At 44.8% G+C, this 568,632-nt stretch overlaps 11 protein-coding genes and 1 long non-coding RNA gene across 27 annotated transcripts; 3 read left to right on the forward strand and 9 right to left on the reverse strand.

Moving 5' to 3' along the window:
• Positions 1 to 33,764: 33,764 nt before the first annotated feature.
• EBF1 (EBF transcription factor 1) lies at positions 33,765 to 302,919 on the reverse strand. Of its 8 annotated transcripts, none has more exons than XM_038150152.1 (17): positions 301,967 to 302,919; positions 300,479 to 300,635; positions 300,106 to 300,169; positions 299,896 to 299,951; positions 290,799 to 290,872; positions 283,923 to 283,991; positions 132,533 to 132,614; positions 124,629 to 124,746; positions 102,487 to 102,617; positions 94,718 to 94,844; positions 63,748 to 63,836; positions 45,247 to 45,312; positions 44,493 to 44,670; positions 42,862 to 43,041; positions 40,531 to 40,725; positions 40,135 to 40,203; positions 33,765 to 36,094 (listed from the first exon to the last, which is right to left on the reverse strand). In XM_038150152.1, the coding sequence occupies exons 1-16, from the start codon at positions 302,098 to 302,100 to the stop codon at positions 40,136 to 40,138; spliced, it is 1,788 nt and encodes a 595-aa protein (XP_038006080.1). In that variant the 5' UTR covers positions 302,101 to 302,919; the 3' UTR covers positions 33,765 to 36,094; position 40,135. The 8 variants fall into 8 exon arrangements, with proteins under 8 accessions (XP_038006080.1, XP_038006079.1, XP_038006078.1 ...); XM_038150151.1 differs by having other exon boundaries at positions 102,487 to 102,620; XM_038150150.1 differs by having other exon boundaries at positions 124,605 to 124,746.
• A 15,259-nt stretch (positions 302,920 to 318,178) lies between these two features.
• On the reverse strand, positions 318,179 to 365,371 carry RNF145 (ring finger protein 145). 4 transcript variants are annotated; one of them, XM_038149840.1, is made up of 11 exons: positions 365,122 to 365,371; positions 355,856 to 356,069; positions 347,107 to 347,215; positions 338,193 to 338,284; positions 333,057 to 333,292; positions 328,947 to 329,122; positions 325,296 to 325,436; positions 324,057 to 324,239; positions 322,301 to 322,448; positions 321,286 to 321,642; positions 318,179 to 319,789 (listed from the first exon to the last, which is right to left on the reverse strand). In XM_038149840.1, the coding sequence occupies exons 2-11, from the start codon at positions 356,037 to 356,039 to the stop codon at positions 319,361 to 319,363; spliced, it is 2,055 nt and encodes a 684-aa protein (XP_038005768.1). In that variant the 5' UTR covers positions 356,040 to 356,069; positions 365,122 to 365,371; the 3' UTR covers positions 318,179 to 319,360. The 4 variants fall into 4 exon arrangements, with proteins under 4 accessions (XP_038005768.1, XP_038005772.1, XP_038005769.1 ...); XM_038149844.1 differs by lacking the exon at positions 365,122 to 365,371 and adding an exon at positions 364,859 to 364,970; XM_038149841.1 differs by lacking the exon at positions 365,122 to 365,371 and adding an exon at positions 364,466 to 364,851.
• A 2,613-nt stretch (positions 365,372 to 367,984) lies between these two features.
• Positions 367,985 to 385,193, forward strand: UBLCP1 (ubiquitin like domain containing CTD phosphatase 1). Of its 4 annotated transcripts, none has more exons than XM_038149846.1 (11): positions 367,985 to 372,458; positions 374,668 to 374,858; positions 375,681 to 375,772; positions 376,184 to 376,269; positions 376,358 to 376,473; positions 377,534 to 377,632; positions 378,575 to 378,612; positions 380,729 to 380,827; positions 381,272 to 381,388; positions 382,697 to 382,824; positions 384,170 to 385,193. In XM_038149846.1, exons 2-11 carry the CDS (start codon positions 374,705 to 374,707, stop codon positions 384,195 to 384,197), a joined length of 957 nt encoding a protein of 318 aa, XP_038005774.1. In that variant the 5' UTR covers positions 367,985 to 372,458; positions 374,668 to 374,704; the 3' UTR covers positions 384,198 to 385,193. The 4 variants fall into 4 exon arrangements, with proteins under 4 accessions (XP_038005774.1, XP_038005773.1, XP_038005775.1 ...); XM_038149845.1 differs by having other exon boundaries at positions 372,332 to 372,458; positions 374,665 to 374,858; XM_038149847.1 differs by having other exon boundaries at positions 372,350 to 372,400; positions 374,665 to 374,858.
• A 13,014-nt stretch (positions 385,194 to 398,207) lies between these two features.
• Positions 398,208 to 402,319, reverse strand: LOC119706556 (serine protease inhibitor Kazal-type 6-like). Its single transcript, XM_038150390.1, has 4 exons — positions 402,187 to 402,319; positions 400,060 to 400,091; positions 399,017 to 399,129; positions 398,208 to 398,253 (listed from the first exon to the last, which is right to left on the reverse strand). The coding sequence occupies exons 1-4, from the start codon at positions 402,242 to 402,244 to the stop codon at positions 398,208 to 398,210; spliced, it is 249 nt and encodes an 82-aa protein (XP_038006318.1). The 5' UTR covers positions 402,245 to 402,319.
• Positions 402,320 to 405,471: 3,152 nt separating this feature from the next.
• Positions 405,472 to 409,639, reverse strand: LOC119706482 (double-headed protease inhibitor, submandibular gland-like). Its single transcript, XM_038150251.1, has 8 exons — positions 409,511 to 409,639; positions 409,014 to 409,036; positions 408,353 to 408,480; positions 408,051 to 408,096; positions 407,066 to 407,193; positions 406,882 to 406,927; positions 406,095 to 406,231; positions 405,472 to 405,638 (listed from the first exon to the last, which is right to left on the reverse strand). The coding sequence occupies exons 1-8, from the start codon at positions 409,566 to 409,568 to the stop codon at positions 405,593 to 405,595; spliced, it is 612 nt and encodes a 203-aa protein (XP_038006179.1). The 5' UTR covers positions 409,569 to 409,639; the 3' UTR covers positions 405,472 to 405,592.
• A 5,423-nt stretch (positions 409,640 to 415,062) lies between these two features.
• Positions 415,063 to 417,293, reverse strand: LOC119706483 (serine protease inhibitor Kazal-type 6-like). The gene is made up of 4 exons (XM_038150252.1): positions 417,051 to 417,293; positions 416,227 to 416,249; positions 415,696 to 415,820; positions 415,063 to 415,245 (listed from the first exon to the last, which is right to left on the reverse strand). The coding sequence occupies exons 1-4, from the start codon at positions 417,241 to 417,243 to the stop codon at positions 415,200 to 415,202; spliced, it is 387 nt and encodes a 128-aa protein (XP_038006180.1). The 5' UTR covers positions 417,244 to 417,293; the 3' UTR covers positions 415,063 to 415,199.
• A 1,610-nt stretch (positions 417,294 to 418,903) lies between these two features.
• Positions 418,904 to 424,173, reverse strand: LOC119706633 (ovomucoid-like). The gene is made up of 8 exons (XM_038150539.1): positions 424,074 to 424,173; positions 423,090 to 423,109; positions 422,175 to 422,311; positions 421,611 to 421,668; positions 421,240 to 421,376; positions 420,633 to 420,693; positions 419,514 to 419,623; positions 418,904 to 419,017 (listed from the first exon to the last, which is right to left on the reverse strand). The coding sequence occupies exons 1-8, from the start codon at positions 424,126 to 424,128 to the stop codon at positions 418,972 to 418,974; spliced, it is 624 nt and encodes a 207-aa protein (XP_038006467.1). The 5' UTR covers positions 424,129 to 424,173; the 3' UTR covers positions 418,904 to 418,971.
• Positions 424,174 to 436,060: 11,887 nt separating this feature from the next.
• LOC119706632 (ovoinhibitor-like) lies at positions 436,061 to 447,184 on the reverse strand. Of its 2 annotated transcripts, XM_038150537.1 has the most exons (16): positions 447,046 to 447,184; positions 446,231 to 446,250; positions 445,303 to 445,439; positions 445,071 to 445,131; positions 444,445 to 444,578; positions 443,942 to 443,999; positions 442,812 to 442,948; positions 442,361 to 442,421; positions 441,501 to 441,637; positions 440,958 to 441,018; positions 439,166 to 439,299; positions 439,027 to 439,087; positions 437,590 to 437,726; positions 437,191 to 437,251; positions 436,710 to 436,825; positions 436,061 to 436,250 (listed from the first exon to the last, which is right to left on the reverse strand). In XM_038150537.1, the coding sequence occupies exons 1-16, from the start codon at positions 447,098 to 447,100 to the stop codon at positions 436,205 to 436,207; spliced, it is 1,416 nt and encodes a 471-aa protein (XP_038006465.1). In that variant the 5' UTR covers positions 447,101 to 447,184; the 3' UTR covers positions 436,061 to 436,204. The 2 variants fall into 2 exon arrangements, with proteins under 2 accessions (XP_038006465.1, XP_038006466.1); XM_038150538.1 differs by lacking the exons at positions 437,590 to 437,726; positions 439,027 to 439,087.
• Positions 447,185 to 453,167: 5,983 nt separating this feature from the next.
• Positions 453,168 to 468,872, reverse strand: LOC119706573 (serine protease inhibitor Kazal-type 5-like). Of its 2 annotated transcripts, XM_038150418.1 has the most exons (14): positions 468,794 to 468,872; positions 467,600 to 467,625; positions 466,401 to 466,528; positions 465,822 to 465,888; positions 464,129 to 464,256; positions 463,995 to 464,046; positions 461,561 to 461,691; positions 460,894 to 460,966; positions 460,341 to 460,402; positions 459,432 to 459,513; positions 457,036 to 457,163; positions 456,606 to 456,669; positions 453,631 to 453,683; positions 453,168 to 453,246 (listed from the first exon to the last, which is right to left on the reverse strand). In XM_038150418.1, exons 1-13 carry the CDS (start codon positions 468,849 to 468,851, stop codon positions 453,678 to 453,680), a joined length of 1,005 nt encoding a protein of 334 aa, XP_038006346.1. In that variant the 5' UTR covers positions 468,852 to 468,872; the 3' UTR covers positions 453,168 to 453,246; positions 453,631 to 453,677. The 2 variants fall into 2 exon arrangements, with proteins under 2 accessions (XP_038006346.1, XP_038006347.1); XM_038150419.1 differs by lacking the exons at positions 456,606 to 456,669; positions 457,036 to 457,163 and having other exon boundaries at positions 453,172 to 453,246.
• A 35,098-nt stretch (positions 468,873 to 503,970) lies between these two features.
• On the forward strand, positions 503,971 to 508,991 carry LOC119706575 (pancreatic secretory trypsin inhibitor-like). Its single transcript, XM_038150420.1, has 4 exons — positions 503,971 to 504,131; positions 505,527 to 505,567; positions 506,140 to 506,252; positions 508,846 to 508,991. Exons 1-4 carry the CDS (start codon positions 504,077 to 504,079, stop codon positions 508,913 to 508,915), a joined length of 279 nt encoding a protein of 92 aa, XP_038006348.1. The 5' UTR covers positions 503,971 to 504,076; the 3' UTR covers positions 508,916 to 508,991.
• A 16,952-nt stretch (positions 508,992 to 525,943) lies between these two features.
• On the reverse strand, positions 525,944 to 526,196 carry LOC119706576. Its single transcript, XR_005258573.1, has 2 exons — positions 526,158 to 526,196; positions 525,944 to 526,047 (listed from the first exon to the last, which is right to left on the reverse strand). It is a non-coding gene; the product is annotated as an uncharacterized LOC119706576 (long non-coding RNA).
• A 13,344-nt stretch (positions 526,197 to 539,540) lies between these two features.
• Positions 539,541 to 555,072, forward strand: HRH2 (histamine receptor H2). The gene is made up of 4 exons (XM_038150417.1): positions 539,541 to 540,587; positions 545,795 to 547,295; positions 550,356 to 550,521; positions 552,284 to 555,072. The coding sequence occupies exons 2-3, from the start codon at positions 546,175 to 546,177 to the stop codon at positions 550,372 to 550,374; spliced, it is 1,140 nt and encodes a 379-aa protein (XP_038006345.1). The 5' UTR covers positions 539,541 to 540,587; positions 545,795 to 546,174; the 3' UTR covers positions 550,375 to 550,521; positions 552,284 to 555,072.
• Positions 555,073 to 568,632: the final 13,560 nt, after the last annotated feature.

Consider the following 568,632-nt stretch of genomic DNA (forward strand, 5'->3'; position numbering starts at 1 on the left):
GTGGCAAACCCAGGCCTTTAATTCCAATGCAATCCTAAGATATTATACCTGCTCTGCGCCCCCACACTCCAGGAATAAATAGCTACCTGCAATTGCATTTCAGGCATATTGTTTTTACATTTTCTCTGAAAACTGTTCCTCATTACAAAGAATCTACCTTGAGCGTGTCTCACTCTTCACAAATTGCTGGGTGGAATCTCCCGTGAATCTCCCCCTCTGTAGGTTGGAAAGTATTTGTTCATTTTTATGAGGGGTGGCCTCTTGATATTGAGTGCAAACAGTCCATCCCTCAGGCACTCATGGCAAACAGAGAAGGCTTTTGGTAAATGGCAGTGCCCTGCAGAGTGGAGGGAGCAGTTGGTTACAGACACGTGAGGGCACAGAGTGGAGTTTTCCATGGCAGGGACAGCACCTTTGTGGCTGGGTGCAGCCTCCTTTGCTTGTCTTGGCCTTGCTTTAAGGGTCTGGGACTTGCTCCTCTTTTATCAAAATATGTTTTTTCTCAGCTTCTGTGAATTTGTCAACCATCCACTCCCAGCATTCTGTGGCACTGAGGGAGTCTGTACCACTCATCCCACACTGGCTGATGGGCTCTGGGGGTGATGGAGGCAACAGGCCTCCTGTCAGAAAGGCTTAATACTGGGCACATCAGTCACATAGATCATCACAGCAAAAATAAAACCAATTCTGCACTGACAGAATTTGAGAAGATCTCCTGGCATCATTGTGTACTACAATATTTGCATTCAAGTCTTCCCAGTTAAGGGAATTCTGTGAACAGGGATTTACACATGTGGTGCTCCTCTCTTAAATCTGAAGAGAATGTGGCACTCAGAGAGTGGTCATGAATTACTGCTTCTCTGTCCTCTGAAACACATCCCCCATGTGCACATCCACACAAGCACATGTAACCCTATCTAGCTATTTAGGAACATATGCATGACCCCAGACGTCTTCATGGCTGAAAGGAAATTTTCATTATAAATGATCTATGTGAAGACACAATTTGTCACAGCCAGACTCCTAATGGTTAGCTGCAATACACGTAAATAGGTGTACTATGCATTGTTTATCTGGCTCTTATGTGTAATTAAGGTTGTTGTAGAAAGATTTGCTTCCAATTCCCTCTGCCTGTGGGTCTGGGGAATGTCTGCTGAGATCCTGCTTCGTGTCACTCATTGCAGTGGGGAGGCTGCTGGAGTTTGCTCTTGTGTATCAATTATATATCTCCTGTCAAGATAATAAAGGAGCAAAAATGGAAGTGTTTGTATAGCAAACACGAAGCTCCAAGTGAAGCTACAAGGCCAGCTAATCTGGGCTTAGACCATGGATCCTTTGCATTTACTGGAGTTTTAAACAGTAGCCATTTAGCTCCTGTCTTCTCACACCCGAGATGACCTAATTTTTTCACGAAAGATATGATGCAAACCCCAGGGAAGGGAATTTCAACATGGATATCAGATATGAAATATTGCCAGCGAGGGAGACCAACCACTAAAACCTGCTCCCATGAGATGCAGGAGACATTGCTCCCATGAGATGCTGGTCTCATTTCAGCCATTTAAAAAACTGTCTTCATGCTGAGGTAGTATCCCAAAAAGGTTAGAGGTGAGACAGACACAACCAAAGTCAGTACAGCCAATATGTCCTGAAATGCTCTGAAATCATTGCAGAAGCACCTGCTTTTCTCCACAGACTGCTGCAGGAGACTTAAAGAGTCATTTGGACCAGATAGTTGACTTCTAGATAGCTGCATTTATATTGTGTTGTGTTTGTGTTGCCCATGGAGGCTTTCCAAGACATGCTTTGACTGCAGCCCTGGTTTCCTGGTTGAGATGCCTGGATCACTGCAAACTGTAGAGTGTGCAATGCAAGACATGATCCTGGAAAGCAGCTTGGATAATCTCAATGGTCCCTTCTTCCCTTAAAATCTCAGATTTGAAGCCAGGGCCTGGACTGCAGCACAGAGTTTGAACATCCCATTGAACACGTCAGAAGTGAGAGAGCAGACACTCCATCCATGTGAAGGACAGAGGTGCTGTCTGGAGCTGCAGATGCTTTTCCAGACAGGAGATCTGCATATGGGGAGAGCTCGAACAATAGACCATTCAGGAAGGTCTCTCTGGGACAGCTCATGGGCTGTTTTGCCTGCAGAATCTCCTTTGGAGAAGATATTCTTTCCTCACTCTTGAGAGATTGAGACAGAGTAATGTCACTAAAACAATGCCTCAGAAAGACCTTCTAGGGAGGTTCCTCTTCAGTCTTATTTGAAATGTTAGAAGACCAAATTTTTGCGTGTGTTTTTGTTCTGATGATATATTCTTGCAAGGATTCAATCTGTCATCGGAGGGTGTATGAAATTCCCTCTGACAGTTATGGGGGTTCCACCCATAGACCAAAAAAAGAGAAAGAAAAGGGAGAAAGAAAGAAAGAACAGCTCCCTCCCTATCAGCAGCCCCAAGCCCCACATTTGCACTGCGCCAAGGGCTGCACAGCATGGAAGTTGCTGTGATCACTCACATCAGGAATCAGGATTGTTGGCTGGGAAGGACTCAGGAGGTTTGTCCCAGGCACCCGGATCAGCAGCCCAGCCTTGCGGGGCTGGGGTGGAACTTGTGCTGCCAGGTCACCCATGGACTGGGCTCCTGCCTCCTCCTCCTCACCCCCTCCATGCCCAGCTCCCAGCCCCGTGGATCCCTGGCTCTGTAGCCATCAGCAGCCCCAGGAATGGTTTCCTCTCTCTGGGTGCAGCCGGCTGTGCTCGGTGCCAGAGCGCTTTGGAAGGAAATCATTCCGAGTCAGCCTAATGCCATAACAAGCTCTGCAACAGCTGCAGCAGTGATATGCTGGCAAGCTGTGTTGACCTTTTAAAATGAATAAAGAATGACTATTTCCACAGTACATATAACTCTTGTCCCAAACCCTATCTGTGTGCCCAGACAGCACAGGCATGCTGCTGAATTTGCAAGGAAGCGGTTTTTTTATTTTTGCCTTTTTTTTTTTTTAATGTCAAATTTTATCAAAGCCTGTAAAATTATTTTACAAAGGTTAATCCTCTGAAGTTTATAGTCAAAGTATCCCATTCTAGAAGATGGCAAACAGGCTCTGAGAGGTTAAGGAATTTTGTAGTGATCATACAGTGCACTTGTTAAAAGCATGAGAGTAAAACCTGAAACTTTCAGGTGTCAGTTCCCTGTTAATCCCAGCTCCGTCCTTTAAAGAAATATGTAATTGAAGAAACAGGGTGTGTATACAGTGATCTTTTCCAACAGTCTGCAGTCTAGAGATTTCCCAAGCCAGAGAATCTGAAACCCAAATCTTGCTTACTGGCCATTTAACAATCTCCTCCACATGTTTGCCTTTCATCCAACACCTATTTCTAACTTATAAGTCAGGATGGAGGTCAAATGTTTGGAGATCTTCACTCCACAGCTGGAAATCTGGCACCATCCCTTGGAGAAGGGCGACTGTTCTGAAAAAAAATCCAATTAAAAAAGGATGTATCATAATTTAGTGGAGACTAACTTGTTTCACCAGGCTCCTGGCTACCTGCCAGTTGACTTAGAGAGTTTTTGAAGGTCCTCTGACCTTCCACAAGTTTTCAAATTAGAAATTTTGAAAATTCATTTTAAAAAAAGAAAAAAAAAAAGAAAAAAAGAAAAAAAAGCCTAATAGCAACCTAGATTTTCATTAGTGAGTTCTCATGGATGAGAGCAAACTGAGCGCCCTCCTCTCTACACCAGTGGCTGTGGTTCAGATATCTTGGAACCCAGCTGATATTTTCTGCTGGGTCAGAAGCTTCCTGTATGACCCAAGGAAAATATATACATGTGTGCCTCAGTTACCCTTGGCAAAAAAGGAGACAACAGCCCTTAGACTCCTCAGATCATGACAAAGATAGTGGGACACTCAAATTCTGGAGCCACACAATGGCTTTGGGTATATATTGAATTGTAGCTGTTCTGTGATGCAGTAGGAAAAATTCAGCTATTGATCCAAAGCTTAAGAGACACCAGGTTTATGAGAAATATATTTATTTCCATTGGTGTTCTTTCATATTACACCCACATTCAAAAACCATTGGTGAAATTGTTACAGCTGCATTGTCAGGAATGTGGATTTACTGAAACTGCTATTTTCTTGCTGGAAAGAGGGTTAGCTTAGCAAAGTTTTCATCACTACATAGTTTTTGAAATGTTCCAGATTTGTCCAAATGCTTCCTTTTAATATTTTCCAAATTAAATTTTTTTTTCTAACTTTTTGGGAAAAGAAGTCACTCAATGAATGCCTACAAAAATAGTCATAATTAAATTGAATATTTTAAAAGTATTTGAGAGAAAATTTTTCACTTGGCCTGTGCAGTGTCTCCCACTCACAGCAATTGTCATATTGGACTTTCATCTCAGTTCAGGATACAGCTTTTTTTTCTAAAACTATGACTATCTTCACAGATGAAAAAAAAATTCCCACCCAAATTTACTGTGCACAAAAGGCCACGAAAGCTTTTCTTTAAAATGAAGATGCATTAAAATCAAGGCGGGTGTCAATGAATCATGAAAGTGGGCTTGATTGTTGAAGTTTCCATAATTTTCCAGGAAAACTCTGATTTTCTGCCTCACTCTGGACAGGGAAACTGTGTAGGCTGGAGACATCGTGGTCCATATGGAGAGGAATGTTGAACCCAAGCCAGATGTTTGTAAACGTTAACTTTGAAATGTGGCACAATACCACAAGCTGTCAAGTTGTGTAAAAGCTTAAGCAAAGACAAAAACAGAACGTAATATTTACCAGATGAGATTTCTCTGTAATCTTGTTGGAATTTTGGGAGTATCCAACTTTCATGGATTTTGAAATGAGCCCTGTATCATTTTTTTCCCCTTTTCTCTCTCCCTTTTATGAAGAGGGATAAGGGAAAACCCATGCTAATAAAAAGGAAACATTTCACATGGGCAAACAATGGACTTAGAATGTCCTTGGGCAATTTCAGATGGGTATATATTTTCTTGAAGACTGTATCCCATGAAAGATGCACATTTTTGGCATCATATTTAAAGACTTTTCCTGAAAAAAAAATCTATTTCTGGAACAATTTACTAAATTGGTAGTAAGTAGGACAATACCATAGTATTAACAACATTTTTTATAATGCCTGAATTATTGCAGTAACATATGTTAGAACAGTGCAAAACCATCCAACATATTTTACATCTTTTGCCAAAAATAATTTAATTCATCCATATAAAAAAGATGAGTAAAACATTTCACTACTTGAATTAAAGACATACAACTCCATCCAGAAATAAAATACTAACTCAAGCAGACTAAGGTGACATATTTTGCTCTCTGCTGAGAAAATTCTTATCCTCTTTTGCCTTCCTGCTTCTAATTTTTGTGAGGCCCCAATATTTCCACCCTCAGTATTTCCCCATTCCCGTTTTCTACAGCACCAGGATGGGTTCCCATTAGACCTCTTCTCTCATTAATTAAAAAATAAAGGCCTGTCTGTGGATGTGATCCCAGGGCTTTTTGCATTGCTCTGCCAGCCCAAGAGGAGCAGACTCAGCCCAATGAAGAACTGCTGAGGCCTCACCTGGGAGCAGGGCTGGATTATGAGGACACCATTCCCCACCCAGCTGGGACATCGCTGCCTCTGAGCCTCGAATTAAAAGTGTCTGGGGGACAGCAACCAGTTTCTGCCGTGTCTCAGCTGGCAGAGGACCAAGCAGGGATTCTGTCCAGCTGGCAGAATTTGTTGCAGCCACTGGGCTGCTCAGCATCACCCTGGATGGGATTGGCAGGGACCTGGCTGCAGAATCTGGGGTTCCTCCAGTGTTTTGACACACCTCCCTGGGCCTCGGGCTTGCTGTGGGAGAGATACACAGCATATATGTTGTGGCGGTGAAGAAAACATTTGTTGAAAGAGTGGTTGAATTGGCGCCAGCAGTTCTGACTTTTTCAAAATATCCCCAAGATCCAAAAATAGCAAATGCACAAATCTGCAAAGAATGATGGGCTATTTTGAGGGTTATGTTGGATCCAGTTCCCAGCATCAAGGAAGAGAAAGCAGGGTATTCTGCTGAATTTCTGCTAAAACATGGCTGGGAACAGTGATTTGTATCACTTTATACTCACCAGAGTCATAGAAATTGTTGTTTGTGTTGCTTTGTTTTGCTGTTTGTGCCAACAGCGATTGAATTTAAGGACTTCATTTTCCAGGAAGTCTCCATCCAGCTACTGACTCCGTGTGCTCATCATTTAGTGCTCAAACAATAGAATGTGACTGTACAAATAGTGTTTGTGTGCACAAATCAAGTAATTAGCATGTTAGTTAATTTGCATTGCAAACTGAGCGCCAAACTTTCAGTACTTGGCTCTTGTTAAGGCTATAAGAAAGAGAAAAAGAAAGAAATACAGAAATATTGAGATTTTCTGTTTTGAATGTTGTAAAACACAGCTATTGGTATCTATCCAAGTGTATTTAGTTGCAGGGAAAATACAGTTTATGGATAAATATTCTTACTGATCTACTTCAGGCAGACAGAGCAAAGTTAGATGGCAAAGTTAGGCATTAAGTAAATATAAGTCTGTCTCCAGGTTGTTTATTCAAAATACATAAATTAAACCTCTGAAACAGCCAGAAGAACATACGATATGATGACTTTCTCACTTACCACTGTGTCTAACCAATACTGAACTACAAAAAGCCTCCCAGCTCCCTCCCCTTCCCCCATCTCCTTGAGCATCAGGGTGCTGGGAGATCAGCTAACAGCTCAGGAGTTTTTCAGTACGTGACTGCGGGCACAAAGATCTCCCTCATTCTGAGTAAACAGTAGCTCCCATTTTCCCCAGTAGCTGCTGCTTGGAGAGTCTGATGAGAGTTCCCACACGGCTACCCCCTCAAGTTCCTGGGTAAGATTTCAGCTGGAATAGTTTCCTCCTGATGGAGCACAGCCCTTTATTTGAATGTTTTTCACTTGATTCCTTTCCGCCCAGTGGGACTTCCACAAGCAAAATTCTTGTGGGACTGCAGCTTGTCTGCCTGGAAAAATGAGTATTAGCTAAATGATTAGTTAGTCATATGTGATCAACAGGCAGCTCACTTCCCTTATTTTTAGTAAAATAACTCCTGGAAATTCTCTAATTCTAGGAAAGGATTAGGATCATCTTTTCTGGTTGTGCTCAAGGAACAGATTGGATCAAGGTCATGTATCACTCACTTCAATATCCATAATCCCAGATATTTTCACAGGGAATTGGGAGATCCCTTGTGTCTGCAGATGCTGTCCATTTTCTACCAAGAACACCTGGGGACATCTAAGTCCCAAGTAGGTAAAAATGGGCAGAAAACCCAAACCAGGAAGCTCAGGCTCCCTTCTGGAAGCTTTTTCTTTTTAAAGTACTTCATTAGCACTCATTATCCATTCCTGCTGATGGATGGAAGTGTCTGTGTTGTTAATGAGAAGCCAGAGATAAATGTCCAAAATTCCTGTGTTTTGAAAGGGGGCATGCTGGCTCATATTGCTGCTATAGGGACGAAGTTGGAAGAGAAATGTTAGAGCTTAGTGAAGATTTGGGTGTTGTTTCCCTTTGAATAAAGGCTTTCATTCATCTCAAGGTGAGCTAATTCAGCTTGTGCTAAAAGGATATATAGAAGGACATTGCAGATGGGGAGTGAGGTGGAAGGAGTGCTGTAGTAATGCCTTTAAAATTACTTTCTACAAAGTAGGCTTTTAATTTAGACTTGTTTTCTTCTTTCTTCCTTCTTCTTGATATTTTTCAACAGAAGACTGGGACAGAAGATGCATGAGATGTAATAATTACCCATCAAGACTTGACTTTTAGGGGAAAAAAAAAGGAGAAACAGCAATCTGAAAACAGAAATAGAAGTTGTGAGGAAAGGGAGGAAAATAGGGAATGTAATTCATTTATTCAATGCTGGTATTAAGGAAAAGCCAAGGTTAAAAAGAGTGAAAAAAAAGTATGTCTTTGCAAAGCTCTAATAGATATGCCAGATCCTCTCTTTTGCTTTCAGCAATTGTGGTGCATATTGTTGGCAGTGGTTCAAAGAAATGAAGTGCTCGTTCCCTGGGAATTGTCTTTCACACAAAAAAAGTAATTAGGGGAATAAAAGAATATGATGTATTAGAAAATGGGAGCCATAACAAACTACCAAGTAAGCTGCCATGGCTAATTCTTCTTAACATTCTTTTAACCGCTCTCAAACTTGTAACTGCATCCCAAACATCTCACATTTTCTATCTCGTCAAAAATTTCTGCATGGCCCATCTGAGGAGGGCAGGGATGTCAAACATCTAAGTGCGTATTGTGTGTCCTAGTGACAAATATGTTCCCTTGGTTTAGGAAAAGGGCCAGAAGGTACAAAGGGAGAGAGAGTAATCTATTTATAACTTTTACAATGCCTTGTAAGAGGAGATCTTGGGAACTCTTCTCCTGGGGTGGCTGATTGTGCTCTCTCTGATGTGGACTCTGCTAAGTATGGGTAGGAATCCTATTACTGACCACTACAAAGGACTGTGTGGTTTAGTTCAGAATATAAAATTCATATTATGAATGCTGTATGGGGGTGGAGGGGGGGAGGGAAGTAATATTAGCCTTCTGAAGAAGAGGAGACTGTCATGAATAATGCAGCAGTGGCTCTCTGGGAGTCACACAAATAGATCAGATTTAAGATTCCTTTCCCAGTGATAAGGTCATCCATAGGGATGCTTTACATTTCTACAGCACTTCCCAGGTACAGGTCTCAAAGCACCACCAAGCCTGGAAAGAACTGTGATTTCACAGAACCTGAGAGGCTGGCAAGTGTTAATAGAGAAGATGTGGGGAAAGGAAAGGGCAGAGGAACAAAAAAGCAGAGCTGCCCACTGAGCTGGCACAAACAGAGCCAGCCCAGCCCAGCTCTGCCTCTGATTTGTGCTGTGCTTGGTCAGAGGGTTGTTTACCCAGGCCTTGTCTCAGTGTGCATCCATGAGGGTCAGATGGAAGTCCATGGCAGTGATTGTCCCAAAACAAGGGTTTTGAAAAACTCCAGTGAAATTTGATCTGTAAAATCAGCCCCTGGCTCCAGTGTCGCTCCCGATGATTTTGTGCAGCGCTGTACGGAGCAAAGCTGGACCAGACATTTCCACCCTTCCCACAGCCTGCTCTGTTCCTGCACAGCCAAGGGCATCCTGGGAGAGCTGAGATGTGCCAGCTGGGGCAGGTGGGCTCCTCTACCCAGGACTGTGGCTGAAGAGGGCAGGAGTGCTTTCGGACCACCCCTGAGGCATGATGAGCTTGGGTGAAGCTGCCATTGACCACGGAGCCAGCTTTGGGCACAGCTCCCAGTGCTGTCCCTGTCCATTCAGGCTGGGTAAAGCAGAAATATCCTGGGCTCTGCTTCACTCTTCACTGCTTTGCTCTGCTCTGTGACTTCCTCTGCTGCCAACACCTTGGTAGTCACTGCTGGAGGCAGAGACAGCTCCCTGGGAGAAACCCTGTGGCTCAGTCCCATCAGCTGAGTGCCAGGACTGTGGCAGTTGCTGACACCATTTTCTATGTGCTTTGGGTAGAGAACCAATTTTTTGTTGCTTTTTAAATAAACTTGAATCAACAGCAGCAACGATGAATGGGGAGCACATCTTTAGGTCAAAAAAGTATCCTTGACACAGTCTCTGCTAACACCATCTGCAGCAATTCATAACTTAATGTGAAAACATAGAAAGACATCATCTTCAAACAACTCACTTTCTCCTGTGGAGCTGAGTCTATAAGAAGCAAGACTATTTTAATAAGAAAAAGCATTTAACCTAGGAGAGAATTGAAAGTAAACACCAGTAATACAACGTGCTTTAGATAAAACAGTATTTTTCTGCCCCTTGATCTCGCTCAGTCTTAAGCCAATTTTGGCAGGTACTGCTGTATTAAGTGGTCAGTCCCCCGTAGTGGTCACACACTGTTTTACTGGAGGTCTGACAGCAGCTATAGGAGAGATAAAATTAACCCTTTGGCTCCAATGGCTCCAGTGGATCTTATTGCCCACAACTGGGAACACATCAAGAATTTCTAGCTCTTGGCCTCATGGGGTTAATGGCAATCTGTTGCTGATTTCCCTGGACAATCAGAGTAGCAAACACTGGACTGTTTAATGAGCCCCAGAGGACAATGCTGGCACAGAAGGCTGTGAAGATCTGGACAAACCAAGGAAAAGTAAAATGAAAACAAACATGGACGTTTATTTTCCTAGCTCACCAGTTGCAAACAAAATTTCATTTAATAAACCATGAAATGTTTCACAGAGTTTCTGTATATTATTGTAAGAGCAGCTGGGCAATGTAAAAGTTACTTTCCCTCCTCTTTGTTATGCTATTCCATATCCAGCTCTCATCCAAACGAAATTGTATTTATCTATGTGTTAATATGTTTATCATTTTATTCCTTACCATGCTTTTCTGAAATGAGTTCAGTTGGGACTTAAAGCGTCATCATTTTTGGGGTCTCCAACACAGAGCAAAACCAGGGAATCACTGAGGTTGGAAGGGACATCTGGAGGACTCTGGTCCAGCCCCCTTCTTACCCTGCTCCTGCAGAGCCAAGATGGAAATTACATTAGGTTGCTCATAATACAACATGAAGGAAAAGCTTTTTTTGGCCATGGAATGGGGCAGGTTTTCTGGTGAGCTAGACAGGGAAAAGTTAGCTGAGCTTCAGTTTGCTTTTTTTCTCGTCTCTGAAACAAACTGGAATTTACATGAATGTTTTTCAATTATCCTAAGGGAGAAAAATCAGCATGTATTTCCTATATCAGGAAATTATCCCTACTTGAGGAACACATAAAAAAGTGCTGAATTTGAGCATGTACTTGAGTCCCTACTGTGGTAAACAAGCACATGCTTTGAGTTAATCTCCTACTGAAGCACTTTCCTGATTCAGGATGACATAGTGCTTGTGAACAATTTTTCTTGAACACATCCTTGATGCATACATAATGCTTGGTACCTGCTTTTTTACTCATGCCCCCATTTTGTTTTTGTTCCTTGATTGGATGAATGTAAACTAGTGGAAAGAGCAATAAATCAAGAGAGATTTCAAGGCGTCAGAGAAAACTCTGTCACTGCAAATCTATGAACCAACAGGAGAATTTCTGCAAGACTTGTCTGTCTTTCAGTGAACCAAAAATCCTGTTACATAGGTGCAGGGGTTTCACTTGTTCATGTGTTCATAGAAGTCATAGCATTTGTTTAAAGCCAGTTTGTAGCAAACTGCAGTCCAGAGTGGGTGAATGTCAGCTTTGTCTCACAAGTTTTATAAGGTTGCATTGATATATTTGAACAATTAGTTGCATTCCAACATGATGAGGTTCTTATTTCCCTCAAAACTTCCCTCACTGCCAAACATGCAAGCACATCCACTTAAAACAACACAATTACTATTGTAATTGCTTTAAGATTTTAATTCCCCATTATTTCTAGACTCTTTCTAGCCGGCATCTCCAAAATTTCCCTGCAGGAGAGGATCAATGGGTGCATTTGCATCAGCTCTGCGTGCTTGAGAATGTGATACTGATCTAATTGCGTGGCGTTACTGAAACCCATTTCCACACATCTGGGCATATGAGATAGAACATGAGATTGTCCTGTCCTGCCCTTTTAAACACACACTGATCCCACTGGACTGAGAAATGAAGCAGGAGGGAATTGGTGCTATGTGGCAAACTCAGATAAGCATCAGGAGGCAATGACACCTGTGATTTCATGGGCAATGGCAGATGAATGACCAATTAGCAAGAAGGACAGTGTAATGTGGCACTGTAATTATGCTCATTAATGGCACTGCAGGATTGTATCTCCCACTCAGTGGTTTCTGTCTTTTGGAAGGGAGCAGAGCATGCAGCAATTGAAGGGCATTTTAGTACGGATAGAGATAAAAGTGAATTCAGTTGAAATGATGGAGATTCATGGACTAAAGACTCGTGAAAGGAAACTGTGGTCAGCAAGTGTGAGCTGCTGGTGGTCTGTGGCTCAGACAAGGGCAGAAGAGTCCTGGATGTTCCACAGGTATCAGCAAGAGCAGCAGAAATGGACTTGGCTCCTGTTGGCAAGTGGTAGAGCCTGACAATGGCTCAGGGAATGTCAGCCCCAGCTCTGGCAGCAGAGGTGAGTTCCTGTCTGACTGCACAGGGAATGGTCACTTTTGCTACATCCCCCTGAAGCACCTGGGCAAACCCCAGGGGCAGCTGAGGCAAGAGGGATGAGTGGTTTAATCAGCTTTCTACACCTGCAGGAGCAGGCTCAGAGCAGGCTTGTTCCTTTCTGTTTGACACTATTATGGCTGTTTCATTGGAAATATGTGGTTTTGGGCAGCTAGAGGCCTCATCTGCCAGATGGACAGGGATGAAATGATGGGCTGGTGACTTCAGAGACTCTCAGACTATGTGAAGGAGCAACATCAACCTTCACAGCTCTCACTCAGCCCAAACAACTGGAGAGCCAGCAAGAAAACTTTTCTGGCTCTCCACATTCACCTTTAATTTAATTTTTAAACATTTAGTAAACACAGTTGTAGGGCTTCTCATTAACTTTGGAATCTTATAGTCATAATTTTTGATACACAACATTACTTACCAATTAGCTTCTCTTGTTCGTTTAAATTTCTTCGCTCATATTTTAATGGGAGCTAATGATGCCTTTGTTGACTTATTTAATGTTATGTAAATGTGGCTATAAACTGTGAAGGGTTTAAAGAGCAGCTCTTTTCTTGCTTACTCATCAGTTTTTTGAGAATGTTTGGCATTCTCACAATCTGCACACATCACCCTGATGAATACAAGTAACTAAGAAGGCAAATACTAATAATTTCATAAGATAAGCAGTGAAAAGTATTCAGTGTAAAATTTGATTTCTTCCCTTTGCTGATGATTACTCTTTATTTTCTCTTTTTCATTTTTTTTTAATGGAGCCTAAGGGGACTTTGTGGCAGCTAATCTAATTTATCATATATTTAGGAATTGTTAAGCTGAGGTGGATGTTTAGATTCTGCCACGCTCACGTTGCCAGATCATGAGTACACCTTGTTTAGTTTTGTTTCACAGAACAGAGCCTCTCACGTGTGGCTATACAGGGCCTTTTAATTCAATGTAAAAATCCCTTCCAACTGAGATACCAACTCATGTGTATGGGTGGATGTAGAAAATACATAAAAACAATGAAACACACACATTTGTTGATAAATGTAGTTAACTCTATGAAAAAATATATCTTTATTAAAGAAAGCATTGATTCTTGCACATGTCTCTGATGTCCAGCCCTCTGGAGAAAGCAATGCTGCTTATTCAATGTCCCCTTTCTTCTCTACAACTCGGAACTGCTTCCCTTTGTCTCCTCTCCAGCGCGGCTGCCAAAGGTCAGCCAAAGGGGATGCTCAGAGGCCAGGGGAGAAGCGCCAGTGCTGGATTTGGTTACAGCCACAGCATGGCACAGAAAAGCTGCTCCAGTGCTAACGAGCTGAAGTGGGGAGCAGGGAGCCTGTGAAACTCTCCAGCATGGAGTTTGTGACCAATTGAGCCCTGGTTTCTCAAATCTGATGGTAATGCTTTGAAAATGCACTTCAAGCATATCATAGGAAATTTAAATATTTAAATATTCATTTATTCTAATTTTTCCTTTTGATAGGTACCAACCACTAGGCATACATTTCAGAAACTATGAAGTTCTACAGCAAACTGTCTATCATTGTGGATTTTAGCACAATTCACTGTAAATTAGGGAATGATTTTCATCTTATCAATGTTTCAGGAACTCCTTAAGTTCGATATTTAACAATTGGGGGCTGAGAAGGAACCCTTCAAATAATGAGTGAACAAGTTTTACCTCCTATTTCTATCTGTTCTCAAACTTAGTGGGCATGTAGAGTTCTTTCTCTTGAACAGATGCTATTTTTACCAATGTGGATTTACACAGACAACAGGTACAAAAGTACATTCATCACAAACTCTTAAAAATTCTTCAGGGACTTAACTTGAAAAAAATAAAAGCCAACAGATTTGACATTCAAATGATCAACACATTTTATATGGTACGTGAAACACCGAAATGCAATATTTTGTTGTTGAGGTGTGTCCCACACTATGTTGTCAAGACTTCAGTGTTTCCTACCTTAGTAGTCATCTAATAATGAAAGTAATATAAGTATATTAAGTTTGGCATGTCAAAACTGCTAGAGAAACAAATTTAGTGCAGGAGATGTCAATGACACTATAATAATGCTCTCTTTGATTACTGATAAATTGTTTCTTGCATTTTTTGCTTTCAATTGCTTTTTGCAACAATTGTCAACTCTTTTATATGCATTTTCAAACTTCCATACAGCTTTTTGTTAATGATGTTGTTCTGCTGAGCAGTGAAAACATACTTCACTTTTGACTTAGTAAGACAAGCTACAAACCCATCTGCATACTTTAATAGCAGAAATGTGAAAATATGTATGTATTCTTCTCCTTGATTAATTGTTTGGTGTTAGAGGCGTTCAAAGGCTCACGTCAAAGGCACAGTGGTGCTATTGGTGTCACAAGCATGAAATTTACTTGCAGAAGGCACAGTGCTCATCCCCATGGGTGATGCCAAATCCTTTCCATCACATCCCAGTGTGACCCATGCCAAACCTGCTGCAAATTCCTAAATCCTCTCTGGCACAGCAAAACTTTCTCAGATGTGTTGCTCAGTTTAGGCTCCCCATGAATGCAATATGTTGGCATGAAGCTCAGTTCAATAGTGGTTGGGAACTGTTGCCTTGTACTGTCCATTCTCTTTTATTTGTGCAGCACAAACACAGTGCCAATTGCTGTATGTCCCGTGTCTGTAGCATAAATCCACTTTCATTTCTTACAATTATTTTGAAAGGGTCCTTCACTGCTGAAATGTGGCTTCTTGTGACTGCATCAGTGTGAGGTTCTTCAAGGAGTGCAAAAATATCCGAGCAGACTAATGAAGACTGCAAAACATGAGTGCTTTCTGAAAGGACTGGCACGACAATGAACCATCTATAATTGACGTTTCAAACAGATTCCTCTCCCTCCTATTTTGTTTCATAATTTTGTTGTTGTTGAGTGAGTAAAGAGTTTCTTTCCTAAAACACTTTTCTCTCATAATAAGCAGGTAACAAATTCTGTGGAGGTTACTATTTTGATTTCTTGTTCTGAAATCCTGATAAAGGTGAAAGAAGGATGTTTAGATATTAGCTCTTGAGGGATATTTAGCAATCTCTATGTTTACTAGCAGATATTAGAGTTACTGTTCCTTGCTCTCAGATTAAATTCATCCTGTCAGTCTCAGCTGACCAGAAGTCCCCTTCATAATATGTAGTTTTGGAAAAGAAAATGGAGTCCCAGTGCATAGTGAGGGGAAGTCAAGTTTATTTAGCCCACAGTTAAATGGAAAATTACTGGGGCTGTGACTGAACATGAACATTTCACAAGGTCTCTCAGAGGTTCACCTAAATTCAGATCAGTCCCTGGGCTTTTGCTTCTTCTTCAAAATTGATCCAAAGAGTCTTGAGCTCACGAGTTTTCAATGTAGAGCAGAAAAACCTTGCAGAATCAGGGTTCTTTTACCAGAAAAATTCTAGCTGTTCCTTCTGGGGCTAAAAGCTATGGAAATAACAAATTTCCCTGGATGCTTGGTTGGGAGCTGAGTAGAGCTGTATCACATCACACTTCCTTCCAAAGAGGTGGGGAAGGGAGAGGTCTCCCGTGCAGACCAGGAGGCTGATGACCCAGAAGGTGCAGCACAGATCATAACAAATACAGACACTGTTATGGTTCCTTGCTGGGGCTTTTGCACTGAGACACCTCCTGTGTGCTGTGTAGGTACTCTGGCAGCAGGGAGAGAGGGAGAAGGTTGTATTTTCTTGCAGGCAGATAGAGGTGAGAGTCTTTTGTAATCACACACTCAAAAGAGAGATAAAAAGGAAAAAAAATTCACAACTTCTGCTGTCATTATCAAGCCTCTTACCATAGCCTCCTCCTTCACTTTTTCCTTCCTTTGTTTATTCTACTTCACCACAAAATTCACTCATGTAACAATTTACATGAATTAACTTGTGCCACCATTAGCCTCTTGTGCCTTCCCAGAGCTAGAAATATTCTGTGATTTTAAAGCAGAGTTGTGTTCAGAATGCACTAAAAAGCCCCTATTTGGGCTTACTTCTAAACCAGCAAATTGCAGCTGAGATCTGCAGCAGACCAGCACAATGCAGCCCCAGCCCTGCTTACCCTGCTCCATCTGCAGCTGCTGGCAAGTGAAACCAGAGGCCATTAAGAAAGCTAATGCTTAGCCATTTTTGTTGATGGATTCAGCACTAGAACAATATTTTGCAGGGAAGCTGGACAAAAATGCTGTTAGTTCTCATTAGAGATGGAAGAACTTTGTGAAGCTAGAGGTTTTTGCAAATCAATCATATTGCTTTTTAGGTACACAAACTGAGTCTGACTTCACAAACCATTTTTTTTTCCTGTCATTGAATTCTCAGGGGGTTTCCCCCTCCCCACACCACCGATGATTAATAAAAAGGGGAAAAAAAATTCAAATGTTTTTCTATCTCAGAGGAAACCTATTCCTTGTGCTAGCAATAGTAATGCCACCCTTTAAAAGAGTGGACGTTGAAGAAAATAGGATAGGTTCTTTCACTGTTGTTTTTTAAGTTCTGTTTTTCTCAATTATGTTTTAATTCTCTTGCTTTTCCTATGTGATCACTCTTTGTTCCCAGTTGTACACTAGTCCAGGCCCTCTCCTTTGCACTTATGCTTTCCTCACTCATAAATAAATTTCCCTTTGAGGTTTCCATTTGAGTCCAGTTCTCAGTTCCATTTTTTCATACAAAATGAGTTTGTGTGTTTACTAAATCTTACGGATCATTAAGAGCCATTGTAATAAGGCCTCCATGGAAAATATAGAGATTTTCTAGGAGCCCATCAGGTGCTGTCATTGTAGCTGAGCACCCCAGCCTCCAGCAAGAGGAAACTCAAGATGCAGAAGGAAGGGGGAAATGCCAGACAGATTTACTGGGGGCTAACAGGCCTTTGGAGCCCATAACACTCCTGATCTTTGCAGTGCTGGCAGCCCCACTCCCCCTGCAGCTCCTCTCTGGCTGCTCGGTCCCATCAGCTCAGTGCAGCTGACTGGCCCAGGACCAATACATCTGGCACAGGAGCTGCTGGAGCAGAGAAAGTGCAGCAAATGCCTCTTTTTCTCCTCTCACTGAATCCTCCCCTCCAAGTTGGCTGAGCATTTGTCCCCAGAGGGAAACATGCCTGCCCTGGCACACCACAGCTGGGCTTCACGCCACGCTCTCGGCGTGAGCCTTGCATACCTGACCCAAAAGGTGAGCGTGTGGGCAGGCTGGAGAGGTGGAGAGGGGAGGACCTGCCCTTTTGGGAAGTGGTGGGATTGTGGCCTTGCAGAAAAGCTCCTCCTCTGCTTCCAGCAGGGGATAATTCTGCCCATCCTATTGCATAAATCTCATGTGTTCTGCAAAAACCCTTCCGCATGGCTGGCCCCGGCACACTGATGCAATACACACCCTGTGCTGTGATGGCACTGAGTCCTTGGATGGGGGGCTTAGAACATGCTCCAGCTTTGCAAAACATGCCTTTAAATATTTATTCTAATTGTATCTGTACCATTGTGTGACTAAACCTTCTCCATTATTCACAGCAATAGATCCGCTTATCATAATGACGTGCTGTCTTCTGAGCATTAAATACAACCCTCAAGTTGCTGTTTGAGGGGTTTTTTCCCCTCATTCTTTTAAAAAACACTGAGCTATAACAGTCTGTTCCTTACTGAATGAGCTGCCGCTCATAAGTGAGCAATCAGCATTATCTAAATAAATGAAATATTCTTTGGGGCTCAACAAAATGCTTGTTAGGTTGAAACTAATCTGTAGGAAATGAATGGTGTTTGTTGGTCTTTGAGAACACAGAAGAGATTCAAGCTCGTGTTAGTATTTCCAACAGTGCCAACATAAATGTGCAAGTCTCTAAGATACAGAGCTTGTTATTGTTATCAGATGAGGGCTGGAGAGAAATGTGGTGTTATGTAATTCAGAATTACCACTTAACATGGAAATAGGCTGCAGAACACACTCAGAGAGCCTGGTTTAAGTGTGCAGTGGGTGCTCTTCAGTGGCAGAAGGAACAGCCTGGTAAGCCAGGGGATCCCAGGATGCTGCCAACTCAAATTGCTCCACCAAAGTTCGTGGATGCCACCTGGACTCAGCACTCTTGAAAAATGAGTCCAGAATATGATTTCCTGAGGGGCTGTTGTGTGTTTTGCACTGCTGTGGGCAGGAGCCACTCTCTCCAGGGCTATAAAAGGGGAGTGTTCTTTGATAGCTCATCTGGCTGGCACTGCCTCGGCCCCAGAAACTTGGAGAAAGTTCCACTGCTTTCAAGCCTTCTAATTTCCCCGAGACCACCATGCAGCTTTATCATAAAACTCTTGATTGAAAACATGCAACATCTTTCACACCACTCCAAGGCCCAGCTTTGGCTCTTTGAATGTATCTTGGACCACCTCTCACCCACAAAATGCTGAAACAGGCAGTGAACCTGCTGGCCACACTCTCACCTTCCTTCCACCAGCATGGTGGTTTTTTACATTGCTTTGAATTTTATGTTCTGTGTTTCTTTTTATGTCCAAAATACCTTCTTCAGAGTAATGGGAACTTTGTATTTTTGGGCATTCAGAGACCAGATTCTTCCTCAAGTGGTAGTGAGAGGAGACATGGTCCAGTGCTATGAGTCAGGGGTTATTCTTGTGTGACAGGATCCTCCTGGGGGATCTTGGCAACTCCTTTAGGCTGAAGTAAAGGTGTTGGGGAACATTTGCCAGGTGAGGTGCCCATTGGAACTGTTCTTGCAAAGAGGAAGGAAGCTGTTTAAATCAGGTGTTTAAAGTTAGGCTTCTGGAGATGAATCCCATCTTCAGGAATTAAGAGGTGGAAGTTGGAGACCTGGACTGGTTTCTGACCATCTGCTGGGGTGAAAGGATCCATTTTCCTTCATATGACTCTGAGCTAAAATATTTCCCGTGACAAACTTTTGGGTACAAAAGCAATTTGCAACTTAGAGGGGAAAAGACCTGACATTTTAAAGGCAAACCATCAACTAAAATAAAGTGAAAGGATTATTATGTGCATATGAAGGATGGGGAATAAGTGAGATATTTGTGACATATACAGATTGTTCATGGAAAAATGATTGCTATGAGTAACATGAAAATTAGCGTCGTACTGCACTTTGGCAAGTTCATGCCTCTGCTTCTATCTTTAGAGCTTGCTTTTATACTATGGCCATCTCAGTAGTGCCTGAGGCTTCTCTTACTCTCTCTTTTTGAGGACACTTCTTTTGGACATCTGAAGAAGCACAATTCCTGGCTCTGGAGTCTCAGAACTGCCCTGAAACCTTACAAAGGTTTCTGCCACTGTGAAAAGCCTGAAAATCCAGTTGGCAGAATTTCCTGAAGGCCAAGCTGCTGGTGGAGCAGTGCTCCCTTCTTTGTCCCCAGAGCTACAACACTCAAAATTGAACAAGGATGTCCTGCAAACGTGCCCTCAAATGAAGGCACCAATGTGCTTCAAAGCTCTGCAGCCTGTGCTCAGTGTTCAGCAAGGTCTCGTCTACCATCAAAGCCAAAGAGAGGCACATCCCTGCACATTTTGTTGGGCCTTCAGGGGTGTCCAACAGCCCTGCCTTTCCCAGATGTGCTGATTTCCACCATCACTCTGTCCCTCAAAATATACACAATGTGTTTCTTATAATGGAAAAAAACCATGCTGGAAAGAGGATGAAAAACCGCAGAGGAGTGAAGTGTGAAAAACTGTGATTATTAGAAGGTCCAAGCCAAAGGAAACTAGAGCTGCATTGTCTCTGAACAGCATGTTTGTGCTAAGAACTTGTAGCACTTTTTAGTTTTGTTTTGCTATCTGCCATTGACTGTCACATTTCACAACTTAAGAAACATGTTATTTCTTTGTTTATTTTGTCAGTCTTAGTCTCTGGAGGGAAATTATATCACTGTTTCAGTGGAATAGATTTAATTTGTTTGTGTCTTGTTGTCTATAGCATCTATCTAACTACTTATCTCTGAAGTTACCTCTCAGTCAAAGGTTTTCTGTTTCGTTCACATTTTAACAGGAGGGAATTTGCACTTGATTGCTTTGAACACTTCCTAAGTTTGGTCAGCTATCTATGTATTTATTTTTCTGTTCTAGTGAGGAGGAAATGGGAATTTCAAATGTATGGAGCCAGCAGAGGTTTAGCCGTGATTTGTTTCTAATGTAGAGGAAAATTGCCCAAGTAATCTTATCCCATTCATACAACTAATATGGCCATGAGGCTCTGATGTGTTGAACAGTAAACACCACACAACATACCCTTAAGAACTGTGGCTTAAAAGATTTCTTATTTTCCATCACACGCTTCCAGCTTTCGATGAATAAATATCAGGTCCTGCTTGCACTAACGTCCATGGGAGTTTTCATGGGTTTAAATGAGAGTAATAGAAGTTCCTGGTTTATAAGCATATTTTATAAAAATGATAGTTATCATGCATTATGGAGTTAAATGGTAACACTGGGTAGCTATGTGAGGGGAAAAAATTCTGATACAACCTAGCTACAACAGCCAATTCAGATTGAGAATGCATAAACCCACTATCAACATTTGGGCAAGGGAGGCCATGCATTCTCCAACAAATGAGGGCTTGATATATGGAATAAATTCTTGCTGTATTTTCTAATAACCAAAAATTGAGATACCCATGCAGGGAAATGCTCTGACCTGTGTGATACAGGAGACACTTCAGATGAATGTGGCAATTCGTTTGGGCTCAATAGCTATCAGCTGGGTCAGCCCAGTCCCACCTTCACCAGCGTGATCTTTGAGCAAATTTAGATATACAGGCATAAAAAGAGGGATGCACACTTCCAAACCCAGGGCCTAAGTGTTGAGAAGATGCAGAAAATGAGGAGATGAGGGAGAAGAAGATTTACATGTATCACCTTCCATACAAGACCACAAGAAGTCAAATCTTGTCCCGTTGCCATCATTGGTGCAATTTTCACCTGCCACACACTTAAATCTCTTTAATCAAAGTCAGTGTGAAGCACATAGGTTAGGATTGAATGCAGTCTTCACAGAATTTTAGTGACCCTCCTAATCTTTTTTAATCAAAATATCTTGTGATATTTGGCTACAGTATTTCATGCCTGATGTCAAGCAAATTGTTAAATGGTAATTTAACACATGATCTTGCAGGACTTTTAGTGGATCAGAACTCATACCTTTCCTCATCCTTTTGCAATGGTGTAAGAAATAAGCAGTTGATTAACCTGGGGTCCTTGAGAAGGGGTGGGTTTAGGCACTATCCCCACTGTATTTTTTATTGATTTTCTGTAAAATTCTTCCCTGAATAAACAAATATTAAATGTTGCTCGTTCATCTGATGAAATCTACACATGGCTTGACTACAAGCCTGTTTCTCATGTGCCACTACTTCCTTTGCCACATCCCCACAATTCCTTTGAATCTTCTCCGGATCCAGTGGCTGTTGAATTTACATTCTTCTCTGGGCTGTTAATGAGTATATTGATTAATACTGGCTCCGGTATCAATCCTCGTGGGAGACCAATTGATACTTCTCTCTCTTTTGACACAAAGCCATTGATGATAAGTCATTGGCTCCTAGCTGTTGGATAGATTTTTGTCTACCTTATTATGTTATTATGCAGGCTATGCAACTCCAGCTTTCCTATTGAGTTCATGGGTAGAACAAAACTAACAATTTACTAAAAATCCAACTATGTTATGTCTGCCTTAATTAATTAATTTCTCAGTATAATTGGGCTTGAGCTTCCTTTCACAGGCCTGATCCAGCTATTGCATGCTTCCACATAATCTTGGCCTTTTTTGTTTCTATAGAATCATGGAATAGTTTAGGATGGAAGGTCACCTGGTCCAAGCCCTGGCTCAAAACACGTTTTGTTAGATCAGCTTGGTCAGGGTTGTGTCCAGTGAAGTCTTGAGCACCTCCAGTGGCGTGGCTACACGAGCTCTCTGAGACACATGCCCATTTTCATGCCCTGTGATCCTTCAGACTGGGCATTTCATGGCACTACCACACACCAGCTCCAGCTCCCAGCCTGGTGGACAGCAGATACAGCAGTGCCTGTTTCCTTTCCCAAAGGCAGTGGCTGTGATGAGGACAGAGTTCCTATTTCAAGTTTTAGTGGACCCACACACACGGGGAGAGTGGAATGGACCCACCAGATCAAAGAACTACCCAGGACATCCCTGCTGAGCACTGCCAGTGCCAGCTCCCCCCTGGACCTGTCACCTTATCAAGCACACTCAGCACAGCTTACGTAAATATTTGCTCACTTTGGAGCAAATACTCCTTATCCAATTATCTTCCTAAGCTATGAGGATGTGGGAAAAGAGCCCCTTCTTAACTCCTCTGACATGATAAACATTCAGCTCCAGTAACTGAGGCCTGGTACAGTCAGAGCCCTTACAGGGGAGGAGTGCTTAAGCAAATTGTATCTCAATGGAATCAATAGGACTTTGGCACTTGCTGAATGTTTAAGCACGTGCTGAAGTGTTTACTATTCAGCCCCTCATTTAGTTCCCATTTAATTAAACAGAATCAGATTCTCACAGAAGTAAATCACAGGAGTTTCTCCCTAAGGAGTTTACCCAGTTTGCAATAATTGAAGAGTTGATCTGATGTCCCAACTCTACATCTTTTTTTTAAACATTCAGGAATCTGTCTATCTGCCTAACCTATATTATTTTTACCTCTAAAATTATAAACTATTCAAAGGAGAGATGCTGTCAGAAGCAGCCAAGAGGGACACAGGTTTCCTCAGTTACAAATGAAGTTCTGAGCCTTTGGTAAATGAAATGAAACTTTTCTGATGTAATTGTTGTTCAAGTCTAAGCTGATATAAGCATCTCTGCTTCTCCTGATACAGGCAAGGATTTCTTTGGAAGTTTAGTGCTTCCACTCCAGATAAAAGCAAGTCATTTGCTGCTTTCATCATGTCACTACTAATTTCCAAACAGTCAAACCTGCTGCTAATTTATTTACTGAACACTGAAGCCCTGTTAGCAGGGGCTGCTACTGAAACTGCTTTCTGGCCTTCGGCTTTTGTTTGTTGACAGCCTGATTTCCCAGTAGGCCATTTCCACCTGTGTTTCTGTTGTTTTTAGTGCATGTCTTTCTTTCTTCTTCCCAGTGAGTGTCTCCCAAATGGCTCCTGAAGGGTTTCTCATCTTCCCTCGCTCTCTCATCCCCTTCTCCCTCCCAGCTGCAAGGACTCTCAGCTCTGCTTTCAGTCATTCTGCAGTTAGTGGTTGTCTACACTGCTGAGCTCCCATGGGGCACTAATTTTTGTTTCAAGGACAAGATTCAAAAGAGTTTGCTACACACAGGTTGCAGGGTGCACCTTCAGATGTGCCTTCAAATAGACTTTGGAGATTTGAATATATGAGCTTCTGAAAATCAGTTTTTAAATTGCAAGGGAGGCCTATTAAGTGCTGTAAATTTTTTTTTTTTTTTGCTTTTCTATTTTAAAAGCTGCATTAAAAAAAGTGATTTTTTTTCCCCTTCCTTTCTCCCATGACATTGGGTGGAAATAGAAGTTAGGAAACTGCCATTTCCCTTTAACTTCATGCATATCAAAGGCAGAGAGATGACAGGATAAAATGATTCAGAGAGTGGCCGGCATACTCGGTGTCTGGAGGAGCCAGTGAAGAAAGATATTGAGATGTTTCAGTGGTTTCTTTGCAACAAGTCAGTGTGCCAGGAGCTTTAAGTGTGCAAGAAAGGTTTAAGATGATTTCCATGAGTAGAAAAATTCAGAGGCTGTACAGGTCTAAGGATTTACATCTCAAGGTGTTATTTTAATTTTGCATTTCTCGATACTCCCTTTATTTAATATGTAACTTCTGGTTTACAGGTAATTTATCCTAACCCCAGCAATGTGTAGATCTTGGTGAGATCCATTTTGAGAGGACTCACGGCCGCTCTCAACATCTGTCTGGTACACTGGGCTTCAAAAATTCTCCTTTGCTTGCATGTTAAATTCAAGAGGGATTTTATGCCTCAATTTTGTAGGCTTGGTTTCTAATAAAGTCCACAAAACTCAATACAACTGCTTGTCTTCTGGCTTAAGCTTGGAGCTGCAGACTGGGGGAGTCTGCTGGTTAGACTGGTGGGCCCTTGATTTCTCAAACTGGCTGTTCATGTCCAGTCAGCACTTCTGATTTTTTTTTTTCCTACTTTGCCTCAGTTTCTCCCTTTTAAAGCAAAGGTGGTAAGACCGTCCTGCCCCAAACAGGCACTGAAATTGTTCAGAAATAAATGTTGGTGGGATTATTTTCCAAACATCCCTGGAGCAGAGCTCAGGAGTGAAGCTCTGCTGCCCAGTGCCGTGCCTGGAGGCCACCCCTGCTCACACACCCAGCACTGCAGCTATAATCTCCTGACCTTGAGTGAGTCTCTTAGCTGCTGTGTCTCCCCATTTCCCAATAATACTGCAATAAGACTAATATTTACTTTCCTCACAGCCACACAGTAGTCAGAATGAATTAATGTTTAGAAAGGGCTTTGGAGTCCTTGGATGAATGGTCCCATAGAAGTGCCAAGCAGAGCGTGCATTGTCATTTCCTAGTAGATAAATACATATCATTTACATGGCTGTACAGAGCTGTTCACACAAGCATATGCAATGTCTCATCTCAGTGCACTCAGGGTAGCACAGGGTATAAGAACAAACCCAACAGTCCCTGACAATTCATGTCATTTTGCTTTGAAACGAGTATATTTTCTGTGAGAACAGAGCTTATCATGTAATCTCCAATGAAAGTTATGTTCTGCCTTTTTACAGTTGCCATGATGCAAATGTCATTTGTACTCTCCTTCTTTATGAAAGTTAACAGTTATTTAAGAGATCAAAGTTAATTATCACTAAGGAGATCATTTTTACCTATCAACCCACTTTTGTAACCCCACTATCACAAGTAGAAGCTTTATGCTAATCAGTTTTCTAATTTCCATAAATTACTGATAGAATTACTTTTTTTTTTCCAGCATGAAAGTAGATCTGTTGGTGAAAGCTCTTGAGAGGTAAAAAGACAGAGAGAAAATGAGGTGAGGTGCATTTTCAAGAGTTTACCAGCTGAATGTGGTACCAAGAAAATAAAATCCAAATCATTAGTTTCATCACACCGCAGAACTTGTGGATGCTGCAGCTTCCCTGCACTGCAGAAATCTGATGCACACACATTGTTCCAATTTAACATGGTGATAGAATGGAAGTGAACGTGAGGATCACCGTGTGACCCTATTACATGTGAAGTGTCTCTATTAGAGCTGCAGAGACAGCATGCCAGAGGAGCTGAAATGTGTTGATAGAAACAAACAGATATACCTGTTTAAAAGCAGCAGTCAGAAACTCTGCAGTGTGATCCAAGCATGTTCTGCTGGAGAGGGCAAAATAGTCTATCCTAGGGGAAGAGGATATTAAGAAAGAAACCCTTTCCACTCCATCACAGCCCTTTCTGTGCACTGAGCTTGCCAAATGGAAGCTGCTGCTGCTGCTGCTGTGGAAGTTGTTACTGCTATGACTGACAGCTGCTGCAAAATAACCCCAGCTACAGCATGGAAGGAACAATAAGAGCTCAAAATGAAACAGATGCGGGTATTTTGGGTATCCCCTCGGTCTAAAAGTTGAGTAAAATAATTGCTTAGTAATTAACAAGCTCGTTGCTATGCCGCTGCAGCCTTTTAGACTGATGCTGATGAGTTCCAACATAAATTAAATTGTCTCCAACGCAGAGTCTACAGCTGATGTTGTATCCATGCCTCACCTGAACCACTCCACACTTGTGGAGCTTCATTTGGAGCTGGCAGCAGAGCAGTTCACCTTCCAGTGGGCATCAGCAGATTTCTGCTTGACCACTACTCCTTAGAATAAGGAGGGACCTGTGTTGCCATTTTGATCACATTGGAGCCCCAGTGTCTCCTGTCCTTGCCTCTGGATCTGTGGCAGCTCCTGCAGCAGTGTTTTTCAGCAGGCTGAAGAGTCCAGCTGTTGGACTTTCCTTGTCCAGGAAGGAACTGGCAACAAGGCAAAGCCCAGAGAGCCCAGTGGCATGAGCAGGGCCCCATCCCCTCTGTCTGCCACAGGCACCTCGCATCCCCTGTCTGGGCAGCCCCAACAGGCTCCAGAGCCAAACACAAGGCACACCTGAAAGCACCCCAGGAACAGGCAGCCACAAAGGAGTGTCAAAGGACCCGAGCTTCCCCCTGGCTGTGAGGTTTTGTGTCACTGTTCAGAGAAAAGCAACACAAAACTATATTCTCTCCTGGCTTTTTATTCCTGACCTTCACCCCTCCGTCACGCACGCACCTATTTCTCTTCAAACGCTGGAGCCGCCCCATTGAAGTCAGCAGGACTCTCCTGGTGCTTCAAGCCAAGCATGCATATGCCTGGATCCAGTTGATATTTACAGAAGGCTCCTTTTGAATTGGCTTTTGATTATACCACCTGTGTCAGAGGGTTGTTCCTTATTGCATTTGTGGACAGCGGGATCAGCGTGACTTGTTTCCACGTGAGAAAGATGGCAAAGGATTGCAAATATAACCTTTAACATTACAGGCCTTTTTTGACTGTCATGTACTGCACTGAACGGTGTATTTGTGGTTGAAAGGGAACATAAACTATGATGCAGAACACTAAAGGATCGAGAAAATGTAACCTTTGAGCGGGTGGTTTGGGTTTTATTATCCCATTTATTTATTCTGCTGGATATCCGTAGGATAATATGATCAATGAGTTGGAATCCTTCTTGTTTCTACCAACAACAAATCAAACCATTAATAGGCCAATAAAACCCCAGGATTTGGAGAGAGGGGAGGAGGGGAAGTAATTGCATTGTTCTGATGCTAACGAGGCACATCTATCTTGAAATAACTGATTAAAGCTGGTGTTGACACAAGGCCTTTGCACAAAAAAAGCCCAGAACAAGGTGTGTAGTGCTGGGGTCCCAGTGGCAGCTCTGTGTTTTCTGCATGTGCTGTGCAAGTGGGATGTGGGAAGCACCAGTCTGGGGGGAATTCATCCTGCTTAACCCTCTGTGTGCACCACAGGGACAGGCTGGCAGGGCAGGGGGACAGGAGCACGCAGGGTTCACGGGGCATGATGTGTGGCTGATAAATAGTTCCACAGCTGTGTGATTGCATAATGATAGCCACATTCATTCACCTGCCTATCAAAAGAGATGCATTAAAGTTTGAGCTCTCTTCCCCTGGGTCCATGGAGAGACATTTGAGTGTTAGCTTATAGTCTTTAACATTCCTCCTAGCAGTGGGCTAAGTGCAGTGGGGTTAAACAGAGTCCCTTTTGCTTAGTAACCCATTAGCTAATGGGTGTGTAAGCCCATCAATTTGCTGTTTATTCCCTAACCCCATTAGGGTACACCTGCTGTGCATAAAAAATACACCTGACAAATCAGAGTGATAGTTGAAATAAAATAAATATCAAGTGTTGTTATAGCTGATCCATAGTGTTTAAGGCAGAAAGGGCATAACAGTGATTTGTGATGGCAGAACAAAATAGCTCGTGCTGGCTCATGGTAGCTCGAGCAGGTTGATATAAATCCCCCTGCCATCACCTGTAGGCTCCAGAACTCAGCTGCCTCTTTGCCCAGCCCCAGGGGCCCCTCCAGAGGGCTGCAGTTCACCTTCAAACGCCATCTCCAAGCGCCTTCTGCAGAGCCACAGTGCTGCTAAGTGATAAATTAATTATTTGGGGGAGGGAGGGTGAGAGCTCACAGGCTGCTCTCCTGCGAAGGCAGCCAGAAGCTTCAAATCTGTCTCCAGTACCAGGCCATTTGTTTTGTCACTTCATGGGCTTTATTTATTTATTTATCTCGCAGCTCACCCTGTGATTAAAACTGTTGAAACAGCTGTTAGCTGGTAGCAACTTTCCTGTTGCTGTTTCCTGCCATCAGTCAGGGGCTGAGGCAGAGATGGGAGCTGCCCCTCTGGGCCAGGGGCAGGAGCATTCCCAGCCACCCCTGTCGCCATCCCTGCAGGTCTGCAGCAGCCCCACTGCACAAGGAGAAACTCCAGCAATGAACCTGTGGAACTCGCTGCCAAAAAGTGTTACTGGAATGGAGATATTGTCAGAAAATGGGTTATAACTGGGCTTTTATTTAAAAAAAAAGTGCCATCACCACTGACTGGGGAGGCTGATGACTGTAAGATGAGCAAGGTGGCTCAAGGTGGTCAGTCCAGTGGAGAAAACTCCCTGGGGCAAGTGAATGGGCTTGAAGGAGCCAGGACTGGGCTTTGTGGAGAGGAGCTGGGTGCCAGCAGGGCGCTGAGCAGCCAGGCCAGGGAGGGCAGGTGGAGAACACACAGGCAGAGGATTATTAACATCTGGGGTGGCAGAGAATGGAGAAGCCTTGCATCCTCTGTGAGGGGGAAATGTGCCTAGAAAGCCTCTCAGGCTGAGGAAAGCTGAGAAGCAGGTCTGGGCACACGGTGTAACCTCAGGTGTGCAGGGGGCTGTGACCACAAACACTCCTGCTGTTGAAGAAAACAAATGTACAGGCTTTCTGCAATCCCTCAGGGCTGGCAGTGCTGGCTGAGACAGGGCCACTCATGGCTGCTAAACCCACGGCTGGGCAAGCTGAAAAGCTCAACTTGTAGTAAAATCAAAAAGAATGTAAGTGACAAAGAGAGACCAGGTCATCCCAGCCCTGCAGTGGAGCCAGTGAATTGCCAAAATTCTCAGACTGTGTTGAGGTGATGGAGAGAGTTTTGGGTTGCCTGAACTAGATTGCAAGTGCTGCTGATGCGCCAAGGAGCAGTGATAAAATGAACAAAGCAAGTCATTGCTCTTGGCTTGCATTATCCACAGGCTTTGGCATTTTCCAGCTGAGTGCCTGCCTCTGCCTGCCTGGCCCACTGCTGCTCTTTACTCTTACTTTCACATCATGACTGTCGAGGAGTGTATCATTCATAACATCCCTATCACAGAGAGATTCCTTTTTAAATGCTTGGGGAGATGGAGGGCTACAAACCCTGGGAAATCAGCTATACCTAATATATTATGTAGAAGTTCTGTAATCATTATTGAACTAAAGTGCATTGAGTAAGTGGATAAAATCAGTCCCACTGTAGCATAAGTCTCCAGAGATCACAGATAAAAATGCCTTGCACTTAAGCAGAAAAAGGTAACAAAATATTTCCAGTCCCAGCAACAGCATTTTCCCCTCTATATAAATAGGGAACCCTCAGGAGAAGGCAATGATGCAGCAGAGGTTGAAGGCAAAGTTAATGGTGGCAAGGTGGGGGAGTGAGGCAGTGCCTGGGGCTGGCTGGGGGAGCAGTGTGAGCAAGGCTCCATGGAAAAGGGGCTGAAGGCAGAGCCCTGCCTGGCAGGGCTGCTGGGCAGGGAGACAGCAAGGCTGGGGGCCATAGTGTGGGTCTGGCATGGAGTGGAAATGAAATTTTTGTGCTCCCTTTACCTCTAGACTCTGCAGAAGAGCCAAGTTTTATGACCAGGGTCACCTCTGGCCTTGCTTCCCATGGCTCTCAGAGTTTCCCACCCGAGCACAGGCAGGGGCACAAACACAGCTGCATTTTTGTGCCTCCTGTGCCAAGGCCTGCTCTGAGCTCCTGCCCCCCGTACAGAGAGCCACAGAGGCATCCTCAGTGGTGAATTTATCCTGAGTTCTTCTCAACCAGGTAACGGAGAGCTTGTACAGACCTTCAGCATCATCAGTCCTTCCCTTTTTCATGCACTTGGCCGAGAGCTGCCAGGCTGCAGGGAATCACCATGGCGAGACTCTTGCAAACCTGCTTAAACTTCTGTAAGGGCTCACAGTACAAGATGCATTTTGATGGGAAAATTAGGGATTCATATCATTTAATGAAAAAAAGGGAACAATTTCATGCCCTTATACAAAGCAGAGTTAAGTTGGACTGGCCCATATAGAACAGAGTTTATGATACGTGTCAGGGAAGTGTTAAATAATCATCTAAATAAATGTTTTTCATTGGGTTCTTCAAGTGTACATACACATTAGTAATGGAGTTTGGGCTTTTTATTGACAATAAGGGGGAAAATTTGTGCTAGGCCACAAATTGTATTGTTGTATTTGCTATTCCTGTTGTAGGCCCACATTAAAAAAAATCACCGAGAACTGCAGTCCCCACTGTTAGGCTCTGACCTGGGTAGTCACTGGCATTCGTGTCCTGGAATTACTTTATTAAAGTTTTCTAAGCTGTGTGCTCTTTCTGATGGCCTGCCAATCACGTTGGAGCAGTGCCATAAGCTCTGGTCTAGCTCTATCCTCAAGGGCACCAAGGGGAGCAAGAGTGAAGAGGGCTGTGGAGTTGGAGCTATTACTTATTTATCTGAAGTATTGACCTGACCTCTGCTACTGAAATATCAGCATTAGCTGCTGGGGAAAAGAGATGCCAGAGCCAGCACCTGCTGGGAAGCAGAGGAAACAGAGATGTCAAATGGGGCCCAAAAAGTCACAATTTCATGGAGACAATGGTGCTGGGACAGGCAGGAGGTGGCAAAGGACAGGAAGGAGTGAGTGCAGCTGGTGGGTAGACACAGAGGCAGTGACCAGCTGACCAAGAGTCTCAAGGAACTCAGTGTCAGGTGCTCAGCACCTCTGAGATGTGAGCTATTTGTATTTAGTGGGCTTGCAATATTCACTGTTTGGAGCTGCACATTTTTATTAGTGCAATGATAATTGTGGCTGTGAAGGGAGAAGAAGTGAGCAGCAAGTGATGCTTCTGTAATGTTGCTGTGGATGGGGAATGTGGTTTTTGCTGAAGCACTTCCCAAAACTTCTGCCCGGTGGAATTGAAGGAGTCTGGAGCAAGAGCTGGGGGCCAGGGACTCAGTGGGAGGCTGCAGCCCATCTGCAGCACTGCAGCACAATGTGAGTATTTGTGAGAGGACTGGGGAGCAAGGGCAGTAAACAGGAAGGAGCTCAGCAAATCAAGTGAATAACATCAAATGTGTCTTCAGCTGCTTCATGCCATGACAGAAGATGCAGGGGCTGTGGTGCAAAGCAGAGTTACATAAATGATTACACAACACGGCTGTGCAAAGAGCCTAGAGAGACTCTGAAGGGAATGAGCTGACAAGGCCAGGAAACTAACAGTGAAGGCATCTCATCTTGCCCAGGTTTCTTTAATAAAAAATTAGAGACATGCCCACACAAAATTACAGCCAGTCCCACTGCCAGGGCAGACCATTCAGTCAAAATGACTTCTGTAGTGGCTCAAAAAATAAAAGAAGCCACTAGGTCAGGGGGTAGCAGTGAGGCACATCATATGCACCTGATCCCACATCTCCCTGTGTGATGACACACGACAGTCCCCTCCCTTTGGGCACAGGACCCACCACGGGCCACAGGTCTCACTCAGCCACACCTGGATGTGCACCCTGCACCTCGTGCTTTGGGCTCCAGAGGGTTTTATTCTGGCACCAGAACCTCCATCACAGCACTGTCCCCCAGCTGAGCTCACCTTGGACTGTCAGACACCACTGGGGCTGCCCAGCAGACTCCCCAGCCTCTGAGCTCCGCAGCCTCCTGCCATCCTAACCCCCCTTTCTTGAGAAATGTGACTCAAATTTCAAACAAATCCATTGTCTCTGGATCCAAAAGGCTGAAGCAGAGCTCTTGCTCTGCTGCACCTATTGCAGGTTACAGTACATCCTGACTTTAATCCCTCAGCCTGATTTTCAGAAACACTGACCCAACATCTTTGTAGAGGGCTGAGCACTCACAGAGCCCTCAGCTGCAGAGAGAGCTGCCAATACTCACACCATTTGAAAGAGAACTAGGAGAATTGTCTCAGGCAGAAAAAACAGATCTCTTGTGCAGACAGAATAAACACATTTGGAGTCTGACTTTGCCAGCTTTCTCCTTTCTCTACCAACTCCTGGACTGCATCTGCTCACATTTAAGAGATACCCAACACCTCACATTGCAGGAAGCCACTTCCAGCTGCTTATGTTTTAGCAACTCCATTTTTTCGAAGTAAATTTTAATTTAAACTGAAACACCCAGCATTCCCATTCCTTCCTGGGAGCCTTGCATTAGGTCTGGTGCTGTCTCTGTGTGACAGAGGAATTAAGTGCCACCATGTCAGCCCTCCATATGCCAGAGGTGAAGTTCCTCCTGTCAGAGGGTACAGAGTGAGACAGAATGCCTGGAACCAATCTAGCAGCTGATGAGTTTGTCATTTAGGACGGGTAGAAGAATGGAAACCCTCTGCAGGAGCCTCCTTCATGGTCAAGGAGCTCAGCACAGGCAGATGCAGTCCCTGGACACCTGGACGTGCTGCCATTGACTGGAACAATACCCAGATAAAAACTCCCAATCCCTGGGTCTCTGGCACAGGGTAGGACGTGGCTGGTGCTCCATGATCACTGTCTTTAGAGAGAGACAGCTCTTGCAACTGAGCACCTAAAGCTACACATGCCCCTGAAATCCACTAGAAAAAATATGTCGGTCCTACGGGCAAACAATACTCTGAAACAATGGAAATAATAAAATTAACAGGATGAACATTCAGCATTCTGTGTGGGGATCCTTTGAAATCCATTAGAGACAGAGGGAAAGGCATTTCAGTGCACCAGCATTTCATTCACCACTTTTCACTGTGTAATTCCATGAATTTCTGTCTCTCCTTAATTTCATGAAGACAACTCAGTAGCCTCTGGCTTCTATATTCTTTTTTTTTCCTCATGTAGCAGAGGCAGAAAAATAAACACACAACTAGGAGCTGTATTCACAGACAGGAAGTAACTTTAATTAAATATTGTGAAAGTTGAAAAGTTTTTACAGCTTGAATTTCTGCAAAAAAATTATAACAATCTCTACAGTAGTTAGTTTCTCTAACAATAGAACTGTACAGTGTGTGTGTCTATTCAAAAAGATTTAGATAAGAAGGTGAAAGGTTAGTAGTTTCAGAGATGACTTCATTTTAGCTGCATCCTAGTACAACTGTGAGGAAATAGGCATTACTTTATGCAATCCAGTCATTGTGAAGCTTCACCTTGTTAAAACTGAAATCTGAATGTTTCCACTTAAAGCCATATTCTGTAAACAGCTGCATCTTTTACTTTGTAAAAGACAAAGGGTGGTGCAGGGGAGATTTTTGACAAATTCCCATTCAACAGATCACGATAAATAGCTGCAAAAGAATGGAATTATGCACATTGTCAAAGGCTCTTTGGACACTGGAGTAGAGACTACAAATGTGGCTAAAGTGGTGTCAGAACTTCTAGGACTGAGTGGAGCTCTACAAGAGTAATCAACGGTGTCACTGGACAAAATATGGCTTTAAATTTGATTACATTGTCGTGCTGTTGCTTATTATGTGAATTAGAATAATCACTTGGAATACAGAGAAGCAATAAACTGATGTCTCTCACATTTTTTCCAGTTTTTTCTTCTTTTATTTTCTCACCATGAAAAAAAAAAAAACAACCCAACCTGTTTTTCTTTCCCTTCCCCCCAAAGATCACACTGTGACATTCTAGTGAAAACCGTTGCAAAATTCATACAGGAAGCATGCACAGTTGCAGCATCGTTGTAAATGATTTCTTGCTCGACTAGAAAAAAGTTATATTGTTTTAAGGTAACAAAACAGTTCTTTTGTGCTTTTCAATTCCTTTTTTTTTTTTTCTTAGAATGTTAGTGATGATTGACAGTTCTGGTGCACAGTACAATGTACAAGTGAAATGAATATGATTTGCATTGTTAAGGCATCCAATCTGCTGGTTTATATTTATGTGAAAGACAGAGAAATATACAAGCAGACTTAAGAAAGAAAGTATTTTCATTGAGTTCTATGAAGTTTCTCCCCATATTTAATGCACAAAAATGCGTCACTCCAAAGAGGAGAAATCCCATGCATATTAATAGAGTAAAACAGCATTAGTTTTTGTTAAGCCTCAAAAGCAAAGGATACATTTTTTTTTTAAATCTACATAACTAAATGCTACAAGAATAATATGCTACTTTTTGCCATATATTGGAAAAAACTTCTTAACTTACAAATAATACAAAAATAGACAATGGCTTTTGGGTGGAAATTAAAAAAAAAATGGAAGCATGGTTTTAAACAATACTAAAAAAACAACCCTATAAATGAAATGTATTAAAATCACATTTAAACAGCTAATACAACGGTGAATGACCAAACAAATCAGCACTTTCCACATAGCAAACATACACAATAAAATAAACTTGTAGGGGACAAAAAGCAATGTACAAATTCCAAAGATAAATACATTATTTATATGGATATTTTACAAAATCCCCCGTAAAACAAACAAACAAAAAACAGAAACAAAAAGCTTTTTTTTTCTTTAATTAATTTGCAAGTATGTGCAAGCTAAAGGTAGTGAGCTCTTTTTGCAAAATATGCAGTAAAATTCTTTTTTTTTTTTTTTTGTGATATTGAAAAACTGTCTTAAGACATTAAAATGTATAAATAGAACAACAACTTTGGCAAAAAATCACAAAAAATCTACAGTATTTATAACTACATACAAAACACAACAGCAAAGAAAAAATATCAGGTAATGCATCTTCAGAGCTTTGCTGCCTCTTTGACTAATAATTTTTAAGAACACTTCCCAGATAATGATAGCAAAATTTTTCGTGGTAAAACAGAAGCTATGGTCTTGATTTGAAAGCCCCACCCCAAAGTCATGTTTCACTACTCAAAAGCAGTTCCCTGTCCTGGATAGAGCGTGGTACAAACTGGAGGGTCGACTGATACAGGAACGGTGCCAGTGGGAGCTGGGCCAGGAGAGATTTGGGGTGGGGAGGGTGAAACCCCCCTGAGGCTGAGCCCACCCTGCCCCAGCAGGACCAGCAGGGCAGGGGGGCCACGCTGGCACCCCCCAGGGATGGCCCAGGCTGTGCCCCCCGTGCCAAACCCACGGGGCAGGGCCCAGGTGAGGCTGCGCCTGGGGAAAGGAGCGTTTGGAGGCTCTGAGATTTCACCCCAACAGAGAGGGGTCTGAGCTCACCTCCTCCAGCAGGTCTGGGTTGCATCTGCAGGCACTGGGTTTGCACTTCCAGAGGAAACATTTCTGATATTTCCAGCCTTCCTTTCCCTTCCACCAGCTTTTTGCCAAAAAAAGTTGAACCTTAAGGTCCCCCTCCAGCCTGGTGTTCTGGGATGAACTTTTCCTGTTGTGTTATTTACATGACTTTTCAGCCTGATATTAAAGACAGAGGTTACTAATCCCACCCCTCACCCCACCCTCATCATCCAAAAATATCAGCTTTTTAGGGAGTGATATCTGTTTAATCAGAACATTAAAAATGCTTCATATCAGCAAGTCACCACTGGATAAGCAACATATATGAGCCGACCCTTAATTAAATGGCCATAATTCTTCTATGAAAAACTAACTGGCACTTCTATTCTGTCCCATACAGGCTTGTATGTAAATGACACCACTTTATTCTTTACACAGCTTTAAAAAAAAAATAAATCATAAATTAAAAATGTGGAGTTCCATCTCTAGTGTCCCTTGTGTAATTGTATGATTTATAAAAGACAAATGGTGTTGAGTTAAATCAAGCCTTAAAAAAAACCCACAAGAAACCAGAAGGAAATAAAAGCAAGCCCCCACCCCCCAACAACAACAACAAAAACAAAGTGGATTTTTTAATCAACATACAATAAATATATCTCCCAGGTATTTGGGATGGACAACTTGAATCAACACCTTGCAATTGTGGATTGTTAATTTCAGTATTTGCAAGGATGGTGATTTTTGTTTTGTTTAAAAATCTGCAGTTATTGTAAGATCCTTCTCTATTTCTTTTTTTTTATTTTTAAAAAGGCCTGAGTAAAAAGTTCCACTCTGGGACTTGTATCAGATTCTCTCTGAAGCAGAATTCAACCTCTTCATTAATAAAATTCTTCAAGGCAATTCTTTCACATGGGGGGAACAATCATGCCAGATATAGCTGTTGGAAGGAAAGGGAGGGGGAAGAGAGAGGGAGAGAGAGAGAGAGGGGAAAAGTTAATTTTCTGCATTATTAAGCAACTTTTAAAATTCTCAGAGCTTTAACATTTACTAGCAATGTAGTCAGATGTACTTTGGGTTAAATTTATATATTTCACTCATCAGAGACAGCTATGTACACAAGAATCATGAGAAGTTTCCTTTTGACTAGAAAATTATTCAAATTGCAAGTGACCTTGCTGAAATTACTGATTTTCTTGTAGAAGAAATGCCCTTCCTTCCATACCTCCAGACCCCAAGTTATTTTTCTGCTTTTACTTTCAAAATCCCAAATGCCGAGGAAGCTTTGACCGGACCCAGCCGTTGCCACACATTCTGTTACTCTTTTAAAAGCAAAGCAGATATTTGCACCAAATGAGGGAAAAGAGCTGGAGTCCCCCTGGCTTGGCCCTGCAGGGGTGTCCCTTCAGTGGCACTCTGTCCCATCAGTGGTACACGGGTCACTGCCCTGTGCCAGTCCTCCCAATGGTCTGGGCTCACCCCTGGGACTTAGGTATGCATTTCCAGGAGCTCAGAAAAGGACTTAAACTCTCAAATCCAGTTTTGAAATTGAAATACATGCTTGACTCCTGAGTTAGCAGGCCAGCATCTTTCTTATTCCACTTGTGGCAGGCACCACCAGCTACATCAGGTGAGTCACAGGTGAACGTTAATTCAGGATGTTTTCTCTTTTGCTGGCTAAGTTGAATAATCAGCATTTCTTTATTAGGCTTCCTACCTCATTTTCTATGACACCACCACCTCTCTTAGCAGACAGACATTTATGCAAATTCAACAGGGACAGTTTTGCACAGAAGCTGACCTCCAGCTCGCTCTCTCTCTATTTGCAGGGGTCTCAGATCAGACATCCCAAGTGTCCCAGTGACACACAGTGAGCAGGCACACCATTACAGGGGGTAGCCATGGAAGTTTGTGATGGGAACTGCAAAAACAGTGTCTCTAAAATGCCAGTTGTACAGTTATTTGCCAAAAGGTAGAAAACAGATTCTCCTTCAGGTTGGCAGCACTTTCCAAACACATGATTTAAATGCTGCCTGCCATTCCAGACATCTGGACATGTAATTTCTTAAGGAAGGACTCAACCCCGTGACGGGTGCTGATTCATTGTGCTTTAATTACAGCTGCAATTATTTGATAAGAACAGAGCCAAAGTAAAAGACTCACAGATTTGGGGTTGGAGGGGGAGAGGAGGGAAATGTTTTCTCCACAAACACCACCATATGTGCAAGAATTACAAGTCTAATCAGCAAGGGGAGAACAGCTCGAGTAAACTGCACTGATTAAATGAAATAAAACGAGGGGAGAAGGAGAGAATGCAAAACACATCCAACATGTTTGCAACAGGCCACCCTCAGAGGTGGCACAGTGCAACAGCATTTCAATTATTGGAATTTATCGTGTGGAATCACTGTGCTGATTGTGTCCCCCCACGTGCAGGTTCTTCAAGGAGCTAAGAGTGAGGATAAAAGGGATAGAAAGGTGAGTTAAGCTGCTTTAAGTCCTACAGGAAGACACTTAGGGGAGAAGCATAGAGGACTCTTTAGGACAAGGTGTTGTTTTCCTTTAGAAAAAGTATCTTTTCTTCACAAAATGTCACGATACTATTCCAGCACTCAATCTGAAAGATTCATCAGAAGCAAATCAATTTTACCAATAATTAGTCAAGAATTGTGTCTCTTGGGACAGGACAGCTGTCTACCCTGGGTAGGAGCCCAAAAAAGGTGAGATAATTGCAACTCCCCTCTGTATGATTTAGGCATTTCCCTGTGGTTACAGATCAGCCACGTACCCTTTGCTGCTGGAAACAAATGGCACAGAGGCAGATCTTAGCTCCTTTTTTCAAAGCATCATTGTTTTTGAAGAGCTCTGAAATTCTGAATTAAATTACAAGGCAAATGATATCTTTTCTGCCTAAAAGCTTTGATATTTCCATTCTTTCCAAGTCTTCATTTAGATCGCTCCACTTTTATTCCATAAGTGCTACATCTAGTCATGCAAATTCTCCCAGCTGTAGCCTGTTATTGATCCTGAAAACAGAGATATCAGTGGGAAACAGTGTAGGCATAAAAGGGAGGACAGAGAATAGAAAAGCTCCCACCAATGGCCTTTATTTCTTCTATCATATACTAATTTGTATTTGCTGCCAGCAAATTACAGAAATAATGTATTTGGGGTTTTACAAAATTGCATGGCAAAGAGAACAACAGATAAGCCTGGCTGCTGTTTTAGTGAGTTCTGCTGATATCTAAGCTACATAAGGAAAGCTTGATTGCTTTCTGATGTATCCAGAAGCCCAAGAGAGATAAGACAGCCTCCTTATACATGGTTGTTTATTTAAGCATTAAGGCACAACAGGCAGTGCATCTCTGAGTGATTATTACAAGCCTCAGGTGGTGTCAGGAGGCACAGGACCAAAGGCTGTGTGTCTTTAACTCACCAAGAAGTTCAGTGATGACCTAGAAATGAACCATCTCTTGGTGTCTCATTCCCATTATGAAAACTGAATTGCTAAACAAAAATTAGGGGAAATGCTCAGATCTGTGTGGTTTCTGGGCATTGCAGATGTGGAGGTGACAGAATGAGGAGGCAATCAGACAGCTCCAGTTGTGTCCAGTGCTCTCGGCTCCTTCCGTAATTGCTTTTCATAAGTGAGTACATGGAATCTGGGAATTGTGTGTCTTGGGAAAGGAGAAACAGTGCCTGAAAAAGCTTTATGTTACTTGTTTTTTCTCTCCATCCACAACAAGATGAGACAAGGTGAAGAGAGGAAAAAAAAATTAACATGTTCAAAAGCATTTTTTAAAGATTTTTTTCAGTTCCTTTTTATTTCAGATGGGAAATAGTATTAGCTGTTTCTTTTAAAACTTGAAGCAGGTCAGTACTTTATATTCTTTTCAATGTTCAAAACCAAATCTAAATGCTAGAGTTCACCTGAAAATTTTGTTTTGTCTTATTCCTGACACAGTTTGTATTTCCAAGTTCTGCTTATTAGTTCCTAGTAAATTCACAGTTTCTGCACAGTTTTTCTCTGTGTGTGTGTACCTTGAAGGATTCCTCCTCCCACTTCACCAGTGTAACATGCACTGAGGACAATACTTTCCTTCAGGCACAATAGATCCAAGCTTTTATGAATTAATTCCTTCCTTGCATATAGATTTTTTTTTTGGCTGCTGATCGTGCTATCAGCATTTTGTCTTCAAGCCTGGTGTTCCTCTTTCCAGAGGCTGAGTGACGTGGAGTTTATGCAACCATCCTGCTCTGCACACCTCCTTCTGAGCCTGGCTTACAAAAGTATGGATTTTATCTCGCATTGGATGCCCTTTGGACAATTTGCACAGGCTCACGGAATGGAAACAAATCTCAGGTCTGGAGGAAGCACAATGCACACCATGGAATATTTCCCACCTCTGGCAGCTGGAGGCAGCTGGCTGCATCTGCTTAAGGAAGCCCCTGGATCTAAGCAAGCGTGAAAACGCCTCTCTCAGCACAGGGATGTGCAGTGAGGGAACCACACCGGGAGGTTTAGGCACAGTGTTGTAAAACAGACTCAGGCAAACAATGAGATGGGCAGTGCTGGGCTTCGCAGCACCCTCAGGTTGACAAGCTTTTGTCTGTCACTGCCTCGCCTGCACCAGCCCTTCAAATGGATTTAGATACTAATGCTGCAGAACTTGTAATGAGAGGGGAAGGGATGCAGAAAAGGAGCAGCCCCTTGATACCAACAGTTCAATAGGCTTTCCAAAAGGCCCTGTGCCTTTTCTGGAATTAATTGGCACGGGAGTACATTAATCAGTGGAAACTAATGTTTGCCCTGGTGTGAGTTAAAGTGGAAAACGCTGCTGTTAGTTTGTAATGCATCTCCCATTTATGAAAGGGAAGGTTTGTGCCAAGCTCTGTAACGGTCTATTTGCTCTCAGTAGGATTTCTGCACAAGTGTACTATGACAAAGGACAAAAAGGAAGGGAAGATTGAGTGACGTACTTCAGGAGAAGGCCAGCCCCTGGAGAGACTCTGCAGTGGAGTACTTGCTAGAGTCCACAAAAGACTGGTCTGATAAAGGACGACAACAGGGAATAAGAGAGGAAAGAAAGAAAAAGGACGGTATTAGTAAGCTGAAATATTACTTGTGTTTATCAAAACAGTAGCTCCGTGCTTTGAAAGACACAGCCTCTCAATTCAGCAGCATTAGCTGGGTTAGAGGTTGGGTGGCTGCCAAACACCTGCAGGCTACAAGGTGGGCCGGGGGTGGAGTCAGTTACTCTCTAGAGGAGGAAACTTTAGGACAGAGCCCACCGGGGATCCCCCATTGCCTTGGCTCCCCTGGGGCAGCACGGAGGCTGGGAGCAGCCAGCTCCTGTGCAGCCTGGCTTCACCTACCTTGCAGGCTATTGCCATTGGTGCTGGTGCAGGTGGGAGGGGGGGAGGTCTGGGGTCTCACGACAGGCGCAAACGCACTCTTCTGTTTCACCGCTGAGACCATGTTGGCTGGTGAGAAGGAGAAAATCCCAGAGGAGCTGCTACAGTTGGAGGGGAGGCTAGTGGAGGAGGCCATCGTCGGACTTGATGGCACAACTGGAGGGAAGAAAGACCCCCAAAAAGGCATTCCTTAGTACTCAACAATAACAGGTTGCAGAAACAAGAGAATTCTCATTCCTGGATGCTCTCAATTTTTCTAGGGATGAACTGAGTGTTCAAAATGCAAATGTGCTACGTGGGAAGTTCAGTCTTTAAACACAGATATCCTTAAACCATTATTTTACTATAAAGTACAACAAATATCTTTGGTTCATGCGTTTACCATCAAGCTTTTAAACAAATTTCTTTTAATGAAAAATAAAGCTAACTACTTTAATATTCAAAAGGTACTGCTGGTTTGCCCTCTTATCCAACAACAACAACAAAGAAAAAGGACCAGAAGTGACATCCCATATTTCCATTCTTTGTCCTGTTTAGAAACCGCTTAGATACACAAGTGGGCTGTGAATAATTACATTTTATAGAGTAAAATTCTGATCATCTGGGCTTTGAATTATTATTTTATTTGCATTTATGTAGATAAAAATCACCCTATTTAAGTTCTTATTTGAGAATCTGATATCATATTTGTTAACACTGAGGAAATCAATTAATGGAAATTAAATGTTCAAAGTTTCACAGTCTGACAGATACAATCTTAGTCTGAAGTCACTCTGTGTCTGGAAGTACTTGCTAAGGGAGAGCAATCAAAGCACCTAAATTGAATTGCTACTATACAGCAATTAGTTTATTGATTTAATTAAGAATGCCACCTTTTAATTTTCAGGTCATGATTGAAGCATTTTCTGATTCAATGGATTAGACATTAGCAGAATGACAGATCAACCAAGAAAACCTCCCAAAATATAAATAGAATAGAGAACCAGGGCTAGGAAGTGAAGTGCTATTCTAAAGAGGACTCCGTTCATAAATATGAAATAATACACTGCCACAGTATTTTAAATGCATTACTGGCATCTGCTTCCAAAAGGAGATGTCTCATCAATCATGTTATATTATGAATTCAGAGTGTGCAGATTCTGTGACAGTAAATCCAACTTAATAAGTAAGGTACTTTGTAACATTACATGTTACATTATTATTAGAGTACAAAAATAATCACTGGTTAGCAATCCCCAAGTTATAAGTACTAGTTATGTGGGTAAATAATTTGTTCTAAATTTGCAGCAGAGAATAAGCCTTGGAGTTAATTATTTTATTCAGAGTTCCCATCCCCTTTTTTATTCTGATGCAGATCAAAATAATTCATTGCTGCTGTTACACCATTAACTACAGATTTGCTGTGTAAACCTTGGTACCTTCAGCAGTCAGTTTGTCCTGTCCATGCTACAGTCCCAGCCTATAAATCTGTTTGTATGTCCAGACCTTCCATCCTGATTCTGCTGTCAGCTTCCTACAGATGTCAGTGGAATCCTTTATGCCTCATGAGCAATGTCAGAGGAATTGGGCAGGTCCTGCTCAATTTCTCATGTGACCAGGGACTACTGAGCTCAGCTGCAGAAGAGGTTCACTTTACCAATAGAAATGTATTTATATTTAAACAGCTTACTAAACCTTTAATATCAAAATGCAGAAAGTTAGTCCTGCACATAAATATTTCCATGCCTGGGACTGTAGACCATAAGCTTTTCAGGCCATGGGATGTATGATTTGTATGGCTCACATTTTTGTGGCATTCACTATAGTGACACTAAAACACAAAATCTAAGAGCCTTTGTCCCATTTTACTGACTCAGTGAAGTCAAAGTAATATTACTTAAAAAGCAAGTGGAATATAAACAATCAAGCTGAGGCCCAGTAGTAATTCATAATTTTTATAAAGGTTATAAGCATATTATTTGCTCAGAAGTTGAGGACAGTGTTGCTGATTAGAGTATAAGGTATGTTATGAAACTTGCAGACTAAATAATGAGAGATTACTCTTTGTAAGCTCTTTTAACCCCCCCCCCCCCCAAAATAATAATTAATAATAGTAATATGAAAACAGAGAGGAGAATTTCTGGCAAAAAGGTCTTCAAAGCACACACAAGATCTGTGCCTTGTAGAGTAGAGAAAAGACCAAGTTATATTTCAAGTGCTCAAAATAGAAAATAAATATTGACCATCAGAGAAAACCTACTGCCTCCTTCTAATGAAAATGTGCAAAATAGAGAAAAGGCATAAAATACTCACTGGCATAGGGAGAATTGGCAGCAGATCCATTCAGGAAGGTTGGAGAACCGCCTAAATTTGACATTCCAGCATTCCCATAGCCATTCATGCTTGTTGTGACCGAGTTGTAGTTTGTCTGCTGCGGGGTGGTGCTTGGCACGTAGCCATGAGGTGACACACTGCTGGAGTTGCGAGTGAAACCTTGTGTGGGGAGGGAACACAGGCAGGAATTGGAATTAGCCCCGCAACAGCTTCCTACACAAAGCAAGGGGACCCCAGCCCAGCCAGGGAGCGCAGAGAGGGGCAGGACTGACCCCCAGCATCACCAGGTACCCCAAGTGGGAGCCCTCCCTGCCCAGGTCGCTGCTGGAGGAGGGAGGCTGGAGCCTGCAGAGCTCCCCAGGCTACCCAGGGATGCCCTGGAGCAAAGATCAGCTCGGGGTGTTAGAGGAACACTCGCTCTGAAAGGGCTGCTTGTAGGAGATGGAGTAAACATGACCTACATTGTCAGAGTCAGGAGCACAGACCCACTCAAGGTATGTTAAAAGCACGTGCTTGTTGTTAACTCTTTTCTGATGTCACTGTCATTTAACACACCTCAGATGCTCACTGCACACCTCAGGAAATGGAGTGTATTTCTCCAGCTTGTGGGATATCCTTTGTCTTTTTACCTTGGTCTCATCATTATGTTGGTGGGAAATGAGCATCAAATTTGACAGCAAGTTAAAATTTGAATCTCTACCTAATTCTAGAAATGATATTTTAGGAAACTCATATTCAACTGTTCATAAGGAAAGATTTGTTTCTAGAAGCCACAGAAATACAAAATATGCATCTTCACTCCTAGAAGAAAAATCACAAATTTTTCTTCCTAACACACAGCATAAAATATTTCAATCTAAAAATAATTTTGTATTTTTTTATTGTAATGCAAAAAAATTTGTTTCTGCTCTTCTAGAAACAGCCTCATCCTAACACCTTCTCATTCAAATGTATTTTTAAGTTGGATAATATATAGAGCTGAGCAAAGGAGAGGGCAAAATGCAAAGAGTTTCTACAAAAATGTTCTTCACCTATTTTTTATTTTTAACTTTTGTTTTAAACCAATACTGATTTTATACAAAGTGAAAAAGACTTTATTTTAAAAATTGGAAAAATTTTGAAAATGTATTTTTAAATATTTGTATTCTTTGCTAGTTGTAAAATTTATGAAAGTCTCAAAATCTGAAAAAAAACACAGTTCCAATACTCAATCTCTTGCAAAACAAACGCAAATTAAATAGATAAACATTCAAGGGATAACTTCATGCTATGAAGAAGGGCTGCACAAGGCCAAGACTGAGAGATCACCCATACTCAGGAAAATATATAAGCAAGTACTTAACGTTAAGTACTCCTGAAGCTGATTAAAATTAGTGGGATTTAAACACAAATACAAGTGTTACTCTGGGCAGAATAAAAACCTATTTACAGACATGCAGAGTGCTTTTCCTGAGTTAGGGCAGCCCCATCCTGTGTCATTCCAAGGGTCTGAGATGGGCTGCCCAGCCCTGCTCCCAGCCCTGAGCCGCCCCTCTGCCACTGCCCTGCCCGTCCCCCTGACTTCTCTCAGAAAAGATCCACAGAGAGAGGAAGATGAGGCTTCTGCTGACCCTGGTTGGTGGCTTGGGAGGCTTCGGAGACGTTGACAGCGAGCTGGCCGCTGAAGGAGTTCACGCCCATCATTCCCGCGTGGACGGAGGTGTTGGCGAGGGCGGGGAGCTGGTTGTGGTTGCGGGGGACGCTGTAGAGCGCTTCGGCGATGTCTGCAGCTCTTTTCAGGATTATCTCCTGCAGGATAAGGGAAAAAAACATGGAAGAGTCACCAAAGAGACTCTGACAAACCTCTTCTTACAGACTGAAATGAAACAGTTCCCTGTCCAAAGGCTAAAAGGAGATGCTTTTCTTTCTAAACCATCTGGCTGACAGAGAGCTCATGCTTACAGGATCTTCCTGTTAAATCCTGACATCTGTGGTAAGAGAGTTGGAAGTCTCAGTCCCAGTGGCCACACTTTGTATAAAAAGACCAACTGGCAGGATGGGGCTGGAGCCTGGATTGCTCCACCTTAGAGCTCTCTTTAGGGAAAGAGGGAGAAGTCACTGGTGGCCAGACATAATGTACAACATGGCTCATATTATATAGGATCTGGTGAAAGTGGGCAGATGCCTCCATGGTGTTTTTACAAACAATAAATTCACACCCTTTAAAAAAGAAAACAAGCCAACTAAACCCCGCTCCAGATATGGCATTGCCCTGTACATTTATTCTTGTCTCCCATTGTAGCATGGTATCCCTTTAGCCCCTGATCTATCCATACATCTAAGAAACAGGCACGATATAGAATTGCTGAAATAGAATGCGTTTACCTGGTTATTATGTGGCATACCATAGAGTGCTTCTACTAAATCAGCAGCCCTCTTAAGTATTACTTCCTGTCAATATAAAAACAGAAGCATTCTGCTGAGTTCAATAAACTCCTTGTGGGGAAAACAAATATTCTCTTCTATTAGGTGCACCATGTTCTGTAGTGGTTTTTTTTTCTTTTTTTCCTCCCACCAGGTAAACCTTAATTGTAACAACTCTCAGCAACCACTGAATGGTGTTAAATCACTGGTACATCCTATTCACACACATGCTTAATCAAGTCAAAAGGTGAGAATCACTGGCGCTGCAAAATAAAATACATCACTCAATTGTCTCTACCATCTGCACTATAAACCACTCATGGGTTTATTGCAGAATACAATCCCGAGGTCATTTACTAGATTACTGCAATCAATGTCATTCAGAGAATGTTATGAATCCCTTCAATGTGTTTATTTTATTCTTAATTGCATGCTGCAGGAATTGTGACCTTACCCAGCAGGCCACATTCAGAAGATAGCCAATCAGTCCTGTGCTACTGTAATGTAACCCCTTGGCCTCTTCAGTTTGTGTCCTGGTACGAGGGGTCAGGGCAGGATCCACATGCATGGAATGATGCCCAAGAGGAAAACACATATAGTATGTGAGAGAACAGCCCAGGACCATGCAGTGTTTTCCTGGAAATTTTCCTTGCATAGACAGCAGACTTTAAAACACTCTTAGATTCAGTTCTCCATTTTGGGCAATTTTTTCCCCCCTCCATTTTCTTATTAATTCCTTTTCATTTAATATTTCTTAGGGTATTTTCTACTGGTATTCAAGTGACAATAGCATTTCCTGTGTTCTTATATTTTACAGCATCCTGATGATACTCCTGATAGAAAATATAAAAAATACATTGCAGAATTAACGCAGAAGAATTTTTTCCCCTTATTATTTCATGGCATCTTTCAGAGCAGATTCCCAAATGCCCGATCAAAACCGGTCAAGAACATCCTTTGAGTAAAACAATGCATTTTTGTAGTTCTCAGCCCCTAAGTACTGCTCTCATATTCTAACATGATGCTATTCACCATGGCATATTTCTGCAAGCAGCTTACAAAAATAGTACCAGTTCTAAGCATTTTGTAGTTTTCTACAAAGTTAAACTTTTAAACTTAAAATATTTTACACAATAGTCATATTTTATACCAAAAAGAAACAGTAATGCTCAATTTTCATATACTGCAGACTCTGATCAGAAAATAGATATAATTGCGTTCATTTTGCTGTCACCATAACCTCTTCAAAAATCCTTGAACAACTCTTCAAATGACAAGCTTTTAGATGCATATTAGCATTTTTTTCAATTTTAAATTCTCTATAATATAACATAAAATAGTTGTCATACTGCAGTAACTACTTATGACATATATAATGTCCTAAATTCAAAAATGAGATGGAGGATTTTTGTTCTCCCAGTAAACATTTAGGCTTGCCTTCTGCTGCACACACCCCTGTCTCAGAACACACATTTAAATTATTTTCCACATATGAAGTGAGATGTAATACATAATTGATGGATTTTTAAATCACTACACTTGAAACAGATTCTGAGGAGTTAAGTTGCTACAGCCTTTTTCTGTTGGTGGGTTTTGTTTGTTTCATTTGTGTGCTTGATTTTTTAAGATTGGGGTTGGTTTTGTGCTGCAATTGTTGGTTTGGGGTGGTTTTTTCCTTGTTTTTGACCACAGCAGTGAGCAGTATAATCATGGGCAGACAGACACAAACAGCATCCAGGTACAAACAATCCTCATTTCTCACAACACTTAGGTGCCCTTTCTGCCTCATACTGAAGATACAAACTAAAGAATAGAGACATTACTGAAAAAATGTTCTCTTTTTCAGTCCATGATCTTAGATAGAAAATTACAGCACAGGTGTTTGACTTTGCAAACCAGGATTTATTTCACTTCAGCAGAAATTGTTTGCAGTATATATTTCACTGATGGAAAATTAGAATGTGATACAGAGGCCGCAAACTGCTTTGGTATATTGTTAGCCTAAGCTGTCATTATGCCAAATTACTAAAAAAAAAGAAAGTTTAAATAGTCATTTCTGCTCTACCTGACTAATCATCTTATTTATATAATGCTGAGCTAAAAACCTTAGAGTGCATCTAAAAAGAGATTGAAAACCGTGTTAAAAAATGAGGTAATTACATAGAATCTTACAGCTGCTCTCCCTCATATCAAATATATTTCAGTTCTTAAACACTGGAAGTTCTTTGATGCCATATCATATTGCATGTAAATAAAACTAATTGTCATGATGGTTTATTGAAACATTCTTGACAAGTAGCATTCAATTTTCTTAGCTAGTCAACAATTCTATTCTTTTCCAACATTTTCAGGGTCTGTAAATTTGAGTTTCATACTTTCTCTAACAATATTTTCACACAAGAAAAGCATTTCTTGTTTATGACATTTTCAGATCATACAAAGTAGATGTTACAGAAAAACCCTCCCGTGTCAAATAGTGGTATCTTCTATTCCAGAGCTGATGGTACTTTTTATAGACACAAACCAGCTTTAAAAACACACAATAAAATGCTGCTAAAGACACGCTTAAGATATTAACTTTTGTTTTCTGAATGCATCTTAAACCTTTTGCAGCTCTGCCTAAATTACAACAGAGGCTGCTCCACATACAAAGGAGCCCCTGAAGTCCTCTATGAGTTAGAGCAGCAGACCTTGCAAGGTGCTTGGATTGCGGTGACCAGAAAATTGTTCTCACCTCCGTGTCATTACGCTCACAGTGAAGCAGCCCCGAGCATGTTTGTGTTGGGGATCTAATATATTGCCTTTCAATCAGAGCTGAGAGCCACTGAACACATAGACAGAACATGACGAGCAGGTCAGGAAAGCAATAAAGATTTTACAGAGCTGTCCAAGGTGCTAAATTTACTCAATAATGGGTTTGGCACCATAGTGTTAACCTCTCATTTACTACCAGTTTGAGGGACTAAATTGAAGTAGCTGACTTCATTTACCTTGAAATGTATATTTTATGACATTATGTAAGTAGATTGAAAGGGCACTGCAGTTTTAACAATTTAAAGGCTAGAGCACGTTTAAGATGAAGCTTGAATATTTATCGTATATTGCACTTAAACTATATTGTATATTAAATGCATTGATTAAATTTGTAAAAGGTATTATAAAAAGGACAGCTAGTATAAGAGATCTATGTCTTTTAAAATCCAATTGATACTGCACGCTACCACTGAGATGGTAACAGATAAACAGATAGAAGTGTGGACAGAGCAGCAGACAGACAGAGCAAAAAGTGAGTGAAACTCACATTCTGTAAAAAGAAATCTCTGCATAAGCTCAAGGTCTGTTATTCCAGATATTCTTTTGTTCACAGAAATTTTTCTTTGCCTTCATCTCCAAAGCCTAGATTTTTATAGCAGTAAGTGGGCATCATGTAAGGCCCTTCCAATTGAATATGCAAGTGGAAATATTTCCTGAGAGAGACAGAGTTTGACTAAAGCTAATATCTAATTTATGGGGGCATTTGTCAAGGAAGATCTACTTTTCTATTACTGCTAAAAGTCTGATAGCTTTTGGTTTAGAATCAAGGACTTAGCAGCATTTAGCTAGACCTAAGTGAGGCTCTTCTTCCTTGCATTCTGTTTTAAATGGGAATAATTTTATTTCTCTAAAAATCACAAATGAGCAGATATTGAGAAAAGTAAATATTATTTTAGTAATTAAATATGATACATCAGAACTCTGCATCAGAACTTTTTACTCCAAACTGAAGCATATTTTCTCCTGAGGGAATTTTACTTTTTAATTTTTGAAACAGGCTCACAATTAAATATTGTGATCAAATCTTCCTCCTGAAGATACTAAGGCGTGTCTACATACCCAAGAGAGGGGCTGAGCAGTAAATTCTACTGCAGCTTTGTATATCCCCAAACTACTGTAGAAAAAATATTATAAATCATACTGGAATAGCTGCACTTTTGAAGCACAAAGACTGAAATTCAAACTGAATTCACTTCTGACTGAATGTACCTCTAACACTACAGCACCTCTGCGTGTTTTGTTGGCGGCCTGCATTCCCTTCAGAAGGATTTCATTAAGAACATGAAACTTGCATTTCAAGTTTTATCAAGATGAAAACACTTTGTGTCAAGATTTATCATGACAAACACATTTTTTTGTTAGTTTTAAAGGAGACGAGTTATTTCTGTAACATCTGCTTACTTTTTATTCAGAAACTCTTGAAAAAAAATCAACTCTGTGTCCCAAAAGGGCTGTGAGTCTGGTGAGATGAAGGCTATCTAGAGTTACACTGAGTTGTTCAGCTTAAGTAACTAAATTAGATAATGTTCAAGGTACTTGTTAAACCGAAATGAATTTTGTCAAGAAGAAGCTGACCACAATATATAACACTCACCAGCCACATATTGTATTATTGAGACCACCAAAGGATTTATGGACTCATGGAGGGCGTGGGGGGGAAGCTGTTCCAGCATCCTCTGAGGCATTTATCTTATGTGTTGTCTGGATATCATATCACCTTCTAATGCTCTTTAGCATTGTAATACAAGAGAGAGCTCATTCATCTTCTGAAAGGGTACTTAGGGATGATGATGTCATTCATACTTCCTTGACTCTTATGTCTGACCTCCTGCCTCTGCCTTCTAACTTCCTACTCTCATGGCTACTTGCAAGAAAAAAACTCCTCTGCAGACTCAAAATGCTCAGCATCAGACTCCAGTTCACTTCTTCACCTTGGAAAGGTCACATTCTGAAATTTCTAGTCAAAATCACAGTCACTTGGGCTCAAACTTTCCCTTTGGTTTTCAGTTGGTGAAACAATAAATGTGATAGTTAAGGACATGGGTTAAGTTTTAAAGTAAGTTTTAAACTTACACTTGAAATTTCTGTATGCATTATATTTTAAAAGATAAAATTTTGAACACCTCTTTCAAAAGGCAAAACCAAGAGAGACATTTACAGGAATGCCAAAGATCTAAAATGCCAGAGATTGAGCTTGGTACACAAGAGCTTCAGCCTGTTCAGAACCTGCCATCTCTCCCCATCAACAGTGAGCACTGCATTATTGTATCATTTTCAGCAATTATAGCTTTATAAAGACTCATAAAAGCCATTCAAAATGTAAAGATCCTCCATTTACTGTAAGACTGAGGGAACTGTGCCAGCCTAATGGGAAGTATAAAATAACAGGGCCATTTCTCTAAAAAGATATTTGTACTCACACCAAGCTGAAAACTTTTCCAACAAACAAACAACTGACTGGTTTCCATATATTATGACAGAATCATACCAAAGAAGTGAACAACATATAGATACCACAAAGACAAGAAGGCAAAATGGGAAAGACAACATATCTTGAGGGGCAAAAAAAAAAAAAAATAAAAGCTTTAGCTTTTTCCACTTACAGGATGGAAGTGCTCTGAATTCCTGCCACTGAATTTCAATGGCAGCTTCCCAGAAAGCAAGTCTATAGTGGGAGCTAGAACCTTGGTCTTTCCAAGCCACTGTAGTCTCATCAGCCTCCACCCAAACTGAAAATCACAGCCGAAATGTACAGCACTAAAAACAGTCATGCATAACCTTACCACCTGCTCCACAATGAGCCAAGCTTATAAATAAAATATAGGAAGCCTCTATGAGGCAGCAGAAAGAACAAATGCTGAAGTGCAAATGGGAGCAGGCATTTAGCCATAAACATTGAGAATCGATGATTAAAACTCCTCTTAACCACAAAGGTGATAAATGCATACGGGGGAAACACACCCTGCCCAAACAGTCTTTGCAAATACTGCTGACAAACGAAGGAACAAATTTATGATGATCATCTGAAAGTCTGTCCTTGCAAGTCTCCCATCTTACACCTACTAACCTCCTGGAAATATGGTGTAGTCAAACACTAAAAAAAAATATCAGCTTCCTCTTTTAGTCCACTCATACTGGTGGTCCCATTTCTATAAATGATGGGCACATAACAACAACAACAGAATTAGTAGCTAACACAAACGTGTTCTTCATCTAGATACAGGGTGGCATGGAATAAAGCACCATTAATATTGTTGGTTTGGAATAACTCTTTGAAGAAACTGTCATTTGAGAGTCTGGATGCTTCCACCATATTATCATCAACTGAAGCATCTGGCAAGTAATTTGGAGGGGTTTGTTGCTAAAAGCTCTGGACTTCTCTGCTAATGTTGGGTCTCTGAATAAAGGGAGAAGAGTGGGTATAGGAGAGCGGATATGCAGAATTAAAATCACTCTGCTGGGACTTAAATCATCTCCTTTAGGGACTTTAGGGACAATAGTGATGCCATGACTCACATCCAACTCCCTGTGATAGCTGGAGAACTTTGCTTCTCCTAAGTTCCTAGCATGTCTTGCCCCTGACCCCTCTGTTTACTAGGAAAAGGCATTTAAAGCCACATGCAGGAACCCTTCAGAGCTGTCAGATTTTACCTCATGAGGCCAATCTACCTTTGATGCAGCCAATGCAGGGCTGGTGGATATCACTGCATTGTACCCCTGTATCTGTTCCCACCTCGCAGCACAGCAGCTGAGAGCTGGCAGGTGTCACTCGTGCTTGGGACCCACAAACACTTCCCTTCAGGAGCCAACACTGGGGCAATTCTCTGGCCTCCCCTACAGCATTTCCCACAGATTGTCCTGCAGGCTCACACTGTGAGGGTCCCATGACAGATCCCCTCAGCCTGGAGCAGCTAGACCAGGAGAGGAAACACATTTTACAGCTCTACAATAACCTGAAGGATTTGTAGCATGGAAAGACAAGTTCTCCTGCATGCACTCCTTTCATGCCATCCCATCATTCGTGCTAGGGACAGTTTGTAATAGCCAGTGAATCACCCAAAGAAAATCTAATTAGATGCACAAATGGGTAAGTCCACATAATTTAGTGACTAACAAAAAAATCCTTTACCAACTTCCTTTATGGAAATCCCTCCATCCCACCAGGTTACAGTGACTCACACTATTCCCCTCTATCTAGGCTGCAAAAAGATTATTCCTGATTTATCTATATGAGCAAACAAATGACAACATCAGTTCTTTTCTTTTATCTGACCTCAAAAGTTTGTCACAATGACCTAAAAGCATGTTTTTCCTTCTAAATTTTCCTAATGCCCCTCCACTACCATCAGACCCAGGGCAATTTTGGACAGGAGCTTCAGGCATTTATTTTTTGAAAATTTACTCCAAACTATTTGTATGAGTATCTACAGTACTTTAAAGCAGATGTTCATTATTAAGATTAAGGAGTTTTTACATTTGGGGGTCTTTTTTTTGGTTTAGTATATGTAAGATTTTCTGATCGTTCTTTCTCTTGCTGGTATTAACATTCCTATTTATTTTTGAAAATACAGGGGGAAAAAAAAAAGAGTTATTGCTCAAAATCTTCTCCTGACTATTTTATACCCATATATCTTTGGGAAATTGTCAACCTTCCCTTAGGGAAGAAGGTTTTGAATGCTTTGAAGGGTCTGGACTTAGGTAAACTTTGACAGAATTTGGAAAAATAAGAGGCACAGAATTCTGACACTGTCATTTGAAGACACTGCACAGGCTGTTTTAGAAGCTTTGTTCTGTGGATCATATTATTTTGTCCATTTGAAAAAATTCCCTGGAATATTGGGGATTAAAAAAAGATTACCTGTTGCTTGTGATCTTGTGTATGGCACAACGCAGATAACAAACTATGTATTTGTAAGAGTGAAAAACGTTCCTTGACAAATGGACAGGCTGATATCTGTTTCTATGATTTATATGCACAAAGACTTTCCAAACACAGGTCAAGCCCTAACACCTTTAAATTGATCTCACATTAGGTCAAACTAGACTGTATTGGTTTAATTCACTTGGCTTCATTTAAAGCTATAGAGAAATATGCTTGGTAATGCATGGCCAAAATCCTGCAGAGGTAAATCTGAGGAGCTGTGTAGCAATTAAAGTGTTAATTGTAGATATGTGTTTTGTCAATTTTATTTTCAGTTTGTCTTATGCATTTACCCATAAAAATATCTAAATATGCCAAATTAGCTCTTTTCTATTAAAAAAAGAAACAAACCCAAGTGTTCAATCACATTAAACAGCAACCCATGCTTTCTGTTAATGAAGGAGAAAAAAAACCCAACAAACTAACAAAACCAAACAAAAAACCCAGCCTATAATTAAGATCTGTGAAACTGTCACTTTCCTGGGTTGGATGTTTCAGGTGGGAAGTGTGAGCAGCTAGAAATTGAGAGTTCAGGTTACTTTTAATAGCAGGAGGAAACTGAAAAATAAGACACATTGAAATTCTGACCTACAATAATATTCCACTCTGCTCTGTGGAGAGTGGATGCATAAAAATGTTGAAATAGAGACTGGAATAATGTTGGTGGGTTTTAGTATTACAGATAAAACACTGCTCAGTCATAACCCCTACAAATGACTGCTTTCACTCCCATTTTATCGTCGGCATAATTAAAAGAAGTCTCTTGAAAGGGGCATTCTCATTACAGCCAAGGACCACTTCAGACCCCATGGAAATGAAAAGACAGACCATAGATTAGGTGCAGATACAAGTGGCAATTTCTAGGAAAGCATAAAACACCAAATGTGTAACAACCATATTTTATGTGTTCAAAAGACTCACAGTATTTTATTGTACAAAGAGACTTTGGCTCAGAAAGACAACTTCAACAAAGTGGCCCCTATCAGATATTCTAAAAAAACCTTCAACTTCCTTATCAGAAACAAAAGTTATTTTGTTTCTTGTATTATTATTTTTAATTTACAGTCCTATAATTCAGCTGAAATTATCCAAAACAAGTATAAATGTTGAAGAACTATGAATTTAAGAGATTTATCCAACACTTCACAGAGGTAACACTATTTTTGTGTACAGCTCCAGAAAGCAAAAGCAGGCACAGCATTTTACATGATCTAGGGCCTCTTTTTCAGAGCTGAGGGAAAAGTATTACCATTGTCACTACACCAATATATTTTATAGAATTGCTTCAAAACACTGACTTTTCAAAGTACATCAATATTTCAGTAGCTTTTTTGATCAACAAAACCTCAGCACTCATGTTAGTTTACAGCTGAATAATGAAAGAAAATCCAGTTTATCAAATTATGACTATTATTTATTTCCTGTTTGTTAAAAATACTTTTAAACACATTTCATTTGTCTGAAGCTCACATTTGGAAAAATTGGGCACCTCTATTCTATCAAATGTTTGGACTTCGAGATGCTATAAGCAGATGAAATTATGACTCCAGCATTGTTAGTGGAGACACTTAGGTCATTCTAAAGAACAAAATCAACAAACATCACAATTTCTGTGTCTTGGACTGCCCAAAATGCAGCAACAAAAAATGTGTTAAATATATGTGGCTCTGCTTTAAAAATGCTTCTGGGTCTTGTTTTCATTCTCCTCTCAGCAAATATATCATTTGTTATCTGTAGTCACAAATGTATTCCAAAATATTCTTTAAAATAAATCCAAACTGCATTTCAATGTCTGTACAAGTAGGTTGAGATTGTGCTATTGTACTTAGAGGACATTCCAGTCCAGTTGAGTTATATCACCATAAGTTACATGATTGACTTTTACAGCAGAAAGAAAAGGTTGTACTCAAACAACTGTTATTGCCTCAATGGAGAAAAAAAAAAATCAATGAATGTAAAATGAACAAGAGATTTTGTCCAAGTTGCAGTTAATACTACTGAAGAGCTATGGATATTAAAAGGTCAACAAATAAATTAGTCCAAGTGTTATGAAATGAATGATTTGGCTTATAATTGTATTGAGTGCAAATTGTTCACTGCCTATTAGACCAGGTAATTTTTAACCATGGTGCCTCAATTACTGTTCCATGAGCAATAATACAGTTGTAAGAGCCACCGGTTCGATCGGGTGACCTGGGAGACACTCCAGGACAGCTGCCTCTGCTATGATGGATCACCCATCCTGATCTCCAAATGGTGCCAAACCTTCCCTTCCTGGGAGGGGATCTCATAAAAGAAACATTACTGCTTGATTCATTTTACCAAAATGCTTGAGTTTCCCAGCGTCAGCAGCTGGGCTGAGATTGTGAGGCTCTGTATTTCTTAGAAGAATTACGACAAGAGGCATCCTATTGCTTCCAGCACTCTCTGCTAAATGGCATCATGATGGTTTGGAGATGCTTTTTCTGCCACTCAATTGGGCTGTGTTGTGAGAAATACAGAGCAATCATATTTTACATCACCACGTAAACCACCACATAACACCTAAAAGTAGGCCAGAAATGGAGACTCTAGGTGAGATTATAGACATTACTTCACACTTCTGCAATGCCCTGCGTTCAGAGATCTCAAAGTGCCACTTTAATGGGAGCAAATTAAACTTCACAACACACTTTCTAGGAAAACACACTCTCTTCTCCCCCATCTTCATCAGAGACAGCCTTGAAGGGTAGCTGTTTGGCTGAAATTACAGTGGGCTGTGGTTAGAACCAAAGCAAGTTTTGTAGGGTGAGGTAACATCTTTTATTAGAGACACTGATACAGGCCAGAAAAGGTTCAGTCAGCACACAGGAAGCAAGGATGGGCATCCAAAAACCTGTCTTATTCTACTTATATCAGTCAGTCTAACATATAACCACTCCCTACAAATCTTGATAGCCTCAGAAAGGGAAAAGGAACCAACATCCATGGCAGCAGCTGTGTTTCCCCATTGCTCCTTGGGGCACAGTGCTCCCTGTGAGCCAGGGCTCAAAATAAGGCAATAAAGGGTTCACCAGGCTTCCCAGAGGACTGGGCCTTAAAGGATTGTAACTAGGCTGTAACTACACAGATCTCCACTCTGCCCATATATAAAATAAACTGAAGAGGTAAATGCAAATCCTGAATTATCAAATAATCTGCACAGGAGAAACCACAATAATAAAAGCCTAATTAGAATAGATTGTACCCCATACAACCAAATCCTGTTTATATTGTCACTCTACTATATTTTTGATAAATCACTACATTCAAACAGTCTGTTGGGAGGGTGGTTTTCCATTTCATCTCTCCATTGAGCAAAAAATGTGCCACATGACTGGAGTCTGAATTTCCATTTCACCAGCACACAGTTGAACTGAATATTATTTGGCACAATACAGTGTACAACTGAGCCACTAAATGGCTGATTTACTAAATTATTATTAGATGAGCTCGTGCTGTTCCAAGTGAAAGTGCAGTCACTGTCTCTCTTCATGGTGTGTTCAAATTGTTCTGTGTTTAAATATTCAGCATGAGGCTAATGTGAACTGATGAACTGAGACTACAAACGTTCACTTTCCATGCAGACAGAGAGACAGAGATGCAACATATCATGTGGCCTGTGGAGGTGAAGATGATTTATGTTTAAGGATGCTGCTGCCTATTTCCATTAATATAAGATATCCTTAATTAGCTTTGTGTTTGATCCAGGAGTTTGAAATGTAGCTAGAAGCTAGAAAACAGCTCCAAAACTGAACATAGCTGTGTGGCTATGGAGGTATCAGAGTCCTGGTGAAAGAGGTACTTGAGCCTAGATCTCTCAATAAAGTGCATGAGCTGCCTCCACAGTTTCATTCTTTGCCCTCTTTAATATTCGAGCTGTAACTTGAAAGTATCACCTGCAATTTAAAAAAAAAGTATCACCTGCAACTCCTACCTGAGCATCAGAAATCCTCAGTATCTAAAGGACTGACCATGTTGTATAATTCTATGATTTTCTGAGGTGAGTGGATATGGGGGAAAAGTAAAAATAGATATTTTTTAAGAAACATTAAAGAAAAAAAAAAGCAATTTCTTTACTGCCACCTGCTGGAGTTGACAATAACCCTTTGTCCCAGTGAGAGAACAAGCTCCTCGCTTGGAGGACAGTTACGGGGAGCATTTAAAATACTGTGATCCCAGACACTTACAGTAGATTAGAATTTTTTATTGGTGCTGTGTTGCCATAACAACATAAAGACAGCAGATGACTTAAGCTAAGCTTGCAAAGCAAAAGGCTGCTCATCTGGCAGTTAAAATGAATACAGTTCACTTCACAAGTTCCCCATATGGACCCTTAGTGTATGGTAATGAGGATACCATATGGTGGGGGAAAATGCACAGAGAACAATTGTGCTCCACTGGATGAGTGAAGTGAGCGGGAAGTTATGAGGAAACACAGGAGAGAGATTTGTGTGTGTGCTCTCTAACTCAAGGGTTTCTTTCAGAGGGGGGTTCTCTCTCTTCTTAATCTTCTTCTTAATATATACATGCATAGAAATGACAGAGAAACATATTGCACATTTTGCAACATCATTCATCATAAACTGTCAGCTGTGTTTGTAAATCAGCTTGGTAAGATCTTAGAAATTTGTAATTCTTAAAAGGTAAAAGTGCTAAGTTTTTAGACAAAGTGCAGGAAAATTTAAGCACTTCTGACAAGTAGAAACATTAGTGGTAATCATTTTAAAAATGCTTGCATCTTCCTGCCTGCATGTTTAGCTGTAAATAATGCCGCAATGAATAAAAGCTTTAAACAAGGGGAGGGGAGGATGAAATGGAAAAAAATATTTTTTATTTTATTTCCAAGAGGATAAAAAGTAATAGATGATCAGAACCATATGCATGCAAAATTCTGCTGTAAATGTACATATGCTATACAGTACGCTGTACTAACCAGATCCCAAACCTGGTAAGACAGCTTGCTAAAGGCTGCAAAGTCAATTTTGTACTACACATGCTTCATAAAAGATGAATATAAATGCATTAGTTAGACACGGTGAGCTAAATTAGAAGGTCAGGCAGGGCTGGAAGGGCTGAAATATCACACAACCAATGACTGTAATTACTCTTTTTTTAAGTCTATTAAGTGGTGTTGTTCTATCAAGGCTCAGGGGTATAGGACATGAAGTACAAGATAAAGTAATGTGTATTTATTACTCCCACGGGATCAATTTACTAGATATTTTCAGCTCCATGGAGCAAAATACACAAATGCAGCCTTTGTTACTTTCTTCAAACTGTGTCTTTTTCCTTCAAAACTTGCTCCTCGAAGGGACTGTGTTTACCTGTTTGGTGTCTTCCTGTCATCCTCAGTTAATTGTTGTATTTAAAACCAACAAGGATGAGCGTACAGGAACAGAGAAATGTGGGGATCCCTCCTACAGGATGCTCAAACAAGTGGTTGGAGTCGCTCAGATGGAATGTGCAGACTAGAAAATCCAATCCCAGGCATGATTTTTACCCCAAGGCAAAGCAGAGAGCGGGAGTGGAGAACGGCGCAGAGCTCCTTGTCATCACGTTAGCCCTGATCTATTAAAAGTTTTGTCATAGATTCTAAATTACACCATCTGCTCTAATCATTTGCTGAGTAAATGCTGACCCAGTTATAAAGAAAGCTCAGTGAAATGTGTGTGCACACTGCTGACCTTCAGAAAGGAAAGGGCTCCTTGCCAGCCAGCCCTGTGTGCTGGCTCTGCCCTTCAGCAAGCGGTGCCTCTGTCCCTCTGCTCTCTCCTTTCAGGCTCTGCATATTCCCAGACACCCCTCTGACATCCACCACCCCAAACGGGTGACACTGCACAGCTACCTTGCCGTCTCAGAAGCTTTGAATGCTCTCTTGTCAAATATTTTCCACAGGATAAACAAAATATCAGGCCCCCTAAACAAGCTCCTCAACCAACTGAGTGCAATTTGTTAGGGAACTTTAAAAACCCAGCTGTTGAGCGTTCAATACCAATCTTAACTCTGGTCTCACATTCCTGTAAATTTTACAGTAGAATGTAGAGCTCTCCAAGCACATCCCATGACCTCCTTGCTATACAGATGAACTCCAATAGCACCTCTTTACATGCCCCCCCTTCCTGCCCATACTTAGTATGAAAGTTTTCTAATGATTCTCTTGTTACACTGGATGGGAAAAAAAAAATGTTTTCTTAGCTGAAAATTACTAACTGAGGTTAAAATACAGTGTATGTTGAGTTAGTAGATGGCAGTCCTTTCTGGAATTTCCATTGGGTCTGTCTGAAGCAGCAAACCTGAGCTGCATTGTCTTCATTGCTATTTTAACCTCTGCTAGCAAGCCTGGGCCAACCACCCACATTTAGAGACAACCTTTATTTGCAATATAAACAATACCCATGTCACGATGGATAAAGGGCAGATCTGTGGGATTTCATATGGAAAAAGACAACTGCTTTTGCCAGCCTCTGATTCCTAATAACCACATGTCTTTTATTAGTGTCCTAAACGAGGAGCTGGGCTGTGTCTTGGGGGGGTTTAATGATTGACCAGAGAAAAGGAGCTGAAGGGAAGGAGGATTCTGGTTACCTGTGCTCTCAGCTCAGCAGGGAGTCCCCTGTGCACTAGAGAGAGAAGCTCCACTTTCATCTACATGAAGAGAAACCAGAAGTAAAGGTCCCTTTCAGGAGGGATAAGGGGTCTCCTAGAGAGCACTGAGGGAACAGACTGGGAGGGAGAGGACGTCAGATCACAGAGGGGGTTGGTGCAATGACTCGCTTCTCAAACACAGAGTGAACAATCTTCTGCTTAATCTAAATACAAGTGATGAGTTGTAGGAGTGGTGAAAATGGCAAATAAAATCTAGGAAATTGCATATAAAGAGGAATCGTTGTTATTAAATCATTTAGGATGGATGTGTTTCAAATCTAGCTCACAGCTGAAGCTATTTTACAGCTCTAGCTGTGGAGTTTTAACAAAATTGCAGAATTGCAACGTGTCTGCCAGGGATTTATTTTAAGGATTGCAGGGTAGTTACATGAATGAACCTTAATAGACTCAACATGTTGTTGTGATCTGAACTCTTCAGTGATCTCCACTGCAGTTTATGTGCACAGGAAGCAACAACACGAGTGCATTTGTGTGCACGTGTGCAAACACTCAGATGGAAATGGGGCACACACACGTGCAGGGCTGTTCCCAGCTCCACACAGGCTCCCTACAGACTGCTCCTGCAGGACAATGACAGCATTTCTCAACCTTAGCATCACAGTGTTCCTTTTTTCTTATCCCCAGAGGTCTCTTGTTTCCTCTGATCTGCCTCCTGTCTGTATTAGAAAGGAAAGACTACACTGCCCAGCACACTCCAAGCTGGTACTTGATCTCACTCCAAGCTTTGGGTGCTAATCCCACCATCTCTTGTCTCTCCTCCTGGTGCTTGTGGGTGTGGGGGTGTCTGCAGACATGCGCATCTCCTTCCACTGGCTGCCTTCCCTGACCTGCTCTGGACAAGAAGGGAACAGGATTCTGGCTCAAACTGGCTCCATAGCTCAGCTGCTAACATCAGCTCCCTCCCTGTCTTTTCTCCAGAAACTATATATTGCATTTCTACTTTAAGCACATCAGCTGTCAATCTAGCAGTCCAAAGACCCTCATTTCCAGGTGCTCCCATTCTCCTCACTGTGGGAGGACATTCTCTACTGGAATTTGCCTGTTGAAACACTGGGAAGAAGAAATTATTTTTTTAAATCTGTCCTTTTATTTTTTCTGCCTACTTCCAGCAGATAGATGGAACATTTCAAAAAATTCATCCTGAGCATAAATACTGAGCACTTTTGAAAATACTGGCTCTAAACTTGTGGAGATCAAACTTCTCTAAGAGCCTCAATTGTTTCAGAAATGCTGTTAACTCCTCAGCTCTGGAGAGCAGAGCATGTGCTACCACTCACTTGATGGCCTCAACAATTCTCCTTGACTGCAGGGATAAGTCACAGAGCAGAATGCTCTTGATGCTCCATGGGAAGGGCAGCATGCCCTTATGAACACAAAAACTATAACCACTTCTACTTCTGGAAGGATCTCTAATTCATCAGTAATGTTTCAATGGAATAGTGGCCATGAACCCCAGCAGCAGTTGGAGAAATAGGACTTGTTTTGTTTATTTAATACAAAGGCACAAGCTTTTTCATGAACAGAAAGTAATGATGTGCTGTGAGGGCAAGGGGGGAAGTGGAGGGAAGGATTTGAGAGCTCTGAGCACTGCTCTCCTCTCTTCTGTTTCTCTGGAACATTTGCCCTTTCTGCCCGTGGTTCCACTGTGGGAGCCATATGGCTTCCAACACTCCTCTAAGTAGCCACAGAGAATTGTCTGCAGTGGAACAGTGCCAAAGCCCTTCCTGGTTTAATGACATGGGGAAGAGCACTGTGCAGTGCTCACCAGCACAGGGGCTCACATGTCCTTGATGCTGATCCTGGAGCCAGCAAGTGATGCTGGGAATTGAACCATCAGTGCCTCAAACACAGAAGTCGACATGTGCCAACCCCTGCTGCATTCAGCCTCTGTGCGTGGCATATTAATGAGACTTGAACTTGAGGTCCAACCTTCAAGCTTGCACAGAAGGAATTACCCAAAGACAAAAAAAAGGTCCTCTCAACATCCTGTTTCCCTCTAAGCTTGCACAATGTTACCAGTTTCTTCGCTGAGCTTGTCCAACCCTTAAGAAGTGATCTTTTTTTTTTTTAGGCCATCACATCTTACCTCTGCAGACATAACCACACTTTCTCTTGATTTAAAGATTTGAAAAATTAGTTTAAAAGGTACTCCAAAGAAACACATGAAGCCAAGAGGGTATAGGAGGAGACATGACTGAGTGCTAACCCTCATTCTCATACCCTATCCATAAATACCTGCTAAATTTTGGAGTCAGGATATGGAGCTAGGAGAAGCTTTCTTCCGCCTGCAGGAATGTGTGGTACTAGCCTCAGACCAAATGGGAAAGAGGAGGGTGCTCATCCTGGAGGCTGCATTCCCACATTTCCACACCAGCGCAAAGGGGCATTGCTGGGGACCCCCTCAGTGCCTCAGGAGCCAAAAAGGGGCCCAATTCCTGTTCCATCCAAACCCCTAGCCACATAACTCAATTTGGAATTGCCCAGTTTTATTTTACTTTAATTTCCTGATTTAAATAAAATCTATGGCCAGCTGGAACATTGGGTTTAGGGAAGTTTTGCAGCAGTTCTTTTGGGCCTTGCAAATGCCTGGTGCATAGTGCAGGCTGGCCTCTTATTTTCTGAGAAACTATTTTTCCCCAGAAGCACATTTGGCAGCAGAGGCAGGATAGAGGTGAAATAAAAAGCCCCTACAGAAGGATGCTCTCTTTCTTTGGAAAGGGTTGCACCTCTGGAGGGAAACTTGACAAGCCATGAAAGCTGTGTCCTGCTGCAAGTCTGTCCAAATGTTAGGGAAAGGGACAGCTTGCAGAGGGTGAACAGAGCCAATGGTAAATGTAACTCTCCAGGACAGCATGTTTCTCTGGTGGAAAGAGGGAAGGACAACACATCAGTGACCCCAAAACCACAGCCTGCAGCCTTCCTAGGCAAAGATAAAAGACAGAACAAGCCTGTAAAAGAAGTCACGTACTGACTTTTATTTCTTTCAAGGAATTAAACAAATTAAGTTCCAGTGTTCAGGAAATCTTCTCACCTTTCAAACACTTTAGAAATGCAACTAATCAAAGCCTACAACAATCCCTGATGAAAGCCTGGGGACAGCTCAGGGAGCTACAGAAGAAAGGTCACAAGTATTGCTCAATCACAAAGGCTATACTGGATGTACATTAACTGAGCAATTCATTTGTCTGTGTCTCAGGTCTGCAAATTCACATTTTCTTTTCCACAGGAAGCATTCTGACTCCCCAGCTCACTCAGTAACAGCAGATAAAACATGCAGTGGCAGCTGGCCACATCCAGTGACTCCAGATCATCACCATTGCTCAGAGCTCCTGTGGACACCAGCAACACTGAAATCCCTCACCTCTTACTCCAGTATACCACAAAAGTCACTGCAAATTCTTACAAGGTAGCAAAACCAGATCTGAGTGCAATCCCAGTGTTTTCCCAGTACAAGAAACCTATCTGAACAATGCTATCTTTCCCCCAGCTTTTACTTGACAGAAATCAACAAAAAACCTCACTAATTTTCATGGGAACAAACATCACTTCAGTACACAATGCTCTACTTAAATCAGCAATCCTGAAATAAAACAGTATATAATCATTATTACCCTAAACCAATACATGATGCAGCAGCAGTGGAGCCACATCCAATTAACTTGATTTTATCAATGGTGAAGTTCTCAAAATTACGCTGGCAAAATGCTACTGATACCAAAACCAAAAAGCATCATTATTCCATGAAAACACTGCTCAGGTCCCAAAATGGTAACCAAAAAATACGTTCATTGTTACGTATTTTAGAACATAGAGAAAGATTTGTGTTTAAGAAAGGCAAGAGCTGTTTGAGTTAGCTGTGACTGAGAAGATAACAGAATTCTCCCAAGGCTCCAGTTGCTGATTGGGCTTCCTTGGTCATGCCTCTGTTTTGACTTATCTGGGTTGGGTACCAACATATTCAGAGAGCCTTGCACTTTCAGACAAAAACATGCAGTAACCATCTTTACCATATTTAACAGAACAACAAACTTTGTGCTGACCTTTGGCAAGCGTTCGGGGTCACCGGGGTGCCGGGGGATAACCTTCTGTAACCTTTGGAAACCATAGTCAATGGTGGGTTCGTTCAGAGCTGAAACAACAACAAACAACAGCGTGAGGTGACAAAGGCACAGCAGGGGGCTCAGGTGAAAACGGGCAAAGGCACCACGGGACCATGGCAGGACCACGGCAAAACCCCCTTTGAACTCAGCACTGACTCAAGTCTTGGTCCAAACACTGCTTGAGGTTGTTCCTTTGACTTCCATCCAAACCTTCCCACTTCAGCTCCTCCAGCAAAGCTCCTGGGAGATTTGGGGATGTTGCATACATCTTCCAAACAGGAAGCAATTATTGTCTCTGAAAGGCGCTATGAAATCAATGTGATAAATATTTTACACCCCATGTTTCATGTTGGGTTTTCATATCATGATGAAGGTGATTGGAAGGCAAGAGTAGGTCCTATACCAGTGCCTTTCTTGTTCCAAATTTCATTAGACATTTAATGTGCTCTATGTGCAATGTTCACAAATAATTTTGTTATGAAATACAGGCAATTGTCTTGGCAGAAGTTTTATTTTTTACTCATCGACACTGACTTCAGCAGCTTAGGCTCCCATCAGCACCAAACTGATCCAGGAGACCTGATAATTAAAAATAAAAATCCATCAATGCTTTAACTTCATCTTTCCCTAGTCCTTGTCCGGTAAAATGGAGGTGAGAAGTGGTGAAAGTGGAACACTTTAATCTTCATGAAAATGCTGGTCTGTCTGCATTAATGGAAGCTCTGATTGTGTCAAGCCTTTAAGCACATGCTTATCTGTAAGCACATACTTAAACCCATTTGCTTTCAGCAAAGCAAATTTGAGCATATTATGTTTTTTATATGATTGCCTATAATTACAGGGGACTGCACTGAATGACCTTCTAGCTATATTTCGAGTCATATGATCACTTTAAAACTCAGATGTTAGTGAGACTTCAACATGTGCTTAGAATTTCCTAAGTGCTTTGGTGAACTGGAACAGTCAAGTATTCTCGAGCATCTCTAAACAACAGCACATCTTGACTCTCCCATGCCAATAGAGATGTGGAAATATTCCACAGCAATTTGTTCGAATTTTTTGAGTTAAATGGAAAAAAAATACCAATTTGAATGTGGATTTTTATATTTTCAGCCTTTTTTTTTTTTTTGGGGAGGAAAAAAATCTATCTTTTTAAATTTTTAAGTCACTTTAAAGTTTTTCTTCTCTTGTCTTAGCTTATTAATAGCAAAAAAAAATATTTCTTGCACAAAGTCTTACTAATTTATGAATATATCATACCTTTATGAGGATCTTATTATTAACTTTTTTATGCGGCTAGATTGATGATATTTGAACACTGCAAAAAGATTTATCATTAAACTCCATCCCCCAGCCTCAACATGGCATAACCAGTCCATATTTCCATGTTTTAAGTGAACATTTTTCTATACTCCTAAAGACCTTCATGTTATCATGAAACCAGTATCTAATCCCTGACTTGTTTGTAATTAATCATGGCATTCCATAACAAGCCCACAAAACAATCTATTTAAATTACTGTTACTTTCAAAGCACATTTCTACAGCAGATTGTCCAGCTGGCAAGCAAAGGGTCAAATTTTCATCTCCTCCTGGACCTTTGGCACATCCCATCTCCATAAACAAATCCAGCAATGCTGCTGCAGCCTGAGGCAGAGGAAGGTGATGCTGAGGGAGGCAGACCTACCCAACATGGTGAAACACAAATGTGGGGCTGATGGGACTGCCTGGAGAGGCACATGGTCCATGGTCCAGCAGGACCTCAGCATTCCTCTAACATCAGACAGGAACCTTCTGACCATATCCTGAAATGAGTCTTGCAGTATTATGGTAACACCGAACTAGAAATCGTTCAGGATTTTACTTCCTGAGCTTTTCACTACCCCGAAGGTCATGACATCCCTCCAGTCTCCTTGCTTGTTTGGGTTTTTTTCAGGTATCTCCTTTCATCAAGAATATCTGAATGTGATCTTTTATTTCTATCCAGATCAATATATGGAAGGAATGAGCATAAGGCTTTTTCTTGGTTTGGCCCCTTTCGATTTTGGGATGGTTGGGCCTTTTTCCCCTACATTTCCTTTCACACCCCAGCCCCCATTGACCCCTCTGCTGCATAGTTTTGCAGAAAATATCACAGTTCCTTGGTTTGGAAACCCCTGGTTTCCTTACCTCTGAGTTTACTTACAAGGCTGCTTAGTTTAAACCTTTTTCAAATAAATTAATTATCTGCTATTTATATTTATTGTCAAAAATAGTTGTTCTCTGAGAAGATTAAAAAAAAAAAAACCAACAAAAAACCCCTACAGTTCAAATTTAAATTCCTTTTGCAAATATGTTCAATGATTTTAGTGTGGTTCTGCCAAATGTGTTTCTCCTCTAATTCAGTCTAGTTTATGGCCATTTTCCCTTTAGATCCTTTGGGAAAGTAGTTACTAAATTCTGCAATATTATAAATGGAGGCCAGTTCTGAAATCCCCCCAGAGTTAGCAGTCATTTTCTCATATCTTCCTACACGTTCAACACATTTGAAATCCACAGAGTATTTCCTCTGAGTATTTTCTGAACTAAATGGCCAAAAAAAAATGTTAATTTTATGGTCCAATCTCAGAAGGCATCAAGCATACAGTGAGAGATAGTGAGATAGTGAAAACTTTCTGCTTCAAACAGCTTCAGCTTTATTTTAGTGGTGGGGAGAGGCTGCACACAGCAATCTGCAGGATTGGGTCCTAAAATGCTATTGTTAAATACCACTCATGAGTCTCTAACCCATCAACCTTTCAATCTTACATAAAATTAAAAAAAAAGGGATCTTTAGCTGCCTGGACATCTGACAACAGATTGGACAATTTCAGCCCTCCACTCCTTGTTCATTTACAACCCAAATGTAATTAATAATGTCTCAGTGAAAGAGATCTGTTCACACATTTAACCCCACCCTCAGCATTAAACCTGACCAGTTGTGTGTCAGGAGGTGGAAAAACTCCAAAAAAAAGAGGGAATATTCTCATCTCCAAGCACTGCAGAAGAGCTGCTACAAGGTCAGACATCACCTCCCTGCAAGGCTTTCCTCTGCCCCAGTACATGTGGCTGCTCTCTGCTGCTGAACTCCATCCACAACAAGGCATTTCCCAGTCCTTTAATTCAAATAACAGTTTTCTTTCCATGATTGGAAAAAAAAAGAATCAATCAGAAATACAAACTCTCTATTTGTGTTCTTGACGTCCGTACATTAAAAACAAGCTAACACATATGGTACTTAAAATGCATTCCCATTACCTTATATTTTAAAAGTACCATTGAAAGTACTACTAACTTTAAAAAACTGTACTAAATTCAAATAGGTCCCAAGGCTAATGGAAGCAATTTGTATACCAACCCAAACTGACTGGCCCACTTTTCAAAATACAGGTATGATAATCTTGTGGTTTTAAAAGGACATTTAAATTGAAAGACTGTGAATTTAGTACATAATTATACCAATAGAACCCTTTAACTTGTCAACTTGTAAATCTAAAAGGCTATCAATCATTTCTAAAGAGGAAATAAACCTTAAAATTCTTTGATTGACAGTGCTTATTTTTTATGTGGAAAAAAAAAGGAGTAAAGTGGCCAGAAATCCATTTACAAAAGTACATTGTTTTACATAGGTGAGTAAAAAGCCAATAATTACACCTCCAAAAGACATATAAATCAAGGTAAGTACTTTTCCCTCACTTACATATTTTAAGTTGCAGTAAACTTCAGGTAACTTTTTATTAAAATACTTTTCCAAATGCAAAGCTTATTGAAGCCATTAATAGAGTAGCATTTTCATTTAAGCTAATATAATCATTTTTGCAAATACAAGATTTAAGCCATTTTTCTCCTTCCAAACAATAAACTTTCAGCCTGTCTCTTGTGTGAATTAACTAAAATTACACCCAGGTGTACAAAATCTGTCTATCTATCCTAGTGTATGAGTTAAGGCACAATATTTATTATTCTTACCATTTTATGAATTACTTCTTAAACCCTTGAGGAAGAACTTTCTTTCAAATTAGACTCTAACAGAATAAGCCATGAAGCTCTTTATGCAGCAAGTCTAAAGCCATAACTCATAAAATCTAAGGCTTTTAATCAAGAAAATGCACCATGTCTGTAGAAATAGGGAAGTGTACATTATAGTCATCTTTTCAAAGTCCAACTTACAATTTCAACAAAAATGCTGCTCATGCCTCTGAGAAAAAATGTTTCCATCATAACCATAATTTCAAATTCTGCTCAAATAATTTTAATAACCACATGCAGATAATGCATCGTCTTACAAAGTCTCTCTCTTTTTTTTTTTTACTAGTCAGTGGAGGCCTTTTTTTAATATTTCCCATAATGAATTCCTACTGTGTCAATAAAGCTTTGGTTGTTAATTGAATGACTGTCTGATGTATCTGAGAGAGGAATTTGTTTCTCTGGCCATGCTGCCAACTCCCAGCAGAATGATCGACACTTAATATCAGCAATTAAAAGGACCTGTTCAAATATCAGATGGAATTCGTAGCTTGGGGTAGTGTAGGAGAGCCCTTCACCAAGGAAAACTCATTCAGCAAATGCAGAGAGTAATTGAATTAGACACATTTTAACATTATTATTCAAAGAAAAATAAACACACACTACATAGCAGCATTATGGAAATATTTCAGAATGTAAAACATATCCAGTTAATTTGTTTCCCATGCATTCATGGTTTCATTTACTCCTTTTATTTTTCAGTCCCCGTTTCTTTTTCATTCTGTTTGACCCAAAACCAGTGAGAAAGCAGTACTTAGACCTATGAACTTCCCATCTGCTTTCCAGTGGAGAAGGCTGCAAGGAGAGGGAAGGGACTCTAAGGGTTCAAATAACCCCTCCAAAAAAAGGCTCAAGGCTACAAAAAAAATTGCCTCAGGCCCACAGGTCGGACCGTCCCTGTCTCAGAGGAGAAATCTGGTCTTGATTTTTTTTAAGTGAAACACTCAGGGAAAGGCTGAACATGGGAATTAAATATCCCACAGTGTCTGCTCCTGTGGAGCACCAGGGAGTCACTAAGCAGTGGAATGGAAGATGCTTTAGACTCTTCCTCTGTCTCTTCACAAATTTATTTTGTAAATTTGGCTCTACAGCAAAATTAGGCAGCTGGTGACAGGTCCTGAATTGTAGTGTCAAAGAGGGGGGGCTTTGGGGTCTAGACAGTTGTTCTGGGGTTTTTTCCTGTCCAATGAGAGAAATTGTCAGAATATAAATAGAAGGTGATTCTGTGGCCAAGACACAGAAAGTTTTGTGTCTCAACACCTCACAGCCACAAAAGACTTCTACTGCAAGCCCCTGACCCTAACAAAATAAAACATTGACTGCAGAAGATGGGAATAGGACAGGACAAACCATAATAATGTCAAACTCCAGGTACTAAAATGCCTTGCTAAGGCCCTGCAGTACAGCAGTGCTAGTGGATGGTGCTATAAAGCAACATTTTGACACCAAACCCAACAACTCTCATGCACAGTGGCCTCTTTCTGCCTGCTCTACAAAGACAGCAACAAAAACCCACTTCAAAACCCCATCACCAAATGAGAAAAAGTCCGTTCAGCAAATCTCCCTGCAAAGACTTTTCCTTTGCTAATTAAAGCTCCTTAAATGAAAACATGCAAGCATTTGAGCTATTGGTTGTCGTTGTTGTGAGCTTGTCTTGCTTTTTCTAAAGTTTTCTTTCCACTGACTTTCCCTGGAGGGTTTATTTCCACAAGAAGTGGAAAATGGAAGTGGGTGGGACAGGGAGAGCCTGCACAGAAAAGTTTGGGCTAGAAAGGCCCTTCCAGTGTTCACCCAGAATTTCCTGGTTTTTCTGGTCTTGGTATTTAAACCTGCTCCTGTGCATTGAATTTCCATTTCTAAAATCAAACTGTGACATCATGACATTTTTTTCAAATTAGAAATAGAGATATCCAAAACGTAATTCCTACATTGCCATGTAATGCCCCAACATACAACGAAGAAATGTAGAGCTGAGTCAAATGATAAACCCAGCACAGAGTCCTGAGCTCCCAGTGACTGCTCTTTACTTGAACTAAAGATGCAGTAGGCCAGTGTTGGAGGCAGCTCCTCCATGTTCGTCACTGTTATTACAGACATGATAGATAGAACGACATTTTTTTCCTGAAAACAATTTTTTCCCTTAGGAACTTAGAACCAGGAGCAATTTTCCCAGGAACTTAGAACCAGGAGCAATTCCCTTCTCATCCAACCCACTCTGCAGCCAGTGGAGGTGCTGAAGATGCAAGGAATGCATGTCTTGAGCCCCATATTTTTATGAAAGTTACAGAATGTGATTATGAGATCTGTCTAGCAGGAATTATGTGTTGGTTTCTCCAAACACAACTCTGAAAGTTCACTCATAGCAACCTGCAATCTGGCTTGGGGAGAAAAAAAAAAGTCAAACAATTTGTGAGCTCCACAGTTTCTTCTTCCTCTGACTGCACTGACCTCTTGTCTAATGGGGAGGATTTGGCCTTAAGGGAGTCTGAAACAGAATCCAGTGTCAGGCACTGGAATTTAAACATCCCAATTTCACAACAGGCTGGTGGAATTCACTGGGGATGTGCCTACAGAGGGCCAGAAGGAAATGAATGCATGTTGGTTACTTCGTCTGGCCGTCCAGGTTAATTGATGCAACTTTGGCAGTCATTATAAAAAGGGGATAAACAGCATTTACATGTGAACATTTCCCAGTTTTTCAGACACATTCTGGAGGTGCATGTGAGCAGGCAGCAAAAAATTCAGTGAAAAGGGCTGGTTCTCAATGGCTTGTCCCCACATTGAAATAAATAAATAAATATATGTGCACACATAAACACAAGCACAGAAACGCATCCAAGCCAAGATTTACAATAATGGGTGTGTAAGGCTAGTTATGAGATCTATATTTAGACCTACTTGAAAACATTTTAAAAATAAAGACACTGCATTTATTTTTAAACTGTTGGCTCAGAAACAGATGCAGAGATGTACCATACAGAGCGTGGGAGATGCTAAACTGTCACCTCATGTAACCTTTTCTTTCATTCTGTATTCTGCATATTTTCAACATTTTTTCCTTTGCATGCACTTCTCAAATTCCATAGTGTAGGTGCAGACACCTTTAAAATTGTCCTAGGGATAATTTTGGATAACATACAGGTAGGTTTTTTTTTCTTTTTTCACCCTTCACAAAGTCTTTGGCGTAGGCAGTATTGGAAACCATTGTTGAAACTTGTTTGTATGCAGAAATACCTCCTTTTGAATATTGCCTCTCTCACTTTTAACCTTGTTATTTCTCATCATCTCTTCAGATTATTTAAAAAAAAATATTACCAAGGGATGCATATGTGAAAAACACAGTGTCCTGTGTGAATTCCTATCAGAAGCTTTTTTGCCTAAATTTGGCTGTTTCTCAGAATTGTAGACTCCTGACTTGCAAGCTCACTACGGTCAGAGAAAAAAAAGAATTTTCGTGAGAGAAAATTGGAAAAACACCAGCTATCACATCCAAAATCTCTGAAAATGAGATTCACAGGGAAATACAAGTGGAACTGAATCATAAAAATGAGATGAATTATGCCTAGCTGTAATGAATATTATAGGTGTGGTGCTCTTGGAAGGGGCTGACCTGCTGTGAGGTTTAATTTAGGTCTTTAATCCCTCTCCATAACTAATTTAAAATCCCTTGAGAAAACAGTTTCCACATACCTTTATTTCCAAATATTAGCTTTGACTTGTCTACATAAAATTGCAGCAAGGCTACTCACCCAAAAGCAAAAGGACCATTTTGGCTACACCCCAGATGATGCAGCAAATTGTTTAACATTGAAACAGTTGAGTTTGTTGTTTACTAGTTTGTAACATTTAAATAGAAATGTATAATTTGAGAGCTTTTGGAAGTCTCTGATTTCAGCAGCAGATGTATCACCTGCTTCCATAACTTTCAGGGTTTGGGGGTTTCTTTTCTGCAAAAATGTTGACAATAAATGTTATCAAGGGTAAAAAAAAAAAAAAAAATCATCCCAGCCTGTCTGATAAACATGTTTCCCTGGCCTCACACCCCAGTGAGCACTGTGACACTATACTTTTATCATCTAGCGTGTGCTCAGAATGAGCTTAGAACAGCAATTGCCAGGAATAGGCAGGCGATAAACTGCATTGATTTAACACATCTTGTTTTCAATCATGCTCGGATTTTCTGAGCACGCATTTTTCCTGTACTTCAGCTTGTAGCTTTTATCTGACGAGCTGATCCCTTTTCACTGCAAAATGAAAAGGTCGCACAATAAGACACGGTTTACTGGAACTTGAGCATGCACCAGGGAAAGTATTTTAGATAAATACTGTCAGACATAGTGGAGCTGAATTTCAACAACACAATTGCTAAACAACAATACTTATTACTCTCTAGAACAAGCCTACAAGCAACTTATAGCTTACAGCAGGGGAGATCTCAGAGTTTGGCTCAGTAGTTAAAGAAACCTTATTAAAGCTTGTTTAAAGATGCAGCATTCCTTTTGCCTTACATGCACCTACCATCCCTACCCCAGGACAAGACTAACACCCCCTCAATTCCTATCCTAGCTAATTTATAAATTATGGAAAACCAAACCAATGACTTTTCTTATTCTTTTTTTTTTTTTTTTTTTTTTTTTGGCAGAAAGGTGATTGACTACATGCTTGATTTAATTTAATCAAATGGAGCACTGGGTGCTGGTAAAAAATAAAATTATCCAAATGTGAAAGCAATTTAACTGAAACTAATTCATTAACCAAGGTGAGTCACTGAGGAGGTCAGTAAATAAGCAAGGAGTAATATGGCATGAACCATCCACCAAAGACCAAGGTAAAGTAGGATCAGAAGAATAATCCTAATTCATCTCTCTTCTCCTTCTGAATGATTGCAGTGATTCTGACCAATGCAGGACTGGGAGCAAAATATCCTCATTTTTTTCTATCAGAAATGGTAAGGAAAATTTCCAAGTTATTTTTTACTACACTGATTATACCCAAAAAAAAAGATACCACCTATTCTGCATGGGAGATGCAATACAAAAGGAAGTCTCAAAACTGAAGTTCCTTCCCAACAAACCTCCTCCCTATTTCTCAGCAATGTCAGTGCACAATTGGTGTGAAATATTTATGTTTTCCTTGCTTCTCCTGCATATGCTTATTACTCATTTAGGTCCAGTACAAACTTCATCCTAGATTTGCTTTGTCCAAGATCCTGAACCAGTTTGAAGCAGAACCCTTCTGGCAAATTTTCTGAAACTCCACTGACACTGGCTGGAGTTTAGCTAGATTATATGCATGTGTATACTGCATATACACATCAGATAGCCAAGCTCCAGCTCTAGTCAGAACCATCCATCTTTTGCATATTCCACTCCCATTGTAAGTCTTACAGAAAAAAAAATCATAAATATTATTTAAGTTACATTTTTGAATTATAATTTTAAATAGGCAAGTCACAAGCAAAGGCACTCAAGAAAAGCATAAAGTAAAATCCAACTGTGCATGCAATGCCACCTCACATTTAGCTCCATGAGCCTGACTGCAAGAGAACTCACATGAGCATCGATTTCTCCTTCTCACTTGGCAAGGTTTTTGGGGTGGTTTTTTTTTGCTAGAGGAGTAAGATGAAAATCCATGCTGCATTTTAGGGTTATCTCATGCAGCACAGGCAGAATTCTGATAGGTCTACTCCATTAAATGCTCATAATCCCAGGAATGAAAGTAACTCATTTCTTCCCAGGGTGCCTGTTAACTGAGAAACTCATCTTAATTGAATGCACAGCTCAGTTAAGCATCTTCACACCCGCAGACCATTAGTGCCCCATGGGCAGCTCTGCCAGGCCCTCCCTGCCTGGGGCTCAGCAAAGGAGGGGATGGGATGAGCAAACACCGTCAAGGGCTGCTGCTCCTGACAAAATGAGGGCTCTGGGCTGGACTGGCTTTGGCTAAATTATCAGCATTAGATCACCTTGCCAGTCAATTACAGAGGGATCAACAAATCCTGCAGCTCTGCCTCTAAACATGAGCTCAGCACCCCAGAACACGCCACAGAGAGATCACTGGTCTGGATTCTGCAGCCTCACAGGCAGAAGGGAGGAGGAATCAAAAATAATTGCTTATATCCCTCCCTTCTCATCCTGCCTCTCTTCCACCCTCCCAATTTACCTTCTAGAATATACTCTATAAACCAGGGAAAGTGACTATGGAAATTCAAATATCTGAGGTGCAACCATTGGCCTACAAAGTTGATATCTCAAAAAGAAGCTGTAAAAGGCAAGGAAGTGAGGAACCAGCCTGAAACTCACCGTCCTGTTGTGAAAGTCTCCCAATATTTCATTTACAACAGGAATGAATGATTCTTCAGTGGTCACTGCTGAGTTTGGGATACACAGTAAAACATCTGAGCTGGCTGATGACACTCCAGAGCAGTAACCACGTCCCTGTGGTTACTTGAACTTGATTTGCTTTTTGTCCAGCGTGAACTGGATTGTTTTTTTCCAAAATTGGAAGTATTAAAGTTTCTCTAATTAACACAGAGGTGGAATACACAGATTAAGGATTGTGAAATGATCAGTAAATAGAATGAAAGATTTAAAGTTATGATGGATAACCAGATACCATCACGTAGGTTTAGAATCATGCACTAGTACTTATTTCCTAATTTTCTCGATATTATTGGCAGCCTATAGGAAAATTCAGATCTCAGCTCTGAAGTTATCAATAAAATACCTTCCAAGTAGCTATTTTTTCTTCTACAAAACAAATACCTGCTTTCCATCCAATTCAAAACAAAAGCAAACCTCCTGTAATGGATTACATTATTCTGCACAATTTTTTTCTAGTAGATTTCCTAAGAACTGTTGTCATAAAAAATTGCCACCAAAATCTCTGTGTATTGTATTAATATGCCTCAAAGTTCAATACCAACACAAACAGTATCATCGGGTGATAGAAACAAAGATACTGCAACTGTGACATGAAAAAAGAGTATTCAAACGTTAAAATCTAATTTAGCAATTTGCAAATTGCCTCTCTAAAAGGAGGAATTTAGCATTAATCTTGCTGGAAGTGGCATATTTATCAGGAACTGATTTGCAGCTTTCCAGGCAGTAAGCAATGATATAAATACACTTCTGGGTCCATCAGAACTATGCAAGAGTGAGCTTGAACAGGCAAACTCAGGCAGGCCCTGGGTGTGTGGAGCTGTAAGCACCTGGCTGCCAGAGTTAATTACAAGCACGGAGGATGCACTGATGCTCCTGCTCCAAACCAGCTCCAGCACAACTGCCCCAGGGTATGTCTGCCTCCTGCTCTCCTGGGCAGTGTATCCCAGCTCCAAGGAAGCTTTTCCCTCCTCCCACATGCCCCCTGTGCCCATCCCCTCTGTCAGGACACCCTCCCTCACCAAAGAGGGAAGGGAAGGGACTGCAAAATTGTCCAATATCTTGGGTTTCAGAGAAATCACTTTGGTTTTGCACTGAAAGCCCTGTGTTGATGCTGGACAGATCATGCGTGCCCCTGGGCAGCTGCGTCCACCCCTGCAGAGCCTGGGCACAGCCAGGGGGGCTGACCACACCTTGGAGGTCTCTCAAGAGAGGAGATTCCCACCAGTGGGGTTTTTTCACTGTGTTGACTTTGATTTCTACAGTCTGTGTGGTCTCTTCCCTATCTGAGCATGATACACACTCGGTGGTAAAAATTACCCCTGAAAAATAACTGAAAATAAAAATTTTCAGTTATTGAAAATAAACCTAAATTTTAGCTGATTGAGTAACAAATGGACACTGACAAGGTTCTGTGCATCCTGCTGGAGCAGATGGATCCTCGCTCACCCAAGCTGAAGCTGGGGGAGACCCAGCAATGATATTTAAGTCTAGGACATGCAAACTGGCTGGTACTTTCTCTAAAAAGCAAAGGGAAATGCAATGTCACCTTTTTCTTCCAAACTTTGCTTGTTGCACAAAACAAAAGTGAACGAGCAAAAGAAAAGGAAAAAACTCCCATGGGATTCACCTGCTCTACCTGTCATTTCCTTTTGTTCCCTTTCCTTCTGCAATTCCCTCCACACCAGCAACATAACAGAGTTCCCTTCAAAAACTGCTATTTCAGTACTTTATCACAAATATAAAGTAAAAAGTGAAGTACTGAAACACAAATAAAAGGAAGCTAAATACACCATCTCCTGGGCACCTAGAACAAAACTAGAAAAAAAAAAAACTTTTTCTTAACAGTCAAATATTCTGAAATTAAAAATTTGGAAAGGGAGAGGTGGGACTAATGCAACTCCATTTTAAAGCTCCTTATACTGTGAAATCCCATAATATTCTATAGGCAGCATTCACCATCAGCTAAACTGACCCACTGAACTCTGGCGTGAGTGTCAGATGGCAGAATTTCGTTTCAAGTACTCTTGAAAAAGTACTCAGGGTTGACTTTTATGACATTCAACTACTAAGCATGCAAATCATTATTTATTATCTCTTAGGCTTTCAAATCTCACTGGATTAAAGAACACATTACATGATTTGGTCAGAATTTTTTTCAGCTCTGTATTTTAATCAGATTATGGCTGTGGAGACCTTAAATTTCAGGATATTTGCCCAGCAAAGAAGAAGTCTTTCCACCAGCAAGAATGAAGTCACCCTCTTTGTTGTGAACCTATGCAGTGGTTTTTTTTTTCCCCTCAATATAAGAGCTTTTCCACATTATTTGGCATCATACATTCCCTGTAATTTATAGCAGCCCTGAATTATTTCTCAGTTTCAGAGCTGGGGAGCAAACAGCCACAAAGCCATAAAATTTAGGTACCTATGCCTATTTAAAAATCCCAGCAGGCACCTAAATGAACTTTCAGGACTCTAAATGCAATTAAAATGCTGACTTTAAGTAACAGGGTCAAAATTACAAAGGAAGCCTGAGACTCAAAAGAGGGTTTTCTGCCACTGGAAGAAAAGCTGCTGCTCTCCAGTGCTTGGACCTGCAGTTGGAACTGTCTGAGGCATCAGGAGACATTGAGATCCTTCAATCAGTCAAGTTTTAGTGGACTAAATCTGCAAATAAGCACAAGGGACAAAATTCAAAATTTCTTTCTCTGTGCTGTGCTGGACAAGGGTAGAAGAGTTGCCTGTTGGGTGTAGTTTTTCAGTAGTAAACTGCAGAGGAAAGGAGCTGTCAGTCAATGATAACCTCCCATTCCAAGCACATAGAGCTTTTCAACTTCAAAAGGCACTAATGAGTAAAAATTAGTATCTGCCCATCCTTGTACTATTGCCTTCAAGTAAAATTTATTCTATTTGAAGTTTTTTTTTAGTGTATTTGTATTCTTAATTTATTCCTAGTCATCCTGAAAGCTTTTGGAGACATGTAAGATCACCCTCCAAAAATGACATTCAGTGACTGTCATTAATTTCCCATTTCATAACACGTTTCACAGAGGAAAAGCAGCATTTTCCAACCTGTGGTGTACAAAACTCCTGGACCCCAGAAGTCCTGCAACTGTTTCTTGGTGGCCCATGAAAGGGAGCTAAGAGAGGTGCAAGTCTGTTGTCAGCTGGTTGAAAGCCACTGCACAATTTATTGTTCAAAGGTTTGCATTTGTACTGGAAAATATTTAGGTGTCCACAGCCTTAAAAATGTTGCAGAGACTGCAACATTGGTTTGTTGGCACAAGCTCTCCTCCCACTGGAAGATTTGCTACATACATTGAGGCACCAGCTTGGAAGATTGTGGATATTTTCTGCTGAATGGGGCCCTTGGAGAGGAAATATTTGATTTACTGCAGAGTTCTCATTTCCCTGAATTGCAAATAAAGTGTAATTTGATTAAATGTAAATGAATCCTACAATACTTTTGGTGGCTTGTCTGAAACAATTGATTGTAATGGGCATCCATCATTTGGCTTGATTTTAATTCAGAGACAAAAAAGGCAAAATGAGAAAACTAAAGCAAGTGCCACTAACATTCTAGAGCTGGAGCAGTCGAGATTCCTGGTGTTGGACTGTCATTCCCATTGTTCTCAGAGTAGAGGGGAAATGCAAAAGCAAAAGCAGAAGAATAATGGGAAACACATACATAGAAATAGATCTAGAGGAAAATTCAGCTTTTTCACAACGTGCTCTGTTAAATCAGCTTAAGGAGCACAATTTGTGAAATTTATTTTAACATCAATATTCTGAAATGAATGAGTAAGGAAAATGAATATTGCTCTGTGTTTCTCAGTTAGAAGAAAAGCTTTGTTTATATAGATCACCCAAGTCCTTTTTCACCAAGATAATTTCCAAGTGCATAATACTAACTTCAGCAGTTCTTGTGGTTTGAAATAATAAGAGAAGTGAAATTACTGATACATACAAGCTTGATAAACTTTTGGTGTCACTTTCTTCAAATGTGGAACTACTCCAACCACAGAGATAATAATAGATGACCAGATTGTAACTGCTTTATTGCTTCTTTTTCCTCATAAATTTTAATTTTGGAAAGTTAAGTGAAAAATGTGGTTTCAATTTCCTTCAAATTGCACACAATTGGGTTTTAACAAGAACATAGAAAGAGATGGTACGTTCTTTGGAGTGGATTAGGGAAAGGAGTTTGTGTCTTTGTCTTTCAGCATCATCAGAATAGCAAAGTTCAAAATGCAAGAAAGATGACTGTAAAAAAAAAACAGCTGCACAATGTATTAAGAAAAGCAAGGAGTAATTCTTTACCTAAATAAGATCTGAGCAGTTTAACATGAAAATACCTGCTCTAGCCTTTCTCTCCTCTCTTGTACCAGACTAAAGCTTAGAAGAACTCAGGCTGCAGTGACACGTGTTACAGGAAAGCCTCTAACAAGCAAACTCTGTGTACATAAAATCCTTTACCAGCAGTACCAGAACTGCCTGAATGCTGTGCAAAGCAGCCCAGCTCAGGCCAGATTAAAAAGGATAAATACTGGATAAATACTCTCGTGGAACTACCAAAACAAGAGCAGAAACGAAAGCCAAGAGGAGACAGAGATAATATTGATGTTGCCCAAGAAGCACATGGGGTTCAAATCAGTGTGTGGCTTCACCCACAGCACCCTCACCTCCAACTACAAAACACTGATCAGGGTCTTAAATGGTACTAAAGGTGACCCAGATTCCCTCCAGCAGCAATGGTCCAGGAGAGGTTTTTGAGGTGGAAGATGCTCTGGAGTATGTAAGGGCAGCATCAAGTAAATGTGGAGAGAGGATCCTGTCACTGCTGCCAGCAGAGGAATGAGGGAGATGAACAGGGAGGTGACCCAAGGCAAACCAAACCTATTGGTCAGCACAGCTCTGAAATGGGGGGTGGAGATTAAAATACAACATGGAAAATCCCCTAAATGCCTGCAGTAAGGCAGTCAAAACTGTAAAGACTGTTGGTGAAAATCTTAGAATAATCCCACGAATAATTGTGAATCTTAGAATAATCCCATGAAAATGTGCAGTGGCTGACAATTAGATTCCTAATTTAATCAAGCACTTAAGTAACCTAAAGAGCTTCCTTGACTTCCAAGTTGTTTGGCTGCTTCTATGTAAGGACACTTTTGAATCCTAAAGCATATCAATTGATTTACATCTTTTTAAACAAAAAATACAGTGAAAATTATGTAGTAATGTATGTAAATATAAAGCCTTTATCAGTTTTCTTTAAAATCTTTTAAAAAACTCAGAGCTTATGGAAAAAAATGTAGGAAATAAAAAAGAGAGACACATTTTAATGAATTTTAGGGCAAAAGAAATTTTCATTATCAAAGTGTATGTGAAAAAAATCAATTTCCCTAAGAAAAAAAAAATCTGGCACTGTAACTAGCACTTCAGGGGGAAAAAACTCATCTTCCATAAAAATTCAAATTATCAAATTTGTGAAATCTAAAGGGACAAAAGTTATTAGGGAATTACTGTAGAAATTTGAGAAAATATCTGTGATGAATTTCATGCAGCTTTAGACTTTATTACACAAATCCCTAGGAATTTTCTTTTTTCTGTAAGAAAACTGTGATTGGCCAATAACTGTAAACCTCAAACTGTTTTCTAAAAACACACACGTGTACTGATGAACTGCACTGCTGACACCCCCTGCCATGGTTGTTTCCTGAGTTAGATTTAACACACATTTTCTGTCTGTCCTTATCACCAAAGGGGTATCAGGGACAGCTAAAGATGATACAAAGACTCTATCATCAGAAGGCATGAAAAGACACATAGAAATCTCTACTTTTTATAGAAACAATGGTGGTCTTAAGACTTGATTGGCTTTTAGGAATTTTCTCTCACACTACAGGTGAATTAGGAATAGTATACTCTGGAGAACTCTATCTATAAACAATGGTTACAGAAAGGGAGATTAGAATTGTTTGAATTCTTTTCTTCTAAGTTTCTTACACCTTGTACACGGCTTCCCAGGATTTTCCTGGGACAACTATGTCTCTCTCTGTTCAGAGGATATGTAATTACTACACGTCCTATGACTGGAGTCACCAAAGGCAGAAAAACCCCATAGGCATTGCCCGTGGTTTAAAAAGATGCTACGGCCCCAACACCTCAACTCAGAAGAAAACAATTCTTCCAGTGAATGGAAATGCCTTCCAGAGGCAACAGCAGCACGCCCCCATTGCAATTGTCCCTTCCTGACTGGAGATGCCAAGGGTGCCAGAGAAGAGGGTTTTGTTCACCCCACGTGTCCCCACAGAGCCAGAACACACACCTCACCCATTTATCATCATGCCAGCTCAGCCTGACAAGGATTTTTCCCCCGGGGCTTCTAAACCAGAGATGTTATTTAGGTTACAAAAACAATTGCACGTTTTCTGCTCACCGAGCTGCGAGCATGCAGATGAAAGGGTCTGAAACCTGCCAGGGCTGCAGCCACAGCTCATCCTCAGGCCAGGGAGAGCAGGGATGGAGGGAGAGCTCTGGGAGAGGCATCACGGCCATCAGTGGTTCAACTCCTACTGCAGGGCCCTGCAGTTCACAGAAAGCAATTTCCTTTGCCCTCTGCATCAGCCATAGATTATTTTCTTCCTCTCATTTTTCCTCCCTTCCCCCCATTCCTTGAGCAGAAATGTCTGCTTCACTCTGCCCCCCTTGCTGTACGGATTAAACGGGGGGAAAGGACAAACCCAACAACGCTGAGGATCCAGAGCAAATCCTGCAGATCAATGTTGGCAGAAATTTGCAGGAGGCCTGATCTGTTCAGAACTTGATCATCAGATCTGGCTCCTATTTCTAGATAATGATCATGGGATGCAGTAAGTTTGCAGCATATACAGAGCAGCTTCCTCACAGAGCAGGATGCACCTTTGCCTCCACAAGAGCTAAAACGTTGCCCTCTTACAGGACTTCACTGGGGTTTTTTTGTCTCAAACAATTTCTCCTTAATTATTTCCTTTTTTTTATTTTATTGGTTAGTCTTATCTGTGCTCATTATAAAATTCTCACTGCTAAATTATTTATGCCAAACAATCAGGTGTGGTACCTTTGCAGATGTCAGCAGATAAACAGAAATGCAATGTTGCATGATGGAGTTTAATGCTGCGGAAATGTCGGGGTGCTTATTTTAAAATTCCACTGACCTTTGCTGTCCTATTTTCAACTTTTGCTTATAGCCACAGTGAGGAAACGCTGCAACGAGATCGGCAATTTTTACACGAGGATCCTGAAAGTCAATATTTAAGGGAAGCGTGTTTCCTCAATGACACCATTGCTGATTATGTGCTATCAAGAGGCAGCAAAAAGGCACCATTTATACAGACCACGGGCAGTATGAGACACAGCAAAGAGCAAAACAAGCAAAGCCAAACTCCAGGCTTGCCTCAAGAGGAGCACGGGAGCACGATGCCTGCAAGTTTTAGAGGGGGCTGCTGTGACATTAAGATATTACAGGTTTGTGGTTATTTGGGGGGTTCCTCTCTTTCCCTGCTGGCACTCCAGGCTCTGTGGGACCTGTGTAACAAGGCAATAGTGTCTGGGAAATAATGAGCAGGGGAATGCAGTGCTGTTCTTTCATTGCAGTGTTAGGTGCGATGTTGCACACTAAAGCACCGGATCAATACTTCCAGCAGCAACCCGTTCAATACACCTGAATTATTGCTTCATTTTTCTTCTTATTATAGATGAGTTGTGTTATTATTTTCCCCGAATCGATATTTTACAACCTTTTTTATCCGTTTCTCCATAAATTTTGTGATTACTTTAAACTGGGAATTCCGGTACACTAAATAAGATGCAGTATCTGAGAGGTAGTGAATGTACCAACACGATTTTTTACTCCAGACACTGCTTAAAGGCAGATCCTAATCAATAGCTAAGTAGGAAAATTTTTACGTAAGAAAGTTGGAAGCAGCACCACGCTTACAAAATGAAAATCCAGGTTCCTAGAAAATACTGGCTCCAAAAGAAGGCTATTTGAGAAATCCAGGGAAGGAGAGGCCTGATGGGCACTTTGCGTGGGAAATTTAATTCCAAACAAATATGCTTTTTACTTCCCCTCAGCTAAAGGGCGACCATAATTCACTGAAATTGTTTCTTACAAAGCAGATAATCCTGTGCACCTTAGAGTGATTTAATTAGCTTCCGTAGCTGTCTCCTGCTAAGTGTTTAAAGCATCTGCAAATCAAATCATGTTAACTCATCTGCTGCACCACTTTCTTTGTTCTGTGCATAGGACCTTCCTAATAGCATTAATAGAAGCATGAGTTTCCCTGGAGAGGGGAGTAGCAAAGTGAGTTAATTACATAGTTATTGTAAAATTGTGTACATTATTCCACAGATCACGCTGGGTAAGTATTAAGTTGCTACACAAAAAATAAGGACAATTTTGGATGATCCCAAGGACCAAAATGATACAATTTGAAAGGAAAATGCAGATTCCCACCGGAGCTGGAGGAATTCTGCCAAATTCCTGCATGCAGTCTGCCTGGCCTGGCTGCTCATGGACTGCAGTGCAGGATCCTGGCTCTTCCCTACACTTCAGCTGCAATTTCTATCCTCACATTTACTGCAGGATTACAAGATCGAGCAGTAGGAGGTACAGTAATCTCCATTCAATGTTTTATAACACTTTAAAATTTTTAAAAGGAAAAATAAAAAAAAAATCCCTGGGATTTTCTGCTATAAATTGTACAGATTTCTGCTCAGATCCATTTGGTCTAATTAGGCATCACAGACCCCTCAAGGAGCAAGTCCAGCACGTTCTTGGGATCTGGGCATCAGTACTACAGCGGGGCAAATAATTAACAACAAATTATTCCCAGTCAGTAACTATCCAAAGAGATAATTTTCTCTAGTTATTCTGTTTAATTAAAGTATTTGTCAAATAGTTTTTCTGACTAACCTTATCCTTATAGATAGATAATTACAGAGTGGTTTGTTACAATTTTAAACTTAAATACTCCATTTTTATGTTCAGCAAAGGCATCACCTCACCTGTGTCTTTGCTGCTTTTCAGTAAAATTTCTTAACAACCAACAGTGAATTTTACATCCTTTTGTCCAGGCAAACACCATGGAAAATTCATTTTCCATAGCACACTCTGAGTTTTTTTTCATAAGGGATTGTTTCAGCAAACTCACTTGTTTAAACATTCACAGGGAGCAAAACACTACAGGGAAACTGAAGGAAATTCATTGCCAAAACACAAATGAATATTCATGGTCCACAGAAATACTCTTATTTCCCAGCTCTAATCAGCATGAACATCTGTGAAAAAAAGTCTAATGGGGGAAATTGGAGAGGGGAGGGGGGTCATTTCCATCCTTTCCCTTAGGCCCCAATTGAAAGAGGGTTCATTTGTCTTTTTAACAGAACTTGCAAGCAGTGAGGATGAGCAGTTTTGGTGAAGAAAGGAGGCGAAGGCTTGGCCTTGTCTTTGGGAAATCTGAACTAGATTCTTCATCCTAGAACAAAAGATACCTGGTGCAGGTTCTTGTTCTTGTTCCTTGGCAGCCAGACCTGTGCTGGGAGCTCCTCTATCAATAACAGCCCCTGAGCTGAAAAAACACCCAGGGAAAATCCATTCTCAGGCAAATAGGTGAGGCATGGCTCAGTCTCATCCTTTTAAACAACTGACAGGCACAGTTCAATGCAAGATTTAAGGGAACAAAAAGTACCTCAAAATTAAAACCTGTAGAAAAAAATATTATTGTTTTTCAGTATGATGGCCACTTGAATACCTGGTTTTTTGGAACAGCAATGCCATGACTATTTCTAGTAGCTGTGCACAACATTCCTGTGAACTTTAGGGAGAATTCTTTTTGGAGTGGTGAAAATAGTCAGAGATCTACATTTGGAAAAAAAATATTTCTCTTGCAGAAGTGACCTTTCAATGTGAATTCATGGTCACTTCTGGCAGCAAAATCTTGCCTTTCATTTTCACAAATATAAGCTTGCTGCTGGAACTGCCTGAGCACACAAACTACATGTTTTTATTCGATGAGTTGTAGCCTTCTAGAGAAACTATCCCACTGAAAGCTGGGAATTGGGTGTAAGATAGGAGAAAAAAAAGCAGAACAAAAGAAAAAGGGGACAATTAGCAGATGTATTTCAGAAACTATCAGGCATTGCAATATTTGGGTAATAGCTACTTTCCTACACAGCGCCTGGCATGTGGGGCACTGAGGGTGAAATGCTTCTCCCCCAGCTTCAGCCAAACAAGTTCTTGTTTGAGAAGTTGTTCAGAAACCATGGGCAGTCAGAGGACAAAGTTTCCTGATGATTCCCCCCATCTTAAATGAAATCTGACAGTCCAGGGGATAACAGATCCAGAGCTCTAAAGGGTTTAATACCTTTTTATAAGAGGGCCTCATGATGTTGAGAAAGGATAAAACCCACCCTAGAGATGCTGCAGTGCTAAAAGGGACATTGAATTTCACAATTTTTCATAGGTATCCCAATTTTGCTCTGTAATTTTCACAGATTGAAAATGGAGAGTTTGGCACTGATTTCTGTTTTAACAAACATGCATTTTTACTAGATGGCTGCTACAATATCTTAAATGCCATATGTGTTTTCTGTCCCGTGGTGTCCTAAAAAATGCCATATTTAGCTGCTTGTGTGGGGTTTCTCTCTGTGTTGTTTTGGTTGGGTAGTTTTAGGTTTGTTGCTTGTGTGTGATTTGGATGTTTTTTTATTAACTCTCTGTCTGCTGGGTGTGGGTTTCCCTTTTTTTAACCACCAATGCTGGCACCTGGTGCTATCCAACAGCAGTTGAAGTCCACAACTCTTCAAGCATAGAGGTTAACCACAATTTATGGCAACAGGAAAAAGAAGAAAAATCATATTTGGGAGGGAAGGGAGAGGACAGAAGTTAAAGGCATTGAGAGATGAAACAACAGTAGGTATGGCCATGCAAATGCCTTAGGGCAAACTGTGCAAGACTGCAGCTCTTGATAAGCAACTGCCCAAATCCAGACTCTTTATTGTGATCCTGCCTGGATGGCTCACACTTATCTCCCCAAGGTATAAACTGCCATGAACTCCCTGGTCCTTGGCAGTCCAAGATTGGTGTGGAATGGAGGAAGTTCCTTCAAAATAGCTGCAAAAGCACAGCCTAATATACATCATGCTAATGTGTTGGTGTTCTAATATATCAAATAACTTCTGTCCTAACTTGTGGAGCAAAACACCTGCATACGCTTGGCTTGGCAGGATTAAGGCATGATGGTTTTATACTTCTTAATTAACTGCTCACAACAGACCAGGGGCAAGATCCAATGGCAAAACTCCTTTCAGTGAAGGTTATACAGTTATATACAGACCTTAAACAATTGAGCTTGAGATTTTTTTAAATGTACAACAAAATGTAGCAGTTTTAACTCCACAGTGCTGTCCCTTAGCAACAGCAGCAGCTGGGTGATGACAGTGACCTGCCAGGAGGTCCTGGGGAAGCTCATTGAGATTGCTGAAACTTTTGAGCAGATTGAATCTTCAAGAAAATTCTGCTTTCTCTAAGACATTAGCTAGCCATTATCACGAAATAAATGTGGCCCACTGCCACATGCCTCACATAATTTAAAACACCATGGGTACAACTCATCCCCGAGTTGGCCCCTGTGGTGCCACCAGCACAGCAGCTCTGCAGCCCACGGGGCCTGGCTGCACTGCAAAGTTTCACACAAAAGTGCTCAAAATAACTTCTAATAAAGGAAGGATGGACACTGTAACCCGTGCCAGGAGGAAACTGTGCAGAGTTTTGGGGCAGCCTGAGAAGCTGCCAGGATTGAGTTTTGTCACAGTGTGATTAAACTGCTCCCAACATCTCTATCCAGTCACCAGGGCAGACCACATCACTTATGCACTTGATATCTTCATAACTAAGCAGAAGAGTCTGTGTGAGTTCTTGCAAGATAGCAGAAAAGTACAAAGAACTTCACACTCCATGCAATAAATTGCTCTTGCATCCACTGAGATGAAAGGCTACAAGTACAAGATTTTCCTTTTATCTATATATTAACAAAAAAAGCCTGAATCTGTAGACATGGGCTATATTGAGGCACATCTTCTCTGTAGTCACTGCTGTCAGAAGCTCTAACCAGGCTAGATAAGCACTGCTGGCTGTGTAGGGATGCTGGTACAAGCAGAAGGAACGAGGCTGCCCAAGTCCCGCCTCAGGGGAACGACGCTGCACATCCCAGAGCTGGGCACTTGTGAAACAAAATGCCTCAGCAAAATGAGCCCTCACTAACGAGCACCTCAAAGGATTAGGCACATCTTAAGGAGACTGTTTGGCAGGCAGTGCTGTGTGAGAACATTCCTCAGGCAGCTGTGCACTAAATTCAGGTCCTGACACCCTCTCCAGAGCCAGCGTGGGCACCTCTGAGAGCCTGGCCACAGCTTGGCCACTCTTCAACCACAGCAAATCCTGCCCACCATTCCTGCAGAAACCAAAACATGCTGCACCCCACCAGAAGAGCAGGAAGGATGAGTTAAGTGCATGCATTTCCATGAGGAACACAGACTTCCCACTCTAATAATCATGTCAGTGGCAACAAGTAGTTGAGGGTTGTGCTTTCTGGAGCAGCAAAGAGACAGTGCCTTGTCCCTCCTCTTAGGGCACAGCATCAGAATATATTAAGGTGATCAGTTCAGCCTCTGCTGCCACTCTAAACTGCCCATTTCTGTGGTGTTTGTCTAACCTGGATACCCACACATTAAAGGCAGTGAAGCCTCCTGTAGAAATAAAGTACAATGCAGACTTTTTAGAAATTCATCTCAGCTCCCTGTCATATTGGCCTTTTTCTAAAAAAAAAAAACCAAACCAAAAACAAACAAACAAACAAACAAAAAACCAAAAAAAACCCAAAAAAAAACCAAAAAAGAGGGAATAATACCTCATCAAGAGACATGAGGATAAAAGGATAATAAAAAAAGATTAACAATTTCAGTCTGGAATAAGAGTTTTGAGCAAAGGGCATACCCTAAGCAAGGGTATGAAAATTTAAAGGTATTGGGGTGGGGATAAAGAAAAGAATTTACAAGGCTTATTTTGTGAATCCAGAGGGTTAATTTATCATGAAGTCTTGAGTTTAAAAAGCAAAAAATGGTTTATTGGCTCTGAAGGTCAGATAACAATGTTATATCATATTCAATGGGCTAAGGTTCCAGGGGTCTACAGGACTGCATGACAATTGCAGGAATCTTTATAAAGTCTATTTTATACCTTTATTGTTAATAGCTTTCTAATCCTTTACCACAAATTTATAGTTTAGAAATGGCAACACATCTTAAAGATTAAAGGTATGTGACAAACAGTTCATGTCCTCTAATAATCAAATCACACAGTTTAGATTGGGGGCTTATCAGGCTTTTTCCTACTCCATGGTTTCATAGGTAGAAAATACTTTATATCCCTATTACATGAATGATGAATGGGCCCATTGGTTATGGGCTGTTATTTGCTTGGCTGTAGTCAATATGTTTTCTTTGGACAGGGACTTCAGTGATTTATTTCTCTTTTGGCCTTATCACTTATTAACTCAGGGCAGACAGAAACAGCCAAGGTTGTGAATAAGGACTGGTGCCCATTTAGACTTCTAATATCAGAGAAAATATTCTTTTTAATGATCCAGCTACCCTTTGCTGCGTGGAGTCTGATTGCACTTCCCTCTAACTAGAAAATAAAGGTCATATTTCTTAGAAAGTGTATACATAAAATATGCAAAATAATATGTTTCCTTCACAGCCAGCTTTATTCTGACGGTTGCTGTAATTGCTTTCATTTCAAAGCTGTCCTACAGGTACCCTGCACACTTTCAGTGATTGTTTTTTCCAGTGTGTTATGGTGCTACCAGTTTTTAAGAAATACCAAGGATATGAGGGTTCTGTTCCTATTAGCATAGAATAGGGATTTTCCAGTTTACTTCCACCATCCCCTCCCTGCAATCAAGTAGGATTCCTCCCATCTTCCTTTCCTGACTTTCTGCAAACCAAACCAACTACCCTAATATTGCTAATATTCCACCTAATAACTCCCCACACTTCACTCCACTGGGCATGTCCTTATGAGCTTCAAAACAAATATTTTGGTAACAACATTAATACCCCAAACCACCACCAAAATACTAAACACTGAAATTATTTCTTCTAGAAAATCTTGTTCCAAAGCAATTGCAGACATTTCCCCCCCCCCCCTCCAAAGTTTCCAGGCAAGGCAGGTGACTGACTCAGTTAATGGACTGGAACATACAAAGGGCCAGGTTCAAGCTTAAAGAGATTTCCTGAGAGCAGTTTTTCTCCTCAAGGGCAAGCAATCACTGATGGGGGGCTTGGAGGGAGACACTGCACCAACCCCAGCCTTGTTTTCCCTGCAGGCTCCTGGGCCCCGCAGTGGTGCCACGAGTCCATCAGGGACTGTGACAAACACCTCTGGAGTCCCCATGGCAAGCTCCACTTGGGAAGGAACACTTGGCACAGTGAGATAAAGGGGGAACCCAATGTAATCTGCAGTAGGATATTTTTTAAATAGTTGTTAGAATGATTTTTTTTCTTGTTTCCAGAGGAATTAATGAAATTTCCCCGGTAAAAGTTTACGTTTACAAAGGTTTGTTTTCATTCATCCTTACTTGCTTGTGCTCTAGAGAAAGGATTTAACATCTCTCCTCCAGAGAACCTCTCTGAGATGAGGAACAGATTTTCTATGGATCATCCAAAGCACAGGGTAACCTGCAGCACAGGGCTCTCCTGCTCTTCAGAACAGACAGCTCTTTCTTTAAACTTTTTATATTTCTTTGCATTGAAGGATTTTTTTTCTGTTCTTCTGCAGCACTTTCTGACTATTTAACTTCAAGACATCTGATACTTTTTATTCTGCCACCACTATTAATATTTACTAGTGAAAGGCAGATAAAAACTGCTGTTAAAAACAAATGGCATTCATTTGCTAGCTACCAGATTTCATAGCTGGTCACTCTTATGGAGAAGTGATGTGCTCTATATTTCATTTCAGCTTAATGATCGTCATATCTTTGAGATTGAAGAATTTTATAAACACATCAGGATAAAACCTGAGACAGCATCAGACATGCTGGATTTTTTCTTTTCTTTTTATTGTTCTGTTGATGGTGGCCTTCTCTCCTGATTTATACTAATCAGTTATTTAAGTGCTCATGATTTAATAATAAACACACATGAATGAGGCATTGTAAAACTAATGAGGTTGTGGATTACTGATTTTGAGAATAACTGCCACTAGGTTTTAACATTTCCCAGGAACTAACAGCCACACAGCTATGGCCAAGGTTAGCTGGTGTAAGGGTCAAACTCCAGTCTGCAACGATCAAGAAAAGCTCCAGTGGGGCTACAGGAACTTCTTGACAGTCAGTCTGTCTCTTATCACCACTTCTTTTTCCTTCCTTTTTTTTCATGTTCTTTTCTTTAGTCTACAAACTGCAGAACTCTCCATTCTGAAAACTGATTGTTTCATTGATTATGTACCTTTGAACTTAGTTATTGGTGCTTTCTTGAAAAGAGAAAATTTTCCTAGCAAAGTAAATTTCAGTGATTTCCCAGGTTGGAAATTTAAGGAACTCAAGATCAGCTTTTAAATGGTTCCAATTCTGATCAGATCTCTGACTGGTCAGAGAGTGGTGACTCCAACAGAGTTGGAGACTCCAACCTCTGCTTCCAGGAGCATGGACTGAAGTTTTAGATGGTGACAGGTAGTTTTTGGGCTCTTACTCTTGAAGCTATTTGACTTCAAAAAAATAAAAGGACAATGATTCTCAGAAGACAACTACTCCTGTGTTTCTGTAAATAAAACCATCTAAATTAAAAATCTGAAAATTAGTCACCTAAAACAGAGACTTTTGGAAATGTCACCCAAATAATCTGTGATCTGCAAGGTCCTTCCTCTTTGTACACAGACTCAAATGTTTTCAGAAGAATTTTCCATGACACCATTTCTTCTTTGTAGCAAATAGGGGAGTGGAAAGCTCCCTGAGAAGCCCTGTGACGTTTCAGAGACAGACACAGTTTCCCAGAAATTCTGTGAATATCCTGACCTCCACAGCACCAGGATTTCCACATCTCCCCACACACAGTGGCCTAACAGTGTAACACAAACACCAGTCACTCCTGGCGGTGTCCACTCTGTCCTGCTCAGCCTTTGCCACAGTTACCCTGCAGGATCAGGGCTCAGCATGGGGGTTATTCCCAGCCCTGTGTGCCTACACTCATCCTCCATCCAGCCATTCCCATCAGCAGCACTTCCAGAGACACATCCCACCCCAGAGCTCACAACAAACCCAAAAACGCCCATGGGGGACTTGCCTGATCCTCTTGGAGGCCTGTCAGCACACAAAGGGTTCAGCCCACAGCCTCCCTGCAAGCCTAATGCAAATTCAAATGGTCCCTAAATTCCAACCTATTTCCAAAAGGAGGAGCAGCGTTTGGGGTGCTGCTCAGCCAAGAATCTGAATTAACCCATGTTGCACACAACCTCAGCGACACAGCTCTGTACTTCTGGCCCCTAGGAAGTCCTTTGCTCTGTTTTGGGGAAAAAAAAAAGCACAAAATCCTAAACTGAGCAGGTGGTAGAAGACAGAGCATAATGCATTTTTATGGGCCCTCCATATGTCCTTTCCAATATGCAGTGAGATAAATTGTCATCTCACTTACAGTCATGCAACCCCACTCAAACCTTGCAGCTTAGCACCACTGCAAAAGTCATCTGTGAAATTCATGTTGTCCACGGTGCATCCATTTTTTTTTTTAAATTAAAACAAACCCAAACAAAATCTCAAAGGCCTGTCTGGGTATCACAAATTTGTGCCAACTCTCATTTCTTATTTAAGTCAACCATGTATGCCCTGAGTCACCTTCCCAAATAACCTATGGATTTGTACCTTTAATATCTTCTTTTGTCTCAGTTTCTCCAGTCCTAAAATAATGGTAGTGACACACACTTGACTTCCAAGTTGTGACACAAAGCTGAATTCATTCAGTGCTCTCCAGTGCCAGAAGAGACTTAGAGATGAGCAGTGCCACTGCATGTCTGGGTATTTCTACATGTAATACAGATTTTTAATATTATTCCAAAATGTACACACATTCAAGGTCTGTTCAGACTTCTGTATTTCTGATAACATTCTCTCAGGAATGTCAAAGCTTAAAATCTAAGAAATAATTGCTCTCTTAAGTGCATGCTAATGGCTCGCTCTGCAGATGGAAAATAAAAAACTTATGTTTTCTTGTAAGCACAGGCTGACACTGGTTTATTTCTTTCAGAAATACTCACAAAAGCCAGGATTTTTCTGTATATATGTGACCTTGATTCCTAGATGGCACAGGGGCTACTTAGAGATCATGTTACTAAGTTATTTGCAGTTAAAGAGGAAAAAAAGGCTAAAATTAATGGGTCACTGGGTATTTTCTTCTGAGAACTTAACTACTTAACAGTAAGAAAAAAACAGTTTACAGCCAGGTGGCTTGAGGGGATATTTTGTTGAACACTGATTAAAAATAATTTCTTCTAAATGAGACCTGACCACAAAATGGGACCATTAACGAGCAGGGACATTCTCACCAGAAAGGAAACTACGCTTGATCAACTCCTGCACCGCCCACAAACCCCAGGTCTTGTTCTCTCTCTCTCACACACCCTCTCTTTTCCTTCTCCCCCCTGCATTTTCTGCTCTCCCCTTTTCTTGTTCCTAATAGCAGGGTAAATAAGCAGCAAGTGATGCTGAAATGTTTTCGGCCAAAAACAGAGGCCAAACTCCTCTGAGAAAACATTTGGCCTCTGTGGTTTTGTAATATGTTCCAGAACACTGAGTTCACTGAAGAACATTGTGAAAAACTCCCATCGGCTGGAGTGATGCTGGGGAATGTTACTGTATCCCAACTTCCAATTGGTCCATTTCCTGCAGGCCTTGTTAAAAAAAAAAAAAAAAAAAAAAAGAAAAAAAAAAAGAAAAGAAAAAAAAATAGTGCTATGTGGGAGTTAAAACAAGTTCTCATGGGAAAAATGAATGGCAAGAAATTCTAGCTTTAAAAGAAACAGCTAATCTGCTAGTTTGATTGTTCTTCAAAACTTACAATGAACCAATAATCCTAATTAAAACCACTTGGCCTAGTTCTCTAAAGCATCATAGCTTTTTCTATGCTTCGTTTGTACACACCATAGACTATTAGTTTTTTTCTAGTGCTCACTAACAAAGTGCTGACTTTGTTGGGATGGCTGAGCTAATTTCGTGAACTCAGTGTGAAACCTTAGCTAAACAAAATTGTGGTAATTTTCCTTAATTTGTAAAAGTGATTGGAGTGCAAACAAAATTTTCCTCTTGGGTCAATCCTATAATTTTCAATTAACTAAAACTAATCGGCAGGCATGTACTGAACCTGCATTTTGTTTAAAGGGCTGGAAGGCACTTCTGAAGGTCAGGATGCATTAATTGTTTTTATTTTAGTTTCATTTAGTCCTTTTTAAAAAGCTACATTTAAGTTCAGCCTGCGTCTAAAAGGAAAATGCAAATTGTGTGAGGAAGGATTTCAGTCACAACACCTTTTCTGTATCTATTGTAACTCTGTAAAGAACTGCATGAGAGAATTGTCCATGGACTGGATCACTTTTGATTTTATCATTATTGTTCTGTATTTCATAACTTCCATTTACTGGATGAAAAATACTGTGTTTTAAACACCAACCAGAAAATGCATACATGGAAACACTCTCCCTACTGGGACACTTTATTTCCACATTCAGCCATCTGCTCCTGGGCAGACAAGCTAAACTGCTGCCCTCCTTTTTACTGGAAAGGCTAATTAATGATGATCTGAAAAGCAACCCCAAAATGGGTTCAGCCCATTTTTTACATTTAAAGAAGTCATCAAAAATTTCTTTGCAAAGTTAAGGGGAGCAGGTTTGCCTTTTTTTTTCCCTTCCATACCCACACCTGCCATTTCACCAGCCCCAGGGGCAGCCACTCCATTGGGGTGAGAACAGGCAGGACAGCACAACTTCCTGCAAGAAAGAGAGGAGGGAAAGGATTCACCTCAAACAGCCCAAAGCTCTGGGCAGCACCCTCCTGTCATGGTTCACATCATCAATTTGCACCAGCCATCAGTTTGACCTTTGCTTTTCTTTTTGTTCCAACACATTCAAAACACTAATTAATTTTTTGATATGGTGTGTTATTGTCCAATATATGGATTTCCCACGCATTGCTAAAATCATAATGCTCCCAAATTACCACACACAGCTCCCACAAGTGCCTGCTGCTCAGCCAGCAGGGCAATATGTGAGAATTTTAAGAGTCAGTTTAAAGAAACCCAGTGCATAATCTCATCTGGGGGAAAGGGTATTTGAAAAAGACAAGAAGGAGTTATAAGGCACCTTTTTTCAACTTGCTCAGTATTAACAAAATTCAAATGAGAGTTTCCTGCCCAGCTAGAGCACAGAATTGTCTCCTCTGCCTCGAGTCCCTGTGTGTACACTGAGATTTGGAGCAATGTATGAGCCCAGAGGAACTCAGAATGCCTTTGTCAGTATTTATGATATATCCTAAAGTTCCAGGGGCCATTGAGGATGAGGAAATTAATTGTACTGGGTAGTGCTGAACCACAGTTCAGGCAAACAGCTCCAGCATAGTCTGTAGATGTGAACAACAAGTGCATTAAAAGCACATCAAAACCAGGGCAAAGCTGTTAATTCCTGTAGCACACACCTTCAGAGGAATCAATGACACACATCCTTTTTAAAAAGTTAGGCTGCTACTTGATTTATTTCCCAGGCCATTCTTCTAACTACTGAGAGTGGTTTGACGCTGACAGCACCTGAAATGTTCCAGAGTGTTTTGGGTTTTTTGTTAGGTTTTTTTGAGGCCAAATCACTCAACTTGGTGGTCTCCAGTGTGGGAGACCACCCCAAAGCACACTGCAAGTTTCTGTGTCTGCAGCACTGGCTGGGCTGAGAGCTACTTGGGCTCCCTGGAAGGCAGAGACAAGTGAGTTAGGGTGAGATGGGCTGGCAAACAGGCTTGGACCCCCTGCAACACCTGCTGGACAGCATGAGATGGAGATGTTTAGCAGGATCCCTCTCAAGGCAGGTTTGTGTGTCCGGCTCCTTGTGCTTGCACTCTTCCTCTGTTTGGCTGAGTGCTGGAGTATCTGTTTCCCTCCTTCCTCTCCCCTCCCGGGTAAAGAGATGTCCCATTGTGAGGACAAACAAGCAAACAAAAATCCCACACTGGTGTGCTTTCAGATTCATCCGTACAGTCCCCCAGCTCTGACTCCAACCTCAAACTGGTGCCTTCAGTGACGTCCTCAGCCAGAATAACAAGATGCAGCACAGCTTTTAATGACAAAAGCAGAAGCCCTAGCAAGGGTGATATATTGCCTGCCCTATTTTCCCCCTTACGTTTCAAGCATCCATACCTGTGTAAATGAATCTTCCAGGCGTTCCCTTGCAGAACTGCTTAGATTTGTAGGACAATGTGACTTCTACAACCCCTGGGATATGTCGGGGAGGCGTCTGTACACGGATGGCATGTGGAGTAATCAGCTAGAGAAAACATTGGGAAGGGAGAAGAAAGAGAAAACAAGCACTGTTAGATGCTGAACATTTCTTTAATAACACTTTCCTCTCAGATCACGGTAAATAAGCTTTGAAACGTGTAATTAACCTGTCAGTGTTTGAATACAATCTTGATGTAACCCACACAAAAGCCAGTGACCACAATATTTACAAGCATTCTTGTGACAGCATTATTCCTGTTATACATGTTATACATACATGGCAGGCACTTGCTTCCTAGTACAAACATCAGCCCTGGTTTAATGCAATCATTCCAGCCTACAGCAGCAGGACATCCATGTTGGCTCAGATGAATTCTGGGGTCATGACAGTATCCAACAAATCAGATCCATAAATGACACATGATTACATGTGTGAACATGGCACAGCACAAGTCCAAGGTTTGAAATACTCCAGTCCCCAGCTGACATCTGTGCACTGGCACAGCACTCTGTGCTACTGTTTTAATTTTCTGTTTATTTTGTGGAGGTGTAACTGATTCCTGTAGGAATGCAAATCTTGGCTTCTAAAGGATGCTGGACCTTTCCTTCAAAATTATGAGAGCACTCAAAAACGATGTACCAAAGAAAACCACCTAACCATCACTTCCAGTCTGCCTTCACTGCAATGACTGACACACATCTGAGAGGGCTTCTTCAGGTGTGGATTTACACAGAAATAAGTAGATAAACTTGACTTTTTTTCTATTTGGGCAGGGGATTCTGATCCTCTTGGCACAAAGGTTGGAACGGGTCAGTGCTGCACTTTCCAGGCTCTAGACTATTTTTGCTTTTTCAAGATTCTGGGCTGGATTTAAAATGTGGTCCCTGAAATTAGTAGCAGAGCCATCAAGGAGTTCACTAATTTGTAGCAAGGTTAACTCAAATCTCTGCTGCTCTCAGAAACTACAGCATTGTCTTCCCCATCACTAAAGCGTCCTCTTCTCACTCATTGTGCTTCCTCAGAAAAAAAAACAGTAAAAAGAAGTCCAGAGAAAAGATGACAGGATTGTGTCCAACGACCAAGATACAGCTCTGGCACATGGATAATCCTTCTCTGCCTGTGCCACATTAATGCCCCTCTAGAGAGGCAAATAAAACCAAGACCATAACCTGGCTTGACAGGTTATGAGCAAAGTGTGAGCACCCCATGCAGTCAAATGCTCTATGCTCTTGGTCGAATCATGTCCTGGATTAAGGAATAAATTTCAATAGATTTTTTTTAATAAAAAGCTTATTTTGTTCTTATTTTTACAAGGAACCAAATGTTTCAGCATTGTAGTAAGGCTCTACCAAAAAAAAACCCCAGACTTTGATCCAGTTCTTTGTTTAGGGCACGGGACTAAAAAAGAGCACAGAAGGAGAGTAATATCTGTCTGAGAGCCATCTGTGCTACAGAGGGAAATGGCACACACAGTAGGGAGCTCTCCATATTTAAAATAAGAAAATTAATATTAAATCAAGTTGAACGTTAAAACCAGAACTACCAGCATCAAATGCTCCAAAAGTTATTCAGATCCACAGAAGTCAGAAGCCACATGTCATTTTGGAAATTATCATGTAGGGGTTGATGTCTTCTTGTTTGGGAGCTCCAAAAGTATGTTTGCAGGCTCTGCTTTGGAATCATGTGGTTTAGAAACTCACTTACTTTTTAAAGAAACCTGCCTTTTCCCTAAATTCCTCACTCTATCAATTTGGGAAAAAAAACTAAAAATTTAAACAAAAACCAAAACCAACCCCCAAACTTCCACGGAATGCTTTTACTTAAACTGAGTTTTCTTACAGTTGAGCTGACCAAAGCCTAAAAGTCCAGGCCAATTCTCTCCATGCCCTAAAAAGTCAGCAGAGGCAGAAGGCAGTGCCAAGCAGCAATTGATTTCCAGTGCTTCAGACACCTCTCTCGTTGGGATGAGCCACTCCCTGGAAGCTTCGATCCTTCCCCACTGAACCAACATGACAAGCTTAGACTATTTGCTCAACTGTAAGCAGCCCAACATAACTGAGATAAATCCCATCCTCGAGTGGTTCTGGTTAACTGGGTGAACTGGCAAGATGAGAAAAAATTTATGAAATTTTTGGGAAAAAATATTTGTAAAAACAGCCAAGGATTTTAGTAGCAAAGGTTAACACGCTCATCTTACTACATCAGCATGAGCCTTGCGTCCCTCGCCCCCATTCTGGCATGAGCTATACAGGCAGCTTCTGGTTGTATCTTTGAATTTCCCAGCATTTACTGGTCTGTCACCACTTTAATGTTCTTTAAACATAATTTGTGGCATTTTCCAATACTCATCTTCCCTGGTTCCCAAGAAACGTCTGACCTATTTATGGTCCATTGTTACAGAGAGCTGGGGAGAGTTAAGCAAGTTTCCTGGTTTGTTCTCCACAAACAGTTTGGTTTTCCTTTGTGCTCTGAAGTAAATAAGTTTAACTGTGTTTAAAACCACAAATATACAATAATGTCGCCCACACATTCCCAAAGGATGAACATTATGTCTGAAGTCCTATGGTTTAGGACACTCAGGATGTATTTTATTCCTCTTTTCCCTACAACTAAAGCTTGGGAGGTATACCAGGAGAATACATGTGCCTTTTCCTTTTTCCCCATCACATCTGTCATTGACCACTGGCAGGGATTCAGTGCTGGGCTTTGTTCTGGGTCAGCCTTCAGGTCTCCTGCACACAGAGGGAACTGGCCAGCTTGGTTACACACCAGGAGTTCCCTAGATTGCTGTCACAGCAGGAGATTGGCTTTAAGGGACAAAAAATGTTCCCTTGCACATCGAAACCTCCCACCTTGGGTCTCAGATTCTGGTTCCACAGCTCTGCCAGGATCTGCTATGGGCTGGGAGCAGCTCTCCAAATTGTCCTGACTCTGGTTTGCAATCCAAGTGACCCAGTTGGTGCTGTACATCCCTGGGCAGTCCAAGCCCACCCACAGCAAAAGCAGATCTGCCCCTGCCTTCCATACTGCAGGACTATGGGATGCTTTCCTGTCTACACTGTGAACCTGGGGCCTGATGTTGGCAACCCACTCCACCTTTCCTCCTTTCACACTGACATAGCCTGTTCCTTTTTCAGGGCACAATCTGCCTCATATTTACATGCAAAGCATCTGGAAGAGGTGAGCTATTAGCACCCAGGGATATTAAAAGTAAAGACACCACTTCTGGATGCCCCACAGCCCCAAAGAGCTGGAGACTGGTAAAGAGTTTGGGGGAAGCATCGTGACACATTCACCCTGTTGTTTTTAGGCATCTGCCCTTGCCCAGTGACAAACACAAGACCCTGAGGTAGATGAGCTCCCTGTGTGACCCAGCAGGGCCAGTTGTGTATCCTCACCTCAGCCGGGAACCCTTGGTGGATGAACAGACACCAAAACAATGACATGCCAAGGACCAAGAATCCCTAAATATGAGTTATGACCCTTTCTGAATTTCTTTTTTAAATGTAAATCTTGAGCAAGGCATTAACCTGTGATCTGGACATGAACCCAGCCGCCAAAATCCCAGATCCATCTTCCTCCTCCATCCCAGCATTGAGCAAATTGAGAAACTGAACATAAAATTAGTAACTGGACCTTTCTCCCAAGGGATTTTCAAGTGATTTGGCCTGATACTTAGCAACTGCATTTGCTGTTTGGTATAAATCCTTACATGTCAGCTGGGACATGCAGTGGGTTGCACCAAAACCTGAATTAGGGATCTTTTGAATGGTGGGCGGTGCCTGGCCTTCAAAATCCAAAACACATTTGGGCTAAGTGTGTACAACAAGCCTCTTTCTGTGGTTTGCTAATATATTCTAGGCATTCTTGTGTGATACAGCATCATTTCACACTCCTCAGAGTGCCAGGTTACTTTCTTTTTTTGAAAGTGACATTTTATAAGGAGATGTCATTAATCTGAGTCACTAGTTTATTTTTGCATGCTCGAGCTCTGGTTTGTGGTTAGGGAAATGGTGACAATCAGTCATAAATTTGACTTGGACTCTGTGTGAAGAGGACCATTAGAACAGGAATGAAGAAAAATCCCACCAACTGAAGGTAATGACAGCTTTCAGTGAGAACAGAACCCTTAGGGTACCTATATTTTAAAAAACAACCAATGACTTTGCATGCCTCAATTCTGGGTATCCAGATGCTTCTTAATAAGCCTTGGTTTGCAAAAAGAGGGTGCCTACTCATTTTTTAAAAATGAGTCAGAGCTCCAAAATAAGCACTCAAAGCCAGAGACTTCCAAAATCAATAACAAACATAAAAAGCAAAATAACAAACTGTGTCACAGAATTTGATTCAGCAGCAGTAAAAAAAAAAAAAAATACACAAAAAAGCCACCAAACCAAAAAATCATCCTCTGTTTTTGTGCTGTACAAAGGTAAAAAAAAAAAATGTTTCAGTGCTTCATCTTTTCTTAATATAAAAGAAAAAGAAGTTGTTTCCAGCTGACTCTGTACAGCTGCAGGAATGTTCTTGGCAGGAAAATGTTTGAAGAAATAGTTCATTTTAAGCAAATATTGTGGAATATTTATAAGAAACTAATTTTGTCTTCACAATCATGTACTTGCTCTGCAAGTCGACTCTCAGAGTCTCAGCACCCTGACAAGAGAGAGGAACAAGCGAAGGTTCTTATCAGCAGCTCCAATTTGGAATATTTGTGACCCTGCAGGGACCCAGAACCTGGGTGAAAGCCCCCAGATTCCAGCTCAGTGTGTGTGTGCACGGCACAGACAGGCAGCAGAGCCTGTCTGGCACACAGAATGTTTGCTGGGAGGCTCTGAGCACACCCAGCATGTGCACACGATAGACCAGCACTGTTTGTTTGGTGGTTACGAAAGTCCTTGGAAAAAAAAAAAAAAAGGCATTAGACGGCCCATTCTGCTGTGTTCTAAAAATAACAAGGGCTTTTAAAGTCATTTTTCTAAAGTAATATGGGAGGTAAGGATTAATTGAACCTACTGGCTTAGGGTATCTGCATTTCTGCTCAAAATTAATGTGACAAATTAAGTTTTTATTTAGTTCTCCCTGGCTGAGAAAGGTTGCAATTATGTTAGAGTGTTTACAGCTAAAATATATGTTTAAATAATAAATATGTGTTTCAGAAACCATTTCAAACCTCCTTTTTTAACACAGTCAACTCCATTTCAAGCATATAAATATTTCAATTACAAAACTTGAATACGTGTAAAATAAATTAAAAATATATTATTTACATTTCAAATTATTTATAACATGCTGCTTGACAGCAACAAATTCACTCTTAAAAGGAAGTTGTTTGGGGTTTTTTGACTCTTAACTTTACTTCTGAATTAGGGTAGGATTTGTATTTTAAATATCCATGCAGCTCAGGTATTTACATGGATTTTGCTATAATAAAGTCTGAGTAATATAGGACCTTTATGATAATTACCTTCACAGCATCTCTCCAAAGAAGGTGACTAATCTTATTACTGTTTTAGAGAAAGGGAATTGAACTTTAAGTAGATTATACGATTTGCCCAAGGTCCCATGCAAAGTCTGTAGCAAAATGATGCTTAATTTCAATATTAGACTTCAACCCCCAAACCACCTGCAATTATAGCTGAAACTGAAGCTGGAAAAATCCACACGAAAATGCTCTGCAGGACTCATTCTTTTTCTTCAGTCTCTGCTTATCTGGTTTTGTTTGGGATTTTCTGAAGCCCAGTTAAAATTATGTTTTGTTTGGATCCATGAAACAACGGGATGAACTTTAAAATTTGTCCAGAATTCAATGACAAAATAACCTGGCCAAGTTTGCTCATAACTGGGCCTTACTGGCAATTCGGGATGAGCCTGCTCCAGTTTTGTAATGGACTCAGATTCAGAGGTTTGACAGTTCAATTTTATACTCTATTACAGCAAAACAAAAATGTTCTTCTTGAGTACTGAAAATTCCTTAGGCATTTTTAGAAATGGGAAGGCAAATGAAAGAACTTATTTTGTACTTCATAGGTGGCATGTATGTGTAACTTGAATTATTTATAGATCACTATTATTTAGGGATCACTCAGCTCATGCATTTCTGCACTTGTTTACCATGTTTGTCTGCTTCTTTTAGAAAGGATGTTCTTTTGTCCTATATGATTTTTGACTGCTCTCATAGGTTATGAAATGAGAAGCAGTTCTGTAAGAGGGAGGCAGTGAAAGAGTTGCAGCCCATTGCAGCATTCCCACACAACAGACTGGCTTCAGTCCGGACCTCCTCTAACATTATTAATTCCATGACAAGGCCTTGCAACCATCAGCAACAATGTTTTGACCAGCACTCAGTCTCCCGAGATTAGAAATTGACAATTAATGGCTTCCACTAATAAATAGAATCAAGATGTATAATGAAAGATCCAATTCTGCAGCACCAGAATTGGAGCAGTTTCCTCCCAGCCCCTTCACCTTTCCCTGTTAAACGTCTGCAGCCATAATGGCTCAATACTAACACACAAAATGCTTACACTGGGCCCAGGGGGCACTTTCATGATCACATAAGGGCTTCAGAATAGGGCTCATTTATATCTCTTCTTTTCTGGAATGCCCTTTCCTCCACACTTGTCCTCAAGTGGAAGGATGAGAGAGACAGAGAGAGAATAGTGAAGGACATTAGAGAATACTCTTCACATGGAAAAAATGCTGCCATATGTGCAATGGAATCAGTAGGGGGAATGTGCTGGACATAAATTAAGCTGTGCTGTTGATTTAAGCTTTACAGGATGTAAGGTAAAGCATCAGAAGATCCTCTCGCCATTGGGAAGTTACACAGATATTTCAGGGAGGCTGGTTTTTTTTTTCAGTATTAAAATAATGAAAATTACAATTTGTTATTAAATCTCCAAAATGCTTTTAGAAAGCCCTAAGTCTAAAATATAAACCTTTCCTTGGAGCTGTCTCCCTGTGCCAGTGGGGGAACTCTGCCATGGTTTCTACAGCCCTGGCCATGGCCATTGGGGTGATGCTGCCTGGGTTTTAACTTTCCACAGGTTTTTGGGGAATATCAGGCTCCACGATTAATTATGTGCTGGGAAAAGACAGGATTTAAGGAGCTGGGAGAAATAACAACAGCAAAAAAAAAAAAAAATGGATTAGAAACAAGGAAATGGTTCCTGCGAAACTACAGGGGCCCCTGCTAGGTATGAGGAGTCCACTGTGGATACAATGTGGTGCAATGTGGTTTGCTGGTATGCAAATAATATTTACACCAAGTATCCAGGCTTTAGGGATATGCTGTTCAGGGGTGCTGAATTCTGCCATCTCCACTTCATTGAGCTGCAGCTACCAGCAACCAGTTTCCCTGGAAAGTGGGATCACCTAAACATTTGTGTCCTGTGGGCCCTTAGCTATTGTAGTGCTAAACACAGAATTATTCACACAGGCCTTTATCCTCCCCTTTCCTTGGAATAAAATCCACTGAGCTAAATTCTGGGCCAGCCCGAGAAGATGCAAATCCTCCTGGCTGTAATGGGTTCCTGCCACAGGTAAATTTGACTAATTATTTTCATAAAACTGAGCAAGGCAAGGATTCGTGTGTCACATTTGTTGCTGATTTAGCATGTGGCCCAGAGAAAGGACAGGCTGGCTACAAGGAGACAAAGCTGAGAGACGTTAGCTATGAGACAACACCTACCTCACTCCAAACCAGCATGGTGCCGAATATGACCTGTAACCCATCAAAGAAATTGTCTCCTATGATGATGACAGTGGCACCTCCTGTAGTCCATCCTTCACTTGGACTGATGGCTTTGATACATGGTGTAGCTGCTTTTCAACACACATGAAAAAGAGAAGTATTCTGCTGTTAGAACTGGATTTTAATGATAGAAGACGTGAGAAAAATAAAATAAAAGGAGCTTTCATTTCCCCCCCTTACTAACACAAAGATTTCAGCAATCATGTTCTTTACAGTACATATGCATGACCTCAGACTCTATCTTTGGAAGCATTTTTTCCTTAATTAATTTCTGTTTGGTTTTATTATCTGCATTGAAAAAAAAATTTTTTTTAATCCTACATTAACAAAAAATCATAGTATGATGGGCAGAGACCAATTGGAAATCAGGACACATCCCTTTTTTATTGTATATGAAATGCACAAGACCTAAGTTAATAAAACAATCTCCAGTAAGCTTGCTTTATTATCCATCAGAACCCAAACTCACCAAGGAGACTCCCATAAATATTATGGAAAATATTGGCAAAATAAAGAAGGGTGTAACCCCTCAGCATTTCTCTAACTATTCTGCAATCAGATCCAGGTTGTTCAGTATTAAACCATCCTGCCCTGATTAATGCTTTGGCTACTACAAGAAAAAGCAACACCCCACAACCAAAAGCCACAGCTGCCATCCAGTCATTCCAGTTGTATTGCATCTACAGGATAAACAAGATGTGTGTGCAACACATTTTGCCATATCCATGGAGTCTCACAGCCACTTTCTTGGCATTGTATCTACTCAGGGCCTCTGAGAGGATGTTGAAAACTCAAGTGCTGCTCAAATCTTGGACTAAGAGCTTCTGGTTTAAGACTTTGTAAGCAGAAGCAGCTCAAACATTGGTGGGCTGGGGCAGTATAAACATTCACACATTGATTCTCCTCCTCTGCAGCACAGGGGCACCTTGGAATTTAACAGAGCTGAAGCAACAGAAATAACATTTCTGTAAAAATAGGCAGAAAGCCCTGGGTAACTCCACTCCTGCTCCTCCACAATGCTATGGAGTCTAAGTGTGGTCACACAGGTTGATGGAAAGAAGCAACTTCACCCAAGATGCTACCAACTTTTCCTAGCATGAGATGAGAACATGGCACTGGTAACATTAGATAACATTTTAAGTAAAGCAGGCACCTCAACAATTTTGTTACTCATGGAAAACAGGTCCAAGGAGCTGCATAACTCCACCAGCCAACCTCAGTGCTGGAAAGAATGATTTTTTCCCGCAGATATGAAGCCAGAGGGAAGAGGCTGCACTGCAAACTCAGGAATAGGTGCCACTGCCCAATTTTAGGGTTGGTGGCGTTTGGCTGTGAATTGGTACTTGAGGGAAAGGCTGATTAATTTGGTAACTTTGATTATTTGATGATGTACTCAAGGAAGAGCACTCAGGCACTTCCTCAGGTAAGGACTTCGTAGGAAGATGGGGATATTAAAGCCACTGTGGGTTAGCACCATCCAGGATAAAACCCTTACCCTCATGAGTTACTCAGCATGGCAGTGTAGTGAGTTACTTAACAAGGCTCAGCCCCTGTCCTAAATTCTTCTAATTGTAAAGACAGGAAATTAATTCATTCACAGAAGCCTAATTCAAAATGCTCCAGACATAAAGTGCTAAAGAGACCCCGTGCATCTTTATGATTCCTCGGTGAAGTTCTGGTTGGTTGGAGCGGTTTGCAAGAGCCAGTGTGGCTGCTGGGAAGCTCCTTCCCCCCAGCCCCTGGGCAGGGTGGGTGGGTGGGGAGCTGGGAAGCAGGAGGGAGCTGGGAAGGGAGCAGTTGAGTCACCCTGAGCAGTGTTTCTGTGAGCACTGCTCCAGCCTCATGCCACTGGTGGTGGCAGGCACAGATGGGGAGCAAACAGACCCCAGCCCTACCTACAAAAGGTTGCAAGTGTCAGAACAAACTTTTCCACTACTTAAGCTGACGGGGATGCCAGCTCCAGGCAAAAACACAAACAGGCAGAAAAAAAATCATTACCCTACTCCAAACTTGGCAGAGTACAGCCATTAACTTTTACATGAGCTAACAAAAGAAACATCCTGACATTACCGTCACGAAAACGTAGCGCGCACACAGAAGTAACTTCAATATGTTTAATTTGGATTCAAATTACTTGCATAAAACTCTGCATAAAAACCACTGAGATGTCCAAAAGCAAATGCTTTCCCTTCAGCCAAGCTCACAGCAACAGATTTACAGTGAAAGCAGCTTTTCAAAATGCCATCTAGCTCTTTCACAGAGTCAAACTTTTTCATAAATAAAAATTAAAATCCCTTCCAAATTACACCCTTTCCAGTATTCCCAGTTGATTGTGGACACATACCCCCCACAACAAAACCCAGAGATAATCAGTTTCCCATGTGTCAGAGAATGAGCTACTTTTCTTAAAGACTACAAGCAACATTTTTTTTTCCTAAATACCAGTGAATAAAAACTATTTGAGACCATAAGCCATTAACAGAAAACATATGCAGTCTTTGCTGAAAGGGTTGTCAAGCACTGGAAGAGGCTGCCCAGGGAAGTCACCATCCCTAGAGGTATTTAAAAGCCATGTAGATGTGGCACTTGGGGACATGGTTCAGTGGTGGGCTTGGCAGTGCTGGGTTTAGAGTTGGACTCAATCTTGGACCTTCTTTCCAACATAAATGACTCCACAATTGAAAATTATAGATTCAAGTAATCTTTAAAGTGAGTGCAAGATACTCTTGTGCAGTTACAGGACCCCACAAAAAAAGTCCTTGCTCTTTATGTTGGGATGTTCTTTGTGCTCCCTACATTGCACTCAGAGATTCAAGTTGCTTCCCGGTCTGTGCTGCCTCATGCATTTGATTCTAGTATTTTATGAATGTATTTGCTTCATATCAAAAACATGCCAAGTCCCATCCATGGGAGCCAGGGGGACTGAGGGCAGACACTCAGGGCTCTGTGCTGAGCTAGGGCTGTGAGTTCTTCACTGGGACACTCTCACCTGCAAAGCCACTGTGACCAACAGCACCTGGCATCTTATTGAAATATGTAGAAATTGTGCTGAATCAGTGCCTCATCAAACCTGCTGGCAGTAGCCCAGGACATCTCCTCTGAGGATAAAGTCAGGACATGGTGATTTAATCACCAGGGCAGGATGATGCCCTTTGCAGGCCCAGCCTGAGATGGAGCGAGAGCACTGTGCATTCCCAGAAGATTTCATTATTTTCCCATGTCACAAAAAATAGAGGGACTACCCAGCTTTCCCCACACAACTTCCCCTATTTTAAAGTGCAAGTGTCTGTGAAGGTTGGAAGGGCTGCAGGAGGAGCTGCCCAGCCAGACAAGTGGCTCTAAAGGGCTGCATCCCAAGGAAGACGTGCTGAGGGAGGCATCCAGACTGCTACCTGTTTTTGAGGGCACAAACCATGTTTATACAATGACATATTTGCAATAACCAGTGTCATTCAGGACGCTGCTCTGTCTAAAACTTTGCCCTTCCCAGGCCCTTTGCTTGAGGCACCAAAGAGGATGGAATTGGGTCTCGTTGGCAGCATCACCACAGGTAACACTGGGAGGGGGCAAGGCAATGACCTCAGCTCTATTTCTGCCCCTGGTACAAATGTCTGGCCAGCTCAGGCCCTCAGCTCTTCATACCTCTGCTCTTAATCACTTGGCAACTTTCAAAGCACTGTCTGGAAGGTGTTTACTTCTGTGCAACCCTAGGAAAACAGAGCTAGGCAGAATAATCTTTTCACTAGAGGCCTTGATTTTTCTACATTCTGTTTTGGTCAGAAGACAAACCAAATTTTTTCTTTTTTTTCCAGAATGCCAAGTTCTAGAATCTCTACCTGGAATCAACTATAACACTTTTCAGTACCTCCAAGAAAAACAAAATGTTTTGTTTCAAAATATTATCACTTCTCATACCCTTCTGTAACCCCAAAGCATCATTTCTGAAATGGTGTTTTTAAAACAAATAGAAAAAAAGGTTACATAAAATTTAGCTTTTTCTGTAGAAAAAGTATTTTTAGTCAAAATCTGAAGCTTTCCTGATAACAAAATACAGTGAAGTACTTTAAACCAGTCCTAATCAAGGCAGTGAAGTATACATGATTGATAACATGAACAGACTTTGAGTCCGGGGAAGAATTATAACAAAAAAAAAGTTCTCATTCCTACATAGATGAACTTTTCTCTTGTTTTTGTCGAATGAACAGCTGGAAGCCAACTACAGTAACAACCAAAGAGTTTGGTAGCCCAGCTATCAGACAGGCTTTTCAGACCCTTTGGTGTGAGTGTGTCACATTCATTGTGTTTTCTCAGAACATCTGGGCTGAGGGAAAACATGCCCCTCTAGCTGCAGCAGGACCCTGCAGCTCCTCACTGAAGGTGATGTGGCCACATCCTCCACCTGCTGAAATGGCCTGAGGGTTGGGAGCCTCAATGAGCTGCTCTCCTTCTTTGCACAACACCAGGGCAAGTCAGAGCCCACCCGTGACACATCCCACGTGCTGCTCCCGTGGGCCAGGCTCACAGACAGAGGTGGCAGAGGAGGTTCTGCAATCCCAAACTTACTGAGGCCACTGGGAATCCTACCACTGACTTCAAAGCTAAGGGCTCTATCAATAAATGTTGAGGATTTATGAGCAAAAACCTTAATGGCTCCAAGGAAAACAACGTTCTTATGAAATGTTCGTTTTTCTCAATGTACACGCTGTTAAAATCTTATCACCTCCCATACAAAGGATGGCAGGTACCCACTCCAGCACATGGAGAGCAAAAAAGGAAAAGTTTTTTGTTGTGTGCTGCGTGTGCCGGTGTGTTCCTGTGTTCCCACACTTCCAAGCTACTGATACACAGGGATTTTTCTTCCCTCAAACTGTGACAATAAAATGATTACCCCGCCACAGTTTAGCATAATGGTTCAGAAACGCTCGTGGCATATTGCAGAGTTAAAGTGGAAATTATTAGGTAGCTCTTCTTTGTTATAATAATGATCACTCCACAAATAAAAGCTCTTCTCCCAAAGGTACTGCAAGGCACAAAATGCTAATTCTGAAGATTATGTGTGCGCTTTTATTAAATATTACTCTGCCCTGTCTGTTTGAGGGCTTCACTGCTCTGATTGTTTTATGAGTGCCATGTTAATGTCAGCCCCATCTTGCTAGCAGCAGGCACACATTTTAGCTTTTGTATGAGAGTTGATCAAAGGCCACGTGCTGAGGGAATTGCTGAGAAAACACGGACAAGCGATAAAAATCTAACAGATTAATTGGTTTAAATTTCATTTCAGGGCGTTGAACTTTGGCTCAGGACACAAGTACTACACTACCAGTCAGGGCCTAATTACCACATTTCCAATTTGCCTCTGAACAATGCTTGGCAGGGAGAATAATAACAGTACTAATAATACTAATAACAATAACAATAATAATAACAACAATAATAATAACTAAACAACAGCAACAACGTCTCCTCTTAGCTTCTTGTACACGTTTAACAACTAACTTTTTGTGCAGGCAATTTCAGGAGGAAATTCCTCTCCCCCACCACCACCCACCTGCCTCCTGAGCATTTCTACCTGCCTCAAACAGCACCTGATGACAGAAGAAATAACAGACAGCCTCAGGAGCATCTGAATGTACAGAATCAATAATCTACCAACTGCAGCCCCTCACAAACACACACTGGACGTTTCATACTCTTAATTAGGGACCTGCATTTCTAAACAGAGATAGCTTTTTATCCTCCAACAGAAATGATCTGTTCCACTGATAGAAAACAGAGGCCGGAGGGGAAAAAACATATTTACCACAAAGTTTATGGGTGGCCTTGGAATAAGGGTTAATTGAGCTTAGAGGTAAATGTTCACTGAGGTGAATTAGTGGGATGCACAGCTATCAGCAGGGCTCTGGGACTGCTCCTATTTAGCTTCTGAAATGTATTTGCTCTATGATTAATATCCAGTTTGTGCTGGTGACTGTAAGAATGACCTTGCCTGCAGTTTTTATCATGAAGTGTGGTTTCATCCTCTATTATTCCATAGATGAGGCTCTGACAACAGTTGCTGCATCACAACAGGAGTTTAAATGATAGGGCACATGCTTTTATTTTTCTTCTCTCTAAGAGTATTGTGACACGCAAAGAGAGTTGCATAAAGGCAGTTAAAACTGAGAATTAAGAGGAACAGGGAATTTATGTCTTATCTTAGAGGAAGTACTGAAAATATCTGGAATTTAATTGAATTTTCCTTTTTTTTTTCCTTGGGTAAAACCTAATTCCAGGCTAAATAAATAAATGAGCCACAGATTAACCCACAGTTTATGGGTCTGATCCTGCAACCCGTTAAATGCTTTCAGCAAACAACTGACTTTTCAGAATATCAACACAAATCAGTTTTAAGCACTCAAAACCATAACTTATGGAAGTTGTGATTCAACAAACCACTCAAGCAAGTGCTTAAAAACCCCACTGAAGAAGTTGCAGGATAAGGAACTCAATTTTTTAAGTTAGTTGGGCCCTGTGAAAAGCTCCCAAGAGCTGGGCAGTGGATACAGAACTGGGGCTCCCATTTCACAACAGCCTTGGGACATGTGTGGACGCCCCCTGTGCAGGGCAGGGCCCATCCAGCCTCACATGAGGACCAGCAGCAGCACAGCCAGCACAGCAATGGCAGCACCTTGGCCTCAGGACTCAGCACTAATTCTGGACTTTTTCCAATTTAAAAGAATAAACCAAATAGTTTTTGAGTTGATCTGGGCTGTTTAGTTGAGTGGGGAGAGGGATTGTTTGGGTTTTGGGTGGTTTTGTTTTCACCTAAATAATATCCTCATTCCTGAGAAGTGGGAATTGTCAGGCTGCTCACTACTCTGAGCATGTTGAAAGAGTGAACCCTAAAAATTCTGTCTGCCCAGGCATGGTGCTATTCCAGGCTGGTTTGTGGGGCAGTGCTGGGGCTGGCATCCAGTACAGACAGCTGAAAGCAACTGAAGATTATGAAACCAGCCTGGATGGGGAAAAGTCCTCAGTACCAGCCTAAAGGACACTTCAGGGAAAGGGAATGTGGCAGAGCTTTTATGTATTTTACTGGAGCATTAAATCTTCACTCTTAAGCTAAACAATGAGTTTGCTGCTTATCTGGGTAAAGTGATGATCTTCCTGCCTTCCTTTTGCGTCTCGAGCCGGCTCCACGGCCCATTCTCTGCTGACAATGAGCAGCTGCTGTGCAGGAAACAGGGCAGCAGAGGTTTCCCCCTGGAGCAGATAACTCCTGCAGCTTTGTGCGACACAGGCACGAGGATGTGGTGCCCTGCTCCTCGATATTTGGGGGTTTCAGCATACGCAAGCCTTAAAGATTACAGCACCCTGCCAAAAATGGCAACCTCCTCCCGGTCCTTCATGACATCTGCACTGGGTGAAATCACTGAACCAAAAATACCCGCGCTGTGCAATCCCTCCAGGCTGGGGGAAGGGAAGGAAGGGAAGGGAAGGGAAGGAAGGTTGCATTTTTTCTGTTTTCCAGCAGTGAAATTAAAGGTCTTGGCTGTGATTTTTCTGCCGAACGTTTTGGATGCACGGTTCCCATTAATGGGAAATGAAAATGTAAATTACCTGGGATAATATTCCACCTACAATCAATACTTAAGCCAGTGTTTCTCTTTTATCCTTGCTGATGCCTCAGCTAGCAAAGTTACATTTCATGGAGTCCTCTGTGTTTCTCTTTCCTTAATGATTTCCAAAGCTCTCAGTTGTTGATCAGTGCCTGAAAAATGACTGCATGGAAAAAGGAGGCAATCCAGAATAATGAGAGACCTGTTACAAAAAAAATCTGCTCTGTATTTTACTTACAACATTTCCATAAAATAATAATTTAGTTATCTCTGTATGATTGCAAGAAATGTATGTTCATTCATTCTCTTAAACCCTTTCACATCACAGAGGAAGTTCTGGGCTTATTTGGGTTATTTTTTGTTTTACTTTAGGAGCTACCTCCTACTTTCCAAAAATTAATAAAACAGTCTGAGTCCTTAGTATCTCCCTGCAAGTCAGTAAAACTTGACCTCCAAAGAAAGGTCTGTCATGTCTGTTTGGCAAATAATAAATTCCCCAAGAAAAATACAATGTTACAAACCCACTTAAAATTATGTTAAATTAAACGTATAGGTTCAACCTAAACATTTATATATATAAACAATACAGGTATTATTCTTCTTGAAAAATATATCTGCACTCTCTCTAAATAGATATATTTCAAGAAGCCTAACAGCTTTATTGTCAATTTTTTTGATGTGCTGCTCTGATTTTTTTATTCCTAGGAAATTTTGGGCTGGCTTTAAGCTCTAATTTTTGCCCCTGAATTGCAGGACTTTTATTTTGAGTCAGCCATGACTTTGGCCAAACATTGCTAAACTAGTGCCTGCCCCTCAGCTTCAGCACTCCCTGTGCTCTTGAGCAGCTCAGATGCTCAGGGATGCACAGACTGGGTCAGGAGGAAAACCAGACATCCAAGAATATTGCACAGGGTCTTTCAAATCTTGGCATCACCTCCAGCTCCACAACAGGGGATGGGTTTGCTCAGACCTCAACACCAAAGCAGTGACTGCTCTGCTCCCCCAGGGATGCACAGACATATTTTGATCCCCCAAGTGAGATAAATGTTTTACCATGAGCCCCCAAATTATTGCACCTCTATTCCTTCAGCAGTTCCTTCACCCCATGGTGTCACTTGCAGAGGAACGCTAACAGTGTGGGAAAGCCAAAGGCAATAAACACCATGTAGGGGACTGAGGTGTGACACATGGATGGGATTGCTGTATCTGAGTGTGGGCTCCAAAATTTTCTTAATAAAGCAGTAAAAAAAAAATTCGTATCTGCCTTTCCCATTGCAATTTCAATGGCTTTCCACCATCAACCTCCCTTATGCAGTTATGGAGCCCAGCTAAGTCACTATGACTACTTTAAAAACAATAGGCACGTCCAGAAAGGAGACTGCATCTGGTTAAGTGCACTGAAGTTTAAAAATAGTTGTACTGATGCAATTTCTGGGTGAGGATGGAGGCAACCTTGCGAATGGAAGCCCAAAATGAGTACTATAAATCAGACCTAAAAGTTTGTCCAAAAAACATCTCTGCATAGTTTGCATACTCCAAAACATACTTAATTTAACTGACTGGTCCTTCATGATCCAACAAAGAATTTTATATTTGCTAAATGTTAACCCTGTGCTTTACTGCTTTGCTGAACCCCAACCTAACAGAAGGGCAGCTGGGTACAATTTCAAAATTCCTAGTTTGTTTTACCACCAATCTGGTCCTGTTTCCTCAGTTTCATTTTCTATCAGTACCTTAACAAAACAGTAAGTCCCTCATAGTAAATCTCCCTAGAGTCAGAACATGGGACCAGACAAAATCCTGTAAGGTGCAACAGGCTCAGCATCCAGAGCACAACAGGGCTGAGCCTTGATGCTCCAACACCCACTGGTACATTATGGCTACACTGGCAAGGTTCAGTGAGTGACACACAGAAACTACTCTAGATGAAACATAGAATTCAATCTAAATCTAAATTCTCACTGCCGAACTAAATACTAGTATCAATTACATTTTTATGACATTTTTCACTATCACAAAGAAAAAACCAGAACCCCACATCCCTCAAATTAACCCCTTCCCCGCGATATTACACAACGCAACAATCAGAAATTCACCTGAGATGGATTCTACAGGAAACAAAGAATTTATTTTCCTGATAAAAACAAAATCCAACCAATATTAATTTTTAGCTGGGGTGTCTTTGTTCAGCAGAATTGAGAAAGTCTGCCCACAACAGAGAGCTCACAGTAATCGTCTTTCAGAAACAAGAACAACCCGTGCAGAAACACAAAGCAGTTCTGCCAGGGACAGGGAGTGCCTGCAATCCAGTTTCTTCAAGGGAAATTCAAGTACCCTAAGAGTTCTTATTCCTCATCTGATTTCTCTCACAAATCACAGGCTCTCTAATGCAATTTTCTGGAGTCTGAGAATCATAAAGTCAAATATGAACAAGTCTAGTGGAAAATCTGTGACGCTAATCTTGGCCTACGCTGTACTTTTAACAGGCACTGAATTTGTGCACCGGATTATCCAGATGGCCATACAGGAATCATCCTGATAGGATTAAACCTTTGTGCTGAACTCTGCTCCATCTGTTCTGGGAGCTTTGCCTATCGCTATCGGAATACGAATGCTCAGCCTAGGTCCAACACCACGACTGAAAGCACCCGTTTACCACACACACACACACACACACGTGTACATGTGCACACACAGCTCCCCAAGTGCTTCATTAGTAACGTGAGATGAAGTTACCCCAAAGTTTACCACTAAAGAAACATATTGGTTTTATTACTCGTTTGAAGAACAAAGCGCGCTATATCTAAATTCAAACAAAAGAGCGTTTTTGTTGTTGTTCTGGGACTTGTTCAATTCATTAAACCATAATACTGCCATAAATTTATAGATGAAGGCATGACTAAACATAAAGCAGCAAGGCTCTTCATCTTTGAGATCTATTAGTGTATGAGGATGTATGACACAGTCGCACTTTGAAGATGTCATGGTTAAATATTTCAGATTAAAAAACAGCCAGCAACAAAACACATGCGTGCACACAGCACTGGTAGCTGCTCTTTGCAGCTTGATCTAGTCACAGCCCAAGAACAGAAAAGTAATAATCTGTCCCAGTAAAAGTAAAGCTTATTCCCATTAATGTTTCTTTCTGCTTTTATTATCTATTAATGACAGTCTCCTGCATTCATTGTTGCAGCCTGCCAGATGCAGCAAAGATCCATATTCATCACATGCAAGAATTGTGCTCGGGCTGTCTCTGGCAGGTCACATAGAGCTGCCAATGGAGGGACCAAGGTCCGATGCACGGCCTCGGGTTTTCAGGCCCTGGGCCAAGGGGAAAGGTAGGTATCCTGGCTATTCTGCAGGAAAAGCATCCCAGTGATCAGAGGGTTTAGCTAAATGTCTGTTCTGGCCAGAAATACTCGGAAAACTAATGAATATCTGGGATGGAAAGGGTGGATACACAAATTAATTAATATTATTGTTATATCATTATATAATTAATAATAAAAGTAATAATAATATTTTATTATTGCTATTAGATTCAGCAACGCAATATAATCCCCATCCCCTGTTTGTGATGGCAGTGGGACAGAGATGGAGGCAACATAAGCTGCACTGCATTTCAAGCAGCAGCCACGACTGTGTTGCATAGACTGAGACCCCCTTGTCTCTGCTGTGCTGTGTCTCTCAGACTGTTCCTTCCTCTGTTCTTTGTGCTGCTCCGAGTGCAGGGTCAGGCACCCCCTCCCAGTCATTTAGGCTTTACTTGCGAAAACATAAGCATAAAATTATATTTATAGTTCATAGTATCTGTCCAGTAATGACACCACATAAAACCAGCACGCTGAAAATCTGAGTGAATACTTTGGACTCGAGCCTACAAATGCTTAGAGAAGTTGTTCTTTCAATGTCTCTGATAAAGTCATGCTAGGTTTTTATTTATTTATTTAGGGCTGCATTCAGACCACCTACCTCAGGCATTGCAGCCTGTCAAACGTCAGACTCTAGCTCTGGCTGGGTGAGTCAGCCTGCCTAAATTAGGATCCTCTTTCTGCTATACAATAAGCAGAAATGGGAAGACACCTCTGCAAGCCTGGAGACCCCGGGAGCTCCGTGCTGGCTCAGGAAAGTACCAAGGGATCTCAGCAAGACGATAGCATAGGTAAGGAGCAGCCAGAAGCAGCCTCATAAAAATATTTGGCAGCTGATATTGAGCAGGCACCTGACTCTGGGCTTTCCTGCAGGCACCTCTGCTCAAGCTCAGGGCTGAAGGAGGAGGTAGCACTCACTGTCACCTTCAGGGTCGCAATCCCAGGAAAAGAGTAATTTTCCCCAAAGGGCCCCTAATCACAGTAGCTTTACCTTTCAGTATCTCAGAGAGCCAAACATGGTCAGAAATATTTCTTTCACCCTCTCTTCTTCTCCTCAAAGAGCCCAGGGAGCTGAGCAATGGTCTCACCTGAAGGTCCTGCAGGAAAGTGCTGTGACCTCAAACCCCAACCCGTGCACTAATGCTGCGGCTGGAAAGATGAGCAGTGCTGTGGTCAGGCAGAATTTGCTCCGAGTGCTGGCCTTCCCTCTGGTTACGGATCAGGTAACACCAAACCTATGAATTCCATATGCAAGCCCTGGTTTTCAGGGAACAGCAACACGAGCTGCCTGTTCAGCCTCCAGCAGTGGGGAGAGATCCAGCACTCCGCTGCCATTTCATAACTCAGGAGGGACCTCTGTGGGAAAAGCCCTTTGCTTTTTCATGGGATAGATACTGAACCTCTGAGAAAGCTGCTACAAAACCATAATGATATGGTATTAACCAAACATAATTAATTCTGAACTTCCTTATGCTCCCAGTGCTAACAGGCACTTCAAGGGCAGTACAGCAAACAGCACACAGGTTCCTGCAGCACCTGGGACCAGGTTTTTGGAAGCATCCACCAATCCAATGATTCCAGTAAGCAACTAATGGAAATTTCAGAGTACTTCACAGACAGCTAGAAATTCTGTAGCCAGAGTTGTAAGAATCCCACTAAACACCCACCTGCAGCTTTAGGCACCTTGGTGCTTTAAAATTTTGGCTTTAGGTCCAAGAATTCCCCCAAAAAAATTCCTTAGGGATACCTATGCTCTTGGATGGCCACTTGTCTCACAAAAAATGGATCAGAAGTTTAGAAAATCCCAAATATCCACATCATAAAGGATGGTATCCCTTTAAGCGTTTCACTATGGCCATTGTACCTTAACTTACACATCTAAATGTTTGGATTACTTTTGAGAAATAACCTTAAACTTCTACATTTCAGACAAGTTTTTCATGAAACTTTATTCTTGATCTTTTTAATAAACTTCCTAAGCCCATTTGCTTTGCTCAGTGAGGTCATAAACCAGCACTGCTTATAATACAGTCACTTTCACGCTAAGGATTTGTTTTGTCACAAAGAGAACTATAAATTCATGGAATGAAGGTGGAAAGCAGAAAGGACTAATTGTGACACACGAAGCTTTCTGGTTATGCTCAGCAAACAGTTTGGGCTAAGATTTTAAAATCCACTTTATGAAGTTGTACTACTGGCTTTAATGAAAGCACACTTTTTGCAATGCCATACACTCCCAAAAATCTTGTACTCTGGATTTGGGCCAAACACAAAGCCTTTCTTCATTCCAATATTAATTATTAGTAGCTTATTTTTTATTCTTTGCTACTAAACATTAATAACTTTCAAATAGCAAACCAGATTAGAATAACAACTCCAAACATCCCACCCTGGTGGGCTCCATTTTCTGCATCAGTGTCCTGGTTTATGCTATTAACTCATTTCCTTGCATGTGGAGGAGCCTTGTCAAATACTTATTTTTCTGGGGAAACACTTGGCAGAGAGAGACTTGAATGCTCACTCCAATCCTCCCTCAGTTCAGTGACAAGATGAGTTCATTACTTGTGAAGTTTTCTAAACTGAATATTCTAAATGACAGTTTTGTGGAAAATTTTCAGCTAACCAAACCTTTAATCCTGAGATTGTTATCACTGAGTTGAGTCACAGCTTTGGACATAAGTTTCATGGGAGCAAAGACCTTTTATAACCACTGATTGCTTTGGGGTATTTAAACACTGGTGTGCTCAACATGAAACATTTGGAAGTGTCCAGATACCTGCAAACTGCTGTGAACACCATTTTCTTTGAAAATCATGACATTTTATAACATCCAGATGAATTCTCAAAAAATCACTAATTTTTGGCCTTCAACTTCCCAACCACAATTCACAAAATTATTTTCCTTCGAAATTTGCCCAAAACAGCAGGGGAATGGAGTCAAAAAAGTATCTTTTCCCACCGTAACACCAATAAAGCATTTCTTACAATGAAAACGATAAATTAGAGAAATTTGTTCAGAAATAATATTAATCATACCACAATAACGTGATGTTTTGTCATTTCCTGGTGTGCCCATTTTAGAAGGTTGGGAAAATAACGCCTGGCAAAACTTCACTGCCACAGTGGAGTGTCTCTCAAACATTTCTCCATCTCTAAAGTCATTCTTGTCCCCATGATACCATTGTATTTGTGACATGGTGGCCAGCAAAGCAAATTAAAATGTAACGAATACTCATAATCTCATATTAATATTCATTTCTTATTTGAGTGCTGCTGAATGTTCCCCTGTTCTGGTACCTGGGAAGTTTCTGCCAAACAGGGGAGTTAAGCTCTTTCTACTTGCATGACTCTATTCCAGTTCCTCTGAGGTCTGGAGAGAAATCTCAAACCTTCAGCAAAGGGTTGGTCAAGCTCTCCAAATAAGAGTCAACACTTAATGGTGGTTGGAGAATTTCCATCTGAACTTTCCTCCCTTATGGATCTGCTGTAACAAAACAGTTTTTTCTGTGCAAATCTGTATGAAAATTCAATGCAGTTTTCCCCATGTTTTCTCCTTTTTGCAATTTTGGGAGCACAGTTCTGAAAGCTCCTCAGGGAAATTCACAAAAAGCTCTCTATCTTCATCCAGGTACTATTTTTCCATGAATTCATGACATCCTCGTAACAATAGAGGGTAACAACATATCACAGCTTGACATCCCTTAGATATTGGTGGGGAAGGGCTGTTTGGGGGCATTTTATTTATTTATTTATTTGAAAAACATAAAGGACAGCTGCTCATGGGTAGAAACTGACACATCTTGTCTTTGTAAAATTGAGGTGTTTCCCATTCCCAATTTCCTTTCTCAATTAAACATGACCCTAAACCTCTGATAAGTGACTGTCAAGGGAAAATCCTTTCTAACTGGGGCAATTGGAGTATTCAATTTTGCCTTTTCAGAAGATACTTCCATGGACATTATGTAACAGCAATCCTTTCATTAATGACAAGAATACCTCAAATGGCATCTTCTAAGAATCCTGCAGAAGTGTTAGCACAAATACGTTATACAATAATGTTTAAAAACCAAAAAACCCCACAAACTCTAACCTCCAACTTCATGCAATAGCTACACTCTAATGGAAGAACTAAAATTCTGGAATCTGCTTGCCTAAACTAGCCATTAAAAATCCATTTTCATTGTTTAAATCTTGTTTTCGTTTAGCCACGGACTAAAAATAAATTTTGAAAGATCAGAATTGCTGCAGCCAGATAGTCCAAGCTTTTGAGTATCTCTCCATAATGGATGATTTATGACCCAGACAAATAGAAACAAAAGATTTTCTGCTTTTTGTTTGGCGTGACTGGCTGTGAGAAGGGCAGCTCCACCTACCCACCCACCCAGTTCTTGTGCAATTCTCAGTAATATCCAAGGAGGAATAAGGGATCTGGGCCTGCAAACAGCGACTCTGTTCTGGTGAAGATTAAAAATAAAAGACATCAGCAAAATTCAGAGGGGCACAATTTAGTTAACTCACTTTTGGTTGCCTAAATTGGAGCCGTACAAATCCTTGCTCTGCCATGTTTTGCTGATCTGATGGATCCCAACATTTCACTCCTGAAAAGACCATTTTGATCATCCAGCCTGACATCCTGCATAGCACCCATCAGAGAACCTCATCCTCAACCATGTGAGGAGTTACTCAAACCTTCACCTCTCCCTGACCTGCCATACATTTTTTGGGAAAAAACCAGGTCCTTACTCAACATTTACAACAGAGAACTTGCCACACTACTGGAAGCTTACTTCACTGCCTCCCAGAGTTAAAATCTTATTAAGATCATCATGCCAATTCTCTCAAGTAAAGCATCTTAACTCTCTGGCCATGTTTTGTCTCTTCAGAGGGACAGATGCTCCCACTCCACCCAAGTTCACATTCTGAACTAATCCAGCCCTGGTGTTTTCATTGAATTACAAATTCCATCTGATTATGAGAAAAAAAACTTTGTTTTGAGGGTAAGAGAGCACCGGACCAGGCTGCTCAGAGAGGTTGTGGAGTCTCCTTCCCTGGATATGTTCAAAACCTGACTGGATGGGATCATGTGCAACCTGCTCCAGGCAAATCTGTTTTAGCAGGGGGTTGGATTGGATTATCTCCCTTCCAGCCCCAACCATTCCCTCATTTTGTGGAACAGAATAAGTCCACAGGGCAGCGAAAAGGTTAATATTATACACTCAGTGAGGTCAAACTCCAAGAACACATAACAAGCCATTATGTTAAAAATTGCCTGAATTTATGAGTCACTGCATTTATGAAGGAACCGATATGAAAAAGACAACTTGGCAAAAATAAAGAAAATTATTTCCAGCTTGAAGTTTTGCAATCCTTCAGTATATCAAGGCTCACTTGCTGTTATTACTATCCATGTTGTGCAATGCTCTGAAAGTCACATTTTTTTCCCCTGTGTATGCATAGAGATGTCCAACAACCCAAGGTATTCTTCCCTCATAGAAAATAAATTAGAAAGCAGACATAACTCAGAATAACATACAAGATCCCCTCAAGTAGAGTGGTAGAATCCTAATATTTTTTTTCAATATTTCCCTTCTAAATAATAAATCAAGCCCACTGCATTTCTCTATATGGAATGATATGATGCAGAAAAAGCATGTGTGTTTATATTTTTCATATAATCACAAAAACATTCTTAAGCTCAGCACTAAACTATAACAGGTGCTTCCACCCATGGATGAAGCAAGTCAAACTTTAATGTTTCTTTGTTTAAACCTGGCCAGTTTTTTAATGCAGTAGTCCCTAACTTTAATGAACAATATGAACCTACACCAACTAAGGGTAAAATGTATCAAGTTTTGAAGATTAACCCGTCTCAAGTTGTTAAAATTTTTGCTTCAGTCAGTATTCTGTCTTGGAGTGACAATTTCATCAACTAGCACAGAGATAGGCACCACCATGGAATTGAGGGATAAAATGGTTAAAATGGAGCTGATCAGGTCATCCTCTTCACAACTCTATACACTGCCCAATATTTAGTGGTTAGAGTTGTGCCAGGGCCACTTAGGGCACAAGAAGAAGGTCAATAGGTCAGATTTCTGAGCATCTTTCAGGAATCACCCACCACGTGCAACTGAATTCATGGTATTCAGTATCTGTCCCCAACAATTCTGTTACAGGCAGACTAGAAATGAGACCTAAGGGCAGTCACTCTCAAAGCTTTATTTTAAATATTATCCTCTCAAAGTAGTTTATAAGGTGAGGGAAGTTTTTCCTTTTTTTAATAATCCAAACAGAAAATACCTGATTCACTAAGGCACAGCCTAGCAATCATTTTTGCTTTCAAATCTGAGGACTCGGTGGAAAATCTCTGATTGTGCAGTAACTGTGAGCTCTTAAATGGCCCAGGATGAGCAGGATTGGCAAGAAAAACTCTTTAAATGCCCCACTGCTGACAAGAGGATCTACCTGTCATGTGCAGCTGAGGCACAGCCACTACTGCTTTTTATTTCTTGCAGGAGGTTTTGCACCTGCAGACAAACGGTTGGAGTCACTCATTGCTGTCATGAGCTAAAACAACATTGTAAAAGCTTGGCTGTCTTAGGTACCACAATAGAGTGATCAAATAACCCAGCCTTGCACTATCCTTCCCAGTTTAAGGCAACCAGTAGTAATGGTTTTGCTACATAATGACTTATTTTAGATATAAACACGCAGAGATTTATGCATATTTCATATTAAAATAACAGCAGGACGTTGCTTTGGAAATTGTGGTTATCTCCACTTCCACCTGCAAACTCTGATATCACATCCAATAATTTGTGTCTCTTTCTACCCTGCATCTTTCATCTGCTGCTGCTGGTGAGCTGACTCAGAACCAAATCGTCAGCAAACCTCACCATTCCCCTAATTCTTCAGAGCTCTCCCATGGAGGAGGAGGGAAAAGAAAAAAGAAATAAAACTGTCCCTTTAAAAACCCAAGCATTTAAGCTGCTTGTCAGTCGTCTTCCTGACAAGGCCACTTGAATGTATTCAGGAATATTTGCATAAATGCTCACAGTGAGTTCACCCTGGCAGCTAGTGCTAATGGTACATAAAGTAATTTAGTCACTTCTCTTAGGCATCCTGTCAGGGTGATAAGCACCCCCTCTTTGCCTTGTTGCATATTAGATCATTAGATAATAAAGTGTTAGAGCATGCAAACTGACAGGGTCTCAGGGACTATCATTTTTCGAGGGTCTTGCATTCTGCCAGGGAGGAAAAATAATAGAGAAACTGATGCTGCAATTGGCTTTACATTCTTGTAAAGACATTCAAAAGATTTGGGGAGAAAAAAGAATTTTTACTTTGAAATTATGAGAGTTTTAACTGGAAACTCTGCAGTGGATTTATTGCTGGTAAACTTGAAAAGAGTTGTTGCAAGCCCTGCCAGAACTCTCCCCTTCCATAAGTTCATCACTTAAATTTCATTGGGAAGATTTTGCTTTTAAAATTGACACCCTGGGATGAGCTACAAGCTGAAATATATCCTACTGTTGGGGCCTTTTGGCTCTTGACTATACATCTTGCTATATATATAATTTGGAAAGGTCAACCACACCGGCTTTCTGGTTTACCATAAATATAAAACCAGTGAGGATCCAACTATTTGTGAATGAAAAAGTGATAATTATTGAAAACCACAGATTACTGTGGCTTACCCTATTTATACCACACAGAGATGGATGAAATAATAATTGGCCTCTGCCAGCTATTACTTTTAAAAGATAGATATATTTATTTGAAAGATTAGCTGCTTAACCCACTGGCTTCAAGAGGGCAGCGTGTGGACACAAAACCAGGACCTGGGGTCCTGGTTATATTCAGAGAAAGAAGCTAGAAAAAAAAACCCTTCACTTTACTGAGTGAAAAGTCTGACAAGCAAGATATAAATAAAGATGTGTTGGATGTCCCAAAAATAATCCAGACTACCTGCTAATGAGATGGTGAAAGCCAAATGTGGAGACACCAGGCTCCTGAGTGGCTCGGGAGGTGCAGCTTTCTTTCCAGCTTTTTGGCCCCCAAAGTGTCTTTTAGGTGTCACATAAACTGTAACTCCGTGTTTCAGAGCAGCAAACACAAGATTGTAAGGAAAAATAAAATAAGCTGGATATTGTCTAGTTAAACTCAACAACCAGCACACCTTTCTACACCCTGTCTCCCCTTTCCCCAGTCCTCACAGTCAGGCATTCATCTCTATTGCCATCAGGTATTTGTGTTAAGAAGTTAAACGTCTGGAAAAGTCCACAGGAATACATTTGGTCAAGGGTATATTATAGTCAGATCCCAGATTTTACAAACCTGTGATGAGCAGTTGCTCACCAGAGCAATGAACCAGAGACAAACCACGACTACGTTCCCTTCCCATCTCCCTGCCCATGGATACAGCTCAGGTCAATCTGTCCTTCCCTGAGGGAGGCAGGAAAGCTGGGGAGAGGAGAAGCAAACTGCCTCTGATACCATCCAAAATTAAAAACTGGAGAAAAATAATACATTTTGTGACTCAAAGTGAAAGCAAAAAATTATTTTAGTGGAGGAAACTCATCTGTTCCAATGGGTCTTGTCCAAAATTCAATAGCATTAAACCTTTTTCTTTCTTTTTATTTATTTAGTTAAGTGTTTTAGACACCTAATAACATCATAACAACAGTTACTGGATTTTTGAATTTTTTTTTTTCCTTTTTCTTGGACTCACATGTTCAGAGAATTCCTGGAGAGCTGGACTGAAGGATTTAGGTTAACCAGAAAGGCTCCACCAAGCCTTTGGGAAGAGAACAATTTTGTAGTGTGAAGGTTGCTATTCAAAAGTAAGAATTTACTAGCAGTTGCTTTATGAGGTTGCTTGAGAAGTGCCTGAGAAAGCAGATTAGAAAAATCACCTTTCCCACAAAATGTACACATGGAGATATTTTGCAGATGTTGACTTTTAATATCAGCACAGTAACTCAGGTGTGCGCAGCTACGTAAGCACAGAATTATCTTTTTTTTTGTTGCTTTTTGCCAACAGAATCCCTCAGGTTGTAGGAGTGGGAACGGCAGCTGTGGTAAAATGAGATACCACCGTGCATGAGAATAAGGGCATTTATGTAAGAGAAATTAAGTACTGCCTCAACCAAAAGCATGCACTGAGAAGACTGCAATGGGAAAAAAAAGAAAAAAAAAATACGACAACTACTTCAGTAGGAACATAAGAAAAAAAAGGAGTGTTTTTCTAAGACCAGACTAAATGGAAAGATTACAAAGTTGAACAGAAAGAAGTTTCCCTTTGTAATGCCTTCTGCTAATTAATAAAGACAGAGTTCATACATTCCTTATAAATTTCAGTAAAAATTATGACAGTGGTTTGTTTATTAAATTAGGTTGTTGGCAGGATGAAAAAAAAATTCTATAACATGAATTATGGCTGAAAATGGCTCGTAGCCTACATAAAAAGTTAGAGCTAAATAAATACAGATGTAAGTTATGTTTATATAATGAGAAACGCTGCTGAGCTAAGAATTTTAGGTTAGTAAGTGTGAACTACAGACCCGATTCTGCAAACACTTATCAATACCCTCAGCTTCTCTGACACAAGAAGCCTCATTGATCCCAACAGGACCATATGTGAGCATAATCTTAAATATATGCATAAGTGCTTGCAGGACTGATGCCTGAAAGCATAAACAGAATAGAAAAGTATTTCCACAGGAATCCACTGAGCAGTAGAAGCCCACACATTTTCCCATTTCTCAGCATTAATAATTTCTTTTAACGTATCTAGTTAACATTTCTCTGAGTGGCATTTGCTTTCCCAGAGAAAATTTTATCTAGTTTCTTCAAACTCTTTGGAAAAATCTATTTAATTATTCATCAGATCCTTGGCAAATATTTGTGAAACAAACCAGCATAAAGGACTGGTGCCTTCTACACTCAGCTATTTCAATGGGAGCTGAGGATACACATCTCTTAGAGGGAGCAAGCACCTATTGAATTTAGGATTACAAACAGCTTTGAAGACAAAGAGCTATTCTACCAAGCTGGAACAGGGAGAGGGGAGTGAAATGCCCTCTGTTTTTGTTTTATTTTTCAGCAGTAGTCATCAACTTTGAGGACAAAGAGCAAAACAAAACATTAATCAAATCCAGATTTTTCAAAGTACATTTGCACTCAACAACTCCCATTTTAAGCACCTACAGTCACCAGCAGATGTTCCCTTCCAGGACCAGCTGACCTTACAGAAGAGATTACTGTCCCCAGGCTGCTTCCAGCCACGTGCCCCCATCCCACCCTTGCTGGAGTTTACTGTGCTTCCAGAAAAGCCAAACTGTCTTGTGCCATTTCTCCTTCAATCATTTCAGCAACAAGCCAGATTGGCAAAGAGTGATTATTTAAATGGTGTAATTCAAATCAACTTCATTGGCCTGGAGGAGACCAGGGAGCAAGCACACAACCATCCTAGCTGGCATGTCCATGGTGAAGAATAGCCTGGAGCGGGGAGGGGAGACAAACAGCTGTGGGAAAAGCAACGTCCTCAGCTGGCACAGCTGGAGCCAGAAAAGAACATTCATCCATGGCTTAAGTAAGCAGATGGATTTCCAAAAGGGCTCTGCTTTCATTTAGGGCAATTCAAAGGAACAGAAGAATCTCCTAGAGAGCTCAGCACCCTATAGATAGAAGAAATGCAATCCAAAATTTGGGTGCTGAGCACTTCAAAAAATATGCAACATCCTTTAGATGCACAGTCAAAAATCAGGGCAGTCTGGGAAAAAATCAGACTCAAATTTTGGGTGCTGAATAAATGAAACCAACATTTTAAAAAAAATCACCCCACTTCACTGACACACCGGACAACCTCTGCACCCATGTTTGCTTACTTGTTTGTCATTTCACTGCATTTAGAGCTGACCTACTTGAAAAATTCCCCCTTTGGTCTGGAGGCCAGTCCCTTTCAAATGTCTGGCCCCAGAGATAATAAATGCTTACAGGACAATTTTGAAAGCAGCAGCCAGAGACACAAACCAAATAAATCCACATTTAAAGTAGCAATGCCAACCAATGAAAATGATTTGCCTACCATGTTCCAGATAAGAAGGCGTACCTTCCGAGGGATCGAGTCTTCGAGCTCTCCGCCCGTGCTTGGAATTGTTGTGCACAAACATATTGTCTGACACTGCCAGCACATGGCCATCAACATTGACTGTTGTAGACACCACGACCTGCAAGCACAAGAGCAAGATGGAGGAAAATTTGGATAAATCCGTGTGTTTTTTAGAAAGCGTGGAGTGTAATAAACTCAGTTAAATAAATAACAGCTGGGAGCTGTAGAAAATTGCAAAGCTATTTCACATAATAACTGGTGCTTATGCTGTACAAATCTAACAAGAGGCGCTATTGATGAGTGGGTCTTTGGCATCGAAAGCTTTTGATGCAGTTTTAAGTCAAATTGCAGAGTTTGTAGCTGTGTGGCAGACAGCACACTGTTAACCATCATTTTAACAAGAGGATCTTTATTAAGTATTTTTTCCCCTATATACAAGGGCAGCTGTGTTTCACCCTAAATTATCCTTCAGTTTCCACGCTGAAGTGGATAGAGATGTTGACATTGCAAATGAGAATCGATTCAGAATAAAAGAAAACAAAAGTGTATTTTGTGAAGTTGTAACAAGAATTGTTGCCTGCCTTGCCCCCACCCTTCTCTGCTGCTCTCCCCTCAGCACAGTCACTGCAGGTTGTTGGACTTTCCCAAATTTCTCCCGAGCTCTGTCTTAAGGAGTACATATAGGCATGTTTGTGTACACACACACACGCTTGACAGTGGGGTCTTGATCCGGAGAACACAACCCTATTCATCCAGTGTTAGAATTATTTGTATTTCTCAACTTATCTCAATGTCAACATCTGGGATTTGATTTGAGGCGAGGTGAGGGAGACACAGCAGGACTGCACTGGAGGAAGGATCAGACACTTCTGCTCCCCAGAGCTGCCCAGGGCAGGACAGGAGCCAACCCAGCAGGGGCAAACAGGTAAATGATGGGTCCAGAGTAAAAGACCCAGCTGCTCCAAGGTGTCCAGAGGGACTGCTCAGTGCTAAGGCTCCAAAAGGAAATCCCTGTCCAGGCAGAGGGCACGTGAGCCATAAAATGTCATGGAGAAACATGTCCTTTGCAGAGCTGTGAGCTCATCACACCACATCTCCTCCTACCCCATTCAGACCAAGCAGTCTCACAGCCTCCCTAGCTTTCCTTCAGCCCCCCCCTCCACAGCCTTTTCCCAGCAAAAGTAAGGCATTCCCAGGGTTTTACCCCAGCCAAAGATTTGGCCTTCAGCTGGCTGCTGGTTTGCCAGGAGCACACGTCGCCTTCGAGAACTTTGACTAAAACAATAAGAAGAAATGACCTACACTTCTCCTTACATTAAAGAGGGAAAGGGATTAAAGACTGAAACCCACAGAGATATGTTTATTCATGCGACCTCTTACAACCAAATATAATAATTGTCTGTTAATTGCAGTTTCAGCTCCCACCTCATGCTTCGACATGTGAAACAGCAATCAGCAGCTCCTGTTTAATCCACCTATTATGTTGACTAATTAACTTTGCTCGACAGTTTATTTCTTCCTCCATTATCAGCCCCTGTCAGCCGCAAGCACAGTGCCGCAAAGGGGGACCTCAGCCCTTTTGATTGATCACCGATAGATTGACATGCAGATTAATTTAATTAGAATCACCTCACTTGAGAAATGAAAGACAATGGCAAGGGGGCTAATAGATCTGCTCTTATAATGAGGCAAGCCTCCAGAGCCACGGCAGAGGATTTCTGATTTATTTTGCTGAATTCCCCAGTCGCTCCGAAAGGCTCTCACTTTAATTGTTCTTGGTTTTGAGAGGCTTTAGCCTCTGAAGAGGTGAAATGCTTTACAAGGATTGGCAAACATTGCTTCAACTCTCTCAGGAAGCTGCTGCCTCTCAAAGTTGGTCAAATGGGGACACTTAAAGGATCGCTTACAACTATTCAATTTCATCACTTGAATTGGAGCTAAAAAAAATAATAGAGTGAAAGGAAAAAATTTCTACCTATTTCTAGCCCCCAATTAAAATATTCGAAAAGTAAGCAAAGCCACTAAACTGCCCAGAGCAGATCCTGAAGTCTTTCTCTGGAAAAAGAGGAATACAAAAGAGAGTATTTTACATTTAAAAGATCCTAACCCCATCCCTCAGAATGGCATTCCAAGCAATAGGCTTTTGTGCGTGTTTTAAGTGAAAGATATTAAAATACAGAATAAATGATTCAAGAGCTCCTACAGATGGAAATTTGGGAAAAAGAAAGCACCAAACACTACAGATAAGTTTTTCTGAAATCAAACTAAGGAGAGAAAAAAACCCAAGCCCTATATATAAAATTCCAAAAGGGATTTCAAAAGTAATTTATCCATTGAATTCCTGAGGGGTAGAATAAAGTTTATGATATTTTCAATAAAATATGATCTTATAGTAAGTGGCTCGGGGTTTGCAATCTTATTTGTGCACTTGCAACCATTGTAAATTCTTTGCAAGTGGGATTTTGAGCCAAATCCTTGGCATTGCCTGTCACAGCTCCATGATTTATGCCAGTGCCTTATCTTCTTCCAGGGGTCTGATTAGATGCGTATGAAAATTAACAAAAGTACAATTAATAACAATGGCTGCAAGATAAAATATTTTCCCCAATTCCAAAACTCTCTGTACACACAGACTTCACACTGAAGCTGATCAATTCTGGGCTGAAACCAAAACTTATAACCTTTTTAGAAATAGGATTCCAGAAAAATAATGAGTCAAGAGTAGTAACAGTAAGGTAATTCTCAATGCTGTGAAAATCCTGTATCTAAGTAGCTGTTGCTATACATGCAACTTTCTAGGTAAGAACTTAAGGAAAAAATCCTGTTGAGGTTTTATGTGAGTAAAGCTACATTTAATTTCCCCCTCCTCAGGTTTTAAAAACTGTTGATGCGACATATTTTGAATTACTTAGCAATATCTTCCTACCTCCCTCCTGAACAGTTTGATTTACTATGAAAAGACCACATTGGTGTGGTTCTTTGGTGTCGTTAGCAGCAGAAACTATAAATGGAATCCCCAAGTGAAACTGTTTCCAGTCTCAGGAAATGCAGGAAAAAAAAACCCTCTTATGTGTCTGTTTGGAAAAAAAAAGAAGATTATTCATAGCACACCTGTAAGAAGCAACAGGCTCTTGCTGCTCAATTCTTTAAATGAAAATTCTCATTAATAGAGGAACACTGAATGCGCACTGCACCAAGGAAATATTAATGCCTCTAATTATTAATAGTGAAAAAATGCACCTCGAATGTTGTGTGCCACAGTTACCTACTTGGATTGCTGCAGAGCACTTACATATTTACAAGTTCTACTCATATTTTTTAATCTAAAAAAATACTACACTCTCCTCATTTTGATTTTGAAATGACTGGGATATGTTCAAGTTAAAGCACATGCTAAAACTAATTTGTGGAGAAATCATAAAATTAGGGGGAGGGGAGAGCCAGAGTACATGTGGAATGGGCACCAAGGCATCCTAAAACACAGACTGTAGCAAGAGGGAAAGGCACACTACAGTTTAATAAATGATTAATGAGGTGCTGACACATTAATGTAAGCACAGGGACAACCAGGTCTGCCAAATCTCAAACCTTTCCAAATTTTGTCAACAAAACACAGTTTTAATTTGAGACAGGCAAACACGGAAAATGATTTTGAGCTTTAGCTTTAGCCCTTCACAGATTTTGAATTTAAATCCTGTATCAACACCAGGGGAGACGGAGGTATGAAAGAAACACATGGGTTTACAACTTTCTTCAATGAAATTGGCACTATTGAATGCAGTAACGTATCCCAGCTCTGTGGATTATTCTGCCTGCCATTAAATAGTTCAGTTTGTGAATACTTTGGAGCTTAGATTTTTTTTTTCTTTAAATATTCAGAGACCAGGAGCACTCGGCCTGTTTATTTGGTATAGTACCTCACCTAATATATCAAAATTAAGTATTGCACAACTCCTGATTTTTAACCACAGCCCATTAAGCTTTGCTCACTGATTAAGACATAGCACTTTCCTTGTGCTTTCAATTTTCTCCACTGTATGGTGAGGGATCTGATATTTTTGCAACACCCCCAATACCCAGTGGCAAAGGCAGAGAAAATCTAGCTAGGATGATTTCCAGGTTTGAAGTGTGTCCTAAGTGTTAAATATGTAACTCCAGTGCTTGCCACTCTTCTGAAAGCTATAAATGGCTCGAGCACATCTTTATTTTCATCACCACTTGGTGACCTCTTCCTACAATGTGTTGACTTCTTTATTCTAGTAACTAAAATCACTCTCCATTTAACAAGACACTTCAAAAGGTGCCTAACTAAGAGCACATAAGTACAATACATTCAGTAATTTTGCTCACGTGCTCAAGGACAGGCCAGGCACTTAATTACCTTGTTGAATTGGGCCACAGCTCTCACTGCTATTTTTCAGTCTCTTTTTTTTTTTTTTTTTTGCCTTTCCCTTCTCTGGGGATGGAGCCTTGCATGTCCAAATTCCATTATCTGGGATTCATGAAGCATCATCTCTGTCTCTTATGCAAATTTGCAATAAGACACAAGTGGCTTCAATTCAAACATGAGTGGCAGCATCCCATGGAGGCAAACGAGCAGCCTCTGCTGCAGGAGAGGCTGTGGTAACAGAATCAAACAGCATGGCAATCTCTAAGTGACTTTCAAGGTTTTCATAATAAGTGAATGTTTGGGGTTTTATTCAGTGACACAGCCTGAAAAGTTTCCTCTAAATTAAAACTTGACATGTGTCAGTTTACAAGCAGTTGTGCTAAAACAAGAACAACAAGACAGCTAGGGCACCTGGGTTTCATTAATTACAATAACATACAAAACTGTTTAGGTTCTATGAATGGGTTTTTAGTTCTGAAAAATCAAATCTAGGCAGAGTTCATTCACGACACCATCTACTCAGTAGCAGTATTATTATTACCACCAACTGGGGCACTACAGCCCATCCCACCAAGGATGATGACTTATTGTGATGAAGAATTCACAACCAGACTGAGCATCTGCTCCGGAGGGTTTCTGGAATAAAAAGGCAAGGTTGGGCAAAGGTGATAATACACAACAGCACCAAATGTTTTGTGCAATTGGGCTGATGAAACATGGAGATGAAATTATTTTCTCAAGTCAAGCAGGAGTGTGAAGCACAGCTGAAGTACTGTGCAGTACTTGACTTCTCCTCCCTGACTGTCTCCTTGTGCTAATAGAGACACAACAAACACAGCCAGGCCAGCACTGCTCCACACACACACTCTGCTGGCACTCCACACCACTCCACTTGTCACATGCCTGGACATCTCAGACATGCAGAGAAATTTATTTCCTTCCAGGCCCTCAACAGCTTTTATGTTAGACTTTTCACATTCCTAAATTTGCAAGCAAAGTTCAGGATAAAACTTTCTAATTAATTTCTGATTGTGAGCCTGAACTGATACACACTTTGCCTCCTCTCTCTACTTTCTTAACATGTTTAGTATCAGATGATAATCAGACAATTCCATGCTACAGGGGGAAAAAAACCAAACCAACCCTAAAATCTACTAAGAAAGGAAATTCTTCACAGGACTGGTCCTTACATAGTGCAGGACTCACATCCTTGGCCTTCCACTGAGTCCCACATCAAAACCACAATCTGTGTTCTGAATTTCCAGCAACTTTTGGGGACTGACGAATGACAGACCAAAAGTTGGAAATATCTCTTGGCAGTTTCAAAGTCCAGCACAAGTAGGGGAACGAAGGAAGGGAATGTCTCCATTTTTGTGTGTATAAAATGAGTATGTTACCATCTGAAAGTATCTGGAAATACCTTATCCTTATGGTTTTTAACCAGAACTTTGACATCACCATTGAAGACCTTGTAAGTCACTGGCAACAATTCAAAGGCAGATGATAGCAAACACAGGGGCACAGATTTCATTTGGTTGCTACACAACACTGCCTCAAAGACCCAGGAGCACCACAGCATTGAGATACTACATGTACATTTGGTCCTTTCACCCTAAGAAATGATAAATGAAGCTTGGACTCTGTAGAGCCCAGCTGTTTTATTTTAAGAAGTCTATTGCTAAAAGACCAACAAGTTCAAAATTAAAAAAAAAGAAAAGGGAAGAAACAAAAGCAGCTATTGTAAAACAATAAGCCTGGGCACTGAAGAGAACGCTGTGAGCTTCAATGCCACCCTGTATGAGAGTAGGAGTGGTTCACTCGGCTGAAAGTGATTAATTTCTTGAAAATGCTGAGGTCACGCTAATTGACATGACCTGTGTAATTAAGCAGTCTCTGTTTACACACGGAAAGCTCAACTGCTGTGAAGCTGGGTTTGTATGACAGAATGTCTTTACAAGTCAAGAGATCAACAACCTTTCCTATGTCCTACCTCCCCACCGACACAGCTCCTGATTGCTGTTCTGAGGGAACACGCACAGGCATTTCCATATGAAAATCAGCCTCGAGCTGGGCGAGCACAGCCCCAGCAGAGTGTACATGTTGTGAAGCAAGCTCTGACAGGCCCCAGGGGTGACTGCTCGGACTAAATCCCCGTGCTGGTGAGAGTCCTTTTCCCACATTCTCTTTCCGTGATAATGCCCTCTGGAATCACAGGAGAATCGTGACAGAGGGAGGAGTGTGGGGTGAGAAGCTGAGGGCTCTGCCATGCTAATGCTGGCTTTTACACTGATTAATTTAATCCCTGTGGCCACATCTCCTCACTTCTGCACTTCCCTGCTCAGAGGCAAACAGCACCCTTCTGCCTTCCAGCACTGCTGCAATTAAGCAGTTCAACAAAAGACATTCTACATTTAAATAATATTGTCACTTACATAACATTCAACACTTGTATTGAAGTGCAACAATGCTGGAAAAGAAGCAAACAAGGTTCTGAGTAACCACAGAAAGCAGATATATTTTGGAGTCGTCTTTCTCCAGAGACCCATGTGGTCCATGGGACAAGGACAAATCTCTTGTTTCTTTCTCAGAACCTTGAGGCAAAGCCACACGGACAGTTCTACCATGTTTCCTCCATGGGCTGTATTCACTCCTCCCACCAAAAGAGAAGGCCCTTTGACTTTCTATCCCATATTTTTATTCAGCACATTACCAGGTAAAGCATGATTGCCACAGTCAAAGACCGTGTCTTCAATAAAAGGGTTGGCACAATCATCCCTCAGCATTGCCACCACTCCACTCTGCTGCCAGCACTGGGGAAGTGCATGTACAGACCACCTTCCCAAAGGACAATGATGCTCTTCATCCCAAAATGAGTTGTGACACAGGTGGAGCATAACAAGATGTCCTTGGCCATCTAAAGCTTTGTTGATATTTCAGCTCCCAAGCCACAGTGCCACAAGTTGCAACAGTGGGTTAATACCAGCCCAAAGCATTCCAAGGAAGAGACATCCAGTGGCAGCTTTTTCCAAGTGCTCACTACAGGGACAGACCTTCATCCCATCAATGCACGTTTATGAGTCTTTACCATTGCTCAGGAGTAACACGTGTAGCCACATGCCTGATTTTATTAATTGCTCTACACCTTCCTCTGCCCCAGCCAACAAACAAGGTGCTCACTTGGTGTCTGCATGAAAACAAATAGCTCCCCATGGAGAGAGAAATATCTCAGAGCAGGGGAGCCCAATAGCTGAAAACAACAGAGAGGTCATTTTGATTTTTTCCTTTTCATGCTTTCCCTTCCGGTGGAGATGACATTATCTTCAAGAGTGTTCTCTTCCAGAGCAAGAAAACCCAACTACTTCCTGACAATTCTGCTGTGACAAGAAGTCCTCAGGCATTATTTTGTGACCTTATGTTTTTAGCATCTTCTAGTGAATTACTAGGTTAGTTTGGGTCAAAGTACTTCTGTCCTAACAGCTGCTGATTTTTAAAAGAGGAAGTGTGTCCAACTGACCTGGAATCGACGCATGTCTCGAGGGTTTCCTGCATTTTTTAGGCAATTTTGGTTACATTTGAGGAAAAATTTCAAGAAGAACCTGTGGAGAAAGAGAAACAAACATTAATGTCTTATAAATAGGGTGTAGTCTGTAGAAATATGACAGTAATACAAATATGATATCTGCACATTTGGCCCAACAAAGACTTATCAACATCAGTACTCCCAACTCAGACAAATCACCCCCCTTGACCAACCAAAGAATGAGTGGAGCTTAGATCAGTGGCCTGATCTAGCAAAACATGTGAGCACATTCTGAAAATTTAAACACTAATTTCATAGCTCTGTTGTGTCAGAGCCATTAAAGTTTGCAGAGTCAGTCCCTCTGTCACGCCAGGCTGGCTGTGCCATCCAGAGCAATGAAGAACAGACACGTTTTTCAGCACAGCAAAAAAAGGGACAGAAAAATGCTAGACATGAAAATTCCCTTGGGTATAAATGGGGTTTTCTTTTACAAGTTCGCTGTCACCCGTAAGTTTTGATTTAATACAAAAATACTGAAAATGTTCCATACAGTTGAAATCTCCCCCCCAGGATTAAACCGAGTTTGTGCATAAAATTAATGCTCCAGTAGTGGTTAGTGGAGCCCAAATCCCTGAGAGAAGGGGGAAGTCTTGGTCAAAAGAATGACTTCATGGAAAAATGAAATGTTTTTGATGCAGTCTATTTCCTGACCACGCACAGTTCACTGAAGTAGCTATATGACCCTGACATATATCTCTAAGAAAAGACATTGCCTTTTACAAAGCCAAAGAAAAAAGCAAACATTTCACTGAAAATATTTCCTTCAGTGTTATGCATCAGTGGACTGTAAACTCATAAAGACAAGTCAATGAATAATAGTGGGTCTCAGATTCCAGGCTTCCTCCCTGAAAGCCAAAGCTTATCAGCCTTTTGTCCAAAATAAACTACAGACTAAGGTCTACTAAAGCTCAGCCGTGCAAAGTTTAATCCTATAGCAAGTTTAAAGCCCAGTGTAACCAGACAGGGCAGCATTACACATGCAATAACCATCAGTGACTAAGCAGAAGTTCTTCTGCCCTGTTCCCACATACAGGAGTGGGGTAGGGAACAGTTTGATCCTGTTTTACTTTAAATCTGAATGTTAACTTTTGCAAGCAGCCCTCTTTTAGCACCCAAACTGAATGCTAGGTCAGCAGAATTTGCAAAGACTGTCACCAAGAAAGGCTACACTGCAGGGTAAACAGCTTCAGAAAATCCCTTTTTGATGAGCAGCATTCTTTGCCCTGCTCTTGTTGTGATGCTGCCCCTCAACAAGGCAAGTTTTGCTGCTTGCTCCTCCATGTCAAGGAAATCATACAAGGCAAATGGCTGCAATGATAAATCGGAACTACGAGGGACTGTTTTCATTAAAGAAATGCAATGTAATGAGGAGGATTATCAAATGTGATGCTTGGGATTATCAAGGACTAGATCTCCTGGCCCAGGAAGTCTCTTCTAGACCCGAGCTTCTAAATAAGAGCAAGCAATCCACATAAAATAAACATCCACTGCACTGGAACAGGGCTTTGGAGGCAGTGTTTGTTTAAAGGAAAGAGCAGTGCAAGTCATTGCATTTCTCAATCAAGCAGGTTCTGATATTCAATAATGGAAAGGTGGTGCTATTTGCTGTACATGTGTGTCTTTTTAAGCTGCTAATGGCCAGCTGTGACAGCCTGACTCAGATTGTGTAGAAGGAGCTGTCAGCACAAATCTTGGCATCTCGGATCCAGACAACTGCTTGCCACCAGGCGAGGGTTTGTACTTGTGCCAGAATGGATTTTGAGAGACAAGCAAATAGGGCATTAATTCCGCCAAAGAAAAACGAAAAGTGGGGAGAGTTGGGGATCTTACACTTCAGATGATGGCTTTCCTGTCAACAACTCATCACTTAGCTCGCGAGCTATGAAGGGCACAGACATCAGATCCCTCTTGCCCTAAGCTGGCCCTGTCTCACGAAACCCTGGCAGGATTCGGAGACCACCCCTCCACATGAGATTGCTCGCTGAAATAAAAAGCCTGGCCATCTGTTCAGAGGCAAAGACATCCCTGTCAGCTGGTGCCTACAGCCTCGAACAGGCCCTTATGTGGCAAAACCTCTCGGAACCACTCACTCTTTGGGGAGAAGCTGGCGCTGCCCTGGGCTTACCGCGGGATTTTGGCGGCTTCGCCGAGGGCTGAGTCCAGCAGCTGCCCACCCGGTCTGCCACAGCCCCAGAACAGCACCCGGGTCCTGAGGGGAACTGGGGCATGGGAAAGTTAAAAATAGCTAAAAATTCCTGGTTTGTATTCGCATAGCACACAAATAACAGGCAATGAGGGTAGGTGGATTGACTAAGGGTTCCCCAAATAAGATGGAAAGCTCTTTGTGAAGCTCTATGGTGAAACACCGGGCCTTCCCTCCCCTTACAAACTCTGAATTCATGTCAACTCAAAGGCTTGGAAAGTCACTCTGAAATACAAGAGTTTGCTTTTTGGGGTCTGCAAAACTCTAACCCAAAGTTTCGCAGTCTAACTTCATTTGTACTGTGCTATAACCCCCAAAGGCTACAGAAGTTTCACCAAAATAAACTGCAGAAGAAATGAAGCTCATCTGTTTAAACCTACCAAAAAACCTCAGGCAAGCAAGCAAGCAAACAAAACTTCTTTTGAATTAAACCAACTCCAGAAAAAAATTAACTTGCAAAAATAACAGCATTTTCAGAGGAAAGCGAAGCTCACACAGCCAAGTTCACTCACTGCATGTTAAGCAAAAAAAAAAAAAAAGTCACTAGTTTACAGAACACATTCTGCCAAGCACCGTATTTTAATTCTACTGAAAGACAAAACAAACGATGGGGCTGCACTTTGTTTGGGAACACACCAGGACTGGAGTCCCCCTGGCCACACGAAGCATCCCACACTCATCCAGGCAAGAGCTGAGCAGCTCCCGGGCTGGCACCACACACCAGCTGATGGAGCCTCCCCACCTTGGCAGGAAGGAGGATGAGAACAGATTAAGACAAGAGTAGAGCAGAGCAGTTTGATTCATGGGGCTCAGCCCAGGCTCTTGGTTCCTGCTTTAGACCGATTGTTCAGGTGCCTTCATCACCTCAAGCCTGGTCCTGCCAGCTTTGCTCATTAGCAACACTTCACTCTGCAAATATTTCAGATTTGGATTGACAGCACTGGTCCAGGAGAAGTGCCAACAGAGCTGAGCTCTTTGTAAGCATAAACCTCCATCCCCATTTGCTCACATCGAGCTTCGTCACAGTGGGTTATGTTTTTTCAATTCTAACTTTCCCTGCATTTGGCAGGACTGTGTACCATTAATGCTAACCACAGAGGATATATAGTATTAATACTCACTACTGGGGTCTGAAATTCATTTCCAAGATGAAAAAAAAAAAAAAAAGTGCAAAACACAGGAGTGTCAATAAAATCTTCAACACTCTCTCCAAACTTATGTGACTGCTGAACACTCTTCTGCCACACAGGAGTCAGTCATCAATTATCTTACTCCTACCATTGAAGGATTGGGGTTTTTTTTCATGAATCAACCAAAACATGATTTCTGACTCCCCTCCTGACTACTATCATTCCTGGTGTGAAGAGCATTTGTGCATGTGGAACAGAACAGCTCCATGAGACTCAGCTCAGGTCCAGGAACAAAAACTTGCATTGGTATTAAACCAGAGAATTCCATGCATCACCTGTACCCCACAGAGACATGGCTGGAGTGTAAGGAAGGGAAATTTGGGGGAAAAGCAGTTAATTTTATATTATATTTAGGTGTCCTACCATGCTGCTCAGGGCAGGCTGCAAAATCTGCTGAGGGAGTGAAGTTGCTGAGCAATCAATCTGTGCCATGCATGCACTAAAAATCCCTGAGTAACTGCAAGGTCCAGTGTAGAAATACATCCTGTGGTTAAATACAAACCCCTGGGCTGAATCAGGCCCCAAACTAATGTGAACTTCTGTCTGCCATGCAGAAGTCCTAAAAATGTGCTATTGGCTGTTGGGAATGTTCTCTCCTTTTCTCACAATTCAATAGAAATTCCTTTTTTGGAGACGAAGTTGTGGTTTTTTCCTAACAAAACTGCTGCATTTCCAAAAAGATGGTGCCAGTAGGACTGTGCTCTCACTCTCTGCTAGGGAGGAACTCTACCCAGGCCTGGTTCCTACTGTTACTTCCAGCTCCTGAAACCAGCTCAGGAGTCCTCACTCCTGCCCATCCATCCTCTGATTCTCCTCATTCCACTGATGGATCTGGTGAGCACAAGACCAGCTGGAGGTCGCTCCACTTGTTTAAAATATTCCCTGCCACTCCCTGCTGGCCTCATTTTCCATCACAAACCAAACCTTTTGGGTTTGTGCAACACCTTCCCAGCAGCATCCTGCTCTTTGCCAGTACAACAGGGATTTAAATTAAGCCCACGGCAGAAATGGAAGTAATGAAGATGTAAGAGGATCTTGCCTTCCTGCTTTTCTTGCCACCACAAATTAATACTCATGTTTATTAAAAATAACTGAAGAGTTAAATTAAAGAAAGCAAGCTCTGACATGATCTACGTTGGCTCTTCTGTCACTCCCCTGAAGGAAATTTAAAGGAACTCAAACACGAAGGCTTAGCAGTAGGATTTTCTTGCCATTGCCACAATAAATATGTCTGTGGAAGGAGAAAAAAATAGTTGGAAAGAAGACCTGCTGCATTCCTGATGCTGAAGAAAAGCTTGTTTGTTCCTGATACATTGGAGAAGTTGTTCAAGAACAGTTCCTCCATGTGAAAATATGACAGCTGTCATGGTGCCAAGGTCAGCCAGACCAGTGGCTATCCAGAGTGAGTGCTGGTTATACAGCTCAGACCTGGCTAGGGCAAACAAACCTGACAAAACACACCTTTTCTGTGGTGTAAACACATTTGATAGAAAAAGGGCAACTTCAGACTCCTGGATGAAACACAGCAGCAAGTATATGTGGGTTTGTAAAATTAGTAAAACCAAAATACCCAGGGCCAGGGCAATAATTAGCAACTTTCCATCAGATAAAAGGATTGCATGCCCATTCTGTACGGTGCACCAATCCAGCAGAGTACTAAATATGTGCATAAATTTAAATACACAAGCAGTACTGGTGGAGACAAAGGTACCACTCACATACTTGAGCACGTCCAGCCTGAGGATGCTACAAAAACAGTGTCCCAAACAACCTCTGATGGGTATTTTAGCTCTGGTGAAAACTTGGCACATCCAGAGGAACCAAAGCCAATACAGAGGTGAGCCCAGAGGTCACAAGGCTGACAGTGCTTTGTTTGCTTCTGCAGGGTTTTCTCTGCACTGTTCACACACTTCTCTCTTTATCAATCTGTAACTTCTCCTGCAACTCCTCATAACTTGATCTACTCGGTAATCTGCCACTAAAATAAAAATATAGAGAAAATGCTCTTTTATTTGGAAAAGTAAATAATTAAAAGGTAGCTAGAGTAGGTTTAGGTTAGGTACTAGCAAAACTTCTTCCCTGTGAGGGTGCTGAGACTCTGGCACAGGTTGCCAAGAGCAGCTGTGGCTGTTCTTAGATCCCTGGAAGTGTTCAAGGCCAGGCTGGATGGGGCTCGGAGCAACCTGGGATAGTGAAGGTGTCCCTGCCCGTGGCAGGGGATTGGAATGAGATGAGCTTTAAGATCCCCTCCAACCCAACCCATTCTATGATGCTATCATTCCTTGATCTATGAAATGCCCCTTTAGAAACTTCAGAAGGACAAAGTTAATCCTTTTCCCTTTTCAAGTTGACTTTTCCAATCCAAACTCCTATTATAAAATGGCAAAATTCCAAACTTAGGCTAAAATAAAGCTTTTTTTTTTATTATTCGTGAAGAATAATTTCTTTAATTTTCCAACATTTAAAAACTTCACTTGAAGATTGGATTTTTGTGGGTTTTTTTCCTTGCAGGCCTTTTCACATAAAGCTCCCTGATCATGTCAGGTCCCTTATTCACAAAAGAATAATTGAGACTGAGACTGATATTTACCAACATGAGGCTGAGCATGAAAATCAAATATAGGCATGGAGAAAACCTCCTATTACCCACATGTTCACAGCTGGATTTTACTTGCCTCTTTAGTCAATAAACAGCAGTAGCTACCTTTTGTGGCATTTTTACAACAGGAAATTTATTCTGCAGAAGAGAAATTAAACACCAGATCCAGCCATCTAACTCTCTTCTAAACATAACCTCTTGAGTTATCAAACATCCTAATTATGAAAAAAAAAATCCCAAATCTGTTCTCTCTGGATTCAATGTTCTTACTGATTTAAAATGGAAGCCAAATCAGACATGAATTTTGCATTTATGGGATGCTAAGAAATTCACTGGTTTACAAAACAAACAAACACCAAAACTAAAGGCATGGAAAATTATTTACTAGACAATATATATTTACTAGACAATATATATCTTCCTCTTGAACTGCAGAAAAGGTCCAAGAAAAGCAATATGATGCAGAGAATAAACCTCAAGTAGTCAGAGCCTGTTGACTGAAATTTTTCAGGCAGTGCCATAATAATATAAACATAATAAACATAATAAACACAATAATAATAATAATAATATTTTTTTTGGTTTGTTGTTGTTGTTTTTGTGAACTTGCTGTTGCTGCTGAAGCTCCAGCACTGCCAGGGTTTGCAATTATCAATACAGTAAATATTCAGCTCAGCAAATAGCTGAGGAGGCACCCACATAATCACCAAATCAGAAGGCAGGACCACCCAAACCAGCCTTAAATTACTCATTGCTCACTTCAGCAAATGCTCCCAGTCACTTTTCCTCAGGTCTGTGTGTTCTGCACAGTGAAGCACAGCATATCAATTTTTCATCTTGCCTCTTCTGGACCCCTCTAGCTCCCTGATACTGAGTTATAATGCATCACAGAAATTTAGAGTAGTTTGGGAAAGTGTGTTTGGCATTTTCTCCAGTGAGTGAGTTAAAATCCCAGAGAGGCTGTTTTGGTTTCTTCTCACAGACTTTTAATAAGAAAAGAAAGAGATAACACCACTGAAAAACACCATCACAAAACAGAATTAAGAATAGTCCAGAGGCAGGTTTGAATGCTCAGTTTTTTCGTAATTTAATTTTGCCCCCAGGTCTGACGTTTTATTATTTTTTTTTCCTTTAAAGTAGAGAAAATCTGAATTTTCCTATATCTCCTTACTTGTGCTCAGCTCCAGTATCTAAAATTTTTATTACACTTGAGCTGCAGCTACCTTTCTATCACAAAAAAAGTTGGAAGGAGTTTATGCCATCTGTGTACAGGGGATCCACAGGGCATTTGGTTGATGACAACCATTGTGAATAGTAAAATAGTAATAATAAAAGTCAACCAATTTGCTTCAGTTTAACCACTTTTCCCTTCAGTCTCTCCCCATTTCACCCCTCAAATACTAGGGCATAAAAGTGAGTTAACTATTTTTAATTTTTACTGAAGACATCAGACTTCAGTCACTGGAAAAAATGACAAACGAGCCCTGTGGTCTGTCATAGTTCACACAATGCCAGTGAATTAGCAGCCCTGCCAGAAGCAGGGCTTTAGCAGAAAGAGCCTCTGTTCAGTGTAAGTGCTGACAGATAACAGCAGTGCTGTTATTGCAATACGATAGCAGCATTTGCTTCCCTGCCTTCTCAAGGTAAACCCCTGTAACTCTAGCACAGGCACCAAAAAGCAGCAGAGGTACCAGAGTCAGGGGATGTTGGAGAGCAGGGCTAATCCAGCCCTCTGGAGTTGCTTTTCTCACAGCAAACAGGGGGCCCTAAAATGTTTCACCTTGAGCCGGGGGTGCTGATGATGTATTTCTTTCACCAGCTTACTGAGAAAGTTCTAAAGATTCACAAGGTAAATATTTCATGTGTGAGAAACACATTTCCCACCTTTCCCTGGACCAGGCACATGTAAATCCCCTGCATGTAAAATTGTGTGCAATCTGCCTGCACATACAATAATTACTGATTCCTCATATAACCTGACCCCAAGAATATCTTGAAGTAATATTGACACACTGGTGCCATCACCCAAACCTGCAAAACCCAGAGGCCATTTAAAGGACTGGTGGGAGCCTCTAAAGCACTGAGAAAAAATTGTGCACAAGCAGAAGATGAAGTGTTACTCAAAGCCCATCTGAACAGATGCATCCTCGAGCATTTACACCAGGTGTAGACATGATCTTACAATGGTGAAACCTCCTGAGACCTGGCTCTGAACCTGCTTCGTTTTGTCCTCAAGATGTCTTTTTTTAAGTGGAAGATGCTTTATGTTAAAAAAAAAAAAAAAAAAAAAAAAAAAAAAAAAAAAAAAAAAAAAAAAAAAGGGAAGAAGGTCTGCTTAGACGGACATGGAATTTATTTTTGACCAGATTTATGTGTAGGACTGATGGCCTGAAGAGAGAGAAACAACCAAGATGCTGTTAGATCTCATATTTACAATAACCCATGGTATACACCAGTAATGAGTCAGAAGACTATAAGACATAAATAAAGTGATTATTGAGTAAATTCATGTCTCAAAAACATTAAAAATACACAGTTCAAGGAGTTTCCAGAGAAAGGCAAGAACTTTTCACAGTGCTATGTGCCCATGAGATGCTAACTCTGGGCAAGCTCAGGGGTTCTTGGCTGCAGCTGCTCCAGCGCCTTGGGATCCCTGCCAGCAAGAGCTACACTGCAAGACTGGGATTTACTGCTAGGATGACACCCCAGCCTCAGCTTCTGCATCACTAAATCCTCCAGAGAACTGCAACAGCGATGGAAAAGTTTAAATGTGCCTGTAAATCTCCTGTTCACACAGTCCTGGGTGGAACTTACCTCACCTGAGCCACCTCAGTAACTACAGAGAAGAATTTGAGAAGTGTAATATGGAGAGGGACTGATTGCATCCCCTCCTAAGACAACTTATGCTTCAAAGAACACATTAAATGCTTGCTTCCAGTAAAGTAGCAGCAGTGAAGGACATTATGTGGGGGAAGGGGAAAAATAAATAAATTAATATCTTTAAGTTATTAAAAGCTAACTTTTAATAAATTAAAATCTATAAAGATCTGGGAACCCAGTCAGTCCCTGACAATCTCACAGAAATGCTGCTGGGAGATGTGATTTTACACTTTTATGGTTCTTTTGAATAAAGAAAAAAAGCCCCATCAATTAAAAGAAATCTTTTAAATAAACTAGTAGGGGTGAGTCTAGAATTAGCTGTCCAGAAAAAAAAATATATGTGCAAATGTACATTTGTATTTACACAAGACAAGATCAAGTGCAAAAATATTGTGGAAGAAAGTCAAGTGCTGCCTTCAGCTCCTGCCCACAAGCTGGACATCCCATCCAGGGGTTCCCATTGTTTCATGATATTTAAGAGAATAAAGCCCTCGTTTCCTTTGCAGCAGGGAGCTCTGGCAGTGAGACAGGATCCGGAGTGTAGTGGCTATTTTGAGAGCTGGAAGGAAGCAAGAGGCTGTTCTGTGCAAAGGCGGAGGCACTTTGAGCTGTGAGTGCAGTGGTTCAACAAGAGAAGACATGCCAGGGGTACTTGAAGGGGATCTTGAACTGCCTCTAAGCATAAAATGCTGCAGATTTGTGTGTGTGTGTGGACAAGCAACCCAAACACTGTAAAATTCATTGGGATTTACCACAGATGGGGAAAAACTGAAAGAGGAAGGGGAAAAGAGTTTCTGATGTGCTGATGAAGAGGATCACCCTATATGTACTGCTGGAGATGTCATCAATAAATATTGCATATGACTGCTGCCTTTAACATGACATTGAAAGAGCTTAATTAACCTCAGAAATAATGACCTCTGCAGCAAGCATGTGGAATCCAATCATATCTGCTTATATCACAAGTTTTGGATTAAGTGCTTCAGAGCTTTTCTTAAAGCAATGAGCCTTGAATATGTAGGAAAAAGACTTTTGCTGATGTCCTCTTCCATGTCAGAGAGATGTGGGAAAGGCATTGTAGGCTATAGCTGCAAAGTTATCTCTTGCACCAGTTGGGAAAGGTGATCCAGCTAACAAGAATATTTTCTCCTGCCCTTGAAGCCCACCATCCAGTGAGGTCAAAAAAAACCCAAAACTGGAGTGGAATTCAGATCAGGATGCTGGGGACAAGTTAGAACTGGAGAAAAGCAAATACATGAGTTGGCATTTGTAAGACATTTATAAAATAAATCATGCTCGTGGTACTTTGTTGGTGGGAACTATGAAAAAAAGCACATTTAGAGTAGTTCAACCGACCAAAAGCAGTGTAAGGGCAGAGGCACAGCATTAAATACCTGACAGAGGGGAACAGGGAGCAGCTACAGACAACTTCCATGGTGTTAAAACACAGACAAGGCTTGGGATCTCCCCTGTATTTATGGATGTCTGGCTGTGTCACCCAGATGCCCTTCTGTGTGAAAGCAGGGATGAGACCTGTGATTAGTCACATTTACACCCACAGAACACAGAGCATGAGGGACTACAAAGTATTACATAACTACTTCAGAATTATGACTTTTCTGTGTTGCTGCAGAGGACAGCATCAGCAATGGAAACTTTACAATGAGCAGCTAAGAAACCTTGCCAAGCAGCCAGGGCAGAAAGATAAAAGTTGTTGCGCATCTACATCTTACCAATGAAAGTTAAAATTCAATGGAATTGAAAGTACTTGCAACTGAACAACTCTTAACAACTCTATCTCTATTTAATGTTCTATTGCTCTTCTTTTGAGAGCAATTGTGCTGGATATCAGGAAGAATTTCTTCACTGCAAGGGTGGCAAAGATTTGGAAAGGGCTGCCCAGGTAGGTGGTGGAGCTCCCGCCCCTGGAGCTGTCCAAGGAATGACTGGACAAGACATTCAGTGGTTTAGTTGACACCACAGTAGTCAGTCAAAGTTTGGACCTAATGATCCTGGAGGTCTTTTCCAACTTTAATGCTTCTATGGTTCTAAGTTTTACATTTCTGCTTAATCTCCAAATAAAAATTAAAAGCAAATTTGAAGAAATACTGTGCAGTGCCAATGACAAACTCATCAGCAGACACATGTTAGACAACATGCTAAAATACCCTCACATCAACTTGTCAACAATTACCACCAACTAACAGACAACCCTGACAATATAATGCTCAGGGCTTGACTGAAAATACAGTTAAATGTACACTATCACATACAAATTGCATGTGACTTTGAGTCTATTCAATGAAATAATATGACTCCAAGTTGGGAAGGATGGATCATTCTGATTACAACTGAATGACAAAGTTTCTATCTGCTGAGATTTCTTCCACCGCGCAGAATAACTGCAACAAGCACAAAATGACTGCACTGCTCCTGCATGGAAGCCTCTCTGCCACCCTGGAGCTGCAGCATTGCCTGTCTACAGCCAGCTTTACCCTTGGCATCTTCTGAGTCCTCCATCAACTTTTCACACAAAGTCCACGGATATAAAGAGGCAGGTTCGGCTCACTGTGCTTAAGAGAGCGTGAAGATCCCTTCATCTTAAAGATTCCTGACTCTCAGTAGAAGCAGCTACCTGGAACTTGCAAGGACATTGAGGAGAACACTTTCATCCTTGCAGGAAGCGTCTTGGGACTTGTTAAGACTACAGGTGGTCAGACACTTGACTTTGTGTCTCTCCTGAAAGACGGCACCTGCAGCAAGGCGGCACTCCCTGGTGTGACACCTCTTCAGCAGCATCTGAAAGGGAAGCCAACCTCCCACTGAGCCACCAAACACTGCTTCCCACACTAGTGAGGCTTTTCCTTAGAGGACTCTTCTTTGAAAATAAAAAATTGCCAGCCTAGTGATGCAGTGCCAATAATTCCATGCGCTGTTGCTTTTGTATATCCTGAAGGTTGCTTTTAAAAAATGGGTTTCATTACATAACAGGTCACAGCAAAGTGATGTCTCAAGTTTTTAATTGAGATTTTTAATTTTTTTTTCTTTTTTTGCACCTGCACATGGCTCTCTTGATCTCCATTCAGTTCATTTAAAAGGCACCTTTTAATGTTCACCTACCTGTCACTTTGAAAACAAGAGACACATACATTCTGTATTCCTTGGTAAGAGTTTTAGGTTATTTTTTAAATTCCACTTCTAAAGACCACAAAATAATGGGGAAAAAGGTGGCTTTTTTTCTTTTTTCAAAGGAATCTTTTTATCTAATTGTAGGCAATAATGCATTTCAGATACAGAAACCAAGAATGGAAGTGGAGCTGGCAGAACACCCACAGAACATCACTTTGCCTTCATCCCAAAGAGACTTACTCTTTCAAGGTGTCCAGGCAGAACATTTTCTGGAATTTTAAATATGTTAATAGCTCAAAGTAATGACGACTCCAAGCCAAAACCCCAAATTGGAAAGTTCCTGAGCCCCAAGCAACATTCAGTCTGCAGCAGTGAAAGAGTGAAACAAATTCAGATGGGAACACGCACACCTTTTGTGAAGATCTTGCTTGAGGTTGGCATCTGACCAGAAATAACCAGCTCAGACCCCATCTTAGAGACCCAAGCTCGGGACCAAGAAGTCTTTAGAATAAACTGAAAATGTCTCCCTGAAGTGCAAGAGAGGCTGGTTTCTCTCTTGTTGCACTGTCTGTTCTCAAACTCTCTCCCACCCTTTACCTCTTAAAGGACATTGGCAAATGGCACCCCTTAGGCTGTATAAATCTCTGCAGAAGGAACGGCATAATTTTTCTCCCATCACGAACCTTCCAGTCTAATATTTGACAGCCTAGATCAGGTGCTGTCCAAACATTTATTAAAACATTTTAAATGATGAATATATCCAATTATTACTATTAATGCAGCTAATACTGACTAATGAGGGGGAAACACACTAGCTTGTGTCCCGCAATTCATTACCCCTGCCTTGTCAACAATTCAAAGCCCAAAACCTAATCATCCATACCGGGCCCTGTTATATTTCACACGTCACATTTAATAAGTCACTCAGTGCCTATAAATTAATGTAACATGTCGGCGTTTATGAGCGCGGCTTTGTCGCTGTTAACAAATGATGTGCTGGCCTGGTCTGCTGCAGCTCAGCAGTGACGAATGATGGAGGATGATTTCTCTCCAAACTATAAACTGCACACTGGGGACCACAGCCACACGTGGGCATGTGTGTGCACACCCAGGCTGGGCACGGGAATGGCATAGAATATCCAAAATAAGGTACCTGCTACAGGTGTATTTCATACATTGCAAAGTATTAAATATTTTTCAGCCCAATCATTAAATTTTATCTGCACACATCATAACTAGTCAGATGCGTATAGAGATGAACACAAGTTGCCACACAGTATTATAGGGATGTATAAACAGCTCTTCAGCAAGTTTATCAAAACCACATCTCCTGAGTGTATCACGTTACAATTTCACTCGCACCACTTTAAGCCAACCAAGTTTATAGATACTATCATTTATAACAACACAACACACAGGTGGGGCCAGATCTTGGGCTTGATTTACGGTTAGTCTGAACACCTGTAATATTTCCATTCTTAGTGCTTCCACAGCCAATCACAGCTTGAAACAGAAATGAAACACCACAGAATTGTATTGCAGAATGTGATGCTAAACTGCAGATGACTGGCACAGCACCAATACTTCCTTTACTACTTCTTGAGCAAAACTGATTTTTTTTAAACAATATGAAGAAAGCATAACTTAAAGTAACAAAGTATATTAAAAATGTACATGTGATACACATGTACTTTTTAAAACCCTTTTTCCAATTTTCCTGAAAAAACTGTAAGCACTGGAGAGCAACAGGGAAAATGTTGGCATCTTTTGGTTACTTTGGTGACAGCTGTGGCAGGTTCAGGATTGAGGAAAGACATATGGATCTACATACGACTGCATTAAGTACTATGTGCAGTAATAAAACTGCACGTTGCAAATGCACACTGTGGCCAGGAGGGAAGTTGTCACTGGAACCAGATTTTATGGAGCTCAAGAGGTTTGTCAGCAGCAGAAGAAGAAGACAGATAAGGAAAGGACCCCTGACAGTTGAGCTCCTCACCCTTTGAAAAGCTGACTCTTACCAAAGAACAAACCAGGACCCCTGTTTTGGTTTTATAACAAAGTTTTCCTGACAGTAAGGCCAGTTTTGCCCATATGGTCTCTTTTACAGTGTTGTACTCCATTACAGCAACAGATTCCTTATGAAACAGAGCATCCTGGAATATACAAAATAATGCATTGGGGATGAGCTCACAGCCAGCCTGGGAGAGACAAATTTGACTGAATTCTCTGGATGCTTTTATTGCCTCTGTTGGGAAATGACAGTCTGTAAAAAAGGAAGATTTGTGGGGAAGGATCACGTCTGAAGGTCTGCCAGCACAAAAAAAATTCTTAGAGAAAAACCTCTAGTGTGACAAAACATCATCTTGAGGAAGTTAGTAAGTGAAAGCTCTTCACTTAATCTCAGCAGCCATGACTCAATGCTTCCATGTCCTACTGCAGCAGAATCCTGAAGAGCAGTGCAGCAGAAAGTCACACTTATTTTCCAAAATCAATCCACCCTGGAAGGGCCATCCCATGGTTACAGTACTAGAGCAGGACACAGAAGACCTACATTCCTTTCTGTGCTTGGTACATTTTGGAAGCCACCGAGTCGCTTTCAGGCTGCTGAAGTTGCAATTAAGCCCTCTTAAAAGTCCTACTGCACATTTTACTGCATCCTTAGAAGTCAAAACACCTTGAAAAATCTACCTTTAAATCTGTCTCCTTTTCCCATCTTTAAAATAGGGATCATGACACTTCCCTAGCACACAGGTACCATACCTGTGGGCTAGATAAAGACAAAGACACTTTCTAAAAGGTGTCACACACATCTAGGATTCTCTCATGTATTGTTGGCATAAAAAAAAATCTTAGATATTTTTAAAGACTTCTGATATATAAAGGGGAAACGATGTAGGATTTCATGGACTTTAAATGTCTCTAAGAAAATTATTCTGTATAGGCTGGATCAGTGAAAGAACCACACTTACCAATTTGTTTTTCTAGGTCGTGTATGGGATTTTTTTGGCACTTCATAGCTTTAGAGCAACAGAGATGGTAAAATTCTGTTGAAAGGCTTGAGCATCACTGCTCCTGCACTCTACACACTGCTTCTTGTTGAAGGAAACTATTTGGGAGTACAGTCTGAGATCAGCCATGACAGCAAAGACCAGTTCAGCAGTTAAGGCTCAGTGACACCTCAGTGTCCCCACAGCCCATCATTTGCAAAATGCTAGAGGTCATAAAGACCCTAAAAGCCCAGGGCCACACATTTTAACAATTTCACTGCGGAAAATTTATTTAGTAATTGCCTAATAAAAGATGTCATTTTCTCTAATAGCAATATTGTATTACTAGCACCCAATACAGAAGTTATATGGTGCAAACCCACCCTCCAAGCTACTCCATGACAAAAACTATGCAAGCAGAAGCTGAGACCACTATTCCTGACCAAAACCAAATTATTAGAGCAGTGAAGCCCAAATAAACAGCATCACCATAATCAAATAACATCAGCTGTACATCACCCTCAGCACCTGGGCTCTTTTAATCCCATTCTTTTCCTTGTCATTCATTTACCATCTTTACCCCTTTCAGTCAAAAAATTTTGTGGGGCAGCATGATGTGATTTGTATAGAAATCTGACCTACCGGAGGTCTCCAGGCACTACCACAAAACACATGACAAATCTTTCAGGTTTTTTTTTCCTGTACATTCCTTAAGCTTTAAATGGGCAGGAAAAGCAAAAAGTAGCAAAGTAGAAAAAAGCAGAGTGCCAACATGAAAGCTTGGTACTGTCTGCATGCCACAGCAAAGACACTTAGAGCTAAAAACTTCTAAAACTCTAAATGAGATAAGTGGAGATTGCAAAGAAGTCACCACACAGGTACTGCTGGAGAAAGCATCAAAAACATGTGAAGTAGAAATACCCCGTCGCAATGGATTCAAGGAAATTCTGAAATCTTGAAAAGGAGAGAAATCTGCATGACAATAACATTGTTTCCTTCTCTGAGGGACCCTTAGGGCTCACAAAATCATACAGAAAAGAACACAGCTCTTTTCAATTCAGCCCATTGTACAGAACGGTGAACGCCACAAGTTTTATTTTATGATGATTTAACATAAAGAAAAATAAGGGCTCAAGCAGAGACATATTTTCCTCAAGAATTTATTGTTCACCAAAATGGTTTGTTTTGCTGAAACATTTATTTTTGCTCTATTTTTTTTCTAGCTTCATTCTAGAGCTGCCTTTGCCCACACTTTGCTTTGAGAGAGGTTAACTTTCCATTGTCACCTCTTCTGTCCCCTGCTGCCCCTAGACTTCCCCTGAGCACTTGATGCTGCACCTGAATCACTGCTAAGCCACCAACCACCTCTTCTTTCTTGCACCACACCTGTCTGGCTCCTCCCTCCCAAAAGATCAGGGATCCCTCTGGAGACACAAGGGACCAAAGCACCACCAATACCGGACCCAATCCTCTGGCACCAGAGGCAGAATCAAGCCTGAATTCCAGGCTGATCCCAGCTGGGAACACAGTGGTGGCCCAAGGGGACAGGAGCATCCCCAGCCAGTCAGCTGGAGCAGAGAGCAGGAGCTGCCTCCCTGAGGGAAACAGAAAGCCAGCTGGAAGAACATCCTTCCTGATCCCCGTGTGAGCAACGGGATGAGCTGCACTGAAATGAAGGGCTTGAGCCAGCTCTCCTTCCCAGCCAGCAGCAGCTCCAGAGACACCCTGGCTGGGTGTGCTCTGTGTGATCCCGGGATATTCCAGTGCCACCACACACCCCAGCAGCCATCCCTTCCCCTGTGCTCCTACTGCACCTCCTTACCACAGCAAGGACACAATTTATCCTCTTTAGGTGCTTAGTCCTCACTGTCATCAAGCCAGGTAAGGAAATGGCAATGTTCTCCTTTCAGAGGGGAGGAAAATAAGTGACTTCACAAAAACATGCAAGAGTTTTTGGTAAAAGAAGGGAAAGTATTCCAGTGCATGGCTCTGCTAGTGACTGAATTTCTACTCCAAGAATTATTTCTTTTAATTAGAAAAGCAGAACAATTAAAAAAAAAATAAAATAAAACCTAATTCAGCTGCATTTTCCAACAAAATTAGCACTTGGTTCAGAAAGCAAATAAGCCAAAAACTGAGCAGGCAAAGAAAACTCCAAGTGCATTCTATGTCCAGGCTAAACTGATGCAATTCTACATATTCAGTAAAAAAAAAATAAAGTCAAAAGTAGGTCAGAAAAGCTGACAGAATTAATCACAGAAGAGATGAATAGGAAATTTGATGGAAATAAGATCACTTTTCATGATGAATTCACAGTCAGCTCTTAATTGACTACAAGAAACTTGAAAATACACTTGGTGAATGTCTGCATTAGCTGGACTTGTGAATGTTTGTAGCAGTTAAGATACACAAACTGATCAATAGTGTAAAACAAAGGAGCTCAGGTATGCATGTGTACTCATACATCACTTCAATAAATTACCCTGGGTGCTAACACCGGGGGAAGGAAGGGGGGTGGATTTAGAACAATCATTTTGGGATCAAGAGCTAAATCATTTCAACCACATCTTGATTTCTGCAAAACTCGGCAGGAATTATGAGGCTTAACAGCATCTCAACAATTAGCATATTATAAATACAAAAATGATATATTAAAGCGAGAGGAGAAAAAGGCCAGCATTTTACACCTACAGTAATATAATTCCACTACTTAATGCAAAGTAACAGGCATTAGAGTGTTTGGGATCCTCTTGTATAGTGTTATCTGTTCTATCAGTAAATGAGACTATGTGAACAGTACAACCTATAAATAATTCAAGGCCTGAGATGGCAATTATAGAACCATGCACAACCAGCATGAATATTTTATGAAGGCTAAAACAGCCCTCAGAATGAATCATGGATAGATGAACACACACACATACACACACACTCAGCTGTTGGCCAAGTATTGCTTCCAGACATGGCTTATATCTGATCCTCAGTACATCTAAAAAGAAAATTCCTGAACCCAAAAGTCAGAAGTTACATCTGTATTTTTAGATATTAAGAGAGATTAAAAAAATAAATAAAGAGACTGCAGAAGTAAAAAAATGTTATATTGGTGAAAGAAAATGTTTGTTTCCTTTCAAAGATTCTGGTAGGAATTCTAAACAACTTTTTCCTGTGCACAAAACGTGGCTGCCAAGAGCCAACCACGATGTACAAACCAAGGGTCCACAAGGGCTGTGCAGCACCTTGGTCTGCAAAATCTGCCCCTAAAGAAGGACTTTGCCCTCATGGAGATATTTTCCAGTAGAGATGTACTGGTGTAAGTCCCCATATGGGCACTATTATTGCAGCAAAAGAGCATTCACAGGGGAGTTAGAGTAGTATAACTACTCCAGCATAATTATACAGGTATAATTATGCCAGTAAATTTCCCTGTGTTAGCAAGCCCAGAGAAAAGCTCCCTGTAAGGAGCAGGGCACTGCTGCATCCTGCCCCAGCACACAGCCAGGGGTCCTGCAGAGAAACACACCTGGGAGAAGAGATCCCCAAACCCTGCTCCCAAGCCACGGCGCTCAGTGGCTCATGAGTAAATTAATAACACCCTAGCAGAAAAATAATAAAATAATCTTCTACATGTCTATCATGTACACAGTCACATGCATGTGCACCCATATTTTAGATATATTTATACCGTATATAAATATATCCTACATAAATACACATACTTTTATTTATATGAATTTACATTTTAGAACATGTGTTATAAACACTGTCTGATTAGTCCACAGATCACCTCCTGGAAATGAGGATGTATAATTTCTCCCATTCTCCCACTGGTAGAACTGGAATACAAAGTTAAAACACCACCAGCTATTAAAAGAAACTGGGCTGGAACCTGAGTGACCATCAGATAGCTCTTCTATGCCAAATATAAACATATCTTTGATAGCTTGAAGATTTCTCATGTAAAATATAAATGATGAGACTGGTTTTGGGTGCATGGCAGTCTACATGCATGCATGAGAAATAAAGATTTAGACTGAACACAGAAAAATTATAGATCTACAGAGGCAGCTCAGACATTTCTTAGTAATCTTAATACATTTTGGGGAGGTTTTTTTTTTATTTTTTAAGCTCTTATTGGGTCTTTCATTTGCATCTAAAAAAGGCTCTTTTAAGGCTACAATTTAAAGCAATGCCTTGCAGACAGGCTGCCGGGTCCTGCAGCAAGGATGTGCCCATGAATAGGGTCACAGTGTCACAGACAGCACAGGGAGCACGAACTCACCCACCTCACGGCCTTTTCCTGCACGACCCCTATAATTTTGTGGGTTTGGCAAACACAAGGGGCAATTGTGTCAGCCAGGGTCAAGCTGCCATTGTGGGGGGATTGTGGGCAGGATCAGTATCTGAGGGAGAGGGGTTGTGTCACGCTGGGTCAAGAGTCTGCAATTGTGGGTGCCAATTTGGCAGCTCCGAGGTGGGTTGCAGTTGTTTTCCAGGGAGGGAAGAGATGACCATGCTGGCAGCTCAGGAAGATTCAGGTAGAACTGAAGCTGTTTCTAGAAGGTTTGGCAGTAAAAAGAAAGTGAATTTCATCGATGGAAATGGGGAGATGGCAGAGAGACAAAGCATCCAGGAGCTGGAATGGTTTAGGATATCTGTAGGGGAAGATGCAGCTCCAAGGGGATTAGTGCCTTCAACAATGTTTACTGCCATGAGTTCAATGTTTTACTCAGCTAAAAAGGTGTATTTTCTCCAGCAGAAGACAACACATGGCAAACAGCACACTCCTCAGGACATACACCCATGAAAAACTGGTATCAAGGAGAGGTTTGGCAAGCAGGTTTTACACCCTAATTCTGCTTTGTTTGCAACCAGGTCCTAACTCAGCCTTTTTTCTCCCACCTGCCCATGCATTTGGAGATGCTGAATTGGGAGTTAAACTGTGACTCAAACACTATCAAACTCCTGGTACATGTGGACCCACCAAGGCAGAACTGTGGCATTTGGTTTTCTTCATTTAAAGGCAGCAAATTTAAAAAAAAAAACCTATCATGAACAGAAACACATACCTTGAGACCACAGTCCAAAGGAAATACTCTGCTAATTGCAAGGGTGTATTAAAGTCATGAACTAAGTAAACTAATTTGCTCTTGGCATACTTTCTATACCTCCCAGGTTTCTGTTTAGAACCTCTGTTTAGACATTTCACAATCTAAATCTGGTGAAGTCTGAAAAAGGCCTTCAGAAGAAGGGAGAAAAAAAAAAAGCCAGGCAATGGTGCAATAAGCAGCTTTTGAAACTTGATCTGGCTTTCTATTAATTTGCAATACAGATTTAATTTCTAACTCTCAAAAAATCGGAATGGTTAATTTTTTATTTTCATTATTTTGACGTTTCTGTTTACCTTTTAGAAATGCTATCAGAGGCACAATGTGGCATTGGAAAGCTAAATGCTAACACATGGAGCGCTCTACGACTGCAAAAATTTCTCTCATACTTTAGCAAATACCACAGCCAAAATCAACAGCACAAGTTTGATTTTCTTCATCATGAATTGACAGCTTATTTATCTCTAAGGAAGAACTTTCTAAACCCCTTAAGCTTCCAAACAACTGCGGAAGGATTCTGCTGACTGCTCAAAAATTTTTGTGCCTCATAAAATTATAAGCTACATTATTCAGTTCCTCATGTGTTCTTTCAAAAAAAAAAGAAAAAAAAAAAGAAAGAGGATGCATTATGAATTGCAACAGATTTCATGGAAAAAAAAAAAAAAGAAGTCAAAAGACTGATCTGCCAAAAAACTTTCTTATTAGGACTTGTTTCATCTGATATTAAACCACAACATCCACATTGTGCATGAAGTTCAGCTAAAAAGTCTTCATGATATCAGCTGATCTTAAGTACATATAGACCTTCAAACACTGGGTCAAGTCTCATTAAAGTCAAAGTTTAACACATGCTCCAGCATGTGCAGAACAAGGATGGATTTACATTAAATGCTCAATTGCTTTCTTGAATTACAGCCTTAACCACTTCATACTCCAGTGAAGGTGAACATGAACCTCCTCATCAGGCTGGGTAATGCCCATGCCTTGCTACATCCCCGAGAGCACAGGCATTGCCAAATTGCCAGAAATGATGGTTTCTGGGGACTGCTGGCAGAGTGAGATGGTCCTCAAACACTGTCCTGGAGCCTTGGAGAACACAACCCTGGCTGCAGCAAGCCCAGGCTGTGCTGCTGGGCAGCAGCATCTCCCCCAAACGCTGCCTTCCAGCGAGCTGAGGGCTTGTTTGCAGTAGAGACTTTAAATCAATACACAGCAACGAAAGAATCCAGCAACGCTAACAGATCAAGTATTCAAACGTGGAATCCAGGGAACATTTTGCTTGCCAGTAAAACGCCCAGTGTAACTCATTCACCCATGAAAAGAGCTGTGTCTGAAGTCATCTTTATTTACAATGTGTTTGTGCCATGTTTGTTTGGAAAGTGGAGGACGAGTTGGAGTAGGTGGCATCTCTCATAGCTTCCCTTCCACACATGCTGCATTCAGACTCCAAAGGGCTGAGCCTCACAAGGCAGTTACTGAGGAGCACACATTTATTTGCACCAAAAATACATAACGTGCTTGCTGTGAAAGTGGTCTGTTAGCCTGAGCTTGTAAATCAGGAATTCCATACACAAAATGTGGAGTTACTCTGCTCTAAAACTGGTGTAACACAAAAATCAGACCATGTACCACTTTACCACTGCCCAAAAGGCAAAGTGGCTACAAAAATTGCCATTTGACAAAGACTAGGCTACCACGTCATGTTCTTAATTATGCTGAACATCAAGTGGGTCAACATCTGGAATATTTGTCTGAATTAGAAGTCTGAAATGTTGACACTCATTTTCATCTGAAATCAAAATAAAACACTTTATGAAAAACTAGAAATCATACCTGGAATCACCTAATGTATGACATGACAGAAATACTCAATATGGTGAGAAGTCTCTCATTTCCTCAGACAGTCTGCTGGACAGTGTGATATTTACCATGGCCAAGTGAAACTTGATAACAGGAAAAAAGAAAAACAGACTTCACATTTTCCTGTTTCAAGTTCTCAGCCTACCCTATCCTTGGAACTAATGGAGCAATCTCAGATAGCAGGAAGGAGCTCACAAGGAAAATATAAAACCTCCAGGAGCAGGAGGTGTCTCCAGCCATGTCATGCAAAGCATCATATATAACATTTTTATCCACTTATTTTTCTAAAGTAAGAGATCCTTTCCCACCACAATCTGTGCATAAAAATATCACACCATAAAATTAAATATATGCTAAACCCATGTAAGGATGTATTTGATAAAAAAGGCTGTTATCACAAGCACTGCTTCATCCTGGAACTTGTATTTTTGTAAGCAATTACATCCAGGAGGGATGGCTTGTTTCTAGGTTATTCTGCAGAGTGGCTGTCTCAAGAGAGATGAAAGAGCAAAGGTAGGTCTTTCCTGTATATCCCCATCAAGATAATAATGGATGTGATGGGAGAAAGCCTGAAGTGATGTCACAGGAGGCAGAGTGCACACAGTGCTACAGGGGTTCCATAATGGAGCAGGAGACACAAGCCATGAACACGAGAGAGGAAAAAACCTGATGAAACAACAGTGAAATGGAAATTCAGTTGGAATAGAAGCTTTTGCTAAACTGGATAAACGGTGCCCAGTAAGGGAACATGAATCATATGAAGGAGCAGGAAAAAACCAGCAGCGTCTCAGTCTACAAAAGAACTCCCTACAACTGACTCCACCGTTCAGAGGGTCCTAAACCCAAATTTCCCACTCTGGGAGCCCATTAAAAATGCCATCCTGTAGGGCCTTTCTAAGCTTCCAAAACACAACACATGAGGCATTTTTATAACTAACTATTTATACAACTAATTTTTGAGGTCTGTCACAAAGAACAGGAAATGCATCTTGCAGCATAAATGGTCATCCAGCACAGAAAGGAGATTTTGTGTTAAAGTTACACATGCGTACGAGTAAACCCAGCTCCCTGGGGTAAAGAGACATTACATAACACCCCACTATTTACTAAATGTAATTTCTGTTTTACTGAAATAAATGAAGACAGGTAACTACTGCAACCACAAAATCATAATAATGAACCGGCCAACAGATGGCAGCTGAACCAAATCACCTGATTTAAATAAGATCTGCATTCGCTTCAATCTGGCAAGTTTTGCGAACAGATTTAAGTCAACTGCCAGATAAAAATCAAGCAATTTCAGAGTCATGCTTGCTTGTAATGGATTATAACTTTATTATGAATTATGTCTCTGAACCTGCATGTTTAAAAGAACAAACATTACTACTGTGGCACTGAAGGGGGAAGGGGGAACGAATCACTCTATTTAATTTTGCTCACCAATGATATCATTAATACAATGAAAATAATGTGCTGTGCATGAATCTGGCTTCTGATGGCAGCATTTTGGTGAGAGACTGAGAAAACACAAAGAAGAAACAGATTCCTCAGGCAGTCAGTGAATATGAATTAAAAAAAAAACACAGGAGAGCTTTCTGGCCTGAGGTTAGAGGCAGAGGTTGGCATTATTTTACATTAGAAACAATTCACATTCAAAACTGTAATTGATAGCAGTGAAGTGTTAGGGAAAAGAGACTGTGGTGCTCAGGCAGGCTGACCTGCCAATCAAACTCAACCTTTCTTTGAATGAATAAAAGCTTCATTGCCCTATTATGCGGATCTGGGCAGGCAGCACTAAAGTACCCTGTTTGTCAAGTTTATGTGCACTGCCCCAAGCTACCCAGACACCCATGCTCAATAATAACTTGAAATCATCAGTGATTTTTGATAGGGTTTCTTTTAAAACATTTAGTGTTAATTTTACTAAGTCTCTGGGACTTAAAGAAACAGAAGGACAATATTTCCACTCTGCTTTGTACAAAGACTGACAGACAATTGTGCTGCTGCTCTAGTTAAGGTAGAGAGAGACTGTTGGCTGGAGTTTTTTTAAAACATCTGTGAAACCATGTAGTCTGAATGCTGCAGGCAACAGCTCCTTATCATTACAGGGAGGAAATGCTTGTCTTGATACTTTTTTTTTTTTTTTTTTTTTTTTGCCTCTCCTCCAGGCAGGAGAGCTCTTGTAAATAGAACAATTGGCTTTTTGCTAACCATTTGATGGGAGACTTTGGTTTTTCAGGATTCCTTTCCTCTCCCAGTTTCTGCCAATCCATTATGCTCCTCAGAGCACCAAATCCACTGCTGCTCACATCCTGATGCACTTATGAGCACTGGAGACAACAGAATTATTTGCTGCAATCAAGTTGGTCTTTCTGTTGGTGACCAGACCCCCTTTAGAAGTCTGTGATGTGCTGAAAGAGGCTGGGAGAGTTCTGTGCTGAACTGGACCAACACGGTTGATCAGTCACCTAAAATGCAAGGTGAGTTTCTCCCCCTTGTGTGGTGAACACCAAGTTTGCTCATGCAAGTCCTTAGGAAGCTGATTATTCAGGAGATGGCAGAGAGGATGGGGGAAAGGTCTGTAAGCAGGGGATACCCAGGCCTAGGAGGGTGTTTAAGGACCCCACCGCCCTGCTGCACGACTGCCCTGTTTCTTTCCTAGAATCCCCTCCATGCTATCAGAGCTTCCCTCTTAAATGGGAAGTGGGCGTGCAAGGACTGAGTTTCAGTGCAATGAGGAGGGCTAGACCTCTGCAGGGTCAGGCGACAGGAATTTTGAGGACTGCTGTGACACCTGTGTTCACTGAGTGAAGTGCCAAGAGCTCCTCTCTGAATATGAACAGTGACAAGCACTCTCTGGGTAGAGGATCTGCTTCTGCCTGCACAGCTCACTTCCCATTGTACTCAATTAACTTGCTTGTTCTCAGAGCTTCTGCAGATACTTTTTACCTCCTAAACCTCCCCATGAGCAAGTACACAAAGCCAGTATATCCACGTGTCCACATTTGAAAGGTCTTGTAAAGCTGCAACGAAAACTCCTGCAAGGAAATCAGTTCACTGTGCCCAGATACTCCGGTTGATACATAAATATGATAAACTCCACATAAATACAAATAAAAGCTCCTCCCAGAGCACAAGAACAAAACCAGTGTCACCATGAGAAAGTCACCCTCCAAAGACAGCTCAATCTCAGACCTGATTTAGCAAGCAAAGTCTCTGATTACACTCAGCCCCTGCTTTTCCAGTCCTCTTCACAAGTGATTGAGGGGAAAAGCTACTTTTGTAAATGATAACTGAACATTGCAGCAAACACAAGGGGAAGTAGTCTGAGGCTAGAAAAAGCAGCAAGGAAATCTTTCTTTAGATGCTTACAAAACTATTAAAGGAGACATGGAGAAAAAAGTGAAATTAAAAAGAGGAGTTCACCCAATTTCTGCCTTTTAAACCACTGTCCCTCTTCCTTAGCCTATTGTCTCCTGGGCTTTAAATATCTTCTAAGCTGTTTTTTCAAAAGGGAAGCTCTGTGTGCCAGTGATCATACAAGTTGGTTGAAAATAGATTCATCAGGCTTCAAAGGATTATTGTTTGCAAAGAGACAGTACAAACATAACTATTTTGCAGTACAGCTATGACATTATTAACCTACTGTGCAAGGATTTTATTGCCAGATTGGTTCATTTATCAAAAATAAGGGAAATTCAAAGCACCATAAGGAAGGTAACATTTCAGCAGCTTGGCTTTCACTTAACGTCATTAATCTCTCTATTTACACAGGAGGCAAAAGTCTCCGTTTAGTGGTGTCTCAGTTCCATGTAAGAGCCCTGATTCAGTGTCTGAGCTCCAGTACATCAATACTGCACTTGGCAGAGAGGAAATATTAGTGTTTCTGCTATGAAATCTTTTTTTTTTTTTTTTACTTGCAGGGTCCCTTCCTTAGCTAAGTGCTGGGAGGAAGATGACAGTTGCTGTATGTGAGAAGTGTCTATGTGCACAAATACAGCTAGGGCTGGAGAGAAGAAAAAGATACCCAAATACTGCAATATTTGTGTCATTAAAAGAATGAAAACTTTTAATATCTGAGAATTTGTGTCTTCATATCATGGCAGCACAAGTAAAAGCAAAGGGTGTGCTGGGGGAAGAAACATCGAACAATGACTGGATTTTTTTTTTGTAAAGAAACTGATGGCAAACATCTCAATAATTCATGAAGAAGCAATTGATTTTTTTGGCTGGAAGGACTGGCTCCTTTCGACTTGTCCTCTCCAGAGGAAAAGCTCATTAACACAGAGGTGTGGGGGGCAGGGGGTGTGTGCACATATGGATGTTCTCCACACATGTACATGCCTGTGCACATGCTATTTATGTGCATATTTTTATCTAACTTTTACACATCTCACACAAATCTGATAATATGGTTTTATCTCCACACAGACTACAGATACAAACACACCAATACAGTGAAAATAACCTTATGGATTTTCATTACGGAATTCAGGCTTCCCTATTCCCAAAGACTTTCATGAAGACCCTAAATTATGGCCTTTTAATTGACCCACCTCCAAAGCATGCCGAGTGCTGAGATCCCAAGATGCATACAGTATTTTTGCAATATATTATGGGTCAAATTCATTTCAGGTACAACCCCTCTGCAGTGACTAGTTATATCTTTTGAGAATGTTAGCCCCCAGAGTATAGTGACAGCAATTACCCCTATTTTCCTGCAGGAAACATTACAATATATTTGAACACTACGGAAAGCCCAGGAAAATGTGCTTATAGTCATGGCTCCCTCAGAAGCCTAATAATGGAAATTATAATGTCTCCAGTTCAGCCTACTGGGTTTTGACCCCAATGGTCAAGACATCAGAGAAAGGCTTTTTCTTTTTTTTTTTTTTCTCCTCTTAACCCTCTGGTTTTATCATTGTTTTAAAGATTTTTCAAGAGCTTTCTCTAGCAGGAAATGTAGCATGCAGCACCAGTACTTCGTGATTGGCTTTACTTAATCCCACACAGCCAAGGCACACAGAAGTTGAACTAAAGCTGTGACTTATCCTCATGCCTGGATACTGCCAGTTCATACCCTTGCACATCACATACAGCAGATGTTGCAAACGGTTGGTAGAAAAGTGGAGAGATACAGAATATTTCCTAGCCTTAGGCTCCAAGGACGCTCTGCATGGTGTGCAGGGTGGAGGGGATCATTCTCAAGGAAGAACATGCAAACCACCCCCTGTAATCTGAGTTTCAGCTGCAGCTCATATGGGGACAAGATACTCCTGGATCCATTAACTCTGGGAAACCAATGAATTTTCTCCTGTGCCACTCACCACTTCACAGTTCCCTCCCCAGCTTCCAATCTCCCTCCTTGCTCCCTTTCTTCTCCTCTTCCCACTTCACCCTGGCACACAGCAGCCCCTTTGTGATGAGATCACTGCAGAGAGTGGGGTGGGCACAGAGTGACCCTGCACGGCCCATGTCCCTGCAGACAGGACTGTGCTGCACCCACCCACCCCACCAAGGGCTGACAGCAGCCCCCAGGACAGGAGCACTGGCCAGGGCTCCTCTGCTCCAGAGCTCCAATGATCCTCAGCTCCCAGCTCAGCCTCCACCCACTATGAATTCATTTTTACTGGGATATATTCCCTATACTGGGGAGCTGGCACAGCTATTCTATACAGAATATTCCACAAATCCAAGGGGAAGCTGTGGGTTATTTCTGCTCCCTCCCATGCATGATTGTACCACACCAAAGCAAAGGCAGCTTCACTCTAGTGTAAACCCTTCTGGAGTATATAATTGTCTAAATTATGTATTTTTAAACAATATCAGGGGAAAAGCAACACCACTGCCTTTGAAAGTTTGGAGTCTAGCAGCATCTTTTAAAACTCAGAAGACGGGGAATTATTTTGGATTTTGCCGACTCTGAATTGCAAACCCAAATGATTAACCTCTCCGCTGGGCTCCCTGTTTCCAGGGGAAACAGCAGAAAGGATGATTTCTATGCTTAAATCTCTAAATCAGATTGCACAGAATAGTGCTGGCAGGTGATAGCTGAGCAGAGGATACATCCTTTTGTCATCAAAACCTTACAAATTATTTATTTGATCAGGAAGGAAAGCTGCAAAAGGCATCATATATTGATAGTTACTATTTCAGGGCAGGCTGCCATCCTTTCCAGTTGCTGTGAGGATAAAAGAACAACTCTTAAAATACACTCAACTCTCCATACATTACATTTTTGGAGTGGATGAACATTGAACTTACAGCTCAGACCACAAAGCTACTACATCTCTCTGTAATGGATTTGTGCAGCATGTGATCCCGTCAGCTCTGCCCCAGAAACTCTGGGCTTGTTTTTGGCTTTGCCACTGATCTTTTGTGTGAGTTTGGGCTAATCACTTTATCCTGTTGTGCCTCCCTGTTCTCCCTTCCCTGCTGCTGCCCATCTTTGGCTACTTACGTAGAGTGAGGATGTCTGAGAACAGGGATTGGTTTCTGCTGTGTACAGAAAATGTTATTTAGCATCCTGACTTTTGCTAAAGCTACTTCACAATTAAATACCAACAACATGCCTATCCATATATCTGTTTGTGTATCACCACTCAATCCCAGCTGGCACACTGTGCATTTTGGGACCCATCTCCTCACAGGAACAGCTCACTAACACTGAACAGTTTTCATGAGCTGACTTAGGAAGAGTAATTTGAGCCTGCCCTGGCTCCCCATTTGTCTCCAACACCACTCCAAAGTATTACTACTAATCCTGACGAGCATTATTGAAATTCTCACAATAATGGCTCATTTATCTGTGATTTTTATGAGGATTTTATCATGCTAGTTTTTAGTGGAGGTTGATTTCTGGTTTTCATATGGCACTAGGAAAACCAGAAAATTCATAAACTACAAAGTCAACCCTTTATTCTCCACCATACAAGACTCCAAAAACAGAGAAACTGGTGCTGCTGTATGTAAAAATCTCATTTCTGGTTCAATCTCATTATTCTGGAGGGAAGTAGTGTTGGAGCACCTTGGGTTGTCACACCCCCAACCTGAGAAAAACAAAATCCCAAGGAGACAGAAAATATTTCAGATTTGGAACAAACTCATTCCAAAGGCAAATGGAAGTCTTCCAAAGTATAATTCCAATAATGTCTTCCATAAAGGCAGACAGCGAGCCAAGTATCTCTCTGACAGTGGCCAATACAAGCTGTGTGAAAGGAGAAAATAGGAACATGGAAAGTGTATCTGACTGTACTCTCCCAGCCTCCAGCAATGAAAGTTTCAGGGCTCTCCAAGCCCAGAGATTATATCTGAGCCCTCATATTTAATAGGCTTTGTCAGCTCTATCCTCCTTGAACTTGTCTCTCTTTGAACTCATTTACAGTTCTGACCTCCACAACATCCTGTTGCAATGGGTTCCACAATTTAATTATGCATTGTGTGAAAAAGTACTTCCTTTGTTTGTGTTAAACCTGCTATGTGACCATTTAACAGGGAAATTTTTACTCCTTGTATTGGGAATTGTGGATATTCATTCTGTATTCCCTTTGATAATTTCATAGTCTTGATCATATCTTTCTTCACTCATCTTTCACACTAAAGATTTCAAGTCTCTGCAATCTCTTCTCATATATCATTCTACAATCCTGACTATACCTCTTCCCACCTCTTAACCCATCCCCAACCCCCAAAGATACCAACTTCCTTCACTTGTTTTTGTTCTTCTGATTGAGATGCTTGGAAGTGAAAAAGCAGAAGTTGGAGGAATCACATCAGTAAATGTTTTGTTCACACAATTCTTTGTATTTTTGTATTACTTATTTTTTGATTTGTTTCTGTAAGATTTCATTTTGTAAGAATCTGGAGAATAAAATGTTTTCTTAAAATGTGGTCCCATTACCTCAAAACTGATTCTAACTGCTAGAAATTTTTCTTAAAAACCAAACAAAACAGCAAATCTAACCAAATATAATATTTCCAAAATTTCACTACAGGCATTACAAAATCACCAATGAACAGAAAATACTGAAAGAAGGGTAGGTCCACAGAAGACAAGTTTTTGCTAAATGTAGTTTCATGGCCCCTGGAGTCCAGAGTTTATGCAAGTTTACACATCTTGCATACTTTCCATTTCCCTCCTGTAATACAGTAAAGTGGTGATCCTTTTCTTTCCTTGAGCTTTTTGAACTGACATCATCTCACCTGGAGCAAATGGGAAGAGCATCCAAGTACCAGCTCTGAGCTACAGGACTTTGGCCTGCTCCAGAGCCTTGCAGTGAGATTCACAGCTGTCCCCTAATGTGTCCCTCTGCTTCTTTCTTCAAACTCCAACTCAGTTGTCATTTTTTTCCCCATGAAGACCATTGTGAGCATTTCCCGGCTGCAGATTTCAGAGCTTGCCAGGTGCAGTCACCTGCAGCTCCTTTTCCTGGATTGTGATAAATGAGCAACTTCACAGCATTTTCTACCTTTCAGACTTAAAGGGACACCATTTGACTTGTCCAAAGCTTCACCTACTCTTTCCATGACTCGTAAAAGTCCTTCCTATTTTTGTTACTCTATGTGTAGTAGAAGCATATCAGTCAATGGCATCTCTCCAGGACTTTCTTTTGTCAACGGCAAGGGGCAAAGAGATCTTTGAATGGTTTATAGCAACCTCTTGGTCTTCTGTCAAGAAATTCCTTGTCATCTATCAGAGGATCCTGCTTCCTCCTTAAAAGTTTCTTTTGGATGTGAAGTATTTCTGACTGTGGGGGCTTCGGGGGATTTTCTATACAGAAAGTTCCTTTACCACTCATGCTCATACCATTTCAAAACTTCCCCCTAGTTCATCCTGCAGTCTCAGGTGCCACTTTGCAGCCTTCAGGTTTCCTTACCAGACTTTTAATTCTCTTGCTTATTTCTATTGCCTTTTTTATGCTTAGTGTATTGATTAAACAAGAGCTTGCACAAATAATTCCTCTTTGGCTGACAGCAGACCTTGCACAGCTTCACTCAAAAAATTAAGACTTACAAATGCCACATCTGGACAGCCACAAGATGGGGACAAAACCCACAGGACCCTCCCTGAATGGGCCATACATTTTTGCAGGCATTAAACTAAAGTGTTAAGAATTCCTGTTACTCAAAAGTCTCCCTATTATGCATCTCCCAATATGGTAATTATTCCCCAAATTTATAAATGTTCAGTGTAGCATTATGGCCTCTCTAGTTGGATAACACAAGTATCCAAATATCCTGCACTCCAAAATAAATTCTTTGCATAATGTCAACACTCAGAAATTATTCTCTCTAATTTTCTCTCACACCAAGCATTAGTATGAGGTAACAAAGTCATAGGGTGTCAGACGAATCTGTGAATCAACAAAAAAAAACCACCCCAAAAATCTCAACTAAAACTGAAACCACAGCAAGGATTTTACTACTCGTAACTCAAAAGGATTTTCTGTCAACTTCTTTGCCATTGAAGTTCCATGTATTTCCTGCTGTCCATAAATTTTCCATTCCTCACAGGCCAGAGTTTTTGGGACAGGAAGAAATTATTTGTACCAGGAGAAGCTGCAGCAAAGCTGGCCGCAACCAGCAAAGCAGAGGAGATGGCTTGAAGTTGTGTGAAATGAAATCCAAAGCTTCTTTTCCAATGACAAGCAGCAAAACATAAACAACACTGCCAGTCACGATGCCATCTCTAGGGTTGAGTCAAGTGTTGAGCTAAATAGGACAAATTTCCACAAACTTTTGTTTCAAACTCCTAGCAAACTCCACCAAAAACACTCTGCACCCCTTTCTGCTCACTCAGGGACATAAGAGTTGTCCCTATCAATCTGAGAACCAGTGACTGAGGAAAACTGAAAGTTGGGTATTCTGCAACCTGGGAAATGCAATCACAAGGGACACTGGAGACAGAAAATTTCAACCTAGAGCAGGTAAGATTGAAATAATAGATTTGTGTTCTCTTGGCAGAGCTGGAGCAGCCGAAAACATGAACTTGATGAAGCAACCCAAACTACAGTGGAGAATAAGAAGCAGGAAGGAAAGAGGGTGACTCCAAGGAGAAACAGCTCTTCCAGCTTCCAGCAGACCTTTGGAGAGGTGTTACCAAATGAGAAGACAAAAGACTGATCAGAGCAGGAACCAACAGCTGGGAGAAAATGAACAGATCAGGAAAGAGTACGTGTGATTATTCTGCACACGGTTAACGGGGGAGAAGAGGTCCTTGAACTTGTGTGGGGTGAGGTCACCATGGGTGACGTGAGCTCTGCAGAGCAGCACCATTGTTCTCCCTGAAGTCTTCCCCTCTGGACGGTCAAAAGAAAATAACTGTTTTCAACATCTTCTCTTTTAATTTCAAGACACGGTGATTCGGCTCCAGCTGTTTCCACACCCTGCTTTACATCCACGGTCCATGTGACCTTTCCTCCCTGCCCCACCCCCAGCCATTTCCTCTCTGAGCTCTTCAGAACAGCTTATACCAAACAATATTTAGCCCTAATTCATTCTTGCTCCATTTGGTTACTTCTCTCAGCTAAAAAACACAAAATAGCTGCACTTCCCTAATGAGACAAACACAAAAACCTAATGAAAATATTGGCACTGGTAAATTCTTCCAACGTGAAAGTCAAGGCTGCCCCAGCCCCCTCTCCCTCATTTTCCATCTCGAGCATATATATTATTAACCACCTTTTTTATTTTGCTGCTTATGGAAGAATACATGGTCGATGTGATCTTGTGTCCCTGGGATTAGGAGTTAAGACATCCCCTATAAATCAGTGTAATCTTTGTAACAGGACGTCGTTGCATTGAGCATTCCTGTCTGTATGATGCATTTTCAATTACTCTACATGTTTTCTACTTAGTAAGCCAGCTTAATTCTTCGCTATGTCACAATATTAGAACATGTCCCAGGTTAGAAAAAAGGAGCAATCTTAGAGCCCTTGTAAGTTGTTTAGCCTCTGGCACTTATAAATCCAAAAACACAAGGGAAATCCCTTTTTCTTGCTTGTAATATGCCTTTAGATTTATTACTTAAAGAATCTGTTCATTTAATCCTCGGCTGAGGTCAGAGTTCATCTGCATTCTAATAAAGGTTTTAGTAAAAGTAAGCCAAAACAAAAAAAATGAAGGAGCAACATACTATTACTGCAGTATAAGCAAGCAATACTGCAGATAAAGTATATTCCCAAGTAAATTCTCCACCAGGAAAGAAAACGAAGGAGAAAAAAAAAGCAGGATGCTTTAAATTACTCTACACAAATCCAGACCATCTATCTTGGGCTGCTCTCTTCGACAGCTTGGCCAGGGTGGGCAGGCAAGGCAGAGGCTAAAGAGCTCTTTAGGGACCAAATTACTGTTTCAAAATGGGCCTGCTGCTCCAAGGATATGACAATATTATCTGAGAAATGTTACAGACATTGTGTGTCCTTCAGAGTTCTGCTAATACATCTCCTGTGATTGGAGGCATGTGTCACTACAAAAAAAAAAAAAAAAAAAAAAAAAAAAAAACCAAGAAAAAATCAAGAAAATATGTTCATTATAAACAGACTCAAAGATATCTGGATGTAAAATTAGGAAAATGACCAAAATATGGTTATGAAACTTATTAACATTTAATGTTGATGATCGTGTTTGGATTTCCAGAAAACTGATGGACAGATGTTTTATGTTGTCTCTTTCTTTTCAGGGGGGCTTGTTTAATTTATTGGGTTTTGTGGTGGAATGAAATAGTGCTACAAATTCCAGAAGAGGTACAGTGAGAAAGAAAGAAGAAAAATGAGGCAGAAAAGTTATCTTAGCCTGTATTCCTAAAAATTTGCATATGAATGTATGTACGTATGTCTGTACATCTCAGTGTGCAAAAAAAAAAAAATTCCCATTATATCAAATGAGAGAGTTCTGTTTGTAAAAGAAAGATATCAGAAAAATCTGTATATATGCTGGGTTCTAGCTGATTCCACTGAAATCCAGGCAAATCTAAGGCCACTGAAACCCTGGTAATGTCTGTATTCACACAACAAAGCTCCTTTAGGCACAGCACACATTCTGTACCTCAACTTTCTGGCTTAGAACAGCTCTGCCCAAAACCACCCCTCTGCAGAGATCTCAGGTCAAATCTATGAATTTGGTGGCAATGCACTGAGCAGGGTTTGCTTCCAGGAACACAGGCAGGCACTCTGCATCAGAAAACTATTTAACATGAACAAGTACTTCACATCCAACAGATATTTTGTGCAAATACTACCGACACAAAATTCACTGGAATTTTGTTACCATGAGGTCCTAATCCCTGCTGTGCAGATTAAAGCAGCTTCATCTGGGTAGCATTTTTAGGATTTCTCCTACTTTTCAACCCAGAGACAACAGAACTTATCACCCTCAGTGCTACAGATGTTTCATCACTGATGAAAATCCAATTGCAACTACCAGCGCTGATTGTCACAGTGTTGTTAGACAGAACACTGAAGGTACAAATTAAACACAAGCACTTTGCCCTTTTTCCAGACACATTACAGCATGGAGCATCCCTCATCCGTGTTATCGTGACACAAAGCAGGGCTTCTGGAGTGGGAGAGGGGGAATAATGTGTTGCTTCACTTTTCCTAGATCCTCCAGACTGCTGACCAAATTTATACAGAAAGGTGTGAACACAAAGCTGAAGCAACATGAGAATTCCCTTCTTTTTTTATTTTTTTTCCCCACACCTGGTTGTGCCTTGCAGGTCCTGGGCCCTGATCTGGCAGTGTGATACTGCCAGAATTTGAATTCCATTCAAACTGGAATTCTTCTGCATCAGTATAAGGAACCCAATATAGGGACATGGAACTAAGGTAAAAGCTTTCCAGGGAAAGGACTGCACTTAATCATGTTTTCCACAGCACAAGCCTGTTATCTACAATAACAAACAAAATTTACATCCTTGAATTATACCAGGTGCAACAGTGATTTATTCATCAGGTTAGGAAAATTGTGAAGCTGTCAGAGGGCACCTACTGTGAATGTTTGCACAGAACCATGTTCATCCCTGTTTACAAACAGAAGATAAGAGGATTCAGAGAGAAATTTCCATACCATAAGCATCTATTAAGACTGCTTGTTCTGCTGGTATATGGTAAGTTCTTATTTCCATTTACTTCAGTCTGCAGAAAAAAAATTCAATTTACGGGGAAAAAAAAGTAAATAAACCACTCTTCACAGGAGAAGATCTCAGCAATCAGATGCTGAGCTAAGAACACCATTCTCCTCACAGCAGCACTGAGCCCTCAGTTCAGCACATGCTGATAGTGCAAATGGCCTTTCCTTCCTTTCCAAAGGCCAGAAACAGAATCCATCCCCAAATTCAGGTCTGGGGTTTTTTTTTTACACTTATGGGTACTGAAGGACTGGTTTGTTTTTTTCTTGATCTGATCCATGAAAGCCCATTTCTGTTCTTATACAGATTTATACCGCCCCTGACCTCCCTATCACTTCTGTTCACTGACACCACAAGACATTAGGAGCAAGCACATCTTTTTCTTGCTCCTGTGTGTGGTCCTCACTGGCACACACAGAGACTGAGGCTGTTTTATTGTGACTAAATCACCCCCATGAACTGAGCTGTCTTTGTCAGCTGGCACTGGGCCTCTCCAGAGCTCTGTGAGTGCATGAGATGTTTTCAAGAAAATAACTGATTGGTTGAGAAGTATGGGTTATATTTACACTTTGATATGATTTCAAATTCAATTCCCCGACTCTTCGATCAATTCTTATTAATAAGAACATTTCCACTACATACGAGCAAAGAGTTTTCTGAGGTATTTCTGATTTTCTGGACATAGTTTAAATTACAACTCTTCCTGGGAAAAAAAAATATTCCTATTCTGGTCAGAGCTCATGCTCCAATCCTAAAAAGAGCTGGCTGCCTTCTCTTGGCTGTCTTTCCCCAACCTCTAAAGGCTTAACTCAAGCCACAAAAGTTAGTGTCTGGAAACCAAAGGCAATCACCCTTCTCCCGATTAAATCCCAAATTGCCATCTAAAGTTCCCCACATTCAGCTTTCCAATCCCCTTATTAGACTATTTTAAAAGCAAACCACAGTAGGGTTCCAACAAAGACCACGTCTCATTGTTACAGGCTTGACTGTCAGTAACTAAAGATGTCACACATGCAGAGTGTGCCCTGTGATGAGCAACCGTGTCAAAAGAGGTTCTCTGTTAAAACATTGATACTTTAAGAGTGGGATTTTCAAAAGCACTCAGCATTCACACAACTGTTCAATGGCAATGCTCCCCAGCTAGGGCAATATTGAACACTTTTGAAAATCCCATCCTACATGTTTACACAGTCTTTTAATCATTTCTGTCCAGGCTGGCAGGCCCTGGGTGCCAGAAAAAGAAGAAAAGGATTTAACAAAGCAGAAATAAAAATAAGGAAAAATACTATCTAAGGTAAAACACCTCCTTTAATAAATTAAAGGGTAAAATAATTCACATTTTTAACCCCCCAAAGAAAGCTAATAGTCAAAAAACAGCTAGAAATAAAGCAGTACTCCAATGATTTCAAACAGCCCAGTCTGGATAAATGCTTAAATTCAAAGGCTTAATAACCAAATGAAAGAATACTAAGAATCATTAGAAAGGAAGACAACGTGCTCTGTAACATTAGAGAGAGCTGATTAAATGGGCAGTTTGTTCTACAATTTGGTCAGTGGCATTTTGGCATTACAGTATAAATGGGTGAGGATTAAGTCATTTCTCAGCTTTCCTTGGCAGAGTCTTTTATTATTTACACTATTTACTTCAGGGAAGTCTTGGCGTATGTCATATTTATCTTGCTGAAAAATGGGCCCGTAAATGCATATCACCTCTTGAACAAAGCAAAGCATTGTGATACTAATTTGGTTCATGAAGTACGTAATTCAGCCTCTCTGCACAGGGGCAACATTTGTCTCCTGCTTTATTAAACAACTATAAACCCATTTTTTTTCACCTGGTACTAAAACAGGCCAGGCCACTGCCACACACACATTGGCCTTCTGGAGGGCTGCCTGCACACAGCAACTGTCATCATCCTTCAGCATCCACGTGAACACAGACAGGACTGCAGGGCCAGAGGGGATGTTTGGACCAAACCTATCCAGCACAGTTGGGATAACAGGGAGACAAGTCCTCAGAAACAGGCAAATAGAAACTCCCTGCTCACCTCTCTTCTACATTCCCACAACAATCAGGTTTTTCCACAAGGAATTCTTGTGGGAACAAGAAGGCAACACCTCTTGCTGCAACGGGTTTGTCTTGCCAGCCCAGCCGACAAGATCTGGCTGCAGAAGGGCTGAGCACAGAGCCTGCACATTTCAGGATGATTTACCACACCCATGCTCCCCAACACAGCAACACAGGAGCATCACTGACTGCCCCTCCTGGCAAAAACCCCCTCCAACACCAGCAGAAATGCACAGTTTGACACCCATGGCATCCAGATTTGCCACGTCACTGCAGATTACAGGGTTTTACTCTCCAGTAGCCACATCTCTAAACACCACTTCCCCCACCAAGAGTTCTTTTGTGCTTCATTTCAGACCATAAGTGAGATCTTCACTACCCCAGCTACAACATATCCTAGGAGCTGTACACCTGCCTGGTGTTTACCACCACCTGCACTATGAAATACATAAAAGTGCTGTACAGGAGCGGGAACAAAAGAGGTGGAGAAGTGGAAATACAAAAAGGTGACTTCCAATTATGAACCTCTTTTTCTAAAGCAGACATTTTATTCACAAGTGGTTTAAGAGTAATTTGATATTACAGAGCAACCAAGTACGGGGGAAGGAGGAATGATGTGTGCAGCTTACAAATGCAGAGAATAAATACACATTTTTAGTGAATTGAGAGTGTTTAAAATAATTTCACAGACAAGATTCACTTATCACCACAGGTGGCCTGTGTAATAGATGTTTTAGTTGAAGATGCAAAAATTCGGAGTAGCAGGAGTTGTTGATTACAAGCAAGAGTGTTTGCACTTAAAATCCTATCAAAACTGATCTTTGTAAGCAAATAATATTAGACTAATCTATTCTCCAGAGGTTATTAAGTGCGTAGGCAGAAAACAGCGTTGTCATAATGTTAATTAATTTGAACAAATGGGGTAAGGGGGAAAGGAGCTGCTTCTATGAAAGTTTCTCATTTCATCTTCAGAACTATGTTAGACCAAGAGCTGATCATAATAATAATAATTACCTAGGTTTTAAGGGTTGTTTACCATGGGAAGGATTATGCAAATCCTTCCTTTACATGCAGAACTATTGTGATTTATATTCTAAATGAGACATTAACCAGAAAGAGACCAAAAATCCAATGTGAAGGCCAGAGCTCTGCATCCCCTCATTATCCAAACTGCATCCCTGCACCAACATGGGACTCTCCATCTGGTTTTGCTCTGGAATGCTGCTGGGACACACAGCATTCCACGCAGGAGAAGATTACAGGGTCAAGACCCAAACAACCAACAACCAAGCTGAGGGCCTGCTCCTGATGAGGCAGTCACCTCCCATGAAAAACAGGGAGAGGCAAGAAATGATGGGAAAAGAGACATTAAATAAACCTAAGTGCTTTTGAGTTTTTGAACAAAGATATGGTTTAGATTCCCTTTTATCCTGAGCACCTACTTTATGCAGCTGCCTGAGCAACCCTGCTTTCAGATCCCAGGCTAACAGAGCAAGAATTACCAAGTGCTCTCTACCATTCTCCCCTGCTGTACCTCAGCTTGACAGCCTTTTTTTCCTTGCTTGATTTGTCCCAAAATTAGGATGTCACACTTTCCTTAGCCACAGCTGAAGATGACAGAACAGCACCTCTCCTTACGCACTACACAAAACTGATTACAGTAACAATTAACTAAAGCTGCTGGCTATCAGTCTAAATAGATTTATCTTTGTGCTCCATCCTACTTCCCCTTTTATAAAACAATGTTGTTCTTTAAGCCACCATGTTCTTACCACCATGCTGCCTCATCAGCTGTTTTCTCCTGTCAATGAATTTCCCTTCATTAAACACTTTTTACAGGTGGCAGTTACCTGGTGTTTGTTGTACCCATCAGGAAAAGGCACAGGTTGGACAATGGTCATCTGGACAACAAAACAATGGATACTGCAGGGTGTTTTCCATGGAGTGTTTTCAGCTAAACCTGAAAGACTGACTCCTGCACCCAGTTACTTGCAGAAAATTACAGAGGACAAAAGCACACACAAAGAAGGGGCATTAAATTCAATGATGTGTGTGCATATAGGAGCGGAACGGGCAGTTTCATCCTGTAAGTTTTAATTGCCATTTATCTGGAAAACTCCCATAACTCAGTCATTAGTTCCAAGTATTACAGCTTTCCTTAAGAGAGGAAAAAAAAAGCCAGAACCTTAAAGCCAGAACCTTCATGACATCCTCAGCATCCAATGCAGTGGCTTCTCTCAAAGAATGTGGTTCTGTTTTTTCATCCTGTTCCATACATGTAGAATATGCCATGAATAATTGCAATAATGCCATGAAAATATGGTTATTTTTATTGTCGTTCCAGTACAAGAGGAATCAACAATTTCCATTTGACTTAGAGAATATACAATCCTAAAAGCTACTGTATGACAAATAAAAATTTGAAAGTGCATTGGTGGTTTTATGCCTTGTTTGCTCCACACAGTCTTGTGGGATCCTATATGCAAACATCTAAAGTAGCAAAATTTGCCATGTGCTGCTCATATGGTATAAAGGACAGGTACATACTACATCCATCTTGAAAAGATAAGAAGCAGCATAAATACAAGTATTGGGAAGTGAGAAAAATACAGATCTAATGTCACTCCATGCTGCAAATCCTGAAACTGCTGCACAAACAGAAGATCCAATTTGTGACAGTTTTGCATCTCCAGACATGGGATTAGCTTCTGCCATATTTGCTAATGCAATGGATGCTGATTTTTCCCTTTGGATTTTCCTATTAGAAACACAACATGCAGTTACTCATGAATTTATTTTCACCTGCCAGTAATCAATTGCTTGCTCTCAGCAATTACGTACAGTGGGTGTTACACATGTATATCCTGTACCCACTTGCAGTATTCTGAACACACACACACACGCACACACACACACAAAATAACAAAGGCACAGTCAAGCTGACTTAATAAACTTTGACCGGAATCGAGACTAGAAATGTTTCAGCAGAAAAACATTTTTCCAAAAGAAAAACTTCAGAACGGTGCCTATGCAATGCCAACCAAATCCACACACTTTCTTCCATGCATCAATGCCACTTCGTTCAGACTGGCTGGCTTTTTCTGCAGTGACCCCATCTTGCCTTCTGTATTATTTAAAGAGATTTATAGCTGGGTGTCTCGTGTGCTGAAACATGAGCTCTGACCCCCAGGCTTGGAAGTTGTCAGGCAGAAACATTAATATTATGCCACATTAGGAAAGAAAACTCATCAGTAGCAGCAAACCAAATGACAGAGTGAAACATGATGCTTCTTGTCATACATGACACTGAACACTTAAACATACCCAAAAAGTTGTGCCCTCTAACGTGTCACCTGCTCTGCTGCACCAAGGCAACAACCAAGGAGCTGTGCCTCAGGTGGGGCTGCTCCTGCTAAGGGTGATACAGGAGAACCCACAGTCCCTGCAAACAGTAAAATCTCAGTGCCATGCAAAGACACAAATACAGACAATTCTTGCCTAAAAGAACTTAACAGAGATATTCAGGGTGGAGGATGGAGAGAGACACAACCTACACGCGAAGCATTAGGAGTCAGAACTGAGGGATGCAAAACGGCTTCCCCAAAAATGCCTGAGAAATCTCTGCCTGAGCACAGGGCTCTCCTGAGACCCCACCCAGTAACCCCACACCACAAGATTCTTTTTCACCAAAATCCTCTACACTGACAGAGCCGGCACAATCATTTCATCAACAAATGTCTGTGTGCCACAAAAGAGCACAAAGCCCTAACTCGAGATTTTAGAAAGGGTTGGCTGATATTAATGACTCACAAAATCAGTTGTGATGCTTCACGCTAAAAATAGGCACAAACAGCCTAAGCTTCAGGGAATAATCAGATTGCCACACAGGTAAGCAAGGATTTTCCTCACAAATCCCACAGGCAGAGCTTCAGTTTGGCAGAATATCTGAAGGAAGCACATATACGTATATGTGATTTCTATAATCTTTTGTCCAGTTTCATACACACTGATGTCAGTAGTACATAAGACTATATATAGATCTATAGATTCAAGGTCTGAACTAGGAACACAGAATTTACTATGTCATAAATGTGGTCATTAAAGATTCAAAATATTACCCACACATATTTTGGGCAGATGTGTGTTTTGCATGCGATCTGTCAATAATTTATCCCCCCTAAAAAATGAAATAAAAGAGAAATTAAGAGAAGAGGAAGAGAAGGGAAGGAGAAGGGGCAGGAGGAAAATAGGAAGGCAAAGCCAAAATGAAAAAACTTGATATCTGCTTCCTAACACCAGTCTCAAAAGTCATGTGAGCTTCAACTACTTTGATGAAATCAGAGGAGTAAAGACATATATGTTTAATCACTGAGGCAGAGATGACTTTTTCAAAACCATATATTTTATTCAAGTATGATTTCCTTTTCATAATAAAAAATGTATTAATATGTACTTTCTGACTAATCTCAGCAATACCTGGTAATTTTCCCATATCTTTAAATATTTCTTAGAACAAATGGTCTTGGGTCTTCTCACGTGTCACGTGCACAGGTGTATGAGTGTGAGCAAGGTCCTGTTCCTCATTTGAGAATCCAAATTTGCTTTCTCAAGATCTGTTCATTTAATGCCCCTTTTATAATGTATGGAAAACCAAAAGCTGAGCACACAGGAGGGTGTTTTCAGACACTAATTAGAGAAACTCTAATTCTTACAGAAAAATGTGGCACAAACAGATTTTTACCAGCTTCACATATTGTTTTTTTTACCTTACTGAGCTCTTCTAAAATTCCAACATGCCAGAACAGTTGTGAATATCGTAATTTGCACCTCTCCTGACACCCTGCTAATACCACAACTTCTATGCACCACTAGGCAGGGACACAGCCCCTCTTCCCCTGAAGGGGCTGCTCCCGAGATGCACACAGGGACATCCATAATGCAGAAGTCTACGGCACCAAAAGGGAGTATCAAAGCATTTCTGGTCTCTGTAAGGTGTTCAGAATAAGATGTGATCTTGGTTGCAAGGCAAAAACTTGGCTTCTGGAAGAGGTATATACCAGGAAAGGTTTACATGTTCCTTTCAGTAAACATCTACTCTTTTAAGGAAAAGTCTAAGCCAGCTTGTTGCATGGCTTGTGAATCCTGGACATTCTGGGGGGCAGATTGGGGTTGCCTAAATACAGCTAATTGGAAAAACCCTTTTCATTACAACCAAATCTGACATATTCTCCCAACTTCTAAAAATTTAGATAAGAAAAAAAAAGAAAGGTTTGACCCCTAAACGCAGAGGCTACAGCACACAAGATTTTCACTTTCAGAGAAAATGAAACAACATGAATATCAAAATTTCCTGACTTATTCCATCTTTCTTGCTATACTTGTAGCAGGATACCTACCTCCTGCCACTTTCACAAGTTTTATATACATGCCATGTAAACAAAAAAGAGCATATACATGAAAAGAATCAGGGGATGAAGAGAAGAATGCATGTAAATAACACAGGAAGTCCATTTCGCCTTGAGGTTACTGCACATTTCAGATATAATTTTTTTTTATTTTTTACTCAGTGAATATGGAAATCCACCTCTGGGCTGGAAAGTGTAAAGACCAATTTACAAATGTCTTGTACATGCAGAGAAAAAACTGGCAGCCAGAGGACAAATGCTAGGATTGTGTGCTTCCAAGGCCTGCAGACTTTCAATTAAATTATGTTCTAATAATTGTGAATACATTAGAAAATATCAAAGAGTGAAATCAGAATACAAACAGAGAGGAAGGAAATATTTTTAACAGATTTGTTATTTGCAAAACGGTCAACTGTCAACAATGATGACAACTCAGTTGAAGATTCACAAATGCTCATCAGGGATAGGGTTTTTCAGTGATTTTCAGATTAAATAGAGAACTTTGAAGAAATCTACTATATTTTTAAGTTTTTTCTGTCAATGGGAATTTGTCGTGCCAGTCTACAGATTTTTTTTTTCTGGGTATTTTTACTCACATGTACAGCCAGGAAATTGCACTTAACCAAGAAAGACCCAGCAAGCACAAAACTCGAGCAGAGATGAGAGTTGCACAACGCTGATGCCATGTCCTTTGTGCATTTAGAAAATGCAAATCAGGCCTGACAAGAAGTGATCAGAAGGAGCATTTGGCCTAGAGAACTGTGGATAAGGCCAAGACTGTCAATGTTGCAATCAGAGGCTCTGGGACAGACAAACAGCTCACAGCCAGGTCTAAGTTCATCAGAACCAACATGCTGCAAACTGCTGATCCTGCATGAAGCTGCCCTGTGCACAAACTGTGCCCCTTCCAGGCTGAACTTGTCACACACAGGAAGGTTGAACCCAGGGAAGGTGTGGCCTTTACCAAGGAATACCAACAACAGTCACATAAAAATCAGGAAAGGCGAATGGGGCATATGGATTTCCCATATGGTGAAGCACTGGCCCATGTACACGTGGTAAAGAATAACCTCCACCCCTGAGTTCAAGACACTTCATTTCAGTGCAGTCCTTCTTCCAGAAATTCTTATTCCCAAAGCTGAAGACGTTTCCTCCCCGTGCTACAGAAAATTCAGGGCACAGAAGTGGCAACAAAATCTGAGATTTGTTTAAAGAAACCTTAGTCTGACAAAAAGCAACTGGCCAACACTCAAGAGTGCTTCACAGGATGGCCAAAACTCTCCAGAATCAAGGAGTCAAGTCATACACTGCACTCATAGCTTGAAAGCTCTCAAATGGGTTGCAGGGTTTTTTTCCAATTTCTCTTTTTATCCAGAACCCCTGGAAACACCTCTGTCAGATGCCCCACCACTAATAAAGAGCTCTTTAGACAATACACCCGCTTGTGAATTTCACAGTTCATGCAGAAAATCAAAGTTAATCGTTTCTCAATACTATTTTCATTTCCTGCCCATGATCCCAGTGCAGCAAAGTATTTAAGCATGTGCTTTAAACTTTGTTCTAGAAGTGCTCAAGAAGCACTGCTACGTGGTGCTTTTCCTGACTTCACTTAGAAGTGCAGAAGAAGGGCAACACAAGATAATTAACATTTGCAGTACACATTCCTTTCATTTGAATTTCACTTCCTGCTCAAAAAACACAATTGTAATTTCCACACTGCTATTCTGAGTAACTTTCAATCAATATGACAGTTTAAAAAATTATTCAACACGATACATAAACAGCCTGGAGCAAATGAATCCAACAAAAACAAAATATTTGCAAATAGAAACACCAAAGAGTTTCATTTCTCTCTAGAAAATTAAAGAAACCTGCTTAAAAACAAGTTAAATGAGTAATGTATTTTTCCAAGAAAAGTTCGTTGGTTTTTTGGGTTTTTTTGTTCCTTTTTTTTTTTTTTTTTGGGGGGGGGGAGATTTTTTTTAAGATGAATGAGTTGACAGATGTTTTACTAAAACCATTAAGGCAAGATGGCAATAATTTCTGGGTATGTTAACTAACCCACTGCTAGCTGGATCATGTGATGCATGACAACAGAGTTTTCACATTAGATACAGAAGCAGTTTACCAGTTTGAAAGTCAATCATGTGAGTATCCTGTGCCCCAGCCTTCCCATCCCCAATCTAGAACACCATCAATAAAAGGACAGATATAAATATACCTGTGTGTAACTTTAGCAACGGATTTAAGGTAGGCGCTTATTAATATCATGAAGATATGATTCTTAATGATGTGGGAGCAGAGCCTTATATAGGTTTGAATAATGACATTGTCTCATTGCATGCATAGTTTGTGCTTTTGTCTGAGACAGGTTCATTTTTCACTGGAGGGGAAAGGTTCATCTCGCACGAGGGGGGTAACCAGTTGATGTTACAAGGCTGACGATTAGCCCCCTCGCTGTTCCACATGACACTGGGAAGGACTCCAGCAGGCATCCTTAATGCCTGCTTCAGCATCTTGAAGAAATTAATGAACACAGCTTCGATGGCAAAACATTTCAATCAACCCCAACCAGCTGTGCCTACCATTTAAAAAATATAAATTTAAAAAATGACATATTTATTTAAAAACAGCCTTATCAGAAGTTTCTTTGAAGGATACAAGTTATTTTGGGAGAGAGAGAGGGAGGAATAAAAAGGAAGAAGGACAATGGTGGTTAGTGCCAAAAGATGTGCGATGGCCCCTGTGTTTGTTGAACAAATTAAGCACGTTCTGGTTTTTCACCTGCTGAAGTAGCAGCAGTGCATATGGCCCAGAAGTTAAAAATAAGGAAATATGCATACATTACCATACTTAATGGACGACCCTCTCCATTTAATATGCAAATTTCCTGAAATATTACTGAATGCCGTCTGTTCTAAATGAATAAATTTGAATTGCAATTAGAATAATCCTTTATAATTAATGAAAACTGTCAATTTTGGTTCATAAGTAATTTGATTAACAGGATGATGGGACACTTATCAAGTTCACTGGACTGCTAGGGTATGAGAAAGCTGACAGGGAAAATAAGGTGGTCCAGGCACTTAGGCACCACTGGAATATTATCCTAAATTATTGATAACACAAGCTAATGAACTTCAGAAAGTGAACTCTGCATGCTTTATTTAAAGGGACAGTGCACTGGGGTGGTAAGGACTGGTTTGGTCATGCTAGCCTTCTCCAAAATACAGTCGTGCCATTACCCACACTCATAGGAGAAAAAAAAATAAAAAAAATAAAAAAAGTCCACAGGCAACAACACACACCTACTTAAACCTGAAATTTACACTTCCCAGCTGCTTCCAGAGAGGGAAAAAATGTTCACACCATAAATGTAAGAAAGGGACAATGCAAGCCAGGTGGAACACAGTTTATATAATATACCACAGCCACTATTTTATGTTGTATTTCCATTGGTTAAAAACTGGCACTCATTACACCTGGTTTTCCATGTTTTTTTCTTCCTATCATCTACCACGCAACAGGCCAGCAACTTTTTTTTTTTCAAAATGAGCTTTTGCTAATTGAAAACAGGAGAATGTTAATGTATCAGTTTCAGTCTTACAAGAAAAGCAATTTTGAAAGCCAGCCACTACACACCCAAGAAAAGCCCCAACTCTGAGCTCACCATTTCCCCCAACCCACGTGTTCCCTGACAATGCCATTCTGCCACAAATGGGAAAGATGACTGTAGGCCAAACCTCTGGGCTAATACACCACTCCCTCTGTAATTCCATTAACTTCGGGGGTCAGGGAGGATGTAATCCAATGCAAAAGTTGCCAGTAATGGCATTTTAAATCAGTACAGCCACCAGCACATACAGGCTGCAATTCTGATAATCTACCTAATGAGCCCAAATATGAGTAATTTACACGAACCTTAGTAAAAATTTCAAATCCATAGCAATGTCTGAGGATATTAAGTTTTCTGAATCAGTTTAGTTTTTGAATGAAAAGTTCAGCTGGATATGTTATCCTGCCACAAAATGGCATATGGTGAAATTAGGATTATTTTTTTCTTTTCCACTCAGTGTGTCTTCTTAAGAAGACATTCCTCTAAAACCATGCTTGACTCCATACACATCATTCAGCTCTCTTATGAAACTATGTCATATTTCATACATTGCACGTGGTATTTAGTGCATGCAATTATCCCGTATCACCATCACAAAACCAACAGAACAATTCTGAATGCTACTTCAGAGTGAGATCTCTTTCCAAACATCCTGATAAAGCACATCCTGGATACACCCACACAGTATAAATGGAATCCAATGCAATCCGGCCTTTTAAATTTTGCAAACAACAAGTTGAAAATGGTAAAATCGCCTGCTGAACGAGCCTCCCCTTCGGCTGAGCGCAGGCACAGAGCCAGGGGATGCTGGGAGATCATTTGGAAAAACCTGCTATTATATAACAAAAGCCAGGGTGTATGAGCAAGGTTTTTAAACCATTAGAGAACTGAGAACTCAAACCAGATTTTCAACTAATCACTGAAAGACACTTCTGCGACCCAGGGACCAAATCTCTGCTGAATTCCAGATTCAGACACTCTGAGCACCAAACCATCAGCACTACCTACAGGAAGGCCACAACTTTGAGTAGGAGGTAAGCATTCACAGATGCAAGAACAATACCTCATTTTTAAATCAAACATTCTGATAATGTTCACATCTTGCCTAATGCAGAACATTTCGACACAGGAGGCAACATTTGTCAAAAGTACAAGCATCTGGAAAAGGCTTTTTGGAACTGAAATGCTCCAAACCACAGGTGTGTTGTTATAGGTAGACATTATTAGAATTTGCAAAGCCAGAAATTAGTTCACTTCAGTAACCCTGCCCTATATTCTTATGTAGCCATTTTAGCTTGTTTCCACAAGAAAATGTACTTAGTGCAACGCTGAGCAGCCTCAGAGACACCCAAACACTTCTGAGCTCAGATCTTGGGACAGCACTCATCAGTATGGCAAATAAACCACATTACAAGAAAACAATGCCATAATTGGCCAGTGGGGCAGTTTCCTGTCTTCTTCCCCTGAGGCAATCAGGCCTTTTTTTTTAGTCTCATTTCCTAAGGAAACCAGGATCTTCGAGATCACATTGTCTGCTCATGAGTCTCTCCCCCTAACAGTTTTAACCCTTTGTCCATTCTCTATGTAAGTCTCAAAAAAAGTAAAGTTTTGATATTTTCATGTCAATAGCTTGACAGAAAAAGTTCTGCCACAAAAGGGAACTCAACTGCCACAAAAGGTACAACTCAACCAGGCAAGCAGCAAATGCATCCCTGTGCAGCCTGAGTGGAAGGGAGCACGGGGCACGAGAATCACAGTTCAGGGACAGTTCTAAAGGAAGGCAGGAGAGCACTGGATGTTTGCAGCGGAACTCAGGTTCATCGGGAAGTACAGAGAATATTGGAGTGAGGGCTATAAAGGTTATGTCAGTGATCAAAGAACATTATGGTGACAAGCAGACATGATGAATGGAGTTATTGTGATAAAGGAGCACAGGAAACAATACAAATCTGTGGAAAAACAGGGTTTAGTTTCATTAGTTTCACTGCTCATGGAACAAACTCTTACTTTAACAAAGCTACACTTTTTTTTTCTTTTTTTTTTTTATCTGCTTTTCCCTTTACTGTCCTTTTCAACGACTGATTTTTTTCTTGCTGCTTTCATTGTGGCTATGGAAAAGCACCTTCTACAAGCAGAAAAACAATAGAAGACGCTTAAGAAAACACTAAATTATCAGTCACACATGAGCATAAGAAAGGTTAAGTCTATGTTCTGACTTCACTCACTAATAGAAGGTGGAAATTATGTGCAATTCTGTCATGCCCCTTCTCACTGTCTTTCAGCTTTCATAAACATTTGCCCCAATTTTCTTAAGCAGAGATGGCCTTTAAGAATCCAGCAACCATTTTAAGGAGCATTATTACCTGAATGTAGGAACAGGTTGTGGCAGTAAGATGCCTGTAGCTCACCATGCAGCTACAGAAAGATCAATTCTACAATGCAAACAGCAAAGTTAACCTGTGAATAGACCATGAGACTGTACTTCCCTTTCCTCCAGAAATCTACTCTTCTCAAACCAAGGGATCAACTAGCATTATCCATTTGGACATGTAAAGGTTAAACCAGGATCAGTAAATATAGCCTAAGCAAAACAATTGGGAAATTCTCCTGTTCGGAATTGTGGTACCTACATATCATCACAGTGAATTCTTTAGGATTCCATAGGAGCGATAACGACCTATCTTACTGAGGAAACACTTCAGTTAAAGCACAGCTAAAAGTTCTGGTGAAATCTCTTATTTCATTCATTCACACAACACAGGAGAGTTTCAAGTAACACAGATCCATCGCAGGGTAAGGCTGAACCATCCACTAAACAACAAACAACACTGGAGAGGCAGCTGAAGGACACACCAAGATGTTGGACAGAAAAATGCCTCTATTTAATTCTCCATCATGTGAATGGGAAACATAAATATTATATTCCCCTGGCAGAGCTTCAGAACTATGAAGGCAAAGGGCAATCCCCTGCAGGTGACAAAAAGTATCTGTTTGGAAAATAACCAAAATTTGGAAGTTCTTCCCTTGGGTATTATCACTAACCATTCAATTGAATAGAACGTATCTATTCTTATCTTATTCCTATGGTCTTGACATCCAAGGGCCATTATCATTTGCTCTTCTTGGTGATAAATGCTGAAACAACCATGGCAAGAAGAAATAGAAAACAAATCTTAAACTAACTCCAATGTAGATTTTAGTGACATAAACCCTTCTGGATAGGGATGTAAATAACAATCTTATTTATTCATGCTCCTTAAAAATATACAGTTGATTTATTTTTTTGTTCAGTTTGCTGAGCTAAGAAAAATTATTTTCAAACTGTTGAGGCTAGGAAGGCAAGGTTGGAAGAAGGTGAGTGTTATACAAGGCTTTGTCCCAAACAAATGAAAATCTTTGAGTGAATTATGGTCTGACTAGTTTCTTTTTTAAGACACATCAAGGCATTTCAGTATGTGTCAATAAAAGCCCACCTGGAGGAAGAAATTACAGAGCACTGGAAAGAACGCCAAGATTACTCAAGTCTTTGTGTTTTCATTTGTTTTAAATCTGTGTGTTGTTAAAACAAATGTAGAAATTAGCCATATGGGAACTTAGTTTTGGTGCAATATCTTCATCTGTCACCGCATTTGGGAAAAAAGCACACACACAAGATCAGTGGCCAGGGAGGGAGGGTGAGAACAGCACACAAGGAAACAATGCTGAACATATGCACAGGATTTCGACCTCGCAGCATGGTGACTAATGATTATTTCATAAATACTGAAGCTGGGATGGGTTCTTATTACTGAAGGGGTACATTTTTAAAGATCAGCTAACAGTTATTGCAAAGGAAGGTAGCTCACACCTCTCACTGGGACAACCTGCCCTTCCACTCAGTGTTTCTTACCCAAATGCAAACTACACACTATTTTCAATTCAAACCTTAGACCCAATCCATGTAAGACAGGGGCTTAATAGCTTTCCAAACTCTCATTTGGCCTCAGTTATACAACCAGCTGACACTGAAAATAATTAATGCCCTTTAGGACTCGCATCTGCTCCTATGGTTCCATGTCAAGGTTTTTAATTGGGCTATTTTGGCATTTGGAGACAATGGCAAGGTGAAATAACCTTTCTTTAATATTTCTGAGGTCAGAAGTTAGTCCTGCCAAAGGTCATCCTTCAGGTTCACAAATGAGTCATTTGTATCACCTAATGCAATCTGTGACTTGCAAATTGCACTGGGAGATGTTCTAGTGCATTAATTAGTCCATGTGGTGAATACTGAATTCATCATTACCAGTGAAGCCTGTGCAGGCGTGCCAATACTCGTTTTGGTGGGTTGCAGTAGCTGATTATATTACATATTCTCCTTCAAACCGTGGCCTTTAATATCAGGCCTTGTTACCTGCTAAAAGCAGAGACAAGGACAAACCAATACTCTCACTCTGAACAGTGCATCGTAGGAAACCTACACATCAGGAATTCTCCAAGTGTGCAAGGAGCCACCTCAGCTCATTCATTTGGGTTCTGCATCCAGACACTGCCATCCAGCACATCCACAACCAACACCATTGCTGGATTGTACTCAAATCAGAAGACAAGTGGGAACTTCAGAAACTGGGCTTACCTGTCTCCTGTTTGTCTGAGCCTAAAGAACAGCTCTGATTTATTTAGGGTTTTTTGCTGTTGTTAGCTGGTTGGTTGGTTTTCTCCATAGCTGTGGGGATTACAAGCTTTAAAAACAGACAGGCATAAGCAGTAATTAACTGCAATTCTCTAGTGACCTCATGTCTACAAAAGCAGGGCCTTTTAGAAAGCACAATGAAGCACGAGCACTACTAACATCTTTCAGAGAGGATCTGGTTGTCAGGCAAAAGTCCCAAGTTTCCCAGATTTTATTTCCAAAAGTGACGTGTCACTATCATCTTGTACACCTGCACATGAGCGGCAGAGCCGTTCTCCTCAGCCGCGAGGATCCCTCTGGGGCAGAAGGGGGGTTTCTCTCATGTTTTTCCCCACATTCTTCTATGCCCCAAATCTCCCCCTGCACTGGTGCTCCATGGCTGCTGCTGCTCCCCACATTCCTCACAGATGCCTGCCCCACACACCGGCTACATTTAGGGTCCCTCTGTGCCCCAAGATTGGTCAACACCAAACCCAAGGCCACTTTATAAAAATCAACATTCAGTCAAGCCTCCTTGCTGCACAGAAACCTTGCAGAGAGTTTCACCCCAAGTCACAGTCTGATCTTTCAGCTGGTTGGCAGCTATTGCCTATAATGAAGGGATTATTAATTTCTGTTTCAAAGGGATAGGAGATCAGGATATGGACACGGCATGACTGTACCATCTGTGCAGTTGACATATATTGATTCATACCATCTTCCCATCTGTCCTTGACACTACAGAGCATCAGAGGTCACAATCAACTCTTTGCTGGAATTCCCCCAAAAAACAAGTTTTTATCCAGTTCCCTGTCAAAAAAACACTTCGAACCACTTTTACAGAAAATGGATCACTTCTTCAGTTATTATGGAAACAGATACAGAGCCCACAGTTTGGCCTTCTAAATATATGCCACACAAGAGGGATAATAATGACAAATATTATCACACAACAACAAACAGCAGCTTCAACATCTCTTAACAAAAGGCTCAGGCTAAAATATTGCCCTTGAAACAGAAAGGGATTGAAGGAACTATGAAAATTACTGAAGTTCTAAAATGATTTGCATACATATATTACACAACAACCAGTCAGAGAAGAAGGTTGAGAAATGTGAAGTTGGGTGGCATGTGCCTATGGAAAGTGGTGGAGAAAAAGAGAAAACCTGCAGCTGAGTAAATCATGAAATGTATCAAGGTCTCTGGAGACGAACTAGTTTTGTTTTCATGATAGGTATCATTTTTTCTTCCTGTCATCCTATGCAAATTGCTAATAGCTCAGAAATGAAAACTTTTGAAATGGCCACTTTCTGGCTTTTGTCAGTTTAAATATTTCATCTGGCAGAGCCCACAGTGTTGCTGGAAGCACTGTGTGTAATCTAGGCTTAAGCAGTGCTCATGCGAGACTGTATTTTCTGCGAGTTACAACTGTCCCAAAACAGTCTTAGGTTAAAACATGTCATGCCTTCTTTTCATTCCAAAGAACTGGTTGAAGAAAATACAACCAGATTTGAGAAAACTCAGAATTTTTTAAAGTTTGTGGTAGGAGGAATGGCAAGTAAACAACCACTGTTTTGTTGTTGCTGTTGTGACAGAAATGACTGCACAAGTCCTTAAATACTAGAGTTTAGTCCTCACACTCTGCTTTCCTCTTTGGGCTAAACCAAGCTTAACTAAGAGAAATCTCAAACCTTTTTTTACACTTAAAAAATAGGAAGGGAAAAGGACAACATGGTCTTCTGGAGTATCAAATCTGAAGTTGTGGGCTCTGATTTGATTTATGGCCACAGCTCACACTACTAAACTCTACCAGGATCGATTTCTTTACCCACAGCATTAACACAACGTGAAATCTCTCTGCTGTTGTCATAGTGCAGCAGCAAAGAAAAGCCCCAGAGAAAGAGCTCCTGCTGGATCCAGCTTGTACTTCCAACATGGCAACTCCATGTGTTCAGGCAACAAAAACACGGCCAAAAAAGCCACGGATAGGGCCAGCTGGGGATGCTCAGGTGACAACAGCATCTTGGCAGGTACATCCTACCTGGTTACCCATCCCCACATGCCAGGACAGTCCAGCCAAGGACAACCTGACACATTTCACAGCAGCTGCGCAAGCTCTCAGATTTATTTTTTCCTGAACGACCCAGCCAGGTTCTGAAACTCAACGCCAGCAGCATACCACTGTTGTGGTTTACACCTGATACCTCCCCTCTGCATCATCTGTGCTTGCCCAAGTGAGGAATTTTATGAATTGACTTTTGAGCGAGTCCATCCCCAACAGGTGACAGCGCGCCGGGGTGCGCTGGCTGCCGGCCCTGCCTGCGCCCTGTGCCAGGCAGCTTCTCTCGGCTCTGCCATGGGCTGTGGGCTCTGCTGGGTGTTTGTGTTTTATTCCAAGGGATTAAACTACTCAAGGAGAGAAGGGAAAGGGGACCAAACTGCCCAAGGAGGGGAGGGAGAGGGGCACAAAGGCAGGGAGGAGCGGGCCCGCAGCGCTGAGGGGCCGCCACAACATGGCGCCGCGGCCAATGGGGCACGCGCGGCGCCGGCCCGCGCGGCGCTGCCACCTGGCGGCCACCGCCGCGCACTGCACCCACCCCCGATCTCTTCCAAAAATCCCCTGATTTTTGTCTCTCAAAAACCCGTCATTTTTGTTTTTCCCCCCCAAAAAATCTAATTTTTCTGACCCCCACGGGGAAACACCACAAATATGGGTGTGCACCAGCTCCCTCACACACGTCCAACCATGAGGCCTCCAGGTACCTGGCGGTGCAAGGCCCAAGGCTAATAACATGAGATGACGGTGTTAATGAGGTAAAATATTGCTACGTTATTGTCAATCTCTTAATAAATGCATTGAAAACCGGGCATCATCCATTAAAAACTGCCCAGGGGTTGGGATGTGAGTGAGCAGGTTTTTTCCGTGATAATTTACGGTGGGCAAATCGGAAAGTAAAAGGACCTAGGCGAGTTGCAATCGAGTCAGCTTAAGAGTGCACTCATGAAACGAGGCTTTGGGATTTACCATTTGACTCCTTGCCAGCTTTTAAGGTTTCACAATCTCATTCCTTTTATGCGCTTTCTTGTTTCATCCCCAAAAATACTTTTTTTTCCCCCCCAAAATATTCATAACTCTGCTCCACTACGGTATGCAAAAGCAGCGCACCAAAAAACCAGGAAAGTGGAGGCTTGGTCCATCTCCCATAAAAGCTTGGTGCAATATCAGACACACTCTAAGTCTCTACTTGTATTAAGCACAGAACCCATCTAAAATGAAATCTTCTGAAAGTACTAGGTGGTTAAGTACCTTGAAAATCATGTTTCAAGGGTACATCAGGGGATTTGTCTCTGCTGAGGTGGATGAGAAGCCAGCCCTTTCAAGGCATTTGCTGTAGACATCAGAAGAAATCAAAGTCCTGGCGCCTATAGGAGCTGAGGCACCAGAGTGGCTGATCAGAGCCCGAGGATTTACAGTCACAACAGTTACTGACAACAAATTGAAGGTGCTCTGCAAATCCCCGCGTGCTGACGTGTGAACGCTGCCTGAGACGCAAAGTACCAGGGCTGCCCTCGAGTACAGCGCTAATGACACCATCAGAAATTACAGCAAATAAACCAAATAGCGGAGGAGCTATGGGAAAGGAGGAAACACCCAACAGGTCAGCTTCCATTAGTTTTCATACCTGTCTGAGTCTGTGTTGTTTCACTTTGTAATAAAAGGATAAGGAGATCTTTGTAGTTATTTTACTGAGGTCACAGAGGGTGACGTGCATCTAGAGCAGCCTTCATAACCAAGCAGCAGGAGCATTACTGATCAGCTCAGAACTCACCTGAAGGCTAAAGCCTGAATTGTATTACCGTTTACTTTTGTCAATGTGTTATAATGCCTGCCATTCAGTCCAGCTTTTACCCATTCCTGTTTTTAATCTGTGCATGCTCTATCTCCTCAATGCAAATAAAGGTGTTTATGTGTTGGTTTGTTGTTTGTTGTATTTTAATAGGCAAATGTTTTTAATGAAGAAATGTTATTTTTAAAAAACAAACAAGCAAACAAAAAAATACAAACAAAAAAACCACCAAACTAGATTTCTGTGATTACAAATTCACTTTACCTTTTCTCTACCTCCAGAGCAATAGGGTGGTGATCCAGGAATCAACTATCACTTATCCCTGTAACTTCCTGTAACCTTCCTGTCTGGGCACAGCAAAGATAACCTCTGCCCCACAGGGCTCACAGTCTAAAAAGCTTTGTCCCACACAATCTCATCACAGTAACCCTTTCTGCATCTTCCTCCTCCACCTCTTTGCCACTCATACTTTAAGAAATAAATCTCAAATGCTTCCCTGTCTTCCTTTTTAGTGATTCAAAGGGAAGCAAAGACTTCTTGTGGTCAACAAGTGAATGCTGCAGAATCCCAGTATTAATCCTTGCATGTAGAACAAAACAACCTCTGCATCTACCTATGAGTTCTAAGACAAGGAGACATTCCTACAGCATTTCATGAGCACAAAATTTAACACAAAATCAGTGACACTTGCCACAAGCAGACCAGAACAATATTTTGCCTCCTGTGAAGACCTTCAAGCAGTTGCCACTGGCAGCAAATAAACCACATAATTCTCTGTTAAGTAAGTTACCAGAAAATAAAAAACAGAAAGAAACCCCATTACTTAAAATATTCATCCCCACATCTGGATGATAAAATATAATTCTTATGGCAAAATATAATTTTTAGGCGCTATGTTCCCTATCTGCAATTACATCAAAATCACATTAATTGAGCTATAACACTGTCAGGCCCAGCAGCTGGGAGGCACATCCATACATTCTAAAGAGGTGGCCATTAATTCAGTGCTCCACGGCGTGGCAATGAAGCTGGGATGTCCGTTCCCCAACGTGATTTACTGTCTTTCAAGCTGCTTAAGTGGGAACCTCTACAAAAAGATTTAAGTTAAGTGACTCTTATGCCGAGCTGGAGCTCATTTATTATTGAATTAAGTTTTCATTTCTTTTAAAGGGAAAGAGAAATATAGTTTTATTCGAAACAAGGTAAAACAGTTCAAAGGAATCAACTATTACAATTTAGGATGTAAGAATATATATCAGTGGGTGACGGTGGCATTTTGCTTTTCTATTGCTGTAATGATAAATTTTTAAATAATATATGTACTTATAATAGAAATATACAAATACATGGTTTATATATATATAAGTATGTATACAGATATGGAAAAACATATATAGAAAATTAGAAATGAAGGTACAGATTAAATGTATCTGAAACATTTATGAGCCTAAGTCCCAAAATTGAACATAGGCTTAGTTTAAAGGCTATATATGCCTGCTACCTTAGCATCCTTTTTCATATACTAGCAGTTCAGTCTTTTAAATAATGTATTCAACCAAGTTCTAGTTCAGATAATATATTGTATTTTATTTCTTTTCAATAAAAAAATACTTGCACCTGGCCCTCAACCACCTTAGTTAAATGGGGATGGAAAGGGTGGGTGTTGTTTTTGTCATGTATTAAAAACTGAGTCTGAGAGAGAAACAGAAATTTATCCTTCTCAAACAGCAGGTACCCAATTTCTGCCCTGAAATTAAAACATCAGAACACAGCAATCAGTGCAATATTTGGCCTCTGTCCTCTAACCACATGAAAGAAATATATTGAGCTAAATTTGCTGCCAGCTTAATTTTATTGAAATTAGTGGAGTTTATCCAACAAAATATTTGGCATCTTGCATTTGATAGACAAAACGTGCCAGTGCAGGGAATGGGATTTGGAGGGAAAGCAGTTATTCTGCATGCTTAATATTCCTGCAATGGCTAAATATTTCTGAGTAAAATATACTTTAAAATAATAATTAAAATTTGCCAGGACCCCCATAATGGTGTCATTTACACTCCAGTCACATGAGTCTACAGCACAAGACCCTTTCATAATTAGGAACGTACACTATATAAGCTCCCTCCCTAATTAGCAAATTATGTTGAAAATAGCATCCTGCTAATTAACGGTTATTATGGCATTTCTGAAGCTGAAGCTTTAATTATCACCAACCTAATGATTGTGTACAGAAAAAAACAACTTTTTTTTCCTTAAATTATCAATAAGGGCAGAAGATTATTATCAGGCGAATCTGCTGACGGCTGATTAATTTGTTTGATGCAAAGTTGCTGTGTGTTTCATATTATTTTATCGGAGTTGCAGGAAAAAGGTACATAATTTGGTTTCATTAGCAACTACTGCTATTTATCACTAGAAGATACCCCTCCCTTTTTTGTTGTTTGTTCAATTCTCTCTGTGTTTTTGCCTGCACCAGCATCAAAGTCAAGAGCAGGAAGTTTTAATTAAGTGACACTAATGAGGTCGTTGAAAATGATACTTCAGCAATTCAGCATGCTGTTAAATGTGTTTATTCTATAATGTCATCAAAGGTGATTGTTTTCCCTTGTAATAGATAAAATTCATTACCATAAGCATTGTACTTTTGAGTGTTAGAGATACAAAATGCGAGTTAGTCAGGTGTGTCTGTTGCACATTTCATCTCATCTACCTCTGTAAATGAATTTGCATCTAAAACTATCCCTTGAAAAGGAAATGTAGCATGAGGTGTAGCTGTAAGGGGCTTTTTGTTTAGCAATAGCTAAGCTGTGAGCAACCTGCTTGGGTGTGATCGTTGGAGCCCTGCTTTTAGAGCTGCCAGCCCAGTCACAAGCACATCTCGAAATTCTCTTGGCTGTAGCCTGTTCTGCAAGTCCTAATCAAACAGTTTGAATGAATCATTTCCAGTTTGCAAAGGGGCTGTAGAGTAGTGACATGAAGAATACCAAGATTCTGAAAATCAAAGAAATCATGATAGGCTGAAGATGTAGATGAAAGATGAAGACACAAGAAGTGTTTTGTGAGAAGATGTTGTCATCTCATAGACCAGCTGAACAAGAGAAACACACTCTTCAAATCTGATTCAGGAGTAGTTGTGAGCATTTATGAGTCTCTGCTGGTCTGTTCCTCGCTGGGGATTTGGCCATATAGAAATAATCTTTATTTGGCCCCACATTTGCACAGGAAAAAAACCTTAGAGATGTTTTGTAAGCTATGTCTCCTCCAAACATATACACACCAAACCCATCGATCCTGCAAGCACAGCTAATGAAGAGATATCTTCCTGTCTATAGATTTGGCAGGAATGGGGGCTAAAAATTCACAAAGGATCCCCAATGTTTGCGACAAGACAGTCCTTGTTGGAGAAATTATGTTTGCATCAATGTAGCACCTGGTCTGGTCAATCCTCAAGTTGTTTGATTCCTTGACAAATATATTTCAGAATTTTTTAAAAAATTAATACTAATCTTAAATTCAATTTGTAGAACTATGTTCAGTCAGAAGCTGACTCTGAAGTACAAACCTGAACATCCTAAAGGAGCATTAAGCAGACATAAATGGCATTCACCCCTCCTGACACCTTGCACTAGGGTAAAGACACAGACATTCAGCTTAACTCAGAACATAATACAGCCCACAGTACTTCCTGACAACCCACTTCAACCCCAAAATCTCACTCATATGATTAAGAACGTCAAAATGCTGCTTTCCTGACCTTGTATGCTAAAAAAAATAAGGAACTAGGTACATGTGAACACTAAGGAGAATAAAAATATAGTTCACATTTTAATTGTATTTTTTTCAACTATTACAGTTCTGAGATTCAGAAGTTTTCCTTATTTAGAATAACATGAAACTAAAAATCTAGAGAAATAAGCTCTATGGGAAAAGTCTCATTTTCTTCCCTGAAGAATGGAGGCAATAATTTGTTTTGGTTTGCATCAAATTAATTTTTAAAAACTCTGTTTCTTTCCAGTAATTTTTTTTAAAGTCAGATGAGGCAAAACCAAAAAAACTGCAAGTTATTCAGAATGCCAAAACACCACAAATATTTTTCAGTGGCAAAAGTCCAGTGTTTTCAATAAATAGCATTTGGACACTGCTCAATTGCTAAGTGAAATACAAGATGACATATATGGGCTTAATACTGGAAATCTTTACTTACAGTTCAAATTTAGAGCTGCCTTTCAAAGCTTTGCTCTTAGTCAGATCCCACTTTAAACACCTGGCCCATCCTGCATGGTTTTCCATCTGGCTGGAGGGAGAACACTCTCCAACTCAAACAATGTACAGACATCAAATTCACCTTGTCCTTTGGTCCATGACAAAGATGGCCAGGGGCATTTGGATTGGCCAGTCCAGCCCTCCAGAGAACCCAAAGAACACAGCATTCCCTGACATCATATTGCAAAGAGATGCTCTATTCCGGTAATATGAATTATGTTTTACGGTGCAAAGCCACTCATTTCCCCCAGCTGTCACCCCTTGCAGTTGCTAACGCTGCGGGGACACATCAGAATGTACTGGAGATAAAAGAGTCTCATCCTTCCTCCCTGAAGTCAATGGCAAAACTCCTATCAATTTCACTGGGGCAGAGCTGGACCTTTAATGAGAAATAAACAGTTCCCAAAGTGATTTTTACAAATAATAGTTACAGTGGCACCACAAACAAGCTGTGATGGCTGGATAAGACATGAAAAGAATTTTTGCTTTACAGTCAGGAGCAGGGAACTAGAAATTGCCTGCAAACTCACCCACCCATCCCCACGGCAGGAGCCATAAATCATCATTTTGTCCACACCGAGCAAAAAGCAGGAATCACAGGAAGATGCAGGCAGAGCCGCCCTTCATGTGGACAGCAGGGGACACGTCTGGGTCACATGACCCCTAACCTTATCTTTATTTTTCCATCAAGCTCTGTGACATTTGTCCTTTTTCATTCAATAAGATGCAGGACTATTTGCCATTTTCAAGTAACCCCATTATACAGTACTTCCCATTGACAGACGCGTCCCCACAGTACAAGGTACTTTAACTCTTTCTAATGGGTTTCTTCCTGACTCCTGTATCCCGAGTGGGATTTTGCGTTTTGTTTGCTTTGACAAAAAGAAGAAAGGGAAAAAAGAAAGAAAGAAACATACCCCCTGGGAAAGTTAACCTCAAAACATAACATTTCTGAAGCAGGATAAACCACTATCGTAACTGCAGAGGACAACATAATTACAGGCAAAACCATAGAAAAACAGATGTACTGAGCAAGCAGTCTTGGCGGTCCAAAGTTAGAAGGTCAATAGGTTGGGTTGCCTAAATTGTAGCTTTTTAAAGCAGGCATTAGTTTCTTTCTGCAGATTAGCAACTTGAGGATCTATATTTTGCCTGAAATCACAGGCACCTTCTCATCCAAAAGCCCAACTTCTCCAGAAATATAAAAATTGACATAAAACTTCATTCCAACTAGCACAAAGGGCTAGGGGAGGAGCTGTGTATAGAAGCTGAGAGTTTGCATCTCCAGAAGGTTTCTACCAGCTTCACAAAATGTTGTTTCCCATCAGTGACCGAAGCACAGAGCTGTCCTTCTGTCATCTGAAGGAGCTCACCCCAGTGTCAGTGCTCCAAGTGGGAGAGGATATCCCATCTTTATCTGTCCTCTACAGATAAAAACTGAAGGTATCCTCAGGAGAACAAGTACCTTTATATCTGAGCTCTGACTTATTTTTATGGAAAGCTGAAAGATGCACCCACCTGCTCTATCCACAATATTAAAATTTTTCATATAAGCCCTGCCAATTTTAAATAGATTGGAAGGAGTAAGGAAGAGCTACTCATCCCTTTTTAGTGATAAGAAGCTAAGGCCCAAAGAAACTTCATAAAATAAGTTCTTCTGGCAAGCCAGGACTTTGAGGAAGACTCTCTCAAGTGACCATCAGCAGCTTTATAGCTCTCAGCAACTTTCCTCCACCTCCACAAATACATGTGGCCTCCCTACCATAAAAATTATTGATGAGCTCGGCCTTCAAGGTAGAGAACCTTTGCAAAGGGGAAAGATCCAGACTCTTCAACAGAGGACAAGACAAAACATTTCAGGCAAACCCTTTGGTGTCTGCTCAGTCCAAACCATGCCCTTCCTCATAAACAGGTGCTGAGCTGCTCCACTGCAGGATGCTTGTGATAGAAACAATGAGGACAATGTTCTTCACAGATATGTTTCAAAAACATCTCCAAGTCACTAAAGTGTTTTTAAAACTCTGTCATATAAACTCGTTTATTATACTAAAATCATATATTCAGCCTCTCAGGTGAAGTCCAGACAAGGGATCCCTCCGTCACGTGGCACAACACCTGGCGGAGGCAAAGGTATAGTTGACATCCACAAACACTCGAGAGAATTTCAATGACTCTGAAGGGCTGAGTTCCCTCCAGCCCTGCCTCTGCTCTGCTGAGAAAGGAGGAAAGCATCACTGTGCAGCACAGAGCTGCCTTCACCATGGTTAGCTCCTCGCCCACACACAGAGTAACTGTGGGTCATTGACGAGGCAGGATTTCAGCCTGAGTGCAAACACGAGATGTGGACCAAGAAAATGCCCTGCGGGGTTTTTTTTCCCATGTGATTACAGGCACATTGAGATTCTCTGAGAAAAATGACACTCTGTTTAGTCACTGCAGGAAGGAAAGCACCACTAGAAGCAGCATCACTGGGGTGTCCAAACCACATTTTCAAAGGCAGAAGTTTAGTCATTTGTAGCTGACTTCCAGCATATCACTGTGCTCATATGAGTGGATCCACCTCTGTGGCAAAAATCAAAGACCACCAATTCTGGTTCTATTCTTTCCCTAGTTATATTTGACCAGTAGCAGTCTCAAATGCAACCTTACACCATGTGCTGTAAGACAAGAGATGATGACAACCATGGGAAGAGGCTCAATACAAATTTTCAGCGCTCATTTAATCCCAATCCATGACTGTACCCTCCTGAAAAGTACCTGATTTGTATTATCAACATTTCAAAATGACAATACTGAGGTGGACGTGGAAAAGTAAATACCACAAAGAGATCACAGAGCAGGATACCAGCAACTACGAGCTTTCTCTGGCAGCATTTGATAGCAGCCAGTAAATACGTCCCAGATGTGAGGCATAATGACATTTCTGAAAGGCAGTTGATGCATGTGTGCACCCAGACATCCCTACCTAGAATGACTGTCAATGTGATGACTTCCAGAGAACTTCTGAGATGCCATAAGATCACTGTACGGCTGGTGGACAGCAAATTAAACATGTGACATGGCTGCAAAATGATCGGTGAGTTGGAGCCAGATGTACAAAGGTGGCTTGTGATGATCAAATGGCACTGGTGGGGATGCACCTACAGCTCTGAGTTTTCCAGACAGCAAGATTAGACAAGAAATATTGGCAAATTAGAGGGAGATAAGAGAAAAGTGACAAAAATTTTCAGTGACATTCAAGGGAAAAATAGATAAAGTAAAGCACCAGATAAGCCACAGACTCGTAGGCATGCATTTATTTTGTGGTGATAATAATTGAATTTTTAGGCTTCTTTTACAATTAAAAAAATAAAATGCAACCATAAAACAGCAGTTTCACGAGGATGGTAGAATCAATAAATGAACTCAGGCAGCAGTGGAGCTGCAGAGAGAAGTTCTCAGAGAAAGGCTGCAATATGTTTATCCTTATCTGGCTGCAGTTCAGTGGTTGTGCAGCACTGCAGAGCTGACGCATCCTGCAGCCTTGCTCTCAGGGTGGACACTGCCCACATCCCAGCGGTGGCAAGATGTAGCCCACACTCCTTGTCCCTCAGTTGTCAAGATTAAAGACCTGTAGAAGCATTCTGCTGTCACTCCTCCCCTTGGCCATAGGAAATCAATGAGTGTTGGGGTTTTATTCTGACATACATACAGAAAATATCTGTGCTACGGACACAGAAACCCAGGCAGGGCACAGAATTGCCTCACGGTTGAGCCACAGTCCTGCTGAAGTCAGGTGACTGCCAGCACTCATTCAACACGCTCCAGATACTCAAAATGCAGGTCAGGGACAGAGTCTCAAGTGATCAGTGATAGGTTTCCAGCAGCACATTTTACACTGACAAATGAAAGTTTCTCTGCAGTGTCCCTTCTTATAAATATTTCTGCAAAATTTTTGTGCACCTTCAACAGAAAGTAGAACTTCAAAGCAAAAAAGAGGACTCTAAGAGAGCTACTGAATCGAGGACTCTGGTCCAAAATATTTCAAACCTGGACTCAAATCCTTGATCTTTGATATTGCAAAGAGTAGAAAATTAAATGAGAAAGCTTCACATTTTTGCAGACTGGAATTCTTGGGCTTCAGTCAGCACTACTGAGTCCTTACAGCTGTGTTCAGCTTCCCAAGGACCTCTGGAACCAATAAATCCTGTTGGAACTCTTATGACCCCCCTAGAGTATCAGAGATAGGCTCGAAACCACACTGTGGTGCCAGGCATGGCCAGTGAGTCTTTTTTGCCACCCAGACCCACCCATGCAGACAATGTCACAGTCCAGTCCCAGGCCACACAAGTGCATGGCTGGCTCCCATTTAATTGCTTCATGCCTTGATTTCCTGTTCTTCACTTTTGTGATTTATTTTCTCTCAGCTTCCTGCCATGTGTTGTCAGCTTGCAAACGACAGGATGCCATTTGCATTCACAAACTACCAGGAGATTTTTACTGAACTGTTAAAGTTACATCATTGGACATTATTTTGCCATTATCAGCACTGGGCTGACATGCAAGGCTGAAGCTTATAAGACAAGATGCTGATCATCCCTCTCTTGCATTTGGTTTCCATGTTGGAAAAGCCAGTCCACAGGCCAGGAATATAGGATTTAATCTGGCTATTAGAGGACAGCAACACCAAAAATTCAAAATACTCTAGATGGCAAAAGTTTTCAAATATGAAACATATGTTATTATGCATTCAGTATATGTTTTATTCGTTATTAATTTTTTCAAACTTCAAGATCTGTATTGCACTTCTGTCATAACCAGGTTGCACAATTGCCACTTATATTAACCTTACCATATGTAAGACAAAGAAAAAATGTATTAATAGTTTCTATTGATTATCTACTTAATGCAGCTGTGCTACTAATCCCCACACCTCAGGTTCCAAATGCACTGTGCAAACAGTCCATAATAAGGTGGTTTTAAAAACTAGGGAAAGCTTGCAGGAGACTCTTCTAATATTAAATAACAATTTCCAATATTATTGTCTGAACTACCAGGAATAGAAACTCTTTTGTAAATAAGGATTGGTAACACTGCAACCAAACATCTTCTTTGTGGTTTAACAAACATTAGATTTTATTTTAAACTGAACCTTCAATGCAGACTAAAGGTGCTCTCTCTGACAGAGGGCACCAAAAGTAAGAACCCAGCATTTTAAAGTAGTTCTTACAATTACAGGTCATGCTTTAGGAGCTTGAAATGCCTTATTTGTATAATTTCTCCTTCTGGGTGAACACAATTTCAAAAGGAAATGAAGCATTGTAATATAAACTACCACCTATATATACCTTGTGCTCACGTTATAAATATTATCAGATTAAAAAAAAAAAAAGCAGCCAATGCTTTTCCAAAGGAGGAAGACTTTTTTTGTTTCATTCTTTCTTGATCTTTTGTTGTGACTCTCCCTTTGATTGACAGGTGGCATTCTTGTCTTTATGGATGGAGAAGCAAAGCCCTTGATGGTTATCGACATGAGGAAATGTCATGTGTGACTGTGTTTCAGCAGGACCTTTTCTCCCCTCATTTTCTACTCCTTCCCCCTCACTTAATTTAGTATATTTAATGCCAAAAAGTCTCTCAAATATGAATTTATAATCCAAACACTAATTGCAGTCAGGAACCCAAGCCTGACATTTAATCGCCTTTTGGTATTAAAAGTCACATTTGCAACAAGTGACCTCACAAGGTAAAGTTGACCAAGTTCCCTTTTCCTTCGCCCCTACGCAACCCAAAACCTCCCTGGCCTCACACCTTCAAGCTGATGGTGGAAATGTGCTGTTGGAGGATCAGAGCAGCTCCGTAGCAGCATGTCACTGTAAATTACACATGGGAGTCACTCACTCAGAAACCAGAAATGGGTGGGAGAGGCAGAGCAGGGATGGCACAGCAACACAAGAGCGATTCACCCCCATGAGGGGCTCAGTGCTATTCCTGACAGAGAGGGGCACCACCCCCTTTTGTGTCCAAAATAACTCTGTGACACTCCACCAGCACGAGGCCTGACCCAGTGTCAGGGAGAGTGCAGGGGCTGAGGGAACTGTGCTCCCCACGAGCCCCGGTTTGGCTGTGGGAGTCTTTGTGGTGCATCACACAGTGGCACTGACCAGCACGTGCCATTAGCCCACCCACAGCATATCAGCAACATGGACCATCCTACACTGGCCCTAAAGGACACTGCTGCCCTCCACACTATCCCCAGTTCTGCCCTGTACAATATTCCATGTTAAAAACCCCACTGTTCATGCCCTGCATGGGCTTCAGACTACCTCTAGCATTTATTTCTCTCCCCCTCATGCACCCTTCCTCCTCACTTTGTCATGTCTGAAATTAATTTGTTCTCCTCCATCTCAAGCAGGGATCATATCTTTATCTGCATTGTGAAGTGCCCAAACAGCATAAAAATTGTATCTTTGGGGATGTCAAATAATAAATAATAACAATAGGGCAGACTGGGAATACTTTGTCTGGGGTAATGCATCCATGCTCTCTCTACCATGACCCTAATCTATCTGCATAAATTTCCAACATGTTTTATATGCATTATGCTAACATTTTGACCACTAACCACAGGGTGAAGAAATATGACATAGGAGCTGGTTTTCTGCAGTCAAAATTAGGTATCTCTAATTTAAAAATAAAGAACAGAAAACTACTCCCCAAAACACACATATCCCTTTGACTGGATCTACATTCCATCCCAGACCTGATTGTATTTGTCCTTGTTGCTCCATGAATGGGCTCAGGTCTTGCGACAAGCAGATCTAAGGCAAGTGAATGGCCCTTCCTCTGACACTTTTGCATTAAGATCTTCACAGAGGGGTAAATTTTCAGTTATTTTCAAATTAAAATACTGTATCTTGCTTCGATGTTATGAGCAGCATTTTGGGGTCTGATGCCTCTACTGAGTACTAAAATAAGACACCAGGCCTTCACACCAGGCAGCAGGAGATGTGCAAGGACATCTTGGATCTCAGGTTAATGTTTCACTGAATCACATCACCCAGCTGCAGAGCAGATGCTGCAGTGGTACCCACAGTACCTGCCAGAGTTCCTAAACACCACCAAACCTTCCTCCCCATCTCTTTGCCATAGATCTGACTTTTTAATCCACGTGCTTTCAGGCATGCATAGGGCAAATTCTTCACCCAGAAAACTGAATAAAGAATACCCAAGTAATTATATTACTTCCTTGCCATTGGATTCAATCTCACAAATGCAAAAAGAACATCTGAGAAGAGTCTGCCTGGCCTCTTCTTCTTCTCCATGGCAGGAGTACAAAAAAGCAAGTTCAGAGTCAGATTTACACAGTCTCAGCCCAGCCTCGTCTGCAGTTACAAGTTTTGCTACCAAAGAATGCCAGAAGAATTCTCTAAGCCGCAGAACAAAGAGGGAGAGAGACCTGAGCCAGTTCTGAAACAATTACATTACTCCAATTGAGGGAGTAGTTGGGAAGACAATCACATGTGGGATGCATGAGCATTCCTATTTCTTCTAGTTAAGTACTCCTGCTTTTCCCTCATCTTGTCACTGAATGCTTTTCTACTCCTTTATAGCCAGCCAAGCTATAAAATTCAGCATGAGCTTGAAGTATACTACATGCTAATTTTGTATTGCCCTAATAATGCTCAGATTTACTGGGATCTATTCTCTCACTGATGCATATTTGTAAGTACTATTAACGTTAATGGGAGTTACCAACTAATTAGAAAGGAGAACAAAATCTAGGCTATAGGATGCAAATTAGAGTAGAGGCTGTGTCACTTGTCTTCCCGCTGAGGAATCACAGAGTAGAGCAATATCAAGGACAGTGACTCTAAATTCTGTTGATTATTTGCCTTACATTTTACACCCTTGGACCCGCAACAAAACAAAACACTCAAAGGGAAAGATCCAGCCAGGTTATTAAAGGCTATTGCATAATCACAAAAATCTCTCAGCTCGTTCTCAAACTGAGAGGAAGACCTGGAAAGTCCTAACCTAAGCACACTCAGCAGAGAACTGTTGCAAGGTGTAGCTGACAATTAATATTTTTAACAAGCTGGTCAAGAGAGTGTAGCTCAGTGAGTCTGTGTATTAAAAGGGCATTGTTAGCACACTGCTTGGCTTTTATGAGGTGAAACAATCCAAACCTACTTCAGTGCATGGAGTGGTTTGGAGAGGTTTTATTTTCATCCTTAAAGTCCAGGGTGGCTTTGGCATAATAAAGGTCATATCTCCTAATCATGGTAATGTTCACACACAGCAATATGAGCTCATTGCAGAGAGCTCCAGCACTCAGAAATCCCCGGTTAGAAGGTGTCACCGATTAAACTATCGCATTTCAAAGGCTTCCATACAGTAAATAGGAAAGAAAAGAAGAAAAGGAACCGTGGCCTTTTGTTATTCAAAAAGCTACGGAGAGCGATAATTAACCCATTTTTGTTGAGAAATCATTTGGACAAAAGTCAAGGGATTGCCACCCTGTCAATTGTTAAGTCTAGATAAGGACATTATATTCCACTGTACAAAGAGTGACTGAAGATAGTGAATAGAAAGTAGGCCACTACTATGACTTTCCCGAGTCCCTCTAAAAAGAGGTCTATTTTTTTCCACAAAAGAGGTAATATAGTAAAAAATTCTCTTCCTACATTAAAAACATAACTACAGTGCTTGTTGGTTTTGGTTTTTTTTTTGCATTTTGTTAAATATTCAAAGGTACCATGCAATTAGCATGTCATTAATGAATAATTAATTACTGCTAAAACAGCCTTCAGATTTTTTTGCAACTAAATTATTTAAAGAGCAAATATAACAATGGAATGCAGCTCCCCCCTTTCCTTAACTCTGAATCTTCATCAGTGCATTGGTTTGGAGATGAATTGGGGATTATTAACTAAGAAAAAAATTATATTTTGGAACATGAAAAGATTCCACTTTCCCTTCCTGTTTCTCTGCCATAACCCCCTCAAAGGAGCCTGAAGACAAAAAAAATGATGTAGTCCTTGCTAGGATTGCTCGGAATCTACGAGTTTAAATATCCGAGACGTGCTTCAAAACGCAAAATTTGTACATTTCCTGGGAAAAAAAAAAGTTAAACAAACAAAAACCAAAAAAATTTTGAAAACTAATCCTGCCAGCACTTTGCAGCAGTGCACCCCAAGTCTGAGCAAGTGCAATGTATTTTTGTTGATCATTTGTCACCAGCTCTAATGACAGTTACTTTCTTATTAAAACCTACCCCACTATACAGCCAAGAGCTAAAGAGAAAGTAATTTGTTGCCACTTGCAGATATACATCAGTAGTAAGACGTTAGTTTATATTTATAAGCTGCACATCTGTGAATCAGTTGGCCTACCCATCTGTTAGCTGCACCAGTAAACAGGGAGTCTGTGCGCCGCGGATCCCCGCATCCATCACAAATTCCTTCTTTAATTGTATGTTTATGCAACAAACCTCCACTTAAGTGTATTTGAGAATGTTTTGAACAGTGATAATTAGTTTTTATGACTCAATGCTACTCTTCCTAACACTGATTCAACACTATTATTTTAATAGAGACAGCACTTTTCTCTGAGAGTGTCAAAGCAGGTTTTCTCTGCAGAGCAGAATTTGTCCCTACAAAGATACTCTGGAAAAACAAATCTCTTCCCAGTGTTCCCAAGCTACCATTACAGCATGCAAATGTGATTCTTCATCTTTTCATAAACTTTTCCTTTAGAAGTTGGTCCCTGAAATAAAATACATTAAAAGCTATCAGCCCACCACTAAAAGTTGCAAAAGAGCTTGAGTTGCACTGTCTGGATAACAGGGCTTGAATTGTAATGTTGGACACATAATTATTAGGACACACCTTGTGAGCCAAGGAGACCACTCACCTGTTTAAACTTAAAATCCCTGCGTACATATATTGATTCCAAGTGCTGCTTCATTTCCAAGCAGATTTATGCTTGGGTACTTCACCTAATTTCTGTAAACAAAAAGCTAATGGAGAAAAAAAAAAAAAAGGAGCCATAAAGTTATACCTCTTAGTGTATCTCATTTTACTCAGGAAATACTGCATGCACTTTTTTGCATAATAGGGGATTTTCACAGTGGTTTTTTTTGTAATGGCTTTACAGTGAAGTTGTGTACAATATGATGTTCAACTTCATAAAGCATTTAGTTACAGCATTGAATTTGTTTGAGGAACTGAAAGCACACTTATCTATGTATCATTGTGCTGATGCAAATGGCAAAATTTTCCACATGATTAAACATCATTTTCTCAGGGTATTCTGTGTCCAACTGCCTGCTACTCAGTAAATGTTTAGATCAATGCACAGTTGATTCCAAGCCTTGCAAGCCTAAAATCCTCCCATATCTAAATAAACACATAGGTTTACTCAAGGCCAAAAAAAAAAAAAAAGAAAGGGCTCAGGCAGGATCTGGAAGGAATCAGCTGGGTTTTAAAAAATGCTAATTTAAAAAAAAAAAACACACATACACTTGTGATAAAACTTCAAACAACGGGTTACGTTTATGTGTATCTCTATTTACTCCTTACCAGGAAAGGGTTTCTCTTAGGGACTCTTGGAGCAGAAAGTGCCACCAGTGAATGGTGGAGCCCTGCAGAAAGTGCCATTGACTGACAGCAGTGACGCCCACTGGCACCGCCAGCCCCAGGAGCTGCCAGGAGCTCCCCTGGAGTTGGTCTTCAGCCACCAAGCTGCTCACAAGTCCAGCATCTGTTCTTTGCTTAACATGACTGGGAGCCGTATGGACACAGTCCTCCTCTCTCATTCCTGGGGGCAGATGCCAGCGTGGTCTTATGTCACTTCCAAGAGAAAAAGCCCTGACCTACACAGTGGCCATCAGACAAACCAGGATCTTAAGGAACAGTGGGCTTGGCAAACCGTGATAACAATTTTTAGAGCATGTGGCAGCCCAAAGAGAAATTTCCCTCGGTAAGTATTGTTGTGATTTTGTGTGATTACAGATACATGGAAAAGCCAGATCGAAATAAACTTACTGAGGATATGCAAAAGTGAAGAGTGCAAAAAGAAGCAATCACTCTCTTCTCATCCCTTAAATCCTCTGCTACCAAATCCACCAGAGCCATGCACTACCAGTTAGCCTTGGCAGGGAGCTGCAGCTCAGAGCTAAAAGTCATGCAGTCCCCAGCTTCTCTATGAAACTGATGACAAGGGCATCAAAATGATGCTTCTGCCAGAACTGGCCAGAGTACAAAATCTCATTCCTGAGCAGATGTCAGGTAGGGCGAACATTCAATCTCCACAAGGCTTGGACAAAAATGTAGGACAGCAGCACAGAGGTGAAAGAGGTTTGGTGAAAAGAACAGATCCCAAGTCTTCAGCCAAAATATTTCAAAGCAATTTCTGCCGAGAAGACACAATCAACAATTCCAGTGAGAAAGAATGTCGGCTTCAGCACACACAAAAAACCTTCCACTAACATCTCCCAAATGGAAAAGATATTATAAACAACATTCACCTCACTCTCCTCCCTCCCTGTCACAGAAATGACCATGATTCTTTACTACATACCTTCAAAAACAGTCCTTTGCAGATGAAAAGAAATAAAATCTAACCTTAAGAAGTACATTCAGAGACCCCCTTTATGCCACCGCTCTGTGTTATGGAAAAATGAAGGTAAAAATCTGTTGAAAAACATTTCCCTGCTGTATTGTGATTGACATCTGACAGTGCTCAGTGGTGTCCTAACTTGGATGAATTTAAATGACAAGCTTTCCTTTATAAGTAACAGAGCTCCTTTTACAATAGAACAGCACGATTACTTCATGGAAAGGAAAAAAAGGAAGAATCAAAGTTTTTCTTCAAATCCCTGGGGGCACCCCTGACCTGTCACCAGGCTACGACCTTCCCTCGTTAATCTATGCAAATCGGATGACTCTAATTTGTGGCGCCGATTGCTTTGCCACACCTTTAAATTCAGAGATCAGCTAGGGGATGATGGCTACATCACACAGAGTTCAGATCACCTTCATGTTGCCAACATTTTTAATGCCACGGCAGATGACATCCCCACCATTCTGGGACAAGGCAGTCCACGCAGCCCTCCAGACTACTTTTTGATTAACATCGAGACAAAAGGCAGTGGTGTTTTGCCTCCTCGTTTGTGATTAGCAGCATTGCTGCTGTAAGCATTCCTAAGCTAGAACCCCCCGGGAAGAGTATCAGATCCCAGGTCAAGGCACAGACTGCCAATATCACGGCTTCCCTAACAGTCACCCAATCGCTTTTATGGACATGAAAAAAAAAAAAAAAAAAAAAGAAAAAAAAAAGGAGGAAAAAAAAAGGTATTCACTGTAATAAGCACTAGCTCCAACTGAGAGATATTATGTCAAACTCTAAGGCCTGTTTCAAAACTTTCCCCATTCACGTAACTTAATACACTTTGTAAGCCAAAGAGGGCAATATCACAGAAGATGCTCTATGTTCACCTTCCACGTCACACAAAGGCCATGGAAGCTATTTTGTCTGGGTTCAGTGCAGTATGGGGGTTAAACTTTTTGCTTTAAATTGGGTCCTCGACAAGGATATACTATTTTTTATTTAACCCTAGCCTAACTTATTTTATCCCTAGCTTTATCCCTTTTCTGCAGTGAAACTTTTGTCTTCACAGCGCTGGAAAAGTGGAGATTTTCATTTATACTGGAAAATGTGTTAGTTATTTCTGTTATCCACATACACATTTTTCCATTCAGAAAGTTGTGAACCCCATTTTCCTGAAAACCCAAAAGCACATGGGTGTACAATTAATAGTGAGACATTCCAAGAATTTAATCCATGCCCTATATGATCAACTTAACAACCCACTCTGAGCAATGATCTGATTTGCTCATGCCTTGCAACTCTGACAATGCTCAAACCTGTTAACCATCTTTTCAAACAAACTCTGAAGGCTGCCAGTTGTGACAGATTTGGACCAGTGTTGATGGTAACATGGGAGTTAGTTAAAGTGATTTGATAAGCTTGTAGCAGCTTGAGGGGCGGCGTCATTCCAAATAAGTAAACAACGTTGTCAACAACATAGCCCATCAATAAATGCAGCCTCTATCTCACACAGCCATTATTAAAACTTAAAAAAGATAATAATGTAGAAAATCAGAAAGGAAGGCAGGCAGAAAAGGGAAAAAAAAATTAAAAGTTTCTTTGTCTGTAGCCACAAATCAATGACATATAGCATCAGGGTTCACTGAAACACTGACAAATGTGTCAGCAACACTCGTTTTTACCATTACTGTATTCTTTACAACTATTAGGAAGCAAGTACAAGGTTATTATAGACACAGAGGCTAAACATACAGTGACATGCTTCACAAGCTCGCTCATGCTTTGTATGAGAGCTTTCACTTTCTATAGAAGTGGATTATCCCATTTTCTCATGCTGATCCAAGTGATCTCATTACTTACAGAAGAATCCTGGCATACAAGGATTGTTCTGCCAACGATCACTTACAGCATCCCAGCAGACCCTATTTTTAAAGAAAAACTATCATATTTTTCTTCTAATGGCTCTTCTATTGAAGGAAAAAAAAATTAAAAACTGAAAACAGCTTCCACAGGGATTTCAGCCTTGGTCACTAGGGAGGCCAAATGCAATTACGGATCCAATACTTTTTAACAGCTCCCACTCTGATGGCCAATAAGCAGTGTGGTATTCCCCCGTCTCCATCCCCTAAGTAAATTGCTATATACATATATATATATATATATACATATATATATATATATATATATATATATATATATATATATATATATATATATATATATATATATATATATATATATATATATATATATATATATATCCAGTGGCAGGCTGCCAGAGACTTTGGAGGCTGTGCACCACAAACATGCTCAGTGACTCCTGGCCATCTGGTGAGCTGGCTGGATCCCTGCTCCAGGATCCGTATCTTCGGGCAGAACCAGCCCCTGGAGGATCTGGGTACAGGCAAGGAGCATTTTAGGGGATAGGCTGCCGGTGCTGACTGACAAGTGGCCCATTCCTCTGCTCCATCCTCAAGAGCTTTTATCAGAAAGTGGATCCCAAAGGTCCTCCAGCATCTCATAATATACAGAAGCCCTTTCCATAAGGTGGGACTCGCCATAGCAGACCTCAAGAAGAGACCTGTAAATTGGCTGGGGAAAGTGCTTTAAAATAAACAACAGCTTTCAAAACAAACCCTAAAAGCATCTAGGCCCCTATCCAACAAAACACTTAAATGCTCATGTGGCTCTAGAGAGGGAAGGCAGCTCACCAAATATGCACAGATGCTTGATAGCCAGAGTCACTTTCCACAGCTCTGCCACGGGCTCATCTGTAACCTCGGACAAGGGATTTGAGCCCTGCACTGCCAGGTTTCATTCCCTCCAGCTGGAAAACTGGGAAAGACATCCTGAGTTTCATCCTTGAGAACATTGTCTTATATAGATTGGATGTTTATCCAGTGCCAGATATTGAGATGATGAATTACATAGAGGTGCTTGTACAATTAGTTAAATACATCCAGATCTTCCACCCGACACACTGAGTAGACCCTTTGAATTTCACTGAAATTTCCCCTCTAAGCAAAGGTTTTCTAGATCTTTAACTCCTGAAGGACATTGAGTATCATGGTTAAAATTAGCAAGAGCAAAACAACAACAAAAAAAAAATCTATCATGTTTTCACTAATGGGAAATACAAAAATTCTGTCACTGTTTCAGATGTTACGATGTGGCTTGGATCTAAGTTCAGAGGAATTAGTTCCTTAACTTCAATTCAAGGGCCTTTTCACTAAGGAAACAAACCATATTGGTTTGCCTCCCTTTTTTCAGATGCATATGAAGTCTTTATTAGATATTCATGACCATTCTCAAAGAATGATCCTGTGAGATTTAAGGAATAACAACTTGGAAAAAATTTCCAAAGGACTGGCTGCAGTGTTGATTAATACCCAGAGAGGAAAATCTAATGGGTAGGGAACTGCACAGTGATTTAGGAGATATGGGATGTAGAAAAGATTCCCCAGCTTAAATTGTCCTAGAGTTCTTTGGAGAATTGTTTTCATCTCTCCTGTAAAAGCTCAAGAAAACAGCACATCATTACTTCAGACAGGATATAATCCATTAAAATATCTCAGGTAGACTTGAAATAGCAGGGGCTTCATCCATGATACTCTTTTTATTTTCCTGATTTGCAACCTATCCAAACTCCTTTGACTCCTAAATCTCTGCCCAGACTGGTATTAAAATCACCTTGGCCATGCAACTCTAGGATAAAGACATCTGCTAATTCAAAAAGAGCATGAAGGCTACCACAGCTTCAGCTGTGAGAGATTCTGACCCTGAACAGGGTGATACATTGGCCTAGGACAGGTCAGGAATAGCAGAGCTCCACAGTGAGCTTTTCCAGTCCAGCTAAAGCAGCCTCCCAACGGCAACCATGTAAAGACAGAAACACTCAGGAAAAGCCATCACGCAACTGAGAAATTCTGCCTGTTGCCAAGTTCTACTTGAAAAGAGGCAAAATTTACCATCACAGACCAGAGCAACACTGCCTGTCTCCTGTAATTAAATTATTAGTCCAACTTCCAAGCTGAGACTGGAACTGGAGCACTGCCATGGCCCATGCAATTCCAGAGGGGCTCCATATGGAGACCACTGTGCTCATTGCCCTCAGAGAGGGCAGGGGAAGGGCTGCATTTCCCTGGAAGCCACAGTTAGAAACCATCTGACTGCAGCTGCATCAGGTGCTGCTGCAACCTGCACGTTGGACAGGGTTTCAGTTCAAGCAGTGGTGATTAATTGACCTGAAGCTGTGTTCCTGCCCCTCCCATGGCATCCCAGCACATCCTGCCTCTGAAACAACAAGGGGTTAAGATTTGCCACAAATGCACCACCTACATTTTTAAGACTATAAAAATGGGATGCTTACACTTTTCCTAACCCCTCACCAATGACCAGACCCATATGTAAATTTCACACAGTAGTATTTAGTAGCATAATTAATCCCTACTTTATGTTATGAGTAATATTTCCTATTCCCGACCCTGCAACGTCCTTTAAGAAGATCCATGTTCCAATTAGACTAGCCCATCGGCACTCTTTTAATGAGCAGATTAATCATTCAGATGGGTACAATGGTGTCATCACAGGTTTTAAATATGATAATCTACATCCTAATGGTGCTGCAAAAGCCTTGGCTCACAGCAAAAAAAGGTAGGCAAAAACTGGTGCTACTTTCCTTTTTGTTCTCTTTCATTTTCCATATGACTCAAGACATGAGAATTCTTTGGCAATGCAGAAAGTGCAGCAAGAGGCAGCTGGGAGAGAGGTGCTGCAGAGCAGTGTGGTAATACAGGTGCAATAATTGTTTTGCAAGGGTAGAGAGGTCTTCTGGTCCCTGAAAAACCTCCTGTCATGATGAGAAAAAGTTTCAGGTCTGCCTTGTCAGCCTAACAGATCAGCTCTGCCCTTAGAGCCTTTTCTCAACACTTATTTAAAACACATCTAAAATGTGAGACTGTCATTCAGAAATTCATTTAATTTTAATAATAATAGAGGTCTTTTCAGATCATGCCAACTTCACCATTTCCAAAAGGCAGACTGGATATTTTTAAAGCCAAATAGAACCTATTGTATTTATAGGAGAAAAAAAGAAAAAAGACAAAAAATACTTCCAAACTGCATTATATTGGCTCAGTTCCATGCAAGCTGGTGTAGATACTCCAGCTCAAATGGAGTGAAAAAGCTCCTAATAGTATCTTCAAACTAGAAGTGCCAGGGTTATAACCCAGGACCATCCTCCACTTCTACTCTCAGTACAACACTTAAAAATATGAGCTGCACCACCCCTTAATTGTGGCTTTCTACTTAGCAACAGGTAGAAGTTTCATCTGCTTTTCCATCTCTCGAGCTTGTGTTAGTGAGACAAACCCTGCAGAACAGCAGCTCCTTTGCAGACTTACAACATTGATTTACACTGTGATTGATTTTGATGCAGCCAAAAAAGAACCAGCAACTCACAATCCAGGCCAAGGCTGTATTTTAAACCCAGCAAGAAAAGGATAGTGGTGGGTACTTATCTGTGAAAAAGTTAACTGGCAACTATGATCCATTTCTGAGCCCTGTGCTCTGGTAAACAGTCCCCATGAAGTCACGACCAAAGTCTGAGTAATTCTTTCATCACTGTCTGAGGATGAACTGAGTAAGGGATATAAAATTTGGACTTACCCCTAATGTGCCCACACACAGTCTATGGCAGAAGGCAACTAAATTCTGCCTCGAAATATCTGAACTTCATTAAAACATGTTTCTGTTACAAAGGAATCTTTATTTCTTATCATTAAAGTAAAATCTCTTCCTCAGGAACCAAAATCTACCCTCCAAAGTCACTGTCAACAGTGTGATTGTGTTTTTCAAACCACATTTTTCAGCTAATTGCTGTCTAAAGCCTCCTTGTTTTACCCAGATATGTAACTGTAGGAATCAGTCATGCTACTCACTCAATTAAATTGTATCCTTCTTGGCCCTTCATCCTTTAGGAGCTGATCCAGCTCTCCTTGACTACAGAGATGACTGGATCAGAGCCATCTTGCATAAAGCCAGCAGAGGATTTGGTATTTCAGTCAGGTGCTCAGGTGTACTGCCTGAACTCAGTCTGAAATTGCCTGCTCGAGATAGGCTGATGCAGAGAACTCTTTGCATACAGAAGGAAGCACTGAAATTATAAAGAGCTGTCTTGTGACCAGGTACTTGCTGGGCTAGGAGACATTATTCTTACTAATGCACCTTTGCTAATGTCCACATCACAAGGATATTTTTTTTTTACCATAACACTAATGTTAGTTGTCCATTATGGTATGAGGAGTCATAATGGCCAAAGAATCCCTACAGTGAAGGAGCAAAAAGAACATTCAGAAATAAACTCCTACATTGGTTATGAGAATATTGCTGTGGCAAAATGTTTTTATTATTATTTAATTTATTTTTAAGTGCATTAATTTCTGCTCATTTTGCAAATTTGGGAAATCATTCACAAAGCAGCACTTCAGAAGCACTTAGGAAGAGCAGCCTCAACCCTCAGAATGTGACATTCCTCTCACAGATATTTCCCTGTGCTCACCCTGGCTGGCTCTTCTGCAGCAAATGCATTCTCTGCATCTGACATGAGGATCTGATTGTGGCTGTCACTCTCTGCTGAGGCTTTAACTGTGCAACTCTAGAAACCACATCAAATTGCAGTTTTTCCTGATTTTATTCCAATTTGCATAATAGGTCACTGTTAGCACACTGTGCTGAAGGAGAAACAGCTCAACCGAAATCTACCTTGAATGTTTCCATTAAAATGTGCTCCATTTTTCCCCTCTGCTCTCATTCCTGTCAGCCCACTAGTGAATTAAGGAAATACATATGTAAACAACTATAAAAATGCAAAAAAAATAATTATAAAATTAGTTCTAGATGCATAATCCAGTGTGATTCATGTTATGTTCCCACCGTGATCCCAGTTCCAGAAGAGTTAATCAACCATAGCAACCTTCTAATCAGAGCAGTGAACTAATGATCCTATTTCTGAGTAATACCAGTCAGATAAGGCTCTCAAAAGGTAGTTAACATCACTTTGGTGGAAAGGCATGACAAGTGCAAGTTCTAGCAGTGAGTAATGCATCATTCATGCCCCCTCTCGTTCTGACATTTTAACGTTATCTTGTTTTACTGTGTCGGCCTAACACTGCCACTGCTGGCAAATTAAACTGTGAACTTACAAAGTGGGTGGCAATAAATACAAATTATGAGAGTTCAAAAGATGTCCCTGGAGGTGTACTGCCAGACATGGAATGTCTCTGGCTTTTCTGTCACATAGCAATAGACAAGACAAAGTGTAGCATGAGCTGAAAAAAAGAATTAACTACATCATGGTGAAAAATGAGAGGAAAATGAAAAGAAAAAGAGGGGAGAAAAAAAGGAAAGCCAAATAAAAAGGAGATGTAAAGGCAGGGCTGGAATGAACAAAAGAGCATACCTTTGGAATATCAAACATAACTGAATTTCACCTTGCAGAACAAAAAGCTATGTAAATTAGGGATCAACAAATGCCCCTTCAAAACATTGACCAACTATAAAATGTTGCCAGTGTTTTACAAAATGTCAATGTTATTACAAAAATAAACATCTCTTCCTGAAGAAACTGCCTCACAAAAACAACAGCATGCATGATGTTGCAGCATTTATACCTCTAGCAGAAATTCAGAATATCTCATTCACCCACACTAACAAAGATTTCACATTTTGCATTGACTTAAATATGTGGGGCAAAATCCTGCTCTCATTGTCAGGAAGAAAAAAAAAATTGAGAAAAACTGCCTGAGGTGACAACAAGGAAATCAGAAAAGGGGTCCTTGCACAGCCTTATCCCCAGCCTTTTCTATTTTGGGTAGGGAGATAAGAGGGACAGTGGGGCTCCCCTCAGACACCCCAACTCTCAGGGGGCTGGTGACCTGCTCAGGCCCCCCAAGCCAGGGCCCAACACACACTGCAGCAGTTGTACTGCAGATTTACCACAGACAAAACACAGAAAGTTAACATTTCTTCCTTCCCACAGGAAGATAAAACTTTCCATGCTATTAATGGGGTCAGAAAAAAAACTGATTTTTAATATACTCAAGCCATGAAGCTTATTCAACTTGGTCTAACACCACTAATGAATCTTATAAAACATTTTATCTCCCCCGCCCATGTTCACAAACCACTCACATGAGGCTTGAAAATCACAATAATATCTTCCCAAAGTGCAGATATCACTCACACCATATGCAGCAGAACTCTTTATTTTTCCCTATAAACTATTGGTTTCATTGAAACTCATTAGCATCACCTGTGTTAATTACACTAGCAAACCAATCAACAGCTCCTTCTTAATTAGGTTTTCTTTATTAAAGCCGGAAATTACCAAGGAGACAAAAGTCAACTGGGGAAATTATGTGAAAAGGAGTGTTTATGCCAAATTACCATACAAAATATAATAAGGAAAGGAAACTCAGTTTGTTTACAGGAATAACAAACAATATTAATTTTCAAGGTCACTGGCACAATTATTAATTACCTGCCTTACATTTTATTGTGATAGTTTAGTCTGCTGAGACAGGAGTGGCTCATAAAAACCCTTTGGAGTGTGGCTGCTCTGCATTTCAGCCGCCGCGGTCGCTGCCGATGACGCGGGCGGTGTTTTAGGAAGTTACTTTCATGAGCATTTCCCAGATGGAAACTCTGTCAGGTACATAAAAAGCTCTGTGGTTTGACTGCTGCCTCCCTCAGAGAGGTCCCGTGGGAAGGGAGAATGCAGCCAGTGAAATCCAGGTTGCCCATTCCCGGTGCAAGGAGATTTGGGGTCCAAGAACACAGCATTAGAAGTGCTGCTGCTGATCTTGGACCTCACAGAGATGCCATTCCCCACCCTTTACACCCCCTGATACCAGTTCAAATGACTCCCACAGCTCCAGGGAACAGAGCCGGCAGGGGCTGAAACAAACCCCACTCAGCATGACTGGTTTTATGATGTTCAGTGGGGAACACAGTCAAATTGACCCTTCTGCAGAGGAAATCTGCTGGCATACACAGCTTCTTCCCCTCCACTGCCTGAAAAACGCTACCAAGCTTTGTTTGTGGGTCCCAAGCCAGGCTCAAGAGCCTCCTGCTCAGTCTAGTTGGCATTGGGTTGACGCCAAGATGAGGTCAGGGTGCTGGGCCACAGAGCAAATGCTGCGGCTGTTGCTGTAGGAAGTTTGCCAGATGCTTTCTCTGCCCATGCCCACCTACCACGAGAGTCCCCTTCGAGTGTTCTTTACCACACTGTGCCTCCTTTTCAATTTCCTGTGTGCCCACAGACACACAGGCTCACACATCCCTGCAGCTTCTCTGCAGCTCCACAGCTCTACCAGAAGTCCCAAAAAATCCTTAGAAAACACCACCAAGGCTGTTGTCTCCAGACTAACCACCTGGCAACACAGTCTGGACTTTCAGCTGGGTGTATTAAAAATCAGGGTTTTTTCTGACCCCATTCTTGACTCTGACCAAATCTGTCAAAGGAACCTACTGAAATAAATAAGACATTCATGAACTGAACATTATCTGCCGTTAATTTACCTGAAAATCCACCTCAACAATTGATTATTTCAAAGTTAAATCACTGTGTTGCACAACAGCTCAATTTAACTTTCCAAAACTGAACTGACTGTTCCAGCCTTGCACCGGTTGATGTATCTACAGCTTTACAGAACTTCTTTTTAGAAACTCCCTTCTAATTCCATAAAAACTCAGAGCCTGCATTCTCCTCCTCCTCGTGTTTCCTAAATAGCTGTGAACAGGTCCTTTTAAAGTTGACAGCAGTTAGTTCAAGTAACTAGCAGAAATGCAGCTCTTACATTGTGTCAGATGTTTTTTCTGTTGTTTTGAGATTATTTCTACACTGATTGAAAAACTGTATCTAATTTTTAATTACATCTTTCTATTGTCTTCTAATATTTTGGTGCCTGCATCCTTAGTTAATCACTCACCAGCTCTTTTCAGTCCTGCTAAGACTTGCATTTGGAAAGAATAATATTCTGTAGTTTTACAAATATGCAGCATCCTTAAAAAAAAAAAAAAACAAACTAGTAAAAAACCCTAGTTTTCTTAGAACAACTCTCCCTTAACCCAGTTAACTGTTATACCATTAACATCTCAGTCTGCCATAAGTCCATTTATTAACTTTCAAATGCACATACCTTAGCTTTATTGCACAGATCTATTACATAATGGGCAATCATCTCGTTTCACAGTCAGTTGCTTGTAAACTAAGGCAATGTGGTTTTCGCATGAGTTATTCTTGTACAGATTATGGAGTTTCTCTGTATTTTTTTTTTTTTTTTTTAGTATGTTGATCTTACACTTTGCAGTCCTCATTATGGCACCAGGGGAGATGCAGCAGTCACCAGTGCCAGGACACCTGCAGCATCTGCTCTCTGCGTGGAAAGCATCTGCCACACTGGGGCCTCAATGCTCATCTGGGCTCCCAAGTGTGACCATAGTACCAATATTTCACTTTCTCCAACTTCTTTGCAAATTCCAATTCATTCCAGCAAAACTTGGAAACATTACCACCCCTTCCCTCCAGCTCTGCAAGGACTTGCTCCAAACTGACAGTTCCTTTGATCCTTTCCCTTCGTTTCCTCACTGAAATAGATAATGAAAATGTGACACAGATTCAAGAGGGCTGGTAAGACACTGGGTTGCCCCCTAAATTCAGCCAGCTCATGGAGGAAAGAAAATGGGTACACAAAGATCCAGGCCTGACTCTCCAGAAAACCAGAGTGCTCACACAGGGGAATGGGAGGACTGGGAGGGAAGTGGCTGCCCTGAAGGTGTCTGTATAATTGAGGACATCTCACGCAGTTCTTGGCAGGAGTTTCCTCCTCTCCCCATTGCCTGGGAGCATTTCCCCTCAGCTCATCCCAGTCCCTCCCCTGACACACTGACTCTAATGAAAGCAACACCTAGAATCTGCATTCAAATCACATTTTCTGGTTCAGTCAGAAGATATATCCATCCCTGCTTTGATCTTCACAACGGGCTGCTGGAGAAGAGGCACCCTCCAGTCATTCCCTGAATCTTCCTGGATTTCAGAGTACAAGAAGAACACGGTCTGCATACACCAAGGAACTGCTGGGAGAGCCCCCCAGGTGAACATCCAAACTCTGGAAAAAGTTATGGGGGCTCTCCACACTCTGTCCTATGACGAATAATTTGTCAATGCAACAAAGTCCCTACTCGGCCTCTTCCACTCAAGGAGTGCCAAAAATAATCTGGAGATGTTGCCTAGGAGGCTGCACCAAGCCCTTGCAAGGTGGGTAATGTCATGGGATGTGACAGGGCTGTCTCAAAAAAAGAGTGGATGGTTTTAGAAAAGCATATTGCACACTAAAGGTGGAGCTTCCAGACTATCATATTCTGTTTTAAAAAGAGACAGGCATGTGAAAATGTCCCTTTTTTATATATAATAGGAGGGGAAAATAGCCCAGGAAATAAAAATCCCCTATGCTAGAAATGCATCACAGTTGCAACAATTCAAGAATGCATGAATGAGTATTTAAAAGACAATTTTTTAAAAGAAGTATATGGTTTTCCTGATAAACCATAATGGCTCTTTAGAATCCATCATGGTCTACTATAAAAAACCATATTTAAAACACTTCTAAAATATGTGTTATAAAGATTTTTTTAATGAAAATTATTTACCCAGAAGACCATAATGGTTCTGAAATGTACTTTGTAAATCTGTATTCAGGGACTTTTTTTGTTTAAAAGGAATTTTTTTATAATTTTTTTTTTTGGCCCAAGAGATCTTGAACAGCTCCTATGGAACTATCAGGATTTATTGTTTTAATAGGGCTGAAATGAAGTTTGGAACGTGCACATACAACAGCAATGTTTTTCAGACAAAAATGAGAAAGAGGAAAAAGGAAAAAAAAAGGCAGTAGAAGTGGAAGGAGGAAAGGAAACAGAAGAGAGAGACAGGGGAAGGAAGACTGCCCACACAACTAAGATGCTGAGGCACAGAAGAGCCACAGTTGTTGTAGCAGATGCAGTGAGGGGGAGGTCTAGAATTTCCAGGAAATTGGGGGGAGAAATTATTTCTCAGCTCAAGGGAAAGCACTGCTCCCACAGACTGCAGCACTCCAACGTGCCAGCACTGGAGGAAATAAAGTGAAAGAAAGGAAACATTGATTTGGGTGAGCAGGAGCTGCAGAGCTGACAGCAGCTCCAGGTAAATACTGTAAATGCTTCTACAGCAGCACCCTTGGGTTCAACAGCACGGGCTGTTTACAGTCTGCTCCCGAGTGCCCATCAGGCAAAGCCAGCCCACACACTGGTCCTGACGGCAGAGAAACCATGTGAGAGGAGACCTGGGAACAGCCAGAGTGAAGCAACAAGGCCAACATCCCACCTGTGCCCGAGGAAAACCATCAGAAGCCACCTCAGAGCCACACCAGGTGGGTGGAGAGCCAAGGCAGCCGTTCCATGTCAGCAGGAAGGGTCTGGTTCCCACTCTCCAGAAACATCCTCCAGCTGACAAAGAACAATTTTAACAATACCACTTCCACAATGCTTCAGAGTGCAGGGCCAGAGATATGAACCAATCCATCTACCATTTCCCCAGGAGGAAATTAGGAAGGGGATAAAAACCCTCAGTGAACAACCAGCCGTGGCTGCACAAAACAACCTGCAGCAAACAGCAAGTTCTACACGTGTGCACAAACACCAGCACGTACACACATCTCCATTTCCAGGAGCCACAGTCAGTGCTACCAGACAACTCTCAGGCATTAGTTTTGATTTTTGTTACCCCAGCACTAATTCACACTTGAGAAGAGAATACAATACTTGGAATGGTACCCTGGGACCAGGAGCCAACTATTTTGGTACAGGTGTATCAGACGCTACTTGAAATAGTCCTCACTCAATGCAGCCTTTCAGTGGCAAAACCAGCTTCTCTCTGTTAGAAAAGTCAGAAATCAAAACTCCCAGGAGCTGCTGGCTTGCACCATGCAAAATTCCACTGCTCAGCCACACCAAGGTAATTCTTGAGCAACAGATGGCAAGTGCCCACAATTGTCTGTGACTAGAGCAGAGGCTCAGCCTTTGAACCAACTCTAGGGTAATTCTAAAATGCTAGCAGCCATCCTTGCTTATTTTTCTTTAATAATTGGAAATAAGTACCAACTAAAAGCCAGCAAATAGGGTTTGTCCCAAGTCATGTAAACACATCATCAAATCACAATGTCTGCTGACACTGCAGAGGGCATTAATTTAACTAAACAAATGCAGAACGCAACACATTAAATCACTTCAATCTACATCTAAAAGAGATTTAGAGAGAAAGACAGTTCTTGAACTTTTAATGCAATATATGATACCTACTGAGTTAGATACTCATAACTCACTCCATCAAGAATTTCTGTGTCCGATCCTCTTTTGATGTTCGTGCATTGCCACAGGTGAGAAGGAAGTCTGCACTGGTAGAACAACCCTGCTGGAGTCAGTGAAAATGTGTGTTCACAGGAGGGGTCCAGCTTGTCCTTCCAGGAGAGCCTGCCAGTTTCAGGCTGGATGTAGCCATAAAGGGCTGATTTTCCCTGGTGGGTGCCAAGCAGCAGCTCTGACTGCATCACCTCTGTTCTCTTTGGCCCGTGATTCCCTGCATCTACAGGTCAGGATAACTGGCGTCAGTGGTGAATTTGGGAGAGCTGAGCACCTGGAGGCTCTCACTCCTCAGGGAATGGGGGATGCAAGTCTTTGGAGAGGAGACTTTGGCCACTTACATTGATCTGCCTTAAACTCACAAAGGATAACTTTTGTCACCAGTCTTCCCCATAACACTTCAAGAGCTTAAAATACGCTTTGAGGATGGTTTAAAACAGGTTTTATCCCTCAAATCTGTCTACGCTTATTCACTGTGGATTCCAGAGGATGACCTGGATTTCCTTGCAGATTCTAAAACCAAATTATATCAGTCCCAATTAGGTCATCTGCTAGCTGCACCTGCAGCTCAGGACTGCAAAATCCCTCCCCCTCTGTATCTCCCTACAGAACAGACAGGGCAGGGAAGCCTTCTGTGTAAGAAAAACTACTATAAAACCATATAACACAGCCTAAAAATACAATTATAATTGCAATGCCAAAAGCAAGCCAGTCAATATCTTCAAGATTCTAATAGTTTCAAGCACTATTACCTTAACGGTCTCACATCACAGTACTGATTAAAGAAACATTTTGTCTTTTTATCTGTATTCAATGGACAGCGTAATCACTGGAGTGAAGAGAGCTAAAATATTTATTAGGAAGTATACAGCTCAGGTCAGGCAGCGACAGGCAACGTTCAAGCAGTGAGTTGCAGCCCAGCCTGGAGTCTGAATCCCAGATCCCATCCCATCATCTCCTTGGGGTCATCTGCTGCACGCAGGACAAGCTTTGGAGAGAGTTCTGCTCCTGTTCTGCCCCTCTGAAAAACACCCACAGGAAAAACCCCCTCAGGAGCTTCAATGGGCAGCATCACTCAAGGAGCAAGTATTTGTATCTGGGTGAGCCAACAAGACCTACATGTGGAGATGGGATACAAATCAGCTTCAAGTATAGAAAATACATGTTTGGAGGCTTTTTTAAAAGTAAATAAGCAAATTTGCCCTCACTATTCTTCATCTAAAATTAAGGGTTAAAAAAAATAAATAAAAGAGGCTATGCCCCCATTATTTTCCTGATAAATTTGTTTTCTCTTTTTGCCTAATTGCTTAACAAAAAATCCACACATGCTCTCTTATCCATAGCCTACTGCAATACTCCTCAGGGCACAAGATCAGCAATCAGAAAGCTTGAAAGATGGCCAACATAATCTTAAATATCCCAGTGTATTACCAAATCAGTATTTCAAATTTAGTGGACATACTCAGATATGTTTTCCTCTCCGCAAGAGGCATCATGTAAGTGGCAAACAAGATACAGAAGATCGATTATTTAGCATAATTGCACAATCTAATTGTATGGATTTTAAATGGAACAGGAGGAGAAAGATTAAAATCATACAGCACAGCAGTATACTTTCACAGACTGCATGAAATAGATTTTCCCCAATTAGTGGAACAATGGAAATATTTACTGTCTATCCAGTGAAGATATTCTGAAACAAGAGTCAAACAACATCCAGATCTGCACAGGGCAGGAGCAAATAATTTCATCATTGATGGGGGGGGGGGGAACCCAAACAAACCAAAGCACTGAAAACTCACACATTCTACTCAAAAAGCCACATTCCTGTGGTGCTGCTTCATCCCAGAACCAGGTTTGGGGACCTCATGAACAGCCTGTGCTGACTTTTCAAAGGAAGCACCACATCCATGCGAGAGGTGGGTTTACGACCTTTCACCCAAACCTGGGCCACTCCAGCCCATCCTACAGATCATCCAGGGGAGTGGAGGGAGCTGCCCTGTCTCAAAAATTAAGCTCAAGTGCTAACCTTGTCATATTCCCCGGGCAGACAAAGGCGGCGCGGCTCCGCTCAGCCGTACCACGGGTTAACTGGCATTTCTAATACTTTTCACCTAGCCCAGCTTGACAGATGCCTAACCTTCGCCGGGAGTGGAGACAGCCTGATGGGCCCTGGCCATACAGGGGGAAAATTTTTGATGCTTCCCACTTATGACATGATTGATTTTCTTTCAGCGGCCCTTCACTTTTGGCTGTGGCGAGGGCTGCCTGCCCGAGCCCCCGCGCGCCCTGACCTCGACATATGGCCGCTGTGAGGCTGAAAACTGATGACGGCAGAAACCTAAAAAATCAATAGGCCCTGTCAGTCAGTGGGGAGGCGAACGTCTCTTAAAAACCCAATCACGACATGTACTTGCTGCATGGTGCGGATCCGCTGCACACTTGAGAACACACTGAATTTCCCGGGGTTTTTATTTATTTTTTAATTTTTTTTTTAAACTTCCGTGTTAGCACACCGTTTACCTATTTATTTCTTAAGCTTTTATGCAGCAGGAAAGCGCATGAATCTTGTTAGGGTAGAATCTCCACAGTATTAACTAGGAGGAAAAAAAATAAAATCCCTGGAAACTCTTTGGGAATAGTATGAAATAAATAAAGAGCACCTTTCCGTTGCCAATATAAACACTGACATCATTATTTTTGACATTATCTGGAAAGAATTTAGATATAAGGACTTTTAGAGTCTAAAAACATGTGAGTATGAAACTGTTTTAATTTTCCTTGCAGGGGGTGAAGTATTGTTTTGGTTTGTTTTGATTTTTTACCTTAGTTTTTAAAATATGTAAGAAAGAAACTGAATTCACAATTGGTTCTACACTTCATAGTTCTTGTCATCTTCTGTGCTCAGTGAAGAAAGGAAATTATTGGCCCACTGAAATCAGCTGGAGATGTTGGTGCTCTGTAAACTGCACAGAGCCGTTTGTATCCTGCAGGATTGGGCCAACATCATCCAACTGATCCTCTGCTCCTGCCAGCTCAGGAAACAAAGGCATTTGACAAGAGAGAGATAAGCAATGTACCATACAGTGATTCCAGTTACACATTTTGCCCCAGTACAGTCTTCCAGAACCCTGATGAAAAGCAAACAGACAGGAATCGAACCACAATTAGAACCATAACTGTTAACCAGGGATAGGCCCCGTTATACTTTATTACCTTCATCAAGAGTGCAAATCCCAAACAAGGAATGCCTCCGAGTGATTTACCTAACCTGGCTGAAATTTCAGAGAGAGAGGCTTTATTTGAAAACCATATCTTTGTGCAGGGAAACAAAGAAAAAAAAAAGAAAACTGTAGGGAGATGTTGGCTGAGAAACTGATGCATTACCAGGATGCATTTTAGAAATCCACCAAAAGTAAGGAAGATTTTTAAAAAATATTCATTGCACAAATAAACAAAACCTAATGCTGAATTCCCAAATTAAGACCAATTAAAGCTTTTTTTATGACTACAAACCTGACAAGCTTACAATTTCACCCTGTTGCAGTGGGGTGTGTGTGTGTTTTAATGTAATATTAATGAGCCAGGATGGAGGGTCATAAAAAGTGATAGGTTTTTGCGATGGTAAATTATAAATCGGTATTGATTTTTCCCGGCACTAATGCAGCCAGCTTATTGTAAGACACCACAGGCAAAGTGCACTTTATCAGATTAGACTGGAGCCTGGTATCAAATATACATGAGAAAAAGGATGCATTTGTGACTTAGACTAGACTTTTTTTTAATGATACATGAAATTTTTAAGGAAAAAGTCTCAGAATATTAAGAAATTAAATACCATTTTAAAAGATCCCAGATGGTAGCAAATAGATATTAATGTCACATTAGGGTAATTTGTTTTTACACTGATGGAATATAGAAATATAGGAATAAGTACGTGAACTAAATCCTGCTCAGATTTAACCATGTGCTTAATCAGTCCAATTTATGATCATCTCAACTGTTCATGAGAAAAGTTTCTCATTTGCATAAAATGCCTGAAGAATCAGGCCCTACATCTGCTCATACCTATGTGTGATATCAAGTCACACATAAAGACATCTATTCAGTGAATATAGATCCTCTGTGAGGGACTTTTTACATCCTACACTGCTTTGAAGAAGTTGATTTTTTTCCCCCATACCTTGTACTACCCCTCCATGCCAGCCAAAGACCAGGAAAGAGCTTTTCCTTGTAGTACTTTTATTGCTTAAATACTGTGAAGCTTTTCTTTCCCTTTCATCTCAAAAATGCGTTGGGAGTTGGCCGTGCAGTAAAACTGGGCGTTATTTTTAAAATCAGCTCTGCTTTTCATCTCCTGACCTTCCTGCAGTCAGGATTTCCTCATTAAAACATTTCAGTGACGTGGATAAGTGACCAAAAAACAAAAAAAAATTGAGAGGGAGAAAGAGAAAACAACAACAACAACAAAAAACCACCATTGTTTTCTGCAGATTTGCTCTGGATGGGCAGCAAACCAGGATCCCTTTCTCTGCACCCAAGAAGGGAAGGGAAAACTTTGCACAAAGGCACATGCCCACATGCTCCCAAGCGTGTTCCAGGGATTCTGCCATCCCTCAGTGGCCTCTGCCATCTCCTCCTGGTGGCTCCAAACTCTCCTGATGCCCTCTGGCCTCAAAGGTCCTGCCAGCCTCGCAGGGAAGAGCTGGCCCCCAGCTCCTGCTGCCTCACAGGCCTGAGCAGCCTGTGGGAAAAACTCCATATTTTTCCCCCAAACCCATATGTTCCTTGACAGGTTGTTAACAAACAGCCCCACACAGGCTGCCTGCAAAGGACCTGAAGTGAAGTGTGAACCCAAATAAGTAACAGTGGGAAGGAGGAGGGGAAGATGGAGGGGAAGGGGCTGGGCTGCATTTGGGGGTATTTTCTGCAGGGAAGAAGGTGTGGGACTGGGGCGATGGGGATCTTCAGGGGCATCTGAATCCCTTGGGAGAGTTAAACAAAGGAGCATTGAAGACAATCCTTTGTGTTTCACACAAAGGGGCAGGGAGCCAAGGAGCCCCCACGCTGGGCACTGAGGAGGGGTCTCAGTGCTGGGGACACAGGGAGATGGAAGGTGCTCCCATTCCAGCTTTGAGCCTTTTTGCATTTTAGCCACAGAAATTAATGCTTGGCATTGCCCTCTCAAAAACCCTTCTGAAGCCATTTACCTTCCTGTATTCAGTTTTATTATTCTTACAAGCAAACTAAGAAAGATGAGAAGCTGGGAGAGGACAGGGAGAGGATGCTGCTTTTTTCTTTTTAATAAATGCATACAAATAAACTCCCAAACAAGCCCAAAACACCAAGACTTCCTCACTGCCAGCTGGGCTGGCCCCTCTCTCCGTGTCCAGCCATGCTGATGGCCACAACTGTGGCTTACTAGAGCTGACCACAGGCCCTCAATGCCACTGAGCGAGCCCACAGCAACTCACAGGACCTTACAGAAGCCTTACTTGGGATTAAAACAACAAAGAAACTCAAACACAACCACTCTCATTAGCAGATTGCCAGCAACCCCGCTAGTCTTGCAATGATGCATTAGATCACAGGGTAAAAATCTGAGGCCTGATCTTAACAGCCATTTCTCAGACAAAATTCCTATAAACTTCAATGGAAATTTTGTCCGTCAAGGGACCGACTGGGCTTTTTCCTTGCAACTTTTCATACGCTGAAAGTAATAAGAGGAAACTTTTCTCTTTTGACAAGACCTCATCAGGTAAAACCTAATAAAGCTAAAAAGGAAATTAGAAAAATGAAAGGTTATTCCCAGAGCAGTCTGATCCTGCCTCAGCCAAAGCCAATGCTGGAGACGCCTCCGTCCTGAAGGAGCCAGATTCCCACTGGCACATCCCCCCAGGATCCCCCACCCAAAGCACAGCACACCCAGGCACAAGGGTGGGACAAACCAAGGGGCACCTCAGGAGTGCCCCACCAAACTGAGCAGGACGAGAAAATACAGCCTCAAATCTGGCCCAGGGGAAGAGAAGCCCCTTCCCCTGGCTCAGTGCAAACTCACTGTGCTCCAGTCAAAGCAGCACTTTTAAAGTGATTGCTATAAATGTTATTAAAGCAAAACAAGCCACTTTCTAAATGTATGCTAATTCCACTTTATTAGTGATGCCAAAGTCCTCATTTACATTTTTCATAAAAATTACGCAGATTTTTTTGCTGCTTTAGGGATAAGACTAATAAACAAATACATAAATTAGTATATTTTAATTAAATGTTATCCCACCAAGTAATATTGTATCCCATTGTCTAAAACAAACAGGGGAAAAAAAAAAAGAAAATCTATAAAGCACCTCTAACTTGAAAATTTGTGTTGTATTAAAATATTAGAACTCATTAAAAACTAATTTGAAAATCACTCTACCTAACAATCATAAAAATTTGGAATTCCATATTCCAATAGGTGTTATTTGTTTTGGTACAGGAGATAATCACTGCAGCACACATTACTGTTAGAATATACATGTGTTAGAGGCATCACAATGCCCCCAGATCCCCTCAGAAAATAACAAAATCAAGTACTACCTGCAAATGTATCATTATTTCCTTACTAAATACTGCATTTTATCTCTTCTGTAACCTCACAGGCTGCTCACAGCCTACACAAGCACATTTTTTACCTTGCTTTTAGGTCCACCTGAGCACATTAAAAATATGTATGTATTTTGGGATGGGCTATGGCATGTCATTGGCACTTTAAAATGTTCAGAGTACAATAAAAGGGGCAGGTTAAGGCATTCTGGAACAGGAAGGGAAAGTCCAACAGGCAGAAAACAATCACATCTTAATTCAATATTTTAAAGCAGTCTGCAGAAATAGCTTGAGTATTAAAAAAAAAATCAAATGTGCATTAGAACATATTCACCTCATTAGAAGGTTTTCCATAACCCTGCTTTACCTCAGATGGGACAAATAGACCTCAGCTCTGCATTTTCATTACTCTCCATCCTCCACTGTAATTTTTTCTAAATGTGAGATTATTGCTTTTCAAGGCAGGAATTTAAATGAAACAAGCACTCTATTTGGCATTTTCACTGAAAAAGCTTTGTCTCCCACTTGGTTATGTTTCCTGGAAATGGAAAGGTTTTTTTTAAAAAAAGTGAAAAGGAAACACAAGGAGTTTTTGTGTATATAAATGCACTTTCTGAAAAGGTACAATCATTTATTGGCCTTCCTGAGAGTGTAATTGACTGCATAGTCCTATTATGACTATCTTGCACTATAACCTCAGCTGCTCCAAGGCCATCCCATCAGGTATCTGATTCCAATATCAGTGAGAGATTCCAACTGCATAGAAACTGAAGTAATTAAGCAGCAAGTTTGAGGATTACCCATCTTCAATCCCTTTGAAGGTAATGACCAAGTTTCTGCAATGTGGAGCAGCAGCTGCCATCCAGGAAAATGGATCACAGCTCTTGGGTGGGAGGACTGAGACTCCCACCAAGGTGAATCCCATGGGATGAGCCAAAGGAATTGTGCACAGAGAACCTCAGGTCATGCAAATAGGGAGTTTTTCTCCATTAAACTTAGGGATTTTTAATCTGCCCCAAAGAGGGTTTTCCTGCAGCTTAAACTCCCTGAATCCTTTTCATTTGACCAAATGTCAAATATTTTCATGAGGGGATTTTGGTTTCTGGAGCCACAACCAACAAATTAAAACCTCCAGTGTCCAGTTCTCTTCCAAATAGTAACCAAAAAAAAAAAAAACAAAACAAAAAAAAACCTTTCTGCTGAACTTGCCCAGGCACTTTAAAGGCTTTAAAAATATTTCCAAAGGGTTCTTTTTAACCTGGTAAGGCTCATAAGCCCCTGTAAGATTAGCCTTAATGTGGAGAAATTACTCATCTGCAATGACATCAGAGAGAGCCTGATGTCCCCTCTCCCTTTACACCCACCCTTATCACCCCCCTGCCTTGCCCCAAGTCTTCCCCATAAATATTTAAACAAGGAGCAAAGTGATATATTACAGATATCATATTCAAACCTGCCTAAGTGACTCGCTTCAATCCAAGACCCATGAAAGCATTTAGATACCTAAACTTCAGTTTGGATGCTTGAATTTCCTTTCAAAGCAATAGAAAAGCAGGTTCCTACAAAGCAGAAAATTTCTGTGACTCTGGCATTAGGTTACTCACAAAGAGGGAGTTCAGCATCCTATCCATCATCTCTGGAGCTGGGAACAGATGGACAGAGGAGGTGCTGCTGCCTGGTAAAGCAGGGCTGGGAGAAGCTCAGCCCCAAACATCTGATGCTACTAAAAGCCTGCTCCTGTGGTAGTGACTCCTGGATTTCCTCTCCCTAAATGCAGTGCAGCTGGATCAGCAGCCACGCAGCTGTCTGGCATCAAAACCACCCCCCACAGCTCCTCAGGGTGGAAATCCTGGATCAACTCAACACTGCTCCACACATTTTTATGTGCAGGAACTCCAAAGGGATGCACTGCTTCTCCCAGCAGTGCCTCCAAGGTGGCCAAGTCCCCCCAAAGCCCTGTGAAACTTTGGGTAAGAACAAGGATTGACAGATTCTTGCTGGTAATTATGAGTTATCCCCCATTTTGTGCACAGATTTCATGCTGGTAATCCCCCTTTCCTCTGCCTCTGTCCATGTGGTGTGGCTTTGGTCACAGACAAGGCAAGAAGAAAGAAAGGACTCTGGCTCTGCCATTGCCACTGACGTGTCACAAACTTCCTGAACACAGAGAAAATGCTCAAAGCCAGATATCCCAGCTAGATATCCCATCAAACACACTTTCCCCACCACAGTCACTCCCACAGCTCTTCTTGATTAAAGGTAGAAGTATCCCAAATATTCTTATATATTGTGCTACAGCACCACTGACACCTTGGTTAATGGGTGGGACCTTGTATCACCTCCAACATTCCAAACAGACACAAGTATGACAGATTTCCACCTCAGTCTTTCCTGGCACTCCACAAGCAAACCAAAACACGAACTTTAGATTCACCAAAAAACTGGCCATTTTACAATAAAGTCAAGTCATAAAGTCTCCTGAGCATCCAACAATGAATGAATGACAAGAGCACTAAGCAGGCCACTCATGTGGGAGCTTCACCAAAAACTCTCATTGCTTCTCTCACCCTCCCTTGACTTCAGGGGAATAATTTGTGTCCTGGGTGCTTGCTGGGACATGGTGCTCATCTGTGCTTGTCATCAGTCCCAAACACCAAATCTCACTGCCCAGGGTTTACATTGAACCTAGAAAATTGCATGATTAAACCAGCCCCTTCACCCAAAATCATTATGTTAACCTAGGATTTTTTTAAGGAAAAAATAAGTAGTTTTAGGCTTTCTGGACTATCCAACACAACTGCAGGCTGCCTCAGCAGAGTCTGATGTCCTGACATCCTTCTGACTCAAAAACCAAAACATCAGACCCACAGCAAAATGTAAACAGGCAGCTACTCCAGCAAAGGGAGCATTTCTCTCGCCATCAGCACGGTGCTGATTTTGTAATCAGTCTGGGAGGTTTATTTTTAACTGCTGTACCAAGGCTTTACAGAGACACAATTGTTCTTTTGAAACCTTGCTAATAGGGCTGATCAGTAATACCAGCACTACACTGAGAGCAGGAAAGCACAGCATAATCAAAACTATGAGCAAGATATTCTTTCTATAAAAGGCATTTTTAATAAAACATGCAATGGCTCCAGAAACTGCTCATCATATTCTGATGAAGAGAACTGGTGCAGCAGTGAGAGCTCAAAGCCTCCCCATCTCCTCTGGGCCCCCATGTGCTGTTCTTCCCCTTTGAGAGAGCTCAGCTGGCACCGTGAGGATGGGGATTTTTCCAAGCCACTTTCATGTTGACCACACACTTCATATCACTCAGAGTCTATTCCAAGGAATAAAGTGAGTAGAGATGCTCCTTCAATGCCTCTTAGGTTGATGTGATACAATACAGATGCATTTAGGTATTCTGTGCAGATTGCCATGATTTAAAAATTCAGTACCATTACCAGAAATCCAACTGTGGATCTCCAAAATCTGCATACATCCCCTGAAAAATGTTATTTCCCAAGCACACTATCTAAAAGCTTATTTACATAAGCAGTTATTGATACATGCATACAAAAGGAACAGCCAAAAAGTGAATACAGATTTTTAGAGGACGTGATCATTTGAGAAAAGTCTATGATTTCTCTTTCTGAGAAGTTTGTTGCTGGGAACCTACTTAAAAATCAAGATTGTTTTTCCTGTTGCTGCTTAAAATGCATAGAAAAAGCTATTCTCTGCTGTGAGCAAATTATTAGCATGGACTAGTTGGTCAAAAGGCATCTGAGAAGCCCTTTTGTCCAGTCTCTGGGCTTTTTGGGGTGAGAATGACCTAAATAAACCACACTTCCCAATTATCTGTAGGGAGCAAGAAATAATCTAAAGGAGCCCATGGTCATGCTGACCAAGCTCCAAAGGTGTTCGGAAGTGACAGGGTGCTCCTCTTCTCAAGCCAAAAAATTTGCACTTAGATCCTTACAAGTAATTTTGCCCCATGAAGTTTCTAAAGCTTGATCTCAATCTTTCTAATAATGTAAGAAATGTGTGTACATATGGCTCAGCTCCTATTCCTGTACCATTTTAACAACTTAAACAATTTTTTTCTTGTTATCATTGTCTAGCGTTGCCTCAACAGAAGTCTTTGCTGCTACTTCAAGAGGAGTTTAAAAGGCATTAAAAATATTTTTTTAAAAGTTTAAAAAGTATGAAACCACTTTGTAGCCACACTGCACAATCCAAATCCTTTGCCAGATTTGGTATATATTTCTAGGTACTTGTGTGACCCTCCCTGCTGAGCCAGGCAAGCACTTCGCAGTGATTAGTGGATTTTAACCTCACAACAATGAGGTGGAGGCACAAAACAGTTTAAATGACTTGCCCACGTCCATGCCAAGAGCTTGTGGCAGAGCAGTGAGTCACAGCAGGACAGATACATTCACTGTGCTGTCACCCAGCCATAAAAGTAATGTTTCTTGTCACAGAATTAAGATTTTTCTTTCAATTTATATTCGGAGGGGTCAAGAAAGAAATGTTATTATTTAACACAATTGTAAAAGGGCACAGTCAGTGACCCCAAATGTTGGGTTTTTTTTCCTTAATTCAGTAGATTTAAAATCTGTATTTATATATAGAAGAAGTCATAACAGATATAATCCATTTTAAAAACACCCTGTATTTGCCACTGCTGTCTTTCAAGAGGGGGAAGAGGAGAAACAGACAGAATTGTTTTGTTGTCAAGAAAAATACATCTAGCATAAAATGTTAAGGTTGCCAAGAGATGACAGTACTTGGCAGCACCCTAAAATGTTTGTCACTTTAAAAGTATTTATGCTAAGGCAGAAAACAAACTATCCAACATTTTAGTCACTTTAAGTGATTAAAACGAGTCATTAGAAATTTAGTTTAAAAGTCCTCTTAGATAAAATTTTCCCTTACCTAACTAGTCAGTTTTCCTTTTTCACAGAAGAAAAAAAAAAATCCTGCATGCAGGTTTTTTAGTTTAAAGCTTCAGTTCTGGCTCTAAGTGCTCTTGCGTGATGTAGGTAAAAGAAAATGTGGGAGATTTTGAATATCATTTTCATTTTCATTGGAAACATTTTTGATTACTACACTGCTGAACAGAAACAACTGGGGAAAAAAGTTAGGAACATTTTAAATGCCCGCCAAAAGTGCAAGGAACTCTCCTTACAAAAAGAAGTGCATTCAGTTGCCTAAGGTTATATTTTAGAATGAATTTGGCAAATTTTCCTGATAGCCACTTGTCTTACTTCCATTTATTGTACTGTGTTCAAGAGTATTTACAAATGCACATTTCTCATGAAGTTGGAAGTAAATTTGGATCTATTTTTTCATGTTACAAAGACATTGATGTGTTTTTTCTGACATGCCTCATGAACTCAGTCAATCACAAGTCTTTCTTAATGGAAACCACATGTCTGCCCAGAACTGTGTAATTACAACGCTAGTTTTCTTGGCACTGCCAGGAAAAGGGGCATTGTCAAACCAATTAGAGTTTATTTATTTACATACCATTTCTGGATGAGAATGTTCTTTCTTTTATGCTGATGCCGAGAAAATATATATTTCATCGAGTAGCTGTAATTTTTGCTGGATACTGTTACATTTTGCAGCAATTACAACTCTAGTTTTCAGTTACTTTCCACGTAAGGAAACTTTCCTTACAACGAAACAGCTGGGAACAGCACCACGAATTTCATCAGCCCGGTTTTCATTTGTTTCAGATGATGAAGGAGATGTGAGGGCGGCTGTTTCCCTCCGCTCCACAGTGTTTCCACCCACTTCCACCCCACTATGAGCTTTTCCTTGTACAAGACATCTTGTTTGTACATCCATCCTCCTGGAATATCACCTCTTTTACACCTCTGTAAACTGGTACCTGCAGCTGGCCCTGCTCGAGCAGCACAGAGGAGAGAGAAGGAGCAAGGAGAGAGAAGGAGCAAGGTCCTGAAGGTGATCTGCAGGGCTGCTCAGAGGCAGATCCCTCTGGACAGCAGTAAAAAGTTATGTGTCTCAGGAAAGCCAAATACCACACAGATTTGCACTGGGCTGAATCATGTGTGCTGCTGCTGGGAGGTCACGGGCAGCCAGAGGAGGCTGTGTGGTGGGAAATGCATTCCAGGGACACCCAGAAACGGCCAGAGCTCTGCCACGGGGCACCCTGCTCACCACAAACCCTCACAAACACCACTCCCTGCTTCAGGCTCTCTCCCACGGGCCACTGGAGGCTGCCAGGAGAAATGAGAGCCTCTCTGATGGGGTTTGTCCCCAGGAGTGCAACTGCAGGGGGTGAGGCTGCTAAGGATTCCTATTGCTAGCAATAAAGCCGGGAGTGAAGGGACAAGTTTAAGCTACAAGTTCAATGGACATCCTTCTCCTGGTGTTGTTCCCATCTGTCTGAGATGGGATTCCCAGACTGACACCTTCTACACTCTGTTCTGCACTGCCTGAGCACACAACCATCCCAAATGTCCCCAGCCTTGAGCCCCACCGCGGAGATCTGTGACACCACCACGTTCCTGGGGTGGCAGGGACCACCAGGGATGTGTCCAGGACACTGGAGCAGTGGAGGGGGGTTAGCCCAGCCCCTCAAGACCCAGATAAGGTTGTGCCAGGCTGGTTTTTGGGGCTCACCCACTGGAACCTGTGTTGGGAGGCTCCTCCTAACACACAAGCAGCACTTTCTGCTTACAGACAAATCGGCTGTGTTCTATAATCCTAAACAGCAACCCAGGATGATCCTCTCCTGTGGCAGAGGAGATCAGAGTGTGCACCTGAGACCTACAGGATTTATTGGAGAGGGAGGAAGGACTAAAAGCCTCCCATCTGGACCATGCCAACCCTGCTGGGATTCTCTCTGGCCACGGGAGGCACCTCCTACCCTGAGATTCTGCTACGTCCTTCCACTGAAAAAGCAGAGGCAGGGAAACAGCTGTAAAAATCTCCTATTTAAAGCTCCTGAAGCTTCAGAGCCTACTGGGAAATGCCTTGTATGGGATTCTTTCTTTTTTTTTTTTTAATTTGTTTTTAATTGCTGCTCCAACCTTTCATGACTTCCTTGTCTTTGGAAAGTTCCAAAGCATTAAAAGGAAACATTTAAGTTCTAACGCCCTCCGACATTATTTTTCAGTTTAATCATTTTTCCCCATTTTCCTCCTCTTTCTCTGTGCTGAGTGAGGGTGGGAAAGAGACAATTAAGGGAAACTCAAAACTCTCAGATGTTTCAAATATGAAAAAAGTTTAATAAAAGTTTTCCCACACATGGGCACAGAAGTGCCACTCGGCAGAGAAGTAGGAAAAACTGTTTTCTTATGAAATTCTCAAAGCAGAAATCACCAAAACATTCCTGGGGTTTGTGTTCACCATTCCCTCCCCCATTTTTTGAGCCAGCAGTCCCTGTTTTATCTTGCTTTCATACTTGTGTGCATCTCTGAGAGTCAGAGCCCTGCCCTGATGATCTTACAGTTTATAGCGACCAGACAAATGCGGGGTGAGGGCTGAAGTGGTGGCTCAGGAGGGGAAATGACTTGCCTGAGGTCGTGCACTGGGGCAGTGACTCAAGTAGTTTCCAACAACACATTTGTTCCTGAAAAGGCTTTGAAGAAACGAATCAGTGCCCTGCACTGCTGCTGCTGTGTGGAATAACACGGCCCTGACAGCACAGAGGAGGTACAGGCTGCTGTGTCAGGCCAAGGGTTGCAGCAAAAGATGGGAAGGGAGAAGAGGGGGGATAGATACACGTGTTTTAAACTACAGATCCTGAATAAATGAGGGAGACTCCTCAAATAAGCATTTTGGTGGGTATTTCAGGGGTGATGGATGCTACCCACGTCATCCAGAAAGAAGGGAGGATGAAGAAGAATTGAGAGGTTGGACAAAATACTCTTCTTCTGCTACGTCAGAACTTTTATTTCCACTGAGGTCCAGGTCCTGTGACATGCAGCCACACAGCTTCGGGCATTCCCAGCCCTCCATCCTCCAGCACTTGGATGGCCCATCACCCTTCTCACACAGCCCAGCAGGGCAGAAGACTGAGTGGTACCAGCAGCCCTGTTGAGCACATGAGCGACCAGCCAGAGAGGGAACTTGGCACCTTCTCCTTGCTGCAAGCAAATGGCCCAGAAAGAAAAGAAAGGCAAGAAAAAGGCACCCACAGGGAGGATTTGCTGCTTTCACAGAGCAGGGGACTCCAGGGTGAGGCTGGATTATAATCCATGTTATGTTTTTATCTCTGCTCTGTTCACAAGGTGCTGCAGCCCTTGGCCGAGCTGTCTCTTGTCCACTGCAGCAAGGTTCATCATCACTTCACCAGGAGAAACTCTGCCACCTTGCAAAGCAAACCCATGAAAATGACGCAGTGGTGACTGGATTTCAATGCTGATTTCAAATTATAAAGCACAGGAGCCACTTTCTACACACAATTTCTGATTCTGCTTTCTATTCCTGTCGAGCTGCAGCCAGAGTTTTGCCAGTGAAAAGTGCTATAAACAGCCCTGGCCTCGCTGAAAAAAGCAATATGCCGTCAGTCTGACATCTACCTCGCTTTTCCGCTCATTGTCAGCACTTTGATTGATGGTGTTGTTCATTAATGTGGGACGATTGTCAGCTTTTCCTGAATAAATATAAAAAGAAACAAAGAAATCCCCACCCTTTTCAAGCCAGAGTGAATTATTTCCTATTTTCCTTTGCTGCATTCAGGCATGTAACAGTACACTGCCCTCAAAACATACCGGAGCTTTAACCACAAAGTAGGAAATTGGACTTTGGATTGAGGAACCAAAACTTTACTTAAGTAGTAGGTACAGTAATTAAATTTTACTATTATTTATTTTCCAAAAGAAAAAAAAAAAAAAAAAACAACGGTATGCCCTAAAGGCTTCTGCTTTAATACAGTACTTCAATTTTGCACAAAAAGCTAAAAGAAATCTATTTGGTGAAGACTAAAATGACATGTGAAAAGCAAAGGCAATCACAAGCACGGCAAAAGATAGGCAGAGATTCAATTTAGTACAAGGCTGCATCTTAATTCACACTGGGGACAAGGGGGGAAAGGGATGTGAAAATTCACATACGTTGAAATATTTAAAAGGTGGGTAAGTTTGTTGGGCCCCAGTACCCCCAAAACACTCCTCACAATGCCTGCTCAGCAATCTTTGAGGCTTGGACAACCTTCTCTCTGCTGCATCCCCACACACCAACAATGAAAAGAGAGGGAGATGCCATAAAACTCATCCTAAATTCTTCAACATTTTCCACTTTCACTGGTAATTTTACTCCTGTGAGTACTCCTTGTGCAGGCACCCTTGGCTTTCTGCTTGATGGAGTCTTCCTAATCAGGTCATTGCTCTTATCACAGCAAAAGGGTCATTGCTCAACATCTTTTTTATATTGTACATTGCATCAGTGTGGACAAAACACAACAACAACATCAATGATTACAAAATCCTAACTGGGTGTGGGGGCAAAAAACGAGGAGATTAATTCAATGGGTGATCAATGATTAATTCAGCAAATTATGCTTTGGCATGGATTTGCTTTAGAAGCAACATGCTAACAATAATAATATTCTCCACAAGTGCTACATTTGTAGAGTTGAATGGCAAATTATTTTGAATACCTCTGTAAAGAACAGGAAACTGAGAACTGTGGAAAAACTGGCATTACGCCACCGATTGAAGATTCAATCTGACTGTAATAGAAGGTGATTATTGGGGACTAGCAGGCAGATGATGGATGATTTCCTCCTAAAATGACAGCTCTGCTGTGTATCAGCAATCCTCATACAGCACAAATGTACAGGTCGGCTTTTGTGGCTTTTTAATTCTTACCATTGTGGGAAATGGATTTCAAACCTGTGGCGAGCTATTCCAGGCTAGCAGGGCACATATGGATTGCTCCTCTCTTTCTCTTTCCCCCACCCCCCCCCCCTTTTTTTTTTCTTTCCCTTTTTGCAAACCTAAGGAAAGTTCCCTGGCCATTTACCTCAGGCAGGCAGGGAACAAAGAGCAGAACCATGCAGTCCTTGCTCAGCTCCCTGCTCCAGTGGTAGGAGCCCACCTGGGAGGGCAGAGCAGAGGGACCAGAGCCACCAGCAGCTTCCACCACTGCCCCTGTCCTGGGGACCCTGAACATTAAAATACCTTTCAATTATGGAATGCCTTGTTTATCTTTTGCCCTTGCTTGCTTCAGGGAAAAACACACACCCAAATTATCATTGAGCTAGAATCCAATACCCTGCAGTGTTTTGTTTCAAAAATACTCATTTAGGGTTTCCTAGAGAGTGTGAGCAGTCCACCAGCACAACCAGGGACTGGTATGGCTGCATCACCAACACACCTTCCACGCTTCCCTGCAGCAAAAAGGCAGCCCAGAAACTCTCACAAGGTTAGAACAAAAATTATTTTAAGTTCCTTGCATGAAGCTATAAGCTGTGTAGAACCATTTGTTTTAAAAGACAAGCTGATCAATAACCCCATCTTTTATTGCTGTGCCCCTCCGCGTGCTCCCTTAATGATCACGCAGCACTTTCAGTGCATCATGAGATCATGGAGAGCAGTTATAGGAAAGGATGTCTTGGAGGAGGAAAAAGTGCCATCCAACAAAACCCAGGCCTTCCACTCCACGTCAGGGTGGGCTGGTGTCTGACGACGTCCTGGCTCCCTGGTGCTCACTGTAAATTAGGAGGGACACATGTTCTGGTGTCTGTCAAGACCCAATCCTGACACTCTGCCAGTCCTGCACAAAAGGACGAGGTAATCCACAAGAGCAGTAAATTTATCAATCAAATCCCCTAAGTGTCCCTCGCTGATAACACACCAGCTCTTTTTCCAATTTAACAACAAAGAGTGATCCAGCTCGGTGAGACGTCACGGGCTTGTTCCACCCATGAAAACAGCCCTGTCAATATTGCAGAATTCACTTGCCATTCTCTGTCTGCAGCCAGTCAGATGCTGCACTGTGTTCATTCACAGCCTTTTAAAAATGGAGGGGTTTTACACCAAAGACCAAGAAAGAAAAGCAGCTACATACAGGTAGTTAATACTTAGCCTTTTTTTCCTAGTAATTAAAAAATAATCACATTTTGGCCTTTATTTATGTCTCAGCAATGGGCAGGTAATTAATTGTTAATTTTATATTTCTGTGCAATCTGCATCATTTTTTTTCATTATAAATGCAATTAGGGGTGATGGAATTAAACAAGTTGGTCAAAGATGCTGCACAACAACTGTGAATTTAAAATTATGCATTTTTGGTTCTCTTGTGTCACAGGTTGCAGTCATCAACTTCTGCAGAAAAATAGAGAATATGTTCTGCTGCTGTTTGGAACACTGCCTTCTTGCACAAAATGATATCCCAATAGAGTAGTAGCTGGTGTTTATAGTAAAGTAGAGCAAACCATTATCAGTATGCGATGTCAATTTAAATTTTACTGGAACAGAAACCTTTTGACCCCTTCCAAACTTGATCCATTACTAGGTTTATACATGAAAGCTTAGGAGAGAATTAAATTAGAAGGAACATGGCAAGAGAACTGTATTTGCATCTATTGCACTTAAGACTGGAGATTAGTTGACCTTTGGAAAAGGGGATTAAAGCAGTTTCACCATCAAGAGAAGACAATCTGTGTTCTTAAGGCAATCAGATGGGGAAGGGTAACAACCTCTGAAAGATGAATTGAACTGAGGAAGAATCCATGCTAATTTCCATGATTTACACTTACAAATGAATTTTGCAGTGATTTCTGCAAAAGGAATTTTGCAGTATTTGAATTATTCCACGAGTCCTTCAGTGCTGGCATGTAAAAGTGGAAACTGTGTCCATTTTTATAATCTAATTTTACAATAGATTAACCTCAGAAAGGGTATCAGTAGATAGTAAAGATTCCGTGTGGTGCATACACCTGGAACAGCAAAATGCAGTCACAAGGAAGTTTTCTTCTTTTTCCACAGAGGAAAATGTCAAGAACAATAACCACCAAATCCCAGCATCATAGAAGTTCCTGCTCCAAGATAATCCAAAACCAAGGAACACTTAATCCCAGACTGGAATAGGGCCTAATATGGGGCATAAAATGAGGCTTTATCACACAGGTAGCAAGCATATCTTGAAAAATATATGAAGCTGTACACATCTGCTGACATTGTGGTCCTCAGTGAGTGATGGAGCAAGACTAAAAAATGAAAAGAAAAAGGTGAAATGATGTTCTCTATTAAGCATCATTACCACTGTGGTTATACAGAGGGAAAGTCTGTTCTTTCCCCAGGTCAGGAAAATACCTGTTAGCTTTATTATCTGTGCCATGAGATTTCACAGGAGAGCTCATCAATTAAAGCATAATCACATCCTCATTGAAAATTAATGATGAAAAAAAATTACCCAAGTTGGGCTCTTCCTTACTTTTTAATAACCAGGAAAAAGGAGCAGCAAATGCAGATTTCTCACGGCCTTTGTGTATCTCTGCAAAGTTACAGCTCTTCAGACTCCGGTGCCATGGAGAAACCTCTGCACGTGGCATAGCATTGATGCTGTTTTTGTCAAGTGGATTTTGGTTTTGGAGGGTAACAGGTTCTGAAATTATTAGGTGTCAATTCAGTTTCCAGATAATCATAAAACCCAAGCAAAGAGGCCACTAAACACAACCCCATCAATGCCACAAAGTGACGTTGGAGTCATCATCACAGAAACCATCAGTGAGCAGGGGTTTGTCCCACATGACACACACAGAACTCTCAGGAATCCTTCTAAAATAAAATATCCCCATTTTCAGACAGACACACACACACACACACACACAACCAAACACGCTTAGGAAGCCATTTCCCAGCACAAACCCATTCGTCAGCAGGCTCTTAAGAAATGTGACAGAACTTTTCATGCTGAGTATTTATAATTTAAAGGAGTATTTTGCATTCTCTTGAAAGCAGATTGCACAGTTCCATGCTTATAGTTACAACACCTCAAAAATAACATCAATAATCTGGATGAAAATACAATTTGCAACTTTGCATCATGGAAAACATGCATTCTGTCCGTGAAATTTGGGTAGCTTTGTCCCAGGAAGAGAGCAGAATGTATTAGAGCTATCCATCTTCTGCACATCTCAAAGCAAGATATGGGTCAGAAAAGCATTTGTTAAATGTGTTTTTCCCCCTGAATGACCAAATGGCCATTGCATGGGTACCCAAGGGAGTACCTAGAGAAAAGAAAAAAAAGCAGAAGGAGCATAAAAGGAAACACTTGTACCTTTAAGAAGAAAATACACTTCACTGAGGAAAAAAAATCTCAGTTTTAGCCACAAAAAAAAGTTTATTTCATTGAGTAAGAATGCTGGGGACATCCTAACTTAGAAGGTAACACTTCTGCAATCTGAACACAGCTGGGAATCAAGAATTTCATGTTGGTTTAAACTTTGAACTGTAACAGTTCTGGTTTGTAAGGAGAAAACTGGCTGAGGCACAAGTCACTGTCTGTGCAAAGGGCTGAAGGACAGAGATGGGGACCTGGCCAGGAGACCCAACTTCTTTGGAAAGCAGCTGGAGTTGTCCCGCTCCAGGAGATCACCCTGGATGGAGGGACAAATGCAAGGACAGGTTTCCAAGTGCTCAGGCATGACAGCTACCTCAAGCTCTCAGCAATTCTCTTCCAGTTCTTCCCCTTTTCAGAAAAACTTGGCATCCAAAATGCTGAGTTTTTCTCAGGAAAACCAGGGGCAATCACCTGAAGCCTAGCAGAAAACTAGAGCAGGAATTAACTGATATCTCCAGAGCGACAAGTCCATCCCATGTCTCATCTCTTGTCCCCTGGCAGCAAAGATTCACTCATATAAACATTCCACAGTGAGGGCATAAGAATCAGATGTAAAGAAAAAGCAAATTCTGTAATGCACAAACCACTCCAGAACCATCACTTTATCTATTAAAATGGCTCCCATTTTTTAAAATTGAAATTATTCAGTGCCCCTAACTTCACTCACAAAAAATTTTAATAGAAAACAGTTAAGGGAAAAATGATAGGGAAAGATATTATTTTAGAAACCTAAGAAGTGATGGCTTTCTCAGTCTATTTATTAAATTGTTCTCTGAATGCTCAGAGAATTCACAAAAAGGCACTCAGTCCGACTTTGCAGTACTGGCCCTTACACAAGTTTTACAGCAGCTGCGATCATAGGATGAGTCCAGCTCCAGGCCAAATGAACAAATAAATAAAATAAAGATGCACCCCTAGGCTGTGTCTGACTTTTCTCATATAACTATCTCCAGGATGCCACCTCTAAAGAACCTCAACATTTCTTTTATATTCACCTGCAGAAAGCCCCTTCCTCTCCCTCGCATTAAAGATTCAGCCTGCTCACAGGGACACACACGAGGGGTCACACACACACAGGCACTATTTTATCAGCTACTGATTTACAGCTTGGGAGCACAATGGGCTGAGGCTGACACTTCAAAGGACCTGGGCACCTCACCCCTTCAGCCTCCTCAGAAAATCACAGCCATGTCCCCAACAATAACAACACACACACTTGCTCAGGACCCAAACCCAGTTATTACACTTGGAAAACAGACTGGGGAAACCAATTAAAAGCCCAGCTCAGCATCCAGGTAGAACAGCAGCAGCAGCAAGCCCAGGCTCTGTAGGTAGGTTTGCATGTCAGCTGCTTCCCATGGGAAAAAATTATAAATTTTAAGCACTGCCAACTGCCCCTTGTTTGTGGCTGATGGGTCTCAGCTGAGGGACTGGGAGCTGGTACAGGGCCTATTTGCAGTTCTTGCACAGAGATGCTCCAGGAGGGATCTGCAGGGGCTGCTGTGCTGTGCTGGGGAGCTCTGCCGGTGTCGAACCACCCACACACCTTGTCTGAGCCTGCCCCAGCCCCCCCCACTGTAGCACACATTCACATAAGCCAAGGCTGATAAAACAAAACGCCGAGAAGGTCCCTGTCTGAGGATGGGCAGACAGATGGACGCTGAAAACAAAGCTTTTGTGATCCAGGTTCCTCACACCAAGAGGAGCAGGCAGCAATCAGAGTGGCTAAACGTGAGCTAAAGAGGGACAGTAATCCAGCTTGTATTGCAAGAAAGCCATGCCAACTTTCAAATCTGTTTTCCCTCTCTGGCAGCTTATTAATTAAATGCCCTAAATACCAACAAAATCCCTTTTTCCAATATTAATTTGAGACCACCTGGAAGAGAAGAACCACTGCTCCCACAGGCAAAATCCTCTGTCCCTCTCCGTTTCCCTGGCTCGGGATGTGACCCCAGGGCTGGCACCCCTGCAGCACCTCCAGCATCCCGAGCCCTGCCCCGGCAGCTGCTGCCGCAGCCCCGCTCCCTCCCTCCCTCCCCCTGCATCCCTGCAAATCTCTGCCAGAGATCCCCAAGGCTGTGGTTTGAGGCTAAGCACCTTGGAGATCACTTTCACTCCCAATCTGTCAGCCCATCATTCGGGATCAGCTGTGACCCTCTTGTTAATTGTTCCCAGCTCCGAGCAAGCCGGGATGGGAAACAGGCCACGGCTGATACATGACTCCAGGCTCTGGAATGCTCTTTTACCATCAGCCCTGCAGAGACCGAGTTTGTTGAGTTTAAGTCTCAGCTATTTGCCTAAGCCCAATTTTTGGGGAGAGACAGAGGTTTGCCTGTTGTGTTTTAGCCGCAGATGGGTAAAGAGCTGTCAGAAGTTGTGCTTGTTGTTTTAAATATTGGTGTACGGGAGTATATTGGGCGCATTTACATTAATTTCTGATTAAAAAGTGGGAGAAGGGATTTAGTGTTTCTAAAAAGACAAGATGTCTGGATCCACAAGGCAAATTTGCTGTGAAAGAACATTCAGCATCTGAATTTAAACCTTTTGCATATTATTTCACCGGACATCTGTTGACCACAAAACTTCAGATAACCAACATTAACATATACAGGCTGTTTATTCCAAAAAATAGATTATTCACACAGAATCAGTAAAGCCCTTAAAGAACTGTTTTTCTGTTTGGTTTTTTATCCCAACAACATTTTAAAGGGAAAAAAAAAAAAAAAGGAACTTTCTTAAGCAAAAAACATGTTTTAATGTATGAAAAATGAGACTTTTGGATTAGAAGTGGAATTCCACACAGCATTCAAGATTGCGTTATCAGTTTTGTGGCACCCTATTAATCTGTTAAAATAAAATATGGGGCTTTTTTTAAAGGGAAATTGTCTTTCAAGAAAGGAAAAGCAAAAGGTCCAACCTTGATAGTAAAGCTTGTGCTTACTGAAAGTAACAGGAAGATCTGTGTCATCTGGCCATCTAATTGAAGAAAGATGCTGAACACAGTGCAGAGCTGAGTATAATAAACATGATTTCTTTTCTAACTGAGTGTGGAAATGTTTTACAGATTTTTTTTTTCCTCCTTTTTGTAGGTGTGTGTATGCCTGCGCGGACACATTTTTCCATTTTTTTATAAATATTATTTAGTACTTATATAAAGCTGTCAAAAAGCACTAACAAACCAGCAGGATTCAATTAGCCTGAGCTTTTTAGAAAACGGCCTGGGCTCCCTGAACGCTCCAGCTCCATCCCAGCGAATTTTCCCAGCGCATAATTTTCATCCAGCGCTCGAGACAGAACACGGCTTTATAAAAGAAAACCTTAAATATTAATGCGTGTTTTGCTAAGGAAGTGGAAGTCGAATCAACTTCCTGATACCCCGAGTATCTGATTTCTGAAGCAGCGCGGGGCCGATGGTGGCAGCCCCTGCAGATGTGGGGTGAAGCGGAGCAGCGGAAGGCCGGGTTTGCAGCCCACTGCTGGGTCGGACGCAGAGCTCAGTGGACTGCATCCTCTGATAGTATATTTTTGTTAGCTGCCTGCCCGGAAACCCTCCGCTGCTCGATTTGTTTTGTGATCCTGCAAGGGCCTTCCCGGTGCCGATGACAGCCCTGGATTCAAGGGCTTGTTTGCTTTGGTGGGGTTGGGGACCAGCAAATGCCTCGGTGTTTCATTTATCCTCTGCAGGAGCGGGATGGGGGCCTCGTCCTGGAGGATGGAGTCTATTTTGAGAGGTTCGTGCTGCTGTTGTTCACCACATACCAAAAAACAATGACTTTTTGTTACCGATCCCGCCTTCTTTTATTGCTTTGTTTATTGACATTTGCAGTGTGGGACTTTTTAGGAGCATTTCCTCATATGAGGAGCAAATGTCACAAATACCAAAAATTTGAGTGAGGGAGAGAGAGAAATCCCAAAAGGATTACTGATTTCATTACCTCCATTTTGGCAAAGAAATTGGAAAGCAAAACTTCTGCATTTTACTTCATTTTGTCTCCTGCCCTCTTTCTACAAATAAGTATGGGGGAGAAAGAGCAAAAAAAAAAAAAAAGAAAAAGAAAAAAGCAACAATGTTTGCTTAATCCATCTTAAAAAAAACAAAAACATTTTTAGGACTTGGAGAGCAGAAGAGGTGATGTCCATAAAAAGAAAACAACAAAATAAGAACTGTCCATTTGCCCCTTCTCCCAGTTTGGAGCCGAAATGCCGGCCCTGCTACAGGGAACAGCTTGTCTGCTCCAGAGATAATTACCAGTGCAGCAACATCCTGGCAAAGTGGCCCATGTGTTGGGCTGAGGACGGGTGCACACTGTCCTCCTTGACTTTTCACTGAACTGTGCCTTAAATTTCACGTTTTAACTCTTTTTGTGTTTACATTCAGCAATACCACATTTCACGCACGTTGCTCACAGAGGGCCGAGTTCCACTTCTGCAGATATTTTCTCCTACCTGTTATACAGAAGTTACTGAACTTTTATTTACATAAATAAATAAATTTATTTTTATTTTTGCAGGTATTGAGGCGTTAAAATGTGTCATTGTCTACCTAAGCATTTCTGATGGCCTTATTGTTATTCCTATGCAGTGACACTTAATTGGGAGCTCATTACAAGGATCAAATTATTCTCCCTGTTTAGCCCACTCCTCAAGCCTCAGGAAGCTGAACCAGCTGCCTCAGCAGATGCTCAGCCACCCATCAGAGTGATGAACACCACACTTTGGGGTGCACATGATCTATCCAGGTACTTTCCTCTCTACCAGATGAATGCTGAGTGGCAGCAAATGCTGCTGCAAGAAGAATATGGGGCAAAAATACACAGGGCAAAAATATAGGGGGCAAAAATTGTCACAGCTCACACCCAGTTTTGTTCAGCCCTGTGGAACATTCAGCAGAAACCCACTCCCCACTCCTGCAAAGTTATCATTTAACTTTGCAAGATCTGGTCCTCTGTGTGAGCAGCTCTCTGCCCACCTCTTTTCCGCAGGCACAGTTCTTTGGTTTGGCAGGAAAGACAGTAATCAGCATAAAAATGTGCTCCATATTCATAGGCCTCACTCCGTAAATGCTTAGGAGAGAATTCCTCCTCTGGTTTCCAGAACCCCAGAAGAGAAATAGCGGCTGCTCGTTCAATAACACAGGTTGGATTTTGTCAGGTTGCAATCTCCAAGAACGACACAGTTCCAGCCGGTTAAAAGTCAATACATGAAATGACACAGCAGTACATGGCATGACAACAGAATCCAATTTAACACAATGTAACATATCAGGAATGTAATTTTTTCCCTTTTCAGATTGGCTGTCTGCTGGCATTTCAAGTATCAAATAGCCAACAAAAATGTTTTCCGACCTGGGAGCTGTTCCATTAGCATTGTCTGCGGCGCTCCGATAGCTGCTGGCCATGGCATTCCCACTCTGGACCTCGTGGGCCAGCACTCCCTGCTCATTTCACTTTCAATTTCCAAAGCCTTTTCCAAACTTTTGTTCCTTTCATTGCAACACATAAAGTAAATCTGTTTAGCATTTTATTTATATGGTTTAAAGGGACTGGATTCCAACAAGCTGTTCCTATTCTCAGCTAATAAACCAATTTAAACTGTGGTGAGTGCTGTCTAGAACACATGCACCTACGGAAGTCACTGATTACCAAGATAACATATGAACAGGCCACATTTTTGAGATTTTTTAATTCAAGTGCCTTCCTAAAACTATTTAGCATCCTGCACATGGAAAAATACATATTAACACAGAGCTACAGATGCAGGAAAACAGGATATTTTTGCTTATCGCTAAAACACTGCAGTAAAATTAGTAAAGTGCAATAGATAATCCACTGGACCACCAAAGCAAAAAGCTTTGCTCAGTTATTAAAAACACAGATCAAATAAGGACAAGAAGTGAATTTTCAGAGTGCCTCCGAACACATCTCCATAGTGAACGGGCAAATCTGTACACAGAGACACAGCCTGATCTTTGCAGCCTGTTCCTCAGCTCAGCCCTCACCACCTAACTCAAACAGGGCATTTACTACAGGAAAAGCTGAGAGAAGGGCACCGTGTGCATGCTGGAAGAATTTGGAGTATTTCCTGGACTACTGCATACAACAGGGGAAAGGTGCATTGATTGGCACAACATTTCAAACAAGACTGGAGAAAGTAAAGCAGACAGCATTAAACATGTGGCCTTTCGGTGTCATTTCGTGCTCCACCTCATCTATGGGACATCTTTGGAGTCACCTCTGCCAGGGGTGAAGAAGAGAAAAATCTGAGCAATATTCTTAGCCCTGCATAACTACTTAGTGACAAGCTTGCGTTCCTTTGACCAAAACCATTATAGTTCTACTGCTCCAAAAATGCACTTTATTAAAAACTCATTAGGCCCCATTCATTTGTATTTACCTAATTCTCCTACAAAAGCATTAATCTTTGCACAGTTCCTCCAAGCGTTTACCAGACGAATATTTGAAACAAGAGATGTCCTGTGACAATAAATGTCACGTTTATTTGTGTTATATAACTAATTAATATCTCAGACTTCCTGCATGTATCTGGATAACAGTACTGTAAATATAAATGAAAAATAAGTAATAATTTATGAACTCTAATTTGCATTTTCAAATATAAAATGTGCAAAATCCAACTAATTAGCAAGAGTGAAGGCCAAGGTGTTTCTATAGCAACTATAAAAATGCTTTAAAAATGTTTTATATCAGGCTCATTAATGTGTGTATTCCTCCCTTGTTTTGTGGGTATTCCTTCTGACACAGATTCTGCTTTGCTGTTCTGTTCTGATCACTGAGTACCATTTACCATGTCTGGCAGAACTCTGGTACTACTTTATGCTGACACTTTTGTCACAGGCTTAGAAAAATATTTAGTGTGCTGTGCAAAAAATTGTAATAATAATTAGAATGGGATCCAACGGCACAGGAAAAATAACCCAACCAACTGCCAAAGAACAGAAAAGAATGAGAAACAAGCCCTAAACTTGTCCTCTTTCTCTCTCCTTCCAATTCACTCTTCTAATTCTGACCTGCTGCATGTTGGAGATGGACAGACAGCAAAGTTTCTGGCAGCCCCCCGGGCTGGTGCCAGAGCTATTCCTGGCTCAGCACAAGCATCTCCCAGCTCAAAGGCCATGCTGAGGAATTCTGATTTTCCCTTCCTAACCAACCCCCTCCCGTGCAACTTTTCTTGCTTAGTAAATTGAAATTGAGACTCTCATTTCCATCTGCAGCACAAGGAGCTCCTGGCAGATTGATTTCTGCATCAGAGCCAACCACGATGCCTGAAAGGCTTTGAAATCTACTGTGTCCCCACTGCCTTGCTCAGCTGGTACCTGCTGGCCCGAGCAGGGTAGAAAGGTGACAAATGTCCTCATAAAGCTGGGACAGGGTCCACTGCAGCAAGTCTTCCTTCTTTGCTTTAATTTTTGAAAATCATTTGAAACCTAGAAGCCAATCGCTTCCATACGGATTATTTGAATGCAAAATAAACTTATGCTGAAAAGCAAAGTGAGGGGCCACCAAAACATTTCTTTCCAAAGTGGCTCTAATCAAATGCTAATTCCCAGCCCTCTGTCAACTATTACTAATGTTTTATGAAAAATTAGCAAACAATATCTCAAACAATTGAGATATTCCTGAAGTACTGCAATTTTAACAACAGAAAAAAAAAAAAAAAGCCAAAAAAACCATGAACAGTGGCTTCTCACAGTTGGGGCATTAATTACTGTCCAATCCCTGTGATAGTTTCATACCATTAGACTGCATTGAAATTTTAAGTGACCTTAAAGACCTACAGGGCTTTTCAATCATGGATACTGGGAAAGGTCTAGTCCACTCCTGTTACTGCTGCTAGTTATAAAATACAAATACATTGTGTTTTATACAATGAGGGCATTAAAATTAGTGTCTTTAGTTAACTTCCAAGCCAGCCCATCCTGAGGGTTCTCACCAGAGCATTGCTGACTAAAAAGGGCCTTTTCCTCAGCTCTGTCTCTGCTGGGTACAGCACGAGGCACATATTGTGATGCTGAAAGGTTCTGATCCGCATTTTATACCTGCATAAAGTTTTTCTCCTCGAAAACCTGTTAACAGAAATCTCCTCGAAGGCTCTATTTTGATAGCTCTGGCTGGGGCTGTCACACTGCTCAATTACAGGCGGCAGAACCGGCAGAAGCAGCTCCAGCGCCCGGCGCTCCCCAGCTCCCAGCCCTCCCCGCAGGATGAGCTCTGAGTGACCAGCTGCTTTCCCAAATTTGACACCAGGCATATGGAGGGGAGTCAGGCCCGGGGGTAACGAGCTGGGGCGAGCTCCAGTGAGCAATCAATTAGGAGCAGCAGCTCGGCCTCCGCGCCGCGGCCGTTCCCACCGCCGCTCCCGAGGACTCCGCGTGCTGGAAAACGCGTGGGGAACCAACTCGAGGGAAACTCTTTACAGTATATGATGAGGACTACCTGTAAAACACTAATTAACGATGGGCTGTGGAATTAGTGGGAAGCTACAAGGCTCTTTGTTTTATTTCCCCATCCAAAAGCTTTGCTGCTCTCTGGTTAATGAAAAGAGAAGTCAACCAAATGGATTTGAGTTTTTTCCCTTTGCTTGTTTTTTTATTATTAATTTAACTTTGCTTCTTTTGTAAGCACAAGTCATTAAAGAAGAAACACAGCCCGAAAAAAAATCTCATACTGAAGGCTCATTACATTTCTCAAGCACAAATAAAGTGTCACTTTAAGAGGAAATCCAGTTACTCTGAAACATTTGTTGCTTTACTTCAGTGCATGTGAAATGAATACAGGGCCCAACACTGCCCTCAGCTTCTGTAATTTCCTAGTAGCTCAATGCTCAGAGACAGCACGATGTAAAAATACGTATATTGTTTAATTTATTGCAGTACGTTTCCATTTTTCTCATGAAAACAAACAAACAAAACAAAAAAAAAAATTCCAGCAGCTGGTTCCAATACCGCCCACTTTGCTCAAATTTATAGTGAAAACTAGCAGCATCATTAAAAACAAACATGTTGCTCCTCTCCAAGTATCCTATAGAGCAGCTCCCAGAGAGATGTGTAACTTCTGTAAGAGCTCCAGGAGGCACCAGCCAGCTTGGAGCTTAGAGCTCAACCTCCAGCTATGTTTTCCAGGACAGAAATAACTAGAATTTTATTCGTCTAAATATTTTCTGGAAAAGAATGTTTTGGATAGAAAAGAACAGTCTTAACAGAAAATTTTCCATTTGCTGAAATGTTCCAATTTTCTGGTGAAAATTAACAATGAGTTCTGTAATTGGGGTTGGGAAGCCTGTGTGTGCTGAGGGCTGCCCTCCACCACAGCTCCCTGCTCTGCTGTTCCTCCCCTCCCGCCCTGAGGAGGGGAGGAATGGAGGATGAGAGGACAGATGGAAGAGGGAGAGAAGGGGAGCAGATAAAAACAAACATATTTTTTGTTTTCACTTCCCTCCTCCAAACTGATAAATGATGTAAACGTTTTCCAGCACTCCTTCAGCTGAGCAATTAATCAGATGTCTTGGAATGAGGCGGACCCTCAGGCTGCTTTGTGGAGGAAATAAACACAATCTTTTCCTTATTCTTTCCTCTCCCTCCCACTGGACCAATCTCACTGGGAAAAAGGAAGGAGATGGTTGTGTGAAGTATTTTGGGATGGGGACAATATTTTCCTACAGCAGCAAAAACACCCATCATTCTGCAAGACCCCCACCCCTGGCTGGGAGATGGCCACGGGTGGGGACAATCTGGGCTCTCTGCAGCCTTGGGGTCCCAGCAAAGAGCAGATGAGATCCTGCATTGCCTGCTGCTGGCAAACTCAGCAGCCTAAAAGCCACGTCAGGACTCATTACCTCTTTTCCTTGTGTTTCTCATCCTGATGTCTGCCTGCTGGTGGTCTGCAAGCGATGGCAAGAGAATGGGCAGAGGGGTTTCAGAAATTATTTGTGTACTTTTGAAGGCATGCTGATGAGCAAAGAGAATGGGGAAAGGCAAAAGCAAAGATGAATGTTCAAAGTTCAGTTTGGCTGGTACTTGGCTATAAATAAAAAAATATTTGGCAACAATTCATAGGATGATCCTTTGGACTAATATTTTTCCCTCATAAGATAGGTAGAGCTACAACTAAAAAGGTTGAGGTAGAAAGACACAAATCTGCTTTCAAGCTCCTTTTTTGTTATAAACAAAAGAGACAAATCCATGAACCTCACCAACAGAAGGCATAACTTGCTGACTGCATTTGCAATAAAATGCTGGATCACCCCAAGAGCAGCTTGTGAGACCTGCCAGCCATTTTAATAAAATCAAAATGCCCACTGAGATCACAGCTAAGCACTTTTTGCAGTCCAGTAGCTCTCACCTGCAAATGCTGCTTCAGCCTTAACTTTAGACAAGGCAATAGTGATCTCCTTGGAATAAGTGAGCTCACAGAAACTGTGCCGGAAGATGAAGGACAGTGTGCATGTAAGGAGTTACAGAATTCAAGCCTGATATATAAAGCAGGCAGAATACTCCTAACAAAGAAAAAAGTTTTAAAACTCCTTCCTTAATGATGTCCTAGCAGGCTAAAATTAAGACAAAATGCCAGAAACTCCTAGAAGTAATAACATGTCATAAGAGCTTCAAGTTCTATGTTTTTCTAGTTTTTACAGATGTGAATTACTTTGGAATTCAGGTACAAGACAGCACCAAAGCTCAAATCAGCTCAGAGGACAATGTCAAAACATGGCTCATATCTAACTTCAGGTGCTTTGCTCCTGTTCCTGGGATTCTCTTATTTAATTACTTACTCCATGTATGCATTTATTCACTCATTTGCATCCCTGCACTTATATTTAGAACATTTAGCAGACTCAACTACATAATTTTTTCCCAAGTATCTGTGGGAAATAGGGGATTCAGTCCTGCCCTGCAGTATCCAGCACTGCCTGGAGTTAGCCATAGCACCAGCACAAAAGAAACCACATTGTATTATCCTGCTTCCAATTTCTCCAACTGCTTTGCTCCCAAGTTATGACTTTAGTTTCCCCCTTGATATGCCATCCTTTATTTATTAGGGCATATTTATCCGTGGGGTTTTTTCCTTTTTATTGTTGGCCTGCTTTTACTTCTTCTTTAACCTTATTAACCCTTGCAAGTATTTGACAGCTTAACACCCTCCATTACTCTGTAACATTTGCTATAAGAACTGACATGGAACTAATAGCAGCCTTTTTATATCCAATCTACGAGGTCACATGAAACTGCCCTTGTCTGAACCCTGCAAGATTTCCTATAGGTGGTTCTCCTTTTCTCTGGATTTTCTACTTAATATGTCTCTACAGGTCTGTCTGAATGTAAAAAAATGGAATCAGATTCCTGCTAACTTTAGTTACTGACAATGTACACCTTAGAATAGGAGTAAGTTTTCCCTTTAATGAAAGCTCCCAGTAATGTGATTTGAAACAACTTTGTGATATTCTTTTCAAGCATTATGTATCACTTTTTAATGGCATACCCACAGACCTTCCATTTCAAGGGATCTTTGATTTTCCCAGCAAAGGGCCAGAATGCCATGGTCACATCCATCCCCTGAACCTCAGCTCTGAGTGTAAGTAGGACATTAAAGCCATAGCGTGATAAGGTTGAGGTGTCTGGCTCAGTTGTTCAGCATGGCTTGATTAAATGTAATTAATTTAGGTCTCTGACTTCAGGGGACACCCATCACGCTGCACTGTACAGCACCAAGCTGTTGTTTATCCTCCTGACCGGGTCTGCTGCAGCCTTTTTCCAGCCTGTGGAGTTTAACTCTGCACTAAAATCCATTGTGAGATTCTTCAGACACAAAAGGCTGTAGTAAAAACAGCCCTGCAAAACACCTGAAGTGCTGCAGAGCGCAACAGCAGCTGAGGGAGGGAAAACAAATCACCAGGGCAGGACTGCTCAGAAGAGATGCAAAGAGAATAACAGTTACTTCTGCAGTTTGCTCCTAATGGGACATACACAGCAGGAAAAAAGAGGTATTTTCCATGCATTTATCCTTTGCAAGCATTAGAAATTAACTTTTGCCAAATTGAAAAGTAAAGCACAAGGAATACATGGAGGACAAATTGAAATTTAGGAGAATAGCTTTCAAAGCCTTCCTTGCAGATATAATACCTGCTTAGATTAGTCTATGATTATCTATTTTAAAATTAAAAAAGTCTTCCTTCTGTGCAAATCCATCTTCGTTATTATTGCTATTCTAAATGCAGCAAAGACTCTGGAACCAAATTCTTCACTTAAAACTTCTTTGAGGAATGTTTTTTAGTTCAGAAGTCCACTCTTTCCCCCACCCAATTTCAGTTTAATAGCATCTCAAGTGATAAAGTGGGAAGAGACAGACATCTGGTAGAGCTAACTAGTCATTTGCTGGTTCTGTGAAAGTTTGTGCTTCCCCGTCAGTGTCACATATGAGAAATACAGATGGTCCCAAGTTGAAAAAAAAAAGAAGTGTTGAAACATATACAAATGTTATGAGGACTTCAAGTGTAAAATGTTAACCAGCTGTGAATGTGACATCTCTAGTTTTACTAACTCTGCTGAGATACATCATTACTGCACATGAAATCCATATATTTTCTGTATTGATGGCAATCCCCTGTTTTCCATTTGCTTCTAGTTTGGGGCCAGAACCATCCGGATGAGAATATTGAAAAGATAGGAATCCAAAAAGAGAAAGAAGAGTGAACTCTGTTCCTAAGAGCTGTTTGTAATCACCCCACTAATTTCCTGTGTTATAAGCTGACTATTTACTGGGGGGAGGACAGAAGTCACAAACATCTAGAGTTAAAAATAATATATAAATGTTAAAACAAAATGAAAAGGTTACTAATTCACACAAAGTCCTAGAGATTTAAAGTCATCCATTCTATATACAGTTCAGCAATGCCTGGAATGCAATAAGACATCTAAACCACAACACAGCAGTGATCTTGCCCTGTTGCTGGCAGTATCAGTTGTTTCCCACACAAGGGCCTAAATCTGACCCTTTTATGAAACTTTTACATTTGCAAAAATAGAACAGTTGGGAAATCTTGGGCACTTCTAGTTAAATTGCAAACAAAATAACCCTCTCTGTGCTGCTGCTTAAGGTCTAGATAATCATCCCAGATCATGACAATTACTTTCTCCCCCCATGTGAGTTGACAGAGCTTTTCAAATGTTATGCCCAGTGCGACCCAATCGGAAAAGAGAATGTACATTTCAGGAGGCATGAAAGCATAGGAGAGGGAGGAGAGACAGGGAAGGAGATGGATTCTCCTCCCTTTTCCTTGGGTTAAGGCTGTGAATGGCCATGCCTACCTTTGGCACCTCCCCCGGGTGTGCTGTGACTGACACGAGGCAAAGGAATCACCTGTGGAACCCCCGAGGATGCACAGCCCCAGTGGGGCAGAGCAGCTTTGGGGAGCTGCACACCCAGCGTGTGTGGTGCTTCATCCCATCCAGGGCCTCCTGGAAGGTGGGAAATGGAAAGGATCTGTCTGTGGGAAGGCAGGAGTGCCCCTCTCAGCCCTGCCACCCCCTGCCCCACTCAGCTCTGCTCCCTCCCCAGGAGTGACTCTCAGGGAGAGCAGAGACAGCTGGGGATGGCTTTTTGGATGTTTGGTTTTGCTAGGAGTGGAGCAGCACTGGAGGAAAGTCAGATTCCCTGCACCCCTTCCTAAAATGTAACTGCAAGCAGGGACCAGCCTTGTTCATCCTCAGCTGCCAGGAGGCTTTTCTGTTCTATTTTTGCTTTTCTTTTCTTTTTTTTTCCTCTCCAGAGAAAGCAGGCAAAATCAAAAAGAAGCCCCAGTTTTAATAAAAACTGACAAAATATTATACATCTTCATAAGGTTTTACACCCAGCTTAGGTGAGGATGGGTGATTGCAGAGCACAGAGCCCTCAGCCAGGACCAGGACATCCCCCCTTTGGAAACAGTGATGAGCATGAGGATCAGAGAGTTCCTAGAGTGAACAAAACTGGGGGCTTCAGTTGAAATGTAAACCTCCTTTCTTCAGAGTACAGGCCTGCTGGTTTAGGATCCTCTTACTAATAGAGTGTTTGCCTGTTATTATGGACTTTATTACGACATTAGCTTGTTTTAAAATGTTATCTGTGTAAGGAGCTTTCCCAATGTGACTGTTCAGCTAGCATTTCTTCAACACCTTCACTCTTACCCTGAGATGCCATTACAAACTTTTTCAAGTTGTTTTCTTACTATTTGTGCGTCCCAGCGATGAAGTTTTGACTTGAATGAAGGAATAGTAGCACATGAAGTCAATCTGTCTTTTCTGGTCAGAGACAGAAAGATTAATTTTGTAACCCTTCTATCACTGAGGGCAATACCAAAATGACATCACTTAACAGCAGAAAAACACATTAAGGCATCCCTTTGAGGAATAAACCCCTTTAATAGAAACTGGGGGTAAAGCAGTCACATAAGGACATCCAACAGAATTTTTATGCCTCAAGTTTAGCCAAGGGCCAAACTTGTTCAGGCATTTCGGGACCTGAAGATAGGGATGAATGCCTGTCAGGATACTCCCTCCTCTAGCAGCCACTTTGAAAGCTCCACCAGCGCTTCCAGCTGCTCCATCTCTCTCCAAACTTCACCCACAGGCTGAGCTCCTGCAAAGCGTTCCTGAGCAAGCATTACTGGAGCTTCACTGAACTGAACAGCCCAACAGGGCTTGGTGGCTGCTGCTGAGCCCTCGTGGACACCCAGCCCACAGAAATCCCTGCTCTGCACTCCCTGACACCGAGCTCGAGCCGCTCCTGCCCGCCAGGCAGACAAATTGACTTCCTGGCAGTTCATTGCACACAGCACTTTAGCAAGAAGGATAGCAATTGAAAGTCCACATGGATGCAAAATTATCTCTCCCCAGAGGCCCTGCCTCGCTCCAGGTGGGACCCTGAGCCTGGGTGCCCCCACATGCCGTGGCACTGCCCTGTCAGGCTCCCAGCTGAGGAGGCTGAAGCACTGAAATCCTCTGGCTGTCACGCCATGCTCGGGGCTCAGGAAGCTGGCCACCTGGGTAAATGTTAGAGGATCTTGTACATATTATATCCCCATTATTTTCTGACAGACTTTTCCTTCCATTATGCGTTACAGGAAAAGAGGTTCAGCATTATAACACCACCAGCACGGGTTTGGAGCTCCTGCTAACTGTGAGTCCAGATCCTGGATACAGACACACACTGCTATCAACAAACACGAGGTAGCACCGAGACCACATTAGGTTTTTCCTTTACATTTCATTAAAAAAAAAAAAAAAAAAAAAAGGGTAAAAAAAAGCTTCACATAGTTTCCTCCTCTTGACCTAACACAAATTCCATCAAACTTCAAAAACAATACTTTGGGATGCTGGAGGATGCAGGCCGGAAACTGAGGAAAGACTTTACACAAAGTTAGGAAATCTTTTTTGGAGGGAGTACTTCAAGCTACTGAACAATTTTATCTAGATGACTAGATCTTATGGTAAATGAGTATATAATTAAATTTAAGAGCTATGCTATTGTGTTGGAGGTATATCAGCTCATCAACAAAAGAAGGACTGTTTAGCTATGCTAAAAGCGATATGTAAATACCATCCTCTGATAAATAATTGATTATTACCTTAATGTTTGACAAAGCCATAAAATGCCCTGCAGATTATGTCCAAAACATTTGAAGGTGATATGAAATCATTTTTATTGTAATGACAGTGAGCTGTCCATGGTTGACTGGTTTAAATTTTATCTTTCCTTGTTAGGAAAGGTTTCTGTTTTCTTTGAGAATTTAATTATCAGAGGGTGTTTAATATGATAGGAAGATTTACGGCCTTCAGGAGCTATCCAAAAATAGTGCTATAAAAATGGACTTAGATCCCATCACAAGCAATAAAGCTGCTATGCAGACTTGATGCTTGCAGTGAAAACTTTGCATATGAATATATTTCACCATCCCACATAAAAGTTCACTTTGGAGGATTTTGAATTTTGACCCTGAAATGTGACCTGAACAACAGGGTGAGGGGAAAAAAAATCCTTCACAAAAAAACCCCAAGCTCTGCTAGTACAGATGCATTCATGTTTATTTTGGAAAACGCTCTTCACTATCCATAAATATTTGTTTTAACTCGCTGCCATTAAGATGCAGCAGGGACTAAGTTTTCCAGGAGGACATAAAAAGAACAACAGAGATACACTCCTATTGTGTAATAATCAGTCCACATTTCAATGAATAAGTAATATTTCTCACAAGCCAAAGTTAGATAGTGGATTTATTTAACCTCTGAGGGTCAGGTAATAAATACTAAGTGAATTATTCAGACCAATGGGTAATCAATACAATTCAGTGATATATTTTTTGTGTTTCATAAAAGGTTGTACACTAAAGGCAGTGAGCAATTATGGAAATTGGGCCCGAGCGGCACTCAATTCTTCTCTTACTTGAAACCCCAGCACCACTACCTTGACAGCAAATCGATTAGTGTGCTAGTGAAGCAGCTCAGCAACCTCTGACCCCTTCCAGTTCTGTCCAACAGCCTGGAGAGTATTTTATATTTATTTTATTGAATTAACCCCCTCTTGCCTGCAGAGTTTTACACATACAGTAGCGTGGTGGGAGAAGAGCAGCAGGGTTCTTTCATTTAAATACCTCCTGTAGGCCTGAGGAGGGCAAACCTAACAGACCCCTTTGTTCCAGCTTCAGAACACCAATTTTTGCCACAGCACAGGGTTTTCAAGTCCATCCCAAAACTAACATAATTAACAGGATGCAAAGAATGTCCAAAGTGTACTCAGGACAGTGAATCACTCCTATTTATACCTGCCCTGGCACACGGCTGCCAACTTTATACAATGCTCAAGTCACCGTCTTGCACCAAAAATAAAAGCTCCTCAATAAAAGTGAGTTAATATTGCTATAGGTATAATATCCTGTTTTACACAGTGAGAGGGAGAACAGTAGAGATTAACAGCATTTTCCACCAGGAAATTAAAACTAACATAAAGCCATATAAAGCCTTTTTTTTTTTTTTTTTTTCTGGACATTTAACTCTGTAGGCACCACTCCTGTGTCCTGGGGCCTGACAAAGCCCCCTGCCTGATCCCAGTGGGAGTTTGCAAAGATTCAAGGTAATGAAGGAGAAGATAATTTTAGGTGTAAAATTATCTTCTGTGGGATCTTCCTTGGCACAACTGAAAGGATTCAGCACAGATACTTTGGTGCTGCTGTGGGTCAGGAGCCCTCAGCCAGCTGTGGCCACCAAGGTGTCAGCTGTCTGTCACCACCTGCCCAGATCCCAAGGGGAAATGTAAGCATCTTCCTTGCACAACAAGCATTTGCTTAACACCCCAACTCACATTCCCTTTATACACATCATCAACAGGATTTGAAACTGATGCACCATCTAATTTTCCAAAAAAACAGGCAGGACACAGAAAAAGTGCTGCAACAGCTGCCTTGTCCAGCCCCAAGGACAGGGATAAAAACATGATTTTCTGTGCCTTTAACTGGAGAGGTGAGTATTGCAGTCCCATGGAAGGCCCCACGTGAGGTATCCTACCCAAAGCACAAATCTCTTTACTTTTCACCATCCAGAGGAGTAAGCAGCAGTTGCACCTATTTGAATGCTCTCTATATCACGTATAACAAATTCCCCTGGTTCTAGGAAATTTATTCCAAATTTCCACTGGCAGAGTTGAGAGAAGATCCAGACCCCAAAATCCCTAAACCTGATTCCATTACTGTTCCAATACTAAAAAGGATTAAATAGCAGGTAAATACTCAAAGACTTGCAAGCACTGTATCCCATCTGGTTACGAGTGTGTGCTAAAAAATATAAGAGGAAGTCCCATGCAAATAACATAAGGAGAGATTTCTTAGGAAGAAATCAATCCCACCAGAAAAAGTGAAGACATGATGCTGTTTCCATTGAGGCTAATAGGAACCAGATTAGATTTCCACTGTAGCTGATCTGTTCCACACTAAACAATGATAATCAAAGCAAAAATGGTATTTAGTAGAGTCCAGAAGCTCGTGTGCTCTGTCTACAGGTCGTATTCTGTCACTTCAAGGCTGAATAAAGCCTGCATGCATATCAGGATACATCACTTTTAATAAGACTATTCACAGAAAAAGGGACCACTCAAAGTTCACCACATCTGACCATAAGCAGATACACAGCACAGGCTCGAGCAGGATATTTTATAAAACCCTTTTATGCTTTACTATAACACTGCATTGAGTTCTGAATTATTCTTTTCGTCTCTTTTGCTCTCAGAATCCATACAAAAGTGATTACTTCAGTCATTTTTCAATATTACTTTCATTCCTGGAAAATGCATTTTCAAAAGTTATTTATTTTTCACAGCATGTCATGTTGTTATATTATACTAGTTAAAATAAAACCACTGTAGGCTTCGGCAGCATTTATGTTTCTCTTCCAATGGTATGATGTAGGATTTGCAGTTTTTATGCTGAATGTATTCTACATATTACATTATCAATCCTTTATCTTAGGTTTGGTGTAGATTTAAAAAACAAGCTGTTAAATCAAGTTACTAAAGTAATTGAGCTATAAAACTGCCTTCTTATTTATAATCACCATTTCCTTCTGAAAAGGAGTTTTTAAAGATCAGCTGTGATTTCTGTTATGCAATTTTTTAAAACAACTTTATGCCGCTGATTCCACTTAAAACCCAATTAAAACAGTGGAGAAAAGGTATGTTTCCTCCATGGAGGCAATGAACTGGCTTCACCAGCACATTGCAGGCTGGAGCTGCCCCTCAGCCCTGGGACCTGGGTGAGCATCTTCTTAGCCCAAGGGCCAAACTGGGGCAGAGCCTGGGTCTCTGCTCACCTCTTATCCCTGCCCCGAAATTCACCTTAGGAACCCTTTTCCAAGGGTTGAACTCTGTTTGTGCTTCTTAATACCTAATTCTGGGCAATGCTGGAATGCAGAAGAACATTATTTCTCAACGGGAAACAGGCTGAAACAGCAGTTATTTGAAGCTGAGTCCTTTGCTTGCCCAGCTGGTGGCCAGCAGTGACCACCCTGCCATTCCTTAGTGGCCACTTCTTTTAACGATTCAGTTAAACATCAGGAAAGTGGCCGTGTTTATCCAGTTATTTGCCAAAAAACCCTAAAAATCTCTGTCTCCATAGGGAGCTACCTCAAACACAACAGCATGGATGCCAAAGCACAGACTTTCCAGGGGTGGGGACATGGCAGGAGCTTGGGGACTCCTTGTGCCCCTGCAGGGTCACTGCCCACCACACTGCCACATTGCCACAGTGAGAAAAGCTCAGATCCTGCTGCCCACAGCCACAAAACCAATGGAAATCCCATGTCCCCAGAGCTGTGATTCCTTCAGAGTGGGCAAAAAGGGAGAACCACAGCTGGAAGTGCAGGGAAATACCAGAGCTGGGTCATCCAGCCCAAAGATGGGTGACAGAGGGATGAGACTCGGCATTATCAGAGCAGCAAGAGTGACAGGGTGGGCTTGAGGCAGCTGAGGGTCCCACATCCCTCTGTCCTAACACATCTTACAGGCTGCAATCCCGCTCCAAGCTTCCGTCCCTCCTCCAGCCAAAATCTCTGCATAAGCTGCCCATCCCTCTGTCACCCTACACACACAAAGGGTGCCCCACACCATCGATGGAGCCCATCTGTGCTACAAAGGCTCATCCTCCCCAAAAGCCACCTTATCAGGCACCAGAGCATCTGGATGCCTTTAGGAAAGCTGCTCTCCTTGCAGCGCAGCTGAATTAGGGGCAGAGAAAAAAAGTAAAGAGGTTAAATATTTAATAAAGAGCTCCACAAAAGCTCCAAGAGCAGCTCTGAAATGCCTCCCCACTCCACACCCACAGAGGTGGCCGGGAAATGGCCGAGGGCCAGATGACAGGGGACTTTTTTTCTGAAATAGCACTGGCAGAGTCCTATCAGGAAATCTTTCAGAATTGCTTTAATCTTTCATTTTAGTTTGGTCTCTGGCCACACAAGTGCGTCCAGCCCTCGGAGACCCTGGAGGTCACTATCTGTGAGTTTTTAAAAACAGGAAAGCCATTACAGAAAAATCAGAAGAGCAAGGGAAAAAAGTCCTCGCTGTAAATATGTACATTTTTAAGGTAACAGAATGGTAGTTGCATTTTTTGTTCTGCTATTACTTTTAACTAAAAAGGAAGGGAACCTGGAATGTTATAAACACCTCATAGTTTTCAGCTCTCTGCCAAAGAATTTATCCATTAAACACAACATAAACTATAAATCTGAATTTCAGCTCCTGCTCTCAGCATATGAATCTATTCTCCCCTTTGATATGCATGTGAAGTTCTCATTGACACTAATGGGAGTTACACATGCTTATTATGGGATAACTAGACCTCTTGGTGTGAATATATACTTTAGACAGACATCTCTGCTTAAGTTTATAAGAAAAAAAAAAGGAAAAGAGATACCAGTGGGGGAAGAAAAATCTGTTATGAATGTTGTGCAAACAAAAGTACAATTCTGTGCATTTTTGATCAGCAGGAGGCTTGGAAGAAAAAGTCACGTATAGGTAGGTGTTCAACTGCATCCATGTACCTCATCCTCCCTGCACACAGGGACACGTGTCAAGATGTGCACCAGCACGTGTGTACTCATGAGGGAGAGTCTTTGCTCAGTCACCCCAAATTTTGGTGCCAAAACTTGCCTCAGCCTGTGCAGTTCAGCTCAGCTCCAGCATTCCCCCTGAAGAGCCCAATTTACACCAGCTGAGCAGGTGACAAGGGGTCTGTGGGAGTGCTGGAAGTCCTGGGTCTCTCCTACAGGCTCCGTGTGAAGTCACTGCTGCTCTGAATGCTAATGGGTGTGGGAGCACAGAGCACTGGCATCGGGGAGTTATTTCTTTTATGGGAACATTTCTTTAGATGTGTATTTCATTTTTTAGCTTTCTGGCTAGAGGTGTTCCCAGGGACAGCAAATAGAGAGGGAGATTCATGTTAAATTCATAAACATAATCTGAGAAAGTGAACGTATAAGGATGTAGTGGGTTGAGCCTGGGTGCCCACCAAAGCTGCTCTATCCCTCCCCTCCTCAGCTGGATTTGGGGAGAAAATATAATGAAAGGCTCATGGGTCAAGATAAGGACAGGGAGAGATCACTCAGCCATTACTGTCACAGGCAAAACCGACTCAACTTGGGGAAATTGGCTTAATTTATTGCCACTCAAGAAAGAGTAGGGTAATTAGAAGTAAAATCAAATCTTGAAACACCTTAAAACACCTTCCTCGCTTCTTCCTAGGCTCAGTTCCACTATTTTTCTCTACCTCCAGTGACACAGGGGGACAGGGAATGGGGGCTGCAGTCCCTTCATCACACATCCTCTTTGCTGCTCCATCCTCCTCAGGGGAGGATCCCTCACACTCCTCCCCTGCTCCAGCGTGGGGTCCCTCCCACAGCAAACAGTCCTCCAGGAGCTTCCCTGGTGTGAGTCCTGGCCATGGGCTGCTCCCATGGAGTTCTCTGCAAACTGCTGCAGCGTGGATCCCTTCCCATGGGGTGCAGTCCTTCGGAACAGGCTGCTCCAGTGTGTCCCTGTATGGGGCCACAGATCCTGCCAGGAACCTGCTCCAGTGTGGGCTCCTCTCTCTATGGATCCACAATCCTGCCAGGCACCTGCTCCAGTGTGGGCTCCTCTCTCCATGGACCCACAAATCCTGCCAGGAACCTGCTCCAGCACGGACTTCCCTCAGGGTCACAGCATCCTTGGGCATGCCCTGCCCCACCATGGACCTGCAGGGGAATCTCTGCTCCAGCACCTGCAGCACGTCCTCTCCATCCTTGTCCACCACCCTGGGCATCTGCAGGGCTGTTCCTCTCACACATTCTCACTCTTCTCTCCAGGCTGCAATAGCACTGGGGTTTTTTTTCACCTTCCTTTCTTATCCCAGAGGTGCCACCACCGTCTCTGCTGGGCTCAGCCTTGGCCAGTGGTGGGTCCATCCTGGAGCCTCTGGCCCTGGCTCTGTCAGACACAGGGGAAAGCTTCTGGCAGCTTCTCACAGAAGCCACCCCGAAACCCCCCTGCTACCAACCCACGCAAACCCAGTACAAAGGATAACATATGAGTGAGTATACACCACATCTGCATTTTTATAGCCCAAATGGATCTGTGTGTGTCTCTGTACAGCTCTGTCTGTATACTTGGGTGTCAAAATATTGGCACTTAGAGTAAAATTTATAAATTGTCCAACCAGCCCAGATTATCTTCAGCAGGTTTTTTTTTCTTTTTTTTAATCAAGAGCTTTTACTGGAAATATTAGTAAAGGGTCAATTCCCTTCCATGCACCAAGTGACATTTTTGAATAACTGTGTTATGCACAGCGCCTTAAGAAGACTTATAGGACTGTCACAATATTTAACTACTCATTTTTGCTTGCATGATTGTGGTTGATATGACCACAGAATACTGATCTATCCAAAAGAGAAAAATTATAGAGTGGAACAGTGGGATTTATGAATGAGATATCTTTGGCTGCAAAGCAGTCCCATTTATAGCACTCAGCCACCACAAAACTGCTGTGTAATTGGAAGAGAAATTTTTCCCACGTACTGAGGCTGTAGTTGAACTGCCAAACAATGAGAGACAGCCTTGTCTGAATTAGAGGAGTCACATACCTGATTTTTCTCCCACTCATTTAGAAACAGACCTTATTTCCCATCCCTGCTCCTCTTGTGCTGAGACTGGGGGCAGGAAAGCTGTGCTTTGCAAGTGCCAGAGCCAAAAGCTGATTCCATTTAAGCATCATATCAGAATAAATGTGTGGACAAATCAGCAGGACTAGTCAGAGCTTCCAATTTTAACTTCCTGAGTATCTGCATGTGAAAACTGTTATTTTCCCAAGGAGGCACATGGGCTTTTGTTACTATTATTTATTTGTATTGTAACAGGCCAAGGAAGCCACAGAGAGGGCCCTGTAATGTGAGAGGACACAGAGCCACAGCGCTGCCCCAGGACACTGGGGAGGTGGACAGAGGCTCCCAGGATGGACTGATGCCCCCAGGAAAGATGGATGTTTGCCCACCCACTGGCTCCGTGAGAAGGCACCAGGCAAATCCCTGCCATGCTCACACAAGTTCTGGAGTTTTACAAGTCTGGTGATTGCAAAGCCAACAGGCAGAACCCCTCAGGGCAGAGCCCACAGCACTGCATGGACAGACAGATGGACACACTGAGATCCCCCCGTGTGCAGACCCACAGGGCAGCCCCCAGGGTGCCAGGCAGGGCAGGTGCCCTTACAGGACCAGCTGCTAAAAGCTGCAGCTTGAGGCCAGGGATGAAGAGACCATGAAACAAGGGAACTCCTTAGAAAAACAGCAACTTCAAGCCCTCTCCTCTACGGGCAATGCCGCAGGGCAAAGTCCTCCTGAGAGCATTGGATTGGGCACATCCCATGGGGACAGCTCAGTGCCACCCCCTTTGGAGCCAGCAGGACAAACTGCTTTGCCATTGCTCCATGGTGTGAGCCCTTCCTCCTTCCCATCCTCTCCATCTTCCCTTGGGTCACCCCTACCCTGGAAGAACACAGAATTGTGCCTGGCCAAGCCATCCCCTCCCTGCTCAGGGCCACTGCAAGTTCCACAACAACCACACCGCAGCACAAGACATCAGTTTTACACAGGTTTTTGCAAATGGAAAGGTCTCAGACAATCCTTTCCATGCAAAGTCCCTCTGACCACATCCCTGATCACAGGCACTGTTGAGGACACCCGGAATGACGCTCAGATCACAGCCTGACAGAACTCAAAACAGGGTTCTCCAGAAATCCAAGAACCTTGGTGCTGCTCTGGTGATTCAAGAGAACATTCCCCACCAGTGATGAATAGGAAAGTTCAGAACAGCTTCTCCAACTGCCAGTGTGTTGGGACAATTCCCATTCTCTCTTTTCACATCATCCACAGTGAAAATCAAAATATCAAAGTACAGATGTAACACAACTCAAACAGGTTTCATAGTTTTCCAAGAGTTCTCTAATCCATTTCAAATTCCCTTTAACAACAGGATTTTTTCTTTGTTTGCATTTGAACTGTGGGTTATTAAACAACAAGCAGCAGAAAATTAATATGTTAAATTCAAAGCCATAGAAAAATAGATAATCTCATTGTCCAGTGAGAATCCCAGGAATCCTTGAGTTTCCAGGAACAAAAGCTACAACTCAGGCTTAGGTCTTAGCAGAATTAACATTGCTCAATAGCAAGTACTGATTGTGGGGTTTTTTACTAACCTACAATACAGAACTTGGCTAATACTTAAACAAATAAATAAACCTTATTTATATTTAAAGAAGGGGAAAAAAAAAACTGAGAGAGGTCAGATGTGCCACAGAAAGCAATGAATGCTATGGATTCAGAACCACATCTGAAAACCTCTTCCAGGTCCCCAGAGACAACCACAGGACGCTGCTCCCAGCCAGGCAAATTGGAAATGTGAACAATGACTCCGGATTTTCTGTTAAAATTCATTGGGTTTATTACTGCGTTGTGTTTTTGCAAAGGACACTTTGCACATAGAAACCCAGTGCAGGCTCAGGGTGCCAAAACCTCTCCCTCTCCTGTTTAGCAGCACATATTGATACCGTAGCGGAGCTTCAAGGACCTGGCTGAGATCCTCCTGACAGAATGAAAGGGTTTTCCTCGGGGCAATGACACCATGACCAGACCTCACTGATGGCAGCACAGTTCATGGGCAACGTGGAGAGACAAGGACCTGAAGGAGTTCAGATGCTGGCAGAAGTGATGCCAAGTATTTCTTTGGAAAAAAAGCCAACAAACCAAATATGGCTTCTAAAGTGCTCCTGGAATCTCTGCCTCTAGAGACCCCCTTCCTTGGAGCAAGAGCAGTTTTCCCTCACTCCAGAGGGATGGGGTGGGGAAAAGCAGACAGGAGGCCACCAATCCCCCTGCCCACAGCAATGGGCTCAAGCTGCATTCCTGCTGTTGGCTCAAAAAGAGCTGGAGAGAGGGATTTGCCCCTGACAGGAGCAGGGAATCCCATATTCCCTGGGCAGGAGGAGGCAGTGACATGTCATACATGTTAGGGGCAGAGGCTTCTCTCACATGTGCACTGCTGAAAGAGAAATACACAAAGACAGGGCTTAATCAGCCTGTGGACAATTAATGTTACCCCTGGAGCAGCCTCATTTCTCCCATTGGAGCTCACCCATGGCAGGCAGGCACAGAACTGGCAGCCACAGCAACAACCTCCCTATATTTACATACCTGTCCCTTGAATGGCCTGTTGATGTCCCTGTGAGAAAGGACTCAGTGAAACACTGCAAATTAGTGATATAAGAAGCAAAATACATTCTGCACTGCATGGTTTAAACAAAAAATATTCTCAGATGGGGAGACATGAAGTAACAATATAAAGGCAGAATGAAACATTTTGATCTGCTGAATGCCTTTATAAATATTTGAGTATCATTTATTTATGTTTTCCTCCTTTTCATTGTAAAGCAAGTTTTTCTGACAAAAGCCCTCATTCGGAGAGCACTGTGCTTTATTATTTAACTTCCTAAAAGCAACATCAAAGGCTTGAGTTTAAAGCTTTAAAACAAATGAACTATTTGCAATATTTTAAAGATTTAGAGATGAGAAGAGCAGGAGTTCTCAACAGCTCAGATCTAAAGGCCTCTGTGGTCTTTGCTGGGCAAAGAAGACACAACAGCACTGCCAAACACCAGGGAACAAAATCCCTGACATCCTTTTGCAAGCACCAGCTGTAGCATGTGCCCAGGGCTGCCAAGATGCTTCAAGTTCAGTCATTCCCCCTCTCACCATTGCATTTCACCTGCAGTCAGCCTCTCTCCTCCTCCAGCCATCCCACCCCTGCTGTCAGGACCCCAGACTGGGTGCTGGGTGTCACCTGAGCCACAAGCAGAGGTCCCCAGCAGGGACAGTCTGCATCAGTGGCACTGCTCAGACATGGATCCGTTCCTGTCCTGGCTGTGCCATGATGCACTCGGAGTGATCCTGCCAGAAGAAAATTGGCCTGTGCTGTGTCTGGCACCTGTACCTGTCATGGGAACATGTGGCTGTTCCTGGCACTCACACAGAGGATAATATGACAAATTTCTCCAGCTTTGTAAGGCGTTGAGACTAAGTCTGGAAGCTCTGCTAAAAAGAGCTCCCAGTGCTGCCCTGATGGACCAGATCCTTAAGACAAGGCACAAAAAGTGTCCCCCAACCTGCAGCCACCTCTGGAAGCCTTTCTCCACACCCAGGACATGGACACCCGCCCCCATCCCGCCTCAGTCCATCCTCCAGTGAGCGAGCTTCGCTCTGCAATCCAGACTGTCACACAAACAAAGCCCCTCAAGGCTTCTTCACGTGGAGGCAAACACAACTGAGCCCCGAGAGGCCCCAGTCCCACTGGAGCCAGAGGCTGAGGGACTGAGCAAGCAGCAGATGTGGTGTTCATTTCCTCACCCATCCCCTGCTCACCTCTCACTGATGCTTAAATCCCTGATGTGCTCAGACACATCTCCCCTGGATCTTCGGTCTCCAGAGCCAGGGCAGGCTGAGCTGTGCTGCACAAATCCTGTTCAGACCCCAGCACCACCCAGCAACACTCACAGCGCTCCTCAGCTCTCACAGCTAATAAATGGTCAAGAATCAGAATTTGCTTTTTGGTAACACTAATCACCACAGCTGCAGTGAGTGTAAATCTGCAGAGCTCCACCAGGTTCACTTTTATATAAAATAAAAATATAAAACCTTCATTAGGTGTTATGCAGTTTGTAAGAAAATCCCTAAATTAATTTATTCAGGGAAGGGAAAAATTTAAGAGAACATTAACTTTCAAACCTATGCCAAAACTATTTCCTTATTGGTTTGCTCTGAGACAACTTAGTTTAAGTCACACAAACTTTAAATCCCTCAAACACGTTATGAAAATCTTAAATTCCACCTAAACTGGCTGAAATTATGCAGGCACCTTTAAAAAAAAAAAAAAAAAAAAAAAGCAGTTTGCGTTTTAAAGCAGAATGGACTCAGCCATCCATTAAATATGACAAGGTCTGCATTTTATTTAGACATTGCCATTAATAATGAAATGATGTATGATTTCCATTCCTGCAGTTCTTCCTTCCCTCCACAATCAATTATGCATTTAAGAAAATATTTACTTGTTATAAAACTCTTCTAATTAAGCATTACTGGTATGAATTTGAACAAATCAGGAGATGATCTCTAAGATGCATGACAGAATATGATACTGTGTTTCAAAGAGGCATTTATTCCTGCTCTGGTAGAGAGTAAAAAAATCCTCAGAAGCTGAAGGGATGCAAGGCTCAGTGCAATACTGCAGATCCCACCATCTCCCTGACCTCGAGAGGTAAATGCTACTTGTGAGAAGGTCCTTGGGGCTACTCATGTTCCTAAAACAAATAGAATGTTACCCGAGGAAACTCACATGAGAAACTACATGTGAATGTTGAGACGGTGAGGAAAGACCTTCCCAAAGATTCAGACATTTAGAGGCTGTCCCTGGGCAAAGAACAGGATCCTAAAAATAAATTTAAGAGCAGTGGCAGTGCCCAAACTCTCTTAAGACTGCAAAGATCGTTGCTGTCCTGGCGAGCACAAGCTGGAGCTGGGAGCTGCCCTGGATCCCCACGGTGACATTCACAAACACATCTTGAATCCCCCCTTGCGAATCCCTTGCAAATGCAATTCCCTGGTTCCTGAGCAGCTGGCACAAAGGGCTCCTACTGTGGGTAGGGAAAACCCAGCCGAGCTGTGCAGGTCACCCAGCTGTGCCCCAAAGTGCAGGAACAAGGAGCAAACCCACGGCATTTACAGCTCCTCTCTGCTCCCCAGGGCTCACTGCAGGCGCTGGAAAGCAGAGCACAAACCCCAGCAGGCTCAGGAAAACCTCTCCAGCCATGCCAGGGGAGCAGCGCCCTTCCCAGCCCTACAGAGGCTGAACGCTGCCTCTCGGAGGTGGCTCTGGAGGTAGGAAGGGAAATGGAGAGAAAGTGGCTGGAGGCCAGAAAGCAGCAGCCAAGGAGAGAGCAATTAGGATGCAGGAGCTGCCAGAGATATGGCATCACCAGAGATTTACTGTGCGTACACACCTCCCTCCCTGCTCCCAATGTACTCGCTCTTTCTTTCTGTCCATATACATACAGTAAATCTTCGGTGACTCCTTATCTCCCAGCCTGCTTCTAGATCCTAATTGCTATCTATCTCTGTCTGCCTGCCACTTCCAGGTCTCCCAGCCTCTTCTCTTACAGCTCCCAGCCCCCCCAGCAGCCTCCCTGCTTTTCCCACCCCCTCCCCTTCCTCTGCCTGCAGGCAGGAGGGTTCAACATGGCACTGGGACAGGCAGCCAAGATTTCCCTTTCTCAACTAAACACTGCACCCCAAAACATCCAGAAGAGTGCTCAGCTCACAGCACAAGGCTGCCCAGGCAGGGCTAAGCCATGGGAGCACAGCATGGGAGGAAAACTCGCTCCAGAGGAGCCCAGCTCTGCTCCTGCCCCACCAACCTACACGACCCAACCTCCTTCCCTGGGCATCAGCTGGCAGCACCTTCCCAGCCTGGCAGCCCCATCCCAGACCTGGGGCACTCAGAGGGTGCCTCCTGCACGGCGCTCACTCGGTTTCATTTTTATTTACTACCATTCTTTACTACTATTTATTTATTCACTCCTATTTTTATTTCACTTTGAACATGCCCAGCTGTGTCATCTTGGTTTTGCTGAAAATGTAAACAAAAAAGAAAAAAAAAGAAAAAGCTGCATTCAAATGCAGCCTTTCATTGCATGAATACATTTCCCATCCAACGCAGCTCCCGTGCTCCCACCCTGGAATTAGAACTTAAAAAAAGGCAATGTCGTCACTGTACAGCACATCTATTCCCCCTCCAATGTTTTCTTCATTCGTGCTATTAATTTTTTTTGAAAAACAAAAAATATCAAGACTTTTAATAGCTCAGTTTGCTCCTTGCAAAGCAGGAGAGAACAAATAAATATAAATAAAACTAATTTCTATTCCATATGGCAACAAATCTGAGTGCCTCTGCTTTTTCCTAGCAAAATGTCATGCCTGCTTTTAGTCTTTGACACAGAATTGGTCACCAATTTTTTTTGTTTTGAGCGCCGAGTTCAGTTTTTGTCTTGCGAAATGTAACTTTACTCTAGTGATCTCTAAGCCTGAGGCTTTTTGGTTTGGCTTGACAGTAATTATATGGATGTTGAGAAAGGGAAGAACCTTCCTTACACTTCATAATTCTACCATGCTTCTGTGCTCAGAACTGAGAAGGAATATTTTCTCTTTCACAGAGATGACGATCCAAAAGGAAGATACAGAACATACTGTGCAGAAGAAAACATCCCTGAAGAATCCTGCAAACCACAATGCCAAGGCTGCATTTGTAATTCTGCCTTTGGCTCCTAGCAAGGGAGCAATTAGAGAGGGAGAAGGAAGAGAGAGAGAGAAAAGTGGGAGAAGAAAGTAAAAGAAAAATAACAAAAAAAAAAAAAAAAGTGAAAGGGAAAAGTGGAAGAGAACAAAAAATAAAGAAGAAGGCGAGGAGAATAAGAGAAGGTAGGAAGGAAATAGGAAAAAAGCAAAAGGAATTTGGAGAAGGGAGAGGAAAAAGGGAAAGGGAAATAAGCGAGAGAGGAGAATGAGAAAATGAGAGAAAACAGAAGAGTGGAGAGAGAACAGAAGAGATTTTAAAAGGGAGAAGAGGCAAGAAACAAGAGCAAGAAAATAGAAGAAAAAAGTGAGATGTACCTGAAAAAAAAGGGAAAAGAGAGGGACAATAAGGAAGGCGGGGGTAAGAGAAGCAGAAAGGAAAAGGAGAGAGGGAGAAAGCAGAGGGGGCAGGAAGGGGGGTCCCCGCAGCGCCCCCGGGCAGGGGCCGTGCGCCGGCCGCGCCCCCGGCCCGTCCCGAGCGCTGCCGGGCGACACCGCGGAGCCGCCGCTGTCCCGCCCGGGGGTCCCCGGCCCGGGGCCGCCCCTGGGCGGGTGGGCAGCGCCGAGCCCCCGATGTGAGCCCCGATTCACGGCCCCGACAATGGCAGCTCTGAGAGCGGGCGGGGGCAGCCGGCCCGGAGCCGCCCGCTGCCGCGCTCTGCACAGCCGGGATGCAGAGCCGAGCGCGCTCCTAAATTAGCTTTACCATAAATCTTTTAGGCTCTTAAATAAATAAGTAAATAACACTGCTCCCTTTTGCCCTCTTTTCTTTTTTTTTTTCCCTTTTTTTTTTTTTTAGCATGTAACTCTTCATCAGCCTCAAGCCCTTGGACTTCCCTGACAGCACTAACAGGAGACCCGTTGAGTCTGAATTTTAAGGGTTTTGGTTGGGTTTTTCGGTTTTTTGGTTTGGTTTTTTTTTGGTTTTTTGTTTTTCCCTCTCGGCAGCAACTTGCTACTTTCAAACTTTGCACAAGACTTTGGGTTGGTTTGCTTCCCTGCTTTCAAATGACATTATGATTTTAATCAAAACAGACTGGTTTCTGGAGAAGGCCAGAGCAAACTGGGACGGGGAGGCAGCTCGGCTGGGCGGTTTACAGCAGTTCAGAAGAAGGTTTTGTAAACAAACACGGCTCAGAGGTAGAAAAGCAAATACAGTGGGTGAAATTTGGCCTCCTCCAAAGGCGATGGCACAGCTCAATGGGGCCAGTATTTTCACATCCCCACACAACTTTTCCTCCAGCAAACACAAAACCAACAGAGACACAGGTAATGGAGAAAACAGCTCCAAAACTGTATTATTATTATTGTTGTTGTTGAAACAAGTTGATGCTGTCAGGCAACAAAAATACAAGTAATGACTGAGTACAGGGAGCAAACACCTGACAGGTTTTCTGGCTAACAGAGACCCCCTGCCACTGCAATCTGCCCCAAGCACAGGGCAGCATCGTGGCCCCCCCGAGCTGGCCCAGAAGGGTCACAGCCCCCCTTGGTGCTGATCAGGGCTTCTGCACATCAAAACCTCAGAGAAACCACAGACACAAAGGTTTAACTTTCTGTTATCCAGGTATTTCACTTGTAAAGCCTGGGGAAAAGAGTGGAAAATAAAGGAGAACTAGACAAGGTTGCAGGATTGGGCCATTTGGGGCAAATAAGAGTAAATTCCCCTACAGTCAGTGTCAGGGCTCCTCTGGCCACTTCCACAGGCTGTGACTCCAGCGAGGAGCCCAGGCTGGGCTGAGTAGGGCTCTTTCCCAGCACACACAGGCAGAGCTCTGAGCCTCTGCACCTGCAGCTCTGTCACACCACACACAGGCACACCTGAGTGACAGAAGAGAAGCTGTTCCCAGGAGGAAGAGATGCACACTCTTACTAAAAAGCAAAAATTACAGTCCTTTGCTTGGCTTGAACCTCTCCCATTTATCTCCCACCCCACCTAACTGTGCTCAAGCAGAGCACCCATCTGATGCTGCTGGGAAGGGGCCAAACCCTGAACCCCAACAGAGCTCGCACCGTGAACAACCTCACCGAGGTGAGAAAGGGCTCCCAAAGCAAACCCAGGCCTGAATGTGGACCAGGGTGAAGAGAAAAACGAGTCAAGAACTGCCAAAATTTTGGGCTAGATGCTGCCAGTGCTTCCAGGGCCAGCCCAGGGAGCTCCAGCAGAGGTGGCCATCCCACTGCTCCTCATCTCTGCTACGGGCTGAGCAAGGTGAGCTCTGAACTGAGGTCTGGGCTCCACTGGCAGATGCTTTTGGGACCTCTCAAAGCCAGGGAAGACCCCTCCAGACAGGGAGAGCTGCTGTGTGACAGTTTTGGACATTGGAGCCATACCCCATCTACTTTTGTCCCTTCCTTCCTCCAGAAACAGAAGCATCAGATTTAAAAAAAAATCAAAGGGAAAACATTAATAAATAATAATCAAGATCATCTGCAGTTTTAATGATAAGCTATTTAATGAATTATCAAGTACCTATAACTCAAAGTATGAGACTGTACATTGTCAAAACTGGCATTAAAGTGTATGGAGATAATTAGGCAATAATGACCTCCACAGAGGGCTTTTCCTGGGAATTAATGACCAGTCGGGAGGAGCTGATGGCTCAAGGCACAAGCAAGGGCCATTAACCCCAGCTGGTCATTAATACTCAGGAAATGCCCAGCTCTGAGGTTATTGTGAGTATATGACAAAATAAAGGGGGAGCTGTTATGAATATCTGAATTTGTGGGCTGATGGGAAAGGTGAGGCTTGCAGGTACTCGGGTCCATCCCTCAGCCCTGGTACTCCTGTAACTGGGAATGCTCTGGAGGGCACAAACATTGGACCCCTGACACCAGGAGGTCTGGGGGCTCTGCCAGCACAGAGCCTGTGAGGCATCTTTGCCACCGGAAAGAGTAAAAAAAAAAAAAAAAAAAAAAGAACAAAAACCCAAACAAACACAAAACCAGAGGTTTTGTTTCAACTCAAATTTTAAATATTAAATCCTCATGCTATTAGCAGCTTCAGAGACCAGGTCTGAGGCTCATCTATCTAAGTGGCATGTCATGTAACAGAAGACACACTTTTGGGATCATCACAGCCAAACTCAGCCCCTGGAGCAGCCCGGGGCACTATTGGGAGCAGGACCCCAGAGGCAGAATAGCCTCATTTCATCCCAAACCCACAGGCACCTCTTCCCAAACTCGCCATGACTTCAGGGGGAATTGGAGGAGGAGGAGGAGTGTCACCTTCTGCCGGGGCAAAACAAAAGCTGAAGCGCAGCTGATGCCCTGTGCAGGGCGTGCATCCGTCCTGCCACACACGGCACCGCAGCATCAACACAAACACCAAACCCCTCCTGTCCCCAGGAGGGCGTGGAAGAAGGGAAGGGAAGGGAAGAAGGGAAGAGCGATGCCCCGACTCCCCCTCCCCAGTGTAAACAGGACTCAGCCTGGGCTGCTTCTCGGGGTAATGAAGCCCAGCTGCCCGGGCTGATGGCGCTGTCCCCTCCCCGACAGCCACCGAGGGATGGGGGCTTTGGACCTCTGAGAGCTCGGAATCAACATCTCCATTTTCCCCCGGCTGGAGAGGGAGGGGCAGGGGTGTCCATCCCCCGGCACAGCGCCCACCCCACTGCAATTATCCAGCCTTGTTCTAAATAAACCCGCCGGGGAGAGAAGGGGCTTGATTTCCCACTAAAGCCCCTCTGGTCATTTATTTACCCCAGTGCCATATTCCTGCTCTGAACACGCATCAGTGTGCCCGGGGGTGACAACCCCAGAGCATTTTGCCCTGTAGGATCACAGCAGACGCAAATTTTCACCTCCACAAACAAATCCATGACGTTGTAAACATTTCCAAATGATTCTCTGCGGCGATCAGCGCTAATCACGCTGTTCGTGAGAGCACAGCGGCGATGCTTGTTGGCAAAATAAAGGATCTCTAAGTTTCTTACAATCTGGAAAGGAACCCGCAGCAGCTCAGCCACAGCGTTTCTCCTCTACTGTTTACAATCGATCAGAAGGGGGGGAAAAAATAAATTAAGTATCCCACTGGCAATGTGGAGTTCCCAACAATTGTACATTGAAACCCACTATTGCTCAGCACAGGAAAATCACTACATCAGGAAAATTAGTGCTTGTTAGTACATGTAATATTCAGAATCACGAGGAGAATAAAAGCAGCAATGCAGAAACTGTTATCAGCAGAGGGAAAATTATTCAAGTATGCATTTGAGTAATTCTGCATTTTAATTTAACCCTTTGAAACATTAATCAAACCATGGCTAATTATAGGAATTAAGGAATTAAACGATGGAATCTTCTAAAAGATATTATTTAAAAGGCAGTTTATACAATTACTTGTATAGATGTTTGCTTTAAAGAGGGAAACATTTCTACTGTAATGAAAAGGGTCTTAGAAAATTAAATTAACAAGAGGGGACCAGGCTGATATGAAACTAAATTAGCATCAAATGCAAATTACAGGGTACTTAATGGTAGAAACAGGTGCAGAGCAGGTCCCTAAATGAGATAAATGAATAAAACATCCCTCTGCACAAATGTGGAAGCTGACACAAAGTCAATGATATGAATAATTCAGCAGCCTCAACACTGCTGTTGAGGTCAGCTTTCCTTGACCTTTGAAACAGGAAGTAAAATTCTGTCCAAATTTGAGTGACTGGAAATGCAGCAGTTATTTATTGGGGTGGGGGGGGAGGGAATAAAATTAAATTAAAAAGAAAACAAACAGAAAACCCAGATTAAAAAAAGAAAACCAACAAAACCAAAGCCACCAAAAATACAAATCCATGTGTAAAAATGCATGTAAGATATATGAGAGATTTTAGGTCACGGTATGATCTAGACATGTTCAGAACTAAATGGTTTCAGCTTTCATATTTCAAAAAATAATTTAGTTGTGCTAAAGGGGATATTAATAGAGTCAAAATCGTTGCATCCCAGGCATTAAAGAAATCAAATCATTTATAAGTAGCTGCTCAAAGCTCAGTGATCAGTCATGTTCCTTGCAATAAACTTTTTTATAAGGAACAGAAAGATTTCTTTTCTTGACTTTTTTTACCTAAGCTACCAATTTAGTCACTATTGCATTTCAAACATTGAGAAGCCACAATTTAAACTATAAGCCAACCTAACAACAGTGTGCAGGAGTGTGAGAGAACCTTGAAAGTAGAAAATATACATGTAAATGTAAGTTATACTGATATCTTAAAATGTATATAAACCCTAGAAACAAATCCTTGTATCCCAAAGAATGAATATTTCTTTCTTAAAGAGACAGAAACATGAAGCAGCTGCCTTAAAGCCAGTGGAATATTTCCAAATTTACATCCTTATAACTAAATGAAGATTTCTCTGCCTTTCCCTATGACAAAATACTCAGCTAAAAGCATAGCTCCTGTGATTTCTGACTACATGTATGGTCCTAATTTTATATTGAATTTGGCACTAAAACAGATTAATAAGGTATGACAAATAACTAATTTCTCCACACTGGAAGAAAGGAAGAACACCACCCCTGCAGCTTGTCTTCTAGGGCAACAAAAGATGTTAAGATAACATAAGTTATCTCTGCTCTTCCCTTTGCTGCATTAATCTCTCTTTACCTGCTTAGCTGTCACCTGCAGAACTTGTGTCTGATGCAGTTATTTGGATTGATTTCTAGGAATTAATTTTATTTTCTCTGTTTTAGGCAGGGGAAGCCAGGAATGGGACTGTAAGGATGCACCTCTGCCTCCAGAAACTTTGGTGAGGAGTTCAGCCAGCCCCGGCAGCAGCCACCCTGGAGATGCATATTAATGAGATAAACAAAATAAAAACCCAGCCCTGCCATGTCCTAATCCCTTGTGGCCCAGGCAGCAGGGGCAGTCTGGGGGCTGAGCTCGGGCTCTGCTCAGCACTGGGGTCTCTGTGCTCCCTCCAAACTCCAGCTCTGAGAACCCAGCTGGTTCTCATTTCCAAACAACCAGCTTCTCTATCCCCAAGTGCTAAAGAAAATAATCCCAGCAATCCATGACTACACGCTTTCACAGGGACAGCAGTGAGAATTTGATTGTAGAGATAATTAAAGTCATTCCTGAAACTTGCAAGGAAAAGAATCCGGGGGGAGAGGAGGGGGCCAACAGGGACAATGATGCTCATGTTTAGCTCGTGTTTAAATTGAGTGAAGTTTGGAGAAGTGGGGACACACACACACTACTTTTGGGGAATTTGTTTTCCTGAAAATTCTCTCTTCTTCACCCTAACAGTTACAATTTGCAGAGAAAATGTAATAGGCTGTGGCAAGTAGGAAGATTAGGATGAGGTTTGGAGCCTGGCTGTTCCTAATTTGGCAAGAGTATCCAGAGGGAAATGCTTTCACATTCTGGTAAACTTGAATAAAATTACATACAGCCACTTCGATTAGAAGGGTTTAAAGGGAAATGATACCATAAAAGCAATAAACCCAACTGCTATCTGCTTCAAACACTGAAAACATCTTTTTAAAATTAATGTTTCCTGCAGCCCTGCCATGAGTTAGGTCTGAAATAATTTTAATATTAACAACACTCAGGAGCAGGTCAATCTAGAGCCAATCACACAACTGCATTAGTCTTCTACATCTTTCCAAATGTCCTCTGCATCTTTCCAAAACAGTGGAGTCATTTACACCACTCCAGCTGGTGTAAATCAGCAGGGTGTCCCTGGCATCAGGAGAGATGGGAAGCACTGGCCTCACTGAAAAAATAATCACAATGATGATGATTAAAAGAAAAAAAAAAAAAAAAAAAAAGAACCACACCAAAACCCGAACAACAAAAATAAAAGCTTGCTCCCAGCAAAGCTAAATTGTACAACCCCTGTGTCACACATCTGCTCTGACCCTCGTCATCCTGAAATGGGTGTGAAATTCAGAGATGGAGAGAAAGAGTTTAAAGCACTTGTAATCTCTCCATCTGCACTATCTGCCTTGAGCAGGAAGGAGGGATCTGCTCAATGAGAGCTATTCAGGGCCTCTCAATTAACCTGATTAGTTCAGCACGCTGCTCTCATGAATGACACCTTATCTTGGAAATGAAGGGAAAAAACTTCCTTCCCTCTGGAGATCCAGGCAGCCCCGAAAGCCAGCGCAGCAGTGCCCGCGGCCGGCTCCCATCACCCCGGGGAGCTGCTTTGGGGTGGCAGGGCCAGGCAGCCCAGGTGGCCCAGGCAGGGAGGGAGTGCTCCCTTTGAGGCCCATCCAGGCACATGATGGGATTTGGTGGCGGGGGGACCCTCCCGGGGCGGCCGCAGGTACCGCGACCCCCGGGGACGCTGCCGAGTGTCGGAGGCTGGAGCTCGTTTCACAGGTGACAGATTAATGAGCAATAACTGGGTTACCATGGCAAAAAAAGCATTCCCAAAATTCTCTTTTGTTTCCCCGAGAATAGTCTCCCTATTTTTTCCCCCCCTCCAAATCATGCCACTCTGCAATAATATAAATATTAACTAACATCATTCTTTCATTATTCTTTCAAGTGCGAATGTCAACAAGGCTGATTGTTACACACAAACTCCAAGGATTAATCAGGGAAAATAGGTATCTCAATTACAATTATAATGCTGAAAACTCAAATTTATGAATGGCCAGCCAACTTTGAAGACATTTATTAGGGAAATTCCGATGACTTCAAAAGTATTAATGTACTAATGAAACATTAGGGCATGATGTATTAATGCTCTTGTAATTTCTGACAAATTGAGTTACTATTGTCACAGAAGGGCAATCCTTCAGGAAAAAAAAAATGGAAAGTTCCTCTCTCCTGCCACGTGGTACACGACAGATGACAATTTACGTATACATAATGGGGTTCAGTGAGAAGTTTCCCTCCTACACCACAGTGCAGTTTATTCCATTTTTCAGAATGCCAGAGCTATTATGGAGCTCGCTATGCTTTAAAAAAAAAAAAAAAAGCCTTGGGACTGTCTTCCCAAACAGCTCCATAGGGAAGAGACTCTCCCATTGTGCATCCCTCACTCAGCAGCCTCGGAGTCCAGCAGGGCCCAGTAACACCAGGCCATGGTCCCAGCAGAAAGACCCAGAGATAAGAAAAAAAGTTTTACAGAGCTGCTTTTGACACAAACTCCAGCACGACAAACAAATTCTTCCCCAGACCACAGAAAACTCCAGGACACTCATTTGTAACGCAGCTGAATTTCTTCATTTTTCTTTAAAAAAGGGGTAAATCCTGATCCAAGCAGCAGGGCCTTTCCTTCTCCTGCCTGTAAAACCTCTAGAAAGATATTCCAGGGTGTAGACTCCCCTCTGCAGCCAAATCCCAGCTCATGCAGGATTGTGCCAGAGATGTGGAGGCACCTGGAGCAGCTGGGAGGAGAAGCGACCATCAGATCTTAATAGCTCTGAGCGTGGCTAATTTTATTCTTCTTTCAGAGCAAAGAACTTTATAATGAATACAGAATACATTTTTCCTCTCCTTGTGTCATCGTTCTACAAAATTTGAACTAGGTAAAGTGGTTTTTAACATCCACTTATCAAAGTGACTTAACATCTGGGAAGTCAGCCAATGGTTATGTAGTGATGCAGATGCCAAAAAATCTGACTGAAGGATTATATTGAGGGAGTTTACAGAGGAGACCTCACTCAACTGGGTGGAAGTTGATGGTTATCCTGGTCAGGAGAGCCTGAGAGTCTCCCTGCAAAACCATGGATAAAAATTAAGCAAAAGTATTGTGTTTTAAATAGCTTATTTTTAACCCATTGTAGACACTGGCTGTATCCTGCACCAGTAACTTTTTCCAAAGGCAGATTTTGGAATCAAAAGATGAACAGTTTGTCAAAGTCCAAAAGAAGATGGAACAGAAGATTATTTTCTCCCTCTTTTTGATTGCTAGACACATTGGAATATTAAGTCTTTCTTACATTTCATTATAGAAAATTAATCAGTTCCAGGGTCACAGTCATGTCACACAAGGATGTCCTCTTCTTTTTTTAATTAATCTTTGAAAAACGTGACCTAAACATTCATCTAATTGAATTATGTGTTTAGCTGAATGTTTGTAACTCTGCTTAGAAAGTCAAGGTGAGAGGAGCACTAGGAAAACCCAAGAATGAAGCAAGCCAATATGACCCTGGCATTGTAGCATCACCTTTTTTTATTTTTTTTTTTTTTTTGGTAGCGCCATTTTTCATCTCTTTTTAACCCAGCACGGCACTGGAAGAATTAAAGAAAACAATAAAAGAACAACTGAGTGTACAGGGTAGGATTTACTGGCATTTACTTTTAATTCTATGGTCCTTTGCTCTGTGGCTTATCAGCCCTATGTCAGCCCTTTTTCCTCCTTTATATTTCATGAGGGGACCCACATGCTGGTACTGAGAGACAGAGCCCAAGTGTCTATAAGCTTTTTGTCAGGTAAAAAGAGAAGAAAAAGGAAAGGAACAAGAGGAAAAGCAAAGCTAAGAGGCATCTATTAGATGTCACTAGGCTTTTGTATTCATGTCAATGATTCAGGATTAGAGTATTTGAAATAATCTTATTGAGAGAACTCAAAAGCCCCACAGAGGGAAAGCCTGCTCGGTAGCATATGGCAGAGCAGCAGACAATATCTTATTAAGGATGTGTTAGCTAACACCATTACTTTTTATATTACATTACTGAACTCTGGTGCCTCAGCCCGTTAGTGAGATGCTGTAGTTGTGGAATGCCAGATTGGACGTGTTCTTACAAACCCTAAAAGATTTGGCCAGGCCTCCTGGCACAGTGGGGGTGGGGAAGGGGGGTGGCAGTGGGATGCTGCTCCCTCAGCCCTCTCCAGAGCCCTGGGAAGGGGAAACGATGTCCCCAAAGGAAGGGGACAACTCGCAGTGCCCTCCCACACTCCCTGCTTCAGGTCACCTCCCCTCTGGGAAAAACACGGGGTACAGAGAGCAGCTGCTGCTCCAGCCCCAACAAAAAATCCCAAACTACTGCCAGACTCTGCTTCTTGTCAGATGAAGGGAATTTAATTTTGTTATAGTGAATGCTGTTAGTCTAAAAATCTTTCTTTGCTCTTGGACAAAAGCTTGTAATTGGAGAAATAGCTCTTTTTAAAGTTATCTTCATCTGCCTACACCTTTAGAGGCAGCAAGAAACCAAAGACAAAACAGCACTGTTCATAGCATTTCAATGATTGCTCTGAAAGGCTCTATATCTGGGTCACCTTACTACAGTCCAGTATATAACTTCAGTGACTTGATATAAAGCCTTTTAATAACTAATTTCATATCATTCACATATTAACAGCAACAGAAAATTCATATCCACATTTCCTGTTTCCAAACGCCGTTTTTAAAAAGTGGGTAGAAAATAATTCGTTCCACTTTAAAAAGTAAAAACCTCTAAAATACTGTCCTTAGCAAAAAAGTAAACACCCAGTTGATACAGTAATATATTCTGATCACAAACCACCTATGCAAAGTTGCTAATGTGACACACTGGGAACCTTGTATGGGTTTTCTGTACTTTTCCAGAACTGTTACAGAAAAAAATATCACGATGTTACAGGGAAAGAGGAAAATTCATACCAACATTTCCCACTACTACTACAGAGACTTGCTGCCTTCTGAGGACAGTGCTAAAACCATTTCTAGAAACTTAGTCACGATTTGCACAGTAACCTACAAGTGTTTCTTGCTCTCTTTTAACTTTATTAGTTAGATGTTGTATTAAAATTAAATACTTCCAGCAGGCAGAAGTGCCTGTGAATTTAACATAGTTATTTAAATAAGTGTGGCCAATTACTTATAAGAATACATTTTGGTGGCTGGAACATGAAAACATTTATGAAAACTCACATGAAGAAAACTACTCACACACCTCAGCTCCTGCAGAATAAAGCTTGGGTTGTGTTTTTATCCAGTAAACACTGGGATAGAGCTGACATACATTTTTCATGTTCAGAGGAATTTTAGCTAATCTGCATTAAAACTGAGGATGATCTTTGCAAATACATTTCCCCATTGCTCTTATTCATGTATGCATTCCCACTGCGACAGCAAATATGGAAATAAATCAGGTGTTAAGATGGAAGAGGAAATTTATCCACTCCAGAAACTATGTGTGTATATATATGCATATGAGAAAAAGACTGGGGCTTTTTTTCCCCCCTCAAAAAATCCCCACTCTTGAGAGAGAAGAGCTGGCACTGAGCTGCATGGAGCCAGGGAGCCCACTGTGCCCAGCACATCCTCCCTGCTGCAGGACATGCTTTGAAGAAGGAGTTCATATTAAGAAATCGATAGGTATGAAGAGCACATCTGAAGTTTTGTGGCAAGAAACAAAGGGATGGATCCCCCTGCAAGGCCCTGGGCTCCTACTGGGGTCAGAGCACTCAGAGCTTTCCTGGTGCTGCAGGAGGTCACTGCACCAAAATTTTTAAAGCACCTCCAACCTCAAATACCCAAATCCTGCCACCAGAACAGAGCAGCAGAATAATCCATGAGGTCTCAGATTCCTTTGCACAAGAAAATCCACAGGGTCTTCAGGATGGACTTTGAGGACTAAAACAAACCAATTCAGTCTCCTGAAATTGTTAACCCTTGCTGAGCAGGAGATTTTCAGGAAGAGCCCAAGGGACTTACTGGCATGGACACACTGACCTTGGGGCAGCAGGGCCAGCACATCCCATGTATGCACTCAAGTCACAGCTGGCCAAGCCCATGGCTGTGGATGAGCACTAACAGTCAAATGCCAAAAGCAGCAATCTTGTCTTCAGTTCCCTTCATCCCCAGGACATTTAACACAAGCTTTTTAGTCTACCAAGAAAAACCTCAAGTTTTACTCTGCATCAGGAGGACCATTTTTCTTCAGGAATGGGATCATCTCCCTGCTTAGAAATTACAGAGCATTCAGCACAATGGGTCTGCTTTGCAGTGGAAGCCTCTGCTACATCACCAATGATATGAAATAGTAATAATCAAGAATAAGATCACAGTTAACTAAAGCCCCAAACACTAGCTGTGGATTCAAAAGGCATCACTGAGAGAAGCAAGTAACTATTAGAGTAGTGTGAAATGTTTGCAGTGAAACCCAAAACCACATAAGGCTAGCCTGGTTTGGGATTTAATAACAAACTGAAAACTCAGAACAGGTTTGCTGGGAAACTCACAAACCTTCTGAGTGAAGCTCACACCAAATTAAGGTTTTGCATAATACTTCTGAGATCGCACAAAAATTCTTATACTTGGAGGCAGAGAGAAGAGTAATCAAACAAACAATAAGCAGAAGCTGGTTTGACCCTGACCAAGTTCATTCAGCCCCAAGAGCAAAATAAAGGAATTTATAAGCAGCAGTGATATGTGCCAACCCCAACAGGCTGAAACCAAGAGATTTTTGCAAGAATCCTTGCAAAGTTACCCCTAGCTCTAGTGATTTCATCACCAGAAAGAAGGCTGACACCACATGCATGAGGAGCACTCGTAGCAAGGCAAGCATGCAAGCCTGAATCTCAGTGTGAGAAGCATCTACTGATCAGTCTCCCATTTATCTCACAACAGCTCAAAATGCCTTTGGTTGCCTAAGTCATGTGGGAAATGTTCTGGGTAATGCTTCTCAGCTGCATCAATCACAAGCAAATCCTGGAGGATGTGTGTTTGGGTCCCTCCCCTCTCAGAAATGTGTGGGCTCACAGGCTCCCGGAGCTCGCACGAAGCGCTCGAGGCCAACTTCTGTCTCTGAACACCCTGCTCAGAGACCCAGGGGGTTTAGGCAGCACAGCCTGAAAAGACAGCCTGGGAGACATCTCTGTGCAGTGCTGGGGGTAGCTCTGACACCCAGCTTCTGCTCCTCTGACTCCTCCCTGATGGATCAGTAACTCCCATCTAGCTCTGGAAGGGGCACAGCAATGTTGGGGGGTGGGGTGGTTTCCAGCACAAAATTCCAGATAACAAATAGCCAAATATTCACAGCCAGGGACATTTTGCACCTAGGATGTCTATCAGAGTGTTCCATGCCTGCCCTCCTGCTCCTTCTGTGTGGAAAACCCACCCAAGGAGCCAGCAGTGATGGGACCCCCAGGCTCCCACAGCCCATCCCTGGTGCGAGCGAGGGGGGAGCAGGGCACTGGCAGGCATGGCTTCCCCTGACTCCACACAGCCAGGTTCTGGTACTGACATGGTCAGGGGGACAAGGAAAGCACCAGGACAGGGCAGGAACCTGCACTCCTGCCAAGGAGCCACTGCCAGAGCACCTGGCATCTCCTGCCACTTTGCTGTGACGAGCCCACATCCCCCTGAGGTGGGGATCAACTGCAGCACTGACCCCATCCCTGCAGCAAAGCATCCCTCAGCAGCTCCCTCTCAGCAAAACCCACCTCTACCCCTCTCCTGGAGGACAGGGTCTGCCTGCATCTCCTTCCCCCTCTCTCCAGACAGGGAAAGCTACTGCAAAATGCATTATTTGCCACATCTACTTAAGCAGTGTGTTTGTGGGGAGGATGCAGGGAGTGTGATACAGTCCTCCCAGTCACTTTTCCACCTGCCTGGTATTTAGGATGAAAAGATGATCAGGCTTGTAAAATACAATCCACTACCTGATGACTTGTAAAGCAGTAAAACAGAGGTAATGAGTTTTTCATGTCCTTGCACAGTGAAATTCTACCCACAAACATAAAACTTTTCAGGTTACAGGCTGAAAGATTTCAAACCCATCTGTAGGTGAGTTGGCTGGGTGTGCTGGGACAAGTTACAGAGAGCCCAGATGAGCATCCTGCACATGTTGGAAGCACAGAGGCCTTTCAGACACTGGTGGGAGGTCAGGCATTAAAATGTACTTTGGTGTCATCTGATATCAAGGGAATATTACAACCCGTGAGTCCCCACCTCTGCTCCATGGACAAGAGCTGTGATGGCACAGGAAAGGCACACACCTCCTCAGTGCTCCCAAACTGCATCCAAAATGCCACATGAAGACCTTCAGTGTATCACCAGAGTAGGGCCAGGGGAAGCCCTGCCCCCAAAAGTCACACAGCCCCTCCCAGGCGAGCTCCAGCACAAAGGTGATTGTGATCTTGACTTCTACCTCACCTAAAGCTTATCAATCCAAAAGATAGACAGTGGCCAGATACAGGTCCTGCTTCTATTGGGAAATCTTAGCAAAGCCAGTCCCAGGTCACTGTCATCAGCCTGCTCAAGTACTCTGGGAAGAAGCAAAATTTGGGATGAGCCAGGAGCTGCCCGTTTCAGCCCTTTTTCTATGCAAGGATGTATAAGAAAAGGATATATATCCTTTTCTCAAGCAGGATATATATGATATATATGGTATATATTTTTTTTTTCTGCCTCTACATCTAGGGTTACAGTATTCCTATTTTATCAGTCAGTAGGACTCCTATTGACTGGATGCAGCCATAAAAGGTAAAGAAGCCCCAGCAGGCACTGGTAACACCATTAAATATCGGTCCTGACAATGGTAAATTGGGTTTAAAAGTTTGGAGCAGAGTGCCAAGAGAGGAGCCTTTTTCCTGAACCAAGGCATAACATAAAGCCCCACTTTCTCCCCTATGTGACTTTTGTCATTATCATCTTTTCTGATTCTTACAAAGCAAACCTAATTAGGAAGCTCTCTCATTAGTCTTCCAGAAAAATTAGCACAGCTTATGCTAATTACTTCTGTAAAATTTAATAAACTCGTTGAAATGGGAATAGTCTAATGAGGTTTTATTTATTGAACTAAGATAACTGTAAGGAAAAAGGTTAGGATACCAGGATATCCAGAGTGGTAATAAAACTACAATTTATTCAATTTCTTCACAGGAATTTTATTGCGAACCTTTTAAATTCAAATATGAGTTACAATTTGAAAGTTAAATCAATCTAGAATTTAATTTAATAACAGGAAGTGCTCTGTGTTTTCTTTAAGTGTGATTACAATACAGCCCTGCCACTGCACTCGTAGGAGGAATTGTGCATTTGTATTGTGACAATAATGCCCCCTTTTAAATGAGTTCCTGTTCATCAGATCTTCATCTCAACACATGTAACTGGATTAGCAATAAAATATACAGGCTATGCTAAGAAGATGATACAGACACACACAGGTTTCCAAGAAACTTCCTTGGGATGACTGCTCTGTAATCATAATAAACTAATTTTGTTCTCCAGAGAAAATTTAAATCACTATTTTATATGAGTATAAATTTCTTTAGGTCCCTTTCACTGCTGTATCTGCTGATACTATAATAGAGCAAAGTATAAACCAATCTTAGAAAGAATAAATTCATATCCTTTTTCAAAGACAGCTACAGACGTTCTTTCTTAAAACCCACATTTTCATTAAAGAGAAATGTACAATTTGATTTCACATATATCCAGGGTTTGAAGGAGAACACAACACATGTAACTTTGAAGCTGCCAAAGAGCCTTTTCTCCAAGTTCACCAAACCACCACAAAGGCAGAGCCCTCTCTATCCCAAGTCCCTCCAGCCTCATCAAAGAGAATTAATCAATCCCAAATAGTATTCCAACTTGTCAGAAGAGGATAACATTTCCATGTAAGTACATATGTCAAAAATCCCATGGATAGATTCTATGTTAAATTCTATGTTAGGTCAGAGTCTGTGGATTCACAAGATTTGATGCAAGAGTTAGATTAAATCCATAGGCAAAGACTTGATCCGAGCATAAGGCATGTGGGAGTGCTTTAGCCCAAATGGTAAATGCATTCTCTAAGCGCAGTGCAAATAAAAATAACTAAATATGGCTTTGCATATCAATTGACATAATAGTTAAAAACTGTCTGCATGGAGAAGTGACAATGGAGCACAAGCAAACACATGGCCTGACTTGTGCAGGCGTTTTAATCACAGAACAATTTTAAAGGACTCGTTTTCAGGTAAAAAGGCTCCGTATAAATCACTTCATCCTTTCCAAACCAAAGGGGACAAGAAAAATGAATAGGATAAATGTCACAAGAAACATCACTAAAGCTACTAACTGTATAAAGCACATACTTGCTTGGCCTAAATTGTTTGAACTAGCCCCAGCCAAGAAAAGGTTTTAAGTACCCTACTGGGACAGATGCGAAGCGGCAACAATAGAAGCCACACTAATGCAATCCAGGTAACACAATCCTGTTTCAAAAACACAGGGAGGGCTAATTACAGTACTGCTGAGTCAAATTTCTTATGCCATTGCAACCCACAGGAACAGGTCAAAATCAAGTGTTATTCAAACCACAGTCATATCAACCTCCTGTATCAAAGTCACAATTTAAAACCAAGTGAAGAACTTAAAAGCTTAACCCATTCACAAGCCAAGTGTGATTCAGCGCGGGTGGCGAGGCAGGGCTTGTGTTATCAGCTTTGAATTGTGTTTACCTTGCATTTTAAGATGAAACTTCAAAATCGGTAACTATTACATCAATTCATGTAAAGACTGAGGAATGGATCACTGCTAGGAAGCTAAAGCTGTTTTTTTTTTTCCTGTACCTATTTTCCTCATTTTGCAGGAAGCATGTAACAGACAGCATCTCTGGCTTTCAAAATTGAAAATTATTTGCAACTGGCAGTTTTGCATACTAGATAGTTAAACAAAATATTTCTGTAAACCTGCCATTAGCATCTTAACATCTCACTTTCCAGTACAATGAAAAATTCATGTGAATTTTGTAGCTTTCATGTTGCTCAAAATGCCACTCTAACACCATGTTTATAGTGTTCAGCTCTGCAGCATGCTTATAAAACACAGCTCCGTACAGGTTTCACTGGGGGGCTTTCCACCCCACACACTTCCTCTGGTGCTACCTGATGCTCAGAGAAGATGAAAATATGCCTAGTTAAAATAGATAGGGATATCTTCTGAGATTTAAACATTCTCAGCATGACTTATTACAGCTAATCAAAACATCTCCTATAAGCATCCAATAAAAGCACTTTCCTACCCAACCCATCCAAGAACTGGGAGCTGGGATGAGCACAAGGCTCTGGACTGCTCTCTCCAGTGGGGCCCCCAACACATCAAACCCACCTCACCTTCTTTCATAAAATGGATGCTCTGGCATGGAAGATGAACTTCATACAGCAAACATAATTCAGACAGCAATGCAAGGAGAGGAAAATGCTCTGTGCCCTCACCCCTGTGTGTTTGGGGTCCCTCTATTCACAGCTCAGTGCAGAATGTTGCTCTCCCCAGCCCTGTCAGACCCTTTTGGTGCTTGGTGGCCGTTTAACTCCTCTGGAGTAATGTTACACAATACCCTGGCTATCCCACATGGCTTTGGACAACACATTTGGACAATAAAAATGTAAAAATGGCTCTTTGGCTACCATTTTGCATAATTGGCAAGCAATAGAAACTACACATGGCTCAGAACAACAGGAATAGATGTATTGTACTACAATGATTTACTCAGTGATGTCAGATTAGCAATATGGATCTGTTTAAAAACACAATAATTAAGACAGGCAAAAATGAATTAATCAACTGACAATACAGTCAAAATAGTATTCCAACCAAAGAAAATAAGAGGAGGGAAAAAACCTTACATTGCAGATCTATTTTCTTAACTGTTTTTATGCATAAATAAAAGCCTTAAAATGTAGATGGATTGCATCCAACAGAACTACAGTAGCTAAGTGATAATGATTCAAACATTTTTCAAATAAAAGTTAAATATTTATAAGCACCCAACCACATTTCATAAATCACAAACTATTATTATTTTATTCCTGAAGCTTCCCTGGCATAGCATGTGAATTGAGTCACAGAAAGTCAGAAAGAAAAATCTCCTCTTTATGCACATGAATCAGTTACAAGAGCTGGAGCCCTCCACAGAGCAGGGCACTCCAGTATCCCGACATTTTCCCACCTACGGCCCTTCCAAGGCAATCACAACTGCAAAGCACAACTAATTCTGTATCAAAAAAAACCCAAAATTTCATCCGCATAGCCTCCTAATTCTTCCCCATTAGCAACACGGGGCAGGTGTTTCATTATAATGAGGAGAGGGAGGAAGAGAAAAAAAATGGAAGGAAACAATAGCAGTCCTTACCTGTCAATTATCACTGGATCTGATGGAGTCTCATTTCTGTTGCCACAGCTTTTCTTGTCACAACAGCGGCTACAGAGCAAAAGCGAAAGGATTTAGTGCGACCATTACACTGTAAAATCATCATTACCAACATGTTGGGTTCAAATTGCCGGCTCGAGTTACCCTGCCGGCCCTGCCTGCAAATCAGTCAAATGCTCTGGGTCACATATGGGTTAATTACGATGTTTAACTTCTTGCACAGCTGGTTAGCAACGGAAAATATAAAAAGAGAGGGGTTTTGCCCCTTTCACAAATAATAATTCAAGGATTGCCCGAAACAGGGAGAGCTGCCTATTTGCAGCCTCTTTTCCGCGGGGTTTAACAGTTGTCCCGCAGACGCTGGCACACAAAATAAGGCAGATTTTTCCCTGCTGAGCCTGGTTTTTACATTTGCTTAACGCTTGTGTTACACATCCACAAGATATTCCTGCTTCCACACAATTCCCAGCTACTGGCAAGCCTCCCCCCAAACTCCGAAAGCACAATTATTCTCCCTCTAAGAAACGCTGGTGTTAATGGGGGAGCTGAAATGCAAGCAGCAGCAGCGGCTTTTTATGCTCGAGCGCGCCTGTTTCCCCAAGTTTTCCGAGCATGTTAATGATCACTAATGCCACGGAGAGCTCTGCTCCGGCGGCTGCTGCCCTGCGTCAGGTCAGATACAAAGCAGGCATGTGAAATATAAGCTCCGTCTCCCAAAGCTCTGCTCCATGGCTGACCTCGAGGCTGGGATTCTTTTTGAGCTAAGGTGGCTTATTGTTTCCTAAGAGAAGTTACGTTGATGGGTTTTGATGATTCCTCGTCAAGGGTTGTTTTGGGTAAGGAGGTATAAATATATTGCTGGTGAGTTTGTAGGTGAGGTACATGTTCCCGCTCCAGGTGGGAATCCCTCCTGGTGCCTCTGGAGATGTGGCAGGGAGCTGCCCTGCTCTTCCCACCAGCCCATCTAAACCCACAAGACTAAATCACAGCCACAAAGGTCAGCAAAGCCTTTAGATTTCACCCATCCACTCACCCCAGGCAGGAAACCCCCATCTCGCAAGGAAAGATCCTATTTGTTGATGTCCCTTAACAGAAACTACCCCACTGAAGTCAAGGCTTCAAGAAGTAAATAAAAAAAAATTTAAAAATCAAGAAGCTCCTGACTTTCCCAGGAAAAAAGAAAAAAAAAAAAAAAAGGAGCTCCTGACTTTCCTTGGTCCCCAAGGACCTGCTGGACAAAGCCTGGGCAGCTGCAGGGACCCCATCCCACGACGGCACCAAGTGTCAGGCAGTGAGGACCACCCCAGCTGCTCTCCCTGGCCAGACCTGAGCCCATCTCAGGTTCAATAAACTTCTTGGTCAGCCTCAACCACACAGAACCAAATCTTTGGAAACCACTAAGTTTGTTTCCAGGGGCATCCCAGGGACCTGCATCTCGCCTGTATTTCAGCAGCTGTCGGGAGGGACCACTGCTCACTCTCCCTCTCAGATGAACTATTTTCCTTTCCCCAGAAGGTGGAAGAACATCAGGGCAGGAAGAAGCCCTCAGAAGTGCCACACTATATAAATAGCCTTGTTGGGAGTATGACAAAGGTTCTCCTGTGTTGCTGAACAATAGAGTGAATAATATACAGTTACCCACCAAGATTAGCAATAAAGCAACTAACCACACTAAAGATAACAAAAAAGGGGCCTTTTACAAAAACAGCCTGTTTAAACTTGGCTTTTTAAAAAAATAATAATTTTGTATTCAAAGAGAGGAAAATACATAATTCTTTTCACCGCAAAAAGCTTCAAGGCAACTATTCAGGGCTGAAACTTTTCACAGTTAACACATGTGCGGTATCTTCATTTCGGTGGAAGTTACATTGTTTGGGATTGCCAAAAAAAACTGCTTAATTTTACAGCACAATACCACAATTGATCCACCAGAAAATGCCAGAGCCTTGGCACCCTGGAAGTATTAAAATTTAGGAAGGAATAAAATATGCTGTAGGTAAATAGTCATGGGGACGTTCAGGGGCTTTTTTGCCTATAAAAGGACTTGTCATTGGAGTGCAGCTAGAATGTGTGGGGTGAGAAAATTTACCCACAAACAAGGCAATAAAAACTGCTAATCATTTTTAAATGATTAAAATGTAATTAGAAACAGAGTTGGCACAAGTTAAGACAATGCAGTTCTTGTGACTGAAGTGAATCAGGGCTAGTCCTGACATTCTCCCAGCAGACTGGAGGGACAGAAATTGCCACACTTACTCAGGCAAGCAAAGGTTCCCAGGCTCCCAGCACGAGACGGGCAAATACCAGCATCCACACACCACGGGGCTCAGAGGTTGGCACCTTCCTGGGTATTAACCCAGAGGGAGAGGCAGCCACAGGGGCCTGGGGACAGGGACACCTCAGTCTCACCTCCTGCCACAAGTGTCAGGCACTGACCAGTGGGGACAACCCAGCTTTGAGAGCAGGGGAAACACTTCACTGCTCCTCAGGTGGCCCCTTAATTGGGGCACCCTCCAAAAGTGCATCCCAATAGTCCCAGGTGGTAGTAGGAGACCTCACTCCATGACCACAACCTGAGGGTGACGTGGAGGGGCTGCATGGCTGGCACATCCCACCATTGAGTGGCTCTCTGGCATGAAAGGAGGCCCTGAAGGTTCCTCCATGATCTAGAGAATTGTATTTTAGAATTTAGTTTGCTTTTTGTGTTTTTTCCCCTCCCTGCAACAGCAGAATTGGAGGCCTCTTCACTCTAGTCTTTCTATGCAGAGAATTAAAACATCACTGCAAATCTTGAGTTTCAGACCTGGTTTAAAGTGCTTTTAATTCAATTTCCCTCAAAAGCTTTGGCTTTTAGTGCCTACTTAGCACTTGGAAATAAGTTCCTAAATATTCAGCACCCTTTCTCCTTTCCCTGAAAGAATTTTAAAATTCCCAGGAGCTTCTCCAAACCACTCAGAAACCCTCCAGCTCCCAGCAAGGCTCTGTGCAAGAGCAGGGAGTGCCAGCTCCTTGCAGCCAGGAGGACAAGGACTTGTTTTTGCTGCTCTTCCATGACACCTCTCCCCAGGTGGGGCCAGGAGCCACGGCTCGGACACAATGCCATGCTGGCCCACGGGAAAAGCCTACCAAAATTGATTTATTTGTGGGGTTTGCTTGTTTTTAAAACCAGCAGTCCTTGGTAGTAATGCAGCCTCCCGGCATTTCCAGCTCCCACATCCCATCTCGGGCACCCCGCTGTCGTTGCCACCCTCATGGCTCCTTCCTGAGCCCCTCACCACCCCTGTCCCGCTCCTCCCCAGGCCACCACCACCCCCAGCTTTTATTGCTGCCTTTCTCCTCACCCCAACCCTATGGGGACCTGCTGCTCTGCTGTCTCCTCGCTCTCCATCGTCCTCCTCCTCCTCTTCCCTTGCGCGTGCCCGAGGATCTCTGCCCGGGCCCTCAGGACGAGGCCTCCTCAGCCCAGGCCCTCCCTGGCCGTGCCCAGCCTGGCGCGGTGGCCGGAGCGTCCCCGTGCAGGAGCCCTGCTTTGTGCATCCCGGGGACAAGGAACAATGAGGAATTAGGGGCCCGTGGCACGTGGCCAGCACCCAGGAGACTTTGGCTGCCAGGCCCCGACAAGTCGCCAGCGAGGCCGAGCGGGAGATGTTGCACAAGGTCCCGGCGAGGTGGGATCCCTCCCACCAGCGATGCCATCAGGACAGCCCCTGCCCCAAACAGGCTCCTCACCCTGCAGCGTGGAGGTGTGGGACCCCCTTGCCAAAACAGCTGTAGGATCTTATTTTACACAGACAAAACCCATATTTTACTCCAACCTCATTCTCAGAAATCACTGAACCATTTTAGCTGAAACTTTCCAAAGAAAGTCAGCCCGAGGCTGACACCCTGCAAAGGATATTTCAGCCAGAACAGTTTAAGTTTGGCAAAGCTGTAAGCCACTGAAGGTTTCATAATGGAAATTGTTGAGGCAATATTAACTATAGATGTCCCTCCCCATGCTGCCTACAATACTAATAAATTCCACTGAGGTTGTGAATTCTCCCCAGCTATTAACATTTTCACCAACAGCGTAGATTTTTATATCTGACAAAACACAATGAAATCCTTTGAAATAAACAGCTACCTGAAGCAAACCTCAGCTTCGCTCTCCTACCGCAGCCAGGACTCTCTTACACATTTGAATTCTTTGTCTCCTCCGTGCCGTAGCTGTAGTACACTATAAATACCCAGCTTTGTCACATAAATGCAAAGTTTTATTGTGCAGTTAGCCTTGATAGAAAGCACTGCTGAAAGTTGTTTAGAAATTAAATATCTAAAACAAGCTATTTTAAAATACAGAGCCCTCACTATTTCATGTCTGAAATGAAGAAATTTCATCTTAGGGAGAGCAAGCTGTCTTTCACACCATATGGCTAATGGTAGTGCATAGCAATTAGCTGGGCTGATTAATGGGGAACAGACTCTAATTTTATGCTTATAATTGAGGCTGCATTTGCACCCCTGGTGCAAATTCAGCACATCCCAACTTCCACTTACAACAGGCAAGAAATCAAGAGAAACAGAATGGTGTGGAGAGAGAATTTTTTCCCATTCTAGACCCCTAAAGAGCATCAGATTTGCAATTTAAAAGCGTGTTAGCAGCACAATAGATGACAGATTTGTGCAATAGGGTCAAGCGGCCTGGTAAACAAACAGCACCCTCTTACACACGTATGGGCAGCAAAGGAAATGGGAAATATCTAATATGAGCTGTAAGAAATTTGAATATGTCTCCCCCACCCTGTCAGGAACACAACATTTGCCTACTACAGTCAGTTTGGGTTTTTTCTACCCCTCCACCTTATGGCCATGAAGCACAAAGCAAGAGCTAGCAATAAAGAAATAGGAGGAGAAGAATAAAGCTTCTGAGCCAGTGAATTTTAAGAACAAAGAAAGTGCAAAGTGCTTTAATAAAGGGAATGACTGCGCATCTTTCCACATTCCCAGAACAGAAATAATTTCTTCTCAGTCAAAGTATATTGAATGGCTATAAATCTGTGATGTGGGCATTTGGTCTTCTGGTTAAAACTCAGCCCACTATATAAAGTTTTCATTTACTTCTTACACTTTATGTTTCTGAAGTATCTGTAAGGAAATTAATTCTTTAAAGTAGTCAATTCTGGCTCAGTGAGTCATTCCGAGCACCAAATCTTGCTGGTTAAGGATCAGGAGGACACATCACCCAGGACTAATGGCAGACACAGACCCTGACACTGCAGGCACTTGAACTTGTGCTTCATTTTACTCATGTGCCCAGTCCCACTGTTTTACTGGCCTGTTACAGGAGAAAAGTAAAAGGCACTTGAGTCTTATCAGGTCAGGGGCCTCCTTTAATATTTCCATGAATTGTTCCTAGCTAGGTATCCAGTGTGAAAGTCGTGCTAATTGGGCCAATGAATTTTAGGACAATTACAAGTTGTCAACATGACTGGGATTCCATTTGAAAAGGCAGAAGTGGCCTGGAGCCCTTAGCAAAGCAACGAGGCTCCCAGTGGCAGCAGAGGCTCAGGCACCTCTTGGAGCTGCTGATTGTTCTGGAGCTGCAAACCAATGTTTTTGGTTTCCTTAAGGAAGCAGCCTAGAAAAGCAAGACATGAAAACTAAAATCCCCCAAAATCCTGCCGCAAGGAAGAATTTGAGGCAGGGACTGTGCAGGGTTTCACCCAAGCTGGCAGAGCAAGGAGAGCAACTCCTCTGCCTTCATCACGGGGCGCTACCCCCCAGCAGGGTTTTAGCAAGAGGAGCTGTCAGTGGAGGACAAAACATGCAGATCCCAAGAATTTAAGAAAAAAAGAGAAAAAAAAAATCAACCAACAGAGAAGTTTCCATCTGAGTATTTTGTCAAAGACTCTCCCCTGCCAGGAAACCCTCATCCAAGTTTATTCTTTTAGAAGTGGGTACTAGTTTTTACCCTCAAGTTACTCCTTTTTAGTAAATGTGTTTTGTAAAAGTTACAACGCATGCAATGGCATTTTTACAGTCTTAAAACAACTGATTGTAACAATGAGCTTATGCAAGAACGCCTCGTCTTCCACCAGGGAATTATTTTCTGCCATCGAATAACATGTAACAAATGATTTTTTCAGACATGCAAAAAACACCCACTAACTTTAATGAGACTGAGAGGTCAAGCTCTCTGAGGTGGAGAAGGGGTCTGTGGTAAAAAGGAAGTAGAGGAGGCTTCACCTACTTCAACCAGCCAGAACAGAGAAGGAAGCAGCTGCAGAAGTTTGGGGGAGAAGATATTTGACTGAATTAAAGTCACCAACCCCAGGCAGGGCAAGAGAGCACTGGGCAGACCCAAATCTGCATGGGGAAGTTTAAAGAAAATCAAGAAGACGACATCTTTTGCACAGAGAAGTTTCAGCTGCTCTGCCCTGGCCAAGTGGGGACCCCACGAGAGCAGCAACCAGGACAAAAAGAACCTCCTGACCTCACTCCTTAATGCACATCCAGGAAAAAAAAATACTGTTTTGTCATTTTGCTGAGGAGTTTTTGTTGGGAATTGGGGACAGAGACGTTTATTGCTACAAGACTATAATAGACTGTTAATTTCGGTGAGGAGACCTTTTGTGGGCTACAGTGTCTAAATGAAAACCAGCAGCATTCTGTTAAGAATAACTCTTTATAAATAATTGAAAACTAGTGTGACAACTGAGACCTTGCTGCTAATTACACACACCGAACTGTGTTATTTTGGGATTGCTTAATGCAAGAAAGATAAATTTAAGTCCGAAAATAGCCGTAGGTTCAACCTAGATTTTCGGAGACAGATTCATCTTCTCATCACTAATTAACTGGAAGAGGGGTATTTCTTACCTGCACATTATTTCATGCGTGAGCAGAACTCGGCACATTTCTGGGTTCTTGTCTTGGCCTTCATATACTATTGCCTAGAAATAAAACACATTTTTAGTTGTACATAAGGTTGAGTTTGGAGAAAATCAAAACATGCCACGGTAAGCAAAGGCTCAGCGAGTTACAAACCACAGCTCAGGCTAAAGAGAGCTGGCATCTCCAGCAAACCTGCTCCAAGACCTGCAGTTGTAAAACACAAGCTGAGTACAGCTAAATTCCCTCCTCTCTGTTGCACATCTCTCCAGCGGTGTGTAGGATGGGTTTTTTAGTAGTCAAGACAACCACAATTTTCTTTTCAATTCAGAATAAAATATAAACCTAATAGCATTAAAAAGAAGGGGGGGAAAAAAAGAAAGAAAAAAAAAAACCAGCAAGGCTTGGTATACTTTGGGTCCTATTCATTAAAAAAAAAAAAAAAAAAAAAAGAAAAAAAAAAGAAAGAAAGAAAAGAGAGCTCATGCATTTTTAATTACAAAAGCTGCACAGCCCAGGCATTTTCCTGGTAGCTCCTGAGAAAGCGCCTGGGCCTGATTCTTCCCTTGAACCTCCTGATCCAGCGCTTTCCAGAGAGCACCTCCGGAGCTACAGGGGTATAAATAAGTGAGGAGAAGGCCCTACCAGAGCAGAGGAGACCAAAACAAACAGAGGATCAACCAGCTTGAGAAATTTGACTCTGAGACAGCACAGGGAGAATCCTTTAAGCTAAAACTGTGGAAAGGCAGAGTGTTCACATTTCAAGAGGAGTCTACGTTTGCTCCCACCAGCAGCACCGGCAGCGAGGGATCAGCATTGCCCACGAGCTGGGTTAGTGCCCACAGCCCCTGTGGGACAGGATTTCCATCTCAGCCCCACAGAGTCATGTTTTCCAGCCAGCCCTGCTCCCAGGCACCAGCCCCCCAGCAGCAAAGAGGAGAGTTTCCCTTGCAACAGCATCTTTTGCTGGCATTGAGGTTTCTAAATCTTTTAGAGTGGCACTCTGGAGATGGGATCAGATCCCCAGGCTTGGAGGGATGACCAGCACTGCATCTGAGCATCAGCACTACCCTTGAGCTTGGTGTGACCTTTTCAGCCTCTAAAGCACAGAATTTAAAACAAGAAATTCGGGGGAAAACTCAGCAGGTAAAATGACATCTGAGATGGGTCTCCCTAGAGCTAACAATAAAATAGAGACTGAAATTTAAGAAGTCTGCTCTATGGATGAAACACATTTTAAGGAATTAGATCCATTTGAAATGGAAGCATGGAAAATACTGACAGAAAAGTAAGTTACATTAATATAGAACAAACTGCTTTTCCAGTCCTTACAAATGTAACCCACAAAGGGTAAGAGGTGTGGTACTTCCAGAAGAGGCACAAATCTCAAGGCACACAAATCTGAAGAAGCATGCACTGACCCTTACACAATTTAAAAGGCAACATGCAATATTAATATAATGCTTTATAAAATTCCTTATTAATTCCATAAATAATAACAGGAATGGGCCTGGGTTACCTTTGGTAGTTTTAATTTGTTAACTTCAGTTCTGCTACCAGACTTCCCCAAAAACCTGAGAGCCTCTGGTGTGGGGTTTTATAGCTGTTAAAACAGAGGCTGCCACTAATGGGCCCAGAGTCTCACCTGGCTTCTGCCCCCTCATTTCCACCAGTGAGGGGCAACAGCTGTGAACCCAGCACTGGGAAAAAGGGGATGCACAGAAAGTCCCCCCAGCACAGACACCAGCAACCCCCTGCCCCCAGCTAGAGCCCCCACCTCGAGCTGCTTCCACATCAGTGCCCAAGAGAGATACAGATGGTTTGCAAGAAGCCCTGAAAACTGGAATTACATGTATTGCAGCAGGAGGTGGGACAAATTCAGAAGAGCCTCGTTCCCAGCATTAATGGGGAAGATGGGGAGAAGCTCCTTCCAGGCAAAGCCAGAGAACTGAAGTAACTGGCTGACACCTGGTGGGGTCAGTCAGCGGGGACATTGCAAAGACTCCAGAAAACCCCAGATCAGGTTCCACCTGGCAGTGGGACAGGCCAGGCAAGGAGGAAGCTCATGGCACTTCTGGAGCTTCATCAACAGTTAAAAAAATAATCTCCCTCTGAGAATGCAGAGAGGGAGGAAAAAGAGCAGATCTACTTCTGAGGCCTCTGGTGGGGACAAACACCTACAGCCTCCTGTCACCTCCAGACAATCACAATGTGACACGGGAGGAGAGGGCTGCTGGGCTCAGCTCATTCTTCTCATACTTCCAAATATTAAAATAAATTTACTCAGGATGGGTTAGCTTGTTGCCAGTGGAGCCAATGAAGTGCTAGAAACGACAAACCAGAACACAAAATTTACTTTCTTTTTTCCCCCCTGCCCTCTCTCCTGCTCTCCCCTTCCTGCTGCTGTGCTTACTTAACCTCCAGGTAGCTGCTTAAATAACTCAACTAAATAGCAATAATGAACGGGCAGAGTCAACACTGTGGTACATAATCACCTTGTCTGTTGTGTTTAGCATCAGTGATCCCTTCTTTGCGTGCATGACATTCTTCTGCCTCCCTCTACGTTAAGGATTTGCTTCTCACTTTATTTGCATTCAATTATCGAAGTTGCACCCGTGCACATTTTATTTTCTCCACGTCAAACGCGGCTCCTCTTGCCCATCCTATTCCAGCAGGAATTCCTAGGAAATTCTGGGAAGCGGGAGGGCACGCTGGGCTCATTTCTGAGCAGCTCATCCCCATCTTCCCACTCCTGTGTCCCAATTTATTTGTGTGAAGCACCAGCAGTTTGCCCCCATGAATGGCTGCCCGAGAGCCCTGCAGATACTCGACCGCCTCGCAAACCGCGCCGCTCTGAAGCATTAATTCTACAATTAGTTTCAAAAAGGAAACAGGAACTGCTAAAGTTTCAGATCGTTAGAGCTGCCAGAAGTATTTTTACAGGAAGGGTCTACTACGTTACTGTTGTGAAAATGTTTAACTCTCGTATTTGAAAAGCTGCTCTTTTTAGCAAAAATATCTTGATGATTTTTTTTTTTAATAAATTAAGCGGTTTTTAAGTTCAGGTTTTGAAACAGGGAGATTGCATCAGGGTTCCCTGTCGCACTAACGTCGTTGTGATTTTGTCAAATAGGGATCACATTAATGAGAGACAAAGTGAAAGTTACAGTGCATAAACTTAGACCACAGCAGAGCTAAAAATAAGCCTGCAGATACACATCAGAGTTGCACAACAAAACACCGGCAAAGGAAATGCAAAATTATAGACTTTGGGTTTTTTCTTTTTGTTTACTTCATGTCGTTTTAACTCGGTGGTAATTCGTAAGCGCTTGAAAAAAGCGTTTCTTCTCCTGAACAACTTCAACATTTCCCCACAAAATTTATCTTCCATTTTGCCAGCTGTTACTCACCCAAGTAACCTTCCTGCAAGAAGTCCCAGTGAGTAACAGTCACTCATGCACAAACAGACTTCAAAATCCGGCCCCGAAAAATTAGTGTTAAAAATATGAGACTTCCTCACTTCTATTTAAATAAAGCTGCATAAAAAGTTAAATCAAATTCAATTCACTGCTTAACAGCAAATAAGAATTACTGCATTGAGCGCATCACAGTCAAGTACGTCCAAAAATTCACCTAAACTTTTCAGTGATGGACTTCATTACTAAAAAAAAATAAGAAGAAATAAAAAATAAAAAGGAATGGGGGCAATGTACAAATCAAGGCTACAGTTCTCATTTAATCTACTTTTTGCCCAGTAGATGAAGTAAGATAAAGCAATAAAGTAATCTACAAACAGGCTGGAAAAATACAGAGACAGATTTTGTTCTTAACCACTCCTGAATAAATCCAGATTTATGCTGGTACAAGTGAGGGCAGAATCGTCTCGTGGTGTCAGTTTGCCAGTCAAGCAATCCTGCTTTCAGAACTGGACGAAAAACAATCTTGAAGGAATGAGATCATGGTCATTATATTACTCAGTTATGTCATGGCCTTGATTTTAAAAGAGTAAGAGAAGGAGAGAAATCACCAATGTGCATCTAAATCCACTTGCTTTCAGATTCCATCTGCCTCACAAAACAAAGTATCTCCCTTACCGAAATAAAAGAGAAGGGAAAACTCATTAAAATTAGGGTCTTTTCCAAAACAGAACTAAAATGATTTGGAATGACGTTTACAGCTGTACACACAGGGAGAAAATAAAATCCTGGCCCCACCGAATTCAATAGGCGCTTTGCAATTGACTTCAGATGGGCCAGAATTTTACCCAGAGAGGATTAGGCTGGTATCCACTGTATATCTACAGAGAAAATACTGTGAATTACATTTATTTGGCTTTGAATCCTTAACCCTCAATTACCCGAGGTTTTACCCCTTCCCCGGGCAAAACCTCGACTCATCCCAGGGAGGTTTATCCCGGACAAGCAGCACGGAGCTGGTCCCGGGGCGAGACAGGGAGTTCTTGCTCTGCCTCCCCACACACAATTCAGAAGCATCTAATTATTTTATCCAGTCTCCCTCTGCCTTTGATTCACAGCCTGCTTATCGACGTATTCACACAAATTAAATAAATTTATCTCTCCTAATATGTTCATTTTTAATGGTTTTCAAACATTCACATGGAAACAGCTCTAGCGTAAATATCCCAGAACAAATGGCTGTATATTATACAGGAGGGAGCAGTTGGGCTGCCAGACTGGGAATGCACCAGGCCATCTGGCTCAGGCAGTCTCTCCAAAATCCTCAGCTTTGTTTTCACCCTCAGACTCCAAACAACACATTTTCCACTGTGATGAGTTTACATTTTCCCAAACACAGGTCCTGATCATGCATGCAAATTCCAAACTTCTCCATTCCTCTCTGTACAAGAAAATTAAAATCACCTGCGCTTCTGACATCTCACCAAAGGCACAAGAAAGCTGCTAAAATCTGGTTCAATGTAAACTTTCCCCGTCACAGGGGTTAGGTTTTGTTTTATGTTTGTGTGAAATTTCTCCGAGTCTGCTGAGGCTCCTCTGAACTTATTGATAACATTTTTTTTTCCCATGCGTGTAGCTGCCAGAGAAGGGCCATGCCATGCACAGAATAGAGCTGATCAAATATCTGCAGACATCAGAGAATGACAGACAAGTCAACAGAAAAACCATTTGCATCCAGAGTTATAGCTCTGAAAAAAAATCCAAATATAAACAGGGTTTAAGTCTGGAGGAAGGATTTTTGACTCATGAGTTCTCTCAGCAATAGACAATAGCCATCGAGCAAAACTTATGATTCTTAAGATGCCTGAGCCATATTAGCATCCGTTATATCTTATGGATGAGAACTACTGAAGGAAAAATGGGTGGGGAACAAGTATTTCAGATTTATTTCCTCCATCTTTCCTAATAGTGAAATACCTCAACTTTATGAAAATACAGCCGAAGAAATAGAAGGCATCTCTTCTCCATAAACATATTAAAATCTCTTGACTTGCCTAAAAACTCCAGTTTTATTAGAGCAGACATATTTCACGTTTCAAAATGCATCGTTGTTGGAGGCAGATCTTCCGCAGGAGGAGCTGCTGCCTTACAGAAAGCAGCAGCTATAAAGTTTGGGGTCCTACAGGGTTTTGAGCGCATCAGGAATGTGATCCTGACATAAAATGAGGTGCCAGTATAACATAAAAGAAAATTTAATTAAGCCAGTATTGACACCGAATGTTGTTGCCTGAACTGGAAGAAACTTCTCCGCCACAGGAATGATTTGTGTGTAGCACTTACAACGTTTAAGTGACGGGGACACATTTCAGAAACTTAGCGAGACCCCGAAAGCCACGTAATTCCCATTTCGCCCATTGCTTCTCCAGGGCCACCACCAAATGCCGAGCACAATGCCCCAAACACACCCCAAAATGAGGCACTCTGAGACCAATCCGGGCTGGGTTTCCCATTTGGAAGTCCCACAGCCCCGGTTCCCAAGGAACGCCCGTGTAGCCCGAGCTCCTGCTCGGGGCAGTGCGTGCGCAGCTCATCCCACAGCCAGCTCTGCCCTGGGATGCAGCTCCCAACACAGCTCTTGGCTGCCTCAGAAGTGCCTCTCTCCAGCCCCATTCCCATCCTGCTCCACAGCTGACAGAGAAACACACGCACCAGGACACGGAGATCCCTCTGTTCCACCCAGGACACAACTCTTGCTACGAGTTTCTTAGCTGGGCACAGCCACACAGACAAATCCCTGACTTAGGCAGAGCAGGAACACTCAGGAGCAGGAACATCTCCTCTTTAGTACATCCACGGCCCCCAGCATAGCCAAGCCCTGCCTACCTACTGCTCTAACACATGCTGCTAATGGGACACTCACGTTAAATCTCTGAGCAGCAATCCTGTGCACAGAAATCCAAGTCTGATTTGCAGAAGGGCTTTTGGTTTATCTTACCTAACTTAATAATCCGTCCGCAGCCGTACAAAACCTCGCAATTTGTACCGGTGACACAAAGAGAATGTATTTATATCTGATGTGTCCGTATTAAAAAATAATAATAAAAAATTAATATTTAAAAAAAAAAGCCACAGATACTTTCCTGTATGATCTGGGGAACCTAACTCATTCAAGCTTTGCTTCTGTGGGATTTTTAATTTGCCACCAGAAACCTCAGAGTAGCTGTAATTTCAGTCTGGGAATTCACAATTATCGAGTGTGTGAATGTGCGTGTGTGAGGACTGAGCAGATACTTGCCAGCTGAAACGTGTATGCTTCTGCAACAGTTTCATTTAAAAGTAATCATTTCATTATCCAATTTGTTCTGAGCGTCGTGCATTAAAATACTACACCTTCAAGTAGACTGACAATATATATTTAACTTTCATTAAAAATTAAAGAATTTTCAGACAGTCTTTGCAATATTTAATTACAGTTTGATGATTTGAAAGTTACTTGAGAATCTTCTATATAATTCACTGTCATAAAATATAAATGATAGATTCAACATTTGGGTGAGCTTCTGTCATGTGTTGTACTTCACTTCCTAATAAGCATTCAGTAACCGACGCGATCCCAACTCTGAAATAATTTCACTTTTGGAAAGAAAGAATTAAAAAAGGAGAAGAAGGAGAATTCAGCGTCTGGCCCCCAAAAAAATTCGGAGCGGCACACGCCACAGTTTTGACATGACAATGCCCCATTTTTCATAAGCATTTACAGTCATGCCTAAAGAAACTACAGATATGAAATTAATATGTAAGCAAACATGTTTGCATCTACAACAGCCTTTTGCTCCCCGTTTTCTAATCTAAGCTCAGAGAGCTTTTGTTCTAAAATCCTCGCCTCTCAACCCCACTGCACCTTCCCCAAAATCTCTAATTTGCACTAACTTTGTTTTTCTAAGACTTCCTGAAATCAGACAGATTTTTTTTTCTCCTGCTTCTTCATTGTGAGCGTGCTTTAAAGCTACACGGTAGGTCTTACAAATAAACTGTATCTCGGGGTTTTCTTTTTCCCCTTTCTCTCCAAAGACCCTCTGATGACTTGATAATAATGAGAGACCAAGAGGTCAAACAGTGCCTTAGGATGAACTCTTCATATGCAAGATGCCTTTGTTAAGAAAATTATTTTGAATCCACTGCTCTCCATGAGTTCAGGGCTCTGTTTTCAACAGGATTATGACCAGAGGCTTCTGCATTTCCGTAACGATAGGAAAGCTATTTAAAGATAATATTTATTGATAGTCTCTCTCACACGATCTACACTGAAATACACAAACTCCAAAAGGACTAAAAAGAGTTCATATATCCGGAAGATTTTGTTACTTTTAACACAAACTAACCAATTTATGCCTGAAAACCAGGGAATGACAGCAAACACTTTCCAGGATTTTTTTATGAAGAAGGGTATGTGGCTGCTGGTTTAATTCCTACAAGGAACGGGCTCCGTTTGCAAGTGTACAGAACAACAGAGTTCAGATGCACAGTGGATTGTCTAGTAAAATTCACCCAAGTTCCCTTTTTCTTTTTTTTTTCTTTTTTTTTTTTTCTGTTGAAAAGACAGTCTTCAATAGCAGGAAAAGATGTTTTGGGACCATCAAAGAGAGTTTTGTAAAACAAACTCAGCCCTTAGAGCTTTATGTTTTGCTGTAGAAAAGAAACCCAAATACAAGCCAAAGAGTTTTGTCCCTGCAGACAACATACAAGGACTGACGTTTCCTAGCGGTACAAAAAAAAAAAAAAAAAAAAAAAAAAAAAAACCCTTAATGTTTTTCTTAAATAAAATTTAAGAATGTTCCTTAACAACTAAAACAGATTAGGAAAGGAAGAAACATATTTTAAGAATGAAAAGGCTCAAAAGCGATCCCAACTATTTAAAAGAAACATATTCTAAGAGAAAAATATTCTGACAGGAGCAGAAAAAAAGCCAGAGTAATAATCAAAAAAAAAGAAGAAAAGAAAGGGAGAGAGAATCGATTTGCTCAGATAGTCCCTTTGTAAAAATACCGGTTTTAAACAGAAAAGTATTTTTTCCAGGTAGGCACGCACGCTATTACTCTGTTTGGGAGGCTAAAGAACAGGCTTAAAATGAGGATTAATCCACTGACAAGCCCTGCTGCCCTCCCCGAGTCCGACACCGAGCTCGCCGCTGCCCGCGCCGCGATTCCGGGGTCTATTCCGACACGCAAACGTGTCGCGATACAATTGTCGCGATCCAACCGCTCCTCCTGCAGCCAGCGCAGCCCGCGGCAGCGCCGGGAGCGGCCGGACCAGAGGAGCCCGCGCCGGGCGGCGCCTTGTGCCGGCGGCGCTCGGGGGCTGCCGGAGGCCGGAGGTTAATTCTTATTAATTAAGCGGCAAAACCATCCGCAGCCCTGACTGGGACCGCCGGAGGCTCGCCCGTATTTTTCTCCCGCAGCCCAGCAGCAGGCAGGGTCCCGCGGGGACCCGCTGGCCGCCCCGCAGCCCGCCGGCCGCCCGGAGCGGGAGCGCGGCCGTGCCCGCGGGAGGCGGAGGCTCCGTCCCTTCCCCGGCGGGCAGAGCGGCCCCGCCGCGGGGGCGGGTTTGGGCTCCCGGGGCCGCCCCGACGGCTGCCACCCCCTCATCGGCGGCCGCCCCGCAGCACCCACCTGCTTGGTCATGGAGTCGATGAGGCGCACGTAGAAATCCTGCTCGGTCCTGATCCCTGAAACAAGGCACAGCCGTCAGCAGCGCGCCGGGGCTCGCCCGAGGGCTCGGGCCTGCCGGGGCCGCCCGTGTCCCGGCAGCGAGCGCTGGGAGCGGAGGGGAAGCGGGGGAAGCCGGGGGCTCTGCGCAGCGAGGGGACTCCCGGCCCTTACCATTGCTGTAGAGCAGCTGCAGGCGGTAGTGGATCCCGTTGTTGGTCTTTTCGCTGTTGGCTTCCTGAAGTCAAAGACGACACGGGAGGCCGGAGGGAAAAAGAAAACAGTGTCAATGGAGCTTCTCCATCCCTCGCACGCCGGGTGTCCCCGCGGTTGGATGGGGCAGCTCTCAGCCCTCTCCTCTGCCCCGGGCGTAGCGAGGGAGCAGGGGACACCCCCTCCTCGTCTGCCCGCCGGGACAGGGGAAGACTGAGGCGCCCGGGAGGCTGCCGTGGCTCCCGGGACGAGCCGGTGTCGCGGCCCCGAGGGAGCGGAGCGGGGAGGGCCCCGGAGAGGCGGCCGAGCCCCCACGGGGCACCAGGGTACTCACCTTCTCCTTCTCCACGAAGCCCACGAAGGCGGTGCGCTCGATCTCCACGGGCTGCCCCTGCCGGTCGTACAGAGCCAGGACGAAGTGGAAAAAGTTGGACTTCCTCAGGTTGGAAGGCGGCTGCTTCTCGAAGTGAGCCCGGGCCAGACCCACTCCGCTGGGACCAGAAACACGCGGGTTAGCGGCAGCTCCGACGACATGGCCTCACGCACCCCCCCAGCCGCCTCCCGGGCCCGTGCCTTCCCCCGCCGGGACCCGGCTGGGCCCCCCCGGGACAGAGCATCCCTCCCTCCCCCGAGCCGTCCCGGGGCTCTTCCCTCCGGGCGCGGAGAAATACTCCAGCTCCGAACCCCGCAGAGCCCCGACCCCGTCCCGCCCTGCGGCGAGCCCGAAGCCCCCAGCAGCCCCCCCAGGCCGGCCCCGGTACCCACCAGCCCTCCCCGGGGGCCGTGCCCGCTCGCAGCCGGCCCTGCATGGCGGGGGAGCCGCGCTCAGAGCCGCCGGCGCGTTGCCCCGCGGAGCAGCATCGGTCCTGCCACTTCTCAAACTCGGCTCGGAGCTGTCACACCAGCGCCCATGTGCCTTATCTTGCGAGCCTTTCCTCCCGCGCCGGAGCGGTGGGTAAACACCGAGCCCAGGAGACAACTCCAAATATTTCAGGGTTGTCCCTGCAGAAACTTTCCCTTCCTTAGAGGGCTCCAAAGGGGGGGTGCGGGGCGAGGTGGGAGACACTGGGAGATGTCAACATTAAACTGATGCCGGATGATGCCGGCTCCAGGGCTCAAGCTGCGAATCCAGCATCAGGCTTTGGTTCGTGTTTGGGTTGTTGGTTTTGTTTTTGTGTTTTTTTTTTTCGCGGGGAAGAGGATGGGAAGAAGGAGAAATAAGAGAGAAAACGAGGCTGGGCGCAGCTTCGTCAAACCTATCTTATATTTGGAGGGATTTCTTTTTAAAAATCTGAGATAAGTGGCAGTGGTTTTACAAAGGGACTTCAAATTAAATTTCTCCTGGAGGACGCTTTGCAAACTCCCTACTTATCGGAGAAAAAGAAGGGCAGCTGCTTATTCTGACGAGAATAGGAAAGCGAGGTAGAGAAATATATTTTGGATACATCCGTGCACAACTCTCTGTTTTCCGGAGGAGGAAAGTGTCATTTGAAGATCTTAAGACTAAATCAGCAGCAAACATAGTTTTGAAAACTCCTTCCTCCGAGCGAACCCAAGGAGCCCGAGAGATGCAACCTACCTATCCGTACCTAGCGAAACTCGCCACTTCCTTTATTGTTGTTATCATTATTTAATAAAAAGTCATTCCTACGGGACAATGGGGATAAATATTTAACTGGCGACATCTACGCGAAACTCGCTGCTGGTAGCAGAGCTCCGGAGCCGGGTTTTGGTTGGCGCGGGGGGAAAGGCGCTGCGGGCGGGGAGCGCCCCGGGGCGCGGAGCGGGGCGCGGGCGCGGAGCGGGCGCGGAGCCTGCCTACCTCTGAGCGGCCGTGCTGGCGTCCAGGACGCCGGCTCCCTGCATCCACGTCCGCACCGCGTTCATCCCCGCGCCGAGGGGCTCTTCCTTCATGCTGCTCCCACTCCGCTGGATGCTTTCCTGAATCCCAAACATGAATCAGAAACAACAGCGCAAATCTTCCTCCTTTATTCAAAATTTTTAAAAAGTGATAAAATCGCCAGGCGGACTGTTATATGTGGGGTTTTTTCTTTCTTTTCTCTCTTTTTTTCCTCTCTCTGCAGCTGATCGCTGGAATCAAAGCAAGTCGGAGAAAGCAAACACAGGCACGCACATTAAAAAAAAAAAAAAAATCCAGAGGCAATCAGAGCCCGGTTTTGTTGCTGCTGTTTGCTGCGTGTGCAGTTTGTTTGGGTGCTTGGAGGGGCTGGCGGGGTGCTGGGGGCTGGTTGCAGCGCTCGCAAGCCGGAGGAGTACTTGAAGTCCCTTTTGTATGAAGACACCCCTCGGATGGCAGCAGGCAAAAAAAAAAAAAATCTCAGATGGCAGTTTAAGAAACAATAGGACGAACGGGAGCTGCGGCAGGCTCTGCTACATCAAGTGTCATTTTCCAGTGACAAGAGAGGCAAGTCCCCCCCCTTCTCCCCTCTCTCTTTTCTTTCTTTCTTTTCTCCCTCTTTCTTCTCTCCTCTCCCAGCCGAAGCGCTCTCCGCTCCTCTCCTCTCTCCTCCCTCCTCCAGCCGCGCAGGAAGCGAGTTGCCGGAGCCGGGCGCACGCCGGGAAGGGAGCGAGAGGGGCGCACCCGCGGCGGCGGCGCGGACGGACGGCCGGAGGGAGACCCTGGGGCTCCCCGTGCCCCCTCCCTGTCCCGCAGCGCCGGGCGGACTCGCCGTCTCTCCCTATGGGAGCCACTTTGACTGTCCCCGCCGCCGAACACGAGCCCCGCAGCCCCGGCGGGCGGGGGGCGGGGCCGCGGCGGTCACGCCCCCTCATTTGCATCGCGTCACCGCCCCGCCCCCGCGCCGCCGCCGCCAATGGGCGCCGGCAAAGCGCGGCCGAGGGGGCGGGGGCACGCCTCCGTCATTAGCATAGCCCCGCCCCCGGCGCGGCCGGCCCCGGGGAAAGTTGCCCCGGAGCGCCGGGGGCGGGCCCGGAGCGGCGCGGCCGCGCCTTTGTTCGGAGCGCCGCGGGCAGCGCGGGCACCGGCCCCGCGGGGCTGCCCCGGCCCCCGCGCCGACCCCCGGCGCCCGGGCACGGCCCTCGGCGGGAAGGCGCCGCGCTCCCGCGCAGCCCGCAGCCGGCCCCGCTGAGCGCGGGGGTGGCCGAGCCCTCCCCGCCGTCCGCCGGCAGCGCCGGGCTGCCCACCGCCGCTGCCCGAAGCCGGGGATGCCCCGCCGGCCGTGCCCGGTGCCCGAGCCCGGGATTGTGCCTCGCTGGAAGCGCGGGTGGGGCAGCTCCCCCACCGCAAAGCCCCGCCGCAGCCTCGCCGCTCGCCCCGGCTCCTGCCCCGCTCCCGGAGCGTGCGCTGCTTTGCGGCGCAAGCACGCGATTTCCGAACGGGACGGTTCCCGGTGAAAGTTCTTTTATTTCTTTTCTTTTTTTTTTTTTTTTTTTCTAGGAAGTCCGATTTTTGTTTCCTCAGGGAAAATAATAATTACGATAAAACCAGTTCCTGTCCTCGCTAGGGAAGAGCTGGGCCGGTTGCGCGGCCCCGCATCTCTCCGCGGGCTCCCGCTGTCCCCGCACCGCCCTCCATCCTTCCGCTGCCCGAGCGCTCCCGTCTCGTCTCTCGCACGGGCTCTGGCCGCGGAAGGAGCTCTCTGTGCCGGCGGCCCGGGTTGTGCCTCCCCAAACGCAGGCTTGCCTTTCCTCGCACATATAACGAAACAAAACCCTGCGCATCCCGGCACGCCGGGCTCCTCGCCCTCTCCACGGCGGTGTCACACCGCGCACGGGAACCTGTGAAGTGTCTGGGCCATCTCTGAATTGCTGCCGTGTCCCTCTGTGCCCCGCTCCCCGATCCGAAGTGCGGGAGGTGCTGCCCCGGGAGGTGCGGCTGCTGTCCGCTCCTTCCAGGGCAGCGGAGCCCCCCGGGCTGCATCCCCCAGCCGGGAGCCAGCTAAGGCCCTGGAGAGCAGCCAGCCCAGGCTATCAGCAGCACTCTACAGCTCCAGTGGCACCCCACGGCAGCCCGACAGCTAGACAGGACCCTCTCCCAACCACCTGTACGTCACTTTGTGTGGCACAGCCGCCTGAACCCACAGCCAAGCCTCTGGAAGAGAGCTCGGGCTCCAGAGCAGGCACAGAGCCCGCTGGGAGCGCCTCGCTGGCGCTGAGAAACTGCCCCCGATCCTTGGCTTTAGGCGAGTCCACACACAAAACGTCCACATCCCCAGCATTCTGCATCCTCACATAGGAACTGTCACAGGCAGCAAGTTTTCACATCCCCTGAAGATGCCATTTGAATCTTGACACGGTGCTACTGTGTCATATCTCAGGGAGATGTGGAAGAACACGGACGCGCAGCCACACATGAATATTTACACCGGTAGGTTCGGCACAGGAGCAGCCTGGCTCCTGCAGAGCTCGGGCTTATTGGGCTTCCTCCGGCTGCTGCTGTATCAGTTGTATCATCTCCAGCCTAAATGCCTCCATGGTGAGATACATTCTGCAATTAAAAGCTATCTGCACCTGCACTGATTGCTCCTTTCCCAGGGCAGGGATCTGCCCAGGGAGGAATAATGCATTTGAATCAATATCCTGAGCAGTTGGCAGATTTCGCCCTTCAAATCTGTTCAGGGGATCAGGGGACCGTTTCCATGCCTTTTCCAGGATGCTAAAGGGAAAAGCATCCCAGCTGCAGTCTGAGGGCACCTCCACCAGCAGGGACAGCCAGCCACGGCACTAACAGTGACGAGTTCTCCACTGTTTTCCTCCTTACACAAGACTTGTGCCTCTGTGCCCAGCACAGGGGGCTCCAGCTGAAGGCTGGCAGGGAGATGCCCTACCTGGGGTATTTTAGGGGTATTCTCACAAAAAACATTGCTGTAAGGACCAAAGAGTTACACACGGGCTCAACCCTCACAGGAGATATGTGAAAGGAAAGCAGAAGGGAAACAGAGAGGGAGTGAGAAAGTCAGAACTTTGCACAAAAAAAAAAAAAAAAAAAAAAAAAAAAAAAAAGCAAGGGAAAAAAAAAGCAAGAGAGCTGGCAGCAGGCAAGGAGATTTCTGTGCTCCATCCACCCTGCAGAGGCCAACCCTGGAGCACTGGGGCTTTGATTTTAAAGAATTCCCAGTTGCCTTTAGCATTCCCTTTCTGCCCCCTGCCTGGTTCTGCTCTCTGGACCAGCACCACCCCACTTGCACTGCAGCAGCGCACAGATCACTGCCAGGCCTGCTGGGAGGCTGCGGCATATTCCTGTGGGAAGCTGGGTCCATCCTCCCCTCAGCATGGCAAACAGAGCTGGAGGACACTGCACAGCCTGCCATGGGGAAACCCTCGCTGCTGGGACTCAGCCCTGCAGTGAGGGCTCCCTGCAAGCCCAAGTTAAATGCTCTCTGCACAGAATAAAACACTCACAGACCTGCAGGCTGTGATTTGCTCCCAGAGGTGAGGAAGGGCAGGGTTGAGCTGTGGATTTTTGGCCAGCAGCACAAAGCCAAGAGCTGGGACTTTGCAGCACAGGCAGCTCACAGACAGCACTGGGACATGGTCACAGTGTCCCTGGTCATGACAAATAGCAGGGATGGAAGCAGAGGAGGGAAAGGCTGGCCCTGGCTTGCTCATCCTATGTAGGATAAAACTGGGTTCCTGGAGAACAAGTGGTTTTGAGGGCTCTGACCAAGGGAGCCATGGAAGGAGACCTGGCTCTGGAGGATAAACATAAATTCTGTGAGGGAGCAGACAGAGACCCAGAGCACAGGAGTGTCTCTTGCTTAGGGGAAGGCCTCTCCCCTGCCTTGACACCGTTTCCAAGTGAGCCCAAGGCTCCTCTCACCTCTGACCTGGACTTTATCCAGGACAACTCCCTCCTCCTGCCTGCAGTCCCTCCTCTCCAGCCCTGCAGCTCCTGGCAGCACGGGGACAGTCAGGCCTTGCTTCCCTCTGCCCAGACCCCAGGGGAGGGAAGGAGTAGTTGGAAGTGGGAATTTCTGAGAGAAAAGCCTTCTGGTCCCTCATCCCTGACCTTTGCAGCTGGATGAGGCCCCTCCCCAAAGGGACCACACTCCTTCCTGCCCCTCCTGGGACAAGGCAGAGGGACAACTGACCTGACCCGTGACAATGGGGACAGAGGGAAAAGCAGCCTCTCCTCTCAAGGTGGGACTGAAAGCAGAGCACTCCAGTGTTGAGCTCATGCCTGCACTTTTCTGAGGGTTTGGAAACAGTTCACTTCTGTTGTCCCCAATTAAAATGCTTTCCATAATTATTTTCCTGACGGGCTCCTGTGTTGATCCAAGGACTTGCCACCCACAGATAAATCCAGTGTCTGTCCTGGCAGGTGATGGCACTATTCACCTACGTGGGGTGCTTTATTCTTCCTACCTGGCTAGCTCCTGGGGAGAAGGAGAAGAGGAGAAAAGGCTCAGAGAACTGTGAATTGGGATAAAATACTGAGACTGAATAGAACAGTCCTGTTCAGGAGAGAGCCTGGGTGCCTCTGGGACCAGCAGAGGACCTGTCCACAACGTGATGGTGACAGCACCCCACTTTCACCTCTGCTGCGAGGAAGAAACAGTAGCAGGTGACCCAGATGGAAAGGTTTCATTGAGGAACTTTCCTCCCGCTGCCTCCCTTGGGGTTACCCCTGGCTAGGATGGGGTGTCGGGCACCCCCGCAGGTCGGGGGTCAGTCCTGCGGGAGGGGAGCAGCGAGTGCTGAGAACGGCTTCAAGGGCCGGGGAAAGGGGGAACCCCCTCGGGGTGCCTGAGGGCGGGGGATGCCGGGCAGCAGCGAGAGGCCGGCCGAGCGAACTCCGCCGAGGGAGGACGGGAGGATGCGCCCCCCATCACTACCCGGGACAGGAGCCCCCCGTGGCAGCTCCCCGGGGGCGTGGGGCGAGCGGAGCTGTGAAATTACGTGGGGGCCGTCCCCGCACGGGGCTGCACAGAGGGGAGGCACAGGGAGGGAAGCCCAGCTGCGCCCCCGGGGTCCGGGGAGGGATCGGGGATCGGGGATTGGGGATCGGGGATCGGGGCGGGACCCGCGGTGGAACCGAGACCCCGGGGATCGGGGGGGGGGGGGGGAACCGGGGCGGCCGCGCCGCGTGCCCACAGCGCCACCTGGCGGCCGCGCCGGGAACCGCCCCCGCCGGAACGGGAACGGGGATCCCATGGGAAACGGGGATCCCGTGGGAAAGGGGAGCCCATGGGAAACGGGGATCCCATGGGAAACGGGGATCCCATGGGAAACGGGGATCCCGAGGAAGGGGGATCCCATGGGGAAGAGGGATCCCATGGGAAAGGGGGAGCCCATGGGAAAGAGGGTCCCGAGGAAGGGGAATCCCATGGGAAAGGGGGTCCCGAGGGAGGGGGATCCCATGGGAAAGGGGGTCCCGAGGAAGGGGAATCCCATGGGAAAGGGGGTCCCGGGGGAGGGGGATCCCATTTGGAAGGGGGAGCCCATGGGAAAGGGGGTCTCGAGGAAGGGGCATCCTATGGGGGGAGATCCCGGGGGACGTGGTTCCCATGGGAAGGTCGGTCCCGAGGGAGGGAGATCCCCGGGGAGGGGATCCCGGGGGGCGTCGGTCTCGCGGAAAAGGTGACCCCGAGGGGGCGGTCCCCGGGGTGGGAAGGAGGCGAGATCCCGGGGGAGACGGACTGTCCCGAGGTAGAACGTGCCGGGGGCTGGTGGAACATCCCGGGAGGAGCAGTCCCGGGTGGGGGGGGATGCCGAGGAGAGCATCCCCGGGGAGAAAAGCTCTCACAGCCCCCGCCCGGTATCCCGGCACCGCGGGAGCCCCGTTCCCGTTCCCGGGTCTGACAGCAAATGCTCTCCTGAGCACGGAGGGTGCAGCCCCCAGGACACCCAGGGAAGCTGGGATCGATCCCTGGGAGTGTTCAAGGCCAGGCTGGATGGGGCCCCGAGCAGGATTTTGGTTCCCTGCAGCACTCACACAAGCTCGCCTTCCATTCAAGTGGAGCCTGTAGTTATTTGTTTATGCTGGCAGCCACTGGACAGATTACAGTTATTTTATCACCAAGAACCTTGCTATGATTTTTACACTGTGAGTTCAGCAAAGCATTAAACATCTAATCAACTGCTATTGGCTTCAGGGAGAGGTAAGGACTTGTCTCCCATTGAGGAGTGAAGGGAGAAATCCAGAGGCAGGCACTCCCTCCCTCTGAGAGGATGGGTTTAAGCATATTACATGGAATGGATTTAAATACCTACTGAAGTTGTCACACGCTTTGCTGAATCAAGACTGAATATTATCAGAAGTGTTTAAGTGGCTGTGGAATCTATATCTCCTTTTAAACGCTTTCATAAACTCTGAGGACTTTGCATCTTGGGATTTCAGCTTAAAGGTGCACAAGCTCTTTTGAGGGGTGCCCTCCAAAATCCCAGGCCATTTCCCAGTTAGGGAATTGGATGTTCAATACCTGCTGGGTTGCAAGCATGAAGATTTCCATGTCTAGGACTGGATTGTTTGGGATTTGGCTGCTCTTTTTGTGCTGACCGTTTGGAAATCTGTTTCCACTGGCATTCCTGTAAACATCAGAAGGTCTTATGCCTTCAGCAGAAGCAGAACTAAGTTCATCATCTGGCTCAGAATTCTGCCTGGAGCCACACAGCAGTCAGATTTTACCTGAACACAGCACTGTTTGCAATGAAGTTTAAGATACAGAGAGACACTCACATTTATGTTGACTTTCCAGAGCTTTGGACAACTTGAACTTCAAGTCCTGGTTTTGTTGATCCAGATCAGGGGATTTCTTTGTTTTCATCTTTGTCCAGGATCTCTGTCACTCGAGGCAAACCGATGACACCAACCTGGATTTTCCTCATGTCCCTTCTCAGGGCCTTTTGTTAAAAATATCCAACCTGTGTGAAAAAGAAAAGTCCTGGTAGAGGGACAACTGGACAGTGCTGGTTACACATGAAGGTAGGGAATGCATTGGGAACTCCAGGTTATTTTGTGTTAGTTAGAAAGTTTGTACCTGTTTTTAAATCTGCATTTCAGCAGAGGTAAAGCATGTTTAAACATTCTTACACACGGAAATTTTTTGGAAGTTGCTGTTCATTAACTGGCCCTCGTGTGGCACATCGTGGTCCTCGGTGAAGCTCAGCTCCTGCTGACTTTGCCCAGGGAAGGGGCAGCCTCTCTGAGCAGGCATCTGAGTGCACGTGCGTTGGTTCCATATGCACACACATCCATTATGGATGACACACAAATGCTGCTGCTGCTTCCCGAGCAGCCTCCCATGGCAGGGCTCACATCCCACTGATCTCACTGCAGGGCTTAGCAAGCGAAGCATTCAGAAGCCTCCCGAAATGTGTTACAAACGATGTATGGAGAAACAACTTCCTCCAGCTCTGAAACAGAGTCATTGTCGTGGCATGATGAAGGAACTGTTAAACAGACACAGCAGCAGCACCGGGGCTGGATGCAAGCCAGGGTATTTCAAGCAACTTGTAAAAAGTTCACTGATTCTTTAATGACTCCACCTGGCCAGAGCAGGACCCCTGGTTTATGTGCCTTGCAGAAGATATGCTGCAGGAGGAGTGTGTCTGAGCTGATATGAATCAAGCCGGTTCCTCCGGCATCGCCTTGGTCTGGAATAGCTGTTGACCTGATGGAGTGTTAATGGGAACATTTATTTGTTTCTTTATCACTACAAAGATGTCATATATACTTACCCTGCTGCTGCCACTGTTCCCAAAGGGCTGTCAGCACCAGAGCCATTATAACACGACTGCCAGAGGTAATTTTTTTCCCCCCTTACCCATTATTTCTTCAAATGATTCTGTGAAGAGAGAAAGAACTCGGATACAAAAATTGCTGGTTCAAAGAACAGTACAGCGTGATGTGAGCCAGAGAAGCTTTCCTAGCTGCCTGTCAGTCTCTGCCTTTATTGCTGACAGAGAGCAGCACAGGCACAGCCTGGGTCTGTCTTGGCACAGGGGTGTGTGCTGTGCCTGGTGCTCCAAGGATGGGGTTTGCCACCGGAGCTCTCCAGTTCTTGGGGACAGGTGACAACTGCATGGCCTGTGGGACCAGGAGCTGCCCTGTGCCCAGGGCACTGCACCCCATCTTCATATCCCTTCAAATTTCTCACACGAGAGCACGAAGACTCTACCCGCGTGTTTTGGTGGCACAGATCAGCAAACGAAGGTCAGGCAGGAGCCCACTGCCTCTACCTGTGGAAGAAAAACAATCCCCTCGCATTTCATTTGTGTCACGCCACGACTTGACAGTTTAAGGAAATTGCTAATGGGACCTTTTACTGCGGGGTCACGAGTTCAGACCTGGCTCTGTCGGTAATGACCAGCAGCATCTGATGAATGTTTGATGACGTGAGATGAAAATATGGGTCTCAATCCATTTATCAGTAGGAAAACCCTTCAACAGCTCCAGCCCCTTAAAGCTAATCCCGGCAGAAAAGGCAGCGAGGCCGGACTGTGAACGAGCCCCTCCACAGCCCCAGAGCAGACCAAGGTCAGGATGGGGCCGTGCAGATGGAACAGCTTAGAGCAGAGAGGGCTGGGCAGCGCCTTTCTGGGCATAAACAAATCTCCTGCTTCATGGACTCCCACAGCAGCTCGCCAGGACAGAGCCAGAGCCGGGATTGTTCTCAGAGGGACAACGATCCTGGCATGAGGGGGAGATGCAAACCTCGGGAAATCCGGGATCAAGAGCTGGCTGAAACCGGTGCCAGAATTCAGGAATTTGCAATTTTGCAAGCTGAGGAGTTCTGTTTGAATTTCTCAATATTGTAACACCAACATAAAGTTGAAACTCAAACATTAAGGTAACGGGTGAGAAGTTAGTAAATGTCCTTTTAAAATGTCGGGGTTTTTTTCTGTTGAAAAACAGAAAAATAAATTATTGCCTGATTCGGTGCTTCCCAGGCTGCCCCTTGCTCTCAAAAAGTGCGAAAGCCTCGCTGGCAGAATTGGGCAGCTGCTGAGAGATGAAGGCTGCCGAGAGAGCGAGGCACAGCCCTGCGGAGCCCGGGTGAGGATTTGGGGGGGTCTGTGGCACACACGGTCCAGCTCAGCTCCCAGAAGCGGCTCTGCACCTCCTGGAGCCCCTCGGGGCCGCTCCTTCGGCCTCAGCCCGGAGAAGGGGCGCTCAGAGAGCGGGGGGTCTGTCCCGGCAGCGCCCCGAGCCCGGGCCGATCCCGGGAGGAGCCAGGGAAGGATTCGAGATCCCAGGGAAGGATTCGCACCCCCGGTGCTCGCGGAGCCTTCCCAGCGGCTCGGAGGGAAATGGAAGAAGCGTGAGGGCCATCTGGTGGGAGCGGGGAGGCCATTCCGCTCTGCCTCGTCGTTCTCCGCGGCTGTGCCGGGGCCAGGTCCAGCTGCAGGGACCGCCGGCCGCATCCCGAGCGCCCGGGGGATGCCGCGGGGGCATCGCTGACATCGGCGACACGCCCGGCACCTAAAAACACCCGCTGGAAGGGAATTGCAGCTCTGCTGGCTGTGACACCGGGAAACACAGCGCGGGTGAGGGATGGAGGAGGCTGCTGGGGCAGGGGGGAGTGCAGGACCTGCGAAACCACGGGAGGAGCGGCTGCAGAACAAACACCTCGCAGGGATGGGAAGGCTGGAGCCACGAGGGAATAAAAAGCTCCTCAGCAGCGTTTAGAGGGTCCGAGCAGGAGTGGTTTTGTGCCCAGGAAAGCTCGGCACTGACTCACTGAAAGCAGCAGCCTCCAAACCTTTGTAGCTGCAAGTGTAGAAAAGAATTCTCTAATTTTAGCGTTTCCCCCCATCTGTATGACATTTCCACATAAGACTTTATTCCTGTTCATCTTTACACTTCCTGGGATTTGATCCATATCGATCCACATGTGCTTCCTTCCAGGATTTTTTTTAGGCTGCAGAAATGACAATTTCCACACTAGTTACAAAATAATTACCCATAATAATTTAATAATGAGCTTTCCCTTTAAATTATTAACATAGGTAGCCAAGAAAATTGTCAATTTTAACAAGTTTAAATTCAAATGATAAATGCCAAATCTGTGTTAAATGAGACCAGTAAATTAGTAATTAAAATATTTATGCAAGAAGGGCAAAAGAAATTGCATTCAAGGAGCTGCAGAGCAGGCTCCCATCGGAGCATGTGACAGTGGCCTGTGCTTGCACATCCCAGTGTTCAAATCCTCTGCAAAGGGAAGGGGGGAAGATATCTGACCCCATAATTGCAGCTGGACAGCGTTGACTGGCATCCAGTGGGATTTCACCAGAATCCAAGCAGTTCTCAGAATCCCCCTGGGTTTTACTGAGCAGAAATCCTGACCCAAAAAGAAATTATTTCTATCATCCAAATCGTTATCTGTGGGAATCTCCAAAGGAAGGAATTGCCTTCGTGGCCCCTCAGAGCTTTGTCACTGAGAGCAAACTCGACTGCGCTGGTTTCTAAGAAAGGGGAGAAAAAACGCCTTTCAAGCTGAAGGAAAAGCACCAGTGCCAAAGCAGATTTGTGATGCCCTGCGAATGTAAATCCCAATTTTCCAGCAAGCTCGGCAGTGGATCAGCGCTGTGGAATGTGCCAGAGCAGTTCCGCTGCCGATTTTGGTGGTGAAGAATAACAATAACAGGAATAATAGAAATAATAGTTCTAATAGTAGAAGTAGCAGTCATAGCAATAGGAGTAGCAGCAGCAATATCCTGTTCTTCACCCTGCACGGCTCCCGGGGCCGGTCCCGCACTGCCCCGCCGCGGCAGCCGCCGGCACCGGTCCCACCCGCCTGCTCCTGCTGCCTGCTCCTGCCGCCTCCTCCTGCTCACCTCCGGCACCGGAGACAGGATCCAGCCCTCTGGGAAGCGGCCCCGGGCTCCCAGGAAAGAGAGAGTTCCGCTGCGCGGGGCGTGACTCCATCCAGATGTTGGCGCGAACATCTGCAGGGCAGGTGTTGGAGAGCCGGCTCCTCGAGCGATGCCCAGAGAGAAGTTTGGTCTCACAGAGTGGGAGAGAACATCCGAGGAGCCAGAGCCCAGCACAGCCCAATCCCCCGAAACACAGCTGGACGCAGGGCACACCCGAGTCCAGAAGCAGAGGGAGCAGCTCCAGAGCCAGCAGCGCACGGACAGAGGCACCTGATCAAAGCCCAGGAGAATTGGCCTTGTGTTTGCTGCTGAGAACAGCCCCACTTTTTGGTGAAAATGTTTCTGGCAGCATCAGTGCTCCCTCCCTGCCATGTGAGGCAGCTGGGCACAGGGAAGGCACAGCCCCCCAGCTCAACGAGGAGCTGACACACTCGCTGAAAATCCATATTTTAGCACATCAAAGCATAATGAAGAACTCTAGCAATACTCCACCCTTGTGTTTGAGGTTCTCCCCCACAGATTTCCTTCCACCTGTGTTGGTGGAGATCATTACCAGCCTTTGACCAGATCAGCTGTACCCCAAACTCAACCACATCCATGCAAAGATTTTTATCTCAAAAACAAGATGTATTTTAGCAGGTTACAATTTTTCATTTTTCCTTACTTATCAACACGTACTTTCTAACACAGAGGGCTTTTGAGAAATTAATTTCCATCTGAAAACAAACAAGGGCTGAAACAGTTTACAAAGGAACCCATCTTTCAAGGACATTTCCTTTTAAATTGCACAATGTGGCTCTTAGCAAGGAAAATAAATAAAACTTAATCTCTCTGCATTCCAGCTGGCATTTTTTCCCCAAGCTAGAAGTGAACAATCAATTTAAAGAAAACTCAGACTATGGTCAATTAAGAAACTGTATATCATTTCATTTATAAATACCAGATACTTCTTTAATTGATTATTTTAATCCAATTAAGTCAGTTTTTACATTTTAAAATTCCCAGGAATGAAGTAATTTATTCGCATTGCAGACCTGGCCTTTTCACATCTGTTGCTGCAAAATTCTGCAGCTTGTCTGGTCTTTGGCTGTGCTGCTAGCTGAGAGTGCTTCAGCTACCAGATTTATTTAAGGATGTGGACTGTAAGCCTCCAGGAAATGGCAACTACTGGGGAAATTTGTGTCTAATTACTTGTAACACAAAGAAAGCTTTTTTTTTCCTTTTTTTTTTCTAATTTGGGTTGGTTCTGTATTTAAATTTTTTTTTCTGCTGTTAACCAGGATGGTCTCCCTTAGGTTTGTGTGGGTGTCAGATGTTCTCTGAGTGTTGTTTAATGAGCTGCCAGCACCCAGCCCCTGCTGCTCCCCTTCCCAACCTCCCTTTCCCTCCTGACTCTGTCATCTTCATCCTCCTCTTCTCTGCCAGGGAAAAGGAGAAGGAAAAGCCCTCTGGAAAACAACTCATGGGCTTCTGGGGAAGCTGTAGGGAGCTCACCAAGTCCAGCAGGCAAGCTTTTTCTCTAAAAGTGTTTGTTTTTGAGAGAATAACCAATACCTTAGAGCCGCGGAGCGCATCTGCTGTGTGGTTTATCAGCTGGATCTGAACTTCCCTTATGAAAAGGGATGGAATTTCCCTGGCCAGGCTCTCCAAACTGGCACTCAGCAGTCCCAGGCTCAGGAGAGCTGCACCAAGGACAGAAGCCACCACACCTGGGTGTTTAGCAGGATCCAGGGAGTGAAGTAGCCGTGATTAAGAAAAGCAGGCACTGTCAGAAAGAAAGCTGGTATCTCTGGGGCGTGGGGCTGTGAGCTGTGGTCCTTGATGTGGCTGCACATGCAGGGCACAAAAATGGGGACCAGCAATACTGCCACTCTCAGCATGGTAACTCTGAGAAAAATGGAGTTCGAGGTTGCATTTGCTGACAACTCCATGCCAGCAAAGCCAGAGATTAGTGGGGAAATGTATTTGTCAATCTTTCCCACAAATGTTTTTGTGGGGCGACATCGCAGGCGAGGCTTAGAATGAGCAATCAGGGACAACAGCTCCAGGCACTGCAGAGACTGAAAAGCTGGAAAATTAAAGGTCTCTTCATACAAATTTAACATGCAGGAGGAAAAAAGCCAGCACCGATCCCTGGCCACCTCCACAGCCCTCCTGGGAGCAGCACGGACCTGCAGAGGGCCATGGATTGTTCCTTCTTGAGACCTTCCAGCCCTGCACTCTGCACCATCCTGCTGGCTCCAAACCAGGGAGGCCTCCTGCCCCGACCCAAACAAAATCCAGTGACACCAAATCCACCCCCAAGTGGTTCCTGTCATTCTGAATGTTTCCCAAAACCAGAAAATGCTTCAAATGGCCAGTTCTCCCCAAAAATGTGTGTGTGGGACAGGTGGGGCTTACACACTGATATCATTATTCTTGTATTTGGATTTTATTTGCCAGAGGAAATCTGAATTTTGTACCAATTGAATTCAAACTCCTTGCCTGTCCGTGCCTGTCAGGAAAAATGTACAAGTCTGTTCTCAAACATTCAGACAGTTTAAGCCCAATTATTTTTGTCTGTATTAGAAAACGATTAAGGCAACGTAGAAATTTAATTTAATCAGGAAAAAGGAGACTCCAAAAGAAGAGATTTTCCCATGGTGGAAAACCTTGTGCATTTGAAGAACTCTCAGCCTTGGCATAAATGAAGTGTTTCACTAGGAACAAGGAAGGAAATAGATTCCTCTGCTGCAAAACTGCCAAAAACCAAAGGAGCTGAGAGCAATGCAGCTCAAAGAGAGGCTTTCAAATCAAACCCCTCACCACAGACTTGTTTCTCTCCTCATGGAGTCATCCCACCTTGTGTAAATCCATCTATTTCCCTGAGCCCAGAGCTGGGACAGCCGATAGGGCTGACTAGACACACACCACCACACCATGTGATCAGCACTCCTATTTCCAACAAAAAACCAACCAGCCATAAAATTCCCAACTGTTCCCATTATATCACCTAGCTGGAAGCATCTTTTTGAGTCCAAATGTTCATCAATCACACCACCATCATGAGTCCACATGAAAACGATTCCAAGCCTCAGCCTACAGTTACACCCTGACCATAAACTCTCCAAAAGCATTTTTTTCCCATTTACTCATGCACAGCTGCAGAGAAATAGAAAAATCAACTCAAAGCGGTGTCCAAGAGGGAGTTCTGCACCAGACAGAGCACAGAGGTCAGGAGTGTTCACCCAGATGCTTGACAGAGCCCTGAGACAGACGGTTCATTTCGTTCCTAACCTCCCTGCTCCTCCAGAGCAGCCTTCCCTCTTTTCCTCCTGTTCAAGTTTATTTCTCCTGCAGGATCTAAGCTGGCCTCAGTTTTGGCAGTTCTCACTTCATCCCTGAACTTCCTGACCTGCGAGATATGGCCTGCTTGGCTTATCAGTATTTATTTCCCATCCACCCCCATTCTTGCAGGCGTATTTTTAAGTCTCTCCTAAAGCTAGCTGTCCCTAGTTTTCAGAAAATGGTATCCTGCCAGCATTCCTGAGTTGCCAAAAACCAAAAATGAAGCAAAAAAAAAAATGAACACACTCACCACTTCCTTTAAATTTTCCAGTCCAGATTTTACCAACCAGTTTGCTGTGCCTCATGCAGCACTGGACATGCTCCACCTCACCTTGCTCTTACGACTCTTTATAAAAGTGCTGGCACCTGATGGAGGTAGCTCACCTTTCCAGCCCTGTTCCTGTGAACCCTGCAAGCCTCTCTCTGCTCCCCTTCCTCTCCTTTCCCTCTTTAATACCCTTTTTTCAGTAGGAAGTGCATCAGAGCTGCTTTCATGCCCCTCTCTGCGGGGTGCAGGACTCCCTGAGCCTCCAATCTTGCAGCACCTTCTCCAGCACAGAACAGCCACTTCTGGGCCATTCCAGTGGGAACGCTGCAGCATCCTATTTCCTGGAAGATCACAAACCTTCCTGGTCTGCCAGGCTCCCTTCCAGTGCCACATCCACGTTTCCATCCTGTAATCCTTGTTGAACCTGCTGCCGGCCTCTTGATTCCCAAGGAGCCTCCAGGTGCACTCACCCACATTGCTGGAAATCCACAGTCCTTTCCTACAGCTCTGGCATTACCAATTAGCCAGGAATAATTCAGGTTATAAATTAAAAGGTCCATGGCCAAAAGGCTCCTTGGCATCAGCAGGGAAAGCAAACCTCAGGGGGTTGTTACTTTTTCGATGCCATTTCCTGCATTTATGAAAATGATGTGACAGTGTGGGATAGGAATGACCCAGGGATCCTTCCTGCCCTCTGCCCCCAGGTGATCCCACAGGTGAGTTCCTCTCCCTCCCTTCCCTGGGCTCACCTGAGGTACCTGTGTGGCCCACAGAGCCCTCCAGCCTCGCTGCCCAAGGCTGACCAAGCCTGGCTCTTCCCACTTGGGTTAACACTTAACTCTCTACCATGGAATGAGGGGATCCCATCCCAAGTTTCCCATTACTCAATTATTTTTCCACATCCAGGGACAGCAAGCAGAGTACAGGAGAGTATCCTTCAAACACATCCTGTGAATTAAGGGAAAGCCTTTTTCCCACCATACTAAAGAGAATACTGTAACAGCTCTGTCCAGAAAATCCCCATTTCCTGACTCCACAGACTTTTAAAGTGTGGCAAGAATGGAAACAGCCTAAATTATGTAGATGGGAAGCTTGGGCATAGACAAAACATCCTTTAGAGAAAGATTCAATTCCACAGAAATGCATGCAAGAGCAGGACCCAGACCATGGACTGATAGGAGAGAAGAGTTCAAGAAAATATTCTCAATTTTTTTCCGCCTCCCCAAACACACCAAGCTGCTAATAAAAGTTTTGGGATGATTAGTGAAAGCACATGATAAATCCAAATTTCTGCTTAATAGACAAGGAAACAAAATTGAGAAACAGAAGCAGAAGATAGTGGAACTGATGTTCCCATCCTGTCAGGGGAGAAGAAATCGATTTGGGGTTTGTTTGGGGCTCAGTAGCAGCAGGCACAGCCTCCAGGAGCAAATGCGCCGTGGAGTTCCACATTGGCCAAGATCTGGTGACAAGAGCAGGGGAGAGCAAGAGGCACCACCAGGACACAGAGCACTGAAATGGAAATGGGGGACAACACAGGCATAGGGAGTTTCATTCACCAGGGGGAACAGAGAGCTATGACTCGAGCCTCTCAGCATGTACGTGTGGAATTTCAGTGCAAGAATCACATAACCAGGTGTAAAAATCTTCAAATGTAATTTATTAAGACATTCAGCTATGTCTGTCAGTCTACATCCAAATTTACTACTAAAAATAAAATAGTATCACATTTCACATTAGGAATACCGACTTTGAAAAACACTTGAGTCAAGCCTATCGTATAAATAAGTGACTAATTTCTCTTCATATCAAAATTCACATAAAAAAATTGTCTGCCCCCTACTCCCGCCTATTTCCCCACCCCAGTCCCTTGTTCTACTTGAAGCCATGATGAATGTAAAAATTTAAGTATGGACATGTCCTTGTCAAAGAAAAAAAGGTGCAAACCTATTAACAGCTTTTCAAAGTGGCATTTGCGGAGTCTGATCATACACAATAATGTACTCATTCCCAAAGTGCAAATATCGCCAGTTTAATACTGCTTTAATTCAGCTGCAAGGGTTAACATTGCACAGCACAGTCCTGCAGGGCCTCTATCCGTGCCCTAAAACTCATCCCACTTTCCTCCTGCGGAGGCAAAGTGTTCATGAGAGCTTTAGTTTACTTCATGCAGCCCACACTGTGCCCATTATGAGCAAAGGTTTCATATACATCAAAATATTGACGACTCTGTCATAAAAGTCAAGAGTCACTATAGATTACATAAATTCAAATGCAACTGCCCCAAGAACACCCAAAGCATACACACGACGTATTAAGAGTGCTTCCACCTCCTGGTACAATCACCGCTGTTACATCTTTGATTTTTGCTCACGTGCCATAAAAAATGTCAGCAACCAGAGCTGCCCATCTGCCAGAGAGCGGCAACTCACGGCCCGCAGCGCCCTCAGGACCTGGGGCACGGCTCTGTGCAACTCCTCTCCCTGACCAAAACCAAGGCAGCCTCCTGTCCCTCCGGCCACAACGTCTCACAGACCCCTCACTCCTCTCACCCCTCGCCTACATCTTGAAAACACTCTAGCACTGCTATTTATTCCCAGACATCCTTCCTATGCCCACAGTTCAGAGAGCTTCTGGAGTCATTTCTACTACATCTCACTGGAGTTACCACTACCAAGCAGCCCGTAAAGATCAGCATGGGAGATTACATTTTGACCAGCATTAAGAGCTACGCTTCTTTCACAGCTGTGGAAGGATTGGTTTTCTTCTGAGTCAAACGTGGATCTCTGAAATGTGTTTGTTCCCACGTCATCCTCTGTAGCCTCAGAGCTGGACACAAACCCTCAGATCTGGAGCAGAGCAGCCCTCTGGGGCTGCAATGAGTTCTGCAGCACAGGCTGCTCCCTGGCTGGCCTCGCAGGGGCTCGTGTCACTGTCCATGCTGCCAGACCCCCCCGGGTGGGCAGAGGCCTCGGGGCTGTCGTGTCCATCGTGGCCCCTGCTCGGGCTGTCCTTCACACTCGACCTGTGGTCACATTCAGCACCAGGCTCAGCTGCATCTCCAGGTCTGGAGTTTTGCTCTGCACTAGGATTTGGCTGCTGCGCTGGCTCTGGTCCCAGTCCTGGGAGCTGTGAAGGGCTCTTCAGTTGGCAGTGGCACAGAGGGCAGGTTTCTTGCACATACAACCATTTCTTAAGACAACCCGCATGAAAAAAATGGCTACATGGAGTGATTACAGCAGTTTTCATATCCTGAAAGACACAAAAAAAAAGAGGAAAAAAAACCAAAACATTATTATTTGTAATCTCATTCCTCTCCTCTCACCTCACACATCTAATGGGTTCACCAGGCACGGGAGAGACAGAAGCAGTCCACAGACAAGAAAGAGAATGTTCCTTCCTTCACACCCACAATGTTTTATATGAGGAGCAGCTGAGGGAGCTGGGAGAGCTCAGCCTGAAAAAAAAGGAGGCTCAGGGGGGACCTTCTGGCTCTGCACAACTCCCTGACAGAGGGGACAGCCAGGTGGGGCTGAGTCTCCTCTCTCAGCGATCAAGCAACAGGACAAGAGGAAATGGCCTCAAGCTGTGGCAGGGGAGGGTTGTTCTGGGCATCAGTAAGAATTTCTTCACTGCAAAGGCTGTCAGGCATTGGAGAGGAGGTGGTGGAGTCACTGTCCCTGGAGGTGTCCAAGGAAGGCCTGGACATGGCACTCAGTGCCATGGGGATCAGTCACAGGCTGGACTCAATCTTGGAGTGTTTTCCAACCTTAATGATTCTCTGGTACACACACAGTTCAATACAGGCCAGGTCTTGCTTTCTTTATTACAGGCATTAAAAATGAGGCAAAAAACCTTTGTTTGCAAGATATCATTAAACATGGCCTTTTCAGGATGAGAATCACAGGACTGGCTGGTTCAAGAAACAATCAAGCAACTCAAAACAGCACGACAGATACAACATGTAACAACACCAGAAATGAAGTGACACCATGAACTCTGCCAGCTGAGACCCACATAACACCAGTCTGGTGTTTTGAACACTGTCATTCAATCTGGCAGTTTTACTCTTGAAAGAATTTCTATCAAGTTTGGAGCCAATCCAATCCCACTCTTAACTGCACACTGCTAATGTTAGGGTGATTCTTTCACTGTCACACATAACTACAATTTCTATTCAAGACTAAGAGACTTTGGAGCTGGAAGTGTGATAAAGATATTACTTTCAGCATTAATGTCTAAGGTCCTTACATCTGCTGGCTCACGTTAGCAAGACCCTTAACCTTTTGATAATTAGGTTTCTGCTACAAAACTGACACTGCACTGACAATGTCTGTAGAGACTGAGCTGCTTCTACAGAATAGTAACAAATCAGCCACCAAGAACATGTCTCTCACTAACAAAATCCTCCAGTAAGGAAGAAAGGGAACATTTGCTGCTACTACTGAGACCAGCTCAACCCAAACATGAGAGGTGTCAAAGCAGCTTAAGGACAGAGTCTGCTGTGTAACTGGAGAAAAAAAAAAGGCAGTTTAAGCACATCCAAGCTCTTCATTCCTAAGAATTATCTTGGTGACAGCACTCCAAATCAATTTGCACAAAGCAGAAAACTGGGTGATTCCAGTAACTTACTGAGAGCAGTATTATTCATTACACATAATTCAAGTCACTTATTTTATTAGCTGAAGACTGAACTTAGTCTGGGGGTACTTCAACTCAAGCCAATCCTTTGACACTTCCATTCCTACCTGGTAGCAGATGGCACAGATGTCATTGTGCTGCTCCAGCTGCTCCTTTGTGGCCACGGGCAGAGATTTTATCTTGTTCACAGCGTCTCTGCGAAGGAGGAAACTCTTCCAGCCCAGCTGGGCCCGCAGCCACACGTTGTAGTAGGAGTGGATGAAGATGATGACGGAGCCCATGACAGTCCACTCCCCAAAGATGGTTTCTGACACTCCATAGGCCACCACACACAGAGCCACCAGGAACTCCAGCAGCCGGTAGGTGCCGTTCACGTAGTAGATCACATCGTCCATGTTCTCCACTGGCTCCTTCCTGAACTCCTCCACCATGAACAGAACATAAATGAAGAGGGTCCCAAGCACCTGTAACACAGTGCAAGACCATGAGCTCAGCTTTCTGAACTGGAGTTGAGTCAGTGCTGGCCATCGAGCTCTGTCCACACAATGCTCCCAAGCTGGACAGAGGACAAGCCCCAAAGAAGTGGAATTGTTGCTGAATTTCAAGGCAAATAAAAGTTGCTCTTTCTTGCAAAGCATTTAAGTGTGCTCCCAAGTACTTCCCCTTCTTCACCTTCCTGAGTCCAGAACACAGCTGAGTTGATTAAACAAGAGCACTGAGCATTTTAAGGGGCAATTAAAAAAAATTAATAATAAAAAGCCCAAATAATAACAAATACTTACAGTATAAAACACTTCATCTATTTACACTACTGTGTTTCAAACACCAACTTGATTTCAAAGAGTTATAGCTAAGTAATGACACATAAATGAGTACTCTGGGAAAAAAACTTTTTACTATGATAGTTACACACCCTCAAAAGTGTAACAACTTACAAATTGCAGTAGACTTCCATTCACCTCTGTTCTCAGCCCACCCAGGAGCTCCTCAGCCTCAGATACAGGACACAGAAAGAGATTATTTTATCATCCCTTGTAATTCTGCCCTTCTCTCATCATGTATTTTCCCCTTAGAATAACAGGATCACAGTTAATGCAAGGCTTCACAGGGCTGATTTCTTACCTGAAGAGAGGTTAGAATACTGCTGGAGATAATGATCAACAGCCAGAAATCCATGTGGAAAAACTGACAAATCATGTAGGCCATGTACGCGGGGAACACGAGTAAGAACAGACAGAGGCTGACTGCTCGGAAGTGCTTCCACAGACTCCTACAAAACAACACAATAGGTTTTTATTTTTCAAGTCAGATTTGAGTGTCAGAATAAGAATGGAATGACTGCTGGATGTAGGCACGTTAGATAATTGCTCAAGGCTTTAGCTGGTTGAAAGAAGTTTCTATTTTACTTGGGCACAGTCTCATTCCCAGCTTGCACACATGCCCACGACTGTGGAAAGTTCTCTCTCATCTGACCTTTGCTGTTTTCAATAGAAAGACAAAAATTATGGGCAAAAGAACTTGAGATACTGAATGTTACAGATGGAAGTCCATTAAAATAAATTATTAAACGTGTAACTGTTTGGACACTTCTCTAAACAAACAAGAGGCCTCCAAATTAAATAATTCTTGCAACTATTCTTAATGTTTCTGCTAATATGTGTGGGGCAAAGCCACTTCCTTTCATCACCAGATTTAACCTTGCTGCCTTTAGAAGCATATTCCCCAATTCAGAGATCACTAAAGAAGAAATGCAGCAAGACTTGAACATTTATCTCTGCCAGTCCTTACTCTGCTCCTATCACCAACTTCTTCCTAATCTCCTCCCCAACCTAAACACACCATCAATCCTTTTACAGCCACCCATTTGTGAAGGCTTTCAGAATATCTCCAGTAATTTACTATACTGCCTCTACTTGCTCCCCAGGTTGTGTTTTAACCTCACTTAGCTCTGGAGATGAGGTACAGAAAAAGTCAAACCATGTGGGGGCACAGGACAGCAGCACAAACTGATTAATTCAATACAGTCTGAAGGAACATCAGAGTGACTTTGAGGTCTGCAGTTTTGTGTCTGTGGGTGAGGGAGAAAGAAAGAGCTGAAGTGGAATTTATCCTGTTTCTTGCTGATTTAGAACTCCCTGGGAGATTTGGCAGAAGAGTTAAAACTCGATATCCCCACAGTCTGCCTGTTTAAGCTGGGCAGATGCTCCTATCCTGGCTCTACTCCCTTTCGCTCTGTTTCCATCCTGGAAGTTAACTTGCTGCACACAGAACATCTCTAAGCTAAACAAACCCTGTACATGAACAATCCTCCTCTGTTCATTTCTTCACTCACAGGTTACACAAAGGGAAAAGACAAATGCAATTGACAAAGATAAGAACAGATTAATAGGAGAACTCCACATAGCACCAATACAGCTCTTCAGAACACAAATGGAACTGATCAATCCCACACAATCCAAACACGTGGGGCACTAAGGCAAACCTTACACCTCCTATTTTGTGCCAGTAAACCATATCACTTTGGGATCACAAAAAAAAAAATAGGTTTTACAATAACTAACACAAGGTCACTCCTAGAAACTTCCCACCCTCAATAGCTGTGTGAGATCACTGCTTTAGAGGGAAGCTCACCCAGCTGCAGAGGAGGTTAAGAAAAACCATTCTGCAAACCCACACAATGGAGTGTGGGTGGGGAGAGCACAGTCCTGGATTTGCTTAACTGGAACCACAAAACTAGAGAACTTGGACTAGAAAAGAAATCTGCATGCAGGAAAAAAAACCAAGGCAACTTTACAAGTACTAAAAGCCATCAATTACTAGTTTATCACCTCCTAAAAGAACATTGAGTAACTCTCAGTTTAGGAAACCAGTCTCTTACTTGTCCCTTGAGGCTCCCAATGCCAAGACAATGGGATCAGCAATTTCCAGCATGGACTGAAGGATGGATGCCACCACAATGAAAAGAATAATACTGAGCAGGAACGCCCGATGCACAACTTGGAGCTCAATCAAACCTGTCTGCACAGCCAGGATCAGGAGTGTGACTCCTTCAGTCATCCCCCTGCAGATCAACACAGTCAAAAAAACAATCAATCACATCTCAGTGTCAATGCTGGTTCAAAAGTACATCTAGAAACGTCATGAAAGAAACTTTCTGCTTCTGTCACAACCTTTCATATGTTGCTGGTTTTAGGTTTCACTGGTGTCCTTTGGAAGGCTTTAACCAGGGAGGGATGTTTCCAGAAATGCTGAAGTGCTGGGCTTAGGAACCTGCAGATTTTGCTCCTGACAAGCAGCATTTGGGCTACATCAAGACACCACCCAGCACAAAGCATTTTAAGGACCCAGTTTAGGCAAATTACCAGTTTTGCCATTTTTCAGTTTATTCCCCCTGTACCTAAACCAAATACAGCTATCCACTCCTTTCTGTCTTGGAACCTCAGAGTGACTTTAATCCCTCTGAGGATCAGCACAACTATTTGATGCAACAAAGTACATACTTCACCAAAAGATGTTTTTATATAGATTACTCTCATGCAGCCTCAATTTATACCCTTTTTGCTTCTACATCTTGGAAACCAAAATGTAAAACATTCTTTTGCAAATGGTCTCAAGTCTCTACAGAGAGTTCTGGGCTGGAGTAACAGGAAAGGCAGTGTCAGGATCCCAATTTCATATTAGACAAGTTGAGACAAGCCTGAGAAAAAGCATTTTGGCTATTTCCCATAACAATTTACAAGCAATCCATACAATGCTGTGTTTTAAATCTCACAGATTAGTAATGTTTCATACGTGATTAGAGGGGACATGAGGAAATGAAAATACAAAGTGTTTATATTATGCAAGCATGTGAAAATTTTTCAGTGACTCATGAAAATACAAGTGATTGTAAATCCCAAGTAACAGCCCTGAAATTGTGCAGAAATGAACCATCTCCCAAGAAGTCTGTGACAAGTATTTTCACCTCAAATCTTTTCAATGCACACAACAAACTGGCACACAAAAAAACCTGCCGAAAGATCAAGAGTCAAAAAACTGCAATGCCACCCCTGTGTTTTTATATAACTCCCCTTTCTATCTGTTTCTTCTCAGACCCTAGGCACAACGAGGCACTTACCTGTTCATAGCAGGATCGTTCATGAACGCTCGGTAACCCTGCAAGTAAAACTTGCAGAGAGTCAGAACTCCCAGAGCAACAAAGGACACTGTGAAGACCAATCCCAGCAGTGAGTACGGAGTGCTACAGCATTCGGCAATACTGCCAGGAGAGAGAGGAAAAGGAACAAAAAGAAAAGGTTAAAACTACTGTGATGACCTCTCCCCTTGTCCTGTTAATTGTACAAGTTGGTTATAAAGCAAAAACTGGACTGGTTTAATGAAAATGTTAAAAGTTCTACACTGCCATTAAGTCTTCCAATAAAAGATGAGTGGATTTTATTACTTCTTTCCAAGATATAAGTTGATTGCAGCTCCCCCTTGGAGGCAGGGCTGTGCTGTGACATCCCTGCAGTCCCCTCAGCACAGGGCCACGTGGTGGCACTGTCCTGCTGCCGCTGGGGCTCGGAGCCACAGGCCAGCCCAGAGCCTCCACACACTGAAGTCACTGGCTGGAATTTCAGCCAGCACCACAAAGACACAGTTAAAGCAGATGGATTCACTAAGGCACGCTCTCCTCCTATCCATAATAATGCACACCAACATCAAACTAATAAATCCTGTCGGGAGACTGGGGCTTTTTGTCAGGGTCCCCATCAGGGTCAGGTGGGCAACATCTGTCTTTGGAATGGCTGAGCCTGAAGCAGCAGAGAAGGCTCTCCTGCATCTGGTTTCTTCCTCTCTTTTGCTACAGCAAAGTGCCAGAGATCGAGACCCCAGACGTCATTTGACAGCTGCATCACCCACTTTCAGGCTGCTCTTCTACTGGCCCTGGCACTGTGTAATTTGTAGCAGTCCAAGCCAGAGAATGTGCTTCGGGTTGGGAAACTCAGCACAGCCAATGCCAGGTAAAGATAAAGAACCAGCTGCCAGCCAGGGGTTACACATCTGGAAATACTCATAATCCAAGGTAATACACTGACACATTCATTAAAAAAAAAAAAAAAATCTTCATTTGTTCCTCAGGACAGTAGTCTTGAGAGAGAAATTGCCATGGTCAAAACCATGTCTTGCTAATTAACTGAGTGATGAGTGAAGCAGTCCAGGGCTCTGACAAAAGACTTTTGAGGAAGCACATGCTTCAGAAATAAACAAAGCTCATCCAAGAGACATTTACTTTGTCTCTTTTAGTGACTACTTAAACCTGAAATATCCTTTGAAAGCAATTCACTGCAGAAAATGTTGATGTGTTTACATATACTATTTACAGTACATCTGGTAAGCCTTAAAATTCTGCCTGTTTACCAAGCCAAGGGGGGCTGAAACAGCTTTTAGATGCTCCTGCTGACCAAGACAGTGAGAAGCAGCATTTAAAGCAGTTATTTATGTAGGGCATTTGAGGAACTCTAAGTTTTGCTTCAAAATAAATTATCAGTAATCAAGAATCCTGGTTTTTCTGGTTTTTTGTCAGAGTAATGTTAGGATTCTTCTTAAACTTGATCTACTATGCAAGGGTACCAGAGAAGCTTATGAGCTCAAGAGATGCCTGGGGAGCTTTACTGTGTTTATGTGTCAAGCACAAGCTTATAAATTGTCCCAAAGAGCTCAACTCTTCATGGCTTCTCAAAAATCCCAGCAGTTACAAACCCATGGAAAAGATTTTGAGAGGAACAAGAACAATGAAAGGTACAAAATAGTTTTAAACAGCAAATATTGAACAAGCGCTTCCCAGTCTGGGAAGAACAGACTTAGGCTACTCTCAGTTTTCAAGAAAACTACTTGATATCCATGTCTCCCCTCCCCAATGTATGAACTGAGGGGCACTGAATGAAATTACATGGATTCAAGCAATCAAAATGGATTTTTCATTATAGAGATGAGGCTGAGCTGGGGAAACGCCTTCCCTCAGGATCTTCCAAATGACACAAGTGTACATGGGTTCAAGGGCAGAAACCACAAACTGATGGAAGAGTTCCTTGAGGGTTACTGAAATACTTATTAGCCACATCCAGCTAATGCAGCCTGACAGAAGAAGATGGATGCAGGATTGGATGAGTCCTAGGAAGCATCCTGTTTGTCACAGAAGGGGTGGGTGTCCTTCCAGGAACTCATCTGCAGCCACTGCTGGGAACTGGACCCCAGGCTCCAGCAGGACCTGGTGTGATCCAGCACAGCCACTCCTCATGGAGTCAGACACAGCTGCTGTGTACACCCCAACTGAATTCCAGCCCCACTGTTTGAGGCAATCGCTCACTTACAGGGCACAGATGCAGAATTCACTTGTTTTCATGGAAGAGCACATCTCCTCTTCCACTTTGTTGAACAGCCAGCACTAGGTTATTACCTGACCTGACAAGGCACTTCAGCTCCCTCCACGAGGTCAGAGGCTGTTAGTGATACCATTAGAGTTGTGTTTTTAAGATGAATCAGTGTTTTGTCCCTGTTCTGCCACAAATAGGAGAACTGTAACAATTTGGTGTAGGAATAAACTCAACTTCAAGGAAAAGGACTGCTTCTCCTCTATTGTAACAAAACTAAAATTGCAGAAGAAATGAACTGGAAGAAAAATTTCAGACCCCAGTGGTTTAGTTAATAAGCAGGAATATAGTCAGTGCTTCTGCATAATGCAGGGTGACACCATGAGCAATTTTACTACTATATGCAGTATAAATCCTTGGCATTTCTCCTTAATGATAATTAATTTTGACAGTTTACAGGATGGCACCACAGACAGATACAGCAAGGCAAGAAAAAGCCCAGCAACTGGAAAGTCTGATTGGAAAACTGCAGTGAGGAAGAAGTTACTAATCAAACAGCAGAACTAAGGATGTATGATCCCTAAAGACTCTGTCCTGTGCTAGCTGGCTGTGTTTAGACAACTATTACCCCTCTTTTCTCCATCCCACTATGGCACTGTACCTAATCTGCCTAACCCAGCTTCTGCAGCACCCCAGCTCCTCTCACCCTGCATTCCTGCTCCCTCTGTATGTACAAAAGCTGCAAAAGGCACACAGGTTCCAGGCAGGAGAATCCCTCAAATGCAGCCTCCCAGTGACAGCACCAACACAGATCTCTATCTTTTATATTACAACCTTTAAACTTTATAAAACTTTATGGCCTATAAAACCCTTTTATGTTTTCAGAAAGCTTTTACAAATGCAGTATCTTTCTGATCTTTACACCTCTGCTTTACACCACTGGGCCCAAAAGTTGCTTTGGGAGTTGGGTGCTTTGGCTGCTTGGATGAACTCAAGAATGTGTCCCACACCAAAATGATGGAAGCAAAACATCCAAAGCTCAGAAAGCAACACAATCATGAATAAGATATCAGATGGACTGAACTTCAGCTGAAATATCTCAGACTTAAAACCAATTTATATACTGAAAACAATTTCTGGACCAAAGCTTTAATTATGGCTACTCCTTCCTCAAAGGAATACTTTGCTTTCTTTGGGAGCTTTTCTATTAGTGTCTGCCCTGAATGGGATCCATGCCTTTGCAGGACAAGATTAACAGGGTTTATATGCATGGTCACTGCAATAAGGACAAATATTTGTTGGGTATCCAAGTGCAATAAAGCCAATATCCACAACTCATCTCTAAAAGAGCACAGATACTCATTTCAGAAGACAGTTCAAACAGAAAACCAACTATCTGCAGGCTCCTGAATTACCTGGTCAAGAAGAGGAAGAGGAGCCTCTCTCTGGAGGCAGGCTGGTCCCGTGTACTGAAATAGGAATAGATCTGAAGAGCAAATAAGACGAGCCAGAACACCATGAAAAGCACCGGGACCACCAGCTGGTTCCACAGAGACATTCCCAGTGCCAGGAGCCCATACACCTCCACCACCTGGGAAGACACAGAAAGACAATTTGTTATTGAGTCACAGCACTTGGGATTTGATAACAAAAGGGAAGTCAACAATACAGTCACAAGGAAGGCAAGGATGACATGACATCAGCCGTCCCACAGGAAGAGAGGAGGTACATCAAAGTACAGTTTGTGACAAAGGCAGAGCTCAGGTTCAGCAGTGACATTTCCAGTCTGTCTGGCAGGAGGCAGAAGTACCTGACTGCAGCAGCAAACCCTCCCACCAGCTCAATATCCCTTCCTACAAACACCTGGCTTGAAGCTGCTCCCTGCAGCCCACTCACAGCTGGAGGGATGAGGACATGTGGCTCTGGGTCATGCCAGCCCCTCAGATCCTCTTGGCCAGTTTAAGTCACAGCCATGCTGTTTTCTCTGCAGCTACTGCCGAGTCACTGCACACATTAGACACTGAAATGAGTCATACCATTAAAAAAGGAGTAAATCTACTTTGCTGACCTGTTTTTAAGGAAAAATTTAAACACCCTCACATTTTATGCTTAAGTATCGCAGAAGGATCACGTACCTAATCCACCAAGTGTTTTGAAATCCATGCTTAAGACTTATTCTGGAAGACTCTGAAGCTCAAAGTAGTTCCTTTGCATTGCAAAGACTAAGTTGCAATCACTTCCAAGACACTGGAACTTCACATAGCTGGACTTAGGTCAAAAGGAAACTGCTCATAACTATTAATTCTTCATCACCTGCTTCCCAGAATGCCATGGAAACCATCACGGCAAGGAAATTTTTGGAACTGCTAAAAAAGCTGACAAGCATGAGGGATATGACACTCACGGGACCTGCTGCAGCCCTGGGGCTGATGGACAAGCAATATGCTGCTGGCAGGGACACAGTGCCAAGCTCCTGCTTTGCTCACAGACTTGTCAAGGAAGTGCACCTGCCCTCAGGAGAATCCCCTGGCCTGGGAGCAAGGCAAGCAATCCTGTGCAGCTCCTGGCACAGTGCTCCACCACACTGGAAAAGGGTCACGCTACCCTCATAATGCAGATTCATAACCCTGAGACATTTCTGGCACCTTCTGCTGCAAACAGGCAGCCAAGGTTCTGGGCCTGCTTTTAAATTATACCCCTGGGCACAGCCTAACACACACACAAACACAAAAATCTGCCCTGTTAGGGCTCTCAGGAAACACTCCTGGTGTTTAACATTCCAATACTCACTAAGTTTTGACACTGATATCAAACCCAGCCTAAAATAGCTGGAGTTGTGTGTAACCTCACAAACACCAGGACAGCACTGAAAACCAACAATTGCTCAGAGTTACAGCAATGGAAATACAAGCATGAAAGCATTCCAGATGGAATGGCAATATCCTCCTCTGGAATAAACATCCATCTAGGCTCGATTTGTGGCAGAGTTGCAACCAGGTACATGAACACACCACGAGCTGATGTTTTTTCTGCTGTTTCAGGAACAGAAGGGAAGAGCAGCAAGTTCTTAAAACAAAAATCCTGGGTTTTGCCAGTACAAAGTGAAAACCACTCACAACTATTCACTGCAACTCTTATTACATGTGTTTAGAAAAACAGCATCCAACATTCTTATAAACCCAGCGCCACATGACAAATTTTCTGCCATTTTTTCTGTATTCCCAAGGGAAAAACACTTTATGCCCTCTGCATAAAAAGCCAGGAGAAAGAGTATGATCAGTGTCCAAAGGCCAGGGATACAAGGAATACTTCCTCAGGATTACTGTAATACAGCCTGGCATGGAAAGACTTGAAATACTGGGACGGGGCAGGGGGGACACAAGCAATTCCAGAGATGAGGAGACCTGGGTTAACAGCAATATTTAGAGCTCAATTCTGACAAACAAACAAACAATCAGCAAGAAACAACTATTTTCTCCCTTCAACCTGGAATGTATTTGCAATTAAAACATTTGCAAGATTTTAAAGTGCTTTAAACATGTCTAATAAAACATAGATACAGGTCTCATATCCACATTTAATCTGAATTTGACTTCAGGGAGCCAAACTGTGCATCCATTCAAGTACATGGAAAATAGAAGTGCTGGTTCCAACCTTTTGCAAGGCTTTGAGCTGTACAGACATGCAACTGTTTTACCCCAAATGTTGCCACTCACACACAGTAAGCATGGTATTTCTATTCTCACTGGAAAACAGGATATTAAAGCTTTGCCAGTCAGCTCCCAAATTAATTTTTTTAATCAGTTAATCTACAAGCCAGGGGATGCTTTGACTGGATATCAGGAAAAGTTTCTTCACTGAGAGGGTGTAGGAATGGACCCCCTATGGACAGAGTGACAGAACCTTCCTCTGTCCCCCAAAACCGAAAGAGCCCAGAACTTTCTCCCAGTGATCAGGTAGAAAAGTCACTGACAGGACCTTGGGGGCTTCACCTCAAGTTTGGGGACAGCTAACTGGCCATAAGCCAAAAGGTCCCGCCTGGGCCATTGAGTAGAAAAGGACAGAACAAAGAAGCCAAATGGCTTTTGTGAGGTGTCTTTACCAGGAGCACAGGTCTATGGCACCTGGATCGAGTTTGTTATTTTGCCTTTATTAAACCTTTTTTGTTCCTGACGCTGTCACATCAGCCTCCTGCTCCTTTTATGCCTTCCAAAGAATGCTGAGCTATTCAGGGGTGTAATGTTGGGGTGTTGAGAGCTCATCAGATCAGCTCGAAACCCCCGGGCAAAACGGTACAAGAGGGTGGTCAGGCATTGGAAGAGGCTGTCCAGGGCAGTGGTGGAGTCACCATCCCTGGGTGGATTTACAAGATATATAAATGTGGCACTAAGGGGCATGTTTGAGTGCCTGGACTCGATGAGCTCAGAGTTCCTTTCCAACCTAAACAAATCTGTGATTCCATGGATGAGGTCAGACCAATGCTAGGTGCTGTACAAACACAGAAGGATAATCCTGCTCTAAAGACCAACTACATAGAAAATAAATAACCAGACACCAATGATCAACATGAGACAGGCTGAGACCTTGGCACAGCACACACCTCCTGCTGCCAAGTTTTTGTTTGTGTATGACAGATATGACAGCAAACAAGAGCTTTAAAGAAGGTTTTGAAAGAGCTTAACAAGTTAGTTTTCAGACTGCTTCTGGACTGAAGAGCAGAAGGCAAAAAAACCCAAGTGCCTTGGTTTGAGAAAAAATCCAGGCAGTGATGAAAGCTGAAACAGTGGCTCAGTCAAAAGCCAAGCATGCATCAGTATTTTTATACTGAAATATACAGAAGGATGTCTACACATATATATCTATATATTTACATATATATCTATATATTATATAAAAATACAGGAAATGTGATGCTTCTGTACCACAGATAAAGTGTCCTTTGAACTAAACTTTTATCAGATGTCAGAGCATTAAGAAAATGGACACGTCAGATCAGTCTTCCTGTTCGAGGCCTCAGTGATGTGTCTGCTCTAAAGAAAATACCACAGACTTTTCAAATCAGAGATTATTAGAGTCAAATCAGCTTCACTGTCACTCACAATTTAACACTTCTATAATTACAAACACTTTTCATACAGAAAGTGTTTCTTGAAATGAACAGCTACTACAATGAATGCCCGGGGATTACCTTCCTCACTTAATAAGGCTGCAAATAAATTCCAGCGTGACACAATCTTGTCTTTTAGCCTGGATTTGGGAAGGAATAAGCAAAGTCCAAGCAAAGTGGCCATGCTCAGCTGGCAAGCAGCATAATTCAGGCTCCTGTCTTAACTGCTCACACATCCAAAACTAACATAAATCAAAGAAAGAAGATGCTATGGATAGGAGCTGATTTGGTTGGCTAAGAAAGGATGAGTTAGCACACAAACAGAGGTGCACAGAAGACAGCTAAAGTGGTGGTTTTTTTACTTCTTTCCTGCATAAAAGGCAGAGAAAAAACAGAATGGTTGCATCCACCACCCTACCTGGACCAGCTCTCTGTACGCAGACTTTGCCAAGTTATAGGGCACCAGAAGATTTGACGCCAGGAAGTAAAGAACTTCCAAGCCGGTGAAAATCATGGCGAATTTGTTGATGATGACGATGGTCTCGAGCGGGACGAGGCAGAGCCGAGCCAGCAGAGGGAGCATGTGCGCGGAGAAGAGCCAGATCTGCTTGGTCTTCATGACGCAGGAGCAGAGCGTGCACACCACCAGCTGCCCTGGAAACGCGACACAGCAGTTCAGAACCAAGCTGATTATCCCCTTCAGGAAAAAGCGTATTTTTAATACGTTATCTTTCCAGAACACCGTTATCAACAGCCAGCATATTATGATGGTTCTAACTAGGACATCTCTGTTACGAAACCAGGCTCCTCTCCGTGTCTTTTGCTGGGTCACTAAAGTTACCCTTTCCAAAATGCTTTCACTTCTCAGATTAGCCAGCTGTAAAACCAAAACACATGCAGAATCAGATTAATAAAGCCCCAGGAATAAATCATACAGAGGATAACTCAACAAGCCAGCCCCCTTTTTCCTCACCATCCCCAGCTCAGCTGAAATCCCATCAGTATCTGTACACACAGCAGCTTTTCTGAAACCCAGCTACACTATTTCATCCTGACCTACACAAAAAAAGCAATCAGAGGTCCCAAATGGCTTTTAGAGCAACAATATTTACACTGTCAAGAGGAATTACTGACCAAGAACAGCAACAGGAGAACAGCCAGGTCAGCAGCTGAGACTTCAATAATTTCATAACGCCCTGAGGCAGTTGCTCAGAATGATCACTGAAGCTTGCAAGTGACAGATAATTAACAACTAAATTCTCTTTAATAGCTGGTGGGGACACAAGCATGAGCACATCTCCCCCCCACACCCATAGATTTGGAGGGGGGTATTTCTAAAGCACAAAGATCACTTCAGTACAACTGCTCCCATCAGAGACACTGAAGTTGCACCCTTAATCCCAGAAGAAACTGAATGGGGTAAAATGCACATTGCCTGGGTAAGAACAATCCTCACCCATCCTTTTGCAGTAAGGAAGAAATTTATGGCATACTATTTGAAAACAGACCCTTCTTCATCATCTATGCTAATTTATATCCAAATGCCACAATATGTGGTACTAAATTCAAGTGCTAATGCCCTGGTTTGGAACTACTTCCATGTTTGCATTTCGTAACTTTCCCTGAAACCAGGAGCTGGCCTTAGGAAAAGAGAGGAACCAGACCAAGGCCAGTAACATCTCTAGGTCAGCATGAGCTCCATGTGCTCACATGAGCTCACTGACCTTGTAAGCCCTTCTGGATGGGCTGGGGAGGGAAGCTGCCAGAGGAGAAACAGCAGCACCAGGGTTTTGCTTTCATTCTGCCAAGCTTCCCTTCCTAGGGAAGGACTTCTGCTTTCAAAATTGCTTTCAGCTCAGTTGCAGTTATCTCTCATCTCTACTACTTAAGCATACAAAGTTCTCCCTCCTTCCCACCGTCCCCTTTCAAGTTAAATTCCTATTGTCAATTTGATAGATGTATTTCTGAATTAGCAGATGTCTCTGCAGAAGAAGCACCCTTGCTCTCAGCACGACACTATCAGCATCCTGGGTCTTCTGAGCCTCCCAGAAAGTTACTCTAACTCATCTCTTTAAATGTTCAGCAGACTCCAGCTCTGAAGCATTCTCCCTGTGCTTTGTTGTTCTCTGCCCACACACACGTTGCTACAACCCTATTTAAGACAGCAGCAGCTCACTGCTGTGCTGTCATATTCAGGAGCCTGGCAGGCAGCTTGCGAGGATTTCTGCGACTCACGGTAACTACGGCAACTCGGCTTCACACACAAAGGGGCACAAACACCAGCATCCACTGTGTTCCTCAGCATTTAATAAGAGTGTTGTCATCTGAAATCAAACACTGCAGCAGCACCACATTAAACAATCCAGGGCTCTCTGGGATGACTCTGGAGCTCTCTGATCACAAATCAGAGCCTGAGTGCAGTCTCAGTAAACAGCAGAACCTGCTTTCCTCCAACAGCCATGTGTGGAGTGTGCTGCTCGTCCCTGCTCAGCTCTGGTCCTCCCACCCTTTTAATTTAAACACTGATCAAAAGTAATTTGTCATGGGAAGGAGAATTGTACAGACCATCAAAGGAAATACATGGAGCACTTTCTCCAACCTCCTCCCTGAAGTGTGCACCTTGTCAATTCTCAAGCCCTGCAGGAAAGGCACGAATGTCTCCAATGGAGCTTTGAGTGATGGTGCTTCCCATTTTAAACTGGGGTAACAGCACCTTAGTTCAGGACAGTCAATCTCTCTCTGCAGTAAATCAAACTTTATCTGCAGATGGGGCTGCACAGCATCAGTCATCAACATCAGACAGCAGGACCAGCCAGAGAAAGTAACCTCACATCAAATCACAGATTTTAACACTCGAGGTATCTGCTATGACTATGAAATCCAGGTGAATGTTTGCAACCTGGAAACTGAAATGCTGGGGCCTGAAAACTGACAGGCACAGCTAATGAACCCACCAGCTGTAACACCCCCTGGAACACACCAACCAGGGTCCTCTGCTAGGGAATGAGGCAATAAGGAAGAAATCCACTGTGTGAACTTCCTGCCCATTCTTTTCCCTTCCCCAAACCTCCACAGACACATTAAACATTGCTGACATGTAGCCAGAGCCTCTCAGCTCATAAGCTAATGGAAAACGTTCTACAAGAAAGCTGACATGGTACAGCCACTTGGAGTAGAGAAGCATCTTTATTTCATTCACAACTTTAGAAAGCTGATGTTAACAAACTCCCTTGCCTACATCAGTGACTTACTCAAAAACAAGGTAACCCAAAGTTAATATAAAACCCCATTACTGTGCCATAAGAATAAGCAAGTCTTCACAGTAGCATCATTTTGCAAAACCACACAGCAGCTTTGCAAAGTTCACAGATGATGTGCTCCAAAGTGGCTCACTCATCCAAGGGGCCATCTCAAAAGACAATTATTTCTTCCATCCAGCACTTAGGGAGACATTCTTATCCCTAGACAACAGTCATCAGACTGACTTAAATGCAGGGGAAGAAATGAGTGTGGGATCCCATTCAGAAAGTATTAATGAATAAAAGCATTAACGAAGGTTACTTTTGTGAAGCAACTGATACTGTACATCATTCCCTTAATTCTGACCAGAACTTCAGGAACAAGAGCTGTACCAGTAGCACCTTTATTCCATTCCCTCATGCACCTGCTTTGGTGCCTGTCAGCAGGGCTGCAGCACAGCACCCTGCCAGAATGTGTGAGAAAAAGATGGAGCAAAGCACCTGTACATTCATTTTGCTGTGAAGATGACACCACTCAGTGCTCTGTATTCCTGAAACTCCACTGAATTAATAACCTTGTATACAACAAATCTTGTATACAACAAATGAAAACATTTCATATTTATACAAAACACTGTCAAGCCTCACAGACCACTTTCACAAGTCTTCCCCAAAGATGACTGCTTGTCATCAAGACCAAAATTACATTTTCAAGTTGGCTTGAAAGAATAAGGACAATTAAGAATGGGGATATTAAATGTGTTAACACACAAACATTTGCTAGTACAGTCAAAAGCACCTATTTCTGAAACACAATTACAATAAGGGGACACTTTAGTCAGATACCCACTACAACCCAAAACTGTATTGAATAAAACCGTTATCTTCTTCTCACTTGTTTTTAGTGCCTATTAAAACCTAGATGCAACGTGCTGGGTTTGACTCTTGGTTTAGTTTTCAAGTGTTACTGAATGACACAATGCCTCCTGATCTCTTCCTGCCCAGGCCTGCAAGATGCTTTGTGAAACTTTCTGAGGGATTCTGCTTTACCATGGAACCCTGCACTGCACCTGGGAGAGATTCACAGGACTAATTACAAACATTTTCTCATAAAAAACATGCCAAAAGCTTTAGCTGTACTTCGGCATCATTTGACAAGACAAGAAAGTATACCTAGACATTCAGAAGAGAGAGGAAATTATATCTAAATAATTTTTCCTTGAAAATTACCAGTGTTACTTCTATTGAAAATACTAAAATCAAAGACAAATGCAACACTTGAAAGTAAGGATGCAGGCAAAGAGGAGATGGGCAAATTCTGTCAGACCTAACATACTGTAAAGTGGTAAACCCATTTTTATCTGCCAGTAGCAGCTGCAAGTAAACAGAAAGCAGCTGAGTTTTGCCAACAATAGTACATGGCTGACTAAATCTGTCAATAGTCTGATGGAAACCATAGATCTTAGTGAAAGGAATTATGGAAGATTTTTCTTGCAAGCTTGTCTCAGGCTTCATTTTAAAATACACATGGGGTGTGTGTGTGTGTGTGTGTGTGTGTGTGTATTCCAGTATCCTCTCAGGAGAACATATGGTTTGGTGTAGCAACCTTAACGGTGAATTTCTTCTCTTCCAGTCAAAGTTCAAAGGGTACGGAAGCACTCTGGGAAGTCCAATTCTTCATTATTTATTTGGGATTTTTAGGTAGGGAAGTTACCTCTGCCATTAATCAAACTTATCAAAACAATCAAACAAACAAAACAAACAAACAAAAAATCAAAACTTAAATGTGTTTGACTTGTTGTTCCTTAACTCTTTAATTAGAAATATCCTCAGGACTCTGTAAAAAAAACCAGTAGTCTGTAGTCCCATGCTCACACCCATCAATGCATTTCATCAGATTTTGTAAGAAAACGACATTGTTTAGCTATAAAGCCTATGAAGAATTTATGTCTACAACACGTGAACTGACAAAAACACTACAAATGCACATAACTATTGAAATTTCTACAGTACTTTCCACATGAAGGTTATTATAGACACTCCAGTTGCTTTGAATCAGACTGCATAGGCTGAGAATAACAGAGGCAAAGCATAATAAACAGACCTGGAAAATATTTCAGAGCTGCAAGTATGGGGTATTGGTAAATCAGTGGCACAGAAAAAGCCAGGCAGGATCCAGCTGTCCTCCCATGCCTCTTGCATATTAATAAGAATCACAACAAGTAATAAAAGATTTGAAACAAAGAGGTAAAACATGCATGTGTTCCAATGAAGAGAATTAGAGCCCTCACCTCTCAATTATTTGAAGCACTTACCTACTAAAGCAGTCATGAAACGGTTCATGGAGAGAGGCTCCAGGTACATTGGTCCTTCATAGCCTGATTCCAGTTCGCTCCTCACATAATCCCTAAAAAACACAGACCCACAAATTATTATGATCCATCTGATTGAGACAAGAAGCAATTTATTCATTCCACATATATGTAACTTCAGTGTACATCACAGCCAATTAATTAAATTGCAAAAAGCAATATTAACACTGCTGTTCCAGCAGCCGAGCTGATGGAAGGATCCAACTGAGGCATGACTTGAGCAAGAGCAGAATTATCTGTAATTAGACTCACTGGCAGAGCTGTAAAAATCCTTAGGGACATCTAAGCTGTTCTTCAGAGCGTGGCCTCAAAACTGCTTATTGACAAAGCCTCTTAGGCACCATTCCATTTTTAAGTATCCTTATTAAGTGTTTTTCTTCCTAACAATAATTTCTTGTCCCACCAGCAACATGTGAAAAAAAAATATGAAAGCTTGACAGAGAGATATTCCAATTCAATGCTTACAGTATTTTGCACTTAAGAAGTTCTTTATATTCAATTAAAATATAAGTATGAAGGAAAAGCAATAGACAATAGTCATGGAGTCGAGTCAGGAACAGAGCTGCTACATCACCCTTTTGTCCAACACATTTTAGAAGTTTAGTTCTATCCTACCAGATACCCACAAACTGATAGAACACTATTGACAGACAGAAGAGAGCCTGAAGATCTGTAATTCCCCTCAGAAAAGGTGGGCTGGCAGGGGGGGCTCTGGCAGTCAAAGTGCAAGGGAAGAACCCAAGGACCCTGGGCAGGTTTCTGCTGTTGCTGGTCATCCATGGGCTCTGCCCTTGAGTAGGTTAACACATCAACAGAATTCAAACATGAACCTCACACAAAGAGCTGGCATTTCACACCTTCAGAAGCTGATCCTGGACCAGCACAGCAGGAATTCTGCAGTGGCTCCTTAATCCCCTGCCAGGAGACAGCAGGCAACACTCCCAACCTTCCACATCCAGCCCGTTTTCCTGCCATGCCCTGTGACCCTCCCTGCTCCACTCCAGGGCAGCTCCACCCTCCTCAGAGCACCACCAGCCCTGGCCTCAGCAGCACAAAACCCCGAGTTTGTTCCTGGCTGATCCTGTCCAGGACTCACATCTACCTGCATCACATCCCAGGAATGCCAGACAGACACACTCGGTCTGACCCCGCACGGAGCTCACAGAGTCTGTTTGCTCGAGGGGCAATTCAGTTATTCCGTGTTTATTTTTATCACTGAGGCCAGCCACACTTGCTGGGAGCAGATGCAGACAAAAGCACAGCAAAACAAGACTGGAAACCACAGCCAAGAGAAGAACTGCCCTTTTTATCTTAGTGCAGAAATAGATGCAATTTAGTGCTACATTCACTTCTCCCCAGAAATGTGGGAATATACCCTCCTCCTAGGATTAACTTGCTACTCCAAGCAAAGGTATTCACATTTTCACTTGCAAAAAATCTCTGGAATTCAAGATATAAATCTCAAAGTACTAAAACAAACACTTCAAAGCCTGTTCTTCATAGCTGACAACACTGCCTACTCAGAGCAGCTTTTCAAGTATCATAGTATATGTGAGGTATGTTGAAATGAGTTCTTTAGACTGCAACCTACAATTAAAAGCACATGAGGACTGAAAAAGCACCTAAAATGACAATTCTAGACAGAAATCTTCCCTCTGTTCTCCACATAAAGCTAAGCAGAAGTGCTTTTTCCCCACCTTCCAAAATCCATAAGGTTGTAATCATTTGGGCAAAGGGGTTATTTTTATTTATTTACATCATATGGACCAGCAGAAAGCACTTTCTGAAAGCATCAGCAACACAAACAGGAAAATCCATCAGTTACAGAAGAGAGAAAAAAAAATAACAGCACTTGCAAGATGCTAGAGATGGCTTTTTGTCTTAGCAAAATCATGTTCCACCCTCAAATTCTGGCTGGAAACGCTGCCTATTCCTAAGCTGCTGGAAGGAAAGCAGTGAAGACATCAAGTTTCTTCTATATTTGTTAGGAAACAGGTTATAAAATCATCCAGGATACCAAGTGCAGCAAGATGACCTTACACAACTCAGCCAAGAGACACAAACAAAGCTGCTTCTTCAACACCAGAACGTGCTTGGAGATGACCCAAATTTCTTCGAGCTGCATTTCTTGCTCTTGTCTGATTCAGTCATCTGCACAGAGGTCTGCACTTGGCTGAATTCTCTAAGTAAGTCTCAATTATAACTGAGTTTTAGGCCCACCAGTTTGGAGAAGCAATGTTTTAAGATCTCCTAAATTTTTTAAACAGTATTTTTAGCTGATTGCTGAATGAGGAAAGTGAAAGCAATGATTCTCCTATTACCAGTACAAACACAAGGATCTTTTGGCACAGACACCAATCAGAAGATGCCTCAAACAGCTGCAGTGCCATACAAGATGCTGAAAAAAGCAAGTGCCTGCACTCAATTTTGATCAATTAAAACTGTATTAATCTCCAGCTTTTACATTTGAGGATTGTTCACTTTACTGCAGCAGTGTAAGAAAACAAGAATGCTAAAATCATTATTTACTAGTTAATGAAATGACTGAAACTCCATTACTTTGGAAAATCAGGATTTAAGAGTAAAGCTTAGATCAGATTGCCTGCTGTTCATTCTGCAGATGCATTCCCAGCCTCATTTAATCCAACTCCTGCCTGTTAACAGGTACCCATGGACAGCCATGACTAAACTGCTCCAAAGGTGATCATTTTTCACATGTGATCAGTTTTTTGTTACTGAAGTACAAGAAGGTCTTCCGTTACTAAAAGTATGCTTTATAATTGACTGACATAAGGTACAGTGGTTATCTGACCTGACTCATACTGCTGACATTTACTTTGGGTGATTAATCTGCACTGTCAACATCAAACACACTCTCATAGGTTTCTAATGTCTCCAGACAATCTCAAAATTAAGTGTATTTTAAGTTTGTCCATAAGAAACAACTCAGTCTCCTGCTCCCACCCTTCTCATTTTAAGCTCTGTGAGGCTCAACACACCTGGGATACAATCATAATAAAACTGCAAAACATGAAATAAGATAATTATGTGAACTCCAGTTTCAGCAATAACAGTGTGTTTAATCTTATGACTTCTATTCTGCATCAGTTATTTTTCCCAAGCTGCTTTTTGCTGGAAATGGGTAAAAGAAATGTGATTCTTTTAATCAAGACATTTGTGCTACTACATATGAAATAAAACCAGCATCCACCTTCCTTGTCAGCAGCGGCAGGACTGTGGTAAATTAATTTAGTTCACTGCATTCTTTCACACTGCATTCTTTTGTCTGAGTAGTTTTCCTCAGCATGAGTAGCTGAAGCTGCTGGAGTCTCCAGCCACAACCTGCAAGCTCCACCTGGGAAAGCTGAACTTATCTTGAACTTCTGCTCAGTTACATGAAGGGAGGCCCTGAGACCAGTGTGAGCTCTGGGTCACAGCAGAAGCTGCAACCCAGCCAAGTAAAAACAGCCAACACCCACCTGGAGACAGAGAAAGAATCCAACATGGAAAAAGAAGATCCCAGACCAAAACCCACCACTGGACCAAGGGGTGTGTGCAAAGCACACAAACAGTGGATGCAGGATGGGTGCACTGACTGTGAGGGTACAAAGGCTCAGTGACCTCTGTGCTCTGGGCCCCTGGCTGCAGGCACCCAGCTCAAGCTGTTCCTAGTGCTGTGCCACTCCAATAATAAACTAATTTCTCCTGAAATTGGAGACTGCTGCAGGAAACCACTTTCACAACTTCTTGTCTCCCAATACCCAAGTGCTGGCATCAGGTGAGTTCACCAGGTACCTCTGGAGCAGGAGGCATTGAAGGGTGAGTGTTAAAACTCCCCAGGCAGAATTGGGGAAGGTTCTACAGTGGGTTTGAGTCACTCTCAGTGTCGGGGTGTGTTTGAGTCGCCCCCCCACTGCAGCTCACTCACAGCTGCACAGCCTGATCAGACAGTAATGAGCACACAGAAAGGGGATTCAATTCCACACGTAACAATGGGGTTCAAGTCCCTCACAGCAATGGGAAATCTAATCCTTCAGATACAAACTGTTGGCCAAATCTGACACTAAGACTGGATCCAGCTGCACCTACACTCCCCTCTGGGCCTCATGACTCCACAGGAGGGTCTCCCTGACAATCTTTTGTGCTGCTTTTTCTTTATTCTTTCTGATAACAGGGAACAAATTCAGCACAGGAAAGGGGATGCCCTTGGCCAAGGTATTGCAAAATTGAGAAAAGATTTATGGTACAGCTCAATTATCTAAAGAGCATACAGTGGCCTTGTGCCAGGAGGAATGGCCATATATTACTAGGACAGCTGGTGGGGCCCCAGGAAATTTGGCCACTACATGGAACTCTCAATCAATTAAGACTCACTTATTTACGACTCTGCTTAGAGGATAAAAGCCCTGGACAAATGCATTGCTGCTTTAGGGAAAGAAAATTGGATACACCAGTCTCATGTCAAGCGAGGGGTGAGTAACCAGCCAGCTAATGAATGATGGCACTATGAAGAACTGATACCCTGAAGAGATGAAGTGGGACAGCTCACTCACCACTCTTGGTGCTGTTAACCCAGATGACCACAGCTGCATGGCTAAGTACATAATCAATGCACAATTCAGAGTGGTATAAAGTTAACAGGACTAAAGAGGAGCTAATTCACACAGATTGTTAGGGGCTGGGTTACTCAGCCCCTAAAGCTCTGTAAAACCCAAAGAAGCAGCCCTCATTTTTTGTTGTGAATCCAGTACAGCTCATGATCCAACCACTGCCTCACTGCCCAGCACAATGAGCTTAGCCACCAGCCCTCCACAGGTAAGAGAGGAGTTGATCCCACAATTTCTGAAATTAGCACTAGTTCTTAGCTGCATTCAAGCACAACTGTAGATAAAATCTATGGTAGTCACAACCATTAAGAGAAGGGGAAGGGTGTATCTTACACATTAAAATTAAAAAAAAAAAATTGAGAAAATACAACTGATTTTGAGAGAGAATTCCAATGGTGGTGGTATCCAGCTAATTTCCCATATAGCTCCAGAGTAATAATGGCACAGCTTTTGCCTCAACAATATGCACCACATCAGAATACACCACAGATCCAATCCCTGCATTAGGATTGAATTGTGATGGAACTGCTCTCTACCCACCAGAGCTGAGTATGGGCCCAACAAACAGTATCAAATGGCAGAGTCTCAATGTTGATGTGCGTGTTGCTGGAGAACAACAGGGATTTATTTGTGAAAGTAAAACCATCAAAGCTCAAGACATTTGTTTTGACACTGAACAAAATGTCTGTCACTTGAAATACATTCCAAAGAAAGCCCTGAAACTGCACTCGCCTATGTTGGAAAATGATGTGTTTGTGTAAGAACTCTTTGTAATCTTATGTTTGTAAACAGCATCACTATAGGGACAAATAATCACTCAATTACTTCTAACTGTAGAAACACTGTGGGATGCAATTTTAATTATTCAGCTTCTATTATGTCCAATCAATGGTTACAGTCCAATTATACTTAAGCTAAAATTTACTACCTATCCCCATCAGAATAAATCCTGCACTGGTGAGGAAGCCACTAAAACCTGATGACCTGTATCAACTGCTGGAATGTGGCCAAAATGATGGACAAAAAACTCTAGTCACCATTCAGTGCAGAAGAGATGCATCATCTCTTGGAAATAGTGAAGAAGGAGGCACAACACCGATGGTGGAAAACTGTCTTTGGGTAGTCACCAACAGCAGTGTAATCCATATTAAGATGCTCCATCCAGTGGTGACCTTGTTCACTCTGCTTATATTGTGCCTGTTTCTTGTAAAAACGTTGTATGTGAGACTAAGGGTTGTATTTAAAGACTGTGAGTTCCTTCTGACACGTGAGGAGGAATGCTTAATAAAAAAGCAGGACTGTTGTAAATCAGTTGTGTTTTAACTGTATTCTTTTGTCTGAGTGGCTTTGCTTAGCTAAAGTAGCTGAAGCTGCTGGAGTTTTAGGCCACAAGCTCTGAACTCTCACCAGCTCCAAGCTCCCACCTAGAAAAGTCAAACTTATCTTGAATTTCTGCTCAGTTACATGAAGGGAGGCCCTGAGACCAGTGTGAACTGGAAGATAAGGAGGCCACAACTCAGCAGAAGCTGCAACCCAGCCAGATAAAAGCAGCCAACACCCACCTGGAGACAGAGAAAGAATCCAACATGGAAAAAGAAGATCCCAGACCAAAACCCACCACTGGACCAAGGGGTGTGTGCAAAGCACACAAACAGTGGATGCAGGATGGGTGCACTGACTGTGAGGGTACAAAGGCTCAGTGACCTCTGTGCTCTGGGCCCCTGGCTGCAGGCACCCAGCTCAAGCTGTTCCTAGTGCTGTGCCACTCCATTATTAAACTAATTTCTCCTGAAATTGGAGACTGCTGCAGGAAACCTAAGGCAAAGCGATTTCATTAAATTGGATTTTGGGTTTTTAAAGCTGACTTCTCTTCTTTCCATAAACAGATGGTATGTTATTTCCACCCAAATTGCCAGGTTAGCATGCTACATACAAATGTAGCATCTTCTGGCGTGCTCCAAGTATTCACAAATATTACCTGAACCATCTTTACACATTAAGGTAATTCTCAGCTCAGCAGGTAAGGAAACAAAACATTTTAAAAAATTAAGTAACTCGTCAAGGTCACATAAACCTGGAAGTCTGAAGTCAGAGCTTAACTATAAAATTCAGATGATCTTATTCCCAGACTTGCAGATGAAGTGCAAGCTATTTCTGGGGTGGAAAAAAGCACTGAAAGCTGAAGTCTTTCAACAGCTCAGAATTTCCAGGACACTGCAGAGTCACAAGTGCCAGATGATTCTGGTCTTGTTCTATAATTTGCACTAACCAAGCTGGCCTCAATATAAGACCTCTTCATTGGTCTTAAATAGCATCCCAACTGGTAGTGCATGCAAGCAAGTCCCTGGAAGTTTTCAGCTCTGAGCAGAATTACTAACAAAAAACACTGCAAAACAGTTTGCACATGTGACTACTGTATGTCTTGTAATGATCAGGCTGCTAAACAGAAACATAAGCTGGAACTGGATAGCTTTGGCAATAAGAGGAATGGCTCTGCCAACAGATATGTCTGTCACATTTTACTATTTTCAGCATGAAACGAATGGGATTCAAAAATCCTTTTGTGGGGCTAATTCAAGTGTCACTCCCCACACAGGATTCCCTGACTGTACAAAGGCTTCAGCTGAGAGCCCCTTGCACTTTGCTTCCTTCCCAACCACACCAGCCTAAGGAAAGGGTAAGCTCACTTGAAGTGGCAGCAGCTATATTTGCCTTGCAAAATACCTTGGGAATACTGCTGGACTATTTGAATCCCTGACATCTTTTAATTAAATATATTTTTTGTGCTAGTTGATGCAAGATTTAATTAAAGTCTTTATTAACTCGCTCCAGGAGCACCAAATAGAGAAAGCTTAGTAGGAACACACAGAACAGTCCAAGCAGTATTTACTAAATGTGTTACAATAAAGCCTATTAAGTCTCAAAACTCACAAAGCAACAGAAGTCAGAATTCCTATCACACAGAAATACAAACAAGGTATTAGAAGCAAACACAGTGCTGTCCCTTAATGTATCGACCAAATGCATAACATCTCTCTTTCTTCTAAAAAATTTAAAGACCTGGGGTGGCATAAACACCTCCAGCTGCAAATGTTCTGCACCAAAGTCCTCTGTCTGATGGGCATTTGTTACTGGATTTATTACTTCAACACTTAAATAATGTTTAGGTTGCTTTTTCAAATAAATAACCCTATAAGAAACACCCCGAAACTCCATCTATAACAACTCAGGACTCCCCTGAGGGTGACAAATAAACCCTGTTTTCCTTCCTACCAAGGCAATAAGAGGCTATAACTCCTCTCTTGTACACTCATCCTTTCCAGGAAATCATTAACTGCAGCTCTGACAGCCACAACAGCGGCATGTCAAATCATCACAAAACCTTCATTAACACTCCCCTGAACTGCAACATATCAAGAAAAACATTCCAGCAAATGCTCTGGAACAACAATTTTGATGTGGAAATAACAAAACTACCACTTCCATTAAATCAATTGAAAGCACATTTTTAAATGTTTCCCATCAGCAGGCACCAAAATAAGTCAGGCTTAAATCCATATTTTCAAAACTTCCCATGCAAAGCCTTTAATGTGATGGCAGTGTCTTTGGTTCCAATTAAACATTGTGTCAGTAGGAAAGCTTACACTGGCTTTCAACACATTTAGCAGGGGCCAAAGGAAGATGGTTGATTCTGTCTTCTTTGACTCAGAGTTCTCCAGACTCCTGCTCTGTGTGTCAGATCCGAAACACCTGCATCCACTGTAAATGCAAATTTGTGTAATACATTTTAAGAATAAATTCCACTACTACTTTGCTTTTAGTGGATTCCAGATCTCTATTTGCTCTCCCTCCTGAGGTGCCAGGAAACTAAAAGTAACATCCTGTCTGCTGTGTAAAACACCCCAGTGCTGAAAGCATTTCAGCTGAGCCACTGAGTAACTTAGATTACTGCATCAGAGGCCACACTCAGCTTGTGGTAAGTGCTTTCTCTCCTTAGATGGGTGGGCATTACATTCCCCAGACAAGTAGCTCAAAATTCCTGGTGTTTTTTTCAATGACTTCAAAGAACTACTTGACTGCATATTTAATTCTGTAAACTTTTCCAAAGACAAAGAACAGCAAGATATATTTAGGTGTCTGACATAGAAAAAAGGCCTCCACAAAACCATTTATAGAAAATATCAACAAAATAATTCTTATTTTTCTAATGTCCAAACCAAGCTAAAAAAAAATAATCCATTTATCCTTACCTGGAAATTTGGTGCCCAGCATAAAGCAGCAGTGCAGTCAGAAAGTACAGGTAAAGCTGAACCAGGTGTTGTCTTGGTAAAGTTAGGAGCACAACACTTAAGATGTAACCTGTAACAAAAAGCAGAACCTGATATTTAAAAAAATGCTATCTAACACCAAATTAAAATAACACTTAGCATGTTCATAATTTAAGATGGGGACACAGAGGCTTTACTCCATATTAGTCATATTAAAGCCCACTCCAGCTATCAGGGTTGCATAAATCAAGGACAAGACCTGCCACAGCCTGGGATTTGTAGCTTTTTATCCCAGCAGTTCCTGCACTTCTCATTAGCGTTTAGTGAGGCTGTTGAAAACGACCCAATGCAGATCCAGCTTTACTCTTTAAGACCACAGCCTGGCTGCTCAGCAGCCTCTCCAACAAGCAGAACCCTCATCCTTATTTTCACAAGGATCTCACTCAGAGACCCACATAAAGCAGCACTTTGAAGTCCACTCCATAAGTGGGTGGTGCATGTCCAAACTCCTCCTTTCCAGACAGGCTGCGGGTCAAAAACCCAGCTCATGGTGCCCTTACCAATATTTATTTCCAAGCTCTCTCTCCATCACTGCAGTGCACTTGTGCTCTTTCTGAAGGTCAGCTCAAGTGCCTGGCACTGAAATCCATTTAGGAAAACAACCCAGCAACAGCCAACAACTCCCCTGAAGCTAAGAAAAAAATGCTCCAGAAGAACATATCCTGACCCTCACAGCCACACCAGTCATGTCACATTTAAAGTTTCGTACATTTATTCAGCAACATCAGGCACAGTCTTTTTAGCTAATTTATATTTTGAGCTTTTGAAATATATTTAATAATGCAACTCTAGATTAAGCATTCATAAGCAGTGGCACAAGCAGGAACTATAAAACAGCTGGGGAACACAGCATGTTCCAGTATTTGGAAAAGATATTTCAGAGTCAGTATTTATGAAGAAGTATTTCAAGGCTGCTTAGTATCTGCCACGTTCAATAAGCCACCTCTGTAAAATTCTACCAACAGTCTGGTCTTCAAAATCTTGCAAGATGCTACTAGAAAAGACAACAGACCCACAGGATGGCAAGCAGAGAGAGATCAATTCAGATAAGACAGATTATAGGATCAATTATAGACAAAGCCAATTTACTTACCTTTTTAAAATACCAGTATATCATTTATGTATTTAACATTAAAGATAATTTTTCAATCACGTTCATGAAGTGGATGTGACAAGTTGCACATTTGTCTCAGGATGTGCTTTATAAAAAGCTGAAATAATTGCTAGTATCTTTTATTAAAAATCAAGTGTCATACAAGTCACTAATTCTGTACAATATCACTTTGACCAGAGGGCTGGAGCATCTCTCCTGTGAGGACAGGCTGGCAGAGCTGGGGCTGTTCAGCTTGGAGAACAGGATCATTTTTTATTTTGAGCTTTTTTAAAGAGGCCTGAAACACAGCACTCCATCAGCCTCCTTTTAGCAACTGTTTCACACAGAATAACTTGCTTCTACTTACAGCACATTAGAGGTTCTACACCATCAGCTTTCTGCACAAACACCAGCATTTGCTGGAATTCCTGTTCACCACCTTCCTTCCACCAAACACACAAATGGAAAGAGCAGGGACTCCTCAGCAGTCTCCTGAAGACATTTCACTACCTTGCACCACACCACAGCCTCAGGAGCCAGCTCCAGAGCTCTCAAGCCATCTGCAGACACTCCTACATCTCACCTCTGCTACATTCACCCCTGGATTCCTTTGTGAGGGACAATTCTCCCTGAGGAACAACCCACAACCATCTATCATTCCAGCACCAGTCAAATCTCTCCAAACCTTTCCTTCTCACTGTAGCCTGTGACTCACCTTCAGGTGGAGAACTAAATGGAGTTTATTATGCAGTCTTTTATTCCTCTATTTCTCTATAAATAGTTTCAGAATACCTGTTTACTGTATCTGTATTTAAGCTCTGTCATCTTTACCTTATTCTATCACAAGAAAGTGTGCTCCTTGGCCACGTGATGATGTACCTGAGCAACAGCAGGATCATTTCTGTAAAAGTAAGAGTTTTAGAGGGCAGGAACAAAGATGTGATACGTGTAAGGACTTTAGATATCACTGAAGTTCATTCTTCTCCACATGAACACAAATTTAATCAAAATACTTAGGATCCTTCAGGATACAACGAAGGAGTGGGAAAAAAAAATAAAAGGCTAAATTAAAAGATGAAGCAAGAGCTGTCACAGTGCTTTCTAACCAGCAGGCTTCCACACTGCACAGATGCTCAGATCTGTGCAGGGAAGCAGCACGAGACAGCCAAGGTTACTGCAGAAGCTTCAGCAATGAACTCCACTGCTCAGGAGTTTGGGCTGGAATGTAAATGTTCACTTTGAAGCAGCCATTTGGTTTAATTGTTAGACTTTGAAGAGGGGGAGAGCAACAGACATTTAAAGTAGTTGCCATTCAATCTTATTTACAATTTCCTCTTGTGACTTGGTAAGAGGGAGATTTCAGCACACTTCATACTGCAATATTTGCATTTTTGCTGCAGAGGCCCTATTCCCAAAGTGGTAGCAACCTCATTTTTATCAACAAAGCCTCTCCCAAAAAAAAGGCAAATAATTCTTTAACAACCATCCAATTGCAGAAGAAAAGGAAGACAAGTTCAAATTCAGACATACTTCCAATAATATTCTGTTTCCTTTGTTCTCATACAGACAAAGGAAGTAATTAGTGTACGTTGTAAATAAGATTCCACTTCAAAAAAAAAAAAAAAAAAGACCAGGAAATGAAATTTCTCACAGTAGCTTTCTCATCTAAATCATTACGTTCTGTTTTCATTTGCACCTCCTCAAGAAAACACGATGCTGAGAACATCCATCCCTTTAGAGAGAGTCCCCACACACAAGGACTTAGAGTTTGAGAAACAGTCATCTAACTGGGTAACCTCTGAGCAGGGGTTAACAATAACTAACACTCACTCCGTCCAAATGGAGCTTTTGAGCTCTGTGTCAGCAGTGAGCACTCCCCTCCTTTGATTTGGGCTGTGCTATTTTTGCTCTTGGGACTTGGTGCATTGTCCCTTTTGACTCACCATGTACATTTCTGTATAAAGCAAGCAGCAGGCTCAGGGAAGCCCAATTCCTGCCCCAGTAAAGGAATGGTTCTAACGCACGTTAAAAACAATAAACAAGATAAAGAAAAGACAGAACAATCTTTCCTGAATACAGAGTGCCCTAGTGCCACAACACCAAGAAGGAGACTTGCACTTTTATGCCTCCAGCTGCAAGCAGCAATACAGCAGACACATTCTGCCAACCTTAAAAACACACAAATCCCCCACTCAGCTCCTATTCAGGAGCACAAGGAAGCAGAGAACTTCTACTGCCTCTAATGCAAGACGGTACAGATTTAGGCTCCACTGGAGAAAATGAACTGTGAAAATCATCCCATGCAGAAAAGCCAAGTTGAACACTGCTGGACAAGAACACTGGTGCATTAACCAGTTCATGACCTCATTCACAACCTGTTGATTCAGCTCAGTGAAAACCTCTGGCTGTGCAGTGCTCATTGTTCAGTGAGCAGCAGCTCCCAGACTGCCTTTCAGCAATCTCTCTCCATTTCTGCACCACCAAGGTGTTCCCAGCTTCTCTCACCAGAATTACCTCTCTGCCGACTCAGGTGTCTGAGTTTACTGACTGCACACAATGGAGGCTTCTGGAACATGATCAAAGTCACAACTCATCCTCTTTATGAAGCACTTTAGTGCTCATTTGCATGATTACAGATCCCTTGTGTCCATTTCATACTATCACTCACAGTTTCCTGCACATTTAGTCTAAAAGTGAGAACTTTGCACATCAAAGAGTTCATAACATTTCTTAATAAGGCCACACCAACTCTTGGACTGCCAGAAAGCAGGAGCACAATTGCTTGGATTCTACCAGGAAATTAATTCAGAGGGCCCTACTTTTCCATTTTCCCATATCCCCTGTAAAGGGTCCATGATTTGCAAAGCAAGTTGCTGGGAAGCAGCAAGTCATGAGCCACAGGCTCCATCCCAACACGCAGCTCTCCTGCCTCAAAGAGGGATCAGTGCACTCTGAGTTAGTCACTGCACTTCAGCCTAATCCTCAACTGTCCTCATTTCAGTTTGTTCAGACAAATATCTGGCCACGACATGCAGGTGCCAAGAGTACAGGACATACTTCTGAAAGCCTGCATTTGAGATGGTAGAAATGCTACAGAAGCAACTGGCATCTTTATTTTTAGTGTGTCTAATTCTCAGGATAACCAATCACCAGACTGGTTACACTGCAATTTACACAGATTTCATAAATTATCAACGTCTAAATCATCCATCTCAAGAGAGGATGACTTTTAAGAGTTATTTTCTGGAGGATAGGTATGTAAAAGTATTAGATCAAAACTGAGAAAGAACACAACTAAACATACTTGCACATATGGAAATTGGCATTAACTCAGTCTTGGCTCAGAACAACTAAAAACAGAGATGAGAAATCCTGTTATCAACATCTGCACATCTTGGTGAAAATAATGCCAACAAAACAATTTATTCATTACAGGGGTACTGCCATCAACAGCTGTTTCTTCAATTTTTAAATGCATAACAGATTGGGTACTTTAAGTATAAATAATCCAAGAAACTGAGTTCTTTACAGAGATTTGCAGTATTGTCTGAACAAATAAAATGGACTTTTGATTCCAGTTCTGCCATTTGATTCAGAGGCTCTTTATAAATCACTAAGATGAGCTGCAATGCTGTCATGAGACTGGTATTCAGTATCAAAAACATTTTGAGTATCTCCTTTCAAAAAGGCTGCTAGTGGCTCCTTTAAAAAAATTAAAAAAAAAAAAAAAAAGTAGTGATGTGGGTTTCCAAAAAAAGAGACATCAGCTTCATACAGAAAAGCTACCTGAAAGTATCCATATGCTGAGAAAGCTGCTTAGGAAAAACCTACAACACTTAGGGAGCAGAAGAGGAATCTTCAGTCCTGAGTCAGAAAATAAAAAAGGCTGTGCTGGATTTGGAGCACGGCACACTCTCTACCTCCTCCTGTGTCCTACCAACTCCAGCACACACTGCATTTTATCCAAGAAGAGAATGAGGAGACGTAACAAGTAATTATTTTAAGAAATAAAGACCAAGCCCGTGTCATCAAACTGCACTTGATTAAAAATAGCTACAGTTTAAAATGAAATAGTAACACTCAGAAAATAGTTCTACTAGCCATTTATCTAACTGCTGCTGGCAGGAGAAAGACAGAAGACATGAGGCAAAGCCAGAGATGCTGATTCTAAGCAGGACCTCATCTTTGTATGCATTAACTGTATTTACACATTTAGTCATCCATCCTCTTCTTGCAATTTTAGGAAATTTGTTTCTGTAATGAACCAGCTCATTTCTTCTCACACTGAAGCTTCACTTGGCACTTCTTACAGTGTTTGTACCAGAGTAGAGTATCTTTCCCCTTAAAAGGCAACATAAAAAAAGAAATCTGAATAAAAGATCTTCTACGTAAAGCCCAAGAGCTTAAACAGAAGTGGGCAGACCAAAGGGTGCAATTAGCACGCAGGGGCAGGAAGTCCAGCAGGTTTCTCCTCCCTCAAGCCCCCCTCATAAAAGCAGCATTCATAACAAGCAGTTTGCACCTGGCAAGTGATGTGACCAAGAGATTAAAGTATTAACCATGCAGTTCAAGAAACTGTCATTACAAAAAGGGCTGTGAAAGATGACACACCTTCCAACTATTCCAAATATTTAAATACCTTTTTTTTCCCCTGAGAATTTCTTTTTATTTTTTGTAATGACAAAGAATACAGTTTAAGATAGAAAACTGCTCTATTTTTACTCTCGAGTAAGAAAACCCTGTATTTTGTGCAATTCTGTGCCTCACCCATGACAGTGACTTAAATTCCAAGCCTGACTCTGATTATAGGTTAAGCTCATGACTCTTTCCATCCAGCTCAGAATATTTACCACTTGGCACAAACAGCACTGCTTTGCCCTTCTTCACAGGAGGAAATTACGTGGTTTCAACTTTTTTTTCCATCTTCTCCACCAAAAGAACACAAAAAGAAGCATCTGTTTTCTCACAGCTACTCTACAGTGCAGATGAAAATGGAGAAGTCTGGCAGTAAGTGCTAATCTACCCTACCCAGAGGTTTCACCGATTCTAACCAGAAATTTATCTCTGCTGTTTGCACTGCTCTGTCCATATTTAGTTAAATTTCATGCAGGTGAACTTGTGGTTGAGTGGTTATCAGGACTGAGTATTTTCCTTTGCTCAAGCAGATAAGGGCTGTTTCATGAAAAGATATGAAAAGGAAAAGTTGTTTCAAAGAACAAAGTGCATTTCAGAAGCTTTTATTATACTCACAGTACTGCTAACTGGAATGGGAATCACACAGGAACACACATCATTTCACTTGTTACATTGAAGCAGAAAAGACACTCCTGGAAACCCCCAGGTCTGAACAAATTTCCAATTCTGTCTCCTTAGTTCCAGGAAAAGGTTCACTATATAAAGATTGGTAGAGTTTATTAATTTTTAGGGCTCTCTAATCAAATTGTTCCTTGAGCATCTGCCCGAGATAGATGCACCCAATTTCCTCAGCTGCTGGAAGCACTTATATAGCACTATATATAGCACTACAAGATACTGGCTTGTAGAAGAAATTCAGTGATTGTTTGATATTGCAAAGCTGCCACTGCATTTGCTGATAGTGTTTCCTAACTGCAAATATGAACAGAGGATTTTTCTTTTTCCTAAATAAAGCAGATTAGCATGTTGAAACACATCCACAGTGAATTGTTGTTTAAATTATATGCTGGCAGTTAATTTCCTCAAATGTATCTTCAAAGAAGCTCAATTCTCCAAACTGGTGGAAAAGTACTTTGTTTTCCCTACAAATCCAATTTATATATTTTGATACATCATCTTAATTAATGTTATACTCTAAAGTGATGCAACTAAATCTATATAAAATGTCATGGAGGCATGTAAATTGATTTAGCCCACTTTCACCCTGACACAGCTTAAATCCCCAACAACCAAGGAAATGAAACACAGCAACTTTATGTGAAAAGTTTAGTCACTAAAAATTGCCTGAATATCTTTTAAAACAAGCACCTTGTTTGACAATTTAGAAGCTCTTCTTGCTCAGCAACCTCAGTTGGGGAAACAAAAGTGCATACGTTCAATGTCATAAAAGCAAGAAGTAAAAGAACTGCTGAGTGATTGTGCACCAGGACAAAAGCACCCCTTGTACAAGGAGCAAAAAGTCAGATTTCACTGGTTTAGTACAAAAATAGCAACCAGATGGGAAATTCTTTTGGTAACAATACCCACCCCCTCTGTAGTGTTTTTTATTGGTGTATCTCAACATACTTTAACAAGGAAAATATTATTAAACGCCTATTAAGAGGGGCTTTGTCATAGCTGAAAATTACCCACTGCCATCTTGAAAACCTACTGCACAGCTTTTAATTCTGCATTAGAACCTGATCTGATAAAGTGATCCCAAAAAGCTTTGTGTGCGCACACAAATGCAGGAGAAAGCCAGCTGTAGGTACAGGCCACCACAGCCCTGTGTCACATTCCCCAGCTCCAAACAGAGCTGTCCTCTCCCACAGACAGGGGAAAAGGGAACTGTGACACCAGTGTCTCCTACTGCAAGTACACTGTCATCCCAGCACGAGTATAGTGGAGCCATAACAAAGAAAGCTGCACACACTTTTAGTGCAGTAAATGATTTACAGACAACAGACATAACAAAAAAAGGGAAGCCTCATGCCAAGACTTAAAGCAGTCAGGATTAAAGTCAGGACATGCTGCTTCAAAAGCCCACAGTTTCCTAACTGCTTAAGTAAAGTTTGTTTCCTTGAGCTGACTGCAGTGCATCTTTATCTTCCAAAACCATCTACAAGGAAGAAACACTCCAGAGTGGTTAAATTATATGCTAGCCCTTTCTCTCCAAGCCAGGCAGTGCTCAGGCAGATGCTTGCCAGAGATCAACCTCAACAGCCCAAATCCAATCCCTAATTTACCCCATGTGCAGATGAATCACACTCTCACCTGGAGAGCAGGTCCCAGAACACCAATCCTTTCATCTCCTAAAAACAGACATCTGGCATTCCAGAGCTGGACTTGCAGGCCAAGGCTCACACCTCAGCTGCCTGAGCTGAGTTAGTAATTTTGTCCATTTATCTGCAACACAAGGACTGGTTACCTGCTCGAATCCACTCACAGCACAGAGATGGGTCATAAGGATGTAAACTGAAGAGCCAAAATGGTGCAGCAGAGAAAACTGAATTTCTAGTGCTGCGGTCAGTCCAAACCAGGCCACCTTTTCCCCAGCCTCTCGTTTAATGTTAAGTTTCTACACTTCTTATCTGCACAGCATTTCACAGCAGCTTCCTCATCAGTCAGACCCCAGCCAAAGTCCCTGTTCAGGACATCAAATGTGTTTTCAAACACCAGGTATACTTGTAAAGGCTAAATAACAGCAATCAGTAAAAACCCTGGGCAGGATTTCTTTGCTGCTAACATAAACTGTCCCTTAGGCAGAACTGTAATGAGTGCATTGTCGTGTTACTCTTTGTAATCAATATATTAACATGCTGTTACTAAATTCTTAAAATTCTTGTAGCAAGCCAAAAGGTATTTAGTAGAGTAGTATTTTCTCTTGAATAGATCTCTACTTACCCACATAATGCATATTAAGGGCCAAGTACTTGTACTGGAAGAGAGGGTTGTTGTGCAGACTACTTCTTTGGATCTGCTGGAAGAATGAGCTGACATCCCATCTGTACAAGACATCCAACAGCATGATGCTGGGGACCCTTAGGGCCACGTTTAATACTGCCTCCAACTTCTCCTTTGCAGCCATTCTCTTCCCTTTCTGTGAATTGGCAGCAGACTGTAAATAGCACAAGAGAGAGAAGAGTAATCAGATCAATCCCACTGTACAAACAGCCATTAGGCTTTGTGATCCCGTGAATGGGGCTTCCTGTGTGGCCACAAACGGCTGAATGAATCAACTGAGTTAAACTCAAATCCAGACAGGACAGCTTCTATTTTGGCCATATAAAGGTCAATTTGCTAGCAGTTTTTTTCCATGGTGACACTGTAAAATGGGGGGGAGGGCAGGTTAATGACATGAAAATGGTCCAAGGGTGTGCACCGTTCTTATTTACACTCATTTAGCATTCGAGATCTCAGTGAAATCCCCCAGTGTGGTAGGTACTACATAAACATTTACATCAACAGCATTAGAATGCAATACTCTGTGTGCTATGAAAACCAAACACCAACAAAATTCAGACACTACATCCATCTAGCTTAGCACTATTTCCGTGTCTCTCAAATTAAATAATCACCAATTAAGGCAGGTCTTTAAATATTTTGGATTCACTTCCTCAACACAAATTGCAATAAATAATTTCCAAATACCTAAAAGCTTTAAAAAAATCATTTACAGCCTTCATTAACCTCTACAAATTTATCTATTTATATAATTTGAGGGCTGTGTGTTTTGAAGATTGGGACCAAGAATGCAACTGATTCTATTCATTTCTATGTAACTCACAAAGAATCATACAAACAAATGACCATATCCTCCCTCCTGACTAGAAGGTAATTTAAATTTGGATTTGCCAGCAGGTGAGATGGACGATGCACAACAAAAAAGGGCACTTTTTTTTAAAAAACAACTGGTCCACAGCAGCATCTCAAAAGTAACCAACAAAATGATTTAAAAGAGCAAAAGGATCAGTTTGACATCCTGTCAGCTAAGACTGACAGTTTTTCCTAAATGAAATGTGCTGGTTTTACCATTCATTACCCGCCCATGCCTTGAACATGATTCACTGCAGGCTGCATTAGAGAAGTGCAGTTGAAGATGGGGATGATCCAGCAAGTTTTTATCCACAAGAAGCCACTCAAAGTAAAATCACCAGCAGCACAATCAGCCCCCCATGAGGTCACACTTAAGAAAAGGCTCCCAATCCCAATTATTAGGGGGACAGCGGGAAAGAACTGCAGCCTGAGCAAAGACATGGAAAAACCTGCACTTGAACTACACTTTTAAATAAAGTTTTACAGGACTTTATTCATACTGTCCTTGTGTAAGTTATAAAAGCTTTTGCAGCTGTGCAAGTTCTATACCTCAAGCCAGCACGGAAGTCCAGCATGAAGTGAAACCATGCAAATATACATTAAGAACAAAAACACAACCCAAATAACCAAAAAAACCCAAGACCTCTCTCTTACATACAAGCCTCCTGCGAGGTTTTATTTGTGTTGCCACGGCCTAGATGACACTGCCAACTGTTCATGTCACACCTTCAGCCACGCTCACACTTCTCAAGCCATGATGACATAAAATTAATTCAGCTCAAGAAGTTCAGGACAGATCAAAACTGAGATGTGGCTCAATAAACCACAGGTTGCAGGGCTGTTGCTTGCCATTGTCTAGCCCACAGTGTGATTTTTCAAGTTATGTAAATGCTGGCACATTTTACAGAGCTCTTGCAACAGCTCTACAAACCCCAAGGGGAGCACATCCTTCCCCTGTGCAGGAAGTGCCTTCCAACCACATTGGGCACCCCACACAACACCAGCATTTCACAGAGCTGCCCAACACAAATTAAAAGGTCAGCCAGAAGATTACAAATATTTAGAATGAACAACCAAAACTACCACCCAAGCAGCTACTACAGAATCAGAGCATTCAACATTTTGTGTGAATACAAGACTGAGTTTAAAGGGATGGTCCTGTACAAACAGACAGAAGTTGGGAGTTACACAGGTTGTATACGAAGAGACACAAAAATTACAAACTTAAATAATTAATATCAAAATATTTTAAATGTCCCAGTATTTTCCAAAATCTATGGGTTCGTTAAGTCCATAAATGTAATCAAAACTCTGAAATCAGGCTGCCTCCTGGTTTTTTACTAGGTTCCTTTTCCAAGTAGATCAGGATGTAGGGATAGGGACGAGCAGGGACTGACAGGTTTTCATTCTGTCATAAAAATACCCACGTAAAGTGACAACAAGTGCCTGATATCAGATTACATTCTCAAAACTGTCAAAGCTTTTTCAGTCATCAACAACAACCAAACATGCATGACAAGAAGGTAACTTTCACTTGAGCTCTCCTTAATTACTCCAAAAAGAGAATTACATGGACATGGACAACTTAATACTGAAAGTTTACTTGAGGGTCAGCATGTCCAAATCAAGCTGAAAAATTCTGCCTCCCAAACTCATGCACACATACTTGAGACACAGCAAATGAAAAAGGACAGCATTTAGATTATCTGAAAGAATAATTAGATTTCAAATGCTGCGAAAACAAAAGCAATACTGAAACTTTGAAAACCACATCATGTCGCAACGGAAGTGCTGAGGTGCAGCCATTGCAGCTCCACAGCATCTTCTGTCCCTGAGTGACAAAAAAGCCCAGTACTAATAAGAAACCCTTTAAAATTAACTCCACTAGAAACGCGGATGTGTTAAATAAAGGCTCAGCTGTAATGGCTGCCAAGTTCCAACAGAACGAAATAGAGACAAGCAAAGTCCATTGCTCTAAGCTCATTATATTGTAAAGAGCTCTCACAATACATTATTTTGATTGGTGTAAAAACAAACAAAAAAACCAACCACAACATTAAACCTCTAAAACCTTTAGATAAATGATGATGACAGGAGTTGCTGGATGCTCAGACGTTAGAAATAAAAAATAGGTCACTTGTTGTACGAAGCCAAAACATGGACTGGGAGCCACTTGTTTGTGTTTCAAAATTTTTTCTCATGATTTCAAAGATCTCCCTGCTCCAAATTAGAGTAAGAAAAGGAACAATCTCAGGAAGACTGTCATGGTTTAACCCCTGCTGGGAATGAATATCACACAGCCACTTGCTCACCCATCACCCCTTCCCAGAGGGATGGAGAGGAGAAGTGAAAAAAAAAAGGCAAAAACCTTTGGCTGAAATAAGAACACTTTAATAAATAAAATAATGATAGAAGAGTGATAATGATAGCAACTGTGGTGAATGGCAGATAATAACCAAAAAAATAATAGAAAAAGAGAGGACTAAAACCCAAGAGAAGCCAGTGCCACGGTGCAGTTGCTCACCACCCACTGACCAATGCCCATGCAGTCCCTGAGCAGCAGTCAGTGTCTGCCAGCCAATCCCCCCTGTTTATACTCTGGGCATGAGGTTCTGTGCTGTGCAATATCCCTTTGCCCAGTTCCCCCAGCTCCCTGTGCACCTGCTCCCTGTCAGGGCACAGGAAACTGAGAAGTCCTTGATTTGAGCAAGCACTGTTGGCACCAGCTAAACCATTGGTGTGCCACCAACATTATTCTTGCACTAAATCCAAAACAGCACTGCACCAGCTATTAAAATTAACTCATTCCAGCAGAAGCCAAGACCAAGAACTTCAGATTTCAGATCTTAAGTTGTGCTATTTGGCCAAAACAACCTTTTAAAGAATTCCCATTATAACTGATTGTTCACAGAACATGGATTGCTAATATTTTTTTTATAACAATTGTATTTCAAAAATCCCTCCCTCCACTGGCACACCCATTTTGTCATTAGCATGTTCCTTGTTAGCCTTAAAGAAAACAGTAGAGTTGGCAAAAATCAATTTAAAAAAAAAGGGAAAAAACTCCTTCAAGTTTGTCCCAGCTCATTCCATCAGCAGATCAGACCATCTTGAGTGTGATCACACAGCACGTACCCTCTCGAAGATAACACACATTTTCTCTTTCACAAAATTTTTTTTCTGAAGTTTTATCACAAAATTTTTGCCATTTCAGCTGAAGCTGTGAATTCTGCCACTTAAACCAGTGTAACTGTTGCTCCTGCACCAACATAAATATAAATCCATCACATCACAGGCAGAAAATATTCCCTGGTAAAGCAGCACAAGGGGCAGCAAAAATCTGCACTCATTTATCCACACAGGTACAAAATTACATTACCAGAGAAAAGTTTGTACATTTAGGAAAGCATTAATCACAAAGTTACTTAATAGTTACAGAAATAAACTGGAATACCTGCAAATGTAAATTATTCCAAGCCTATTGCCACCAAAAATCACCACAGGAAGCAATTCCAGTCAAATCAGAACCTCAAAACCAGACTTGATCCTGCAACATTCAGCCTCACATCTGTGAACAAGATGCTCATTCTGCTGCAGCATCACAATCTAAAATACTTGGCAAGATTGACTAAAATCCAAAAGAGAGAATTTCAACTTCTGTTTCTCACATCTATGAAACTCCAGTTACTCTGGATACATCCATTAACAAGTGGATTCTGATCTGTAGTTTAGTTTCCATGTTAGATTATTTTTCAGTAATAGATTCTGAAACTAAAAATATCACCAGGAAAACCTTTTGTTTTCCTTTGAGGTAAACTTGGCTAGACAGACTTTGAAAAGGAAGAAATATTTTAAAAATAAACCCAAACAAAATACAAAACATACAACTCCAATCTGTAGCTGTAGAAAAGCTAAGTGTCACAGTCCAACATCTAAAATTAGACCCATCAGCTGGGTTCTTCCCACTCACTCCCTTCTTTACACCTGTCCTGGTCTGAGGAGCAAAAAGAATTTGAATTACAGAAGAATCCCATTCTTCAAAGACTCAGATCTTTCTGTCATCAGTTTGGGAGGAAGAGAACAAAGGGAAGGAACAGGACTAAAAGGTTTATCAAATATGCACTTAGAAAAGAATCTCCCTGTGTGATTCTGTAGAAAAACAAAAACAAACCTAGAACTCAGAGTACGTGAGTCACCAATCCATCAAAAGGGCTCTCTCCCTCGCAGACAGTGCCAAGGAAAGGAAAAGACTGCCTTGCTCCCATACAATTTAAACCGGCCAACAAGGACAGCAATCAAAGATTTCTGCTGAGAAGGACAGATCCAGCGAGATACCAGGAGCAGGAACAAAGCCCTGGAACGCTGCAGACGTGCACAGCAACACCGGCACTGGCACCCAGTCACTGCTCCCAGTAATGCTCACCCTACACCACCCGAGTAGCTCAGGAATTTCAAATAATAACCAGAGAGTGTTCAGCCTTCCATTTAAAGGTTTAGAGAGTCAGTCAGCAAACAGACAGCCTGATCTTGCTGTGTAAGCAGTTAACACAAACAAACAACATTTTTTTTTCTCCTTATTTTTTTTCTCCTCATTTTTTCCCTTTTTTTTTTCCCCATCTGGTCTAACAATTTGGATTGCTATACAACTGCTGCAGTGGTGTGCCTGAAGAACTGGTATTTCTACCTAGAAAACACAGTAATTCCTACATTCCTACGCATCCAAGACTCATTTAGCTGTGAACTGTGGCACAGCTAAGGTTAACCATTCCAAACAAATACAGCACGTGTTTTGCAAAAGCAAATGTTACTGCAAAATAAATTAGGTCAAACTCTTCTCTGCTCACAGAGACTTCGGTGAACATGAATTCACAGTAAAGGCATATTAAAAATGGACAAAAGCAACTACGTACGGTTAACTGCAAAGAATAGAAAAATAATCTTAATTTCCAACTTTTCACTAATTCTAGCAATTTTTATATGAGGGGAAAGAAAACCAATCCAGGAAATGAAGATACATGTTACAGAGCTGTGAAGATAAAGTTTTCCTTAAAGATTTATTTCTCAAGTACATTTATACACTATTAACAATTTCAGCCCACTCTCAATTACATAGCAAGCGCATTATATTATTTATTGGTAGCCTGTAAAACATCCTGTGGCTTTTCTTTTTCATAATGAGCAGGTAAGACAAAGGAACTGAACTCGGGGACTAGCACGTGTTAACAAAGGTTAACAAATCCACCAGGTATGCAGCAAAATCCGTCCTTCTGTGCATTCCTATGGGATCCACGCTCTGCCTGCACACGATCAGCTCAAACCCAGTCACACTAAGAGGGGCTGCGTGGTTTTGAGATCACAGCTTAGCTGGGTACCTGAAAGACAGCAAGCTAATTCATTAAAATTAAAATATAATTAATAATACCTTTAATTAAAATCTTGAGAAGAAAATCTAGGTTGACTCAACAAACCAAACTGCTCCAAGGTCCTCTCTGGCTCCCCAGTCTCTGACCAGTTCAAGGTTTGGTTTATTAACCAGTTATTCAGCAGGTTTTTTTGCCATCACAGCCCGTGTTTGCAAGCCCACACCTACAAGCCTGCCTAACCACATTTGTATCAGCACATTCTGAGAAAATCTGGGCAGCAATCCCAAAGCGCCTCTGCAGAGGAGAGAATACCCAGAGGAGCTGCACACCGAGCAGTAATGAGAGCCTGAGATGATGCAGTGACATCCCACCCCAGAGAGCCGGATCCCAGGAACACCAGACACAGGCAAAGCCCACAAAAAACCCTGCAACCCAAGCGTGTTACCAGGATGAAGCCACACGACAGGATGAAATAGATTTCATCCTCCACAGTTGCTCAGGCAGTTTTTAGCCATTTCAGACACGGCCTGTGTTTAGAACCTGCAATAACAATAACTAGCTACCAGACTGGTAAGAAGTTAAAATAGAAAATAAGACTTTCAAGATTTCTCTAGGTCAGCACTGATAAAGTTTCCATTGCTGCTGCTGCCTTATCTGTTTTCAGAATCATGTAAATAAAGCTTCGAGGCCTGTGAAATAGGCAGCTCAGCTTCCTGCAGCACCAGACTCGCCTGACAGAAATATCAAACGCACAGTGGAAATACCCAGAAAAGTTCCCTTTAAAACATGCTCAAACTCAAGATACGCAACCAAAGAATTCTTCCAGAAAAGCTCCTCAAGATCAAGTACCCACTTCTGAGCGCTCCTCCCAAGAATGCTACTAATTACAGAGCAGCAGGGCCTCTGAAATGAGAGATGCTGGAAGGGCAGGGAAACAGGTACAGATGCCTGAATCACAATGAAGGACTGAACTTGAATGCACACTTAAAAAGCAAAGCGATGGTGAACTGTCCACTCTAGCCACATCAGACACTGCCAGGTGTATTTGTAGCTAAAAATGGAGTCGGAAGAGTAAATCACCACATGGGTTCCAGAGGAGGGGAAGAGGAGCCATCTGCGCTGTTTGAAGAGGAGGAAAGCGACCCAAGTTTAGCAAACAGCTCGGAGAAGGTTTGTGAGTGCAACACCAAACACCGAGCAGGCTCACAGAGTTTTCCAGACACAGCCATCGCTCCGAGCTCGCGGGCACGATGCGCCCTTCTGCCTCCGCACCAAGGGCTCCAGCTGCCGAACTGGGCTGAGGCACCGAGCTCTGCCCATCCTCTCCCAAAGGAAGGAACTCCCCAGCATTTCTTCCACCGAATGTTGCTCAGTCCGTGTCTCTCGGAAAGAAGTGGCTCTAACATCAGTAGCTCCTCAAGGCTGATGTAAACAAAGCCAATCCTTGTTCTGGATGAGCAGCAGTCTTACATTGCTCTGTAAGATTTCTGATGAACCTACTCTATGTAATGGTGGTCGCAAAGACAACTATTTCCTAATGCTAATGAGTTCAGCAATTAATTAAATACTTTAGTGATATTATTACTCGAAAACCAGAGCCGATTACCAATTATTAAAGCTAACTAGAAACAAAAAAGATACAGTTTTGCACAGGACTCCTCCTATCTAAGCTAACCAGCAAAAAAAAGCCAAGGTTACAGACAACCGAAGTCATGGGGTGCAATATCTTAGAGCGCCCACCTAACCAAAGTATGTTTTTTCCATTTTTAAATCTATCTTCATTAACCCTCCGCCCTACAAGAATGATCAAAAAGTAATTAAGAATTATTCCCTTCTTCTCCTCCCAAGTTTTATCTCTACAGACACATTACAAACACAGACAAACCCTAACTGAAATATATGTGGAAGTATCCAAGTCTGAAACGCAAGTTAACAGAAACTCCTGTACTAAAAACTGCGTAAGAAACGAATACCGCAACACCTACAGATTTCAAAAGGAGAGTATTCTGAATGAGATCACAAATGGCTAATATTTATGAGTCAAACATATTACACAAATCTCACTTTTCTTTGGTATACTTTGCCCATAGCTTCTAACATTCTCCTTCATTTGCTGATACTTGCGGCATTACACACACAAAAAAAAAATTAACATTTTTTTCACTTTATTCCCCCAATCACATTATTTATGCACCGGGTCCCACACACACACCCCCAAAAAGGCAGCACAACCAGAAGGTAAGAATCGCTCTAAGAGCTCCATCTGTCACAAGTATACTTGGTACGCAGAACTACTCCCGAGCATAGAAGAAAAATGAAAATTCTCATCACAAACCTTATTTTATAAGGCTACAGAAGGTCTCATAAAACCGACTGACATGACACAAGTAGGGAAGATGCAAAGAGCCCTGTTCTCCACGCCACGGGCAGGCTGCTCCTTACATAAGCATGACCATATGCTCCAGGGCCCGTCTCCAGGAGAGGTGCCCGGCTCCGCTCCGTGTCTCAGCCGTGACGGCACCGGGCCGGGTGATGCTCAGCCGGCTGCGGGCACAGCCCGACCCCAGGCAGGGCGGGCAGCACCGCAGCCCTCGGGCCAAGCTGTGTCAGGGCTGCGGGAGCCCGCAGCTCATCCCCGGAGCCAGCACGGCGATGCGAACCGCGACCCCCGCTACCCCACTCGCCAGCAGGACACTTCTTCCCCGCCCGGCGCAACTCCCGCGCTCACCGCCGGCGCCGCGGGCAGCCCCGCGCATCCTGCCCGGCGCCGCTGAACTCCAGTAACCCCGGCGGCTGCCGGCGCCGGCGGAGGAGGGGAGCGGGGAGGGGAAAGGGGGCGGAGGGCGGGGAGGAGCGGGAGGGGGGCTGCGCGCAGGGAAGGCCGGGGAGCCCCGGCACCGGCGCGGACACGCGCGGGAGCGGCGGGGGCGCGGAGGGGCGCGGGAGCGGCGGGCGGGGAGCGCCGCGGGGGCGCGCGCGTGCGGGAATCACCTGAACCCGCGGGGTCGCCGCCGCCGCCTCCTCCTCCTCCTCCTCCTCCTCTCGCTCCCGCTCCCCGGTGGCGCGGCGGTGGCTCCGCGCTTCTCACACCGACGGCGGCGGCGGCGGTTCGGTGCCCGGCGGCAGAGCGGCTCCTCGAGGCACCATGGCCGCGCCGCGCCGCCTCAGGGCGCCGCCGACACCCCGCGGCCCCGCGGACGGGCGGCCATGGCCCCGCTGCCTGCGCGCGCGCGCCGCCCCTCTCCGCGCATGCGCGCGCCCCGCCCGCGGAGCGGCTCCTCCGCCCCCGCCCCGAACCTGCCCGGGGGGGCTGAGGGAGCGGAGCGGCGCTCTGGGGAAAAAGAGCCGGGATTGGGGCTGAAGAGCGCTCCCCGCCGGGAACGGGTTCTGTCCATAACCCCGGGACCATTTCGCCCGCCCGCGCCCCTGAAAGGCAGAGGTTGGGGTTTAAATTCCGATGGGAGCGCAGGGGTTCGGGTCCTCTCGGGACGTGCGGACTCGCCTGGGCAGCTGCGAGTCTGGGAGATGACTCAGAAAAGTCGGTCAGCAAAATTTCAGGTAGTGTCTGAGCAGATGTTTAAAAGGCAGCCCTGCTATTTTAATAATACTCCTTACTGACCCTGTGGAACACAAAGTCCTGCGTTACTTTCAGATACTAAGGCTGACTCTGTTTTTCCCAGAGTGGTACTGCAGAGCCTCCAGTCACCTTCGTGGTGAGTTCAACCAGAAAAGCACCAGATTTGCTGTACTATTGCACTGTCATTCTTCAGCTGGAGATCCTATCCAGGGGCTGCTCCCTCACAGCCCAGCACAGTATAGTTTCATACTTTGCAACTCACAGATAGTCTCACCAATACTTACTCATCCTGTCAGGGTTGCGTGGCCAAGCCCTAGAACGCATTCTTAACTGCTAAGGAAAAAATTATGACACAAAAGGAGTAATGCTTTTTACCTTAGTGGTTAAAAAAAAATACAAAGCCACATTGTCTGGAACATGAGAAAAGAAAAAAAAAAAACAACACTTTGCTGTGGTGAGGAATGAGGGAATACACTGAACTGGAAAATCCTGTAGTTCACTAGGGTTGGGCTGGCCAACTTAATAATTGCTTTTTTCCTTCCATCTCTAATGAACTGGAGCATTCACAGACATAGGTATTAACAATACCTCAACACAGCGTCTTTAACTCTGTGAAGCAGAGATATTAAAATAAGGGGTTTGGGTATCTGTTTGAATTGTGCTGTGCAAAATTACTTTGTCTGAGTAGCTGAAGGTTTTCAAAACACCAGGAGACAAGGATAGTTTGAACACATCCATCCTCAGATGGTGCATTTGGTATTCACCCTGGGCCAGTCTCCTCCTCAACTCCAGTCACTCCAGAATGCAGCAGGCAGGAGATCAAATGGCACAACTGACAGGAGCCTCCCAAACCTCTGCAGGTACCATGGAACAGCTCAGCACCATTTTTTACGAGCTTCAGATTTTAATACAATTTAAATAAAAACAGCAGGCTTTGTATTGCAAAATGTTTACTTCAAATCTATCCGTTTATGCAAGGATTCCTAAATTAAATTTAGGAAGAGCAAACCTGCAGACCCAGCCAAACAAAGGACACCCACACGTGGTTATTACTCATAAGCACTCTGTGCTCTGGTCAGGCTTAGGAGGTTCACTGAGCCCCTCCTGCACAGGGCTTCTCTGACCTGCTCAGTGTCTCCAGTGATTGCACTCTTGTTTTACATCTCTGTTTATTAATCATGCCACTGTCACCTAACCCTTTTCTTGTACCTGGGGTAAACACTACTCCAAACCCTGGATTTCTGCAGAGAACCTGGGAAAAGCTTCACCAGTCTCCAGCCACCCCATTCCTCTGGCTCAGCCCACTCCAACTGCATCATGTTCCACACTTGCCAGTACCCCACTTCTTATCACAGGGAATATAAACCAGCTGTCATATAAGGCATAAGAATTTCAGCTTCATTTCTAGGGGCTGCTTGTCTACTCATGCCATACATGGAAAAAAAAATCATGAGTCACTTCTTGTCTATTCTTTGTGGGCTTGGTTCAGTGCTGACTGAGGTTGGGGTGATCTCTAAGTCCTACCTCTCTGCAATGCTGCTTGGGAGAGAAGACAGCAAGTAGCAGAGAGAGACAAATACATATTCACAGCTGTAGAAAACAACAGGTATTTATAGGAGTTGAAATAGGAGTGGAAATATCTATTATTATTTTAGAGGTAATTATATAATGAAAGTATTGTAGAGTTCCCGCTTCAGTTTGCAAGCAAACAATAGGAAATGAACCCCACATTTATTTCATTCTGTCCTCTCTCAGCATTTAATTCTGGAAATGCAAAGGTTTTCTAATGAGCAGATCAGGTATGTGGCATTACTACTGTCATGTCAGGCATGGCTTTTTAAAAGCACCTCAACTTTCTGCTTCAGTTCTCCAGAATTTTGAAAGCTCCTCCTGCATCTGACGCTGGGTGGCTGAGAATTCTGAACTCAATGATTATTCATCTCTCATTATCAACAAAGGCCTTTGGATTCCTGAATTTCAGTGATCAGCAACTGAGGACTGAAGGGCACCGCTATGGTGACATCTCATTAAAACTTTGAAAAGACTTTCTCAGAGTTCAGAAAATGTGGAAGCTTAATTTGTCCATGCAGATGGACACATGCCAGCACCCCAAACTGCTTACAAAGAAAATTCCTCATAAGAATTCTCAAAGAGCAGCAAAATATGCTGACGTGGAAGGACACTGCATGCATAAGGTGGACAATAACATAGGCAGTTTTATTTGAAGCTTTTTATAAACCATTGTTTCAAAAAATATTCATACATACATATGCAAAAGCAAAGGAATGTCTTAATGAGTAGGTTATTGGACAAAAAGTTAACCAGTGCAAAAATTAAGATTGCCTGTGAAAGCTAATTTGGGACCTCATGTATAATACTGGTGGCAGCCAGTCCCCAAAGCCTTTGTGTTCCCTTCTTGAAATTTTATCCCATTCACTAAACAGGAATAAATATACTTTAATAAAGTTTAATTCCTGCAGAAACCCATACCCAGAAAGAGAACTTGGAAGCATTACTGGGCAATGGCAAGAGAGTCAGTACATCTATCTCTGATTTAACTACTCTCACCCTGGAATCCCATCTCAAAAATTCCTGGTTTTCACTATCTGTGACCCTTTTCCTAAATTTCTCACCATCACTTAGCATCTCATCATCTCCTAACTTTTCCTCTCATTCCTGCTGCTTTTCAGAGCAGAATTCAGCTGGTTTCTCAATTTCCTATTTGTTTTTACTCTTTTCAGGAAGCCATTCCTGCAGTATCACTGATCATTAAATCTCTCCTTTGATTACATGTATCTTTACCCCTCTCATAATGCTGGACAATGCTGACTCCAAACACATCAACAGCTGCTGCGATTTTCAACATACCTAAAGAAAAGCCAGAGCAATCTCTGTGTTGGGAAGCTGGAGAGCTGTGTGGTGATGTAAGGAAAGGGATGAATCAGGTTTTGTTCAGTAACAAAAGCATCACAGTTCTTTCCCAAGATCCCTTGCCAGTGGGGCATAATCTAGAATACAAAGAATCGAAGTAAATAAAATAAAAATCATTGGGCTGAATAGTGGCAGAAGAATAACAGTTGCATTCAGGAGGTGGAAAATCATATGCTGCAAGGGAACAAGCCTCTGGTATTTGTATCATCTCGCAGTGCCAGCATTCACTAAATAATCCTGGAAAAGCTCCTGTAAGGAAACTACATAAATAATATTCTAACTTCCCCTTTACTGATAAAGCAGCTGAGACAAAGACTCTATTAGTAATAACCTGAAAATGTGCTTCACTTCAAACTGGAGACATTTCCGAGTCTCCAACCGAGCTGGCAGCTCCTGAAGCATCACTGAACTCTGGGAATGCGGCGCTCGGAGTTGTGCCCGGAGTGGCAGTGACTCAGAATCACAGGGAGCCCTCAAATGCTGCATTTCTGGGGCACAGGGATGGCAGTGCCCAGCACACCCCCTGCCTGCTCCGCTGCAGGCACCGGTGACCAGCAAGGCAGGAGGCTGCAAACACTTGGATGGTATCAGGCTTGCAGAGTTTGACATTCTCAGACATCAGTGCCTTTACCACCTGCTCAGAACAAATTGTAAACCCGAGAAAGGGGACTAGGAAAAAGCCATAAAGTATCGTAGGATATCATAAAAAGAGGCTTTAAGGGAAAAGCAAAAAGCGTAACACAGAGTAAGAATAAAATACACTGGTACCAAAATGTATTTTAAGGATTATTCTATTCTTAGTGGAGAATATGGGCTCCGCTCTAGATTTTTTCCAAACATGGGTTCAGTTTAGAAGTGGCGCAGAAAGGCTGGTGCATATTCGAGTTTTCTGAACCAAAAATAAATTTGGAAAACAGAACAAATTAAGGTCCTGTAATCTGTGCTGTTGGCCCCTTCATAGTCTGCAGACCATTAACATCAGCACTAACTCTCCCCCATTAAAGTCACTGAATAAACAAGTATTTAGCACCTCTCAGCCCTGCAATGCCATCACCTTTTGTTTTCCAACTCCTTCTTATCACAGAGATGTGATCTAATCCCTTAATTCTCAAAGCAACCTTTTGAGGTTTCCACAGTTTTCAGCTTTAAATGATGATTTCAAAGGACTCTTACCCAGCATCTCCCAGAGCTGCTAGTGGGAATTTTGCTCTCTTATATGGAGCATGAACAGCAATTTAGGAGATGAGCTCCTGGGCTTCAGTACTTATGCACAGGAGCATATTGCACAAAAGGATCAGAAATGCGTGATGTGAACACGGGGCACGGGAAGGGAGCCAGCAGGCATCAATCTGACATGCAGCCACTTCTTTTATTTCACCCCGGAGCATCCCGGGATGTAGCAGTGCACATCAAGGTGAAAGGGAACGTGCATTTGCTTTCAAATTTTCCCACTGCTCTTCCTTCCTCCTTGCCCTGCTAATTTACCACAGTGCAAACCCAGAGAGCCCCACCATGAAACACCTTCCTCAGTATAAAGATCGTGTTGTTTGGACTTTGAATTGTAATTACATGGTTTTAGTCAAATTACCACTTTGCATTTAGTAACATTAGGATTGAGCACCACCATGTGTTTCACAGCTAAATAAAATGATGTATTTATCTGCACCACGTGAATCTTGTCAAGATCAGAGAACCTTCTAAGGATACCAAAACATCAGACCAGAAAGTAAATATGCATTTATATCACTCCTCAAACAAAAAACGAAACCAAACCCAAAATCCTACTGCCTCCTTTTCAAGAGAGCTTCCTAAAGGCCAACCAGAAAAGAAAAAAAAAACATTTTTAACAAAATGGCAAATACAGAGGTGATTCACACTGGATGTCATCTTTGTAGGCTGAATTTTAAGCAGGCCTGGAGGGTGCATATTTTCATGACAGGGTGTGACTTTAATTACCAGTTGCAGCTTTGGAAGCTTTCCAGCACTATTGTAACATGCTGCCTCGGTGCAGAGGACGACCGTGTGTCATTCAAGCAAAAAGCAAACCCTTGGTGACTGGGATACAAGCAGAGTGACTGGTTTTACGTGGATTTAGGTGCAGCCAGAAACTAAACTGGACAAGAACAGTCCTTACAATGGTCTCCCATTTGTAGCACTCTTCTAGAAACCAAAGTAGTGTTTTTACATAAAACTTGAATACAGAACAAACTTGAACTACATATCCAGGCAGGAAATATGTTAAATTAATGTCCTCTTAGGAAAGAGATCAGGCTTCTACACAGGTTTTACTTATACTGCCCTTCTCCACTGAGATGCCCTTACAGCAGGAATGGCTCTTCCAGGTTGCAGCAGCCACTCTGAAGAAACTTCTACTCACTGTATAGTTGTTTACCTCTGCTCTTTTGTTCCCCTCCGTACTTATTACCAAGTTAAACAGAGAAAAATTATCTAACCTCTCAACACTGCAAGACATAAGGTAATGGAGGACTGAAACCTTCACTTCCTTCCTCAAATTTAACACCACCTCTACTGACACCAAGCTGAACCAGTCTCTGTCACCTCCACGTGATTTCAAATAAGAAACCACCCTTTCCCACAGAATAATGTTCTTCCCTTTAAACTATTTCTGCAAAGCAGAGCGAAAGAGGTCATTTTGTGGCAAAGTCTATTTTTTTCCTTCTACATCTGTTGCCTAATCACAGAACCACTGCAGCTGAAGGCAGTTCCCAAAAATCCCAACAGGAGTCTAGAAGTGTCAACAGACACCACAATGTGTCTGTAAAGAGTTAGCTTTAGGAGCAAAGAGAGTTTAGAGTCACATAATCACAGAATGGTTTGGGTTGGAAAGGACCTTAAGAGTAATTTCTTTCCAAACCCCCAGCTGTGGGAAGACACCTTCCCCTGGACCAGGCTGCTCAGAGCTCCATCCAACCTAGCCCTGGACACTCCCAGGGATGGGACAGACACAGCTTCTCTGGAAAACCTGTTCCAGGGCCTCACCACCCTCACACAAAAGAACTTCTTGCTAATATCCAATCTAAACCCACGCTCTTTCACTCTGAAACCAATCCCCCTTATCCTGTCACTCCAGGCCACTGTAAAGAGTCTCTCTCTCCAGCTTTCTTGTCATCTCCCTTCAGATACTGGAAGGCTGCAATTAGGTGGCCCTGAAACCTTCCCTTCTCCAGGCTAACAATCCCAACTCGCCCAGCCTTTCCTCCCTGCAGAGCTGCTCCATCCCTCCGATCATCCTGGCGCCTCCTCTGCACTGGCTCCAGCAGCTCCACGTCCTGTCCGTGCCGGGACCCAGAACTGGAGGCAGCTCTGCGGGGTCCCAGGCGCGATCCCTGGGCACAGAACAATACGAGTAAACAAAAGGAAACAGAGAATAAACTCCTTTCACAGCTGGCAGTGTAAGACACACTCATGCCAGCAGCTGCCCGGTGCAAGTCGCCTCTCCGGCCTCCCGGGGGCCGCGGCGGGGTTCGGCCTCAGGCCGGCGCTGAGGGGGCGAGGGCTCGTCGGTGCCGCGGCGTTCCCTCCCGGTCTGCTGCGCGACCCCGCCGGGAGCAGCCCCGCGGAGCTGCCGTTTCCCCGCCCGGGGCCCGACCCGCAGCATCGCCCGGCGCGGCCCGGGCCCCGCTCGGGGCCGGCCGTTCCCCGGGCCCGGTCCCGCGCACATCCGGGCGCCTCCCGCTTCCGCCGCGCGCAGTTCCGCTTCCTGCGCGGCGGAGCCGGGACGGAGCCGGTCCCGCGGCCGGGGTGAGCGCCCGCTCCGCGCTGCCAGGGCGGGGGCGGATCGGCGGCCCCGCACAGCCCGGTGGGTGCGGCGGGGGCCGGGGGGAGGCCGGGCCGGGGGGCGGCCGGGCGGGTGTCGCGGCCGGGCCGGTGCCCCCGCGGGGTGGGAGCGGCTCCGCAGCCGCCGCAGCCCCGAGCGGGCGCTCCCGGCCGGGCCGTGCCGCTGCCGGGGCAGCCTCGGCGGGGCAGGAGAGCCCCGCTGACACCGAGCCCCAGTCCCCGTCCCGCAGCTGTCGCGGTGCTGCGGGAAGCGCGGCCCTCAGCGCTCCGCGGGCACTTGGGGTGCTTTAGGGGGTTGGGGTTTATGCTGCTTACAGAACTCAAAGATGTGGATGCCTGTGTTCGGAATAGTCCCAGGAAAGTGGTGTAGTGCTGCAATGTAACAGCGGAACTGGAACGCTTTCTCTGACCCGTGGCTTTCCAGCCCATCGGGTCTTGGTGGCCTGTAAAGGCTTTGAAGATGAAACTAACCAAACTAACCAAAGGAAGCAAAATTAGCTTCGGTTCTGCATAGCACCCAGCCCCGATGGTGGAACCCTTGGAAATCCCTGTGTCTTTTTCTGCTCCCAAGCCATTTTCCCATTTTCCTTGATTCGGACCCCTGAGTGTTTTGGCAGGGAATAAAAATGTCTTTTTTCCTTGTTTTCCTATTGTCGTGACAGAGCTATAGATGTGTAGGGATTGAGGGTTGGTCAGGTGCTCAGCTGTGGAAGGATGATCTTTTCAGTTTAGTGCTGGACAGACACTGCAGAAGTTTTCTTGCAGTTCTTGCCCTGTGACAGCGTGTCCTTGCAGAATGATTTGAGCTGAAGGAAACAGACAATAAACTCTCCTTTCTGACTTAGTCTAAGGATTATGGATAGGAATAATTCATGATAATGACAGTGTGTATCAACAGTGCTCTACACCATACAGCCTTAGCCTCAGTGGAATTTCTTAGTGCTTCTTTGACAATTTTTGGGAAAAAATAAATTAATTTCCCAGTGATACAAGTTTTCCTCTTCAATTTGTTTTCAGGGCTCTTAGAGGCAATAGTGTGGAGGTGAGATTTGTAGCGTCCTTAGCAAGGAGGTTGTACCTAGACTAATTCTCATCTGCTCTGAGCTTGGTGGCTGTGCCTGAGCAATTACAGGTTTGTTCCCCATAGCCCTTACTGTGTAAAAGAGATGTTTTTTTCCTGAGTGCGGGTCATCTCTGAGAATACAAAGGCAGAGAGGAAGAAGGATCAGAGTTTTGGCTTCTGAGATTTTTTAGAATTGCTAGACATGCATTTCTTGAAGGTTGGTAACCCTAGATTTTTTTCACAGATCTGCTCTCTTTTTGAATATCAGTCATTTGAGGACAATTTCACCATCAGTGGTGCAGAGGCCTTCTCTGCATCTCCTGACTGTCTGTAGCAGCCTTTTCATACCTTTCTATCTCCTTGATTCTATTTCTAAGCCCTAACAGGGGAAAAAACATGTTCTTCCTTTGGCATTAAGCTAAAAATCTTGTTTTTCTGCTGTGTTTAATGTAGGACTAAACTGTTAAATACAATTTGTATAAACGATGCTGTGTAAATTAAAGATAGTATAATTATGGTTATTTTGTCAGCGCTGCAATGAAAGTGCAGTTCTCTGGATGTAATTGCATTGTGTGGGTGTGTGTTTTGGCTTTGTTTTCAAATTCCTGCTTTGATATTGCTACAGTGAGATGTGACCTGGGGTGTGCATTACTGCAGGTATTGCACAGTGGAAGGGTTTAGAGAAATCCAGCGCCAAAAATGGACTGTTGGGCTCAGGACTATTTTTATGGGCTTATATATGCTAGGGATTTGGTATTTGCTGTTGTGTTATTACGTCTGTAAAGGCACCCATGGCTGCTTTGGTTGCATAAGTGTTGCAGAGGACATTTCTGAGCTTTGCAATGGCTTTTGTGGTGCTGCAGTGCTGTGCTCGAGTGTGCAGTGCACAGGCTGTACCTGCACAGAACACCCAGCAGATGTGAATGTGACATTGCTGAAAACATCAAAGTGGAACTCAGAGCCCCACTTTTAACACTGTTCTTTCTCCCTTTGTTTCAGCACTTTCTCAACACATATATCATCTGCTCAGGGGAAACAAACAGCTCTTTGATGTCCAATAGAATAAAGAATCAAGAATGCTTTAAGTAGATGTTGTGGTTTGTCTTGTGGAAAGAGTAGTTCTCCTCTTTCTTCTTTACATGATCTTTGTGTTTCCCTCCTGCAGCAGATTTTTCAGACAGTAACACTGAACATATGCTTCAAGGATGTCTCTCTCTCTCATAATAAAATGGGGTGGACAGGAGTACACAATAACCTCGCTGTCAGAAGAAGACACAGTGCTGGACCTGAAACAGTCTCTGAAGGGCCTCACTGGAGTGTTACCAGAGCGTCAGAAACTGCTTGGGCTTAAAATGAAGGGTAACTCTCCTTATTTACTGCTTGTTGGGGATGTGCCTGAGGTGTTTAAGGACAAACATCCCCTAGTCCTGGGCAGGATGTGTCCACTAACACTTCCCAGTTGTAGCTCTGGAATGAACATGAGCACATACACTTCCTACAGAACTGGATATTGTTTATTATTAATAAATCTGTCTGGCCATTTTTTAGTGGTTCACACTGCCCTGTCCTAGTGAGGAGGAGAATTGGAGGGAAAAAAGTAAACCTCATGGGTTGAGATAAGAAGAGTTCAGTGACTGAGAGATAATAAAATATAATACCAATTATTATAATAATAGTAATGAAAAGAGGAGAAAGAGGCATAAAACCCAAGAGAAACCAGTGCCACGGTGCAGCTGCTCACCACCCACTGACCAATGCCCATGCAGTCCCTGAGCAGCAGTCAGTGTCTGCCAGCCAATCCCCCCTGTTTATACTCTGGGCATGAGGTTCTGTGCTGTGCAATATCCCTTTGCCCAGTTCCCCCAGCTCCCTGTGCACCTGCTCCCTGTCAGGGCACAGGAAACTGAGAAGTCCTTGATTTGAGCAAGCACTGCTTGGCACCAGCTAAACCATTGGTGTGCCACCAACATTATTCTCATATTCAACTCAAAACAGAGCACTGCACCAGTTACCAAGAAGAAAATCAACTCAATCCAGCCAAAACCACTGTATGTGGAAGATTATGATAACACAGCTGGGCATAGATGGTATTTACAGGGAGCTTATTTCAATTACACATGGAGTGTATTGACATTTTTCTAAAATCTCTAGCTGAATTGAAAAAAAAAATCTGCATTACAGGCAAACCTGCAGATGATGATGTTAAGCTTGGAGCCCTCAAGTTGAAACCAAATACTAAGATAATGATGATGGGCACCCGTGAAGAGAGTTTGGTAAATAATTTTCTTGTTTGTTTACTAGCTTAAACAGGAAAAGATGCTTAGTGTCTCCTAATTGTGATTTTAAATTTTAACTATTCCAGTCATTTTAAAAAATGATAGTACAATAGATTTCTGTTGGCATTTTTTTATGTAAGATAAACTTTGCCGCAGAGCTCTCAGAGCAATGCACTCATGAAACTCCTGTGGTGTTCTGCACTTGAAGTACAAACCTATAACTGTGATACTCACTGACTTTTTAAATCTCATCGTCAGTATACTTCAGTAATTCTTTCCACTGGTAAAGTGAAACAATTTTGGTTAAACAGTATTCCTGCCTTGCAATGTGCAGTGACAGTAACTTGATATCCCTTGTTATTTTCCTTCTCTGATCCTTGTTATCCTTTATTATTTTTATTCCTCTAGGAAGATGTCCTTGGGCCGCCTCCAGATAATGATGATGTGGTCAATGACTTTGATATTGAAGAGGAAGTTGTGGAAGTAGAAAATAGGTTAGGAGTTCAAGCTGTTAAAACAGTTTGTTGTTGACTGTAGAGCATACATTTTAATTAACTGTGACTTTTTGCACTGTTACATCAGGGAAGAAAATCTACTAAAAATTTCCCGTAGAGTTAAAGAATACAAAGTGGAAATTCTGAATCCTCCTAGAGAAGGAAAAAAACTGCTGGTGCTAGATGTTGATTATACACTATTTGGTGAGTTTTTATGCAATTTATGTTTTTTGCTTGTTTAAGAGCTCGATTTATTTGCCAGATCAGCTTTCTTGATTTTTGCTTTGCTGTGTTGTACAACATAACTTCTGCTTTGTTTGATTTTATGGTCTTCTGCTCACATTTTAAAAAGCATTTTAAAATGTTGCATGTTGTTGATTTTAGTGCAGCAACTATTTAATTGCTGCAAAAAGACATAAACAAGCAGCAGTTTAGTCTTTTGTCCTGATAGTCTTTCCCTTGACAGTTTGTATCTCGACCAGCAGCAGGGCAAGATATTGTAAAATAACGATCCCATTCTGCACCTGATTGGCTCCACTTTGGGGGGGGTGTGGGAGAACAGCTTCAAATTTTATTTACATATCATTACTAAACATTCACAAAAACACGTCTTTCATGAAAATTCTGTCAAGCTGGTTTTTTTTGAAAGCCAGAATTTTCCTTCTGACTTAACTTTCTGGTGTGTAGGCGTGCCATGGCAGCATGACTGTGAGCAGTAAATAATACCTTCATTTTCCTTAGCTTTCCTTTTTGATGACGTTTCTTTCCAATCTGACATCAAAATTCAACCTATTTCCAAGTTTAAACTTTTTATTGAGAGGTCTTCTGCTGCCAGATTTTGCAGCAGTTTTGGAATTGGAGCAGGAATGTTTGCATCTCTGAAATGAGCTTGATATATGTTCACACAATTAACTGGACTAAGTTTGAAAAAATCTGTTTCATATCTGGCCAGTTACTAATTTGCTAAGTGCACAGATGATTTTCCCTGACTCTTCAAAGATATTCATACTCAAAGATCTCTTGATTTAATTATTGCTAAGCCCTCAAGTAGCTGTGAGACCAACAGGTAAAATATTCCCTCTGCTTTGTCTTTCCACCTTTAAAATGGGAATGGGAGTTTGATATCAAATCATTCATGACCTTGAAGTGCTTCAGTGCTCCCTTCATGAAACTCTTTGAGTCTCGGGATAGAAAGGAAAATCAGACTGGACTTTAATAAGTAGTACTTTAATACTGAATTGCTTATCTGTTATATTCTGTTTAGACCACAGGTCATGTGCTGAAACTGGGGTGGAGCTGATGAGGCCATACCTTCATGAATTCCTGACTTCTGCATATGAGGACTATGATATTGTCATTTGGTGTAAGTATTATACTCTGTGCCTAAGAATTTATTGTAAATTGTCATCCAGAGCAGAGACTCCAGGTGGGAGGTTTTTATATTCCTTTTTAGTGTGAGTCACAAGATCTAAAATGATACAGAAACGTTTGGCTGTAATTTGCACAACTGCTAGAGATATTTTAGAAAAATACCAATTCTTATGTGAACGAGCCCCACATACTGCTCACGAGAATGGGTCTGGTCACAGGATAAAGCTCAGCATCACTTCACTGACTGTTACTTTGTACAAAGAAACAGAACTGTATAATCAACATTAGAACACTGTTTGATAGTGATTTTACAAATAATCTCAATGGAGACAACACACAGTGAACTGCCAAACAACCCAGCCTCTCCTGTCTGCAGGGGTGGTTGCTTGATTCTTTGCCTTTTCATTCTAGTTCACTTCCTGTCCAAGAGCTGGAGAACAGACTTTAGCCAGTGCAGGGTTCAGACCATATTAAAATTGTGTTACAAAATTCCATTTTTGTAGTCTTGAACAATGTTTCTCCTTATTCTTAGATCAGGCAGTTTGATACTTTGTCCTTTCCAGTTTTTATGTATTCCTGTCATTGCTTCCAGGAGGAAACCCTGCACAGGCAGTGAGGTTCCTCAGTCCAGGTGTATCCATGGTCTTACAGGCTGTGGTTCAGTAACAGCTGATCTAGAAAATGGTTTCAATATTTGTAGTGCTTCATCTAGTTGTTCATTTGAAAAGTAAGCTTTTCCAAACAAAAATAGACTTCCCTGATAAAAGACTTTCTTTAAGGCCCTAAAGGCTGCAACAGAAGTGGATCTTTCTAAAAATAAATTTTGTGTAAAAATTTGACATATTAAGCGAACAAGTTCTTAGGTTGTTTTTTTTTTGTCTGCCTATGACTTATTTTGATAAGTATTCTTTCTGTTTTCTCCCTTTTGTTTCAGCTGCTACTAATATGAAGTGGATTGAAGCCAAAATGAAAGTAAGTTGCTCTGAAAACATGTGATTTGTTTCTGGTCTGGGTAACCCTTCATGCAGTTGTGTTCATGCTCAGCAGTGTAGAGCAGGTTAGAAACAGGGGAGGTTGTGTGAATCATAACCTGAGCTGTTTCAATTTCCATAGTCACTTGAAATTATCTTTATCACAAATCTAGATTAAATCTAATTTTAGAATTCCACACAAACTATCAGCAGTGGGTGCTAAATTTAGCAGAACTAAACACAAGTCAGTACCTGCTGAAACTTGGATTCGTCACGCAGCCCTGCACAGTTGCTTTCATCTTACCTCTAATTATAGAGCTCCAGTCTTTAAATGTGATTTTTTTAAAGGAACAGACAGATGTGACATGCTGGAGTAGGTTATCAAGAGGAAACTCTTTTCATATTTATCTTTACTTCTTGCAGCTGGGGTTTCTGTTGCTTCCTCTGCCTTATTAGACATCCCATAAGAGCTCTTTCACTTTCTGGTTTCTTCCCTACTGGAATCAGGCAGGAAGCCAGTTTTGAACAGCTGACCTCATGGTAAACATATTTACAGTCAGGCTTAGCTGTAAATCTAATGAGCTTACTAAGAACTGCTGTGTGTTTGGTTGGTGGGTTAGGGGTTTTTTATGTTTATAAATCAAAAGTTATTTCCATTCCAAATGTCCTTTCCAAATTTAAGCTTTTACTATGCACTATTTTTTCAGGTTTTCACAGAGCAAAACACATTTTTCCACTGTTCTCTTCCCCAAAATAATTAATTGCCACTATATTTTCTAAACAAAAATGCCTCTTAGAAATGAGAATCTTTAGTTAGAGCTATGAAGTGGAGTTAGTGCAAGTAAAATCAGTGCTGAGCCTCGCAAACATTGCATTCTTGTGTCATATATTTATATTGTGTTGTCACAGTAGTGCTAGGACTCAATCTTGTGAAAAACCTTTGTTCAAAACTGGGCTCTTTCCCCTGCAACTGGTCACCTTTCTGCACTTCCAGGTTGCTTTTCCAGCCCTCCTCCTGGACCCTGATCCATTGAGATTTCTGCCACTAGATGCCACTTTCTGTTTCTCCTTAAACTGATGGCACCAGGGCTGCTTCCCTCCCAGAGTTTCACTTTTGGTCAGGGAGCTGTGATTCCAGCAATAGTTGGCATTAAAGTTTCTGGTTTAAAGTACAAAGCAGGAACAGCATTTAAAAGAAGGGATTATCAGACAAGCAAATTTAATCTCTCAGTTACCACCCTTTTATGCCTGAAATTCAAATATTCTAGAGCAGCTGGTTCTGTCAGTGTAACAGGATGCTGACCCGGGTAGGTAGAGCATTTCATTTGCAAGATTGCATTTTGAAATAAAAGCAAATCAGGTAAGTGTGGCTGGATAGTTGCAAGAGAGCTGCTGCAGTGGGGATTTTCTCCCTGTTACACAAGTTTGCATATTGCTGCTGTTTCACACACCAGAAATTGTCAGCAATATCTGTGTTGTACCATGTCAGCAGATTTTACTGGTACTTTTCAGCTTTGGAAAGGATTTGAAATGGAAATGATGCTCCCTCATCTAGTCTTAATTTTTTTATTTCTAAAAAGTTGTGGTTTTTTTCTTAGAGTATTTCAGGAGTTAGCAAATCTTCAAAGTGCAAATTGACACTAACACTGGTTATCTTGGACATGTGCAGGAGGGAGCAGTGACAGTGAGATGTTCCTAGGTATTCCATCTTGGATTAGGCTGTGATTTGTGCAAATCACTGTGAGGAACAAAGAGCAGCCAGAACACAATTCCTGTAAAGTTTAGTTGAGGTGTGGAGAACTTGTGAGGGGTTGTGCATGAAGGTATGAGCAAAACCTCTCTGTATTTTGCCTTCTCTGCAAAGTTGCTTTGATTTTCTGCCAGCATCAGCTGTTAAGTTCCTGATACGAAACACTAAAAATAAATCCCTGTGTGCACTTTTATGATCCTCATTATGTAACAAATGCAAATTTCCCCAGGTATCTATTTTTAGTGTGTCTCTGGTAAACCTCCACAGCTCACCCCGTCACAAACAATGTACTATAATTGTGGTTCCAGTTGTTGAGCAGTAAAACTGTCATAATTAGAAGCTTTAATCATAAATCTTTGTGATGCAGGAGCTTGGGGTGAGTACCAATGCAAACTACAAGATCACTTTCATGCTGGACAGTGCTGCCATGATAACAGTGCACACTCCTCGCAGAGGCCTAATAGATGTAAGTACCAATTTTCATCCTAATCTTTTTCTACATTCAGCTGGCACTTTATCACACCCTTTTAAAATACTCAAAAGAAGAAGTTATTTGGGAGTTTTCATGCAATAAAACTGCAAGAATCTTGGAACCACAGATTTTTTCCCTACTGAAAGTCAGAATTAATGTTTTGAGTGGTATCTTTAGATGTCACAGCTTTCAAATCAAACAGTAGGTAACTGTTGCAAGAAGACTTAGTACCAACAGAAGGGTTTTCCTTAGTGTGGGGGGTATTTATTTATATTATTTCACATCTTCCTTTGCTAAAGCCAAACTACCTGCTAATGGTAAAGCAAAGGAATACAAGTGTTCATTCAAGTTAGGACTCAGGTTCCTATAGATGGCATTTTCATCTCCTGCACGCGATCTGATTTACCTCAGATACTTTGTATTGTGTTGTGTTTGTAGGTGAAGCCTCTTGGTGTTATCTGGGGAAAGTTTTCAGAATATTACAGCAAAAAAAATACTATTATGTTTGATGATATTGGCCGAAACTTCCTGATGAACCCACAGAATGGACTCAAGGTAATGGAAACTGAAATTTTCATTTACTGCTACTCTTTCTTGATCCTTCAAGTAGTACTTTCTCCTACTTCTTTGCTGTAGCATAAAGAAAGACTATTCTTAACTAGCAAAGATGCATGTTTTGATTAAACCTGTTAATTCACAGTGCCATTTGTCTGGCTTAGTATTTCTCTGATAGTAGTATTAAATAAACCTCATGTCACTATAAAGTGAGTGTTTCAGAGATTACCAAAATCAATGAAATTGTTATTTCTGCCTAAGTTATACCTGCAAGCTGTAATCAAGCTGGGCATTGCTGACAGGCACCATTCAAAATGTGATGTTCAGTCTCCAGAGTGGTCATATTCAAAATAAGTCAAACAACAAAGGGCTGTACTTCATGGTAGTGTGACAGGATAATCACAAGTATTCTATATGAGAAATAATTAGTACCTTGAGCCATTTTGACTATAGAACAGCAAATACTTCATTTTATACAACTGTCAACCAGTGTGTGCTCTGTTATTACTGCTGGTTCTGAATAAGAATGCAGCTTAAATTTCTACATACATGTCATGGTAGAGCAGTGTTGTACTATAAATCACTCTAAAAAAGAGAAAGATGTTTTCAAATGCAGAAGTTCAAGATGGTATCTCTTTGAAAGTATCCACAATGTGAAGAGGAGGGCACTTGATGAGATCTAGCAAGATTGTCTTAACTGGAAGGAGAATCAGGAATAGCAAAGATCTTCCTGGGAGGGGATTATCCAGAGGTCCCTCTAGCTCAGATTGGAAAAATGTTTGTCAAAGTGTTGTTAACAGCTGCAGACAAGAGCACTGAATCACTAAAACAAGGCCCAGGTATAATGTAGTCCAAGCCTTGCTTCTGATAGCTCTTTTCACAACAGCTCTGGTTGTAGTCAAAGGCTTTTTGCTGAAAAAAAACATTGGTTCCAATGGTACCACACAACTCACAATGCTGAGCTAAAAACCCCTCCTGCAGAAAGCTCTGTGAAATCAATTAGAAAATGTGGCAGTCCATTCCAGATCATTTTATCAGTCTGTCTGGGAGGGGAAGGCTTGGAGAAGTGCAAGAGAAAAGATTTTTTTTCTGGTTGGTGCAAGATGAAAACCCCTCAGTCCAGTTTGCATGAACAGGACAAATTGGATCTGAGCTCTACTGGAAAAGGTTTTTTTTCCTCTTACCTGTGAAAAGTTATAACTTGTCATAGTACTGAAAATATGTTTTAGTCAGATGGTGATAGAGAATCTAAAGCATTTTTTCTTTCTGTGAGCAAATGCTTATACCCAGTTTCTCTCTTTTGTATAGATAAGGCCTTTTATGAAAGCACATTTAAATCGGGATAAAGACAAGGAGCTTCTAAAGCTCACCCAATACCTCAAAGAAATAGCAAAATTAGATGACTTTTTGGAGCTGAATCACAAACATTGGGAAAGGTAAGAAAAAAAGGCAAAGTTCTTGCTTCCTTCTCTCCCTGACCCCGGTGTTTTTGCTTGAGGTTATCTCTACAAACACCAGAAACAATGGAACTGATGAACTTTATAACTTACAGTTATAAAAGTCCTTTAGTTTGAGGAGAATTTTAATAGGGCTGTAGTGTTGGCACAGCTTCCCTAAAATGATTTTGACAGAATGCATCTGTGTTTTTCTACTTCTCCAATATTCAGCACTGCTGATTATGCATCCTAAAAGGAAAAGAATTTTGAAGGAGCATGGTCCCTGGAAACCTCTTTCTTTCCACCCCAGCAAAGTTAAACTGTGGGTTCAGTTTAAGGTTTCAGTTTCAGGATCCCAAATCCTTTTGTTTTAGGGCAACTTTTCTAGAAGCTCCTTGACAGCTTTGTGATGTTAGTGTAGTTCTCAGACACCAGCCAGGTTGGGTGGTATTGCAGGGTTCATCAGCTCCAAGTTACTGTCTTACAAACAAGAGTTTTCCAATTGCTCAGGGCACCAGTTAGCATTCTAATTCTTGATAGAAAATTATTAACTGAAGAACTTCGGCAAAATTGTTCTTGGTTTTATGCAACAGCCAGAGGCTTCAATGCATGTGAAGAAAAACTCTTGGAAAATCACTCCTTTGGTGTTTTAAAAATGGAGCCTTACAGACTTGATACAATTTTTCTTTTCTGAATAGAAGAGAAAGTGAAATGTTAAGCCTTAAAAGCAGTGAAATTCACTGGATATTTCACACTGTCAGCGAAATTGGTTGGATTCTTTCTGGTTGGAGTATTTGTAAAGCCTTTCTCACACCTGTGCCTTCTGCACAGGCAGATTGCTCCAGCTCTGGTGCTAAGAGAGCTGTGAGAACAGAATACAAGCAGTTCAGAGTCACTCATCTTCTCCAGAGAAGCTGCTGGAGGGCTGTTCTTTTCAGGTTATGCTGCATCAGTTCCTTACAGTCCTGAATTTACTTGAAGGAGTGCCATTACTAATGGGCCTTTTCATCTTAAAGGATATAAAAGCCACTTCTCCAATTGATGTAATTTTCCATCCTCTTAGAATGAAACAGGTTTCCATTTCCTTCCTCCCTTTTGTTTAAAAAGCCTGATAGAGTCTAACTTGAACATGGCTTTGAGTTACCGCAAGATAACCTATCGTGGAATTGAAAGATGTTGAAATTAAATAAAAATCATGAGTGGGATTGATTGCATTTCTAATTTTTGGTTATCAGTAGGATTGTTGGTGAGAAAAGAAAGCAGAGTCATACTTTGACTTTAAGATCTCAGCTATATTTGTTGCCACCTCTTACTTGGTGAAAAACTCTACTTCTGTTTCTTTCAGGTATCTTTCAAAGAAGCAAGGACAATAACACTAATAAAACTGTGTGGCACTGAATTGAAGGGAACATCACCAAGATCATTGGACTTTTCCTTGCTTTTGTGCTAGAGTATAATAGTGCTGGACACTGGACCCAATGCCAGAACGACTGCTAAACTTGGTCTTCCAGCTGGTTGGTTGTGGGTTTTTTAAAAGATCACAGCAATAAGCTCAAAGTGGGAGAAACAAGTCAGTTGCTTTTTCTTGCATTCAGTTCTGGTGTTACTTCTCAAAATACTTTTCCTCTCCTTTGCTGCTGAAGTATAACCATAACCATCAAAGACCAAAACCATTCTGAGACTAGAAAAAAAAAATATTTAGACCAAAAATGTTGATTAAAAAGCCAACCTTGGCAGTGTATGAATTGTATAAGTCCTCTATTCCCTCCATCTTTAGAAACAGTCTCCCTCTCCCATTCCAGTATTTAAGTCTATAAATTACAAGTTGTCTAAGTTTGGTATGTATTAGTATGTCAGTGTTTCTCTGTGCAAGACAGTAAGATGGGAAAGTACCACCTCTGTGGCCAGTTTACCCCAGTGTGTGAACTTGTACTATAAAGCAGTGTTTACTGGAAAACAAAAGATTGAAATTTGAGGGAGAGAAACCCACTGTTATTTGATGAGTGAAAAGCAGTCTGCCTGAAAAATCCCCGTATCTCAGATAAAGGGTTTAAACCTCAGATGGGAAAGTCACATTCCTAACAAAGCATGAACAAAACCCTTGTTCTCTTCTAGCTAAATCTTGTCAAAGTGCAAACACTGTGTTTAAATACAATATTCAGCCATACTGTTCTTAAAATATCATTTACTTGCGCTGCTTATGCCTGCACTATAGAAGTGTGATGTGACTGCTGTTTGGCATTTCCAACACTTGTGCATTATGCAGTTCATGGATTTGAAAGAAGACTGACCCTTTCAAATAAAAAATGGTATATATTGTTCTTAAGGAACTATAGCAGTTGTGTAAATAATAAATACCTTTTTTCATACTCTGTGTCCTGTGCTGCCTTCAGTATTTAGCTTGCATAACAGAGGAACCATCAATGATGTGAATTTGGGGGGGGATTGGAGGATTTGTTTGGATTCCAGAGACACTGGGTTTACATCAGGAGTTGAGTAGGAGCCTGGTTTGTGCCTCTGTGGATTAGGGATGTGGTGCAGCACCAGGCTGGCCAGGAAAGGAGCCCTGACAGCACATGTCAGGCTGTCAGGACAGCAGGCACAGATGAGCTGCTGGGACAAGCACACAAGGCTCCAGCTCAGTGACCTGTCAGAAAACATCCAGGTCCTTGTTCAGGGCTCTGTGTCCTTTAGTGCCAACCCCAGGTGCCTTTGACAGAGCAAACCAGAAACCTGATGGATAAAAGTGGTGTTCAGATAAGCATGGAGGGTGAAGAGCTGCAGCTTTGTCTCCTAGAGCTGATTCCTGATCAAGGCGCTGCCTGACCCCCGTACAGACAGCACAGGGGCAATCCCTGAGCTTACAGCAGTGATCCTTCCCTGGAAAAGCAGCAGAGATCATGGAATGTGGGACTGGTGTCTAGGGCACTGGAATTCCTTTGACTTTGGACAGTGGAAAGAAGTCAAGGCATTGCAATCAAATCAGCAGTGGAGTTTGTGCTGGGCAGAGAGAGAAAACCAAACCAAGGGAATGTATTTAAACATGTGCCTGTATTTTTTTCCTCAAAGTTGGCCTACAAACAGAAGGTTACAGTGAATGATAAATACTAAATTCTTTTGCTTTATACAAGTTTAAAAAATCAGTCTTGATTTTATTTCAGTGACATGGGGGCTTTGTCCCAGAATTTGAGAGCACTCACTGATCTGAAGGTGATGTGCACTCCCCTTTCAAATATTTTATAAGCTGAGCTGGAACATGCAAGTGTGATCTCAAAGTGATGGTAACGCAGAGCTCTTGCTGACAAGTTGTTATGTCTTTTATGACTAATATAATTTCCCTTACCATATTTTCTGTTTGAAGACTAGTCTTGCAGTTTGATTTGGTTATCTTCTAAAAATGCTGCTGGGATTTACTTGGCTGAGATTTTTAAAATCATGAAGCTGTGGATAAGGCACAAGCCTGATGTTCAAATGACTACAAGAATCAGGGGGCACTGATAGGAGAGTGGGTTAAGATGGGAAAAGCAGCAGGAATAAATCTGGATTTTGTTGCCATGGTTGGTTGTGGGGGCAGGAGGCATCAGCAGGTTCAGAAAAGAGTTCAGCACCTTCATAGAAAAGTCCACAGGCAGAAGCTTAAGGGAATAGCACTAAAGGGAATAGGAAGAACTAATAGCCTGCAATAAAAGAATTGGAGGTGCTCAGGAAGATGGGAGTGGGTCACACAGAGCAGCTCCTGCCTGCACTACAGGGCTGCTCTGGGCTATACCTACAATGTGGCTGTGCCAAGCTACCACAGTACCTGCAAGGATAAAGGGGTAGTTTAGCCCCACAACATTGTATTTATGCTCATAAATGCAGAGGAAAACACCTGTGCTGATTTTTTGTTTCTTCTATAGAGAAGGCAGTTTTGACCTGCTTGTATTTCCACAAGATAGTTAAGCCTGGAGAATAACTATGGACAGCAAAGTTTAAAGGTTTATTCCCTGCTAACATTTACTTTCCTTTTAGATGATATTGAGGTGCCTGAGAAGTATTTGATTAATGGCTTTCACTATCTCTATTAAAAGAAACAGTATTAAAGTATAATTAAAGAGAGGGAGCGTACAACTTAATTACAGAGCTCATAATTTACCATCTGCAAAACTCTGGAGAAGCATTAAATGGAGTCTGAACTATTCCAAATATTTTCATGTGTCAGAGACTGTCTCAGGCTCCCAGTACATGTCAAACATTTTGTATGTTGTTCTGTCTGATTATTCAGACCAGAAGAGACAGTCCATTTCAAAATGAAGTTATTTCAGTCAGCCCTGGGTATCTGACAACTCCAATGCCTCACTGTGGCATGAATGCTCATCACTGGAGGTGCACGGAATGACAACTGAAGCCAGGAACTGAACTGCACATTCAGCCCCACAAATCCTGCTGCATGACTGTGAAATCTACAGCTAGTTGCCAATTTTTATTCCTGACTTGACATTCAACTGACAGCGAGTGGATGCCAAAGGGTTTAAGACAATTTTCCACTCTGTCTGTTCGGATGTATTTAAGGCTGATGCGAGAAGTGCTGAATACTTGCTCCCAATTAGACAAAGGCCAGGTAAAAACTGTATTTCAGAAGGGAAAGAAAAGCACACAGTTTTCCCCATTCATTAAACAAGATGCTGGATGAAGAGGCAGAATCCTTGGACATTTCACTGTTGTCACCACAGCAGTTGTGGCAGGTACTGGTGGATGTTAGCAACAGCTGCACACAGCAAAGGGTGCCTGATGTGCTTTGGCTGAGAGGGATTCACAGGGGGAAATTTCAGTGAAAAGAAAATGCTGAGGAAGAGAAGAACAGCAGTAGATGATGAAAATTCTATCCTGGAGAAGACAAGGGACATCTTGCAGGCATTACAACTCTCCTGTGTGAGCAATATTGGCAATATCTTGTTACCAGGGTCTGGGGCTGATGTCTGTGCTTTGAATGGGCTCTGCACCAGCAAGGTTTAGATAGAGCAGCCCCAAAGATTCAAAAGAACTGCCTCGTGATGGCAGGTGAACAGCTCTGGTTAAGTTTTCCTAAACATGCTGAAAAACAGCTCTGATGACTCACAATGCCAAGTTTGACCCTCCTGGCTTTATCTGCTGCACCACACCACTTTAGACATGTATTTCCCAGCCCATCTCTATCATCCCCCATTATCCTTTGGATCACTGATAATCACACAAGGCCTCAATCTCATTCGTGCATCAGCCCTTTTCTGATGGTGTTTTATAACAGAGAACTTCAAAATGAACTATTTATATACTGATGAGCTTCCTCATACAGCCCTGAGCTCCATTATTTATGCTTATTTAGGAAGTTTGCTCATCTCTGGAGATCCTTTGAGCACTTGGATGCTCATTTAGCTCTCAGGAGTCCATGCCCAGCTTGGCCTGTGTCCTTGCCACACACAGTCACATACAATGCCATGCCATTAATTTGTGTCTCTCCTGGCAAATGGTTTTCCCACCAATTCATTTTCTGTTAAGAATGGGTACAAGTCAAAGGGAGATTGTTCTCAAATTGCATAATGCTCAGAGCACTACGGCTGGGGTGCTGGGCACAGTAAAAAGTGCATCATTAACACCCCCTGAGAGTTTTTGTTGTGTTGGTTTTTATTCCTTTAAACTGCCTAGCTGGCATTGCACACCCACTCTGCTCCCACCCCCCATTTGCCAAGGTGTTTATATATCAGAAAAGAGCAGCTTTTATTATTTATCACAGCTGGGCCAGGTTTGGCTGCAGCTCCTGCATGGAAGGGGACTGGGTGTCCTGGAGCAGAGCCTGCACGGTCACTGCTGCTGGGTGACGTCCCCTCCTCCCCCTGCAACACCCCAGAAGACTTTGACCTCGGTGTTTTGAAACCCTAAGATTGCATCAGATTTTTAGTGCTAAATATCTGTGGTGTTAAAGCATTTGGTATTCAACAGTGGCAGCCTTGTTCTTCACAATTTGTGCTGCTCTTGAGAGGAAAGCACATTGAACTCAGGACCAGGGCATCAAAGAAGTCAGAGTTTACTATAAATTCCTGAGTCAATTCTCTCGGCCTTCAGATCTGATTGGGCTTTTCCTCTCCAGCCTGTTCTGCTTGCTGCAAGATCAAGGCCAGGATTTGGAGTTGGATCTGTCACGCTCCTCCCCGAGCACAGAGTGCAGGGCCAGACAGCTGGGCATGAATGATGCTTCACAGCCCGGTCAATAAACTTGTTTAAATTGTTTCACATTGGAGGAAAATGGTCACAGATGGATAAAAAAATGGGTGTCAATGCTGAGCTTCAACAGTTCTTCTTCTGAGCATGTTCTAATAGTAAAACTGTGGGTACAATCCTCCTTCCCAGCTTTGTTTTTTCCAATGCTCTGTGATTTTTCCCCCCTCACTTCTTAAAAGTTTCTTGGAGTGGGTGTGTTGTGTGTTTCAATCTGTGTTTCACTGGCCCAGCGGGCTCCTGCTCCATGGCAGGCACTGTGCTGTGCCATGGGAATGGCTCAGGGACTGGAGCAGCTTTGTACGTGATGGATGAGCTTCAAGCCAAGAGCTCCACTAGTGAACACCCAAATTTATCCCTCAGGTGTTTTCCCCCCACTTTGGGTCATACTCAAAAAACAAATGGCGGCACAGTAAGAATATTGTAAATTTAACAAATTCTAGTAAAACTCTCTAAGACCCCCTGGTTCCTAGGGCAAGATGAGGCGGCTCTAGAATTGTGTTTTGCAAAACTTACAATTGTTTATCCAATTTTCTATATTCAGTTCACATTTCACGACATACAGGGGTGTGTGTGACATTTGTGAGCAGTGAAAGCTGCATCAGTTTAGTGGAGGAGCATGAGCAGAATTTCAAGCAGACACTTAAGCTGCAACTGATGCACTTTTGGGTCCCTCTGCTGTCCTAATGATGGATATTTCTTGAATCAGGACCAAAATGAGCACATTTTTGGAAAAGTTATGTGTATTAAACTGCCTCAGAGACAAAAATGATAAAGTGATGTGGGATTTTTAAAATCTGATTAATCCCTTACAGATGTGACTAGACAGAACAGGTATGTTGCTAAGTCTTTTTCTATAACAAATGGTACTAAATTAAAACCCACATTATTTGTGTCTAACCCTTGAAGGAAATTCTGAGCTTCAGATACAGAGGGTTTGTAATTACACCTGGGCAACATCTCCACTCCCACAAATAGTAAATTAGCTGTGATAAACACATTCAGAAGCTATTAAGCTATTTTGGTTTGGATTTAGTGAGTAGCTGCTGCTGAAAAAAGCAGGCAAATAATTGAAATTTCTGACTTCTTTCAACAGAATCTAAATATTGTGTTTTGTATGTGCATTTCCTCTTTCAAAAAATTTAGGTAGATATAGTTCAGCAACTAGTAAATCACATAACATTCAGTTTTATGGAGCTGAGATGACACTGTTGTCACTGATAAATGAGTTTATCATAGCTTGTCCTTCACTCAGCCCAGCAGCCCCTGACCAAGTTTATGACAGTTTGGCTGGTTTTAAACAGAGGTGCTACAAAATAGGTGTCTATTTAAACTCAGATCACTGATGCAGAGACATTCATTGCCCTCTGATGCTTGGAAAGGTGTGCTGAGAGCCCCACAGCTCCCTGCTGGTCCAGGAGCCTCAGCAGGGTGCTGGGATCAGGGATAAGGGTGAATTAGGGAGAAATGCCTGCCTGTGTCTCTGCTGGCCCTGCAGTTAACCCAGCACTTCACACTAAGAGGTTCTGGGCAGCCAGCAAGATGAAAACCCCAAAATGAGCACTAAATCTTGTGAGATTAACATGTAAAATCCCTTAATGGAAATGTAGGCACCACAGGTAATTACAGATCACTGACTCAGGCAAGCACAGAGCACAATTCCAGAAACTGGGGAAGGAAAGGAAGTCACAGAATTTTCTCCAAAGAAATCTGAATCCAGCCAGAGAGCAGTAACAACTATTCCTATGTGGTCAGACTCTTCAGGCAGTGAGGAGGGCAGATGGAGACTCAAGGGCAGAGTTTCCAGCACTGGTCCATCTCTGACAAGAATCAGATGAATTTTACACCCCCTTCCTGCATTGCCTTTCCAGAAGGGCGAGCAGAAGCCTTGGACAGGCATGGGACAAGCACTGTTCTAAAGTCTGGAAGGAAACCAGACAGGAGCTTTTCAGCTAAAGCTCCTGCCAGAGCCAATTAGGAGGCCACAGCTTTACAGGGGCAGGAGACAGCACGGAGTGACCTGATCCCACCTGGCAGGGACAGCATGGCCAGGTGCTCCTGCTGCCTCTGTCAAACATTCTGCAGCCCTACCAGGACCTAGCAGGAGGTGTGCTCACCCAAACATTCCTCAAGCCCTGCCTCAGTGCTGTTCCCCTGAGCCACAGTGAAGGATTTGCTCCAGACAGCACAGATGTGCCCCAGAAACAATAGGGCAAGGCTGGAGGGGAATCTGCAGGTGCTGCCTTCCTGCCTCCCCACAGCCCCTGGCTGGGCTGAGAGCCCCACACCCACGTCCCACAACAGAGTGCCCTGGACCCCCAGCTCCCCATCTCTGCCTCCATCCCAGCACCTGCTGTCAGGGACCTTCTGTTGCTGGAGAAAAGCTGCAGCTACACAACCACTCAGGCTGATCTTAAAGTTTTTGCTCATTTTGATCCCCAGGCTCAGCGCTGAGTGCCCTCACCTTGGCCAACCCACAACACAGAAAATTCAAGAAACCCCTTTGGGGCCCTGAGGGCACAAAGAGCCTCCCACTGCCCCAAGAGCCCAGCTTTCCTGCTTGCTGGCACAGCTTCACCACGAGGCTGCTCCTTTACCCCAGACACCCTCCCACTGACCCCCTACCAGCCCCCAAACTGCACATTCTCTCATTTTAAACACGGATCCCCACAGGGAAAGCATGGCTGTCGTATCTCCAGCACCTTGCCAGCATACACAAAGCAACGAAGCCACGGCACAGCTGGGAAGCTCAAATGATTTTTACTTCATTCTCACGAGCAAAGCGCCATCAGCCAAGGATGATCCACCTGCTAAGGGCAGGGCTTGAGGCTCATCTCTAGTTACACCTCATCCTCCCTCCTGTCTCAGCAGCTTTTGAGGGGAGGTAGGTTTGGCTGGTCAAAGCTGAGGGCTTGACCAGCACACCCTGGCACAGCTGAAGGAGAAGAGCCCTGTGAAAGCAGAAAGAAGGGCTTTTATCTGAGCTTGGCAAGGAGGATCACCAGAGCTGTCTTAATATCTGACATCTGCAAGACTCCTGGAGCTACCAGGGCAACATTTGCAGGACGTGTCCCAGGGAAGATCAGACTGGGGTTCAGTCCACTGGAATTGTTTGTTCCCTCCCATACAACATCATGCTGATTGTTCTAACAGGTTTGCTTTTCTGCCACCGAGTTCTCTCAGCCTACTTCTTGAATTGGGATTTGATCTCAAAGTAGAAGGGCTTAAACTATATAAACACATATAGATCTATTTCAGCTTAAACTATATAAACACATATAGAAATATAGATCCATTTCAGCTTAAACTATATAAACACATATAGAAATATAGATCCATTTCAGCTTAAACTATATAAACACATAGAGAAATATAGATCCATTTCAGCTTAAACTATATAAACACATATAGAAATACAGATCTATTTCAGGAGGCAGAAGCTTAGGTCTCACCTAATCACCACAGCCCAGGAGCTGGGGCTTTACGAGAAAAAAAACAAAATAAAAACATTTCAGGGATGTCAGCCTGGTGCCAGAACTACACTGAAGAGACACGATGAAAGCAGCCGGTCTGTGGCAGCATCCAGTGTCCACCGGCAGTACTGCACCCTGCCCACACCGGGCCTGGACCCTTCCAAGGGATTAGCAGGACCTGCAGGACCTGGAAGTGCCACCGAGGCTCGGCAGCGAGCAGCAGCACAGCCTCAGCAGCAGCAGCAGGTCCTCTGAGACCCCCCTGGGGTGCAGGGGATGCAGGGATGCTGTGCTGTCCCACAGCTGGTGGATGCAGGAGCAGCACTGACTGTGTCTCCTTTCTCAGGGAGGAAATCCCTCACAGCAAGCCTCAGAGGAGCTCAGTGAAAAGCACAGAAAATGTGCCATGCTCAGAGTCCCAGCAGTGATGCTAAATCTCAATATTTGCACCTGGCAGAGTAACCAAAAAGCTTTCCCCAAATCACAGAGATACAAAGCCAACTCACCCCAGCTGCATTTTTCTGTCCCCAAACTTCATCCTCCAGGGTCTGCAGGAGAGGTGAGCCATGCCCTGTGGGAAGAGAGAGGATGAGAACTCTCAGGCCAAGGAATTTATTCCCTTTTACCCCTTATATGAAGGGAACTGCTCCCTGTGCCTGAGCTTCTTGATGGAAGGTGATGGATCCTGCCTGAGCAGAGCCCTAGGACCACTAAAATTGCATTTTGCTAATTTTTCTCATTTTCTGTAGGGCTGACCTTCTCCCAGTGGTCGGGCTTTGGGGCTCCTCTCTAAAGGAGCCTCTGCAGCAGGACCAGAGCCCGTTCCCAGCTCCCTGCGGGCACCAGAGGGAGCCCAATGCCCGGGAACGGCGCATCCTGCGGGGACAGGGGAGGGCCAGGTGACCTTCCACAGCCTCCCCTGGCTCGTTTCTAATGGCTCATCACCACAATCAGACAAAATCAGAGCCCCCGCTGGCCTGGTGTAACTGTGCATAAGGATTTAGGGCATGTCCAGAAGCAGGGGATGAGTTTACATCGGCTCCCGGGCAGGGATGGCTTTATCACAGCTGACTCCCCAAAATCACCCTGCCAAAGAAAGACACAACATTCCTTGGGAAGGCCAGGAGTGTCAGAGCCAGGTCCTGCCATGTCAGCAACATTTCTGTTCCCTCACAATTAATTGAGCAATTTTAGCTTCAAAGGGTGGAGGGCATCCCTCTGCCCCTGCAGAAGCTCAGCTTTGGCCTCATCCTTCAGCTCCTGATTGAAGCTGTGCCCAAGCCCTGCTGTGCCCAGAATCCTGAGGAACTGACCTCCTTGTTGAAGTCCTTGTCCCTCATTGCCCCATGGGTGACAAAGCCTAAGATGTGCTTGAAGCACCACCTCATTTGGAGGCTTGAGACAAGCAGCTCCTCCTGTGACACCTACATTTCTATAGGGGTAAATTCTCCCCCATTCTTCCTTTCTGTATTGGGCTAATCCTTGTCTTCTACATTTTCAAAGCCTTCTCCAGCATTTTTAGAGCTGCCTTATAGGACATCTACACCACACACAATTACTGCAGCTGCTCCTGTAAGAAGCCCTTAAATTACACTGCTTTTTTTCAGGGGGAAAAAAGCCACAAACAACCCACCCACAAAGCAGGCAACAAACCCACAAAACCCCCACCAGCTCCCAAAAAACAAACACCAACATTCACACCACTAAGCAAACTCCTCACCTTCTCTCTTCTCTGTAGTCCATGCAAAGAGACAAATCCCTCCCCTGGGCTCCTATTTAAGCCCTTCAGCTGTGATAGGGATGGAGGGAACTGTTGGCTGATTCCCAACATCTGGCAGCCCTTTCACCCCAGGGCAGGCTCAGCTGTTCTTTGATCCATGAGGGACCCAATGCACTCTGCCATCCTCCTGCTGCTCCCTGCAAATGTCACCATCTACATCCTTTCAGTGCCCTGAAACTCTCCTGCAGCTCTCCCACCTGCTCCCTGAGCAATCCTTCTCTCTGTCCCCATGGCCCAGGATCCCGTCCACTATTCAGTTTGGGGCCCTGCCCCAAAATAAGAAAAAAAGCAAAACTGAAGTGAAAAACCACCAAGAGAGTTGAGGGCTGGAGCATTTGCTGAGTGAGAGGAGGCAGAGGGAGGTGGGGTCACTCAGCCTGGTGAGAAGAAGATTTCACAGGGATGTAACATCAATGACCAGTAAAAAAGCAGGTTCCTGAGCAGGTGGATTCAGACTCCTCATGGTGATACATGGTTTGGAGATGAGACAGTTGAAAGAAAAGGTGTTGAAATTGGATACACAAGGAAAAAATTCTTCACCATGGTGACCACCAAATCCTGGCACAGACAGCCCAAGGAGATTGCACATCCAGCTTTGAGGGCTCTCAGCTGGGTAAAGCCCTGAGCAACCTGATAAGATCTCAGCACTAACCCTGCCCTGAGCAGGAGGTTGGACCAAATTCCTCCCAAGCTGATCCAGCCTGTTCCTCTTTGGGAACAGAGGGTGAACTGGAACAATAACCAAGTCCAGATCTTCCTCCCCAGCCGAGTTGTGGGAACCCTGCAGTCAGCACCACCACCCTTGGATCATCCCATGGCAGCTTGAAAAGCCCTGTCAAACGCTGAGAATGTCAAGGGAAAAAAGTAGGGCAAAGGATCCAACTGAGTTGTGACAGTGCCACGTGCCTGTGCTGGGGAGGAGGAGGAAGCAGTTGAGCTCACAAGTTAAATGGGCCAAGAGCTTGGACACAGTAAAGGATCAGCTGCATCACCAGCAGAGTGAGGCTGTGAGAGGGAAAGAACACCCTTCCCTTTGCCATGGGCATGGCCTGGTGACAGGAGGGTGCTCAGCTGTGAGCATTGGCTCCCTTGCACTGAGAGCATGCACAGAACTCATTCTGGTTGTATTTTAGCTGGTGAGGGGACTGAGTGAGGTGTGGGGAGAGCCTGGCCCTCATTCCACTGCAAGGGGTGGCTCCCACCCCAGCCTCTGCCCCTTCTTCCCAGGAGAGGAAGAGCTGTGAAGATGCTCATCTTAGATGTTATCTAAGAGAGATCTCAAATGTATCATGACTCACTCACCTTCCAAAGCTGTAAAAAAAAAACCAAAACAAAAACACAAAAAAACCCAACTAAACAACCCAAACCCAACACAATTTCAAAGGTGTAAGAAGAAAACCTTGGAAAAACAGTGGCTGAAGGTTTGATTTCTGTTTTGCTGTGTGTTTTGCTGTGTGTTTCTCCCATCAGACACAGATGGGAGTTCAGGCTGGGCATCTTGTGGCCACTGCTGCCCTGTCCCAGGGATCCATCAGCCCCACGGGGAAGGTGAATCCAGCTTTCAAAACCCAACAGTGAGCACACCTGGCACCAGCAAAGCATCCCTTCCATCCCAGTTAACTGGAGGCATGTGCCTGCTCAGCTGGAAGGATGGATCACAACTGGAGCTCTGCCTCTCTTGGCCTCTCCTGGGGACAACGTTTTGGGAAGTGACCCAAAGTGAAAGAAGCCATTTCCTCAAAGCAGATTACTCCCACTCTCCACTTCCCTGGCACAGGTGGAAGAGATGGTAGTTGGGTCTGTGAAGCATGGAGGTGTTTCATTTGCTATTTTCTCTGAAAAAAAAAAAAAAGTAAATGGTGGTTATTTAACAGTGAACTTCTGCAATTTCCGTCCTCTTGTGATCTGTCCTTGTTATCTCAGCCTCCAGATTTAAAAGTATTAGATATGGCAATATGCTGTGAGAATTTTGGAGTCACTGATAGCAATCTCAGGCTTAAAGATGCCCCATTTCCCTTCTCTCATTAAAATGTCATTTTCCATCCTTTATATGGGGTCATTTTGCTCCTGTCCTCTGAACATGGTGCTGGTCCAGTGCCACACAATGTAACAGGATCATCACAGGATAACTGGGTAGGAGAAGTGGTGGAGGCCACATCCTGCTCCAAGCTGGAGGGTTGGTCAGGACAGGCACTTTCCCAAGGTGTTCTTCAGCACCACTTGTGCCTCTTGCTCCTCTCAATCCTGCCCACGCTCTGGATGTCCTGTTGAGTTTGGTAACATAACATCTGAATTTAAAACCGAACAAGGGCCCGGGCTGTACAACTGGGCCACGGAGAGGGTTGGTCTGCTTCAAAGAAGAGGTGGCAGATTTTGCGAGAATTCCAGCAAGCTGGCATGGGGAAAACACCAGGATCAAAGGCTGCTGGTCTGAGAGAAGCTCCAAAACAGCTCCAACACAAAGCTTTGCCTGTGCAGCTCAGTCACTGGCTGGCTGCCTGGGAAGTTTCCAAATGACAAAGCAGTTCCCAGAATTGGGTTATGTGGATTACCAGAGAAGAAGATGGTATTAGGTGTGCTGAGCACCTCGCTGAGGCCTCTCTTTTTAGGCATTGTGCCCCAGTTGAGTTCAAAGCTGGGATTGTGGCATGAGAGGCAAATGCTCAAGCTCTGTCCAAACAAGGTCCAGAGGTTTAGGCGCTCAGCGTTTAGGTGCTTGCAAAAGATGTTGACCCCTGAGGCTCATGATAAATCTAAAGCTCCCTTTGAAAGTTAAGTGTTTAACATGAAGGTGCTGCTGTCCCACTGATCTACTGCCAATGTTTTAACAAGAGGACGCCGCAAGTATTTCCCTGTGAGAGTTTTGCACAGTGAAAGGGAGAGACCGTAAAATTACTTTTCTTGTGTTTGCACAAAGAGGGATTTGTCAGCCAGAGTGAAGAAGAGAGAGGGCAGCAGTGTGAAAAGTGAAGAAAGGAATGAAATCTATGTGTATTAAAAATTGTAAATAAATGCAAACATGTATGCCTAGAAAATCAGGGTCTGTGTATGATTCAGAGAGAATTTATCCTAGAGAAGGGGAGAGTAAGCCCACAGCTCTTCTGCTCCAGGGAATATTTTTTTTTAATTATTGACAATTTATACAATCTGGCTCTCTTCTAAATATAATTTTATTAGCATGAGAAGCCACTTGGCAGCAGGAAAGTAACACTGGTGAGTTCACAGTTTTCAAGACAAAGCGTTCTCTAAGAGAAAAGAAGGGAAAAGACTGATTTGGGAAGAAGAGCCTTGCAGCTTCTGCCTGAAACCAGCCTCCACCTGCCATCTTCTGGGTGCAGGCTTAAATGGAGCAATATTCCCTACCCTCAGCTTGCTTGTCTCTGCTTTCCAAAGGAGATGAGGCATATGCAGTCACGCTGCTCATCAGCTCTCCCATCACCCTCCCACAATAACCCCTGAGAGAGAAGGAACAGGGCTATGGAGGCTGGGAAGGGAACTGAGGCTCCTGCTGTCACCCACCCCCTGGGATGGGCAGAGTCAGGCAGGAACCCACGAGCAGGAGCAGTTTTTGGCTGCCCAGCTTGTGCCAATTTTCCAGGCAGGACAGGACAGAGGAGCTGTGGCTGGTAGGGCAGGAGGACACGGCCCATGGAGCCGTGGGAATTGCCTTCCTTCCCAGGAGGAGGTGATGCAACAGCACAGGAGAGCAAAGCCACGCATCAGGCTCCAGCATGGCTGGATCAAAGCCTTTTTCTGGGTCTTATGGAAGAAAGAATCCAGCCAAGGAATGGTGCTGAGTGTTATTTTATTGAGCAGAGACAGCAGAGGGAGGACGGGCTGCTCCTGTGTCTGCCCCTGAGGGCGGCTCAGCTCCTGCTGCTCGGTCCAGGGAGGACTCAGCATTTCCCCAGGTGCTTCAATCTTATCTTCCCTCCACTTCTCCTGTAAAAGGAGGGAGAGAGACTTAGACCAAGCAGCAAATGACAGACGCAGCAGTGTGGGACAGAGCTCACCCATCCCAGCAGGCCTGACTCGTGCCAGTGTATCTCCCTGGTACCTCACAAGGAGCACCCAGCCATTTTCTCCTCTCCTCATTCTTCTCTGATTTGCCCCAGGATCAGGCAGCCTTGGCTGCACACTAAATGTAAGGATTACTAAGGCAAAAACATTTTGCAAGCACATTCCATCCATCAGGGATGGCTCCTACTGCATCTCCTTTAAAAGGTGACAGAGCTCAGGAAAAGGAGAGACATCCTGTTCTTCCTCTGAGATCTTGTGTCTCGTTCCACAAAGTTCATTCAGACTTTTCAGGAATAACTTGGCATGGCTCAGCTCCCACATTCCTCCAGCACTTCTCAGTACCCAGGAGTGTGGGCAGTGAGAGCTGCAGCCTGTGGCACATAGTGGGAATTGTGCATCAATTTAGTGCTTGTGGAAGGCACAGGCAGGATGCATTTGCTTCCAAGGCCCTGTGCTGCCTCTCAGCATGGCAACCAGCAGCCTGCAACGCCCAGAAATGAATTAAAATTAACTCATAGCACACAGCTCTGCTCCAAGGAGGAAACATTCCGCTTGGCACGGCTCAGAGGCCGGTCCATATGAGAGGAGCAGCCTGGATACAGGGCTTCCCCTCCATGAAGAACACCCCTAGATCGATGGAAATGAAGGCAAAGCCTGCTGTTTCAGTGCCCCCAGTGTCACTTACAGCACTGCCTTGCAGAAGGCACACTTGTTCCCATAGGTGACGCCATCCGTGCCGCAGTGAGGGTTGGACTCCCTCGTGCAGTACACGCTTCTGTTTATGAACTCTCTACAGATCTGCACGAGGAATAATAATTAAAGAACAACCCTTTCAGGACCTCCGTACTCTTTGTTTCACTTTCCAAATTGGGCCCAAAGTCATGAATGTAATGCTTTTTCTGACAAGTGCTGACACTGCTTCTTTTCTGACAGAAAAAGCCCTCTCAGAAACGAACAGAAGCAGCGCTTCAGGGGAGTGTTGGCCCCATGTTTGAGGAAGGAAATTGTAGTCACCTGGGAGAAGTCTTGATCTGCCAACAACAGGAGTGGATTAGCCTAAGCATGCCCGAGAAGAGTCAGCACTGATGCTCTGTCAGGCACTTGGAGCTGAGCTACCTCCCTGCTGCATGACTTCAGGTGTCTTGCGAAACCCTGCACTCAGTTTGGTGCTTGCTAAGCTCCTGCTTTCCCAGAGGAAGGAGAGAGAAACCCTAGGGAAATTCCCTGGGGAATTAAAAGTTATGCCCAGGAAGTGTGCAGGTATTTTGTCTCTTTACGAATCCCAGGGATTAACTAAATTTGGGGGAATAGACACTCAATAATCCATTTGCTTCATGAGGAGATTGGATAGTGAAGCCAAGTCAAAAGTGGTGCAGCACATAAGCATTTGCTAAATCAACCATTTCTTTCCCTGCTCTACCTGCTAACGTGGCCACACAACATTCCCCAGGTAGCAGTGAACTCCCCAGCACTGGGAATACTTGGAAGGACCCACCTGCTCCCAGCAGACATTAAAAACTGTTTACCCAGCACCAAGATTTTGGTTATAAAAACATTCCTCCAAAGTGAAACGCCATGACTGGATGTGGCACTCAGTGCTACGGTTTAGTTGACAATGTGGTGATCAGTCAAAGGTTGGATTCGATGATCTTGGAGGTCTTTTCCACCAGTCATGATTCCATGGCTCTATTAAATGCAGATTCAGCAAGCAGAAACAGCAGCACTAACCTCCTCAATCTCTTGACCTGCTACATCTGGAACTAAAAGGGAAAAAAAAAATCAAAAAAGCAAATAAAAACCAGACAGGTTTTACACGACAGCATTACTTTATCAGAAAGCCTGAGCTAAATTCACAAACCTTTTATGCAAACCACAGTGAAACACACTCCAGGTTTTTCCTACTCTGTCATCCCTCACGGGGGAAGAGGGGGCAGGAAATACATTATCTGAATTGCTTTTCAGTATTTTCCTATTTTGAAAAATGCTACTAAAATACCATGCAATCATTCATTCAGCTGCTAGCTACACCTCAGACACATAACCCAATCTCCTGGAAGGCAGCCACTCCCGGGGAAGCAAGCTGCCATATCAGATGTGGAACTGTGCTCCCAGAGATTTTAAACCCATGGTGGCTTTTAAGGCTTTTAGGCTCCTGCTCCTCTGAACAATGCAAGTGGCTGGTGCTGCTGACAGGAGGGGATCGTGGAGCAGGAGATCCTGTGGTTGGGTTCCAGCCATGCTCAGCACAGCCCAGACACCCTCCCAGAACAGGCTCAGCCCAGGTGAGATACAAAGAGATGTCATGGGGTGACAGAGAGCAGAACAGGCAGCACTGGTCGGAACCAGCACCAAAATCCCCTCTGTAACCACAGGCTCTGGGCTCTGAGCTCATCAGTCCATGCTCTTCATGTTTCTTCTCGGCAAAGCCGGCAGGCAGGAGTGTAGGTTGAGTCAGAGCTGTGAAATGGGGTGACCCTGTCATGTCTCTAAGGGGGAGCCTGACACTCCAGGGAGCGTCGAATGCAGATCTGCAGAATCTGGGTCACAGCAGAGTGGGATAAATGCCCAGCATCTGGGGAGGCTGTACCTGCTGCTCAGCAGGGTCTCTGCCAGCTGTGGGGCTGCTCAGGTGGCTCTGGGCAGGAGGTGGAAGGACCTTGTCCTACACTCATCCCTCCCCAGTGGAAATCCCACCCAACCCTCAGTCAGCTCAACCCTCATCCATCAAGCCTTCCTACTTCTTTTGCTATTTCTGTTGTCCTTGGGTGTTTTTTCCTGGTGCTGGCACGTTTACCCTGTCCTCAGTTTTGGCTTGGCTGCTGTGATGTTGAAGGCACTGGTATGGCTATCTGCATATTATTTACAAAACAGCTAATTAAATAGTTTTTATAAATATTACATGCAGCTACAGAAGAATTTGTGATGATGCCTCTTGACATCTGTTTATTTTACAGGAGATCACAGGGTTTGCTGCTATTCTGCCCGGCCTTGGAAGGAGGAATCAGCCTTCTGACGGAACCCAGTCCCAATTAAGACTCAATTAGAGACAGATGAATATTTCATAACGAAAAATGTGTACAAAGCAATTCACCTCTTCTCCATGCACAGCTTGCCATTTTCTCAAGTGACTTCTTTATTCAAATTATTCACAGAAAAACAAGTATAAATAATTCTTGTTCCACATATTCTTCAGTTACTGTTGCCACGCACCTTGCAGAGCTGGGTCAGCTGGACTCAAGCAAGTGATAACACTGACATGATCTATAGGTTCAAAGATCATCACTCAGCTTCCCCACATCACCACAGAGATGGGTAAATCTCCAGATAAATAGTTGCTGGATCCTTTTAATTTGGCCTCTTTGTTCTGACTCCTTGAGGACATTTGAATTTAATTTTCAAGCTTTTCTCTGCAACATCAACGAAAGCTGAAACTTTCATCTAATTACATCTCCACATCTCCAAGGAAAACACCAAATACCAAGATGCTTAGGATCAAAAAAAGAGCAGATGACCTGGAGGTGAGCGAGTTTCTTCTCTAACTGGTTCAGCAAAACTCTCCAGTGATCACTTTAACCAAAAATTCATAATTACACTCTGCTTTGGTATATTTGCTGAAGAAATGCTCAGAGTTTGCTCGCTCTGTCTCCCAGTGACACGTCCACAACATTATCCACTGCAGAGGCACATGAGGAGTGGAAATATGTCATATGAGTGAGCAAGTCTTGCAGATATCTTCGACTTGCTCAGCTTTATCTTCAAGCCTGTCAGCCAGTGATCAAGACTCTCCAAAATTTGTTGCCGGGAGAGGTTTTGGTGTTTGTTTTTCTTTTCTAGGCTAGGGAAAAGATCACTTACCCGAGAAGAAAGAGAGCAGCAGCAGGCTGAGAAGCACTAAGGCACCTGTAGCCCTCATGCTGCAGGAAGCTCTTTAGTCCAAGCCAAGGTCGGAGCAGGAGGTGTTGTCTCAGTCCCAGAGCCCACAGTGTGCACACACAGCTGCCCTTCTGTGTATTTATGTGCCTGTCCGTAGCTGTCCTCATTCCCCACCTTAATTGTGAGAACTTCTCCACTTGGTTTCTAAAGCCATTATTGGTCCTGGCCGGTTTATGGTGCTTTAAGGAATGCTGCCCTGTCCACATCAAACCTAGAAAGGGATAATTACATGAGTGATAGACGTGCTTGTAACATAATTTTTTTTTTTTTTCCTTCCTAATAGTCACAGGATTCTCACAAGGGTGAATTTTCAAAGAGGTGATTCATCAGGGAAGCTGGTAATTTTCATTCTCTGGGCCCTCTCCGAATGCCAGCACCGAGGCTCTGAGCGCGGCGTGATGACACTCACTAGACGTTACGAAATAAGTCACAGCATGAGAATGTGTTGTCTGTGAAACCAATTATATGTTGTTCCCTGGCTATTTTTGAGGATGGTTCTAAATTTGTGGAGTTGGGGTGGAGGAGCGCTGGGCTGTGACATGCTCTCCTCGCTGCGTGCACAGCCCCAGATAGGACTGCTGACTCTCCTCCCTGAACTATTTAAACTCTAGCTGGCAATGTTTTTCCAGCTTTTCACATTCACAAACATATGTTAGGGCTCTGCTCCCACCGCAAGTGGCAGTGATGGGAATTTGATGGGGAATTGGCAGATCCAAGCTCTATTTCCAGCTGAGGCGGTGCAAGGATTTGTGTTCAGGCACACCATTCGCCAAACACCTCTCCAGATAAGAGCAAGCCTAAATTTTAGTATGTTTTCCTAAGGAGGCAAGGCTTAGAAGAGGAATGTGTGTAGATATATCTGGGTTTCAGTTCCCCCAGTGAGTTTTAAATACACAACTAGTTGCAACCAAATTTTACACAGGAGTGAAAAAAAAAATTAAAAATAAAGATCACTTTTTTATACATTTTTTTCTAGCAACAGAGGAAAGATGCTACCAGCATCCCCACCCAGTCTCTGCAAGAGAGCAATGCTATGGGTGCCCTACATCTGGGGAAGCATTTCAGTTTGCAGCTTGCCAGACATCTTAAAATCCACACAGTGCAGAGAAACCGTGACTGACAGGCGAACCCTGAGCTCTCTATTAAGGGTGATCTCACGACACAGCCTCTCGTGTAATTTAGTTATCAAACCCGTCAGCCACAGCTCCATTCCCAGCCACGCTCAGTTCTGCCACTCACAGCACTCCTCGCTTGCCTTTTCTGCTCTCAGACGTCACTGCTCGTGACCACAGCCCCGATGCCTCAGTCCCTTATCTGCCCAAACAATGTTTTGGTTGCTGCAGCACAGCTGGGCTGGCTCCAGCTTCAGCAGACACACGGCAGGGACCAACCCCTTCCAGGCTGAGCAGAGGAAAAGGCTAAATTACCAGCCAGGGGGTCATTGTTATTGCCCCTTTCCACTTCTTTGTGACACCTGAACAGGGACTTGGTGGCAAAGGTGGGGGAGTTCTGTCCCTCTCAGGGATAGAAGAAGGGCACCTGGACCTTGCTGGGCAGAGTCTTGCTGGTGTCAAGCGGAGTCCTAACCAGTGCTGGCCGCTTTTTAGACTTAAATGCTACAAACCTTTCGTCTTCTAAAGTCCTTGCTAGAGGCTTGTGAGACAACCACATATTCACCATCTGCCCCCCACTTTGCTGCAGGTGAGCAGCTCTTCTTTGGGCTTTTCCAAAGCCTTCTGAGCAGGTATCTGGCTTCCTCAGGCACAAGCTACCTCTGAAGAGGAGGCTCACCCTAAGACCTTGCCACTGAAGATAATTTCCTGCTATGGCCAGAACTCCACTGGTCTGTGGCTACTATGTGAACCTCTTGTCCAACAAGGAATTATAAAACAATTCAACAAGCACATCCAAACTGGCTACTTTTACCGCTCCTTAACTATTTTCTCAGACACACAAGCAGGGAACTAGTGAGGACTCTTGTGACTCCAGTTTCTCTCTCTTTTCTTAGGAGCAGGCACGAAGGTATGATGTGATTTATATTACCTGTAGTCATACCAAAAGAACTGATGAAAATAAGAATTTCCATTCTTCTTCCTGCTCTCTGTGCTGGTTCTAGGGAAGGACAAGCCTCTTAAATTCTGGTGGGGAGCACCTACAAAATTCTTGGTCAAGAAATAATCTACTTGAGGAAACAAGACCAAAAAACATGTCTTGAAAGTCACAGATTTTGTCCTAAATATCAGCCTTAGCAGCAGGTGTTCTTTTACATAACAAGAGAATGGGAGGTGGAGAAAGGACAAGGAAGGGAGTGTGTGAGCCATGGCACTTAGGACTTTTTTTTTGCTTATGCTGTTTGCATATTAACTCCTTGACTCACCCAAAAAGATGGCACATCATCACCAACAGTCATAGATGTCATTTTTCCTGCAGTGCACGCTTCAGGCTCCCACAAAGATGTTATCTTCACACCTTTTTTCCCCAGATAGAAAACATATTTGAGCTGCTAGCACATCTTCTTGCCCCTCTTTCCTAGAGTTAGAAAACCCAAGACTTTTTCCTGAAAGGTCCTCTGCCTCATTTCTGCCTCAAATCCCACCGGTACAGCTTTTTAGATCTCTTCTCCAAGAAGCTGAAAGCCTGAGCCCAGTCTAATTTCTCCTCAGGTTCTCATTAGGCTCATTACAGCCTTGCCTAGCTTGCTGCAATTTTCTGCTGATGGGCACAATCTCAATGGACACACCCTTCAAGGAAGCAGCAGTTCCTAATTTTCTTCCCTATGAGATACCTCCTCCCTTTGCCATAAGCCTCCTTTTTATAAGACACCACCAGACCTGCCCCTTGCCCAGGTGTGACCAGGTAAAGCTGATCACACTCCCTTTCACACTTCCCCAGCACCATCCCACCAGGCCAAGGCCCCTAAAAGGATCAGTTCCTCCAAGTTCCAGTGAACAAAGACAAATCCATTTACACTCTGCAAGACTTCAAAATTAGAGTCAAACTTGTGCTATTTTATAGCATTTTCTGATGGTTTGCTACAGAATGACATTCTCTCTTGAGGGCTTGGGCTGGTGTTTTGCTCTTTACTGTGGTTTATTTCACCACTTCTCCTGCCTGGCAGAAAAGTACCCAAAAGCCCGAAGACCATTACCCCGCCTGGAAAACAAAACCAAAATAAAAAACCACTCCATGGCCAAGATTGTGGCTGCATTTAATTTATTGATCAATCAAAGCAGAGACTGATGCATAACAGTTGAGGGAGCAAGGAAGAGCATGTTTGATTGCAGAATTTGTGAGGGAAATGTCATGTTGAAGGGTCCAGCTCCAGCGCTTAGCATTCGCCCTGGTGCCTGGCGAACAGACTTCCAAGGCTGCGTCTGAAGAGAAAGAAGGAGACCAAAATTAGACACATGGATCTCATTTTTGTAGCCTAACTTTGCCCAAATAACCCAAATGCCCTTGTGTTCTCCACGCCATAGAGTACTTTGCTTAATGTTCCACCTCTTTTCAGATTCCTCAAGTTACACGCTTTCATACATTGAGATTTGGGACAAACCCCATCATTTTGGGCACCTCCTACGGTCACACTTTCAATCACCCTGACAGGGAGGCAGCCAGCAATGCTATGAGCCTGCAAGCAGGGATCTGCTTTCAATTGCAAGGGGAGGAGGAGAAGACTCACTCAGGCTTAGGGGGTGGCAGGGGAGCGAGCGCTGGGAGAGGAACATGGGGTAGGGATGGGAGCTAACGGGAGCTCTGGGGCTTCCCACAGCTGCCAGAGCTGCATGCGAGCTGCTCTGGTTCCATGGCCACGAGGTGAGCTCTGCACTTACGAGACAGCGCTGCAGAACTGGCACTTGTTTGAGTAGGTTCTGCCGTCGGAGCCGCAGATGGGGGTGTACTCGGAGGTGCAGACCAGGCTGCCGCCCTTCTGCTGGAAAGCGCTGCAGTCGATGTTGACATTTTGTTGCTGGAACAAAAAACAGGGCTTAAGACTTCTGGTCCCTGTGTTTTCCTACATAAGTGCTTTATGTTTGTTTAGTATTTGTGATGTGGCAAAGCATGAAAGCACTTCGCAGGAGCAGGGCTCTGTTGTTCCAGCAATTCTGCAGACTCAGAGAATGTGCTCGCCTGGAACAGCCTGAAGTAGGGAGATGGTGGAGGTAAAAAAAAAAAATCTAATAAATATTAAGTAGTGGAATGATCATGCTGGTATTTCCAGGCTGGCTCTCCCACTGGCTGCTCTGGTTCAGCAGGCAAGCAGAGGTAAGTGGACAGAAAGGGGGTGGTCACAAGCCCCAGGGCACTAAGTTCTCCCACCCAGGGAATCACTGCTACTAATAGTGCTGCTGCATCAATGATGCACTATCTCTTGCTCATCCAGTTTCACAGTAAACGAAGGTCTCAGCACCTTCTGTCTGCTGTTCCCAGATCAGAGAGGGGACCAAATATCTTAGCCATGGGGGAGGTTCCATACCTGTTGACCCCAGTATAACTGTTTTCCTAAAGTCCTATTTCCAGGCCAAATGCACCAGGAGAGTGGAGGCATTTCTATTATTCAGCCATGAATTTGTGTTGCAAAATGTAACAGCAGTTAAGAGTGCAGATTTCTGGCTTTACCTGGAAGCACTGTCCGTAGGACTGCAGGTTCACATCCAGGCCGCTCCTGCGGGGGGAAAGCAAGTGGAGAATGAATGAGCACAGCGCAGCTGCTTTGTGAGCCAAACTACCCCTTTATGCTCCAAATACCAAACAGAGCAATACTGATCCAAAAACCCTGCCCTGACCTGGGCCCTTCACTTACGCCACAGCAGTACAGAACTGGCACTTGTTCCTGTAGGTGATGCCATTGGTGCCGCAGATGGGGGAGTACTCCATGGTGCAGGGGATGTTGAAACCACTGCCAGGCTTCAGGAAACCAGTACAGTCGACCTGAAACAGCCCCAGAGCAGCATTTCAATCTCTGCTCCCCTTTGCAGCAGCCCTGTGTAATGGAGTGTGGTGCAAGAGATATCCCCCCCCTCCACCCAGAGCTGCGAGATGAAAAGGGCTTCCAGCCACAGTGTGGTGGATTTTGGGGGAGCACAGATAAAATCCTGCCTGGGGCTACAGCATCGGTATCTGTTCTGAGGGGGGCTTCATCCCTGTCATCTTGGGGATTTTTCCCCTGAATGTCACCATGAAGGATCCTTGCCTAAAATACCTCACACCTTTCAAAAATGGAGTTTACACTCAGCTCGCTGCTCCTGCAATTACTCTGAGTGTATTGAAATGGGAGTCGTGGTATTATGTGAAATTGCACAGACAGAATGTTTCTTCACTCTCTCTAAACTAAAAATAGGCATTCTTTGTCACTTCATGGTAGCTCCCTATATTGATACTAACTTTAACTTAACTTTGTGATAAACATTCTGATAGAATCGGGTTTTTTCTGTTACAAAATTATAGTTTAGTTGAAATTCAAACTTCTTCTGGGAATTTCTTAGCTACAACAAGCCTCTAAGTCTAAATGTAAAGTGTTTCCACAATACTGAACGAAACACTCTTGAAATCAAGAAGTTTCCTTTCTAAACTCTGGTGTTATACAAAAGATCTTTTGCCTTTTAAAACTCACTGATTTTAGCAGTCCAAACAAAATGCAAATTAAATTTCCTGCAAATCTGAAATTCTTCATTTTTACCCCACTTCTGAGAGCTAGCAATGGTGTGGGTTCAGTACAGAAGGAATCCTAGGCTAGGTCTGTGTCTGGCGGTCACCCAGCAGGGGAAGGAGCCAATCTGTGACCATACCCTAACGCATCTTCCATCGTGTTTCTTGTCAAGAGCACGGTTGCGGCTAGAGGGAGAGAGGGAGAAGAAAAGCAGGGATTAATCTTTCCATGCCGTGTTGTCATCTCAATCATCAAGTCCCTCCACCCGTAAAGCCCCAGTAATTAATCAGATTCAGGAGCTTTGACACAGAAGATCCCGGGCATTAGGAAAGACAGAAACTTAAGAAAATTCTAGTCCACCCCACGATTAGTCACATCCCCAAGGGCTTCTGCCTGCTGCTTGAACTGGCACTGTGGGTGATCAGGGGACTTTCTACTCACAAGAAGTCCCTGCAGAGGGAGCACTCGTTGGGGTAGGTGCGGCCGTTGGTGCCACACACGGGGTCGTAGGTGCGGGGACAGACGACGTTCATGGTTTTTCCGGTCGTCAGGTAGGCGCCGCAGTTGGCCTGGGAAAGGGGACTGGTCATGTCTCCAAACAGACCCAAGGATGTTCCTGCCTTAATCCTGGTTTTGCTGCACTGGGAGGCTACTGTGAGGAATCTCTATGGCTCCTCCATGGTGGAAGAAAATTTATATCGAGTAACTTACAGCATAATGAAAGCACCTCTCTGCTGTTAAGATTTAAAGTAATTTTGGTGAGGATTATGGGCAACAATGATCATTCCTTGGGGAATCAAGACAGGGAAGGTATTAGGCAGATATTCAATAGTCATATAGATTTTCTACTGGCACTCTGTGCTGTGCTGACTCGCATTCTACATTATTAATCACTGTCTTTTTAATCATCACAGTGCTAAATTATCTCTCTCTGACAAAGGTGTTTTCTTATGTTGGGAAAAGAGGTGCACTTAGGGGCACTTCTTTCTTATTCATTCTCTCTTTTTTTTTTCCCTCAAGCATTCCCTGACATATAGTGTGAGTATGAATTATTCATCTAGACTTAGAAATCAAGACTAAATCACAAAGATCTAATACTCACCCGTCTTTGAGCAACAGCAAGATCTACAATAAAAATAGAAATTACAAAATGTAAAAATTGTATGATGTCCTTCACTAACATTCCTTTGGAATCATCAATTTCCCTACAGAGTAGCCAAATACACCTTCTCATTACCAAGAAGTGATTATCCTCCCAAACGTTTCATCTACTCCAAGTAAGTGCAAAGTGATACACCGAGATTAAAAAAAATCACTTATTTGTGAAACCAGAAATTTTGACTCACTAAACAAGAAATAGGACCTAAAATTTTATCCTTCTTTAGCTCCATAATCCCCACTAAGGCTCAATAGCTTAAAGCATAGATCCCATGTGTTTGTCTGCACAAGGGCGAAGCTCATTGAAAAGAGAGGCCGCGTATTCCTAAACCATCACAGCCCCAAGAGGCTGCACTCTCCTTCAGGATGCACAGAGACAGGGAAAGGATCAGGAGGTCTAGACCAGCCTGGAGTGTAACAAAAATGACAGAAATTACTTACCAGAAAGGCAGCCAAGAAGGACCAGCCCCAGAAGGGCAGCGCAGTTGGCCATCTTCATGCTGGCGGTGGTGGTAGCGGCTGTTCCGTGTGGGTCGGTTGCCGGAGAGTCCGTGGATGGTTCTCAGCCTTCTCCCTCCCCAGTATATATATGCATCTCCCCGACCTTGTGAAGTCATCACCAGAAAGTAATTATTTGCTCTGTAAACTAAGAAAATTGTATTGATTACCGAGTTGAGCTCCAAAGAATACTTGTTTGTTAGAGAGATGCCCAGAAGAATTAAACAAAAATGTGAGCTACACCCAGCTTGTTAACAAAGGCGTCTTGCTGTACAATGAGTGATTTGTACTTTCCAAACAGGAGCACTGTCTCAATAGCGGATGTTATGAAATGGAATATGGAAGTCGGGGAAGGGAAAAAAGAGCCCATTTGTTGGAAGTGTTTGACTTGTGCTCACCATATCACAGATGTTAGACAGGAATTGGGCTCTGGGAGACTTCCATGGTACAGCAGAGTGGGGTGACAGGAGCATGGGACACACTCAGCTTTTACTGACATCAGATCTGTGGTGTGGCAAGCCTCAGTGCACTTTAAAGATGCTGAAGTCTCAGCAAATCACTCCTGTAATTTCCTGGTACACTGGATTTCTCACCCACAGAAAGTCATCACGGGAGAAAAGCATTACAAAAACCCCCATAAGTTCATTAGACATTTCTGTGTAGGAGCAAGAGTTATTCATCTGTTGGCAATGAGCATGAGTCTGATTAAGAAATTATGAGAATAAGTAGCCTTAAATCTGTACTGGGATAATGTTTCCTATTAATGGCAAGCAACTGGTATTCTGTGCAGGTGAAATGGGCTTGGTAATACCAAAGGCATTCCAGAAAAAATTCCAGTAACTGCAAACAGAAGGAGAGCCGTTAGGCTTCCCCTTCTCCCTCAATTATATGGCATTAAATTTAGAGTGTCAGCTGAGAGTCGTGTTTTAGGGAAGATAAGTGATAAATAATGTGCTACTTTCTGCTAAGTGGCTTGACTCTATCGCAAGTGTATGGAAAAACAAATAGGGGATATTGCATAAAATAATAAATTTTTGATTTAAGGTAGTCACGGAAGGAAGTGACGGATGGAACTTGTTTGTGCTTCAGAAGAAGCTTAATTCATACGTGTGGCTTAAAGGCAGCCTGAGATTTAAATAGAAAATCAGAATTGGTTTTCTTATTATCCTGGGAGATGTTCAACACTTGGCATGAGCAGATAAATCACAAAAATGTAGCTGAAAGTGTAAGGGAACCGTAGTCACAGAATGGAGCTTGTGGGATTTGGCCTGTTTATATCAATGAAATCATTTTCCTGAAAAATAAATGAATAATGCTATTTGGATCTCTTTCACAAATATCACAAGTTGAAGGGTTCCTTTGAAAGTTGTTTCTGTCGCATTCTTAGCATCCTGAGCGAGTTGACTTTCAGATTCCTTGAACTGATTGTGAGCACATTTGGAAAGGAAGCGGTAGTCACGGAAGCATTAATATTGATTAATCTCCAGGGGCAGGAATGCCAAAGTCTGAAAACAAAGCTTCCTCAGAACTTGCACCAGCCACCAGTGGAGGTGCTGCTTGCCAGCCCTGCAGCTGGGGGGGCTCCAGGAGCAGAGCCTGCCTCCTCTTCAGCCCTGCGACCCAAACTCCCCTGTACCCACCTCCAGATTTGAAATCCCCATTAGCAGAACTGTGCTGCTTCTCCTGCTGTGTTTCCTGCCAGGCTGAAGCCAGCAGGAGCTGTTGTGCCTGGCAGGTGTCTGCCAGGGAGCGGCATCGCTCTCATGTTCAGCCAGCACCTGCCCTTTCATTACTTAGATCCTCTGGGAGATCCGCGCTGCCCCACGTGCTGCCCCGAGGGTCTTGGTGGCCATCCAAGAAGCTCTTCTCCTCCAGCAGCCCCTGCCACTGCCCAGGGCAGCAGGGAGAAAAGAGAAACGAGGAAAGGACCTTGCTACAGGGTCTGGGAGAAGGGATGGGAGACAAAGGGCAGTGTCCAGGGCAGGGCAGGAGAGCTGCTGGGACAGGTGTGACAGGGGATTGCACAAGGAGCCCCATTAACAGGAAACTGAGGGAATGGGACAGCAGTAATCACAGGAAAGCAGATGGACTGAAAGCAGGCATTAGGAGCAGTGAAAAAGAACACTGAGCCCTGGGAAATGTCACACACCTGTTGCAAACAGGAAGGGCTAAGTGAACCCACCTGCCCAAACCCCTGGGATGTGTGTGATGGTGCCAGACTGTTCTCAGTGATGCCCAGTGACAGGACAAGGAGCAGTGCCAATGAACTAAAACACAAGTTCCACCTCGACATGAGGAGAAAATTCTTTCCATTGAGAGCTGCAGAGCACTGGAACAGCTGCCCAGGGTGGTGGTGGAGTCTCTTTGGAGTTATCCCAAACCCACTTGGCCATGTTCTTGTGTCACCTGCTCCAGGTGTCCCTGCTTTGGCAGGGGCTTTGGACTGGATGATCTCCAGAGATCACTTCCAACCCAAACTATCCTGTGATTCTGAGGTTCAGAAATATCATGATGGAGGGCTCAGTAAAGTGACTTTGGGATTATTTTAATGGTACTACAGATACAAGATCCACATAGAAGCTTAAATAAAATGTTTCCTTCTATTTCAGACTCCTAGAGGGCAAACATTCAGGAAGGTTATGGCCACATGAACGGGATAAGTATTGGCCATCATACGATGGGTCCTCTTGTATTAAGGTAAATTTCCAATAACTCTGGGTTTCTAATCCAGCAGCATTTCTTCCCATAGCAGTGATCATTTCCTGGGAAGTTTTTCCTCTGGTCTTGAAACTTCCTCCCTCAAGTAAGTCCTCAGCCTACCACAACCTAAAAAATTCCTCACTGATGATGCTCCCTGCTTTGGTTCAAAACTTGTCATGGTCTTCATCTGGCTGCAAAGAGCAACAACGGGGGTTTTTTTATTATTATTAAATACCAGGGCGGATGTGTGCTCGCCAGATTTGTTGTCATGCCAGCAGCGGTACGGCTGCGGCCGCTGCCGCGGGCCGAGCGAGAACAAAGCGGCTCCGCGCCGCAGCCGGGCGGGAGGAGCGCGGCTCCCGCGGCTCCCGGGATGTGGAACAACTGCCCGAGATCCCGGCCGAGCTGCTGTTCCCGGACCTCTGCACACGGGGGCAGAGCGGGATCTTCTATGAGAACAGAAATTCAATTTACAGCCCGCAAAGCCTCTGCTCTAAGCCGCACTCACCTATTATTTCTCCTTGTAGTTCAGCTAGCTGATTGCTGCCTGAATATCTCCAGTCTTTTAAGCATAGATGATATCACAGGCAAGGGTGTCTGGAATAATTTGACTGTCTGGAAGCTGCATGCTAACAGCATAAGGCTGAGGATCCCAATCCCTCAGTGAATCTCAGTTCTGCCTTGCTGCAATAGCTCTGACACAGCCAGCCTCACAAAACACCTGCAATTAATTCAGTTTTCAAATATAATTTTATTTTTCTCCACATCAAGTGAGAATGCAGTAATAGACCATTTCTCCTGACAGAAGCCACAGAGAGAAACTGCATTAACAGAAAGGTCTAGACTGGCCTGAGGTATATTTTGGCCAGCAACAAGTCGAACGATGCACAAAAATAGAAGGAACGATATAAAATAAAGCAGAACAAAATAAGTACATGCAATGTGTTAATCAGGTTGTGGGGTAATTGAATGGCATTTCCTGAATCCAAAACATCAGATAATGACATAAAGTGCTGAGGTACTGCTCAAAGAATTGTACCATAAAATACCTTGGCAGGCAGACAATGTTTCCTGCCTTGAATTTCCTGGAGGGAGAGTTAGATTAGTAATGGTGAGAGGATTTGTGCTGTTGTGGCAGGATTTTATTGAGAAGCAATAAAAAAAATTATTTCCAACGAGGCGCTCATAAAGGAGAATTCTCTTCCTCTCCATCTTAAGGAGTATCCAGGATGAGCTGCTGGGGTGGGAGGCCAGGGGCTCCACTGGGGTCCTGCTCTGCCCTTGGTCACTCCAGAGCAATCACAGAGGATTTATCATTTCTACTCACAGATACTGCCCTTAATTGCCTGCTGGATTTTCCTGTTTGGCAGACATGCCCCTGCAAGAGGCCCTCTGAGCATCACAGGGATCTCCAGCACGATCGGGAGCTTTGCTTGTCTCCAAGGCATCGTGGTTCCTGAGGGCCATCCTCATCCTCCCTGCTCTGCCCAAGGAAAAAAATAACTGCTGCAGCTGGTGCTCTCCTATCCTGACTCCCACGCTCAGCAGAGAGGGAGAAGAAGGAGACTGAATGTGCCCCATACCCCCAGCACTACCTCCCAGAGCCTCAGTTTATCCTGGTCCCCAGAAATCACATCTGACACTGAAAAGCCATTCCCCACACAGACCTCCCCCTCACAGGGGGGACATTCCAGCCCCAGGAAGGGACTTGGCACTAAATGGTTGCAGAGAATCATGTCTTTTGGAAATAAATTGTCTCCTTTTAGAGAGCTGCTCTCTGCAGTCTCTGGGAAGTGACACATTGTCACTTAAGATCATTAACTATTTGACTGTGAGACTGCTGCCTCTACAGCACGCGGCACTGGCAGCGCCTGGCTGCTAATGAATAATAAATTAACACCATGACTCTGAGCCCTTCCTTTCATCAGCAGAGGTTTCCAGAGGCTGGAGAATCTCAAAGGATCCTCTACAAGCGACAGCCAAGGTGATTACCTTCAACCAGCAGCCAAGTGATGGGTGAGGTGCCCAGTGGTTGCCAGCATCCCCTGGACATCAGCTCTGTTAGCACTGGCTGCCCACGGGTTTCCTGCAGCGCCCCTCAGCAATGAACCAACGTGGGCAGCCCAGAGAAAACAGCCTGTGACATTGCCCTGGGGAGCAAAACAGATTGCAAAAGGCCTTCTCTCAGCTAGAGGTGGGTTTTCAGTCCTGCTTGCGAGGTGGAGGCAGCTTGGAATGTGACCTGCCTCACATGTTCTCTTGCAGTGTAAGAAACTGGGGATAACGCTGGAAACTGAAACAGGGATGAGCAGCTCCTTGTGCCAGCAAGACCCCTTGTGTGTGGCAGAACAGTGCCAGAACATCCCAATTTCAAGTCTTGGGACTGTCTCTAATTATGTTAGTATTTCGGTTTGCCCGGGGCCTCTTGGTGCTGCCAGGCTACAAAGAGCGAGGCTGGGTGAGGCTGCAGGTGTTTGACAGCAGCAGCTGGGGAGGGAGGCAGCTCCTCTCAGCCAGGCAGAGACTCTGCCAGATCCCCTCAGAGCAGCAAATGCACAGGAGCACCAGGATGCATCTCCAGCCTGGGTTCCCTTTTGGAAAGCCAGATGAAGGCAGATGCCCACAGAAGCTGCCCGTTGCCTTTGTGGTCGGGATTGATATTTTTGTAGATCAGAACACTGTTCTCCCTCTCCCCTGCAATTTGCCCGTTTATTCCCACACCCCAGGGTTGTTGCAGTGGTATAATCCTGCAACGTGTCAGGTAAAGCCAGAATGAGACCAAAGGACAACATAAATGCTGGGTCTTTTTTTTATTATCAGAGGTTTCAGGGTTGATAAGTGGTTTTCAAGGGTCAGGGGTTTAGGAAGTCATCTGCCATGGGGAACATTGTCAGGGAGGGATGCTCTTTCTCAGCTGAATCCTGTCAAGAACTTAACAGGCATTAAGAGACCTCAAGGCAAGAGCTCCACGGCTTCTCCTGCGGAGAAAGAAATCAGTACCTCAGAGACAGAACACCTGGGCTTTTACTGTTGGTTGGTCCCTCTGTACCACAGAGGGACTTCTGAACTCTATTCCACATATTTCCTTTTATTATTGACATATAAAGACAAGTTCTTAATTTAAAAGACCAAATAGTCTGTAGGAAACAGACTTTGTTTGCTGGGAGAAAGCTCTTTTGCAAATCACCCAAGAGGAAAATGGAGAACACTCTGTTGTCTCTTTATATTCTGAAAGAAAGGAGTTCCTAGCAAACTCTCCTAGTAAAAAAAAAAAAAAAAAAAAAAAAAAAAATTACCCTTGCTGGTGAGAGAACAAACAAAGGAAATAAAAGAACTTTACTTCTCCAACCAGTGTCCAAGATTGATTAGCCAGTTTAAGCTAAGTTAATTCACCACTGAGTAGCTGAAGAGATTTATTCCATACGTACAGGAACGCGTTGCAGAACGTGCATTTGTTGGGGTAGGTGACACCATCAGACCCACAGTGGGGAACATACTCCATGGTACACATATTCCTGATAGTCCTCTGGTTCCTGCAGTAGACGGGTGCAGCCTGTATTCACAAAAACAAAGAGCTCTCAACCAAAGCTGGGTGAGAAAGGGGACATTAGGAGCTGCCCCCTTGCTGCCCAGGAGCAGATGCTGAGGAAAAGCCCAGGGACAGGGCAGGATGCAGTGGAGTGCTGCCTCCAGCCATGCAGAGCCTGGGTAACCACTGCAAATGATGCTGCAGTAACTTTAACAACAACCTGGACATGAACTGAATGCTGCCTTACTTGTTGAAGCTATCACCAGATGAAAATGGCAATTTCACCCGATAATATCTGTGGCAAATATTGCTCAGGCAGCTGGGTGTCTCAGGATTTTGAAAGGCTCCATCATGATGTGATTAGTAAAGATTTATACAGAAACTGCTTTAAGGAAAGAAAGGATGGAGAATAGAGAAATCTGTCCCTTACCTGCAGCGCATCAGTAGCTGGAACTATAAAAAAAAGAAGAACAAATGAAATATGTTACAAATGTAATTCATAGATTCTGTTAAAATCTGAGAATGCATGCCCTGAATACATATCTTCCAACTCCCTGTGTGCTAGCAAATTATTGTTAGACAAAAGGAATTTCAGGCAAAATGTTGTGCCATACTGTATGTTGACTCTGTAGTATTTTTATTTAATGAGGGTTACAGTCAAAATGGAAAAAGCTGTGTAAAATAAAAGAGAAAGACATTTTCTATGGTTCAAAGGATGGAACACGAACTCAAAGCAAAGCAAATTATTGAGGTAAACAGGGACATAAAGCTGACAAGTACACACAGGCAGCATCTTATATGCATTGCCAATATTATTTTAAAAAAAGAATAGTATTTAGTGAGAGGTGAATTTACAAAGCTTCTACAGCAGTTCAAGCTCTCAAACTACACCTCGGTTCAGGATGACTGCAAGAAATGTTCACTTTCATTCAGTAAAATTATTTGTGTTTCTGCAACATTTCAGAGGTTAAACACTGGTTGTCTGAGTCTCCGGGTGGCACCACGTACATGTCACTTCTTTCATTATGCATAAACTAGCACTGAGAGTAGAGCTGTTCCCACAGTTGTTCTTACCCACTCAGTTCTGTTGCTAAAATATTACCCCATAAGTGATAGTCTCTGATGTCAAGTCTTTTCAACACTATCTTTCTAGGAGTAAATAAGTCCTTGCAGAATGGAGCTCTTTCCAGTCTGAGGATGTTTTTTTGTGGTTTTGAAGACAGCCGGCGCTTACTCCAAGGCACAGCCACTCACCTGAGATGCAGAAAAGGGCCAGAGAGAGCAGGAGCAGCACGCCCGTGATCTTCATGGTGGCTGGATGAGCTGTGAGCAGCAGAGCTTGGCTTTTGCTCAGGAAACACAACCTGGATTCTGTCCTCAGGTGGCAACCACGTTTATATGTATGCCCACACCACTGGGGGGGGCGTGTGTGTTTGTGCATGTTCATATTTGCCTTATCCACCCTTATCCTGGAGCAACATTTCCAGCCTTTTGTCTCAGTGGTAATATCAGCAGAGGTAAGCTGTGCTGTAAGCCAAGAATGGTGTTTCTTCATCAACGGGAGTCACGAGAAGTTTAGATGTGTGAGATACACCCTCTGAGTCCTTATTTTAAGTGAAATATGTGACAGTTTCCCTCTGAAGGACCACAGAAAATTCCTGCAGGCAAAAGAGCCGCTGAACAAACTGCTGTCAGATTTTCTCTGTGCTCACCTATCACTGCTTATTTTTGTGCAGTGCTTTTTCACGAGAAAAACATTGAATGGAATACTTCCATAGCAGAAAGGCTCTCCTTTTATTTTTGTGCTTCACCCAAGTAAAACATCACTAAGTTATAGTGAAAGCAGGAAAACAATGGACCAGGAAGGCAAGCAAGAGGACGTCCCAAACACTGAAAGGAGTCCTGGAAAATGACAAGGGATGGAGAAACTTTTATGGGACTATGCAAAAAAAAAAAAATTTACAATTGTTATTTCCCCTAAAAGCCATTAGCTTTGCAGTAATAGACTTTTAGTATGATGATGACAGAATGATTTGAGACCCTAGCATGGATCCTAGAAAAGCTGAACCCGATCTGGAAATCACTGCTTCATCCCTCTGCCCATCTCTACATAAATCCTTTGTTTTACCAACAAAACATTGCTTTTTGGGACAACCTCCATCAAGGAGAACAAGCACCCCTCTCCCTTTGATTCCCAGAAGAAATGCATGTGGGAGATATTACATTTTAGAAGGGATAAGCCCAATTTATTTATGCCTCTCTTGTGTGGATCCAGAAAAAAAAAACCAAAACCCAATTCAATACTCAAACAGAAGACAAAAGCAAAATAAATTTCATGCACAATACACCAATGACAGGTCACACTCTCAAGAAACAGAAGGATACTGTGTCCTTAGATTTTGAAACACTGCTGAAATACTCCTTGGGCTGGCAGAGAACATTGTGTAATTGAAGACTGAGAGAAGACAAGTAGGCAGGAGTAGGAACCACACCTAGGAAGGCATTAATCTCAAAACACTTGAAGGGCATTAAAGAACGACTCCAAGATGAGAAAAATCTGGTAATAAGTCAGTTGGAGGACTTAGAGAAATGGACAGAGACAACGCACGTGTGTGAACAACATGGGCTTTGCCAACAGAGTGCCCTTGGGAGAGGAACACTTCAGGTGAGGACAGAGCCCGGGAGCAGCTCTGGGCAGTGACACCAAGGTGTGACTGAGTATTGCTGACAAGGAAAATGCACCAGGAACACCTTAGGAGAGACCCTCCTGTGTCACCACTTCAGCCCTGTCCAGTGCCAAACATTAAAGGGTCTGAGCACTACCACAGGGACATTATTGTCATTTATGTGCCAAGACACACAGCTCTGGGCTTGGAGCATCTGTTTTTAATTTTCTGCCTTTTAGGAGAGGGAGGGAAGCAAGATTATGTTCTTGCTCTATCCCAGAGCTTTGAGCACATAACCTATTCTGCCCGGTCTCATCATCCAACAAATCAAGGCAATGTTTCATGAGACAACACATGAAAGAAGACAGGGAAATGTTGCTGATTTAGTTTATTGAGAAGGAAAATCAGGAGTGAGCTGAGTTCCCCAGAGGGTGAGATGAACTGAGGTGAGATCTTTATCTGGGATTTTCCAGTGAGGATCTTGTGGTGAATTCCCTTGGCACCGATACTCAGCATTTTCCAAAATGGCTTAAAGTGATAGTCCCATTGCTGTCCCTGGAAGCAAGGAGAGGAAAGAATGAATTAAACACAGAGTCCTGCCTGCTATAATCTGTCTTTTTGATGGCTTCTAGAGATGGTGTCAGGTGGGATCCTGCCCCAGAGACAAGGAACTAGCAGACTCGTAACCCCATGTGCTATTTGATCATTAGGACATGAGTGAAACAATTTAACCCATTCTTAAGACTGAAAATATCTGTGGGGAAACTATAGTGGAATCTTGAAAGGAAAGGAATTTCATTTCCTTTGCAACATGCAAGAAAAATTCCATTTAGGTTAAATGCTCTTCAAACCATTCATACTAACAAAGCAGCCGTAACATTTTTATGCTCTAATGAAAAAAATAAATGAATGCTTGACACGGTGGCTTGCATTCCCTCCTGCCCCAAATCCCTAATCAACAGTATCCAGCAAACAAAAAAGCAGTAACTGTGCAAATTTGTGCCCACAGGAGGCAACTGATAACACAAACATCACTGATATTTGTACATACACGACTGCGTTGCAGAAGATGCACTTATTGTTGTATGTTGTGTTGTCAGAGCCACAGAGAGGCATGTAGTCGAGTGAGCAGACAGGTTTGGGGTAATCACTGCAGTCAACCTGTAAAAAAATAAATAAAAATAAAAGAGCCTGATGTGGAGGAGTCAGTAGCACAAGGGCTTGAACCCTGAGCTAGAGCTGCAGCGCTAGTGATACCAATCTTACCAAAAGTAATTAACTTCCTTGCACATCTGATATGAACTGAGGTGTCAGTTTCTCCCATGCCAGGAGAATTTAATAATGTAAAAATAGATCATAATTTCCTGTTTGAAGAGATGTATATCATAACCTGGTCATGGCATTTCCAAGCAGCAGCAGTTCAGTCAGTGAAGGTGCTGTACTCTGTGTTCCCAAGCTGGCCAGGAAATTAAATGGAAAAACACTGGTGTCTGGAGAAATGGAGTGCTGATCCTCTATAAAGGTCCACTATCCCTCCTGGAGTCTTAAAACTGGAAGATCAGCACGTAGCTGGACACTGCAAGAGTGGGATTCTGCTTCCAGGAGCAATGGGTGCTACACTTGCTGAGGAGCATTGAGGGCTAAAAACGTGTCTGGGTGCAGGAAGAGGCTGAGGAATTTCATGGAGGAGAAATCTATCAAGGCTTACTGACTACACAGAAATCACAGCTAGCTGAGGTCCTCCACCTCAGTGGAGGAGTTGGAAGGGTAGAAGTCACTTTTCTCTACATTCTGCATTTTCACTCTGTCCTACACAATGCTCACAGCTCCTGCCAACAGCAGGCTCTGCACCAAGTTGCCAAGGGCTAGATGGACCATTGGTCTGACCCCAAAAGCCATTCTCTGTTCTTATTCACAGTTCTGACCTGATGGATTATTTCTACTACTCTTTTACTCATCCCTTCCTGAGCAGTCACCTGCTCCTTTCCTGGCATTCACACAAATAACATTTATTACATGTAGAGAAAGCAAAATCTCTCCCGTTCCGCAGCACAGCAGCTGTTTCCCTTCTGCAGGACACTGCTGGTCTGGGGGCTGCTGCAGACACTGGCAGTGCTTCCCTGACAGCAGCAGGACCAAAACCCAGCCCCTGGTCACCCAATTCACTTACTGTGACAATTTCCTTCTTACATTCACCATCAGCCTTCTTGCCAACACTGGTTCCAGCCTCTCTGGGAAGGGAAGAGACCTGCATTAGGGAGCTCTGCAAGCAACCTGTTCTGCTGAGCCCCATCACCCAGGAATGCTGAGCAGCCTCAGGCACAAGGTGTGGGATACAGGAGGCATCCAGCTTAGGTGGTGCCCGTGTGGCTCCAGGGACCAGCTCAGGTGGTGTCACTGCCTGCCCCAGAGCTGGTTTGTGGCAAGATGTGAGGGGCAGGGGTCATGGTGGATGAGGAGACAGGCTGTGTGACAATCTCAATGCCCCCTGGGTGAGTTGTTGTCCTCTGCAAGGCAGCATCTGCCACACAGACCCTTTTAACTTAGTTAAGAGCAGCACCCTGTCCTGTGTGAGATCCCCACCCAGCCCTCTATTCTCTGTCCAGACCGAAGGCACGGCTTTCCCTCTAACGACAGAGGAAAACAAGGTTTAGTCAGGAGGAAAAGAGGAGGGTCAAAGTCCAAGCACCTCACAGAAGAGGCCTTGGTAGAAGTCCTGCTGTCCAAAAGAGTAGTTCCAGGAGCACCGACCCTGGGTCCCAGTGCTCAGTACTCACAGGCTCCGGGCACAGAGCAGGCACTCGTTGTCGTAGGTGACCCAGTCGGTCCCGCAGACGGGGCTGATGTCTTTGCTGCAGATCAGCGCCACTTTCCCCTCCTCACTGGTTGTGTTGGGGTACCTGCTGCAATCCACCTGGTGAAGGAATGAACAAAGCCCTGGTGAAGGCCTTGCTTACAGCACACAGGTGGACCTGGTGAGTGTGTCTGCTTTTCTGTCAGTAACATGATGACACTTCACTTGGAGGTGACTGGTGCAAGGTGCTGGCAGCTCATCTGTGTTCTTGTTTAGGGTTTGAATTATTCAATAAGCACCTTTGGCCACTCAGGAGCAGGACACACCCCTTGTTTTGCCCTTGGTTTAACTTACAGGGGCAACTTCCTTGCACTCTCCATCGTGGTCTTTGCTGACATTGGTTCCATATTCTCTGCAGAGGGAAAGACAAATGTTAGGAAGTCCAGCAGAGATGTCTTGCTACATCCTAGGTGCTAGAATTAATACAAGGCAAAACTGACTCTTTCTCAGTCAGGCTTTTTTAAATCTGTATTTGAGAAGGTAGTGCCACCCTCCCTCATCAGCTGAGTAGATGGCAGGGATGTAAAACCCTGGGAAGCTTTAGGACCATTTTGGGCAGCTCTGAGCAGAGCACCTCTATCCTTTTGCTGTGATGAGATGTGCTCTCAGAGCCATCGCCTGGCTACTCCTTGAGACAGAGAAGAAAAAACCTGAATAAATTACAGAAGCAAAAGAAAGACACAGCGACTAAAGCTCTGCCTGAGCGCTGTGTTTGATAGCCAAGCTCATTCTGAAGGAATTGACACGGGTGACCCGTGACAGGGCACTGATTGGTGAGCTGTGGTGCTGCCAGGAGCTCTGAGCTGTGCTGCCTGGGGTCCTCATGCTGTCCCCATGCTGTCCCCAGGCAGAACGTACCCGTTGTAGGCGCAGAGCTGGCACTCGTTGCCGTAGGTGACGCCGTCGGAGCCACAGATGGGGCTGACGGACTCGCTGCAGACCAGCACCTCTTTGCCCTCCTCATTCGTGGTGTTGGGATATGTGCTGCAGTCCACCTGCCAGAGGAATCACAGCAACAGGATGAGAAGACCTGAGACATTCACAGCTCTCATTTTTGCGCGGGACACTGAGCTGGTACAACCAGTCCTCACTGCCACACACAAACTTCTGCTGTGGGTCTCTCAGGAGAATCCTTCCTGCAGAGATGTCCCCACAGAGCAGGAGAAGAGGAGGAGGAGGGAAGAGCTATAAAACCATGCAGCCCCTTGGATGGGATAAACCAGCGCTGGTCTCTCATGCTCACTTGACATGACTTTATAAAGGCTCTCCACTGGTCCCTAATTCTTCTGGTTTTGTGGCCACTTCACTGCACTTCTGGTTTTACTTTTTCATTCTTAATACACTGATCATGTTTTTTTTCAGAGGACCAAGACTAATGACCTGTGAGGAAGCCGGATCAGCTCAGAGTATTTTAGTCCTTCAGTAGGTTGCCCTCAGGCAGGTTCTGATCCCAGTCTATTGCTTCAGTTTAGAACCAGCTATACATTTCCAGCTTAAAGCTTAGACCAGTCTAAAGTTGCTGAAAAATTAATTAATCCAAAAACATTGTATCATTACTACTAAAACATTATTAACATACAGCATGGATGTACGCACAAGGGCAGTATAATTTAATGTTTTACACTGTAGAATCTGATTACAGTGACCTGAGTGTCACACTGAGGTGAAGAACAGCTGAGCACCTACAGGCTGGAGGTTTTTCCCACTCCTTTGGTCATGCCTTTATCAGGCCACATACTTGAGAAAGGTGACAGAAAGAAATCTTCCACTTACCTCAATCCCAAAGGCAGTATCTGGAAAAGAAAAGAGAGGCAGAAAGTATGAACAAAAGCCAATATGATAAGACCTCAATTAAAGCTGGAAATGTGAATACAAAATTCCTGTGTGCAGGACCAAGCTGAATGATTTCCAGTGATTGTTTTTTGAACTAAATAAACTATGTATGATTTTTTTTCTCTGTGTTGATAAGCATAATAGCATTGCTTATTGCTGCCTATGATGAAACACCTTTTTGAATAGCTTTGTTCTTTTTTTGTTCTGAGACATGTAGATTTATTAATTGAAAACAGAAGAGCTTTTCCTTCCTTATCTTTTTACATATCCGTTTTGACCCTAAAGCGCTGCTGTTATGTATCTGAAAATACACCTGAATCAACAGAGACAAATGCAAATAGTCACCTACAGGATAAGCAAATACATACAGCATCTGTTGACAGAAATATGCATTTGAAAGAAGGCGAGTGTGAAAAAAATGTCTTTGGCTTTGTAATTTCATCAGTTGTGAATATGCAGTGAGAACATCAGAGTCTGGCTTGTTTTCATCTCTTGCTGTTCCATTAGCAGAAAGAGCATTGCAGGAAATTTGCCAGGGTCTTGCAGAGAACTAGCTTGTGCCATTACAATATTTTCCTTACTAGTTACTGGAGGTCTGACCCCCTTCTCATGGCCTCATTTCAAGTATTCATCCATTTGCTGTAATTGTACAAGTGTAAGCAGTGTAATGGTGTGAGAACATCAGTGCACAAAGTGTAACAGCATGAGTTGCCAGCACAGAACTCCACTTGCTGTTACTTATATTTATGACAAACCATCAGCTACAGCAGCAAGCCACTGAGGACCATCCTGAAATACACTCCTGCAACCTGCTCCGTGCCAGCCAAGGCAGCAGAGCCCTCTGAAGGAGATTTTCTCTCTTTGAATCCTCCGCCTTATCCTTTTGAAGACAGCCAGGACTCAGACAGCTGGAGAGTCACTCACCTGGGACGCAGCAAAGCGCGAAGGAGAGGAGCACCAAAAGCCCTGCCGTGGTCATGCTGGAGGTGGCTGGAGTCTGCAGGCTGCCTGCTCCCACTCTGCTCACGAGATGCTCCCTCCAGGGCTGGCTGCAAATATATACAAATGCAATGTCTAAACTGTTCAACTGTAACATAAAACAACCTGCAGAATCTGTCACCAGCACAATGAGGCCAGTAATATTTATGGAGGTCTTGACTTTTCTGGTAATGGTCTGCGCCTGCTAGGCAATTGATTTTGGCTGGACACCTGCTTAATAGATCAAGACAAGTATCACAAGTTCTGAGTGGCCAAAAGAAAACAAACAGCCTTTTGGACAAAAGAAACCTCTTTGGGATTCTAGTGGAAATGTAAGGAGCACAAAATACCGAGAGGAGTAAAGAGCAGGCCACTGATTTGTCTCTCGCAGAGAAACATCTCCCACCAGGGAGCAGCTTAGGCAGGATGCAGTACCACCCTGCCTGCAGACCAGGCTGAGTCTCTGCTTTCCTTTCTGGTTTCGGGTGGGTTTTTCTCCCCACATTCCCAGATAATCACTTCTGGGCACAAACACAGGTCAGGTGTGGCTTTGCTGTCAGCAGCACCAGTTAAGCTTCGTCAGGCAAGTCTGGCAGGACTGCGTCCAACCTGTGAATCCAAAGGCATTTAGCACCAGTTTGAGTAAAGCTAAGGCTCCATGACAGTTTCACTGCCTGGGTATAGAAGAGCTCAGTAGAAGACCTGAAAGCAGGTTAAAAATCTGTCAAATGCCACTAAAAATGTCACCTGAACCTTAGCAACAGGGAGCACTTATTTACAGACCCAGTCCCAGTTAAACACATGGATTCAGAGTGTTCTGCCAAGCCATCTGAAGAACAAAAGACACTGAAGGTTTGGGAACCTATTTACATTGCGCCAGCTACACCTGAAAGTACAGTAGGTCCTTTCCTCTTGCAGATATTTTAGAAAATGATACTTAAAATATAGAATCTGTCCCCATTTCCCTGTCTGTCTCACACCACCAGCCTTTGTGTATCTCCAAATTGCTCCTGCCTAGGAGCAGGTCTGCACCTCTGCTGTTTTAGTGGCTGTAATTTTGCAGGAGTGGGTTCTGCCTGTAACCTGTTCACAGGTTCAAAATGGGGTTTTTTGGGGGGTCGTTGGAGCTAAGCATTGTGCTTAGGGTAGACTTCAGAACTATAGGAGGTGCAGAGCAAAAGGTGCTTTACAGGTGCTGCCTTTAACAAACCAGGCACCCCCCACAAGACAATTGAAATTCATCTGAAATCATTGAAATTCACCCCAATGAAATGTGTTGTTGTCTGATCCACTACAGTAGCCTAAAGGGTGTATTTTGATCCTTACATGGATAGTGCATGGAATCACCTCTCCTGGCAAGCCCAGAAGGCCACAGCAGGGCTGTGTGGATATGCAGGGCACATTTTCACATCCAAGAGATGAGATTCTTCACAGGGAGAAGCATCGAAATAATTATGCTGCTGTGATTGTTTCTATAAATTACAGGGAGCATGCATGAATATTTCAGACAGATTTGGCACATCTTCAGGATATATTGCCCTGATGTGTCTTGTGAACAGCATCTCTGAAAGCCAAACACTTTTCCCTGAGCATGTGCAGGAGTTACTGAAGCTGCTCCCCACATGTCACAGTTGCTGCTTTTTCCTGTGCAGGCTCTGCAGAGTTGGAGGGGGTTACATCTTTCTGGGTTAAATATGGACTTTGCCACTGCCTCCTCCAGCCAAGACCTCTCCAAACCATCCTCACCAGCCTTCACAGCCCCAACCCCGGACAGTGCCGTCCTTTGGGCAAGATCAACCTCTCCTGATGAGTGGAGAGCATTTTCCTGCCAAAGTCTGGCACGTGTTACACCACAGAAAAATTTTCCACTTCAACTCCTGGGTTCAGCACTAGGTCTGGCACTGGCCCCAGGCGACTCAGGTTTTCTCTGACCACCACAATGCCTCTTGGATGTCCAGCAGATCCTTTCTTTCTTTCTCTCATCTACAGACACTTTAGGGAGACTCAAGTCTGCAGCAATTAAAAGGTGACTGGGGAACACCTGAGCCCCTTAGGTACCCCCCTAGGCAAGCCACAAAAGTGACACCCAGAAATCCCCAGCTTTCAGGCACTTGCACAGCCTGCAGCCATTCAGCATCCACAGCTTCCCCACCCAAGGTTACAGCTCCAGATTATCCAGCCTCTGATAACAGCATGGAAAAATCCCACAGCTGGCTGAGCTGATGCTGCAGGACAGGTCGCTCGGGCCTTAGCTACTCCTGGAAGAACAGTTAGAAAGAGGATTTGGTCTGCAATCCTGCCACTGATCTGCTGTAATCCACTTCATTATGGTCTTCTAATCCTCAGAGTCAGATGCAGCATATGGCTAATGACCATTTGGCTAAAGGGAAACCCTCTGAAGCAGCCAGCACGAGGGCAGAGATCCCACAAGAGAGCTGGAGATGGACTTGGGACAAGAGCATGAAGTGATGGGACAAGGGGGAATGGAAAGGCTTTAAGCAGAAAGAGGGTAGGTTTAGATGAAGTATTAGGGAGAAATTCTTTACTGGGAGGTCCTGGCACAGGCTGCCCCATCCCTGAAGTGTCCAAGGCCAGGTCGGACAGGGATTGGAGCAGCCTGGGACAGTGGAAGATGTCCCTGCCTATGGCAGAGGGGTTGGACTAAAATTATCTTTAAGGTCTCTTCCAACCCAAAAAAATTCTATGATTCTGTAATCTGCAGGTAAGCAAGGGCAGTGCCACACCTCAGGGTGCTGCCTGTTATGGTCCTGAGCACCATAAGGTCTGTGTGCTGACACCAGGCCAGGATTTGGCCATTATACAACACCCTCTCTGACTTACTCATGTAATTTCTTGTTTGACATTTCCCATTACAGTTTTTTTTTCATTATCTATTTCATATTCTCTGAAAGAATCAAAACTGAGGTTGAAAAATTTTCTTAGCAGGTATGCAACTCCTCAGCATAAATAACACATTGATAAATAAATGGCAAATCATTTAATACACTTTTCTAAACACTCCTGGGGTTTGTCACATTATTCAATTAACAAATAACTGCTGTAAAAGTGGGAAATACCGTTTAGCTGCAACTCTTTCATGAAAATGCCTCTAATCACTGTAAAATGCCTGCTGAACACAATTCAGGCTACAGTTTTCATCTCTGGCTTTCTTCTGGCCACAGTGTGGCAAATAACTGTTTGCACTGAGCCACATGCCTGGAGGAACCAGTACAGCACAAATGGAAGCTCTGCCTCTTACTCAGTGCTTGAAGGCCTCATTTGAACTGAGCAATAAAGCAAACAAAGTCACTGATATGATTAAAAACATCTCTCTATCAAAATACATCCATGTGTTTATGAACTTATTAAATAGAGCTTGATCCAGGTAATGCCAGTGGATGTTTTGCTGGACTAACAAGACCATGTGCAGCACTTTGTACCCTGCAGGTGTGGGCTAACATGGTTTCACATTACTTATGCAATGAATTGAATGAATTTGGCCCCACTACAAGGGCAGATGTTGACACATGGGAACGAGTCCAGCAGAGGCAGGCAGGCTGCCCAGGGACAGGGGCACAGGGCATTCCAGAAAAGCTGAAGGAGCTGGGCTTCTTCATCCTGGAGAGCAGATGGCTACTGGGATCACATTGCTGTCTGCAGCTCCCTGGTGGGGTCAGAGATAAGGAAGAGCCAGAGTCTCCTCTAAGCTGTATGGCAAAAGGATAAAATTCTGAATGAATGGAGGAATTATTCCTTGTCACAAGAATGATCAAGCACAGAAAGCAGAGAGGCCATGCATGTCCCTCCTCAGTGCTATTAAGAACCCAGCTGAAAAAGAAAGGCTTTGGGCACCCTGACCTGCCTTTGACTTTGGCCTTGCTTTGATCAGGGTTTGAGCCAGAGGCCTCCAGAGAGCTCTTACAACGTGAATTATTTTATTTATGTTGTACTTATATAATTCTCTCTCCTATAAATAGCTGTTATTAATAAAAAACCATCATATTTCTCTATGACCCGGGAGAGTCTTCTCAGAATTTTCCTCCAGCCTTTACTAAAGGGTCACAGGTGAGCTCTACAAAGAGCTCCCAGAATGTTTTTACAGGGGGTGACCAGTAACATGTACAACACAAAGAGTGGATTGAAATCATTGTTAAAATAAAACCACACACTAAACCATCCAAATTTCAAGACATTATTAGCTCTCAATGATTTCAAAGTCTCCTCACTTCTGCAGGAGCCCAGCACTTTGCCACCACAACCCTCCTCCAGAAGAGCATCAGCATCTGAATCTCAAGAAAAGTTATCTGCACCACAGAAAATCAGGTGCCAAAAAGTCATCCACTTCCCTGCTGTGCTGCAGCCTGGACCAGACCTGGGTCTCAGCAGCAGCTCTGAGGACACATCTCCATCCCTCACCTCCCCAGCTCGTGCTGTGCTCCAGCCCTGAGAAGTTTCTGGATGATAAGGATGTCAGGTCAGGGCTCCATTGCAGAAGGCAGGAGTAACTCATGAGGAAGCAGGATAATGCTACAGTGAACACCAGAAAAAGGAGGCAGCAACCCACACAATTTGGCTGGACACTGACCCAGGTTATTGCTCTTTGAAGTGAATGTACTGCAGGGAAGGTGGGCTGGAGGAAACACAGAGATATTAACCTGCAGCTGATCAGAAGAACAGGAAATCATTGGTTTAATCAGTTTCCCTAACACTTCAGTGATCTCAGCTCTGCATCACTGAGCACTCGTCTCATCTTTGCCACAGCCCAAGCAGGAACAATGAGGAGGTGGCTGCAGGGAAGTGGCAGCTGACCTGGGAGTGACACCATTCATGGCTGCCTGGCAGGACAGAGTCAATCAGGCAACTTCACTGCTAGGGCTGGGAAAGTCTCCTTCAGGAGAAAATCTTCCCAAGGTAGAAAAACAAATAATAAAATTCAATAGATTCTTATCTGCAATGAGACATTATTTATAGCTCAACGCACAGTTAAAATAGAATGAATAAGCATGTTCGGCTATGAAAGCAAATTGCTTTGAGGTTATATAAACCAGGGGAATAGTTGAACACATTTTCAAGCTACCAGTCATGTAGCAGCACTCACATCACCAGAATAGCACACAGCAGGGGGACTGTGGCTGTGTCCCTCGGATTTCAGGCAGCTCTGTGACCCACCAAGGAGTGTCACTGCTGAGAGAGGCTGAGAGGCAGAAGAAGTAAGATATTTTAACTGACTGGCAGGCAGGGCTGGGAAAAGTGATCTAGTGTGGTTGGGATGAGCACTTGCTGCACATTGAGCAGCCAAGTGAAGGCCTCAAGGAAGATGGTTTGATCCCTGGACAGCTGCATTGCAGAGGTTGTTTACAGAGGGATAACCACCCCGGATGTGAGTGCAGCACAAAATCCGTGGCCAGGCTGCCTGGGGAGCCAGGTTATTGTCTCACTCGAAGCACAGGGATCATCTCTTCACAGTGAGCTGCCAAGTCTCATTAATTTATCATGGGGACATGCCTGCAGTGCTCGCTCCCCTCAGTTCTGTTTTGTAAGATTGACAGATATGTCTATAGATCACAAAGTGTTCTTGACAAGAGGGTAATTAACCTTCAATGTTTACATCTCCTTCCTTCTGGTAAGTAACACACAATTTGGGGATTTGGGCAGGTCTGGCTGTAAATGAGTTACAGTTTCCTTTCATGCTCTTGATCAGAGCCCAAAAGGAGTGACTCTCCTAAGCTCTACGTGGAGCAGTAGGTAACCACGGGAGAACTCCCCTGGGCAAATGGCCAAAGCCTTGGACTCAGGGCTTTTGGACCAGCACCATGTCTGCAATCATCCATAAATCTGTAACTGAGCCCTTTGGGTCCAGGTCTGGGATTTGCTTCATGCAAGCTCAGAACAGGGTGAGCTGAGGCTCTGAACAGCTTGGGGGAACCAGGGGGAAGAAGTTTATGCACAGACAGTGACATGTAGCAGAGGAATTGTGTGAAGGGGAGGTTAAATTAGATAAACATCTCAAGGGTATGTCCCCCTGCACAAATCCCACGGGGGAGGAAGGAACCAAGAGTGCCACTGTTACCTGCAGGCATCACTCTGCCCCAAGAAAACTCAGGGGATCACATCCCCATGCAAACCTTTTTTCCACGTGAAACCACAGGATGGGGTGATGCAGAACAGAAGCAAGCAGAGCACCAAACAAAAACATGCCCCCAGGTCTCACCTTATCAGCCAACAAACCAGCAAAAATGCATATGAGGAACAACGTTTGGAAAAGACGTGAAAGTGAAAGTGCTTGCTTTCCTGCGTGGGAATAAAACCAGGAACCCCTAGGATATGGGATAAATGAGGGTTTGGTTTTTAAGAATGATATTGTAAATAAAGCAGCAACAAGAGAGAGGTGCAATCGGCTAAGAATGAAAATTCACTGCTCTTCCTGGTGGGAACAGCAGGGAGGAGAGGGTGAGCAGCAGGATATATCATGGTGCTATAGCTTCAACACTTGGCTGGGAGAGGCTGAACTGGATGGAAAGAATTTCTACAGCTGAAGAACTATTAGCATCTTAACCACTGAACACATCTTCATTATTAACATCAAAAGAGATGGCAACAATTTCATTTATTCTGCAGAGCTGTGCTTTAATGAGACCACTGGCTGATTCTTTGCATCTGGACATGGGTGAAGCACAGTTGGTGCTGACAGAAAGGCACAGGATGCCAAATTACAGGATTTTACCATTTTACAGTAAAACTGAGGTAGACAGCAGGAATTCTACCCTCTCTGAACTATTGCAGCAGCAAAGTAACCCAAAATAACCAGGTATTTACTTAGTAAGTTATACATACCTGACAACTGCTATATTATATGTGATCATAGGGCCCCCTACATCCCCTGGTTTGGGCACTGCCCCATTTGCAACCTGACAAAACATTCTTATCTCAGGAGAACTGAATGCACTGATCTCTGCAAAGGCTTTGTGTGCCTCCTTTTCTGGTTTTGAAACGTGTTATTCTGCACTTTCCTGCTGCTGTCAGTGGAGGTTGTTTGTGAATGCTTCTACAGCAAAGAAATATTTCTCCTACTTGCCTCATATTTTGCATCATTTTGCACTCCTTCCCTTCCTACTTTGGAATGCAGCCTGTGGAGAACAGCAATATTAGAAAGCTCGTGTTAAATCCCTGCCAAATAAAATGTCAACAGAAGGTATCTGCATCACTGACGTCCAATCCTGCGCTGCCTGCTCAGCACCCGGCTGACACCCTTTGGGATGCTGCCACCGAGAGCAATGGGAGTTCAGGCTGCTGCTTCCTTTGCCTTCCTTCTTAGGCACTGGGAGGATGCTGCTCCCAAGGCCCTGAGTGCCCCACGGTCTCTGAGGAAAGGAAAGTCTGCCATTAGAGGCTCGGCGTGACCGTTTTCCCAAAGGGACACGAGTGCTGGGAATGTCCATAAAACTCCCAAATGATGCAAGTGATGGGGAGTTCATCTGAGTTAACCATCAACAATGAAGTGGTTTTACTGTCTCTGACTATTATAAACCTATCAGTCAACAAACCTCTGCCATCTGAATGTGCTGCATCATTTGAATTTCCACCCCAGATATTTTCTTCAGCTATTTTTTCCCTCTGCTAAATCTTCGTGATTTACCCCCAAGCACAAACAGCAAGTGGAGAGGGAGAAAAGGAGGATAAATTGGAAAAGCAGAGGGAGAGGCCAGGGGCTAGGGAACTGTCACTCAGAAAGCATGTTCTTTCCTTCAGAATGACACTTTATAGGCACAGATCCCACATTCACTGGTGTAAGTGGAACCATCTGTGCCACAGATCTGCTCCAGCACTTGGTCAGGGGGCCCTGACTGGCCATCCTCAGCAATGGCCCTGGGGCATGGGCTGCAGCCCAGCTTTAAGGGGAATGCGAGAAAGAGCTCAAAGCAATTCATCCAAACATTCCTCGTCCTTCAGGGGGCTTGAACAAAATTAATGTTTTACTTCCACGCATGAAAAATAGGCAGGAAGCAGCACACTGTATGAACACTCATTCTTTGCAGTTTCATGTTGTGTTTAAAATCATGGGGTCTCACCTCAGCTGGTGAAAATGTGGAAAGCCCTCCTGGGCTGTGTGGATGTCTGCCAGCTGGAGACAGGCTCCTTCCTCTGCTGCGCTCTGCTTTTTGCCTCCCAACTCGTTGATCCGCGGAGAGCACGCAACCAGAGCCCAGGGCAGGCACGGAATCAAATAAAACTGTATCAAACATTAAATTACAGCAAGAGAATGAACATGTCTGAGTGTGAACATATTGATGGATGAAATGGGTGCATAACAGGGCTATATATTTCTTTAGACACAGAGGTCCAAGGAAATTTTTTAAGTTCCCAAACTATTTTCTTTGCCAAATGTCAGTTAAATAGGATGGTGCAATTGATACAATGAGTTTGAATAATTATTTCTGGATTTCTTTTTTTTTTTTTGAGGAACATATGGTTATAAAAATGCTTTAAAAATAATTTAAATATTCTTCTGAAATGAATATTTAAAAATCAGTGGGATGAGCCTTGTCACTCTCCAGCATCCCTCAAGAGAGTGACAGAGTGTCTGAGCCCATCCACATGCCTCACTAACAAATGCAGCACATGAAAAAATAGATAAACCAAGGCAAATTATCAGCAGACATAATTTTGAAAGGCGCAGATTTTTAGATAACAGGTTTGAAGGAAGTTTAGGTACAGCCACACTCAAGGAAAAGTTGTGGGTTTTTTTTTTTTTTCAAGTTGCAGATGTGTGAGTGCTGATAAAAGGTGAAAAAAAATTCCCAGCTCAATATGAAAGGACTAAGTATTGTTTTCTACATTCCACTTATCAATCAAAATTTAAATGATTCGCCTCATTCTTCCCCCTCTTTGTGTTGCAAGAAAAATGACTGTAGACTCAGAAAACATTGATAACGTTATAAAGATAAGTCAGACAAACACAGAAAGAGAGAGGACATTCATATTTTTAAAACACGGCCTCTGTGATATGTTCTGGCACATTTTCAGGTCACAGATCCTGAGGCTGGATCGTCACCAGTGTGAAACACGTCAAAATTGGTCCAGCCTTGGCAGCTCCATCCCCCTCCCCAGAGCTGAGGGCTGCGGCTGCCAGGCAGCGTCTGGAGTGGCACCAGCTGCATTTCAGCACTGCATTTCTGATGCCTTCTGCTGCAGCCATAGCAGGCTCTGCAAAGTCATTTTTGCCTTCACTTCATCCTTGACTCAGGATATAAGGCCGCTTCTGTTCATGGCAAGAGTGCAAAAATAAGAGTCCACCAAAGGAGGACTAAATCTGTGCTTGCACCTGATCCTTTCAGTGCCTCTTTCCAGGTTAAAAACCAAGCTTTGCCAGCCTGACTGTGGAATGGTTTTCGAGACAAACCTGACTATTTTGAAGCTGCTCAGGCAGCTCAAGGTGAGTAAGAAAGCCCCAGTGCTCTGCAGCATCCTGCACCTGAGCAGGGATGGAGCAGCAGGCTGAGCAGCACTAAAGCTTGGCAAGCACTGAGCTCAGAAGGTGATTGGAGACTTCTTGACTGGGGAGGATGAACCAGATGCCCTCCAGGGGGTCCTTTCCAATTTTAACTATTCTGTCACCTCTTTCTGTTTCCCACCACAGTAACATCCACCCATCCAGCCATGCCTCTGTGCCCAAGCAGGCACCCAGCTCAGTCCACTGTGCCTTGACGCCACCTCTCAAGTCTCTTAGTGGCACTTGAAACCTGGTATTGTTCTACCTCTCTCCTAAGCCAAAAAAATTTAATGTTCCCTCTAGAATGTGCTTGTCTTTGCCTCATCATAGAATTGTTTAGGTTTGAAAAGACCTCTAAAATCATCAAGCCCAACCATTACCATTGCCAAGGCCACCACTAAACCATGTCCTGAAGCACCACAGCTATACATCTTTTAAATCTCTCTAGGGTCAGTGACTCAATCACTTCCCGGAGCAGCCTCTTCCAGTGCTTGACAACCCTTTCTATGAATAAATTTTTCCTAACATCTGATCTAAAGCTCCCCTGGTGCAACTTGAGGCCATTTCCAATACAAAGCAGAAAGAAATCATCTAAGTAACACACAGTCAGTAAGTAACCATGGAACAGCTGAAAAACAACTCCAAGGCACTGAAAACCACACTGTCCCTGAGAAGGCTGCCCTATTTTTATAGTTATATTGCTTCATAAAACACCCCCTGAGCCTGGGGAATATTTAAACTCCAATGTCAGGCTTTTCCCATTTCCTGGCCCAGTTTTAGTGATTTATTCCATCATGCACTTCAACATGAAACCTACTGGTGAGTCCTGTGTGGAAACCTCTGTCCTCTAACCCCTTTGGCTGCTTCCTTGGATGGCTCTGACTTAATCTCAACTTCGTGCCTCCTTGAATTCTTGTTTGCCTTTGGTGTCACCAGACAATGAGCTCCACAGAGGAGGCTTTGGCTGTGCCAAGATAATGCCATTGAGTTGGCTCTTGACAGCTTTACTGCAAAGGCTTGCAAAAGCCAGCGGTCAGAGCACAGTCCAAGTGAAAGGCTGCCAAAGTCCACAAGGAAAAAAAAAATTATCCAGGTCTTATCCCTGAGGATAACCAAGTAACACTTAAACAAGAGTAAAACAGCATGTTCTGCAAAAACACCTGAGCAGAAAATGGCAAAAAGGTTATATAAACCAAAAGAACATTTACTTTAGGACACAGACCCAAGAAAAGTACAATAGGCCATTGTTAGTTACAAATCATCCTGAAAATGGACACCAATGGCACAGAGGTACTGTGGCCTCATTCCCTGGTACAATACCCCAATACCTCCAAATCAGGAACATTTGCCTTCAGCCCATTCTTCTAGCCTGACAATTCAAAGGGTGACTTTCCAAACTGATCCAAATAATTGTGTTATTCTCTGGTGAGCTACAATGGGACATTGAATCAGGGAGGCACTAACTGCAGTCCAGAAGAATCCCTGAAATATTAGACTTGCAATAGCTTTGGTGACCTCGTGTGGAGGCAATGGCACAGCCAACAGATGAAGGGCAGCCCCAAGGTCCCCCTGCCTCCCTGCCACCCATACAGACCACCACAATGACAATAATTATATCATCAGGTCCTGAGCAACTTAACCTCAAAAAGTAGGTAAAATGACTATCAGGCAGACTTTTTTTCCTATGTTTTGTTATATATTTGGTTAAAACTGGTCACAAGTGAACCTCTGCATCTTTTTCCTTCCCAAATGACTTCAGAAAGCAGCTCAGTGATGCACCAGGGCTGTCCCCCACCTCAGGGGTGATCACAGCCCACCAGTCCTGGAGATATTCTGTTGCATCAATAAATTAAAATATTTCATAAGCGGACACTTCTGCTGTGACTCTGAATGGACCTCAAGATTCCCCTCCTGTAAATTACGTCCTAAAACTGCACTTGACATTGAGGACAAATTCAGTGGAGGCAGGCTGGGATCCTCTTTCCTGGCAGCAGCTGCTGTCTCTGCCATGGGACAGGCTGCACAGGCAGTGGGAACAAGGACAGGGCACCTCTTTCCCAGGCAGCCAATTTCTCTTTCTAGCCCAAGAAAAAGTGCTCTAATCACCACCTACATCCTTGGCATTTCCCTGTGGAGGAGGTGGACCACGCTCTGGAGGTAAAGGACTCCTTGCACTGACTCTGTGGTCAGGTCACACAGAGATATCACGGTTTGAGAAGATTAACACTGACAAGAAGAGTGAGGAGCAAGGAAAGGACTGAGACCTCCAAGGGGAGCCCAGGTCCTCGTCAGAGCAGGGCTGGCACTGACACATGGCCAGAAAATTCTATCCACATTAGTTGGTAGTGGAGAACACCAATAGAAAAATAGACATCCACCACTGGAAGTACGTGACAGGGAAGAGATGAGGCAGAAGGGAAGAGATGTGGCATTGAGACAGAGGAACGTTGCCAAGTCAGTTTATTGAACAAGTGCTTCAGGAGCTAAGGAAACAAGGCAGACTGAGGGGATGTTACTTGGGAAGGTCAGCCCATGGGAAGACACGTGGAAGGGAGTTTGTCTTCCTGGGCTGAAGTCCAGCACAGACTTAGCATTCAGCCAAGCTCATGATGTTGAGAGTTGTCCTGCTTTCCCTGGTGAGAAAAGGAGAGAGGAGAATTAGACATGGCTGATGCCCCTTTCCTCATTTCAGTGGCCCAAGCATTGGCTTAGGGTTGACTGGAGATAAAGAACAGTCTCAAAACCCCAAATATCCCCTTTCATTATCCTCATTTAAGGAAAGATGAATGGTTCCATTCATTTGGTACAATCCAGTTGGTTTGGTGGAGTAATTTCCACACACTCTTGTGAGCTTGTGGAACAGATTGAGCGCTGCTGAAAAATCAATAAAATATCCTTAAAGCTAACAAACAGGAGGCCAGGTACAGATCACAGAAATGGGCCCTTCTCATTTTCCCTTACAATGCAAAAAAAACTGTAAATGTCCAGTAAATGCCCCAAGCAGTTAGACAAAAGGCATGATGAGACAGCCCTGCGTTCACAGCAGGTGCAGGAATTGCTTATGAAAGGAAAGGTTTCCCTCCTATACGTACAGGTAGGCATTGCAGAAAGCACATCTGTTGCTGTAGGTTTTGCCATCAGAGCCACAGTGGGGCATGTATTCCATGGTGCAGATAGGAGAGACTTCTTTGAAGTCCTTGCAAAGGGCCTGCACACAGAAGGTAGGTATTGAGTCCCTCTGCCTGAGAGCAAACTGTGACCCCCCCAGCATGAGGAATGACACCCCACTGAGAAATGAAACTGGCTGTAACATCATCATAACCAGCTCCAAGTGTCTTCCTGGTAGCAGGTGTGATCTTGTATTGTTTCTGCTCACTGCCACGTCTCTTCCTGCTTTATTGCAGAGCAGCGGGATGGATGGTGGCTGTTTTATGAGCAGTGTGAAATTCCCAAGGGATCTCCTCAGGTGTGCACACCACCAGCTCCTGATTTGTAGCCCAGAGCAGAAGACAGTCCCCCAGGAGTGTAACAGACACTGAATTTCACTCTTCATTCCCATCCTTTCCCACTCACCCTTGTAATATCCTCTTCACAGGGTCCGTTCTTTCTCTTGCCAAGGTTGGTCCGATGCTCCCTGGAGGAAGGAGAGATTGTTATTAACCACAGCCTTCCCTGTTACAGCCAGAGAGCAAGAACAAATCTCACTCCCATGGAGTCAGAGAGATTTCCAGATCACCCAGCTCAGCACCACCTGCCCAGCACTAACAAAAACCTGCCCTGACAGACCCGACACTGTCCCCCATTGGTGCACCCCCTCTGTGGGGTTGAACACACTGAGCAAGGCAAGCAGGAAAACAGGGGCAGACAGACAGAATCCCCTCAGTACAAGTTTTCAGAGACAGCCCTTGCAGATTACCCGGCTCCCACAGAGCCAAACTGTGAGTCCTCCCAGGGAGGAAGAGGAGCACTCACATGTTGTGGGCACACAGGGTGCACTCGCTGGCGTAGGTGACGCCGTCGGTGCCGCACACGGGGTCGTAGATCATGGTGCAGGCCATCAGCTCCCTGCCATCCTTCAGCGTGGTCCTGCGGAACTGGCTGCAGTTCAGCTGGGGAAAACAAGGACAGCAAAGGCTCTGCCACGGCTCTGCTCTGGGCAAGGGAGCCCCAACACATCCCCCCTGCTCATGCCTCTGCCAGACCCTAAAAGGATCTGCCAGATGACAAATTGTGGTTATATATTAACTCGTTCTTCATGGAAAACTAGCAATTTCCTTTCACAGCCTTCCCTGGAGAAGACTGAATCAAGGCTGGAAGGTAGACATTACTCACTGAGCGCTGCATTTATCACTACACCCCTATACCTTACTGAACCCACCAGGATATTACAAAAGGCAGCTCAGAAATAATCTGTAAATCAAAATGGCACGATTTATGCACTTCCTGCAAGGGGGCTGACTGTGACCAAGGTGTTTTTCAAGGCCCACAAGAATGGAGGGGAGATGTGCTGACAGGTCTTTTGTTGCAATGGGACGGTTCCGAGTGTTGAGAGCTGCCAGCAGGACTGACAGCAGTGGAAGCTGATTTACGTCAGCTGAGGAGCTGGCCTTGTGTTTTAGCACTCCCAGTTTCTCCAGTGTGAACTCCTCATTCCTGATTTATGTATCTCAACCGGCCTGAGCACAGAGCGTACTCGGGAAACAAAGGAATGACATTTCATAGTTTGTTTGTATAGAAATGAAATATCTGACTCGGGATGTTGACTCTTTCAAGCACATGCTAATGAGGTAGCTTTGTTCTTCTATTCCCCAGTGAGAGTAAATGGTTTAGAACTGGCCAAATATAGCTAATCTGATATTTTTACATTATTCATGTTGGTATATATTAGACTACATTGCATTTACCAAAAAAAACCCAACAACCTACCCCACACCAAAAACTAGAGGTGGGTTTGAGTCCCCTGATACCTTAGGTATCAGCATTCAAAACACAGGCAATTTTCTAATCTTTGCAAAACATCCTTTTCTAAAACACAAGCATTGAAAGAGCACCAGGTTCCCTGGGCCCTCTGCATCCCCTGCCCATATTGCCAAAACATTCTGCTAAGATCCTGCAGCAGCTATGACTGGGTGCTGTGGGAAAAGGATTCTCTGTGTAAAGCCTTTAATCATTTATCATCTACCTGTCTCATAACTCAATCCCCTCCTGTCCTCTCCTCCTTCCTTCCCTGATTGTGCGCAGGAAGTGCACAGTGTTCCTGCTGATGGGAGGGTGACATTCACCCACAGAAGGAAGGGCAGCACAAGTGTGACCCCCGTGGAGGCTACGCCACCCAAACCACCCAGCATTTGCTCAGGTTGTGCAGCTGGCACCTGCTCAAACTCTTCCCGTCCTTCGGGCGTCACTTACCTGGGGAGGCTCTTCTATGCACCTTCCATCGTGCTTCTTGGCAACCTGGGTTCCATATTCCCTGGAGGAGAAAGCAGAGTTAAAAATGCTCAGCAAATAACTCTGTGGGGCTCTCGGGGGGGTGGCCTGCAGGGCTCACATGTTGTGGGCACACAGGGCGCAGTCGTTGCTGTAGGTGTTGCCGTCTGTCCCGCAGATCTCGCGCAGGATGAAGGGACAGGCTCCGATGGCCTCTCCGGATTTGGTCCCCCTCAGGTACGTGCTGCAGTCAACCTGGGCAGATAAAACAGCAGCGCTGGGTCAGTGTCCCCTCTGCAGCCTGCCTGTTGCAACACAACACGAAATGAACGACGCGCACACGCTGAGATGTCTAAGGTAAAAAAGGGGCAGTTTATTTCTGAGCTCCAATATTTATAGAACTCCGAAAGTGACCATGGATTGGAGGATGAAATTGCCACCTCTCCAACCACACTGGTGAAACTAACAGTCCACCAATTCTCTCTTCCTCCAGAAAAGAACATAAAACAATCATTATTTACAAGAAAAGTGCGTGAGAAACTCCATTACAAAAATGTAAACATCAGAAGGCTTAGAAGAACTTAGAAGAATAGGGCGACAGTCTGCCCACTCTGATCCTCTTGATTTTAGAGGTCTTTCTCAGGGGAAAATCAGAGGGTTTTTAAAGTTTAGACTTGCATTAGAAATTAATTATGTAATTGTAGATTGGTGGTTTCTGCTAGCAGAGGGAACAGCTGGTAAAAGAGATTATTGTGCTAGGGCAGAACACACACAAGTTTTAAATCCAGCATTCATAAAATCATAAAGATTGGAAAAGACCTCTAAAATCATCAAGCCTAACCATTAACCCAGAACCTCCATGTTCACCACCAAACCATATCCTCAAGTGCCACATCCACATGCCCTTTGATCAGCTCCAAGGAATAGCCATTCCACCAATTCTCTGGTCAGCCTGTTCCAATTACTGACAAGACTTTCACTGAAGTTTTTTTTCCTAATTTCTAAACTAAGCATCTCCTAACTCAGCCTGAGGAACCTGATTTGAAGTGTTTGACATTGAGTGCAGCTTGACATAGTCTACTATATCCAAGATTTTGTTACAGCATTTCCAAGAGCAGCAAGAACTGTTTCACAAGCTTCTGCTGCAAAAATATTTACAATATATAGAATCTGATGGTTTAAATATTTGAGGATCAATGGACAAAAACCTATTGGAAATCACTCTACATTAGCTAAGCATCATTGACACTTCACTGTCATTTTGCACAGTCTCCCCAATGCACTGTCTCTTATTATCCATATTTCCCATGTGGTCCAAGAACAAATTAAAGCAAAGACCACATTTTAACGTGCCTTTTCTACAGAAAATATATTGCAGTCCCTCAGGATGCATGAAATTATTTTTGGTGCTTCAGAGCTGCTCTGCATAAGCAGAATAAATGTGTTGAGATATTATCAGCACATATTGTTACTGTGCAGGATAATAAAGCTATTTCTGTACACAGACCTGAGAGCAGATTTGTCCTGGCTGACCAGAGTACAAGGATTTTTTTAACCTGCCTGTCTAGTGCAATGGAAATCCTAGCACTGAATAAATACACAGACATCTAACACAGCTTTCTGCCTCTTCTCCTACTGTGCTAAAATGAGCTGCATGGTTCTTGGGCTGCCTCTGATGATTTCTGTTCAGAGATTGGCAGTACTGGGACATTTTGTTTCTGAATTCCTGGCCTGTCCTCATCCTCTCTTTCCCTCCTGTACAGCACACTGGCAGCTGTGAGCAGCTCAGGAGAAGCACAGCATCAGCATGAGCCCTGTGCACCATCCCTGGGTGCACTGAGCCCAGCCAGGGTCTTCCTGTAGACTGCAGAGAGACTAGATGGTGCTTATTTAACAGCTAAAAGAACACTTACAGGAGTGCTTTCCTCCTTGCACCTTCCATTGTGGCTTTTCTTAACATCAGTCCCGTGTTGTCTGAAAGGGAGAGGTTGGGGTCAGCACGCTCACCACCTGAGCCCTGGAACACCCAGGTGACACAGAAGGCAAACCAAACCCATAACCACTATATATGATAAAGGAGGCACCTGACTGCCTGATGAACCAGCTTCTCCCCATCATTAGAAAGCGTAATTCTGAGTGGTAACAGACCAGTCAGGTCTCCTCATTGTGTGCTATATAACAGCTCCATTCACTCTTTCTTCTGCCCAAATACCACAGTCCCATCCACTCTTTCTCCTGCCTAAATATCCCAGCCCTCACACAGTGCTCAGTTTGAGAGCTGGCTCTCCCACACCCCACCCAAGGAGCAAAAAGAACATCAGGGAACAAAATCCAGGTGACAAGGGCTTCAGGAGGTTGAAAGAGGAGCACAGACATGTTAGTCCCAAAAGAAAAGCCATGTGGAACACTGACCCTGGCTTGCCACTCCAGAAGAGAGGCCTGTGTACAGTACTTACACGTTGTGGGCACAGATGCTGCAGTCGTTGTCATAAGTGAACCCGTCTGTGCCACACACGGGGCGCAGGATCCTGGGGCACCGCACCAGGTCTTTGCCACCCTTCACCTTCCTGGCTGGGAATTTACTGCAGTCAAGCTACAAAGAAGCAGCAGCATCAAACCTGAGGAAGACCTTGTTCTCCAATTAAATAAAAAATTCCATCATAATCTCCTGCTGTGGCTCCAACAACACCAGTGCTACAACGCAGTTCTTACTAAACCAGGCTGAGTCAGCTCTGCCTGACCCCCCTCACACAGGGGGAACTGCACAGCACTGTGTGTAAAGTGCCAAATCTCTGGCTTAAGCACTTTGGTCAGTCCCAACTACTATATGTCAGAAAAGACAAAAAAAATTTAAACCTGGCCCCTTTTTAATTGTGCAGTGAAAGAACTTGGACTTTGCATTTGAAGGGCATCATTAAAGGAAGATCAAAGCCCAAACTGAATGACTCCCACATTTGTGTGTTAGCATGTCCTACACAGCAGCTGATACATTCCAATCAAAACTTCAGCTGTGCTCCACATTTCAGAACGTGTCCCCACCCCAAAGGCTGCTGCAGGTGTGAATTCATCATGGGGACTCTGTGCATAGCTCTCATCCAGCCCATCTGCCAGAGCTGCTGGGCAAGGAGGGCCCAGAGGACACCTGCCTCAGGACAGGTGGGATTTGGCAGCATCCTCAACACAAGGAGCTGACAAGACTTAATAGACAGGTGGAGAAAGCCAGACCTCAGGCTAGCTCGCTTTCAGAGTAGATGTCACCTCAGGGAACCCTTCAGTGATGCAGCTAAGAGGAGTAAAGCTTATACTGAACACCTACCTCATCAGTCTTCTCTCTGCATTGTCCACTGTGCCTTTTGCCAACATGGGTCCTTTTCTCCCTGGAAGAGGGAAACAAAATAAATGCTTAACCTCTTGGTCAAAGTCATGTGCAAAATGAAGCAAATTGTGGCTTCAGACTCTTTAAAAAGTGTTCAGAATTGCTACTTGACTCATCACCAAGCCCATCCCACCTTATCATAATGTGCAACTTAAAGCAATACTCTGAATTGTTCGTTCCTCTGCCCAGCCCACAGACTCATCCAAGGAGATGCCTTATGACTCTTTGTGAGCGCACAGAAGGCACCAGAACAATTCAAGGCAAATCCCAAACCATCCCATTTCTAAGAGACTTGAAGAAATAGGCAGGAGCAGAAATGCAGCAGGACAGTTCTCAAGACTGCCCAGCACTGCTGGGCACCCAGGAGGAGCACTCAGGGCACGGCACTCACACGTTGAGGGCGCAGATCGCGCACTCGTTGTCGTAGGTGGTGCCATCTGTGCCACAAACGGGGTTCAGGTCCCTCGGACAGAATACCAACGTCTTTCCATCTTTGGTGGTTTGTGTTCGGTACCTGGTGCAGTCAACCTGGCAAGACAAGGACAAATTGCTCTGGAGGAGCCTTTGCTATGCAATGAAAGTTGATTCAAAACCTTTCTGTTCTGTATCTCAGCCTCAAATGCTTCTGTAAGAGGACAAAGCCCTGCTACATTGAAGCTAAATTTCCAGTCAGAAATTACACTTCTGAATATTATCCTAGTTCTCCAGGAGTCAAGAAAAAGGACTATCTCGGAGAAGAGATCCTTCAGGCACAAAAACATGTACAAAATTTTTGTCTCATTAAAAAAAAAATCTTGAATTTACTAAGAAACATTTTTCAACAGCTGTATATCTGAATAATGTCTCAGTTTCTCAAACGGTCTCAGTTTGTGTTGGTTTTCTCCACACTTTTCCAACTCTGTGATTACTTCTCACATCAGATTCCCTGTAGTACAGTACAGGATTTGAAAGGATAGGAAAGAATGGTTATCTATCTTTTGGAGAATAGACTTCCTACATCCCAGAATTTTAGTGCTGAAATACAGAAGCTTCTCCTTCTGCGGTATCAGACTGTTGGCCTCAGACAAAGATACAATAATCTATGCTCTATAAATATTTATGGTTAGGGCTCTTACGAGTCTCACTACATCTGTGAATATAACCAGCATGGGAGTTCTGAATCCCTGCTGCTGAGGGTGGAAATATTTGTGGTCTCCAGAGAGAAAACTGCCAACCTGCACAGCATGTTGGCAAGAGAAATCTTCTGTCCCTCCACCTCCTCCTGGGGACACAAGTCAGCTCCTCATCTCATATCTATCTCCTTCCTCTTTCCTCAGTTTGGTGTGCCAAGCATGGGGTGGCCTCTCTGGAGCAGAGAGGATGCCAAATCCACCCCCACCATGCAGTAAAGCAAAAAATGGTCTGGGACCCTTGTACACCTTGTCCTATGGACCTCTTACAGCTTCCTAGCGGAATCTGTGAGGTCCTCAGGATTTTATTAGCAGCCCTAAGAGATGGATTTTTGACTTATATTGCACTTACAGCAACAGATTCCTTGCAGGGCCCTTCATGTATTTTGGTAACGTTGGTGTCATGTTCTCTGAAAGGAAGAAAAGCTTTGGTTAGGGAGCATTGAGAATAACTTTCCCCATGACCCTGCAGGCACTGGGAAAGCAGAGCAGGGCCCCACTCTCCCTGTGGAACATTACAACTGCCTGAATTCTCTGAATGTGCCCTGCAGATGGCAGCTGCTAACAGTACAGATATTCCCATCTCCCCTGGGAATTAAGTGTTAGGAGTAATTAGGCGTTACAAGCAACACTTTGATCTGCTCATGTCTCTGCTCTGGTTCTTTTTGTGATTCCCTTCATGAGCATAGATAAAAAAAATGGGGAAGAAAACTGAAGTTGGCTGAAGAATCATGAGAAGTCAGAAGCAAGGAGACCTACAGAGACACCTGCCTTGAAACTGGTATTTTACAGAGGTGCTTCTGAGAGCCTCAGCTTGCTGGTTATCCAGGAGGACATTCCATGCACACAACTTACGCATTGTAGGCACAGATCCCACAGTCATTGTCATAAGTGAAGCTATCTGAGCCACAGACTGGTTTCATTATCCTTGGGCATGCGACCACGACGTGATCATCTACTACAGCTCTACGGTAATTACTGCAATCAACCTGTAAAAATAGCAGGAATAGAGAGAGAAAAAAAACCCACAACACTTTTTTTTATATAAAGATATAACACTCTTACATAGTCTTGTCACTCTCAGCCTTTGGGGACAAATCCAGCATCAAACCAATTTCACTATCAAAAGCAGAAACCAGAAATTCCGCAGGAATTCTCTCCCAATGAAAAAAAAACAAAACATATGGGATATTAAGAAGGACTGTGATTTGGGTTTTGTGAGGTCCTTCATAGGATCCTGCTGGAGGTATCCAGGTGGTGAGATCCAACCTTCAGCAAATGTATTTTTTTATTTTATTCCCAATTAGACAGGTTTGAAGTATAAAGTAGAAAATAAAAGAGAGGGTACCAGATAACCTATAAAAACCCTTTCAGCTTTGGTTATCACCAGATTTTATTTTGGGCTGTGCAGACCAGCTGTTCATATCCTGTCCCAATTCTGCATGGTGTTTGAGTTGTCCCCATTACAGACTTCATCTTACCACGACAGGTTTTGGGTCACATTCTCCATCATGTTCCTTCTCCACGCTGGCGCTGTGCTCCCTGGAAGAAAGCAGACCTGTGTCAGGGATCAAGGAACAGCATCACATCAAGGCTGGTGGTGTTGTCACCAGTTGCAAAGGCACATGTTCCTCATCCCTGGGGTACAAAGCTGCCATCCCTGCCTGGGACCCCCTGCCCCGAGGCCTCTGCGGGGTTCCCAGGCAGACTCACGCGTTGTAGAGGCAGATCCCACAGTCGTTGCTGTACGTCTTGCCATCGGTGCCACACACTGGTTTCAAGTTCCTTGGGCAAGCCACCCAGGACCTCCCATCCTTGGTAATGCCGCTGGAATACTGGCTGCAGTCAAGCTGTGGAAGCAGCCCAGAATCAGCCCTGATGTTGGACTGAAACCCCCCAGCATCCTCCCACCACCACCACACCCGCAGCTGCTGCTGGGAGGCAAATTAGAGGCATTATTGGGAATGTGCTCAGGCAATCAGGAGGAGGGAATCTTCCCTACAGAAATTTCTGATTATGCACTTCTGCCAGGGTCCAGGGAGGGAGGATGGCTGTGGGTGAGACAGTGCCTAATGAAGGCAGTGGTAATTGGGAGCCCCTCGGCTCCGCAGCGGATCCTTCCAGATCGTGCTGCACTCCGCAGAGTTCTGGGAGGCTTGTAGCTGCGTGGGAGGAACCTGCAGACAAATCCACAGCTCAGGCCCTGCTGGTTTTCTCTCTGTGATATAGGTATAGACATTTATGCAAGGAATTCTTTGTGCCTTGCTGTATGGAAGCAATTATCAGAGTCACAGTGTTTGATGTTTTCGAGCGTGTCATCCTAAGACAGTTTTCCTCACAAGGAGGCAAGCTACTGCCTTTGGCTGGGAATAACTAAATTATGTCTAAGAGTTATTATATTAAGAGTGTACAATTACTTCTTGTTTTTTCATTTTATTTAATGAACCGAAAATACTGCAAAAAATGGGGATCTTTTACTTTCTCGTGAAATTGGAAATGTCGTTCAACCATGCACTGGGAAATATTATTTTAACAGCAAAGATTTCATTAGATTTAACCCATGAGCTCACTGGGTAGCTACATACTGCTTCTACTTTACCAGAAGCCTGAGCAGAACATAATAAATAGATCTGTAGCTCACCTGACCTCCAAAGGCAGTACCTGAAAGAAAAAAATGAAAACAGAAAAAAACCCCAAATTATTAATATGCAGAAGACACATACGTAAATATTTTCATGAAACAAGTTAATTCAGTGATTAGTCAATACTCACTTATTTTGTTTAGGAAAATGTGGAATTTTACATTATTCCAGTAAATGGCCATAGGATGTATTAAAAGTTACTAAATACAGTTTTGTTGTATTTCTGAGGGGAGATAAACCTTGTGAGAGCACACATATTTATCCACCCCAAAAATATTACAGGCAAGTGATACAGGTACTTTCAATTCTATACTCTTGGATTTTAACCTCTTCTAAGAGACTTTTATGTTTGACTTTCAAAAGTTTGGACATGCATGTTTAAGATAATTATTGCTACCAGCACTGTCCATCTCCAAATACACCATTCTCGGTTACCAGGAGTAGCACAGTAAACTCCCAGTGCAATGGGAGTTTACTCTTTAACCTAGAGGTTAAAGTTTGCATTTATATTGCTCACATGGATAATAATGCAATTTTTACAGTTTTATTTTTGCTTTATGCACAGGACGGCCACGTGCAAGCCCCTACCCTGCACCAGAACTGCTCCTACAAACCAAGAAGACAACAACTGTATGATGTTTGCTGAAACCTCAGTCTTGAAACCTAATTTCCTTGCTGTGCTCTCTCAGGGAGGCTATTTCTTCATGGAACAAGGCTCTCCTCCATGTTGCAAGACCCAAAGGCTTTTACTGAAATGAAAACTCAACTCTGACTCAGCCAGATCGATCTTTGCAGTACCCCAGTGAATACTCACCCAAGCAGCAGCAAAGGGCGAGAGCTGCCCTCACCAAAAGTCCTGTCACCTTCATGGCAGCCAGGGACACCCCTCCAGTGCAGCCTGCCTGCTCTCTGTGCGGGAGAGGAAGATTGCAGGGAGGAGCAGGAATATATAGCACACCACGCTATCAAGTGGTCCCACCTCATTAGGTAATGCTCCCAGCCTGTCATCACCAGTCAAAGCCAAAAACGTGTTTACCCAGCTCTGGATGTCTGGCTAATGATTGATACAAGCCTGTGTGCCAGGAAGGGGATTTCGTGTGCCTCGAGGTGAGTGGGGACCGTGCCAGGACCCCTCTCCTCCCGCATGCTCTGCCCAGCCCTGGGCTGCCCCTCACACAGCTGCAGCTCATCCTAGGCTCACATCTCCCCTGTGCCTACCTAAATGCAACTAGGACTTTCTCCTCAGCTAGAATTTTCAACTGAGCTGCCAACTGATAGCCAAAGCCCCCGTTATTTAACCTCAGAGGGTGATTTTGTACTCTTCGCCTCTGTATTTCAGCCCAGTTTGAGCCCAGGCAGTTGGAGCCCAGAAGGTCACCCTGTGCTCTGCAGGAGGAATCCTGCTCTTCTCATGTTTGAAAAACTCAGCAGTACTCTGCTGTACGTGCCAACTCTTCCTGTAATACAGCGAGGAGCAAAAATACTAAGTTTGGTCCTAAAAATCCATCTTTTTTGGCTGTTCACTGAAAACTATCATAGCACCTTCTGCTCATCTGCTGCCACCTCCCCCATGGCCAGTCCCTGACCCACCTTGCTGAGCCCAAGTGACACCATCCCCCGGGGCAGCAGGCCAAATGCCTTCAATGTCTGCACAGACGAGATGTACTGTACTTCCTTTACCTAGGAAGTGAGCCAACTTTGCAAAGATTGGTATTAGCCCACGCATGGTTTGCTTCCTGAAAATTCACTGTGCACGTTATCTCTTTACGCTTCATATCTTTCGTTTTCTTCAAATATCTCCTTAAGGTTTGCCCACTATTCAGGTAATGGAACTTAGATTGGCTCTGAACGCTTCTTTTGTCCTTTATGTAAGGAGATTTTTGGCAATTCTTTGGATTAATCTCAATTGTAGAGTTCTCAGTTGGGAATCCTAAATGCTCCAAATCTCTCACTAACTTTTCGTTTTTCAAATTCTGTATTTTGTAATCAAAATCCTTGCTTTCAGATCTATTTTTTGACACAATTTAAACAGAGCGAGCTTGTGTTGAATGGTCACAGTTTTATTTTCTAGGAGAAGGAAATTTCCAACATCTTTCTCACTTGAAAAGCAAATCCACAACAACGCAATTTTAGGGATTATCTAGTGGAAAAATATTTGCTTTCATATCCAGGAGCTCTGCTAATATTAGTACTTTGCAGTGTGCATCTGCAAAACTAAAGCCTCTCCAAATGCCAATGTTTCCTGCTACGTTAGGAACACGAGGGTGGTGTCCCTGTTCATATTCCTCATTTTCATTCCTTCCCCCTGGTGCTCTGCCCTGTGTTTCCTGACCTTTCCCTTATCTCAGTTCCACCAAGTGTCCAGGACTCCAGACCTTTGGATGGATGCAGACCTTGGCTACAAGGACCCCTTCTCATCCCGATTACAATATCCATCTCCCAGGGCTTATTCCAGCCAAGGCCAGGATCCATTAATGCTTCCTGGCAGTAGAAAATGATTCCTGACAACTTAATTGCCAGGCTCTGTAAAAGCTGTCATGGTCAAGCAAACTCCTGCCAATGTCCACAGCGATGACACCTGAACCCTATCGGAAAGGAGATATTATTTGCAAACCAAATCTGCAGTTAAAGTGGATTGACTCAGCACATTCTGTCAAGAGCAAAGTAATTCTCTTCCAGCCAAGCTATTAAATTTGGGAAGTAGTTTGCAATAGGAGACAGAGTAAAGGGACAGAAGAGCAAACACCTGTCAAGGATCAAGAGAAGGAATTTGGATTTAGAAAACACTGCAGCTACAGCACGTGTCTGCTGTCCCCTGTGTCAGCTGAGGCACACAGAGCTCAGCTCTGGGCTCCTGCCCTGTGCATGAGGAAGATCCATGCTGTGACCCTACCAGTGAGCTGCCTGCTTCACAGAGAGTGATTCAGCAAAGCTTTTTCCACCAGGAACTAGGAACGTTTCCCTTAGGACAGAGCCTTTCAGGAGCAGAGAGGCAGGTGCAGAACATTCCACCCACGCTGGACAGGGAGACCTTTGGTTGTGTTTACACCCTTCTGCTTGTGCAACTCCCACTTACAGTGATGCTGTGTTGACATCTACCTGTTTATTTTCCTTTGCTGCAAATCCCACCTGGCTGAGCAGCCCAGGACAGGAGCACTCCACCCCTTTCTCCTGCTGCCTCTCCAGGTTACCTCTGGTCCCAGTGGTGAATCATTGTCTTCATCTCTGCAGAACTCACTGACACAGGCCAAGAAAGGAGGCAACCCCTTTGAGGTAAGAAGGGAACAAAGCCAACTCACCTGTTTTTCAGAAATATATAAGGAAATTGTCCATGCTTCCCACCCTCAAACCACAGGGATGGTTGTTACTACACCCAGCACTAAGTGCTTCTTTTGAGACCTTCCACATCAAGGGTCTGTACTCTTAATTTTCAAGCAGTTGCATCTTGTTTTTAGTGAACTACTTACATGGAGTTACCCTTCACGCAGAGGAAAGCACTGGAAGTTTTTGTGTTGCAGTTCCAGAGGAAAAGCTGGGCAGCAGGAGAGATCTTGCAACAGAATAGAGCAGGGAGATCCCAAGGAAATTGCCTGAAGAGTTCCCTGTAGTAGGGAGAGCCTTGCAGGGAAAGACAGATGTTCTAACAGCTGCCAAACAGAAGCCCTAGAGAGAGGAAAGAAAGAGGCCCATTCATGAGTCCCCAAGGTGAAAGCAGATGGGCCATGGAGCAGAAATTATGATAATCAAGACAAATAACGTTGAAATCCCCAGGTACCCATAGCAGAAGTTGTGTGGTGGGACTGAGCATCACAGGGATGTAGGGAGAGCCAGAAAAGAGAGCTCTGCAGCAGAGCTAGAGGGGCTTCCCAGCACAAACAGCATCAAGCTCTCCATGTCACAATTCATCAAGTTCTTAAAGGAACAAATTCCACTAAAGTGCAAGATTTCCAGCACTGTCTGCTGTGGCAGCCTGAAAAAGGTGTCCTGGGCAGAGCACACCGTGGAGCCATGCCAGGGCTCTCCCTCGGTGTGGTTGGGGAGCAGCAGGGAGCTGCTGGGCAGAGCTCCCAGGCTTCAAACGGACAGAGGACTGAAAAAACCACAGGGAGTTCAAGGTCTGCTGAGGCGTCTGCCAGAGTCAACAGTCCTCACTCTCTACCAAGAGCAGCACTTGTGTGCCCTGAAAAGTTGCATAAGATCCTGACACCTTCTATGAAAAAATAATGAAAAAATACTAAGACACTTAAGGTTCCTGCAGAGGGCATTTCAGCTCAAAACCCAAAGGCATTGAGAGGCTGGAGACCAAAGCCGGTTCATAATGCCAGTTCTGCAAAACCTCAGGAACTGCTGTGGAACCACACGGGGTCTGTGGTTATTGGCAAGCAACACCCTTAATAAAGTGTAATTTACAGCAAACCGAAGAGTCCCCAGAGCTCTGGTACCTTTCCAGTTTCATAGAGGACTGGCTTGGCCTCGTTACCATTTTAAAGGGGAACAAAAAGGGCAACCACAAGCAAACAGAAAAGAAAAAGTGGTAAATCTTTTCTGTTACTCCTGGAGTAACAGAAAAGGAGTAACAACATGTGGCATCCTTCGGGAGCTCTGCTGTGCCACCAGGCACACTCCTCACCAGCCAGCCCTCGGAAGAACCTGCAAAAGGGGGTTGAAAGCAAGAGCAGAGTGAGCAGACAAGCTGCTGGGAGCAGGACAGAGCCAGCCCTGCTGCTCACAGCAGCACAGGCAGCTTGAGCAAGTCCCTGTCCTGTGCCTCCTCAGCAGATGGGCTCAGAATCTGATTAACGATCCCTTAGCACCAGCTGTGATTTTGTGGAGAGTAATTTTTGCTGGCAGCAGGAGAAATTTAGAAGGTGCTCAAATGCTGGCAGAAGAGGCTAGTGGGGCAGTGTTCATCACTCTATTGCTTTTCAAGAACAGTTAATGAAGGTTTTAGGGGTCATTATTTGAAAACTTAAATACCTGAAATCACTACAAATCATAGTAGCTTTCAAGTGCACTGATTTTCATTTGCAAGAATTTATTTTAAGCCACAAATTGTGCAGTGCTTTTATGAAATCATGTAGATGTCCCTGCACATGATGGTAGCTGGAATCAGTGAGCAGACACCATCAGAGAACATTTTTACTCTCTAACATTCATCACTCTCAGGCTGCATAAATAACATTCAAGAATGTACTTGTTTCATCTCTGCTCAAAGACAAAATCTGCATCTCCCAAAACAGCTAACCAGCCCCAAACTGGTGACTCTCACCCTACATGACTCCACTTGGTGTGGGGATTTTCCATGTAGAAAGAGGCAGTCATAATTTGTTTTTAAATCACAATGTTTGCTCACATTAAAAATGAGCATATAAACTATTAACAACCACTTATGGCAAAGTCTGCTGATAATAAAATCAATTTTTATTATTATCAGCTGCAACAAAACGCGATGCATGCGTAAGCATTTTGAGAGTTTATAATCAATTCTCATTAACTGCAGTAGAAATAGAGGATGTGATAACTTAATTGAAAGAATTCTACGTCTTTGGTGGGAGTGAAATTATTTGGTATTAGGTAAAATCCTGTCAAAATCTGAAAGTCACTTCAACCTTATCTGCAAGAGAAAAGTGTTTACAGATCAGGTCACAGCTAAAGTGGACTCAAACACAGCAAATGTTCATTCAAGGTCTTCTGGAAATGTCCTGCAATAAAGTTTATACAAATAAAGAACCTATTTGCTTTAAGAAACAGCTATAGAAGAGAGTACAGAAAGTACGTGCAAACCACCAGCAGATTTCTAATAACTCACCATCAGTGTCTCCTGTTCTGCAAATTCCACCCCATTCCCAGACCCACTGACTCCCAAAAAAAAACTAGGGAAACCCTTGGCTCAGAGGCCTGGCTTCATCTGAACACAGTTTCAGAATATAAATGAATTAGGATCATCTGTAGGTCAGTTTCATGTCAAAACAACACCACTTCTCCTTAAAAGGCTTGAGCCATTCCACACCACGGAATTTCTCACTTCTCCAGGTGCCCCAGCACCAGAGCCCCAAAGGCAGGATCCTCCTCCCCTTGCAGGAGATGGTTCCTGAGACAGGCACTGACTTGAGCCTACAGGGAACCTCAGGCCAAGGCAGAGGGTGACCCAACAGCAGGGGGTCCATGGGCCACCACAATGGCTGAGCTTCCTGCACTGCCTTGAGGGTGCCATCAGTGCTTCTGCCCTCTCCCAGCTGGCCAAATTCACACCTCCAGCTCCCAGAGACCTTTCTGGGCTCAGCAGATCTCCTAATGTGACCACTCAACTTGTATCTAATTCCCAGCATTGCTCCAAAGTGAGGTCTGCATTTCCCAGCACCGTCCATGAGAAGCCTGGAAGAGGACACTTAGTGCATCATGTAAAGTGCCAGCCCAGGACATGGGGGCTTTACAACCAATTTTCCTCTCTAGGTTTCCAAATGTAAACCAAACAAATCTCAAACAACTCTCTGAGGTAGGTAAATATTGTTTAATGTTCATTTTACAGGCAGGAAGGACTGATAGGGCAGTGAAGTAATTGACCCAAGACCCCATAAAGAGCCAGAGAGAATTGACCCTGACCCCTCCTCACAAAACCCCAGACCACACTCTTCCTCCTTGGGCCCAACATCTTCGCCAGGTATTTACAGCAGCTGCTGCACCTCAGGGTGTTCTTTGCCTAAGGAGCACGTGGTGCAAAGCCAGAGCAGGGACTCGTGTGTCCCTCCCCCGAGGCTGAGTGAAGAAAAGTGACATGAAGCTGAGGAGTTATCTTTATTGGAGAAGCACGTTTAGACACAGCGAGGCGGCCGGGACTGCAGCAGCACGCACGGGGCACACCTGGGAAGGCACCACCGAGTCCCCACAGCCTCTCGCCCTCCACCTGAGCAAGGACAGGCCCTGTGTGCTGCAGAAGGGGGTGGAGGCAGCTCTGGCAGTCCTGGGGGCTCAGCAGCTCCCCTGATGCTCGACATCGACGCTTCCTTGACTCGCTCTGCAGAGACAGAGGGCAGGCAGTTTATTGCTGTAATCCCAGAAAGGACCATGAGGAAACCCTAAAGCTGTGATGTTCTCAGTGCTCTGCAGGGGCCCTGGGCCATTCCTGCCTCCCTGTGATGGGGGACCACTCCGCCAGCATCCTCCCTGCTCTGCAGGAACAGCTTGGCTGAAAAAACAGAGCCAGGGGAAAGGAGAGGGCAGAACCCACTATTTCAAGTCCCCACAGGCCCAGCCCCACCATCACAAGGGCGCAGTGAGAGAAAAAAATCTGCAGAACCCTCTGTCCTGGCCCTGCAGCTTGTGTGGACAAGGTGGGACACAACCTCCAAAGGACAGGCTGGCCAAGCTGGGCTAAGTCACCGCCCCTCTCTGTCCATACCTTTGGTCACAGCTGATCCCTGGTGTTTGCTGGCAGTCTGAACTCCATTACTCCTGGAAAGGAAGAGCAAAAAACATAAGCCCATCCCCAAGCTTGACCACATCTGTGTGACACTGGTATCAGTGTGACAGCCCCTCAGGCCAGCTCAGTGCCACATAAGACAACTGCAGCAGAGCCTGGCACAAGGACAGGCAGGTTGGGCCACTGCCAGCTGAGGAAAACAAGACTAATTTCAGCCTCAAGCTAGGTACTTTCCACACCTATTTTCTAATCTGGGAAAGGTCCTGCTTTTTTTCTTTCCCTCCTTTCACTGCCTTTAAAAGTAGCATGGCAAAACGGAGAGCATTGTAAGGAAACTGGGACTTGCCCATTGCAAACGTGGGAGTTATCTGTTTGTTGAGAAACGGGTTTGAAAAAGAAAAGGAAAAACCCTGGATAACCCCTTTTTTCCCCTGATCTATTGACCAGCGTGGGCAGGCTGGTGACTACTCCCAGATGATTAGTGTGAAAAACCTTTGAACAAGTAAAGGAACTGCAAGATATGCAGGATTAAAAGTCAAATGTGCAGGAAAGACCCACAATCAATTCATCCACGTGACACAGCCCTGCAGGACCTACCAGCCAGTTAACTTACCAAAAAGAGATATCTTATCCCACGATGCCAACCTATATTTGTCATCAGTAAAGCAGAACAGGATCAAAGGAATTCAGTTATGGCAGAGACCTCCCAGGGAAGGTGGCCAGAGCCAGTGCTGGCCAGTGGGGACAGACTCTCTCTGCAGCAAGGTTTTCCACCCCAGCCACGCCCAGATACAACCTTCAGTGTCAGATCTCTCTCAAACCACACTGCTTCCAACCCTTCCCACAAGCATCCTTCCCCAATGGCCATCAGGTCACCAGACCCACTAGAAACACCTGGAAATCCAGCTGCAGCTTTGCAGGCAGGAGTGGTTGCAGGCCCTGGGCTGCAAAGGGATGAGGCAGCTTCAACACACATTTTCTCAGGCAACCTAGCACTGTCCATGGGTAATTTAAAAATACAACTCAAGGAAACACTACAATTTCTGGTAACAATTTCTTATCTTCTTCCCAAGTATTTCATATTCTGCACATTGCAACTCTCTAAACCCATTTCTGATGCCAAAAGCACTGCTGGAGCAGCTTTCCTCCAGGTTTTAGTAGCATATATCGAGTGCCTGAATCTCCAGCAGAAAGAAAAATTCATTATACTGCAAGTGAGCATGAATTTTAGTGCTGAAAATAACAATGCTCTGTACATTGTTTATAAGCTCCCATAAATTTCCAGCCCAATTCTTCAGGTGACTTAATAAACATAAAGAATAAATCATTGTGCAGGGGGACTTTAGCTTTTCTTGCCTCAAGAAAAAAAAGCTTATCACTTTGACTTCTAATTGCATCCATCTCTCCTTGGAATACTTAACACAGCTGCAAGCTCTCCGACTTCCCGTAAATGGCATCTCCCTCGTATTGCAAGGGCTTGAGAGCTCAGTGAAATAGTAAGGAATTCCAGACCCAGCAGAATTTTTTGTGAATCCTGTCTATTTTTCAGTTGCCATGGTGTATCCAGTCTCATTCTGTCTTGGACACAGTCACTGACAGACTTGCAGTGCCTCATCTCCCTGTACCCACAGGCCAGCAGCAGCCCCATCTCCCTAAGGACTGAGACACAGAGGCCTCCAGGACTGTCACAGGCAAAATTATTTCTCTCTGCACTGCAATTTCTTTGACTTTCAGCAAAGTTTAGAGCACTCTGCTGCTTTAGAGAAGAGGGGGGAAGGAGCCAGGTTTGCTGTGTTTGGGGGATCTGCTGGTATCCTGGCACTGAGCAGAGGAAGGCATGGAATGACTATGGCAGGATGGTTCTCTGAAAACACATGCATACCACATCCATACTCAGAAGCCAATGCTCCCACCCAAAACTTCCCAGAAATCTCTTTGGCACGTTCAATATTTGGATTCTCTACAGGTTTAGAGTGGGAATCAATCTATTTCCCTGGGGATAAGGATTCAGTTTCTCAAGAGTTCATGCCAACTAGCACAGTCCTCCCCAGGTGCTACAGGACATCCCATGCACAGAGTCACAAACTGGGAGACACTGGCTGCAAATCCAAGAGCTGGAGCCTGTCCAGCTTCCACTGGTAGAAAGACAAAGCACAGCTAAGAAATGTTTAACTCAACTGTTCTGTGGCATTGCACAAGATGTCAAGGCTCAAGACCTTTCCTAAAAGTGTGCCACCTAGCGAATAATCTTAATTTCCCAACCATCTCCCTGGATATTATTTAGGGAACATGCCCTTTATGGTTTATACAGTTCTGGTCTTTCTAGCTCCATCAAGTGCCAGGAAGAAAGTCAGCTGTTTTCCCACACACATCACACTCCTACCACACAGCCTAGGCAAAACATGGAGACTATGCCCAGGTTATGCATTAAATCCGAGCCTCAACCTGTATTTAAACATCTGGACCATAAGAATCCATTCCTGGGGCTCTAATCATCCTGTCACAGGTGCACAGGCCAGGCTGGTTCCCCAGCAGGCCCTTGGAGTAAAGTGGGATGCTACACATGGCCAAGAGTCACTTTCTTTTCTTCACCTCTTGGCATCATTCCACTCCAGGAATGAAATAAAATAGAAATAGGAGCTTCAATACCTCTCTTTGCTCCCAGCCAACGTGGCTGAAGAGCAGCTGGAGAGCATGCCTTTAATTAGCCCAGTGTTACCTGAAGGAACAAGCTAACTCTGTTAACCTGCCAGCGAGGTCCCAGGGTGGACACCCAGCTCCTGCTGAAGGGCGCAGTGGGCAGCTGGCGAGTGCCAGCCACTCCTCATTCCTCACTGCCTATTGTGGCTGCCTGGATCAGGTCACCACAGGCTGAGACGGTGCCAACGGGGAATTTCCACCAGGGGAAAGGCAGAGATTGATGTTTGGCAGCCCAGCTGTGGTTTGCTGCTTACCACTGCAGGGCCAGGCTCTCGGCACTCGCCTCGATAGTTTACCGTGATGAAGTTTGAAGCTCTCCTGCAAAGGGAGGACAAGACATTGCTTATTATTCACTTGCAATGCCACAGCTCTCAGCTGCTGGCATGACAGTCCTCTGTGGGCTCCTTCATGCTTTGATGCTACTTCCAATGTGATGGCATTTATTACTCCCCAAACAATTTCATGATTGGGCAGATAGGGAATAGGGGACCCTGGCAACTTGTGTATCTTAATTAGCTGTCATCAGATTAATCTCAGGCATTTTGATCTATGTTTGCTTAACAGCGAAGCACCAAGGACACACTTGATAGTGAGTCATGATGTATCAAAACAAACACTGTTCTGCAAAAGACACTCGGGAATGGTGGATGGCCCTGTATTACTGAAATCTCTCCGCCTACTCACATGGCAGCTGAACACAAGTCACATTCATTTTTGTATGTTTTCCCATCAGTGCCACAGACTGGTTGTGAGGATTCGCTGCAGAAAATCCTTCCACCCTTTACCCCATGCAGAATTCGATCACAGTCCAGCTGAAGAGAGAAAGAAATCACATTTGGTGACAGTTCACTTGCTACACCCTACTTTACATGGCCTGAAGGACCTCACAAGCCAAGCCTTGCTTGAGGCCCCGGCGTCCTGTACCACATCCAGCCAGGCCACACTTGGAAAGACATCATGTCTCTTGTTGGACCAGCCAGCCAAGTTTTGGGGGACAGAGCCCTCACTCCCCGCTCACCAACCCACCCCAACGCTACGGGGCAAGATTTATTTCTCTCAAAGCGCATCCATCTCCTACCTGCACCTAGCCTCCCTTATCAGTATGCCGACACCGTTTATCTCCAAGGGCTGAGCTGAAGCCCATGGGCCGGAGCCGAGGAGGAGCGCCTGGAGCAGCGGCGCTGCCGCGGGCGGTGCGGCACGCAGCGCTCCTCTCGCCCACCGCGCCGGGAGACGCCGGCGGCTGTGACTAACGAGGGTGCCCTGCTGCTGCCTCCCGAGCACGGCAACGGGAACGCTCAGGCACAGCTTTCCCTACGAGCCACGCGTGGCACAGCCAGCAGGCAGCGACAGAACGAGGAGTGACCTTTAGGGATCCCCAAAAAGCCTCTCGCACCCTCGGAGAGGAGAGGGTGTTTGCACAGTCATAGCAGATTTCCAACAGCAGAGGTCAGGGATAGCACAGCCTGGTCCCTGGCACGCACAGCCCCTTCCCCAGGAACAGAAAAAACACCAAGAAGAAGTGACTAATGGGTTCCCAAGCCCTTTCTCCAGTGCTACAAAATGTGCTGCAACGGCTGCAAATGGTGCGATGGCTCAGAGAACATTCCAGTTCCCCCTCCACCTGGAGATGCAGCATTTAGCACAAAAACGATGGTTTATCAGCAGCAGGGAGCACCCCAGGGAAGAAGGATTTCATGCCAGGCAGCACAGGGGGAGGTTTTGGTGATGTTGGGGTGCTGTGATAGCACCTGCTGGTTAAACGTCACTTGCTAATTTCCATAATGTGCTGCTTCCTCCCTCATCTGGGTAATTATCAGTGACGTGAGAGCAGACAGTGCTGACCTTTGCAATCCTCTGCTGGATGCCTTCCTACGCACCAGATGCCTGCCTGCACACCACAGCCCAGGGCAGGAGGCCACCCCACCAGCAGCCCCACACATCACAGGTGCCAGCAGCCAGTGCCACCACTCCTTTGGCTCTGGGAATTGTCTGTGACAAAACCCAGAAGTGGCCCTGGAAAGAGGAGAGGAGCAGATCTGCTCCCTGAATCACCTCTGGTCTGTCAGGCTCATCAGCATCCACTCCCCCTCCGGTGCTACCAGGAAATACCACTAAGCCCTGAAGCACACTGGCCTTATTACACCTAATGCTTCCTCTGGAATGCATCAAAATTGCAGCACCTGGACTACCTTTTGGGTTTTTAACTCAAATTTTCTCAGAGCGGTTAGTGGCAAAGGCTTCAGAGAGAGTTAAGTTAGTTGGTAGTAAGATCTCTCCAAATCCATAGAAACACATTTCCTATCTCTTCCAGAATGCTATTTAAATTACTGTATGAAACGTCTGGAGGGATTAAAACATCAGGTATTTTTTTAACCATCCTACCTCTAGACAACACCCTGTGATAGCGAGATCCACAGTTTAGTCACCCTTTTTACAGTAACTTATTTTCTCTTATTAGTTCACATTTTCCACTTTTAGCTTTGTTGGAACTACTCCATTTTCTTCTCATGAGAAGGGAGTGCAGACACCCCCACCATCCTCCTACAGTATTCCATACACAGTTGTCATCAACCACTCAGTGTTTCCCCCTTTAGCCCTCCCTCCTTCTGCCAAACTTGTCCTCATCCCCTGGTCACCTCCACCACCCTGCTCTGACCATGGCCTTTATCTCACACCTTCTCAGCATGGGGAGGTAACATTCTTTACCTTATTTTGGTTACATGTGGGGCAGGATTCCAGCCTGAGCTCAAGACCCACACCCCCAGAGCTGAGGGGCTCCCAGAAGGAGCCAAGCCCTTCCCTCTGTTTCCATGCCAGGTGATACAGGGGCTTTCAGCAGGCTACAGACACCTTCACTCATTCAAACCCCTCCAAGGACATGGAGCCAAGTGAAAAACTTCTGGGTTAAAGCAAGGACAGGAAAAGCTGCTGGGAAAGGAGCAGGGGTGGCTCAGCACCAGCAGAGGGGCACCCCATGGGGGAGGTCCCCGTTTGGGCCCACACGGCCACCGGCCGAGGGGCAGCGGCCCCGCCTGGGCCCACACGGCCGCCGGCCGAGGGGCAGGAGGGGGATTTACCATGGGGTCCTCGTGGCTGTCTCTGCTCTGTGACTTGCGGCCCGGTGCCCGGTTGCAGTTCCTGCCACGCTGGACTTGTGGGCTGGCAGAGAGAGCAGAGATACAGCTCAGCACCATCTCCTTCCAAACAGGGGGAGCGGAGTGCAAACCCACCCTCCCTGCGGACCCCCACGGCTCCTGGAGGCTGTTTCCACTGTGGCATCCACCCACCCCAGGAGAGGAGAGGGAGGGAAGCCCCCCAGGCACATGCTGAAAGGGAGGGAGCCAACAGCAGGACATGGCCTTGCCCTGTGCTCAGTCTGAGAGCAGCACCACCCCGGGGCTCTGCAGGCCTGTGTCTGCTGCCAGCACTTGATGGAAGGAGGACATGAAGGAACTGCACCAGGCAAAAGCAAGAAATCTCAGCGCGCCCCAGAAAAAGCAGCAGCTGAGTCCTGCTCAGGGCCAACAGCTACAAAACAAACAGCTCCTGCCTGAGCAGTGCCCAGAAAGCACGTGGTGCACCAGGCACTGCCTTTGAGCCAGGGCCAGGCACACACGTGTGCACTGCCAGGAGACAGATTTTGCTGGACAGAGTGTCCTGAGAGGGATTCTGAGCACAGCAATCACTGGTGCTTCGTACACAGAACATCAAGGCCAAAAAGGTTGCGTGAGAGACATGCCCCAGTGTGTGTCTCTTCCCCATCACCAGCTCAGCCCATGGGAAGAGCTGTAGTGAGCACCAAACAGCACAATGTGCACTGCTCCATCCCAGGCTGTGCCGCTCCTGTGCTGTCCAACCATTCTTGCTCCAAATTATTTCCTAAGCACCCCTAAAAAATACACATACATGGAAGGGGGCAGAACCCAGTGCCAGGACTGGTGGTGTGTGTGGGGACAGGCTGCCACCCCAGGTGCTGCTGAACTCACCCTCTGCCCGAGGAGAAGGGACGCCTCTCGTTTGCACCCTGCCGTGAGCCACCACAGTTCTTCTGCAAAAGGGGCAGAACACACTCAGCAACCACAGAAACAACTTCTATGCAACTAGGGGGAAAAAAGCTAAAGCAGCTCCTGCCCTGCCCCCTGATCCTCTCAGATCCAAAGAATTCTGTTCTTAAATTAGCAGGGTGTTCTTAAAGATGCACTCCATACCCACCAAATGTTATCATCCAAGGGTGTACAGGATTGTGGGGGGTCTGAACCTGCCCTTTATCTCTCATATGGCACCACATCACTGGGAAAGTGAGAGGGGCAGTTCTGTCAGCTGCAAACATGTCCAGTTTGTATGCTCACACCCAGGTCCAGCCCACAAATGAGAGAGGCTTTGCAACACAAAAGCTTCTCCCCCATGATTAGCTGGCTACAGAATCCTAAACACCTTGATCACCCCAGGCTGACCACAGGCAGTCCCTGGCTGTCCTGATCCCACAGACTCTCAGCAGACCCTTTCTGAGATCTGCATAGGCTCCGAGCTCCATCTCACCTGCTTTGTTCTCTCTGAAGCGGGCAGTTTGTTGCGCTGGAGAGTTCCACCCCCTCTTTGAGCTTCTTTTTTGCTGGAAGAAGGGAAGAGGAGAAAAAATGGAGCACTATAGTAGTGTGAGTGCCACCAGCACGCAGGGGCAGTGTCAGTGTAAGGCAGTGTAAGCCAGTGTCATGGCACTAGGTCCCACCTCCCCATCCACAGTCCCTGTTCCTGGTGGTCCTGTTCCTAATGCCCACCCCTAAGGCTTCTCCCCTTTCTCCTCCAAATTCCCACTGTATGCTACATCCTGGTTCCCAGGGGCTGCTTTCATATCAGGTCTGCTTCTGCATATGCTCTAGGGGAGAAGAGAGAGCATATGGAAGTACACACGTGGAAAACTCCTCAGGAGCTGCCCGTGCCCGACAGTCCCCTGGGAAAGGGGCTGCTCTCTGTCCCCCTTGCTTCTCCTCCTCTACTCCACACTGCTTCTCACCTGCCCTTGGGCCCTTAGTGCTGAAAGGGAAGGGGGAAGAGGAGCCCTACAGCCAGAGCGTCTCTTAGAGGGCCACCGGGAGTCAGGACTCTCCCAGGCATTGCCCAGAGGCAGCTTCACAGGCAGAAGCTGCACTTCTGCAGCCGAAGGTCTCCCTCTTAGCTGTTGCTGCTCAGGGGAAGGGGTACTCACAACTTCTCAGCACACATGAGGCATTTGTTGGTGTGCTGCCTGCCAGAGGCATCCCGGACAGGGGCGTTCTCCCTCGTGCAGGACAGGCGGCCGCCAGCTTCAAACTGGGAGCGAAACTCGCTGCAGTCATCCTGCAGAAGGAGGGCAGGGTTAGGGCACTCTGTCCTCCTTGCCTTATTGATCAGATCCTTAGAAACCTGGGGTTTTCCTGCCAGGAAAGCATGGAACCATCACAAATGCATCACAGAGAGTCTGGGTGGGGGTGAGAGAAGAGGGTGTGCAGTACCAGCCACTTAGCATATAAACAGAGGGGTGAGTCAGAAAAATTCCGGGTCCTTCTGCCTGCACAGCACGTGTTGGGAGTTTTCTATGGTATGGTCCCACTAATTATTATTCTCCTGGCTGGGCTATCCAAAGCATGCCAGTGATGTGACCGATACAGCGATGAAGTCACTCCCTTTTCTCCCAACATCCTTAATACACAGCTACAGCCTTTTCCCAGATTGTAGCTCAAGATAATTTTCTTTACAAAGCGTGTAGGATCCTCCAAACCAGCCACACTTTGGGACGTGTCAATCAAGAAGCAGCAGTTAAAACATAAAAGCACAATGCAAACACACTTAATAGCCCACAAGCACAGGAAGGTTGTTTGGAGAGTGGATGATTAATTTGTTCCTTGTTCAAAACTGCTGTACAGAAACTGTGTTAACCTGCCCCTGTTATGTAACACAGATGGAAACATTCAGTCCCCCTAATTTCAACTATTTCACACACTGCAATAGGCAGTTCCAAACAGCAAGTACAAAGAGCAAGGAAGTGACTTCCACTTACCCTTTTCTTTTTAAAAACAGTTTTTATCACTCTCAATTTTCTGCCCATTCTGTGCACAGTTTTGCTAGTTCACATGAAGGTCCTCGGCAGGTCACTGGCCTCACTCTTTGCTTTGCTCAGAGGTTTACAACACCTCATCCTCTCTGCCAGGGGAAGGTTTCCCCAGTGTTGTTCTGTATCCCATCCAGGGCACCCCAGCCTCCAGTTCCTCAACTTTCCCACGAGGGTAATGCTGGCAAACCACTCTGAGTACAAAGCCCCTCATTTCCCTAGAGCCACCCCAGCCACAGGCAGCAGAGATGATCTGACCCTGGATGAGCCTCTCCTGCTGTGCCAACAGCCATAAAGCATTGTCCCATCAGAAATCAGTGATGCACGCACTCCAGAGAGGCTCCCCATGAGCCTCACTGCTTCTCCCCTCCACCAGCTCACACCCCTGCACAGTTCAGGCAATGCTTTCCTTTCCCAACAAGCCTAGGAAAGCTCTCCTTGTTCCCTGGGACCAGCCCAGGCCAGCAGCCCAATCCTCTGCTGACAGATCTGCCTTCCCCTAAGAGCCTCTCAAACATTTTCTCTTTGAGCCAGCATTTCTGGAGCCCTGTTCAGGCCTGACCTCTGCTGCAAAAATCTCACCGAGTACATCTGAGTCGTGCATTTGCCTTTTTCATGGCCTGTAACATCCCTGACCCACTAATAAATGCAGGGCTTTCTTACCCTTTGTCACTTCTACCCAATGAGTAGGAATTCTTGTTAAGCACTGACTGTGTGATCTTGCACTGCCATTACATTTTATCTTGTTTCTATTACTCCAGGCCTCAGCACTATCCAATTAGTCTTGAGTGATCTGCTGATCCTCCTCTGCTGATACTGCCTCTCAGCTTTGCCATCAGCAAATTTCACTTACACTTCTATTTTTTGGTGCCAAAGTCATTAGAAAAAGCACTAAAACAGGATTATCACCAAGACTGAAGCTTAAGGGGGCCGCACCAGTCCCTACCATAGCAGGAATCAAGAGGAAAGTGATGGAAAGCAACTATTTTCCCTTTACTGGGCTGCTTTTGCCAGCAAAGCATCAGTGCACAGCAGCATGGAGGCTGCAGCGTGCCAGGGAGAGGGTGGCAAATCACAGCTCCATGAGAACAAAGTTACCAACAAAAAAAAGCTAAAACTGAGCCACAGGCCTGGAGACAGTGCAGGGCTGACATCTCCCAGAACACAATGATCTCTTAAGCTGTGCAGAATTCAGACTTAGGGCTTTTCACACATTTTCCTTTTCCACCCTAATTAGCAGCCTCAGCAGAACTGACCTCTCCACCCGAGAGCTGAAATTTGGAACAGCACAGCACACCTGGCTTCCTGCTCTGTCAGGATTTGCCTGTCACTAGATCCACAGGTCACTGGGACAGACCATAATATTCAGGCACAAGTTGTTCACTTGAGGAATTCAAGAGCATGAATAAGAAATAAGGAGCGTAAGGAAAGTGGATCTCAAAATTAAGTCAGAGGAGAAAGGGGAACAGAGTAGAATAACATTCCCTTTTCTCTGTCTTGGGTGAAAATCCAATAAAGTTCCATATTGACCTGCCTAATACTTTAATCTCACCTTATCTTTTCCTTGTCTGTTTTTAGATAACTTCTGCTCATTCTCCCTTTTGCTGGAAGAGAAGAGAGATGAGAAAGTGAATACCAGGGTGCTCCAGGGAGGAGAGGTTTCCCACGCTCCTCTCCTTTACTCACAACTTCTCTGCACACATGATGCACTTATTGCTGTGCTGCTTCCCAGAGGCATCTCGGACAGGGTCGTTCTCCCTGGTGCAGGAGAGTTTCCCTCTCTTGAACAGATCCCGAAACTCCCGGCACTCATCCTGTGCAAACACCAAAAGCACGGGTTGACATGGGTATGCTGACAGAAAGGCACATCTCCCACAAATCCACAAAGGATAATCCACCCAATGAATCGCATTTCAAATGTTATTTTGCTTCCTTGAGGCGTAACTCAGTGGAAAACCGTAACGTGCAGCATAAAACAAATAAATCCGTATGTTCAGATCAGCAGATCTGTCTTTCACATCCACGGTAGCCTTGTTGCTATTTCTAACAGATAACACATGCAAGAGTCTGCCCAAAGGACCTAAGCTCTGCTCCAAGTATAAACCCACAATTTCAGTGAATTTTAAATGAGAAAGTCAGTTTTCCCATCTCTCGTGAGAGAACGTGCTACTAAAATTAAAGAATTTTTAAATCCATGCACAGTAAAAAAATGAATCTGCAGGCATAAGAAACTATAATCCTTGAACACCTCCTATTGCCAGGTACAAGAGAGTAAGAGGTGGGTGTTTTTACCTTCCACTTAACATGATGGTATGTGTTAATTGAACCAAAGCACTCTATTTAACAAAAGGCTTTTGTAGCAAAGCCTGCTCAAGCATTTCAGCCCAGCCTTTACTTTTCTCTGAACAGCTTTCTGTAAGTTTCAGGGCAAGTCTGGAGCATAAGAAACACATGGAACATGTGAGGTCTTCAGGTTCATTTATGCAGCACTTATAACCTTATCTGTTATGTGATCTGAAATACGTTTTTCCTCTCACACCATGTAGAGGAGATGGTTTGATAGCTTATCCCAGTTCTGCAGATGGGGAAGTCAAGCCTAGAAAATTACTTGCCAAAAACCAGACAGAAAATCTATGGCTTAACAAAGAAATTCAGTGTAGGTCTGTTCCTGACACTGTAAAACTGTCTTGCTGCCTTCAGGACCACACTTTGGCAAGTCAGATGTCTTAAAAAAGATATCCCTTAGGACAGCTATGCCTTACAAAGCCTTTAATTTGTCCAGACACACAAGAGCTAGAAAGCTACCCTGCTTAACCAGATGTAAAAAAATAAATAAACGAATCACCTCAACCAACACTATCTGATATAAACCAATTTGCTTCCATCTAGAATAAAAACCCAAGGCTAAAAGGACAGCTCCCTCCACATAAAGACCTGCTATCTAGAAAAACAGCTATGGCTAAAAGAAACCACAGGTGCATCAACAAGATAAACAAGGGACAATTAGAGGCAGCCTATTCCCACACCCTGCCCTAGTCAGAGCTCACATGTGCCAACCTTGCTATTAAATATTTGCCAGATTCCAATGGTGCCTTATAAACAGGCAGGCATCCTCCTCAGCCAGGGCTCTGGGTCAGGCACACACCGGGGGTGCCGTGATTGCCTGGGAGGAGCCGCCAGGAATTTCGGTTTCTTTTATGCTGGTGGATGGCACAAAGCCTCCCACTCTTCCCAAGGCTGGGCATGTTTGCCCTGCTCCCCTTTTGCAGGGCCCTTTCCCACGCTGCAGATGAGGAAGCGCCGTGGGCAGCGGGTCAAAGGCAGCAGACGCGATGCCATCACCAATAAAACTGGCTTCAGCAGCCATGCTTCACCTCACCTTTCCCAAGGAGTTCACATTCCTGTCCACCTCTCCACCACTCCCTTGGGTTTTTGAGTCTCTTTCCCTGCAAGAAAAGGAGGAGTGAGTGGCAGCACAGAGTGCAGTGCTTGGACACAAAGCCAAAACAGGGGGTGATTAAAGGCCAGTCCAGCCAACCCCACCTCCCCATTGCACAAGGCAGCAGCACAGACCAGCAGCAGGGCTCAGCTCCCAGACACATGTCCAGGGTGTTCAACATCTCTGCTCTGGTGGCACTGTGCCACCCTTTCTCCCTGCCTAATATCCAGCTCTCCCCATGCTAAGAAACACCATCTATGGAAACAAGAAATTAATCTGAGAAAGTTTTCACTCTGCATTTGTTCCTCATGCTCTGGGGTGAGTCCCCACTATGTGATGAGCTGGGGAGAGCTACTGGGTTCACAGGTTTGCTGAAGAGCTACAAACTGGTCTGACTGGCCAGGGACAACAACTTCATAGCACGGAGCCTCCAGAGAGCTGGCTCCCTGCTACAGGAGGAGAGGACATGCTGTGGGTGGGCAGGGCTGCCACTGGAGCCAGCAGGGAGCTGATACTCACAGCAGCCTTTGGCACATCATGCACTTGTTGAGGTCTCCTTTTTTATTTGGGCTGCTGAAGGGCTCCCTGGTGCTGGGACAGGAAAACTTCCCGCTGCGCAGGAGTGACCAAATTTTCCTGCATTCGTTCTGAAAAGCACAGAGGAGGGCAATCAGTGGAGGCTCCCAGCAAGATCCTGAGAACTGTTTGTTCACACTGAATCTTTTTTGGGTGTGCTGCAGGCTCTCAGCAGCACCAGTTTGCTCACACAAACCACGCTCCTCCTGCCCATCCCTGGCCACACACCACACGTGGCACAGGCTGCACCCAGAGCCCTGCTCGCGGCTCCCGAGGCAGAAAAGACAACGAGAAAGTTCAAAACCCATTGCAAGAACCCTTAATCACGGGGAAAGGAATATATATTTAAGGAACACATTTAATTTACATACAGCTGCAAATTGCTGCCCGCTACAGCAGAGGACTGCACGTTCTAAAGTTAGCCAAGAGCAGAAAATACAGCCTGGAAGTGCCAGAGGGATGCAAGAGGAATGAACGGGCCAGAGCGACTGCAGAGTGATTCACATGCAAGACAAGCACAGAAAAGCTCAACCCTCTCAGGAAGCAGAGCAGTAATATTGTGCAATGTTGCAGCAGCCCATTGCATCTTCTGCTGGGTAACTGAGATGCAGACCAGGGAGAAGCAATGAACCGTTTAGTTATTTTTGGCTACTGTGTTTCCCGAAAGGATCTTTACCAAGGAGACAAGCTTGCTTGATTAAAACATGAATGGAACTGACTTCTAAGTCATTGAATCAAATTATTTTCTGAGGCTCAAAGGACTTGCCTTAATTCTTTTAATTATGAAACTCAGGAATTATCAGAAGCAGGGGCTTCTACTGGATCAGAAGCTACATTCTAAAATATCATTAAAAGTATAATTCATGCCATTTCTAGCATCATTTCGTGAGATTTCCAGCCCAGAGCTGTTTAGATATGTTCTCATCATCATGCACCAAACACATACTGTCAGTTGGAGCCACTGCCATATTACCTAAGTGTTGTCTCTAAATATGGAGAGATTCACTGCTTTTTCCACCTCTGAAAAAGCTTTATAATATCTAAGTATAGTGCATCTAAATGGACTTTGCTCAAAGCATGCATTAAAGCAGTGTAAGTTGGCAAAACAAAGGGAGAAGCAGAATAGAAAAGGTTGGACTCGCCTTAATCGAAGCTTGACTGGCAACATCTGCGACAGAAAAACCAACAATGAAACCATACAAAAATCTTTGAAGGGAAATTTTAAAGCAAAAGCATTTAATTAAAATACTTGATGCAGTTTCCTAATCCACCCAAATACCTCTTGATAAAAGCTAATCCAATGCATTATTTCACACGGATAGAAATTCTCTAATGTCCCGTCCTTTCTGGAACATTGCACTTTTTGTCATTCAAATGCAAAATCACATCCATTTTTTTTGAGTGTCTTTGTGCCCTTCTTTACTGCGTTACTTTTCTCAGGCTTAAAATCAAAGTACCAAGGATGACCCAGTAACTGTTTCTCCATTCTTCTACAGCCCTGCCTTGGTAGTTGCATCAAACCCACACAAACATTTTTGGCATTCTTCACCATTCCTTAAAATTGGGATACCAGAGCTTGGCCATTGTTGTTTGTCCAAAACAACAAATTCCTTTTCAAGGCCCATTCCATTTGCAGTACTTCACACAAATTATCAAATTAATAGTGAGTCAGCAGGTGAGTAGCTGATACCTATTTCTTTTTACTAAGCCACTTAAAACTGGTATAATATGTTTCAGCCTCCTTTGCATCATCAGTGGCATTGCAAGGAACTGTCACGAAATCTTCCATTAGCACTTTTTCAATAGAAGCTGGCAGGAAATTGAAAGACCATTGCTTCAAACCTAACTCCTGCTGAAGTCTATCTATTGTAGCCAAATTACTGCAGCCATGTGAAAATGCCTTCCTTAGCAAGTGTTGACAAGACATTACCATTTTTTTGAATTTACAAAAAATTGTATTACATTTTTGCTCAAAGTTGGGCTTTTTATGGAAGAATTCAGTCTGGTTGGAAACTGGTATTCATCCACTTAGAAAAATGGGGGTTTGGCTTTTTTGTTTTCTTCTTAAACTGTTAATTCCATTAAAAATAGATGCTTTCATCTACCAATACAACTTCACTATTTCCACATGAAAAAGCAAGAGTAGTTAACAAGACAGGGTATATCAAACCAATACATGAAGAAAACAAAAAAAAATTGTGGTCTTCTGCTATACCACCATGCTTTTTAAAAAACAAGGGCTCTCTAATTCTCTCTCTCTGTCTTTATGGGCACTCCCAGGCTCTGTCCTCTGCCAGTCCCAGATTCCAGCACAGAGAACATCAGAAGTTACTGACCTGAGAAGAAGCAGAAAAATGCCAGAGCAAGGACCACCGAGGCACCTTCTATTTTCATGGTGAGGGTGCTGGCAGCTGTTTGCCTACGTTGACTCTACTAGAGCATTGCTCAATGACACCCAAAGAAAGGGCTCGGGGCTGATCACATTTATATAGATGACCAGGTTCTCCGCCTTCCCTATGACATAACCTTCCCAAGAACCATCATTAGCTGCAAAAACCGGTTTGTTGACACTACTCTAAATTCTAATGATCCCATTAACACAATTAATTTCCATAAGGATGGGACATATTTGAGTCACTCCCTGCGTTTTGTCAAGGTAAGAAAATTATAAATAGATCACTTCAGATCCCCCACACCGCCAGTGGGATTCTTGCCATCCTGAGGGTGGTTCATAAGACAATGGGACTGCAGCCACCACACCACAAACACCCTTTCACATCTCAACCAAACAGCTGAAAGGGTTTTATTTTAATAACTTTGCTGCAGAAGAGACAACAGGAAGGCCAGGTCACTCAGACCTCTGGAAGTCAGTCTGCTTTTATTAAAGCACCTCAGTATGAACCTGAAGAGTAAACATTCAGGAAATGTTGAAAAGCATCGTTTGAAGCTTTGTTGAAATTCTTTGGGTTTGATGCTACAGTTCTCATAGCAGCCGTGTTAATGATAAAACCATACTGCCAAATCCTCATGTTTTCCCAGTTTCTCCCTGTTGTCCTCAGAAAAAAAAATAAATTAAAATGCAGCGTTATTAGTGAAAACCTTTCTTCAGCCCAGGTGGGACCTGGCAGACCATTACAGATGCTGCTCTTTGAGGTGTGCTGTTATTGATGCTAAAGGGTCCAGCAAAGCAGCCCAGCTCTGGGCTTTCCCAAAGAAGAGATAAGATGAAAGTAATCATCCTGTGCAGGGTTTCTCAGGAGTCCCGAGAGAGGAAAATAAAGATGACATCAAAGTTTTGGAATGTGATTTACGTGGGAAGAAGCTGTGTGCCTTGTCTCCAGTGAAAAGAGAAGAATTTGGAGAGAAAAGTCATTTGCAAGGTTTGAAAGGGGTGGATAAATGAGTCAGTCAAGCAAACCAGAGCAATGAGGGGCTCAAACACAGGCCGTGGCTGTGCAGAGAGGCAGATCAGCACCATCTGAGGAAGGAAACATACTTCTGCATGACATATGTGCCTGGCCAGACAGGCCAGCAGAGCTCAGTATAAATCCTTGTAATAAACTGCTGCCACACATTTCTCAGATCAGAACAGTTGCTCATGTTCAGCACAGCCCTCGTTTGGAGTGTGGTCACCCCAGCGTTTCTTTTCAACTCAAACTGAAATCGTGTGCAGGTTCACCCTGGAGAGTTTGCAATACAGTAGCAAAGTGCCCAAGGCCATGCAGATGGTTCATGGCAGATCTGAAGAGCTGTGTATTGTCCTGAATCATGAGATAATTCCTGTATGCGTATTTGGGCGTGGAATTGGAGGGAAGGCCAACAGGATGAGAGGAAAACTGAGCTGACAGAGCATGTGTCAGTAAATCCTTGGGAGAATTGGAAGAGAAAAAGGCAAAAAAAATAAGTGTATGGTAGTTTAAAAGTGGTTAGAGCTTGGAAATCTGAAGGACAAAAAACAAAAGATGCTATTTGTTACTGAGGCATCTGCCCGTGAGTCAGCCATGAGGTGGGAGGGCTTGGGAACGGGAAGCGCATTTTTGAAAAGGGTTTTGTTCTTAAAATTTTCTTTTCTTCCAAAAGTTCTATGCTGACAGAGGAATGAAACAATTCCCTGATTTAAGACAGCTGGCTTACTGCCCTGTTCCTGAAGGAAGCAGAGTAGGTGCCAGATCAGGTCAGACTGGCCAGGTGAGAGCAGCTTCCAGCCTGGCAGTGCACGGTGACAAGGAAAAGGAGAGACAGGTCCTGACCCCACACTGGCCTTGTGACCACCCCACTCTCCCATATCCCCACCATGCAGCCCCCTCTCCACCAATTACACCCACACTAACATGTGGGAGAAGCTCAGAATGGCCCAAACACACCTCGATACCAAAACCAGATCCACGCTCAGTAACAAAACTCAAGAGGGAAAAAAATAAAAAGGATTCCCAGCCTCATTACTACTGCACAACAACAACCTCCTAAAAAAACCCAGTAATGGAACGAAATGTGAAGGGATGGAGAAGACCCAGCAAAGCCTCACAGTTTGCAGGATTATTTGTGTTACACAAACCTGGGCACAATGAGGGATGACAGCAGGAGTGTATTAAGCATAAACCTTGCCTGACTCCCTTGATTGCTTGTATTGATCAATTTACACCGTATTGATCCATCTACACCATGAAGTCTCAATCCTGCACTGGAATCCAGACAGCCCATTAATTTCCATAGGAATTTATATCCCATAGGATTGGATCTGGAAGAGAGATTATCCTGATGCTTTATTTATATTTTAGCACAGCACCTAGCTAATCTTAATTTACAAATATATGCCAAACAGCCGGAGAGCAAAATGCCACTGAGAAAAGCAGATGAGGGCAAGAAGAGATATTGCAAAGGTATCTTTTGTTCATGTCTCAGTTAAAAAATTTGGAAAGGTAAACAGCATATAATGATTCTGTGCCTGGTAGGACAGCTCTCACTGGGTCTATTTTTCACCACATTCTGCTATGAAAACAGGAATCAGGATAAAAATAATCGTGAAGGAGTAACTAGGAAAATGCAGGAGAAAATAGAAGCATAACACAAAATGTAGGGAACCCCTAGGCAGCTGAAAACCCAAAAACAATAACCTGCAGCAGCAAGCTGGGCCAGCACTGTGGCAGGCAGGACACAGCCACAGTGGGCATTCACCTCTTCCCTCTCCAGGGCCCCAAGGAGAATGGGAAGGGAGTCCAACAAGCAGCCAAATGATTTATACCCTAATTAGCGATGAACATCACACTTTTCCTATGGCAATTTTCCCCTTTTCTGATGTTCCCATATTTCATTCCCTCTCAACCTGTGCCTGCACAAAAATATATCTACAGACAGAGAAAAATAATTGAGATGCCTTGTCCACTCAGGAAGTTGTTTTTCTTCCCATTAGTGACATGGCACTGTTTTGCAGGCAGTATCACCTCCTTCCTAATGGGTTTAGCATCACTTAGGGATATTTCTACCAGGGAAAAGCTTCCTGGCAGCATAATTAGTTGGGATGGTAATGCTGGGGGTGCTGTTTGGTTTGGGGTTTTTTGGGGTGTTTTGGTTTGGGATTTCTATTTAAGGAAGTGGAGGGAGGGTTTGCTTGGGGATTTTTTTGGTTAGGCTTGTGGGTTTTGTTAAACCATCTGTGCTTTGGTAGCTCTTCACTGTTTGAATGCCAGCTTCCAGCCCAAGCAGCTCTGAAGTTGCCCTAAATGCCTGAGGACACGAGCTGTGCTGTCCCATTCTCACCCCAGAGCAAGGCAGTGTTTTGGGTCAGGCCTCCAAAGCCACCACACAGTGGGACAAAAAGCCCTGATGAGGACCTGCAGCCCATGTTTCACCCTCTTTTTCCCTGGCAGCAGTGCCAGTCTCTTCCACAGCACCATGTGCCCTCATAAAACTACAGACATGACTACATTCCCACCATAGATGTACTTTTCTCTCCTGATTGATGCAACTTTTACCTCCCACCATCTCTCTTCTTCTGAGGAACCCCATCAGCACCACTGCTCAACACCTAATTTCTATAAAATATTGAAACTTCTTTCTTTTCCAGCTGACCACTGTGTCCCTCTCCAACCCAGAGATCCTTAGGGAGAAAAGGGAAGAGACAGAGTTGTTTGGCATATTTAACAAAGGAAGCACAGACTAAATGCTGTTTTGTTTCACAGCCAAAGCTGAATCCAGAGCTCTCCACTTCAGCAGTTTCATGAGTTCATAGAACACCAGAATGGTTTGGGTTGGAAGGGACCTTAAAGATCATCTCATTCCAATCCCCAGCCACGGGCTGGGACACCACCCACCAGACCAGGCTGCTCCAAGCCCCTTCCAGCCTGGCCTTGGACACTTCCAGCAATCCAGGGGCAGCCACAGCTTCTCTGGGCAACCTCTGCCAGGGCCTCACCACCCTCACAGAGAAGACTTTCTTCCTAATACCCAACCCAAACCTACCCTCTTATAACTCCAGAGTGGGGCATTCCAAAGAGAGGGACTTCAGAGACACAGGGTGTGTGACCAAGACACTCATTGATGCACCCACCCTGGGCCAGACTGCTGCAAGAGGAGCTACGAGTCTCACCCACCCCAGCAGAGCTTGGGAGCTTTCTCACCACACATCCCATGCAGGAGCAAGATTTATGATGCTGACAAAGCTTTGTCTGCCCTTCCAAGACCAAAGTGCAGGTGCTGATCAGCCAAGAAGCCAGTGAACCCCAAGCTGATGGAAGGGAGTTTGAGTTTGTGGGCAATCCCATTGTCACTGCAGGCCCCCAAGGCCACCACAGTCCTTTCCCTTCAGCCAGGAAAGTTTCCTGAGCCCAAAGCAGAGCTCCAGCAGTCTGACACAGTAAAAAGTCTTTCCCCAGAGGCTGCTGAGCTCCCAGCATGGTGTTGGGTGTGCAGCCCAGCTGCTGGCTGGTCACAATTGCTGGCTGCATCCCTGAAAATGCTGCAGGTTAACTCCCTTCATCCTGGAGCACTACTCCTTCTGTGGCTGCTCACCAAGGAGGGGGAATTGCTCGAGGCCAGGACAGGAATGATGGGAATTTCCTGATTTCATCCGCTTTTGAGAGTCAAGTGCACAGTAAATGTTATGCATCCACAAAGCCTCATAAAATGCATTCCAGAAACACATCCAGAGCACAGCAAGTCCTTACTGAAGAATAAAAAACACTCAAAAAAAAAAAAAAATCTGTGTCAAGTGAACTTACTCTACCAAAAGGAGACAATGTGGATAAGCTTAATTTGGAATAATTGCAAATATCTGTGCACTGAGAGCATTTAAGAATTTTTCCCTAAATCCAGCATCTGCTGCAACCTCCTCTGGACCCAGCGTCTCATGGGTCACACCCCTCCCTGTCACCAGGCTTCCTTTCCCACCCAAATCCACCTTTTTAACTCTGATCTGAAAGTCACAAAAAGCATCTGGGGTTATGGACGGACCACATGCCCCTTGGACATCCTCCAGCACAAAGCTCCTGGGTGTCCTTGTCACACCTGCAAAGACATGGCAGCAATTTCCAGCCCCCTGTGCTGGAACCAGAGCATGAGAATCATCTTTGCAACCCTTCCCAGGCCATGAGCCACCATGACATGTGGCTGACTGGCCTGGACAGGCCTTTGCCACTGCTGATTTGGCTTGACAGTGCCAGGGAGGAGGGGGAAATGAATCAGGAAGTGAGCAACAGTGAGAGGTGTAGGTCCAAAAGGCAGGGATGAGGCCAACTTTGGAAGATCACAATAATAGCATGTAACACATGCCATCTTCAAAGGACTAATGAATCCCTGCAGGGTTCCCCTATTATTATTTGCATTTCACAGATGGATACATTAAGATGCAGAATGCTGCATTATCCTCTGGGTCACACCTAATTCAGTCTATTCATCCCTGGTCTTATACTGGAGCTCATCCCTGCAGCGCAAGAGATCCTCCCACGAGGAAAAACAACTCTGCTATCTCCCAGGCAGGCCTGCTCCAGGAACCACTGCTGTGTCTGGGGTCTGATTTGCACAGCACACCAGACTGACTGGTCCTATTGATCTCTCCTGACCTTGAAAACTGATTAACTTACCAGCTCTCCTTCCCTCCAATCAGGCTGAGGAATACAAGCAGCTCTGGCTTAAAGCTGGATTGAATTTTTTTTAATGTACTTTCCTTCTAGATGTGAAATATAAGACAGAGGAACCCAGAGGAGAGATGCATCTGAGTGTTCAACACACAATCCAGTCTCATTCCACCCCTCAGTCTCAGTCTGGCTCTGGAAAGGACCCACCTTCCAGCCAGGAGCTTCCCTGCAGCTCAGCAGCTTTTGTTCACAGAAGAATAAAGCTGCCCTGGGAAACTGCCCTCGCTGCTGGGAGAGCAGAGCTGCTCCCCAAGCTGCAACTGCTGCCATGTGGGGCTGGGGATGCTGGAACTGGTCTCTGCATTCACAGGGACATCCAGCATTGAGGCAACAGGCTCTCCCTGCCGACTCTGAGGAAGCAGCTGCCATTCCTGCTGTCAACACTCTCCTGGGCGGGTTTTGCTCATTGAAAATTGCGAGGCTGGAGATGGCAGGAGCTGGGGTTTGATCTACAAGGCCTCAGCAAGTAACATCTGCACACTGAAAGGACTTCCCATGGCAAAGCACCACGACATCCCCTGCAGCTGCCCAGCACTTGGAGCCTCCGAGGCCACCAAGATGTGTGCTGTGATAGTCCTTCCCAGAGCCAGCTGATTTCACCTCCCTTACAGTATTTGGAGCTTAGATAAGGGTAATCAAAATCTCATCATTCAGGGTGTAAACTGATCGCCTGCAGGGGTTAGAAAGGAGTTTTACTCCGAGTGTAGCATTGCACAACTGCCAGGATTCACTGTGGGTATTCTCCAGCCTCTGCTGAGCACCAGGCGGGACCACAGCAAAAAGCACAGCACAGCACACCGGCTGAAAAGCCAGAGCCATCGTGCAAAACAACACAGCCCTATTGTTTGGGAACAAAGCAGAAATGTTTCTGACTCTGGATTCAACTCACACATGGAAATGAAAGACAATGACTGTCACTAGGCTACTGAAACAGCAGAATTTCAACAGAGGAAGAAAAATCGGTCCTGAGATCATTTTCATGGGGACAGTGAGGGGGGAACATTGAGGATTGCACTTGTGTAGCTGTGCCCCATTTTGCGCAGCCATTGGACCCTCTAAGGGCTGCTCCAGTGAGCGGAACCAACCACCTGCCCCCCTCAGTGAGGGCTGAGCCCTTCCATGCCCCCCAACAACCCTCACTGCCACCCACCCCACCTGAACAGCAAGCCACAAGAACACAGTGTTTTTTCCCCTCTGCAAAATTATTATTTATGTTTTATCGGCAGCAAAGGCTCCACAGCGCCAGAATTGGCCGAGGGGTGTGGTGGCCTAAGTGCCAGCATCCATGGCTGCAGTGACAGCAGGAGGCCAAAAACATGCCCCGTGTGGGTGGTGGCTGCTCTCAGATTGAAGTATCACCACGCCCCACTCTCCTAATTGCGCTGTGAAACTCTGATCTGTGCCCCATCCCATAGCCAGCCCCAGCTGGAGCCCTGAGCCACCCATGGGATCCCCCAAAGCTCCAGCTACTCTCCAGGAGAGCCCACAGCACGATGAGATCCCAAATTCCCTTGCCCTGTGGAAGGTAACTGAGAGTAAGGCATTTCAGGACATGACAGAAAACCACAGTGTCATTACTTGAGGCATCTGCTGCCATGGATTGTGACTGGAGCTGCCGGCCAAAAGGGAGAGTTTCCAAAGAAAACTATCAACTTTTCTCACAGGAAAAAAAAAAAAAAAAAAAAAGGCAACAGCAACTGAAAGTTGAATATGTTTGGATGAGAAGTATGGATTTTCCATACATTAGATTTTCCAGTACCTAAAGCAGGACTATAAGAAAGCTGGAGAGAGACTTTTTACAAGGGCATGCAGTGGTAGGACAAAGGAGGAACGGCTTTACACTGAAAGAGGGTGGGTTTGGGTCAGATATTAGAAAGAAACTTTAATATAAGAGTGGCAAGGCCCTGGCACAGGGTGCCCAGAGCAGCTGTGGCTGCCCCATCCCTGGAAGTGTCCAAGGCCAGGTTGGACAGGGCTTGGAGCAACTTGGGATAGGGGCAAGTGTCCCTCCCCATGGCAGGGGGTGGAACTGGATTCTATTCAAGGTCCTCTCCAATCCAAACCATTCTATGATGATCTGTGTCTCATTCCATATGCCCCAAATTCAGTGGACAGCATAGAACTAATAAATATTTGCATTTGGTCCAAACACTCTATTTTTAATTTGAAAGCTGCAGAATCTGTTTGAGGCACCCAAAATTATCACTTTTCAGTCACTGTACAACCTTTCTCCAGTGTGCTGATGATGCAGCAGTACCTGGGAAAGAGGACAGTTGCTCCTTTTTTACACAAGATGTAAAAAGCTTTAAACATATTTTTTTGTGGATGGGAGGCATTTTTCCAAACAGCATCAGTACATTCAATAGCATCACTCTGGCTGCTGAAGGAGCAGTTCAGCCTTATCAAAGATAATGGCACAGCCCTTGATGCTGCAGGGAGAAATCAGCAGAAATGCATCCGTATTTTGGGGAGTCGCTTGAGGTCTAATGCACTTAAAGCATCTCCATTCAGTCATCACTCACACACCAAAACGCAGGTTTCATGCAAACATGAACCTGGAATCTGCTCCCCTGTGCTGCAGTCAAACACCCCAGAGGACGTGTGCAGTCACCCAGCCCCTGCAGGTTTGTACTGATTTTCAGCTGGTACACTCACTACTGAGCCAACAAGCCCTGTGCTCACCAAGGAGTGTTTGCCAGGCCCTTTCTGGCAGCAGCACAAGGACACCGTGACAGATTCCAGCCAGGAGCTTCCCCTGCACACAAACGTGACACTCGTGACACAGAGCTCTTATCCCTGCAGCAGGAATGTGCTCACCCTGGGAAGTCCCGAGGTTCACCTTGGTACATTTTAGCGACCTGTGGCTTTTTGCTTGCATTTCAAAACTATTTCCCACAGCACAGTAGCCTGAGCACCCATATCCAACCCAATACACATCCCATTTCCCACTGCAGCTGAATCACCAGGATAATGGTGGAGATCAGCTAACAAATGATTGATGACCAGAGGGAATCAACATGTCCACCAGCTCTGACTGATTGGAAATTGGCTACCAGCAGTGACACATGGCAGGCAACAGCATCCTAGAGCTGAGGACAGACCCCCATCAGTGCTATTTCAGTTTTTTTAAGGAATGTCTAGATCATGGTCCAGCTCTTTTCATCACCAGGTAGTGCCTGGCAGACTGGTCAAACCAATAAAATTTCAAATAGGCAGCACGGGTGCTCAGCTCCTATAGATGCTCAATTTGTCCTAAAGCATTAATGTTTTGGCTGAACATATTCCAGGTGTTTGTCCATAATGCTACAAGAAACACAAAATAGTCTTTCCTGGTGGACCATTACAATCTGCCAGTCCGTAGTCCCCTCCAGGGATGAGATTGCATTCAGCCTTTGGTTCCCAATTGAAAATAAAGCCATAATGCAACATTTCAGCTGCAGGAACAGAGCCTTCTGAATAGGACTGAGGAAATTTGCATAAAGCTTTTATTTGTAGCTTTTTAGGGAGCTGAGGATGCTACACACCAGCTGTTGCACATGAGCACATCTGTACAAAGGGGAGCACACTCCACATACAGCATGAATAAAAAAAAATTAAAAAAAAAATTAAAAAGAGACCTCCCCTTTGCAGCACTGATCTGGTGACAGACAGTCCTGGGGATGGGGAGCAGAGACCAAGCTGCTGCCTCAGGAATTCCCCCTTCTTTTCCTCCAGTCCTTGCTTGGAGCAAGGTAGGTATTTGCAGAGCCCTTTTCTAAACCTGTTGCTTGTTCACTTAATCCCTGCTGCTGCCTGTCCTACCTTCAGTGCAGAGGTTCATCCTTGGCTGAGTTATTGCCTGGCCAGGTCTGTCCTCCTGCCACTGGCTCAGGATTAGACACAGCAAACAACCCTCAGGCCCCAAATGATATTTTTTGTCTTGTATCCATCATGGACATGTTTGGTCCATGTGCTGTTGGCTGGAGTGCTGATTTTAGGGGACACACTTCGGCTTGCCAGGCACAGCTGGAGATGCCATGGAGCCTGATTCCAAAGATGCAGGACAGAAACACTCATGATTCACTCTGGCATTAGCCTCCACGGAGCACACAAGTGGAAAGGACCTCCTGGGTCATCAAGTTCATCTCCTTGTCATCCCCAGTAACCACATCACTAGATCAATTAGAGCTGTTTGATTGGCCTATCACAGCTAATGGGCTCCTCCATCTGGCAGAGGAATAACAGGATCCAGAGGTGATGCCAGGCTGGAAACAAGGGGTGACCATTTAACGGTACCTGGGTCTGGCCAGGGCACCCCACATCACCCACAGATTTTCAGTCTCTCTTCAGTCTAGCCTGAACGTTGTGCCAAGACCATTTTATCCAGTGACTTTCTGCTCCAAAACTGAGTCTGGCAATGTCTGGACAGCAGTTCCATGGTTGGTGAGCAGTGACAAAGAAAAGCAGTTTCCATCAGCTGTGTAATAATGCAGTTACTGAAGTTTGGTTGGGTTATCTTTTAAGGAATTGCACCTTCCCTGGCAGCACCAAAGAAATCAACAAGTTGAAAGAGGAGGCCCAAAAAGGGAAAAAAAAAGAAAAAAAAAAAAAAAAAAAAAGAAAAAAAATCACTGCTCTGAGCAAAACAAGAATTAATTCTAAAGAATCCTCTGGCTGCAGCTTTAAAACCCACCCTAAGTGCTATGCCCCTCACCAGGTTTACAAAAGCAAGGAGTTAAATGGAATTTATTATTTGTTTTCAAGGTATTGCATCAAATAATGAATCAAAAATTACCATATGCATGTGCCCTTTTCTCACATGCTTTTGAAGATGCCCTCTTGGAGATTAGGCTGACATCTAAGATAATTAGCATATCTTCAGGCTGGAGATTTAATGAATAACAAACAAACAATAAGTCTCTCATACTCACTAAAAAACCTGGGCAACCTCTGTTCTAATAATTTCTCCTAAGCAAACGTGTATACACTGCACCATGGTTATAGTGGTGCTAAGATTCACTTTCTGATCATTATCAGTTCCAGAAAAAAAAAATTACCAGAAAAACCCAAAGACTTGAGGGGAGTTAAATTATTTTTCAGGCAAAATAAGATGCTTTGCTTCATTCTTGAGCTTTTCATATTCCACATTTCACATAAACCCAAAATACCTCACTTAAATGATGCAAATCACTGCAACAGCAACTGCAAATCACTGCAATATCCCAGACACACACAAAAATAAACATTTTCATTCCATGGGGCTATGTTTCAGCTATGTGTGGGATGCTTAGACTATGTGATTTAGTGGAATTACCCAGAAATGACAGCACATTCTACACAAGGGATCTTGAATTTGTGTTAAGAATGTAATGGAGAGGATTTTGAATCCCTAAGTAACAGGACATGAATTCACCTCGCACTGAGCAATAGGACAAACAGTTAAGTCATGCTCAGGGATGAAGACACCCCTGCAGCTTCTCACTGGAGATTTGTGGGACCCCTCATAATGCAACAGCCTTGAAAAGTTGCAAAAATTGTATAAAAATAAACAAGCCTAAGTATTTACACATGATTATGGCACTGTGCAAGGGAATCATTCACTCTGGGCATCCAAAGGCCTTTTCCCAACATCCTACTCAGTGCAATGGGGACAGGCAAGTGAGGACCAAAACATCAGTTGTGTGCTGAATGCTGATGAGGTGATCTCTCAACTCTCGCTTCCCTGAGCTGGGGAACAGCTCCTGGTGAGGTCTATATAGGTCACCACCAAAGCAGGATGGAGAGAACAATCTTGAAAGCAAGATTCAGCTTCAAGCCAGGACCAACTCAATAAAATGCTCAGAAATGCTTCCCCAAGTGCCATATAATGAAATCCAGGGTCACCCCAAGGTGCAGAGTGTGGTACCCTGAGGGCAGGCTTGAAGAGGTAGGACCTGCACAGTAGAGATACAAATATTAAATCCAAATGAAAACAGACCAAGGCTTCTGGCACATAAAGGAAGTCTTTTAAACTAAATATTGTGGGAAAGCCAGCTATTTGACAAGTCATGTGGCTTGGGAAAATGCAGTCTCCAGTGGAGAAGTCATGAAAATTTAGTATCCTTGAAGAAAAGGATAGGAGAGAAGCCAAAACCAGTCGGGGGGGAAACAGCAGGCTGCAGGCCCAGCTGACAGCCCTGTCAGGGCTGCAGAGAGGGAACAGCACAGGACACCAGGTGTGCATTTCTACCCAGGCAAGTCTAAAAGGGCAGAGGAGTGAACAGCAGTGCCCTGGTTTCAGATGGGGCTATTAACATAACCAGCACCTTGGAAACCTGGTGGGGGAAGATAAGCAGCAGAACATGGTAATGAGTGGGTACAAATCAAACAGGAATGAGAGTGGGCTGTGCAGGTGGAGGAGCTGAGCATCAAAGGAGCTGGGCATTAAGGAGAGCTCATCAAAGAGCTCAGCCAAGATAACTGTATCAACAAATAGTTGATGCTGTTAGCATTGCAGTCCCATGCCCAGACATTATAGTGTTAGAGTTATTCCATCCTCCACCCACCCAGAACAGGCCAACAACAGCAAAACCTTAAGGGAGATGAGTGAGGCTGTGATGGATATAAGCAGAGACAAACACAAACAGGAGATGTCCCTCTCCCTGTACAGATGGGATTACTGACAGGAGGGAACATGTTTACATTGAAAATGGAAAGTTACTGCTCCCTCCAGCAGTAATTTATGGCCTCTGACACAAGAGGCTCTTCAGCACATCCTGAGCAGCACCCAGGAACCAGCAGATTTGATTTCAAGTGTATGGCCAAGGGCTCTTTGCACCTTAAAACTGACAAATCTTGAGGGCAGCCTTGAAAACCTGCTACTGTGAGTTAGCTTGAAGAGGGTACTGCCTAAACACACAGGCACTTGTTCAAAGAAAATTAAAAAGGAAAAGCCCTTAAGGAAAAACACACCCAGGAGGTGGGAAGACCATTTGAAGAAGTCATTAGAGTAAACGTGTATTGCTTAAGGGAAAAAAAAAATCAGAATAAATGCTAGTGTGCTTTAAGTGAGACAATTAACAGTTAAATGAGACTAAGGAGAAGCACTGTCCAAATAGAAAAAATGTAAAAACCAAGACTAAAATCTAAAGTTGCAAAGGTACCAAAATACTCCAAAGACTGAGAAAAATTTTCCAAGCCACAGCAGTAATAACAAAACACATGGAAGAGTCCTCGATCACAGGGCTAAGGGAGCCTCCAAGGACGATAACAGCAGAGTAGAAAAGCTAAATTAACTTATTCACAATAAGCTGATAAATCCTGATAACACAGAGCCACAGTCAGGGATTAAATCCCCCTCTCAACAGCACTGAAGGTGCTCAAATGTGCAATCACCCAGCTCAGGCTCCATAGTGCACTTTGGGGGAAAGGGAGGAAAGCTCATGAAAACAGAGTAACAGAGCACACAGAGAGAAGTGACAGACTGGGGAAGACTCATCTCAGGTTTCTGGGAGACAAGTCCTGCCTCATCAGCCTGAGTCCTCTGAAGTGTGGGTAGGTGGGCACTGCTTGACACCATGAACTTCTTTCTAATGAAGCAGTTACAAGAAGGTAAGGTGCCGTCAAGTAAAGGAATAGTTTCTTTGAGTTAAAAATGGTCAAAAATGAAAGCAGTAATAAGAGGTCAGCTCTCCCAGTGGAGGTGAGACCTGACAGGCATCTCTGCAGCTCAGCTTTTTGTAAATGACTATGAAAAGGCAATTAGCAAAGGGACAAATGGAATGATTCAAGAGAGTTCAAAGCTTCAAGTCAACTGAGAGAAAGCCACAAGTCACTCAGGACACAGTGGCTGGACAAGAAAGCAGCAGAAAAATTTCAGTTGAAAAATTGAGAGAGAGGCGAAAAGCTTGCTGTGCTCTACCTGCACATTACAGCTCCACTGTAACCATCACTGTCAGGGGTGTATTAAGGAGTTCTGTGGCTAAGGTCACAAATAAATGTCACATCATTGCCAGGGAGCAATCAGGAAGGTTTAGCACCTGATAGGAACTGTTAGGAAACATGGAAAGGATAAAACAAATTACTTCTGTCGTGCTGCCTTATGGTTGCTGGGTCTGTCCAGCTGCACAGTTGTGGCACTGTGGCCTTCCTCATCACCATCATCATAACAGGGGTTTAGAGAGGTAAAAGGGCACAGGGAACACCTCTCCTGGCCACAGAAAGGAGCAGAAATGGAAAGGGCTTTTGTCTAAACTCACAGCAACTCCCATGGTGGAAAACAGGCTATAGAGGAAATATGCTCATGACAGTCCACAAAATCAGGAGGAACCCACAGAAAATAAAGAGTAGCTGATGTTCAGGATTACTCACAGCACTAGAATTAATGGATAGTAAATAAATTATCATATAGTAGGTTTAAACAAACAAAGGGAAGGGGTTTTTTTCCCCTCCCCATAAGATGTAATTGCATTGTGGAACTCATCGCCCCAGGATGTTGTGGGTACCAAACACCCCAAGAGAGTCAAAAGTCAATTAAACAAATTCATGGACAGGTCCATCAGTGGCTATTAAACACGATGATGGAGATGCAGCCTCTGGCTGACAAGTCTCTGAACCACATGAAACTTTATCACGAGAGGATTTACTTTGTGCTTGCTCTGTTTGTCCCCTCAACATCCACAGCCAACCATGGGCCCAGGTACTGGGTTATTCCAAGTTATTCCAAGCTGGGGCTGGCTCCCAGAGTTGAAGTGAGCATTTTCAGGTCTCAGCACATGCCAGCTCTCGTCTAGAGCTCTAGACTTCCTCTTTGTCCCTGTCCTGAAGTGACATTAATCTTTTGAACACAGGGTGGATTGCCAACATCTTAGGCTAAAATTTTGGGCTTTAAACCTCAGGAGATTCCAAGGACATGAAATCCAAAATCACACCCAGATGTCAGCCCTTTGTTTGGATGTCGTGATTTATACTCTGAGTGACACTTCCTCCTCTGTCTCCCTAACAATGACAAAACAAAGAGCTATAAACAAAACCTGACTCCAGATGTTCTTCTGCCCTCATTAGCGGCCAGCTTGGCTAATACTATTTCATCAGCCCTTTGTTTCAGGGTGGCAAGCCAACATCAGCAACTCGAGGACACTTTGATGGGCTCCCCCCACTTGGGATGCGACAAATTCCCAGGACACTCCTGCCCAACACTCACCACAACAACAAGCACGGGGCTGAGTTACTGCCCTCGACAATGTTTGGTACGTGGAAAAACTCGTGCTTGCTAATTACCACGATTGCTCCACAAAAATCCCCCTGGGGCGGCCGCGTGCAATCCTGGCCAGCCCCAGCCCTGCCCCCCGGCAGCAGCCCAGGTGGAATCAGCCTTTCCTCTCTGAAGAGCCTCCCCAGCAGCCGAGGTGTCCCACCCACTCACCAAATCTATTCCTAGATATATCAGCTCTGTTTATTTTCCACACTGACTGTTACACCGATGCAAAGGGTGAGAATCAGGCCGGACACGTAAGTAGGCTACAAAACAAAGACTCTTCTCTTCCTTTGAAGCCTACTATCCATTATTTTTGATAAGAGGTGCAGCAGATTTATTTCTCTGGTTTGAGCACTCCTAAGCCTCTTTACTAAGCCTGGCAGCGGGAACCTCAAAGCAGATGCCAAACTCTGCAATCTTTTTATGTGTGGTAGAAATAATCCCTTTTCCTGGTGCCTGGGAGAGCTGAACCCTGACATCCACAGGAGCTGCTGATGGACCAGCACATGGGAGCCAAGGCAGAGCCAGCAATGGTCCCTTCTCCCCACAAAGCCCCTTCTCTCTGTAGCCAAACACCACACACTTTGCTTTTTTCTGAGCTCCAGCTTCACCCTTGCACCAAGGTTGGGAAGAAATGCTCAGATCTGACCCCAAAGCCCCTGTGCCAGTTCTTCTAACAAAGGATCCTTTACTCCTCCTCCTCCTGCAGTTTCACTCCTACCTTTAGATGCTTTGTGAGTTGAAGAAGCTCAAAGAAGCTCATGTAACAGGGCAACCCAGCTCCCAAAGCCACCCCTGCTCCCAGATTAACAAAGGCCAAGCTAACAAGGTCCTTTGGCTTGCAGGCTGCCTTGGGCTCAGGAACTACATGAGTCACCAAATCCCAGTGCCAAATCCCCAGTACCAGGGTAATTGCAGACATTTTGAACCAGATGATGCTGCAAGGACAGAGGGAAGCTAATCATAAAAAGAATAAATCAAGGGGAAACACTTGGCACTTCACTTTTGGCAGGGAGGGGCTGATCAACTTTTACTCTGGAGGATAGAAAGTGAGAGAGGGAAGATTCACTTTCACTTGGCTCCCAGGATGTCCAAGGACTTTCACATCCCTGCCCAGTGAACAGCTGCTGTATGTCTTTACATCTCACAATGATAGATTCCTCATTTAAAAATAAATCAGAGCAGCCTGGGATAGATGCCAGCACATTTCCCCCAGTTTTCCCACATCCTACATTTTAAAGGCAGCTGATGAGCTCCATCCTTGCTGATCCCTCATCCTTCCTTTAATAACTCCCCATGTTCCCATTAAAACCAGTGCATTGCCCTCCTCACCTCTAAATTTACCCTGAGCTGTAGTTCCCTGCTTTGGCTGCTCTTACTCAGTTTTGTATCATGTGCTGTTACTGCTTCAACAGCACCAGCACTCTCTGAAGTTCTTTTCTGTTTGTAACTTTTCTCCTCAGGCAGCACCACTGAACCCTTCGTGTAAAAAAAAAAAAAAAAAAAAAAAAAAAAAAACCAACAAAAAAACCTCTTCTGGGCTAATCCATCTGCAAAATTACTACCTCATCCATCACTTGTGATAATGTTTTAGAAGTTAAAATCAATAGTTCAGGCACAGCTGGAACCAGCACTTACTCTCCACACATTGATCTTGATCTTTGGGTTGATATTTTTTCCCCAAAACTTATAAAAGGGACCCAAGTTTGCAAACAAGGTGCCCAAGAACATCATGTTGAGCAACACTGAGGCTATCAAACCTGGGATCTCATTACACCCTGTGCCTCCCACTCTGGGTTGTGCTCCCTTGTTACATCTTGTTTCAAATTAGACTGAGAGCTCCTCACGCCAGCGGCTGTGGCTCTGGTGGCACCACTGCACCAAACAGGATTAATAAGCTAAGACTAAAGACAGCTCTCAAAAGCACAGAAAACAAAGGGATGTGGGAAAGTCTTGCCCCTGCCCTGGATAAAGAAGTCTCAAGGTGCTTGAATAACTTCAGGACATCCATGAATTTGGCTTCTCTATCATGAGTTTCATTTTTCACTTTTAACCCCAGCACTCCACAAATTAAGTGAAGCTAAATGAAAAGATGCTTTGCATAGTCTAAGATTTTATATTTTTTTGAATGTTTCATCAGCATAGCTCAAAGGTTTAAGTAGTCCATTCAAACTGGATCATTTGTGTTGTAGACAACGGGGCACACTCAGCAAGCAAGGGATAAGGATTTTAGTGGCAACAAAACAAGCAGCTTGTCCTTTATCAGCAGGCTGCTCTGTCCTAGCCCAGGATCTCACACCCCTCAAAGCATCATTTTATCACTGTCTTCCTTCTGGGTTTAGGACTTACCTTGGGAATTAAGCCACCCCTGCCACACTGACATCTGGCTGGGGAGGTGCTGCCTGCTCAGCTTCCCACCAAACTGCACCCAGAGCCCCTGGGGCTGCCCTTCCATCAGGGCACACAAAGATGAGGCATTTGGGTATCTGGCCATCGATTCCCAGAGGTTTTTCACCAACTGAACCCATTTTCCCATGGCCTGAAGAGGCTGACCTGGAGCAGTGTCTGGTTTTTATCAGTTGGGATACAAAAAAAAAAAAAAAAAAAAAAAGGAGAGATTTGCCAGTGGCCACCAAACAAACCAGTTTTTAAGGTAAGGGGCTCTTTCTCTGCCTGGAGCTGAAGTTGGGATTCAGTTCACTGTCCCAATCATCTTTTCCCACTCATCTGCTGAGCTCCATGATAACAGCTCAAGGTTTGGGAGAGCTCACAATGTGCTGCCATTTCACCCAGCTGCAGCTGAGAGTTCCATCCCTGTTCATTCACCATGGTTTCTGTAACAGGAGCTTTCAGTACGACAGGAATTCCCAAGACAAAAAGTATAATTCTAATAGCTCAGCTTCACAACAGCAGACCATGTGTCACTGCTTCCCTGGAGGCCTTAAATCCTCTCTCCCTGCCCACCCTCCCTAAGAGCATCCTCTCTAAGGGCTCACTTCTCCCAGGACTAGCATATCATCACTGGATTTTGCTTCCACAGGAACTTCCAACACCAAAAATAATGCCCAGGTAGTGGTTCTGGTGATTTTCTCCCAGTAGGCACAGTGGGCCTGCCTTCATGGCAGCATCTCCTGCTGTCCCTGGCACCACGGACCTCCAGGGAAGGTGGGTCTGGGGGCTACACAGGGAGCTCAGTGCCCACACAAATGAGCACACTTACAGTAGAGAACAGCACTAGAAAGCAGAGTTGACGTTCCATGGGAAATCCTCATTTTCAAACAAGATTAGTTTTGCCTTTAATCATCCTTCATCCAACCAGTGCTCAGGACAAGAGGCCTTGCAGGCAAAACTCAACCTCCCTGTGCTACCCCTTGCTTGCAGCTGTTGTTACAAAAACACACAAATGAAACCATCACATTTGCATGCCATTTAACTCGGCAAGACAGTTTTCCTGCTGGAAGGAAAGCTTCCTCAGGCTGGGTGGTGTAAGGCTGCCCAGAAACAAAACCCTTTACTACAGAAAAGGAGGAAGAAGTTTGTTGCCTCCTGCCTCATCCCAGAGCTTTGGAGTGAAGGCACTTATGGCAACAGCAAACAAGTGCTCAGCAGCACTTCAGTGATGTGGTTTAAGCAGAAAAAAAACCCCTTTCTTGAGCATGGAGCTAAGCAGGCCCCAGGCAGTAATGGGTACATGATGAATAATAAACCCAGCTGAAGCAAGATGCATGAGTCAACCCAGATGAAGAGTTCCTCTTGGTTCCTCCCTCCCCCTGCCTTCGGCTGTTCCTTGGAAAACCCATATGCATTATAAGGGTGTCCACAAAACAAACATTTGGCTGCTTTCTTCAAGAAACCTTGGAGAGCCCAAAACTGGCTGTGTGGGCTGAGTACTCAGCAGGGTACAGTAACCAAAGCAAAGAGAAACCTCCTCAGGGGCTGTTAGAGCATTCGGGATGGGGGAAATGGAGCAGAAATCTTTGTAGAAAAGCTATTTACATCTGTTTGACCCTTGTAAAACAGGTCCCTAGGCTCTTCCCCACTCAAAGGCATTTGGATGACAAGGCTGCAGCAGAAGTTTGATCCTTCCCAGGGGAAAAGAATGGGGCAGAGCCACCAGGGGTAACCACCAAGCACACACATGCCACAGGCAGAGCAGTCCCACCTGCTCCGCAGGCAGGAAGGGACAGCAGGAGGCTCCCTGGAAGCACCGGGTGCTGCCTGCAGTGCTGCCTCTTGGCTCGCAGTCCCAGGAGGAGCCCATGAAAGTGAAAGATACCTGCACCCTCCTCCAGACTCCACCTCGCCCCCCCAGCCTTGCCCGCCAGGCAGCTCCTCCCTGGGAGGCTGTTCATCCCCTCCCACTCCAATCCCTTGATCTGCCTGCCAAAGCCCGGGTGCTGCGGGAGGGTCTGGCTGCCCACAGGACACGCAGGGCTGCAGCTCGGCTCTGGGTGCCACGGGGCCAGGCGGCTCCAGGTCTGCTCTCCCCTTGCTTTGTTCCAAATTCCCACTGGAGATTTACAAGTTCAGCCATCCCAGCAGCACGTGCTGGCCCCAAACCTTGGGAAAGCCAATCCCATGAGGTACAGAGAAAGAGAACCCCTTCTACCAAGAGTCTTTGCTGAAACTGATGTGGATGCACACAAGTGACCAACCCATGCCAGGCACGGCTCCTGCTGCTGGTCTGGAGCCAGGCTCACCCACAGCTCACTGCTCGCTCTGCCTCCACATTTGCTGCCACCACAACCTTCCCCACCCCAAGGCCAGCACCACCTCCACTTCTCCCTGAATCATGAGTGGCACCAAGCCAGGAGCAGTGTGGAGGTGGTCTGCTTGCTAGGGAGCATGGAGAGCAGAGAAATGGGATGACAGAAGGATGACTTGAACAGTTCTACAACCAGCAGCCTCCCAGCAACTTTGTGCCATGGCAGGTAGACCTCAGGGTCCATAAGAGGTGGCAGGTGAATGCTGACCCACCTGCACAGAATCTGTCCTTACAGAAAGATTCAAGTCTGGTGTCATTCAGGACAGCCCTGGGCATGACAGCCAGCTCTGCTGCTGGGTTCTGTTGCTTCTTATACTGCAGGACAAAGCCTTGATCTGTCCACTACCCCAGGAGAAGAAAAAGCGGGTTTTGACTCCTTCTTCCACTGTGGACGCCCTGCAGGACATGGACAATGTAGAGGGCTTGCCTTGAGGGCTGGCACACAAACCCAGAGCATTGGCCACCCCATGCCAGCTCCAGCCTGGGCCATCCCACTGTGCCTGGGAATCCTCACCAGGACCACGAGCAGCCAAGTGAGCGTGGCCTCCTCCTGCAGCCTGTTGAGCAAGCCCCGGTGGGTGGACACACACCCAGGCTCAGCACAGCTCCAGCAGGGCCGCCCCCACGCGCCATGGCTCGGGCCAGGTCACCAAACACATTCTTGCTGTGGGTGTGCAGGTTCCCATGCTCCTCCCCGGGAGAAGCCCGTCTTGCTCAACCCCACTCAGCTCTGGTTTCCCCAGTGCTGAACCCGGAACCAGATTTCACTCATCACCAAACGTGCCAGCCCTTCTTGCCCCACAGCTCTGTCCCAGGGCTGGGCAGGATGCGCTCCTGGTCCATGCCCCACCGCTCCACGGCCTGGGAGTAGGGCTGGCCCAGGGCTGATGGGAAGGAAAAGGCCTTTGTTGCAGCTGCCATTGTCCCTAATCCCTGGTTTTGACCAGATCAGCCTGTGAGATGCTTGACACCTGAAGGACAGGGATTTTAAGGCTTCCAGTGTCTCCTCAGAACAGCCTTTACCTCCTCATGACACATCAGAGCTTTTGCAATCCAGGTTAGCACCAATCTGCCCTATTTCAACTTCAAAGCACTTCACAAACATTAACCAATTAATCCTCTCACTGCCCTCCAAAGGAGGTGAGCATCTTTATTTTTATCTGTTTCCCCATCAATGAGAAGGAGAGAGTTAAGTGCCTCTCCTAAGGCTGTCTGCACTTGACTCCCAGCCCCAGGCTGGGGCCATCAGAGGGATGGGCAGGTGCACCTCAGACACAGGAAATGCTGCAGGAATCACAGCACTTAGATCGAGCAAATTGGGTTTTCTCCATGCCCCACATGATTCAACTTCTGGAGCATTTTCTGTTTGTCATGAGTCAATGACCTGGAAGAAAAGTTATCTGAGACAAGCGAGACAGAGGAGGCCACTGACACAGCAACCAGGACCAGCTGGAGAGCCAGGGGCACACACACAGTAAGTGTTTTTAATAAGCCAGGACAAGTCCTACATCTTGCAATAAGAGCCAGAGCTCAGCATGGACAGTTCCAGAGTAAGGGGACAAGCTTTGATGTGACCACAGGTAGACAGCCAGCCAAAACACAGCACGAGCTACTGGCAGTGCTTACCTTCTGCTAAAAACTGGGGCAGAACATCCCAGCTCATTCTGCGCTTTAAATGGCCCTTATTTCCTCCAGCTCAGGCAAAGCTTGGCTTGGGGTACCCTGCAAACCTCCGAGGCATTGGCACAGACAGCTGGAAAGGGAGCTGGCTTTCAACTGCAGGAAGTCAGCAGGTGTCCCACCAGCGTGGTGGCTCACTCAGAATGGGACAGGTGTGACTGGGAGTGATGCTCCCCCTCAGCCATCCCCTACATCAGTCAGGACTCACTCAAACACTGCCAAAAAAGAGCACAGCACCCACATGCACCAGGTGCATCGTGTACCTCTGAGGTGCAACCAACAATAAAAATAGTGTTTTACCACCTGGAATGACCATTTATTTGTTGAAGGCATGAGCCCATGAGCACTCCTCCCTCGTCCAGCAGTGCTCAGGAGAGGGGAAGGAAGCACCCTGATCCCAACAGCCCTGAGACAGGAGGCTGGGCAGAGGGAGAAAGAGGTGCACACATGCACAGGGGTGGAACACCAGAGCCCACCATCGGTGGTGGCTGGCTGCATTTATTAAACCTTTTCAGGAATGTCACTGCTGGCTGGGGGGAAGGGACCTGAGCTGCAGGAGTGCTCCTGCTCCTCCCGTGACACTGTGGGACGGGCCAGGCAGGGCTGGGGTGCTGCTCCCAGCTCCCTTTCACTTCAGCAGCGATTTCTGTCCCCAGGGTTCCTCAGAGCATGTGAGTGAAAGTCTCTCTGCTTTTGCAACACCGCTGACCCAGGGTGGGACTCCTGCCCCGGTGGCAGGGAAAACCCACAATTGCAGGGCTCACAGAGAAGCACTGGTTCATTTTCCTCATCATTTCCAATGGCTGGGGCTCACACTAACTGCTGGCAATTACTCATTACCACTCACCCCGAGGTTCCACAGTGCTCACTAAACCCTGTGAAGATGTAGGAATCCCAAAGCCTTTTGGATGGAGAGGGGCAACCTTTAAACAAAGCTCTGCAATGCCAGATCAATACTGGAAAGAGCTGAAATCAGTCCAGCATCTCACTGAAGTGGCAGGAGAATTTCAGGCAGATGAAATGCAATTCTCTAACTGCAGTTGTTAGAGGCAGCGGGGGTAGAAGCCTTGCTGGATCTGGAATAGAAGTACCATCCCGAGGGAAGGCTTTTCTTAGCATCAAGAACCACTATATGCACTGTTTTAAACAGGTATTCAGAACATGCCTTGAATTAATTGCTAAGCACAGGCCTCAAGTCACAGTAGCACCATAAAGAGGGAGATTCGCCCACCTCCGCAGAGGGTGTCACATCTGCGCCTCCACCACGGGCCCCAGGGAGGGGAAGCAGAGCTGTGGCCGCTCCCCCAGGAGCGCCCCAAGGAGCAGGGACAGCGCGGGGCTGGCTCACAGCAGACAGTGCCACCTGCTGTCACCTGGTCCCCGTCCCATCCCTCCTACCGGGGTCCCCAAGCCACCTCCCGGCTTGTCAATTACAGCCCCCATGCAAGCCAGACCCCAAAAAGCAGCTGCTTTTCTACATGATGTTCCTGTCTGCCCATCAGGCTCTTCCCCTTCCCCATTGGCTGTGTGGCACAGACACTGAGCTGCTGGATGAGCCACTGTTTGTCCACAGCCTGCAACAGATCTTGGGATTTGACACCACGTGCTGATATTGTTCACCAAGGAAAGAAGGAAAAGGCAGACACCAGCTCTGAAAGATGACAAGAAGATTTCTGAGTGTGCATTGTGACAAGAAACAATTTCTGAGTGCGCCTTGTCTTCGTCCTCAACTGAAAACCCTGGTTTTGTGTGTCTTTCTTGAGCATTGGCATCACCTCTTCCACTCCTGAGCCTCTCACCACCTTTTTGTAGCATGAAGAGGAGGCCAAGCTGCTCAGAAACACCCTGGAATTGAGCAGGGAGACCACCCCACCCTATTGAAACACCAAGATCAGATGTGCTTTTGGAGACTGCAATTGCATGACATGCCCACAAACCCAAAACACCTTAAATAACAGCTGTGGGGTTCACCTTGACCCCGCAAGGATGCAACACCCTCACAGAGCTCCTATGAACCCCTCCAGATAGCCTTTGCAGTTTGGCTCAGACCAGAATCAAAACATGACAAAGCCACCAAGCTCAGCAGGATTTGGGCCCTCAGGGACTCAGCAGACCCTTAAAATTCATCACAAGAAGCTTCTTAACAGATGAATGGATTCTCCAGCATATTCTCAAACTTACAAAACATTTACCTTGCTCTTCTTTTTGACAGAAGTCGTTGGAAGATGGAATTCCCCTCCACAAGAAATCTACTTTCCAAGCCACTCTCAAGCCTAAGTTTGCTTTGCCATTAACTGGCCACCAAGATCTTGAGCAACAGTGCATTAACCTTTTTCATATTTGAGAAGTGAAAGGCCCAAGGATTCACTAGGACAGATCTTAAGCCAGTTTACAAGACAAAGCTCAAGTTAGAGAGAAAATCCACACAAATACAAGGGAATGGAGCTCATTGCCTAAAACATCCCTTCTCAAAAACCCTTCCTTACCCAGAACACAACAAATCCAAATAAGAATGAAGTGTTTTTCAAGAGCCCACGCTGGCTCTCCTGCTGGGGGAGTTGTTGCTGAGCCCAGAAACCCCTGCAAGAGCCAGCACAGCAGGGCTGCCCGAAAAGCTGGCACACAACAAACTCCTCTCTGCCCAGGAGCAGATGCAGAGACAGCTCTGACATGAAAGCTTGTGCCTCTGAGCCATCTGAGAAAGGTCCAGCCTGGACAGGAACCATCTAGAAAAAAAAAAATCAGCTTTGTTGAAACCCCTCCCAAATACTTGGTTTTGAAACCAGATAAGTCACATGCCAGATTTCAAATAAAGCTCTACAAAAGCAGGGCAATCCCTGAGAGCCCCCTACTACCCCAAGTCTCATTATTACCTGAAAATCAACTTAATTTAAGAACTCACATTCAGCCTGCAAATCCCTCAAAGCCAATTATGCCAGGATTCACTGCTGTCTGGTGCACTTCCCAGAGCAATCCCATTGCTGGCTCTCCAGAACATCCAACCTCCCCTTAAATATGGAGGGGGCACATATTTATGATACCAGGAGGAGTCACATGCCTTAGGTCAGCTGAGCTTGTTTCCCTGTCTCCTTGTTTTCAATTTCCATCCTTCAGTCAGAATGCTGAAGTGGCACAGGAGAACCAAATTCAATTAACAGGATTAATAGCAATTAAGCTCCTATTGGAGTCAGGGTTGTGCTCTTTAGTCCTGGGAAGAAACTAGATGTCACTACAACAAGATAAGCAGCAGGTGATGCCAGAAGCTTTTTATTTCCAAGGAGAAAAATTGGTTGTCTTCCTGAAAGTCCTCTCCTCCTCCTCCCCACCTCCTCTGCTCAGAATTTGGCCCAGATGGAGCCAGTTCCTTTCCAGCCTGCTCCAGCTCAGCCCTTCTCTCTGCACCTGGAAGAGCTCAGCTTGCCCTGAACACCATTTGTAGGGTCTGAACCAACCACCCTGAAGTCACTCTCTTTTTCCATGCCTGTATAAAAAAAACCAACCCAGTTTCCCAGCATGTGTGGGAAAGAGTAGAGCACTTGGCTGTGATGCTGAAGTTCCCTTTACCTTGCCTTCTCGGTAGGATTTGCCCATGATAGCCTGACCCTGCTGTGCAAGGAGGTTCTGTCAAGAGGATCAGTCCCAGTTATGGGCACACTGGGGTTTTTCCCCCTCCCTGGCAGGGTCCTGACCCTTCCCACAGCAGGGACCATCCTCGAAGGCAGGAAGGCACTGTCACTCTGGCAATTTACCCTCCGGTCTCACTCTGTTATCACAGCACCTCACAGAAGTTATTTTAGCTACAGAGCAGCTTTCTGGCTTCCTGTGTAGTTCCTTAGTGTTCTTCCTAATTGAGGGTTCTAACATTAACAGCCTTGAGCAGCTGTTCTTCTTCCGGAGGTGGGGGGGGCACCAAATCTTTTATTCAAATTTCTTCTCTAAGAAGTGGAAATGTGACCCACATCCTAAGAAGGTGTCCCTCAAGTGACAAGCCTTCCCCCCTCTGTCACAGGCTCCTTTCAGCCACGGTCCCACAATTTGCTGAATTCACCAGTCCATGCATAATCCCCAAGCAGGAACCAGGAAACTTGAGCTGAAGATTTCCTAGAGAACCAGGAAAGGGGGTCTGCGTGGCTTGGTGGGAGCTGGAGCCTCCCAATTCTGGGCCCTCAGTGCCCTCTCCCTGCTGTGCCCCTGTGAGTGAAACACTGACAAAATGGGGGGGGGTTCAGGGGTCCATGGAGGGGCAGAGCAGCAGCAGCAAGGGGCTGGGGGCTCTTCCCAATAGGATGCTACATACAGCAGACACCAAGCAAAATGGAAAATTGCATAGGAGGGGACTGTGGGACACACTGAGGTTGGTGCCTGCAGTTCCTCTCCAGCCAGGGTGGGATCTGCATGGCAAAAAGCTGCCTGGGCCCTCAGAAGAGAGCTAGGATTTACTTTTGTCAGAGCCTTGAGTGTTTTGAAGTTTGGTGAGTGGCAAGAAGCAACAAGCTCCACCAGTGCCCCCGGGAAATTGCAACAGAGTCACCAGTCAAAAGCTTTCAAAGATCACAAACCAGACCCAGATGATCATGAATCACAGCTTAGAAACCGCAAATGGTTCTTAAGCCTCTTCCAAATAATGTCATTTACCAACAGGCTCCTTTGGAGTGGTTTGTGTTTCCCAGCCGCCTTCTGAACCCAGGAGAGAGAGCCAGGGCTAAAGCAGGAGCAGAGCTCCTCGTGCAGTCCCACTCCTGGCAGCTGGGGGATGTCAGGGAGATGTGACACCTGGCACAAGGTTACCGTGCTGGTGCTGCTGGGGCTGTGGGAAGGGCTCTGGGGGAGACCCTGGTGTCAGCGAGGGTGGGCAAGGGGTGACCCCTCGACAGGCTGAGCTGGGTGTGAAGGACAGCAGGGAGTCTCTCACCTGGTTCCCAGCTCCCCCCAAGGCTCCTCTGGCCTCACCTGCCCCACGTTCACCTTTGTAAGTTTGAGGGATGTCAGACAACAATTTTGTTTGAAAATGCTTCCTGTGCTTTTCATCAGGGAATGCACAGAGGAGATGTTAAGTGCACTAATGTGGTAAAACACCACAGGCTCCTTGGTCCACGTGTGTGGGCAATCCTGAAGCTCCAGACAGAGCAAGACCTACATCCCAATAATGCACAGGCAGTAAAGCTCTTAGGTGTCATCAATGTTTTAACGCCCCATTTAAATATTAATCTAATGGAACAGCATAAAAGCAATATCCCTGAAAGCACAGGGTCATTTAGTCCATTGCCCTGTTCTCAGGAAGAATCCAGAGACCTCTTCCAAGTGTTTTACTTCCCCAGTCCAGTGCTGACTTTCTCAGTCTCATAACATTAGTTCTAGTAATAATAATACATCATCATAATGCAAAGCTGGCCATCATGATAATTATTTATGACTTATGCTTCTGGCCGTAACTGAATGTTTCTGTAGAGGTTTTAATTATCATTTATGCATCTTTGTTCCACGTCCATAAAAATCCCAGGGCTCTGTATGGCTGAAAGCTGAATTTATAGGATCCTGGGAATGGCAGAGCCTGGATCCAGTGAGAAAGGCTGCTCCTAACCACCAAAATGCCAGATCCAGTGAAAGGACATGAATGTCAGCAGGGCACAAAATGCAAAAATGAGTCCCAGCAGGTGGAAGTGCAGCTCCTGGAGTAAAAGGGACTCATGTCAGCTGCATTGGCACCTGATCCATGTCTGCACCCTGATGGAGGTGACTGGGGAGACGTCTCTAGGTTTGAACCCCACCTGGTCAAGAGGCTGACAGGGGAAGGGGACAGCACACAGAGAGGAATTTGGGCTCTTTGCCCCTCCCTCCCTTGCTCCACAGGGAGCTGCACTCAGGGGAGTGTCTGATCACCCTCGGTGCAATCCTGGAGGATGCTCAGGGAGAGCAGGACCTGGCCACCAGCAGCCCTGTGGTTCATCCTGAGCAGAGGAGCAGCAGAGCACAAAGCTCAGGGATGTCTCAGCTAAACAGGCAGATGCAGCATCATCAGCTGCCTCCAGCACACCCCTCACCATCTGCTCCTGGCAAACACCTCAGCACTGGAAGAGAGACGCCCCAAGTGCAGGCACTGCAAGGCTGCCGTGAGCTTGAAAGCAGGCTAGATTCCTTCTTCCAAAATACACAGAGGGAAAAATACAAGATGCAACATCCCCAGGTACTTCCTACAGAAACTACAGCATAACATGAGAATCTCAGCTGGTTTTTTAACTGGAAAAAAAAACCCAAGTTTAAAACCAAGTTTCTTGGTAAGTGGGGCTTGAAACTGTGAGCCAAGGGCTTCCAGAAGCTCAGAAAATAGGGAGGAATGAAGAAAAGAGGATCTTGGCAGGGATGAATAAGGATAAGAAGAAAAAGCATACTCCAGGCAGCAGCCATAGGCTTTGGCAGCCACTTCCTCTTGTAGAAGGGAAAAACCCAATTTAAAAGCTGCTTGGGGAAAAGGAGGTTCAGTAGTGGATTTTTTCATCTCTGTTACCAGAGCAAAAGGACTGCTCCTCATATCCCTGATGGGCTGAAGACAGTGCCTTCACTGAAAGCACCTCACTCTCACAACCAGGCTGGAAACATACAAGGCATCAAAAATAATGTCACATTTATTAGGGAAGCAATTCAAGTGCAAAACTCACCGAGGGATACAGAGAGCTGACTACATGCAGAAATCAAAGGGAACCCTTGATGGAAAAGAAATGTTTAGCCACTATGTTCAAAGGCTCCCTAAATCAAAGACAAACTCCTTCTTTAATCAAGGCCATTGACCGAGGCTGAAAGCACAGAGAACTGCCAACAATTCCCGCAGCGTCGCTTTTCACAGCAAGGCTGCAGGTGCTGATGCTCTTATACCCTGAATTCTTTCCCCAGCATCCTGTATCCGTGTCCTGGGAGCAGCTCTTGGCACTCAAAACCCAGCAGTTTTGTGGGGACAATAAACCTCAGCCATCAGCCATCCGAACATCCCAGTGCCTCTGTTTTAGCTGCGGGAAACTTTCAGCCTCTGAGCTTGAGGAGTCATTAGGAGAAGGAGCAAGTGTTAATTGGGCTGTATCTAATCTCAGCCCGACCCAGGGGTCAATAGCTGTTCGTTAAGTTTATCAGCAGTGTTTGGCCATCATTTATCAGCTTTGGGGAGGCTGGGCTGGGGCAGGTGTGCGGCCTGCTGACGCACAGACGGGCTCAGGGAATATTGATTTTCCCAGCCGGAGCGGATACCCGCGATTAACGAGCGCACGGTTGTTGTGGTGAAACCACACCAGCAGCAACACGAGGTGCTGCTAGGGAAAGAGCAGGCCAAGAGTGAAGTGCACATTTATGAATGGACTCGTGAAGTGACATGGATCTCACAGTGCCTTGTGGCAGCACAGCTCTGAGGAAGAGCTATCTCCGGGAACAGGCTCAGTGTTTCCCATCTCTGCTGAGCTTTATGTTCAGAATCAGAGTCCAGAAATGCTATCCCCAGCTCTGTCTCATGTCTGCTACTTGTTTTCGCTTTCCTCCCAAAGTCTCTTTTCTATCAGTCTGTGAAAAAGCCCACTGCTCATTTTAAAATCTCTCTATAGATCACAGGAAGAAGAAATGTTGACAGAAATTAGAGCTTTATTTCATCATTTGCATTAGTTTTCTCTTCCTATCCTCACCTTTCTGATTTTTTTAATAGGCAATTTTTCCTATGGAGCTAAGGAGGCTGAGAGTTCTGCACTGGAAAAACCTCATCTCCATTTGTCCAAAATGGCCCAGTGAGCTGGACCAAAGAGCTTCAGCATCCTCTAGCCACATGTTTCATTGAAATCAGAAATATAATACTGTTTTTCCTATTTCTGGGCCAGTTCTGGGAGCAAATCATTTATCAATAGCCATTAGTGCTGCCAATGGAACTCACAGGAGCAGCTAGAAATGCCAAATATTTCTGGGGTTGTGACGAAAGTCATTTGCAGTATATTTGGTTTTGTTGATCAGCTGGCTTACACAGTGATGGAAAATATTACAAAACCTTGACAAAAATGTTGACAAAATGTTTTCAAGAAATTAGGGGAAAATGTGAAGATATCCCGTATTTCAGATTTCCACTAAAAAAAAAATCTCCTAGTCCTGGAGATTGGATTAGCCAAGGACCACGGAGGGACTGTTGCTTCTCTGCTGGTTTATGACAGCTTTTGTGGAAAATATCAGTTCATTCAGTCATGTTATGAATATCTGTGAGTACAAAGACTCCACGGCATTTTTTTGGTCCAGCAGCAGTGTTTGCCCACCCTCATGGTGAATGTTTTTTCCTGCTGTCCTGTTGGGATAACCCTTCCTGCAGCTTCTCTGCCATCTCCCACCTTGCTGGTCAGGCTCTGTCTTCTCCCCATGTCCTGCCAATCTTCACCTCCTCACACCAGCTCTGCCACCAGGACAATGCACCCAGAGCTCACCTGGACTGCAGCCAGCTTTCTAAAGAGCCAGTTTCAGATACCATCACTTGAAACTCACCTGAGGGAAAGGGTCAGACAATCACAGAATGGTTTGAGTTGGAAGGGGCCCTAAAGATCATCCCGCCCAGCCCCCTGCCGTGGGCAGGGACACTTTACTCTAGACCTGGCTGCTCCAAACCCTGTCCAGCCTGGCCATGAACACTTCCAGGGATGGAACAGCTTCACTGGGCAATGGATAACAGCTGCAGGCAGACAGGCTCTTCTATGTAAACAGCACCAGGCACTGGAGATCCAGGATCCTTATCAAGAGTGGCTCATACCAGAGCTCTAAATTTACCTCACACACACTTCAGAGTGAGATCCAGCCCTGGACAAGGGACATGTGGTCCTTGGGAGCAGAGGCAGAGCTGCCTGAGCTGAGCAGAAGGACAGATTAGACTGGATCATCCCCCCTGAGTCTGTGACCCCAAAAGGACAGGGACCATATGCTTCCCATCTGGTGAAGCTCCGTGGAAGAGGGAGTGGGCACAGGGTGCTGCTTCGAGTTGGAGAAAGGGGGAGTGATTTGCTGGAGGAGATTGAAATCTGTGTTTGCCCAATTATCAGCCGCAGCGCTTAATCACTCTGCCCTGGATCTCCCCGGCAGCCGCAGGGGCAGTCGGCTGTGGGGGCGGGAGGCAGATAGGATTTAATAAAGAAGCAATTTTATGAAGGAATACTTTGCTTTTGGCATTTTCTGTAGGAGTGGGAAAAATGATCCTTTTTTCTTCGGTAATGCCAGGGAAAGCAAGAAAAGCAGAGCTCCATGTTTCAGCTCCTGAGGGATCAACTCTCGCTCCAGCTCTCACTGCCTCTCCATCCCATGGAGATCCTGAAAGAGACCCAAGGAGAGGGGCATGAGAGACCAGGGGAGAAAGGGGGGAAAGCCTGTCCAGGAGCTGGCACCCCCTGCACTGACCCAGGGTTCCACCTGCAAGGGACAGAGCCCCAAGGTCACCAGAGCTGACCACGGTCCAGAGTTACTCCCAGCAGACATGTGCCACCACCCAGTAAATCACAGCAGAGGAGGGAAAGGTTTCCATGAACTGAGCCCGTGGGGTTTGGTATCACTGGGAGGTGGGAGAGCAGAGGCAAACAGGCCAGGAGGTGGCTGCCAACTTCCACACCAGGCTGGGAACTCCACCCCAGGCAATGTCAGCCAGGAATCCTTACAAACACAGAGCCTATCCCCAGCACGTTCATCCTCCTCAGGAAGCATTTGATTGGCATCCAGTCACGGCCTCTTCTGAGCACCCCAACAAGCTATGATTTATGTGATGTCTTTGTCTTCAGACACTGCTGTCAGCAATAGCCAGGCTCAGCAAAGCTGCTGATGCCTGCAGATTTCCAAAGGTCTCTCTCATGGACACGCTGCCCTTGCTGAAGGATAACAAACAGAAGCTTTAGTAAGAGTAGAAATGATGATATGGTAGTGTTATCCTATAGCTATGCCCAGCCCCCTCCTCAGAAACCAGAGGTCCCAAGTCCAAGATATCCAGAACAGAAGAGAAAACAAATTGATATGCTGTCCTGGGCTCCAGAGATTCTCCTGCAGCTGGAGAAAATATGTGATGCTTTCTCAGCAGCTACTCACAGGATCCCTTTTCCTAAACTGTCAGAATGTTCAATATCTCCCAGTACCCAAAGCAGCAGAATAGCTTTCTCAGCATTAAATGGGAAAGAATCCAAGACAAAAATCACTACCCACCAAATTATGGTTTGGGTTTATATTTTTTTTCCTGCAGGAAAAATCAGTATTTGAGCAGTATTCCCTGGACAGAGGAGCAGCTGATCCCTGCTCTCACCTTGCTGAGGCCATAGAGCTTGGTCTGTCTCACACACCTTTCCAAACCACCTTGGATACCATGGGCAAGGTCTTGGCTACACCCATAAGATCCAGCCCTGGCAGGTAACACAAATTTAGGCATTTTAACTTTAAAAACCAACACAAGCAGCATTTTGGACCCAGAAGAGCTTTGAGCATCTTGGGAACTGGTTTTTGTGACACCTCTAGGTTTTACATTGCATCAGCCTTTCTCCAAATTTCACTCATCCCACCCACTGCAGGGCAGCAGCAAAGTCCCCAAATGCCTTGCTGAGATCCTGGGCAGGGAGGAGCCTCTGGTGCCTGTGCTTCATGAATCCCAAGGAAGGTCCCCACAACCTCCACCAGCTCAGGGGTGCCACCAGCACGGGGCTGTGGTGCAGGTCTTGGTCATGGTCATTCCTTGGTGAAAGGGGTTGGGACTGCACGAGGAGCTCTGCTCCTGCTTTAGCCCGTTCTCTCTCTGCTCCAGGAGAAGGCTAGGAAATGTGAACCACCCCTAATGAGCTTGTTGGAAAACACCATTATTTGGAAGAGGCTTAAGAACCATTTGTGACTTCTGAGCTGTGATTCATGATCATCTGGGTCTGGTTTGGGATCTTTGAATGCTTTTGACTGGCGACTCTGTTGGTTTCCTGGGGGCACTGGTGGCTTTCTCTTTGTACATCAAGTCTCCACAAAAAAAAACAAATTCCAGCCCTGGTTACAACAAGTGATCCTCCAGCCTGTCATGGAGAGACCATCAAAGAGAAATAGGTAGTTTCCTAAATTTTTAATTGCCCTGCAATCTAATTTTTTATCCCTTTGTAACTTGAAAACACTCAGGTTTGGCCAAAAGACAATACAGAATTTCATCCTGCAGAAGGAGAATCACCTCTTCCTGCTGGTCCACCTGGGGGCAGACCTGGCAGTTCAACTTGCCTCCTTACCCACTGCCCCTTCCCCTCGTGCCTTGTGTAGCATCAATTCTCTCTCCAAGTGCTCCCAGCGTCCAGGAGGAGACACCATCAGCAGCTGCAGAGATCTTGTGTCCTAGCCCGTGTCCTAGCCCATGTCCTGGCCAACAAGGTGGCCAAGGGGACACCATCCCATGCCAGCCCCTGCTTTGGGACCTGCCTGCCCCCTCCATTTCTCCACGACAGGCTCAGCAAGTCGCTCAGCATGGCTGGCAGAGCCACCTGACTCATTTCTGTCTACTCCTCCAGCTGATGTGTTTGGAGGAACACGCTGCTCTGACAAGGTGACACATCCTGAGAAAGCCCACACTGCCGAGCACGTACCAGGAGCACCCAGTGCAGTAGCAGCTCGCAGCTCTTTTTCATTCCTCCCCAGTCAAATGAGCCCCAAGCATTTCTGTTTGATTTTCCTGAAGGATATTGAATTGTTGTCAATCAGGAGAGAGGAGCCCTGAAATCCCCTGGTTTTGAAGGCATCTCATAAAGACACAGCTGTCAGTGGAGATGCTTGGAAAGGAACAGCATTTGCTAACGGAGAAACTGCATTAAAACCCAAGTGTGCCTGCTGTTCAGCTGCAGCCTGGGCTGGAATCTTCTTTGGCAGAGGCAACTGCCCTTGAGTCTGTTGGTTTGGCTCAATTCGTTGTGGAATAATTAAGTTCAGTCCATTGCACTGCATAATCTGGAGTTTCTTCAACCTTCCTCAGTAGCAAAGTACTTAATCTCATCCAGCTCTGGGAGCAGTTGGGAACATTAAAATCAGCCAGTGCAAAGCTATCAGGAGCCTCAGCAGTAAGAGGATGAAGAGAAGTGTCCAGGAGGCAGGGGAAGGTCAGCAGCCTGCCTGTGCTTTGATGCCTCTGACTTCTGGAGGAAGGAGAAAACCATGGCATTACCCACCCTGAAATGTCCCGGGAGCCAACACAGTTGCCACCTGCAGAGCATAAACAGTGAGGATGTACCCGTCAAACTCAAGTCTGGAAATGCGCCTGGATGTTTCCAAGGAATCTGAGGGAAAACGTTTCTGTTCCTGGACAATCCAAACCATCACATTTCCTGGCTACAGCAAGGATCTTTAGACTGAAAAATGTGTTTTACCAGGAGTGGGCATGCCCCAAACATTGGTAATGAGAGAAATTCTTTTCAGCACCGATCTATTTACATGTCTTAGATTGAAGAGGAAAAAAACAGGGGACAATGTTGGACTGAGGTGAACCTCTTTTAGCTATAAAAAATTATCCCTCCCTCCCTTGCTCCTCAGAGGGTGATATCACCACCTGAACACTGTCCCAGGCATGCTAAAGGGTTGTTGCCTGTGCTCAAAGGTCCACTAACACCCAGCCCAGCTCCTGAGAGCTCCTGAGCAGGTCATACCCAAAGCCAGCTTTACTCTCTGAATTAATAAAATAACAGATGCCACCAGGAGCAGTTCTTTCTGCCTCATGTTGCAGGTCAGCCCAGGGAGAGCAGAGGGAAACTCAGTCAAGAGGGAGGAATCTCCCCATGACCACTGAAACAAAATCAAAAGAGATGTTTATGGCAGGGGAACCCTCCAGAGCCAGGCTGGGGATGGGGTATCCCTTGGACAGTGGAGCAGCTGCCAATGGAGCTGAGATTTCTCCCTCTCAAACAGCTCCTTGAATTGCTCTTGGCATTGACTTTTTCCTGTTCAGCTAATTAAAAATCTGTCTTTGAGTCATAAGCCCCCATTAGTAATAATTTGCTTTGCACTTCTCCAGTGATTTATGGCTGAGATATCAAAGTGCTTTAGAAACATTAATTAATCCTTCTAATCCCCGAGGGACTGATCCATTCTCTGCAGTGCACCACTGGTGGTGTAACTGTGGGAAATCCCCAGGGTTTACTCCCAACTGCGGGCAGGGAGAGGGGAAGGGAGCAGCGTTGGACCCAGCAGCTCATTTCAGCTGCTGTCTGCAATCAGAGATGTGCAGTCAAAACAGCAGCGCTGGATCTGCAGCCACGAGCAAGCCCAAGGCACAGGCAAGCTCTGTGTGCTCTGCAGAGCAATCCTTGCTCCCATTCCTGCCTGCCCAGGAGGGAAGGAGAGCTGCAGGAAAGGTGTGTGTGGATCAAAGCCATCTTCACCCAGAGGTGGCTTCAGCAGAGAGCTTCACCCTGCAAGTGGCAGCAGCAGGGTCATTAATGAAAGCCACAGTGCTGCTAACTGCATTTCCCTGGCTGTCCTGCCCATTTCTCCAATCTTGGTTCTTTGTTCAACGTTGCTTTATCACAGGAGTGCAGACCCGGGGCTGACCCCCACACCTGGGACTGGGCCCCAGTCCTTGCTGCAGATAAGGATGATTTCCTCCATTGGCTTGGGAGAGGCTTTCATCCTTGCGCCTTCCAATGAGCCAGTTGCCACCTGGTGTTGTCCCCATACTTTGAATGTTGTCACCACAGGGCTGCAGGGTGGAGCTGGCTGTGTGGTGTGGTGCCAGCAGTGGGGAGAGGTATAAAGGTCCCAGCAGAGTGCCAGAGACAGGATCTCTGACACGCCCAGCAGTGTCCCAGTTTCTCTCTGCTGTGCTCAGTAAACCATCACCTTCACCATGAAGGTAGCTGGTGTTTTCCTGCTCCTCTCCCTGGCACTCTTCTTCTACCAAGGTGAGTCCAACATTTTGTTTAGGACTTATTTCCTCTCCTTGCTAAAGCTCCCAGCTCTGCCACATGGGGAGGTGAGTGTGGGAAGAGAGCAGTTGGTGCTGGGACCTTGCTGTGGCCCTGGGCAGGGAACGCTGCGATGGCCAATGTGCATTGAACCTGTACCTGCCTGTGAGCAAACCTAAAACAGGCTTTGAAAGGGTGCACTCGCTCCCAAAAATGAACAGACCTGCTGCTCTTCCTTCAGGGGTAGGATTTGTCCTGTGACTGGTGATTTCTAGGACGGTGTGATCCTTTCAGAGTGAATAGGTGCTATTCTGGTTTTAAAAAAGCAAATCCAAGAAGACAGGAAATGAATCTATGCAAAGGAAAATGCAGCTCTCACTACCAAAGCCAATGTTTAAGCCAACTGTGTTTTCAAAATCCCATATGGTGCAGAGGGATGAGAACATGAGCTGTTGCTGCTCCTCAGGTCCTGCTTTAGTGGGCTCATTCCAAACAGAAGGGTGCTTCTGAAGCAGGTCCTCTGTCTTCCTGTTTACTGCACAGAGGCTGCCATTGCAGGGCTGTCTGAGCACAAAATCTGGGCACCTGTCAGATGAGCTGAGCATGTAGTGAGCTGCAGCTCCTGGGTCTGGACAGTGCTAGCCCAAAGTAAAATCCTTGAAGTATTAAACAGTGTGGCTACCAGCTCCTCAGCACCAAAATGCTTCACTGCTACTGGGCTGTGCTGGTTGTTAATACAGATGTAGGATAAATCCTCCATGTAGATGATCTTCTTCTCAGTTCTCCCTTTTGCCAAAAAGTTCAGGATGTTTTTCAAAACACGCCCACCACGTGTTCCACCCTTGTGATCCCAGCTGCCAGCTCAGGGCCAGCTTCTCCATGGGGAAGCCCAAAGTCATGGCTTGATCCCACCAGCTTTGATGTGAGACCTCAGGGTCTCCTTCTAGTAGAGACTTTCAACAATTTGTCGTTTGCTCTGCTTGCTTGTGGTAAAAATGGAGTAACAGTAGAAAAATCACCCTGGATTTACTCCAGCACCTGTCCAGTGCCAGCAGGAGTTTCTCAGGTACTCATGAACATGTGGTAAGACAGGACAAAAGCCACCTTAGCTTCCTGACAGCTGGCAGGTGACATGTCTAGAAGTGCATTTAGCCTTGGCAGGGCCTTGCACCATTACAGTGTTTCTGCCAGGGGAAGGAGGGTGACACAGCAGGGAAGGATTCAGCTGAGAAATGTGGGCGATCCAAGGGAAGAAATTATTTTCTAGGACAAAGGTGTTTGAGTGAAGACATACAGTCCTCAGCCTAAACTGTCTTTATTCTGTCCCCCTTGAAACCCAGAGTGAAGGGTGCTAAGGTGTCTTCTCTCCCTCTCTCTCTCCTCTTTCTCTAGGAAACGCCGAGATGGATGCAGCTGCTTTCAGAGGAATAGAGGTGAAGTTTGCTCTTTTATGTAGCACAAGGGAGAGCACTAACCCAAACACTGGGGAGCCACCATTGCTAAATACAGTGAAGCAGAGTGGGTTGACAGCCCAAAAATGCCAGTGCCTGGGAACCCCCTTCCGCCTGCAGTGCCACAGCAAAATCCCAGTGATGATACTGGTTTTCCACTACATTTCCCCCAAACACTGAAAGAAAAGCTCCTAAAAAGCCAAATATTGCTGTTAACTTCCAAGAAAGTCAGGAGTCCCTTAGTCTCTGGTGGCGAGTGTGAGGACAGGTATTGCTGTGGCATAAAAACTGGGAAGAACATGCTCAGGCAGTGCCCATGGAGCACTGTTTACTCTAGACTGTTACTCCTGAGGGTGGGCATCAGAGCCAGGTGGAGTTCAGCTGGCCAAGGGACACAGTGGCAGATGGTCCCAGTGTTTCTGAGAGCTCACAGCAGAGCTCTGAGGATGGGTTATGAAGATAGACAAAATGTGCTCCTGTCTGGGAAAGCAAAGCTCCTTTGGTAAATTGAGAACAGGCTTAACATTTTCAAAATTAACCTTTTGTGCCTCCAGCCATCTTGTGAGAATTTCAACCTGGGAAGAGGGTGTACAAGGGAGTTTGACCCCATCTGTGGCACAGATAACCTCCTGTACAGCAACGAGTGCCTGCTGTGCCTTCACAACCTGTGAGTATCTGCAACTGCTGCAAGTCTAAATGGCACGCAGATGAGGGCTACCACAGATATCTGGGATTTCCTAGAAAGAAAGCTGCCTGCATGCAGCTGGGTGGAGCTTGGGCAATGAGCCCAGCACATCTGGCACGGATCTGGCCTCCTGCACAGCTGCTGCTCCTGCTGCTCTGAGCATGTGGACTCCAGCTGAGGAACGGCCCCGCTGCGTGTGGCTCACAGCACACACGCTGCCCACGAGCAAAAATCTCCCCATACCTGCAGCTGCCAAGCAGCAGCAAGAGCTGGCAGGCATCCAGGGCCTCAGACAAATGGCAAAGTCCTCGAAGTCTGCCCAGATCTAGCACACGGGCTGAAGAATATTTTTCCAGATGACCTCAGATGTGTGGTGGCTGAGGAAAAAACTGTGTTTTTTCACCCCAGAAATTTATAGCTGAGCTCTGCTTTCTGTCTTCTCTGCATATGAAAGGACACAATTTGCTCTGGGTATTTTTAAGAATGAGTTTTATATTTAATCTGTGCTGGTGCCAGATTGCACTGTTCTAGCAGAAGACCAGGTCCAAATGCTAAGGGTGTCTCTGGCAAGACTTGATACATTTCATCTGGCTTGGGCCCTAGGTAATTTAAAATATATTTATACATTGGAAGCACTCTGTGTCAGACAAGTGAAGGAATTACTTCCAACTCAATGCTATTAAGTGGTTCAAAAATCTCTTTTGGGAAGATTGAGTCTTATCTGGAGCCAGATGCCCCAGTCTGCAGGGCTAAGGGAGCTTCACCCTTGACTTCACCTGGTGTAGGCAGGGATTTTTGGTGATCAGGCTCACAGGCCCATCTGCCATCAGCAGAGACATTTGTAGCAGAAGCTCAAAGTCCAGCTTTTCTGTCTCTGGATGCGTGGGTTTGTGGAGCCAAATTCTGCTTTCAGGAGCATCGCCTCCCTGCTGTCTCTGCAGGAACAAGGAACAGAATCCAGATCACCAGAAAAAAAAAAAAAAGAGCCTGGATAAATATTGTCCATTGGGTTGTCCCCTCTTTGCTTCATTAACCCAGGCTGCTTCCACATACTCTGCTCAAATGCTGGTTCACCTTTCAAGGCTGAGCATGATGCAGTCAGGCAGAGAGAGGCTGAGTGGGATCTCCTCAGCAAAGGCACCACAGTTAATGACCCGGCACGGCCTGGCAGGGTGGTAATGACCCTGCTGGAAGCCAGCAGCCCAGCACCAGCTGTCCCTGTATTGTGCACCAGATGGGGGTGGGAGGTTCATCAGACACAACATCATTAGGGCTTTGGCCATGGACCAAGAGCAGGGTAAAGAGAGCGAGGCAGGCTCCACAGTCAGCTGTGCAGAGGGGCATCCAGGATGCTCCATCTCCCCAGAGCAGCTTCACAGGGGATGGGAGCTCACGAGAAGGGAAACTGGGGTACGAGAAAGGGAAGGACTGAGCTGGTGGTATATTCAGAGCCGGGCAGGAGTCAGAAGAGGGATGGGATGGATGAGAAGCTGGTGCTGCATCTGCCTTGTGTTGACAGGCGCTGCACTCCCAGAGCTCCTAAAACTCCTGCTTGTGCAAGCTCCAAGCAGCTGCAACTGGAAATGTGCTGCTCCTGGGGGTCACGGCCCCGAGCCTAGCAGCTCCCCTGTTCTGTTCCCAAGCGATGGAACTCTGAGGTTAGGAACAGCCCTTTGGTCTCCTGGCCCTGGCCACCTGGGCTCTGAAGCTTTATTCAGGACTCTGAAGCTGCCTGGTGCCAAATGTCTTGGGGGAGAGATGAAGGGAGTGTCCTCATCTATAAAGCCTTGGTCCATGGGGACAATTCAGCCAGGAGGCAGGATGAAGTGTCATTTGCAGTTCTGTGTGTGCAACTGGCCTGACAAGAGCTGGAAGCCTGCAAGGAGTCTGGGAATAACTGAGCATCTGGCGGGTCCCTGTGGCAGCAGTGTCTCACTTGTCGCCTGTGGTCACTTCACTGTGACCAGCATGCAAAATGCTTTTTGCAAAAGGCAAATCATTCTACCAGCATTTCTCTAATGCACCTGAGAAATGGATCTGTCTTTCCAAAGAGGAGAACATCATGATTCCGTGTGAAAATGGAACAATTCAGAGGAATCATGTCCACTATTGGGCAAAAAAGAAGAAAATCGTTTTTTAAAGGTACCTTTTTAATATTTTCCTCACTTTTGCTGCAGAAGCAATCAGGAAGGGGGGCTGGGAGCAGGCCAAACCCAAGTGAGACACAGTGGCAGTCTTTTGTTTCTAAAACCGTACAAAACAAAATCATAACCTTTATTGTCTGCAGTCAGACAGGCATTAGAGGTGTCTCAGCGCTGTCCTGCAGCACGGAGGTGAATTATCCTGCCAGGAGGTGTCAGAAAGCACTCTTGAGCTTATTGGAATTAATTAACACATGTCCATGGTAACCCTGAACTCCCTGTCAAGAGTATGTGGCCTTGCTTGCTGTGAATAACACTTAGATGATGATTTAAGCAGTGTTTTCCTTTCTTTCTGCCTTTCTCCTCTGAGCCAGGCTCTGCTGTGCCTCAGGGACCCGAGGGCAGCCCCCCAACATTTTTAACCTCTCTTGCAGGCAAAGGAGCGAGCACGTGCGCATCAAGAACAGAGGGATGTGCCGAACTCCCCTCAACAACTTCGCTTAAACTGAGATGAGAGATGAGAGCTCAAAGCTGTCCCCTCACCTGCTGAAACCCCAATAAAATGGAAGCATCGCCACGTCTTGTGTGGGATTTCTTACACACACAGCAATCCCCTGTCCCCAACACTTAGAGCACCTTCCTGAAAAATGTGGTTTGCTCTGGTGATGCCTGTAAAGAGCTGTGGGCAAATTACCGACAGAGCCCCAGGGAGAAGGCTGGGATGTGCCCAAGGAAAGAGCCCAGCTCTGGCAGAACAGGGAGGCTCTTTTTTTTGCATCAAGAATTTTGTTTTCCTTTCCCAGACTTCCAGTGTTCGAGCAATAGATTTTTAGCATTCTCATGACTTGCAACTGCATTTGCTAAATACAGGGCACTAAAGCCCTTGCTCCAGAGCCTTTGCCAGGAGAAAGAACCCAATAAGTCATCTCCACGCTGACCCATCTCCAGCCTTGTCCATATGCCAGCGCCCCATGACATGGTCCTTGTGCACCAAGAGTCACCAGCCTCACACTTGTCCTGCAGGTCACAGCTACCCAGTGCCTCAGAAAACCAAAAAGAGTCCATTTTTCCAGGCACGTTTCCCCCCCACCCCTACTGGCCTCGTGAGCTTTGCTGCTGGCATTGACAACCTGGCCTGAGGTCTGTGGGCTGGCAGGATGGGAGATGCCTTTCCAAGAAGGGCTTGAAGGTGCAGGTGGATGAGAGGCTGTGGGTGGGAGATGCCTTCCCAAGAAAGGCTGAAGGTGCTGGTGGATGAGAGGCTGGACACGAACCAGCAGTGTGCACTCACAGCCTGGAAATAGCATTGTCCTGGGCTGCATCCAAAGCAGTGTGAGCAGCAGGGCGAGGGAGGGGACTCGGCCCCTCTGCTCTGATGAGCCCTCCTGCAGAGCTGCACAGCTCTGGGGTCCCCAGCGTGAGAAAAACTTGGGTCTGTTGGAGCAAGTCCAGAGGAGGCCACGAAGACGCTCCAAGGGCTGGATCACCTCTGCTACAGAGACAGGCTGAGAGAGCTGGGAATGTTCAGCCTGGAGAAGAGAAAGCTCCTGGGAGACTTTAGAGCCCCTTCCAGAGTCTAAAGGGGCACCAGGAGAGACTTTTTACAGGGGCTTGGAGTGGTGTGACAAGGGGTATGGCTTCAAACCGACAGAGGCCAGGGTTAGGTTAAATATTAGAAAGAAGATTTTCACCATGAAGGTGACGAGAAAGTGGAATGGGCTGCCCGGAGAAGCTGTGGATACCCCATCCCCAGGAACATTCAAGATCGGGCTGGAAGGAGTTTCTGAGCAACCTGCTCTGGTTGAAGATGTCCCTGCCCGGGGCAGGGGGGTTGGAGCAGATGCCCTCCGAAGGTCGCTGCCCGCCCGCCCGTTCCGTGGCTCCGCGGGCAGTGCGCGGCGCGGGCAGGGCGCGGAGCGGGAGCGCGGGAGGCGCTTTCGGCGCTGGAGGCCGCTGTTGCTCCGCCGCAGCCGGTGCCGCTCCGGAGCTGAGACCCCGCAGATCCTGGAGCCCCCGCAGCTGGACCCGGCAGCCGGACCCCGCAGCTGGATCCTGCAGCTGGACCCCGCAGCTGGATCCTGTAGCTGGATCCTGCAGCTGGATCCTGCAGCTGGACCCCGCAGCCCGCAGCTGGATCCTGCAGCTGGATCCTGCAGCTGGACCCCGCAGATCCTGGCTGGAGGCGATCCTGCAGGGGCATGCGCGGGGGGATGCGCGGCCGGCGGGCGGTGCTGCCCCTCCAGCCCTGCCGGGAGGCTGGAAGCCGCTCAGGTGGGGTAGCCGAGGCGCTCGGCATCGCCACGTCCCTGTCCCCCTCCCCAGGACGCACAGGCAGGTTCGGGGGATGCTCCGCCCAGGGGCTGCAAGGACAGGAGTGGCTCCGGCGAGTGTGCCCTGCGCTGGAGGGATGTGTCAGTGTCCGCCTGGCGCTGCACAGCGCTGCCAGCTGCTCCATGGAGAGCTGGGCGCTCCCCTGCTTGTGCCAAAGGGCTGTGGCGAGTCAGCCCAAAACAGCCTGGGACGGAGCAGCTGGAGTTGGGGATCAAACCCTCGTGGGGTTCCCTGTGATTCATAGCCCTTCTGTAAGTGACTGGTGGTGTTTGGGGCAAACCCAGCTCTTGTTCTTAGGAAATCCCGGGCTTCATTGTGGGTAGAAAGAAGAATTTTCTGAGAGAGCTCCAGTGCTCATTTCAGATTTCAAATGCGGCCAGATGCAGCTGGAGGGGGGGAAACACAGGCTCCTCTTCTCAGATCTGCCAAGAGTGTCTGCAGTCGAGGGAGAGATGAAAAACGACTCACTTTGCCCACATGTAAAATTAATGCACTAAAGGTGGTAGTCCCAGATAGGCTTGGGACTGTGAATTGCCTTGACATCTTTGCACACAGGGGATCCTGGAAGGATACTTCCCATAGCTGGGATATTGCTGATTCTGCTGCATCATAAGAAATGGAGCATAGCTTTTATCCAGGGGGATCTCTGCCAGTGAGGCTGGCAGGAGAGGAGACTGATCCTCCCTACATTTCTTTCACTGCTCCTGGATTTTTTGGCATGCCTAAACCCACCTTAGCCCCAAACTCATCCCAGTCGATTCCTTCTACCCAGAAGAACACTGAAATGTGCACTGAGGCCAGTTTATGCCAAGCAAAACATCTTTCCTGCCCATGCCATTTCTGGGAAACATCACCCAGCGTTAGCCAAGAGCATTTCTTTGATGAAGTGAGGTGCTGACCGAGCCTGCAGAGCTGCAGGTCTCGGCTGAGCACGGCTGAGCACAGCCTGCGTCTCCCCAGGCACTGTTCTGATGAGAACTGGCATTCCTGCTAAATGTCAGCCACATCCGTTTCACAGCAAGGTCCATATCAGCCTGGAGATTATGGGAAGCAGCAGGCCAGGGCCACTCTGTTGTTCTGCACAGCAGGGCACATCAGGCACAACCAGTGGCAAGTTTCCAGGAGGGAATGGCTCCTGTCCATATTTCAATTTTGGCTTGAACAAGGGCAAATCTGAGGTGCAGGTGCAAAGTCTAGACTCATCCTCAAAAGCCAGTCTTCTGCCCCTATAAGAATTTTTCTCTGAAGCCGAGGAAGGGAATGCTTCATCCAAGCTGCTCCTCTGCCATCTGATCCCCAGCAGAGCCTGGAGCTGTCCTGCCAGCAGCAAGTCTGACTTTTCTGAGACACCAGCTTGCTTCCCTGTGTCTCCATGATGCTGTTTCCAGTGCTGGTGAGCTGGCAGGGACAAAGCAAAATGGACAGTGACAGGAGCAATGGCTTCGGTTCTTGGTTTCTTTGTCTAAATCGCTGCAGCTCTTCGGGCTCCTTCCCAGGGCAGTGCTTCTGGCCACGTGTTTGGAGCCCTGAACACGTTTTGGATGATGCAGTGAGGGAAAAACAAGATTTGCCAAATCAGAGGAAGGGTTCAGCCATTCACCTCCCTTCTGGCTGTTCCCAGGGGGCTCAGCTAGGGCAAAAAATGGAAAGGCCAAGAGAACACGGTGGGTGAGGAGAATCCCCAAGGATGGTGCAAAGGACTTGGCATTTACTGCCCTGAGAAAGCCCAGGTAGAGAGCAACACAATTCCTGCCCCAGTCTGCCATAATTCCTGCCCCAGTCCCATAATTCCTGCCCCTGTGCCACAATTCCTGCCCCTGTGCCACAATTCCTGCCCCAGTCCCACAATTCCTGCCCCAGTCCCATAATTCCTGCCCCAGCTTCAATTCCTGCCCCAGTGCCACGCTGCTTGCAATAACAAGTAATTTAATGACAAAGGGGGAAATTCCAAAAATAACCTCAGTGCCTGAGGCAGCCAGGGCTCTGCAGAAAGCAGGACACCCACAGGGCCCTGCCCCAGCCTGCCTGCCCTGGGAGCACCAGCACATCCTCAGGAGGTGGTTTGGAAGCTGGCAACGCTTCCCTTCATCCCCCTCCTCCTGCCATCCAGGGGCATCTCTCCTGCAATCCTTCACCAGGATTTGCTGTTTGAGTGGAAGCTTTTCAAAGCAGGGTCGCATCTCTGTGCTTCTAAAGCAGCCTTGAGTACTGCCAAGCCTCAGGAATGTCACAAGAGTGACAGAAACCAGACAGCTAAGGACAGAAGGCCCAGGGGAGCATTTTCAAATCAGGAAAACATGTTTCTTTAAATTGAGACTTTTCTGCCAGTAAAAAATTCTTGTAAAATTCAGCCTGGGAAGCCCTTCCCCCTCCACCTTCTGGAACACTTTGCTGAAGCTCCCACCTGGGAGGCAATATCTATTTCCACTGCCAGTGGCATTTGACTTCATGATGTCATGGTAGCATACTGTGAATTCAGGTTTAGAACTGGACTGAGGGACTTCAGTGAAATGCAAGACCCAAGCTGAGAAGAAGCCCTGAATTTTTGGTAGTTGCAAAACATTCTTATGTCCAGGCCTGCTTGGAAGAGTCAGCTTTGGCACCACCTTTGCCCACTGCAGCCTTCCCTAGCATTCTCCTGATAAGGAGGCTTCTATTTTAGCCATGTTTTCAAATCAGATTTGTTTTTCCAGTTTGGAAATAAGCAGAGCCTTCCTCAGATTTGCTGCAGCTGCCGGAGGGCACTTTCCATGAGGCATGATCAGTTCTAGGAGACCTGTTTTGGGGGAGCTGAATTAAACTCGTTTTGTTGGGCTGGCAAGGAGAGCTCCCCTTTGCAGACACCCCATGGGAACCCATCTGCTGCTGGGAAGGCTCCTGTGTGCTGTGATGCTTCCACGTGCCACCTCCCAGATCTGGCCTTTGGCAAAGGATGCAGGCAGAGGTGTCCCAGTGCCCAGAGCAGGGCAGAGATCCAGAGCCTGCTCTCCTTGATGGGTACGGAGCCACTTCAGCTGCTGCTGTTGTGACAACCTCAACGAGAGATGTCAGGAGTGCCAGCAAAGGCAAACAGTTTTGTCATGGTGGAGAGGCAGCTGCCAGCCCAGCACAGCAGCACTGCTGTGGCAGAGGGTCACGCTGCCAAGCTTGAGGCCACCGAAGGAAATACCAATTGGTTCCACCCGAGTGGGAAATGACACTGTTAATACTCTGCAAAGGAAAAGTCTGACTGAAAGGGAAGGATGCTTTTAAACTGCAAATTTCCTTTCATCTAAACCACAGCTCGGGCTACATAGGGAAAAGCTGTCCTTGGCAAGTGTCTGGGAATGAGCTGGAAGTGGCTCTGCACTGACACAGAGAGGCTCTCCCCAGAGCTTAGAGGGGCTGGAGTGGGATCATGGCTAAATGAGAGAGTGGAACCACCCTGATAACCACAGACATGGCACAAATAGCCACAACTGCAGCTGCACATTTGAAGTGAGATCTCAGCTTTTGCTTTCTAATGTCTCTGAGCTGTTACAGAGAAGTCAGATGACAGCAATAGTTTGTATTTCTCCCTGTCAAAAGACAGGAGCTTCCAGGAGTCGGGAGCATCCAAAGTGTTCCGCAGACAGCAAAGCAGCCCTGCCAAAGTATCAGCACTACTTTTCTGGCCTTTATCTTCCATCAGGCACACTGCACTTACAGCAAGGACAGGAGGGGCTGGAAGTGCCAGCTCTGCATGGTGCTGGCACATGAAGCTGGATTCCTTACGCTGCGCACGCTGTTGGAGACCTCCCGGCGCTGCAGTCGGCATTAGCGCAGCAGGTGCATTCAGTGCTGAGAAGTTCTGCTTCCTTCCAGCTAAGCAGCACAGCTCCTGGAAAGCTCCCAGGCAAAGGTCCTGCCCTTCACCTGTGCCAGAACAATAACCTGTTGTTGTAGCACGGCTCAGCAGGGACGGATTGCAGACTTTTTCCGATAACTTCAGCGCTTTTCTTGCTGCAAAAGGATGCCGCAAATAGAAAATCACGCGTGAGGCTTAACCCAAACAGGCTGCTGGCCTCTGAGAGAAGGCTGGATCCTTCCTGGCACACCTTGGCACGGATTTAGGTGGTGATCCACCCCCACACCTGCGTGGTGGGGTGCTGGGAAGCTCTCCTTTGCTGGCAGATGGTACAATGTGGCTAGAAGCCACAAAGGCATTAGGTCAGTGTAAGTGTCCAGCTTGCAGGTGGCATCACTCTCATGGACTGAGATCTGATGCATTAATCAGTGACCCCCCCATCAGCCCTCTTTTCTGAAGTCATTATCCATACAGAGAGGGGAAGCAGCAGCCTCTCTACACGCCCTATCCCTTGCCCTGGGGTTCTGTCCCCCACCACTAATGCCCTCAGGGGTGCAGGTGGTGTTTAACTCCAGAGGCAGGATTCCAGGACCTGAAAGCAAATGCCAGGATGCCTCGAGTTGGCCACAGCAGGAGCTGAAACGCAGTGGTGTAAGAGCCAAGGCAGGACTGAAGCATTAGGCAAGGCATGGCTGGGGCAGAGAAAGATGTCCCACAGCCCTTGCACTGATGGCCATGTGCTGGGAGTGTCCAAAGGCAGGGAATGAGTTATTGCACATGGCAGGGAGATGGCACAGATGCCTGACTCAGTGTGCCAATACCTGAGGATTTGGCAGAGCTCTGGATCCGGCCCCAGCAAAGCACCACAGGGAGCTGCACCAGCCCTGCTGCAGCTGCTTCTGGGCTGGAAATGTTTCTGGCTGCCCCAGGGCTTGGGCAGGAGTTCTCTCTCTTTCCTCACCCCCTCCTGGTCACAAGCACACAGGAATTTGGTAACCAAAGGGATTGTTCAGTGCACATTTCCAAGGGGACAGAGCTATAGGTGGTGACTCTCTGGTGGTGGCCTCTGCTGGCATTGCTGGCTGGTTCAGGACGCTGCACCTGCAGCAACACAGGAAAACATCTGCACCAGGAGCTCCTCTTCTCCACCTGACTGCAGATCACACATACTGCAAGAGGGGAGTAGAGGTCTTGCCCTGCCAGTGTGGATGGGTTGTTTTAGGGAACTGCACACACATTCATCCTGTCTGAGAAGTTCCAGGAACCGTGCAGACTCAGCTACATCATCTTAAATCATACCAAATCAAAACAGCATGGGACAGAACCCCAGAGTTCTGCCCTCCAACCCTTTTCCAGCCATGACATCTCCAGTGCCCTGAGCTCAGCTTCTCCCATTCAACAGGATCTCCTAATTCTGGTGCTCAGAAAAAAATCAGTAACATGCCTGAGCTCTCCAGTTAGCCTGGCAGTGCGAGAGAGACAAGTGGAGCATATAAACTAAGATAGAGTTCAAGGCCAAGGTCTTTCTGAGAAAAAACTGAAATAATAAGCATACACTGATTTGATCATAATGAGTGCACCATTGTTTATGCTTTTGAGTCCAGAGCCACAAATAACCCCAAGCTCTTGGCAAAGGAAAGAGACTATCTGGTTACAAATGACTTCCCAAAAAGCTGTTAAGAAAAGTTCCATTCACCTCTATAGGCACTGGGGCAGACAAACATCTTCTGGTTCCAGCACTGACATGCTCCCTATCCTGATCCAACTCCTTTTAAAGATAAATCCTGCCTTGGAGGCAGCTAATTGACTTCAAAGGCAGGTCCAGACTTTTCCAGCTTTCTTACAGGCAAAGTGAAGGTTTTGGCCTAAATAGGGCATCTGGACAAGGAAACGTATATTTAAAGTTGCATAGTTGAACTGCCACTCTCAGAAATAAGGCCCATGAGAGCAAAGTCACCCTCAGTAACCAGTCCCCATATGGGAAAGGAGCACTTTCCCATATAAACCTTCCTGTTCATTGGGCCATGGTGTGCACAGCCTCCATGAGCCACAGTTCGTCACTTTCGGGATTTTGTGCCTATTTCAAGCCCATGATTCTTGCTTGATTGTGCAAAACCCTGGTGGGATGACCCACTGAAATTGAAGCAGCGGAAATGAGCTGCAGATCTGGGTCGTCAAGGGTTGCAGCTGGAAACAGTGTGGCTGTAATTCTGAAAGCCATGAAGGTTTCCTCATCCAAACCCCTGACCGTATATATAACCCCAGAAAGGTCCTCACCAAAGTGGAAACTGGACAACAGCACCTTTGTCACCTTATTCCCAGGTAACCCAGCAAACCTGCTGTCATACGCCTGCAGGGTCACTGCACCACCTTTCACACTCCCTTTCTGCGGCTGCTGTTGGAAGAGTTTGAGTTTGGAGAAGCCTTCAAGCAAGCCCTTGACTCCAGGTCACCAGCCTGACACGTGTGCTCTGCACAGAAGGGTCAGTGCCACTCCGTGTCCCCGCCTGCCTTGCACACATTTGGCTGCACCATGAGAAATAAGCCACAAATCAGACAGGGCCACAAAGAGTAACCACACAAGCTGTTTTTCTTCAGCAAAGATAAGGCCAGAGACCAAAAAGGAACCTCAGAGGAATATTAAAAATATCACTGCAAACTTGTAGCCTGGCAATGTGCCTAATTGGGCAATGCCCACACCGAGAGGAGATATTCCTGTGAAACCCTGTGCTGAGTAAATCACTCCCAGCCTGTAGATGGGATCCTGCACAAACACCTGCCTCTGGAAATCCAGGAGGGGAGATGTAACAGGAAGCGGCAGGAGGTATATAAAATGTAATTTTCTCTTCCTCTGATCGAGCCTGTTGAAGAATGGCTTGCCTGTGTTGAGACAGTGTGAAAACCACCTTGTCAATAGATAGAAATCATGGGGTTGTTGAGCCAGTCAAGGCAAGAGGTTTTATTTCTAGACCATCAAGGGAGAAATAATTCTTTAGAAAAATCAATGAAATTTAAATGAGTACATAGGAATGGCTGGTTTAGCCCCAGAGGTCCATCCAGCCAAGCGCTGTGCTTCCAGCACAATATGTCCTTCATCAAGAGAACAGAGTTGTGCAGCTCCCGAGGGCCCCGTGACCATGAGAGGTGTGTGGAGATGTGAAGTGCCACAAAACAGATGCCATCCCCTCGGATCCTCCCAGCTCCCCGACGTCCAGCATCAAAATTGGGCTGTTTGGGTAGTTCTGCTGGGGGATCTGAGGGCCTGGCAACCCCCTCCACAGAGTTCAAGGTCATGGCCAAGGACTTGGGGGCATCACATCCCCATTGGCAGAGCCAGGCTGGAATTATTGGCCCAGGCAGGGTCACATGCAGAGGGGATAACTGTCCCCAGACACCCATCTGGACCATGTCAGCTGGGCTGGAGGTCTTGGTCACATTTTGCCACCCCTCCTGAACCTGGGAATCGGAAAACTCTGTCTGTGCCACAGGAAAACTGGTGAAGTGTCTGGTGGGCTTCCACGACGTACAAGGATCCTAATTAAATACCTAGAGGTGCCTTTCTCTGTTCACAGCCTCCATTCTCTCCCCAGCACTCCGCCACCAAGGCCTGGGGTCTCAGCTCAGGGCTTTGTCCTCAGAGCTGGTTCTGGCATTGCCTGACTGCGGCTCTGGAGCTGAACCCTTCCAAAAAGCCATCAACAGCTGTGCCATCTCTCTAGCTTCAGGGTAATATCACCAATTAGTAAAAATAAAGCTTGAAGGGGCCTAAGGAGCTCAAAGCTGTATCAGGTGTTTTTCCACTTTCTTTCTAAGGCTTCCAGTAATGGAATTTCTACAACTTCCTCAAGAAACTGTTTCCCAGCATCTGTGTCTTTCTGGTTTTGGCTCGTGACATCTTCTCCTAACCAAGAAATACACAGAAGGAAAACAAAAACATTTTCTTCCTTTTTTCAGTAGCTTTTTGCATATTGCAAGAGTTTCACACTTACCCTGTTTTGCCTCAATCTTCAGTAAAAAATTTTCTCCCTCCCATCCATCTCCTGCTAGGTCAGATGTTCTCTCCTTCTCCCTGTTCCTACTGCTGCCTTCTATTCTTACCCTAACCCAAACCCAAAATCTGATGCTTGGGGTAAATTCCATCAAGCCTTTTCCACCAGCCTTCCTGAGAGAGCCTTCGACCCACAAAGACCATGCATTATTCAGAGCAGTTCTTTGGCATTTCTGCTTCACTGACACACAACACAACACTGATCACTTCACCTTTCTAGCTCCTGGCAAAGCCTGTCAAACCTCAGCCTCGCTCATAACCGCTCCTTTAACATCCTGAAAGCCACCGGAGCCCCTCTGAGCCTCACGCTGAGACTTGGTGGTTCTTGCTCTTCCAGCCCTAACATGCACATTCCGGCTTCCCAGAGTGACAATACCTCTGCAGAGGGAAATGTGAGACTCGTTTGCCCTCCTGCTCTTTAATTGCTGTCCTTGCCCCAGGCAGATCCGTGAAGTCACCCGCCGTGATGAAATCCTGCATTTCTCATGTCTGTAAATATTTTCCAAAATTTTATTTCCTCCTTAAGACATCAAAAACTAGGTCAAAAAAGAACAACTGGGATATTTAAGAATCAGGTTTGCCTTTGGCTTTTATGATCAAGGATGCTTTTAATATTGAATGTTCAGCTGTCAACATCGGGACCGACTTAATAATAAATGTCTGACATTTCAGTCATTATTCGGAGTTTTTAATCCTTCCCTCCCCTCCAGTGCCTGCCTGTTTACTGAGAGATTCACGTTGGTGTTTGCACTGGGAGCCTGGGAGCTGGAATAGGAATGGAACTCCTCATAAATACCCAGCAGCCTCTCCCAGCGCTCCGGAAGGTCAGCATGTGCAGGGGAGGAGAGGATGCCTGGGGAGGGCAGTGCTATGGGAACCTGCTAATAAACCCAGCACAGCAGTCCTGGCTTGCCAAAGCCTGGGCTGGCTGCCACACGTGGATCAGAGCTCCTGTGGAGCTCCACGGGAGGGAGTGCAGCCAGCTGGGCTTTGCTGCTGCAAGAGCCTCTGGCTTCCTTCGCTCTGTGGCTCCCACACCACCCCACAGGCACTGTCCTGCTTCTTGGTGGCTTCCTTTCTTTTCTTCCTCTACAAAAAAAATTCTCAACAAGAGTTGTCTGACTTTTTTAGCAGGGCCAGCTTCCCACAGGGATGTGTGGCTGCTGCAGCATCGCTACAGAGGGAGGGAACAACAGGAGGGGACAGCTGGAGCCCCATCAGCCCTGCGAGTCAACTGTGGGACTTGGGGAAGTCACACCACACACGGCAAGGGACACTGCTACTAGGCCTCTGGTTTCCATTAAACACATTAAAAAAATGTTTAAGTTCTTTAAACTTTTCTAAAGTTTAAGGTTCTGGCTTAATGTGTTCCATGTTTGGGGGACTGTTTTTATCTTTATGTCATATATGGCAGCCTAATTACAGTCATTTCATTGCCTCAAACTACTTGAAAGAAGTTGCTACACATCATTATGTGCACATAAGTGACACTAATGCCATGTCTGATGCCACACAGGTGTCTGAGGGGGTTAACACCACAGCTTGCACCCAGACCAAAATTCACATTTCAGATAGGTTGTCCACCCTCTCCATCCCATGCCACATGTTGTGCTCTGGGTATTTTTTGTTATATTTAGCAAAGCTAGAATGAGTTTTCCTGCAGGTAGTTGCCACCCCTCCAAAGGCACTGCAGAGCTTTTTTAGTGATTTGGCTGATCAAGATTTGAAAACCCCAAATAACTCTGTGTCCTTCAGAAGCTGCAGCACCACACCACCCACACAAGGCAGGTGTGCATGTCCAGGGGGAGGGTGCACAGCCTGTTTTAGGTAAGGATGGGTGCATGCCCAGCTCCATCCATTCAACTCTGTGACCAAGACCTTTTTCTTTACACTAGAGACACAAGCACCAAGCCGAGATCTTTTCATGGCCATGAGCAGTGTTCTGTCATCTTCTCACTCTGCTTCTCCATCTATTCTACAAACCAGGGCAAGGACACATCACCTCCTCAGCCAGTGGGCTTCTGTGTGCCCTGCTGAATGCACACACAGCTTTGTTATGCAAAAGAGAGTACAAAGAGTCCCCTCTGTGCAGCAGCAAACAACACAAACATTCCTAAATGAGACCAACCAAAGCCAGAGGCAGATCCCAGTAAAATCTATAGGGAGATACAAATTATTCTGCTGCGTGCCTGACTGCCAGGAGGAGTTTTGCAAATGCTCTAATGAAGTCTGGACTGCACCAAGCCAAGACTGTCAGAAATTAATTCCTAATGGTCTCCTGTATAGAAGCAGCTCTTCATCTGTCTTTTCAGCCAAGTTGCTTGAGTTTGCTTCTTTTCTCTTTAGGAATTAAGTGGACAAGTAATTACATGGGCAGGAATAAAACTGGAAATAAAAAAGAGGATGAGAGAAAACCCCTCCAGTCGACGGGTGGAAGTTGAGGCAAGCAATGGCTGTAAAGAGGCGCCTGCCTCATGCCACCAGGACTCCCAAGTCAGAGGTTGGTCAATTAGAGCTTTACCAGCAGCAGATTGACTTAAAAATATGTAAACCAGCTGGCCCTGATCCTTCTGTTTTCTTTGTGTACCCGGTGCTGACAAACACCAGCCATTTTTACATAGCCTTGGGAAAGCTCTTGTTCTGGAAATCATTAGTTGATGCAATTATGGTTTTCTCTGTTGAATGTCACATGTGCAGAGGTCATTGCTGGAGATAGGAAAGAGGCTTCTGTTTCCAGAAGAGGCATAAAGATGGGCCACTTTTGGAATACAAAAGGAATACAAGCTTGGAATACAAAATATCGCTCTGCACTGGCAGGACACGTGTCCTCCCACGCATCACCTGCCTCTGAGTGCCTGCTTTGCTGTGGCCCCTCTCCCAGTGGCCACATGTCCTCTCACCAGGGTTCACGCCGGGACTTCAAGTGAGAAATGTGATGCTGTTGATAAAAGCTGCCTGCATGGTTTATCTGGAAGGTGTGAAAGGCATCTCAGCTCCAGTGGCCCAAGTGCTAAACACCAGTCTGGGAATGAGCAGGTCCCCTGTGAGACTGGGACTGTGGCAGCCCAGGCTGGGACTGGAGGGTGAATGGATAACTACGCCAGCTGTGGATTTCAATGACTGAAAAATCAGGACAAAGGTCCTGCTCTAGAAAAACATCAAGATCAACCAAGCAAAGATAAAAGTGTCATGAGCAGCCCTTGGGATTGTGTTTCTCCAGGGATGGGCAAATGAGCGCCTGGCTGGACTCCAGGCTCAGAGCACAGTGCCAAACCTTCTCTCCGTGGGGAAGAGGGTGAAGCCCAAGCCCAACAGCCAAGGAGGCACTGAGCAGACACAGCTGCTTCAGAAGTTTTGTCTGGTGCAACATTTGAAATGTGGCGCTGGCTCATTCCTTGGTGGCATAACCCACCAGGGCGATACCCCTTTTTTCCTCTCATTTAGTACTGCCAGTGCATCACAAACCAGGTAAATTCTTCCTGAACTGAGCAATTCAAACAAGCTGTGCCTAATAGTCCATCTATCTCGTTGCTATTTATTTTGGCATCTTTGCCTGTTTCAAATCCCACTTAAAGCTGTCTAACAACCAAGATTACGCCACTCACAACTGCCATACAAACATCTCTATTACTGTATGTACACTGGAAAAATGACTTTTTTCCCTCCTCCTTTTTGCTAATGCAACACTGGCAGCAAATCACACTGAGGTAAGAGGAAGGGGTGAGATGATAATTATGCTGTGCGAGTCCAAAGTGTGACACCAACATTTCCTGCTGGCATCAGACACTGTGGAGACCTGTGTGGGCTTGTAGCACACAGGCACACTGAGAAGGATCCACAGGTGTCCAGTTTAATAACAGTGTCTCTGCACTGCCATCCAATTCTCCTCCAAATAATCAGTCAGGCTTGGCTGGTGTCAGGCAAAACACACATCACCTGTAGCACCAGGCCCTGCTGAGAGCAGCTCTGGAGGCTCCCAGCCTTCCTGTATTTGTAGATCTGATCTACAAACAAAACGTCCCAAAGGATTTTGACAAACTGACATTTAAACAATGGTTGAAAATTCATCCAGCCCGGGGTGCTTGGCTGCTGCAGCTCTCTGGCTCTTTCCAGTCTCCTGGATGCACACACAAAACTACCCCAAATCTCCAAAAAGAGCAAAATCTAGGGCTGGGATTTGTGTCAGTTCAGTTGACATTTGTCAGTGAAAGCACCTCCTTCTGCCTGCTTCACACACCCCTTCCCAGGAGCTCCCCCAGCTGTGCAGATTTCCACAGGAAAAGCTGCTTTTTGGGACAGATTTTTCTACAGAAATACTTCAGTTTTGATGACTTTTCCTGAAATTTCTGATTTTCTTCTTCAGAAATTTGTTGCCAAAAAAAAATTGTTGCCATTGGTTATCTATTTCAAGGTTATTTTGCCATATATTTCACCAATTCTATAAAACAAAGTATTTAGTTTAGATCTAGATTAAAATACATAATGTTAGACAACAAGACAACCACCCCAGTAGTTCTTTTGAGTCAACCAAAAGTGTTCAGGATTTTCTTTTCAAGGATGTCCCAAGAATTTCGAAAATGCAACATTTCCTGCCATTTTCACACCAAACACACCTGGACATCCCAGAGCTAGTACTAGAAAGTGCTCCAGCTCCATCACAGCACCATTCTCATGCCTGCTCTGTTTCTAAATGCTTCAGGTGGCTCCTCAACGTGCTCTGCACATGAGGCAGCACTCTGAGCACTCTCGCTGTCTGTGCACAGCACTTCATGAGCTCCCATCCAAGAAGGTGGAACAACGGGATAATCCTAAACCCAGTTCTTGCAGCCCTGACTCGTGCTGTTCAGCTTTGTGCACATTTGGAGACTCTTCAAGCAAACATTAGCTGAGAGGAAAAACAGATGGTGCAATTAAAACCCCAAATTCTCCACAACAGGACGCCCTGACAAATCTCTCCAACCTTCCCTGAAAGGCTGAGTGGGGAAGCTGGAGCAGGCAGGCTTTGTTGTCTGTGTGCTGTGCAGGAAATCAGGTGAAGAGCCATTTCTAAAGCTCTGACAGCTTCCTTAAGGCAGACAGGCTGAGAGTCCCAGAAAATCAAGGCAGAAAGGCCCAAAATGCCCATCCAGAACCTCACAAAGCAGCAATCAGAGACCAGCACTTTCCTCTGTGCAGCAGGGGCAAAAAGCTGAGAGAAGCAGCTCTGGAGGCAAGAGAATGGAGATCTTTGAGAGGGAAACATGGGCTCAGCTGCTGCAGGGATGAAGTGAGAGAGGATTGCACCTCTGCACACCAGCCAGGGGACACCCAGGGATGAAGTGGGAGAGGATTGCACCTCTGCACACCAGCCAGGGGACACCCAGAGGAAGAGCCTCTCCTTCCACACCAGCAGTTTCTTCCGTGGGGGAGCCCAGGGGCCACTGAAGAGCAGCAGAAAGGCCTGGGGGTCACCCAGGGCTGCAACTGGAGCACCCACAGCAGCTGGAGAGGAGCAGAGGGTGCTGTCAAGGGGCAGGCAAGAGTCTCCCCCCAAGAACTCACCCTCACCACAGGCCCGGCCAGACTGGAGGGACTTGTCAGTGGCATTCTCATTTGGGAGCCAAGTTAAATTATTCTGATTTTTTTTTTCTGAAGAGCTCCACAGGGGCTTTCAAATGTGATTTTCAATACCAGTCATATTCAAGAGCCATTCACCTCCCAGCTTGTGCCACCAGCATCTGGCCCATAGCATGCAACACTCTGCTTTCTCAGGATATATGAACCTGGCTCAAAAAACCCCAAAACAAGCAAGCAAGGCCTTGGCACCTTTGTGTTTCCTGACAGCACAAGCCCAGACCCTCAGGAGCCAGCATGTGGCTCACAGCATACCCAGGGCTCCTTTTTCCCTTTAAAAAGCTTCAGCCTTTCTGTGTCTTGACTTGCTCAATTTGCTTTGTGGGTTTGTTCCACCTGAAGTCACCAGAGCAATTCTCTCATCGTGCTCCCATCAGTTTGGTGTGAAATGCAGGAGGAAGTGTTCTTTGCTCCAGACTAGCAGAGCACAAGCCACTTTCTCAGTGTCACAGCAGGCATGGCACAAGGTCAGGACATCTGAGACTCCTCCACACTCCCAGAGACAAGAAATAAATGTCACAAAGTCCCCCTGCCTGCCAAATCCAGGCAGAGGCTGCCAGAAGGAGGCTGCCTGAACTTCACAGTCAGAACCTGCACACTCATTTCCCTGGCACAGGCTGGGCTTGGGGTGCAGAGGGTTAGGAGGGAGCTCTGCACCTCCTGGAGAAGCCAGGAATCACATCCTCCCAGCCCAGCTTCCAGGAAGCATGGAGAACCCTTGCTGCATTTCCAAATAGAGCCCATCTCTTCCAGGCACTGACGCCAGCTTTCAGTGAGCTGCACATGACTCTGACATCCTCAAGAACCACCATCATCCAAGAGTCCTTGGGAATCCCTGGCTGGGAAGGGAAACTGGGAATAAGGAGAGCTCATCTCCACTGCATTCTGCAGTGCTGTCACCAGCAGAGAACGTGCCAAGAGTTTGGTCATATTTCAAGGAATGTTTCTTCCCCGATCCCCAAAGGAACAATTCAGCTTTCCTCTAGAAAGTGAAATAGCCCCAGTGGTCACAGCTCTGCTGCTGCAGAAAGAATTTTATCCTGTGCTAGTTCTAGATGTGACTGAATCCCTGCCCAAAAGCACTGTTATCCCAGCTGGACAAACATCCTTCTCTCTGCAAACCCCCCCTGTGTCTTCACACAAACAGACCCCATTTAAAATCCCCCCAGGGAGACGGTGAGACTTTTTCTCAATTTATTACTGAGCCCCCAGATGCTCATTTTACCCTCCTCTACTTTCCCCACTCTCAGCACCCACCAAAAGCCCTGCAGCAAATGCTGTGGCCCACCCTTCTGTGCAATTCCCTACTTCCCTCCCCCAGTCAGGATCCACAGGGACACTGCACCCCTCATGTCCCAGCACACAGAACAAATCCCTGCTTTGCAGTGACTGTCCCAGGCTGTGGGAGGGACAGCTTTTTTAGTTTTCCCAGCTGTAGATGTTTGTTTTATTTCCTTAAGAGGTTTCAAGGAGGGCATTTCTCAAAAAGCTCTCTCTCCCACAAAAATCCAGCCTGCTCCTTGCTTTTATCTCTGTAAGAAGGAAAGAAGACCGGCTCCCACAATGACTGTGCTTACTTGCTTTCAAGTCCACAGAATCAGGGGACAAATGCCTGCATCCAACACCAGTGCTTTGCAAGAGCCATTTCCAAGTCATCTGCTCCAGTACCTTATTCCAAAGTACGTTTGGTTCGATTTTCTTTTTTTCTTTTTTTTTTTTTTTTCTGTGGGGGCTTGGAGTAGAGAGGTTTTCAAAATATGCCCATGAATCCCTGTGGAGGAAGGTTGCACAGCAGGTTGTTCAGCTGCTTTATGGGAGCTGTAATCGAAGGTGTAGGAGAACAGAGCCAGAATTAGGATCCTGAAGCCAAGGAACAGCAGATCCCCGTGGCTTTGCTGCCTCAGTCTCTGCAAAACTCCCCAACCCACCTCGTTCTGTGCTGTGACGCTGCTGTAGGAGCCTGGAATTCTTCAGCTCAGGCCAGCTCTGTACACAAGAGACCCCTTGTCTGTAAGCAGAGAACTGGGGTGAGAATCACAGGCTAAGATGCTCCAAGGCAAGGGCTGGAGCATCACAGACCCCCAAACCTGGCCCAGGGGGACCCCAGGGTTCCTGTGCACAGCCCCCACGGTGGCAAATGGCCAGGGAATAGATGTTGAGCATTGATGGGCCCCTGAGCACCTGCTCTGCACAGCGTCTGTGCACAGACTTCATGCTCAGGATCCTTGGCTTATTAAAAAAAAAAAAAAGGCAGTTTAAAAAACTCACTTTTCACAAGACAGCTGAAGACTTGACATGCAAGTCTCTAATACTGCAGGAAGTACTCAAGGTAAAAAACAAAAACATGAACAACCGAAGAGAGAAACAAACAAAACGTACAAAGAAAGCTACAGCAAAGCTTTCATTTTTCTTCATTTTTTTTTAACAAAAACTCCTTCTCTTCCTCATGTGTTTTGGAAAGCAACTTGCTGATCCTCTCAAATCCAGGAAAGGTCCCATCAGCAAGGGTGAGGAACTCATCAAATCTGCATTTTCATTCTACCTCTGGACTATCAAACTCCCAAATTAGGCATATTCCCAGCAACACACTGTGACAAATGCATCACCCACACCTCAGCTCAGCCCAGAAGCAGACGCTGTCCTGAGAAAACCGTGCCAGACCCCCTAAAACAAACAAACAAACAAAAAAAAAAACCACCAAGAGGAAAATGTAATTTTGTAGCTGGGAATCTTGACTGTCTCCCAAAGTAGCATTAATCCACCTCACCTTCCTAAGCTTCACCAGGAAATAGCTGCAAGGAAGGGGTGGAGGAGGAAAGAACCACTTATGAAGCATCAGCTGCAGTCTAATTAGAGCTATTAGCAAGCTCTTAGTGGTGTTTATTAGCCCTTACCCAGCGTTGCTGAATGAAGCAATCCTGACATCAGCCTTGTGGCTTGGAGAGCCACGCTCCAACCCCAGCTCCAGGAAGAGAAGGGTCCAGAAAGGCCAAGCTGGTTTCAATCACAGCTGCAGCTCAGGGTTTGTTTTGATCGCATAGAAACCAAGGTCCCAGATAAGGGGAACCCACCCTGCTTAGGGCAGGAATAAGATGGCCCAGTCAGATGGGATCCATCATGATATCTCTCTGAGCTAGAGGTTTCCTGCCCTGATTTATAGCTTCTGAGTCATTTTGAGTTGACAGCATCATTCTGCTTTTGCTCTTCAGAGCGCCAGGGATTGCCAACCACCGCCCCGGGGATGGGGACAAGATGCTCTCAGAAGACAAAGCACAAGCCCCTGAGCCCAGCTCAGGACAAGCTGGCCATGAGTTGGACAGGATTAAAATAAGATTTACATCTTCAGTTGTGCAAAACATTCATCACTGACTGCTGTTGGACGTCCTCAGCCTGCAAACAGTTTGTCTGACATGAGGTGTTTCTTAAACGCGCCATGCCTTTCAAAGGACATGCAGCCAAAAGCTGCGTGCCTCAAGCAGGGCTAATCTCCCTGGAGTCTCTTATAGTAGCATATTTCAAGGCTGTTTATCATACAGAAGGGACATTTAAAAATATACAAATGTATGTTATAAATCACAGCCTTTTCCTGGGAAGGAGCAGGAGGAAGAGACCAGCAATCACTCAATGTTGAAGAAATTTATATGGAGGTATCTTAGCTCTGGGCTTACCACAGCTAGCAATCATTGCTTCAGCAGGGCCAAAAACACATAATCAGAGCACCACAATAAATGAAAGCACTTGGGAAACTCAAAACATACTTAAGGGAACACTGAACTCCCATATATCTTTCTCAAGCACATGTACAGTCAGGTAAAAACTTCCATATTCCTGTGATGGAAAAGCTGCCTTGTTTTGTGGTGTAGCTACCACAGTTCACAGTCTTTACAACTATTTCCTTTACAGATAAGCAGGTTTCTACATTCTCAGCAGATGGGTCTGTCAGAGGTGCTGCTGGAGGAGGAAACCAAACAGAAATCTGAACTCCTGGGGCTGAGTGCCAGATCAGTACCTGAAAAACTGAGCTGTCTTCCCTGACTCATTCCCAGGGTGTGTGACAACCAACTGCTGTGGTCACAAGGTTTTGAGAGACAAACATGCATCTTTCCAAGGTTGTGGCCACAAGGAGTTGCTTCTGCAATGCTTTTCAGGACAGTGTTGATGGAAGCTGCCTCTGGAACCCGGCTGATGTGACCACCAGCTCTGCAGGATGTTGCCAAGCCACCCAGCCCCACAAAACCTGCAACGCTACCAGCACAACCTCCCCTCTCGATGAGCAAACACTGCACACCACAAAGGTGCTGCTGCTGTCCCAGCCACCTACTAGCAGCTGCTGGAGGGGTTCTTTTGGAAGAGAAAATGTGTTGAAAAGAAGCTCTGATTTCATCTCTGCTATGTCTCAAACTCGTGGCTTCCAAAAAACAGTCGTGTTCAGCAGAGAAATTCTGCAACCATGCTTTGCTCTCGCTGTCAGCATTTCCCTGCACACCCTCCAGCCTCACAGGTGCTACACATCACGCCATGGTGCTGAAAGGTGGATCTTGGCAGCCCTGCCAAGTCAGCCTCAAACTCACAGGAGGGAGAAGCTGCTACCACGCTCCTGATCCATGACCCTTCTGCTGAACCCCCTGAGCATGTTGGAGGGGAGATGCCACATTCCCCTTTCCAGGACCAAACATCACTGAGATGCTGGGGAGGGTGAGCCTCCAGGATGGAAAACAAGGTATCCAGGAGGAAAACTTGATCCCCCAGCACCTTGGGGATCAGACCACATCATCCCATCCAGCTGTGGCACAGCAGCTCTCTGCCTGCTGCCTCTGCAGCCCTGTGTCAACACCCTGCCCTGCAAGGAAGCGCTGCTCAGTCTCAGGGATGCCTGCAGGTAAAGATGTGAAATGTGAGTAAAGAAAGCAGTTTGTGCAGAAAAGTAATGGCCCCTTTGGGATCTCCCCAGTTTATACACAATTACATCAAGCAGCTAAAATGAACGAGTGCTTGGCAGAGAAGGGAGGCGGATAATCCACGGGTGTAAAGCCCTGCAGCTCCCAGAAGCAGGGAACCATGTAAAGCAGGGCTGACATTTGAGGATGCATATGATCCTCAGTTTATGTATGTCAGGACATCTGCTGCTGTGACCTCACACAGCTAAAACTTCCCCTGTCTTCACCTACGGCTGAGCGTAGCGCAGAGGAGCTCCCTGAGCCGAGCCGCACGCAGGGGATTCCACTCCTTCATGCCAATTTATAGCCAATTCAGGATTTCAGCAACTCTTATTTATCACCGGGGCTCCCTGCTAACCGTCACCACATTGGTGAGAAGTTATTCCAAATGAGTTTCCAAATTAGCAGCTCTGAATTCGTTTCTTTTATGTTGGTTTCAGTTTATGAGGGATGTCAGAAAATCACAGGATCCCACTCAGGGTAAATTACCTGGGGATTTTATGCATGATCGTTCTGCTAAGCTGCAAAGGCAGCCAGCTCTGCATGCTGCTCACAGTGCCTAAAGCACCAGGGAGGATGAGCCCAGCTGCTTCCAAAGGATGAACAAGTTGGAAAGGTGTTTAAAACACCGTGCAAGGATGGATGAGGCTTCCCCTGGTGATTAGAGCATGCCCAGGCTACATAGCCCTCTCCCAGATCCTGAAATATAATTCCCTTCTCCCTGAATGAGAGAGGAAACAAGGATGTGCTCTCTTTCTGCCTGATTTTATTCTCTGAGACAAGAGCTTTTCTACTGAGCAGAAAGCAAACTGGGGCTTGTTTTGTTTAGAAGTGAAGAAATAGCAGGTCTTGACTCCACAGATTTCTGGCAACAGTTACGCCTTGGAAAAACAGTTGTGTTGGCAGGAAAGTGAAAGACTCCTGTCTGCTGGAGCAGCCTTTGGCCTCTGTGGAAGTGTTTCCTGATCCCAGACAGATGGAGCACGTCTCCTACCCTGCTGCACTCCAGTGATTTCTGCTCCAGCATCCTTGTGCCAAGTCAGACCGGCCCCAGCGATGGGGCAAGAGTCAAAGGCACCAGTTCCCACGAAGGGGGCTGGGAACAGGAACTTGTGCACAGGCAGCAGAGTCAAAGATGTCAAGGAATGTCACTTCTCCTTGCAGAGGTGGAGGAGCAGAAGGTCCAGGAGGACCAGCTGAGGACCAGCTTCTCCATCACATCAGACTGGCCCCAGTGAAAGGCTTCTTGGGGTGCAGGTGGTCCCATGCACCAGCCTGGGGCTGTTTTTAAGCTGGAGACTGAAGGACAAGGGCTGCATGGTGAGCTGAGAGACAAGGCAGAGACACAGGGCAGAAAGTCAGGTGATACAGGCCAAAATAAAATTGTCCCTGGCCATGCCCAAAGCTGTAGAAGGACCACAGTACACGGGAGGAAAGAAGCAACTGTTTGCTCTTCTTGCGAAGTTTTCTGGCTGGAATCCAGTTTATCCCATGCAGAACTCTCCTTTGGAGTGAGGATGGATTTAGCCCCCAACACAGGAATGACAGAACTGGAGGAGCTCTGCAGTCCTGCTTCTCCCCAGGGCACCAGGGACAGGAGGGAATAAAACAAAATGTATAGGCCTGCCTTTCCAAAACCAAGGTGGTGTTTGCCCAAGAGCTTTGGCCTTTCTATTTCCATCTCTTTTTTTTCTTTTTTTTTTTCTTTTCCTCTTTCCTTTTTTTTTTTTTTTTAAGACATGTGGCCAAATCAAAATACTAGCTCTGTCCAGCTGTCTTTGGCCTTGTGTTATCAATCCTTCCCTAATGATTCTTCTGGGAAGCACAAACCCCAAATCCTACACAGCTCTCATGCTCTCTTTCTGCCCTGCAAGATGGACACAGCTGATTTTCACATTCAATTTCCCGGCTTGGATATGAAGCAGCACAAAAAAGGGCAAGTGAGGTTTCTTTCCAATTCCCTCCAGGTTCAATGTCAGGTCAGGGCAAAGCTTGTGGAGGGAGCAGAGTAGAACAGCTGCCAAACTGCAGCTCTGAGCATCACTCAGGACATGGTGGTACCCCCAGAAATAGAAGACTTCTGGATAAAAGTAAACCACTGGGACCATTTCTCATCTTAATCCTCAGGAGCAAGGACTTTCCAATCTTGTGGACCCTCTTCCACCTCTGTGCAGCTGCTAGGCCCCTTGGTCCCAGGCCAGGGCTGTGCTGCTGGCTGCCCTCCTGGTGGACTCTGCCATGTGTCCCTCTCCAAGTATAAAACCAGCTGGGTGGGGAGTCTGGGGACTGGTACACAGAGATGGCTTGAAGTCTCCTTCAGTGGTTTTGCACCTTTGATCTCTAGAATGTGTATTTCAAGCCCAGAAAGGGCTTTTGTGCTGGCCAAGGAAAGAACTACTTAAAAGGACAGAGAGAGAGCTGGAAAGGGATGGGGCAAAAGGATTGTGCTGCAAAGGAAAAAGGCAGCCTACCCCTATGTCTTGAAATGCCCAAGACACAGTGAGAATTGGCAAAGGTCAGGCTGAATTGGCTCTTGCAGAAGATGACAAGAAAAATAACAAGAGAAGGTTTAGCTGTATAGATCAGAGTAAAAAAAAAGGAGAGGGGAAGTGGAGCTGATGTACAAAGGATGGAGTATAGATTAAAGTTAGCCCAAATGTGGTCCAAAACTAATGCATCCTCTATGTAACACCATGTCATTGTGCAGAGGACACAAAAATAACAGGAGTGAGGAGATGGACATGGAAATGTCACATCCCTCCAGATGAACTCAGAGGGCAGCAAGTTCACACCATGGGTACAGCTGGTTCCTGTCCCCCAGCGACTGAACACCTGGCACCGAAACCTGCCATGGAAACATTCACCAAGCTTGGAGAAAGAACAGAAAACACAGCACCTCAGCTAAGGAGAGGGGAAATTGCCACTCTCCCAACTACAGCCTGTTAAGGTGCTCCATGCCACATGCCAGGCACAGAGCAAAGTCCAAGGGAAGAAGGATTTGGAGCTACCAGACTGTTTTCCATTGCTCCAAGGGTGCCAGCCAGCCTGATAAGATATGAGTGATAAGATACACATATATTCCTCCATAAATGAGGGGAATGGAGATCTAATCTACCTCACCTGCAGCAAAGTGTTTGCTGGAGCACCCTGGCACTTGGTCCCGACAGCGCGGGGGAACGGGGACCTGTCCATGGGCTTGGTGGCAGCTCAGCTCAGCTCCTGGGCTGGCAGGGCTGTGGCAGCCTCTGGGGCAAGCTTGGGACAGATTTTTATGGATGACCTTGCCCCAGACCAGGAGTGGGATCCCAGCACTCATGGGTCTGAAATGTCCCAGGTAAACGGAGATTCAGAAGCAGGAGTCTTGGAGCATCACTGTGGCTTCACGACTTGTGACCAGTTTTGGTCCCAACCAAAAATACTTCAGAAACATCTCATTCCCTTCATCTCCTGCCTGGTTGTGGCACAGATGTGAGGACTAACTCTCCTGCCCATGACCGAAACACTGGAGCTGCCATCTGATTTCCAGACCTTTGCAGGAAAGCGCGCAGCTCTGCCGAGCAGAGCGCGGAGCCTGCGCCGTGCCTAATCAGCTATGCTAATCTCCTGCTGCCACGCAGAGCCTGCACAAGGCAGCTCTCAGCGCCTCCAGCCTCCTGCTGCAGAGCCCAGCAGCACTGCTTTGTTTATTTGCAGCGATTTACCTTCGAATTTATCACCCTCTTCCCAAGAAGTTGGCATCCCCCAGCAGGAATTGCCCCCCTGCACCTCCCGGCGCCTCGGCAGGCTGTGGAGATGGATGGAGAGCGGGCTGGATCCGGGGGCTCAGCTTGTGGAGGGCCGCAGGGGAGTACTGCAACAACCACGGCTCTAACTCAATTTCTACCCATTTTCTGCTTTGCCTTCACTTCATTATAGATTATTATTTTCTAAACTGAGGCAGAGTCGATTCTGCTTCCAACTGAATTGCCCACGGGCTGGCTCCTCTCCTCCATGCAGCTGATACAATCCTTATAGCAAGTTCCTTCTCGACGGACCGGCAGCCTTCAGGGAGCAATGCCTCATTTGGGGAGAGTCCTTCATCTTTTAAGGAAAACAGCATTTAATTTCCAGTTGTTACTGGCTGTTTCATGCAGCTTTTCCACTGGATAAGAAATGGCATCCATGTACAAACTTAAAAGATAGTAATTCCCATCTTGAAATGGGATAAAAAGTTGGGGATCTCAATGTATTTTGCAGACAAGGTGTCCAGAGCAATGATAGAAAGGGTCATTTCCCATTTCCTGCTTTTTTTTACAGCTCTACCTACTTGTTATGCTGCAGATGAGCACTTACGTCTAAATAAGTTGTTTCAAAGCAAAAACGGAACCATTCTCCTTTGAGAAGTGTCAATGCAAGACTTCACAAAGATTTCTAAACATAGATACTTCAAAAGAACAAGTGCAATAAGGAGACTGGTCAAAACGTATCCTCCGTGGCACAGACTGGCAGCTTTGAAGAATTCATGTTTTCTGATGGAAAGATGCTAAATGGAAAATATTCTCTGTTCCCTGGGCAGGTTCCTGCGCTGCAGCAGCCCCAGCTCACCCACATGGGGTGATCCCATCCCAGCACAGAGCTGGGAGAGCACTGGCTGTGGGAGGACAGCCTGACAGCCTTTCCCAGGCCCATCGTGGCTCTCTCCCATTTTCTTCACCACCTGCCTTGCAGTTTGGGTACACACAGCCTGGGACAAGGGCAGTGCAGGATTCTCCAGGGTATAGGATTTGGCCCAACCACCTGGCCAGGAGCCCTTGAAATTACCCTGGCCCTTGTCCAATCCCCTCTATAATCTAAACTAAATGGGTCTTCCCACCTTCCTGCAGGGCTGCAAAGGTCAGTTTGGGTTCCCTCAAACCCCATTCTCTGCCTGCCCTCAGAAATCCCACACTGCACCCAGGGGAGCCCTGGGCAGGGAGTTGGCCCCGGGCAGAAATCAGTGGTGGAGACATTCCTGCCTTTCCTCACCAAGTCCAGCTAAATCCCACTAAAACATTTCTGAGCATATTTGTAATGATTTGAGCAGTTCTAGAGCACGCCCTGCACACTCCAGCCGGGTTTTAGGGGGAGTCTGCTCTTCTGAGAGAGCTGTTTCCTATTTTTGTCAGCACATTGAACACAGCCTCTAAATTAAAATCTTCTATTTCCAGACTATTTTGATCAACGCTACTTCCTTCAGTTTAAAAGATACAATAAGAATAGATGAGCTCTTACAAATTAAAAGCCTCTCTTGCTTAACAAATTGTCTCTTTGTAATAATTAATTATCTGGAGAGAGATTCCTGCCCTACGCTTTTGGCCTCATTCCAGGCTGTGTAAGGGGTGAAAAAAAAAAAAGAGTTTAGTGTTTTTTGCCTCACAATGCTGGCTCTCACACTTCCAGCACGAGGCAGGACCAGTCCAGAGGTGAGCCCATCCTGGGCACAGCATGGCTGTCACCACGTCCCTGTCACAAGCCTCAGCTTGTGGTTTGCAGGGGAAGGCTCCAGGCACATTTCACTGCCTGCTTTATTTTTATTTTTTTTAATAGGTGATTATTATTAGACAGCAGATCTGTTGCTCTGGGCAGCTACAGCCACTCCTACATGGATGGTTCCTTGAAGCTCGTGGTACAGGGGGTTGTGGAGATGGGAAATGTGAAAGCAGTGCAAGGGCATGGGGGTGGCTGCTGCTAGCCATGCCTCCTGCCAGGCTCCAACCCCTGACAACTTCAGGACTTCGTCCAACCCACACTTCCTTAGGAAATTCCTTCTAGTGCATGACTATCCTTATGATGAGTAAGTGTAAATTAATCTTAAGATTTTGCATTCTAAGCCCCCAGCTGCTACTTCTCTCAGGGGTACAGAGCTCCTACTCACTTTCCCTGTGGTGAAACTGGAAATATGAGCAGGTTATGACACCTGCTCAGTCAAAATCCCATCAGTCTTTTCTCAGGGGATCTGTTCTGCAGGCCTCCAACACGTGAGCTGCTCACCCTCGGAGCTTTTCAGCCTCCATCAAGAGGATGGGCATTGTTGGCTTTGCTCACCCTGGTAGATGCTCCAGGTCCTCAGGAGACAGCTGGTGCCAGGTGGAATCCAGCCTGGGGCTGTGAGAATTCCCACCTGCAGCAGAGGACATTCACACAGTGGGCAGAGAGATCCTCTGCTTTAACCCAGTCCCGTCTGACTTGCAGCTGCAGCACCACTGCCCCAGGGATCAGCATCCCACAGCACAGCCCCAGGTTTGACAAAGTTCCCAGCAGTGGGACAGGAGATGGAGGTGGCACAGACAAACACGTTGCTGGTGCTGTGCAGCCACACCAGTGTCCAGCTCCTGATCTCATCTGGAGCACCTCAGCACTGCTGTGGCTTCACAGTCCCTCTGCAGCCTCGGTCCTTGCAGGGCTCCCCTGTGCCCTGTCTGCTCGTGCTGGCACACAGGGGCACAGCAGGGTCTCTACTCAGGGTGGCAGCTGGTGGCCAGCAGCTTGCCTGGGCAATGCCTGCAGCCAGCTCCATGCCCAGACCCCTGTGCTTCTTGCCCAGAGCCCCATGATCCTTGCCCAGAGCCCCATGATCCTTGCCCAGAGCCCCATGATCCTTGCCCAGAGCCCCGTGCTTCTTGCCCAGAGCCCCATGCTCCTTGCCCAGAGCCCCATGATCCTTGCCCAGAGCCCCGTGCTTCTTGCCCAGAGCCCCATCCTCCATGCCCAGAGCCCCATGCTCCTTGCCCAGAGCCCCGTGCTCCTTGCCCAGAGCCCTGTGCTCCTTGCCCAGAGCCCCATGCTCCTTGCCCAGAGCCCCGTGATCCTTGCCCAGAGCCCTGTGCTCCTTGCCCAGAGCCCCGTGCTCCATGCCCAGAGCCCCGTGCTCCTTGCCCAGAGCCCTGTGCTCCTTGCCCAGAGCCCTGTGCTCCTTGCCCAGAGCCCTGTGCTCCTTGCCAGCCCCATGGCAGTCCCGCTGGGAGAGCGTTTTGCTAATCCTTTCATCCCTGCCCCGTGCCCAGCAGCACAGCCTCCTGCCAGCTTTGCAGAGAAAGGCTTTGGAAGCACCTGAGGCTCCAGCAAGGAATCCTTCCCTGTGAAGTGGCCAGGGCAGGAGGCACTTTCCAGCCCTGATGGCTCCTAAACCACCCAAACAGCCTCAGAACAGGTCCTTACACACACAGAACAGATTTAACTCTCCCCAAGCTGGAACCAAACAGTTCATTCCCTCAGAAATTGGCTGATCTTCCTGACAGAGGGCCAGGAATGCTGGGAGGGGTCTGAGAAGGGTAAAGTGTAGAGCATTCCACTGTCCCACCCTGCTCCTGGACAGCTCAGCCTCCTCCACACACAGAGAGCAACAGATCTGTACAACCCCAGAAAATCAACCAAAAGCTATTGCCCAGGCCACAGCCTCAGTGGTGTTTGGAGGAGGATTAAATATTTATCTGGAAAACAAGGATGCACACAATTGAATTCAGCAGGATTAGTGACAAATCCCACAAAGATCCACTCACGGGAGCCAGAGCCAGTTGCTCCCTTCCAAGGAAAGCCCCGTGCACCCAGGGGTGGGTCCCCTCCTGCCAAGGCTCCTGCTCCCCTGACAGCCTTGTTGTTTGGAGGGAATGACTGTCACCTCCTCCCACGGACCTCAGCTGACCCTTTTCTCTTTATTGTGCACCAGAGAGATGAAAACCCCTGTGCTGGTGTCCACAAATTGCTCCTCCCTGGCACGTTTGAATCTAGGAACAGTTTTGTTTCTCCTCTGTGAGAAAAGGACCCTCCTTGACCCTGGACACACCCGAAAAAGTGAGCCTTCACCTCCCTGAAGGAGCTCTGTAGTAGTGTGGAGCCAGCAGCACTCTCTAGTACTCATTAGAGCTTGGAGAGCTTTGTGTAACACAAACAGACCGACAACCTGGAAATAAACCTCTAACATCCTCTCTCTGCACACAGAGAAGCTTAATATATATGTCACAGACTGTGCCTATAGTCTGACACCATATCACAGCAGATGGGATCCTGCTAAGCATCCTTGGGATCAGCACTGCAGAAAACAAAAGGGTGGGAAAAGCCCGAGCACCCTCTTCTTTTCCATTCCACACATCTCTGTACAGGAAAGGTGCCTTTGGCCAGAGATATTCCTGGAATAGCCAGGATTAATGGCATGCCAGAAATATAAACGCAAGCAGGATGTCGCACTGGAGCTCAGCCACCTCAGCAAGGGTCTCCCATCACCCTGGGGACCTGCCCAGTCTGCAGGCAGGAGCAATTCCTTGCACAGCTCCAGTTGTTTACGTGGAAACTGGAAACTGCCTTTTCCCTGTAATATTTATTTCCCACAGTGGCTTACACAGTCCTTGCCAGGGAATATCAGAGATTCCTGTCATTATTTATCCTTTTGTCCAGGACAGGATTTAACTGGAAATTATTTGTTTAAAAAGGAGAAACTCTTATTAGCACATCGAGGAGGTCTCCGTCCTTTATTTGCGTCGTGCGTATAATCTACTGGAAATTGAAGTATTCAGATGATTTGAGTAAGTTACTGGCCTCTGTCTGCTAGCCAGGAAGTTCAGGAGCCTGTGGTGGGGTCAGTACCTCTCCATGGCTTTTTGCTTTTGATTTTTCCGGAGGAAACAACTCAGCACAAGTCTATTTCCTAATCCACAATCTTCTTCCAGAGTCCACACAAAGGTCTCTAAAACCCAACAGGACACGTCACCAGCTCCTCTCAGCCTGCACTGCCCAAGGAGCTGCTCTGCATCCAGATGCTTTGTTTTCTACAGATTTTCTACTCCCCTTTACCCCTCCTCCTTTGGTTTTTCCAAACTCAGCTCATGCTGGGGAGAGCAGCACAGAGCTGCACCTCTGGGCCCTTCTGGGAGCTGAGCTGCCTCGTGTGATTTCCCAAGCTGGCTGCTACCTTCCAGGCATATCTTCACCATCTGAGGCTTTTCAGGAGCTCTTGTCTTTGCCAAATCTCACGTTCCTGGAGTTCCAAACTTTCCCTGACTTCTCTTGCACTTTCCCATCTCTCAGCATTGTAGCCTTTAATAACTGCTGCTTACCCACATGTACACACAGAATGTCAGAGACCTCTTGCCATTTCCTGACTCATTACTCACTCCTTGGCTCTGCACAGCCCACTCAGGGAATGCTGCAGTTTCTGAGTGTCCCTGGTTGCTGCCTGCCCCGTGCAGCCCTGTGAGCCTGGTCGAGGTGGCCGTGTGGCAGGTGAGCCATCAGGTCTGATGAGCTCCCAGTGCCTCCTTCCTTTTCAGAGCATGCTGACAATGATGTTTTCCAGCCACAGGCTCTGCAGGTATCACATCTGCCACTTCCCAGGGTGCAGAGGCACAGAGCACAGCAGTCCATGCCACCAGGAATGCCCCTGCACTCTTCCAGCTCGAGATCCAGCTGCTTTCCCACAGTCCTTGCACAACCCGTGCAGGCTGCACCCTTTCCAGAGAGCTCACATGGAGGGTGTGACCCCATACAGCCCCACAGAGGCTCCACAGCCATCGCACAGGGTCAGGGTTTGAGGCTGTCCCGTGCTCAAGGGTTTGCAGAAGTGGTGAGTTCCCCTGTGACCCAGGTGGCCCTACAAATCTGAAGCCGCTCCGCCACTGCATCCCAAAATGTGCCCTCAAATTTCTCCAGAGGCTTTGGGAAGATAGAACACGCTGAACTCAGAGCCTGCCCCATGGACAGCAGGGGCCTTTTGTTGAGAGGGATTAGTGCAAGGGGGCTGGAGAGGGAATCCTGCCCCAAAAACCAGAGCACTTTGTCCATCCATGGCACTTCCCATCCTGAGACTTCCTGATGAAAGAGCAGAGCCAAGCGAGGGGCCCTGTAATAAATCAACACCCCAGAGACTTTGGCTGACGCAGACATTCCTGAGCAGATTTAAATCTTGTTTGTGAGGAGGGATCCCTCCACGTCCACACTCTGCACACCCCAGCCACTAGAGAAGCATCTGGCAGCCAGTCCACGGCTCAGCTACCCCAGACACATCACAGGGCTGCTGATCAGCGGGAAAACTCTGTGGTTCCAGCAGATCATAAGCTTATTAAAGATAGATTTGTGCTTTGGTCTGCAGAGATAAACAGATCAAAGGCATTGTGGTCTGTGTGCCAGTGCCGCCGGTATCCCCGTTTGGCAGAGAGGGAGGCTGGGATGTGCTCTCTATTCCCAGAGCAGGGCATTGGGGGAGCTCAGCCCGGCGGGGGAGCAGCAGGGAGCGAGCCCAGGGCCACATCCAGACTGTAATGAGCCCATTCTTGGCTATTTGCATGGGGAACTTGGAAGCAGCTGGCGGGGACTGAAGCACCTCCCTCACAGGACTCCCCAGGCCGCTCTCCCCGGGCCCTGCAGAGCCAGGGGGTGGCCAAGCTTCGCTGGAGTTCTGCTGCCAGCCCGGGATCTGCTGTGCTCAGGAGGAACAGCTAAAAGGGGAAACAGCTCCTCGCACAGCTGGCCCGGCAGCTGATATTTGCATAGTGCTTTGAGACGCGCAGATGAAAGATTTGAGAGACACGAAAGGCTGTCACTGCCTGTTTGTCATTTCGTGTGGTTCCTCCCTGCTATCGCACGCAAAGGAGACGACTTTCAGGAGAGGTGAGTGCAGCTTGAGGGAAAGATAAAACAGTGGAGGCTTTTCCTGCCACGTCCCCTTGCACTAGGAGCACACCTGCGCCCCAGAGCTGGCTGGGCTCCAGCCCCCTCCACCCACTTAACAGTCACCTCACCCTCATCCTTATCTGTCCCCAGTTCAACGCAAGAGTCACCATCGTCCCTGAGCCACCTCTGATATCCCACTCCAGGCTCAGCTGTGCTTGCTCTCAGGGGCTCTCATGAATTGCAAAGCCAAAAACTGGGAATGAGTGACAGCATCAGGGCTGCCTGCAGCAAGCAAGTGCGTGCCTGCAGAAGAGAGCCGGGAGGGAGGGAAGGAGCCTTAGCACATGGCAAACCGGCAGCAAGGGCCCTGAAACTTCAGGTGAGTGAGGAAGGTGATGGTATCACTCAGGAAAGCAGCAGCAGGAGGCAGCAGGCATCCCACCCCCCTCTCTGTGCCAGGCACGGCTCGGCGGAGCCCGACACGCCGTGCGCTCGGAGCTGGGCTCGCTTTCAGCATTTCAAATTTGCCGGATGATAACCTCGGTGTGCGAGTTCGCAGCTCTGATCCCACCCACTCGAGGTCTGACTCATGTTGCAGTCACCGCTGCCCGGGTATTGGTACGAGAGCAGGGAGGGAGGCTGCTTCGAGAGGAGGGAGGAGAGGAGAGAGGAGAGGAGAGGGAGCAGCACACGCTTCTGCCTCCGCCACCGAGCCGCACGCACCGGGCAAAGTTGGAGCCGGGGCAGCCCCTGGAGTCTCCCAGACGCTCAGGGACTCTGAGGAAGCAGCACATTTCCCAGGTAATGTTTTTGCCTTACTTCTTGCTGAGTTGTTGCGCTGCTAAAATACTTTTTAGGTGAGATTCAGAAGGGTTGGTGGGTCCTTGCTAAATGAGATCCTGCATTGGAACGCTGGGGCAGGCGAGAGGGGGTCGCTTGTCAGATGCTGGTGCCATCAGCACCCTGTGGTGGCTGAGTGGAGGCCAGTTTGGGGACTTTTTTGGCTGTTGCTGGTGGGGACAGCTGGATCCGAGAACATCGGGGAAGGACATGGGTGCAATGTGCTCAGGGCAGAGGCAGAGCCCTGCCCATCTGTGGTGTGCAGCCTCTCTGCCCAAGCAGCCTCTCCACGGGGGCTGCTGCTGACTTCTCACACTGAGCTGCCCGAACCTTTTCCCTGAGCACTGCAGCCCTTCCATCCAGCCCCGCACACCCTGGCAGCTGGGGGGCTCTGCTGCTGCCCCGTCCCAGGGCATGGTCAGATCTGTGGGGCAGGACACCCCCAGGCTGGGCTGTAGCACAGGAGGGGTGGGCAGTCCCAGGGGGGCCCCATGCTCGCTGTCCCTCTCCAGAATCGGCTTCAGCAGGAGCCTGAATCCCAGAAACTCGGGCAGCTCCAAGCACACCCGTGAGCCTGACTCCTCTGTTTTCAGTTTCACCTTTCCTGGACTCTGCCGAGCAAACTTTCAAAGTGCTGACTGCTCTGTGCATTTCCACATTGCTCTTCACATTTCCTGATTTTTTTCCTGAGCAGCTTCTTCTTCAACCACAGAGCCCCTTTCCTCCTGGTGAAGCATGACGGAGGGCTGGTGGCAGTGATGGGAATTTTGTCCTGGCTCCCCCAGCCCCTCTGCTCATGCCAGAGGCAATAATTGCTGCTTTGTATCAGACGTCACACTGGGATAGGGCAGAGAGAGCACAAAACCCTGGAGAAGCCCCAAGAACAGGGACAGAACCTCTGGGGATGCAGCAAGACAGGACAGCAGTGTCCCCTTGAGTTTGCCCTCTCCCACATTGCCTTCAAGCCTTACCTGTGACAAATTTGCTGTTGCCCCATAGTGAATGGGCCTGGCAGGGGATCAATATGCCCATTCCCAGCTTAGGAGTTTTGCAATTCCCACCATCAAACCTCAGGCATCCTGTCTCAGACCAGGAGAAACCCCCCCACTCCTTCCCATCTCTTGGCTGAAATACGTCTCCCAGCATGCCCAGATGTTGAATCTCAGGAAGGAGTTGAATATAACTCTAGAAAAAGCCATCACGCTCTGCTGCGAGCTCTGCATGGCCAGGGGAATTCACTTTGCTCCCAAGTGCAAAGTGCTTTTTCTGCCTGCTCTTTTCTCAGAAAGAAGCTATCATGGGAGGCAGAGGAACCTTTCAGGTCTGCAAGGGCACAGCCCTCCTGTCCCTCAGACAGAGCTAAAAGGCTTCATGTGGTGCTTCTCCTGAGCCCCCAACCACCTCTGTCCTTTCCAGAAGTGGGGAATACTTCCCGAAGAGAGGCTGCCACATTCAGGCACTTCCTGAGTGCTCCTCCCCACTCGTGTGTCTGCTCCTGGTGCCGATGTACCCAGGCTTTTAGCAGGTTCAAAACAAACCTGTTATGCCAGGAGTGGAAGCACAGGAAGGGAGAGCAGCCAAAGCATTCCCTGCCAGAGCCAGCACTGCATCCCATTAATCTCACTGCAAAAGTGTACCAAATGCTGGAATTAATGATGCTGGAGGAGAGATGGGGAGGGGGAATAAAAGGGTAAAATGCAACAGAAATTTCCCATTAATAAATCACAGCCCCTCCTCAGAGGAGATAAGTGCCATTCTGAAGGGGAACACGGCGGATCAAATGCAACGTGGACTGCAGAGCAGAAAATATCTGTTCAGGCAAGAGAAAGCAGAAATTACTGTGAGAATTGTAAAGAGGATAATGGGGAGACGATAGGATATTACAGTGGAAGGGTCATTAATGCACCAGAGAAGGCTATTAACAGAGTTCCTTAAAGATCAGCCTAGAGGTAAATTTTATTTAATGGTTTTCATTAGTGATCTTAAAATTAGACTTCTGAAAATTAGGGCTTCTTTAAGAGAAATGTACTGGTGACAAAAACTTGGGAAAAGTTCTGCACTGGACAAAGGACTGAGTACTAGAGGAGAAGAACCAGAGGATCTGAAGATTAACAGAAACACACCGGGCTGGCACGGGCTCACATGCTTAGCAAAAAGCAAAACTTGCTACTCTAGGCAGCTGAAAACACCATAGGAAAAATATCTGACTTTTGGAGAGCCCCAGGATGAGTGCAACAACAAATGCAACCTGAGAAGTCTTCACAGCAGAGATAGTGCCAGAGAGAACACCAGTGCCACGGAAAAGGCAGGAGAAAGATGACCCAGAAGCAGTGCCCTGCTCTGGCTCCCTCAATGTCAGGAGGGTGATTTTGAACCACAAACAGGTCCAGGCTGTGATAATGAGGATAATCAGGTAAATGTAAAAGCTGCCTGGTGAGACAGGGCTGGAAAGGTATCATTTATTCCGGGGTTTGCTGGAAAGACTGCCATGGGAAACAGCTGCTCCACTCGTACATCGAGGAGGAAATCAGCTCACTCTGCCAAAACACAACAGGAGCAGAGGACACAGGTACTGAAGGTGGCTGTGAGTGACCTGGGCACAAAGCCAGGGGCACATGTGGAGTCACGGAGAGCCAATGCTCCAGGAGAGAGCTCTGAGCTGGATGCATCATCCCGGGGTCTGTGTCCTGGTGGCAGTGAGCAGACAGCCCCCCAGCTATACCAGCCCTCCAGCCTGCTTTTCCTGCAAAGCCATGTCCAGAGGCTAATCTCTCCTGGGGGAATGTTTCCCTGAGATAATTTGGCTGAGGGATGGGGAAAGTCTCCTGCACCTCCTCCGCAGTTAGGCTTGCAGCATCACACATCCAAGGGGACTGGAGGCAGGTCCTGCCCCATTCCATGGAGCAACACCCCAAGGGTTTGCAGGCAGCTGAGCCCTGCAGCCCACATTGAGCCACAGAGTCCCCAGCACTACCTGAGCTCCTCTGCAGGGATGGGGACACCTCTGTCCCCTGGCAAGTGGCCATTCCTTGCCCTGAGCTAATCTGAAAATGCAATAAGAAGCAAAACCCCTTCTGGGCACATCTGCAGGGCAGGGCTGTGCCAGGAGCTGCCCTGGCACCACGGCAGAAGCCGAATGAGCTGAAGTGCCCAGAGCTGGGTCCTACCAGCAGAGCCCACGTGAGCTGCGAGAGCCAGAGGCGGGAGCAGGTTGTTGGTGTGTGGTGAAGCAGCCACGTAGGAGGCTGCCATCCACCCACAGCATTTTCTAAGTGTGCTACTCCCCCTATAATTTAATCTGCCATTTCCACATGTTGGGAGCAATGAAAACACATCCCTTTCACTTGGAAATACCCTTCTGTGGGAACAACCTGTTCTCCTCGCTGCCGTCAGTGGGCAGGCAGCGCTCAGCTTGTTCCACACTCCTTTTGTGAGTGAACAAAGAGCTTTCCATGGCAAGAGCCTGTGCTGCAGCTGGAGGTGAGGAACTGCTCCACACGCTGCTGCTGCCGTGGCTGAAAGCATCGCATCCCTCTCCCAACAGCCTCAATCCCAGCACCCAAACTCAGAGGGCTTCCTGTCTGCCGATGAGTTTGCTCTGCTCAGCAAAAGGCTTCCCATGGGCTGGTTCGTGGCTTGCTGTTTGCTTTCCATGCCTTTAGAAGCAGCAGGGCTGTGGGAATCGCCTCTAATCTCAGTGGTCCAGTCCCAATCTCCCCCCTGGATGGCTCCTGGCAATCAGTGGTTGTTTACTCATGGTGTCTCCCTGGTACCCTCCCTCCTGTGGCCCCCATGCCTTTAGACTTCAATCAAAGACATCAATCATCTCAAGAATATTTCAACCTGCACCACAGTGTTATCTTGTTGTTGCAGGGGGAGTTTAAAATCTCACCTTTGTCCTCTGACAAGGCTGGATCTTTTCCTTCCCTGGAGTTTCTTCTGATTGCTCCATCTCTGCAGCCTGTTGCACTCGCAGAGAATCACCTCTGCCTTCCTGCACAATCCTGGGCACCACCAGGGAGGCTTCCCTGCTGCTCCACAGGGTGCAGAGAGCCTGCAGGGCTGGGTTCTGCACCACCCACGGGGACCAGCACGTTGAGGAGGATGGGGAGACCCCTCAAATCATCTGGGAAGCTCACGGTGGGAGACCACAGCTTGGACACAGGCAGATCCATGAGGGTCAGCAAGTCAGTCCAGCTCCTCAGCCATTCCCAGCCCTCTTTCTTGTTCCTGCACTGCCTCAATTCCCCTTTAGGTATCTTCCCAACATGGATATTGCTTCCAACCAAGGACCCAAGGTCCCTTTGAATCTAGATGGGGCAGGGTCTTGGAGATCACCATAACCAGCAGCTCATTGTAAGTTAGAGTGGTTTGCTCTGTTGTTTCTTCCCTGGCAATGTGTGGCATTTTGTTATTTGTATCCAGGCAGAAAACAGCCAGAAAAAGTCCGTCTGCAAGGGATATTCTTCTTCCCTCCCAGGACCCAGAGCAGGGTGGGGGTTTCCCATACAGGCTACGGGAGCTGCTGTCATTTGTGGTGGCAGGGACCAACCCTGGGCATTGGGCTGCTGGCAAAGCTCAGACACAAGGACAAAGTTTAATGAGATTGGCAGCCGCAGCCAAGATTCAGAAATTACGTCGTCGTGACTAATTTGCTGAATTGCATAAGAACTGCTATCTCAGGAAAATTGTTTCCTCATATCCTCCTCGTTCTCACTTTTATTGTAAGCCTATAGGAACATGACAATTTTAAAATCCCTGCCCTTCTCTCAACATCCCTCCATCACATGAGCACCCCTAGGGCTGGGAGAGCCCAGCTGGCAGATACACGGGTGCCTGGCTGCCAAAGGACTTTCCAATTTGGGTTTAAGTGGGCTGGAGCAGCCAGGGAGGTACAGACACCCTGCTTCTGGAGGGGTTTGAGGGGAAGCTCAGAGGGTCTTTGCCCACTGCAGCTCTGACTTGATGCTTTTATAGAATCACAGACTGGCTTAGAAGGCATCTTACAGATTTCATTCCACCCCTCTGCCAAGGACAGGGACACCCTCTGCAACACCAGGTTACTCAGAGCCTTATCCAGCCTAGACTTGAACATTCCCAGGGATGGGGCAGCCACAGCTTCTCTGGGCAATCTGTGCCAGGGCCTCACCAGACACTTTCTTTTGCAGGTTGTCCTTGGGAGGTGGCAAAGCTCTGTCCCTGCTGGAGCACTGCTGACCACTGTCACCAACCAAACATGCAGAGGGCATGAGAGCCCACAGGACCTGACCCAATGGTCACTCAGAGGAAAGGAGAAGGCAAGAAAGGGAAAGAAGCAGTTGAGATCCACCAGCAGCTGCCACAGGGCATCAGCTCCAGCAGTGAGCTCCCAGAGCACAAATGAGTTGCAGTGCCACATCTTTCCTGGACCACATCATTCCCAGCACACAAGGCTGAACGTGTAAAGTGACTCTGCAATGTTCTCCAAGATCCCTGTAGAACAAGGATCACTTTGGGAAGGGCTCTAGACCTGCCTGGTCCAGGCTCACTCCAAGCAGCTTAGGATCTTATGAGAGCAGGACTGCTCCATCCTTGCAGTGACACCATGGATCCCTGTTACAACCACACAAGCTCTCAAAAAAGGATGGACTTGCCCCTGCAGCTGCTGGTCGGGTTCTTTCTCGTCGTCCTCATCGTGATCACTCTCTGTGGTAACATCATCGTCTGCCTGGCCGTCACGCTCGACCGCCGGCTGCGGAGCTTGACAAACCGCATCATTGTGTCCTTGGCCATCACAGACCTGCTGCTGGGCCTTCTGGTGCTGCCGTTCTCTGCTTTCTATGAGCTCACCAAGGAGTGGCCCTTTGGCAGCGTTTTGTGCAACATCTACACCAGCCTGGATGTCATGCTGTGCACGGCCTCCATCCTCAACCTCCTCATGATCAGCCTGGACCGCTACTTTGCTGTCACCACCCCGCTCCGCTACTGCCAGGTGGTGACTCCCTCCCGGGTGGCCGTGGGTTTGGCCGTTATTTGGACCGTTTCACTGATGGTCTCCTTCCTACCCATCCACCTGGGCTGGAACACCAAAGGCGCAGCAGTGCAAAACACAGGCCCCAGCTGCAGCAAGGAGTGCACGCTGGCAGTGAACCTCGTGTACGGGTTAGTGGACAGCTTGCTCACCTTCTACATCCCTTTGCTCATCATGTGCATCACCTACTACCGGATCCTCAGGATAGCGAGGGAGCAAGCCAAGAGGATAAACCACACGTGGGGCAACGCGCCCATGCCATCCATGGTGAAAGAGCACAAAGCCACCGTGACGCTGGCAGTGGTGCTGGGAGCGTTCGTCGTGTGCTGGTTCCCCTACTTCACCATGTTCACCTACCGGGGCGTGTGGGGGGACAGCCAGGTCAAAGGCACGCCCATGTCCATTGTGCTCTGGCTGGGCTATGCCAACTCAGCCCTGAACCCCATCCTCTACGGGACACTCAACAAGGATTTCCGAGTGGCGTACCAGCACTTGCTGCACTGCTGGAGGACGGGACACGCCAGGAACTCCCACCTGCCTCCCCTCCAGAAGGCCCAGCCCAGGGGCAGGCAGGGCCAGGGCAGGCAGGAGGGTAAACCCTTGAAACTGGAGGTGAGGAACGAGAAAGGGACTCTGCTCACTGATGGAGCCCTCAAGAGGTAAGAGCCTTCCTACACTCAGGACTTTGATGGTAGGTCTGGCCCCAGAGAGCAAGGCAGAGGTGGGGACCCCACATTGTCCATGGACTTTTAAGCAACAAACTGATGCCCCAGCTGGAGATCCTCGCCCAGGCAACTCCTAAGTTCAGCCACTCAGGAATTCCTCACCACTCATAAGAGCCCAGCTTGCATCCCCTCCATGCTGGCAGCACAACTCCAGGTACCCCAGCTTCCCGCATGGCCGGGCCTCCCCTGGAACTGCCACCGTTCACAGGGAGCACAAAATGTCCCCTGGCTTTGCTGGGTAATGGGAACGGTTGCCATCAGAATTTGCTGTACTGAATGGGGTGAAGCTCTTAGCTGGGGCTGCTCCTCAAAATCAGCCATGTCCCTGTGAGGAACAGACAGCAAATTCTGGGCACAGAGCAGAGCTTCAGCAGCCAGGAAAGGTGACAGGAGGGAAGATGGGAATTAGTCCTGAGGCACAGTCAGAGCACCTGCAGCCAGGCTGAGAGTCCCTGCAGGAGCCAAGGTCTGGGTTCCCAGCTCCCTGCAGAGCAGCTTGGCCACTTCCCTTCCTGTCCGAGCCACGCACCCTCAGCATTTCAGCCATCAGTTTGCATCAGCAGTGAATTCAGCCAACAGCAAGTTCCATTCCCATCTCTGGAAAGGGGCAGGAGTAGCCCAAATTAGGTTGGCAGATGTTTTTAGAAATACAAATGCCCATGTAAAGTTAGAGCAAAAAATTCCCCTCAGGGTCATCCCAAGCATGTTACGAGGGTCAGCACCAGCAAAGGGTGTGGTGAGGGAGCAGGATGGGAGCAAAGTGGGCAAGTTCTGTGCCAGGCTGTCTCCCCAGCCCCCTCCCTGGGCACCCACATCCCCACATCCCCTCTCACTGCCTCACTCCAAAGCATTCACTCAGCCAAGCGCAAGGAGAACGGGGAGGCAGGCTGTCAATCTGCTGCTCCTGAGATAATCTAACCTCTAAGCAGTGCCTGATAAGCAGCCCAGAAACTTTCCATCCATAGATAAGGAGTCCTTTGATTCCCTGTTCCCAGCATGCCAGCAGAGCAGCCGCCGCGCTCGTGCGCGCTCGCAGCACATGCCCTTGATCTGCCCCAGAAAGAGTCTTAAGCCACCAAAAGGAGAACTCAGGGAGGTGAACCAAAGTTCAGAGCCATCCAAAAGGCTGATCCAGCACCGTGCCTCCCCCAGGGCACCAACGGGACTGTACCCAAGGGAGGGGTGCAGAAAAAGAGATGCAGAGGGATGGATTAACAGGAATGAATACAAGAATGCAGATCCTGGGGCTGCCTTTTTCCATTTCCAAGGAATTAATGAAGAGCCCAAAGTTACAGCGTTTGGCAAATTGTAGGTTGTATATAAAAACATATGGAAAACGTGTCTAAGGTGGTGGGGGTGTTTCTGCAAACATACAGAGACAAAGAGAGCTATCCTGTTTACCCACACAGAAGTGCAGCCCCTGGGCAAACCAGGAGCTCTTGCACTGAGGCTCTGCAGCTGAACCAGGAGAGCTGGTGGTGGGGAACAGGCTGTTGGGATTTCCCTGCACAGCCGAGAGAACAGAATATAAATGTCAGTGTCTTCTCAAAATGCTGACTTACCACAAAGGGACAATAATGACTTGGAGGGAGATTAAAGGGGAAGAAAAATGGGTTTCTGTTCCTCAGGCAGAGGGCAGGGTCACTGATTTCCTGGCTTTTACCCTCCCAGCTTTTCCGGGTAGAAAAGATTCTTCCCCTGGTTCCCCAGAGAGAACACTCAATCAAGAGGATGTTTCCTGACCTTTCTAAATCCAGAGAGCTCCACCCTGTCCTACACAGTATCACCACTGTGGTTTCCACTCACAATCAGATAAGAGTTGCTCAAGCACCTGCTTTTACTTTCTCTCCTTCCCTTCGTAGCCCTCTCACGTCACAGCAATCATGCACCAATGATCATATGTGGCCCCTTCCAGCCCTTTTTTCCATAGTCAGATACACAAAGATCTGCTGTTGGCAGATGATCAGGATCAACTGATGCCATACAAGACAGGTGAGCACAGGATTTACCAAAAACCTGGTGGCCAATTTCACCCACAGCACAAACCAAGCTGGTTCCCCTGGCCTCTTCCTCTCTGCAGAGTCTTCAGAGTCATCTGCCCTGAACATGTTAACAGGAAAAAAACCAACATAAACCATTCCAAAAACTCCTAACCCCCCAGAGAGAAACAACCAGAGCTCAGAAGAGCTCTGCTCAGAGAAGCTCCGTGGGATCATTCAAGGGAAAACAGAATTTTGAACTGCTGCCCTTAATAACAATGTTCTTTTCAGTTATGAGGCATAGGGAAAAGACTAGCAAACAAGAGTGGGAATACTGGAGAACTGCAGCCAGTCTCAAGGGTCACTCAGAGCCTCAGTCAGGAGCAGGGCAGGGAGTCAAAAGCCACGAGACCTCCACAGCATTTGGGGCTGGAGGGCACTTCCATGAGTGAGGACCAGGCAGGGCTGAGAGAACAGGACCAAGCAGAGATGCAGGGGGAAGACAGCTGCTCCCATTTCCACACCAGGCATCAGAGAGGAAGGCAACTCACACAAAACCAGTGAAGAAAACCAGAGGACCTCAGGAACCTGTTTCAGTGCAGTGGGACAGGGCTCTGAAGAGACCTGGTGCTAGGCTTGCTCGTGGCTGTAGGCTCTGAGACCAGACCCTGATGTTCAGAGAGATTAAAATCCCATGAGAGGGAGCATTCAGCACTAACAGGGATGTGCTGGGGAAGAAAATGCTGGAGCTGAGTGGCTGTGGATCCCATTCTTGCATGCCATCTGTGCTTAGAGCAGCATGGGACAGCACCATGGCCACAACATATGGGCAGAGGAGAAGCCAGTTCCCACTGGAAAGGGTCCCTGTCCTAGTCACAACACACCTGCTCCAGCTGCCAGCCTCAGGCAGACTCTACCTGGTGCTCCACAGGGCAAAGCCAGGCTCATCCAGGCTAGCACTGACAGACTGGACTGTTCTTTTTCTCTGTCTTCATGTGCAATTTCACCTTTCCAGCACTGGAGCTCTTCTGTGAGTCTCAGCCAGCCCGCTGCCCTAGGACCCACATCTCCCAGCCTTCAACTCCTGGCTGCCCTCTTCCAAAATCCTGTCTGTGAGGTTGAAAGGACAACACTCAGCTTTCCTCAGCACAAAACTCAACAGCAGAGGCGAGAGCTGCAAGGTAAGTACAAGGCCAGGGTTGCTGGGTGAAAATGAGGGAGGAGGCAGCTCTCCCTGCCGTGGCATCCACTGCAGTTTTCCTGATGGCACCTGGTGCAAAGGGTGATACCATCATAGATAAATCCTCACTTCTTTATCCATCACTGGTTGCTCTCCAGCCAAGTCCCAAGCTCAGGAGAGGTGCACAGAGCTGGGCCCCCCTCTGTGGCTGCCCTGGAGTTTTGGGATTATAGAATGAGCCTGAGATGCATTGAAAGATGCTGCATCCTGCCTGCTCCTCGTGCACTGCAGAGGCAGCTGCATTCAGACCATGAATTTCCAGCACACTTCATTTTCATGCAAGCCTACATCCACATAAATTGCCAGCAGCTTTGGCGGAGATGCTGGCAGGGCTCCCGAGGTGAAGAGCTGATGCTGCACCAGGCATTGCTGCTCTCTCCAAGTGGTGCTGGGCTGGAGGCCACGACTGCCATGCATGGGGATGACTCTCAGCTCCAGAGAGCCACTTTGTGCAGCCCTTCTCAGGAAGAGTCAGGCAAGGTCACCCTGACCTCCCCATGCTCTCCCCTCCAGTGCTTTGTGCTGATAACCTGGGCCCTCCATATTGACTGTGCCTTGGGGTGAAATACAGCCACTCACGTGCTGGAAGCTGGGCACACTTTGTCCCTGCTGCACCCTGAGCACTGATAACCTCAGCCAAGGTCACAGCAATGACAGGAGCTGGTGCTGTCTGTGCACACACGGAGCTGGGGTGCAGGGACCCCCAGCCCTGGGGTGCACCATAAACCTGCACATCTCAGCAGCACTCCCCATGAATCACCCTGGAAGTGCCGTTGCCCACCAGCAGAAGGAGAAGCAGAGGCCTGGAGGCTGCAGTGCTGTTCCTTGGGGAGGCTGCAGTGCTGTTCTTTGGGGAGGCATCACTGCTGCCCTGCAGCAGGAGCAGAGTGAACCCTCCAGTCTGGAAACCACAAAGCACAGAGTGAAAGTCCCCAGGGCAGGCACAGCGCAGACACAAAGCAGAGTCATCTCTGCTGCTGTCACTGCCCAGCAGCAGGGGCAGAGGAGACACCAATTCCAGCTCTTCTGCTTCATGCTCTCTGTCTCTGTGCATATGTTCTAAGGCACATGTAGTTTCTGTGAGGTGAAAGCAAAATGCCAGCCATCCCCTGAGAGGCTGCTGATCTAATCTTCAGAATGAAGCAGAGGTCTGGGGGAGAGGTTTGCAGGAGATCTGAGGTCCTGGTGTGACCACAGATTTCCTCTCTGCACCATGGGGGTGGGGACAGGAAATACCACCTCATACAGGACACCCAACCAAAGAGCTCCTGACCGAAAAATTCCCTGGCCCACAGCAGGGAGAGGGGCCATGGGAGAAGCAGCACCCGGGAGCAGAGCAGTGCCAGCTCCAGGACATCAACTTTTGTCAGGCTACAACTCTGGCAACTCAGCCCTGCTGCTGCTAGCTGGCCGAGGGACAGGAAGAACAGGCAGAGAAAGCCACAAAGCAGAGTGATATTGCTCAGAGGGGCACGGGGTGACAGGTCTTGGGGTGATGCAAGCCTGCTCAGCTCTGCCCAAATGCCAGCACTCAGCATTTAGTCAAGGATACTGAGAGCATCCCCACAGCATCACTTCACAGACCCTCCAGGGCACAGCAGGTGCTGAATGCAGCACCCCTCACACTGGGGAGCAGGAGAGGGGGGAAATGGACCCATCTGCATCTTGCAAAGTCATTGATCACCCTCTGTGTTCCCCTGCAGGGCCCCTGCTCTGGCACGCAGCATCACTCAAACACTGCTGGAGAGGCCTCTGCCCGCCCAGGTTTCTTCCCAGGAGGGTGCTGGGTTAGAAGAGCCCTCGGAGGAGCTGCAGAAGAACATCTCCCCATCCTGTCTGGACAGTGACACTTTCAGCATCAAGCCCCACAGCAGCAGGAAGAGATGCCTGAGGAGCTGGCTCAGGAAGCAGAGCATGCCCTCGGCAGGGCTGGGCTGGGCTGGGCGTGCCTCTCCAGAGCCCTGGCAGTGGGCCAGGCTGCTGGGGGAAGGGGCTGCTGTTGAGGTCTTGGTGCCAGGCAGACCAGGCTAGGATGGAGAAAGACAACACAGACACCACCTTCCCTGGTGTCCTAGGGATGTAGCCACCCCTCAGAGGGGCAAGGCCCTGGTAGATGGGGATGCTGTGGCAGGAGGGCTCAGCGTGGCGGATGTTGGCAGCCACGAGTGCTGGATGTCCTGTGCACAGGACATCCCCGTCCCTCAGCATCCATGCTGGGGCAAGGCTGCTTCCCATCCCTGGGGCTGTCCTTACACCACACCCCCTGTCCCAGCCCTACTGCAAGGCAAAGAGAAGCCCTGGAGCCTGCAGGGGAGAACTGAGCAGCCAGGGCTTGCCCCAGGCTCTGCCCTCCCCAGCAGCTCAGCACAAAAGAGGAGGTTTCCGCCCCAAGCCTGTGCAGAAATCATCAGTGGTATAAAAAAAATCTAATTAAGACAGAAGGAAAATGAGATTCTTGATTTCTGTGGGTGTGCTTTGTCCTGGGAAGAGCCTCCCTGCCCTGCTCTATCCTGCTGTCCCATCTCCATCCCTCTGCTGGGGCAGAACCTGGACACACAGCACAAGCCCCCAAAACAGAGGCACAGCTACCCTGGGCGAGGCTGGCACCCCCCAGAGCACATCTTGCCCTGTGGGATGATCCCTCAGGATGTGCCTGAGCTGATGGAGCAGGGGACACTTTGCCGTCCCCCAGGCGCGGACCCGGAGGGGCGGCACCGCCGGCTCGGAGCTCCCCCTGCTTGCTGCGGGCACGGAGCGGCCCCGAGCTCCGGCCACACCGTGGGGATCACCCACGGCAGGGCCGGGCTCCCCGACCCGGCACCGCGCACCCCAATCACTCCCCCAGCTCCTCGACACCCCCCGAGCCACCCCAGCGCTGGGTGTCACCATCTGCCACCGGCTCCTGCGTGGGTTTCACCCTTCCACCACTAATGAGGGGTTGCAGGGAGCAACTGGCTCCCAAAGGGCGAGGAGAGCTGAGGGGGGAGCGTTGCAGCCCCAGTGCCCCCCAGCCCCCAGCCAGATCCCACCAAAACCCCAGCGGGCAAGGAAACATCCCCAGCACGGGGATGCTCTGGCATCAAGGTCCCCTCGCGGTCCTCCCTCGTGTGACCTTGGGGTCAGGAGCTGTGAAACTCCTGGGCTGAGCCCCCAAACAGATTGAGAAGTTGCCTCATCAGCAGCTTTGCAGGGTCCCTGCAGAGGAGCACACGGAGCTTTTCCTCCCCAAACAAACCCGGCAGGAGCGGCCCGGGGCCGCCCGGAGCATCCTCGCTCTGCTCCAGCTCCGGGAAGAGCTGGCAAACACACACCCAAACCCCTGCCACCTATGATAACAATTAGAGGCTTATCTAATTGCAAAAATAATTGCAATTGAAGTGTTTAATTACCATGCTAAGCAGGAAGAGCCGTTTCCTACTGTTCCAGTAGCACTCCCGATCCATCAAACGAGGTTTGGGGCTTGTTTGGGTGCTGGGCTTTTTTTGGTTTTTTTTGGTTTTCTTTTTTTGATTATTAGATTGCAGCCCCAGGGGATTAAGAGATTTGCTAATTAGGGTCTTGGAGAACAGCTACCAATTCACAAACACTTGCTTTTAATTTCAGTACTAACGAGGCTGGAAGGGGAGAAATCCAAAATGCGGAACATCTGTGGCAGTGCTGGCTGCAGCAGCGCTGCCCCCAGCCCCTCCTCGCTGGGCTGGCACTGCTCAGGGACCATCCCAGAGACCCCGGGCATGGGCTGGGCTTGGCTCGGTGTAAGCACAGGCAGGGTGGAGCTGCTGCTCTGGGTCGCTGCTGTCACCGAAGCCACCGCACAAACTAATCCCAGCATCGATCATCTGTCTAATCCCCTCAGGGACCATCGGCTTTCTCAGTGATGGGCTAATCCTGGTCCTGAGGCAACCGTTCCATCCCCTGGGGGTGCAGCAGCAAGAATTTCTCCAGGTGACATGAGGTTTTGTTCTCCTCTAAACTGACAACAAAAGAGAATTTAATTCTCTCGCCAAGCAGCAATTCTGGGAGGGAAGAGAAACTGCTTGAGAAGCTCCTAACCAACATCTGCTCTCGCAGATAGGAAACATCCCCTGCTAGTGGAGGGAGCACAGGCGGGGCTGGCTGCCAAGTGCACGGGGACATCCCCTTCCTCCTGTCCCTGCAGGGGGACACAGGAGCTCCACTGCCCTAAATACAGCACCCAACCCTCACCCTGCTCCCCCCAGGGACCCACAGTGCCTCCTGGCTGGGCTTCTCCCACCAAACCACCTTTCCCGTCCTTGCCACAGCTCTGGGGAGGGTCCAAAAACCTGCGAAGAGGGGACACAGGGAAGGAGAGAAGCACAGGGGAGGCAGGAGCAGCCGCAGGGCATCCAGGCGTCCTGTCCCCCAGGAGCACAGCTGAGACGCGGTGGCTGCCACAGGCCGGAGGCAAAGGAGCGTTTTATTTCTTTTAGATAAAAGAGAAACATCAGTAGAATGAGAAAAAAAAAAAGTGTTGGGGTTTTTTTTCAGGCTGTCATGTGATTAAACACAGAGGAAACAGAAAGGTAGAGAACAGCCCCGAGCAGTGGAAAATGAGAAACTTTGTGTTAGAAATCTCAAGATTGGATTTTCTGTAATAAAATACATTTTGGGGTCACTCACCCAACAGTTTTGGCTGGGGAATCACGCCTCTGGAAAGGTTATGGAACCCATTTCCTCCCCACTAATCTAAAAATTACATTTCCATGATGAAGCATCTTGAAAGCAAGGACAAGCACTCCCTTCCAGCGTGAAGAAGATGGCCATGGGGAAGGCATCATCAGGTGCCTTCCTGGCCTCAGCTAAACCTTTCTTGCCCAGCATTTCCCCACTGCCAAGAACGCCGAGGCTGGCAGTGCCAGAGGCACAGGCAGACCCCGGCCCCCGCAGGATGGTGGCCACGAGACCAGGAGCATGGTGGTGTCACTGGGATGGTGGCCAAGGGACCAGAGAGAGAGGACAAAGCCACTAGAGGGCACAAGTATGACAGAAACACGTCCCCACATCGAGCGACCTCCAGCTTCTGCGGTTCGACAGCCCCAGAGGTCCCCAAACCCCTCATCAGCCCCACCTCCAAAAAGCGCACCCTCAGCTCTCCCCCACCCGTAACACACCTTCTCCTGGAGGCCCAAAACCCCACCAGGCAGAGCTGGCCGTGGAGATCTGGGTGCCCCTGGCCAGGCAGCGAGGTGTGGGTCTGCAAGGAGCCATCTGGTCATCGCCAGGGTGGGGACGCGTCCAGCGTCCTTCTGTCCTTTCCTTCTCCTTCCTCCCCAGAGCGTCCTTCAGGCAGGCGCTCCCTCCCCGCTCCTGCAGCCACCAGCACTTTCATTAAGGCTCTTCCCCCAAACCAAACACCATTTGTCAGGGAAACAGCTGCCAGAGGCAGCTCTGCCGGAACAGGTGTCCCTGCGTCCCCCAGCACGCAGACACACTGTCACATCCACCTTCCCGTGTGCCACACAGCTTCACCCACATGTGTGTGCACTCCCTGCATGGGTTAGCTGTCCTCGGCGCAGGATGGGGGTCACAGAGCCCCATTTCCAGAGCTCTATTCCTGCTCCCAACCCAATGAGCACCTGGAACTTCTGTGTGAGCGTCAGAGCCGCTCTCAGCACCTGGGCTGCCCCTCACTCACCCACCCTGGGCGTAGCTGGCAGGTGCTGCTCCCCGGGGGTGTTTGCACAGCTGTCAGGGCCTCCCGGAGGGATCTGCTCTCCTTGCTCACAATTCCCATCCCACGGAGAGCAGCCGATCCCCTCCCTGCCGGCAGGAACCCGGAGGCAGCAGCACCCTCTGACCCCGAGCACAGGGACTGAAGCTGATTAAACACGGCCCCGGTGCTGATAATTAATTTCTTAGGGGACGAATTACTTGGGAAAGCTCCAGAATGAATGTTGTTCTTCCTGCCACAAAACTGCTAGGTCTGTTCAGGCTTTTAATAAAAAATCTAAGAGCAAAGGGGAAGAACATCCCCTGATGAGGAACTGCAGCCGTGCCCTGGGCAAGGGGTGCCTGCTGGGTTTGGGATCTCTGCTGGGGCTGCTCTCTGGATCCATGAGGCTGCAGGCAGGATAAGAGGATGTGCTGGCACTGCCCATGTCCCAGCAGTCAGGAGACCCTCAGGACAGGCTGTGGGCATTGGCCAAACACCCTCCAGCAGCTCCTTAGACCCACCTCAGTCCACACTTTGGGCTGGGACATCCCCATCTCCCCATGGGAGCTGCCCAGAGAACCAGAGGCATCTGTGTGGAGAGCAGCACCTGCCCTGTCCCCGGGCACTGCCTGCCATCCGTGGGGCTGGACGTGGCTGTCCCCGTGTCCCTGTGCCCTAGCACGGCCCCCTGCGGGCGCGGGCTGCAGATGCGGAGCGAGCAGCCCCTGCAGACAGCACTGTTCTGCAGGGCTCTCCATCCCTTTTGCTTAATGGGAAGCATTTTTCTGTTTCATTTCCCTTACCCTTGGAGCTGAAACCGCCTTTCTGCAGCAAAACACACCAAGCCAAGGAAATTCTTCTCCCTTTGCAGCTCGCAAACTCCCCTCCCTCCTCCACCAGCAGGAATGCCCACCCCGCAGTCCCCCCCTTGCCTGGGGGACATTGTACTGGTGGGGGGACAAGTGATGCCCACCCCTGTCCTCCCACTGGAGCCTTGGAGAAGGCAGGGACAGAGATACTGAGGGGGCTGCAGGATTCTGTTCTCTCCATGTACGGATCTCACAAATATTCCCAAATACGGCAGAAGGCAAAGCCTGCCCTCGGCTCACCTCCTCCGGCCCTCCCCGAGGACACTTCACTCGCTTGGCCTGCTTCAAGGCTGAGCTAAGTCCACCTTTCGTTATTGGGTAATTAAGCTCTTAATTAACAGGCTGATTTCCCCTCAGAGCCCTGCCAGCAGCTCTTGGTCCCTCTGTCAGCTGCCTCCAGCAGGGCAAAACCCGCAGGGCCCGGGGAGTGCTCCTGTCCCAGGGATGGCTCCGGGCTGTTTTTCCTTCCTCCCCCATGATCTGTTCCTGCCAGCCTGGCACTGGGGCGCCGTGACCCAGCCTGAAGGTGTGAGCCTGCTCCAAAATTGCAGCACAAGTGAGCCTGACACACGTCTGGGCTCAGAGTGACACCAAGGAGTCGGGGGCAAACAGGGGCGAGACACTGCCACCATGAGTGATGCTTAAACCTAAAGCTCCAAGACTAGAGAACCTCCCAGCTTATAAGCCTTAAGAAAAATAAATACAATATTCCAGAAATTCCTGCTTAAAGAAAAAATTCCCTCAGCAACCTTTGCCGCCAGCATGTCCCCTCTGAGTGCTCCTCCCTCCTTCGGGACTGAGCCGGGTAAGGAGGCAGCAGTGCCATGCCCCAACCCCTGGACCATAGGGGATAAAATGGAGACCCTGCCCCAGGCTCCCCACCAGGCTCCAAACCTCAGAGAACCGCAGCAAACCAGCCGTGATGAGCCGCCCGTCCTCGGTGAGATGGCAGGAGCTGCCCTGCAGCGCTCCGGCTTTCGTGTATTCATCACTTGTCAGTTCCCCTTAGCCGTGAAAAGAGAGTTATCCTCCCCCCGGGGCAGAGCTGTCCCGCTCCCGGCAGGGCTGGGGACACAGGAGGCTGGCACCGAGCGCTCCCCATCCCGCTGCCGGGGTGTCTGGGTGGGAGGAGAGACCAGAGTTTGGCTAATCCAAGTGGAAACTAATTGTGTTTCATTGAGGTTTTATCTCTGCAACTGGCAACATGCTCCTGCAGGAGATTCAGTGTGAAGTTGTCTGGTCCCTGCCAAGAAGGCTGCTAGTTTGGGGTTTTTTTTTTAAAGAAAGCACATTATGCATCAAAGTTGAAATTCAAATCCCTTTCCCTTCATTCCCAGAGTGTATTTATGACGTTCCAGATATTCCTTGGTGCATCACGGTTTGTGGGAAGCCCCCAGTCACTGCAGGAGCCCAGGACCAGCTCAAAGAGCTGCCTGAACTTCTGCTGCTTCATGGCTTTTCCCTTTGCTTTAAGTTGTTGCTGTGTGAGTGGGGGATTTGGGCAGGCAGGGATGGAGCTGATGCACATGAATGGCTCCAGGTGAACTCCCCCCAGCCCTCCCAGGGCTTCCCAACCCGGGGTTGCTCCTCTCCTGCTGTAATTTCCACACCCCCGTGCCCCCCGAGTGCAGTCTGGTGCCTGCAGTCTCATCCTGGATAGGGTTGGCAGCAAATCGAGTGATTTTTCCCTAAAGATGCTGCACTTCTCCCTTCGTGGGGGTTTTTAGCAGGTTCTGAGTGCAGCCATGCCAGGAGGTGAATCAGCCCAGCCTGGAGCCTGCACGGAGCAGGGGAGGAGAGAGGGAGGCACAAGGAGTTATGTGAGTGCAGAGGGGGAAACACAGGACTGCAGCCCTCTCATTCACACCCTCTGGGGTGGAAACCCTCCTGGTTTGCTGAAGCAGGCAGGGGGGGTGGATGGGTGGGGGGATCTTTGTCCTCACCCAGCAGCTCCTCTCAAGGCGTCAGGACGGGCCCAGCATCTGCAGTCACTGGAAAATCACGCTCCATTTCCAGAAAGGAAAGCAAAGTGTAAATCTCCCTCTCAGACGCACATTTGTTCCTCTGCAGCAAGAAAAGTGGTGAAAGCTTTAATTTCTCAGCTGGGAGGGAGAGACAAATACATCAGCAGCACCCCGGGTGCAGAGGGAAAAAAAACATCAATTCTGGGATTACACCAGCGGCCACCGAGATTTCTCCCTCCCTGGCTGTAATCCAGAAACACCGCAGGTTTCTCTGCCAGCCCTGCAGCTCCTGCCTCTCACTGTGTTTGGGGGAAATCTGGATACCTCCGTGGCCATGAGGGTGGTTATTACACCAGTGTTTGCCCACAAGTGCCAGGCTGGGGGGAGGCAGGGATTCCCCCGGCTGCATTTTGCATTCAGAGCAGGCTGGCCGTAGTGCTCGGCTCTCCCCAGAGATTCCCTTCATAAGAGGGAGCAAATTCCACTCATCTATCCGGGGGAAATTTGCATTTTAAATATCCCAACTCCAAATGTCACCCAGTTTGATCCCCTAAGCTGAACAAATGCAGTGGAGCAGGGAGGGGGCCAGGGTGGCTCACCAGTGTGAACAGGCAGGAAGAAAGGAAAAAAAAAAAAACAAAACAAGGTTAAAAGCGCACGTACAGATGTTTAATCTGTGCTGAGGTTGAGGATGGGAGCAAACATGGCAGAGACCTTCCCCCTCTTGCAGCCTCCATCGGGCAGGACACGGGGGAGCAGGTATCCGAGGCTCCAACCATTAAGGATTAGGGATTTCGTGTTTGAGATTTTGTTTACACAATAAGACTTAAGGCTGCATGGAGTGTAGGTGGATTCTCCCCAGTGCCTGCAGAGGGATTAGTGCCTATAAAGCAGCCAGAACGAGCTAAAAATTGGAGAGATCAAAGTGCAGGAAGAGGAATCACGTTCTCAGGGATGGGAGGAGAGGGGAGGAAGAGGGCAATGGTCAAGCCTGAGACAATTGCGGCTGCTGGCCCTGGAGAGCGTGGGGAAAGGCATGGAGCATCCTCCCACTGCAGCTGCAGGGATGCCAGAAGGCATCTCAGGGAGCAGCTGGACCCCAGGTGTTTTCCATCCTCTCCTGAGGCTGCCAAATCTCCCAGATCAGCTCCAGTCTGCAGGAGAGGGATGACCCCAGCCCTTCCTGAGCTCTCTGCTGCCACAGGGCCACCTCTGGGGAGCACAGCAGAAGAGGGGTGTCCAGCCTGAACCCCTCTGCAGTGCTGGGGCACAGGGGGAAGCTCAGCTGCAGGGAGGGGAGCCTGATCCTGCTGTTCCTACCAGTCCCCCATGACTAAGGTGACACTGCCACAAGTCAGCCCATGCCACATGAGGAGGGAACACACTCGCCAGGGCCTGGGGGGGCTCTGCCAAAGCCCTGGACCTGCAGTGCCTGGCCTGCTCTCCCTGCCTGGCTGAGCAAATGAGCCTTCTCCTCTTCACCTCATTAAAGCCATGAGCTGATTCGATTAAAACGGGGCACCAGCCCTCGTCCCCAGAAGGCAAATGGGATGAATGTTTAAGGGATGAAGTTTTCTGGCCCCCAGCACCTCGTTACCAGTCCAACCCACAGTGCACAGGGCACTGCCTCCTGCCAGCTCCCTGCCTGCCATGCACCTGGGGGCAGATAAACTCACCTAGGGCAGGAGTGGTGCCAGCCCTGCACTACTCTTGGCCCAGGAACCCAAGCCCAGTGGGGCCACACACATGGAAAAGCAGCCCAGGCACAGAAGGCTTACAGTCACCTCCGGGGCTGGCACCTGGGGGTGCCTCTGGCTGCAGCAGCCCATGGCTGTGCGGCTCACAGGCCTACAGGCAGCCCCTTTTCCTCCTTGGCATCTGCAGTGACTGAGTTTGCTCCATCGCTCTGGGTTTTGGGAGGCACAGGGTGCCTGTGCTCCCCTGCATCCCGAGCCTCTCCCTCACTCAGGCACGGGACTCAAGTTTTATCCTCACCCCTTCTCCCAACCTGCGGGCAGGCAGGCACTCCTTTGCCAGAAATGAGTCTGAAACGGTTCAGAGAACTAATTCCCTCCCTCCTTAATGCATGGAAGCTTCTTACACTAAATCTATACAGACACAATTAGCATTATTCATATTCCATATGCTCCGCTCCCTTGTGATGAATATTAATCTCCTTGCCGCTCCCAGGCATCCGAGATAACGGCGTTGCTGCAGTGGCACCGAGGGTCTGAGGCAGTGATGCTGCAGGTGCAGACAGTCTCATCCCCATGTCGGGAAGGGCAGATTTTGTGTCCTCTTGGAGCCGGTTTTACAGCTGCAGGGCTGGGCTGAGCAGGGCTGTCCTTTCTGCTCTCACTCCCGGCTGAACTCGTCTCCACCGGGGCCGCTTCAGTCGCCCCAGGGCACGTGGTTATGTTGGGCATCATGAAGCCCCAAACCTCCCTGCACCTTCCAGCTCTTCTCAGGTTTTGGAGGTGGAGTAGGACTGAGTCAGACTGTCCTGCTTCTGCCAGCTCCCATTTCACAGCATTTCTTGGGCTGAGAAGCGGTCACGGGCGTCGCAGGAGCTGAACTGACGCCTCTTGGTGCTGCCCAGGGCAGGAGCAGCTTTGCCGGCATCCCAGAGCATCCCTGCTGCTGGGGCTTCATCCCTGAAGTCAGCACAGCTGGGCAACTGCTGCATCTGGGCCACTGTCCCAGCGCTGCTGCCACCTCTGTGCGCGGCATCTGCCCCGAACGGGGCACGGCAGCACCGCTGGTGCGCGGGAGGAGCGAGGGAGGCGGCGGGGACACCGTGCGGCCAACGCAGCTCCTCCGCTGCCGCTATCGCACCGGGACACGGCGACATTCCCAGGTCAAGGAGCGGCCATCCCGCACGCAGGCAGGGCTGCACGGGCCCTACACAACCCGTGTCCGTCTGTCCGGCCGTGCTTGCCCTCCACATGTGGCTCCAGGCCAGGCCGGGGGTGCTGCGAGTGGGGGCCTGGGGGCTGCGGATGGAAACGCCATCCGTGCCGTGGGGGTGGCGAGGATCCAGGCCGGGAGGCTCCGCGTCTCCTCACAGCCATTTGCATGCCTAATCCGCTGCCGGGGAGGGGAGCGGCAGGTCCCCCATCTGCTCCGCAGCTCACATCATTAGCTGGCTGGTTTCCGAGCCGAGGTGGGAGTGGAGCAGAGAGGGGAGAAGGGAGGCTGCTCCCATCCCCACGCACCAGCACATGGCAGGCTGGGGAGCCTGGCAGGATCCTGCCCCTTGCCAGCGCTGGTGGGCAGCCCACGGGGGACAGAGAGGGGCGTGGGTGGAGAAGGGGCTCGACTCCTATGGGTCCCTGGGATGCTGCAGTGCTCCGGGCTTCCCCCTGGGCAGTGTGAGAGGCACAGGGCATCTCCTCACCCATCACGGGTGCTGCCCACACTTTGACTTTGCCCCGGGGCAGCAAAAGTCCCCATGGGTGGTTCCTTGCTGCAGGCAAGGCAGGAAGCACCCACAGCCAGCAGCCCACTCGCGGAGCTCAGCTCAGGGATCCAGCCACATCAACCACCCCCACTGCCACTGACACGGCGTGATGGCCCTGGGACACAGCCCCTTTAAATCCCCACACTCACAGGCTGGGCTGGGACACTGTAAAGGGAAAAATAAGGCAAAGAAATGATTTTCTTCTCGCCAGCAAGCCTGGATTGCTGCCCGTTCCTCGGCTGTGCGCTGCCAGCCCGCCCACGCAGCGCACAGCGAGCACTGCAGAGGCCAGCGTGGGCTGGGGGGTGCCAGGGGGGTCGGGGTGCAGCGAGGGACCCCCATGCTGAGCACCTCTGCTTGCTGGGATGCCACAGGGGGAGATGTCCCATGCGGCCCTTCACTCCCTGGGATGCACAGAACATCCTCCTGCTCCATTACCTGCCCCGTTCTCTGGGGCTGTTCCCATCTCCAAGCTCTAAAAGGGCTCATACTCATCCAAAATCCCTGCTGAACTCCCGAGGTTGGGCCACAAGGACCTGCTCCAGCCAGCAGTGCTGAGTAAATGGGGGGTTCTCAGCAAGCAGCAATGAAAAGGAGGTCAGAGGGATGAAGGGGATGGGGGACAAGGGGAGCAGGGAGAAAAGAACCCCGCATTCCCCCAGGGTTACTCTCCCCCTCTGCTTTCACGCCTGGCTGGGTTCCTTCATTACTTACCCAAGCTGTAAATTGTCTAATTTGGAGCACACCATTTATCCCTGATGTGCACTTGAGCAGCCAGATTTTGTTTTCAGGTGTGTAATTAATTTTTTTTAACGTGATTTCTCTCCTAGGAAACTGCAAACAAACAATTCTGGCTTTCATGGCTGGGCAGCTCGGGTGAGCATCAGGGCAGGGATTAGGCAGACAAGGACCTGAGGCCGGATCTCAGAGGATGTGAGGAGCTGGGGTTTTGCAGAAACCTCTTGCTCCTACTTTCCAAATCCTTCATCCTTCAGCGCAGCCCTCTGCCTCCTCCAGCACCACCACGCTCCCCATGGGCACTGGAGAAGGCTTGAAAGGGGAAGCAACAGCCACCTTCCCTGTTCCCAACTCAATCTGCTGGGAATTACCATTTTTATTAAGACCTAGCATGTCCTTTGCTGCTGGGAATGTGATTTGCTCCTGGAATGAGATTACAGCAGCTCCTGAAGATCCCATATCAGCATCCACCTCACTGTGATGATGCTGCCATCCCCAGACACAGGTGTCTCCAGGCGTCTCCACCACCAGGAGAGGTCGTGCTCAGGCACAGTACAGGGGGATCCATGGGGATCCCCTATCCTGAACTCTTTGCCCTTCTTCACATCATCCCTGGGATGTTTTCTGTCTGGGAATCATGCTGGCTATTTTTGCATCACCCCTCGCCTCTCACAGGGCAGGCACAAGGGAGGATGGAGGAGAAGCAATGCCGAGGGGGGGTGATGTCTGCCCCCGCTGCATGTCCCAGAGCCCCGCTGAGTGTGGGCTGGGGTCACAGGGGTTCCCAAGTGCTGCTCTGCATCCCGAGCCAGAGCGATGCTCCTCTGAGCAGCACGGACAATCACCTGCTGCGAATGTGAGAGAGAAACCTCTTCAACGCTCCTGCTGCCAGGGAAGTTGTTAGATGAGTTTTGCCGGCGGTTTTCCAGATGAAAGGAGGTGAAAATCACCTCCATTAGTTGGCAGAGGCAGGTGGGAGGATCTGTGGAGAGAGCACTTCGGGGCTGACTGTGCACATCCCAACCCTCTGCCCCGAAAGCCCCCCGGGCATGGGGTAGCAGTTTGGGGGCGCAGGACGTGCTCGTGTGCCACCCCAGCAAGGGCACTTGGGATGGTCCTGACGCTGTGGGAGTTTTGGGGTGGCTGGGGGGAGCAGCCATGAGGGAGGGCTCCAGCTGGTGACACCCCTGGGACAGGTCCCGTGCACTCCTCTGCTTCCTGCCCCACCAGCACAGCAGGTCCCACCAGTGGCAGCTGCCTCCAAAATAAATCCACAGCCCCCCCCAGAATGATCCTCCAGGAGTGGATCTTGGCCACCACAAAACAGGCTGTGACCTCTTGATGGGGGATTCCACCAGCCAGACCCCCCGAACCACGGGCCAGACTTCTTGGGGGGTTTTCCTATGAGTTTGATTATCTGTTGAGACTTTTGGGAAGAGACAGTGCAGTCTCCAGGGGCCATAGGAGGGGGCTGACTGCTCTGCTCCCCCATCCTGCTCCCCTTTGTTCTTTGAAACTGCTTTCCAAGGAGCTGCTTAGCATTCGGAGCAGGCGCCCACACCGATTCAGGGCAAAAACTCTGGTTTGCCTTCAAAAACACATCAATCTCCTGCAGTCTGCCATGCAGGGCAGCTCCTGCCCTCCAAAACAGGACAGAGGGCACATGCAGGCTGGCTTGGCTTTCCCAAATGCGTATGATGTAAAGTGTGCATGCTCCATCCTACAGCCCCTCACCCGTCACCACCCAGCTCTGCAAGCCCCTGCGTTCAAAGGAAAACGCATCAAAACCCCAATCTCTTCAATTTCCTTTTGGTCTTTTTTTTTTTTCCCTTCTCCACTGAAGGAGTTCAGCTCCCAGATACTGTGTGCACAGACACAGAGAAGAAAATTTCCAGGAATTGCTGCTCTCTCTGGGAAATTCATCACAGGGATCCAGGCAGCTGAGTTGATGCCAGGCACTTCCTGCCCAATGTTTGGGGCTGTGGGCAGGCTGTATCTGTATCTGTATCTGTATCTGTGTCTGTATCTGTATCTGTATCTGTGTCTGTGATGAGCTGAGCCCCAGCATTCACCAGGAACCAGCACCTTTTCCCACCAAGGTTTGGTGCCACATGAGGGGTATAAGCTCATCCTCCTAAGGAGAATGGCTGATTTATCTGCATTCCCTTTCCTGATAGAGGCCTGGCTGTGGGCTCACCAGGCGGAGGAGGCAATACTGAAATAGATTCTTTTCTTATACTTCACGTGGGGATTATTATTATGCCTCTCATGAGTCCCCCCTCTGCTGCCAGCACAGGAAAAACCCCCGTGGCGCCACCATCAGCAGCCCTGCCACCAGGCAGAATGGGACCGTGTCCCCTGGCACTGCAGCCTGGCCCCTGGCACCACGGACTTCCCTCTTCCACCCACGCACGGTGGGAACATCCTCCCAGGCACCTGCAGTGGCACAGGCAGGGCTGTGGAGCTGAGCACCTCCTGCGCTGCCCCTGCGCGGCACCGCCGGCTGCCGAGAAGGGTGAAACGTGTCCCTGCAGGGAGCAAACCCCCAGCACGCCACAAGCCCTCGCACCTTTGCTCCAAAATGTTTGCTTATGACTAATCGCAGCTATCCCAGTGCCAGCTGGGGACCAGCGTCCGCTGTCCCTGTGGCCTTGGCAGCCAGCAGCTCACCAGTGCCTGGTGGCAAAGCCCCAGGCTGGGACAGCGCCGCAGCTCCTGGGGACTCTCACCCTAAGAATGCAAAGGAGGAGTGGGTCCAAATCCAGCTCACCCAGGGCCATCTCCTGCTGGCAGCTCTGGGCTGGTGGCAGGGCTGGTGGCTCCCATTAGCGAGGTGAAGGCTGGGGAGAAAAACAAGTATTGATCATGGCTGCGAGTCCAGCATGAGGCACGCACAGCCCGCGGCCGCGATCGATAGAGCCGGGGAGGCATTTGCTCTCCCTGAGGTTTCTGTGTCCGTCTGGGGCTCCAGGAGGAAGCCTGTGCCGTGCCAGCATCCAGCATGGCCCCTGCACAGCTCCATCCTCCACAGTGCACCCTCTGTCCAGCTCTCCAAGCCTTATTCCCACCCGGAGGAAGCTCCAGGGTAGGGATGCTCACACGTGCATGGCAGGGGTAAAAAGGCAAAGCAGCCATCCCGCAGCTGCAGCCTCTCCATCCCTCAGTTTCCACACTGGTGGCATGGAGGCAGCTCCAAGGATTCTCTGCTTGGCAGGGCTTCCTCTCCCCGAGCCCTGTGGGCTCCCATCTCGGCAGGGATGCTCTGTGCACACAGGCTCCCCTGTGCTACCTTCCTGTCCTGCTCCACATCCCCAGGGCTGACTGTCCGGGTGTTCCATGGGGCGCCCAGCTTGGTGCAACCGGAGGAACGAGATGAAAATTAGGGATTTCCGTCCCTGCAGAGGAGGATGCCGGCAGAGGATGAAGGCAGAACTACACTTCCCAGAGTGCTCCTGGCACTGCCGGGGGAAAGGCTGAGGCACCCAGACACCAGCTCCTCCCTGCTCCTATGTTATTCTCCTTCTTGTTTATTTGTGGGTTTTCTGCACTTAACTGCCTGCCTCATCCACTTAATTGGGGGATTATTGCCACTACCTGCCCGCCCGCCAGAGCCCAACTCATTACTGGGGTTATTTATTAGCAGCGAGGCAGCAGAAACGCACCCTGCAGCTCCCTCCCCTGCTCCTCGGGCACAGGCAGCTGGAGGCGATGGAGGAAAGCGAGCAGCAGCCAGGATGGTCCAGTGACAGCGGCCAGCTTGGCCAGGACCAGGTCAAAGCCAGCCTCTGCCATTCACGGAGGCATGGCAGCAGCCTCCTGCAGCGCCTGGCATCCGCCTGGGACGCCGCTGCTCTTGGCAAAGCACGGGAGGAGGACCAAAAGCCTGGCTGCTCTTTGAAAGCGCTCCCTGGGCTCGGGAAAGGCCACTGGCACAGCGCTGTCCTTCCGCTCGCAGCAAGGCACCCCTGTGCTCGGCACGGTGGCAGCTGGGTGACAGCCGTGTGGCAGGGCCAGCGGATGCCCACGGCGGGGAGGCGAAGAGGCCGCTGCTCCCCGAGCCCAGGAGGAGCCAGCAGCACCCCACGGCTCCTCTGCGAACCGCTGCTCCCATTTCCAGGCGGGAGAATCTGGGGGAAATGTGGGACAGCGGGAGAGAGCTGCACATTGAGCGCTTTGATAAATAAAACATGTCGAGAAGGCAATCGGAGCTGCCCGCTTGGCTGCAGCAGCTCTGTCTGCGGCGGCTGCACGGGGGGAATGCACAAGGGGTGCCACCCCGGCCGTCAGGCCGCCAGCCCCGGCGCTGCTCCTCTGCTCGCATCCAAGTTTTGCAGCCTCAGCACCGAGGGGGATTGATTTATTCATCAGCCTCTCCATCCCGCAGCAGCCCTGCAAGAAGGAGTGGTGCAGTGAGCCGCTGCGTGATGTGACGAGCGGCACGGCGGGAGCAGGGGGGGACAAGCGGAGGTGGCTCCCGGATGACCCGCGTGTGACCCTGCCGGGATGCCTGGTGCGGGAGGGATTCCCCAGGGTGGGAAATGCGAGCAGCAAACTCCCCTGGGGCCGTGGTGCTGAGCCCTCCTCGGGCATTGAGACACGGCTGTCTTGCACCCCGTTTTCAGGAGGGAGAGACAGGAGCCCCCCGTTCAGAGATCCCAATGGCCAAACAGATCGCAAAGACAAGTTGCAATGCAAGGAGCCCGGCCCAGAAAGCACCAGCTGCAGAGCATCTCCAGGGCTTGGTGGGAGCTGTTCTGAGCGTCCGCAAACCCAAAACAAAACCTAGGGGGCAAAAGGGCCTCAGCTGCCTGCCAGGAGCACAAGGCAGCAGCCTGTGGACAGGGACCGGGCAGGGGGAGGATGAGCTCCAGCCCCTCAGGCCAGTGGGGATCTTGCAGTCCTCTTGACCATGCTCTGCACCAATCCCTGAACCAGAGGCTTCTTAAAGCCTCTGTGGACAAGTTCTTGCTCTTCTCACACTCCCTCCTTCTGCTGTTCCCTACCCCATGCAGCAGCACGTGGCCAGCCTGGCCGTGTCCCCATCCCGCAGCTCTGCAGCTCCCAGAGCAGCCCCTGCTCCAGCCTCTCCACCTCCTCTGCTCCCCCCTGGCTTTCCTGTGAGCCCTGCAGGCTCCAGCGGCTCGTGGCTCTTCATCACCTCATCCTCAGGACACCCTGAGAGAGAACCTGGGCAAGGGCTTTGTGCAACAGGGGTCTCTGATCTGGGGAGCTCTGCTGGCACCTGAGACACCCAGAGGAGCCCTGTCCAGCGACCCCTCCTCTGGAGGAGTTGGCAGTGCCCCGGGAGAGGAATCACCAGCTCAGGGGGGCAGAGAAGCACCGGGGC

This window comes from Motacilla alba, chromosome 13 (assembly GCF_015832195.1).
Source record: "Motacilla alba alba isolate MOTALB_02 chromosome 13, Motacilla_alba_V1.0_pri, whole genome shotgun sequence".
Classification (NCBI taxonomy): domain Eukaryota; kingdom Metazoa; phylum Chordata; class Aves; order Passeriformes; family Motacillidae; genus Motacilla; species Motacilla alba.

Coding starts and splice junctions, on each gene's coding strand:
- LOC119706573 (XM_038150418.1), bottom strand. CDS start 468,851: ATGAAAATAGAAGGTGCCTCGGTGGTCCTTGCTCTGGCATTTTTCTGC. Junction 467,626..468,793: donor ATTTTTCTGCTTCTTCTCAG/GTCAGTAACTTC, acceptor TTTCTGTCGCAG/ATGTTGCCAGTCAAGCTTCG. Junction 461,692..463,994: donor ACAGACAAGGAAAAGATAAG/GTGAGATTAAAG, acceptor CTCCTTCTGCAG/GATGACTGCAGCGAGTTTCG.
- UBLCP1 (XM_038149846.1), top strand. CDS start 374,705: ATGTCTCTCTCTCTCATAATAAAATGGGGTGGACAGGAGTACACAATA. Junction 374,859..375,680: donor GCTTGGGCTTAAAATGAAGG/GTAACTCTCCTT, acceptor TCTGCATTACAG/GCAAACCTGCAGATGATGAT. Junction 378,613..380,728: donor GGATTGAAGCCAAAATGAAA/GTAAGTTGCTCT, acceptor TTTGTGATGCAG/GAGCTTGGGGTGAGTACCAA.
- LOC119706633 (XM_038150539.1), bottom strand. CDS start 424,128: ATGACCACGGCAGGGCTTTTGGTGCTCCTCTCCTTCGCGCTTTGCTGC. Junction 422,312..423,089: donor ATACTGCCTTTGGGATTGAG/GTAAGTGGAAGA, acceptor TTCCTCTGGCAG/GTGGACTGCAGCACATATCC. Junction 420,694..421,239: donor CTGCTCTGTGCCCGGAGCCT/GTGAGTACTGAG, acceptor TTCCCTTCCCAG/AGAGGCTGGAACCAGTGTTG.
- LOC119706556 (XM_038150390.1), bottom strand. CDS start 402,244: ATGAGGGCTACAGGTGCCTTAGTGCTTCTCAGCCTGCTGCTGCTCTCT. Junction 400,092..402,186: donor GCTGCTCTCTTTCTTCTCGG/GTAAGTGATCTT, acceptor TTTCCCTTTTAG/TTCCAGATGTAGCAGGTCAA. Junction 399,130..400,059: donor CAGGTCAAGAGATTGAGGAG/GTTAGTGCTGCT, acceptor TTCCTCGTGCAG/ATCTGTAGAGAGTTCATAAA.
- HRH2 (XM_038150417.1), top strand. CDS start 546,175: ATGAGAGCAGGACTGCTCCATCCTTGCAGTGACACCATGGATCCCTGT.
- EBF1 (XM_038150149.1), bottom strand. CDS start 302,100: ATGTTTGGGATTCAGGAAAGCATCCAGCGGAGTGGGAGCAGCATGAAG. Junction 299,952..300,105: donor GCAGCTGCTCTACAGCAATG/GTAAGGGCCGGG, acceptor GCCTTGTTTCAG/GGATCAGGACCGAGCAGGAT. Junction 124,747..132,532: donor GAGACATGCGTCGATTCCAG/GTCAGTTGGACA, acceptor TTGTGCTTGCAG/GTCGTGGTGTCTACAACAGT.
- LOC119706632 (XM_038150537.1), bottom strand. CDS start 447,100: ATGAAGGTGACAGGACTTTTGGTGAGGGCAGCTCTCGCCCTTTGCTGC. Junction 445,440..446,230: donor GTACTGCCTTTGGAGGTCAG/GTGAGCTACAGA, acceptor CTGCTTCCACAG/CTTGACTGCAGCCAGTATTC. Junction 444,579..445,070: donor GTGACCCAAAACCTGTCGTG/GTAAGATGAAGT, acceptor CTATTTTTACAG/GTTGATTGCAGTAATTACCG.
- LOC119706482 (XM_038150251.1), bottom strand. CDS start 409,568: ATGAAGATGGCCAACTGCGCTGCCCTTCTGGGGCTGGTCCTTCTTGGC. Junction 408,097..408,352: donor TCCCTCTGCAGGGACTTCTT/GTGAGTAGAAAG, acceptor CTCTCCCTCTAG/CCGCAACCGTGCTCTTGACA. Junction 406,232..406,881: donor CCTACGGACAGTGCTTCCAG/GTAAAGCCAGAA, acceptor TTTTTGTTCCAG/CAACAAAATGTCAACATCGA.
- LOC119706575 (XM_038150420.1), top strand. CDS start 504,077: ATGAAGGTAGCTGGTGTTTTCCTGCTCCTCTCCCTGGCACTCTTCTTC. Junction 504,132..505,526: donor GGCACTCTTCTTCTACCAAG/GTGAGTCCAACA, acceptor CTCTTTCTCTAG/GAAACGCCGAGATGGATGCA. Junction 506,253..508,845: donor CTGCTGTGCCTTCACAACCT/GTGAGTATCTGC, acceptor CCTCTCTTGCAG/GCAAAGGAGCGAGCACGTGC.
- LOC119706483 (XM_038150252.1), bottom strand. CDS start 417,243: ATGAACATGCACAAACACACACGCCCCCCCCAGTGGTGTGGGCATACA. Junction 415,821..416,226: donor CAGCTACTGATGCGCTGCAG/GTAAGGGACAGA, acceptor TTGTGAATACAG/GCTGCACCCGTCTACTGCAG. Junction 415,246..415,695: donor ACGTTCTGCAACGCGTTCCT/GTACGTATGGAA, acceptor CTTTCTCCGCAG/GAGAAGCCGTGGAGCTCTTG.
- RNF145 (XM_038149840.1), bottom strand. CDS start 356,039: ATGGCTGCAAAGGAGAAGTTGGAGGCAGTATTAAACGTGGCCCTAAGG. Junction 333,293..338,192: donor TTTCATGACTGCTTTAGTAG/GTAAGTGCTTCA, acceptor TCGCGTTTCCAG/GGCAGCTGGTGGTGTGCACG. Junction 322,449..324,056: donor TTGGGAGCCTCAAGGGACAA/GTAAGAGACTGG, acceptor GTTGTTTTGTAG/GAGTCTGTGGAAGCACTTCC.